This window comes from Metarhizium acridum (genome assembly GCF_019434415.1).
Source record: "Metarhizium acridum strain ARSEF 324 chromosome Unknown scaffold_13, whole genome shotgun sequence".
Classification (NCBI taxonomy): Eukaryota; Fungi; Ascomycota; class Sordariomycetes; order Hypocreales; family Clavicipitaceae; genus Metarhizium; species Metarhizium acridum.
The window spans coordinates 3075674-3609183 of NW_027094016.1; the positions used below are offsets into that span (position 1 = coordinate 3075674).

At 47.4% G+C, this 533510-nt stretch overlaps 147 protein-coding genes and 1 non-coding gene across 162 annotated transcripts; 68 read left to right on the top strand and 80 right to left on the bottom strand.

Moving 5' to 3' along the window:
- Positions 1-6594: 6594 nt before the first annotated feature.
- Positions 6595-7696, bottom strand: J3458_003574 (uncharacterized protein; the record flags this gene model as incomplete). Its single annotated transcript, XM_066117840.1, has 2 exons — positions 6595-7160; positions 7681-7696. The coding sequence occupies 2 exons, from the start codon at positions 7694-7696 to the stop codon at positions 6793-6795; spliced, it is 384 nt and encodes a 127-aa protein (XP_065977632.1). The 3' UTR covers positions 6595-6792.
- A 639-nt stretch (positions 7697-8335) lies between these two features.
- Positions 8336-11360, bottom strand: J3458_003575 (uncharacterized protein; the record flags this gene model as incomplete). The annotated part of the gene is made up of 2 exons (XM_007808689.2): positions 8336-10319; positions 10861-11360. 2 exons carry the CDS (start codon positions 11358-11360, stop codon positions 8336-8338), a joined length of 2484 nt encoding a protein of 827 aa, XP_007806880.2.
- A 757-nt stretch (positions 11361-12117) lies between these two features.
- Positions 12118-14420, bottom strand: J3458_003576 (uncharacterized protein; the record flags this gene model as incomplete). The annotated part of the gene is made up of 2 exons (XM_007808688.2): positions 12118-13984; positions 14043-14420. The coding sequence occupies 2 exons, from the start codon at positions 14418-14420 to the stop codon at positions 12239-12241; spliced, it is 2124 nt and encodes a 707-aa protein (XP_007806879.2). The 3' UTR covers positions 12118-12238.
- A 613-nt stretch (positions 14421-15033) lies between these two features.
- J3458_003577 (uncharacterized protein) lies at positions 15034-18043 on the bottom strand. 2 transcript variants are annotated; one of them, XM_066117842.1, is made up of 4 exons: positions 17733-18043; positions 16946-17648; positions 15663-16865; positions 15034-15607 (listed from the first exon to the last, which is right to left on the bottom strand). In XM_066117842.1, exons 3-4 carry the CDS (start codon positions 16724-16726, stop codon positions 15439-15441), a joined length of 1233 nt encoding a protein of 410 aa, XP_065977634.1. In that variant the 5' UTR covers positions 16727-16865; positions 16946-17648; positions 17733-18043; the 3' UTR covers positions 15034-15438. The 2 variants fall into 2 exon arrangements, with proteins under 2 accessions (XP_065977634.1, XP_065977633.1); XM_066117841.1 differs by having other exon boundaries at positions 17268-17371; positions 17433-17733.
- Positions 18044-19022: 979 nt separating this feature from the next.
- Positions 19023-24313, top strand: syj1_1 (Inositol-1,4,5-trisphosphate 5-phosphatase 1). Its single transcript, XM_007808686.2, has 4 exons — positions 19023-19855; positions 19920-21742; positions 21807-22026; positions 22093-24313. Exons 1-4 carry the CDS (start codon positions 19206-19208, stop codon positions 23405-23407), a joined length of 4008 nt encoding a protein of 1335 aa, XP_007806877.2. The 5' UTR covers positions 19023-19205; the 3' UTR covers positions 23408-24313.
- Positions 24314-26644: 2331 nt separating this feature from the next.
- J3458_003579 (uncharacterized protein) lies at positions 26645-27139 on the top strand (the record flags this gene model as incomplete). Its single annotated transcript, XM_007808685.2, has 1 exon — positions 26645-27139. The coding sequence occupies one exon, from the start codon at positions 26645-26647 to the stop codon at positions 27137-27139; it is 495 nt and encodes a 164-aa protein (XP_007806876.2).
- Positions 27140-28389: 1250 nt separating this feature from the next.
- Positions 28390-29819, bottom strand: J3458_003580 (uncharacterized protein; the record flags this gene model as incomplete). The annotated part of the gene is made up of 5 exons (XM_066117843.1): positions 28390-28755; positions 28873-28960; positions 29043-29396; positions 29511-29518; positions 29808-29819. The coding sequence occupies 5 exons, from the start codon at positions 29817-29819 to the stop codon at positions 28390-28392; spliced, it is 828 nt and encodes a 275-aa protein (XP_065977635.1).
- A 519-nt stretch (positions 29820-30338) lies between these two features.
- Positions 30339-31807, bottom strand: J3458_003581 (uncharacterized protein). The gene has a single exon (XM_066117844.1). It carries the CDS (start codon positions 31161-31163, stop codon positions 30567-30569), a length of 597 nt encoding a protein of 198 aa, XP_065977636.1. The 5' UTR covers positions 31164-31807; the 3' UTR covers positions 30339-30566.
- A 482-nt stretch (positions 31808-32289) lies between these two features.
- J3458_003582 (uncharacterized protein) lies at positions 32290-34866 on the bottom strand. The gene has a single exon (XM_007808683.2). The coding sequence runs from the start codon at positions 34480-34482 to the stop codon at positions 33280-33282; it is 1203 nt and encodes a 400-aa protein (XP_007806874.1). The 5' UTR covers positions 34483-34866; the 3' UTR covers positions 32290-33279.
- A 745-nt stretch (positions 34867-35611) lies between these two features.
- Positions 35612-36257, bottom strand: J3458_003583 (uncharacterized protein; the record flags this gene model as incomplete). The annotated part of the gene is made up of 2 exons (XM_007808682.1): positions 35612-35789; positions 35875-36257. 2 exons carry the CDS (start codon positions 36255-36257, stop codon positions 35612-35614), a joined length of 561 nt encoding a protein of 186 aa, XP_007806873.1.
- Positions 36258-37512: 1255 nt separating this feature from the next.
- Positions 37513-37872, top strand: J3458_003584 (uncharacterized protein; the record flags this gene model as incomplete). The annotated part of the gene is made up of 1 exon (XM_066117845.1): positions 37513-37872. One exon carries the CDS (start codon positions 37513-37515, stop codon positions 37870-37872), a length of 360 nt encoding a protein of 119 aa, XP_065977637.1.
- Positions 37873-38836: 964 nt separating this feature from the next.
- TMP1_1 (Thymidylate synthase) lies at positions 38837-40242 on the bottom strand. The gene is made up of 2 exons (XM_007808681.2): positions 40065-40242; positions 38837-40004 (listed from the first exon to the last, which is right to left on the bottom strand). The coding sequence occupies exons 1-2, from the start codon at positions 40181-40183 to the stop codon at positions 39116-39118; spliced, it is 1008 nt and encodes a 335-aa protein (XP_007806872.2). The 5' UTR covers positions 40184-40242; the 3' UTR covers positions 38837-39115.
- A 203-nt stretch (positions 40243-40445) lies between these two features.
- On the top strand, positions 40446-43880 carry rpl36_1 (60S ribosomal protein eL36). Its single transcript, XM_007808680.2, has 4 exons — positions 40446-40585; positions 40720-40820; positions 41020-41101; positions 41165-43880. The coding sequence occupies exons 1-4, from the start codon at positions 40529-40531 to the stop codon at positions 41240-41242; spliced, it is 318 nt and encodes a 105-aa protein (XP_007806871.1). The 5' UTR covers positions 40446-40528; the 3' UTR covers positions 41243-43880.
- J3458_003587 (uncharacterized protein) lies at positions 41455-44424 on the bottom strand. The gene is made up of 3 exons (XM_007808679.2): positions 44236-44424; positions 43313-44149; positions 41455-43243 (listed from the first exon to the last, which is right to left on the bottom strand). The coding sequence occupies exons 2-3, from the start codon at positions 43447-43449 to the stop codon at positions 41866-41868; spliced, it is 1515 nt and encodes a 504-aa protein (XP_007806870.2). The 5' UTR covers positions 43450-44149; positions 44236-44424; the 3' UTR covers positions 41455-41865.
- A 133-nt stretch (positions 44425-44557) lies between these two features.
- PUP3_1 (proteasome core particle subunit beta 3) lies at positions 44558-45494 on the top strand. Its single transcript, XM_066117846.1, has 3 exons — positions 44558-44804; positions 44862-44880; positions 44940-45494. The coding sequence occupies exons 1-3, from the start codon at positions 44802-44804 to the stop codon at positions 45425-45427; spliced, it is 510 nt and encodes a 169-aa protein (XP_065977638.1). The 5' UTR covers positions 44558-44801; the 3' UTR covers positions 45428-45494.
- Positions 45495-46027: 533 nt separating this feature from the next.
- Positions 46028-49332, bottom strand: J3458_003589 (uncharacterized protein; the record flags this gene model as incomplete). The annotated part of the gene is made up of 4 exons (XM_007808677.2): positions 46028-46127; positions 46184-48807; positions 48898-49055; positions 49215-49332. 4 exons carry the CDS (start codon positions 49330-49332, stop codon positions 46028-46030), a joined length of 3000 nt encoding a protein of 999 aa, XP_007806868.2.
- A 2168-nt stretch (positions 49333-51500) lies between these two features.
- J3458_003590 (uncharacterized protein) lies at positions 51501-52855 on the bottom strand. Its single transcript, XM_007808676.2, has 2 exons — positions 52543-52855; positions 51501-52452 (listed from the first exon to the last, which is right to left on the bottom strand). The coding sequence occupies exons 1-2, from the start codon at positions 52752-52754 to the stop codon at positions 51699-51701; spliced, it is 966 nt and encodes a 321-aa protein (XP_007806867.2). The 5' UTR covers positions 52755-52855; the 3' UTR covers positions 51501-51698.
- Positions 52856-54183: 1328 nt separating this feature from the next.
- J3458_003591 (uncharacterized protein) lies at positions 54184-55322 on the top strand (the record flags this gene model as incomplete). The annotated part of the gene is made up of 2 exons (XM_066117847.1): positions 54184-54894; positions 55032-55322. 2 exons carry the CDS (start codon positions 54184-54186, stop codon positions 55320-55322), a joined length of 1002 nt encoding a protein of 333 aa, XP_065977639.1.
- A 1377-nt stretch (positions 55323-56699) lies between these two features.
- On the top strand, positions 56700-57050 carry J3458_003592 (uncharacterized protein; the record flags this gene model as incomplete). The annotated part of the gene is made up of 1 exon (XM_066117848.1): positions 56700-57050. One exon carries the CDS (start codon positions 56700-56702, stop codon positions 57048-57050), a length of 351 nt encoding a protein of 116 aa, XP_065977640.1.
- Positions 57051-57303: 253 nt separating this feature from the next.
- J3458_003593 (uncharacterized protein) lies at positions 57304-62707 on the top strand. The gene is made up of 2 exons (XM_007808675.2): positions 57304-58529; positions 58614-62707. Exons 1-2 carry the CDS (start codon positions 57903-57905, stop codon positions 62574-62576), a joined length of 4590 nt encoding a protein of 1529 aa, XP_007806866.2. The 5' UTR covers positions 57304-57902; the 3' UTR covers positions 62577-62707.
- Positions 62708-63343: 636 nt separating this feature from the next.
- On the bottom strand, positions 63344-63858 carry J3458_003594 (uncharacterized protein; the record flags this gene model as incomplete). The annotated part of the gene is made up of 3 exons (XM_007808674.2): positions 63344-63400; positions 63468-63591; positions 63692-63858. 3 exons carry the CDS (start codon positions 63856-63858, stop codon positions 63344-63346), a joined length of 348 nt encoding a protein of 115 aa, XP_007806865.2.
- Positions 63859-65183: 1325 nt separating this feature from the next.
- J3458_003595 (uncharacterized protein) lies at positions 65184-66469 on the bottom strand. The gene has a single exon (XM_066117849.1). It carries the CDS (start codon positions 66398-66400, stop codon positions 65273-65275), a length of 1128 nt encoding a protein of 375 aa, XP_065977641.1. The 5' UTR covers positions 66401-66469; the 3' UTR covers positions 65184-65272.
- An 864-nt stretch (positions 66470-67333) lies between these two features.
- Positions 67334-71620, bottom strand: J3458_003596 (uncharacterized protein). Of its 2 annotated transcripts, XM_007808672.2 has the most exons (2): positions 68348-71620; positions 67334-68266 (listed from the first exon to the last, which is right to left on the bottom strand). In XM_007808672.2, exons 1-2 carry the CDS (start codon positions 70248-70250, stop codon positions 67440-67442), a joined length of 2730 nt encoding a protein of 909 aa, XP_007806863.2. In that variant the 5' UTR covers positions 70251-71620; the 3' UTR covers positions 67334-67439. The 2 variants fall into 2 exon arrangements, with proteins under 2 accessions (XP_007806863.2, XP_065977642.1); XM_066117850.1 differs by having other exon boundaries at positions 67334-70762.
- A 139-nt stretch (positions 71621-71759) lies between these two features.
- Positions 71760-73634, top strand: J3458_003597 (uncharacterized protein; the record flags this gene model as incomplete). Of its 3 annotated transcripts, none has more annotated exons than XM_066117852.1 (3): positions 71760-72719; positions 72791-72892; positions 73024-73634. In XM_066117852.1, the coding sequence occupies 3 exons, from the start codon at positions 72412-72414 to the stop codon at positions 73106-73108; spliced, it is 495 nt and encodes a 164-aa protein (XP_065977644.1). In that variant the 3' UTR covers positions 73109-73634. The 3 variants fall into 3 exon arrangements, with proteins under 3 accessions (XP_065977644.1, XP_065977643.1, XP_065977645.1); XM_066117853.1 differs by having other exon boundaries at positions 72412-72688; positions 72791-73039; positions 73157-73634; XM_066117851.1 differs by having other exon boundaries at positions 72799-73634.
- An 803-nt stretch (positions 73635-74437) lies between these two features.
- J3458_003598 (uncharacterized protein) lies at positions 74438-75136 on the bottom strand (the record flags this gene model as incomplete). The annotated part of the gene is made up of 1 exon (XM_066117854.1): positions 74438-75136. One exon carries the CDS (start codon positions 75134-75136, stop codon positions 74438-74440), a length of 699 nt encoding a protein of 232 aa, XP_065977646.1.
- A 769-nt stretch (positions 75137-75905) lies between these two features.
- On the bottom strand, positions 75906-79377 carry FAR11 (Factor arrest protein 11; the record flags this gene model as incomplete). Its single annotated transcript, XM_007808670.2, has 7 exons — positions 75906-76740; positions 76797-76926; positions 76983-77289; positions 77352-78209; positions 78263-78351; positions 78426-78562; positions 78623-79377. 7 exons carry the CDS (start codon positions 79375-79377, stop codon positions 75906-75908), a joined length of 3111 nt encoding a protein of 1036 aa, XP_007806861.2.
- A 651-nt stretch (positions 79378-80028) lies between these two features.
- Positions 80029-80927, bottom strand: J3458_003600 (uncharacterized protein; the record flags this gene model as incomplete). The annotated part of the gene is made up of 2 exons (XM_007808669.2): positions 80029-80845; positions 80902-80927. 2 exons carry the CDS (start codon positions 80925-80927, stop codon positions 80029-80031), a joined length of 843 nt encoding a protein of 280 aa, XP_007806860.2.
- A 1337-nt stretch (positions 80928-82264) lies between these two features.
- On the bottom strand, positions 82265-84222 carry J3458_003601 (uncharacterized protein; the record flags this gene model as incomplete). The annotated part of the gene is made up of 3 exons (XM_007808668.2): positions 82265-82904; positions 82984-83346; positions 83414-84222. The coding sequence occupies 3 exons, from the start codon at positions 84220-84222 to the stop codon at positions 82265-82267; spliced, it is 1812 nt and encodes a 603-aa protein (XP_007806859.2).
- A 10552-nt stretch (positions 84223-94774) lies between these two features.
- On the bottom strand, positions 94775-95730 carry J3458_003602 (uncharacterized protein; the record flags this gene model as incomplete). The annotated part of the gene is made up of 2 exons (XM_066117855.1): positions 94775-94835; positions 94907-95730. 2 exons carry the CDS (start codon positions 95728-95730, stop codon positions 94775-94777), a joined length of 885 nt encoding a protein of 294 aa, XP_065977647.1.
- A 379-nt stretch (positions 95731-96109) lies between these two features.
- J3458_003603 (uncharacterized protein) lies at positions 96110-98754 on the bottom strand (the record flags this gene model as incomplete). The annotated part of the gene is made up of 2 exons (XM_007808667.2): positions 97623-98754; positions 96110-97548 (listed from the first exon to the last, which is right to left on the bottom strand). The coding sequence occupies exons 1-2, from the start codon at positions 98248-98250 to the stop codon at positions 96110-96112; spliced, it is 2067 nt and encodes a 688-aa protein (XP_007806858.1). The 5' UTR covers positions 98251-98754.
- Positions 98755-98925: 171 nt separating this feature from the next.
- J3458_003605 (uncharacterized protein) lies at positions 98926-102092 on the bottom strand. The gene is made up of 4 exons (XM_066117856.1): positions 102064-102092; positions 101829-101989; positions 101379-101758; positions 98926-101311 (listed from the first exon to the last, which is right to left on the bottom strand). The coding sequence occupies exons 2-4, from the start codon at positions 101836-101838 to the stop codon at positions 100241-100243; spliced, it is 1461 nt and encodes a 486-aa protein (XP_065977648.1). The 5' UTR covers positions 101839-101989; positions 102064-102092; the 3' UTR covers positions 98926-100240.
- Positions 98933-100179, top strand: J3458_003604 (uncharacterized protein). The gene is made up of 3 exons (XM_007808666.2): positions 98933-99077; positions 99193-99900; positions 100092-100179. The coding sequence occupies exons 1-2, from the start codon at positions 99024-99026 to the stop codon at positions 99850-99852; spliced, it is 714 nt and encodes a 237-aa protein (XP_007806857.1). The 5' UTR covers positions 98933-99023; the 3' UTR covers positions 99853-99900; positions 100092-100179.
- A 2347-nt stretch (positions 102093-104439) lies between the features above and the next one.
- J3458_003606 (uncharacterized protein) lies at positions 104440-104754 on the bottom strand (the record flags this gene model as incomplete). Its single annotated transcript, XM_066117857.1, has 1 exon — positions 104440-104754. One exon carries the CDS (start codon positions 104752-104754, stop codon positions 104440-104442), a length of 315 nt encoding a protein of 104 aa, XP_065977649.1.
- Positions 104755-106294: 1540 nt separating this feature from the next.
- On the top strand, positions 106295-106553 carry GRG1_2 (Glucose-repressible protein; the record flags this gene model as incomplete). Its single annotated transcript, XM_007808664.1, has 2 exons — positions 106295-106416; positions 106466-106553. 2 exons carry the CDS (start codon positions 106295-106297, stop codon positions 106551-106553), a joined length of 210 nt encoding a protein of 69 aa, XP_007806855.1.
- A 101-nt stretch (positions 106554-106654) lies between these two features.
- On the bottom strand, positions 106655-107943 carry J3458_003608 (uncharacterized protein). Its single transcript, XM_066117858.1, has 3 exons — positions 107312-107943; positions 107089-107224; positions 106655-107019 (listed from the first exon to the last, which is right to left on the bottom strand). Exons 1-3 carry the CDS (start codon positions 107696-107698, stop codon positions 106829-106831), a joined length of 714 nt encoding a protein of 237 aa, XP_065977650.1. The 5' UTR covers positions 107699-107943; the 3' UTR covers positions 106655-106828.
- Positions 107944-108371: 428 nt separating this feature from the next.
- On the bottom strand, positions 108372-109707 carry J3458_003609 (uncharacterized protein; the record flags this gene model as incomplete). Its single annotated transcript, XM_007808662.2, has 2 exons — positions 108372-108814; positions 108879-109707. The coding sequence occupies 2 exons, from the start codon at positions 109705-109707 to the stop codon at positions 108372-108374; spliced, it is 1272 nt and encodes a 423-aa protein (XP_007806853.2).
- A 364-nt stretch (positions 109708-110071) lies between these two features.
- On the bottom strand, positions 110072-110302 carry J3458_003610 (uncharacterized protein; the record flags this gene model as incomplete). The annotated part of the gene is made up of 1 exon (XM_066117859.1): positions 110072-110302. The coding sequence occupies one exon, from the start codon at positions 110300-110302 to the stop codon at positions 110072-110074; it is 231 nt and encodes a 76-aa protein (XP_065977651.1).
- An 899-nt stretch (positions 110303-111201) lies between these two features.
- Positions 111202-112672, bottom strand: J3458_003611 (uncharacterized protein; the record flags this gene model as incomplete). The annotated part of the gene is made up of 3 exons (XM_007808661.2): positions 111202-111376; positions 111552-111718; positions 111791-112672. The coding sequence occupies 3 exons, from the start codon at positions 112670-112672 to the stop codon at positions 111202-111204; spliced, it is 1224 nt and encodes a 407-aa protein (XP_007806852.2).
- Positions 112673-113017: 345 nt separating this feature from the next.
- On the bottom strand, positions 113018-113893 carry J3458_003612 (uncharacterized protein; the record flags this gene model as incomplete). Its single annotated transcript, XM_066117860.1, has 3 exons — positions 113744-113893; positions 113495-113690; positions 113018-113419 (listed from the first exon to the last, which is right to left on the bottom strand). Exon 3 carries the CDS (start codon positions 113402-113404, stop codon positions 113018-113020), a length of 387 nt encoding a protein of 128 aa, XP_065977652.1. The 5' UTR covers positions 113405-113419; positions 113495-113690; positions 113744-113893.
- A 23064-nt stretch (positions 113894-136957) lies between these two features.
- Positions 136958-139126, top strand: J3458_003613 (uncharacterized protein; the record flags this gene model as incomplete). The annotated part of the gene is made up of 6 exons (XM_007808660.2): positions 136958-137133; positions 137207-137603; positions 137769-137927; positions 138047-138102; positions 138180-138293; positions 138452-139126. The coding sequence occupies 6 exons, from the start codon at positions 136958-136960 to the stop codon at positions 138621-138623; spliced, it is 1074 nt and encodes a 357-aa protein (XP_007806851.2). The 3' UTR covers positions 138624-139126.
- A 2275-nt stretch (positions 139127-141401) lies between these two features.
- J3458_003614 (uncharacterized protein) lies at positions 141402-142324 on the bottom strand. Its single transcript, XM_066117861.1, has one exon. The coding sequence runs from the start codon at positions 141913-141915 to the stop codon at positions 141469-141471; it is 447 nt and encodes a 148-aa protein (XP_065977653.1). The 5' UTR covers positions 141916-142324; the 3' UTR covers positions 141402-141468.
- Positions 142325-142702: 378 nt separating this feature from the next.
- On the top strand, positions 142703-143021 carry J3458_003615 (uncharacterized protein; the record flags this gene model as incomplete). The annotated part of the gene is made up of 1 exon (XM_066117862.1): positions 142703-143021. Exon 1 carries the CDS (start codon positions 142719-142721, stop codon positions 143019-143021), a length of 303 nt encoding a protein of 100 aa, XP_065977654.1. The 5' UTR covers positions 142703-142718.
- Positions 143022-149829: 6808 nt separating this feature from the next.
- Positions 149830-151794, top strand: J3458_003616 (uncharacterized protein; the record flags this gene model as incomplete). Its single annotated transcript, XM_007808659.2, has 1 exon — positions 149830-151794. The coding sequence occupies exon 1, from the start codon at positions 150676-150678 to the stop codon at positions 151792-151794; it is 1119 nt and encodes a 372-aa protein (XP_007806850.1). The 5' UTR covers positions 149830-150675.
- Positions 151795-151883: 89 nt separating this feature from the next.
- J3458_003617 (uncharacterized protein) lies at positions 151884-152249 on the top strand (the record flags this gene model as incomplete). The annotated part of the gene is made up of 1 exon (XM_066117863.1): positions 151884-152249. The coding sequence occupies one exon, from the start codon at positions 151884-151886 to the stop codon at positions 152247-152249; it is 366 nt and encodes a 121-aa protein (XP_065977655.1).
- Positions 152250-154968: 2719 nt separating this feature from the next.
- Positions 154969-156733, top strand: LAS1_1 (rRNA-processing protein las1). The gene is made up of 2 exons (XM_066117864.1): positions 154969-155714; positions 156324-156733. Exons 1-2 carry the CDS (start codon positions 155329-155331, stop codon positions 156688-156690), a joined length of 753 nt encoding a protein of 250 aa, XP_065977656.1. The 5' UTR covers positions 154969-155328; the 3' UTR covers positions 156691-156733.
- J3458_003619 (uncharacterized protein) lies at positions 156734-157638 on the bottom strand. Of its 2 annotated transcripts, XM_066117866.1 has the most exons (3): positions 157251-157638; positions 156833-157175; positions 156734-156742 (listed from the first exon to the last, which is right to left on the bottom strand). In XM_066117866.1, exons 1-2 carry the CDS (start codon positions 157294-157296, stop codon positions 156922-156924), a joined length of 300 nt encoding a protein of 99 aa, XP_065977658.1. In that variant the 5' UTR covers positions 157297-157638; the 3' UTR covers positions 156734-156742; positions 156833-156921. The 2 variants fall into 2 exon arrangements, with proteins under 2 accessions (XP_065977658.1, XP_065977657.1); XM_066117865.1 differs by having other exon boundaries at positions 156833-157638.
- A 236-nt stretch (positions 157639-157874) lies between these two features.
- GLO2 (Cytoplasmic glyoxalase II) lies at positions 157875-159353 on the top strand (the record flags this gene model as incomplete). The annotated part of the gene is made up of 10 exons (XM_066117867.1): positions 157875-157934; positions 157995-158052; positions 158123-158210; positions 158286-158357; positions 158436-158469; positions 158531-158744; positions 158821-158912; positions 158979-159113; positions 159179-159205; positions 159267-159353. The coding sequence occupies 10 exons, from the start codon at positions 157875-157877 to the stop codon at positions 159351-159353; spliced, it is 867 nt and encodes a 288-aa protein (XP_065977659.1).
- Positions 159354-159965: 612 nt separating this feature from the next.
- Positions 159966-160663, top strand: J3458_003621 (uncharacterized protein; the record flags this gene model as incomplete). Its single annotated transcript, XM_007808656.1, has 3 exons — positions 159966-159968; positions 160050-160225; positions 160288-160663. The coding sequence occupies 3 exons, from the start codon at positions 159966-159968 to the stop codon at positions 160661-160663; spliced, it is 555 nt and encodes a 184-aa protein (XP_007806847.1).
- Positions 160664-161170: 507 nt separating this feature from the next.
- Positions 161171-162140, bottom strand: J3458_003622 (uncharacterized protein; the record flags this gene model as incomplete). The annotated part of the gene is made up of 3 exons (XM_066117868.1): positions 161171-161475; positions 161569-161870; positions 161971-162140. The coding sequence occupies 3 exons, from the start codon at positions 162138-162140 to the stop codon at positions 161171-161173; spliced, it is 777 nt and encodes a 258-aa protein (XP_065977660.1).
- A 1590-nt stretch (positions 162141-163730) lies between these two features.
- On the top strand, positions 163731-164976 carry J3458_003623 (uncharacterized protein). Its single transcript, XM_007808654.2, has 2 exons — positions 163731-164140; positions 164212-164976. Exons 1-2 carry the CDS (start codon positions 163911-163913, stop codon positions 164579-164581), a joined length of 600 nt encoding a protein of 199 aa, XP_007806845.1. The 5' UTR covers positions 163731-163910; the 3' UTR covers positions 164582-164976.
- A 1103-nt stretch (positions 164977-166079) lies between these two features.
- J3458_003624 (uncharacterized protein) lies at positions 166080-167063 on the top strand (the record flags this gene model as incomplete). The annotated part of the gene is made up of 1 exon (XM_007808653.2): positions 166080-167063. The coding sequence occupies one exon, from the start codon at positions 166080-166082 to the stop codon at positions 167061-167063; it is 984 nt and encodes a 327-aa protein (XP_007806844.2).
- A 241-nt stretch (positions 167064-167304) lies between these two features.
- Positions 167305-170830, bottom strand: J3458_003626 (uncharacterized protein). The gene is made up of 2 exons (XM_007808652.2): positions 170438-170830; positions 167305-170357 (listed from the first exon to the last, which is right to left on the bottom strand). The coding sequence occupies exons 1-2, from the start codon at positions 170607-170609 to the stop codon at positions 168754-168756; spliced, it is 1776 nt and encodes a 591-aa protein (XP_007806843.2). The 5' UTR covers positions 170610-170830; the 3' UTR covers positions 167305-168753.
- J3458_003625 (uncharacterized protein) lies at positions 167517-167907 on the top strand (the record flags this gene model as incomplete). The annotated part of the gene is made up of 2 exons (XM_066117869.1): positions 167517-167564; positions 167626-167907. 2 exons carry the CDS (start codon positions 167517-167519, stop codon positions 167905-167907), a joined length of 330 nt encoding a protein of 109 aa, XP_065977661.1.
- A 206-nt stretch (positions 170831-171036) lies between the features above and the next one.
- J3458_003627 (uncharacterized protein) lies at positions 171037-172179 on the top strand. The gene is made up of 2 exons (XM_007808651.2): positions 171037-171925; positions 171983-172179. Exons 1-2 carry the CDS (start codon positions 171355-171357, stop codon positions 172060-172062), a joined length of 651 nt encoding a protein of 216 aa, XP_007806842.2. The 5' UTR covers positions 171037-171354; the 3' UTR covers positions 172063-172179.
- Positions 172180-173366, bottom strand: HNT3 (aprataxin-like protein). Its single transcript, XM_007808650.2, has one exon. The coding sequence runs from the start codon at positions 173342-173344 to the stop codon at positions 172454-172456; it is 891 nt and encodes a 296-aa protein (XP_007806841.2). The 5' UTR covers positions 173345-173366; the 3' UTR covers positions 172180-172453.
- A 119-nt stretch (positions 173367-173485) lies between these two features.
- On the bottom strand, positions 173486-177740 carry ucp12_1 (helicase). The gene is made up of 2 exons (XM_007808649.2): positions 173939-177740; positions 173486-173881 (listed from the first exon to the last, which is right to left on the bottom strand). The coding sequence occupies exons 1-2, from the start codon at positions 177735-177737 to the stop codon at positions 173631-173633; spliced, it is 4050 nt and encodes a 1349-aa protein (XP_007806840.2). The 5' UTR covers positions 177738-177740; the 3' UTR covers positions 173486-173630.
- Positions 177741-177990: 250 nt separating this feature from the next.
- cut15_1 (Importin subunit alpha-1) lies at positions 177991-180988 on the bottom strand. Of its 2 annotated transcripts, XM_007808648.2 has the most exons (3): positions 180502-180988; positions 179651-180160; positions 177991-179589 (listed from the first exon to the last, which is right to left on the bottom strand). In XM_007808648.2, exons 1-3 carry the CDS (start codon positions 180733-180735, stop codon positions 178678-178680), a joined length of 1656 nt encoding a protein of 551 aa, XP_007806839.2. In that variant the 5' UTR covers positions 180736-180988; the 3' UTR covers positions 177991-178677. The 2 variants fall into 2 exon arrangements, with proteins under 2 accessions (XP_007806839.2, XP_065977662.1); XM_066117870.1 differs by lacking the exon at positions 180502-180988 and having other exon boundaries at positions 178048-179589; positions 179651-180238.
- A 256-nt stretch (positions 180989-181244) lies between these two features.
- On the top strand, positions 181245-183943 carry J3458_003631 (uncharacterized protein). 2 transcript variants are annotated; one of them, XM_007808647.2, is made up of 4 exons: positions 181245-181649; positions 181709-181848; positions 181901-182894; positions 182947-183943. In XM_007808647.2, exons 1-4 carry the CDS (start codon positions 181493-181495, stop codon positions 183738-183740), a joined length of 2085 nt encoding a protein of 694 aa, XP_007806838.1. In that variant the 5' UTR covers positions 181245-181492; the 3' UTR covers positions 183741-183943. The 2 variants fall into 2 exon arrangements, with proteins under 2 accessions (XP_007806838.1, XP_065977663.1); XM_066117871.1 differs by having other exon boundaries at positions 181245-181848.
- IRR1_1 (cohesin complex subunit) lies at positions 183918-187909 on the bottom strand. Its single transcript, XM_007808646.2, has 3 exons — positions 187400-187909; positions 187123-187331; positions 183918-187067 (listed from the first exon to the last, which is right to left on the bottom strand). The coding sequence occupies exons 1-3, from the start codon at positions 187791-187793 to the stop codon at positions 184218-184220; spliced, it is 3453 nt and encodes a 1150-aa protein (XP_007806837.2). The 5' UTR covers positions 187794-187909; the 3' UTR covers positions 183918-184217.
- Positions 187910-188205: 296 nt separating this feature from the next.
- On the top strand, positions 188206-189598 carry J3458_003633 (uncharacterized protein). Its single transcript, XM_007808645.2, has one exon. It carries the CDS (start codon positions 188400-188402, stop codon positions 189399-189401), a length of 1002 nt encoding a protein of 333 aa, XP_007806836.2. The 5' UTR covers positions 188206-188399; the 3' UTR covers positions 189402-189598.
- A 128-nt stretch (positions 189599-189726) lies between these two features.
- On the top strand, positions 189727-191624 carry J3458_003634 (uncharacterized protein). The gene has a single exon (XM_007808644.2). The coding sequence runs from the start codon at positions 189805-189807 to the stop codon at positions 191497-191499; it is 1695 nt and encodes a 564-aa protein (XP_007806835.2). The 5' UTR covers positions 189727-189804; the 3' UTR covers positions 191500-191624.
- A 16-nt stretch (positions 191625-191640) lies between these two features.
- On the bottom strand, positions 191641-195024 carry J3458_003635 (uncharacterized protein). The gene is made up of 6 exons (XM_066117872.1): positions 194388-195024; positions 194220-194327; positions 193851-194147; positions 193698-193786; positions 193565-193632; positions 191641-193489 (listed from the first exon to the last, which is right to left on the bottom strand). Exons 1-6 carry the CDS (start codon positions 194913-194915, stop codon positions 192996-192998), a joined length of 1584 nt encoding a protein of 527 aa, XP_065977664.1. The 5' UTR covers positions 194916-195024; the 3' UTR covers positions 191641-192995.
- Positions 195025-196373: 1349 nt separating this feature from the next.
- Positions 196374-199498, top strand: J3458_003636 (uncharacterized protein). The gene is made up of 4 exons (XM_066117873.1): positions 196374-197089; positions 197151-198188; positions 198291-199148; positions 199209-199498. Exon 2 carries the CDS (start codon positions 197333-197335, stop codon positions 197837-197839), a length of 507 nt encoding a protein of 168 aa, XP_065977665.1. The 5' UTR covers positions 196374-197089; positions 197151-197332; the 3' UTR covers positions 197840-198188; positions 198291-199148; positions 199209-199498.
- J3458_003637 (uncharacterized protein) lies at positions 199337-200802 on the bottom strand (the record flags this gene model as incomplete). The annotated part of the gene is made up of 3 exons (XM_066117874.1): positions 199337-199810; positions 199940-200228; positions 200306-200802. The coding sequence occupies 3 exons, from the start codon at positions 200800-200802 to the stop codon at positions 199337-199339; spliced, it is 1260 nt and encodes a 419-aa protein (XP_065977666.1).
- Positions 200803-202741: 1939 nt separating this feature from the next.
- J3458_003638 (uncharacterized protein) lies at positions 202742-206641 on the bottom strand. The gene is made up of 3 exons (XM_007808642.2): positions 206602-206641; positions 205159-206367; positions 202742-205064 (listed from the first exon to the last, which is right to left on the bottom strand). Exons 2-3 carry the CDS (start codon positions 205936-205938, stop codon positions 203898-203900), a joined length of 1947 nt encoding a protein of 648 aa, XP_007806833.1. The 5' UTR covers positions 205939-206367; positions 206602-206641; the 3' UTR covers positions 202742-203897.
- Positions 206642-213142: 6501 nt separating this feature from the next.
- On the top strand, positions 213143-217301 carry CLB4_1 (B-type cyclin). Its single transcript, XM_066117875.1, has 4 exons — positions 213143-214042; positions 214171-215313; positions 215385-215924; positions 215986-217301. The coding sequence occupies exons 1-4, from the start codon at positions 214031-214033 to the stop codon at positions 216271-216273; spliced, it is 1983 nt and encodes a 660-aa protein (XP_065977667.1). The 5' UTR covers positions 213143-214030; the 3' UTR covers positions 216274-217301.
- Positions 217302-218808: 1507 nt separating this feature from the next.
- On the top strand, positions 218809-221063 carry AGC1_1 (mitochondrial aspartate-glutamate transporter agc1; the record flags this gene model as incomplete). The annotated part of the gene is made up of 3 exons (XM_007808640.2): positions 218809-219012; positions 219081-220256; positions 220329-221063. The coding sequence occupies 3 exons, from the start codon at positions 218809-218811 to the stop codon at positions 221061-221063; spliced, it is 2115 nt and encodes a 704-aa protein (XP_007806831.1).
- A 1752-nt stretch (positions 221064-222815) lies between these two features.
- Positions 222816-223184, top strand: J3458_003641 (uncharacterized protein; the record flags this gene model as incomplete). Its single annotated transcript, XM_066117876.1, has 1 exon — positions 222816-223184. The coding sequence occupies one exon, from the start codon at positions 222816-222818 to the stop codon at positions 223182-223184; it is 369 nt and encodes a 122-aa protein (XP_065977668.1).
- Positions 223185-224266: 1082 nt separating this feature from the next.
- J3458_003642 (uncharacterized protein) lies at positions 224267-224833 on the bottom strand (the record flags this gene model as incomplete). The annotated part of the gene is made up of 1 exon (XM_007808639.2): positions 224267-224833. The coding sequence occupies one exon, from the start codon at positions 224831-224833 to the stop codon at positions 224267-224269; it is 567 nt and encodes a 188-aa protein (XP_007806830.2).
- Positions 224834-227120: 2287 nt separating this feature from the next.
- Positions 227121-227594, top strand: J3458_003643 (uncharacterized protein; the record flags this gene model as incomplete). The annotated part of the gene is made up of 1 exon (XM_007808638.2): positions 227121-227594. One exon carries the CDS (start codon positions 227121-227123, stop codon positions 227592-227594), a length of 474 nt encoding a protein of 157 aa, XP_007806829.2.
- Positions 227595-229453: 1859 nt separating this feature from the next.
- On the top strand, positions 229454-230844 carry J3458_003644 (uncharacterized protein). Its single transcript, XM_007808637.2, has 2 exons — positions 229454-229751; positions 229837-230844. Exons 1-2 carry the CDS (start codon positions 229604-229606, stop codon positions 230532-230534), a joined length of 846 nt encoding a protein of 281 aa, XP_007806828.1. The 5' UTR covers positions 229454-229603; the 3' UTR covers positions 230535-230844.
- A 1068-nt stretch (positions 230845-231912) lies between these two features.
- Positions 231913-233182, top strand: J3458_003645 (uncharacterized protein; the record flags this gene model as incomplete). The annotated part of the gene is made up of 3 exons (XM_007808636.2): positions 231913-232463; positions 232516-232688; positions 232742-233182. 3 exons carry the CDS (start codon positions 231913-231915, stop codon positions 232846-232848), a joined length of 831 nt encoding a protein of 276 aa, XP_007806827.2. The 3' UTR covers positions 232849-233182.
- Positions 233183-233514: 332 nt separating this feature from the next.
- Positions 233515-236129, bottom strand: LEU5_2 (coenzyme A transporter; the record flags this gene model as incomplete). Its single annotated transcript, XM_066117877.1, has 3 exons — positions 233515-235342; positions 235392-235819; positions 235878-236129. 3 exons carry the CDS (start codon positions 236127-236129, stop codon positions 233515-233517), a joined length of 2508 nt encoding a protein of 835 aa, XP_065977669.1.
- A 1478-nt stretch (positions 236130-237607) lies between these two features.
- MET12_1 (methylenetetrahydrofolate reductase 1) lies at positions 237608-238105 on the top strand (the record flags this gene model as incomplete). Its single annotated transcript, XM_066117878.1, has 1 exon — positions 237608-238105. The coding sequence occupies one exon, from the start codon at positions 237608-237610 to the stop codon at positions 238103-238105; it is 498 nt and encodes a 165-aa protein (XP_065977670.1).
- A 466-nt stretch (positions 238106-238571) lies between these two features.
- MET12_2 (methylenetetrahydrofolate reductase 1) lies at positions 238572-239618 on the top strand (the record flags this gene model as incomplete). The annotated part of the gene is made up of 1 exon (XM_007808634.2): positions 238572-239618. The coding sequence occupies one exon, from the start codon at positions 238572-238574 to the stop codon at positions 239616-239618; it is 1047 nt and encodes a 348-aa protein (XP_007806825.2).
- Positions 239619-239888: 270 nt separating this feature from the next.
- J3458_003649 (uncharacterized protein) lies at positions 239889-241003 on the bottom strand (the record flags this gene model as incomplete). The annotated part of the gene is made up of 2 exons (XM_066117879.1): positions 239889-240469; positions 240898-241003. 2 exons carry the CDS (start codon positions 241001-241003, stop codon positions 239889-239891), a joined length of 687 nt encoding a protein of 228 aa, XP_065977671.1.
- An 802-nt stretch (positions 241004-241805) lies between these two features.
- Positions 241806-243680, bottom strand: J3458_003650 (uncharacterized protein). The gene is made up of 3 exons (XM_007808632.2): positions 243244-243680; positions 242904-243125; positions 241806-242809 (listed from the first exon to the last, which is right to left on the bottom strand). The coding sequence occupies exons 1-3, from the start codon at positions 243405-243407 to the stop codon at positions 241921-241923; spliced, it is 1275 nt and encodes a 424-aa protein (XP_007806823.2). The 5' UTR covers positions 243408-243680; the 3' UTR covers positions 241806-241920.
- A 1249-nt stretch (positions 243681-244929) lies between these two features.
- Positions 244930-245036, bottom strand: J3458_003651. The gene has a single exon. It is a non-coding gene; the product is annotated as a tRNA-Ser (tRNA).
- A 5367-nt stretch (positions 245037-250403) lies between these two features.
- J3458_003652 (uncharacterized protein) lies at positions 250404-250796 on the bottom strand (the record flags this gene model as incomplete). The annotated part of the gene is made up of 1 exon (XM_066117880.1): positions 250404-250796. One exon carries the CDS (start codon positions 250794-250796, stop codon positions 250404-250406), a length of 393 nt encoding a protein of 130 aa, XP_065977672.1.
- Positions 250797-251600: 804 nt separating this feature from the next.
- J3458_003653 (uncharacterized protein) lies at positions 251601-251903 on the bottom strand (the record flags this gene model as incomplete). The annotated part of the gene is made up of 1 exon (XM_066117881.1): positions 251601-251903. One exon carries the CDS (start codon positions 251901-251903, stop codon positions 251601-251603), a length of 303 nt encoding a protein of 100 aa, XP_065977673.1.
- Positions 251904-259411: 7508 nt separating this feature from the next.
- J3458_003654 (uncharacterized protein) lies at positions 259412-263458 on the top strand. The gene is made up of 2 exons (XM_066117882.1): positions 259412-261251; positions 261312-263458. Exons 1-2 carry the CDS (start codon positions 260185-260187, stop codon positions 263077-263079), a joined length of 2835 nt encoding a protein of 944 aa, XP_065977674.1. The 5' UTR covers positions 259412-260184; the 3' UTR covers positions 263080-263458.
- A 169-nt stretch (positions 263459-263627) lies between these two features.
- On the top strand, positions 263628-264894 carry J3458_003655 (uncharacterized protein). Its single transcript, XM_066117883.1, has 2 exons — positions 263628-263751; positions 263823-264894. Exons 1-2 carry the CDS (start codon positions 263706-263708, stop codon positions 264839-264841), a joined length of 1065 nt encoding a protein of 354 aa, XP_065977675.1. The 5' UTR covers positions 263628-263705; the 3' UTR covers positions 264842-264894.
- KTR4 (Mannosyltransferase) lies at positions 263759-266795 on the bottom strand. Its single transcript, XM_007808631.2, has 4 exons — positions 266432-266795; positions 266110-266370; positions 265434-266052; positions 263759-265374 (listed from the first exon to the last, which is right to left on the bottom strand). Exons 1-4 carry the CDS (start codon positions 266577-266579, stop codon positions 265218-265220), a joined length of 1185 nt encoding a protein of 394 aa, XP_007806822.1. The 5' UTR covers positions 266580-266795; the 3' UTR covers positions 263759-265217.
- Positions 266796-267068: 273 nt separating this feature from the next.
- J3458_003657 (uncharacterized protein) lies at positions 267069-269858 on the top strand. Its single transcript, XM_007808630.2, has 2 exons — positions 267069-267204; positions 267291-269858. The coding sequence occupies exon 2, from the start codon at positions 267692-267694 to the stop codon at positions 269744-269746; it is 2055 nt and encodes a 684-aa protein (XP_007806821.2). The 5' UTR covers positions 267069-267204; positions 267291-267691; the 3' UTR covers positions 269747-269858.
- On the bottom strand, positions 269807-270571 carry J3458_003658 (uncharacterized protein; the record flags this gene model as incomplete). The annotated part of the gene is made up of 1 exon (XM_007808629.1): positions 269807-270571. The coding sequence occupies one exon, from the start codon at positions 270569-270571 to the stop codon at positions 269807-269809; it is 765 nt and encodes a 254-aa protein (XP_007806820.1).
- Positions 270572-270914: 343 nt separating this feature from the next.
- Positions 270915-272969, bottom strand: J3458_003659 (uncharacterized protein; the record flags this gene model as incomplete). The annotated part of the gene is made up of 1 exon (XM_007808628.2): positions 270915-272969. The coding sequence occupies one exon, from the start codon at positions 272967-272969 to the stop codon at positions 270915-270917; it is 2055 nt and encodes a 684-aa protein (XP_007806819.1).
- A 734-nt stretch (positions 272970-273703) lies between these two features.
- On the top strand, positions 273704-275496 carry J3458_003660 (uncharacterized protein). The gene is made up of 2 exons (XM_007808627.2): positions 273704-274232; positions 274293-275496. The coding sequence occupies exons 1-2, from the start codon at positions 273992-273994 to the stop codon at positions 275414-275416; spliced, it is 1365 nt and encodes a 454-aa protein (XP_007806818.2). The 5' UTR covers positions 273704-273991; the 3' UTR covers positions 275417-275496.
- Positions 275497-276901: 1405 nt separating this feature from the next.
- Positions 276902-281510, top strand: J3458_003661 (uncharacterized protein). The gene is made up of 5 exons (XM_007808626.2): positions 276902-278055; positions 278129-278313; positions 278369-278447; positions 278502-279175; positions 279243-281510. The coding sequence occupies exons 1-5, from the start codon at positions 277513-277515 to the stop codon at positions 279745-279747; spliced, it is 1986 nt and encodes a 661-aa protein (XP_007806817.2). The 5' UTR covers positions 276902-277512; the 3' UTR covers positions 279748-281510.
- J3458_003662 (uncharacterized protein) lies at positions 280353-281171 on the bottom strand (the record flags this gene model as incomplete). Its single annotated transcript, XM_007808625.2, has 1 exon — positions 280353-281171. The coding sequence occupies one exon, from the start codon at positions 281169-281171 to the stop codon at positions 280353-280355; it is 819 nt and encodes a 272-aa protein (XP_007806816.2).
- Positions 281511-281743: 233 nt separating the features above from the next.
- On the bottom strand, positions 281744-282504 carry J3458_003663 (uncharacterized protein). The gene has a single exon (XM_066117884.1). The coding sequence runs from the start codon at positions 282210-282212 to the stop codon at positions 281853-281855; it is 360 nt and encodes a 119-aa protein (XP_065977676.1). The 5' UTR covers positions 282213-282504; the 3' UTR covers positions 281744-281852.
- Positions 282505-282832: 328 nt separating this feature from the next.
- Positions 282833-284815, top strand: J3458_003664 (uncharacterized protein). Its single transcript, XM_007808624.2, has 3 exons — positions 282833-283325; positions 283493-284248; positions 284317-284815. Exons 1-3 carry the CDS (start codon positions 283238-283240, stop codon positions 284433-284435), a joined length of 963 nt encoding a protein of 320 aa, XP_007806815.2. The 5' UTR covers positions 282833-283237; the 3' UTR covers positions 284436-284815.
- J3458_003665 (uncharacterized protein) lies at positions 284816-287500 on the bottom strand. 2 transcript variants are annotated; one of them, XM_066117885.1, is made up of 4 exons: positions 286956-287483; positions 286849-286890; positions 286056-286795; positions 284816-285975 (listed from the first exon to the last, which is right to left on the bottom strand). In XM_066117885.1, exons 1-4 carry the CDS (start codon positions 287166-287168, stop codon positions 285534-285536), a joined length of 1437 nt encoding a protein of 478 aa, XP_065977677.1. In that variant the 5' UTR covers positions 287169-287483; the 3' UTR covers positions 284816-285533. The 2 variants fall into 2 exon arrangements, with proteins under 2 accessions (XP_065977677.1, XP_065977678.1); XM_066117886.1 differs by having other exon boundaries at positions 286849-287500.
- A 69-nt stretch (positions 287501-287569) lies between these two features.
- On the bottom strand, positions 287570-290671 carry PWP2 (U3 snoRNP protein). Its single transcript, XM_007808622.2, has 3 exons — positions 290611-290671; positions 290392-290504; positions 287570-290326 (listed from the first exon to the last, which is right to left on the bottom strand). Exons 1-3 carry the CDS (start codon positions 290635-290637, stop codon positions 287776-287778), a joined length of 2691 nt encoding a protein of 896 aa, XP_007806813.2. The 5' UTR covers positions 290638-290671; the 3' UTR covers positions 287570-287775.
- A 549-nt stretch (positions 290672-291220) lies between these two features.
- On the top strand, positions 291221-292575 carry spn4 (Septin spn4; the record flags this gene model as incomplete). The annotated part of the gene is made up of 4 exons (XM_007808621.1): positions 291221-291322; positions 291406-291568; positions 291625-291935; positions 291997-292575. 4 exons carry the CDS (start codon positions 291221-291223, stop codon positions 292573-292575), a joined length of 1155 nt encoding a protein of 384 aa, XP_007806812.1.
- An 823-nt stretch (positions 292576-293398) lies between these two features.
- PKP2 (Plastidial pyruvate kinase 2) lies at positions 293399-295025 on the bottom strand (the record flags this gene model as incomplete). Its single annotated transcript, XM_007808620.2, has 3 exons — positions 293399-294199; positions 294276-294558; positions 294826-295025. 3 exons carry the CDS (start codon positions 295023-295025, stop codon positions 293399-293401), a joined length of 1284 nt encoding a protein of 427 aa, XP_007806811.2.
- Positions 295026-296000: 975 nt separating this feature from the next.
- J3458_003669 (uncharacterized protein) lies at positions 296001-296315 on the top strand (the record flags this gene model as incomplete). Its single annotated transcript, XM_066117887.1, has 1 exon — positions 296001-296315. The coding sequence occupies one exon, from the start codon at positions 296001-296003 to the stop codon at positions 296313-296315; it is 315 nt and encodes a 104-aa protein (XP_065977679.1).
- A 1471-nt stretch (positions 296316-297786) lies between these two features.
- On the top strand, positions 297787-302442 carry UBP15 (ubiquitin-specific protease ubp15; the record flags this gene model as incomplete). Its single annotated transcript, XM_066117888.1, has 12 exons — positions 297787-297789; positions 298388-298550; positions 298628-298775; positions 298868-299327; positions 299387-300329; positions 300382-300947; positions 301000-301032; positions 301093-301241; positions 301289-301715; positions 301776-302090; positions 302153-302282; positions 302333-302442. 12 exons carry the CDS (start codon positions 297787-297789, stop codon positions 302440-302442), a joined length of 3447 nt encoding a protein of 1148 aa, XP_065977680.1.
- Positions 302443-302736: 294 nt separating this feature from the next.
- J3458_003671 (uncharacterized protein) lies at positions 302737-305209 on the bottom strand (the record flags this gene model as incomplete). Its single annotated transcript, XM_066117889.1, has 3 exons — positions 302737-304412; positions 304609-304820; positions 304905-305209. 3 exons carry the CDS (start codon positions 305207-305209, stop codon positions 303028-303030), a joined length of 1902 nt encoding a protein of 633 aa, XP_065977681.1. The 3' UTR covers positions 302737-303027.
- A 1067-nt stretch (positions 305210-306276) lies between these two features.
- Positions 306277-308713, top strand: BUR1. 2 transcript variants are annotated; one of them, XM_066117890.1, is made up of 6 exons: positions 306277-306728; positions 306807-306888; positions 306961-307063; positions 307126-307522; positions 307587-307778; positions 307848-308713. In XM_066117890.1, exons 1-6 carry the CDS (start codon positions 306583-306585, stop codon positions 308485-308487), a joined length of 1560 nt encoding a protein of 519 aa, XP_065977682.1. In that variant the 5' UTR covers positions 306277-306582; the 3' UTR covers positions 308488-308713. The 2 variants fall into 2 exon arrangements, with proteins under 2 accessions (XP_065977682.1, XP_065977683.1); XM_066117891.1 differs by having other exon boundaries at positions 306277-307522.
- A 271-nt stretch (positions 308714-308984) lies between these two features.
- Positions 308985-309624, bottom strand: J3458_003673 (uncharacterized protein; the record flags this gene model as incomplete). Its single annotated transcript, XM_066117892.1, has 3 exons — positions 308985-309296; positions 309346-309360; positions 309418-309624. 3 exons carry the CDS (start codon positions 309622-309624, stop codon positions 308985-308987), a joined length of 534 nt encoding a protein of 177 aa, XP_065977684.1.
- Positions 309625-310188: 564 nt separating this feature from the next.
- On the top strand, positions 310189-313220 carry J3458_003674 (uncharacterized protein). Its single transcript, XM_007808615.2, has one exon. It carries the CDS (start codon positions 310261-310263, stop codon positions 312526-312528), a length of 2268 nt encoding a protein of 755 aa, XP_007806806.2. The 5' UTR covers positions 310189-310260; the 3' UTR covers positions 312529-313220.
- Positions 313221-313253: 33 nt separating this feature from the next.
- Positions 313254-313910, bottom strand: J3458_003675 (uncharacterized protein; the record flags this gene model as incomplete). The annotated part of the gene is made up of 1 exon (XM_066117893.1): positions 313254-313910. The coding sequence occupies one exon, from the start codon at positions 313908-313910 to the stop codon at positions 313254-313256; it is 657 nt and encodes a 218-aa protein (XP_065977685.1).
- Positions 313911-314013: 103 nt separating this feature from the next.
- On the bottom strand, positions 314014-316823 carry MUP3 (low-affinity methionine permease; the record flags this gene model as incomplete). 3 transcript variants are annotated; one of them, XM_066117894.1, is made up of 3 exons in its annotated part: positions 314014-314633; positions 314700-315097; positions 315198-316823. In XM_066117894.1, the coding sequence occupies 3 exons, from the start codon at positions 316269-316271 to the stop codon at positions 314498-314500; spliced, it is 1608 nt and encodes a 535-aa protein (XP_065977686.1). In that variant the 3' UTR covers positions 314014-314497. The 3 variants fall into 3 exon arrangements, with proteins under 3 accessions (XP_065977686.1, XP_065977687.1, XP_065977688.1); XM_066117895.1 differs by having other exon boundaries at positions 314700-316823; XM_066117896.1 differs by having other exon boundaries at positions 314014-315097; positions 315198-316271.
- A 756-nt stretch (positions 316824-317579) lies between these two features.
- On the top strand, positions 317580-320996 carry GAL83 (galactose metabolism- protein). Its single transcript, XM_007808612.2, has 3 exons — positions 317580-319173; positions 319253-319826; positions 319883-320996. The coding sequence occupies exons 1-3, from the start codon at positions 318386-318388 to the stop codon at positions 319928-319930; spliced, it is 1410 nt and encodes a 469-aa protein (XP_007806803.2). The 5' UTR covers positions 317580-318385; the 3' UTR covers positions 319931-320996.
- KAE1 (putative tRNA threonylcarbamoyladenosine biosynthesis protein kae1) lies at positions 317580-321409 on the bottom strand. The gene is made up of 2 exons (XM_066117897.1): positions 320176-321409; positions 317580-320094 (listed from the first exon to the last, which is right to left on the bottom strand). The coding sequence occupies exon 1, from the start codon at positions 321329-321331 to the stop codon at positions 320285-320287; it is 1047 nt and encodes a 348-aa protein (XP_065977689.1). The 5' UTR covers positions 321332-321409; the 3' UTR covers positions 317580-320094; positions 320176-320284.
- Positions 321410-322807: 1398 nt separating this feature from the next.
- EPL1 (Enhancer of polycomb-like protein 1) lies at positions 322808-328254 on the bottom strand. Its single transcript, XM_066117898.1, has 2 exons — positions 326331-328254; positions 322808-326264 (listed from the first exon to the last, which is right to left on the bottom strand). Exons 1-2 carry the CDS (start codon positions 326916-326918, stop codon positions 325488-325490), a joined length of 1365 nt encoding a protein of 454 aa, XP_065977690.1. The 5' UTR covers positions 326919-328254; the 3' UTR covers positions 322808-325487.
- A 176-nt stretch (positions 328255-328430) lies between these two features.
- On the top strand, positions 328431-330298 carry CNB1 (Calcineurin subunit B). The gene is made up of 5 exons (XM_066117899.1): positions 328431-328653; positions 328754-328806; positions 328879-328952; positions 329030-329364; positions 329471-330298. Exons 1-5 carry the CDS (start codon positions 328602-328604, stop codon positions 329479-329481), a joined length of 525 nt encoding a protein of 174 aa, XP_065977691.1. The 5' UTR covers positions 328431-328601; the 3' UTR covers positions 329482-330298.
- J3458_003681 (uncharacterized protein) lies at positions 329660-330547 on the bottom strand (the record flags this gene model as incomplete). Its single annotated transcript, XM_066117900.1, has 2 exons — positions 329660-330466; positions 330530-330547. The coding sequence occupies 2 exons, from the start codon at positions 330545-330547 to the stop codon at positions 329660-329662; spliced, it is 825 nt and encodes a 274-aa protein (XP_065977692.1).
- Positions 330306-331387, top strand: J3458_003682 (uncharacterized protein). The gene has a single exon (XM_066117901.1). The coding sequence runs from the start codon at positions 330664-330666 to the stop codon at positions 330985-330987; it is 324 nt and encodes a 107-aa protein (XP_065977693.1). The 5' UTR covers positions 330306-330663; the 3' UTR covers positions 330988-331387.
- A 2796-nt stretch (positions 331388-334183) lies between these two features.
- Positions 334184-335345, bottom strand: J3458_003683 (uncharacterized protein; the record flags this gene model as incomplete). The annotated part of the gene is made up of 3 exons (XM_066117902.1): positions 334184-334218; positions 334284-334541; positions 334595-335345. 3 exons carry the CDS (start codon positions 335343-335345, stop codon positions 334184-334186), a joined length of 1044 nt encoding a protein of 347 aa, XP_065977694.1.
- Positions 335346-337733: 2388 nt separating this feature from the next.
- J3458_022449 (uncharacterized protein) lies at positions 337734-338581 on the bottom strand. The gene is made up of 2 exons (XM_066123031.1): positions 338284-338581; positions 337734-338138 (listed from the first exon to the last, which is right to left on the bottom strand). Exons 1-2 carry the CDS (start codon positions 338553-338555, stop codon positions 337991-337993), a joined length of 420 nt encoding a protein of 139 aa, XP_065977695.1. The 5' UTR covers positions 338556-338581; the 3' UTR covers positions 337734-337990.
- Positions 338582-343886: 5305 nt separating this feature from the next.
- MRPS9_1 (mitochondrial 37S ribosomal protein uS9m) lies at positions 343887-344532 on the bottom strand (the record flags this gene model as incomplete). Its single annotated transcript, XM_007808607.1, has 2 exons — positions 343887-343978; positions 344055-344532. 2 exons carry the CDS (start codon positions 344530-344532, stop codon positions 343887-343889), a joined length of 570 nt encoding a protein of 189 aa, XP_007806798.1.
- A 640-nt stretch (positions 344533-345172) lies between these two features.
- TEF4_1 (elongation factor EF-1 gamma subunit) lies at positions 345173-346930 on the top strand. The gene is made up of 4 exons (XM_007808606.2): positions 345173-345230; positions 345314-345500; positions 345763-345811; positions 345870-346930. The coding sequence occupies exons 1-4, from the start codon at positions 345201-345203 to the stop codon at positions 346843-346845; spliced, it is 1242 nt and encodes a 413-aa protein (XP_007806797.2). The 5' UTR covers positions 345173-345200; the 3' UTR covers positions 346846-346930.
- Positions 346931-347381: 451 nt separating this feature from the next.
- On the bottom strand, positions 347382-348613 carry J3458_003686 (uncharacterized protein; the record flags this gene model as incomplete). The annotated part of the gene is made up of 2 exons (XM_066117903.1): positions 348183-348613; positions 347382-348108 (listed from the first exon to the last, which is right to left on the bottom strand). Exons 1-2 carry the CDS (start codon positions 348398-348400, stop codon positions 347382-347384), a joined length of 945 nt encoding a protein of 314 aa, XP_065977696.1. The 5' UTR covers positions 348401-348613.
- Positions 348614-350485: 1872 nt separating this feature from the next.
- Positions 350486-351494, top strand: RRP36_1 (rRNA biogenesis protein rrp36; the record flags this gene model as incomplete). The annotated part of the gene is made up of 2 exons (XM_007808604.2): positions 350486-350707; positions 350766-351494. The coding sequence occupies 2 exons, from the start codon at positions 350486-350488 to the stop codon at positions 351492-351494; spliced, it is 951 nt and encodes a 316-aa protein (XP_007806795.2).
- Positions 351495-351653: 159 nt separating this feature from the next.
- On the bottom strand, positions 351654-353910 carry J3458_003688 (uncharacterized protein; the record flags this gene model as incomplete). Its single annotated transcript, XM_007808603.2, has 1 exon — positions 351654-353910. One exon carries the CDS (start codon positions 353908-353910, stop codon positions 351820-351822), a length of 2091 nt encoding a protein of 696 aa, XP_007806794.2. The 3' UTR covers positions 351654-351819.
- Positions 353911-354127: 217 nt separating this feature from the next.
- Positions 354128-355873, bottom strand: J3458_003689 (uncharacterized protein). Its single transcript, XM_007808602.2, has one exon. The coding sequence runs from the start codon at positions 355753-355755 to the stop codon at positions 354415-354417; it is 1341 nt and encodes a 446-aa protein (XP_007806793.2). The 5' UTR covers positions 355756-355873; the 3' UTR covers positions 354128-354414.
- Positions 355874-356712: 839 nt separating this feature from the next.
- On the top strand, positions 356713-359541 carry PPT1_1 (Palmitoyl-protein thioesterase 1). Of its 3 annotated transcripts, XM_007808601.2 has the most exons (7): positions 356713-357087; positions 357175-357255; positions 357318-357753; positions 357803-358046; positions 358109-358470; positions 358530-358654; positions 358716-359541. In XM_007808601.2, exons 1-7 carry the CDS (start codon positions 356947-356949, stop codon positions 358752-358754), a joined length of 1428 nt encoding a protein of 475 aa, XP_007806792.1. In that variant the 5' UTR covers positions 356713-356946; the 3' UTR covers positions 358755-359541. The 3 variants fall into 3 exon arrangements, with proteins under 3 accessions (XP_007806792.1, XP_065977698.1, XP_065977697.1); XM_066117905.1 differs by having other exon boundaries at positions 357175-357753; positions 358716-359480; XM_066117904.1 differs by having other exon boundaries at positions 358109-359541.
- Positions 359542-359635: 94 nt separating this feature from the next.
- On the bottom strand, positions 359636-361456 carry J3458_003692 (uncharacterized protein). The gene has a single exon (XM_007808599.2). The coding sequence runs from the start codon at positions 361278-361280 to the stop codon at positions 360297-360299; it is 984 nt and encodes a 327-aa protein (XP_007806790.2). The 5' UTR covers positions 361281-361456; the 3' UTR covers positions 359636-360296.
- Positions 359661-360131, top strand: SPT4_1 (transcription elongation factor spt4; the record flags this gene model as incomplete). Its single annotated transcript, XM_007808600.2, has 3 exons — positions 359661-359738; positions 359789-360042; positions 360098-360131. The coding sequence occupies 3 exons, from the start codon at positions 359661-359663 to the stop codon at positions 360129-360131; spliced, it is 366 nt and encodes a 121-aa protein (XP_007806791.2).
- A 165-nt stretch (positions 361457-361621) lies between the features above and the next one.
- On the top strand, positions 361622-363681 carry cwf16_1 (Pre-mRNA-splicing factor cwf16). Its single transcript, XM_066117906.1, has 2 exons — positions 361622-361788; positions 361848-363681. The coding sequence occupies exons 1-2, from the start codon at positions 361765-361767 to the stop codon at positions 362676-362678; spliced, it is 855 nt and encodes a 284-aa protein (XP_065977699.1). The 5' UTR covers positions 361622-361764; the 3' UTR covers positions 362679-363681.
- A 14965-nt stretch (positions 363682-378646) lies between these two features.
- J3458_003694 (uncharacterized protein) lies at positions 378647-379142 on the bottom strand (the record flags this gene model as incomplete). Its single annotated transcript, XM_007814157.2, has 2 exons — positions 378647-378763; positions 378852-379142. 2 exons carry the CDS (start codon positions 379140-379142, stop codon positions 378647-378649), a joined length of 408 nt encoding a protein of 135 aa, XP_007812348.2.
- A 1610-nt stretch (positions 379143-380752) lies between these two features.
- Positions 380753-382615, top strand: J3458_003695 (uncharacterized protein; the record flags this gene model as incomplete). Its single annotated transcript, XM_007814158.2, has 1 exon — positions 380753-382615. The coding sequence occupies one exon, from the start codon at positions 380753-380755 to the stop codon at positions 382613-382615; it is 1863 nt and encodes a 620-aa protein (XP_007812349.1).
- Positions 382616-382878: 263 nt separating this feature from the next.
- On the top strand, positions 382879-383326 carry J3458_003696 (uncharacterized protein; the record flags this gene model as incomplete). Its single annotated transcript, XM_066117907.1, has 2 exons — positions 382879-383068; positions 383097-383326. The coding sequence occupies 2 exons, from the start codon at positions 382879-382881 to the stop codon at positions 383324-383326; spliced, it is 420 nt and encodes a 139-aa protein (XP_065977700.1).
- A 12607-nt stretch (positions 383327-395933) lies between these two features.
- On the bottom strand, positions 395934-397188 carry J3458_003697 (uncharacterized protein; the record flags this gene model as incomplete). The annotated part of the gene is made up of 5 exons (XM_066117908.1): positions 395934-396421; positions 396530-396580; positions 396658-396877; positions 396947-397024; positions 397126-397188. 5 exons carry the CDS (start codon positions 397186-397188, stop codon positions 395934-395936), a joined length of 900 nt encoding a protein of 299 aa, XP_065977701.1.
- A 399-nt stretch (positions 397189-397587) lies between these two features.
- Positions 397588-397854, bottom strand: J3458_003698 (uncharacterized protein; the record flags this gene model as incomplete). Its single annotated transcript, XM_066117909.1, has 1 exon — positions 397588-397854. The coding sequence occupies one exon, from the start codon at positions 397852-397854 to the stop codon at positions 397588-397590; it is 267 nt and encodes an 88-aa protein (XP_065977702.1).
- A 19755-nt stretch (positions 397855-417609) lies between these two features.
- On the bottom strand, positions 417610-418880 carry J3458_003699 (uncharacterized protein). The gene is made up of 3 exons (XM_066117910.1): positions 418780-418880; positions 418534-418723; positions 417610-418452 (listed from the first exon to the last, which is right to left on the bottom strand). Exons 2-3 carry the CDS (start codon positions 418705-418707, stop codon positions 417988-417990), a joined length of 639 nt encoding a protein of 212 aa, XP_065977703.1. The 5' UTR covers positions 418708-418723; positions 418780-418880; the 3' UTR covers positions 417610-417987.
- Positions 418881-427609: 8729 nt separating this feature from the next.
- On the top strand, positions 427610-428812 carry J3458_003700 (uncharacterized protein). The gene has a single exon (XM_007808596.2). The coding sequence runs from the start codon at positions 427854-427856 to the stop codon at positions 428793-428795; it is 942 nt and encodes a 313-aa protein (XP_007806787.2). The 5' UTR covers positions 427610-427853; the 3' UTR covers positions 428796-428812.
- Positions 428813-428987: 175 nt separating this feature from the next.
- Positions 428988-432625, bottom strand: J3458_003701 (uncharacterized protein; the record flags this gene model as incomplete). The annotated part of the gene is made up of 2 exons (XM_007808597.2): positions 428988-432150; positions 432212-432625. The coding sequence occupies 2 exons, from the start codon at positions 432623-432625 to the stop codon at positions 429034-429036; spliced, it is 3531 nt and encodes a 1176-aa protein (XP_007806788.2). The 3' UTR covers positions 428988-429033.
- A 342-nt stretch (positions 432626-432967) lies between these two features.
- On the top strand, positions 432968-435396 carry J3458_003702 (uncharacterized protein). Its single transcript, XM_066117911.1, has 3 exons — positions 432968-434204; positions 434277-434865; positions 434933-435396. Exons 1-3 carry the CDS (start codon positions 433024-433026, stop codon positions 435146-435148), a joined length of 1986 nt encoding a protein of 661 aa, XP_065977704.1. The 5' UTR covers positions 432968-433023; the 3' UTR covers positions 435149-435396.
- Positions 435397-455138: 19742 nt separating this feature from the next.
- Positions 455139-456239, top strand: AIFM1_1 (Apoptosis-inducing factor 1, mitochondrial; the record flags this gene model as incomplete). Its single annotated transcript, XM_007814156.2, has 1 exon — positions 455139-456239. One exon carries the CDS (start codon positions 455139-455141, stop codon positions 456237-456239), a length of 1101 nt encoding a protein of 366 aa, XP_007812347.2.
- A 2969-nt stretch (positions 456240-459208) lies between these two features.
- On the top strand, positions 459209-461366 carry J3458_003704 (uncharacterized protein; the record flags this gene model as incomplete). The annotated part of the gene is made up of 2 exons (XM_066117912.1): positions 459209-460288; positions 460348-461366. The coding sequence occupies exons 1-2, from the start codon at positions 459310-459312 to the stop codon at positions 461364-461366; spliced, it is 1998 nt and encodes a 665-aa protein (XP_065977705.1). The 5' UTR covers positions 459209-459309.
- A 36-nt stretch (positions 461367-461402) lies between these two features.
- On the top strand, positions 461403-465754 carry J3458_003705 (uncharacterized protein; the record flags this gene model as incomplete). Its single annotated transcript, XM_066117913.1, has 6 exons — positions 461403-462074; positions 462123-464176; positions 464233-464308; positions 464375-464391; positions 464448-464506; positions 464556-465754. 6 exons carry the CDS (start codon positions 461403-461405, stop codon positions 465752-465754), a joined length of 4077 nt encoding a protein of 1358 aa, XP_065977706.1.
- A 405-nt stretch (positions 465755-466159) lies between these two features.
- J3458_003706 (uncharacterized protein) lies at positions 466160-468640 on the top strand. Its single transcript, XM_066117914.1, has 3 exons — positions 466160-466420; positions 466511-466917; positions 466970-468640. Exons 1-3 carry the CDS (start codon positions 466321-466323, stop codon positions 467426-467428), a joined length of 966 nt encoding a protein of 321 aa, XP_065977707.1. The 5' UTR covers positions 466160-466320; the 3' UTR covers positions 467429-468640.
- On the top strand, positions 468151-470227 carry J3458_003707 (uncharacterized protein; the record flags this gene model as incomplete). The annotated part of the gene is made up of 1 exon (XM_007816589.2): positions 468151-470227. The coding sequence occupies one exon, from the start codon at positions 468151-468153 to the stop codon at positions 470038-470040; it is 1890 nt and encodes a 629-aa protein (XP_007814780.2). The 3' UTR covers positions 470041-470227.
- Positions 470228-470304: 77 nt separating this feature from the next.
- Positions 470305-472061, bottom strand: J3458_003708 (uncharacterized protein; the record flags this gene model as incomplete). The annotated part of the gene is made up of 2 exons (XM_007816590.2): positions 470305-471310; positions 471375-472061. 2 exons carry the CDS (start codon positions 472059-472061, stop codon positions 470417-470419), a joined length of 1581 nt encoding a protein of 526 aa, XP_007814781.2. The 3' UTR covers positions 470305-470416.
- A 2072-nt stretch (positions 472062-474133) lies between these two features.
- NUT1_1 (mediator complex subunit) lies at positions 474134-477999 on the bottom strand. Its single transcript, XM_066117915.1, has 6 exons — positions 477010-477999; positions 476701-476960; positions 476587-476649; positions 476014-476532; positions 475422-475956; positions 474134-475353 (listed from the first exon to the last, which is right to left on the bottom strand). The coding sequence occupies exons 1-6, from the start codon at positions 477716-477718 to the stop codon at positions 474311-474313; spliced, it is 3129 nt and encodes a 1042-aa protein (XP_065977708.1). The 5' UTR covers positions 477719-477999; the 3' UTR covers positions 474134-474310.
- A 2049-nt stretch (positions 478000-480048) lies between these two features.
- On the top strand, positions 480049-483920 carry CEL3B_1 (glycoside hydrolase 3). 2 transcript variants are annotated; one of them, XM_066117916.1, is made up of 6 exons: positions 480049-480562; positions 480627-480941; positions 481013-481170; positions 481238-481632; positions 481692-482094; positions 482157-483920. In XM_066117916.1, the coding sequence occupies exons 1-6, from the start codon at positions 480484-480486 to the stop codon at positions 483150-483152; spliced, it is 2346 nt and encodes a 781-aa protein (XP_065977709.1). In that variant the 5' UTR covers positions 480049-480483; the 3' UTR covers positions 483153-483920. The 2 variants fall into 2 exon arrangements, with proteins under 2 accessions (XP_065977709.1, XP_065977710.1); XM_066117917.1 differs by having other exon boundaries at positions 480049-480941.
- Positions 483375-483860, bottom strand: J3458_003711 (uncharacterized protein; the record flags this gene model as incomplete). The annotated part of the gene is made up of 3 exons (XM_066117918.1): positions 483375-483481; positions 483555-483681; positions 483747-483860. 3 exons carry the CDS (start codon positions 483858-483860, stop codon positions 483375-483377), a joined length of 348 nt encoding a protein of 115 aa, XP_065977711.1.
- Positions 483921-484340: 420 nt separating the features above from the next.
- Positions 484341-484911, top strand: J3458_003712 (uncharacterized protein; the record flags this gene model as incomplete). Its single annotated transcript, XM_007816595.1, has 3 exons — positions 484341-484343; positions 484430-484565; positions 484847-484911. 3 exons carry the CDS (start codon positions 484341-484343, stop codon positions 484909-484911), a joined length of 204 nt encoding a protein of 67 aa, XP_007814786.1.
- A 4228-nt stretch (positions 484912-489139) lies between these two features.
- Positions 489140-489442, bottom strand: J3458_003713 (uncharacterized protein; the record flags this gene model as incomplete). Its single annotated transcript, XM_066117919.1, has 1 exon — positions 489140-489442. One exon carries the CDS (start codon positions 489440-489442, stop codon positions 489140-489142), a length of 303 nt encoding a protein of 100 aa, XP_065977712.1.
- A 7137-nt stretch (positions 489443-496579) lies between these two features.
- J3458_003714 (uncharacterized protein) lies at positions 496580-498103 on the top strand. Its single transcript, XM_007816596.2, has 2 exons — positions 496580-497515; positions 497572-498103. Exons 1-2 carry the CDS (start codon positions 497344-497346, stop codon positions 497943-497945), a joined length of 546 nt encoding a protein of 181 aa, XP_007814787.1. The 5' UTR covers positions 496580-497343; the 3' UTR covers positions 497946-498103.
- A 3914-nt stretch (positions 498104-502017) lies between these two features.
- On the bottom strand, positions 502018-502386 carry J3458_003715 (uncharacterized protein; the record flags this gene model as incomplete). The annotated part of the gene is made up of 1 exon (XM_066117920.1): positions 502018-502386. The coding sequence occupies one exon, from the start codon at positions 502384-502386 to the stop codon at positions 502018-502020; it is 369 nt and encodes a 122-aa protein (XP_065977713.1).
- A 1735-nt stretch (positions 502387-504121) lies between these two features.
- Positions 504122-506260, top strand: J3458_003716 (uncharacterized protein). The gene is made up of 3 exons (XM_007816597.2): positions 504122-504458; positions 504642-504907; positions 505040-506260. The coding sequence occupies exons 1-3, from the start codon at positions 504308-504310 to the stop codon at positions 505361-505363; spliced, it is 741 nt and encodes a 246-aa protein (XP_007814788.2). The 5' UTR covers positions 504122-504307; the 3' UTR covers positions 505364-506260.
- A 271-nt stretch (positions 506261-506531) lies between these two features.
- FYV4 (mitochondrial 37S ribosomal protein mS41) lies at positions 506532-507708 on the bottom strand. The gene is made up of 2 exons (XM_007816598.2): positions 507620-507708; positions 506532-507526 (listed from the first exon to the last, which is right to left on the bottom strand). The coding sequence occupies exon 2, from the start codon at positions 507519-507521 to the stop codon at positions 506820-506822; it is 702 nt and encodes a 233-aa protein (XP_007814789.1). The 5' UTR covers positions 507522-507526; positions 507620-507708; the 3' UTR covers positions 506532-506819.
- Positions 507709-507889: 181 nt separating this feature from the next.
- J3458_003718 (uncharacterized protein) lies at positions 507890-512288 on the top strand. Its single transcript, XM_066117921.1, has 3 exons — positions 507890-508064; positions 508121-511344; positions 511406-512288. The coding sequence occupies exons 2-3, from the start codon at positions 508533-508535 to the stop codon at positions 511867-511869; spliced, it is 3276 nt and encodes a 1091-aa protein (XP_065977714.1). The 5' UTR covers positions 507890-508064; positions 508121-508532; the 3' UTR covers positions 511870-512288.
- Positions 512289-512842: 554 nt separating this feature from the next.
- On the bottom strand, positions 512843-514144 carry J3458_003719 (uncharacterized protein). The gene is made up of 3 exons (XM_066117922.1): positions 513974-514144; positions 513453-513904; positions 512843-513380 (listed from the first exon to the last, which is right to left on the bottom strand). The coding sequence occupies exons 1-3, from the start codon at positions 514028-514030 to the stop codon at positions 513089-513091; spliced, it is 801 nt and encodes a 266-aa protein (XP_065977715.1). The 5' UTR covers positions 514031-514144; the 3' UTR covers positions 512843-513088.
- Positions 514145-521457: 7313 nt separating this feature from the next.
- J3458_003720 (uncharacterized protein) lies at positions 521458-521838 on the top strand (the record flags this gene model as incomplete). The annotated part of the gene is made up of 3 exons (XM_007816602.2): positions 521458-521607; positions 521667-521723; positions 521785-521838. The coding sequence occupies 3 exons, from the start codon at positions 521458-521460 to the stop codon at positions 521836-521838; spliced, it is 261 nt and encodes an 86-aa protein (XP_007814793.2).
- Positions 521839-533510: the final 11672 nt, after the last annotated feature.

Sequence of the window (533510 nt, forward strand, 5' to 3'; positions counted from 1 at the left end):
AAAATGGCAGCCCAGAAGACGACGAAGAAACCGATGCCGGGGCGCAGGGCGACAAAGACCAAAGGTCAAGTCACTCCCGACTCGGTTCGAAACATGGCCGTTTAGAACCGCACGACAGTCAAGCATTCACTCAAGATCCAACGGACGCAGGAACAGGGTATCCATCCAGCTGGGGTTTGATGGAAATTGAAGCACTCTGAGTGGTTCGCAACGGCCTACGGGGACCGGCGGATGTGCAAAGTGGAGTGGTTTTTCTCTCATCTCTCCACAGGTGGATGAGCTGATGCGATACGGAGTACCTCGGCGGGCAAATCCACGAGCAAGGGGTGGCCAGAAGGGTTGTTTGAGCTCATGCTTTTAAATCGATGACATTTGTTTCGACGAGCGCCTGTTTGGGACTCGGAGGGGCGCTCAGCTGGAGACGGCACCAGCACGATAAGTGAGTACATGGTGAGTGATTAGTGCGCGACTGGGGTTTCATGATGGACTGTCAAGAATGTCGGCTACGGCCTTGAATTGACTAATTGATGCTTTCTGCTCAATCGAGTCCTTGCACGCACGTGTCGTTGTGAATGGCAACCACTCAGCATAGCCGAAAACCGGGCAAGCTGACATCTGCTGCTGGAACAAGCAAACCAGTTGACGTCTGTTCACAAGACAACCGAGAAAAAAGGTATTAGTCAATTGCCGCGGCGTTTGAGTGTCTGAACTTGACCGGAAACGGGGGGTTGTGCTACTCGTGCCCGCCCCACTATTTTAGGCGTCTCGTTTCACTCACCACCTAAAGGTGGTGCTAGACAGCAAGACGAGCCAGTCACCAAGACGAGCCACCTCATATAAAAATAAATATATTTATTATTAATTTAATATATTTATTATATAATATAATTTAATAGTTGAAAAAAAAATAATACAAAAATATAAATATTATAAATAAAAATTGTATTTTATTAAAAAATTTAATAGTTACATATAACTAGTAATTAAAATTAAAAAAACTTTATATTTTTATAATAAATTTAAAATATTTTTAATTATTTAATAAAATATATATAATTTATCTCCCTCTCCCTCTTCCCTTCTCTCCTTCTCTTTTTCCAGTTACCCCTCTCCTAGTTCCTCTCATCTCTCTCTCGTCTCCTTTTCTTTTTTCCTTCCTTTTTCTTTATTTTTCTCTTTCTTTTTTTCTACTTTTCTCTTCCCTCTCCCTTCCTTTTCTTTTCCTCTTTTTCTCCTCCCCTCTCTCCTCCACCCTCTTCCTATCCTCTCCGCCCTTCTCCCCTTTCCTTCTCTCCTCTTTCCCCCTTCTCCTCTTCTCTTCCCCTCTCCTCTCCCTTTCTCCTTTTCTCTCCCTTCTTCTCTTTTTTCTCTTTTTTCTCCTCCTTTCTTCCGTCCTCTTCTCCTTTTTTCTTTCCCTTTCCTCTCCCTCCTCCTCTTCTTCTTCTCCCTCTTTTCTTTCTCTTTCTCTTCTTTCTTTTCCCTTCTTCTCTTCCCCTCTCTTTCCTTTTCCTCCTTCTTTCTCTTCTCCTTTCCTCTTTCTCCCTTCCTTCCCCCTCTCTCCTCTTCCTCTTTTCCCTTTCCTCCTCTCTTCCCCCCTCCTCTCCCTCTCCTCTTCTCCTCCTCTCCTCCTTCTCTCCTTCCCCCCCTCTTCTTTTCTCTTTCTCTTCCTCTTCTTCTCCCCCTCTTCCCCTTTTTCTCTTTTTTCCCCCCTTCCCTCTTTCCTTTCTCCTCCTCTCTCCCCTTCTCCTTTTCCTCTTTTCTCGTCTCCTCTCCTTTTCTCTCCTTCCTCTCCTTTCTTCTTCTCTTCTCCCTCTTTTCTTTCTTTTTCTTTTCTTTCTTCTCTCTCTCTTTTCTCTACGCTAGCCCGTCTTAGTGAGTAGCTCGTCTTGCTGTCTAGCACCACCTTTAGGTGGTGAGTGAAACGAGACGCCTAAAACAGTGGGGCGGGCACGAGTATTTGTACGGCAGAAAATCGTTATTCGTGCGGTACTAAGCCCAATTGGGGTGCACCCCCTAGCTGCCACACCCCACCATACAAATTTACATACATTAGCCTGGCAACGCAAGGATTAGCCGCCTTTTTACAACAACACAACATCATTAAATTCCGATGATAATAGCAGTTAACAGCTAAGTTAAAGGCCTCAATTAAGCTCTTTAAGCTCTCGAAGTCATTAAGGCCGAGTAAATCCAAGCATCCGGCGCACAGCAACGCAGGCAAAGCTAGAACAACGATTCGGGACGCAATAACGAAGAAGACTCGCAATACGGTTAAGGCAGCGGTCAATAAACGCTATAAATAACACACAAACTCAATCAACAAGTAGACAAGCCACAGAGCAAGCGGTAGTATTAGGGTCGCTGGAAATTAAGGAAATTATCCCTCGAACGCAGCCGGAAGAGCTGCAGCTTCAATGGATGACCCCTTGGGAGCCCGGGCAGCGCTCTCAGAGGCAGCGGAATAATTAACGGCCCGTGAATCCCGTGAATCCCGTGAATGTGTACACATTCATCAAAAACACCGGAAATCGCGTTTTTAAGCGATTTAGGCCCTGCTAGCGCTCGCTTAAGCTCGCGTTATTAAAAAATTAATAGATCTTCATTGAATCCAGCTTAAATTTTTAAATTATAGCCTTTTCCATGTGGGTGTATGTGAAAATGTATGGTGGGGTGTGGCCAACTGTCCACTTATCCGAATCGGGTCTAGTGCCGCACGAATAACGATTTTCTTTCTGCCGCACAAATAGCACAACCCGAAACGGGAGGACCCCGGCGCACTGAATAGATACATTTCCAGTAGTAATCTTGCGCAAACGCCGTCTGAAAAAAAAAAATGTGACGATGGCACCGTTGACGCCACGGTCAGCCCGCAGGATCCACAAATTCTACCGGGTCCAAGTCACAAGGTGAAACCAGGAACGTGAATCCGACTTTTTGGCCCTAAACAATAGGTTTATAATTGCCTGTGCGGTGTGTGGTTGTGTCAGTGTTATGCTTATTAGCATCCTTGCTGCTCTTGTCATGGAACGTACAAACTTGTATCCCTGAGTAATACGAGTTGTATGAATTGATGCAGTATAAAAATAAGGTGAATAAAAAATGATGTAAAGGAATCTAGCATGTACGGGCGTGTTCTAGTTTTGACTATTGCGAGAGTGGGGGTAGTCGAGTTCTTCGCATAGCACTCGCCGAGGAACACACCTCAAAGTTGAATGAATGAAATATTTATTGGAGAGGCCTAATAGTGTCCTCGTATAAACAAGACATCTCCCACAAAATTAATCGACATGGTTGTTTCACCTTGTTTCCTACCAGTTTAGCACAATTTTTTTCCACCTGTCCCAATATTCATGCCAGCACTGTTCGCGACACAAGAATACACATCAAAAGGCAAGGGAGAAAGATGCGCAACGCAACATGTCAATACGCCTGGGAACGTACCCGCCGTCAATGTGGAATCAAAAGTACCTTGGGCACCTAGGTAGGTAGTCATTGCCATGGTCTGTACCAATCTCAGCCGGCTTCAGAAACCAGCGACTGGGTAAAAGCAAGGGCCTCGTGAGCAAGTTATGCGGGGACTCGTACAAGAATGTTCCTCGCGCAGTGTAGCGCCTTGTTTAAACGTCTGGTGCTCATCAAAGGTTGTGCAATAAACAATACAGGTGTGGAAGTATTTGGTGCCCTCGGATCGCACCAAGTTGTTTACACCGAGACCATAAATAAGGCCGTGTTGGCACGCTTCAGCCCCTACATGAAGGAAACTTTGCAACTTGTCAGATCTGCAGTGTTTCTTGCATTCGCTCCTGTTCGAGTCGTCTAGCTCAGTTACCGGCTTCGTAGCACTAATGGCAACATACATCTACCAATTTTGCGCACAACATCCACGCATCTCGCGCTAATTGCATTGACAAAGTGCTTCAAAATAGGAGAAAACAGCAACATGGGGTAAAATAGCCACCAAGAGCCGAGCAGTCTCAGCATTGAAACAACGACGTGCCAACGTCATGAGGGCAGAAATAACGGTTGTCAACTGCAATATCCTCTCTTCGCATGCACCGCGTGTGACTTTGTGAGACGATGAGGCCATGTATCATGACATTAGGGTTTAGATTGTTGTAAGAATGAATGTGGGTAACTTCAATACAGGAAAAATAGCCCGCAACCGACAAATAACTCCCAAACTTCCTTTTCCTCAGCTCCAGACCCGAAACGATCGAGACAGGGGATCCAGGCTCCGTCTTGTCCTCCAGAAGGTGAGGCTTCTCGCGAGTGCCGAGGCCCTTCACATGCCGCGTCGCAAATTCCTCCGCGAGACTCTGGTCCCTGAAGAATGCCTCAAAAATCTCTTTGCTAAAGTCGGAGTTTCCGAGACGGCTGAATGGCCAAGTAATTACGTCGTTTTCGTCAAGATTTGGTAAAGTCCTTTCCACATCAACGTTGAAACCTTCGCCTTCCCTCCAATCCGGCGTCTCATTACAGCCGTCCTTTTCCCATCGCGCCCAGGACGTCGACTGCAACTTGTCGATCCCGTCGGTTCCCAAGATTTTTTTTTTCCCAGACAAGAGGTCAGCTTCTTGTCATTAGGAGTTTCCACCAGACGAGGTTGTTGAGCTCGACGCTCCTAAAAGTCTATGCTGCGCTGGTCGTTCGGGAGAAACGGATAGAGTGCCCGCATCACTGCGGAACTTGGGGCCATGATGTAATATCCTCCCCGCCGTGGATTTCCAGGGGAAGAGGGCCGCATTGACATCGCTTGTGTTTGGTGCGGATCGTCGGCATCGTCACCAAACAGCTCCAAAGTGTACTTGTTACACCCACTGTCATATCCTGCGTCATTGAGATATTCTTGAGCTCTGGAATATTCTTGATCGTTGTAATATCCTTGATCGTTGTAATATTCTTGATCGTTGGGATATTCCAGATTGTTGGAATATTCCAGATTGTTGGGATATTCTTGATCGTTGGAATATTCCTGAGAATTGAAATGTCCTTGTCCAGGGAAATTTTCTTGATCAAGGGCGTGTCCTTGATTAGGCAAATATGGCAAATATCCTCGAGTATAGTAATTTTCTTGCTGATGGAAATATACCTGGGCTCCTTGGGCAGCGGAATGTCCTTGGCCAACGGAAGGTACTTTCTGAGGTCCCAAATCAAAATAATTCCATGGAAGTTGTTGATGAAAGGGGGGGATTCCCGTAGGGTCCAAAGGAGTAAAGGCCCTGGGGGGCTCTCCGGTGTATAGGTTAAAGGCTTGCTCTTTCATAGCCGCTCCTTGATCAGCGTAATGTCCCTTGTTACGAAAAATTTTCTCCCTCAAATGAGGATCAGGCACAAAATACTCCAAAGCAAATTCTCGGAGGTCAGGAGGTATATCCGTAGAGTCCCATGAAGTGAAGGCCATGGGGTCCTCTCCGGTGTTTGAGTTGAAGGCTTGCCTTTCCATAGCCGCTCCTTGTCCGGTTCTTTTGAGAGTTTGTAGTGTGAGTCCCCCTTCTATTTGGGTATCAAGCCAAATTCTCGTCAAGAAAGGTGATGTTGTAGGAGTGTACCGTAAAAGTATAGTCAAGTGGTAAAGATGAATAAGTGTAGGTGTGATGGGCGATGTGGTGGTCTAAAATTCTGGAGGAACAAGTAGTAGAGAACAAATTGTGGCCACAGGACCGCTTAAATAGTAAATTTCAGGCTTCCAGGGCAAGAATCGAGGTGCCTGTTCCTCATCCAGGACCACTGGCTCGTAACCTGTTCACATGGAGAGCATGGCCCGGCACCACTTCTCCTTACCGCGCCCTGTTCGGCAAGGTCCTGGCTCTTGTGTTGGCTGGAAAAAACACTCCAAACCCTCTTGCTAGGAGACTTTAGATTACAAGAGTCAGCCTTGTGCTTGTGTCCAAGAGTTTCATGCTGAGCTCGTGTGCTGCCATGTTCAACGGGCTTTGGCTTCATCTTCAACGCGGGCTCATGTTCAATACGTGCGCCGTGCTTACACCACTGCCGTATCTATTATTGGAATGCCGAGAAACACGGGCCCGAGCTTCTCATGTACAGACAAGAACACAAGACGGCTCTTGTTTCGGTGTGTCATAGTAGAGCATATGGTTGGTAGTTTAAGCAGCATGAATGACGAATGCTGCTGCAAGCACGGCATTGTTTGTACCGCCTGCATTTGACTTCCACCTGACCTTTGAATATAAATCATCCGAGTGTAGGCTGTGTTTGCCAGAAGTATGTAGCTGGTGCCTTTCTGATTGTATGGAACGAACCTTTGGCCACGGGGAGGACTAGTTACATGCTAGAACATGATGGTGATTTGGCAAAGCACCTCTCATGAACAAGAGCTGAACCAGTCTTCTCAACAAACTGTCGAATTTTGGGAGGCGGCAGAGGGCACGTATCATGCCACGGAGTAAAAATAACTCCCATCTCCGTCACACATCAATGCGACCCTCACATCTCCCCAGTCCAGCAAACAAGACAAACGGAAGCAGGACAGACATCATCTCCACGAAGCTCACTCTTTCTCAGTGTAATTCGTTTCTGCCTTGCGCCGTGCAACCACCCTGAGCAGCAGCTTATGATGCCTCTCGACAAAACCCCACGAGACAGACCTCCCATGTCCAGTTGTGCAAATCGCACATGACACGGGGCACCCCGGCTCCAAAAGCCAGATACGCGTTATCATACAGTGTTCATTTCAAAAAAGACCATTACCCAAATGCTCCCAATTGACCGTCGTCCACAAACTGCAGCCAGCCAGCCAGCCGCTACCAATATCCAAGCCCAAGTCCCCGTGCTTCAAGTCCAAGCAGCGCGCAAAAACACACGTCGAAATGTCGACCTGACGCCGCGTCTGCTGCTCAAGAACTTGCTGGCTCCCTTTTTCTTCTCCTTCCTGTCACGGCGGCCCTCGCCGAAGCATTCGAGAATGCGGTCGTTGTACTCTTTGAGAGAGCGCTTGTTATCTGCTGTAACTTCCACCGTAACGACCACATTGGCATGTTTGCAATCTTCACCGTCCCATGCTTCGAACAAGTATGATAATGGGGGGCACTTTTCAGCGCCCTTGCCGTCTGTTTTGGGCGCAAGCTTCATCAACCGGGCGTCGGCGATGAGCTTCCTGGAATCCAGGGAAGAAAGCTCAATCTTTCGCTTTGCGAATGCGTCTGTGGCCGGTCAGTACAGATGCGGGGAGGAACAGGGCCAGGTAGCAGCAAACTTGCTCTTTATTCGTTGCATGCTGAGCTGCGCGTGTTGAAGTGTTGCCCCCGACCAGCGGGCGACTCGGTGTAGTATAATGTTGATGACGGAGCGCATGGAGTGTGTGCCTTGCTGCGAGGAAGGGAGGCATAAATCTGTTTAAATGCTGGATTTGTGCGCATAAAGATTGTTTTCCAATGTCGCCGTAGTGACTTGGTGCGACAAAGACACAAAGACGGACTGCCCGCTCATTCTTGTTGAAAATCTCATGACGTTGTGCTTTGTCTCCCTGCCTTTTATTCTTCAGGCCGTGCAGGTCCCCAAAGCAGTGAGGGTACACTAAAAGGAAGGAATTCTTCAGCCCATATCCTCAAAGGGCGTAATATATTTCCCTCTGTCAGGGTGCTTTACATTGATGAGGCACCGGGGCCGGCCTGCTCAACAAAGGCGTCATTGAGTTTGAGCCCGCTTGGTAGTATTCACTACATACGAGCGCAACCATGTTGACGCAATTAAGGATATATCATGCAATCTTAAATGAGTTCATCGTTGGTCATAAAGATTGTTCTGACAATTCTAAGCTGCATGTTCAACGCGGCGCCTCACATGCCTAGTCATACTTGTGTCGATGCTGTTGTACAATCAGCCCTCACGATCCGTCGAGTGGCCATCATCAACAGATTCTGTCATTGGGGTCTTCAATACAAGGACGAAAGATTCAAGAAGGATTCGACGCCAGTCTTGGTCAGGTGGCATCTCGTGAAAAATCGACACAAAAGACCGGCACTCGAGTGAGCCTCAGCCTTTGACATGTGCAAGATTGGCTCTTTGTGCTCACATGCCCTCTCACAAACACTCTTGCATCACGACGATGGAAAGGCCGTCTACTACATGCATTCACCGACTGCGCAGCTATATGAGTGTCCGTTTTCCGATTTATTCTGTATCAATCTTTCACATCAGTATTTCACTACGCCATTCTCCCTTTCAACAGCCGCAACCCCAACCTTCATGCCCCTTGGACAAACTGGACCAGCCTTTCGTGCTGAACAACCAATCTCACAGTCAGAGGGGGAAGCCTCGTACAGCCGTCTTCATTGAGCCCACACAAAGAGCCTCTCTCATACACGCGTGTCCAGAGCTAAGCCATGTGCGTCGTATTGAATAGGCGGTGGCCGGTATCCGTACCCTTGAATCCGGTAAACTTATTCTCCGACAGACGAAGCGCTCCAATATGAACGCCATGCTGCTCTATAGCGCCGGCAAGCGCGTGCTCCTGCATGACGGCATCTGTTTGGACCACGCCTGCCACAACGACGATGCGTATATCCTTGCGCAAGTTGCGCGTTCGTTCGATGAACTCGATCAATGTTTTGCCGCTGTTGACCACGGAATCAACAAGGACCACGGTCTTTTGGTTCTCGATATGGTCTCTTTGAATGTCGTCCGGGGAGGTAGCATGAACAAACATGGCAAGAGGCAAAGCTTCATTCAACCCCAAAGCCAGGGGCTCACCGCCGCGCATCAGGGCAACAATGGTAGTCTCTCGCTCATGTCGGAGGCGGTGGCCCATGACCTGATGGCCTTGCACATGCTGCATGGGATACTCCTCGACCCCCAGCAGCTCCGACAGGAATCCCCAGGCAAGATGGAGCCCTACGCTGGCGTGGGCTTTCCTCAACGTCGGGCCGGCGACCATGGCATCTCGAGTCGGGGACATGAGCAACTTGGCAGCGTTCCCTCCAGTGGCGTGCCAAACATTCGGGTGTAGACGACGCCGACGAGAAAAGATGGCGTCCAGAAATTCCTCGTCGGTAAGACGAATTTGAGCAAGCACGGCATCCGTGAGTCGTGGGGAGACGTTACTCGGCAGCAGGACTTGTCGCACTCTGAGCCCTCTGGCCTCGATGGCTTCCAGGAGCGCATTATCCATGCTGCGACTCCTGTTTTGCTCCTCGCCAGTGACAACAATGGCTTCATCGGCCGCCTCGAGCATGGGCAGGTCCAGGGGGCTATCACCAATGGCCCAAACACGGAGATTCTCCCTGCGCTGCAGTCTCGAAACAATCTGAGCCTTCACCTCCGCCGTAACAACCATGTCATCTGAAATCCTCGCACCCCCAATGACCTTGACTGTTTGGGACAGTCCTTCTCTCTCCAGTACCTTCTCCCAAACTCGCCGAATACCGCAAGTCACGACGACAGCACCTACATGATCTTCAGTTGCCATCATTTCAAAAAGCGCCTTGAACTCCGCATGAATCCTGGTTCTGGACGCCACACTGTCGCACATGCGCTCGAATTCCTCTTCGTCGGCTGCTTCTTCGTACAGAAGCACTGCCTGGAGAAATGCAGCCTCAGAATAACCCAGCGGGCCGCCAAACAACTTTTCAAGCGAGCCCCGGGCGTTCCAAAACGTCTTTCCTGTGTCTTCTGTAGATATGGTTTTGTCTGCATCGACTACAAGCATCGTTTGCAAGTTATTTTGGCCGGATAGAATCTCACCGATCCTAGCGTCGACGCGAACCATGTTCGGCACGGTGGAAACTCGGTGTGAAAATTGTATCAGCCTCAAGGCAGTAAAGAGTTGGTTGTCTGGTTGTTCAGCCAGGCGAGAGAAGAGAATGCCATGTTCCTGACAGAGACGGGATAACTCCTCCATCTCAGTTCGCTGCCACGTCTCCAAATCCTGCATAGACAAGAATTGGCGCACCCTATTTGTATCTTCTTGTCGTTGACTATATAGGGTTTTAGCTGATATGTTCAGATATATGATGTGGGCATAGGTGGCCATGTCATTCGACGTATACACAGCCTTGTAGTGTCCTTTGGTTCGGAACATGAAATGCCCTGTCACTATTGCTGTTTTCCCGCTTTGGCGGGATTCATGAGCAATCTGATCAATTGCTTGTGCTCGCCAGTAATTTGCCATGGCCTCGTCAAGTTTCTGGAATCCCTCCAGCCCGCCAGGGGCAAGGGACGAAATCATCTCAGAGCCTTCGTAAAATTCGTATTCACAATGATTGAGATGCTTCCGCAACTCCTTCAAAAGAAACGACTTTCCCGAACCTGGCAATCCGTAAAGCCCAATTACCGCAGGTTTCTTATCCGCAGGTAACTTTGGCCTGGGTTCCGAAGTAAGCGGTTGGGGAGAAGAGCGGTCCATTGTCTGAACGATTGTCTCAAGTTTTCAAGTGTAAAGAATCCAATAAATCGAGTAACAAAATATGCATACGATGTATCTGAGGAACAAGTTACATCGTTCTCGTCCTCATGGGATGGGCTAGATGCAGATATATAAGCCAACAACAAATGTAGTAGCAAGGGCGAGCAAACAGCGCCTGTCAGGGTACAATGATAGACTGCTACCGTTGATCCAGAGTAAACGGGAAAGACTTGCCGTTTGCCCACCATCATCGGAAGCCATTGCGCAATTCTTCCCGCTTCTCGTGTTTAGCGAATTCAGGATATCATGCGGGTTTGTCAAATGGCATTTAACAAACAGTCGCCTTTGCTAGGCGCATTCAGCGTTTGTTTGATCTGCAAGCCAGCTCGGACCAAGTTTCCACAACGAAAACAAATGCCAAAAGTCGAGAGTGAGAAGCGTGAGACGGGATAATTAGTCTCTATGGGAGAAGGGGCCACACACGTCGTAAGCAGCGGCACACCCGCTCAAACTTATCAGGTTCAATCTCATGGCGCGCTGCAACCTCGCGAAGTTTGGAATCGCGCGCCGGGTTCACCACCTCCCTCACTTGGCGGAAGCGAGGCGAGCCACAAAGCAAGGCGGCGATTTGGTAGAACATCCAGCGTAGGGTGTACTTCGACATCATGTAGGCATAGACCGGAGGGTGTCTGTGACTGAAGGCGGGAGCCCGTCGCAGCGGGTAGCCGTCGTGCCGTGCTCTGCCGAGAATGTAGAAGACATCGCATGTCTCGCTCAGTCTTTGGAGCGCCGTTTGAGCTTCCCGTCTCTCGGCCAGTTCTTCCCGCAGACGAGCCTCGTACCACGAGGGACGTTGTGACGAAAGGCCCAGAAGGCGGTGCCACGATAGCAGTATTCTACTCATGGAGGCGGGCGGGCGGAGGGTTGTTTCGCGGGTTTGTTGTGTTTGCACTGAGGGTGATGAGAAAGTCATGGAGGAGCTGTGGCGCGTGGGCACCATTGAGAACGTTCAAATGACAGAGGTGTTTGTGTGTGTAACGTATGAGTCATTGCCCGGGAGCAAAGTCACAGGTGGTCGAAGAAGAGAAACAGATGAGCTCTGAAAGATTGGAACCGAAATGACCTCAGGGATAAAATAATGACTCTTTAATGAGTCATCTATCTCGTAGAAGGCATGACAATGGAAATCAAGTCTACAGCAGACGGCATTGCTTGCAGGACTTTACGGAAAGGCACTTGTATCTGGATATATACAAAGTTCAATTAAAGTGAACCGAGTCCCCTCCAGCTTCCTTCTCACTCCGGGACATTTCCAGGGCTCTTTGAGTTCCTAAAACAAAGACTGGCAAGATGGCATTTTCATGCTGGCAACAGATATGCTAGGAGTATGGCACTTTCCACACAATGGATAGCTGAAAGTCGAAATTGATGTATATTGAGAAACTATTTGGCAAGTAAAATGCGATTAATTGTATATAAAAAGCAAAAAGCAGAGGCTCATGTGGTAGTGAGTATGGTTATTCAAGACAAATCATGGAGCAAACGTGAAAGGGGCAGAATAGTCACGCAAACCCATCAGTCACAATTACAAGGAAGCCATCAAAGTAATCAGACTACCAGCATTGCATTGCTACCCGAGAACATAGCTCACAAAGTTCTCAATTAGCATTGGCGACAACAGACACACTACGCAACCGTTCCTCTCGACTTCTAAGCATCCTGACAAGCAACAGTAGCAACAAGTGACGAAATTCCTCCGGACAACAAGCTTCCGCACACAACTAAGCAACGCCAGATATTTGTGGCCCTCATCCTAAGAAATCCAAAGGTCTCTGGTGGATTCCAACATTCCACCACATAAACCCTTCCCCTAGTCAACTAACGCAGAATTTTCAAGGCACTCTGGAGGTCTTGGACCTTCTTCCTTAGCTGTTCTCGCTTCTCTCGAACCGAACGGGACTCTCCTGCGATGCAATTGAGTTTCTCCTCATCGAGACTGAGAACCCATTTCTCCGTAAAGAGCAACAGGGGGCTCATCGGCCCAGTCAACAAGCAATGGTCGACTGCATGACGGTAGACATTGTCGACGAATCGTTCTCGGGCAACTTTGTAGTATGACTGCAGGATATCGTGGATGTCTTCGTGGGCGTTCTGCAAATTCGATTTTTTTGTTACAACGGTCTTGATTTCCTCGAGATTCACGTATTTGACGTCGTTGTTGAAAATGCTGGCTTTCCTTTTAAGCGGATTGAGGACGCGCTGGCTTCGCGATCCATCAAGTTCAGTATTGAAGGCGCTGTTCAACGTGTACGGTTTCTTATCCCTCTCAAGGCTCACAAGAAGCATCGCCTGCTCCATCCCAGCTTGGTACCGGTCCAGAAGCTCAGAGGTGATGAAGGACTTGATCTCTTCAAGAACCTTCGTGTCCGCGCAACTCAGTGCAAGAACTCTCAGGATGAAGCGATGGATTACAAGAATGATTTTGCTAAGATAAACTTTGGTCAATGGGCCCCAGCTTGTAGACTGCTCTCGAAATGCACTAGAGAGAAGACTAGGGCCAAATGTGCCCAGCTCAACGCCACGAGATCCACGGTATGTGCATTTGATCCATTTCAAGATGTCTCCTTGAGGAGCTGTAGGAGCCAAATCAACATCTACTATATCATTCAGCTCGGGGAACTTTGTGGGATCGAGGTCCTGGCTAGACTCCTGGTGCTCCTTGGTCTGCGGGGCTGACTGAGCGCCGTCTTCTTTCTGAAAACAATGGGAGTGAGAGGAGTTTGTGAATTCGATGTTGAATTCGTCTGTCATGTTGATGACACGTGTGATGAGGCGTAACTCTTTGTTTTCAAGCGCACTTTGAGACGAATAATTGGCCTCTAGAGCATCTCGTACGGTCCTTTGAAACTGTGCGGCAACTTCACAGAGATACTGCTGTTGCTCACGCTCCGTTTGTCTGGAAAATCCGAGGGCCTCAAGTGACTTGTTGCAATCGGCGAGCAATTTCTTGGCTTCTGTGCGAAGCTTGGGAAAAGCTCGGTCAGTGATTTGACCCAACAGCTCTTGCAAACGTTCCCGCAACGCAATTATCCCGACACGCTCAGGTGGAAGATGGCACCAAGGCTCTTCCTTGAACATCTCCTCCCTTCGTTTCGAAGCTAGGCCATCGTTGCTGTCCTCGTCTGCACCCCGGTTTCTCACAACATAGTAACCAAGGTTAAGTGGCCTTTTCTTCCCATTGACCAAGTCACAGATCACAGATTTAGTGCTGCGTTCAGTCAGCAAATCAGGCTTGGTAAGTACGCCCAGTGTTCGCTCTCCAGATTTGTCATATTTCTCGGACAAATTGAGAATTTCTTGCGTCATGATATCGACAGTGCTTGGGAGAACGGCGAGAATGATGGTCCTTTCTTGCTCAATGTAGCCCTTGACCATGTCAAGAACAAGCGACTTGTCTCTCTCAGTTGTAACACCTTCTTCAGTGTTACGAAATATTCCAGGAACATCGATGACGGTCAGATAATCTTCTGTAGGGCCACACTTTTCTATCTTCAGCACGTCCTGGCTGAAAGTCTTCTTGCCTTCCGGGTTCAACTTGGTCTTGATCCCCATGGCAGCATTAACCTTGAAGTCAAAATTTCCATTAGCCAGACGTTCATAAAATCATAGTGTACTTGCTCACCTCGATCAAAATTGACTCGAACTGAACAAGCAATTCATCAGTGTTCTTCACACTGCGGTGATAACCCGACAAACGAGCCACGTCTTCGTCAGTAGAGTCAGGGCCAGGAATAATGCGTATGGTGATGTCCTCCACACGATCGCGACGGTGCGTAATCTGCGTAGCATATCGTGTACAAAGACCCTGACCATTTGGGAAAGGAATGCCAGTCAGACTTTCCAAAAGCGATGACTTGCCGGAACTTTGATCGCCAACGACCACAAGTTGTGGTAGAGGCATGTGCGTCCCTACATTCTTCTCTCGGAGCTGATCAATCTTGTGAAGACGATCGGGGCTTGTAAGCGCCTTGCCGCCTTGCACCCCTCCTTTTCCCACCATCTCGGAGCACTACAGGGAAGTAATCAAGATTAGACGAGCAGGTCCAGAATTGATAGTTCAAAGAAGTAGAAAATGTGGCCAAAGGGGCTGGAAACGGAAGAAGACGCGAAAGGGAACGAGATGCTGCTCGATGTTGAAGGAGGAAAGAAAGAAGGAGCAAAGAGGAGACTAACCAACTAAATATAATTTCATCCTCCAAGCAAACAGTGAGATGAGCGGCTGACATGACACAATTCTGAGAGGCAAACACAAGCTGGCACCCGTTTGTATTGTCTTTCTTACCCACCTTCCCTTTAACTCAGTTCACTTTCCGCTCACTTTCATCCGTGAGTGAAGTCAGAAGACAACATTTAAACTGTTACCAGCAACTACCCGACGTTACTTACGCCACTTCATCCTTTCCTTGAAAGAATTGTCTTCGCAGGCCAGGACTCAACTCCGCTCGTTGTCTTTGCCAGATAAAGAACCCTCATCCACGTCAGTAGGACGCAATGATAAACCCATGAATCCATACCAAAAAAAAAAAAAAAAAAAAAAAAAAAAAAAAAAAAAAAAAAAAAAAAAAAAAAGAATACTCACAATGTAAAGAGAGAAAGTCCCGAATTAGCGTGCTCGGGACCGTATTTCTATTTTTTCATTATACTATCTTAGCACTACTTGTAGCCATACATGACTATTAATCACTACGATTGCGACGCTTAACCCAGACCCTTAATTGATGCTCTATCCCATCCAAGGTCGTTTTTATTTGGTTGGCAAATTCCCTTTCATGCATGAGTCCCGTAATACCTGAGGTCCGATAAGGTGACTGCCATGAAAGCGGCACTCCACCGCGGACCACGCTCATAACATAAGCCCTCATCCACGTCGGATCTCATATTTCAAGCATCCGACGACTAGTATGCATGCATGATGCCTCACCATCATATCCAGGAGTTATTGTACAGCGTGGATGCGTGATAATCCACTACAAAAGCTGTCCTCGTCCATTTCGATGGACCCAACGACTTGTATCAAATTAATTGAAGTCTGCGGGACCCTGTGCTGCGGTGTTAGGCTCAGTGTGGGTTTCATAAAACGCAAGCAGCCTCGCTTCTGCCTTTCGTCTGCTTGCTTCGTCCAACTCGCCGCCAGCGGTGCCATTCTCCTTGGAAGTGATAGCCGACTTGGAGGATATTGAGGCAGGTCTATTTGCAATGTCAGTTATTTGATTTGCAAATTCGAGATTGTCAGAAAACTCACCCAAACATTTCTCGGTCCACTTCCAAGAAAACTGTCATGGCGTCCTTGCCGCCTCGTTGGACAAGGTAGTTCATGTAAACTCTAGCCAATTCCCGCTTGACACTCCCAGATAATCTGCTCTTCGTGCGAAACTCATCAAACACGCTCTTAATGCGTTCGGCGGTTTCATTTTCTTCGTCGCCAGTTGCAGACTGGTCCAACTCAAACTCAAACCATTTCTCCCAAAAAGCAAGACTGTCGCCATACCACTGCGAGTTTTTAAGGAACACGGCTCTAGCATCCTCGGCTGAACCTTTAACTTTCCACAATAACTGAGCCCATTCTGCCACCAAAGCAGCCTTTGTATAAAGATCCACCGTTGGCGCATCAATCTGGTCTCGGTACACCTGAACAGCAGCATCAAGTCCATTTTGACGACGTTGCAGATGGGCCCATGAGACAACCACTTCAACACAATCTGGCAGCTTCATAAGAATCGCTGCATGAATATCTGCGGCGACGTCAATTCTGCCACAGCTCTCCTCGAAGTAAGCCCACTGCATTCGGATACCGGGTCTGCTGATCGGTACGAAAATGGATGCTCGAATGTAGATGTGGCGTGCCTCCTCGTCCTTACCGTCTTGTGCAGCCATCCATCGAGCATATCGGAACCAAAACTCGTCGTAAAAGGCACAAGTCACCAAGCATCGCTCGTACAATGAGACTGCGCGGTCGAAGTCTCCTTCGGCTTCCTCAAAATCCAGATACTTGCGCCAGTTGTTGAGCTGAGAGTGCTCCAGTTCGGTGACGTGGAAATACGGTCGTTTAATCTCCGACTCGTAGGTCCATCTCTTGGAAACTTCCTGTTGAGTGGCTGTAAAGACTTCGTAGTACATGGCGTCAATCTTGGCTCGAATGTCCCGTTCTATTTCCAGCTCGGGCCGTGCACCACCACCCTGAGCTGCTGATTCTGCCTCGACCTCGGCTTGGAACCGGCTGAGAACGTCAGCCGGCACAACCTCAGCCAACGGCCGAGTATGAGCAAGATTGCGAAACCGCTCGTAGTAGCGAGCATACTGGTGCATTGGAATCCGAATTACCCGAGCATGGATAGCATAAATGCGATCTTGTGCTTCTTGCCGCTCTTCGTACTCAATATATTTGTCCCAGAAAGGATGGGCAAGGAAATCGAGACCAACTAGGCTTGCTCCACGTTCAAAAAGGCTGGACAAAGATGTTAGAGTTCCACAATTCTCGACATATCTCGTAAACGGATAGGCAATAGGGGAAGGGAGGTTTAATACAAGAAGGGGTATGACCACGAAAGCAACTAGTACAAAAAGTGCAACTCCATTTCTCAGGTCATCGATGGGGGTAAGCGGCATCAAGGCGATAAGAGGGAGGCTGTGAATAAGAAGCAGGACATCAACAGAGCCTGGCGCATAGCGTGAGAGAATATCCCGAAAGTGGTAGGGCCATTGAAGGCATATCTCACCAGCACATGTATCGACAGCGACGTGTGAAGGTCTCAAGGATAAAGTAGGCAACGTGAGGTATGCTCGCGACCTCTAGGGATACTGCGTTGATGGCTTGTTAAGGGGAAGGAAACCATCATGCTATACTTACTCTCGGACGATCTGGGGGTCATGTGTCGTTTCCATTTTGAAGGAACAATAGTCGGTCCACAAGTCGACGGAGTTGGTGATGCAAGCACAGCCTCGTTCATAGACCTATCAGCCGTCAGGTCAGTATCAGCACTAGCATCTTGAGTTCTAGAATCCATCGCCATACCATCTCTGCTGACTCCGGCCCGGCAATGTTGAATTCCATATCCGCATATTTCTTCCAATATCCAAACAGCAGTGGGAACTTGTGCAGGAAACGATCGTAGGCTTCGCGAAACGTAGCCAGCGCCTGAGGGCTTGAATTGCGATTTAATCCACCATCTAGAGTCTCGCTAGACTTGATATAATTTTCCCAGCTGTCAAAGTTATCGGGGTCCGCTTCCTGTAATTGGCAGCATCAGCATTGGGGGTCTTGGACGTTGACGATAGCTTGTAGACGGCACTGTCGCATCATGAGCCTACTGACCACCTCAGCTTGGTGCTTCCGCACCGAAGCGTACTCCTCGTCGGAGCCGCCGAAAGAAGCGAATTCACTCATGACAGTTGTTCGCGCGTCACGACTCGTGATTAATTGAGATACAACGATGCGATAAATGAAGGGAGAAGAGCTCTGCAACTATGGCACGAGGTTGGGTAATGCGGGAAGGCTGGCTGCCAAATTGGAGCAGAGGAATTCGGATGGTCTCGCGCCGTGCGCCCAGGATCTGTCGCAGATACTTTACCAACATGTAGCTCCGTTCAGCTGTGTGCTCCACTCTCTGCGGCTGAATGGAGAAGGTATACAAGAAGCCGATGTACCTTCCAGCATTGGAGCTTGCTGTAGGATCCAGTGTGAAAAAAGGTTATTGGCGCTGAGTCATCATTGTGACTAAGCCGGCGCCATACATAATTTTTTTTCCTCGAAGGGCATCGATGGAGAATCTTTCTCTCCATATGGGCTTATGATGATTTACCAATAAAAACATATGATAGGAAGAGACTGAACGCTCTCTCACAGAGAGCATGATCTCAATTTCGAATCTGAAGCTCGATTTGCCTCCTGGGTTTATCCATTACCGTTTTTTTATCCCCCTCTTCATCGCCTTCAAGATAACACACAACCTCGTAGTAGCGTGTAGATACCGCCAGTTGGCACTAGTTGGCATCAGTCTCCGAGTCGAAGACTAAACTTGACGATGATCTTTTGAGACATTCGGTGACAAAAACTGAGCAATCGTCGTGAGTAGTTCCCTGGGTATCTGTCCGTCCGATGTCGAGAAGGAATTTCCTTCAACCCTAGATTTTCTCCCTCCAACTGTTTTCCTGTAGGGTAGGCACACCCTTGCGCAGGACACCGACAATTCCACAGCTACAAGCAATCCAAAGCTCTACTGTACAATTTATGAGATGCTGCGTATTATTTCGCAGACCATGTGTAAATATTGACGTAAAAAAAAGGGGCCTCTCTCGAGTCTCGCGGAGAGAGTTGGTGTTGTATTTGTATCAGTGCGGCTTGTCATGGTACAAAAAGTAAGCACAGCGTGTCACAAGATACGACAAAGGAAACCGGCACAAGAACATGGAGATAAAGATGTGACAAAGATAAACGAACATCAGACAAGGTGGAGGGGGCGTAGAATCAACATAATTCATAGACAATGTTGCTGTTGGGGCCTTTGTTTGTTGAAATTCTCCTTGATGTACCATCCGTGGGGCTGAGCGTCACTGGTTGTCTCGAACGACGTATCACAGCAGACGTCATCTACGGCTGGATTCGGCCAGCTCATCCGCCCAAGCACGCATGTTGTGAGCTACTCGCTACCACAACAGGCCAGGTAACGGCACTTCTACACCCAATCCTGTATCACTGATCCCCAGATAATGGATAATCTGCCCGTGTAGCAAGCCCGAACCCTTTCCGCCCGCCCGAAGAGAGACATCCAATGCTCGCGCCTGCTCAATGGACCACACACAAAGCTCATGGGCTGCGCAGGCTTCCGCTCCCGAGAAACTGAGCGAACTCTACATAAGGGACTCTCCCTATCGATCGATTGCCATCGTGTCCTCGTCCCATGTCCTGGTATTGCGATATAGCTCGTCGGCGAGCAGCGATACACCTCAAAATGGATCGGTAACCTCTCTCCATTCCATCAAGTCTCGTGGCGGCGTAGACTCCCATGCTGCCAAGTGCATGGTGGAATTTGCCCCTATATCGAGCCAACTGTTGAAGGACTACCGCCCGCTGAGCCTTATGCCTGTGTATGGGACACTAGGTCTCATTTCCGCCAACGGCGAAGTGTTCTTGTCAGTCATCACCCAGGCCAAGAGAGCTGCTACTATTCGACCGGGGGAGACAGTGGAAAAGATTGCAACTGTGGATTTCTACTGTTTGAGCAGCGCAGACTATGACGATGTCGTGCCTTTGGAACCCCAGGAGTCAGACTTCTCGGATACCATGTCGACATATAGCAGTCAGTCTGGATACGGCCAAAGCCTCAGTCGCCGCGAGGTTGCTGTGGAACATCCTTGCCACGAGCTGCGAAAGTTGCTGAGCAATGGATCATTCTATTATAGTACCGATTTTGATGTGACAAACAGGCTACAAGATAGGTCGGTCTATTGGTCGTCAAAATACCGGCGGACCATGATGCAGAGTCAGCTAACGTTGCTGCAGATCTATTAACCCCAATTCATTCGACATCGACAATTTTGATGACACATACCTGTGGAATTCGTTCATGATTCGTCCACTTGTCGAGTTTCGCTCGCGCCTCATGCCGCCAGAACGAGAGGCTTTGGACTCCTCGCGAATCCTCACGTCTGCTATCCGTGGATTCTGTAGTACGGTGACTATTCCTCAGAGGGCGTCCCCCTTGCGTGAACCAAGGAATGGAATGCCATCCTACATGAGCCTGATCTCGCGGCTGTCATGCAGAAGAGCCGGAACCCGCTTCAACTCCAGAGGCATTGATGACGATGGGTATGTAGCAAACTTTGTGGAGACTGAAACGATATTCTGCAGCCCAGCAGGCACACTATTCTCCTATGTCCAGGTTCGAGGCTCGGTACCCGTGTTCTGGGAGCAAGCCGCAGACCTTCTTCCTGGCAGACAGAAAATCGCCATCACTAGATCGCCTGAAGGAACCCAGCCTGCCTTCAACAAGCATTTCGAAGACCTGGAGCACATATACGGCGCAGTCCACATCATAAACTTGCTGAGTGACACGAAGCCCGCAGAAGTTGAACTGTCGACACTGTACCGCAACGCTATTCGACACTCTCCATACAGCCAGTCCAGCGGTGGCTCAGCTGAGCACGCTTTGCTTCGTGAGACACATTATGACTTTCATGCGGAAACAAAAGGTCCAGCAGGCTATGAAGCTGCCAAAGATATTCGCCGGTATATCGAAGAGTCAACAGACGGGTTTGCCTACTTTCTTGCTGAGAAAACAGATGACCCGGCTGATAAGACCGGTGAGACCAATAGCGGCCGAATGGTGGTTGTATTGCAACAAGATGGTGTGTTCCGCACCAACTGCCTGGATTGTTTGGACCGGACGAACTTGATCCAGACATTGATTTCACAAATGGCTGTGGAGTCGTTCCTGGCTCATCGAAGCGACTACGCGGCATCTGACTTCTGGGCGAATCACGCCAACCTCTGGGCAGACAATGGCGACTCCTTATCCAAAATCTACGCGGGGACCGGCGCCCTGAAATCTTCCTTCACACGTCATGGCAAGATGTCCCTGGCCGGTGCCATGGCCGATGTGCGCAAGTCGGTACAGCGCATCTACCATAACAACTTCGTCGACCCTTCGCGGCAAGTGACGATTGACATGTTGCTTGGCCGCCTTATGGGTCAGGCTCCAGTGCATTTGTTCGATCCCATCAGCGATTTTGTTTCGATTGAGCTCTCCAAGCGCAGCAATGAATTCACATCGTCAGAAACAATCACCATATGGACCGGCACATTCAACCTCAACGGCCGCACAGACGGCATAGGCCACGACTTGTCACCCTGGCTGTTTGGCCCCTCACCAGGCGTCGAACAACCCGAAATCTATGTCGTTGCCTTTCAAGAAATCGTTGAGCTAAGCCCTCAGCAAATTATGAACAGTGACCCTTCAAGAAAGCATCTGTGGGAAGAAGCCGTCAAGCGCACGTTGAACGATAGGCAAGCCCGACTTGGAGGTGACAGATACGTCCTCTTGCGAAGTGGACAACTTGTCGGGGCCGCTCTATGCATCTTTGTAAAGACGTCTGTACTGAAGAACATTAAAAATGTCGAGGGAAGCGTCAAAAAAACGGGTCTTTCAGGTATGGCTGGAAACAAGGGAGCCGTGGCCATTCGATTCGATTACGCCAATACGCAAATTTGCTTTGTCACGGCGCATTTGGCAGCCGGGTTTTCAAACTACGACGAGAGGAATAGAGATTACACGACGATTCACCACGGGCTGCGATTTCAGCGTAATCGAGGGATCGAAGATCACGGTAAGGAACCCATAGCATTCAGCCCTGAATCGAGGGGACTTTTCAACTAAACTGACCCATGTAGATGCCATCATTTGGATGGGTGACTTCAACTATCGCATTGGACTAGGCTTAGAAACCGCAAAGGCTTTAGTCAAAAAGCAAGATCTGGAGACACTCTACGAAAATGACCAGCTCAACTTACAGATGGTTGCTGGCTTATCGTTCCCATTCTACTCGGAGGCTCGGATCAATTTTATGCCCACGTACAAATTCGACGTCGGTTCAGACACCTATGACAGCTCGTGAGCCATACCGCATACAAACCCATCTCAATGCCCCATGTAACGAGACTGATGAGGAAAAACTAGTGAAAAGGCACGAATCCCAGCATGGACAGACCGCATCCTCAGAAAAGGCGCTAATCTCCGCCAAACCTCGTACGATTCCGCACCACTCAAATTCTCAGACCACCGCCCGGTATATGCTACGTTTGAATGCAAAGTCAACATTGTTGACGAGAAAAAACGCGAAAATATCAGCCGCGAGCTGTACCAGCGCCGCAAAGCAGACGTGGGCGATCCCACGGCCCATCTGGGCGACGGCGAAGAATCAGATGACGAGGACCTGATTGGGTATGATTCCATTGAGCCCGGTCTTCCGCCTGCGAGTTCAGACCGTCAGAAATGGTGGCTGGAGAACAGACAACCTGCGCGGGCGCAAGTGGCAGCGCCTCATGGTCGCGACGGTCTCCCAATGGCCTTGAATCCGAACCGGCCGTCAAATCCATTTGGTCAGAGTGAAGAGCCTGACTGGGTATCGGTGCCGAGGTCGTCACCTGGATATTCTAGTATATCGAGCTCGCCGTATGAGAAGGTGTCATTGCCAAAAGCGATGGCTGAACGGGCAGCGGCAGTGTCGAGAAAACAGCTTACAATCCCATATGAGCCTTCTACGCTACCCGCGCAGGTGGGACGCTTACGACTAGATGATGAGCAGAGCATTAGCAGTCAATCTGATACGGGCAAATCTGCAACACCACCACCGCCGCCGCCGCCGCCTCGACGACAAACGGCAAGTTCGAGACTCAGCACATCTGCTTCTGCTACTACAACGCAGGGCTTCGGTTTGGATAGAACCCAGACTCTACCGGCATTACCCACAACACCGGGCTCCGCACCGGTAGCTACACAAGCATCACAGGTATCACAGCTGTCGCAACAACTTGCAGGCAAAAGCGGCAAGTCTCCTCCGCCAGTGGGCAAAAAGCCCGCCCATCTGGCCGCAGGCTCACCACTCTCGAAGACAACAACTGGTTCAACAATGAGCACGTCTGCACGAAGTGAGGCCGCCACGCCTGCTCGACCTGCACGGTCGGCGTCTACCACATCACAGGTGAGTCAGCAAGCGTCGCTGGCTCGGAAAGCCGTGTCCGTGGCACCACAACAGAAGTCTGGTGAATCTCAGTCGGCAACAGCAATTGTTGGCGGTGGACAAGGCGGAGAGCGCAAGGGAGCAGCCGGCACAGCGGGGCACGCCAACGGATTTAAACCTCCACTCCCAAGTCGGCACGGCCAGGAGGCTGCAGGATCCTCTGCATCCGTGGACCTGTTGGACTCGACGGATGATGATGGCGGTGAAGGTATTGGTGGGTGGGAAGCCCTGCAGCCCAGTTCGAAGCAATAGTTGGCACGTCCTGAGAGCCTGGCCGTGTCTGATCACATAGAACAGGGGTACGGGAGCGGCGGCAAGGACAAAATCGACTAGGTAGCTTTCTGGCTACGAAAACAATTACTCCACGGAGCCGAACACGACTGGTGGTTCGTGAAACACTCTAATAAGCACATGGCGCTGCAAAAAAAGGAGAAGCATTTTTCTTTTGGGTACGACGGGAACAATAGACGATACAAGGTCACACCAAATGACCGGGGGGAAGGGCGGGAGCGAGGGAAGGATACAAACCTGGCAACTGGGTAGTGATAGCCAAGGCTCTGGGTATGTATGTACGTACGGAGTACGGTGTATTGACCGTATGAGACTCTTTTTAGAGCTAAACAACTTGAAACTAACGGGCGATGCAATGCGTGTGACGTGACTGAAATGCCGGAGGACGAGCCGTTCCATTGACGAACTGTCAAGTGATTGGATGATGTAAGTGACCAGCTGGTGTTGCTCTCTTGTAGGCGCAATGATATCTAGTGAGGACGGCGCATCGTCGCTATGATACCATGATAGCATGAGGCCACGACACTGCCGCTCCGGGGCTATAGAGAACTAGTGATACTACTCGTTATACGAGCAATTGTTAACGTGGCGAAGGCAGGGCCGTCATCAACACGGACAAATGAGAATGTATTGACACTAAACATGCTCCGACACTTCGGATAGAGGAAGAGCGGCACAGCTGAGATTAACTGCGGCTTCTGGAGATGATTAATAAGAGCTCTGGGCCGAGTAACAAAGGTGGGCTGATAGTTGAGTTCAAGCCCAGGCCCTGTTATCTCCCCCACAACGACGGAAGACACGAACGGGAACGGGAACGGCTGGGGGCTGGGGAGATTTGGGTTTGCTCAGCTGCAGCGTTTATTAAATGAGGCGGAATCTGCAAATTGGCTGCAAACCTCGGGCCGCCCTATTGCCGCATCTCAGCCGCCAGAGAATGCTTGAGCCAACATGGCTTTGACGCTTGGGTACGGCGACGGACCAGTCAGTATTGAAGACACGAAGCAGAGCAACTAGCTCTGCCCGCCGATTTGCGTGTCCGACATGTCATCCTCTGCGCCGTTAGTTTTCGCACAGCATACAATATTGGACGAAGCTATTACCCCAACATGCCAGTCTCACCAGCACCCCAGCCCAGCTATCCAGCTGTCCGGCTGCTGCTGCTCTGACAGAAGAAGTGGCGACCAACGTTGAAGGCCTTGCGGCTTGCGCCGTCTCCACAGCTCGGCCACGCCAGTGATGAATCGCCAGGCTAAGACAGCAAGACTACCGGGGTCCCTGCCTACGTCCAGTTACAACGCATCACGGTACTTCGCTATTGGTGTTGCGGTTGTTGGGCGGCCACGGCGATTGCCTTGGTCTTGGCTGTTGCCGCCTCGCGATGTGGGCTGCATTGGTGGGCTGATGTACTACTCCTACTCCGTACAGGTCAAGTAGGTCAACATGTGCACGACGTGTCAATCCGAATTGCTGCCACCCACCACAGCGCCCATTCCACTGCCACTGCCGCCGTGGTCTGGGTGGTAGAGTTCCGTATCAAGTACCGATAGCAACTTGACTGCTGCATGGTCTCGCGGGGGCGTGAAAATGGTGATGCAAAAAGAGGTCCAACTCGCTCCGGTGGACGGCAGAGGGGGCTCGACTGCAGCTTCGGACAGGCGAACCGAGAATCATTCAATCTTCACGTCCTAATACGGAGTATTCCGTGCAGACTCCAGTTCTGAGCAGTGAGTTCTGGACGGAGAACGGTGGCGGGAAGGAACACGCGAGGCTGTTTCCCACTCGAGAAGGAAGGAGACGAGCCCTCTTGCTCTCCTCCAACCAGGTGAACAGACAGACTGCCGTGTGTCATGAGCCATCACGAGACCAGAATCCATCGTCCCATCTTGACCATCCACGGCTTGACCTCCACGACGCCGCCTCCGCCACCACCGCCGAGCTCCAGCTTCCATGGTTGTACCTTGGCGTATCAGCGATCGCCATCGAGATACTACTGCACGAACCCAGGGTGCGGTGGTGCTCTGGTGTTATGGGTGCTGTGAGGCCCATCTCCATTGCTCTGATTAAGCTTCGGCTGTCTGCCGAGGCGATCGCCATTTAAGATTTCATCCATGTGCTTCGCATACTACTCACGAACCATCTCCCTAGTATGTGCCCGCCCACCCTCCACTGCCGTTGTACAGCAAACGATAGGACCTAGACTCACGGTCTCCTCGTTAGTTCAGGGAGCTTCCCTCTGTTCTGTGCTAGTCTTCCCTTAACCGTTTTCCTGGCTCAGGTGTCTCCAACCAGGCCATCCGTCATCGAGGCGAGACCCTTCAAACGCAACGGTCCTTAAAGTCGACAACGCCCACCTACTCGCGAATGACTAACTATACACCACCACATTTTCTTCCCTACTCTCCACCCTTGAGCAACTCGCTCACATCTGCGTGTTCCATGAGGGAGAGCTTTTATAGCCCACATCGCTTGCGTTTGCTCTCTCACCTTGGATGACACAACCCTGTGCGTCATTCAGCTTCTATTCTATCCGCAAGATACCCCAACAGTGGAAAGCCATTACACCAACGTACCATTAATATCGGTTGCTTGATTGGATCTGGTGGCTACAGTCAAATACTAATCCACCGGCACCCACCTAACTACCCCAGTCACGCTCCTGGCTCCGAAGCCACGCAGCTTCGATCAAAAGAAACTAGCACTTCCGAAGTCATCATTTTCCCACGATTGCATTTGGTTCCTGTACACTGACTGCCACCCGTTCCAGTCAATTGGTGTCGGTCACGGGGCGTATGGGCAGCATCTGAAATTGCGAATACCCTGCCGAAATTGACTCAGACATAAGAAATACTCTCTGCCGATACATCGAACCGCCAACGGCACTAACATACGATATAACCGCCGAAACTTACCAGTGCCGCGCCATTGCATCATAGGGCCGAGTACAAACATTTCAACGTGAGAACAATAGACTAGACTAAACACGAGGTAGTCCAAGTCCAATTCTTGCTTCGTGCAGGGTGAAATAGTATTCAAAGAGGGTATAACTATCATTTCGACTGGAAACTGCTGCACCTCCAATTCACAACTTCCTGGTTGGGTCTCCCATCCTTGGACGGAGACTCACACGACATCCCTTCCTTCTACACTTGGACCCGACCAAAAATTCTTTAGCCTCTTTTCTCTTCCAAAATTTCAGCCATGGCTGCACGGGGGTCGAGCATTTCTGCTTCAACTCAGAACCGCATTCTCATCTGGCGTTCTGAAGTCGCCTCGGCACTTGACGACGCTGCCTCTTCGGCAGCCAGTTCCACGGGCATTGCCTTCTCTCTTTCAGATACACACTCGTCTGCTGGGAATTCCTTGTCACAACGGCAGCATAGCGCTGGTGCCTTGTCTCGGGGCCGCCGATTCTGGCGCCGCATTGCCCGTCGTCTATCAGGCGGCCGTTTCGGCGGTTTCGAAGATGACGACCTGGACCGTGAACCTGCCATCAAGACTGCCATGTACCGCGCACCACGGCCTCCCGCACCCCCCGTTGACGCAAGGGGCATCGATACAATCGAAGAAGCAGTCGGTCTTGGTGAAGAGAGCAGCGACGGCAAGCTTGGCACGGGTCGAGGGCTAAGAGAGAAGCAGGAGCGTCTAGAACGAGCCGCTCGCCTATTAGACCAGAATCGCGCAGCCACCTCATGAACTGGACAGAAGAGAACGATACCCGGCTTGAAACTTGTTGGTGATTATTTCAAAGCCATGCAAGATGAGACAATGAAAATCAAGAACAACAGACATGCGGTTCGCGCACTAGCGTTGAATATTGGGCATATGGTGACGGAGTCTGGCATGTCAGCAGTATATACCTATACCTTTTCTCACGGTTTATATTTACTTAATGTAGCATAATTGGTTAATATGCATAGTCATCATGGAGAGTCAAATTTCCACCAAAAAACCCTGTATAAAGTTCAATACTCCGTGACTACAAACCCGCAACTCCCTCTCCTCTACGCAATCACACCAAGAGGCACGTAGCTTAGATTTTTATTTCAGTGTTCATTAATCCACGCCTAGAGTGTAAACCAGACCAGCCACGTAGCACCGAATCATACATGGAAAATTTCAGTCCCCGTAGAAACGTACTACTTGTCCACAATCCAGCTTTACATACAAGCCGCCCCAGTCACGAGACGAAACTATATCGTCTCTTCACTCATTATCGGCCGTGGACAACGGTATAAGTAGTTTTTTTGTTTTTGTGCGTTGGGGGAGGGGAATGAAGATGCAAGAGCCACGAGACGATTCCTTCTCTCCCGAGAGAGACTGGGCCATTATACAGGAGGAAAACGGGCAGCCAGCAACTTAAAAAATAAAGAATGCCTGACATAGCAATAGTGGAATGGGGGAGAGGCAAGAGGCAAAAAAAAAAAAAAAAAAACGGACACCAAGAAAAACCAACAGCAACATTTGCATTGACTCGATTCGGCGAGTCGTCAAACCAAACATGGAAAACAACGACACCATGGGGCAAAACTCTCATAGTAGAAGGGATCATCCGCGATACGGCAAGTACCCGGAAAAAAAGCGTTGCTGATGAGAAAAGTCCCGCCTGATCAGAGACTGGACTACCAGCAAAGGCTTTCTGGCCCCAACGAAAAGGTGAAACGGGGCGAAAACGTACGAATTCAATCCGTGACATAACAATTTCCATTTTTCCCTAGTCGATAAAAAAAGGACCACCTTGACCCCTCCACCCGTTTGCCGTAAAATAAGATATCGACGCATCTGCGCACCGGCGCAAAATTCACCTGCCTGCCAGCCCTAAAAACACGATCCGGCTGTTCTCGTGTACAATAGAGATTAATATGCGAGAACAAGCCAGCCCAAAGTCGCATCTCGGTACCATTCTGCCGAAATGCTCATGATATCGGAGATGTGAGAAAAAGAATCTAGTTGGTGGCCTCAGGCGCAGGCTCCTCAGCCTTGGCCTCCTCAGCAGGCTTGTCCGCAGCCTCGCCCTCCTCCTTCTTTGGGGCATCAGCAGCACCGGCGCCTTCAGCCTCGGCGTTGTCGGATGAAGTCCACAGCGTCAAGTTGTCGCGCAGCAGCTGCATAATCAGAGTGCTGTCGCGGTACGACTCCTCAGAGAGAGAGTCGAGCTCGGCAATGGCATCGTCAAAGGCCTGTTTGGCGAGGTGGCAAGCACGGTCGGGCGAGTTGAGAATCTCGTAGTAGAAGACCGAGAAGTTCAGAGCCAGACCTAGGCGGATGGGGTGAGTGGGAGTAAGGTCAGTCTGAGCAACGTCGGTGGCGTTCTAAAAAGTTTTCACAGGTTAGCATCAAGAACTTTAAGTAGCACCAAATAATAAATTGCTATGCGCGCCGTCGTTGGGCGATTTATTAGACACCTGCAGCGTGCGATATTTACTGACCTTGTAAGCCTCGTGAGCAGCAGTGGCAGCGCCCTTGCGCTTCTCACCCGAGGCAAACTCAGCAAGATATCGGTGGTAGTCACCCTTCCTATTAGCGGAGAACGACAATTAGCAATCTATGGAGAAACTGTTTGTGGATGGAGCAACCAGCCGGAGCAGTTTTTACGTACATCTTGTGGTAAAAGACCTTGGACTCGCCAGAGGCAGCGTTGGGGATGAGGGACTCGTCCAGAACATTGAGAACATCCTCGCAGACCTTCTCCAGCTCAGTTTCGATCTTGGAACGGTACTCCTTGATGGTAGAGACGTGCTTGTCGGAACCCTTGGATTCTTCCTTCTGCTCAATGGAAGAGATGATGCGCCACGAGGCACGGCGGGTGCCCACGACGTTCTTGTAAGCAACGGAGAGGAGGTTACGCTCGTCGACGGTCAGCTCACCACCGAGCTTGGCAACCTCCTTCATGTAGGTGACCATCTCATCGTAGCGCTCAGCCTGCTCGCAAAGGCGGGCGAGGAAGGTCTTGCTATATTGCACATCGAAAAAATGTCAGTCTTTCCGGCCAGTGACGCGGTGGTTTTTTTGTTTTCTTTGGAAGAGAACAGGTACAAGTCTCTGAATCAGGTGTAGGCGGACAAACCTTTCACGCTAAAGAGAAGAAATATCGTCAGCATCATGCACCAATGGATCAAAGCGTAAAGCGGACAGCGGTAGAATGAGGGGAGGCAAGGGGTGCCGTCGGCGCCCGGCAGCTGAGATTGACTGAAAATGTCGATATATGACCAAGGATACGCCGTTACGAGGCGGAGCCGTAGCTACAAGCTTGCGCAACCACGCTCGCGGGCAGGATGAGGCAATAGACACGGGCCGCAACGGCGGTGGGAGTTTTGAGAGGAGGTGAGGGAGGGGGGGAAAACGAGACTAGAGAAGAACCTACCTCAGTGGCCATTTTTGTGGATAGAGAGATAACGGGAGAGAAAGTGTCGAGACAAGTGCGAAGAGGGAATCAAAAAGGATGATGCGAGAGAAATGTGGAAAAAAGCGTGTTCGGGGGGGTCTGTAGATAAGGCGTTGAAGGGACGAGATGAGGGGGTGGGTGTTTATATTTTGATTGTGGACCACGAGCCTCTGGAAGCAGTGGTCAAGGTCGAGGTCAACTGGTCGAGTCTGGCCAACTGGTTCGGTTTGGGTGCTGGGCTTCCAGGCTCTGGAGGGGGGCCCCCGTCTCCGGGCTCTGGGGCCCTGGGGCGGAGCTGGGCAGAGAGAGGCAGACTTGACCAGTTGACATGTTGACATTGACGGCGGCACGGCCAATGTCAAGCGCTCAAAGCCGGCACCGGGGCAGTACGCCAGCATTGAGCAAGTGAGCCAACGGTAGGCATTAGCCATGAGAGCTTCAACGATGAATGCCATGCACCCACGCATCCCAACCGTGGTTTGCTACATGACTTGAACACACTTGGACAGTCGACAGAGGGGTGCATGTGCTCATAGCAATTTGATTTAAATCAGAAGCCAAACGCGCAGCTACTTGGCGCGAAAGCAGGGCCGTGTGGGAGAAGCACGGAGAGCTGTCTCGTCGTGTCTGCCCGTGCCCATTCCTCATGTTTTGATGAGGCCACCAACCGGGCTCTGTGTGCCTCTTCACACTTCCACCACCATCAATCTCTAACCCCCATCACTCCCTCCCCAAAGCTCAGGAAAAGCTCGTCTGGCCAGGTGCGCACTCAGCGGCAAGACGACCGGAGACTGGCAGCGCTGGGACGCCGGCGGTGGCCTGGCCAAGCGCTGCGACGACTTGTGGACTGAACTGGGGACGTGGACGGGCGCCAGCGGGCTGGGCCACTGGTGGAGCCGCGTGTGTGTCCGGCTTGTGGATGCCCATGAAGAACGAAGCCAATGTGGATACCGACTTGGGACGTGGATAGCCCATCAATCTCGACGGGGACTGGTCGTCAGAGGCTGTCGCAGAAGATTTGAAGCAAACCTGGGCAAAGACATGTGTCGACGTGGTGGCACCTGGGGCACGCAGCAAGGGAAGGATCGACACATGTGCGGCTGCAGGACCAAGGACCTTTCGCTGTCTGCCCCAAACGGCCATGGCGATGGAACGACCCGACGTGAGAAACTCTGTCGATTGTCGAATGTCGACGGTCGAGCGAAAAGAAGAAGAAAAAATGCGTACCCAAGCAGTTGTTTCGAGGCTCTGCCACCAGACCTTTTGTTGCATCACGACCTTCAGGCATTCCAAACGGCGATCGTACGAAGCACCTGGGTACCTATCTGTGTACATTTCTTGGGCCGTATCGCTGCCAACAAACCCGCTCAAACGCTCTTGCCTCGCTGTCAACCCAACCCAATCTTCTTCTTCTGCTATGACTGCCCAACAACTAAAGCTCGCGCTTCATTGAATTAGACGTCAACTTCAGACTATATGCAAGATACATAGATGCTTCATTGCTAACTTTTAGGATTTTACTGGCAATCCCTACTGAATATTTCCTCGGGTACTAGGCACTCAAGGAAAGTACAGAGGTCATCTAGGGATAGTAACCCAAAGTTGTACGGAGTATCCTTTGACGTTGTCTCAGGTACCTGGGAGCTTTATTCTTGTCGCTTCCGCAGCCTCGCTTTATGCAGCGTTCCATCGGTCGTTTGTTTCCTTCGCCAAGTACCAGATACCTTGCCATCTGCGCCAGCACGGCCAATACGATGTGCTCAGGTCTCTGCGGTCGTTTTTTCCATCCATGCCTTGGTCGATCTACTGTTCTCCCTCAAGTTTATCCAGAATAAAACGCTACTCCTCAATGTCGCCATCTTCTCCATCCACACCGAAAACACAAGCGATGGTCGCACTTGCCATGCTTATGCAAAGGCGATAATCTGTGCTACGTGGGTTATCGCGAGCCTCAGGTCCCTCGGCACATGAGCCCTCTTGTTTAATGGGCCTTACAGTACTCCGTAATGCCTTTACAATGGCGCTCCGCATGACAATGGCAGACCCAATCAAGTCGTCGCATCCGGTTGGACAGGCAAGAACTCGACTCCGTACGGAGTACTTGGCGGCACTCTTCCGTACTCGCCTGCCGGATCATGCCCACTCTGCGCATCCATAATAATACTACCAAAAAGCAGGGTCTTCACCTTATGACGGCTGAAAATCTTTTGCTTTCCAGCGAGAAACAGATTATTTTTCTGGCCACCGACTTCATCAGGCGCCTGCGTCCTTCGACCCCATTCCTCGTTTCGCATCTTTTACGTCTCACCAACTACCCAGGTAGTTCAGGCTTCTTTCGGTGAAGCTTCAGGGCCATCGTTAGTCCAACCTTGGGTCATATGGCACCCCAGGCGCCTGGCTGCTGATGTTTGCTTTTTGGCTGGCCCAACCCCAAGCGGGAGGTGTCCCCACTGACCAGCTGCAACAGCTGACGAGGATTCACGCCAATGCCAACCCGTACATTACAGTGGGAAGCAAAAGTCACGATTGGTTAGCAAGAGCATGTACGATATGGAGATGTGTGTATGCGTCTGTGAGGCTGGACCGAGTGGCATTCGTTCTTACTCACAAGGCTGTTAGTTCCAGAAGAGGGTCTGAAGCGACACCTCGACGGTGAACAACTTTCATGAAATAGGTTACCTGCCCGCCTCCTTCAATCACCGTCAATAAACCACGGAGGAGGAGGAGCATGGTATCACGCCCCTCGTACAGAGGACCGTGGTGGCAATTTCGCAGATGCTGATGTGACTCATTTCATCATTACGGCTACCCCTCTCTGTAGCACGCGTCCGTGATTTTCACCACCAAACAGACGGCTTCACCATTGTCGCGTGGCTCAGCCTCAGGATGAGGTACGTATGACGAAGTGAGCGCAGGCAGCCCCGATGCGCGTCACTGGTTCGAGAAATGCTGTGTGAGTTGTCCTACTCGGCCTGACGGCTGCCGCATTTGGTTGGCTACGATGTTGAGATCTGGTCCCACTTGTGACCGTCGTTTGCGAGGCTGCTGTGTCACGGACTGTGTTGTGAAAAGCCCGTACAGGATCAGCATCACCTCATTTAATGCGCCCGGGTTGGTTCATTTCCTTCATGCGCGGGGGCCCAATCATATGTATAGAGTGTCTTTCAGACCATAGTTATGCCATCGTACGGGTTTGGCTTTTGTAAAGACTATAGTAATATTGTTTGTACCTTCCTAGTAGAAGCTTAGTGCGTGGTATGTCTGTATGGGGCAATTTTAAACAAGGCTCATTAGACTATACAAACCTAGGTAGTACTCCATTAAATACATATTTTTCGTCATGGGTATCTAAGCATTTCCAAAGTGCCAACGACTAAAAAGAAAATGGCAATATGGCAACGGATGGTTGGTCCAGCAAAGCCGCCGGACCAACGCGACGCATCTTGTTCCTCTACAGTTCTTCTGACTCGATTACGCCTGACCAACCTCGTCCCCAGTTCGACGGATCTCCTCCCGGCACACAGAGTCCCAGCCTCCAGAAATAGTCTCGGTGTGCGAAAAACAGTTGCCAAATCTTGAGACGAGTCGGCAAGGTCCTCGCCACAATATACTCCTCAATAGACGATGAAGCAGCCGCGAAACGGAGCAGTCGACGCATATCCTCGAGCAAAGAGGTTTCGGCACCGGCACTACACTCCGGATCGCTATCGCCAACACACGTTCGTATGTCCTCTTCGGTGGGTTGGAGCTCCTGCTTCGAAATGTATATCTCTCCACCGTGAGGCTTGTATCCCCATTCCTCCAGAGGTAGCAGCGGAACCGGGTCGTTATTGTGCGTCACACGGCGGTACGTCCAGTGTTCCAAATTCTTCGTGCCGTCCAGTTGGAAGGCCTTGTCGATATACCGAGCCAGTTGGTAATTGCCGACCCGAGGTTCGCCAAAGGTTGTCACAACCAAGTTGTCCCAGCCAAGTGACAGCTTTAGCTCCAGCGCGGCAAGACAGGCCACGGCACCACCAAGGCTGTGCCCGATCAGCTGGATATTATAAGACGGATACTCCTTCCTCAGCGCCTTGAGTTCCGGCACAACCGCCCCCCTGGCCATCCGCCACGAGTGCAGAAACCCCATGTGGACGGTACAGTTGTCGCACCTGCGCCGGTAGTTCTCCAGAAAGTCGCTGTCGTCGTCATCTGGGGCGGGATACGGCACGTATTCCTGGGGTATCGTGCCCAAGTCCACAACCGTGTTGGCGATGCTGTATGTGCCTCTGAAGGCAACAATGATGGCCCCGTTCCTCTCCCCAGAGACGCCGCCATCCTGACTCTCCATCCATTTGTTCCCATGATCTACCGCAATGTAGCCGCAGCTGTCGCCCATGAGAAACCCTGTGCTCCATGTCGTGGCTAGAGAAAGGCCAGGAAACTCTTTGCAACGCGACAGGCACTCAAATGGCTTGTGGACGCCGGTGCTGCCGATGCAATACGACACGTCTACCAGTCGAGACAGGCGCTCAAGGTCCGCAAACAACGGCGTTGATATGCTTGACGGCGATGACTCGTTATTTGGTGAAGGTGAGTCTATGACGTATTGCTGAGAGCTGCGAGTAAGCCGCCACCACAGCAGCGGCTGGGTGAGAAGCGCCCAAGACCACATGTTGAAATATACTCGACAGGTGTGAAATGTAAGAATCCGCGTTTTACATCATCCAGGTGAAGCCAGATGTTTTTTTTTCTCCCTTGCAATTCCTCTTCTTTGTCCTCCTTCGGCGTAGTTTGTCTGATGTCGTCGCGGCCCCAACAAAGAAGCCTTCTCCTCTCCAGCCACAAACGTCCCAAAACGGCGGCGGTGGATTCAGATCGGCAGCCGCCGCACGGGTATCGCGAAGTGTAGAAGGACCAAGTAAGAATTATAATCGTCAATTCAATCCCAGAAGCAGCGCACGACGACGAAGAGCGCGTTGCAAAGGGGGAGGCCACCCCTAAATAAAATACATGTCAATGGCAAGGAATGCTCACCGTGAAACAGTGTCTGGTTGAGCCAAAACACGAGTGGTCAGCCAAGAAAGCTGAAAAGCGTCAACAAGCAAGAAGTGGACTCGGGACTGTTTTGTACCATGACACGGCGTGGTCGGCCGTTCTGATGCGCCAAAAGTGCGGAGTGAGGGAGGTGCGGGGGCGCTGCACCTGCGCGTATTTGGCACCGGGGCAGCCCAGTTTGACGGGAAGGCCAAAGGGGAAGAAAAAAGGAAGCTAACATTGAAGCCATGCAAGGGGACGAGACCAGGAACATTCATCACGCAGGGCATTTATTGGCTGGGGAATTTCAGATGCGGCCATGGGTGGGTGATGGAAACGGGCAGAAGGTAAGTTATCTACTCCATGGCATTGACATTTTGCAATCACTCACACACTGGCCGACATGGACATACGACATCGGTGCAGCAATGCAGCAATGCCCAAACCACAAAAAAGTATGCCAATTTAGGGGCTCGAATTTCCGACAATCTCTATAGTAGCGTATCGAACTGTACATTCCAAAAGCTGCATGTGGACATGCAATCGCGCCGCCTAAGACTCTCCCTTTTTGTTTTAATCAACGCAGGGTTTACAACATGAAACCCACCACGAAGGGGTCAGAGACGGGCGACGCAGAACAATATATACCAAGTAGCAAAAGGCGCGTCCATTGATTCGAACGTCAATAGTCAAGAGCCTGCCCTCCTCAACGTAGCACTGTTGCTCTTTCTCCCGCTTCACCTCATCAAAGTCCCCAGTCTCCAAGCTTAGTTGGCCAGATCATAGGACCACGCAACGCCGCGGTGGCGTCTAACCGTAGGAGCGTGCTCGACAGCGTTGAGGCTGTTGAAGGTGCCCGTGTAGTCGGTAGCATTAGTCTGGCAAGCGTTGTGACTGCAAGTCAGGGGAATGACGACGGACCCAGCAACTTCGTACTCGGCTTGGCTGATGGGGGGTCATTGATATCAGCATCAAAACATGCCAACTGTAACAAATACTCAAAGACGAGTGAGACAGAGGAGAGACTTACCCCTTGTCATCAGGGCACACCTTTTGAATCATGGACAGCTTCTTCATCTGACCCTGCCAAACGAAGCTCACGTCTGCACTGTCACAGGAATACCGTGGCAGTGTGCCTCCGCTGGCTGAATCCTGCGCCTTGGACGCAGGACCATACTCACAGCGGGTCGACGAGTTCGTGGCCGTATCCAGGAACGTGAACTTGTACGAGGTCAAGCTGTCACCCGTGCCGTTGGTCGCCGCGGTAAAGCTCCTGATATGATAGTCCGCTGGCAGGACACAGTTGTTCTTGGGATCCTCGGCTTTGACGGCGAGGGCGGCAGGAGGCGTATATGCCAGTTTGGCGGCGAAGGTGGCCGGCATCGAGGCCAGAAAGAATAGAGTGAACTTCATTTTCTTTTTTTTTTTCTTGTATGTTGATGACTTGCACCAGGAAGGAACTATCAAAGTTCTGGAATAAAGAAAGCCGAGAGTACGGACTTATAAAAGAATGAAAATAAGAAAAAAAAAGAGAATATGGTGTTTGAAAGAGAGGAAACGAAGGATGGATGGATGTTATAAATAGGAAAGGTATTAAAAGATAGAAAGGAATTTGTGCCGGGAAAGGGGGCCGGTTTGGACACCGGTAATACAGCCGTCTGAGTGAGCAACGGTACCACACATCACTTCCTGATACGGCTGCCGCTCAACTGACGGGCCAGCAAACATGAGATAGTTACAAGAGTGGCACAAAGCGCAGAGACCGGTTAATGGATGGTGCCTGGGCCGGTTCACACCATTCGGCTGCACATCAATGGAGAACGGAGACGGTGTGGTGGGAAACGTGGGTACGGGGCGATGAAGTTTATGTGATCTCATCACGGTACCTGTCCAAAGTCTGCTGTACTTTGGCAGAGGATATATTCAGAAGAGTTACAAGAACTGCGCCATTGTCTTTCTGAGACGAGCCCGTAGTTGCTGTACTTTGGCAGAGGATATATTCAGAAGAGTTACAAGAACTGCGCCATTGTCTTTCTGAGACGAGCCCGTAGTCACTTTGTGTGGAGATGGGCTTGCGCGTCGTCATGGTTGAAGAAGTTTTTTATTCCCTCCCTACGGAGCAGGCTCTCTTCCCATGTTTTCCTCTGAAGGACATGTCTACTCACAGGTGAATGGATCGACGGTAGGATTGCAAAAGACAATGAGTCCCGGCCCTGTCGATCACGTAACGCTACGCCTGAAGACCTGACTGAGCGCTCGTGCCGTGCCCTGCCTGGGGCTAATGCAGCAGAGAATGGCTACATGTACGGGTGCCCCCCTGCAACACATTCTCTCTGCTCATAAGCGCGTAAAGCAGATGCCGCGTGGGTTGGTGGCGATACTGACTCGACCCTTGGAAGAACAGACGAACGCCAAAAACAAAGTCCACACAATGTTTCGCCTCTAGGAGCGACGTACAAACAGGACAACCAACAGGATGGCATAGAAAAGAGCCCAGTGAAAGAATTGGAGACCAAGCAAGTGCATCATGTGTCGTGATTGGGTCGACTGGCGGGTATACCACGTCTCATCTTGACGGGTCTGGGCTGCCGATCGCAGACGGATCAAAGGGCTCAATCTGTTGCGACTGACCCTGTAGACCGATTGACCGACTGGCTCTCGAGGGACGATGGAATGGTGGATTGGAAAGGCCGACTATCAATTGATCGGGTGGCCGAGCAGCGACAAATGCTGCGGCATTTGGCGTTTGGTTGGCGTCTGTCCGGATTTATCTCTCAAATGCCATCCTTTACTAGTATTATTGATCGACTCGCGTAAAGAACGCGTCATCCAATACTACCGCCAACTGAATGCCTGCCTTTCCCTGGCAAAAAGACTGCCGCCACCCGCATCGCCACGGGAGGTAGTATACTCCCCCCCCTTTGGTGACGGTGAATCTCAGGCACCAAAGATATTCAGGCCCATCAATGCGATTCACAGCCTCGGCAGGGCCCTTTCTGCATACCATGCGAGCATGACACTCACTTGACACGTATCATTACGAGAGCGTTGCCGTCCTTGCTGTCGTGCCGTACACGCACGAATCTCACTGCTCATCGAGATCGCTGCCACTTGTGAACCAGCGCCTGATACGACGACACGCAGGTCAGCAGAAAACACCCAAACAACACGTCTCACGCATGCCTGCGTGGGCAGAGAGCGTCTTTCAATTGTCTTCTGCCGTCTCCTTTCTTTCCGCCGAGACCTTCAAACTCGGACAATTGAGTCCCGCCGAACCGTTGCTGGCGATTGCTTCTTCGCCGCTTCCATTGTGTAACTACACATGTTTTATGCGTCCAGCCCGACAGAAAGGAGATGATGAAATAATCGCCCGTGGACATTACAGAACGGAAAGGCCAGACTACCGACTTGTCGGTCCCTCTCAATCCATGTCCACGGCAGTCCCTGGGCTTCTCTGCCGTCACTACGGGAAGCACATGGTCTCTATTGAGTCGCATAAGTGTATTTCTCAGCACACCCGGCCGAGAAAGCAACATGAGTACCAAGATCGCCAGATCTTCGGCTGCGTGCTTGCGAAAACAGATATGCTTACCCAGCAGTCAGATGAACCCACGTGGCGGTCGTATGTACATACCGGGACTTGTTGGCTTCGCAGTGCCGGCCAGCCAAGTGAATCGTAGCCCGCGGACGGGAGGATGGTGTATAAGCGGAATTTGAGAAAATTATATCATCATGTTGGAGTAAAATTTGTCCCAGGTTGATGATACAGCAACACGTTGCGCAACGTCAAAGATCGCGATTCCCGGCCATGTGCCTGTCATGACGCTCGCATAAGACATCATCTTCTTTCCGCCATAATTGTAGCATGCTCGCAGGCTGTAAAGGCGTTGCTATTGGCGGACGATTCTGCGCGGCGCTTGAATCGCACTTCAGACAAGGTACTAGGTAGGTTCGAGACGTGACCTTTTGAGAAACACATACAGCCTCACCAGTGAGTGAAAGAAACGTTCAGCCCGTCGTCAAAGCTCACAGAACGCTGAACTTCATATTTCATCTACCGCAATCTATACGATATGCAGCGCATCAAGCGAATATGCCATCTATCCATTACCAAACACAAAAGCACTGCCTCTCAACCCGTCCAATCATTAATAGCGTTAGGTATTTGCCCATCCTTATACCACGTCGACCGAGTGTGCCAAGTTTTACCGCCCCCATACTCTAGAAAAAATTCAATGTAGTTCATTCGCATATTCCGTCCATCATCATCTTCATACAGCCATCTTCATGGCGATGGTCTTGTGCGGATCATACCCCTTGACAATTATATCTTCCACCTTCCACCCGTCGATGCCGCATCCCCTCTCCCGCGCGATTTCTACCTCTGGGAATTGGCGTGGTTCTCTTTCCAACTGAATATTGAGAGCGTCTTCATGGTCTGCGTAGACGTGAGCGTCGCCCATGACGTGTGTTAAACTGCCGGGCACTAAATCGCACACGTGGGCAATCATGTGCGTGAGCAGAGCGTAGCTGGCAATGTTGAACGGCACGCCGAGGCCCATGTCGCAGGATCTCTGGTACAATTGGCAGTGCAGATGGCCCTTTTCAGGCGCCGTGCTCGTTGGGCCGCCATTTGTTTCCATGGAAGAGGGCTTGCCGTTCCGCCGTCTGCGGCTGGGGTATGAGACGTAAAATTGAGCAAACACATGGCATGGCGGGAGCGCCATGAGATGCAAATCACGGGCGTTCCACGCACTCATGATTATCCTGCGGTCGTACGGCTTGTTCTTGAGCTTGTCAATGACGTCTGCGAGCTGGTCGACGCCCTGGCCTGTATAGTCCGTCTTGGCATCCACGTACTCTGCTCCAAAGTGGCGCCATTGGAAACCGTAGACGGGGCCCAGGTCTCCCTCTTCACGGTGCGTGAGGCCTAGGTTGTCGAGAAACTCGCGGGAGCCGTTGCCATCCCAGATCTTGACGCCGACGTCGCTGAGGGCCTTGGACGAGGTGTTGGCCTCGATGAACCACAAGAGTTCGGCAATCACAGCACGAAGAAAGACGCGTTTGGTCGTAAGAAGTGGAAGAATAGGAGCGCCGTCCCGATTTAGTGAGAACTTGAGAGGTCGAGGGGCAAAAATGCTGATCGTGCCGGTTCCCGTACTGCAGAGTCATCCTGTTAGTGGGGGTGACGTCGTGAACGACGCGTCTGTTGCAACTCACCGATCAGGTCTTTGTTCTCCTTCTTCTAGAATTTCCCGAATCAGATCAAGATACTGGTACTCTTCGTGCCTCTTAGCAGAGGCACCTCCGTTGGGAGCAACGCCATTCTGTAAAGTCATCTTTAAACTGAGGGTTCTCCTCTATAGTATGTGCAGCAAAAGGACTGACGCGATTCAAGGAGCCCGTCGACGCGACTTGGGAAGGTGCCCCGCTGAAGCCCGCTGTGGAGCGACAATCGTCCAGACCGGGTTTATCAAACTCCCGTGCCCCCGATACCAGTCCTGCACAGATCGTCGCTTACCCTCGCGCACGTGACCCACAAGTCGAAAAAATTTGTCGGATGTGCGGTGTGGTGTGTGCGCCATCCACCGAAATTTACGGCACCCGTCTCCGAACTTGGTGATCTTACTCCCCTCGACATCACCCAACGCCGAAGTCGACAACCCCATCACCAATCGACAAAGATGGCCAAGGAAGCTCCCGCCAGAACCGGTCTGACCGTTGGTCTGAACCGCGGCCACGTACGTGCTGTCACAGTCTCACCTCGTGGAGGATCTCTGCTCCGCTCCCCCCTCGTCCTCCACGAGGCGGTTCCTGTTGCCGAAGCAGACGATGGACGCTGACATTTTGTGCTTTTTTTGTTTGCCATTAATAGAAAACTACCCCTCGTGTCGTCAAGCCCCGTGTCTCCCGCACCAAGGGCCACCTGAGCAAGCGCACCGCTTTCGTCCGTGAGGTCGTCAAGGAGGTTGCTGGGTAAGTTGCAACATGACCAAAGCGAAAAATGTCAATTCGAGCGGAGCGAAATCATCGAATGGACGGGAAACCCAGGGCCATGTGGGCAAGACTGGATGCCATCTTCGATTGCAAACCCGCCAGCCAGTTCGATGAATTTTCCTTGCCGAACGAAGTTTTTCAACCCACGAAGCCTTGGGCCAAGCTAATATGGATGCAGTCTTGCCCCCTACGAGCGTCGTGTCATCGAATTGCTCCGTAACTCCAAGGATAAGCGTGCCCGTAAGCTCGCCAAGAAGAGAGTACGTTTTTCTCAGCCTGTTCATCGCTCTCATTCTGTGTCGTAGATGCTAACCAGACGACAGCTCGGTACTTTCGGCCGTGCCAAGAAGAAGGTCGACGAGCTGCAGCGCGTCATCGCCGAGTCCCGCCGCGCCCACTAAATCGCATTCTAGACGGGTGAAATGACTTTGAAATCGGACACTTTTTATCGGGTTGCAGAATTTGGGAGAAAAAACAAGCAGTTTTCCTTTTCTCCCGCGGGAAAGCATGTAAAAACCGGCGTGGGGTCATGACATGGATGCATTTGGCGGGCGGAGTAGTAGCTGAGAGGGCTTGTTTTGCGGATCTTAAAGACGTGAAATAGCTACTGCTTCGTTGGAATACCAAAATTAACCTTCTCAAACTCGTGGTTTCTCGTGTTCGTGATGCTTGAATGAATGTGACGCCGTGTTTTGCCAAGTTTTCTCATTGTCAACTGGATTATCATAGTAAATTCCGGTATGAAATTGCATCTCCGTTCATTGATTCCCCACAACTCAATGTTGTCTGTCCATGGTACCACCGGGACTTACTATTCAAGACCAACATCACTCCCAGCATGAATGCAGCATACCTTCCAATCCTTCTTTCCCAAGGAGTCTCCAACTCTCAAATGTTCATCTAGATCAATTTCATAATGTTTGTCATGTGTAACTACTACACCATTGTCATAACCGTTCGCTCTTCTAAACTCTACCCTGTACATTCGAAATAAAACGCCAAGTCATGCAGTAACATCATTAACTCACTTCTTCCCCAACTTCAACCACTTTGGTATTTTCTTCGTCCCATCCCCCTTGTCCTTCCTGTCCTCTTTATTGGGCGCCTCCGTCGCGGGACCCGGCTCAGGTGCATCACCGACTTTTGGAAGATCAGGCACCTTGACAGCTTGTCCCTGCCTCGCGACATTTGCCCTGAGGAAGGGCTGCTTTCTGATTGCTTCCGGTACACTATCTTCCCACACTAAATTGACGAGGACCCGGCCAGATAGTTTGTACGACTTGACAAGGTTATGATTTTCCCCGTTGCTGTCTTTGATGATGTCCTTGCCGCCGGGGAGCACGAGGTGAAACTGCTGCGTAGCATCTGCCATGACGTGTCGCACAGCTTGGTACAAGAACGCTCCCGTCTCATTGGGGCTGACTTGCCACTCGCTGCTGGTATTATCGGGGAATCGGACCCTGACGAGGATGGATTTAATGGAGGCGATGCGTGCTTCTTCCGCGGCGGCCTTCTCTTCTAGTTCCTTGTCCGAGAGGAGCCGTTTGTTCCTCGAGCCCTCGAGAAGTCGGGCCTGGTGGAGTTGAGCGTGGGCGATGGTTGGCGTGAAGTCCGTCTCTGAGGCTGGTACCAGTGCTGCAGCAGGTGTAGTTCCCGTTGGCGCGAGGAAGACGTTGACGGGCTGAAACGGATCCTGTGATGTGGGCGAGGAGGCTGTTGCACTCTCATTAGGAGCATCTTGTTCTACCGGCGCGGTTGAGTGGGCAGGCTCAAGCTCAGGCTGTGACGGTGATGAATCCTCTTGAGCGACCTGTGGTTCTGGCACACCGTCGGTCATCGTCGTATCATCCTGCTGTTGAATCTCTTCCTTGGCTTCTGTCTTCGTTCCATCAACCTTGACGTCGGATCCGCTGTTCTCTTCTCCATCTTTGAAATATGTACTAATCTTCTCCATGGCCTCAAACAGCGTCTGTTCAGTCCTCTTGTACCCCAACCGAATCAACACATTGCCCGAATTATGCCCCAACTGCGCCAACGTCTTCTGAAATTCTGGAAAACTCGAAAACTCCCTCCCCATAATGTTCAAAACAGGTGTCTCATAATACAGCTGTCCGCCCCCACTGGTTGTATTCGCATAACCCCTCGCGGTGATGTTGATATTCTTCCCCGCGCTCGCCTCTCCACTTTCAAACTGGCGCATGACTTTCCATAGCGTCAGGTCGGAGGGGAACTTCTTGATTAAGCGGCCGCCTGGGATCTCCTTGGCGTCGGGTTGGGGGATTTGGAGGGCGATTTGTACGGCGGACGGGGTGTTCGAGCGCATAACGAGCTCGAGCTTTGCGCCGCCAGCAAGGCCTGATGTTCGGAAGGGTACAGAGAGATCGACCTGCCTCTGTTTGTGTCTGTTGAAAAGTTAATTTAAGAACAGGGCTGGCGTGCGGGACGCAGATGCGGGAAGAGGGCGATTTTACTTGACAAGGTACTTGTCGCTGGAGAGGTTGAGCTTCTGGCAAGCTTGGTCTAGCACATCGGAGAGATAGGTACCAGGGGTGACTTTGATAGTCGCCCTGCGCAGGTCGGTGGCGATGACGACGACGTGGGATGCCATCCTTTCGACAGCGGAGGTGCGAGCGAGAGAAGCCAAGATCGAGCCCGAAAGCCTCGAGGAGAGGGCTGGGTTAATATGTAGCTGTGCTGATGGATGAGACACGGTAGTGATGGTAGGCGATGCCGTCGTTAAGTCTATGGTGGGGTGAAGCAAATGGTGGGTGTCAGATGTCCATCAGTTGACGTCTTGTACTTTATCTCTTCAGACAAGTGGTAAATTCATGTGAGAGACCCAAACCAAAAAAAAACCGAAGAAGTTAGATTATCCTTTCAAAGTTCAATGATTGCTCATCAAGTGGACTGGCCTTGGCCGTCCGTCATTTCTTCTCGAAGCCTCCAGGATCCAGATTCCCAACCAGGCAGCCTTTCGGTGAGGTAAACACTTGAGCTTCAGCCAATCAGAGGCAACTAGCACTTGAGTACAGAAAATAACTACCTCCCGAGTAAAAGAGTAATATAGTATAAGATGAATCCATCCAGTAACAAGTATACACTAATATGCTTATTTATTGTTTTAATGTCTGATAGGACTTTGTATTATCGTGTAGCGCGTGATAGTTCAAATAGAGACCGCGAAATATAAATACAGATCGGGCCACAGAATTTACCCCCTGGCAGCCGGACTGTTCCCATAAGGCGGGCGTGCGGGAGTAGTTGCTGTGTTGGACAGACAAAATAACAGGTTTGCGCCATTCGAGGTGCTAGAATTTCCCAACATTGAAATAAAATTAGAGAAACGTCACGATTACAAGTTACTAGCAATTGAGATGGACTCGATAAAACCAACCGCCTGTGTCAAACGTACGACATGTACTGGAACACCCGCTCCGCGTGCTTCGACATCGAGGTGACAACGCACATCGGACAGCGAAAATAGCCAAAAGCTCATCGGTTCAGCTGTGGTTGTAGAGAGAATCGACACTCGGGGCACGAGGTTGATCACATAGCCCATCATTGTCGACATTCTCTGCGATCTCTCATACTCCCAAAAGTTGACTGGCAGGCAGCAGCCGTGGTGAGGTAAAGCAGCAGCAGCACCACAGCTCCAACCAATCAGAGCCGGCCACCCGCTCTTTCCAGATCTAAGCGTCTCCACCAAGCCAGTCAGCGTCGGCCGCGCCAGTGCGTTTGCCTTGCTGCAGGCGCTCGCTCAGTGTTCTCGGTGCCGGAGCTGAGCTACCACGACGACATTCACTCAACCCGGGAGCTTCGAAACCACCGTGCCACACAATCCTCCACGACCACCATCACGAACCTCCTGCCAAGGGCTTCACTACCCCCCAAGACATCCATTGAACAACCTCAGCGCCCCTCCTGAGCAACTGCTCGATCCGCAGTTCTTCAACCAACACCATGGTACGCCTCAACCTCTCCTCCGTCCATTACAGCATCAAAAGCTAACTCTACCACCAGTCATCCCCCTTCTCCATCAGTTGGTAGCCCGCGTCTCTTCCACTTTGCCAAATCTCGTACTAACAAACGTTCCACAAGACGGCGGCGCCTGCGTCGCCATGGTTGGCAAAGACTGCGTCGCCATAGCCTGCGACCTCCGCCTGGGCCTCCAGGCGCTCACCGTATCCAACAACTTCCCCAAGATCTTCCAGTACGGCGACGTATTCCTGGGCCTGACGGGCCTCGCAACCGACGTCAGCACCGTCGCCGACCTCTTCCGCTACAAGGTCAACATGTACCGCCTCCGCGAGGAGCGCGCCATCGCGCCCCGGACCTTTGCCAACCTCGTCTCCTCGTCACTCTACGAGCGCCGCTTCGGTCCGTACTTTGTGTCGCCCGTGGTGGCGGGGCTGGATCCCAAGACGGGCAAGCCGTTCATCTGCGGATTCGACAGCATAGGATGCATTGATTTTGCGAAGGACTTTATTGTTTCGGGGACGGCGTCGGAGCAATTGTTTGGTATGTGTGAGGGCTTGTGGGAGGAGGACATGGTATGTTTCCCCATTTTCTTGTCCTATTTCTCGTGATGCATTTTTTCCTCTTTTCGTGTGGCTGTGCTTGAGGGGAAGGGGGGACTCTGCTAAAACAGTCTACTTAGGGTCCTGATGCTCTTTTCGAAACAATCTCGCAAGCGCTTTTGAATGCTGTCGATCGAGATGCCCTTTCTGGATGGGGCGCACATGTGTACATCATTGAGAAGAACAAGGTTACCAAGAGATTACTAAAGGGTAGACAAGATTAAGCGAGTTGTCGGTGAGGCCGAGGAACGGCTTCGGACCTGATGAAGTGCGCACTGAGGAATCGCAGGATTGGAACGCGCTGTACGAATATCTAGATGCTCGGCTGGCGTCGAGATGGAATAAACCAGAGAATTACAATTACTACCAACAAATTATTCGGCCCTATCACATGCTTTTCGGCGACGAGTCAACCCTGTTCTGACTCTAACTCCAAATGCTTTTATTGAACTAGTACAAACACGGACCGCTGCGAAGTACCCTTAAAACTCCCCCAGCTTTCTCTGGCAGGCTATCATACACGTGTCTACCATCTAGCTTAGGCCATTCATGCAAAACATTGTTGCCGCGTCTATATAACTTCTTTTTTATTTGTCTTTCATTATTCGTCTATATCTCCTTCTTGCCCTTGATGCCCTTCGTCGTCTCATGTGTTGTCGTCTGCATGAAGAAATTGCGTTCAACCAACTTCAGGACCTCATCGAGAAGACTATGTCAACCGTTAGCTTGTAATTCTGGCTTAGATAGAAGTTGCAGAGCACTTACATGACAGGCGCACTAATAACGACGACTGCTTTCCACTCAGTCATGTTAAGTGGGACAATGGCAAACAGACTCTGCAAGAAGGGGGTGTACAAGAGGGCAAAGTGCAGAGCCATGGACAAAGCAATGGCGTAGACGAGCATCATGTTCTTCCACAGGGGCAGTGAGAGGAGTGACTCGCTCGACGACAAAGCGTTCATAGCGTTAAACATCTCGATGACGACGAGGATAGACAGTGACACTGTCGAGGCTGCCTTGGCCATGTCGTTGGAGAACATCTGACATCCAATCTCGGGGAAGTCGGCGGTGCAGTGATGGAAGCGAGAGAGCTGCTTGAAGGTAATCTGGGGTCCCTCGGGGTTGTACATGAACCACCAAGCGTAGCCAGCAACAGTCGCCAGACCAACGTATGTCCCGATAATCAGGTAACGCAAGAACAGCCATCCACCAATGAGAGGCTCATCTCTCTTTCGGGGCTGGCGCCTCATAATGTCGTGGTCCGAGGGGTTAAAGGACAGGGCGGTGGCAGGAAGGCCGTCGGTAACCAAGTTGACCCAAAGCAGCTGAACGGGTATCAAGGCCTCGGGCATACCCAGAGCAGCGGTGAGGAAGATGGAAACAACCTCGCCGATATTGGACGAGATAAGGTAACGGATAAACTGTTGGGTATTGTTGTAAATGGCTCGACCCTCCTCAATGGCAACTTCAATGGTTGCAAAGTTGCTGTCGGCAAGAACCATATCGGCAGCCAACTTGGAAACATCAGTACCAGAACCCATGGCAACACCAATATCGGCCTTCTTCAGAGCAGGAGCATCGTTGACACCATCGCCAGTCATGGCTACAACCTCGCCCAGAGACTGCAGAAGATCCACCAACATTGACTTGTGACCAGGCTCGACACGAGAGAACAGAGAGGCTCTCTTGGCAGCTTCAAGCTGCTCACTGGGACTCAAGTTCTCAAATTCACGCCCAGTATAGCTCTTTCCAGTGAGATCTTCATGCTCGCCGAAGACGCCAATTTGGCGGCAGATACTCTCTGCTGTATTGCGATTATCTCCAGTGATGACAATCACACGAATGCCGGCTTCCTTACATTTGGCGATTGATCCAGGGACTTCTTCTCGGGGGGGATCCAGCATACCGACCAGACCTAAGAAGGTCATATTCTGCTCAAGGCGGGCGTAATCCTCAGTCGACTTGGCGGATAGTAAGGGATTCTTGGAGACATCGTCAATGCTGGCCAAGGCAATAACACGAAGACCACGGTTTCCATAATCAACAACTTCTTTCATCAAGAGATCAGAAAGCTTGCCACTGAGGGCAACCTTGTTACCATTTGCACCGAGTAACGCGTGGGAGCAGCGGTCGATGATGGATTCGGGTGCGCCCTTGACAAGAAGCTTCTTCTGCTTTCCATTCTGGACAAGAACAGACATGCTCTTTCGGTCTCTGGAGAACTCATACGTGGCCAGACGGGGAAGTTGTTTCTCATACAGGTGGCTGGCGTGGTGGAGGCAGTCCTCGGGATGAGTGTCACTAGGAGGACAGGGTCCAATCTTTTCAACGAGAGCACGTAGAGCACCCTCCGTAGGCTCACCAACGCTGGAGAAGGTAGCAGTACGGGAATCGTAGGCGAGGTGGGCATCGTTGCAAATGGCAGCGACTTCTGCCATCTGGCGAACGGTGTCTGACGACGATGTCAAGTCCTTCACGGGCTTGCCATTGGCTGTAATGGCACCCTTGGGGGCAAAAGTGGTGCCTTCAACATCGAGTTCACTGAGGTCATTGCCGGCCTCATTGATGTAGACAATTTTGTTGACGCTCATCTGGTTCGTGGTTAGGGTGCCAGTCTTGTCAGAACAAATGACGCTGCAGCTTCCCAAGGTCTCCACAGAGGGCAAGCTGCGCACAACGGCGTTCTTAGCAGCCATTTTGCGCGTACCAAGGGCCAAGCAGGTGGTGATGACAACAGCCAACCCCTCAGGGATAGCGGCCACTCCCAACGAGACGGCAATCTTGAGATAGTAGATGGCGCCCTTAGTCCAGCTACCATGACTGGGATCATTGAAGTTGGGGATGTTGATAAGCCAGACCAGAATGCAGATGACAGTAATGACCTTGGCTAGATTGTCTCCAAAATCGTTGAGTTTTTGCTTGAGAGGCGTGGGCTCAGAGATTTGGGCCGTGATACTCTCATGGATATCTCCGATGGCGGTGTTGGAGCCAGTGAGGACGACAACGGCTCTGGCACGCCCAGTAACGACGGTAGTTCCCGAAAAGAGCATGTTGACCTGATCCTGCAAGACAGCACGCTCATCTTTGACCACGACCTCATCATCTTTGCCGACACTCTCACTCTCTCCAGTCAAGATAGCCTGGTCGACGGCAAAGCTGTTACTCTCAATGGCAATGACGCGGCAATCGGCGGGGATACGATCTCCAACGGCTACGGTAACGATATCGCCAGGAACCAACTCGTCAGCCTTGACTCGAGCAACGTGGCCATGGTTTCGAACAACATTGGACTCATTCGCCGAATATTCTTGCAGGGCGGCAATCGCCTTCTCAGCACTGCTTTCTTGGGAGACTCCGACGACGGCATTGAGGATCAGGATGGTGAGAATCTGAGTACAGAAATCAAGTGTTAGCCAAGCAAGTTGTTTGAAGACACTCCGTGGAGCTACGAGTCGATATATACTATCAGCAGTACTCACAACAGCGGGGTCAACGAAGGCACTCCAGCCGCCGTCGTCCTCGAAAAGTGCCAGAGCAAATGAAACGGCAGCGGAGCCAAGTAGAATAATCACCAGCTGGTCCTTGAATTGCTCCAAAATAAGCTCCCACAGAGGAGTAGGAGGCTCTTCGGGGATGGCTAGTTGTCCAACAAAGTCAGCAAAACTAATTGTACTAAATGAACATGGTGGGGTGAGGAAGAGCGGCATCGAGACTCTGAGTCGCTCGCAATGGGGTATTTTATGGCGGTTAGGAGGCAAATGAGAGACTGCGCGGCACTTGAATAGGAATGACGTACAATTGCGGCCATACTTGATTCTCAGCTCCTCAACTTCCTTGTCGGTAAGACCATTATGCTCGTCCACTTCGAAGTGGGAGAGAACCGTCGCAATGGGACGGGCAAAGGCGTTCTCCATGTCGACTTGCTCGGTAAACAGAACACCGGAAGCTCGGCGAGGAGGGAAATGGGATGTTGCGCGACGTGCCGAGCGATTATAGACCGGGGGATGTTGAACCCAGTAACACGGACAAAGGAAGACGAAAGGTTGGGGGAGAAGGTCAAGAAGGTTTGAATAGCCAGATCAGCGTCTTGACATGGCCGATTTGTCAGATCCGAGCGGCCCCACGTGGTGTCTGTAGAGAAGGCTGGAGAAGACGACGAAACAGACAATGAAGGAAAAAGCAGCGTTTGGCGAGCCAGGCCGGCGAGCGCAAAAAGTCGAGTTGTACATACGTGTCCGTTTTGGCTTTGGAGGTGGTGCTAGTCGACTTCGGGACTTCAGGAGTGGGCAGCGGCTGAGGCGAAGGGTCTGGTAGGTGCTTTGCGTTGGAGCAGGCTCCGTAGTGGCGCCTGGGGCCACATGGCGGCAAAGTCGGGCCTAGAGCCAGGGGCCAGTCCGCCAAGCGTCGGCCAGGTGTCGGCCAGTGTCAGCCCAAGCCTGCCAGCTTAAAGTCATCATCTAGAGTCCGAAGACACCGTGGTTGCTCTGCACCGAAGCCGCCGGCAGGTGCAGGTAGTAAGAGGAAGAGGATCACGATGAAGTGCAGGGCAGGTGCAGGCGCTGCCACTTTGCGGAGTTGCGTGTGGTTGGTCACCCAGTGGAAGGTAACAACTGGTTGCTGGACCGCCCGTAGGGCTACTCTACTCCGTACCTTACCTACTTAAGTACCTAGGTACCTGAACTCTGGCAATGGTTACCTGATCACACACAGGAGGAGTTCTACAGTGGTAAGTTCTGGGTACTTGAGTGCTTACACATGTCGTTACCTCCAGCATCTTCATCCCGGCTCATCCACACAATTGCTGTCTGGAGGATGCCGCCCGTCAGCTTCCCACTAAGCGCTCCATTGGTCCCCTCCAGTTGCCCGGGGCCAGGTATTGTATGTACTACTACATGCACGACAGCGTGCCCAGCCAGCACTGCCCCCTCAAACGTGGAGCAGCCCAACATTGAAGGCTCCTCTACCGGCTTCTACTGCAGTATGCCATTTCACGGAGCCATGAAGCGTCACAACTCAGAAACCGGACGTTCAGCGGCGCAGCTCCTGAGTCGGCGCGCCCCCAGGTTTTTTGCTTCCAGTCCATACCAAAGATGGACTAGCGCCAGGGCCTTGCCTCTGCCGGGCCTAGCGTCCGCCACTGGTTGAGTTGGTTCTCCGCGTGTCACCGTGCGTTGTCGATGTCTATATTTCGGGGTTTTTGGCAATGTGCAGGTCATACATATTTGCAAACAAAACAACAGTCGGCAAGAGGCCAGAGCTGGGCAAAGCTGGGCAGGTAAGGCAGGCTTCCAAATGTACATACGCATTTTATACCGACTCCTAGTCGTGCTTGGGCTATAATGTCCTTGGCGTACTTGTTCTTTGGGCTTGTCTTTTTCTCTTCGCTGTCCCTTTCTCCTTTGCTTTTATTTTTCTTTTTCCTTTCCGTCTTTCCTTTCCTTTCCTTTTTTTTTTTTACTGCAGAAAAGGCATGTCATTTCCGATTGGTTGTATTGCAATCTTCGAGACAAAAAGTATGTCGGCAAATGATCAACGGCTCCAGTTTGTACGCTGCGTGCTTGGAATGTCAAGCTATCCGTTATTGGCGAGAATACTCCCGTTTTTTGAGCTTGAAAAGAAGTTGGTTCTAATCATGGGCGGTTCTGAGGCAATACTACACGCCACGCCTCAATGATTTTACTCTCCATCAATGTCACCACCATATGAAGCATGATTCCACACCTGGAAGGCAAATATGCTACATGCGTAAAATGTGAAAATATGAGCCTCTGGTATTTTTTCGAGAGACTAGTCGCATTTCCATTCAGCTCCTTGGAGTGTCAGTCCGCCGATAACGGAGTATACCAAGACCTGCTCCGTCTTCACGACAAAAGGACATATTTATTGAGCGACTACATTTGATCGCGTCCAGGCGGCGTCGTTGTCGTAGTGAGCTTTTTGCCCGCGGCAGCTACTGCGGATCAGTCGCGCTTAGAAAGCATCATCTTAGAGAACCTCGTTGTCAGGTATTTGTGTCACTCTACAGGGTATTTTTATACATCGTATACTAGGGCATAGACATACACTCAGTACAAGATTTACACAACACCTCTGACACTCACGGCGACCCCGCGTCCGATATTGAGATTAGTCACGGGATTGATCCTCTTTATTAACTGCTCAGTACGGACAATCTGATGAGATGTTGTGCTGATCCTCCAAGGTGACGCAATGTTAATTATTACTTCTCCCTTGTAAACGTTAGGTAATGATTGAGTGGGAAAGAAAGTGAAAAAAAGCATCAAAGCCCGTCACCCGGCGCCCAAAACTTCATCCACCTTTGATCCAAATCGCTTCCTTCGCGGTAAAATCTTAAGTCGGTACTCAGACGGATTCTACCGTCGGTGTCTTCGTTCAATGAACTCGTGTGAATCATATACGGGTCGTGGAATACCACATCCCCGGCTTCGTAATTGGTCACGAGCCACCGCTGGTGTTTGTGCTGCGCACCAAACTCAGCAGCATTCTGTGATAGCTGTCCATACTTTTCCATATTGACATTGAACGCGCTAATCCTCTCTTCTGGAGTCAATTCGGCTGCTCTGCGAGTGAAATCCTCCTCGATAGATCTGCCTAGACCCACAGAGTCAGCAAGATACATCAGTCCGCCTCCATTTTGTGAAACGTCTCCGATGGGAACCCATGCGGTGAGGAAGAAGGCCTCGCCGCCTCTAAGGAATAGTTTGTCGTAATGCACCGCTGTGCTTAGTGCGCCGGGGACGTTGTGACGAAGCATTGTGCGCTGGAGGAGGACTTCGTTGTCCCACCCCATTAAGTTCCTGATAAAACTCCGTAGGTCGGTGTGTGCCACAAAGTTGAGATATTCCGGTGCTTTGTGTGCGTCGGTCATTGTTGTGACCTGTAAATCTGTGGGAGGGAGTTCGCCGGCACCGATGCCGCCGTGGGCTTGGGGTGATTGGTTCGAGTTGAATATGCCGGCTTCCGCTGATGTTCCCGGTTCCAGGATTCCGGTCGGAGCATATCGAGTGAAATATCTTTATGGGGTGTCAGCAGTTACCATGGAAGTTTTAATCCTTACATGATCTAACGGGTTACTACAAGATATACCTGTGGTGTACACTCACTCGGATCGGACTTTTAACACATCTTCCCTTGGAATCAAACTCTTCACGAATAAATAACCATCTTCTTTCAGCCTCTTGCGCATTTCAGGAATAGAAGTGTCCTTCGATGTTGGTCTGAGCCAGCCTAAGTTTTCCTGCGCAACCTTTCCTTCGTTGGACCCTACTGGGATAGGAAGTTCATGCGAGCGCAGGGTCACGGCGGCTGCGGCCATCGTGAAAAGAGTCACTATAGATCTGAGACAAATCCATGCTATCGAACAACCATTTTTTTTGCAGTTGGGTGCTATATAATATATTGTCCTACAACTTGACAATGAAAGAGGGGTTGGTGCCGAAAACGGCGACAGGCGTTCGCTTGAATCTCACGGTATTTGCCCACCCCGCAGAGGGTGACCATCACTTCAGAAGATAATAGACCGATTTAACCGAAGGGGTCATTTTGTATCGTCTTCTGTATTCATATTTGAGCACCTGTGCCTTGTTAGTCGCGGGAGTTGGACATTGGCCGTATTCACAGAACCTTCAGGCGTCAACAACTCAACATACTCACCCCCACAACTTGCGTTGGATTCATTCTTTAAAAAAAGGATCCGTAATCGGTCGATCACAGAATATTTGGTATTTTGCCATGAGAAGTTGCTAAATGGCTACTTACCTGCCGTATGACTGTATCACCATGTCCTCCCGTAGCTTGCCAACCATGATTCACGAACCTTAATACCATGTACGACACTTCATGCATCAACCACGCTATTGTGATGCACATCATCCTGCATTTTCCGATTCGGAGGATGAGCAACGGTCCAGAAACGATGGCGTTCGCTGGCGCTTTTGACCAGAGCTGAAGAGAATTACAGCAGCTTGCTCTGCTGTTGTCATCCCGAGCTCCACGCGGTTGACTTGGAGATAGCAAGTTGCAGATGTCCAACCGCTTGTACACAGCAGACGCCATGTTTCCTTGGTAGCCGAAAGCACAAATGGATGACAATTGGTCTGCCGAAATCCTAAAGCCGTCAACCAAGGCCCTTGCTATGACTAGAGGAGCGCTCGAATACGAGAGTGCAACCACATGTACCCAAGATCGTCGATCGCACAGGGAGTACATGCCAAAAGCATGAACCGCCATTTCGGATGATGGACCTCATTTTTGGTATGACAGAAAACGTTGGCCGACATATTTGGGGCCAGACATGAGATGTGAGCGGCGTCGCCGTCGTCAGCAATACGTGGCAATGCATTTGTCGCGATGGGATGGAATTATTTGAGACCGGATTCTCCAGGCTGCGGACTGATATTGACTATCATGAAATGAAAGTAGCAGGTGCTCCGACAGTTTTTTTGTTTGCATTGATGTAAACTGGTGGGATTGCTCCTTCCTCCCTGACACTGCTCCCCCGTTGCCAGCTGTTGAGCACCCGGCGGCATCTCTAGAATTCCTTCTCTTCCCCCATCCACACAATACCCTCCCTTTGGTTCGTCTTTGGTGGCATACATTCCCCCAAACTGGGATCTTCTTGGAAGTAATTTTGTATCAACTTTTTTTGGACTTGTTCAGTTTGATTCTTCTGTAGTATGGCGATTGCAGTATCGACCTTCTATACGCCTCGGGCCTCTGTCGACGGCTTTCAACCAACAATTCCAATGCCTCCAATTGTTGGGAAGCACACCAACAGTTTCAAGTTTTCCCATTTCAGCACGTACGCTGGACAGGTTTACGATGGGCTTAGCCGGCGACGAACCCAGATTAAGTCTCTGCTGTCCAACGAGGATATCGAGAACAAAGCTCAGGTTTCGCAGGGCTTCTTGCACAGGCGTATAGACGAGATCCCGCCTAGCTCAATTAATCACATTTCTGATATGCCTGATATCGAAACCGAGAAAGATATACGTCCTCGATCTCCCTTCCGTAAATGGATGGCCTCCATGCAGAAACGAAACAAACATGGCCTCTCATCACGCCAGTTACCAACCCGTGATCTGCCATATTGGCTTTGGGGTACCGGTGAAGGGCAGAGTACGTCACCGCCGTGCTACTCGATTCGGGCCAAAACCTCATCCGGCTCTTCGTTCAACTTTGTTTCTGCAGTTCGAAGCGCCAGTGTTAGTTTGGCGGAGCTCAGTACCATGACAAGATCAAAAGCCAACACCGCAATCTCCAGATGTGCCTCGCAGATTGATCATGGCACCGACGTACTGACGGCGGAACCAAAACAATCCGAGGATGTGTCTATTGACAGGCCAATAAAACTGGATCCTGACACTCTGGATCGGGCTGTGAAGCGCCGTCGTATATTAGATGAGCTAGTACAAACCGAACAAGACTATATCGGTGATATAAGGCTGCTTTTGAATGTATGGCAGAACACTGATGATACCGCAAGACATTCTAATGAGTCTACTAGGTTTATGTTACGATGCTAGTGTCGCTTCCTTCCCTATATCCTGGCTTACGGCAATCAGTCAACCAGAATCTCTCTGACATCTTACAGCTGCATGAAGAATTCTTGGACGAGCTTCAACGCGCCGTCTCACATTCGGGGGTCAAGGAATTTGGTCATGTCGAGTGTGCCACTGGAATACCAGAGCAACCGCTTCATGATCGGACGCAAGCCTTCTGTCGAAGCGGAGGAGTCAACGTTCACCGCGGTCGGTCAATCATGGAAACTTCTGAACTATGCGCAGAACCACAAGTTATTGTTGAAGTTTCCAAAATCTTTGAGAGACAGGTTAGTCGTCAAGTCACCACCCACACACGATGTAAGATCAGTGCATTTCTCTGATGACCATAGATGAGTCGTTTCTTTATATATAAAGAGTATGGCGCCAAGTATGAAATGATGATTCAAGAAACAGCTTCGGTCTATGATACATTGCCGGACTGGGATTGGAATCAGAAAGGGCTCGAGGCCTTGTCAGCTCTATTAAGCACGAGGAGCTGTGCACAGCGCACCACCAACAGGGCAGCTACTATGAAAGATCTTCTTGTGAAGGTGAGACCTATGTCAAAGACGAGGAAAGTGAAAGCAACACGTATTAACATGAGCGCCAGCCGATGCAAAGAATGTGCAGGTACCCTTTGATATTTGGAGAGCTCCTCAAATATACCCCCGTTGCTGATTGCCCGAACGCACACATGGCAGCTGAGAGCGTGTTAGCCCGTTTTCGGGAAGCAACCACAGAAATTAACCAGGTGACAAATGACCCTCAAATGAGGAACACCTTATCACGCTCCTGGTTACTGCAAGACCGACTCGTATTTCCAAACAGGGTAAGCTTCCTATGGCCAGCTTCTGAAAATAGGAGTAACCGTCAGATAGAGTTTCGATTCTGTTTCCAGAGATCGTGTACGATCTTTCGGTCATGTTCGCCTATGCGGAACCCTCCATGTCTGTTGGCAAACTCCAGATGGAGTTGATGGCCAATATTTGATATGTATACTTTACCCTGATGTTCTCTGCTTGGCATGTGCTGGGAAAGTAGATCCCATATATACTATAAGAGCTTGTATAAATGTGCATGAAGTCAAAATAGAGGAGGCAGATAACGGAAGAGGTGAGCGAAAAGTCTCAACATTCAAAATGGCCTACCTACAAAGCAGCTGATTGCGATCCCAACAATAGGTTTACAATGCCATACAGCTCCTTTCTCTTGGAAGCTCGTTTTTGAATGCCATCATCAGCTATTTGAAATTATTATGACAGCGTGTACCCCCAAAGAAGAAGTGGAATGGCGCGCACGATTATCTTCACCACTAGCACAATGCAAAATTGGAGTGGCAACCACGCTTACATTTCTGGACTTGAACATTAAAAGCCTTGGGGTAGTAACCGGCAAATCAGGTTAGTCTTTACTATTGGTCAATCTTGTAGGCGGAATTGACATAAAAGGAAACAGATCCTGGTGCCCGAAGACTGTCCATTCGGAGAGCTACCACTATATGTCCCAAGCCGGCTTTGTACCAGGTAATCATCAAAAACACAAGCGGAGTTCGCCAAACCAGCGACCACGGTTCTACGTCGTTAAACATACATCGATCTCACTCGCTACTGGCTGCAAAGCCTCGAGTTTCTTTTCTCGCGCCACCTCGAAGCGAACGCGCGCGTTTAGAGGTTATTTTGGCTGATGTCTGGAGCCAAGAGATTCTGCCCTTTTCAGGCATGAGTGGTCGGTCGAGAAGTGAGCGTCTAGTTAGAACGTCAGCCTCAACGGTTATTAGGAAGCTGAGTGTGGCGAGTATTGCAAGCTCCTTTGCCAAGAGAGCTAGCGGACTGAGGCAGAGAATGTCACTCGAAGACACTTTCCGGCCAGTCGGGCCGCAGACGACACCTTTAGAAGTGGCAGACCCTGGATCCACGTCAAACTGGGGAAACGGGATGAGCGATTCAGAGAAGCATAAAAAAGCTTCGACAGCCGCCGCAAAGCGGTCGTGGTCGCAGGAGGAAATACAGGGAACGACGAAAAAGAGAAGTGGCATATCAGGTCATGGATTCCGAGGCATGTTCAGTTAAACTCTTGTACGATTGACCCTCAACAGACTTGAGGTATGACGATGGTATGCGATGGTCTTCGATATGATGCCCCTGACGAAGATACAGGGATTGGCCGGAATATAAATTGTATGGCGGAAAGTGCATAACACATAATGACATACTTTAGAAACTGAAGAACATAAAATAACAGAGGATGTAGTATGGTCATGACCATGAAAGAAAATTGGGAGAAAACAGTAAAGGCTGACAGCGTTTGGTGAAGTGGCGTAATGTTGTTGTGTCTTTGAGGGGTCGTGCATATGCGTACCTACTCGAGTACCTACTAGGTACGGAGGGAGTACTTATGTAGATGGGTCCTGGACGGCAATAAGTACAAGTCGCTTCGGGTTGGCACTCTGTACTCGGTACTCCAGTGCTGTATTCTTGCGCGAAGCACAAGGAGCACCTCAGTACTTGGACAGTCTGCGTCCTGGACTCCCAGGGTGGTTGTGCGACAACATGAGCCTTCAGAATGGCCTGCGGGTGGCCAATTGGTAGAAACGGCCACGACGAAAGCGACCGCAAAGTACTTCGTATTGCCCCATTACTAACCTTGCAATGTATGTCTTGGATGAGCTGGCCAAATTACACGATGTCGCGAGCTGGCACTTGCACCTAAACCCTTGCCGAACTGGCTGGTCTCCCTCTGGCTTGCTCCTGGCCCCGCAGCAATTGGACCTTGGAAGCTAGGGAAACAAGACCGGTAAGCGACCATCGCCGTTCTTCTCGTTGACAAGCTCTCCGGGGCGACAAAGCTCATCGTGTCTTTGTCGTGTTGCAGCATCATCCGTTTCTCTGGTGTGGGTTCTTTGGTATAACAAGGGGTGCATCATGGCATCGACTGGAGAAGTCCACACGCAGGATGGCAATGGGAGTGCTGCTGCTGCAGCGCCACCCAAGTCTGAGCCGTTGATACCCACCTTAATGAAGTCGGCAGTTGACCAAACCGTCAAAGCCGTCACAACTGTCGTCCAAACAGAGATCCGGGCACTCCCCAAGCAGATAGTTGCGGCCGTTGTTGCTCAGCAAGCTGCAGGTCCCGCAAAAACACCCAAGAAGGCCGTGTCGTCTACACCAGACGACGACCAAGCTCTATCCAAGTCTCAGCAGCTATGGAACGATGCATACGATGGCCTGGAAGATAGCGGTGCCACCTCTGGCATTGTGCAGTCATATGCGGAGACGTTGACGTTTGCCATTGCTGGCGGTGACGAAGGGAAGCCGGGGCCAGAGACGGCCACTTTGGCTGCTGATTTGAAGGACCCCGTCAAGCGGCAGGCACACATGCGAGATCTTGTGCAAAGGGGACGCGAGAAGTTTGCCGACGACTCGAAGCTGGCCCAGACTGTGGGGGATGTTGCTGGGTTTGTTCTCCAGGCTAGAGGAATCATCGACGTTGCCATCAAAAACGTTCCTCAAGCCGCCTTGCCATGGGCCGGTGTCTGTGTTGGACTGCAGGTGAGGACTACATGCCCAAGGCCATTGATCCGGTCTTGCCATCCGAGTCGCCATCGGGACCATTGAGACTAAACTTGTGAACAGATCCTTACTAATCCAGCGAAAGTCTCCCGAGAGAACCTCGCAGGGATCACCCATGTAGTCTCTCGCATGAATTGGTATTGTTCGCTGGTTGATCACCTTCTGGATGAGCGAAGTATCGTCGAAGGCAAGGAACCCGCTAGTGTGATCACGCAGCGCCTAGAAACCCTTGTGCTTGATCTTTACAAGAGCCTTTTGCTGTATCAGATGAAGAGCGTAAGCTCTTATTACAGGAATTCGGGCTTGACTTATCTTCGTGAACTCGCCGCATGGGACAAGTGGGAGTCGGACCTTAAGGCTATTACCACTGCAGAAGAAGCTCTGAGAGCTGCTTCTGTGCAGTACAATACCCAGAGCTCCCTCGAACGCCTATCTGAGCTGATGAAACATGGAGACAAGATGCAATCAACGCTTGGGAACATCCACCAAGATCTTCAGGATTTCATTTCTACCCAGAAGCAGAAGGTTGCCGATGACAAAGACTCTGCTTGTCTCCGAGACTTGTTCGTAATCGACCCGATGCGGGACCTTGAAAGGCTTGAAAGGAAGACGGACAAGCTAATTGATGTTGCATTTTCGTGGGTCATGGGTACTAAAGAGTATACATCGTTCTCGAATTGGCATGGTTTTGACTCCCGCCGTATGCTTTGGATTAAAGGAGGACCTGGAACAGGCAAGACAATGCTTTTGATGGGGATTGTCCGCGAAATCTCGACACAGTCAGCAGCGTTCGCGCCCAGCGCATCATACTATTTTTGTCAAGGCACCGGAGATCAGACGCGAAACAATGCTACCGCACTGTTTCGATCCTTACTTTGGATGCTGCTTATTCAACAACCTCGTCTTATCCAGCACTTGCGTGCCAAACATAAATACGCGGGATCCTCGTTGTTTACAGACTCGAACGCGTTCAGTGTAATGTCTGAAGCTTTTGAAAATATGCTGAAGGATCCGTCATTCACGCCTGCATACTTCGTTGTGGATGGCCTGGACGAGTGTGATGGGACTAAAGAAGATTTAATTCAACTCATTTACAGGTCTCTTAGTATTTCGCACAAGGTCAGATGGTTGATTTCTAGTAGACCAGAACTTGACTTGACGAACCCAGGTCTTGATGAGGCCCTGGTTGAGTTGGATGCACAAGAATTGGAAGGGCCAGTTCATGCATACATCACTTATAAACTGTCAGGTTTAAAAGAGAACCCTGGATACGATGACGAGGCCACTCTCGTGGAACTGTCCAACGAAATATGTGACAGAGCTGCAAATACATTTCTCTGGGCGGCGTTGGCATTCAGAGAACTTCAAGGTGTCGATGGGAAGAAGGCTATTGAGACAATCAAGAAGCTGCCCTCCGGTTTGCCAGACTTGTACAGTTACTTGATGGCTAAGATTGAAGCGCATCATGGCCTGAAAAGGGTCCGATGCAAAAATGTTATCGCGGCTGTATATCTTGCATATCGGCCGCTCACTCTGAAGGAGCTGGGGGTGGTGGCCGGACTTGGTTCTCCCATTAAACCTCTAGATATCGTAAAGGCCTGCGGTTCTCTTCTCAGCATGACAGGCAGAGTGGTCTCTTTGACCCATCAATCTGTTCGAGAATACTTGTGCCAGAAATATGGCAAGTTGCTGGAGCAAGGGGATGTTGTGCTGAGCCATCAGGATATCGCTAGCCGGTCCCTTGTAGAGATGCAACACACCCTGAAGCACAACATGTACCATTTGCCTGGAAATGGGTACTTCCCGAGGTTCCTAGGTGACGCAATCAACGGTTCTGATAACGATCCTTTGGCCGGTGTTGCCTACTCTGCGATATTCTGGATGCACCATTTGTGTAATGCTGGCGAGTCGGAGACTTCTGCAGAGCTTGTAACATCTGAGGAGGTCCTGGATTTCTTGAAGAAATTCTTTCTTCGCTGGATTGAAAGCCTGTCACTTCTCGGAAGCCTGTCTGAGGGGTTGAAAGCTATTCGCTTGCTCGCAGCACAGCCTCGCTTTGAATCTTCAGCGCTGTTAAACAAGTTTCTCAAGGACGCTGAGAGATTTCTTATCAGTCACAAATCCACCATCAAAGCGGCAGCCTTGCAGACCTACGGCACAGCGCTACTATTCGCTCGACCCGAAAGCAGTGTCCGAGTCTTTGGATGGGATGAGCGGCTTCCTTTCATTCGAAACATGGTCACCACGCAGCAGACCGGGGACTCCAACACGCGCACCCTTGATGGCCGCTATGGTGCAGTCACCGCAGTGGCCTTTTCTGAAGACGGAAGCTTCTTTTCAACAGGTACTGAGGGTTCTCTTACGGTGTGGAAGGTTGCAACCTGGATACCCATCTGCACGATTTTCCTCCCCGATTCGACCGGTGTGGCCGAAGAACTTAGTTTCTCTCCCGACTCCAAATCCGTGCTGGCGGTTTATGGTGATACTTTGCACATTTGCGACGTGGAAACAAAAACACAGATCCGGACCCTCGCACATCCCGAGAAGCGCAAAATTGCCTGTGCCAACTTCCAATCCGACAGCAAAGGGGTTGTGATGGTTCTTAGGGATGCCACAGTTCATGTGTGGGACGCAAAAACGGACAAGTTTGACCAGATATTCGCGGCGAAGGGTGAGACTAAGAGCATCATTGCTTTATCACCGAACAATAAGACTCTGGCTGTTTCGTTGCTGCAGAATTTGATTGGTATCTGGGACGTGTCCACCGGCTCGGGAGACAGCGCTCGAGTGCTGAAGCGCCATGACGAGGCATTCCGCGACTTCACATTCGCCGGTGACAGCAAGACGCTCGGGTCAGTTTCCATTGATGGCACCATCTGCCTGTGGGACATTGAGAGCGGCATCTGTACAAGAAGCTTCAGCCCTGGATGGAACAACTGGCCGACGATTGCATTGTCCCCAGATCTCCAAACCGTAGCAATGGGAGGCCTGGAGGATACAACTCGTCTGCTCGACATAAAAGACTGGAGTCAGCAGGAAGAAGCACAAAGTCACCATAGCCGGGTGACGGACGTGGTCGTTTCTCCTGATAAGACGGTCGCGGCAACAGCCTCCCACGACAAAGACATTCGCATATGGGATATTGAAAGCGGCGAGTGCTTGCAACGTCTCTGCGGCCATAAGGACGCCGTCCACTCTGTCGCCTTCTCACCAGACGGGCAGTCTTTGGCGTCGGCTTCGGGCGATAAGACCGTCCGGGTATGGGATCCGAAAACAGGTGAAGCTCGTCAGACTTTGAAAGGGCACACTGCAGCTGTCAAGTGCGTTGCATTCTCTCCGGACGGCAAGATGATTGCTTCATTTTCAGAAGACAAGACGGTCAGACTCTGGGCGGTTAAAACGAGTTCGAGTGTGCCGATCAAGGGCCAAAGCGAATCACAGTCATGCATTGCTTTCTCCAACGACAGCAAGACGCTGGCTTCTGTCAACAAGGATGGCGCTATCGCCTTGTGGGATACCGAGACCGGAAACCAAGTGCATGTGTTTGGTGTGGAGGAATCCGACTGCCCCATGGCGCTCGCCTTTTCCCCAGACGACTCGACGGTCATGATGGGGTCTGTCAATGGCTGGATCTACGCGCTGGACAAGGCATCCAACTCGAGACGACTGGTTCTTAGCCAGCAAGAGACCTTTTCTGACATGACATTCGCGGCTGATGGGGAGACTATCGTGACGACTGCGGGCTCCGTGCCGAGCAGCGCCTCTGGGCAGACATGGTTGAGCAAGAAGGCACCAGACAATACACTCTTTGTTTACAAGCCGGTAGCATTCCCGGGTATGGAGTCTGAGGCGAGACTGGGCGATGTGTGGATCGAGGGACGTGGTGTTTTGACGTTACTGCCGACCAGCTACACATCGAACGTGTTGGCTGTATGTGAAGACATTGTGATTTTGGGGCACGCGTCGGGCAAGGTAACATTTCTTTATTTTTACTTTCCCAAGAAACCTGATACCTATTCTGCATAGACTTGGAGGAGGGAGACACGAGGGTAACCGAACAGTAGTATGCAGTATTCACAAGTACATATGGCATAACGAGAGATTCAGATTGGGAAACATTGTCTCGCAAGCATAGATAATACTTAATGACGAAGAATAACTAGAAGATTTGGCAGTGGTAGATGTGAGCTGTGCTAGCATTGCTTTTTATGCGTTTTAAGTATTACTGCTTGGACGAGAGTCACTTTGCTTGGGCATCAAATTGTGCTCAGTTTCCCATGAAGGGCGGCATTAAACAGGCCACGAAAAGTATAGCACCACCTAAAATCAGTGGCCACCAAGGGACAGTCATATCTAGGCACACTTGTTAAAATTTGCCAAGTGCAGATGGCAGTGATGACAAGCCATGGATGGGAACAACCGCCGCATGCCCCAATAGGGAATCGGACCTTGCGCAAGAGAAGAGTTTAATGTCGGTATCAAGCACCATCACAGTTTGCGAGTCGGCCAATATACAGGATGTGCGGGCAACACGATCGTATTTGGATTGATCATATCTGGTGTCCGTAAAGCTCTGCTCAAACAGAGTTGCGTCGCCACCGCCGCCGGACATATTGACTGGGATGCGCTAGGGATCCCCCAAGGAAGAGCTATTTCAGTTTTTTTCTCTTTTCTATAAAAGTACAATTCGCACAAGTGCCAGTGGAATAAAAGGCGAGTGAAAAAAAAAGGACGAAGTGAAGATGATTCCATGCTTCCGTAGCTCATAACAACGCCTGCCTAAATGAATACGCTTAGTGAGTCTTCATGGAGCTCATGCTCTCGTTGGTAACGCCCTGTCGACCGGGCATCTGTACATGGAGTTAGTTTCTGCTTATGCGATGCGACAATTAGAGGGGGAGAAACCAGGGGGCGCACCTCCATGGTCTGCATGGCGCCGTCTTTGAGAATCTTCTTGATGACTTCGTCGTCGTCGTCGGTGCCGAATTCCGAGTACAGCACGTTCTTGGGCGCCGCGTCGTACGTGCCCTGCGCGCCTTGTCTGCAAAGAGCCGGTCAGTAGGCAGCTCCTCAACGCTCGGGGATGCTGTCTGCCAAGGGGACGACATGACAAGTGATGGGGAAAATGTGTATGTGTGTACCTGTGGGTAAGGAAGATCTTAAACGACGACACGAATTGCGCCAGGGGGATGGACGTGTCCCCCTTCAGCCACTTGTTGCACTGGTCCACGTCCTCGACGAAGACGAGGAAGTCGTCGATGGAGCCCTTGTAGTGGACCTTGGTCTGCGTGCTCTCGCCTCGAGTCATTTTTGTTTCTTTGAGGAGGGTGATCAGAGAGAAACTTTGTGAGCTTGGGCAGGTGCGGGGTTGGTGTCGCGTGAGCTGAGCTCCGGGTGTTTTGTGTTGCTTTTTTCAACCTGAGGAAGAAGGTGTTGTTGATGGAGGGTTGACTTGATCGAGTCAACTTTGGCAAGTTTTGTTGTTGATTTTGATGGAACGATGGAAAAACGGGAAATTGAGGAGAAGGGGGAAAAGGCAGGATGGAAAGATGCGAGAGGACGGGCTTAATAAAGTTTGCCCGGATGCCGGAGTGGCAGCTGTCATTTCATGCACTCGCGGGATTTCAGAATGGCGGTACTCGGTATGACGACTGGAGAGCTTCCTGCGGGTGGGAAGACGAGAGCTTGGGGGTAGCTACGTCATTGGCGTTTTGTGGGGTGTACTTGCTTGCGACGTCTAAATCGTTGACGTTTTGGGGGCCCACACAGGTAGTGGGATTGTTGCGAGGGGTCAAGGACTGAGGGGCACGGGCCACTAGTGCCGTGTGGACTGTGAAGGGAAGGTGCGACGGCGTGGAATAGATGAATTGAAAGATGGGAAATTCCAAGAGCATGTGGAATTGTATTTGCGGGAGCTTTTTTTCTTTTCTTTTTTTTTCTGACTCTTATTCTTCTAATTTTGGGTAGTCTATTGACATTCTTGCCTTTGCTTCGATTGCTTCGATTTTTGCACATGGAATGGCAGGATGGGAAATGCACGCGCTCTGCAACTCCCTGCTGAGACAAGGTACAGAAAGTGGCTCCCGTTACGCAAAATCGGCAACCTGGCGTGCCGCAGTGAGCTTGCTTGCCAAGGTTGTGCCCGCAATAGTATTACTTCATCGTTAGGTCTTCTACCTTGTTCTGTCTGGTGGGTAAGCGTGGGTATATGATGTGGTATGCTTGGCGGCAGTGCCAGGCTGGTGCTGGCGTGATGCTCTGACTTGATGGAACAACATGTACTTAGGACGTTTGTACCTGGCAGTGTCAAGTTTGAGAACTGCATCCCCTACTTTGAAAAACTGAGATTGACATTAAAATTAAAATCATAGAAAAATTGGCACGGACACAATGCATTGTTGGCATGGGGAGGCTATGTCTGGCGCTAGACGTAGATGCAGGACAGGACAGAGTTGGTACAAGTCCGATATTCATATGCCTCCGTGTGCACCATGTCAAACAGTCGCTGCGGCAATATGGCTGCGATTACCCAATCGAAGTGGTGTGAAGAACCAGATATACTCACTTTATTTAAAGTAATTAGACCTTAATGAATAGACTTTACTTACTTTCTAGAGATCAAGAGAGGTATCATTTGTCTACAAAAAGAAGAAGTGGAATGGTAACCCGCCTGCCAAAACGCCATGTAACCCTAACCCAAGGCCAACAAATGCTCACCAACCTCACTTCAACTCCTCATAGTCGGGCAGTGCCCACGCATCACCCCGATAGCCAGCAACCAGCCCCAGCAACCTGTCCATCCTCACCGCCGACGCAAACCACGCAGCCCAATACAGCAGCCGAACCTGCCACGCCGTCCACCGCACGCCGTCCGAGAACCCCTCGCCGTCCATGCCCTGCTGTATCTTGTCCGCGAGCGGCCTCAACGTGCGCTCATACGCGTCCAGCGCCGTCCTCACGCCCTCGCCCTGGGACGAAGCACCATCTACACCCTCGGCGAGACCCTCGCTCCCCCGCCCGACGTGTCGTCCAATCTCGCCCGCAAGCACATAGGCCCCAATCAAGGCCGCCGACGTCCCCAGCCCGCTCGCAGACGAGCTGTAGCCCGCGTCGCCCACGAGCGTGACCCGGCCGCGCGACCACGTCTCCAACTTGACCAGCCCCTGCGACTCGCAGTAGAAGTCGTCGCTCTCAAGCATCGCATCCAGCAGCTCGTCCGTCCGCCATCCCGCGCCGCGGAACTCGTCCTCAAACGCCCTCTTCTCGCCCTGCACGTCCCCCCTCTCCACGAGCCCCAGACGCTCCGAGACGTGCTTGCTGCTCAGATACACCTGCAGCTGGTGCGCGTTGCTCCTCCTCGTGAGCACGAACCTGCCCCCGGGGGCAACATACGCCGTCGCAACATACGCCGCCGCCTCGCCCTCCCCAACCGGCTTCGGTATCCGCAGGTACGCAATATTCTCGCCCAGAGCGCGGAAACACCTCTCCTCCGCGTCAAACATCATCCTCCGCGTGCGGGAGCGCAAGCCATCCGCACCGACGACGAGGTCGAACTCGCCCACGCTTCCATCCGCAAGCCGCACCTCGACGCCTGCCGCGCCCTCGGCGTCCTCGTAGCTATCAATCCACGTGCCAAAGACGTACTTGACCCTGTCCCTCGTAGCGTCGTACATGATGCGACACAGGTCGCCGTGCATGATTTCGTATTCCGAAGTGAAGCTCTGCGACCCCTTGCCCGAGGTATTCGCCCCGAAAAACGCCCACCGCGCGCCGTGCGCGTCGACAACCTCGACGCCCTGCTCCGGCGCGCAGTTGGCCCGGAACTCGGCCTCGAGCCCCATGCGCTTCATGACGGCGATGCCGTGCCCGCGCAGGTCCAGCTGGAGCCCGTTTACGCGGAGCCCCGGGAACCGCTCGACCACGGTGACGGCGTGGCCCAGCTTGGAGAGCCAGAACGCGAGCGCTATGCCCGCGATGCCCGCGCCGCTGATGAGGATCCTGAGCCGGCCCATGGTCTGCTGGGCCTCTAGCGGACGTGAATCGTGTCAAGTGTTTGTGCAAAGCTGGACGTCACCAACGACAGAGACAACGGGTGGCAATGGTGAGTAAATTTAAGCCTGACGGGCCGTCAATCTCCCCCCTTGGTATTTGCAGACACGCAGCCAGTTAGTCGTAGATGAATGCAAGAGCGGTTCCGAGAGACCTCGACTCATCCCCCAGCTGGGAAAGGATGGTGACGTCGTCACGGAGATGAGGCAAGTTGGATCCCTAGCGTGCACGCCCAAGGCCGTTGTGCATCTTCACCTTTACAGAAGCTGCAACTCTTATCATTTCCCCCCCGAACAATTTTCCGAAAGGGAAAAGGAAGAAATAAGAAACAAAATAGTTTCAAGCTGACACAGGGGATGAAAGATGCTGCATGACTTTAGACTGGACGCACCGATATTTTGGGCTCATGAAGCTCATCTTTTGGGACGTCGGGAGTTGCTTGGCTCCCGGTGCCGATACGTCTCCACTTCGGGTCCGATACCCGGCCAGTCATCTCCGGCCTTGCAATTTATACAGTGTACGAGGCGGCCAGGTTCACCTGGGGGCAAGAAGCACCATTACTACCATTATTGAACGTCGGCGCCATGTCTTGCAGGATTGTAGACCTACTGATTCACAACAGGCCAACTATGATTGCCCTAGACTACTGCGTGGACCCAGGAAGGAACCACGGAACTGAGAGCCTGAGCCGTACATCACTAATATCGGATTGCAAGAGAAAAAAAAAAATCTTTGACAATGAATCACTTAATATATTCAGTTTTAAATGTAGCCTAAAATCACGCCATCATAAATATGCCTGGTTTTACACGCGACGCCGTCTCCTAACCACATGCAACATTACAAATGGTTGCGTTTTCGCTTCTGTGTCGTGGCGGGAGGGGTCTGCTTCTTCTTATAAACAGACAGCCTGTTGCTAGCACCGCAGTACTCTGTGTCACTACCACCGCAGAGCATTCTGCATTCAGTGGCGGGGGCAACAGCCGAGGAAGCATCAAGAGCGTTACCGCAGTAGCACTCTCGGCCATACTCGGTACCAAAGTACGTAAAGTCCTTGCAGTACGTGGCACACACTTCATTGGTCATGTTATCCTGCGCCAGCGCCGAGCCGGCCAGGGCTCTCCTGTTGTTGCCCTCAGTTTGGCAGCCGACGAGGACATAATTGCCAACAGCTGCAGGCTGCTCGGGGTTACCAGTGGTAACGTTGGGGTTCTGGTAAAGCTCCAAGCGGCTGCTAGCACCACAGTACTCGTACTTATCACCAGAGCAAGGCATGTTACATTCCTCAAGAGGCGCCGTCTTGCTGCTATCAGCGAGGAAGCTGCCGCAGTAACATTCACTGCCGTACTCGGTGCCGAAATACTTGAAAGACTTGCAGAAGGTAGCACAAGCTTCATTGGTCATCTTGTCACTGGTAGTGGCCGCTTGTGCAAGTGCCCTGGCGCCGTTGCCCTCTGTCCAACAGCCGACCATAGTGTACGGGGCCACAGTGGGCTTGTGACTGAGAGTGGCAGTAGGAGTCGGCGTAACGGGTGCGCTCGTCGTCGAGTACAGCTCGAGACGGTTGCCGGCGCCGCAATACGCGCTAGGGTCTCCGCCGCAGGCCATGTTGCATTCAATGAGGGCAGCAGCCGCACTGGTCTTGTCAAGAGCATTTCCGCAGTAGCCTAAATCTCCAGTCAGATACCCGCATTCGAAATAAATTTTCAAGACCAAAATGAGATGGGCTTTCTAGGTTGGAAGCTTACATTCACGACCATACTCGGTACCCCAGTATACATAAGCTTTACAGTAGTCGGCGCACTTCTCAAGGGTCATGGTGTCGTTGGCGAAAGAGATGCCAGCCAGCGCTCGGACGCCGACGCCCTCGGTCCAGCAGGAGACATGAGTATAGCCGCCAACAGTGGCACGGTGGGTAGGGGTAACGGGCGCCACTATCGAGTTTGTGGTTGTGGTCGTGGCCGTGGAACCGGGAGTTGTCGTGGTGGTGGTCGTGGTGGCGGTTGTGGTGGTGGTCGAGTTAACCGGAGGGTCAACACCATCGCAGGCCCCAGGGTTGGGGAACGCGGTGCAGGTTCCGCCAATATCAGTAATAGCCTTAAAGGTGTCGGCTTTGCTTCCAGAAACAACATCAACACGAGACTGGTAAGGCATGCCACCGGGGATGGTGTACTGGCCCGAGAAAAGGGTGTACTTGCCAAGACAGGCGCCTTTCTGGAGAGGGACAGTGGCATTGTTCAAGAGGGCGACGGGGCTGTTGGTCTGCGGGGTTTTGTAGGTAATGCTAGCCTGGGCACCATTGCTGGCAACATCATTGCGGACAGCAGCAACCACGGTAAGGGCGCCAGAGCTGCCAGTGACACAGCTCTGAGGGGCCTGGAACAAGATATCATCCTGGAGAGGATAGCCACTGCCGTTGTTGTCGTAGGCTTTACTCGTTCCATCGGCATTGTTCACGGTAACTGTGAAGGACGAGATACCCGATGCAGCAGGAATGACGGCCTCGATGGGGTAAAAGTTGAAGTTGTCGTCGAAGCCTTGCGCAACCCCCTGAACCGTGCTCGTGATGGTGCAAGAGCTCGCACCACAGTTTGCATTGCCCTTGCGGTCCTTGTAAGTGATGGCCACGTTCTTGATGCTGTCCTTGGCAAGACCAGTAGTCTTGACGCGAATGTACCCGGTAAATTGAAGACCAGTGCCGCCGTTAGTCAGAGTAAGCTGCAGGTTGACAGGCTTGACGGTGTAGGGGACAATTGGGTCGGTAAGGGTGACGGTTGGAGGAACCACCTCAATCATCTTTTGAAGGACCTTTTGGCAGACGGCCCTGAAGTTGTTGGCGTCAGTCAAAGTCTCCATGGTCTTGTTTCCGTCGACATTATAGACCTTGAAGTCCGAGTTCTTGTGAATCTTGACGGAGGGGCCAACGACGAGCATGTTAGAGGTGTTTCCAGAGAGGTATTCGGTAACGACCTTGTTGTCAAAGACGGCATCAGTAGTATCGAGTGCTACGTTGCCACTGACTACACCAGTGGCTGGCATGAGATCGGGGAATTCGTCTTGGTGAACGCCACCAAGCGTGTGGCCGCAGGCCGTAGCCTGAATCATTTCCTCAGTGGTGAACCCCATGCGTTCAAACTGCTGTTGGAACATGGTTGCTGAGTTCTGAGGCTGGGGAACACCCAAGGAGCCGGCGACGGTAGCATCTTTACGTCCGGCGCGAATTGGAATGATTGGGCCGCCGCATGAACGAACAGACATATAGACCCCCATGGCAATCAAGTCGGAGAGACTAGAACGGGAGGTGACATAAGGCCCCATGAAATTCATGGTCGTTCTATGGCCTGGACCTGTGTTTTCACCATTATCCAACTCATACTGCAGGGAACCGTCAAGACCACCAGTCTTGAAGAAGGTGTTGGCCGTTGACATGTCGTGGAAGGCGGCCCGTAACCACTCTGCAGCATTGCGGCGACCGGGACCTGAGGCTTCGTTGGTGCACGGGTTGACAGTATCAGCAAATTTGCGAGCCCGGAAAGAGTTGATTTGATACATAATCTCCTCTAGTTCGTCAATGCTAGAGGGCCAGGTCGGATCAGCCAAGGCTGAACCGGGCAGGCTGAGAAGGCCCAGCAACACGGGTGAGGTCTTCATGTTGATGAGTTCTTCGAGACTATCGAGGACTTTCAAGTATCGATTCCGCAATCCGACAAGAGAGGGCTGTTTCCCGTTGGCCAAAGCTCGCGAACCCGCGGCCTCTGCTCCGTAGAATCACAGAAACTGACGGCCAGAGCCAAAGCAAAAAGGGCAAAAGCAGGGTGATGATAACCAACACCAACAATGTCGTTGAGCGCCTACAAACGAAGGACAGCGATCGTCAAAACATGACCGGAAGGCGAGGACGCAGCAGATTTATGAACTTCCAAAAAACACACCACAAAAAGAAAAGCTGAATACACATTGAGGCATGGAGGAGTACGAAAAAGCGGCCGGGCATGGCCCGATGTCTCTATGCAATGCATATTGAAAATCGGTCACGGAGCCAAGGGCCATGGCGGCGCGGTCCAGGCGCCCACCCAGGCCTCAGACTGCAAGCTCTCACAAGAAACGAAAAGGCGCCCTGCACGCTTCGCGAAATAACAGACGTCCAAGAGTGGAGGCAGTTGTACCAATTGGCAATGTGTCATTGCTCAACCGCAGCCTAGTCTAGTTGGAATGGGCCTCGTATTTTTGGCGGCGTTTGCATTAGTCGCCCAGGGGTCGTGGCGTCTGGTGCCGGATTATCCAATATACAACCATTCGCTGCCGCTCAGCCGCAGTCCCGAACATCCCTGCTGCTTTCATTGTCGGGCTGCAGTTCCACGACGTGGTCAGCCCAGCTAGACAGACAATGAATGGGTAGCTAACCGATGACCGTACAACCTCAGTAGGCTCGCTCTGTAGGGGTAACAAATTGCTAGATGTTGTTCCTCGCCGTTTTCAAGGAAGCGGATGGATGTCATCGAGTCGTCTTGGCTGCCAATAGATTGGATACAGACCGTTTATGATTTGTCTGGGCCCAAGCACTACGGACGGCCATGCTGGATCACGCTGAACCACAACTGATGATACTGCCAGTTTGTGGCTCCCAAGATATTGCATCCAAGTAATGAGTGATGTTGATGCTGCGTGCCTTCGCCTGCAGTTGACTGGCTTGGCGCTGCTGTGTTCTGCAAGCTGCAAGAACATCAGCAACACCATGTTAACGCAGGTGAGCTGCGTACAGACTTGGCACGGGGTTCTGTTGCTTTGTCCATATTATCACCGCTTCCTGGATTCAGTTGCATGTGTGCACCATGGGATAGAAGTCGTCTGCTGGATCAGGGTTGTTAGCGAATGGTGTACGGGTTGTGCTACCCATGGGGATGCAGAGCAGGTCACGGTGCTGACATAGTCCAACACAATATTCTCCGCAGGGTGCAAAACGTGCGAGACGTTTAACAAAGGACAAATCTGATGGTGCGCACGACGGCCCTAGTTCGTCTTCCCTTGCTCGTCCAATTCCACCACCCGATCCACCCACTTGCCACGATTTTGGCGTGGTTGGATGCAACGTGGGCGTTGAGTGCCTGCGAGGTTCCGGGTTTTGATCCGGTCTTCTGGCGCACTAGTCCAGTTCCTTACTCCGTGTTAAAGTCCGTGTTTACTAGTCTAATGATCAAGATCAGCATAGACACGATGAAAGCCCGTACATGATTACCGGTTGTCACGTGCCTAATGTAAGGTGGGAGAGCACAGGCAGGTTAGTACATACGTGTTGCCATTCAGCAGCCCAGGGACACTCCGACAGTTGAGACTCCTCGTCTTCAAGGATGAGCTGACGTTGCTACCAACAGGAGCGAATCGCGAAAAATCAGATGACGATAAATGACAATGCTTGGCTGGTGTTGTGGCGTCGACAAGCTTAGTGGACTGTAGTACCCGGTGCGGTGTCCTTTGACTTTCTTCTGTGCGCCCACATCTCACATCAACGCCGGCCCCCCACCCCTTGAAATGGCGGGTGGCTCCTGCCCGATTATTCACTTGCTTCTTTTTGCCCCCCTTCTCGCCCCTGGCAGGCCTGAACCTGATCTTGCGGCCGAGAATCCTGACCAGTTCTCGGCTCCAGCAGATAAACGTCGCCACGGCGTTTCTTAATTATCCTACGCAACAACCGGTGTGGCGTCTCAGTTGACGATCCAAGATTGGCCTACGAATAGACCAATCGTTGACAGCCTATTCGGCATCGTTGAGCCAGGTGAGATATATCAATCCTTGACATGCACGGAGTACAAATATGTATGTAGGTCCTCAGCTTGGGGGCCAAAAAGCCCTGCCCATTGTCGACATCAGCTTCTGGAATGGATGCCCGGATATTACTCTGCCCGTTCTGGACTTCATCAGCGCCGATGTCTGCAGGGGAACTTGTGAATGGCACAGGCATAGCCGGCTGAGTTGCAGGGTGCATGGAAACGGAAGAATCTCGCCCCTACCTTCTCCTCTCCGCCGACACATGACGCAGGTCAAGGGCATTGAACGGCGAATTGACCCGTGCTATTGTATATACTCGAGAGGTACAAACGTTGAAGGGATCCTTGCGCACCGGTCCGTTGTGGATGCCTTTTTTTTTTTTTTTTCGCAAAACATTGGAAATTACTGAATCTAGATTTTCTCAGGTGGCCAGGCTACGATGTAATTCCCGCATCATTGGCAATAATGAACACTTTCTACCGGGGGACAATGGAACGTTGGCGACGAGGCTGCACCCGGAATGCATTGTGAGTCGATAGTCATGATATTTTTGGACTATATCGACCTATGTCCTACCGAGCTTGCCTCTACGCGTCTTGATTCCGACCTGGCGAATGTCTCACGACCGACAAGCTGATGCTGATTTTGATATTACCAGCCAGGCAATCTCACCGGTACTGTTACTCATTGGACTCTTTTTTCTTTTTCTTTTTTTTTCTTTTTCCATTCATTTTTGCCAATAGTACTTCAGTGTCAGCTCAAATATTTGTTCAGCCACTGATATATACCAGCTTATGGAGTGTGTCAGCGATATGTGGAGTTGGCTGTGCTGGTTTGTCTCATAATTGCAACTACGTACGTAGTGCCACAAACGGATGGCGTAACCTAATGGAGGGAAACGGCGCAGTGTGGCTCAGGGCAGTCCTACGTGCTGTTCTTATTCCCAATGCTACTCAAAAATTATTATTCACGGCGCCAAGTGTAGGCACTGCTGCTACCTATCATTTCATGGAGTGCTGAAGAGGTCGAACCGACTCGTCGTCCACTTAACGTTGACGAGTTCAAGTTCGCATCCGCCTCACCAACAATGGTCGTGTAAATCAATTTGTTTCACGTGTCCCACCTCGGGCAGTGCCGTTGTCTCAGTCTGGGCTGGAACAACTCTATCTGCAAGATATTTATAGCCATATCAGAATAGGATCCAAGACAGAAATTGTCTTTGCAGCTCTTAAGGGCATCTCGAAGCCCATCTCAACTGCATCAATTCACTCCACATTATCCAACTCATTAACTACGTGACTACCTAGGTACATTCCCACATTTGTTGAGTCCATTCTGACGAACACCTACATGGCTGTGGCTGTGAGCCTGTGGCCATGGCACAACGGCATCATGATCCAATCACGTGTCCGCAAACTGATTGTCCCCGGCCATTTGACGACATCAGCGCCCCACCAGCCACACATGTTGTCGTCATCTTTCCAGGTCCAAGGTCCATGGCAATGAAACCATCGAATCGGACGCCATCCCCTCTGGTGTGCGAAGGCTCCAAGCAGGTCGCGTGGACCCACAATATCCCGGCTATGATTAGTGACCTCAAGCGACATAATAGTGGCTTAGATCTAGTGATATATGATGTAGCTTTTTGTAACTTGGATGCTTATAGTGACCTGTATTATAGTGGAATTTAAGTGTGGAATAAAGTACCTTTTATTTTACGGCTCTTGATTGGCGTATTATCCCCGTAGATACATGACTGGAGCCTTCGCACACCAGAGGGGATATGTCTTTGCCAGCGCCTAATTTTCCGGGAGGCAGCTCACTCAATGCAGCATGTGAGGCAAATGATGGGAGGCAGCTGCGGGTTTGCGGGTGAAGAAGGTCTGGTCAAACATCAATCCGAGAAACAATCCTGAATGACCCATGAACCGCTGGTCCCTGCTTTTGCCCTCTGCGTCGGCACTTGAAACGCACTTCCATTTCGATCGGCACGGAAGTGGCCCTCTCGTCTCAGCATTGCATCATACACTCCGTCACATTTAAAACTCGTCTCCTCCAGCCCTCATCCTACGTCAAGACATCAACCTCTGTATCCCCACCAACCACTCCAGCTTCGTTAATTCCTCTCGCCCTCGACGCCAAAAGTACCATCCACCTAAACGACCGCCAGCCATCACCATCGACTCGTCGTCTGCAATCCCCTTCGGTTCACCACCATGGGCGCAAAATCGGGCCTGGCCCTCAAGTTCCTGCAGTGGTTCATCCGCGGCATCCAGTTCCTCTGCGCGGCCCTCATCCTCGGCATATACGCGTACTTCCTGGCGTCGCTGCACAACCACAGCCTCCCCATCGACACGTCGGTCCGCGCCGTGACGGGCATCTCGGGCGCCGCGGCCCTCTACACGCTCGTCGGCCTGCTGCTGCTCTGCTGCGTCGCCGGCCTCGCATTCACCTCCTTCATCGCCATGGTCCTCGACTTCTGCTTCATCGGCTGCTTCATCTACGTGGCCGTCGTGAACAAGCACGGCGCCGGCAGCTGCACCGGCTACGTCGACACGCCCTTTGGCCAAGGACGGTCCGACGCCATGGCCACGGGCAACAAGGATGGCTTCACCGCTCTGCCCAGCTTCCATACCGCGTGCCGGCTGCAAACCGCCAGCATGGCCGTCGCCATCATCGCAATGTAAGACGCATACACACACACACATATATATATACTGCAACACCCCCCCTCCCCTCTCTTTAAAAAAAAAAAAAGGGAAATCAAACATGCTCACAATGCCACAGCTTCTTCTTCATCTTGTCCATGCTCATGGAGGTAGCCCTGGTTCGCCATCACCGCAAGGAGAAACGCTTCGGCCCCTCCCCCGGCAACAACTACACGTCGGGCTACGCAAGGCGCGGCTTCTTCAGTCGCTTCCGCCGGGACAAGGATCCCGCGCCGCTGGACGAGGCCAATCGCCTGCCGGAGCACACGCACCCGGATCAGCTGGACCATGCGCGCCAGAGCTATGGCACCGAGAACACGGCTGTGAACCACGACGGCACCGCTGATTACTACAAGCAGGAGGGCGGGGATGGGTTGCAGACGCACGGCACGACGGGGGCCTGGCATACGGCGCCGCAGACGAGTGGCGCGCCGCCCAGGAGCTACAAGTATGAGGACGGCATTTACGAGCGTGCTTGAAAGCGAGCGAATCCTTGAAAGAGTAGGGCCTTGGGCAAGGGGAGGAATGCCGTGTGCGGTGGTGAATTGCTGTGATACCCCGACTTAGCGGGGGTTGCCTCTCGCTACGTCCTTGTCGTCTTGTTGTTGTAATATTTGATGAATCGAGCTATGACCTGCAAATGTTAATATACATCTTTACTGCACCATTCTGAGTAACATGCGGTGGAACGCTCAAGGGCGTCTTTCCTTGGTAGTTGCATCATGGGGCAGAACTTCATAACGACATCTCATTTCGTATCAACACAGGTTTTGGCCATGGGCGGTACTCACAACTGGCATCAGTCCAGGCCATGCACACCCCACTGGTCTACTCAAGCCCATCCCTCCACATGATCCAACTCGCCGCCGGGTTCTGCCTCATCCCCCCACCCAACATCAATCTTCTCCAACTCCCTGCTGAAAAAGTCCTGCTCCTCTCGCATTGCCGTCCGTATATCCGCAGCAATCTTATCAGGATACCGCCGCACATTGAACCAATGCGTCAGACTCCTCAGGGCCTGCTCCAGCGGCAGCGCCGAGTCCACCTCGGCGTCCACGTCGCTCCCGGCGAGCCACTCGTCCCTCAACTCGGGGCGACAGTGCAGATACACGGCCGTTATGACACGCATGTTTGACTGGCGCCATTTGCGTCCGCAGTAGGGGACCTGGTTCTTGAAGAGTTTGAGCGTGTATAGCCGCAGCTCGGGCTGCGGGACGCGCAGGGACTTGCGTAAGATGGTGGAGGATTTGTATTGTACGAGGAGGAGGTTGCGGTGGGATTTGTTTTTGCAAATCTTTTGGAGGACGCGGAGGTAGTTGATGAGGGAGAAGAAGTTACGGCGAGAAAAATCCGTGATGGGTTCTTCCGGGAGAGGGTTGACGGGGTACCCAAGTTCGTCGACCTCAGGTCGCGTTGAGGCTTGATCGTCGCTGGCTTCACCTTCGTCTTCTTCCTCTTCAGCATCAACATCCCTAGCCGGGGATCGTCTGCGTTTGATGGGTGGGGGCACGGCTTCGTCTTCACTGTCATTTTCAGAGTCGGGTTGCTTCTGCTGCCCTGTTTTGTCCTCGCCCTCGGCATCTTCTCTCTCTTCCTCGTCCTCATTTTCCAAGTCACTGTCGGCCTTGTCCTTGAGCTTGGAGCGCAGATTACAGAACTGGAAGAAGCTGTTGGCTCGTTAGAACGAGGAGTGCTGTTTATATTGTTGGTGAGAGCTCCCTACCTGTTCTCTACTCGGTCCATTTTGCTGTCCACTACCTGCTGAACATCCTGATGGGCAAAAAGTTTCAACACCAGTGGGATGTAATTTGAGTCCAAAAGTAGTTGCGTGAAATACTCAAACTTGAGAACGTCTGTACAAGGTCAGTGGGGGGGGAAATCAACAAGAGGTCACAGCATGCCATCTTACGAGATATCCTCAGCCACTTGAGAAGTAACACAAGAATCCCAGTCATGGCCTTGGATGTGATTTCTCTCGTCCTGGCGGCATCGACTTCCTCGAGTGAGGGCTCGGGCTCTTCCTGTGCGGCGATCTGTCCCGGAATCTCTGGAGGCCTTGGTCCACCAGAGCCGCCATTCATTCCTGGGTTATTTCCTCTACCCGCCATACCATTGGGCATCTGGCCAGCTTGCTGCGCTACAATGGCGGTGACGTTGACCAGGATTGGCCGTAACAGGACAATAACGAGTGACTGCAAATGAGGCAACGACTCTTTCTGTTGAGACAAAGTCGGTCAACAAATGATGATCCACACACCCTCTTGGTTCGAGAACTTACGTAGAATCTCTCCACCGCGATCAATCGTTGCTTATCTCTTTCTGACAGGTTCTCCGGGTGTGGTCCGTAATCCACCTCGGGCTCCGGAGCGTGTGCAAGCTTTGCTGTCTTGTCCTCAGCCTTGATCTCCTTGAGCACCTCCCTCTCCTCCAACGTCAACTCATTGAGGTCGAGATCCTCAATCTCATCCTCATCATCATCATTCTCCGTCCATCCGCGCTCAAATTTGAGAAAGCGTTCTCGCTCTTCCCACATTTGCCGTGTTGCGCGCGTCATCCGCACCCTGGCGGAGAAGAGTTCGCCAGCCTCAAGAATCGAAGCAGGGATATCGCTTCCTTCCCATCTCCGACTCACGATTGAGTCGTCAATGCCAGCCATGCCCTTCCCGCCAGCGCTGTTACTAGTGGCATCTAGGGGTGGGTACATGAAGGGGAAGTTTTGATTTGTTTGGTAATTCTGCTTCTTGCCTGCTTTTCCACCGACTCCGGGTGAAGGCGGAGGGGATGGCGCAGGGGTGGCGATGTGAACTGGTTGGTTTAAGATGGAGGCACCACCGGTTTGCAGCTGTGCGGGGGTTGCAATAATTCCATTTGAGCCATTGTTTCGTGCCGGATGGTTCGGAATGGGCGGTAGGATCGATGTGGTTTCGTCTTCTAGGGGTATCAGAGGCTGTGGAGGGACATACGCTGGATACTTGGATGTAATCTCTTGTCGGAACACATGGTAGTCCAGAGGCGATGCTGTGATAGTTTCCTTACTCATGCCTTCTTTTGTCTCGCTCAGGGCCGCCTTTACCTTTGCTAGATCTTGTGTGCCGCCAAATACGAGTAATATGGATTTCCAGAACAAGAGGAAGATCTGCGCGTCTGTTAGCAACGCAACCCTCAAACCCCCAGTCACGTCTCAATCACCTGTGTAAGCGGCATGAAATTTTGCTCATCCCATCGCAGTTTAGAAGTAGCCGTCAACATAAAGTCCACCAAAGACGGATTCAATTCCACTAGACAACCAACAGCGTTAGTCATATCTGGATGAATGAATCACCTGGTCACCGGCCCACACCGAGCCACTTACACAATGCCTTGTATGATGAAGACATATCGTCTGGATCATTCAGCGTCTCCTGAATAGCAATATAGATAATTGTCATCAGATTCATCAACTCGTCCTGTGCCTCCTGCGGGCTTGCCTGTTGATGGATGTCTCCAGACCTACAACAAATCAGCAAATCGCGGGTTCACTTCACACAGCCCTGTGAGTCGCCGTCTTACCAATGCAGCTCGAAACAGTTTCTCAGCGCCTCCCAAATCACCGGCAGTCCTTCCAAGGATGCTAAACACTCCACACCGGCCTTGATGGCCTGCAGCTGGGGTATACTTGCAATCGACCGGCTACCTCCAACCGGTGCATTGGACATAGCCGTGTCTCCCCACCGGCCCAAAACGAGATATACAATCTTGCCTATTGATGCAGATCGCAACGCCGCATCATTCGACTGCACTCCCGCAATGGCGGCCTGTATAAACTTGGCCCGCGTGTCGTGATCCGCATCGTCCCACGAATGCTGCCCGTCAGAATCATTGTTCCAGTGCCACTCGAATGCCTTCTGAGCAGCATTCAGACGAACCCACTGCCAGAATTGGTACACGAACCATTCGTCGATCTCCTCGGCATGCGGTCCCATGTCTGAGTAGACAAAGTCGTAGGCAACAGGTTCGGCGCGATTCACTTCGGCGACAATGCGGCGGAGCTGAAGCAGTGAGAGAGAGTCGGTAGGTGCCGGGCTCTGCTGCTGCTGAGGCTGCTGTTTTATCTTGGCCTGGCCTGGTGCTCCTGCTGCTGCGAGACCTGAAGGCATTGCATTTCGATGTAGGCTTGGTCTTGACGGCGGCACGGGTACAGGGGGTTTATTCAGTTGTTCGGTCCTTATTCCGCCTCCAGCAACTTCTCCCGTATCTGCTACATCGTCTGTCGGCCTCGGAGGCTCGGAGATTTCCTCGGGAACGAATCTGGGATTCGGCCACATGGCTTGTGGTGGTGTGGTGACGAGAGCAGGGAGGTTAGGCAGTGATGTCGTAGCTCGGTCGTTCCTGGCGCATTGCGCGTCCCGTCCACCGGTTTGTTGTGCGCTCTATGAGCTTCAGTCCATTTGACCCACCTCAAACAGACGCTCGAATTCGTGGGTTTTGTTGATCAGGATTGAAGATAGACTTCGCGTAAGTGCCTACCGATCCGAGGGGCCTGCGTTGTTGAGCGAAGCTTGAGCTATGGGTTGGAGTTGGCGGGGTTTTTTCAGGCTGGTAGGTACGGAGGAAGCGTCCCCATTGGCTGGCATGGAACCTCAACTCAGCAACAAGAGCCAAATGTGCCGTTCAAAAAGACATCAAGGACGGAACGAGACACACGTGGTTTTTTATTTATTTACTATATCTCATTAGTTATCCATCTATGCATACAATCAATTCATCTCATTGTAGGCTCTCCCCTCTGCAGGTTTGAAAACAATCTTGCGTCCTGTGCTGGACTGCACTACCACAGTACTCGATTCACCGTGACACTAGCCGCGACGATTGTCTACAGGCTCCAATAGTATAAAACAATTGCACTATCTGTGCAAATCGCATGAGAACAGTGAATGAGCGCCCTTCCATCACCAAATATCTTCTTCTAGCCCGCCCTATTCGCCACCGCTTCGACTCGAGGCGTCGTCCTGACCATCTTCTTCCCCGTCGGCCTTGCCCGCCTTCTTCTTTGCCCTCTTCCTCAGCTTTTTCAATCGATTCAGCCTTTTCTTCTTCTCCTTTGAATATTCCTCCTTGTCCAGCACTTTCTTTGCCTCAATATCAGCCTTCTCCTTCTTGGCTTTGGTCTTCATCCGCACCGCAATCCGTCTCTTCTTCCCCGGCCTTTTTCTCGTCTTTGCGTTCTCCTGTCCCGTCACCACACCCTCCATCTTTTTGTTCTCTTCAGCTTTTGCTTTTCTCACGATAGTCAACCTTGTCACTTTCCATGGCAACTCCATTCCCCACGCCCGCCAGTGTGATCGCTCGACGACCTCTTCTCCAGTCACTGCTGCAGCCAAATACTCTCGCCTTTTGCTGTCGGGTACACTTCGCGCCAAGTAATATGACGAAGGTCGTCGATATACCAATGCGCCTTCTCCAAGAGGCCCGGTTTCATCTTCTAGGACGACTTTGGACGGCACGCTAGCCGTACTGAAGAGGCGGAAGTCGAACTCGCCCAGGTCCTCGTCGGAATTTTCTTGCACCTTTTGTTTTCTATCACCTTCTCCGATGGCCTCCGTGGGATGTTGGAGTGCCAGATGAGGCTTTGCGTGAGAACTTGAAGCTGTAGGCGCCGGCCCATCAACATCCATGCCCAGTGACTTGGCGATCTGCGCATTCAGCCTCGCCTGCAAGTCTAGATCAATGCCCTCATCTTCACGACCACTCCATGGTAAGTCCTGCTCCTTGTTCAAATCCTCCCGGCGCACCCTGCACGGATGTCAGTCACAGTGTCAAGGATTAAGATCCCCGTGAGCAATGCGAACCTCTTTGCCTCGGGCAGCTCAAACATTGTAGCCGACCAAACTCGGGACCAGCCAGGGCCAGTGTGCGAGTTCTGAAACGCAGATTTAGACTAAATACCTGGATAACGAACCAGTGGCTCTCGGTTTGTGCACACTGGCCGTGGCTCGTGAGCAAGTCGTCTTGCGCTCGCGGATGAAGTTTCAGTGTTCCACCAACCTTTCCTCAGTCCCACTTCAAGCCGCCAAGTGAGTTGGGGGCCATTTTCTTATCTTATCGCACACGACCAACGGAAGGCGTCGGGATGAAACCAGCAAGCGCCCTCCGCCTGCTTCCACTTGCTTATTATTAGTAGCGAGATGACTGCCGCGCGCTAACAGACCATCGCTAGCCTGGCCTAAGTCGGCTTCGTCGTGGTCAAGCATGATCACTTCAAAATCAAACTATCACAGCATCCAGAGCCCCGAGCCGTATGACACAAAAACGTAGACAATTTCTGGTATCTAATGTGTGCATGTCTGGAGTAATTCTAAAAAAAAGATAGCTAAATGCGAGAGAAAATACAACCCCATTGCACTACCGAACAGGGCAGGGGCGGGAAAGGGTAAACGAAAAAGAAATGAAGATGGAAAAAATCATCAAGAAGCCCCTGATCGCTATAGCGCCGCCGTCAAGGCAAATATTAGCAGGCAAAAAGACTAGTAATAAAACTCAACGCCAACCCACGGGTGTTGCGGCCTCGGCGCCTGTCGTCAAATCCGTCCGTCCCCCGTGGCTCATTTAACCCGAGCACGTCTCTAATCAATCCCCAATCAATGCCCCTATCAGACCATACCTCACGCCACCCAAAGAGCCTATCCTGGCCATGCTAATGCAACGTACTCAAAAAATGCAGTTATATACGTCGAAGTAGTGGGTCTCGCCTGCATGCTCAGGACGCGCGCCCATGCAACTCCGGCAAAGCCCAACCGAACCAAATCAACAAACTTGTCATCCTGTCAGATATGACTGTTCCACACAGTCAAATAGGTTTGATTGATTCATATAACATGTGTAGATCGGAGGCGTCCCTGGTGCAACCGCCAAGCTCCATGCATGACGGTCAGGCAGCTGTCTCTCGGGCTGCTTTGCATCAAAAACGGTCAAACCAGGGCTCGCCAATAGCGGGTATCTAGCGTCCACAGCGCCAAAGCAACGCAAGTGGTGAATAGTAGTAAAAGTAGTGAGTATAGTACATTATGTTTAGTCAAATGAAATTGATGGCTTGCTGCGGTCTGCATTCTACTCCACCAGTCCCAAGCCTACCGTTGTTCAGAGCATCTTGAAGGGTTTTTTGTTGCAAGATATATCATGAACTATGACTATCCTGCATGAAATCCGTGGAATCTAAGCAGCTGTCCACGAGTAGTTGTTCATTGTATCAAATGAGCCTCGAGCGCTGTTGCTGTAGGGCGCAGGTTCGTGCTTCAATGGGGACGCTCCTGAATAAGACCTGCCATCATTACCGGCGTAGGAGAGGCTCGAACTAGGCTCTGCAGCCGTGGTTGTCCACGTATGAGCGGGCGGGTAGTAATCTCTTGACGGTGCTGCGCTGCCACCTGGCGAGACATCACCTACACCGTTTGTAATACCACGGAAAGCATTGTATCGATAGTCTGGGCCTTCCGTATTGTGGATGGAGCCATTGCTATGAACAGACTGATGGCCTTGGTGCCGGGGGCTCTTGGAAGGCCTCGGATTGCTGTCAACGTATCGTGGCATACTGAAAGCACTGTCCCCTCCTAAAGTAACCGTGCTACCAGGTAGTTGTGGGGTCGACGTCGTGGTATAATTATACTGAGATCGTAAACCAGGCTGGTGTTGATCTGCACTCGCTAGTGGCAATGGCACCGAGGAGCCCATCGAAGTTTGCAACGGCAACTCCTGTGGCTCTGTAGCAAATCCCGAAGATCCGGAGAGTGGCAGCTTTGAGTACGAATCAGGTGCCATTGTTGAGGGGACCTGGGAGTTCCAAGAAGGGTATGAGCTGTATTAGGATACGCAGGTTAGTTCTTTCTCGCCCGCTATTGCAAACAAGTCCATTTTATAGGGTTTTGGCTACTAACTTGGATCTCATGGGATTGATGCTTGGGTTGTGAGGTTTCGGGGGGCTAAACGTAAACCCTGATCTGGGGACTTGCATATCCATACTCCTAGGCTTCCCTTCTTGTTTGAGATTAATAGCGCTGGCGACAACACCCAATCCTGTCTCCACCAGCGCCTGACCTCGCGATCCGGCGCTCGACCCAAGAAGAGGAATTTCTTTGCGGGCTTGAAAATTCCGTGGACTGCGGCCACGGACCACAATAGGAGCGGTGATAGACTCTGACAATACAACCTTGGAGTTGTCAGAGAGCGTACCATGGACCTTGAGGTGCAATACGAAGTGCTGCTGAAGTTCCTTTCGACGGCCATTGTTGGCAGTGGCGCTAGACTCGCGTCAGAAGACCAAATTGATTTGCCTGTTACGAGTTGTCATGTGTGGCGGTTACTTACATCCTGAACTGAAGTCGACGCCAACCGATGGGATAGACGGCAAAGTCTCCATCATTTTCGTTTCCATCCTCTTGGAATGGAATCAGAGGCAACGGAGACGGCTCCTGGTCCGGGCCTTGGCTGATTTCGGGGGAGTTCGGTGGTGGAGTTTTCCAGGGAATCACGATGAGCCTTACAGGATTGCCATCTACAGACTCGATGGCAGAAACGGCTACTTCCATATTACTGACAGAGAGCGTTTCGTTGGACTCCGTAACCACAGAGAGCTGTCCTCGTGGCATGACCAGAGAACCACTGATCTGGAACAAGTTTCGACGATAGCATGTCAGCTCAGGCTGCAATACAGAGCCATCACTGCTGCTCGCGGGCATCTCCGATAAAAAGAACATGCCATGGAGCTGAGCAGACAGTTCAAGTTGCTGTACACGGCCCTGCTGATCGACAATCGTAGACTTGTCTTGCGAGCGTCGGAAGGAAAGCAACTTGTGGTCCTGGTTCACTGTGAGTCGCGAGCCATCGTCCCTCATATCGTGAACTATCTCCTGGTAGGCTGGTGGTTCGGTTTGGGAGAAAGGCCGTTTTAGACTAGAATAAGAGTTTTGACGGTCGTAAGAGGCAGACTCTTCCTGAGAATATCGGTTATACGAGTAGGGCTGGTCCAACTCGCCCCGAGGTCGAGCCGACAGATGTGGTTGCGAGTGACCATGGATAGAGGAGTCCATGCTTCCAAGGCGGTTAGGCAAGTGTGAAGAGCCTCCATAATTTGACCATAGACTTGAATGGGCAGGTTCTCCTCGGAGCTCGGTCATGGTGGCTGCTGGGTATGCTGCCGTAGTCATCATGAGCACATGTCTTTGCAACAAATGCCTTGTAGAACAGGTTTTGCCAAAAGTGATGAATTACCACTAGGACAGGACCCTTGGAATGATGGGGTTTTTATGCCGGTGAAGAAGGCGTATTGACAAGAGCCCAAGGGCGGGAGCAGATATAACCGCCTAGAGATGATTCTAAGTTTGAACTTGGACCGTGACGGATGAAACGGCGACAGCTTGTGGCCTTTAGCTTTCCACGGGCCGAATCGTAAGGGAAGTTCAAGTAGTACCGGCTGGCAGTTTTGGATAAAGGAAAAATGTAAGTATGGTGGTTGTAGAATTGCAGATCAAGTTGCGGGCGAGTAGTATACTACTTGTATCCCGATGGATCCCCCCCAGGACGGCAGATGCTTGTGGATTCTGTGGATTCCGTGGAGGGGCGTGTGTCCTAAAAGGCCCGGCACTGACCTGGGTACATTCAGGATGTGAGTGCCAGGGCCGGTGTTAACAGCCAGGAACGGGAACAAGCCCAGCGTAGTGTGTGTAATTGCAATTAGGGTCATTGAGCAAAATGAGACTAAACAGGCTCAGGCTCAGGCTCCTGGCTCATCCATCCACTGGGCTAGCATCAATCCGTCTGCAATCTTTCGTCCATCGAGGTACAGAGCTAAGTCCGCCTTTGTGTAGGCGTCTATTCTTGGAAGGCGAGTAATAACAAGAGGGGGCCGGCCTAGCAGGAAACCCAAACCTCGTGGACCATGTGAGGTGAGGTCGACAAGATTGGGCATTTCTTTTCTCCGTCCCCGGTCGGCGCCATATCTCAAGGAGACAAAATGTAAAGACAACACGCTATAATGTGCAATCTGAATCCGTGCCTCTGCCAATTCTTGGCACGACAGTTGTCTTTGTTATGCAGAAACCATGAATTACCCCAGAAGCATAAGGGGACTTGGAGGCCCTAAATGCTGCCCATGACAGATGGACGGTTACGTTGGGGGCGAGATCAAGTCCGACAGCACGGGAAGAGCTACCGTGGGATGGGGACATGGGGCCAAGACATCATCATGGGTGGTGCAGTACGAGATCGAGGGGGCCACACAGACGAAAGGTCCTCTGGCGCTGCCCCGTGGGAGGCAAATATTAGTTCACACGCCCCGTTATGTCAACTTATCGACCGTTTGCCGAAGAGGAGACGAAAATATTCCTTGTCGGCTCAAGGCCAAGGGGGCAACAGTGTCAGAAGCCATGTACCGGTGACGAGCCGTGGGGAGGGTGGGTGAGTCTGCCGAGCGGGTGTCTGTCACAGAACAGAGAGCGACCTCCAAAATAGACACCATGTACTTCGTAGTGATTAGTTTTGCTCGGCATGGGCCTGAGGAGTGCAACAAGAAATCGACGCACGACGCAAGACGCAAGACGGAGACAAGACACGGCAGGGGTGTCAGTGGGTCGAAGGATGGTTAGTCTCTTAGCAAACTCGAGCTTCACAAGCCTCATGGCTCAAGCGCACATTCCGGACCCTGACGAACCAGCAGTGCGTGTTAAACAGCTGGAGGCAGAATGCTCCAATACCACCAGGAGAAAGAAGTCCAAGGCCCGCAATTCTTCTAGAAGTTGACTACCGCGTACCGGTAAAGCACCACGAAAAATGAGTGACGCCCCAAGGCAAGTCCTCCGCTGGGACGTGGACGCTGTCGTTATCATGGCCAGGCAGACCATGGAGCGAGCGAGGTGTTTGAACCTCCCCCGCCAGAGACACAAGTGGCTACAACATGTCCAGTTATGAAATATGCCCAACGAAACCACGTTTTCATGCAATATAGCTGGATTCTCTAGCCTCGCTTTCCATCTTCTTTGTGCTTGTTATGCAGTGTAGACGACTGAAGGGCTGGACAACCTGACTATCTCTGATGTGGCTGTCTTTTTTTCTTGCCAAAGGACTCGGCCGATAGTAGTTGGCGCCTAGCGGCTGGCGGCGATGTTCAAGGACGAATGCGCGCCATTGCCACACTCTAGCCAACCCCCGAAAATGGTGGCAAATCAGTCATGCGCAATGCCCAGACAATGTTGCCAATTAGTGTTCAACACCAAAAAACATGTACAGACTAATTGTGCTAGTTGTATCACGAGTTCGCCCCCAGAGTGTCGGCCGAAAACATTTCGTCTCGCGTCATAGCAGGAGCCACGGGACCTCAGAAGATCAGGACCAGTCCTGGATGGGTCAGGTGCGGACAGTGACCGAGGTTGTGGGAGGCACGGCCGACTGACTTTTGTCAATGCGTCTGGAGATGTCATATCAAGCGCAGAGCGATGGCGACAAAGTGTCGAGCTTGAGAGCAAAGGAGAAACCCGAGTTGGATAAATGGAGACACTAGCGGCGGCATTGGTTGGGCTGACGGGTGCGCCTCCATCGAAGCCATCTTTCTATCACCCACAAGGATGCAAATAAAGTGGGTGCCAGGAGATGTCGCTATTGGTTAAACGGTCTGCACGAGGCGGGCTTACTTCCGGTGATGCTTGCCTGCTATCACTGTTGCAGGACTGGTGTCCCGCACCAACCATCGTGGGCACGGGAGGCCAAGAGGGAGTGTGTTGTCATCCTCTCCGGCTGGCTGATGGCTTTTCGGCCGGCCTGTCAGGCTATTCTCCTCCTCTGCCCTGGCCACCAGCCATGGTCACGATTGGTCCATTGGCCGCAGCCATGTCTTATATTTCAGAGACAGGCCGGCATGGTTGCACACAACGGTGCAGAGTCGAGGCTGTTGAGCAAGCATCGCCCGAAAGGGAAGCTCATCTAGGGCTTGAGGTTGCTAGAGGGAAGCAATTGGAAAGAAGCAAGTAAAAGCTGAGGGTGTTATGAAAGAGAAATTCGTGGTATTTTGTTCTTAAAAACAGGATTTAGATAACAAGGCAAGCGACGAAGACCAAGCGGCCAGCAAAGGGATGGCAAGCCTTGTCTATACTGAGGACCACCACCGTGGAGGTTTTTAGTGCCACTATCCCGGAGGGTAGCCCAAAGAGGTGTGTAGAGGAGCAGCCAGGTGGCCGAGCCAAAACCAAAAACAGGGGCGCGTTGTGAGTAGAACCGAGCATCGAACAAGCTAATCAAGGGGCCAGCAGAAACCGCTTGCTAGTACGGAGTACTCCGTATCCGTACTCCATAGGACCGCGCAAGCCTGGCCAGGCCAAGGGATGCCAACCGGTCCCGCAGGCACAGGGAATCCAATGCCACAAGAATTTTAAGAGAGGTGTAGCTTAAACGAATGCAAAGACTCGTCTATTGTCACGGAAAGTTGGTGATACCACTCTCTCAGCCACCGGTAAGTTATAATTTAGATCTTTTATCTCTTTGTCGGCTGTTGGTATCTTTTTTTTGTTTCCCCCCAATGCCGGTACCGCCGCAATGGAACGCCGCTCGGCCTGCAGGGTCCAGTTGCTTGAGATAGTAGTGTGCTCAACGTCGTCGCACGGCCGACATGACAATACCAATTTGGGCCAGTGGTCATAGCGGGAGCGCTTCCAGACAGTCGGAGGCTCATTCTAATGCCACGGAGAACATGTCAGGAAACACCCATACATACGGAGTACAAAGGGGACGGCAGACTTACTACGGAGTAGCCAGCTGCATGATGAAGAACCGCGAGAAGACATACGTAACCACGCCCATCAAAAGGGGTGACATTCCCAGTCATCACACCTTGCACTCGAAATGAGCCGCCGGCTTTGATTTGCCCAGGCTCCGAACGAAGCCCACTTTCATCACTTCATGTTGATGATATATGAGATGTGTATAAATCATATTAACTGTATCTGATAGTTCCCATTGGCCTTCTTGAAATGCCTCAAGTAGGCGTTCGCAATCATGTTTCTGGTGACGACCACTGGAGGCACCCAGGTTGGAAAGTTTGGCCCTGGACGTACAATTTGCGCCACGGCCCACCCCCTCGCGCCTTGTGTAGGCATAAGAGGCTCCAAAAGATCGGACATATTGTTCGGCCGTAAAATCACGTAGAGGCCTCTCGCCCGCAGAGTCGTCGGCCAGAGGGCGGTGCATCAGAGCCAGGGAGAAAAAACCCAAGTGCGCCTCCAGGCAGCCAAAATATTAAGCGTCGCCCATCGCAGCTTCTGAGTGGGCGGACCGTAGAGGCAGGTCGATATTCGAAAGCAAGTCGATCTCTCCATATCCATTTGGATTCAACGCCTAAGCGTATCCTTGTCCATATCAACGATGAAGTCCGGGCGGCATTACGCCGCATAACACTTCTTGTGTCACAGATTGATCAACCGAACTCGTGCATTGCCATCATCTGCTTGGTGCGTCGTGACCCCGTGTGTCAATGTCAATGCCCCACGCGACTGTTGGCCTGTTCACGAGAAAAGGACAGAAGCCGGGCGTTCGGTTTCTGCACGGCCTTGCGCAAGGCATAGGCTATGGTGAGATCTTGTGCGTTCCGTGTAATACAACCGGGGGCTTAATTTGGGGCATGAGGTTAGAGCAGAAGGCGACATGTGGCTTGGCCTTCCTCGAGATGCGAGTGGGACCCGTGTCCAGAAGGTAGGGGCTGGTGACTCGGCTTTTCTCAAATGCTTGGCCCGTGGCCGGGTGAAGATTGAAGATGTGGGCGAGGGCGTGGGGTTGGGGTTGGGGTGTGAGGCTGTGAGGATCATTGAACTGATATTATCTACGGCAGAATGGTAGTGGAGACGGGCGAGACGAGAAGGGCCAGACATGTGCACACACAGCGCTGAGAAACATGATGCGCCATCGTACTCGTTGCTGGCTCTGACAAACAAAAAAAAAAAAACAAAAAAAAAAAAATAAAAAAACGGCAGGAGCACCCAAGGCGCATCACAAACTGAGACGTCTGGATACGTTCGTCATGAATATACTGAAAACCAAGCCATGTATGTATGTGCTCCGTACGTACTGTACTCTATGCAATGTACTCGGAAAATGCTTCGATCGAATAGACAGAAGCGATGCTTGCCCTGGCCGGATAGTTGGCCTTTTGTTCAAAGGAAAAGTTCCCGCGTAATGCGGAGTACTTAAGTAAGAAGTACCTACGAGGTACCTGGTCGGTAGGCACTTGGATTGCCAATCCGTCCACTCTGTATGCCGTACTCCGTACGGAGTAATGCGTCATGGTTCACTCTTAAGAGGTTGTGCCCCTGCCGAGGCTGCACTTGGAGGCGCTGCTGCCTTCGGGCCATTCACCAAGAACAGGCGCAGAAACTACACTACCTGGCCCGCCAGGTAGGCCCTAAGTACCTGCCTCTGTCCAATTAGGCCCAAGCAATTCTGGGCCGCCTCGTAAGGCAGGTACCCCCCACGCCATCACCAAGGTGCGCAGGTGGGCTGGCCTTGCCTGGCGAGCTGGGAGTTGCGGGGGTGTAAAGAGCCCATCACAGCATTCCGAGCCAACAAAGCAGGGAAGGAGCACTTGACTTGCAGCAGGTACGCTGACCAAAATGTTCCAAGTTCTAAAGCCGGTTGGCCAATCATGCACTCCGAAATTGGTGTCTGTGAGAAACAGGTCGTGGGAACATCGAAATTTCGAGTCCGTGGCAGCAGGTGCCGTTGACTCTTATCTCCTAACCTTGGGGCTTCAATATTCTTCTCCTGAAGAGCCCACGCTACCATACGGAGTACTCCGTACGCAAGCGAGAATTCAAGGTTTCCCGGCTTCCGTGTCTTGACGTCCCTGAGCACCCGAGCGCCCACCCAACCTGTCGCCGGTCACGTCCAAGAAGACGCTGGACCACTCTCGCATCATCGGCATTCCTCCAAGTTAGATTAACGACGGCCTCTTCTTGCTCGAGCCCTTTGAAAACGCAAATCCTAAAGCCTGGCATCTGTGCCCACCGCTCTTGGCACTGTTTGTTCAACAGTACCGAGACCAGGGCCTGGGCACATCTAGCCATCTCAAAGCGGCCAACGACTGTGCTCCTCACCATCACTAGCATCATCCACTGGGACATGGCACCTGACCAGGGTGTTCGACATACAACATACTCACCTGATGTCACCGTCAAACTAGAAGACTAGCCTGTTCCTTCTATGCATAGCAAGGGACTGTCCCCAGCACAGCATCAAAGGCGATCTTGCCACGGCACCCGCGTCAACTCCAGGTCCCGTTGGACGCTCAGCAAGCTATACCCATCATCCACCATTATCCATTATGAACTTTCGCAACATCCTTCCAATACATCCCTACCTACATCTGCCGCATCCTTGCTGACCCCTCCAGTAAACTTTATCGACCACACTGTGAAGTAGCATCCGGAATGCTGGCCGTTCAGATCCACTGTAACCTCTTGGAAGCCCAGTGGCGCAGGGTTCCCCCATTGTCTCAACTTTACGATGCTGTGGCCTCTCGCCTAAATTTTGTGATACCGAACCAGTGCGCAAGGCAAACAGCTACAATATCTGGGCGCACATTTAACACGTTGTTGCGGGCGTGCATTAGGCATAATTATCTCTCTCCATCACCTACACCAACGGCAACATCGCCCGTTTTGAAGTGTCCAAGTGTAGATGCACTTCTCTACTATGGGGATAGTCTGCCAAAAACCAAGAGATGGCAACGTGGGAACATACTATACCATGGTTTGTCGTCATCACCAACTTTGATGATGACAGGGTTTGAGGGGAGCTGCCTTCAGTGTCAGTTTACATGAGCAGATACCAATCACTTCACTCTTGAAAGTCGAACCGGATTATTTGCAGCCGTTCTCAGTTGTGCTTGCGATGTAACCATCAGGGATGGTGCAACCGTCCACTTGGGCAGATCTGCCTCTCAGTGCCACTTCACCATACTTTGGCTTCGCTTCCTGCTGCCATTTGGTGTTAGCAAGGTGCAAAAGGGTTACTTCCCGCCTCGACCCGCTTGTCTACCTGTGGTTTATTCTTAGAGTCCCACGCGAAACTCTTTTTTGCATCTGAGCAATTGAGACCTAGTCCACTCTGTCAGAGATAGCGCATGCTGGCGTATGTACGAGTCGACAATGCCGTGAACTAGGCGCAGACACGAAGTCATCGTCAGTGTTTGGTTCTACGGGATGGACTTTCCTCTGCAGGTCGGGAACATATGGCATGTTGCACGATGGATAGCTTAAAAATATCACCGAGATCAGGAATGAGCCCGTCTCCCAAAGTCGGAAAAGGATGTGGGAACCGCCCCTCCTGGCCCGTGCTGGATGCTCGAACGGACCTTCCGAGACTGTCATGTTCTTGGACGCAGATAAATATTGCTATTAAATAAGTAAGCAAAGGGGTGGATAGTTCAGTATCCACGATTCAGCGATCCGAATCTCGAGCCCTTTCTTGGATTTATGACTTTTCTTGCCGCGTGGATCTCAAGTGGCAAATACTGGGCACGACCAGTCTGGTTTGATTGCGGAGCTCACGACTTCGTACTCCATCCGGAGTACAGATGGCGTGAGTTGGAAACGCTACCAAGCCAGTATCTGCAGATTTGCTTGGGAGGGCACGACACCTTCTATGGAAGCGATAGATACCCATCGATACCGATGCGCACTGCCCATCTCCGAACTGCATATGACAAGTAGGCCTCATCCCGTAGACCCTAACGCGAGCTTGTGAGCTGACAAGTACTCATCACCGTGAGGCTGTTGGGACATACCTGCCGTAGCTATCTTGCTCTGCTACAGGGGCCCTCGCAATGAGCGACACGTCCGGCACATATCATCAGCGCTTTCCTTCAACGACCGCCTAGACCTGGCACGACAACGTCTGATGCACAATAACCCGACAAGTTTGTGCCCTTGCGTGCTCTCCCCATCGGACTGTCCTGTGAAGACGCACCAACCGTCACAAACGGCTTAGCCAACAAAGGTACCCTGGGTCATGGACACAACCTTGTCGCCCACATCTAGGCGATTGGGGGTGTAATGGTAGACGATTGGCAGCAAAAGGTTCGCCAAGTGTGGTTCATTCGGCTGACCCACCAATTTCGTTGACGATCTCCGCGCGCTTGCCTTTCCTTTACAGCCACAATAGACTAAGATGGTCGGCCGAAATCGTTAGACCCGGTGCACCAACATGCCCTCGCCAATGTGAGGAGCTTCCGCTCGGCTCTAGGTCTCGCTAGACTACGGAGTGCTGGTAGCAGGCTCTGTTTATTACTCAAACGCATTGGTCTTGTCCGTTGGTGCATGACTCTTTGTCCAACTTCTAGGCCGGAGTCGCGGAGTCGCAGGGGTGTACATCCACTATTAATGCATTTCATAATGCATCTCTGAGCGTGAGTCTGCATAGGGTGGGATATATGGACTCAAAAATATGGGAACCAGATACCAATATTCTGGGCACAAGAGGTTATGAGCTTCTCTATTGTTTCTATGGCTGATGAGCTATAGTTTGTTTAGTGACTGCGAACTTTCGTGTGAAAGGAGCCACCGACGACCGGCAGGAGAGACATTTTTTTGGAATGTCGCGTGGTTTATGCAGCCGCTGGTCTACATCAGCCATCTTCCACTTTTCGGTTCCGTACATGGCAACAGATGTGCCTTGTTTACTCCGTACGTCTGCGAGCCTTTGCATTTGCCTAGTCCAGCGAAAAAAAAAAAGAATCCTGGGGCTGCTCACTGCAAAACACGCTGCTTGGCTTAACATAGGGCATGGGGTTGATTCTTCAGATTCCTCACTGACATTTGAGGAACAGGTCTAAAGACCAGCCGGACCACGCCCGACTACAGGAAGAACCTCCCGTTGGATCACATATTTGCAATTTATAGGCGATTTGTAGATAATACCAACATCGTCACTCGAGAGACAACCTGACAGCTTCGGCGTCTAGAGCAACAGAGCTGCATTATAGCTTCGTCCAAGAGAAAAAAAAACACAAGCACAGCTTACACCAGTTGAGATATCCCTCAGGCTAATCTTTCAAACAAAATACACTACACTGTGCGAAATGCTCCGTGACTCGGGTCCGAAGGGTAGTCACACTCGGCTCAAGGTGGGAGGCATCGACGAAATCATTATTCGTTCGCATTCCTGTGCCCCGCAAGGCTTTCGGTTAGAATGGCGACATTTAAGTGATGATGGGGCGCAAGAACCCGTCATCTGTCCCTCGCCTCCATCACCAGAAGAGGGATCAGGCCAAAGCGGGCGTGGTTGGAAAGGTTGGTGCCACCGGTTCCAAAAAGGATCACCGCAGCATCAACGTCAAGCAGACAAGACCGTGGAGTCCATCTCCACTTAAGAATCGGCTTTACAGTCTGTGGTTCCGATCAGAAAACAGTGGGCTGGGTGGACGACGGGATTGGGACTAGAAGTTTTTGCAGGCCAACTTCTGGCTCATACGAGACGACGGAGGTCTGACACGGAGCATCGCGGTATCGCCTTGTGGCAGGTGCTGACGGTACTTGTACTTGGGAGACAATCTGTCATGCCTATTTCGACGAAATTAGGGCAACCTCGGGAAGAGTGAGGAGCCTGATGCCATCATTCTGCGGTGCACACAGTCCCTTTGCATAACATCCCCGCAAAACTGCAAGAGATGATGCAGCTATCCCTCCTTGGAGTAGTGTCGAATGTCTCTGGCTCTAGCCACGGTGCAGCCCTGGATATTTTCGGCCGTTTTTGCGGTGGTTCGGACGGAGAAGAAGCCGGTCAGGTTCTCACGCACTCTCCAACATTGGAGATGCTGGCATTTAAGTACTCTGTAAACCAACCGGAGTACACCTCTCGACATTTCCCGTACACGCGAACCTCAGAGACACGAACCCCTGAATATCGTATACACATCTCACTTCCTGTATTGCTGGCTGCGGCTAGAGGTTGACTAAGCGGTAAGAACACGCCCCCCCTTCCAAAAAAAAAAAAAATCCACATCCTCGACTTGCACCCCCGTCATCAATGAACCAGGCCAACCTGGCCAACCAGGGACCAGTCCTGAAGCCTTGGAAGGCCCGAATCATACGTACAACAGGACGGCAAGACTTTTTGTTTTCTTGAAGCTTTGTCCGCACACTCGACAGGCGGACGGGAGCCTCTTATCATATGAATGAAACCCATGTCCTAGCCCTTTTGCAGAACGGCGAGTTGCATCGATGGCCGTGGATAGATTTGCAGACGCAACATTACATTTCCGTTGATGGGCAGTTGTCCAAGACGTTGCTTACCATGACTCTGGAATCTGCTCGGATGAGGCAGCTTACTCTGCGAGCAAAATAAGCACCATGTCTTGTGCCGTCGGCCCCCAAATTGCTGACGAGTTGTTATTACTGCATAACGAATATCCATTCTGGAAGATGCAAGGTCGAGTCGTGGTCAGCCGAATTTGCCGGGCGGGAAAAACACGAACAAACCCAGGGTAGCATTCGGGACATTTTGGCAGATGGTGATTTCTTTGGCTGCGAACACTGGTGTATGTGTGTATGTATTGTAAAACTTGTAGCAGTGGACGATATTGGTTCCTTTGATCATTCCTCCCTGTCCTTGCCCCTGTCCTGCCCCCCCCCCCCTCTCCTCTTTCTAACCTGCCTCCATCACGGCGGCCGATGCAACATCGGGAGTCGGTTCTCAGATTGCAGAATTATCGGCCGATCCCACTTCGCCCAGGCGTGCGTGATGTTCCGGGTCCCTTTGACATTTCGCATGGTCAGCCCTCACGATTTCGTCACCGAGGGGCAAACAGGAAAACAAAAAGCCGACCTTGGTAACGCATGACATGACGAGCGCAGAATAGTAATTAATCTGTTTGTCAGTCGCGCCAGCAAGTCAGATAGTGACGTCGGGCTATCCGATGACATATTACTGTATGGACCAAAAAAAAAAAAAAGAATTATACCGGCAACAAAGTGGACCGAGATTTTTGCATGTGCCTTGTGCCTATCACGACGTTGCTGTTTCTGATTTCTGCCTCTACGCGGAACGTAGTTTGTTTCACGAGCCACACTAAATTTAGCCATGAACGGGTTGGGGAACAGGACTCTTGCGTGAAACAACCCCCCCGACCAGTCTTTCATTTCCCTCTGGTTTCGTCCTTTTTCCTCAACGTCTGGTACGGCAATGCATTTCTGGACCCCAAGCGAATTGGAAACCCGGGTTCGAGGCAATGCATGCTGGCGGCTACGAGTCCGGCCAGCGCCAAGGCAACAACCTTGCATTAACAGAACGTCTAAGATGTTTCGGCCCCGGGATTGGGCGTTTCCCCCATCCTCCTTCCGTATCCAGTAGCGCCTCGATGCTCGATAGACAGATGACATGATTTTCGGGGTGGCGCTCTGTAGTACGTAGCCGTCCTGAGATGCAGGTTTTTTTGTGCCAATCGACAACTCACCGCGCCGAGCATGGGCACCTTTCTTCCTCTCCCATGCTGCAGGGACATGGGGCACAGTATAAACGGGCTCGCCAAGTGGCATAATTGCGGCAAAATCGACGCTCCTGTCATTGCCCAACGAACCAAACTCTGACGTCTTTCGCGGCAGTCTATTGTGAATACGCCGTGGTGGTTGGCAAGTCCAGCCAGCAGCCATCGTGCCACCAACACCGCCAAGTGAACATCGCAATCACAAATCGTAGCATGTCATCCCCTCCCATGGTGCCCTTGCTGCGCTACTAAAAAACTGCCTTTGATCCACGCCAACCAAGAAAATGAACACCACGTTTCCCAAACATGGCCGTGTGTCTGTCCGTACCAAGAAATGCAGACGCCTCTGCAGCGCTAGATGTACGCTCGAGATAAATCGTCATGCAAAAAACCCCTTTCATCTGCTGAATTGCCTCCCCAACAGAATGTATTCGCCCCGCGTCATCTCCGAGACGCCCTTCATCTCCGCGGCCCTGTGTTTCTGGCCAAAAACATGACTTGATCAAGTGTCTTGCATACGGGGGATAATGGAGGTGGCCTGCCCGTCACTCGATCTGCCAGTTTCCATCGTCAGAATCGGAATCTCCACCCTCGACTTGGTCTTCGACGTCCATGAGGGCCATTTGGACAAAGTGGCGGACCCAAGCTTCTTGGGCTGGGTCGAGGGCGCCTGCGTTTGCGTTAGGTGCGCCGGCCTCCTGAGGGTTCTGCTGTCTTGCGTTACCGCGACCTGCTCTGTGGCGACGGCCCCGGGCTGCTCGTGGTGCTGGCTGACCGCGACGATGGGGGCCGCCTCGGGGAACGGCGTGTTCGTGTGCTCTTCCTCGACCTTGGGGGCGGTTTGCCTGGCCGCGCCCTCTGCCTGCTCGGGCAGGAGGGGGAGGGGGAGGAGGCTGAGGAGCTGGTCCTCGACGAGGCTGGTTGTCCATGAGGCGAAGGACGAGGGGCGCTTCTCTGGCAACTGCAACGGGAGGATTCAACTCTAGGGCTCCTTCGTTGTCGGATCCAGAGTCATCCTCAGATTCGGGCTCTTCAATCTCGGGAACGATCTCCGCGAGATTCTCGCCCCCAACAGGTACCCGTCCCAGCTCCCGTCCACCAATATAGCCCAGCCCGACGTCATCTCCATCGCCGCCTTCCAACTCCCAAAGACGCATGTAGCAAGAAGTCACTTTACCACCCGGCTGCGTATTATAGTGCTTATACGGATTCGCGGGATCCAGCCATGCCGAACACAAGTAGCAGAAATGCGTATCGCACCGCGAGCAAATCATGTGATTACATCCATGTGTCTTTTGCGCCGGCGCATTGCACGTAGGACAAGGACTCGTATGTAATTGTAGATATTCCAAAGACGCCTTCTCCTCCTCAGTAAGCTCCTCCTTGTTGCGTTTTGGTGCGCATCGCACAAACTCTCCATGCCACGTCTGCAGGCACCTGCTGCAGAACGCGAAGCCGCAGTCTTCACAGACGGAAAGTAAATCCGCAGGATCGAATTTCTTGGCTTTGCCCTTGTTCTTCGTGCTTGCCTTTTCATCGATCTCGTGAGCAACGTCGTCCTCAGTGATTGTGTCTGGAGTTTCGTCACCCGAGGATTCAGCAAACTCGAGGCCTTCTGGTTTCTTGTGCCGTTTCGAACGGGCGGCCCCGTTGCACCATTGACGCGGGCAGTAGATTGTGTCCTTGTCCGCTTCGAGCTCCGTCTTGTACTTGAGGGTTACGTAGCGCTTGACCATGTCTTCAGGGAGGCCGATCTGGAGGAGTTCGCTGGGGCTGATGACGGCTTTGGATTTTCCTTTTGCCGCGGTGCTGGTGGAGGAAGAGGAGGATATTGCACGATCCTTGGCACAGTTTGGTGTCAGGCAACGGACTGTGGAGAGGTTTCCTTCCTTGATGGCGTCGGTGTAGAAGTCTTGCAGGCATTGGAGGCAGAAGATGTGGCTGCAGTCTATCATTTTGTGGCATTTGGAGCCCTTTTTGGGGTCTATTTTTTTGTTAGTAATGCTTGTCCCCTTGTGTAAATCTGAGACTAAAGAGTCCCAAGAGATTCATACTCACCCAAACATATCCCGCATTCAAATGTCTCTTTCTCAAAAGCTGTTTTCTTGGCATTGATGTCATAGTCCAACACGGCAAGCTTATGATCGGGATCGACCTCCAGCGTAAACCCAGTATTAACCGCTCCAAAAACATTCTCTGCCTCCCTATGCAAATGGTCAATGTATGTATACGCGACCATATCCCTCCCTGCCTCCTCCCACAATCGTGGTCCATCGTCCTCTAGGACACGTAGCGTCGCGTCCGGAAGCCACTGCGGCGTAGTGGAAATCGTCACAGCAGGCGGCTTGTCCCAGGGATACCCATCTGGGAGCGTAATCTTCAGCGACAGAGGAGGCAGATGAGACACAAGAAGGGAGTCGACTGGTTCTACGGCTAGGGCTGCAGGAGTAGACGCAGATGCGGGGGCTGGGCGCTCGTCTTGTGTTACGCCAGACGACGCAGCTGGGAAGAGAACCGTGACTGGTTTTGCTGGCTGTACCGGAAGTTCCAGCTCGAATGTGAATCGCGGCTCGCCCTTTTGCGACGGGTCTGGGGAGGAGAGTACGTGGCGTATCTCGGGGTATATCGCCTCCAAGGTCTCGATCTCCATCAACCGAGGGTCGTCATCGTCCCCCGCATTATCCATGGTGTCGTGTGCGCAAGCGTGTGTGAGGAGGCCACATAGTCTGCAATTTCATGAGAAGACGTAAAAGTATAATCCCCCGGCTGGGGTCGGACAGTGGCTATAAGTACGTCGTGCGATGTAAGAAGTGCATCTAGGTATGTAGGAAAGTTCTGAAGTTGTGGCAAAACGGTGGCTACGGAGCTGAGTATGTGCTAATTCGGTGGAGCCTCGAGAGACTGGACAATGATATAAGTTTTCGCCCTCTTGCCGATTTCCCTTGAATGACCAAAATTGGCTTCGAGAATAAATAGGACCAGATATTTATTGACGCAGTGATGGGAAAATGTAGTGTCTCAACTGTTGACTCTGTGCGGTATGACTCCTCGAGGTTCCACCGCCCACTTCCCGCTTCTAGTCGATCGCGGCGCTGAGAAATGTAAACGCTCGTTCATACGCCGGTGACATATTCCGCTTCAGCTTGTCACGGCTGAAAAAAAAAATAGCAGTCTATCCAAAGCAAATAAGAAGAAATGCCAAAATAGTTGAAAAAAAAAGCTTCACAAAATCGCGACTGTGACGATCAACCCCACAGACCGATTCATGGCAGGCGGTGACAAATTCTGCCGCCAGGCACATGGGAACGCCCGGACCATTCCTCCCGTCTCACCTACTTACTATTGACATCACCAGTCGTTTATTCCTCATCACTCAAAGGGGGGGACTGGTTCTCGCACCCAATTCCGCAACTCGGATAGATATGCATTCATGGTTCTTATTCCCCCGACCCCACAACCATGTTTGACGACACCGCGCCGCTGGCGTCGCTATCCGTCACGCACGTGTATTATGTATGTTCTTCCCGTGCATCGTCCTATTCGCGACCAACGTTGCAGCCAGTTATCGCAACGCTATGTATCCAATGGCCCCTGAGAAACTCCCTGTCCCATAACTAACGCTCTTCAGGACCCGGAAGACCCAGTGTCCCTGCTATGCGCGTACCTAGCCCTCCTGCCGCAAGCCCTCTGCATCGTGTACACCACGCTCATCCTGTCCACGCGCGAGGTCGAAATTGCACTCATGTTCGCCGGCCAGCTAGGCTGCGAAGCGCTCAACTTTCTCCTCAAGCGGCTCATAAAGGAAGAACGCCCGCGCAGGATCCACGGCAAGGGGTACGGCATGCCCAGCTCGCACGCGCAGTTCGTGGCATTCTGGAGCGTGTCGCTCGTTCTGTTCCTCCTCGTACGGCACAGACCGCACCCGCAACGGCATGCCAACTCAAACTCGGACCCTGCGAGCCCCTCGCAGAACAGACCATGGTCAATGCTGGAAAGAGTCGGCATATCTCTTCTCGCGGCCGCCGTGGCTGCCGCAACGGCATGGAGCAGGATATACTTGAATTACCATACGCCCAGACAGGTCATCGTGGGAAGCGTGGCCGGCGTCCTCATTGCTCTGGGGTGGTTCGCTGTCACCGCGGTGGCACGGCAAACGGGGTTGTTGGCGTGGGGGCTGGAGTTACCCATTGCCAAGTTGCTGAGGGTACGGGACTTGATTGTCAGCGAGGATGTGTGTCAGGCCGGGTGGGAGAAGTGGGAGCGAAGGAACAAGGTCAAGATGGGCTGAGCATTTCACGAAGCCTAGCGCATTAGAGGGATAGATCTGATACCCCGGGTAAGACGGTAAGAATAGGTTTGACATATATTCTTCACGAGACTTGACTTTGTTATTCGAACATGTATTGTCGGCAAAGCCATGCCGGCACAGTACAGTCCTTTTTGTACACATGTCTCCTGTGAAGACATAAACGGTCCCATGCCACATCCATCGATCATAACCGCGACAATACTAAAACGATAGAATAGGTCTTGTCCCTTATTTCCGTAACCCTCCTATTTGAAACCAAGAAAACACAGCTATATAAAAATTACGGTGGGTAAACCTATGATTGCCACCTATAGTAGAAGAGAAAGATATTTATAAAAGTAATTTTTTTTTTCTTTACAATTTTCCTTTAGATCCACTCGGCTTCATTGACAGGCGAGAAGCTCTCTGGACTGTGTGTAGGGCCAACAGGCCGTGCAGTTGGACTGCTCGCCTTGGTTTTAGTTTTGCTAGGGGTCCGTTGGGGACTGTACACCGTCGGGCTGAGACGAATTTCCTCCTCGTCGACTTCTTTGACGGGCTGCTTCTTCAACAGGGCCAAAGGCACTGGGGGTAGTTGTTTATCGTCGTCTTCTTCTGAGGCTTCATCTTCGGAGATGGCGAGAGTGTCTGGAATCTGGGGAACAGGCGCACTTGAAACCGGTTGGGTCGGAGTCATGGCTCGAGGTGAAGGCGGGACTTCGTAGTATGACTGGACAGAGGGCATGTCATTAATGTTCGAGACTCGGATGCCGATTGGGACGGTGGCTGATGTGCCTAGGGATGATTCTCGGTTGTGTCTGCTACCTGAGAGTCGGATGGTGGGAGGAGGAAGTAATTCGTCATCAAAAGGGTTGACCGCCTGATCTTTGTCTTCTTTGCTGGAAGTCATGTAGGCTGTGGCCGGGAGGGTATACATGGGCTTGTCGGAGACGGTGTCTCGCGGGAAGATGTTATAGGTAGAGTTCTTTCGAGGATGTGCTTCTTGTGACGAGACTGGGCCGGGAGTGGTAGTTGCTACACCAACCGCGAAAGCTTCAGCCATGCCGTCCGGCTTTGGGGGCTCATCTGAAGTCAGGGCATGTACAGGACCAAGCCCAAGCTCGACGTCCTGGGTAGTGTACAGGCTGCTCTCCTGGCGCCGAGCAGGAGGCAATTGCGTAGACAGCGGTACAGGCTGCTTCATCTGTCTCGTAAAGATGAAGCTGTGCGGAGGGCTCGACTTGGGGTGCCTGATGGACCGTTTCCGGTCAAATTCGAAGTAGCCCTTGGGGCCAAGCTTGCCGATCTTGCTTGACCGGAGCAAAATATACATTCCGCCCGTCATGAGACCCGTCAAGTTGGACACCACGACAGTAGCCATGGATAATTCTGACTGCGTGGTTTTAATGCGGGACTGGCCATCCACAGCCACTGAATAAAAGAACGGCGCCATGATAGACTGCAGCGAGAGTTAGAAAAGCAAAGACATGGTGAAAAAAAGGGACACTGTCCCCAAGAAAACCTACCAGTGTCAGTGCACCCAGAGCCATGAACCACGCCATCCATGTTGCTGTTATTCTTTGTTGCTCACCGATGCCTACAACACGGTACAGACGAACAAATGTAGCAACACTCCCTATGAGCAACGTTGCGGCAATTCCAACAAGGAGACCAAAGCAACCGATAGCCCATCTCCGAAGGAAGAACACGAGCGAAGGAAAACAAAAATTGGGGGGAAATTCGAGTCGAGTCAAAACGTACGTTAAAATCAAACCGAAAACGATGACAGCCAGATACGTGGGGACGCTCCATTTGGGTCGCGGAGAGAAGGGTTGGTATGGACGAAGGGCTTGAGCTATTGCTTCAAACCCGAATGTGAACTGAATATACGGTACAATAAAGAAGGCTGCGTCCGCATAGCGAGGTCAGTTACTTGAACAGCCACCCCTGCGAACGACAAGGAAATCCCATCTTACCTGGAAGCATTACTTGCGAAAGGGGTTCACAACCCAGAATTAAAAGCCCATGTAGGCCAAACGACTGGATAACAGCAAATATAATCCCCTGCACCACAATACCCAACGATAGCACGAAGGGGAACACCTCAGCGGGACCAAGTACCCTCCAGAACGAAGACCTATCTCGAACGTTAATATCAAGACACGTGATTTTCAGTTTCCTGTTTCTCGGCTGGGCATATGGTGCACCTACTTCAGCCGAAAGCTGAGATCTTTTCTCTTCGCAGTCATGTAACAATCCCAATAAATACCAAGCGCTGTCGTGGTACCCGCCACAGCATTGAAACTAGCCAGAATCAAAAAAGACGTCCGTATTGACTTGGACGCCGCAAACTTCAACGCATTAATATACGCAGCCGAATTGTTCCCTTGGTTGCCGAATAGCTCCCCTGCCCTGGGCCATAATTCGAAAGAAGGTGGCTCTGCCCACCTCAAACCAGAGCCATCCATAAAAGACGACGTTGCACTGCTGGCTGTGATAAAAGGAGCAGATGATGACGTTCAGTCAGTCAATAATGCCGGTGGAGAGTTCTCTTGTTGACTGAACAGAGGAGGCCCGATGCCCTAGCTCAGATAGCCAGCTCCTGTTCGCCGCCCGTGGAGATCATCTATACTGCCGACTACCTCGAGGGTGATTGAGGTTCTCCGAAGTCGTCTTGTAGTCGTGTGTATGGGAAGAGAAGAGGCGAACCACGGAAACAGGACCTGTTTCCTCGTGGAGAGAACTAAAAGCAAGGAAACTCGAGGGCTCGTCAAAAGAAGGCGCAGCCGGGGGGAAAGGAAACCCGGATTACGGGAAAGAAACAAGAAATGAATTGTAAATAGTAAACGGCTGTCCGGACAGCCGAAAGAATAGCTAGGCTGGTTTGAAGTGAATGACTAGCAGCGCCAAGTAGAAAGAAGGGATGGGGTCAACCCAGTCGATGCAAGAAGACACGAATCACCGTTCAAACCAAACAACAATAGAAAGATGAATACAAGACTACGTTTTTGGTGTCAAGAGGATACCAAACGCTATAGATGAGCGCGGGGAAGAGTCAGGTACGGAGAATGATGACAAAAGCCTGCCCGGGTAGTGTGTGGCCTGGCAGCAAGTGATGTCGAGCAGGACCAGGGAACATTTCCGGCACGGCCGCCACCCGAATCTTTGTTAAACAAGCTGGATGCCAAAGCCTGTCAGAAGGCCGAACCCAGACATCAAGACTGCTTAGCATCAAGAAAGTGCTAGGATCCTCCAACAAGGGGTCATCTTGATGCATTACTGGGCAAGGGAGCGTTTAACGGCACCAGGCCACAGCCAAGGCAAACAATGAATGGCGTTCACTCCTGCGATTCAGACGGGTGGGCTGGACGTTGAGCCTCTGTGTGTTATTACTACTCCATCTAGTCTCGCCACGGCCGGGCGTCTAGCCCTACGGCGATGCCGTACATGTCTCGCGGGGCCTCCAGATCCTCTTAAGCTACGGATAAACATTAGCGCAGATGAAGTTGTCTCTGTAACCCAGATCGTTATCAGCGCCCGACGATCGATTTAGCTGGCTGAGTACTCCTGTGCATGTGTCAATGTCTATGCTCAGGGAAGTTCTCCATTCGACCGAACCGTGATTAAATTTTTTTTGTTGCACGCTGCGCGCGAGAGCGCCGTATAGGGGTTGCCCAGACACACAAGATCAAACATTGACCCCGTTGACTATATATTAACTAATATCACAGTGTGTGGCGTTTGGGGATTGAGTGTTGAAGCAGTCTTGCAACAACTTGGGGTTTCGAATGTCAGTGGTGAAGTTGGACAAGCACTCGCACTACACCTAATCGGGAAAGGCATGGCGTCCCTCCATTCTTCAACGCTCGTAACTGCATCTTTCTTTGAAACAAGACCGACCCTTTCGAGTCTCGACCACCGAAGTTACCCATGCCTCCTTCTCGGAGACCAGAATCGCCAGAACTTGGGAGGATGTCGTCAAGTCTTGATCGCGGATTGGTTCCCGGCGGACCAGATCCTCTGCTGCTACAACCTGACCCTCCCTACTCCGTACTGACTTGTGGCAAGCTTGTACCAGGCTTCACATAACAGCCGTCACAATACCAAGCCATCCCGGGGCTCATTTGGTCCGCGCTACATTACGAGTGTAACGTGGACACCTCGGCGATTGGTTATGCGGGTGCTCGAATCGAGAGCTCTCACGTTTCTGGAGTTCTCATCGTGGTTTGTGACCAGACTCTGGCAAGGTACGCACATAACCTCGACTATATCAGTTAGCGTTTTATACTGTTGCAATTTTGCTTATTTCGCAATTCAAGGTCATGCAAGCGTTTAGGCCGCGCGACTGGTTATCAAGGGACCTGCCTGATCTGTCCGGGCCCGAGCTAGCCGGAACAATTTAAACCACCTAGGTACTCAGCCACTCTTCTCCCGCAACACACACACAGTCGGATGAACTCTGTTCTCGCGGTTTTCGACCCGGGAGGGGAACGCCACTTCTTGTTAACGCCCGACGCATTGAATCCACTGTCTAGTCGAGCCAGGCTCACCAGAGCTCTATTCGTTAATGCCAGTGGCTGTGAAGCATCACTGAAACGCGGAGAGGACACCGATTAGGCTAGAGGAGGGTGAGCACAGAAGCACAAACGGAATGGTGTTCAGAGATACTGCCTTTGCCCGTACAAAACTTGCTTGGTTCATTGCGTGTACTTTTCCAAAGTCAGACCCCACAGTCATCTTTTTCAAAAGGTCTGCACCAAGATAGCAGCAGGCCGCAGAAGAGTACAGGATATAAAGCTTAGGTAGAGAGTAGATGGTATTTTGCCATTTGTCCATGTTACTTCGGGAGGAAAATACTGAAGGCATAGTATCACGAGGGGGCTCGCTCAGGCTGTTCAGCATTGCGATTCAGCCATGGCCGGCAGGCAGTATTGCCGACCCAAACAACCAAGCCACGGACTTGGGAACCTCCTTGCCTCCGTCCGTCCTTGAAAACTGGCATAAAATGATTTCAAATCGTCACATTCCAGTCGTACCAAGTGGCATGAAGCCCATCTCCACAATGTAACGGCTATTATGCCGGGACCCTGGTAGAAACGTCTCGACGGTGCTGGCCGGTACGCACGACACCGCCACCGGCCATTATCGATATCATTCCCCAGCTGCTGAGTATTTGGGGGAGGGAGGCAACCAGGTAGACCTGATATGCCGACAAGTCGACGTCTATCGTCGGACTTCTCCAGTCCAGTGGCCACGACAGCACGCAGCAAAGTTCAAAAAATTCTAATGGCCGGAGACAAACGTCCGTCGCGACAGGATCTCGATCATACATCAGAGCACGCGCCAATCGAGGCTCTTTCCACAGAGCAACCAAGGCAACTGCAAGACAGCGCTTTGCTCCTCCACACGGTCGTGCGTCATTCGTGAGGTTCCCCTCCCCCACCTGTGGCTAACAGACCCCTACGCTTCAACCAGTTGCCAGTTTAAGAAGACTTGTCTGTCTGACAAAAAGGCAGAGTCATGGGATTTACCTGCATGACAGGTTCCTTCTGTTTGCTCTCCCGACTCAACCCATCCCTTTGAATGTGCGGAGGTGCGTTTGCTGTACCGAACCAGCATGTGACCTAATAAGAGAGCTTATATTCTAGTATACGGAGTACTTAATTTTACTATAAAATAACGTGATAATAAAAGTATTACATATGTAAAAGGACTTTACACTTAACACATCACAGACATAATAGCATCGTGTTTTGTTACTAAAAAGGTATCCTCAATGTTCTGTAGAAAAATGGGGCCAGTACAGCAAACGCACCTCCGCACTTTCAAAGGGTTAACTTGGCGGGAGATAAAAACGGGGGCAGTGACTATACGCCAATGACCACCACGAGCCGCAAGCGCCTGACGTCATCCATCGTGGAAGGCACATCTCCAGCTAACAGTTGAACCACGAAAGATGCAGGTGCAACCTGCCGCAGCCCACGGTCCTTCTTGCGCCTCATGTTCCCAATCCGTGACAATTTTTTACCAAGGCAGATAGGTGAACTTTCACCCAGCCGCGAGGCACCCACTTTCTCGGTTGCCCAAAGTCTCCCAGCCAATAGAAGACGATCCCGTCCCTCGGAGCTTCACCCCGACATCATCTCCCAACATCATGTCCTACCAAAAGTGTGGTCTTGGAATATCCATGACGCAATATGCCTATCAGCCCGTCATGTGAAAGGAAAACAGTCTTGTAGTCACGGAAAACGAGGCGAACCGGTGAAGCCTTGACCGCGCTCCTGCTGTGCTCATCATTCTGACGTTGTGTATAAAGAGCCACAAGACGGCCTTCCCGTTCCTCCATCTCTCTCATCCTGGACATCGAACCACACCTTTACCAACTAAACAATTCAATCACATTTTCTCTCTAAAAAAAACAACTTATCAAACTACTGTGACAATGGATTCCCTCAAGCAAGGTGCCAACTACGTCTCCGAGACTGTCAAGCAGGCTACCAGCGGAGCCTCCAAGGAGACCAACAAGCAGGTTGCCAAGGACAGCGATGCTTCCATCGGCACTCGGTATGAACATCCCGGGATTGCCGTACGAGATGTAAACTAACTGGTGTAGTGCTTCTGCTGCCAAGGACGCCCTTGGTGACAAGGTCGACGAGCACAAGCACGATGCTAAGGCTGAGGCTCACAAGCAGCAGGTCTAGATTGGTTCTGATGGACGGGAAATGCCGAGAACAAATTTTGTTTGCGGATGACGTGCATAACTAATACCCCCTAGATAATTGCAATTCAAAGTTTGGCAAATTTTCGTCTTTGACCCGTTGATATATGCTTTTGTTGCAGCGTCGTAAATTGTTTTCGTGATACTAATTACAGTTCCCCTTCATTCACCAGTAAAGTTGCTTGCCCGTCCACCATCTTGGTGTAACCCATGCGGCATTCGTATCTACATCCCGTACGCCTTTCCCGCGTAACCCCCCTAGTTATTCTTTTTGGTGGGCAGGGCCAAAAACGCAAGTGAGATCTGGCAGTACGAATACCACATGGCATAAAGAGGGATGACAATCCAGAGCCCGTTGAAGAAGACGAGGTACACCCACATGTACATGAAGTTGCTACCATCCAGGTTAATATTGCCGGTGAGCCACTCGGGGCAAAAGGTCATGAATCCTATGACGTAGTTAGCAAACAAAAAGGAAAAAGTTTCACAACACAAGTCAGCCAATCCGCAATGCGCACCTCCGTAAAGCTCAGCAGTAGCCAGAATAATCATCCAAAAGTTTGCTTTTGGGCTGCCCTTGCTAATTAAATAGCAGATATATAAGGCCACCGGTCCATCAAAGAACACAGTCAGCAGTTCAAGACTAACCACACCCTGAATCCGCCCATCGAGTAGGAGAGAAAAGTCAGCTCTACACACTCATTATAAATTCCATCACTCGGAAAGAGGTATGTGGCGTACCAGGTCGATACCAGCCCATCTCTTGTCCGCCCTGGCATATACCATCCACAGCTGCGCAAACGGGTTATCCCCACCGCTTTGCGGCCCATAAATTCTCTGGTTCTCCCAGCCCAGGAAATTGAACGGTGTGGGAAACAAGTTGGCAATGTCCGTCTCGGCGTCGGGCGTCATATACGAGAAGAAGCAGTGGTACAGGAAGCTGCCTTCAAGGATGAAGTGGCACAGCGCATCGGCGAGATGCCAGATGAAGAGGAAGCGGAGCGTGCCGGATGTTGACGTGGGCAGGACGGGTTTGGAGGTGAGGTAGGCGACTAGGACGATGGCGACGGTGGCGAGGAGGGAAATGATGGTGGTTTGGTCGAAGAGGTCGGGGGGCAGGTCGGTCATTGTGGCGGGTGGTTGTGGTCGTTTGTGAAGATGAGCTTCGTGATGATGGCGGCCGGTGCTGCGAGGAGAAGAAGTCAATTGGCGGTTTTTGGGAAGGGAAGTCAGCAATTTTCTGAAATTGGCTGAGCGTGAGGGTGCGCTGCGTTGGCTCTGTCGGTTTATGCTGCTGGTAACTGAGTTCAAGTGCTCCTATGAGTCCTGTCCTGATTCCCTAGCTGAGCTTCCATGTCGGGGAAAGAGCTCCAGTCCCCACTGCGTACCCTTGTTGGTCAGGTACCAGCCCGACCCGACTGGTCGTCATTCCCACTCTGCAAGTTTTAGAGCACATCACAGGGATCGAAATGCTTTCCGCCCTTTACTTCAGGTACAAACGCCAATCATACCGCCATCGCAACATTAGACAAAAAGACAATACCATCGACATCCTTTCGGTTTGAGAAACAAACTTGTCACTGCATCTCGCCGGTGCATCACCCATCAGGCACACCATTACACCGATAATCAATCAAGACACCAGATGCACGATACCAGATGCCTTCGTGTACATACAACCGAACTTCCCATTTCCCTCCTATTTACGAAGTAGATGCTACATCAAATCTTCAAAATCATCTATATACAACCATCCATAGCTTCACCAGACAAAGCAGAATACCCCTCATTGCCAACACTCCTAATCCCACTTCTTGAACTCCTTTTGTTTCTGCCGCGTGTTCCAACCCAGTTTCCCACTGATACTATTCACCCAGTCCTCGCTTCGCCGACCCTCTGTCTGCACAGACGCGAATGGGAACCGGCTCGCGCTGATAGTCACATAGTCACCAGGCTTCATCTCCACCCGCTCACGGCCATCAAAACTCGCCCACGACGCCGTCCGGGCGTCGTACGGCACACCAACGCGGAGCACAATGGTATCGGGCAGAATGATTGGCCTGAACGAGAGTGTGTGCGCGCAAATTGAGGTGACTAGCATGACGGGGTTTTCAGGGTGGCAGAGCGAACCTCCAGCTGCGAGATTATACGCCGTGGATCCCGTTGGTGTAGATACGCAAACGCCATCCGCAAGAATGGAGGTGAAGTGCTCGTCGTCTCCGAAAATCTCAGTGTATGACATGGCTAGGATATTCTGTTAAATGGAGGTTTGACACAATACTCATCAGGAGAGGGGTTTTCTTCTTACTGGGATTCGGTCCACGGTCCACCACCACTTCGTTCAGGATTTCGTAAGTGCCGTCAGGTCGATGAGTGTGTTCATCTTCCCTCTCTTCCCCTATCAACTCCTCTACCAAGTCCCTGCGCCTGTGAAGATCGTCATCGTCTTCGCCAGACTCCTTTTCGCCGTCAGAGTACTTCCGTCTGATGCTTCTCATCACCGTGCTTTCAAAACGAAGGCGCAAACTAACAGTGACGCCCTTGTCAAACGCAGAAGCTAGTATACTTTCGTGCTCTCCAAAGTCGAATTTGGTCAAAAACCCCAAGCTGCCGAGGGCAAAGCTCAAGACAGGAGGGACGATGCGCTGGAATAACCAGCTGCCATACAGAACCGTGCCGTCACCCCCAAGCGTAATAACAAAGTCAAACATATGTGGTCGTGATCTACACATTGGCTCGTCCCAGTACCGCAGTCGTCGTTCCAAACTCGCTCTTGCTGTGGCGAAGTCTACAGCACCGTCTGCAGAGTAGCTCTTGGCCGCGTCGTCCAGAATCCCGGCTACGTCGAACTTCTTGCTCGTCTTCAATTTGTCTTGCACAAACACTACGTAATCAACGTCTCTTTCATTGTGCAAAAGCCACTTTGTCAATTCTTTTGTCTTGGGAATCAAGTCTTGGTCGTATACCTTGGTCAGAAGGAAAACGGTCTTGACTCGAAAGCGGATTCGCATGCTGCTCAGTCTTCGACTTAATTCGCGAACACCCCATGCCATGTCGCTAAGCTGCTTTTTAGTAAGCATGCGACTGTGAACCTCTTCGTTTTGAGTCAAATCCAGCTGCGAGGCAGTCTTGGACATAGTACGGGTCCAAGTCTCCTGATCAGCCTGTCCAATTTGACCCTCATCGAGGCTAGAGGGATCTACCTCGACACGTGAGTCTTGTCTTGGCTTGTGTTCAGGTTCGAAGGGTCTGTCTTTGCCCTTTGCTCTGGTTTCATCGACAGTGTCCTCATCGTGCTCGTCGGGGCTGGCATAAATAGGATGCGCATGATATCTTTTCTGAGGAGCTTCGCCAACTGCGGCGGTGGCTCGACGCTGGCTATCTAGAAACTGGTGGACAAGGCATTGGTCGCGCCGGGCAGCCACGGGACGTTGATGTGCATATGGCGGCACTACCTCTGATGCCACAAGAGAACTCTTTCGGCGATATGGATTGGCAGGGTCAAAAGTCACCTAGAAGCAGAAAATGACCTCTTGTGTTAGCTATGTGCACCAGGAAAGTGTCGCGACTCAATTGGGACGAAGGCATTCGCACCTCCAACTCATTGGTGTCATCGTCACTGTCGCCTACGGACCCGTCGGCCTGCTTTTCTGGTTCGGCAAAGGTTGCATGTTTCACTGTTGTCGCCTTGGCCTTTTGGTCCCTGTCGCTGTTGCTGTCGCCGTCCTTCATCGTAGTCTAATTGAAATAGCCGCACAAGCGTATCGACATCGACAGCCGGCGTCGGAAAGTCAAATCGTCTCGTCGCTCTGTGTCTCACTCTGTGTCTCGAGACGGCGGGCACGGGGTTAATATCGCCAAGCACCAACCGCAGTGGTCGTGCTACAGCCGGTTCAGATATGGAAAATCAATTGATCAGCTTCCTTGTTGGTGTCGCCGATGGTGATGATGCGGGGGCTAGGAACGCGCCAGCATGGTGACAACATGCTGAAGCTCATCTTACGGAAGCTTACCTAGCAAACCAACCTTGGGTGCCTCGGTAGATAGGTATTAGCTACATAAGCTTGCCACCGGGAATACGGGAGTACGCCTCAATGATCGATTGCTGGGGCAGAATGCAAAGGGCCCACATATAAAGTTTCTGGTTGAGAACTGGTCGTTCGTTCATGTTGCAGGAGAGGGACAATGGTCAGTCTCATCCAGGACAGCGCCAAACCATATTCGCAAGGTGCAAGACAGGGCAAATTACTATCAAAGGGGCCTATTGAGCAATTTGGCGTAGGGAGGGAGGAGTGCGCCGACATACATCGGAGACGAATGGAGAGGCATGCCCAACGTGAGTGGGGATGAGGGTTACGATGGTCAATTAAGAAATCATTCATCAATGTGACACGTAGTCTGTGAATGATGGGAGAAGGTGTTGATGACCGCTTTGAGCTGTTTGAAAGTACCCGAGGTGGTACCGTTGGACGCAATATCAGAGTGTATATGAGATTACTAGAGCCGACATATGTACAATGAGTGGGATTCAGCCGTTCCATCAAGAAAGTGGCAAGACACATTCTACATCCCTAGCTCTTGGATCGGCACCATTATATTCTTCAAGCTCCGGTAGATGCTGCTGCTTCCCTTCACAGTGCTGGTTTTGCCTTGTCAGCTCTGGGAGTAAGATACACCATCAAGGGATACTTCTCCCACAGCGTATACGATCGTTGGTTCAGCCACCCCGAACTCTCAGACGCAAGTTTCATGTCGAAATTATAAACCACACGAGCAAGGATCAATCGCATCTCAGCATATGCCAGGCTACAGTGCCCGTTAGCATTACTTTGCGTGTCATTCATAGTCACATGAAAGGAGACGATCGTGTGTGTGTTGGAGAGGGAGATTGGAGGGGGTTTTGACCGGGGGAAGGAGAGGAGGGAAGAGAGGGGGAAAGAGGGGCAGAGGCAACTAGGCAGGTGCGCACTGCGATGCTTACTTCCTGCCAATACAATTTCGTGGACCGACATGGAATGGCTGAAAAATGTTTCGGTTGTCGTTTGCGAACCTTGCGTCTCCTAAAAATCTCTCGGGGTGGAAGTTGAATGGGTCCTTGAAGTGCTCTTCCATGTGATATACAGCCCAGTGATGGACGCCCAAAACAGTCTGAGGTCAGGTAAGCATCCATTTGTATAATTCTCACCATCTTTCTCGCCTTGGGGAGGGTCAGTTACTCACGCCTTTAGGAAAGAAGGTTCCCGCAACCATCCCGCCCTCCTCTGGAGTGGTTCTTGGCAATGCAATTGCAACAGGCGGATACATTCGGAGAGCTTCATCTAAACAGGCTAGCATATACCGAAGTCTGCCGGCAGATTCGATAGTAATCTCGTCTTCATCGGCAAAGTTCGACCGAACTTCATCTGTCAGGCGCTTAAGGGTGTGAGGGTTAGATGTGAGCAAGTACGTGACACCAGAGAGGACGGTAGCCGTCGTCTCAGATCCTGCAATGACTAGCAGCGTGGAATTCGACTCTAATTGCTCAATCGACATGTTCCACTCATCCTTCTTCTTCAAGACACCATCTATCAGGTCATCCCTACTACCAGCTTCGATTCTTTTCTGCAGCTTTGCTTTGTTGATCTTGTCGTGGAAGCTCTGCTTCTCGAGGGCCCGGTTGGGAATCATCCTCGTTACGATACGCTTCATGAAAGGGTAATAGTCTTCGATCTGGAAATAGGTCCCCAGACGACTCAATTCAAAAATACACTGGACCCATTCGTGGTAGTCGGAATTTTCGAGACAGCCGAAAGAGTCTCCAAAGGCCAAGTCACCGATGATGTCAAATGTGGTGAAATTGTACCACGAGTCCATACGGAGGGGAGTCTTGCCATTGTTGTTCCACTGGTATAGTCGCTTGATGAGGAGATCGACAAAGTGTACGATACGTGACTCTTGGGCTCTCATGGACTTGTCTGAGAACCCATGAGATAGTTGCCGTCTCAATGCGGCATGTTCGTCCCGACCTGAGTATATTATGTCTGGCGGCATGAGTGCAGATCTACCTGGTCGGTAAAGGGGACGATACTTGGGAAACTCTTCGGCGTTGTTCTTGTGTCCCATAATATCTCTCCACGCCTCAGCGTCACTGAAAGCGAGCTCATTGGGCGCAATCCGCACAATGGATCCGTATTTCTTATGCAGATGAAGTACAGTGACATGATGCCTTCCGCTGAGCAGAGAACGCAGGTAAGGGATTCGAGAAACCGCACAGAACCAAGGACCAGGGTATTTTCTCAAAGGGTGCAAACACAGGTTGTAAATGCAGCCGCCTGCAGTATATAATATGACCTATATTGCTTGAGTATTGAACGCCCCAGTAGCAACGTTGAATATATCATCCACTTTGGGAGAGTACTGACAATTACTGACAAGGCTCCTGCGATGAGCCCAAGACGGCTTGAAACCTCAACCAACTGCACCATGATTGCCGGATGTTATGCGTAATAGAATAGGGTACAGAATGGAGCAGACACGATGATTTCCTGTCCCTAGATCTTCATTCATCAGTGCCGCCGCCTCAGAAATATCGTCGTTGCCCAATATCTTATGCACAAGGACTGGCCGATATGGTTTGCGGCTAAGTCTTGATGCTATGCGACTTGAGGCGGATGCTTCTGAGGAGAAAATGTGCTTCATAGCCGCAATATATCTTGCCGGTGGCCTACTAATACGGATCGCGGCGCAATCTTCTCTGCGGCACCCAAGTGAATGAGCACTAGCCAGCAAATCTTTGGTCCGTTCCTCAACGTCGTCGCTGATATGCAGACAATCGGCTCCCGACGCTTCCACCATGACTTGAAACTGGTACTGAGCGGGGAGATATTTGCGGAGTTTCGTTAGCTGGAAAACACTAACTACAGACGGTGTAACTTGGGGACTGACGTCGCATCGTAAGTTATGCAGTCGTTCGGAAAGTGAGTAACCACCGCCAGGGCTTCGCCTTATTAGGACCAGAGCCTGATCAATGCTGAATGTCTAGTAGGATACACTCGGGGCGAGGTACGGAGTAGAAGTGTTATGCCGGAGTGATACATCATCTGTCATCATTACATCTTATTCATCCAACTACGTACATCCACTAGGTGTTGGTCAGAAGGATGTTGCTGGTACGCAAATCACATGCATACATACGGATACTCCAAGTAGGACTTTGCTCCTGTCTGAATTCAAGTTCGATATGAGCGTCGTTGGGTATCCTTGGAACATGGCCCAGTGGATAAGCGCCGAGTTGACAAACGGCCAGCCACGCAAGCCTAGTTGCTTTCCGAGCAAAGAACCCAGGTGCTACTGCTGGCGGGTAGATCCCGATCTCCACCCCCAAATGGCTGGAATGGGTTGGAATGGCTTTTCTCGGCCGACCGAGATCACGCCCTGTCGGCGATAGTCGTCATTGACTCATTGGTGTTTCTCCAGGGGCCTCCGAGAATCCGGTAGCATTTAGGGTGGACTCGTGGAGCTACTGCTCCGTATCAGTGATCAGGGCAGGGCCGGTCTCTCGTCAAGTCGACGATGCTGAAACAGGAGCCCAAGTGTGGCGATGATGAAAAGTTCACGGATTGTCTGGGCTCCTCTACATGCGCCTTGTCCAAAGCACGGGTGGTATTTTGGCTGGGAAAATGTCGCCCAAAGCCGCAACTCTCGCCACTTGCCAACATTCTCATTCTCCTCAAGGAGAGGCTTATTAAGGAAAACACAGCCGCCCGGCAGGAACTCCGCAATAAGAGATCAAGTTGTTCCTCCAGCTTAAGAGTCGAAGCGAACTCCGCCGTCTATGCGAGTTCTCCAGCCAGCGAACTCGCGTAATGGAATGCTTCTCGCATGTAAGAGTCTAGGCAGGATACAGGCTACAATTGACGGCCCGCATAAGGACCCTGTGCTGACAGTCTCAGTGGCGCGGGATGACCGTGAGCCGATGGTGCGATTCATTGCACCGACATCTGATCATCCTTGTTCTCCTGAGATGGAGTACTATAGTGCTGGATGTGACACGCGTATTGTAAGTGGACGACTTGGCACAACATGGCCACGTCGGAGGTGATGGGACAAGGCAGAATGAGTAAGTTGTGGTGCATGAAGTCCGCAGCCAGTGGCTTACATGCCAACCCAAGTTCATCCATCAGCCATTGTCACCCAACACTTGCTATGGAAATTTTGCCTCGTCTGAGCGTAAGAACTCCTATTTCTATTGGGAGGCACGCTTATGATAACACCTCGCGGCAATACCAGGCATCGCCTCTTCAAATGGGGACAGGACTGCTAGCAGTTCGGGTCGAGCTACTATTAAAATAAAGCTAAAGAAGTATATATAAAACGCTTAATAAGATTTATTAAGCTATATTATAATAATAAATACCACTTAAAACTAAGAGCTAAGAGTAACTTATTCTTAGTAAAAGATTAACCTCTTATAAAAAAGAGAGAGCACCTACTAGAAAGCTATAACTATTATAATATTATTAACTTTTAATTAAATAGAATATTATAATATATTAGCTACCTATTAGCTAATATTCCCTTAATAAAAGTATTAATTATAATTATTTAACCCTTTATTTAGTAATAATAAAAATCCTTTATTAGAATATTAATAAGAAGAATACACTTATATATATAATACTATAATATAACTTTAATATTAATTTAATAGTAATATAAGAATAGGAAATAAGAAGATATAGCTAGCCTTTTAGCTTAAAGCTTAGTAAATATTACCTAATATATTATAAAGAAAGAAACGTTATATATATTAATAAAAGATATAGCTTTAACACGTAAAAGGCCTAAGAAGAAAAGAATTAAAGCTATATAATACTTAAAGATATTAATATTTTTTCACTTTATTTAAAGCTATTAAGCTTTAATTAATAAATACTATTAATAAAATTAAAGATAATAAAGCCCTTAAATTAAAGCGTTTTTATTAGTAATTTTAACTAAAAACACCTATTATAAAACGCTTATAATAGAATATTTAATAGAGTAAAAAGACTTTTATAAATAATAAAGTAATAGTAACTTATACTTATTACGTTATATAAAAAACCTATTTAATAATATTATAACTATAAGAATAGTATTATAAATCTAATATAAGTTATAAGAAGCCTTAAAGTAATATACTTAAGCGCGCTTAATATAATTAAATTTAATTATATTTTATAATTAATTAGTATTAACCTTAAAGAGAAGAGGCTTATATTAAATATCTTACTATTAAAATATATATAAAAGAAGATAAAAGATAATTTAATAGCTATAAAGATATAATATTACTTTAACTTAATAAATAACTTTAATACTAATTTAAAACTATTAAGAGATTAATAAATATATAAATTAACTTATTAAGTAATTATAAGAAATGACTTAATTAATAGCCTTAAAAAAGAGAAAGAGTAAGCTTAAAGGGGAATTTTAATAAATTAATTACGTAATTAAGATAATAATAATTACGCGTAAAGTAAAGAGAGCTTAAGTTAAAAGGTATATAAAGTTAAATTAATAACTTTATTATAAGGTAAAGAAAACTTAAACTTAAATTATAATTAAAGAAAAAAGAAGCACGTAATAAAACGCTTTAAGAAAGGTATTATTAGCTAAAAAAGGCCTTTAAAAATTAAAAAGATAAGCGAGACTTTAAAGCTATACCCCCTTAAAGTAAGCTAATCTTTTATTATTATATTAAGGTAACTTAAATAATTCTATAAAGTAATTAATTATAAAATATACTAATAAGGCTAATATTCTTATTAAGAAATTCTTTTTTAAGTTTATAATTAACCTTAATATTATCTTAAACCTAACCTTTTTTTAGCTTAATATTACTTATATTTTAAAAGAAAACTACGTTAACCCTATTAAAATAAAAATAGCCTTAACGTTTATAATAAGTTAAAAGGCTTTTAAAGATAATAAGATATTAGCTAGCCTCTTAAAAGCTTATAAGGGATCTCTTATTAAAGTAATTACTTATTTTCTTAATAGCTTACTTAAATACACTTACTTTTTAGCCTAGTTTTATATTATTAAAGTAATTATATTATAAAAGCTAATAAAAAAGCTAAAGAACTATAAGTAAGCGAGTAATTAAAGGCTAATATTACTTTTAAATATAATAGATAAAGTTATAAAGACTATAATTATAAGATAAATTACGTGGGTTATTAAGGTAAAGATAATACTTTTAAACCTTTAAATAAAAAATAAAAGAGATAAGTTTATTAAAATTACGCTTTAAATTATAATAAAAGTAATTAAAATAGCTTAAAGTTAACGTAATATTACTTTACTTTTATAGTTAAATATTAATAATACCTTTAATATAATTAATTACCTTAAACTTATTTAAATGCTTTTAAAGGTAAGGCTTTTTTATTAAATAATCGCGTTTATTTAAGCTATAATTAAGTCAAGAATAAGTTACTTATACTTTAATAAATAAATATTTTAGGTTTATTAAATATTAATAAGTATTTTATAAGATTTATTACTCTTATTAATACTATTTTTACTTTATATTACCTTACTTTATTAATAACTTTAAAAAGTACTAAATATTCTTATTATAAATTTCGTTAATAATATAAATATCTTAGCCTTTAATAAGATATTAAATTAAATGTAATAATACCTTAAAACCGCTTAAAATACGTGCGTAAATTAGATAATAAACGTTAAAGTTTACTTTAACCAGAGCATTGAAAGTAGTGTAGTTTTGTAGTTTTTAGTGAAATTTAGTGTAGTGTAGTGTAGTGTAGTTTTACTACACTACATTACATTTTAAAAATTAGTGTAATATATAGTATTAATAAATTTATAAGCTATTATTAGCTAATATAATTAGTAAGCTAAAATAGGGCTAAATTTACTTACTAATATTAGTATTAGTAAGCAGGGATTAGCTAGCTTAGATAAGCTAAAAACAGGGATTAAAGACGTAATAAAAATATAAAAATAAGAGAAAGTATAAGAGAAATTTAAGGGATTTATATTAGGTAAGTAAGTATTATTTTATATGATAATTATAATTAAAATTTACTTAATTTAATAAAGGAAAAAAATCCTATTATTTATATATAAATATTTTATAAAAAAAGAGATTTAACTTATTACCCTATAACTTAAATATAAAAATATTAAATATAAAGCTTATAAGTAATATATTAAGGTAATAAATAATATTCTTAATTAAATATATTAGCTTTAGCCTTATAAGTAATATAATTATTATTATAAATATAAGAGATTATATTCTTTTAGTTATATTATATATATAAATTTATATAAAATATAAATTTAAATAACTCTTTATATAATTAACTTCAAATATTACTTTTTAGACTTTTATAACGCTAAAATTTCACTCTTTTATATAAAATAAAAAATAATAATAAAAAAACCCTTTTAATATTAAATTAAGTATTAGAATCATAAATATTTTCCTCCTCTTCTTCTTCTTTTATATCCTTACTAATATCTATATAATTAGACTTAGAAATATCCTTATTTTTATTAGAATTAGTTAAAACTTTATTCTAATCTTCTTCTTCTTCCTCTTCCTCTTCCTCTTCTTTTTCTTCTGAATTTCCACTAGAATATGAAAATAAATTATAATATCTCTTATTTTCTACCCTTTTATTCTTATTTTTAACCCAGTTTTTTAATAATAAAATAATTCGAATATTTTCATGTAATAAAGTAGTTCTTCGCTTAGTAATAATATTAGTTCCCTGGTTAAAATTCCCTTCTATAGCTCCTAAAGTAGCTGGAATAGCTAAATATTTTCGAGCTATTATAGAAAGAATTAGGAAAGATTCAGTGGAATTAGCCCACCAAATAAATATATCTTGCTATTAAAAGTTAGCTTATAATTATAAATGTATAAATAATATTATAAAGATAAAAAATACCGTATCTTCTTCAAAATTAAGCTTTAAATAACTAGAAATCTCATTTTTTCTAGTTTTTTCAATAGCTTTAGTTTTTTGCTTTGGAAATAAGTTATTAAATAAGCTAGGTTGAAGCTTAGTATTATTATAAGAAGTTAAATTAGCTGGTTATTGTAAATTAACTTTAATTCGAGTATTATTTATATTTTTAGTCGATTTTTTAGAATTAGAAGAAATTTCTTTTAATTCTATATAAGGAATTGCTTTATTTTTAGGGTCTTTTATATATTCTTAATAAGTTCTATTATATAATTAGTTATTAGTTATTAAGGGATTTAAAATATATATATAATAAATTATAACTTACTCTTTATATTCGGCTTTTAAGTCTTTTAATAGTTGATTAATAGTATTAGAATTAATACTTAATTGATTTTTAATTGATTATAAATTAAGCCTAGGGTCTAATATAGCAGCAAATAAATAAGGCTTCTAAAAATTATAATTACTATTAATATCCTTAGGAAAATAGTAATTTAATTTATGTAAGCCTTTTTCTAAAGCTAAAATAAAGACCTTAGCTAATAGATTATAAGTATTTAACTATAAAATAGTTAGTAATTTAAAATAAAATTATAAATATTATAAATATTATAAAACTTACATTTTTAAGCCAACTTTTTTGATCTTTTAATATATCTTAAAGTAAAGTATGAATTCTTATTAGAAAAAAACATACTAAACTTATAGTATTATAAGATTAGCTTTGTAATTGTGTTGTAAGCTGATTAAAAATCTCTAAAATACTTGTTAAAGTATTTAAATCAGCCTATTCTTGCGTAGTTAAGCTAGCATCTTTAAAAGCTGCTAAATTCGTTTTTTTTTGTAATATTTTAATAGGTTCTGCTAATAAAATAGCTGTGTAAAGTATTTTATAGGTTAAATTCCATCTTATTACGTTTGCTAATATAAGTAAAGTTAGTTATTATAACTTATTAATATTAAAAATAATATTTATAAGCTTTTAAAGCTTTAAATAATATTTATAATATAGAATTAATAACTTACCTAATGGTATTTTTGTAAGATTACTATTTCTAGTAATAAATCCCTTATCTTTAGCTTCTTTTAAAGCTTCTAACCATTATAAATAAAGTTATTGGTTATTTTTAATAAGAATAGCTATTCTTTTAACTTTTCCAATAATTCCTATTTTATAATTAGCTTAAATTATATAAAATAACTTAAAATAAGTATTATAAATTATAATAAATACCTGGAATTAAATTATTAAATTTTATTCTTTTTTTAGCAGATAAATCGTTGAATTCTTCGGTAGAATAATGTAAAAATTCGCTATTTATATAATCTTCGATATTTTCGGTATTTGTTGTTTCGTTAATAAATATAGATATTATATCTTTAGCCACTATATTTAAAATATGGGCTATACAACGAATATCTAAAGGCTTTTTATGCCTTTTAGAATATAAGTTTAAAAAAGAAGATAAAAAGGTGTTATTATTAGAGCCGTTATCTCTAGTAAAGCTATAATAATTAAAAAGTTAGTAAATTAATATTATTTTATATATAATTATTAATTATAAACTACTAACCTTGTAATTTTTTTAGGGTTTATATTATATTCAGTTAATAATTCATTAAAAATTGAATTAATTAAATGGCCGGTATAGCTAGTAGGTAAATATTCAAATCCTAATATATAATTAGCTTTTAAATTATAATAATAATAATAATAATAATATAAATATAAATATAAATATACTTACCAATTAAATAATATTTTAAGTCAAATTGGGGGTTTAACCAATTAGCTATAACCCCTAAATATAATTTAGAATTAATTGAAGTCCAAATATCAAGTTGAATAGATATAAAACCCATTTTATTAACTTGATTTTGAATTTTATTTATTATATTCTTTTTTATATCGGAATGTAATATTTTCATGTGAGATGTAAGGCCTCTATAATGAAAAAAGCTTATATTATGGCTAAAATAACTTAATATTAGTATAATATATAACTTATATATAAATAATATAATAATATAATATAAACTTACTTGTAATAATAACTTAAAAGCTTTTTAAAGCTTTCACTAGTTATAATAGCAAAAGATAGGTTATTTTGAAGCATAAATTCAAGAGCTAATATAAGAGCAGTATCCTTAGAAAATCCATTACTACTACTAGTAATAGTATTATTTCTAGGTCTTTTATTGCTTCTTAAAAAGCTAGAAAAGCTAGATTCAGTTAAAAAGTCGAATATTAAAGGTGACTCTGTAATAGCAGGTACTATTTATAAGTAAATTAGTAAATTATAAATTTATAATATTATAAATATATAAATTAATAATATAATAGGATATAAAATAATAATATAATAAGATATAAAATAATAAAAGAAGTAACTTACTAGTTATTTTATCGTTTTCTTCGGCTTTTAATACTGCAATAGTAGGATGTTTTTTCCTATAATATGCTAAACCATTAGAGGACTGAAAACGGCTAGCTGGGCAGGTAAAAGTAAAGTTACAGCTTGGTTGGCTGCAAAAAAAGGTGATTTCTCGTGGTTTTTCTAAATTAACTGCTGAAACCTCATAAGAAAAAAGGTTATGTTAAATAATATATGATTTTATGCGAAATTAATAGCTTTTATCATTTATATGGTCTTTTTTAGTTGAAGTTTGCTGAGAAAAGCTTGAATTATCCGTAATAATAAGAGGTGTAATTCCAAGAGGATTTTAATCCATTGTAAAGGTAGGTTTTAAATAATAAAAAGTTTTTATAAGATAGCCTAAATTTAAGGCTATCTAATAATAAAAAAAGTTTAAATAAAAGTTAAGTATTCGTAGAGTTATAAGGGTAAGAAGATTAATGTAGAAAAGAAAGGTTCTAAACTTTAAAGTGGGAGAACACAGTCAATATATAGAATAAATTTACAATACAAACGGTTTTAGAAACCTTAAAATTTAGGCATTTTTTAATGCCTAACTTACCCCTTAAACATGCATATTCGTGCGGAAAATAATAGAATAGTTTTACGAGAAAATGTAACTGTAGTGAAACAGTTAAAAAAGCCGGTGTGCTTACAATGCATTAAAGGCGTTATGTTATGTGATAATATGCTGTTTTATCACTTAAACATGTATATACAGCTTACAGGAAATCTTTGTATCTTAAAACTTTAACCGAATATAACTCCTAGAATACTAGACTTATAATTATGCAACTAGTATTAAATTAAAGGGCTTTTTAAGGGCTATTAATTAGTTATAAGCTTATAAATTTTAGTTAAGTATTCGTAGAGATATTAGGAAATAGAAATTGTGGCGTTTTTTATTAAAGTGGGGTAAAACGCTATGGCGTTTTACCCTAGTTAACTTGCCCCACTAAATACCGCGGCTATTATCTTTATAATTAATGGGTAAAATTAAGTGGGGTTAATATTTTTAAATAGCTAAGATTATAAGCTTTAAAATGATACTACTCTTGTTTTTAAACTCCTTTTTTTCATAAAGTTATAATAGTTTTAATATATAGAATAAAAAAAACTTAAGAATAAAGTTTTTAATATTTATATTAATCTTTATATATATAGAATTAATTATATTAAATATATATTTAAGCTTATAAAATACTTTATAATATATAAATTAATAATATATATAATTTTACTTTAATATAAATAATATATATTAATTAAATTAAAAAACATATATAATTATATATAAAATAATTTATATAAATTTTATTAAATATATATTAGATAAAGTTATACGTTTTATATTAATAAGCTATTAGGATAACTTATATAAAATATAAAAATACTTATTACTTATTTTTATAGATTTATTTTACTTAAATAAAATATAAATAAAAACTAAAAATATTTTAAAATATTATTTACATATAATTAAGGTAAAAAAAAATATATATTTTAAATTTTTATATTAATTACATATATTATATATATATAAATAACATTTAAAAAGCATTTATTTCTTATTAAATACTTAAAATAAATCAAGTTAATATCTTTATTTTTAGAATTCTTAAACTTTAATATCTTACTTATTAATTAACTTATAAAGGATATTTTTATAGCATTATAATGAGCTAAAATTATAGTATTTTTTGGTTATTTTTATAAGCTTATAAGTCTACTTTTAAAGCCCTTATAATTACATATTACACTATAAATGTAGTTGTAGTGTAGTTAAACTACACTAAAACTACAAAAACTACACTACACTAAAAACTACACTAAAAAACTACATGTAGTGTAGTTTTTTTGTCAATGCTCTGACTTTAACCTAGTAAAGAGTAAGCTTATATACTTTAATCGTATATGAATATTAATAATAATACGCGTTTACTTTAATAATATAAAGATATTACTAATAATTATAAAAGTATACTTTTTAAGCGTATAACTTAATTAAAAGCTCACTTAAAATAAATATTAAATAAAAATTAAAAATAAGTTAACCTAATAATAACTTACTTTTACCTCTCTTATAGTATTTGCTTAAGAATACTCTTATAAAGAAGCTAAATACTTATATAATTAAGTAATTTAATTTATTATTACTTATTAAGTAAGCGTATATTATAAACTAATAAAGATATATAATAAGCTAAGAGATATTACGTGATAACTTACTAGTAAATAATTAAAATACCTTTAAGTTATTATTAAAGTATTTAAAGCTACCTTAATTCTTTAGCTTAAGGTAAAAGTAGCTATTTTACTATTAAACCTTTGTTTAAATTATATAAAAAGGCGCTTTAAATAATAGCTTAAAGACTTAGAAATATTAGGTTAAATTTATATAATATACGTATTTATAGTAAGAGTACTTAAATAAAGGTATAGCTTATAAAGAAAACCTAATAAAGAAATTATATAATAGCTATAAACTTAAAGTTAAGGTAATATTATATAAGAGGTATTATAAGCAGAGCATTAACTGTAGTGTAGTTTTGTAGTTTTGTAGTTTTTGTAGTTTCGAATATAAAAATTTATATTAATCTAATAAAATACTTATAAGATTATAAGTTTTACGGATAAATAGTATAAATCTTCTACCATAGGCTAACATAAAAAAGTGGGTCCTTATAAGCTCTTATAAGCCTAGAACTGTAAAAACTACAAAATGTAGTTTTGTAGTGTAGTGTAGTGTAGTGTGTTTTTAGAAAATTACATAATCTAGTTTTTAAGCTTATAATAAGCTAGAAGGACCCACTTTTTTATGTGAGCTAATTGTTTATAATATTAGCTAATTTATGTATTTATTATTATAATTCAAGTATTTTATTAGATTTATTACTAATTATTTAAGCTTTTTTGAAAATTGAAAATGTAGTTTTCTTGTTAATGCTCTAATTATAAGTAAACTAATAATATAAATTCTACTATTAATATTATAAGGCTAAAAATTATTACCTATAAAGAAACGTTAAGGTAATAAAAAACGTATCTTAACTTAAATTTATTAAGTAAGATAAGAGAATATACTTAAACCTATTAAAACATAAAATAATAACTCTAATATAGCTATATATTAGCTATATAAGTTTTAATTAATTCCTTTATAAGTAACGTATCTTTAAGGTAAAGTCTCTCTTATATTAATATAAAATAAACGTAAAGAACGTATATTATATTATTATTAAATACCTATAGTATAATAATAGCTAATTATAAAATTAACTTAAGAATTATAAGAAATTCTACTAGGCTTTAAAAAATATTAGCTTAATATAAACCTTAACTTAATAGCTATTAAATATAAGTAAGCTTCTTTATTATTATCTTATTATATTACTTATAAAAAGATAAGTTATATAAGCTAAAAATAATACTAAGAGTAAGTTAAAGCTAAACTTAAGCTAAGATAATACTAGGGTTTAATATATAAAAAATAATTAAATAAAAGAAACCTAATTTATTATAATAATAAACTATAGCTTAAAGCTAAATCTAATTTAATAGTATAATAATAAAAGAACCTAATTAATAATACTAGGTTATATTATTCTTATTTAAAGTATTCTCTCTCTTAAATAATAAATTTAAGCTTAAAGATAAGTAAATAATACTTTACTTATTACTTAATATCTTTATTAAATTACTTACGCTTAAATTATAATTCTTAAGTAAGTATTAACTTTAATAAGATTATAAGTAATAATATAAGAAAATAATAAAAAGACATATTAAAGATAAACTAATACTATTATTAAATATAATAGCCTTTTTTATAATAATAAGTAATTATTATAATAAATTATTTATTACCTTTTAAGTAATACTTAAAGCTAATATTAACTTAATAATGCGCTTTATAATAGCTAATAACTTCTTATAATTACTATTATTATAAATAATTAAAGCTAAGTGTTACAAACTAAGGGTACCTAAAGCAATTAGCCGAAGGCATAAGCCGCTAATAACAGACAAGAATAGGGCCTAACGGAATTATAGGTTACGTAATAGAATTAAATGGAATTAGTTTAATTTAACTTAATAGATTAAAGGGAATTAACCTAATCTAATACGAGAAATTAAATAAGCTTTACCTAATCTAGGATTATAATAAAAAGGTAAACGAGTACTTAAGGAGAAGATATTCCTATAATTAGGTAATTTAAGTCTCTATTAATTAATTTAAGTAATAGTCTTACTATTAAGAGTTATACTCTTAATAGCCTTATTATAATACTACTTAAAAAGCTACTTTATAGCATTTAACTTAACTTACTTTCCAGAGCATTAACAAAAAAAACTACACTACATGTAGTTTTTTAGTGTAGTTTTTAGTGTAGTGTAGTTTTTGTAGTTTTAGTGTAGTTTAACTACACTACAACTACATTTATAGTGTAATATGTAATTATAGAGAGAAATTTTTAATTATAAATATAACGTTAATTATAAGACTTATAAGGTTATAATTATTATACCTTAATAGAGCTAATTTAGCTCTTTATAATGCACTAATTTTTATACGTATAGCTTATAAATTAAGCGAGTTATAATAGGTTAAATCTTAGCTAAAAATTAAGATCCACTTTTTTTAAATAAGAGACTAAAAGCTTAATATCTCGCTTAATATCCACATTTTAAGGTTAATTTTTAAAGATTTAAAATCACGTGATTTTTAGCTTTATTTTAATATATAATATGCTTATATAAGCTTTTTTTTAGTAAAACTTTTTTATAATAAAATTTAAAATAAAAAAGTTAAGTAAGAAATATAAAATCTATTATAATATAAGAAATAATATATATAAAAAGAAAGTATAAAATATTATTTTATATGAAAAATTTTAAGGTATTTAAATATATTATTTATAACTTTAATATATTTCTTATAACTTTAATATTTAATATTTTATATTTAAGTTATAGGGTAATATTATAAATATTATTATTTTATAAGATATTTATATATAAATAATAGAAATTTTTAAATTTTTTACATTAAATATATTTTACTTATAATAATAATATAAAATAATACTTGCTTACTTAATATAATTCCCTTATAATTCCCTTTTATTTTATTTTTATTTTATTTTTATTAGTTTTTTAATCCCTGTTTTTAGCTTATTTAAGCTAGCTAATCCCTGCTTACTAATATTAATATTAGTAAGCAAATGTAGCTCTATTTTAGCTTACTAATTATATTAGCTAATAATAGCTTATAAATTAATTAACACTACACATTACACTAATTTTAAAATGTAATGTAGTGTAGTAAAACTACACTACACTACACTACACTAAAATTCACTAAAAACTACAAAACTACACTACTTTCAATGCTCTGTTACTTTCTAAGAAATAAACCTATTATACCTTAAAATCTAAGCTACTATTACATTTTAATTAATTCTATTTAATAAATTACCTTAAAACTTTAAGTAATAATAACTTTTAAGATATTTACTTTAAGCGAAAAGACTATTAACTCTAAAAAAATAATAAAGTATCTTTATAATAAGATTACTAAAATAGAGAAGTAAAATTAATAGCTTCTTAAACGATAAAATAACCTTTATAAAAAGCTTAATAAGTAAGAAGAGAAACTTATAATAGTTTATAAAATTATACTTATAACCCCTATAAACACTTATAATATACTAAAATTTCTTAAACTAGAACTATATAATAGTTATAAGAGTAATATTAAAAACTTTCTTATATAAGCTTAAGCTTACCTTTAAGTTAATAAGAAAATCTATAAAACGCTTAAATTATAGATTCTTTATATTAGTAACCTCTTAACTAAAAAGGTAATAGAATAGTAGAAGCTAACCCTTCGCGTATATCTTAAGTATAGTGCTAAAGCTAGAGCAAAAGTTATTTATATTTTCTTTAATTATAAAACCTTTAAAGAATAACTTCTTACTATATTTAAAAATCCTAATAAGTATAAGAAAGCTATACGATAACTTACTTAACTTAAGTAAATTAAATCTATAGCTTATTATACTAGGGAATTTAAACGTATTATAGTAAAACTTAACTAGAATACTAAACCTAAAATAAAAGTCTTCTATTAAGAACTTAAAGAAGAAGTAAAGGATAATATTTATTAAGAAGATTATTTTAAGTTATTTAATAACTTTATTAAAATAGTTATTAAGGCAAATAATTGTTTATATAAGTAATGTTATAAAAAAAGTTACAGGAAATTTAAATTATATACTAGGTTTAATAAACCTAATAGTAATAAGCTACGCTAAACCTTTACTATATACGAATATTACGCTAGACCTATAGAACTTAACGCTATAAATAAGGAAAAGGGAAAGACTTATTATAATTATAGTAAGACTAAATACTTTATAAATAAATGTAAAGCCTTAAAAAAGCTATAAAAGCTAATCTTTAAAGGTAAAAAGCTTTATATTATAAATTAAGAAGACTTACCTACGCGAAATCTTAATATAATAAGCAGAGCATTAAAAGTAGTGTAGTTTTGTAGTTTTTAGTGAATTTTAGTGTAGTGTAGTGTAGTGTAGTTTTACTACACTACATTACATTTTAAAAATTAGTGTAATGTGTAGTGTTAATTAATTTATAAGCTATTATTAGCTAATATAATTAGTAAGCTAAAATAGAGCTACATTTGCTTACTAATATTAATATTAGTAAGCAGGGATTAGCTAGCTTAAATAAGCTAAAAATAGGGATTAAAAAACTAATAAAAATAAAATAAAAATAAAATAAAAGGGAATTATAAGGGAATTATATTAAGTAAGCAAGTATTATTTTATATTATTATTATAAGTAAAATATATTTAATGTAAAAAATTTAAAAATTTCTATTATTTATATATAAATATCTTATAAAATAATAATATTTATAATATTACCCTATAACTTAAATATAAAATATTAAATATTAAAGTTATAAGAAATATATTAAAGTTATAAATAATATATTTAAATACCTTAAAATTTTTCATATAAAATAATATTTTATACTTTCTTTTTATATATATTATTTCTTATATTATAATAGATTTTATATTTCTTACTTAACTTTTTTATTTTTAAATTTTATTATAAAAAAGTTTTACTAAAAAAAAGCTTATATAAGCATATTATATATTAAAATAAAGCTAAAAATCACGTGATTTTAAATCTTTAAAAATTAACCTTAAAATGTGGATATTAAGCGAGATATTAAGCTTTTAGTCTCTTATTTAAAAAAAGTGGATCTTAATTTTTAGCTAAGATTTAACCTATTATAACTCGCTTAATTTATAAGCTATACGTATAAAAATTAGTGCATTATAAAGAGCTAAATTAGCTCTATTAAGGTATAATAATTATAACCTTATAAGTCTTATAATTAACGTTATATTTATAATTAAAAATTTCTCTCTATAATTACATATTACACTATAAATGTAGTTGTAGTGTAGTTAAACTACACTAAAACTACAAAAACTACACTACACTAAAAACTACACTAAAAAACTACATGTAGTGTAGTTTTTTTGTTAATGCTCTGATAATAAGTAATAAAGAAAACTATACGTTAGTAAATAATACTAATTTAAATAAAGATTAAAAATTTAGAACCTAATTAATACCTAACGACTTTTAGGAATATTAAATACTCTTACTAAAAAGCGAACCTTTACTAGAATTAATCTAAAAAGAAGAAAATTATTTAATTAAGAAAAATAAACTTAAAGTTAAATATAAACTTCCTAATTAAACCTTTTATTATAATAATAATTACTACACGCACCTTAATAGTAAGTAAAATAGTAAATAGTTTCTACGAGAATAAAAGGGAAGGAGAATAACCCTTATAATATAATTAAAATTATAATAAACTAATTCTAAGATATTAAACGAAAAATTATATTATACTAAGAATAACGTATATATTACCTAAATTATAACCTTATAATATAGGAATAAAGGGAACTATATAACTATAAGTAACTTACTTAGCTTAAGTTTAATTAATATAAATAATAGATTAAGCGATTATTAAGAAAGCTTTAATAATACGTTAAAAGATAACTATTAATAATAACGCCTAGAATAACGCGTTAAAGAATAATATAAGAATAGAATTAATAAATTAGGAAATAATAGCTATTATTACAATTAAAACCAATTTCTTAATAAAGATCTAATAGGTCTTTATATACTATAAATATTAATAGTATAATATACCTTATAATTAATATAATTATAATAGAATAAAAGATCTAGGTAATAATTAATAGTAAAGTATAAGAAAATTTTATCTTACTAAATCTCGTTAATAAATTATAATTACCTTAAACACTTAAAGATAAGCCCTATTAACTTATAATTATAAAAGAAACCGCGGTAAAGTATAGCTAAGAAGTAATTAATATAAAAGTAACGTAGCTTCTTATTAATATATAAGGTATAAAATACTAAGTTATATTAAATATTATAGTAATCTTAAAATACGATATTATATTAGGGATACCTTAGTTATAAGCGAGTAATCTATAAGTTAATTAAAGAACTAGCTAACTTTAATAGAATTTACTAGAATATAATTATAAAGCTAAGAGTAGCCTATAAAGAGTATCTTATTTAAACTATAATAGGCCTCTAGAAATATATGTAATTATTAGAGAGCTAAAAGCTAAGATTAGAGCTCTTACAAATATAGTAAATACAAGTGTATTGTGTATTGTATTTTGTATTGTATTGTATTTTCGTGTATTGTATTTAAATACATTACATTACATAACTAAAATACCTATAAATGTATTATAAGTAAAAAAAACCCCTGTTTTCTTAAACTAAAGATTATAAGGCTAATTATAAGGGTTATAAGGGAAAATTTTATATCATTAAAAAGAGCTAAATTAGCTCTTGAAAATGCCCCACTTTTTATTACTATAAGTTATTATCTTAAAAAGTTATAAGCAATTGAAAATTCGCCCCGCTTTACTTACTTTTTATTTTAAGACATAACTTTAAAGCTTAATATCTCGCTTAATATCCACATTTTAAGGTTAATTTTTAAAGATCTAAAATCACGTGATTTTTAGCTTTATTTTAATATATAATATGCTTATATAAGCATTTATTTATAATATTAGATATTTTATAGCCTTATAATACATTTATAGGTATTCGTATCCTGTAATGTATTGTAATATATTACAATACAATACAATACAATACAGTATAGTAAAAACTACAAAAAATACAATACATTTAAAGGTCTGGCTAAGATAATGGAGATTTTTAAGGAATACTTAAAGTATAATAAGCTATTTAATAAAGAGCTAAAAATAGAACTATTAGAGTATTTACGTTAAGACTATAAGATTAAACTTTAGCTTAATATTAAATTAACGTTTAATAAGATTTATTCTTAAAACCTTAAGTAAGATAAGGTACTTAAGAAGTATTTAAAGAATATATTATAAAAGAGATATATAAGACTATTAGAGTCTCTAATAGAATACCTAATTTTATATGTATTAAAGAAGAATAAAAAACTATAATTATATATTAATTACTAATACTTAAATAAAATTATAATTAAGAATTAATACCTATTACTACTTATAATAGAAATTAAAGATAAAGTTAAAAAAGCTAAATAGTTTATTACACTTAACTTAAAAGAAGCTTATAACCTTATATAAATAAAAGAAGGCTATAAGTAAATAATAGTATTTTAAACTAGTAGAGAATACTATAAATATCTAGTAATACCTTTTAAGCTTATTAACGTACTAGTAACCTTTTATAAAGAATAATTAATATAATCTTACGGAAATAACTAAAAGTATTTATAGTTATATACCTTAATAATATTCTTATTTATTTAAATACCCTTAAGAAATATAAATAACATATATATAAGGTACTATAAACTCTATAAAATAATAAACTCTTAATTAAAGCCTTAAAATATTAATTCTACTAGAATATTATACACTTTTTAAGGTATATACTTATATATAAAGAAATATAAATAAGCTTAAATAAGATTAAAACTATTAAGATATAGCTTATATTAAAGAATTTAAAAGAAGTTAAAGAATTTATAATATTTATAAACTTCTATTATAAATTCTTAAGCGAATATAAAAATATCTTATAATCTCTTATAAACCTAATAAAGAAAGAAGTTAGCTTTTAATAAAATAAACTAAAAGCTATAATATTCTAGAAGATAAAAGATTTAATTACGTTAAAACTTATATTAAAAGCACTTAATTAAAATAAACCTTATAAGCTTAAAATAAACGCCTTAAACTTTATACTAGGCGAATAGCTTAAATAATAAGATAATTAAGAAAGATTACACCTAATTATATTCTTCTTAAAGAAACTCTATGAACTTAAACTTAATTATAAAATTTATAATAAAGAACTTATAGCTATTATTAAGTGCTTTAAAGAATAAAGACACTATCTTATAAAAGTAAAGTATTAAATTAAGGTTTATATTAATTATAAGAATCTTATATTATTCTTAACTATAAAGAATTTAAATAAACGATAGATTAAATAGTATAAAACCCTTATAAATTATAACTTTAAAATTATATACTATAAAGAATTTAAAAATAAAAGAGTAAATACGCTTAGCTAAAAAGAGAACTTAAAATTAAATAAGTAAGTAAGTAATACACCTTTATTACGCGCTATTAAGAATAAGAACCTTATATTAAGTACCTAAGAAATTAATATAATATAATAAGTTAAGCTAAATAAAATATAAATATATTAAATCGTATTATATATTAATAATAATAGCTATTTAAATAATTAAAAAATAAAAACGCATTTATTTAAGAAAGGTAAAACCTTCTTATATAATAAATAATAGTATATTCCTAGTACACTTTAAGAATAGCTTATTAAGAAATATACGAGCACCTATTACACGAATATTAGGGTATAGGGAAAACGATTAGTAGGCTAAGAAAATCGTATAACTTTCTAGAAAGTAAAAAAATAATATAAGAAGTTATTAAGAAATATAATACGTATAATAAAGTAAAATTAGTGTAATACGCATTATATAAAGAATTATAATTAATATTATTACCTAAAAGAGTATAGTAAACTATTATAATAAACTTTATTATTAAACTACTAAAGTTAAAAGAACCTATAATAGGAGTAGCTTATAATAGTATTTTAATTATTATAAATAAACTTATAAAATACACCTACTATATTTTATATAAGAAATTAAGTAATACTAAGAACTTAACGTATATATTCTTTAAAATAGTTATTATATAATATAAATTACTAATAAAGCTTATATTAAATCGCAATAAATTATTTACCTTAAACTTTTAAAAATATCTTATAGAAACTATAAAGATTAAATAAAGCTTATTAATAGCATTTCACTTATAATTAGATAAATAAATAAAAATCTTAAATTAAATACTTGAATAATATTTACGAAGCTATATTAACTACTAATAGAATAATTAGATAAAATAGCTACTATTAGTATAATAGGCTTATAATAGCTCTAAGATTAATAATATAAAGATATTATTATTTAGGGTAAATTACGGATTTAACCCTATTATTAAGATAATATAATATAAAACGTAAACGTATTAATAGCTATAACGTATATAGTAACTATAATAGAAATATAAAAACACTTATAATAGAAATAAATATCTTTATAAAATTAAATAAAGTATTACGTAAATAAAAAGAGATTATTAGCGCTAATTTTAAAGAAGGGATATAAAGTATATCTTATTCGTAAAAATATTAAAATAAAATAACCTAATAATAAACTTAATTAAAAAAAGATTAAATTATTTCTTATTAAACGAAAAATCTTAAATACTAATTATAAACTATTATTATTAAATAAAATAAGAATTTATCCTATATTTTATATATTACTACTAAAAAAAGCATTAAATAAATCTATAATCGCTATAAATATTATAACGGAAAATACTAATAAATATAAAGTTAAACGAATACTCTAAGTATAAGAAAATATTAAAAATCGTTATTATCTTATTAAATAAAAGAGATACTTAAACTTTAAAAACACTTAGAAACTAGCTAAGAATCTTACGAATTACTTAACGTTACTTAAATAATTCTATTAAAGAATAAAAACTTATTAAAAATAAGGAAACTTAAGTCTACTAGAAACTTAAGTATTTAATTAAGTATATTAGACTTTAACTTTTAACGCTTTTAGGTCTTTAACTCGTTTAAACTCTTTACATTATAAGTAATTATCTTTATAGCCTTTTATCGTAAAAATTTCTCTTAATAATAAATCCTTTATAAATAAGCTATCGCTTACTTTAAATTCTTCTTAGTTAAAGCACGTTTTTTATTAAGATAATTCTTTTTATAAAGAATATAATTATAAGCATTTAAAGACGTTCCGCTTAAATTATAGCTAGTGTAATTATATAAAGTATACTTACTACACTTATCTTTCCCTTTAATAATAATACACTCTTAATTGTTTTTTTAACACGAATTATAGAAAGGCATAATAAAGCTAAAGGCAGATATAAACTTAAAAAGACGTTTATAATTAATCTTTTAATTAAAGTAAGATTACTATTTTAAAATACAATTAAAAGATATTATAAAAAGAATAATAAAGAAAGAAGAAAAGAAGAGAGAGAAAGGAAGAGAATACTTACTAGATAAAATAAAATAGCCTTAAAAATAAGACTAATAAAGAAGAAGTATTATATTACGAACTAAAGGTACTTAAAGCAATTAGCTAAAGGTATAAGCCGCTAGTAATAAATAAGAATAGGGCCTAATAGAATCGTAAATTACGTGATAAAATTAAATAGAATTAGTTTAATTTAACTTAATAGATTAAAGGGGATTAACCTAATTTAATATAAGGGATTAAATAAGCTTTACCTAATCTAGAATTATAATAGAGAGGTAAACGAGTACTTAAGGAGAAGGTATTTCTATAATTAAGTAATTTAAATCTCTATTAATTAATTTAAGTAATAGTCTTACTATTAAGAGTTATACTCTTAATAGCCTTATTATAATACTACTTAAAAAGCTACTTTATAGTATTTAACCTAACTTACTTTCTAAGAAATAGACCTATTATACCTTAGAACCTAAGCCACCGTTACACTAAGCTAATAATAGCCTTACTCTTAAGCTTATTATATAGTTTTTAAAGAATAGTTATATTAGCCTTTAATTAAGCTAAAAACTAAAATTAAATTAAAGCTAAAGTTAAGGGTATAATAAGAGTATATACTTAAGGCTTAAAAGTATTAATAAGCTTGATAAGTTTATCTTAAAGTTAAGATAAAATTAAATGAGTCTTAATATTAATAAAAACCTATAAAGTATTAATTAATATATAAAAATAATAAGATTATAAGTTAAAGCTAAATTAAACTTAACTTACCTTTAAGTAAAGATAATTATAAACCTAATAATTAAAGTAAATAATAGTATTAAATTTTATAAGAGTTAATAAAGCTAAGTTAAAGCTAAGATATAAAAATAATCTTATTAAAGATAATTTAATAAAGATAAGCTTAACTCTTTTTCACGTTAATAGTAACTTAAATTATATAAGGTAAATATAAAATTTAATGTTAAGCGTTAATTTATATAAATATTAATATAATATTAAGTTAAAGTAAAATAAAGGTACTTATAATAACCTTTTACTTAATAGCCTTTTTCTTTTAGGTAAGTGTAAGTATTTTACTCTTAAAAGAGCTATTCTTTTATAATTAAGTTAATATTATTACTAGATTAAAGTTAATTAATTAATTAAAACGTATCTTAAAAGTAATATTAAGTATAATTATTTTAAAAATAATAAGCTTTTATAAAATATTAATAGAAAGATATTAAGATTAAGTTAAAGTTAAGTAAACGTATAAAGTAAAATAAATTAATATATAATTAAAAATAATAAATAAAATAAAAGAGAGAGACACTTAATATTAAGCTAATATTAGGTAAAAACTTACCTTAAATTAAAAAAAGCTTATAAAAGCTATAAGAGATAAGAAAAAGCTTAAAAAAATAACGCGCGTTAATTAAATTCGCTTAAAAAAAGGCCTAAAAAATAAGCTAATATAAGTATAACTTTAATAAGCTTATAAAAAGAGTTAAAAGCTATTATAAGGCTAGCCTAATATTAAAGGCTATAAAAAGAGGTTATACGTATAAAAATTAAGAGTTTAAAGAAAGAAGAAAGAAAGAAAAATTAATAGCTTAATTTAAAGCTTTTATAAAGGCTATAATAAGCCTTAAATAACTAATAATAGTTAGCTAAGCCTAGCTAGGTAGCCTTAAAAGTAAGAATAAAGTAAAGTTTATTATAATATATTAATTATACTAGAAATATTTAAGATATAATATTACATTAAGCTTAAAATAATGTAATATAATATAATACTTAAAGAAAACTACGTAATAGCCTTAAACACTTAAATACTAGAATAATTACCTAATTAATATATTAAAGCTAACTTAAACTTAGCTTAAATCTCTATTATATACGCTTTAATAAACCGCTATTAAAATAATTAACCTAATAAGTACCTTTAACCTATATAATTTAAAATACGCTTTATATAATTATAGGTTATAGTAAGGTAAAGATAACCTAGAATAAAAGCGAGGGGGTTTTTCTTTCTATATAAAGGGTTTTCCCACTTGAACTACATGTAAAAGTACTAGAATAGCTTATAATAGCTCTAGGGTACTCAAATAATAATAATAATAATAGAATCACCACGGTGAAATGTTGCTCATACGCTTAGTGTACCAGAATATATACGCACAATCCTCAGAAAAAAAAAGTACTAATTGCTCTTGTTCACCAAAAGGTCACCAGAAATCTCAAACAATACGCTCAGCCTGCGTTGCCCATACGCGGAGGCCATGCCTGACAAGCAGCAGTAGAGGCATGGCCACAACAACAAAATGGAAATCAAAGCAAAAAAAGAAAACCATCAAGAATGGAGCAAGTATTACCTAAAAGATCTACCTGCCACCGCCAAAGTCTAGCTCTTTACCATCTCTTTATTCCGTTTCCCTAGGGTGTAGCAAAAGCAGGCCATCTCATCAACGCCACCCAAACACCACATTTCAAACCCCGAGACGATCGTATACATTCCACTGCTCATATACTACCACCAGCGTAGCTCTTCAAACACGTCTGCCGTCTTGACTCGAGCATACAAGTCAATCAGCTACCACGGAAGAAAACAACCCATTGAACTCTGTCAAGATTCGTCTTTCCCCGCACTTTCCGCCAAGCCATGTTGTTCGAGGTCACGTCAATGTTGGCCAACTACTCTCTGCCTTGGATGACGTCTCGGGCAGTGGGCTCGCGGGAAATAACAAGACCTTGGAGAATCAAAGGAAAAAACATACCCGGAAAACACACGCCAAAGCTAGTATCGAGATGAATTTACCAGAACCACATGGCCTTCAAGTACTCGTATGAATATGTAAAACCACAGGCCCCATGGTCGTCATGCCGAGAATACAAGTCACGTCGACGCGAGCATCTAGGGTAGGGCACTAGCAAGCATCGGTACTTGTCTGTTCTTAAACCACTTCTTCCTTTATTGAAAGTCAGAAAGGCATTACTTGAAATACCTTTTTTCTTCTTTCCCATGTCCCAATGACCGTCTTTCCCGTCATGGCTCAGCAGACCTCCGAGTGGTACTTGCACCCCACGACGGTCCAATTCCCTTCAAATATTCCCTGCCTTGTTTCACCCATGTCGCCAAATCGGCGATTATCAACAGATGAGATCCGACGAGTAAACTACACGAATCGCCTCGGATATGACCACCAGCAATTGTTTCACGATAACATATCAAACAAAACTGACGCCGGGGAAATGCACGGTATTATAGCTCGGCAAAACCATGGACCGATCTTTTCAGCCAACCCCCCCCCCCCCGGGTGTTTTCGCAGACTCGACCTCATTGCCCGCAGATCAAGCAACAATACGCCACGCCAATTGCAACACCAACCAAGACCAACAATGCAAAATGAAGCATCTCATCCTTGTTGGAGCATGCTACCTAGACACAATTCTTAGGCAAGTCATCCCTGCTGCACATGCGCCAGTTTGCACGCGCCGCATAGTATTTATTGACTTACTTACCCTGCAGCGTGCCTCACTTTCCGGAAGAAGATGCCAAGCTCCGCGCGACAAACCTCACGATTCGCAGGGGAGGCAACTGTCCGAACTCACTCGAGGTGCTCCAGCAGCTTGTTACAGATCAAGATGATACGCAATTACACCTGGTGTCGTGTCTGCCGCGCCGGGATGCCCCTAGCACCAGAAGAGTCATCTCGTCATTCGGGACTGACACGAGAGTCAATTTCCAGCATTGTATATATAGGGAGGGGTATACGGAAGCTGCGAGCAGCTACATTATCAGGAGCCAGCAGAGCAATAGCCGCACCATCGTGAATTACAACGATTTGCCGGAAATGACGTGCGATGAGTTTGCCCAAGTTGTGGACAGCTTCGATGGGGATGAACCAACATTCTGGCACTTCGAGGTAAGCCCTGTACTATTGCTTTTTTTTTGGCTACTAATATGGCGCTGGGAGGCCGTCATCTGGTATCACGACTTGCGACAGCCTTCTCCGGTCTGCGGATTTTTTTTTTCTGAGGCAGAGAAACTGTGACTGATGACTTTGGTTTGCTTTTTGTCCGGGGCACAGGGCCGCATCCCGGAGACTACCCTCGCATGCATGCGTCTACTCCGACAGAAGCTGCCCAAAGCAAATATCAGCGTCGAGATTGAGAAGCCCGGTAGAGAGGGATTATCACAACTCGCGGAAGAAGCTGATGTTGTCTTCTATTCCCGGACGTGGGCAGAGGTAAGATCCAATCACTTATTACGCGCAGTCTTGAAAATTTGTACTCAGTCCCTTCTCATCTCTCCTTCTCACCGAGACGGGACGCCTACTCATGACTGACGTACAATGTGTAATGCTAGAGCCGAGGACACACGTCTGCCAAAGCATGTCTCACAAAAGAACGCCGTCATCAAGGGTAAGTGACCCCTAGCGGCGAGAACCCGCCCTGCAGCTCTTTTTTTCCGGTCTCTTCCTTTCCACTGATTTACACAGATCACTCGGATTGTGCACTTGGGGTGCAGACGGGGCGACTATCATGTCTCAGGCAACCGGAGCCTGTCTTCACTGCCCCGTGGAGAGCGAGTCCGGCCAAATATCCGTTATAGAGTGAGTTCCAACCCGGCAAGCTTTTTGCGGAAACACTCATTGGACATCAGAGACTTGGATGAGACCGATTCTCTAGAAGGCAGGAAGAGACTAGGTTTGCGCCATGCGCGGCTGTAACAACATGGCTAACTGTATGCCACCTTGGCCTTTTACTACAGTCCTGTCGGCGCTGGCGATACATTCATTGCTGGAATGCTTCTCAGCTTGATACGCAACGACTTTCCCTTGTCGGATATCGGCAAAGCGGCATCATTTGCCGTAAGGCTAGCGACCTTGAAAGTCCAGAGGGAAGGTTTCGGGGGACTTGGACTGGATATTTTGTCACGATAGTCAGTTCCCGCAAATTTTTGATACCCGATTTCGGTCCCTTTTGTCACCTTCGTTGGCAAAGAAGGGCGCCGCCAACCAGACGAGACACGAGTTCATTCTGATGGCCTTTTGTTTCTGCTGTGTTCTATTTCGGGGGTGTCAGTACGAAAGAGAAAAACCTGACCAGCAGGAGTTTGCCTGACTAGAGTAAGGCATCTGGAACAGTTGCCTACTTGCTTATTAGAACGTGTAACACACAAAAGCTTTACAGTAGCATGTGAAAACGGCGTTCCGAGTCATGGAAGCTCAGCACCCCTTGGATCGGATTTACTCTCCCAATCGACTCTTCTCTTACCAGTGGTCACATGCATTGCCCACCCAATAGGCGGTGGCGGCCGTCAAAGAGTCGTTTGCCGCAGCATTGGGCAGCACAGTCGGTATTGATGCTGTCCAATGCGGTTCATGAGCCGTCGCTCCTTGGGGGCGCCAGAGTTCTGGTGCTGCCAGCAGGCTCGGTACTGCCACCCTATTTCCCATGCAGCGTGACTGTCCAGCAAGTTGGGATCAACGTACTCCGTATACAACCCGGGATCAAGCCTTGCAGCATGGGCAGGCGACTAAAGGCCTTTGTCTGGTAGCCCGACATATTTCTTCTGCATGTTGCGGTGTTGGCTAGGTGTTAGATTCCACCAGGGACGGGACATCAGCCCCGGTATTAGTCGCGTCCACGAGACTACCAACTGCGTGAGTCGAAGGAACATTTGCATGGATGGAGATTTGTCTCAGTTGCGACGTCCCGCTATCCACGCCGTATGCCTCAGGCGAGTGCAGCCCCGTCAATACTTGCGTCGATCCTAGTACTCATTCTGCTTGCTCGTTGGCAGTGACGTCCTTATTTGTTTGTGGCAACGTGGCAATTGCACGTAAAAACTGACCCGAGCGTGCCAACCCGTCGCAAGACATCACCCAGCTCACTGTTTGCGGCTTTTGAACTCTAGGCTAGAAGACTCGGAGGCCGGTGCATGGAAAGGGAGGGGGGGGGGCTCGGGGGTGTCCCTGTCGACGGCGGACCTACAATACTGTAAATTGTTCATGTTGAGATTGACGACGATGAGAGGGGGTAGTGCGACAGCCAGATACGTTTTTCTTTGCTCGACGCCAGAAAGGTGGCTGAAAGTCGTGTAATGAAGGTACGTATTAGCTTTTTGTACAAATGTTATTTGCAGGTACGGAGAAACGACATGGAACCACATGGGGCCGTTGCGGATGCGGTTGCAGCTGCCAGTGCCCGATACTGCGACCCTTGGATTTCCGGTGGCATTATTAGTACTACTGCGTAAAGAGGCCCGTTCGGACGGCTTGCCGATAAAGTCACTATGCGAAAGTCAAGACAGGGGGGCGGAATGCCGACTCGCAGCCCCTACTACTCCTACTCCTACACCCACTCCCGTATTGGTTCCAGATTGCCCATTGCGGAAAGAATGTTCGGTAGCATCCTCCTCGAGGGGTAAGTGAACACTTGACAGCATTACTGGTTCGGCCAATCATGTTCTTCTGCACACGTTCTGTTAGCGGGAACGAACAGTCAGTCCCTTAACGATGGAGTCTGGGAGTGTGATAGTGACTTGCATTGTATGTACGTACCTAGGTAATTGTATCAAATGGAGAACACGAGTGGAATTTCACTCCATGTACATGCAATATTGCAGTGGAGGAAGATAAGGTCTGGGAGCCAACGTGTAATAAAGCTTGTCCCCATCAATATACATGTACATACCTCTCCATCTTGCTTGCTCATCCCATGTCCAACACATACAACGGAAGTCTTGGTGCAGGAAAGCAAACGGGTTGCCCATGTCAGAATCATCCATGTCAGAATCATGGATGCCATGTCGGAAAGAAAGGGGTGTGCGCGTTGCCTGGTCCGGCCCAGACTCGAATGTTGCCGCCGCAGATTATGACAATTATCCATCTGTTTGTGAGGTCAAGGGAGCAGTTGATCAAAACAAGTTACAACCAACATTCTACCGCACAGAGACACGGTGAACGGGTAAAGTTCAAAGCGGTCTTTGCGTCTTGTTCCAACAATAACCCAGCCATAATAACCTAAGGTTTTGGAAGTTGGGGGCGTGTGCGTCCAAGAGGGAGAACTGAGGGGTACACTCCAGAGTTCCAACATCGTTTCCCTTTCCAGCACACACCCGAGCCAGCCCGTTGCCCCCAGGCTCTTGCTTATTTTGTTTTTCTTTACGGAGTATGTGCGCTCTCTTTTACTGCTAATCCTGGAGGCTCAGCCCCGGCATTGCTGGAACCGCAAAGATGGCTTGTGAATCTGGAAAGGTGGTGTGGGGGGTATCAACGTAGCCCTTCGCTCACTGCTTGGACTTGTGACTGCGTACGTACGTATTCCCGAGTACAATACTCCGTACTCGGTGCTCTGCGCCCAACTCTGTAATGTACTCGCGTGAAAATGGAAAGCGAGATCAGCTCCTGGCCAGTCCCTTCTGTCTCAGATGTACGTACATCCATGTCTCGGTACTCCGTAGCAACTCCGCGATTGGAAGCACACGATGGTTGGTACAGTAGTACTCCGCAGCTAGGTACCTAGGTAGTAGTTAACATGATGCCCTGGGCTGAGCAAAGTGCGCGCATGAATCATGTGCATCTCCAGGATCTGAAAGCAACCTGCCTCAATGTTTCTCCCACCGGGGATACCAGAAATTGGTACCAAATACTATAAAGGTAGTAGTACTCCCTACGGTATCGGTAGCCCCGCCAATGCTTTTTTTCTCATTAATCGCCGTGGGACAGAGTGTAGCATGTGCTAAATGCATGCCGTCATTTCTTTGGTGCCTCAAGAAAAAGACTAGCCAACTAATAGCTGATGCCGCCGTTGGTGGTGCTGCTTTGATGGAGCGCCCCTTGCTGCATAATACCAGGGCTGCTGTTGTGTCTCGGCAAAAACAGGAGAACAGGAGAGCGCCACAGCCGGTCCAACGTAAGGAGTATGTATGGTTGTAATGGTGATATTATTTGCAGAACTCTCTGTCGTGAAACGCATGCATTTCTTGTTGGCGCCCCTGTACTCCGTACCGCCTCTTCCAATATGCCACCACACATGCATTATGAGGCTAGTGCAGACTGCATAGCATGCTGATGACAAACCCGCCAGGACACAGACATGCTCACGATTGAGGCCCTGTCTTGGTCTGGCTGACCACAATTCTGGCGGACTACCATCCACACTCCAGCGTCCTGTTCTGCTGACTGCGTAATCAGACAATATATGTTGAGAAACAATGATTTGGCTCATAAACTTTGGGGGCAGCTTTGATCTCGACGTGACTCTGTGAACGGGGATCGAGGCACATATCGTGCCCGCTTGGACAGAAATACGCGACGAGTTATTGCTCAGAAACACAGTACATACGGGCCTTGCCCCTTTACTTCGGGTGTCACCGGCATATGGGGGAACAGATGCCACGACATCTGGGATTTCATTCACCTCTCATCGCGCCACGATGTTTCGGGGTATTGGTCCAGGTGACACCGATCGGCGGCGATATTAGTCGAGTTTGTTTTGAGGTACCGTATGCAATACAAGTAGCTATGACCGGACCCCATGATGACCGAGAAAGGAGATCACTGGTATCGCAAACCTTGTCATCTTCCAACAGATTCGCAAGACGGCAAAGAGCTGGCGCATGCAATTTTTGAAGACGATAGCACAGAATTTGACGGCTCGGCGTAGGCGAGGTTTATCCCGTTTGCGGCCGAGTAGTTACAGTCCAGACTTGAGTAACACTGTTGTAAAAGTACCCAAACCCATTTCTGCCGAAGTGTACGTGGAAGAAATATATCGAACTGTGGCTCGCCTGAATTTGATGACAATAAGCCCCGGCAAATCTCATTTGCCTTTCGATAAAAAAAAGCCGGCGAGTTAGCGGTACCGTTGTGGTACGACAAGGTATTTTGTTTGATCGACTGTTTTTCAGCAGGATGGTAATACGAGTTGGGAACAACCGACAATGAGCATTTGAATTCTCCCGACGGTATAATGCAATCCCTCGATATGTAGGGACTATGAAGTAAGTGTTCTTTAATTCCTGTAACGTGATGGGGCTTGCGTCCTTGCCAAGTGTCAATATTGACCTCCAATCTAGCCCTTGGATAAGACAGTGTCGCCTGAATTTCGTCGGTCATTGTGCAGTAGGAAACCTGCTAGAGAGTTTAATAACCAAGAGGTGGAAACACTACTACGATGAGCATTATGCTATCCTGGCCGACTCCGCATCATCAGGTGTGTGGATAGTCCCCTTTTTGACTGAGACCTTGAGCATCGGCCAACACTGTTGCGTCATCTTCAAGGAGCGAGGGAACACTGTCAAATTGGACATGCTTTCTATGAGGAAACAGTGATAGTATACTGCTCCTTTCAATGTACTGCAAAGTCTCTTATCCGTTGTCCCGAGCGGTAGGGGCAAAACCCGTGTCCCAGTCACATACCTAGGCATGTTGCTGTATTACGTATGTTCAATTACAAGCTCACACTGCAGCATCTTTCGTGGCGTTCTACATGTCGTTCCGGGTCCGGGGAATGGCGGTTTCTGTTTGGGTAACCAAAAAGAGTTAATAGGCCCGGCGCAATGGCCAGGTAGCTGTTGATTTTATCGTTGGTGGGTGTGTTGCAGTGGCTTTGAGAATGACAGAAGCCAATGTATGATGCAGTCCACGAGTATAGGGTGATTGGCAACTCCGTGACCTTGTGATTCAAGCGCGAGGGATAAGGAGGGTAGGAGCAGAGCGAAGCTTGGCAGGGAAAAGATACTGCCGCAGGGATGCTCCGTTCTCAGTGGATCGGTGTTGTATTTGTATGTATAGCTGCTCCAAGGAAAAGATTCAGAGAGGTTTTGGTGGCCAGGATTGACGATAAATTTAGGCCTTACGGACCACTGGCTGCCTCCGTATTTTCAGACGAAGCGAGTTCTGATTCGAGGAGAGTCGACCGCGGCGGAAAGCTAGCTCTCTGCACACCCTAGGTCTGGGGAAGTTGGTTGTGGTGTTGCCCGCTTGCCGTCTGTGAGGATCGAGAGGGCCAGCTGGTTTAGCTGATATATGACTTGGATGAGTCTGAGAGGTTCAGTTTAGCGAGGGTGCAAAGGGCATAAAGGGGGGTCGGTGCAGATGCGTCGACGTAATAATAAAAGGACATTTACATGGTCTGGACAGAACTAGGACTCAGTTAACCACTGCGTGCTTCGTACTTACACCGAGTGGACGGGGGGCGTGCGCGTGGTATGCGAACTTAGAATGTGGTGCACAAGGGGCCGCGGACGGGGAGATGGCTGACGAACGCATGGATGACTGGGCTGGAATGAGCAGCGGCGAGACGATGGACAGTGTTGTGGGTGATGTGTGATGTGATGTGTGGTGGGTGTGTATTGTGTCATGGGCAGTGACGGTGGGAAGTGGACGGTCAGATGGAGTCTGGTGCTGGCGCAGCTAGATAGTTGACGACAGGCAAGGCATGTCTGGTCTGATGGCGCCTGGCTGCACACAAACTTAGAACTTTGGGGCCCTAGCCACGGCGCTAGAAGTGCCCCAGTTGCCCATACCGTTGACGCTTCCTGCGTCCCACGAGCCGCCAGCGTCAACTCCCATCCCTTTGAGTGCGTTAAGGTGCTTTGGCTGCACCGCACCAGGATACGACCCAATAAGAAAACCTATATTTAAGGATACTTGTATCTCTTAAAGAATAAGGTAATAATAAAAGTATTGATAAGTTAAGGTATATAAGAAGTTACTTTATAATCACCAAATTTGGGGGGCTAAAAAGCCACTAAAAAGGTAGGTATCCGTAGCTTTAAGGCACTGTAGAACAGTGGAGCCTGTACAGCTAACGCACCTTAACGCACTCAAAGGGATGTACTCCGTATTGGCCCATGTACTCCGTAAAGTACTTCGAACACTCGACCCAGGCGCCACATTCATTCTCCATGCCAACTTTAGGCACTGCATCTAGTTTGAATGGCCTTGGAGTACCTGGAACTCCAGGGCGGTCTTTGAGTTCTATTGTAGGGCCGGCAGCAGGTGGGCCGGGACATCCGCCAGCTTCGCGCCTGCCCATCTGCAGAGAAATTTCACCAAGGCAACTTCTCTAGTTCTACGAAGTTCGAGGAGTAACGTCTGGTGGGAAATCTGTACAAGTGCTCAAGCGTTCACAGGGTGATCAATGGAAGTCCAGTACCCGGCCCGCGTGTGACCTGTGCTTGCTGATGTCAAGCACTTCCGGATCCGTCTACTTGAACACGTCCATGCTGGCCTTGTGGGAAATACGATGCAGGACAATGCAGTCCAAAAGCCATCCGTGGAACCTATGACACTGACCAGGTCTTACTGGGGCCGTCCCAAGTTCGTTCGCCTCTCCCCCCTACAAATGAAGGCTGACAGGAGGGAGGTAAAGCTGACAGGATGGCCACAGTCAGCCAACCAGTCAATCTGCGGATCAATGGTGGTGGCAGCAGTAGTGGATGTGGATGACCCGACTCAGCGAGCAATCAGACATCCCATTCCTCCGTTTCGAGCTACTCCATAGAGAGTCCAGCCAGAGTTTGGCTGCCTGATTCAGTACTACCCGTCAGCGACTAAGTGGACGATCCAATTAGTTGCCAACGGGGAGTACTTACAACACCAACGAAGCATTCTCGACTAGGACGCCGAACAGGGCCAAGGCGCCTGGGTCCTGACCTGACGCACGGGGTGCCACCGCAGCGACGGTTCAGCAGGCGAAAATGTCACGATACAGTGATGGCTAGCACGAGAGAACCTTGAAGCTTGAGTACTATTGCGGACGGTATCCGTACGGTACCTGACCCCCTGCTCTCCGTCCTACGGACCGTTGTTATTACTCGGCATCACTTGATTTCCAGCTCTGTGCCAAGTGCCTAGACTTGTCTGGTTCAAACGATCTCCGCCTGCCGTGTCAACGCCAACGCCAATACCGGCAGACTCGTGAAGCGGCCAACCAAACCACGGCTATCCAGCCCAGTTCGGAACTCACGTCTTCGTCTGCGCAACTACCGCAAACTTCAGTACCTTAGTATTGACCAGACCAGACGGCTGGCCAATGCCCTGTCATACTCCGTACTTTGGCTTACAATACTAAATGCGTGCTGCTCGTGAGCGCCACTCATCACCACGCAACTTGGCAACCAAGCACTGCTGCCACCTGTTTTCGCTCTCAACAATAGTGGAGACAATCCCTCACGGACAAAGCCCGAACATGCGCACCCAGCACCGGCCAGCGGCCCCAAGTATCGCTGCACAAATATTGTGCCGACTAATACACGGGGAAGAGTACCTAGGTAGTTTGGATATCGGATATCAATGAACTGGTCTGGGCTGGTGACTGGCGCTTGTGGGCGGCATGAAGGAGGGATATGGAACCGTCTGCAGTCGCACCTTCCCATGCATCATCATCGTTCTAGCCCACCAAACACCCACGACACGCACCCACGCTTTCACACCTCCAGCCTCAACGCAACACCATGTACGGAATAAGCCCACGCGCAACAACTACGCAATCACGTCGTTCACCTCCGAGTCTTCACGCAACACTCCAGCGCCGCAGCAAACCCGCGGCCCCATTCCACTTTTCACCCTTCTAGCATGAGTTAGCCAACCACATTTTGCCAGCCAGCCTCCGCTCGCCCATGCTCCCAGTTGCTTCTTAGGATGGCAAGATTATCCGTCAAGGCCAATGCCTGGTAGTACCTCAATATTAGACCGGGGCTTTGTCACCTGCTTCACCAACTATGGCGTACACCAGCACCAATGAGGCGTGGTTTCGCCGACACGAGTCTGCTGGAATCCCAGCAGTAGTAATAACTGGCTGCCCTGTGTCTTATCCAGGTTGCATCATCTTGATCCACACGAGTCCTTGCCGTCCCTTTGTATGATGGACATGAGAAAGCCAACGCCGTCACAGGCACCACCGCATTCTTTTTTTTTACTAGTGCCGGGGCCAACATAGCAGACTGATCCATCTGCTCATGGCTCTCTCGATTTGCAATACTCCGTACTGTGTCGCGTTAGATGACCAACTGACGCTCCCGTGTAGGATTGATTATACATGTTCTCTTTGGGTCCAAAGGATCGACTGTCTTGCCGCAAAACGTACATCCCCTCTTTTGTCGATGACGCTTCATCAATCCTAGCCATTTCGTTGCCACTGATCAATGTGCTTCCGGGCCCGGACTCGCGGCGGAACGGAGGACCCTTGTGGATGTTGATCGGTGCTGACGGTGGCAGAGGTGGGACGACCATGTATCCGCCTTCCGCCGTGTGTGGCACAGCCTTTTCATCTTGGCATAATATCAAATACATATGTACGTACCAGTCGGTAATCAATCACCCACAGCTGGTTTCGGAAACTCAAACTACTGCCATTGGCATTTGTGGCATGGGTCCTAAGGCCGCAGACTCTATCAATGCGACGCAAGAGACATTTCTTGATGTCGCAAGATGGTCAGGTTGCTCCAGCATTGTTGAGATCCTTGACTCAGCTGCCTATCAAAGCCTTAAGGCCATCTACGATATCTTGATGTCACGCTTCGGATCATGATGCTTCATCTAAAGCCTATTCTTTTTCGCCCTTTCACCTGGGCTCACAGTAGTGCCTCATATTCAGACCGTTCTCGTTCACTCCGTACTTTGACAAAGTTTGTGTGAGCAAGCCGCACTTCTCCGTTCCGTCCTGGCAGCAGCGAGCCTATGATTGCGACATTAGCCGCATCCGTGGTATGGTTGTGTGCATATAGAGGCGTGCCTGGAAACTCTCTGCTGTACCACACTGACAAACTATTACTGGACGACGAACCCCGAAGAACGTTTTTGTACTGCTGCGGTTTATTCTCATTCATCATACATTTATTATTGGAAACATCTAGATACTTCTACGGTTGGGAAAAACCGAATAGTCAAGGGTGCCAGCTACCGAGTTGGCCGAATGCCCCGTCTATGCCCATGCGACTTATCTCATCACAGTATGTTCAATGTGAGGATCAGTTCGCTCTACCCGCTTGGCTAACAACCTTCTACGTACATAGTAATAGCAATTGAGCGGATATGGTCTGTTCGGGACTCCGCTTTGTGGCAGCCTACTTCAGCCCTGAGTTGATGTCTCTGACGAATGAAGAGGTGGGGTCAAACTGTCGAGCACAAGAATTGTCCCATCCCTGGGTACAGCAGGTAGCGTGACCCTACCCTACCCTGGTATTCCCGGTCGCTAATAATGTCTCTTTCCAGATCTGTGGCTAGTATCGCTGCTTCTCCTTGATTTGCTTTTATGGTTGCGTCGGCTGCGTTCTGTAAAGTTTTGGCTGCATAGCCCCAACAGGCACATCCACACACCCCGGGACGACCAACGATTTTTGCTGCGTTACCGTAGGTGTGACCGAGCACATATCGGGCTTGAATACGGAGTACGTGCCAGTTCAAAGAATTCAGCATGGAGGCCGCGGTGGAGTCTACCATTGCAAATGCGTGGTTATACTCCGTACAGTAGGAGGCAAGACTACATGGTCTGCCCTCCTGAGCCTCATCCATTCATGCAAAGCAAAGAAAAGAAGCGTATTTGTTGTGCGGAGGAGCCCCAGGGGTTAAAATCCTTGGTTGTACCGCCGCGGCCTGCAGTCGACTTTCATTGCCATGAACTGTGTACGTACTAGTATCCAAGAACAGAGATAGTAGTGCTAATGTTTGGAATTCGTTGGCGATAAATGTGGTGAGCCTGATACACAGACCCCCACCGCATGCCTACAGCCGACAGATCCCTAACTGGTGACTAGGTACAATTTTGCACCCAAGGGTACATCTAAAACAAGCTAGTGATCTAGCACTCCCTTACTGGATCGACCCACTTAATTCCGTGAGCCTCAGCCGGCCTTGGTGATGTCCATTTACACAACACTAGGAGACGTGAATCACATTTTCTGATATGTGCCACCATCTTGAGCTCCCATTGCAACTACTTTCCACTTTCTGGCCATGACGATGGATTTGGTTCGAACCTTGTCGCCGTCACCCTTTCAAGCGAGCGCCACTGTGAGGCCATATACCTGCAAACCCGTCCCTTCGGTCAAAAAATGGGACTTCTATTTTGCTTTTGAATCACTTTCGTACGTCTTCGAGAGCTGCTTGCTTGCCGGTAGTATTTTTTGGCACTCCAATGATATTCGGTTTGTTGCAACGCGAGTATATACAATATACGGCCTTCCTGCTGGAGAAGAGGCTTGGCCTATTTTCTACCACAAAGACCGTGGTCGTGGTGATTGACCAGCCTCAGTTTGTTAACGGAACGCCCATGGGTGGGTTTGATGCTTCTCCCTCCCTGTCTTGCTTCCAACGGCAAGGATGGACAAATGGCGTTCATGCTCCCAGGCTCTTCCATCTTGCCTCCCATGCATGCATTTGATGCCTTTGGCAGCAGCCTTGTGCTCTGGAACCGCCCAGGCGGCGCGATCGCCTGACGCCGGGCTTCCTAATTGCTTAGGTCACGCCCATGATCCCGGTCGTCAAGTCAACTCTCTCTCGTCGGGCCTCCAGTTGGCCTTGGACATTGGTGCAATTCATGACCCTGTCCGTACTGCCAAAAGCGGCCCACACCAAGCACATGCTGCACAATTCGTTATTCCTTGACACGAAGGGCTCGGTCCTGTGACGCAGGAACGGTTGCCTTATTTGACTAGGAAACACTTTTCGGCATACTCGGTACTTTAAACGTTTTTGGGGGTATACAACAGTCGATCTGCCCTCATATGACAGCTGTCTTGGCTATCCCGAGAGGGTCTTCAATACGTACTTGAGTAGCTATTGGCCAAGGGAACGTAAGGACACAGAAAAAATAAAGCAATCCAGGTGGTCCATTCGGGCCAGAGACTCTTGGAAACTAAGGCGTCTCCATAGCGAAGGGTTAACAACCGTCGATGCCGGGGAGGCTTTGGTTGGAAAGAAGTGCCCCAACCAAGGACAACTAATAGTTGGTGGCAACGCCGCATCCAGTGGTGGTGGATTCACTACATGGTACCGTGTTCCGTGCAGAGAGTCCACAAGGAGACGGACAATCCAGGAGTCCACACACACTACTGGCGCGCTATTGTCTCTCGGAACAGCCGCCCCCCCCCAGATTATGGAACCCTTCTTTTTTTTATTTTTTGCACTGCTTCCTTTTTGCCTTTTCATCCTGGAATCCATCCGATGAGACACCCTCGAGAGCCTCCGCCTGTATGACGCAGGTGCAGATCACACACGCTCGCATCTGCACTCACAACATGCTAACACCCCCTGGATTCTGAATATTGTTACCCCCACCCTGGCCCCATTTGCCTTTTCCCTTGAAGGAGCGGCTTCCAAAAAGCAAGTTGGCAGGGAAGGCCATCCCGACCACGAACGTTGCCTTCCGCACCGAGCGACGAGTCGGGGATAAACAGGCAGGGCGTGGATACAATACCTGGGCGCACCCCCCTTCTCAGATCTTTGCGCGGGCCATGGACATGCAACCCGCACGTTTGACGACCCATCTCCAGGACGAACATCAAGCCAAGCCATGCCGTTTATTATCCTCTACTTCAATGTTCGCTTGGCTCGCTCTTAGATCCATGATCCATGTGCTGGGTTTGGATCTGGCGCCGGCTACCAGAGCAATGGGCTTGGGCCGTCCTCTCTCGGCTATGTTCACACACATGAGCTGCGTTGTTGTTTGCTCGATCTATCCAAACCCCACCCCCCCCGGTGATATTCCACACTCCCACCCCGAACTTACAGATCTAAATAGCCTCCCAAGACCTCTTTCACTTCTTGCAGTGCATTTGGACTATGTTCTTTCAGACACAAATATATACAAACACACATATATATATGACATAATAATAACACTCTACCGATTTCTTCATTCTTTTTACCTACCGCTATTCTCCCGCACGATAATTGAGTCTCGCTTGTGTCATCGATAGCACACTTTCGGGCCAAAGCACCAACCGATATATTCGTTGCAATCTCGAACCCTTGGCACAATATGATGTATCCGACATACGGAGGGCACACTCCCGATACGCTACCAATATCGTATCCTCAAGGTGTCTTTTTTGACGATTTATCAACTCGGATGGCCATTTCACAGGCAGCAAGACGGCTATCACGGGGATCTGGAGGACAACAACGGGCAGGAACAGCCATGCGAGTATCGAAACCCAATAGCACCAATAACAGCCCCAGATCCTCCTCAACCATGTCGAACCGGAGACGAACAATGATGGGTGGTGATGTGTGGACCAGTCGAAAGCAACCGATGCTTGATTATCTTTCTATCCCTCAACATCAACATATTGACTCGGTACCGTCACGAAAGCAGCCAACCCGACCTCTCAGCTGGCACCCATCTTCATATCATGTTCAAATCCCCCAACAACCCTTTTTTCTGCAACAAACACAACACCAACACCAGCACCAACACCAGCTGGCCGGTCTGTCCTTTCCAACACCAAATATGTCTGGCGTTGATTCCAACGATTTCTACGGTAGCCAGGCTCAATTTTCTCCAATGATGACTTCGTACTCCAACGACACATCGCCTTCATCTACCTTTTCTCCGTTACCGTTGTTCTCTGCCTCAGAGAATACGCAGTTTGTGCAGTCCGAAGGATGGGATACATGTCAGAAGTCAGGTCATTTGTACACTGGCCCCGATAACCAGGTTGTTGGTGAGCCTTTCCCAACGCTTCACAACTCATCGAATGCAAAGACCTCGGATGCGTATGGCCTGGACTGGAACACGTTTATTACACAGGGATTCAACAACACCACCCCACCTACTCCCGAGGCCTTCTCCCAGACCCAGCAGCAGCCGACAGTGTCCGAGGTAGCTGTTCCATATGAACCTTTGGATGAACCTGAAGAAGAGGGTGAGATTCTTGTTGGTATGGGCCTGTACGATACTCCCGACAAGCTTGCTGAGGATCCTCAACTGAACAACTACCGAGCAACTGTTTCATCACTCTTAGGATCACCATACCGACCTCATGAGCCCCAAGGCAAAGGCCTCAAACTTGAAGAGACTTGGGAACCTCCAAAGGCCGAAGATGAAGCAGAGGAAGATGTGGAGGAAGAGGAAGAAGAAGAGGATGACTCTGAATGATGTATGTGGTGATGTTTGCTCCAGACAGTGGAAAACTATAATCTCAATGAGAGGTTGACTGGCTGGTGATTTTGGCCTTCAGCTTTCACATGTGGATTTCCAACGAGGGAGAAATTTGCTTCCGGCAAAGTTACACCCTCTCCCCTTTGCTGTTTTTGGTTTTGTTTTTTCATCTATTTATTAGGAGCGATATGACTCGAAGCGTTATGTCTGACTGTATTTTTATCTTCATTTCTATTTCTATTTTGATGGCTATTTCTAGAAGGCCCGGAACTCAAAATGCATACACACAAGACTCTGGGACGGACATGACGGAATGGGATCTTTTGGGTACAAGAACGGCGCTAAATCAGGAGCAGACCAGGAACAAAAATCTGTGGCCTCGTAAAGAGGCGGGTTCTCGACGACTGGAGGAGGGGAGAAGGGAATGGCCCGAAAAAGGGAAAACTGTATGAGTGGCATAAGCTTGGAGAAGGTCCAGTTGGCAGGCAGGGGAGCAGACAAAGCAGGCTAGCTAGCAGTGGCACCCCTTGAATACATGGTATCAAAGTGCAATCAAGAAGACTTGAGGAATAGTGCGAGTGCGATATAGGCGTAATGTAGTTTCTGCGTGGTGTAATCGCTGGCTCACCGCAATTGGAGCCAAATTAGCCTCGTCTTGGTTGTCTATTACTCATGCACAAGGCCAGTCTTGATTGGAGCCGGAGAGCCTGGCAAAAACCGCAAACTGCACCTCGAACTGGAACTGGAACGGGAACCGGGTGCTCTCGTGCTTGTCCCAGCCAGAGTTGTATGGGTTAGCCGCCATTTTTTTTTGGGCTTGCTCCCTGTGCAACTAAACTCGTCTTGGCACTGTCTTTATTATTTTAAAACACGCCTGGTGGAACCCGTAGCATTTGCTGGGGATAAAGTAGGGCCGGCCAATAGTGGCCCGCTTCAAGCTTCTGCTCAAGTCCCCTCCGGGGGGGTACCAGGAAACAAAGTGCATGCCCCACATTACAAGAGAAGAAGGAGGAGGAGGAGGAGCTAGGGAGGGCCACCCCAAAAAAAGGGAACGAAGAGCCGCTGTTTAAAAAAAAAAAAAGCTGGGGGGGTCCCCCTGCCAAACATGTGTCGCAGCGGATCTGTGTGTCGGGTCAGAAGGGGGGTGCGGCTCGTGGGTGTGGGCGTGCGTGGAAACAATTTTCAACAGCGAGCATGTGTGCGAGAACAGTCAGAGAGTGATTGAGTGATGAGCAGACGGGGACATGTCCGGGGCTGGAGGCTGCAGATTTTGGAGTGAAGGAGCGCGTGCATGTACGTACCTTGTGTATGAGGCGTTCGGCATTCTGGGGGTGCGGACTGCGCATGTTGGTTGGTGACATTCTGGAGGCCTTGGACGCCCTTTTTCTTTTCTCTTTCTAGCCAAGAGGGCGGATGTCGGCTTTTGGGATTTGGGGAGTTTTTTCCCTTCTCCTTGTCAATACGAAGTAGTATTATTACCCTGTATTACCTCCTGCGGCGTACCATGGAGATTGGAGATGGGGGAGATGGCGCTGCTGACGGGAGGCAGACACTTTTTTTTTTTTTGTGCCTCAGAGCGTGAAGTTGGGCCTGCTGTTTTTGGGCTGGTCTGGGTGAGTAAAGAGGCCCCATCTCCACTGCTACGCCGGGGGGAAAGAGGCAAGGGAAGGTTGAAGGGACCAAGCGTGTGTTTCTCGCGGCGCCTTTTTTTTTTGGTCTGCCAATGTTGGAGTTGGATCATTATCTTTCCCCACTGGCCTGTTTTTGCGAGGGCAAGACGTGTGGACAGGGGACAAGCGGCACTGGAGCTGCGCCACAGGGATCGACGTAACTGCGAGTTTTGCAGGAGCCAGGTTGTGGCTCTTGGCTCCTGGGCATGTACTCCGTACTGTACAATGAGTGCGTGTATTACGTCGGCGGGCGTCCGGTTTCCCCCCCCTCCTCTCAGTATCAAGTGCTCTCGTTACCCCTCTATTTGTGGCTGATGGCTTCCAGCGTCCGGCGTCCAGCGCAGGCCATGTGATGATTGATTGATTGATTGCCTTTAAATAATAGCCACGGCTTCGCAGTGCAACTATAGTGCGGCAGTCGACGTGACTGGCGAGGCGAACGGGCCCGACCTGCGTCGGCCGGCTGGCTCGATTGTCCAGGTATCAATGCGTGTGACGCGCATTTCCCGGGCTGGCAACCAGTACGTTTGCGATTTTCACCGCCAGACGAAGATAGGGCCATCTTGAAGCGATGAAGAGCCCAACAGAAGCATGCGCGGGCAGAATGGGCTGTGGCGGACGCGGCAGTCCATGGTCTGAGGGGGCGTCCAGCGAACCAGCCAAGCAAGCCCGCGATAAACAATGACCCCAAGCCATTACTGCGGGCAGGCGTAGCATGGAAATGTCAACTTGTCACTGGCAAGCACTGAGTCAGGTCTGGTGGGATGTGCCAAGGGTGCCTTAGCTTAACAAGAGCTTTATACCTGCTGAGGTTCAAGGTTTCTTGACCAAGAAGGCGGCGCTGCTCTTCGCCGGCTAATCCATATGACACAGCTTAACAGGCACACGACATGTCATCTGTTCTCCATGCGAGTTGCCGATAAAATGACATGCACAGAGGCAGGCCACGCAGCGAGACTGCGTAGTCGCAGCATCGTGAAGAGGAGCAACGAGCCCGCGGCTACTTGAGTACGCCGTGCAACAAGTATCGTGATTAAACGGGCTAATTTACCATTGACCTACTTCCTCCTGCCTGTTGCTTCCTGCCTCCTGCCTCCTGCCGGTGTACCAAGCACCGAGTGCCGAGTACCACGGTGGACCAAGTCCCAAGTTGGCCCTTTGCCCGAACATCCGAACACTGCAAAGCAGAAGGCCTGGCATCAATGTTCTGTGCCGTTTCTAGCGCCTCACGCGTGGACTCGCAGCGGAGCAACTGATCCAGCCATCTCAACATCCCAGCCATTATCGGCCCAGCGACTAGTACTACTTCTCCCATAGCACTAACCAGCCCATCATGGCCCATCGCCACGCATGAACTTTTCCCGTCGCCCCGTCTTGCTAAACGTCATGTGGAGCAGATGAACAGCCTGGGAGCCTGGCCATTCCGCTGGGGACCAAATAGCGACCAGGTACTCCGTACCAGACCCCTTTTTTCCCCTTTCCCTTCTTCGTCTTAATAATTCCTGGGAATCTGGGGCTTTTTGAAAAGCTTCCTTCCACGGGCGACCTTTTCTCGGGATTATTGAAGGACGGTTCGGGTGGTAGATGGTCGGTGGTTGTCCGTCGCCGGTGAATCCACACAGCAGACGACTTCTCAACGCCAAAGCAACATTACATTCATCACACGCCCCCCCTTATCTATCCCTCTGGCCCGTCGCGCAGTCACCGGCTAGCAATTATCTACTGCCGACAATCTACGTACCTGGACACTTTTTCTCTCCATCATCTCTGCTACGGTCCCGAATCAGTCTTGCCCCGCCGCAGCCTCCCAGCAAGCGGCTACTAACTACAACACGGGCAGCAGCCCAGACGGTCGCCGTCCATGGTGCAGTACGTTCTGACGCCTTGGTGGGACAGAAACGAGCTGCTCCTTGTACGGGATCAGTTCTACGCGGCAAGCAGCGACAACTCTTCGAGCCCGAGTCCCGCCCGCCGTTACGCGTCGCATCCTGAAGGCAGCGAGGTTTCGAATCAAGACCATCATGCAAGGAGCCAGCCCAGTCAAAGCGCAGACGCTGACGGTGGCACTACCGACCAGCAGAGGCAGGCCGTGGCTCGCGTTTCCATGTGGATGCAGCGCGGGAACTGCCCCCATCTGGTGGAGGCCACGGCTCTCCTGACGGCAGCCGTCTTGAGCGACCATTTTGGGGGTGCTGACGCCGGGGGCAGTTATGCGGTGCGAGCAGCCTACTCAGCTGCCTTTAGTCGGTACGTGGATATATATATATATATTTTTTTTGCATGTGTTTTATCCTCACGCGGATGATGCCTTTTCTTTCTCCGTCTTTGCTTTCTCGACCCCCTTTTCCGTGCCGTCTCTGGTTGTCTATCTCGTGTTACTCCACTTTGGCAGTGTTGCACTGCGCTGTGCTGTAACATGAACTGCTTTATGCTTTTGCGCGCGTGATGATGGTCTTTGATTACTCTGTGTTGCTCGAGTGAAGCTCTATAAACCGAAGTTCCCAGTATTGGAAAGAAAAAAAAGGACGCCATGTTTCTACTGTTTTTGAACATGGCCCTTGCCTTTGACGAGGCCCTTTTAGCCCGCTGAATACATGAAACGTACACAAACAAGTGACCATGGCTAACGGCGGGCAGCTTTGTCACCGGCCTCCTGGACGGGCACCAGGACAAGCAGCGCAAACAAAGCATGTACTCCATCGCCAAGACCATAGGCCTCCCCGCGACCTTTGTCGAACTACGTCACCAAGCTACCCACGAGCATCTGCCGTCGTTGGCGAAACTACGTGCTGCAGCTCGCAAAGCGCTCGCTTGGATATGGGACTATTACTGGAAGGACTTGGCTGATGAAAGTAGGGCTCCAAAACGTGATGCTTGTAGGGAGGCGGTGCTGGAATATCTCCGCGGAGAGGGGGATGATACGCAGAGGGAGAAGACGATGCGTAGGTTGGGTGGGTTTGATAAAGACAGAGTGTTGGCGGTCATTGCCGTCTTGCAGGCGGAATTGCCGGGGAATCAGGTGTATTTGAGATGTTTGAAGCTTTCTAAGGAAATTATGATGAGGGTGGATGAGGAAGAGAAGGAGGATGAAGAGAATGGCGACGACGACGACGACGGAGGCGTTGGTCAAGAAGAGAGTCTGGATGGTGCTGCTGCTGAGAGCAGCAGCGGATGGTGGTTGTATGAAGGTGAGTGGAAGGCAAAGCCGATTGGGATGGTGTGATAGACAAAATGATACCCCTTAGAGAGTTGAAGATGAAGACGGTTTGGAGTTCCTGAATCTCAATGAATGTTCATTACAATTCATTACAATTCCACTTGTACACGGCGATTCACGTATATGGAAGAAGCAATCATTATCATACCTGCTATTAGACCATACAGCCACGGGTTCGACAGCGGTTCGGCCTCTCACCCAAACACACCATAACATCTGATCATGGTTATTCCATCACTACTGACCAACGCCCAGCTCAGCAACCACACGTTCCAGCTTCGGACGCAACAAGTCCTCCGTCTGCTTCAGCACATCCTTCAGGCCCATCTGCGGGCCCCCGTACAAGCCTGACGACTTGAGCAATAATGATGGCGTGCTGTATCTGCTTGCATTCGCTGCCTTGCGAACAACACAGACGCGTATTAGACCGCTGAGTTCTGTATGCGTGACTATATCTATGTCGTAATCCGGTCTGAGAACGCGCATGTTGGCTGCGGGAGTTGAAGAAGAAATTTTTGGTCAGGTGTCTTTGCTGAAATTGCAACTTGTGCGAGCCCCGTACGTACCTCTGATCATGTCCATGAGCACGACGCAATCTGGGAGTGAGCTCATTACGTGCTATTCCGGTGCGAGGGACCGTGGAATTGTGCCAACACTGAAGGGAAAACTGGACTGTATGGAAGGGACGGGAATGTTGCTATGAGAGAGCAGTTGAAGCGGGTTTTTGGGGGGAAAGTGGTGATGTTGGAAAAATTCCACCTAAGCCAGGGGGCAAAAGTTGTAGACGCCTACGAGTTATTACCATAGCTGCTAAAATATTACATATTTCTTCCAACAGGTGAGCCCAGCATAACTGAGGCCAATCACCCTGGCTGTTTATACCGAATGTACCGCTTCACCGCAACCCATTGGTCAAAGACGCACTACGGCCAGTGTATAATGTGTGCAAGAAACACGAAAAAGAAGGGAAAATTTTGTTTATAAAAAAATTAAGCCGCAGATATCATTTCGGTTTGTCAAGTCTTCAATTGCGCATATCCAAGTGCTGTGTTTGCTCATATCACGATCACGTGAAGCCATAACGTCATGCACAGCAGCGGAGTTCACGTTTAACCTCCCCTCCAAGCCGCTGCCAGCCATTACAAAGCACCAGACGCCTTCGGCTTCTCGCTTGGCAGCTTTCTTTCTTCATGCTACAATTCATTCGGAGGGCGCCGCTTACCCGGCAGAAAGTCAGCTTTTATAATACCGTATGGTGGAAAATTCACACCTCTGTCAACAAAGAGGTAGTTGCTGACTTGTTCGTCTAGTTCGTCAAGTGCAGCAAGTACAACAAGCGCAGCATGCATATCCAGTCGATCCCCATGTGTGCGTCTCACTCCAGTAGCAGCTCCGTTGCGAGAAATGCTGACATGGATGGCTGACACTTTCTCTTTAGGGGTCGGGAGTAGTAACAACTACGCCTACCTCGTTGTCGATGACAAATCCAAGGATGCCGTGATTATCGACCCTGCCAATCCGCCAGAGTGCGTATCATCTTCACGTATGATGGGGAAAAGGGGGGTTTGTCTTAGATAAATTCTCGCTCACAGCATTATTAGGGTTGCGCCTGTTCTGAAAAAAGCCATCTCTTCAGGCAAAATCAACTTGACGGCCATCGTCAACACCCATCAGTTAGTAGCGGTAGGAGAGAGCGAGGGTGTACCGAGATTTTTTTTATTGTTTCCAGTCTAATGAGTTTGTCGTTGTAGCCACTGGGATCATGCAGGAGGCAACAAGAAGCTGGTATGGTTGTGAGCCGGAAAATAGACCTCGTCGCGTGCAAAAAGCTAATGATGCATTGTAGCTGGCCGAGCTCGGGACGCCGCATCTACAAATCATCGGGGGCAGGAACTGCGAGGGCGTGATCAAGACGCCCGCGCACGAGGAGACGTTCAAGCTGGGCAATATTCTGGTCAAGGGCGTTCATACGCCGTGCCACACGCAGGATAGCATCTGCTTCTTCATGGAAGACGACTCAGGCAAGGCCGTATTTACCGGCGACACGCTCTTTATCAGTGGTGCGTAGGATCGGAGAGCTCCAGCAGTTTGCGATAGGAGACACTGACGGACGGACCCGGATCGGTTCTGTGACAGGGTGTGGCAAGTTCTTTGAAGGAAACGCCGCCGAGATGCACGAGGCATTGAACAAGAGACTTGGCGCGTTGCCAAACGACACAGTCGTCTATGTAAGATGGGGCCCATCGAGCGATCAGACAAAGGTTGAGAGAGTCGTGCTGCTAACAAACTTGCAGCCCGGGCACGAATACACAAAGTCAAACGTCAAGTTTGCCATGTCCGTACTGCAAAGCGATGCCGTCAAGAAGTTGCAGGCCTTTGCGGATACCAACCGCGTCACTACGGGCAAGTTTACCATTGGCGACGAAAAGGTACGCATCGAACAAACCCAGCAGGCATTTCACTCCGCATCCAACGCACAGCTAACTCCGGCCAGCAACACAACGTATTCATGCGCGTAGATGTAAGAAGACTCCTTTCTTTCGCCAAAGGCCCAACTCCTCCACGAAACTAACCCTCTCCAGGACCCCATTATTCAAAAAGCCACAGGGGCAACAGACCCCGTCGATGTCATGGGCAAGCTCCGCGAGATGAAGAACAACTTCAAGTGAGGAACACATCGAACACATCCTGCACTTGAAATGGGCCTGACAGATTCAGTCCACCTCCATCCAAAATGTAATCTGAGACCATGTATCTATCTACATTCATTCACACGGGGCAAATAGCACATACAAAAAAAAAGGGGCACTTGAGCAAATATAAAAATGTCTCCAGAGACGGCTAGGCACCGCATAAACAGCACCAACAAGCCGAAACCCCGGGAAAATCAAAGTCGTAACAATGACCGTAATTTCGCTATCGCTTCACTGTCCACACTTGCTCGCTCTGGGAAGATAAAAGGGCGGCGGCAAGCTCTAGCAAATTTTGAAGCAAGCAACACTTGTCGCGATTCGTCACCAAGGGCGTCCATCGCAGCACCAACGTATTCAGCAACATGTCAATTGTCTGTTCACCGCAAGCAACGCCCTTGGCTGATGAACCGAAAAAAAAAAAAAAAAAAAAACCGTCTAACCCCAGCGCTTTAAGAAACCCGCCAATGTGGGGTCCTCTACCGTGCGAAAAAGTCACCATTCGCACATTCAGCACTGTTCCGTGAAGCTCTTCATCCCCAAGTGACATCAACCACTCTACACAACCACGCGCATGAAAAAAAATTCACAATGGTAATAACAATCCCCCTCTCCCAGAAGGATCCAAAGGCTGCCTAGCTTCCCCCAACACACAAGCTAACAGGTCACCCGCAGCCGAAGCGCAAAACAGCCTCATTGTCAGCGGCGCGGCCGTCCAAACTCGCCAAGGAGCACAACATAACGGCCCAGGAGGAGGGCGAGATCAAGGAAGCATGGGGCCTGTTCGCGGAGCCCATGGACGGCGAGAAGAACGGTGTCCTGCCCATTGACGACGTCAAGTCCGCACTCATGTATGATTCCCGCCCCCTTGCCGGCTGCTTCATGCTAACGGGTTCTATTTTTTTTTTACCAGAGCGCTCGGGGTGCCGCCGTCCCCCTCTGAACTCGCAGAGTTTGTGTCGATACTGGACCCCGAGGAGGAAGGGTACGCCACGTACGAGCCCTTCTTCGCGATATGCGCGCTCAAGTTCCACGCGCGCCAGGAGGACGACTCGGACGCGGCGCACCGGGCGCAGGTCGACGAGGCGTATCGGCTGTTTACGAACGGGACCGAGGGCCCTATTACGCTCGCCCATCTGCGGAGGGTGGCGGCCGTGCTGAAGGAGGAGGTGGACGAGGAGGTGCTCAAGGATATGATTCTGGAGGCGAACGGGGGCGCGGGGGTCGCGAGGGGCGTCAGGGAGGACGAGTTTGATGAGGTGATGAGGCGCGCTGGGGTTTGGAGGTGACAATTACTGAACGCGGGGTGATTCTCGGCATCACAGAAGGCGGTTCTGGTAAAGGACGTTGGGAGATTGCTGAGAGTGGTGATTTAGAGTGGATTGGTATTTGCAAGGCGTGGAGTTGGGGGCAACTGGCATCGTCATTGGCATCATCGTCTTTGATTGTTTGGCGCATTGTTTCTTTTGTTTCGTTTGTTGGGTGGCTATTGCGCTTGCATGGCTTGGAATCGGCGTAGGTAGCCAAATCTTGTTATTTTCATTCAGCTAGCGGAATCATATAGCCGCGTTGGTTTAGGAGGGGGTTTTCCCATCATGTTACATGAAAATACTGCAGTGTACCCTCTGAAACGCCATAAATACATGCAAAATCCAATAGCCAATCCTTCTTTTTTCACCCTAGGCTTTGACTGGGGTGAATCACATATGACGACTTGGCAGGATGCGGATATATTTTCTCCAACATCCTGCCAACACTTGACGGAAACAACATTCAGTCGGAACACCATCTGTGTTTTATTGCGCCGAGGGCGGATCGACCTTGACTACGGGCTGATTGGCCTCTGTGGCAATTGACTCCTCTGCAGGTTGCGCCGATTTCATGACGGCCTGCACCTCTGGAGGCGCCTTGAATCCAGCGTGGTCGCGGTGTCGTTTGTAAAAGTAGTTGTCGGGCTTGGGTAGAAGCTCCTTTGGCAGCTTTTCCTTGACACAGGCTAGTATGCCATCTATGGAATTTTGTTTGGATGACTCGCGGTGCCAAATGGTGATGAGATGTGCGCTGAAACGGGCAGAAAAACCAACACCACATAGTTGGTCGTCTGTGATTATAGTCAGTACCAAGTATCGCGACTATTTCCGTATTCGGGCGGGATCAAGAAAACTCGTCAAGGCTTCGGGAGAGGGCATCTCACTTTCGTCTAAAGCTTCTTCCAATTTCTCGCCAATAGCCAACAACTGTATCTGGTTCCAGAATTCAGGACCAATCGACTTGGACACTCGGAAGGTCCAGCTGCCACCGTGCATGTTTCGACGATCCTCCCAAATGGGCTTGAAGCCCTCCTTGAAAAGGTAGATGGACTCGCGCATCTTCAGCTTATCCACAGGCATATTATTGTTGTATCGCCAAAACGACTGGACGCTTTCAATCTGGGAGCCGAGCTGCTGAAGCTGGACGTTATATTCGCCATGGCCGGGCTCGTCTTCTTGGGGTGGCCTGAGGAGAGAAGGGGGCTTGTCAGCCATGTCATGCTTGTGCTGGTAGTTGCAACGAGCTGTATATTATCTTGGGTGAGACGCAGCGGCTCTCTACTTGCCTGGCGAAGTACACCTTCCAAACATGATGGGTGGGCAGGTCCCGCATCGTCTTCAAGAAGTTCTTCTTGGCACTATCGCGCTGTTCAGCGGGGGACTGAGCGTCGTTGGCCGAGGTGGCCTGCGACAAGCCAGACAAGCCATGGGTGAAGAGCTGCGGTCGTCTGGACATGATATAATTGCGATTCAAAATGGGCGCTTGAGTTGGGGGCGGGAAACGGCTGTTTTCGAAGGCAGGGTGAAGGAGAGAAGACGAGCTGGTGCGGAGACGGAATAAATATGTTGGTTCGATGCCTTTGTGCAAAGAGCTGACTTGTCGTAAAGTAATGGGCGGCTATTGCGCTGCAGCGGGTGAACAGGAATCGTCAAACAATCAATGAACAGCCTCCAACAGTTGACACCTTGGTCAGGTTGACATGGCCTTGAGATTGCACCTCACAAGCTGCTTACTTGACACTACGCGGGATGGAGGAGGTCGCACAACGACGTCCAAGGATGATCAATACCACATGGAGGGGTAAATGCTATGTAACTTAACCCCCCCTTCTGCATGTATCTGCCGGACCCGACGGCGGAAACCTGAGAATCAAGATCGAGACCAGTCGAACGCTGAGAGGAAAAAAACGGGAAATGAGAAGCTGGGTGACCAGGGTCAGGACCAGGGACCATGGCGTTGTATGGCTGGCGGTACTGCAGTGCTCAGCAGCCAGTGAGTCGTGATAATCTCCTCGACCCCGTGAGACTATAGGAGACCAAGGCTGGAATTGCACGGATGCCTTGCAGTGATTGGGCGACAATGGCCAGAGCCCGATACAATCGATAAAGCTGATACAACTGTGGCAGACCGCCTTGATGTAATAGGTAGCGCCTGCCCCTCGGCGTGCCTTCCGCTCAGCTTCCAAGTTGCCCGAGTGCCTGACGGTCGGGCCAATTGAATACTGTTTCCGTTCCTTCGTTCCATCATCGGACCCGGTTTGAGAATTTTGGGGCCTTCCCGCGGGGGCGTTCCTGCCATGTTGTCGCGTCCGCTGATGCATCAGTTTGCGTTTCAATCTTAAGTTTTTCATCTATGCGACTCCCGCCACGGTTCATCCATGTCAATGAACCCGACCCATGCCGGCGTGCAGGCCAGTGTCGCTTGTTTAGTTTCCCTTGCGAATGATTCTCATGCAACAAACACATGGCCATCACGTGTGTCGCTCCCGGCCTCTTTTTGGTGAGTGACTCATTGCACGGTGCGAAATTCTTTGTAGACAAGAAACCACTAGCCTTTGATGTTCCGCTTGGATATAGAGCAAGGCTTTGTTGCCTTTTTTTCCAAAAAAAACGCCGTCAAGTAGGTACCTAAATGGAAACATATGCATCTGTGCTGTTGACAAAGGTGTCGGGGAAAAGTCAATGCAAAGCGTTGCGCCTCTCAGTAATCGGATTGTTCTACTTCGTTTTGGTTGCGGCTGGCCCATCCCCTGTAGGCATAGACTGGTTGGATGCTCCAGAACTCGGCGCCATGTGTCGGCTCGTAAAACATTATGCGCAGCGGTCATGCAACCTGTGGTGCCTTGTCGGTATAGTAATCATGATTCGCACTCATGATTCGCGGAGCTCGGTGAAGAAACGTTCGGCATTACGTATGGCTTCCGACTGCAGGCACAATGTAAGTTACCTGTACGTAGTCAAATTCTCCATGGGCAATCAGGCAATCAGGCCATCAGGACTTGTTCGCCTTTCTCTTTCCGTGTTACTCCATGTCCGTACTCATTCCCGTACGCCCACTATCTATTGCACAATAGGCAGGATCCCACCCAACTGAGCTAACTAACTCCTTCCTTGCAAGGGGAACGTCATTTCTCAGCGGATCTACACGCACTGACTAAGCCGATCGCCTTGGTATCCTGAATTTCCTGCTCTTTTCTGTGCAGTATCTTGATGCAACCGTGTGTCCATGGTTTCGACCGACTCGGTAACACTGCCAACAACGCTTAGCATCACGCTTGAGGTGCGTATATTGTATTTCGAAGCCGCCAAGCGCCGCTCAACTCAACAAACTCATCTCCTCGGTACGCCAAAACGTCTGTGGAATCCCATTCTCATGTCGGGCCAAGTCACAGGACCAAACGGGACAAAGGAACCTGAGCCGCAACCGCGCGCCCATGCTCCCGAACAGTGCCAGGGGTAGTTTTGAACCCTTTGACTCGTACCTTGCGGCCTTGCGGATTGACACGCTAATACTCATCTAAACGCAGATGCCATGACTTGATCTATTGTCTCTACCCAGGATGCCATTCACAGGGATTCCGACAAGGCACAGATCTCGAAGAGCACTACAAATCGGCGCACGCACAGTCCGCCTCCATGTTGAGTGACACGTCTGCGGGGATGTCTACGGCGCTGGATCCATTTGATCGACTGGAGGTCTTTCTGGAGAGCTTGCAGAAGAGCGCCGGTATAGATGGAAAGACGGCCGACGAGGAGAGTACCGAGAGCACAGACTCTTTACAGAAACCCGTGAAGCGAACGAGTCAAGCTGGCTGGAGGTGGAGGTGTGCCAAATGTTCGCAAATTATCGATCTCGATTATTACGGCTATGTCTGTCCGTTCTGCCGGCAGACCTGATGAGTGTCGACTGTTGGTTATTGATGCTGGCAATAGATGTGCAAGATGGGAGCTTCATAAAACACAAGGCGTTGGGGTTGGGGATACAACTTATTAGAGAGATACACGCACTCACGAGCAACTAATTCGAATACGACGACACGAGCACACGAGCACACGGGGATATGCTGAAGTCATTTGGTCTGAGAAATACCTATTGTATATTACGAATAAAGTTTTATGTGTTTCGTTATTTGCGGGCTTGCATGCGGGTGGTCGCCCAGTTCATGTACTTCTGGACGCTTACTCTGCGGCAATTCCAGGCTATGGGATGGAAGACAGTGCATACAGCCTCCCACGTTTATGTACGTGCTATAATCACTTCCTTATGGGGAAAGCTAAATGTCAGAAAAGCCTCACTGCCAGGTTGCAATGTGACAATTCACACCCGCTCGGGTAACTTCATGTCGATCCAGCCCTGCGGCCAGCCCATCTTGACGGGATTATATGTGGAGATTTGCTGCTCTGGCTACTGGATACGGGATCTGCTTTGCATGCCTAGTACACATTTGCGAAGCTTGTTTTTTTAATTTTTTTTATGGCCAACGGCCAGGTACCATCCGATGACACGGAACCACATGTCGGAACACGGCCTCCCTTTGCAGATGTTGGCAAACAGCAGTAGCCAAGTAGCAGCCATGTTCGTCGTAGCTAAACGGGCTCATGATTTCCTAGCAGCCCTACTTGTAAAGTGTCTGGAAATGAGTCTCGGCCCTAATGCGGTGACTGCCGAAACTAACGCCCGGCGGAACATTCATGTAGCGATTATACTTTGCCAAAGCATGCGGTGGCTGTTGGCGGAGGCTTTCAAGTCGGAATATGGCTTTTTTTCTTGGGGCGTGGATACGTAAATTTGGGCTTTCAGGTCCGTATCTGTGCCTGGAAATCCCCATGTATGTGCGGGTTGATTCGAGATATCCAGAGATGCTGCAGTTTGTTTTTTTCTGGCCAAGACAAACTCTGGCAATGGTCAACCATGTCACGATGCACTTGTGGTATTGTATATTTCATACTATGCTTTATGTGCAAGACATTGCGTACTTGCAGCGGTTATACCTAGAGACTAAGAACTATGCATGGCTAGTTCCAACTACGAGAGCGTCTAGCTGCGGGTGGCTGACTTACACATCAGCCCGACTGCTCTTTTAGAATACAAGCTCTCACCAAGGGGCGTTCTCCCACGCTGCAGTTACACGCCAAACCAAGTCGTGGGAACTTAAAGACGGGAAAGATGTCAAGTAGCCAAATCGTAATTCCCTCATGTCCCTTTATTTAAAGCTAAATCGTTCTCACGAACCCAACTCTTCAACATATTCCCCCTTTTCCCTTTTTCCCCATGGCCTTCCTCCTACTTTGTTCACCACCAGTTACCAGTCACCACTCATAGAACAAGGTCCAACCACCAAATACACCATAGGCATATACTACAGCAAACCAGTGCGGGGGCCCCAAGGTCGAAATGTCTTCCCTCAAGCCCGTAGACCGCTCGACCTTCACCCCCTTCAACCCGGGCCTGGTGCTGGACCCAAACAACTTCATGGCGGCCATCGCCATCATCCTCGACTACATCAACTTTGGCAACTCGAGGGTAGAAGTCGTCGAGGTCCGCGACCTCGCCCAGGCCTGGTGCAAGGAGTACTTCAACACGCCGCTGTTCGCCCGGCACGAGCTCGACACGGTGCTCGAGCACCACCCCAACATGTTCAACTTTGCCCTCATGTCCCGCGCGCGCCTGGACCCCCTGCCCCCCGAAGACGTCGCCATGGACGTCGACGGGTTCCCTGCCTACTGCGAGCCCAGCCTCTTTGACGACCACGTCATCCACCAGCTGGTGGACGTGGTGGCTGCGAGGCAGGCGCATCTGCAGCAGCTCCACGGCGCCAGCGACCACTACGCCCATGTGCTCCCGCAGGTCTCGGCCGCCAGCCTGAAGGAGACGCGCATCATATGGAACATTCCCGGCGTCATGGCGAGCCTGGCGAGACTGAACATTGCAGCCTTGGACGACGGCACCGGATACCCCATGTTTGTCGACCCCCCCGGGCCGACGGCGGAGGACGGCTCCATGGACGCCGGTGCCGCGTCGACGGGACGGGCGTCGGGATGCCGATCCGAGATGTCCCTGGATAACAGCAGCGGCTCCTGCTCCATGTCGTTGGATAGGCCCTTTGACGACGGCCCGGAGCTGTCGGATGATTCGTTCCAGACGGCGGATTCTGGCGGCACGTTTCACACGGCGCGCACGTCTTCCTGGGCCGGCCTTGCGGCTCCCGCCGGTGACGACTCTCGGATGGACACTGTTGTCGAGGATGCTGCGGCCGAACAGGGCCCCGCGGGTGAGGCCATGGAGGGCGTGCTCCGCGGCTACTTTGGCATGATCAAGAGAAGGATTGGCGAGGCCAGATTGCGAATGATGAATGCGGGCGACGAGGACATGTCGTGAATGATGGGATGTTGCAACTTGCTACGGTGGCATTGCGCGGGAGCCGAGGGTTTCACACGTATTGCGTGACATGTGCTTGGTTGTATTTCGGCGTCTGTCGTTGGGGTTTATGAAGAGAGAGATGTCACTGGTGGCACCTGCCAACTGCACTACCAAAGGTCTACCAAAAGTGGAGAACTCTCCTGGTACCGTAGTGCAGGCTCTCTCTCTCCTCTCTCTACATGTGTATCACGGGATTCACGTTCCCGATGCGGGAAAGTTGGGGTGCAAATGTGTACAGCTAGACTGCGTTTCTCGCACCCAGTGAGAAGAGAGCCCTGCATGTTTCCACTAGCACTCGATGGAAAATTGAATGTTTGCATAGACGAACAAGCTTTGTGCCCGTGACGCATGGTGTAAACCTCGGCCTTGGTCAACCCTCACCGTCCAGGGGGGTAGTTCAACAGGCACACCATGAAGATTTACAAAATACCAACCGGGCAGGCACGGCGCCAAAGCAACGTGTGTATACATCCAGACAGGAGGAGAACCCTTTGGCCAAAGTGACCATGGGCACCGTCAGCTGCAAAAACCACCCACCACCACCCACCACCACCCGAGCCTCAAAATAAACTCGATCCTCGGCTCGCTCGCCCTCGCGGCCCTCGCGCAGGCAACGTACCCCATCACCGGCACGACGGTCAACTGCCGCGCCGGGCCAGCCACCGACCCGGCCATCGTCAGGGCCTACAAAAAGGACGACAAGGTGTCCATCGCCCGCCAGACCCAGGGCCCGGACATCAACGGCGGCACCATCTGGGACAAGACCGCCGACGGCTGCTACGTGTCCGACTACTTTGTCTAGACGGGCACGTCCAAGTACGTCGCCGACAAGTGCGCCGGCCGCCGTCCCTACCACGTCTCTCGGCAGCAACTCGACTGTTGTGCCTACCGGCTCTGCCACGCCCGCCGGCGGCCCTGCACATGGTCCTCGCCGCGTACGTTGCCTTGCCGCTTGTCCTCCTGGGCCTGGCCTAGATTCCTGGAAAATACGTCCGCATGTATGGGGGGTTTCCCCCGTGGAAGAAAAGCGCCCCCGTACTCTGGGAATTTATCGGGAGCAGCGGGGAGACCACTTACACACACCCTCGTCCAGCCCCGGTCCTTTCCCGTGAATACATGTGGATGAAGACCGCCGGGGGAGAGAGACGTCCGACAGTGGAAAGTCAAAGGTGTAATCATCATGGTGGCGCAGCCCGTTGGCAGGTCGGGCCCTCGAGTTGGGGGGACAAGGCTTGCGTTGGAAGTTCTTGCCAAGTCTTTGCTGATAGTACGTTCATGGCTTATGGTATCACTAATTGCCTGCGTGGCAAGTGTGGAATAGAACCATGCTCAGCAAGGTGAAGAGGGAAGAATAATAAACCCGTATTTCTACCTTCGGGCATTGAGCCCCAGAGCAAAGTAGTTAATTCCCCATCCATGGAGAACACTGTGTTTGTTTACACAACAGTCACTATTGAACCTCGCATGTCAGCTGATCAATCCTGTAAGTATTCCTATGTGACTCTTTACCAGAATCTTCAAAACGAGTCCCAATAACACATGCTCCCAAACACCAGCGCTTATTCCGCGTGACATGCTGCTCATTTGTCCGCGCCTCCTCTCCTGCTTCCGAATCCGTCACATGTCAATCTTGCCCGTACCCTCTCCTTCACACATTCTCCCTGACTCCTAGCGGCATTCGAACACTCTCCTCGTTCTTGAATCGGGACAAGTCTCCCCCAATCAACTTTCTCAGATTCCCCATATCCTGCAAGTACCGATGCATCTCCTCTTGCAAATCGTCGACGCCTGCCGTGCTTTCTGTATCATATCCATCGTCGTAGTAGTGATCGTCGTCGTCGTCGTCCGAGTACTCGTCGAAATTCTCCCTTTCTGCCTCTCCCGCCGGTTGGGGCTTGATGCTGACTGCGGGAATAGGGTTCTTGAGGCTCTCAATGGCCAGCTTGAGGTGCAGTTTCAAAGCCTCATTTTCTGTCTGCAGTTTCTTGATTTTGCTCTCGGCCACCATGCTGCGTTCTTCCATCATGCGCTGCATAGTAGCCACGCGGGTCTGGTATTCTTCAAGCCTCTCTTCGGCTTCCTTGGCATTCTTCTCTCGCTGCCGTGAATCCGACACTGACAATTGGAGTTTTCGGATTTCCTCAGCCATGGCGGCAATCTGAGCATCCCTCTCCGCAGTGGAGATATGGTCTTGGTTGACCACAGCACGTGTGCGGATGCGCTTGGCCTGGTCAGCATATCGGAGGGTGGAGAGTGTCTCGTCGTAGTCGGACGGCGCTATGCAAGCAATCATTGCTGTCTTGCTGTTGCCGCCAAGTGAATCCTTCAACAGCCATGTAAGGATGGAGTCTCGGTATGGCACGATATCCTTACGCTTGCCAGATCGCAGAGCCTTGGGGTCGGCTAGAGCAGCAATCACCCGGCCAAGTGTCGTAAGAGACTTGTTGATGTTGCTGCCCTCACGGAGTCGAGCGCCGGTTGCTTCTGTTGACTTTGCTCTCTCACTTCCCGCCAAATCAACCAATCGAATCCGAGAGCTACGCTCCGTTGTCTCATCCGTCTCCATATCGTGGTGAATCTGCTTCAGCATAATTGTGAAAACAGCGTGACTTCGACTGCTGGTATCATTCATTTTTGTGCTTGCCGTTGTTCGAGATTGGTCGCCATTCTTCATGTATCGCAGAATCTCGTTAATGTTCCGCACCGGAACCTCGGTCAAATCCTTGACGTAAGGCCCCTCCGTCGGCGATTCTCGAATTTTGAGATAGTGGGGAGGAGCGTTGGGATTTACGGGGACCAGCAAGTCACGGACGTGTTCGTTGTAGACTTCAAAATACGAAACCCGGACGTTGTAGGCAATGTTGGAGTTTTCGTTGTGGGCGGCGTCGATACGCTCAAAGAGGTCCTCGCAGGTCCGTGGAATGAGGCCCGGCTGGTCCGGAGTGCCCATCATCGTGTAACTCTTTCCCGACCCCGTCTGGCCGTAGGCAAAAATGCAAGTATGGTATCCCTCAAAATTGTGGTCGAGGAACTCTTCGCCCAGACTGTTGTACACATCTTCTTGATGGGCGTAGTGGGCATCCTTGATGTTGTGGCTCCAAAAGGAGTTGTCAAAGGTGAATTTCTTGTCCTCAATTACTTTTCGCGACTTGGGTATCGAGCTATCGACGGTGTCTTGATCTGGAGCACGCAAGGTGGTGAGTTGTGTGATGGGATCCATTTGGATCAAGCATCGTGCCTGTCGATCGAGCTCTATCCACGACAAAGAAATTAATACACCGTCACCATGGTCTCATTGAAATGTCAAGCTGTAAAGCGAGGAGGCTGCCTACCTCTTTTCAAAAAGGCCCTCACGCGGACAACGACCCTTACATTTCCTCCTCCATCCATCCTGGACAGCAGAGGCACACTCCCATCTCTAGAGCGAAGCGAAGGCGTCGAGGCGGAAGAACGAACCTGGCGGTCAGGAGTTCCGGATGGCATCAACCGTGCATCAAGAGCCATTGTACGCAATGTCTCGTGGATGTCAAGAAGAGTTTCGTGGAGTCGCAGGCGGAGAACGCACTACATTATCCAGCCCCGGAACGGCACTAGACGGGGGGTCGGGTAGCTCTTTTCTCCTCTGAATTTTTGAGTTTGTCAATTTCCAAGGCTGCGAGATGCCCAACTGCGCAGATGTAATTAATGGTGCTCAAATGGATGGTTGGGCAAGAGCATTGTTTACCTGGCGTCAAGGTTGTTGCCAGGGCCAACATGGCGGACGTGTGGCTTGGGAAGGAGCGATGGATGGTGGGGCTGATGAGCCAATGCGCTTCGTTCGCTGGTCCCTGCGCACAATACCACCCGTCACGCGTCTGCGCGCGACTTGGGAAACACAGACAAAATCAGCCACCACCTTGCTTGATGAATACACAACCAAGTGCCCTCTGATTTCATCACCCCTTCTCCAACCTCTGTCGCGTCCAACCGCGGCCAGTAATTCATCGATCGCAAAAGCAACTCACTGCTTCTTTCCATCAACCTCCCCCCTCTCCGTGATTTCTTTCCCCTTTTTCCAACCATTTTTCATGGTTGCTTCTTATCACTAAGCATAAAACCAGGCCGACCGGCCTAGTCGTTTTCCAACCGTGCCGCATACATACGACTCACACAACTTTGCGCGTCTCGCTCTATCCCAAGCTACACACACACACACAAACATCCTCACCCACTCACTCACTGCCTTGTCCTCTTAACCGCCACAAGTATCATGGCCAGAACCAGAGAAGAGGCGACATCTGCCTCTGCAGACGCACCTGCCCGAAGGGCATCCCGCGCCAGCGCTGATGGCGTGAGCAAACCAGAGGCCGGTGGTCGAGCGCGTGGAAGACCCCGATCAGATAAACCACCAAAGGAGCCTACTGGTCGGCCGCGTGGAAGACCGAGGCTAAATAAGCCGCCAAAGGAACCTAGTGGACGTCCAAGAGGCCGCCCCAAGGGTAGCGGCAAGAAGCCCGGGGAGAAGAAAACGCCAACCAAGACAACGGCTGCGGGAGCCGGATCACGCGGTCGCCCACGCAAGCTTGGGGGAGAGGCGGCCGCACTGGCGAAGACTCCAACTCCCAAGTCTAAGAAGGGACGGGGCCGGCCAAGAAAATCAGGCGACGCGACACTTGTTGCCGAAGCCGAGACGGTCGAGGAGGCGAAGCACGCGGCAGAGGAGCTGGAGGCAGCAGCGGAGGAGGGCATGGACGTGGACGCGCCGGAGGCCGGGATCAGAGGAGACGCTGAGGACGTCGAGGACTCCGAAGATGCTGAAGGCGATGACGAAGCTCTCGACAGTGAGTAGAAATGCTCAACATTGTGCCCACGTCCTTCTTGCTCAATTTTCGACGTAGGCCCTTCAGGAATCGCCTCTTCGCGGGAAGAAGACACTGGGCAACAATGGATTAGCAAGATTAAGGGTTATTTTGCGTGAAATGGATTTTGCTGCTGGTTTCGGGCTGTGTATGTTAGGTGGTATTCTGGCAAATCAGGCGCTTGGGGGCATCATCCCGAGTACGGAATAGGATGGTAGGACGACTTGTACTTTAGGTATCCATTTGCTTTTTACTAAAACACATTGCTTAATGGACTAGTTGCAGTGTCTGACGAGATATACCTGTTCGACCACGGGCTTTTGAAAAATTGAAAAGGCCGGTGTAAGTAGTATACCGAACGACTTGTCGGTGCACCAAGAGTCCAGAGTCCAAGAGCGTGTTACCTTGTCTGAAAAATTCTCCAGAGTCTAATATCCCATGTTGCATGCAAACAGAATGCATCTCACAGTCTAGCACTTCCGAATCCACGCCCGCGAGCAACTCAACTCCTCACTCAGCCCTCCACGCCACAAACTCGTCCTCCAGATGCTCCTTCAACCTCGTGAAGCGATTCCCGAACCCCCTCCCACACCGCCAACACTTCAAGTCCCGCCTCAGGTACCCTTGCCCCTTGGGATCCAGCCTCTCATCGCCCTCCCTCATGGGAAAATCACCCACATCAACCAGGAACGGGGTATTAAACGAATTATAGTGCTTCCGATGCCTCATGCTTCTCGAGTGCATGTCCCTCGACAGCAAATGTATATGCAGATGCGTCATGCTCGGCACCGCATGCACGCCAACCTTGACCTCGCTCTCCCAGTCTCTGCCACTCGGCAGCTCTCCGTCCTCGCTCTCCTTCTCGCCGTTGAGCACCGCCTGCCGAGCTGCGTCTGCCTTGGAATACCGCCCCAGTCGACGCTGTAGTTCCGCGGCGACAAGGGCTTTTAGTTTGGCAGCTTCCTTCTGGACTTTTGCCAGAAAGGCCTCGTCCTTGAAGGCCTCGTAGGGGTGAAGGAGGTTGTGGGAGGGGGAGCGAGGGAGGAGAAGCGTGTGGATGGTGGATTTGGGGTATTTGTCGTGGATGGCGACAAAGTCGGCGTTTTGGTAGATTATCACAGAGGGTGGGAAGGACGCCGGGGAGGATATGTAGGCGCCTAGCCCGAGGCGGTCTTTGAATGGGTTTGGGTGGGATGCGTGCGGTGCTAGGGATGATGTTGATGCTGCTGACCGCGCCGGTGGTTTGGGCTTGGGTGCCATGAGAGCCGTGACTGCGGAAGCCGTGTTGTTAGTTGCGGTAATGGCTTGGGGGGGGGTGGAGGGAGGTCTTGCAGGCATTTTGGGGCCGAGGCGACGTAGGGGCTGTGCCTTGTATTTCGTCCTTGGTGATTGCTTCGTCATAGTCGGAGTCCATTGTTTGGTTGTGATGAGGTGCGTGAATGCTGGATGAGAGATGAGTGAGAGACTGGGAGTGAAAGCTGATGTTGAACGCCCCGCTAAACTTGAACGTCTCACTCATCAATCAGCCTTGGGCCGCCCTTGAAAGAAACCTGATGCATTGTGATAATGGCATATTTTGCAGCACAGATTTGTCTGGGAAAAGAAAAAAAAAACTGCAAGTTTTCATCGTTCATCTCATTAAAGAATCATATCCTCTCACGCCACCGCTCTATCCAGCGCTTGGGCATCATGCATCCAGCCCATTCAGCTCTATCAGTTTAATCACCAGTTTAATAACCTTGTTGTTGTCCAAATTCAGACCCGGGTCCTCAACCTTTTGCGCAATCAAATCATCTACCATTTCCCTCAGTCTAGCTACCAAGACGCCGATGCGAGCCCATCCGCGAAGTCTTAGCCATCCATCCACGAGCAGTCCGCGACCCAAGGTATCCAACTCGATTGGCCCAGAGAATAATAACAGCGTAAACACATTGAATGCTAATCTCTTTTAGTACTCGAAATATATATTCACAATGTGTTTAAGTGGCCACTTACGTGTTAGATCCCGGATAAAGATCTTACTGGTAGAAATGATGCTAAAGTATGCCATGTACGCTGCATTTCCTGAGAATCCTTGGCTATCAAATACCGTGCTGCTTGGGTGAACAAATACCCGTCCGTTTTCTTGATTGAAGTACTTGATTGATCGTGCTTCGGGGTCAAGCTCCATCGCGCCGGACATGGAACTTGCGTACTTTTTGTCCGGATACTGAATCCTGGCGATCTGGGGTGTGAATGCAGAAGCGATTAATGCCCGTATCAGCTGAACATTACGAACTGAGTTGGAAGTCGCTCCGTCGCTCCTGAAACGAGGTGCAAGTCCAATCTCATTCAAAGCTTCGTAATATTGCGATTTGGTGTTGGAAATATCGGAGAGGGTTTGATAGGACAGGAAATTTTCGTCACAGAATGATCTCACCTGCCTTTGGGGCAGACGATCTCTCATCAAGCTGTCCCATTCTCGGAACGCCTCCATATCAGTAATTAGATCGCCATTTCCGCTGAAAAACCGCATTCTCGCCTGTCGTGACTCTTCTCGCTTCTCTTGTGGAGCAAGAAACGGGCTTCTAGTACTGAGAATCGCCGCAATGGTGACACAGTCGTCCAAGCAGCCGAAAATGGCCCCAAATACCATGAGCTTGCCGCATCGTAAATCAGCCGGCAGCATGGCAAGCTGTTGACCCATGGCAGTCAGCTCATCGCCATCCAACGCACCCATTCGCCTTAGTAGCTTGATGGCCTCTTCGATGGCTTTGGCATCTGGCGGAGTTGGTGATCGCCCCAAAAATCTAGCCACATCGCGCATGCCCATGGCTCGCACAGAAAGACAGAGCTGCTCAAGAGGCACTCGCCTGATTTCGGGTTCAGGCCGCTCCGCCATCTGTCGTTCCAAGTTTTCGGTGTATAGCTTGTAACATCTGCCTTCTTGAACACGGCCCGCACGTCCACGCCGTTGCTTACAGGCCGCCCGCGACGCCCAAGTCTCTTCGAGCTTCCTCATATTGTTTTGGGCGTCAAAGCTAGTTTCTTTAACTTTGCCACTGTCAATAACAGCAACGATATCATCAATGGTAATGGATGTCTCCGCTACATTAGTAGCTACTACAACCTTGCGCTTTCCTGGAGGAGGCTTGGAAAATACTCTTTTCTGCTCTCGAGTCTCCAGTGACGCATGCAGCGGCAAGACATGCAGCGAGTTGATAGATCGCAAAAGATTGCAGGCGTGGTTAATCTCGCCCACACCAGGAAGAAATATGAGTATACCATCCGGCTTCTTCTCGTACGAAAGCTCGTAATCGATGGCCTTGACGGCGTCCACCAACAAGGTGTAGTTGATCCGGTGGCCAAGCTTTTGAATAATTTTTCCCATAGACTCATCTGTGATAAAGCCAGCGTCTGGCTTCTCAACACTGAATCCCGTAATCCGGATAACATCATCTAAATAGTACTCGTCCACCGGGAATGTTCTGCCCGCAATTTCGACGCAGCCCACACTCAGTCCTTCTGTAGCAAAGTAGTCCATAAACGTGGAAGCATCAAGCGTAGCAGACATAAGAATAAGCTTCAACATATCCTTCTTGGTTCTCATCACGTCGCGTATCAAGTTCAGCAAAAAGTCGGTGTCAAGACTGCGTTCATGCACCTCATCGATTACCACATGGCTGACATCGGCCAACGAAGCAACCACGTCTTCCACTCGCCCGCCCGATGTTTGCAACCGTCGCAGCAGCACGCCCGCTGTGACAAACGTGATCCTCGTGTCTTTTGATTGTCGAGACTCCCCGCGAATGATATAGCCAACCTCCCCCCCAACCTTTGAGCATCGTTCTTCTGCGACGCGATCAGCCAACCCAAGTGCCGAAATTCGTCGCGGCTGCGTAACAATCATGTTCGCACAGCCTCCCACGCCTTTGCCATACAAATCATCCAGAATAAACTGAACAGATTGGGTAGACTTGCCCGAACCGGTTTCACCACTTATGATGGTCACATGGTTGTCCTTGACTGTCTTGACGATTTTTTCTCGCATCTGCCAAGCTGGGAGTCTCTGTCGTTTCGATAACATATCTTTCCATGCCGAGCTTTCTTGTCGCTGAAGCCACTCCTCCTTGGTTCTAAAATCGGGTATCCAATTGATGGGTCGGACATTCCGAGTTCTCTTTACCCGTCCCCCTTGTGCAATTGGACGGTTTTCTGAGGCTGCGGAGGAAACAGCTGAAATGTCAACTAAATTGCCAGGGCTGTCAATGATTCCGTTGATATTCTGTTGAATCCAGTCCATAACGAGATAAATCTTCATTGGTTCATCCCGCAGGGAATTTTCCATGTATGCCAGGGCCCGTCTGACTATGCTGAGCTTAATGTAAGACGGCAGCTTTGCGATGATTGCTATTATCAGATGTTTCGGGTAGCTAGACGGTCTTCGAACTTGCAGGAACGTTTCAACCTCGCCTTCTTGACCATTCTGAGCGTTCTTTACTGATTCCAGCTTCAACTGGATCAAGTCGCTGGATTCGCGGCGGAAAGCGTCACCATACATGGCTTCTAGGCTGGCGATTTCCTCTTCCCATTGCTCTTCTGGTGAACCCATGTCCAGAAAGTCATCAGGCTCACCTTTTCCTGCGTCGCTTGCAGAGTTGGATGAAAGCAAAATTTGCTGCAAGGCCTCGGCTGCTTTACTTTCATCTCCATCGTTTCCATCGAGAATGCGACTACACAGCTCAACAGAGTATCCTGTTTCTGATAAAGATTTAATAATTCCCTCTCGCTTTAGATTTGTGGATCCAATAGAAACACCAGCGGAATAGCTTTCGGGAATAGCCCAGCGTGGCAAGTCATCTTCAGGTACATGAATCAACAACCATTCAAGGGTTTCTTCCCGGTCTTTGCAGTATTCCACCGCCTCGATGATGTGGCTTCGTCTGAATCCTAATTTGCCAAGTTCCGTCACCAGGGAGTTCTTCTGATCTTGTTGCATACGTACACGGCGCGGATTCCAGGAGATTCCGTTTCGAAGAAGTGCTTCAAGCTGCACTCTTGTCTGTCTGCCCATCTCAACCTTTGGTGCCGTGGTCCATCCCTTCATCGGGTTGAATGAAGTCCCCTTATCGTTTCCAGAGTTGCTCAACAACACCAAGCCTGATGCACCGGGCATCTCCTTGGCCTTGGCCTTGGCTTGCTCGAGCTCCCTTCGTTTCTTGTCCGCAGCAGCCTTGGCCTCCTGTCTTTCTTGAAGCGCTTTGAATGGATCCGCTTCATACATCCATGCCTTCCCATCCTTCACATCTTGCACTTTCAATGCCTGAAACTCTTTCCACAACGACTTGTGGTCTGGCGGCAGCACGGTGTGCTTGTTTTGCATGCTGCAAACTCTGAACAAAGCATACGTAGCAGCAGCATGCTTGGCCTCCAGGGCTGTTTCCCTCAGGATCAAATGTTTGTGACTGAGAGGTATCTTGAATGGGTCCAACTTGGTCATTTGCTGAGTCTTGGGATCCTTTGCGCTCAAAGTGACCCATACTGAGAATCCTTCAGGTGTCTTTCGGGTGTCGTATTCTGGCTTTTCCCAACGTTGTTTCTGGCAGTGTTCACTTAGAAGGTTGACTGGGAGCTTACCCGTCCATGACGAGCCTCCAATTATTTGTTTGACGGTTGGCTTGGGCGGGCCTGCTGGCGGAACACTTGGCGTCGAGGACTCGGATTTTTGGCCCTTTTTGGTCTTTGTCCCACTATTTCCAGCAGACTCTAAAGCCTGTGTCGGCAGCTCAGCCTTCGCTTTGCCCTTCTTCACCATGACAGATGTATGTACTGGCGTTGCTGCTCGGCTTTGCGGTGCTTGAGTTCATCTGGCGGCAAAAGTGGACTATGGATGCAAATTGCAACCCCGAACAGTGTATATAATATTCGCACATTGTACCCTACGCTCTGCAGGCGGGGTCATGGCCGTGTGACTTACTGTATGGACAAACACAACCAGAAAGGGGTCTGGAATAGGCAAACATTTAACATGGTCGACGACTCTTGAACAAATCTATTCCAAGTAGTGCGTCAGGGAGTGATAAGACACCAGTTCACCAGTTCACTGGTCCACAGAACTGTGTATGGTCGTCGTATGGGGGCGAGATATCTTTTATTTCACTACATTGGTGTACCTACCGTGATATATAACCACTTGGTTATGACTTCCACGCTGGAGCGACGTCTCCCGCGGGGTAATCAAGGTGCAGAGGGACCAGTCGCCGCATGAAAACAATTATTGTCTGTTTCGTGACTTGACCGTCCTTTCGGTTCTTGAGAGACGCCCGTGAAACTCGCTGGGTGGAACTACTCCTCCGCCAATGTCCTACATCGCTTTGAGCCTGCGCACCGCCAGCGCAGGCTGCCCAGAAGGCAGTTCCGACTTTTTTTCGGTATTCTCCTGCATCATTTCATTCATCTCTCAGGTTGGAGCTTTCAAGCTACCATAGGACCTGAATCATATCCTGCAACCGTTTTACCTTGCTCTCCACCTACGAAGATCTTCATACCAGATTAAAAAAAGAAAATAGGGACGGTGGACTGTTGTGACGACGTTGGGGGGGAGGGATCAAACGTTAGGCTCTACTTGAGCTAGGACGTGATTTTGTGAGGGTAAATGTGGTTGTGAAGGGGGGTATTGATTGGAAAATTCATATGTAGTGTTTGCGGAGATTTTTGGTCGAAAGAGAAGGGATGTGTCTTTATTTTCCCTTTCTTTACATGTCCATGGAGTCACCGCCGTTGGCAAAATTGAAACCACCTGATTGCGCGGCACCGTTAGTGCCAAAACCGAAAGTGCCATTTGGACCGGCGGGCTGAGCCATGCCTTCGTCCGCATTCTCCTCATCATCAGAGAAGTACTTCTCGATAATGTTGTAAGCCTTCATGTAAATATCTTCGTTCGCATTGTTTTGGCAATCATGAATCTTTTCCATGCCACCACACTCCTCAATGAAGAGGGCAAATCGGTTGATGGTCTCAGCACTTTCGCCAGCCGCTTGCCTATCAAGATCGCCAATCTTCAGGATATTCTCGAGGCCGTCGAGCGCAACCTGGATGATTTTATTATCAGGGCAAGTCAACAAGTCACACAGAGGCTTGATGCAGCCCTGGGCGACAAGGTAGCGAATTTGCTCGGGTTTCTGAAGAGCTCCAGAAGTGGCGTTGCTAATGGCCCAGCAGGCCTCCTTTCGGGTCTTCAGGTCACCGTTCTGAAGAAGGTGGATCAGCGGAGGAATGATGTTGGCATCGATGACAGCCTGGATCTGAGAAGTGTTGCCAGCTGTGATATTGGAAATAGTCCAGCAAGCCTCTTTGCGAATGCCGTCCTTGGTTGAACTCAGGAGAGACAAAAGGCAAGGCAAGGCACCGCAGTTGATGATGACCTGTGTTTGAATATCATCACCGGTGACAATGTTACCGACAGATCGCAGCGCAGGGGTCTGGACCGACGTGGAAGCGTGCATCAGAAGCTCCACCAAGCGACGTGGAATGCCAGCCTCTATAACGGCTTGGATTTTATCGTTGGAACCATCTGAGAGATACGAGATAGCCCAGCAGGCATCAATCAGAACCTCATCGTCCAAGGAGTAAACGAGCTTCGACAGAACAGGAAGAGCGGGGGCAATCTAGTAGAATTTATTAGTCCAGTGTTCCAGCGTAGATTAACTGTGGCATGTGTAAACTCACGGTATTCCAGTCAGGCTGGGGCATCTTGCCACGGCAGAAGTTGCTCAAGGTCCAGGTAGCGTTGCGCAGCATGCTGAGCTTGCGGCTGTCGCCAAGCAAGTTCAGAAGGGGCTTGAGAGCACCGCAGCTGAGCACATAGTCGCGACACTGAGGGCTGTCACCGGCAATGTTACCCAAAGCCCAGACCGCTTGTTCCCTAACATCGGGCTCGGTGCTAGCCAATAGCTCAACAAAGATAGGAACGGCACCAGCTTCAATGACGACCTGAGTCTGAGTAGCAGAACCAGAGGCGATATTGGTCAAGGCCCAAGCAGCCTCAAACTGTACAAGAGTATGGCGAGATCGCAAGAATTCAACGAAGCGACTAACAACGCCGGTCTTGATGACTTCTTCGATCGGAGGATTGCGCTCCTTTGACAGAAGCTTACGGAATTTGGTTGTGGCTTGAATCTGCAAATCGACTTGGTCTGAGAAAACGCCTTCGACCATTTGAGGAAGGTCCTCGTTCAACTATGATAAAGGTGTGTTAGCAGTCATGATTTGATGATTTCAAAATGAACAAGGCAAAAAGAAAACTTCTCGAACGCCATCATGCACTGACAGATTGCCGAGTTTGAGCTTGCAAGACCTGTCATGAGCTTGGATGTCAGGTTGCAAGCGTTGATGTGGGGTCGGGCAGCCACATGCCAGACCCCCACATCACAGGTAAAACGATCATCTACTTTTCCAGCAAAGAACTGCTAGAAAGGGAAAAAAGCCCTTCCCGGTGCCATGGTGGTTTGGAGACGGAGGACAGATGGCATTCAAATTTTCAAACAACCTTAAAATCAAAATGAATGACTCGCACATACCTGAGATTCTGTGGGGGCAGACTCATCGTCACTGTCTGGAGCGGCACCAAGCGAGGCGCCAGGACGATTCTCACCAGTCCCAATTCCTCGACGTTTTGCAAAGTTCTCTTCTCTCTTGGCCTTCCGAATTTCAACCTGCTGTTCCTCGCGGCGGCGGCGCAGCTCCTCAGGCTTAAAGGTGTTCTTCGCCTTGAACTGAGTCCGACGGTGCTCGGGGATGTATCGCTCCGCCATTGTGATGCAGCTTGCACGGTATCCGGGGGTCGACGAAGTGGGCGAGAGCACGTAGTGCGGGGGTTATTGTTGACCGCAAGGACAATGCCCCAAAGAAGGCTGGTGCTAAACGAAAAGCGAAACTCTTGCTACGTCTCTTGATGAAAGTGCGGCTACGCAGCTGCACGGGACGGAGTCTCCGAAGAAGATTGGAAAAAGTATGGGATGATGAGAGAAATGGGGGTTGAAGGATGGCGAAAAGAAATGAAGCCTGTCTTTTTGCCAATTGCGTTGCCAGAGAGGTTAAGCCCGGGTACCCGCCAACCGCTTCGTATGGGTTGCCCCAATGCCTGAGGCACCAATATATCGGTGTGCCGTGTCCGCCCTGGTGCCAGCCAAACCGAGAGTACGCACTCCGCCACCTGATTAGGCTAGAGTGAGCAGTACTGGATGTTAGGGGGGAAATTTGCCTCTGACTCGACCAATCTGTGCTCCGTACGGAGTAAATTTCGAAAGTTCACAGTGCTAGTCCCAACCGTAGCTGTGTCTGTCTGTGCTTTAGTTTTCGCCCGCCTCCTTATCCTGCCCCATTCCAAATTGGTCACGTGTGGCCGCGTCTTTGCAACGATCGCCAAACGCGTGTACCGCGTCAAAGTAACTTGAGTGAATTAATCATTTGCTCATGCGCTAACACACGCCAGAAGCTGTCTCACTAACTTACGCTGACTCTTGCAATTCTTTTGCTCGTCTTCGAAATTGTGGGAAGAAATGCGCGCAAATGGCAGCCACGCGGTCCTCAACAAGGCAAGGCAAGCTGCCAACCGGATTTACAACAGTTAGAGATGTCCTCGAGGGCAAGATCAGTGCAGGATCTAGAATCGATTTAATTGGGATTCTAACAGACTTTCGAGCTCCAATTCCTACGAGAGGAGCGGGTATGCACCCCATCTTTTAGATATTAACTCTTTCCGCTATCTTCTGCTAAACGTGCTAGATTGGAAATGTCAGATGCGTATCTATGATCAGTCAGTCGAAGACGAGTGTGATGAATCTATTCTTCTCAACATTTTCTGGCCACAAAACGATATGCCGGATGCTAGCTGCGGTGACGTGATCATCGTATTTTCAGCCAGAGTAAGTTTGGCCTTGACAATGTACAATGCTCACCTACATAACCAGAGTCTAGGTTCAACGCTATGAGGCTTCAATTTCACTATGCACCCACAAGACTACTGATTTACACATATACGAGTCTATTAAAATACCTAAATCTCGCGCAGATGCCTCCAAGGCCCGTCGGCCATCAAACAGAACCAAGATCAATCGTCAACCAAACAAGATTGAGAATGAGTTCGTCAGCGTCCTATATAACACTATCAACAAAGAGAAAGTCCCTTCACAGTCTAAGTTCGACGACATGAAAAGAATTTCGATCAACTTGAACAAGAAATTTTCTGAGCTAAAAGACTTGCAGGAAAAAAGCTTTGTTGACACAGTGGTGCAAATCGTTAGGGAGCCGTACGATTTGGGTGACAAATTCACCTTGTGGGTTTCGGATTACACGGAAAATCAGTTATTCTACCATTACAAGTTTATGGAGGGTGGCTTTTTCGAGGGACGAGACGACTGGCCGAATGATTGCATTAACAAATCTTCTGGCTCTTCACAGAAGTCTGAGTGGATAGGCCCATTTGGGAAGATGAGCATGCAAATCACATGTTTTGGGTCACACGCGAGAGCAATCCGAGATCAACACATTTCAATAGGCACCTGGGTCTCTTTGCGCAATTTGCAAATCAAACTAGGCCACAATGCAGCCAATTTGGAAGGTTACCTCAGAGATGAACGAGGATTCAAGGGAAACAAGATCAATATATCGAAGCTAGACCACCTTGACAGCGATACGCTGAGCCCAGAGCTCAAAAATGCCCTGAGGCGAAAGCGGGATTACGAAAAGAGAAAGAAGGAAGCTCTCAAAGATCTTAGTGAAGCCGCCAACGCAGGACTGAAACGCAAGGCACAGCTCGGCTTGAGTTCAGAAAAGCCCCGTAGAAATTCAAAACAGAAGAGGGCGGAAAATCGACAGTCTAAACAACTAGGATACAATCAACAAAACGGCCAGGCAGACGATGCTCTGCCGCCTGACAATATACATGTCCCAGAAGACCTCAACAGACAAAGTAAGTCTCCGAGCATCCAGCCTGACCGCCAGCGTAGCTAACAAAATCTCAGTAAAGTGCGAAAACGAACGTAAGGCAGTTACATCCATCGCGGACATCCTAGCACCCACATATTATGAAACCACAATACAAGGAGACACCATCAAGCTCCAACTGCCGTTCATAAATTCCAATTATCGCACATACGCCCGTGTAACCGACTTCATGCCCCCCTGCCTCGAAGACTTTGCGCATCGTAAAAGGAGAACATCCGAATATGCTGGTCTCTCGGACAACGAAGAATCGGACCCCGAGTCAGCTTCAGACTCGGACAACGATGCACATCCGCTCTCAGCGCTCACCAATGTCGTTACAGGATGGGAATGGCGCTTCTGGCTGAAACTAGAAGATGCGCAGTGCAAAGAAAGCTCCAAGGGCTCTAAGGACTCCAAGGACTCCAAGGACTCCATCTGGGTGGTGGTCAATAACCAATCCGCCCAGATGCTCCTGGGCCTAGATGCATCTGATTTGAGAAACGACGAAAAAAGCCTCGGTGATTTACGACAAAGGCTGTGGTTGCTATGGGGAAACTTGGAAGAGCAAAAAGCCGAAATGGAAAACCGAGTATTAAAAGCAAGACGTTCGAGTAATAGCAGTGCCCCGCCAGCGCACTCCGATGATGAAGAATCCGGCACAAAAAAACCTGCACGGATAGAAGTTTCTAATCGTGCCTTTGGATGTTGTATTCACCAATATGGTGTGACAGTTGCGGAAGATGATGAAACAAAGGCCGATGCTGGGAACGGCAAGCGTTGGGAAAGAATATTTGGTCTGTTTGGGACTAGAATAACTGGCTTCAGACATTGAACGTTCCAATATCTACTCCTCGAAGGCGCCATCTTATACTATGCACAGTTCAACCATTGGATTGCTCCAATATCAAAACAACCCAACGGGCCATTGGGGACCCTTGCATCACAAATCTTCCAGTTTCAGCCCATAAAGTAGTGCAAACGGAAAAACATGGCCGATCTGAATATAATATACCTAGTCATCAATAAACGCCGGGCAAAAAACTAAAAAGAACATTTTTGCCCCAGTACCTTCATAACCCACCTCGCCCACTTTCCATCACCCAGTCGTACGCTCTGCCTATTTCGCCTCTCCAACCCTCCCTACGCAAGACACGTATAAGATGGGCACAAACAACAACCAGCACGCAAGCAAGTTCCAGAAAATGAATTGAAACGAAAAAAATCCAGGCCAAGTGCCGACATAAGACAAGCATGCAAAGCAGACCATCCTCCAGTCCTTTTTCGTAACCCATTTGCTAAATAGATGTTTCTAGTCGCCTAGTCCATCGTCATCCGCGTCATTATTGCCGCCCTCATTATCCTCGCCCTCGTCGATAGGTTCATCCTCCAGTAGCTCTTTCCTTCGTAAATCCTCTCGCGAGCCCTCCTCCGGCTCGACGTCATCAAAAACGTGGTCATCGTCATCATCCACAACTTCCAGGCTGAGGCCTTGTTTGTCTGACTTGGCAGGCTGCTTGGTGGCCTTCTTATGCCGTCTAGCCATCTTCTCCTCATCCAGATGGGCGACGATTTCTTTGAAGTTGTGACCGAGCTTTGTTTCGTTGCGGAGAATTCTTCGACGGAGCTTAGTGGCTTGTGAGCCGCGGTCTTCAATGAGACCGGCGGATAGGGCGAGGACATATTTGCCCGTGAGCTCACAGAAGGCTCGTTCAGCCTTGAGTTCGGCAGCGTAGCGTTCTTCCTTGGACAAGTCTTCGTCTTCGTCGTCTTCATCGAGCTCTTCGTCGTCGGCCATGGGATCTTCATCTTCAGCGGGATCATTGAGCAACTTGTCCTTTTTGGACTTTTTAGCGTACTGACGCTCTGCGCCGTCGAAGATGGAGATGAGTTCGGGGACGAGGCCGGGCTCGATGTCTTGGAGGAGAACTTTGAGCTTGTCGCCTCGGCCAGCGGCTGCTGCAGATGAAGGGTGGAAGTTCTTGATGGCAGGACGGAGAGTGGCGAATGTGAGATGAAGGTCGCAGAGACTGCCGGTGGCAAAAAGGCGGAGCTGGTCGATGGCGGCGCGGGATGAGAAGGTTTCGATAAGATGTCTTCGGTAGGATTGCCGCAGAACGGAGAGTGTATCCAAGGCTGCGTCCGACATGCTTGTGCCGGCCGCCAGGAGTTTGGCGATACTCCTAGCCTTCCACATAAAGTAGAACTGGGATGCCTTGATGGCAAATGTGACTACTTCATCCTCCAAGTCATCAATCTCGTCCTCCTGTGGCTCGTATTTGCCGCGGTGGACAATATTGCTCAGAATATCGATGGCAGGTGATGTAGAGGAGTCCTTGGACTTGGACTTTGCTTCAAGGGCGTCGACACAGTCAGATATGCTTGCAAGCTTACTGATCTTCATCAAGACGGTAGACAAGTTGCGCAAAGGTTCCAAGGGTAGATTACCACGGACGGACAACTCGCAAGACTTGTCGAAGTTGCGGAGCGCATCGATAGCATTATCCCATAACAGGGACAGCCTGCTGTCTGTTAACTCCTCAAGCTCCTCGTACTGGCGAGCATGTAAAAGAGCAGCGGTAGCCTCGGACAAGACTCTCTTATCATCGTGTCTGTTGAATTGGGTGCTTATCTCATCGAGCAGCCTTTCAAACTTGCTAGAGTCCTGGCGCAGCTGTTGGAAAGTGTCGAGACTCAAGAATCGCTCCAGTCGCAACACAATTGCCGCCGTCTCAGGCTCTGCGCCGAATTTGTTCAGCAGCTTGGGGATTACTGTGGTCAATTCGAGAGCAACCTCCTCTTGAGCTTCAGCTGCCTCTGATCGGCCCAGTTTTCTCCTGCCCTTGTCATGATCGCTAGTCAGAGTGAGGCTAGACTTGACTGCTGAGCTCAAAACATCAAGAAGGATGGATTCTTCCTCTGCACTTGGCGCAATAGCCTTCTTAAAGGCCGCTTCCGGAGAGGTGGCCTTGGATTTTGATCTCGACTTTGACTTGGCACTTGTGGTGTGGTCAAAGAGAAGGTAACCCGAAATCATTTCCCATCTAGTGACCTCAGGTACTTTGTCATACAACACCTGGGCTGCAAGAGAGATTCTGGTATCCGGATTTGAGACATCCAACAGCTCTGTGGCAGCATCTAAGCTTGAAACACCATTCTGATGCGATCCCTCGATTTGAGCGTCGTAGATGGCCAGCATCTCCGCTAGGCACTTGATATTAATCCACTCTTTTCGTGGGGATTCGTAGTCATCTTCCTCTACGTCATCCAACTCTTCCAAAACATCAGCACCGCCAATCTCTTCCAGCTTGCCCTCATAAACGTCGTCGATGCAAGCAACAAAGAAATTGACTACAGCCTTGCGAATTCTTATCTCGGTGTCAAAGATGAGCTTGGCAATGGCGTCAATCTCACTTGGTTCCAAGAGCGCTGCAGATCGTAGCGTATCGATGACGGAGATTGCCGTTACCCGCACAAAAACTTCAGAGTCGAGTGTCGCCATTTCGATTAAACGCGGTCGAAACCTGTCGATAAAGTGTCCCAGCTGCTGAGCATCGCGCCTGAACACCTTGAGAAGCTGTTTCAACACCTCCTGGCGAGTTGTAGCATTCGTATCTGAAAGCATCCAACCGAGGTAGCGGAGATAACCAGGCTCCATGAACACAGTCGGAAGATCCCAAATCCACGCGCCCAACGCATCGACACATTCTGCTCGAATCTTGGGGTCCACATCGCGGTATCGGTGAACAAATACCGTGTCAAAAAAAGACTGGATGCCGTCGCTGCAAATTTTGCGATACCCATTTGCCTCATTCAAGCTGCGTTGCACTTCTGAAGCCTTGGTTTTGTTCCTGCTTTTCTTGGCAGCCGCGAGCTGTTGTTCTATGTTTGCTATTCTCCGGTCGAGTACGCTTGCTATGAGGACTAGACCTGTTTGAACGGCAAGGGATATGGTGGTTGCTGTGTGGCGGAAAGGTCGCAGAGACGACGACGACATACTTGCCAGCCACGCGTGCAAGTTATCCATCAGATCCGTGTTCTTGTAAAGCACATCCGTCTCGTGGAGTAGGCCAATCAAAGAGTGAAAGAAACCCACCAGCATGTCGCGGAATGACTTTGTACTCTTTGCTCTTGATATTAAGGGGTAGTCGGTGATTTGTTGCTATGCAGAGGTTAGCACATTGGCATTGGCAAACTGAGTCACGGCTTTTCCAAACCTCTTGGTACACAGTCTGTAGATCAACAAGTCTGTTGGGGATATTCTCAGGGTCGCGTATATCATCAGTCGTAACTCCAAGATCGCAGCCGGCACATTGAAGAATACAGTTGATGAGATCAGCTAATGCCGACGCGTCATCTTCTTTATATTTTTCTAGCCATTGTTTCGCGACCCTATCGGGAGCATCTCCAGAGCCAAATACATCGGCTGTAAGAAATGATTAGTATTTAAGGCAATTAGACGCTTCAGTGAATATGAGGCTACTGTCAACCTACCAAAGAGACCTGTCCCCTTCTCTCCAGCTTCGATCCGGACGGTCTTTTTGGGCCTACTGGGTATTCGAGAAACTTGAGCCAGTGCCGACGGCTGTGCTCCATTGATCTTGGGCTTTTTGCTCGAAGGCTTCTTGCTGCGGCCGCCTGCCTTTCGCGACCTAGGAGCGGGGTGTTCGTCGTCGCTGGCATCGTCCTCGTCACTCATGTCCTCATCCGAGTCCACCTCCTCATCGTCAACTCCCTCTCCATCCTGTGCACCTCTCTTGCGCTTCGGCGCAGCGGTGTTGGTGGGCTCCGGCGCGTACTTGGCCGGCACCTTTACGACGCGTCCGGAGCGGCGACGCGAATCCGCATCCGGTTCGGGGGTTGCGCTGGCACTGGCGTTTGCGTCCATGATGAGTCGTCGCAATTACAGGCGATTATTCACTTGGAAAGCATCTGCAAAGACCCAAGATCAGAGGTTGGCGGTTGGCAACCCTGAATCGCGACTGATGAATTTGGCGATCAAGGCGCGCGTTGGCGTGGAGCGGCTGTCGAGCTGGGGTCAAACTGGTTATTTTGGCAAGTGGGCAGGTTCAACTTGTCTCATGGCAAAACCCCGGCAACCATGCCCCTTCGACCAATGAAATTGCCGCGTTTTCTCCTGAGCTGTGGCTTATCTGTGGCTAGTTGGTGTCGGCTTCATGTAGTCTCCAATCACAGATCACAGGGCACCCCACACAGGTGCTCTGTGCTCCGTCCTTGGGACAAACTCCCAGCCCGAGCCCCGTCGAGCTCTCCATCTCTTTTTTATCGGCCAATTCCATTCCGCACCTCGGCCAAAACGGGCGACGGGCAACCAAAAAACTGTGGCGTTCAACACCATGTCCGGAGCGCAAGAAACCAGGTAATCTACCAGTTGACAGGTTCCACCACTTTTCTCATGTCAAATCCATTCATTCTACGGGGCTGGACGCTGCAGGAGTAGGATCAGCTTCAGTCATTGCCCACGCATGAGGCCATGATCCAGGCATGGAGTCTGCCGTTTCCCAAGTCGTCTTCGGTGCCTGGTGAGGGCCGAATCAACGCCAAGATTCTTCCTGGGGGAGGCAATGGACTCGAGTCTATTTCGTATCAGTATCCATTGAAATTGATCTCTCCGACTTCGCCCACTGGCGGCCAAAAAAGCGTCCTGGTCTTCCTCCTGTCATATGGGGGCGGTTTGGTCGCAGGGGATGCAGTCAATCTCTCCATTCATGTCCAACCTGGCGCCAACCTCAGTCTTGTCACACAAGGTCACACCAAGATCTTCAAATCACCGTCTCCAGATGTTGTCACCAGTCAGCTTATGACTGTCCAGGTGGACAACGGGGCCGCTGTGTGTCTGCTACCAGATCCTGTCCAACCGTTTGAAGACAGTGTTTATACTCAAACTCAATTATTCCATCTGTCACCGGGATCATCTCTATGTCTACTAGACTGGGTAACAGCAGGTCGAACTGCGCGAGGAGAAAATTGGAGCTTCACCAATTGGACGGGTCGGAATGAAGTTTGGTTTCGAGCTGAGGAAGGGGGGCGAGATCGTCTCTTGGTAAGGGACACGGTTATACTTTCCCAACAAGGAACACAAGCTATTGAGCAACAACTTCGCGGCACAATGCACAGAATGAGCTTATTTGGCACCTTGATTCTACGAGGCCACGCTATGGAGGAGCTGGGGTCATTCTTCCTTTCCGAGTTCGACGCTCTCCCGCGACTAGGGTCCCGTGACTTCCGCACAGAGCAAGACCGTGAGGATGAGTCAAAGAGGATGACAGAGTTTGAACGATGGAGAGCGAGAAGGATTGAAAGTGAAGCTAGAGATGGTGTCTTATGGTCCGCTGCTCGTGTGCGGGGTTGCGTTGTCGTCAAGTTTGGAACGCCAACAGTTGAGTCAGGTCGGGAATGGATAGGCTCCATGTTGGCCAAGGAAGGGAGCATATACACCCACTTTGGTGAGGAAGCGTTGATGTGTGTACAATAGGACATATTATCTTGTTACGATGCACTCCATAGCAAAGCTACCCATTGTGATACTGACAAGATATAGCAAATCTACCAAACAGGCAAGCCCTTTTTTCAGTCAACGTCTCTGCATCATACCTCCAAAATTCAAAGATATAGATTAGGAATCAATGGCAGTGTTCATTTAATGCATTGCTCTATACCGAGTAAACCGAGATGGTGTCGGTTGAAGCTGCCCCACGTTCAGATGGACGTTCACTGTGGGGGTCATGGCAGAATATCGTCCCCCACCATGGATATTTGCCCACCGCCTAAATTTTCTGGAACTTGTCAACACTGCACAGGATTTCTATTGACATCATTTCTATGTCTCAATAACACTACCCATTTCGCACTGCCCGCCTCAGTACGCCATCATCAAAATGGTACGAGGTAGGGCGACAGGCAGAGGAGTCCGTCGCGGAAGCGCCACGTCTGCTGGTGGGCGAGCTCCTCCGCCAGAGGCAAGCGAAGCACCCGACAACAGCGGAGCGTCGAATGAACCCACGACAGCGACTCCCGCAACGTTGGACGAAGCAGTAGCCTCATCTTCGAGCACAAATAGAATCTCTACGCGCCGAGGAGGCACAGCTGCTGGAGCTCGTACGACTACAGGAGGGCGACTCAAACCAAAGATCCTTCGAAGAGATGAAGCAGATAGAGACAAGCTAGCCCGTCAAGAGGAGCGGAAAGCCCATGAAAGAGCAGCCGCTGAGAGGAGAGCACGTGGTCGCTCACGAAATCGAAGCAAAAGGAGTCGAGGCGAGGCAATGGGTGCCAGGGGAGGCAGAGGAGCTTCCACTGCCAGTGGCCCGTTCTCTAGTGGCTTTGCCGGGGGTGGTATGTCGCCAGTCACATTCAAAAAGCACGCTTCACTCAATTCTGTCTTAATGATGAATGCAGGTGGTTCAGCAGGCGGTGGTTGGTTCGGTGGTGGTAGCGGCGCTGCCGCAGGAGGAGGCTTTTATGGTGGCAGAGGAAAATCCGAATCGAAGGGCAAAGGATTTGCTGAAGCCGATGTTCGAATGCGCGAGGCAAGAATCAATGCAGACAAACTTCACGTCATGACACCCGAGGAGGAGCTCGATAGCGACGATGAGGCAATGATGGCAGCGCTGAGCGGTCGTACTGCCATCACAATGCCCATGGGTATATACAGACGAGAACATAAAGAACAAGGGGTTGTTGTGGCCACAACGGCGGAACTTGAAGCTGCTGAAAATGCTACTGGAGAGGAAGAAAGCTTATGGGTCGATGGAGAGGGGTCTGGCAACTTGCCACCCATGGATCAACCAGAAGAGGGCGTGTGGGATACAGATGGAAAGAGGGTATTGATCAAGAAGGAGCCAGATACTGAGGACCCGATGGATCTAGACACAGCGATTGATGTTGCGTCAGCGGATGAAGAGAAGAAGGCAACTCTGGCTACGAAGCCCAAGAAGGAGCTACCAAAAGACCCCGAGGAGAGAGCCATTCAAACAGACTTGGATCTACTAGCCGGTGAACTCGGAGCCATCACAGTTACAGACGAATCGGGAGAAACACGAACTGAGGGGCCGTCCAACAAGGATGGACGTCTATATCTGTTCCAATTTCCACCACTGATCCCTCCTTTGAGGGAAGTAGCACAGCCTCGACGCAAGACGAAAGTCAAGGCAGAAGGCGATGATTTCAATATCATGGACGCTCCAAGCGCTACCGACGCCGCGGTCGACTTGACCCAGGAAGATTCCAGCAGAGACTCAGACAATGACGACGCTGGTGACGAGCAGGAGACGGAGGGATTCCGCTCCCAATTTTTATCTCATGGAGGCATGATTGGCAAGCTCAACGTTCGCAAGTCAGGCAAGGTAGAGCTCGACTGGGGCGGTATGACACTGGAGATGAGTCCAGCAGCGGGTATGAACTTTCTGACAACGGCGGTTATTGTTGAAGAAAATGATGAAAAGCCGCAACAAGGAGTTGCAGGCGGGGATGGTGTTGGCATGGGCAAGATTATGGGACGGTTCGTCCTCGCTCCCATATGGAGCGAAGAAGAGGACTGGAACGTTGCACCTCAGGAGTTATTTGCAGAATGAGACTGGACAGTAAGACAGGGAAAAGGAACCAGATACCCATTATAGAAAATCCTTACCTTCAGGCCCACATTACGCCAGTTTCTGGTTCAGGTTCATGCATGTCAATGCAAAGAGCAAAGTCTACCCCCCAAAGGGGCACAACCCATTCTTCCCCAACTTTTTATATTTCTTGCACGGCGCCCGCATTTCACAGGGCTTTATTAACGCATATGAGCTTCCTTGGTCCCTTTCCGTCGTATTAGTCAGCGGAGGTAGTGTCACCAAGTCGATATGCAAGCAAAAACTCTCAAGCAACCAATCGCAACAAGCGGCAAACTTTCAATCACACTTGCCACACCAGACACGCAATCACTTTAACCAGGGGCTGTCAAACAAGATCCAAAAACTCCAATAATTCCTATTCATCAACTTTGAAAACCCTGCCAGCATCTTCATGGCGGCACAACGGACCCCGCCCAATCCGGCCGGATAACCGATCTGGAAGCCTCTGGTCCCTCGAGCATGGCATCCAGAGCCTTTTTTCCTTCATGGGGACACATGCTAGAAACTTCCTCGTCTTTTTGGGGGGTATTCTCCGTCACGTAAACTGCCCCTGAGCGGTACTCGACAGACTTGCATGAATGGGACCCATCTCAGCTACACAAACTTGAATGTGATAGGGGCGAAACATGGGGCCGTGAGTTGAGAAGGGGAAAACGCGCATGAACAGGGTCCTGGCTTGTGTTTTACTTTGCCGCAAAAGCTTGCGCTTGAGAAGCTTTCGTGGAGTAGGTAGAAGCCCTAGAAATCCTGCTGTAATAAGAAATGCAAAGCAGCAAGAGTGCCAAGGGCCAGAGAGAGAGAAAATGTTGCCGTCGCATTCCCAGTTCCAAGCATCTCATGCAAATCACCCAGAACAAGGGTGAGAGGATCCATGCCCCGGCCACGAGAGGACCATATCAGGAACCCATCCAAAACAAAACCAAGGCCGGCAAAGATGGCCACAAAAAAAGAAAGAAAATGCAAGAAATAAAGAAATGATATGACGTCGGGGTAACATGGGCTTTTACAAAAAAAAAAAAAAAAAAAAAAAAAAAAAAAAAACCCTGCGCCTTGGTTGTTCGAGCTGTTTGTGAATATGGGATGACACAGCGGGCTGTGGGAATGTGTCTGGATGGAAACTGGATGGGGCCCCTGCCGGAATGTGTGTTTCAGACATATGACATGCGGCTGTCGGATTTCGGATAATACATGACGTCTCATCTCAGGTTCTACATTGGCCAAAGGTATTTGGTGTTGTGCGGATGAAAATGTTGTATTCTATTGTTCTTTCAACATGTATCATTATGTCTCATGCCCGAATTCACGTGAAAATAAGACCCGTAGGCAGAAACCCCAACTCCAGTTATGCTATCCGGCCGGGACGCCTCAATGAGTACAATAGAATAGGTGAAATGCCTGTCTGGTTCCCAAAGTACAGCGCACGTTGTAGAAGAAAAAAGGGCTGCAATCGTCTATTAAACGCCCCATCCCTTTTTCAACTGGTATTCCCGTCCGTGGGACTCCAAATCAGCAAGTTCATCCATGACTCGGTTTGCCGGTCTCAAACCATGTGTGCTCAACGTGGGCGAATTTTCAGCGCCTTCAATGACAAAAGTTTCGCTCTTGGCGTCGCTGGGCGCGTCGCCACTATTCTGACTACTCGTTTGGATCTCGTCGTGAGATTCGTCAATGGTGGAACCAGCATATTTGGACCGGATGTCGCTCTTTTTGGTCACGCTGTGGAGAGACACGTCGGTCGGACCATGGCCCGGCACAGACCCACGCGTATTTCGACTTCCACGTCCGTAGCGTGCGGCTCCTGAAATGCCGCTGCTGGGGTACTTGTCGGTCGATAGGAAGCCTCGAATTTTGAGGGCGCGGAGGAGAGGCCGGATAGTTGCCAGGCTGGATGCGATGATAGCCACACCCGGTTCCACCAGACTCCATATCGTGGCGTCTGTAACTGAGACTACGTGGGTATTAGCCAAGGTTTCATGTTTTCCGTCAAAGGAAAATGAAAAGGGGAGGGTAGCCACAAACGTACACAAGAAATCGTCAGTCTCCTCGAGGCCCGCTAGGAATTTGAGCCTGATGAGCGTGGCGATACTGGCGCTAGAAATGGAATTAGTGCCATGTGAGGTGTAGAAAATACAGAAGAAAGGAAAGCAAAGACATACAAGACACCTAGACCAAGAATGACAATGACTGTAGCCTTGGCTTGTTTGGTCATCTTGACACCCCACAGCATGGGAATAGGAATGAGTGCCTGTATATACACAGTTAGAAAACGCACTCTTGGGAAGTGGAATCATGACCAGCTGCCAACTCACGAAGAACCAGTCCGATAGGATTGTCATGACACTGAGAGCATAGGCTGCTGAAATGATCTCATTCGGCCCTGCACAGTGACCTGTCGTGATCCTAAAGTCCCATTGCTTCGCCACTGGCGCGCATTGAAAGACATCCCATATGAAGATGCCCAAGCTCCAGAGGGTGACAATGACCAAAGCTGCTCGAATTATCCAAATATAAAGCTTTTTCGTGGCCAGCCGTAACAAGAAAACGCCAATGCTGAGCTTAATAAGCATCATGTCGATAATGTAAATCGCAATAGTTAGAGCTTGCCACTGTCAAGTCACGCGAATCAGCCCCCATGAGAAAAATTGTGGTATGGGCGACAATGGGAGGAGTCCTCTTACCATGAGAGCAGCCACCCGATCATCTTCACTGGGAACTGCGGCATTGTGCTTGCCCAGGCCACGTCGTACACCTTCGAGAGTAAATGCGCACGTCACGGTGAAGATCAACTGCATTAGGAGGGGAGTTAGAAACCAGCACAAGACTTTCCCTCGCGTTTGGAGACTAACCTGCGCTATCAGCATAAGCCAGTCATCTGCTTGGTAACTCTTCATCAAAAACACTCTTGTATATGATCGTAGTCCAACGGCAAACCAGCTAGTAACCAACAAGACCGTACACGCCGCGATTAGTGAACCTCCATTATACTCCGTCAGGTCGACTGTCCTCTCGTCGGCCATGGCTGTTGCGGCGCTATGGCTTTCTTCTACAAGGTCCAACTGCTGATCATGACCCGGTCGTTTCGTCTCGTCGAATCGAAGTATGAATCCAGTTGGAGAAGTCAAATTAAAAGCTGTAGGGAAATTTTGGACAGGCAAGCAAGTAAACGCCGCTTGTTTTCTATAGCCTCCCAGAAAATGCGCTACAAGTCGCAATGAGGGTGTGGTGTAGTTACTAGCTTTCTCACAAGGATTGCAAATAGATTCATGCATGGAAAGACGGGGTATAAAGCAAAACAGACAACCAAAAAGTAATAAGAAAACGCAAACATCCAATATTCCACACCCATGAAGCGGCACGCGGCGAGAAGCCTCCATTTAAGAAAGGTGTTGCAACCCGGACCCAACAGGGGACAGTCAGGACTCAGCAGGGTGGTAGCAACACCTACAACTTCAACGGAGACTTTCGAGGGCCGGTGGTCTTGGGCCCTCTCACAGGCCAAGGCTATCCGATCACGTAACTACCATGCAGCCATGCAGAGCCCGTGGTTGGACCTTGGTGTTAGCACTTGTCTAGGCAAACGGGGCCGTCTGGTATCTGCAGCACTCTAAGTGGACCTGCGTGGATGGTAAGTAAAGGACCCGATCTCAGTCTGTGCTCCGCATTCGGGAAGGGCTCGTACAAATGTGGAAATGAGGCAAAGCATATACAGGGTTGCATAGCAATGGCCTCTGCTGTGACGAATCAAATGCAAGGCCTAACAGCTTCAAAGAAGACGCAGCTTCATACTGCTTGCTATTGGCCTCCCTGGATTCTACCATCGAGTCAGCTTTTGTACCTCAAGTGCAACATCTCCAACGTATCGCATTGATTTGCTGGAAAACTGCATCTCTCATGACTGGTCCCTGGCCAGCGCCGCGGTGGCCCATTGACAAAAGCATGGAACTTAGTCTTGCGCAGGTGAACTCCGGGCCAACTCGAAGCAGATTACACCCTCTCTGTGAAATCTTTCAAGGAGGCGGTAATCAATATTTGATAAGAGCCTGGCTTCGAGTCATGCTGGGGCAAGACAACTGTCCCGTCAGGTACAGCGGAATTCCCGAGCCGTCAAGATCGAAATGATGCATACGGCTGAATGATCACAGGGGTGAGGACGAGTGGACAGGCCCTCCTTACAGGCCGTTCCTGAGGCAAGCCCAGGTGGGCTCTTTGGGTCCAGCCTATTTGGAGCCATCGTTCGGTATGGAGCACGGCATAATAACTAATACCAGGCATGCCCATCGGCGCCCACCTGGTCCGCTGCCAACGTCTCAAGCAGCCATTGTGACTGGCTCTTGAGAATGTCTCGGGACAGGGTAATTCCAGAAGGTAGTTGGCCATAGCCGCTCAGCAAAATTTCCTTGGTCTCGATGACTGTTGCCAGTTGCAAGGCTGTTCCTGGTTGTCTCGGTGCAGGGGTGAGACTTTCACCCACTCGTGCTGCTGATCATTGTCCACTTGGACCTCGATACACCATCGATACGTGATATTTATCCTTCAAAAAACCCCGTCAAAAGGTCTAGAAATTGATATCCACGAACCTGTCGCCAACCGGAAGAGCTTAAGGGGGGTAAGGGCAATTGATCGACCGAGCTTTGGCAGCGGAAGCTTAATAAGTGTCGATCATTGTAACGCCATTGACGATTTACGGCACCGCATTGGCGCGCAGGGATAATTGGCGCTCCGGTACCAATGAGTTGGACAAAATCCCGAGCACCAGTCAAAGAATTAGCCACTTCATCCCTAGGTGGCTGGAAGCAGCCTCAACTGCCGCATGGGATGTGTCGCAAAGAGAACGAAGATTGGCGAAATCAACATGAAGCACGTTTGAATTCAATCGGCCTCCTCACGTGTCGAGGCACCTGGGCACTTGGGAACATGAAAACACGCTTTGGAGCCGGTGGAAGGAGCAACAGGCACTGGCCAAGGTGACTTGCCGTTTTCGGGCAACTACATCACATGAGCACCATCAATCGATGAGGTAGAGGGCTCCCTTTTCATGTGAAAGCTTCGAAGAGCTTTCAACAGTCCGTCTTATCAAAGTCAAAGGGAAGTGAGACATACCGGCGCCGACACAACTAGGACAGGGTTGTCTGATCTCGCTGGCAAGGTTACATCCGCGCGACTCGAGTCACCGCCGAGGCTGTAATGCATATCCCGTGGCGTTTCGGGGTCATGACACAACACCACGCCTGTGGGTAGGACAGAACCGGTGCAACTGCCAACTTCGTCGCCGGTCAAGGACGACAAGACATGCCTCAACTTCAGTTGTTAATTCGACACAGCTTCAGCGTCCAAGCTGCGGATTCCCGGAATCCAGACTCAGTAAGTGGATTGATGCCTCCAGTCCCGTCCACTCCGCCGTCACCAGCTCCCGCCTATTCTGCGGCGCATTCTCATGTTCACTAGTAGTAGTTGCGCCTCGCGAATTGTCCCGGAGTCTGCCAAGCACGCCCAGAAGCCGGGCCTTGCACTCATTTCCCATCTGTACTCCGTACTGTGGTGGGGTCTGGTTCGTCCCCTCGGAAGATCAAGATTGGCCCGGACCGAGACCCCATCTGATACTTTTTCAGAGCGCCGTCCAAACATAATTGTCAACCGCACAGGCAGCTCAGACATCGATTTTGTCTCCAGTTTGCAGAGATCCTCCGCTATGCAGATGGTGACAGGACAGAAATGCCGACACCTGCGTTGTCAATCAATGACCGGACCTTTGCAGCGGCGAGTAATCAAACGTTGACGTGACATTGCTTGGATGACAGACCAAATCCATCACACGTTCGTTGCACGGCCTCTCGAATTCAATTCACACAGGCCGGGCGTATCACTGTGCGCGCTTTATAAAGTTTTCCGGGCGCGAAGAGCTGCCAAGGTTACGATGAGAACCCGGTCAACCCACGGATCATCTCATCTCAACCCGGAATATCTCGAACATAATCTTGATTTGTTTAGGTGGCTTAAATCTTATGTGTCTCCAAGCGGGGGTAGCGGGCGCCTCACGTCGAAGGACATTCAAAACCAGCAAATTTACATCAACGGCCGGCGAGTATCAAGAAAATGCGGCTCGCTAGCACTTTCTGAAAGAAAATTTCGAGCTTCGGGAGATCGATCCAAGCTACTGCCGATAACGCACGTCTCACAACTGGGGACGAAAGAGCGCGCGCACCATTCCAAGGCCTCATCCAAGGACACGGAGCGTGGCATTGACGCCTTGGCGACAGTCAAATTTGACGCGGATGCATTAAATACTTCTCTACATTAAACTAATCGATACCGTCTTGAGACTGGGAAACCACCCACAACGGCCCTCAGTCATGAAACTATGTGAGCACGGCTGACGAACTCCTCTATTCACGACCGATCAAAAGTGAATTTATTTTGTCTGTCGACCCCGTTGACGAAGCTGCGGGATCTTCTAGAATAGATATGCCCAATAATGCAATGCCGAGTCATATACCTGGACCGGCTACAACAGTCTGCCACAAGCCATGCCAGCACTAGCCTGCGCGTTTTGTCTACCAGGCTCGTCACAAGCCACCAATATGGTGGCGGGCTGCTAAATCAAATAGTTAGTTATAGTACGACGCAAAATAGGCGGGTTGCTTTATAATGTAAGTCTGGGTAAATGTGAATACGAAACTGAAGTAATACCCATGTATTCCCTTAATTCTCCTTAATTTCCACGAACATACCAAGGCTAACAATGTAAACAGCCGCATGCACCGAGGTCCTTGGTGTGATCCACGAACCCCGTCCCTTCATCTGTAAGATGTCGTTGGGGCACATGGAAGGAATGGAACTCTGTGGTATTGCGAACGTTGACTGTCGGCCGTCACCGAGCCCTGGAGATGCTCAAGACTCTGCAGCAACTCCAGGTGTCGAGTCCCACATAGAAGACATCGGAACCACATGCTAGAAAATGTGCGTAGCTCTGTTTTCCCCGAGAGGGGAATATTCACGTCAGAATAACTTTTTTGCAGTTGTGCACTTGGTTGCTGCAACATGAATTCGCCAGTTGCTCGTCAGTGAAACAGCTCTAGGCAATCATCAAATGCTTTACTTGGCTTCTTTCCCGGTAGCCGTTGTTACTATTGCTGGTATGTACAACCTCGTGGCCCTTATTACGGAGTATAGTACCAAACGTCACGAACAACATATTCGTTTCATTGGAAGCGCCAAGCGTGCATATGGAGGCAACCTGGGGCGGGAATCACCTGAGTGTCGCCTGCTACCACCCGCAAGAGACTTCAAGGGGAGCTGAGTCGAGTTTCCGTATGCTGTGATGACGCACCCTCCCACCGCTTGTCATTGGCGCGTCTCTTGACCAACAGGGACCTACTTGATGAGCACAACTCTACATGACAAGACGGCACTCAGATTCCCACCTTAAGTTGTGTTTATCATGACTACCCATGGTTCACGGACTACTAGGACGTTGTCCGAATTTATCACGTACAGAGACGTCGATATACGTATTTCTGAAATTATATCCATCTAATTTCATATCGTAAGAATTTGTATTAACTGCTACGTATTATTAATATGCTATGCAGGAACTCTTTCCCCGCTATGTACGTCAATTAGGTACCAATTTAACTCCTGGCCGTTTTATCCTAACTTGAAACTCTTAGGCTCCACATATCTTAAACATTTTTTTAAACTTAGAATTGTGTGGTCTTTATATTAACCTTTTAAAAAAGTGTTACTTCGTTGTGTCCTTTTAAATCATGACTCTCCACTTCCATCCCGTCACAGCGATTCAAGATGCCACAACAATAAGAGAAGCAGCTACCATGACTGAACCTCCCCAAATCTGGGCCGAAACATACTCACCCGCCGAACGGTCAATGATGGCTCCGGCGGTGGGAGGGCCCGCGAGCGTGGCAAAGGAGCAAAGTGTCTCAACCATGCCAAACCGAATTCCCATCTTCTGGGGATCTTTCGTCAGGCTCGCCACAGAAGGGACAAATATACCCTGGTTAGCGCCGATAGCCACTCCAAAGCAGGCGCTGAAGATATACATGCTTGTGCGCGTTGAGATGGCAACCCAAGCAAACAGCATGATCCCCACAAAGGCAGTGGCCGTAATAAAGACATTAATTGGGCCGAAATACTTATTTGCCAAGTATCCAACCATAGGTCTAGTAGGAATGCCCACGGCATTGCTTATGAGGAGCAGATTAACGGATTCGAGTGACGAAAATCCAACGATGTTGCGGGCGAAGCTGTTGATCTGTAGTAGCATTAGTACGTCCAACGTCCATTTTTGTTATAGTGGCTAAGAAGTAGGTTCCGAGAAGTAATATCTACACATGCGTGTGTGTGTGTGTGTGTGTGTGTGTGTGTGTGTGTGTGTGCTTACATAGAATAGCCCAAAATAGATGCCATAGAAATTCAGAAATGAAGCAGCAGCAAACAATGAGTACGGAAGCTCCTTGAAGGCAGCCCACTCGATCAGATGACCTGTCTTTCGACCGGGGATATATGGCCTTAATATAGCACACGCGCCACCGCAAATAATAAGAGCAACAAGAGCCGCACATCGGGCAGCCCATCGGAACCCTATGCGAGGGATTAAGTATTGCACGGTTGAAGGAAACACAAGGCCTCCTACCGAGGTGCCTCCAGCTGCAATGGACAATGCAAGGGACCTGTTCTTCTTGAAATATGAGCTTGCCACGGATATAGCTGGCGCAAAGATGATTCCAAGGCCTAGCCCGGTACACACTGGGCAAGGAATATCTGCCAATACTCTGAGCAAAAGCTTGTCATATGAGAGCCTAGCACGGCAAAGAAGGAGCCTAGTATGACTGTTTCTCTGGCGTAACCAGCGTCAGCAAGACGACCAGAAAAGGCACAGGCACCGAAGGTCAGAAACACTTGGCAAGAGCCGATCCATGAGACTTTGGCAGAGGGTAGATCAAGGGTATCAACATAGTTGGTACACGCCAAATGAGGAGGCATATCCCCACGACATTGCACTGGCGAGATGGGCGGCGAGAACTTGAGACCAGGTCCGCCATCCACCATCTGGGGGAACAAAATCATGTCCCAGTGATGCATCGGGGTCAAGGGTTGAGCTGGGGGCTGGTAATGAGGCTCGTGGGTAATGGGAGACGTGGCCAAGCAAGACGACGGAGGAGATGTTTTGATATCATCCATGAGGTGTACCTCTTGGAGAGTGCGGGCTTGTTTCTCGACATCGATGGCCTTTGACGAGTCCATGGGTCTTTGCACCAAGGACAGAACATGGACTTGGGATCAGGGCTGGAGGGAAGAGGGCACTTGACCAGGTAAGTGAGAGAAGTCAGTGCTTGACTTGAAGCAGAACTGTCGGCTTTGTTGTTTCTGATCGTCTCTGGTCTCAGATATGGTTATTCTCTGGTCTGCTACCTACTACTTATACTTTTATTTCAGTCTATAGGGAGAGCGTGACCGATCAGGCAATCAACTACTCGGGCCAACCCAAACACCAGCTCTCAGATATTGGCCCAAGGGAAAAGTTTCCCCCGTGCATGCGGCGGTCACTCAAGGCCATGCAATATCTCTGTGCGTTGCATCCACCTCCCAGCCTCGACGGTTATCACATTCCTTGGCGCACCTGCATTTCCACGCTGACAGCAACCCGATATGAGTTAGCCAGCAGGCGAAATCGGACAACCGCAGCTCTCGGGTAACAGAAACACGTCCGGGTCTGAAAGTAGCATAGTATTCTTAGGTAGGCGAGCGGGCGGTGCATGACGGGAGGCTGTGGACAGTGGTGGTGAACCGTGGTGGTTCCCGTCTTCATGCTCCCGTGGCCGACTTGCACGCTCCCAATCAAGTCCATGTACAAAGGAGCCGTGGCAGATTTCCTCATCCCCAGCCGCCACGGTCTCGATATACTTTCAAAGCAGCCGTATCTGTGGGGTCAACACACCGGCCTGTACGTCCTCATTACGTACCGCCAACACAGCACACTGGCAAGTCGAGGCATCGCCTCCGCCAACGTCTTATCGCTCTGCGTCGTGCTTGGGCCGGCGGCGCAGTGGCGTCCGGGGTAAATGAGTGTTTGGTGTTGCGCTGCACATTCAACACATGAGCGAGAGGCCCGGCACCGGACTCCGCCCGAGCGAGGGTGGGAAAGATTTCCCCTGCAGGCAAGTCTACCTACATGGATGTCGGCAGCCGGTGCAGAAGGCGGATCATGTGAGGAAAAAAAAAATCCCAATTTAAGTCGACTGCAAAGAAGAAAAAACAGTGCAAGAGCAAACGTTGTTTTTCCACCCAATGTATCAATAGGGCTGTAGGGTAGCTGTATATGAAATATTCTCTGCCTGCCGGAAAGAAACAAACGAACCCGTCTTATTACCGGCGGCTTATTCCCGCCCCGACTACCGGTGGTCCCCGCGTCTCAACCCCCACCCTTTCCGAGCGGACCATCTTTCATGCGCCCGTCTTCAAACCACCGGCTCCAGGCCCAGCCCTCCAGCCCAACCTAGTTCCCACCTGGCTGCCCCAAGTCGGGCATGTAAAAAAAATGGCAACGATCTTTCACAGTAAAAGGGAGCCTCAAAAAAGGAATAAAATGACCCCACGCCCAATTTTCTTTGAGCGGCGCTCAAAACTAGAAACCCCGCAGCAGATAAAATGGCGGGGTACCATTTCCCGACCAATGACGTCAAAACCAGGCACTCCCAGCAGAGCCCATCCCGTGAAGAGTCACGTGCCTCTATATCAACCAATCGGTTTATTTCCTTGCCGTTTCTGACCACCCCTGCAACGGCTTTTCCCGAAAAAGTCAGCGCCCAGACCTGTTCAGGGATAGCGCAGTGCCAAACTACTTCAAGATCAGATCAGTTGCGATTTGCGCAGAGTTGCGCACGCGATTGCGCCGAGTAATAAAAACAGCCTCTTTGCCGTGAATTCACGAATGAGCAGCGGCAGGTGTGGACGTGCAAAGCGGCTTGAACCGTGTGGGTTGTTTTTTTTTTTCTTTTTTTGCGCGCGCGCGAACATGTGTGCCGGTCGGCGCTTGTGGTTTCACGTTTTTTTTTTTTTTCGGTTGTCGCAGTCAGTCAAGCACCACCAATTGGCTCCTCTGGCGCATTTCCCTCTGGCGCCACGCCCAATTCCCGCCTCGGTTCACCGTCCACAAGATCAACAAGGTCACAAAAGGTCAGGACTGAACAATCAATTCGTATGTGCGCTACCCCCTTTTTGCTATCCCCAACATTTCCTTCCCAACCCGGCCGAAACTAACAAGATCGCAAATTCACTAAAAAATCATATAAAAAAAGACGTAATAAACGCAACGAAGAAAATCAACATGTCAAAAAAAAAAAAAAAAAAAAAAAAAAAAAAAAGAAGAAGCAACATGCACAAAAGGCCAAAAACCTTCCTGCTGACCTGAACTCTCTGCAGCATCGCAGTCCATCCTCGCCAGATAAAATAGGACAGAGTAAAAAAAAAGGGCACAAAATCGAAAGTAAAAACAAAAAACAACTGCCCCCCGCATTTTGCCCCTGTCCGTGTTCCCTCTTACCCCCCAAGCCTGTTTGCCCGCAAATATTGAGGGCAAGCGCATGAGTTCTGGGCGTTCTCAATCTTTTGGTTGCACACGATGCGTACATCGAAACATCTGGTGTAGCTGGATCGACATTATTTCCAATCGCACCATTCTGTTGGCTTTTTTCTCCCTTCTTCTCGTCTCCTTGCCCCGGCACTTTATCCGGAGAATTCTTTTCGTCTGCGCAGCCATCCGAAAAAGAATAAAGTAATCACACACGAGTGCTGCAAGAAACAAAATAAGTAAAATGGCCAACGTAAACGATACAGAAATCCATTTCTGCGGAGGAAAAAATAAAACAAGAAAAAAAGAGACTCAAACTCCAACAAATCCTCTTTCCTAACGCCAATGAAGGAGCGTAATGGTCTTGCAAAAAGATTTGACCGTCATAATTACATCCGCCCGAGAGTCATAAATGTCGGGGGCGCCATTCCCGGAAGAAGTCCAGTAAAAAGACAGCAGTAAAATGCTCTGCGCATCAATTTGTCCCCTTGTCCCGTCAATTTCCTGCTCCAAAAAGTAGAGACAAGGTCCATGATTCCAGAATAAAACACACTATTCTGCCCGCCATTTGGTAGTTGCAAGCCCGGTAAGGACTGTAGGGAGAATCTAAGAGAAACAAGGGAACCGCTTTTGCGCCCGTATCGCGCGCTTCTTGACAGAGGTAAGTCAGGCTGTAATGCTCAGATTGTTGTACAAACGTATCGAGATCGCAACATGGTCGCGCTCGACAACTCATGTTGTGGAAAAGCGTTCGCGGCTTGCGACAACACTACCTCTTGCGCTTCTTGACCTTGTCAGCTGTCATTGCAGCTGTCGTGATAGGAGCCGCCGGCAACAGAGCAGGCTGCAGTGGAGTGGTGACTTCTTCTTTCTTGATCGGCACGCCCATATGGCGACCATATCGCCCTTTGCGGCCGTTGCCTTCGTCCTCGCTGATGCACTGATCAGCAGAAAGTCCCGCATCTCGGCATCGTCCGCACGGACGCTGCCGATCGCATCCCTTCTTGCTCTTGCGGCAACGTTGGCAGCGAGGCTTGGTGGAGAGATCAGGCTGTTCATCCTCGCCAGGCGGGGGAATCTGCCCAACCGATGCAACCGATGGTTTCCTTGAGTGAGTGGTTGAGGCAGGAGACATTGGGCCCGGGACTGTAGCAGTAGCAGGCAGTTTCTTCGTCTTGATGCTGTTGACGGGGCGGGGGGCTTTGGGAGCCTTTTGAACCGATGTTGCCTTTGATACAGAAGGGATGGAACGGTGCTTGGTGACTGCCGGCTTGCTCTTTGCCTGGATCGGCTTGCGGCTGCCAGCAGGTGCACCAGAAGTGCCGTCCTCATACACAGCATCGTCGCCGCTGGCATCAGGAGCCTCAGTAGCCGCAGGGTTGAAACCTGTTTCAGTAGATGGATAGATTAGCCTAGCAGTACCGGAGGCATCCAGTCTTTGCCGGCGCGACGCTGGCAACTCGTCTTCGCTATCACTCTCGCCATCACTAGTGGCTCCAGTGGACGACGCGGCGTCAGCTCGGCCGCTAAAGGTATCATCCAGCGTTGATGCTGACGTGCGACCGTGAGAAATATTGGACATGTCGCCCAGTCGCATGAGTTGTATGGCAACATCCTTGTCTTCCTCAGACATGCAACTCCCAACTGTGGGGTCGGGTGTGGGCAGGATTCCCATTCCAGAGCCTACACCACTGCCGTTGCTGGCGTATCCGATGCTGTCGCGGGAACGATGGCCATGCGCGGGCGTAGCATACATGTTAGGCTGAACACTGTTATAGCTTTGAGGAGATTGCATCGGCCGGGGGTTTGCAAAAGGATGTTGCCCAGGATGTACAAAGGGAAGCGACGGTCGCTGGTGCTCCGCACGGCGAGCGGGCGAAACCGAAGGATTGGAAGTGGCCGCTGGCATCTGGGGTGGTGCAAACAAGGGCAACTCCTATATGGAATTACAAGATTAGCAAAAATGCACTCTCCTGGGTACAAGGACTGATAGCCAGCCGTGGCACTGCATTGCTGGAGGCATTTCTTACCGAACTCTCAAACTTGGCTCGTTTGCGACGGCCACCTTCGACAATATTCTCGACACTAATATCCGTAGTCCCAAGCTGCTCCTTGCTCTTGCCAGAAGTGCTGCTAGGGGCGCCATCTCCACTGCTGTACCCATTCATGCTGTCACTATAAGCATCAGAGTGCGCGTGGTTGAAGGCTCTGCGATCCTTGGCAGATCTAGACCGCCCTTGCTTCTCATTTATGCCTGTAGAGTCGCTCCTCCGGCCACGACTACCACTCGGAGACGGGCTGCGCCTCCGTGAGGCTGTAGAGCCGGCCCGGGCGATATCCTGGGCATAGCGCTGAGCATGTATCTGTTGGGGCTGGCAGTTGTCCTGCTCATAATAGGACTCTGCGGCACCAATCGCCTGTTGGTGGAATGCATGTTGGCTATAGCCAGCAGAGGCAACAGGAGGCTCCTCAATTACCCGAACGTAGACAACCATGTTGTTTCGGAAGTTCTCGTATCGTGCAATGAGCGTGTTTCCGTGCTCGTCCTCGAAACTGACGCCTTTGGAGCCTGTAGGACCAGAGTACAAGCCGTAAAAATTCTTGACGGTTGTGACTATTGAGTCTGTAGTGTCATGTGGGTAAATCTGCACTCGCATGGGCAATCGCGCCCGATATTGAGGCGAGTCCAAGAAGAGGAGCTCAAATGCGACATTCTTGGGAGTTGCAGTCTGCCTTGGTGAGACACTGCCCCCATTGGACGAGTCTCCCGACACAGGCACAGAGGTATTGATGGGCGACATGGAAGCCATGACGCCAAATTAATTTTCCTTTATTTACGATCTTGTGCAAATGTAAATATCGGGCGAAGCGACCGGCCGATCGGGGCGGTAATGTTGCTTGATGACTGGAGGTAGTCCGGCTGGTGCGGGTTTCGCCTTTAGCCCGTGGCAGAGCGAGGGTGTGGGTTGACGCAGCCAGGCGCCAGAGGAGAATAAAGAAAGGAGTCGCTCAACGAGGCCCTCAACAATCTCCCGTTTGCGCCCGTTTGCGACTTGATTTGGATTGTATGATTATCGTGCCGGCTGCTGCCTCGTCGAAAGTGCTTCTTTGAGGATGAGCCAGGGACAACACCGCCGTCAAGGCCGTGGGCGGTAAGCGCCAACTCGGTCGTTGACTCCGGACTTGCGCGGCGGCTGCGATGACTGCTGGGCAAGTTGCGATGACGATAGGGATCGTGCCTAAATAGTGGTTTGTGACGATTAGCAAAGGGGACGGGCAAAAGTATTCGAATGACTGTGAAATAGAAGTCGACGGAGGCTCCCACCGCCCGAGCTGGCCAACTACTTCAGGCTGGGGAAATCGGGGCCCTGAGCACTGCACATGCGCAGCGCCTCGACGGCAAGACGGATTTGGATACTTGAAATTGAGGCCAGGCGGCGATCGCGCATGACGGTAGAGACGATGGGACTTACCACAGATACCAGGAGTTGCTTGGATGGTTGTTGATGGCGGCCAAGACGGAAGAATGTGTGCTTGAGGAAAAGAGGAGCTGGCTGGCGAGGTCGAACGATTTTGTCGCAGCCGCATGGGCGTACCGAGTTTGAGGACAGGGCCAGTAGCGAGTTCTGGGGGGTGTTGGGACACCTAGAACAACTGTAGCGGGGAAGCTCCCTGATAAGGCGAGCTTAGTGCTGGACAGGCCTTCTGCGGAATGGCCATTGTCCAGTAAAAACGTCAAGTAGAAGCCGCCGGGCGCCTGGCGACAGACCGTTGGAACAGGGCCACATGTGCAGTTGGGGCCTGAAACGACCCAAGCTCCAGACTGGCCTTGCCGCCGTACAGCGAACGACTCGCTGACGCTGAGGTCGACTGCCCACCGTCAACGTCCATTGAAACCCACGGCGGCTTTTGCGCCAACAACGTTTTGTCTCTTGCTCATAAAGATCGTTTGCTCTGGCTACGACAAGTTCGAGTACGAAACCGCCGCGAGGGCGTTTAACATGACGTGAAAAGTGCACGGCAGATTTGTCCGTCGAGTCGCTGTGCCTCCGCCTCAAGTACTGGAGCTCCAAACTCAAACTCCAGTTGGTCTCGTCTTACCCGACCTACACCTATTACTTGCTACCTGGCCATCCAATGCCAATTACCCTCCCCGTTCCTGCCCTCCAGCTTTCCTGCCGTCTCCGGATCGGGATGAATGTGAGTGAACTGTATTATGAGGAGAAGGCAAGAGGGGTGGGATTTGCCAGCCCATCTGTCGATCCTGGGCCTGGGTCGTAGGCCATTGGCCATGGGAACTCATGGTCGCCCGCCGTCGCCTGTGGTGGCCCATGGGATGGTGGTGGTCAAACAGGCAGGCACAATGGTGTGCTGTGGCGTAGCGTACCTTCCGCGAAACGCCTACGGTAAGCCAGTCTCCCGTCCAGTCGCACCTGCTTCGTGGTTTGACCTGAAGGGTGCGCATTGGCGCAAGTCTCGAGCTCCAATGTCTACTTGCGATCCAATGCGTCTCAGTCCCTACGTACATATACTTGCACGTCTTGGTTCCAAGTAGACCGTCCCAGCGTATTTCATATACTCCCTCCTGCATTTCTTACATATCTGTGAAGATGCTGTATTTCTACGTGCAAAGTCTCCGTTCCCGACCTGTGTGTCCATCGGGAAGCCGATACAATCTGCGGACCCTCTCTTCTCGATAATAACCACTTTGCAAACCTGTCGAAGGGAATTAGCGGGGAGTCTTGCTTTGAACGGAGTGGCCGCTTCAGTCAAGGTCACCGACACGAAAAACCAACAACACCAAGAAAGGACTCAGTCAACACCCTTGAGCTGTTTCTGCGGTCCCAATGACTCCGAGCAGGCAACCAGGAACAGACATGGACACATACCACACCAGAACCGGGTTCGACAAACATACATAATAACTACACACACTCATTCAAGAGAGCCTCTACGGAGCAGCTCGAAGCACCCTTCTGATACTAATAGGATGCTGCTGTTAAGTGGTCCCCTCCACTCGTCCCAGGTCTGGTGACTCAACCCCAGCCAGACATCCACAGACGCACTTGCCACAGATCACTAGTCATCAAGCTCAACAAATATCCAAGACTTCCTTGCAGCACAATACGCCACTGCCCCCCTCGCTCTGCGATACAGATGAGATTCTCAACTCTTGCAGATGGATGGCTTGTTCCACTATTGGTCTCCCGTTTTACGGAATATTCACGCTGGAGTTTTACCTTCAAGCACGCTCTCAGCCCGTGGAGCCTGTACGGATGAGCAACCTTGAAAAGGGTGCAGCAAGGGTACTCCATAAAGCGTAAAACACTCTAGGTACAGTGGAACAACACAGAGAACGACCCGTTCACCTGCAAGCCTGTAAGAGCCATGCATGTCGCTTGGTTGCGTTGCCTTGGCCTGCTGCATAGTCGCATTCCCGAGCTCACCGCACCATGGGCTAGTTGAGCTCGCCGATTGTGGACTTGGATAGATACCAACCGGCCGTGTCCAACCTCGCAGTAAGTTTGTCACTTCGTCTTCCCCCCTCGACTTTCCGACACTGAGAAGGTAACAGGAGGGGGAATCGGAGCAAACAACATTTTACGAGCCGGATGCTTCCCCCTTCATCCAAGACGGAGAGGTATCCGGAGCCAATCGAAGACGTTTTGCCCACCTCATCAGAGCCGCCCGTTTGCCTGGCTGGCAGGGATTCGAGTGACAAGCGGAGTCAATATGACTTGAGAGAGGTGGTAAGTGTGGTGGGGACCATGTCTGGTGCCCAAACATGGCTGGCGGCTGTGGAAGCGGCTGTGGAAAAGCCTGTGCTGGATAAAATAATGTGTTCAGGTCGCAAGAGCCGGTGCGGTCTGCCCAAATAATGCTCCGTCACCGTCCATTCTACTTTAGTTGGCGAGTGCCAGCTGCGCCTTGAAGGTCTGTCTCTCGAAGACTCCAAGACACAGGCAAGACAAGCGCAATGAAACATGAGCTCCATTATTCTCCAAAACGGTGTTGGATCGCCTAATTCACGAGTTGGTCAGTGCTTGCTACAATGATATAAGCAACCAGGCCCCGATGTACGGAGTGGTGCGGTATTGGTACGTGGATAACTAGTCATGGGCTAGCGATGAATAAGTTCGTCCGATTTCGAGTGTTCAATCACAATCATGTTGATTCAGCTAGGCGCCCGTTGCAACGCAAATGCACGCAAAAAAAATATTTTGCCGACGATTATGAAAATGCTTAGACGGTCGGTATCTTGGCTGTCAACAGTCAAGACGGCTACCGTTACGGGGGTGACTTGAACGGAGTACTCCGTAGAGCTTACTGATTTGCGACGTGCCTCGTGGCACAGGATTCATCCATATCTGGCGCACGCATGGTCTAGGTAACGGGCCATCTTCCAACCTGGTTTCTGACCCGCGGTTTCAGGGCGCATTCAAAAACCATGGCTGATTTGTGTCGCATCGCATTCTTCCGTTGTTTCCATCCTTTAAAATTGCGCTTGGCCTCTTGCCAGGCTATGGCGACGCTGTATCTCACAGAGGACCGGTCGTCTAGTCCGTGAACGGTCGCCGCCATGAGCGCTATATCAAGAGCCTTCGCCAGCAGCAAGCTCCGTAAAAGATGTAGGATGTCTGCATCAGATCAGTTTGGAGCGACTAGTGCAGGGGCTGCCTTGGCTTAGCACATGCGAACAAAGCACGAATCGGCAGTATGAAGTATCTCGATAGATTCGTCAATGGCAGAGAAGATGCATATGGAATTGCACAGTGGTCCCCACTCTAACTGTCGCCACAACGCTTGATGAGAGCTGAATTCCAAGAGCGACGAGAAGGGCTCTACGAAGGTATGTACTCCGTAGCAAGCGTGCTGATTGTAGTGTCTGATACGACGAGAGCCCGTAAGCACCGACATGGCACAAAGCATTTCTTTACTTAGCACGATTTATTACCTTGTCTATTGACGCACCGGCCACTTCTGAGGGCCAGCCCGACTTCAATGGGTCCAATCGGCGCCACTCTATGGTGCCAGCAAAGGCACTTAGTATATTCAACCCGGCATTTCCACTTGTTTGGCCCGGATCCTGGCAGATAGAAATGGGATGCAACCAGCGCGACTCGTCTGCCAATAGGATTATGTCCAGGGGCACACAGAGTTACGGTGTGAGGAAGGGAAGGGGGGAGGGTCTATCTTGTCTGTATGCGACTCAAGGCGACGGCCACAGAACCCGACGTCTTGCCTTACCTATGGACAATGCTGATGAACAGGCATTCTTGATACCAATGATCGCCTCCAATTTATGAGCAAGATAAGCTCAGTGGTTGGCGCCGTGGCTCCTGGCCATGACATGGCTTAATTTGCTGCACTCAAAGCCATATTTCTAGTCGTTTGGTTCTCTGGTGGCGCCATTGTGTGCCATCTTTTATTTGACAGTATTCGACTTTACAGCATCACGTATCGGCTTCGAGGGGAGGTGTCATTTTGCCTTCCCTGAGAGTGATGCTGGCATCAGGTCTCCACGGGCAGCAACCACAGGTAACTGGTCGATACAGAAGCATTTCCATTTCGGAGCGGGCAGAGTATGAGTATATATTTATACGAGAAAACAAAATATCAGAATATTTTCTCAAGCCCTCAAAAGCAGCCATAGTTCAGAGAGATTGGGTATCAGAATTGAGGTTGGGGCGGAGCAAAACAGACCGCTGGCACACCCTACGTCGGATTCTGTCAAGTATTACGGATGCATGACTCTCTCTCTCTCTCTCTCTCTACACACACAGTTTAAGGCCGGTGACTCCACGACTCGCTCTTCCGCCGAGAAAACTCATCAAGGGACTCGGAGCCGATAAAGCTTCGGTGAACCAATAGGTCTATTCTCAAAAGGTGGGTTTTGGAAGAGGTAAGACTGTTCAAAGCTACGAGTGCTGGACCTCAGGATTTCTTATCGAGGATAGCAAGCGTCCTCCAACGTTTGGGTCGGGATCAATGCCAAAAGTCTGGCGTTACAAAAGTGCTCCAATGCGGTGAAGGTTGACATAAAGGATCAGCATGACATACACTTGGCTGCACCTACCTCTCACAGCCGAATTCCTATTTTGCATAAATACATGACGTCGTGGGGAGTATGGCGCATGGAGGAACTGGGGATGAAGACACGGCCAGCACATGCAACAAGCTACCCTGTTCAAAGGTGATTCGAGGCGAAAGTGATATAGACTAGGGCTGGCGCAAAAATCAAATGGCCTAGAATAGCCCAGGCATGCTTCGTGAGTAATGCCTTTCGTCAACGCAGAGCCATGGCACTCGATAAACTGACAATTGGAACGGGAAAGCGCCTGGAAAAGAAGTCCCTGAAGAGGGCACTTTGGATGATGGCATTGCTGTGCGGCGATGACACCCTAACGGCACATGTTTGCGATTGCACATGGCGGGTTAAGAGCAGCGTTGAGACGGCTAGGTCGTCAAGTTGTCAGTCATCAGTCAATCACCAAATCCCGCGTCGCGCAAATTTTCGATAATTTGAAACCGCCATTGCTATGTTTGGGCACCAAGATTGCAACTAAAGCAATGCGACAATTGTACAACACTGGCAGGCGCGCCATTGCCGCCAGATATACATATGTCCATGCTCGAAGGCGCCCTCAGGTAGGTACGACTCTGAACGAGTGAGCGGCAGAGAACAAGCGATGATGAAACGATGGGCTGGATCAAAGATGACGAGGCGCTAGGGCGACCATTCGGCGCGTACCAAACTTATTTCAAAAGGATGCTAGGTGCGATATGGCGCTAACTTCGAAAGGATGGCAGTTTTTGCGTGGCTTTGAAGAGCACTCGAGTTGACTTCAGAAAGCTGTCGAGTGTGCTGGCGCATTTTGGACTATTTCCCCAAGCCATCTTGGCTGGCGATTGGTATTATCCCTGATCCTGGTGTTCCCCTCAACGCCCGGTTTCAAGCGAAATCGCGGATCAATTAGGCGATAAGAAGGATCACGTGCTGTCGCGTACTGTTGGTGCTGCGGTACCTGAATTGTCGGCGCGCTAGGTTGCGAGGGTGCTTGCAGTTGCGCTGACCGCGTTTGACAGATTTTATTGCTTTAAAAAGCCGTAGGTACTTGGGAAATAACAAAGATTGATTTTGACAAGGATTTTCTTTTTATTCTGAAGATTCCCATCGATACTGTGAAAGTTTCTGCTTCTGCGAGGTCGAGATTTAGATGTTTGTGAGACGCGACAGAGGGGGGGATGACCTGATTAGGATTAGCGCCATGTGTATTGATTTTCGGTATTTGACTGAGAACGGATTGGACAATCGTCATCGTCTGGACGACGGGTGGACAAGAAGGCTAGTCTGAAGCTGTCTTGTTTCGAGGGGGACGAACGGGCCGCAATCTGGTCTGTGCACCAAGGAATGAATTTGTGAGGTGCCAAGGTTGACGCGCTCAGCAGGCTTGGTGCTCTCTGGTGAACATGGCCGCATATTTGCTGTATTTTCTTCTTCTTTCTTGGTTGGTGATTTAGGCTATGGAATAGATGCGATCTGGTTCGGACAAGGCAGCGCGGTCTGTGGATTTCAGTTTGGTGTTGAAGTCGCCTGGCTGGGGTACGAACAACGGAGTAGCTGGTGGTCACTGCATCCATAACCACCGCCACACAATATGCACTCCGTAAACAAACAAACAACAGCCTGGTCCAAGGCTCCACGTTTCCGGCTACACCCTTGCCATGCACAAGCCTACCTAGTAGGTACTGTTCAGTGTCGACGAGCTCATTCAGGCGCCGTCTGTATGCACATACATACTGAGTAGCCGGGTACATACTGGTACTACGTAGTAATTGACGTCTTTGCCATGCGGAGTACTATCGGATGTTATGCATGCATGCGGTTGCGCTTTGTGCAAAAATAGTACGCAGCCGTGCCAAGTACTCCGGAGACGCAGACACAGACGCAAGACGCAGACGTACCCGTGGCGACGAGCGATGGAGCTATGTTTTGCTTGAGCAACATGCCCAAAATCATCGTCTTCTATTTTTGTTGTCATTTTATCCCTCGACTTTTTTCTCACCTTGGACTCACTGTTTCTTAAGCCTCCAAAAGCTCTTCTCCCCGAGCACTTCTGCTGTTAGATTGCGACGGTTTTGCCCTGTCCCCGGTCCGTCGCCCAATTTCCCCTTCTCTCGTGCAGGGTCTTGGTGAATGAATCAATTCCGTCGCCGGCTGCCCTTATTCCAGTCTGGCTTATTTCATTTCTTATCTTAATTTTTCGGCCGCTTGACTACCGCACCCCGGGCGAATTGAGCTGGATACTGCGTCTGGCGTCATCCCTTTTTTTTACATCCCTTCACTCCTGTCTGGCCACCTTCAACACGCCATCTTTCCCAAAACTGCAACGAGGCGTGTGTATATACGATACCCTTCCATTGGGGATGCAAAAGCACTCTACATTATCATCCTGTCGGCTGTTTCTGTCTTGACCTTTGTGGCGACGATTTTTCTTCTTCTTCTTCTTCTTCCCACCTTCTGTTCACTGCTTCTTCGTCGGCATTTCGGGCAGGGACGTCGCTCTCGATTGTCCACACCTTCTGAACAGCTAGCCATCTTGCCGCAATCTGCTCCGGCTGAGACACGTCTTAGAGTCTCGCGTCTCTTGAACGCTCCCGTCGACGCCAATCAAGGGAACAACAAAGCCTGAGCGTGCCGCAAAAATTCGAATATTATTTCCGCACCGAAATTCCCGTTCTCTTTTGCATGATAACCTCGACGCGATCGGTTCCAGTCGTTACGAAGACGGGTGGCTTACGCTTGCCTCTGCGCTCTGCCTTCCTCGAGAAAGGCGTTGTTTGATATCCTCGCGAATTTGTTGTTCTTGTTCATTTCTGTATTTAGTTTGTCTGGACACCATGGACGCAAGGGTATGCATTATTCCCACGTCGATTGGGTCCCTCTCTTTTCGTTGGCAGCTGACAAAAGCTTGGTCCTCATGCTGTCTATTAAATTCCCTTTGGAGATCCGACCTGGCTAACTTTTCTCTTCGCGCTAGCCCTTTCGACCTCGCGGTGCCGAAAATATTGCTCCTCTGCATCAACGGCACAAATCGACCGGTAATCTTGCCGCTATGGCTGCTGGTGCTGCCGCCGCCGTTGGCTTCCGAGGCCCTGCCAAGCGCGCAGCCTTTGGTGACGTGACCAACATGTCCAAGAACACGGTCGGCAGCCGTGACGATGCGAAGATGGCTAAGCTGCAGACGGTGACGGGTGTTTCGACAGCTGCCTTGATAAATAAGGAGAATGCCCCTTATTATGTCAACGGCAAGGACTCTTTCGCTCGCCCTGCACAAAGGTTATCCAACGGATTGTCGAGCAAACCCAAGGTTCTAGTCGCACCTGATGCGGGCAAAAAGTCGACTACCAGCGCTGTTCCAGAGTTGGCTGCTATTGCCTCAACTGCCGTTGTGGCCAGCAATCCACGCCCTGCTGGCGTTGCACGGCCCCGAGCAGCACATGAATCAGATAGGGAGGTAATTTTACCTTCTTTCCGCGGCTCTTTCGATGTCCCTCCCTTGCAACCGCGTCATCACAAGAGTCAGCCTCAACTGAAGCAGCAGAATCAGCCTACGCTTCGCAGAACCCAGAGCAAGCAGTTTGAGAGAGCAGACTTTGCCTCTGGCAAGGCTGCGCGATCTTCAGGCCCCGACTTGGTTGGTATGCCTTCTCGGATTGTTGAGGAGCAAACTTGCGCTGATCTTCCGTATACCGTTGCTCCGCGTCAGCCGATTGAGGAAGTGAATCACGCTGCCTCGGAAGAATATGTTGAACTTGCTCCTTCCAAACCTTCTCACATCACTGAAGAGCCTCAGCACATCCCCATCCCCTCCAGAGAGTCACACACACAGGTACTTTCAGAAGCCGAGGAATATTGGGACGAGGATGAAGATGAAGATTACGACGACCAGGATCAAGCCTACACTACCGCGCATTCCTTCCGATCCCAAAATCTCACCACAGGAGGCGTGACAACTATTCTCGCTCCTCGTCTGACGTCCAAGATCCAGCGTGAGCTGGAAGAGGCTAGGCTTGAAGTTCAACAGACTCGCTCGCTGAATGATATTGAAGAGGAGATGTGGGATGTCAGCATGGTTGCCGAGTATGGAGAGGAGATTTTCGAGTATCTGCGTGAGCTGGAAGTACGTTTTTTTTTTTCGTTTGGTTCAAATTGCAGTTGATATCCCCGCGCTAACGTTTGCCACATCTTTAGATCAAAATGCAGCCAAACCCGCACTATATGGAAATGCAGACCGAAATCCAGTGGTCGATGCGTTCCGTCCTGATGGATTGGCTGGTCCAGGTTCACAACCGATTCAGCTTGTTGCCCGAGACGCTGTTTCTGACTGTCAACTATATTGACAGATTCCTTTCTTGCAAGATTGTCTCGATCGGCAAGTTGCAGCTGGTTGGCGCAACCGCCATCCTCATAGCCTCCAAGTACGAAGAAATCAACTGCCCATCTCTGGAAGAGATTGTCTACATGGTGGATCGCGGCTACAGCCCCGAAGAGATCCTCAAGGCTGAGCGTTTCATGCTCAGCATGCTCAGTTTCGAGCTTGGTTGGCCAGGGCCCATGAGCTTCCTCCGTCGAGTTAGCAAGGCCGACGACTACGATCTCGACACCCGCACGCTGGCCAAGTATTTCCTTGAGCTGACCATTATGGACGAGCGGTTCGTCGCGTCGCCCCCTAGCTTCTTGGCTGCTGGAGCTCATTGTTTATCGCGATTGATTTTGAAGAAAGGCGATTGGGTATGTTTCTTTGCACCGTGCGGGATTCTGTTGTAGTGCTGTTGCTAACTCCATGTTTTAGACCAAGGCACATGTCCACTACTCTGGATATACTTGGGCCCAGTTAAAGCCTTTGGTTACAATGATGATTGAGTGTTGTGAACAGCCTGCTCTACTTCACAGCGCTGTGTATGAGAAGTACCAGGAGAAGAGATTCAAGGAGGCCGCGACCGTCGTTCAGCACGCGCTGGATGCCGGTTTCACTCTGCCGCATCACTCGGCTCCCATTCGCCCAGTGCGCGGACAGACTGACGACTTATCAGATATGCTGCCGTACTCAAACAGCTTGTTGGTTTCTACCGAGGGCTAAACTGATATGTCGTGACGTGTCAAGTCACCCCACTACACATCGGCAAGCCATACGCAGATTGGCGGATGTAAATCGCCTTCACATAATCCGTCTGAACGGTCGATCAATCACACGGAATTTGCGGAGGCTTTCGCAAACGAATCCACGTCTACGATTCGTTTGTCATTACGAGATTCATGACTTATTCCACATACTTCTTTTCCAAGAACAGGTCACCACACTCCTCAGCCTGTTGATCTTGGCCTCATTGTTCATTTTTCTTTGCTGTCCACTTTTCCCCTTTTCTCTTGCTCATTTTCGGCGTTTGCGGGCTGCTTCTAGACGTGGCTGGATTGTTAATCAGGGATATACCGCATCAGGGCGACGGAGTAATTTTTTGGCACATTTGGCGGATGGTGCTGCTTTTTATCGTCTTTTTGTTGTTTGTTCGTTGCGCGGAACAGGCATTAGAGGGATAATGCGTGTTTGAAATGAAAAGCTTGCCGGACTCTGGATTGAGGTCAGGGAGGAATGGATGCCTGGTTTGTGGAGGGAACATTATTTTTGTATGGTTAATTTTGCGAGGGGCATATATTTGTTTGTAGAGCTTAATGAGCTGGCATACCGCGCTGCAGGAGTTTTGCCCGATGTGATGTCATGTTTGAAGCTGTGCGTGAGGCATGGGCAAGATGGCGATGGCGTCACGTTTAGATATGTGGTCTAGATGAGCCGTGTTGGTGTAGGTTTTATAGTTGCGTTTTTTCTCTGTGAAGTAATTGTGACTTTGCCGATACGGTATAGGCATGGCAAAATATTTCAACACGATATAAAATACTGAATTTGGAGTTGATGAAATTGACAGTTTTGATGCCAGGATACTTTCGCTCCAGCATAGACCTACTGCATACGTGATTGCTTTGCGTACATGAATCGCCGAGTCGTCAAGGTTATTGGACAGTATAGCCTGGCTCAATAATGTAAAAATGCCGCGCATGGCAGAGCAACATTCGGAGCACTTGGTACGGGACAAAAGGGTAAGCATGGTAAATACGACCAGCTGCCAACATGCGGAATACGCCCAGATGACGCCGCAAAGTCGGTGTACAGAGTACACCCTGCAGCAGTATTGCCCCTCGTGACCCCCTTGATGGCTTGTGGTCCGTGGGGATGATGGGCTACGGAGTAATGCTGCTGTGGTTTCTCATCTCCGAGTTATTGGGAAACATGGGCGCATGGGGGGGGATGTTTGTGGAGCCGCACATGCCGAATGTCCACCGGGACCGCCCGCGAGAGTTGGGACCATGGTGAGGTTTTGCATTGAGATGGGGGAGTACGAGGACTCCTTGCCGTGATGAAGGGTATGAGGGCAGGGATTCTTGACGATGGAGTGGCGCGACGGGTGCGCGGCTAACGTGTGTTGTTCTTTTTTTTATTTTTATCTAGCATTCGATTTTTTTTGGGTTATCTGATCTGTGTGCTGCGGGCGGCCACACCTTGTCATGCAGTCCCTGCACCGGGACGGGACCGGGACAAAATGGACATCAGGGCCCCTGATTTAGTCGGATGGAAGAGAGTAATTGATTGACATGAACCATCTGGTGCAAAGGACCAAAGTAACAACTGCAGGTTGAATGTTCTCCGTGCCGACCCTCGGCCCGGCCATTGTCGGCCGCATCACATGGAATCCGCGGACCGCCCGACCGCCACGGCGCATACAGGTATAGTAAGCGGCGACTTTTGTGTGCATGGAGAAATGTTAACCCGGAAAACGCAGAGGATGGCAGGAACGGCCGCCTGCGAACCCCCTGGCGCTTGCCGCTGTGGCCGAGAGCGACTAGCCAGTGATGTTTGGCCGCCGACGCCGCATCTTCAATTGAGTCAAGCAGCTGAGGCGAGACTGAAGACGGCAAACTTTTTTTTTCTTTTCCGTCGTCCCAAGTTTGCGACGTTGCGATTCGGGCCTGCAGTATTGCACAACAGCACGAGTTTTTCAGTCAACGATAGACTCCCTATTGCATTGGGAATACTCTCTTTTGGCCCTTCTTTTTTTTTTTTTTTTTTTGCTCTCTGTACTCCGTACCTTTCTCGTAACGAGCTCGGGGTCCGCACTGCGCCGCCCCAGTTTCTGGAAACAACGAATTGTGGACGTGACCCGTGTCCTCCCGAATCCGCACCAGCCAGGCTATCAAGGCACCACAGGCAACCACTGCACCCCCTTGGCCGACGATTAAACGAAACGGGTGCCCGCTGATCTTTTAGTTTCGCAAAGCACGCGCGCCTTATTGTGTTTTGTCTCGTGCAACCTCGTTATCTGGTGACTCGGCGAGGCTCGATCAAATCGAGTGTTTGGTGTCCAACTGGACCTCTGTGCCCTCTTGCTGCCTCTGTCCCTTTTCGTTGTCCTTTTTTTTTTTTTTTTTTTTGGGCCCGTCCTCCTCCACCCCCCCAACGACGACGGTCTGCGATATATCCTCGGCCGAAGCGGGTGCTTTTTTTGTTTGGCTTGCGATTCTCGAATATATACAACCAACATACATTTTTTTTTAATACTTCGCCATGGCGAGTCCTTCCACTCTAGTGAAGGAGGTAGTCAAGGAGACCCTCAAGGGCAGCGGTGCTCCTGAAGATCCTTCCCACCAGTTGTCGGCGCAGAGCAAGGCGCGCTTCAATGCCCATGCCGCCAAGGACCCCGAGACCGGCGAACTGTACATGGGGCCCGAGGAGTTCACCAACGCCATTGCGCCAGTGACGGAGGACTATGTGAGTCTCGAAGAAGCTTGTCTCTACGCCATTGACCCGGGTTTTACTGACACGAAGCTTTGGTACAGCACAAAATCAAAAGAGACCAGTATTCAATTCTCTTCCGCGTCGCAGACAACAAGGGCCGTGGACGTCTGAGTCTGGCGGACTGGGGCGTTTTTGAGAACCTCCTCATGAAGCCCGATGCCGAGTACGAAATCGCATTCCGCCTGTTTGACGTTGACCGCACCGGCGACGTCAAGTACGACGACTTCCGCAGACTCTACGAGCTCAACAAGGGCCCGGACAACATTCCCTTCGACTGGGACTGTGAGTGGGCGAAGCTGTACATTGGCAGCAAGAAGAAGCGCCATAACCTGAGCTACCCTCAGTTTTCACAAATGTTGCGCGGTCTGCAGGGCGAGCGCATCCGACAAGCTTTCCAGCTGCTGGATAAGGACGGCGACGGTTACATTGAGCCCGAGGAGTTTGCGCGCATCATTCTCGAGACCTCCAAGCACAAGCTTTCCGACCACATTCTCGCCAATCTGCACACCCTTTGCAACATTACCACGGGCAGCAAGATTTCCTACGCCAGCGTCCGTGCGTTCCAGAACATGATCAAGGAGATGGATCTAGTCGAGCTCATTGTGCGGCGGGCCATCTCCAGGAGCTCAGACGGCAAGATTACCCGTGCCGAGTTTGTCAACGAGGCGTCCAGGGTTACACGGTTCTCTCTCTTTACGCCCATGGAGGCCGATATCCTCTTCCACTTTGCCAGTCTTGACGAGCCCTCGGGTCGTCTGGGCTTGAGAGACTTTGCCAAGGTTCTCGACCCCTCGTGGAGAAATCCCATGTACGATGTTGATGAGCCGTCCGTTCCTGTGACCAAAAAGGCCTCCATCTTCCATGGCATTCTGGAGTCGACCTACAACTTTGCGCTGGGTAGTGTGGCTGGTGCTTTCGGCGCCTTCATGGTGTACCCGATTGACTTGGTCAAGACTCGTCTTCAGAACCAGCGTGGCGCACAGCCTGGCCAGCGGTTATACAAGAACTCGATTGACTGCTTCCAAAAGGTGTTCCGCAATGAGGGCATCCGCGGCTTGTACTCGGGTGTTTTGCCTCAGCTTGTCGGTGTTGCTCCCGAGAAGGCTATCAAGCTGACTGTCAACGATCTGGTGCGAGGTTATTTCACAGACAAGCAGGGCCGTATTCCCGTGAGTGCTGAGATTTTAGCTGGTGCTAGTGCTGGTGGATGTCAAGTTGTAAGTTTTCTTTATACATCTCTTGAACTGCAAAGTGGCTCCGGCAAAAAAAAAAGGCTAATTTTGCCCTAGGTTTTCACCAATCCCCTCGAGATTGTCAAGATTCGACTGCAAGTACAGGGTGAGGTTGCCAAGTCTGTTGAAGGCACACCCAAGCGATCGGCCATGTGGATTGTGCGTAACTTGGGTCTGGTTGGCCTGTATAAGGGAGCATCAGCATGTTTGCTGCGCGACGTTCCCTTTTCAGCCATTTACTTCCCTACGTACAGCCACTTGAAGAGGGACTTCTTTGGCGAGACACCCGCCAACAAGCTGGGTGTCTTGCAGCTTCTGACTGCGGGTGCCATTGCCGGCATGCCGGCCGCCTACCTCACCACGCCATGCGACGTCATCAAGACGCGTCTGCAGGTGGAAGCCCGTAAGGGTGAGGCGTCCTACACGGGTCTTCGACACGCCGCCAAGACCATCTGGAAGGAGGAGGGCTTCACTGCCTTCTTCAAAGGTGGTCCCGCTCGAATCTTCCGATCATCTCCTCAGTTCGGCTTCACCCTCGCCGCCTACGAAGTCCTGCAGACGCTGCTGCCCATGCCCGGCGGCAAGAAGGAGGAGAAGTTGGCTGGCGTGGGCGACGTCATGTCTGCCGTGACCAAGAGCCGAACCCTCGACACGTCGCCGTTTGCCCGCAGCCGGAACGCCCTCAAGATTATCCTGGATCTGGACGAGGACTTTGGCCGGTCCAAGATTCCCGACGCGAATCGCTGGAAGTCGTTGCCCAAGGTGATGGGTGGCGGCGGCGCAGCTCAGTAAAAGACAAAAATGATGAAAAAGGAAAAAAAAAAAAAAGCATAGCTGTTCACCTGAGCGTCAGCACTTGGCAGACTTTGAAAACCTCGCTGGAGTTTTTGTGTTTGCAGATTTCTACTCTGGCAGACTCGAAACGGGTGTCAACTTCCCCACGGGGAAACATTTGATCGGCATTGCATCAGCCGAGGCGTTTGGGCGGAGCACTGGCATCGTGGCGCATCCTGCGTTTGATTTTTACCCCAGCTTTAAAGCACAATTATTGTTTTTTCGTGTATTTCTTTCTTTGCAGTTTATTTTTTCTCTTTGGTATCTCCTATGTCGACTGATACGACGGACAGGCGGAGCGAGAAATCAGGGACTTGGGCTGGCTGCGCACTGGATAGATGAAGCTGGCGTGGATTCTTTCTAGATGTCGGCCGGTTTGCATAGGGTTAGATAAAAAGAGGGAAGAGGGCGGGGAGCCCGAGCTCTTTGCTAGACGATACAGGATAGACTAGATATGTTCATTCCTTCCCCTGTGTCTGGCTTGGTGATTTGTGTGTGACGGACGGTTGTGTATTGCTGGGACGAGGTTGAGGGTACTTATCAACAGGCGTGGCCAAGGGTCAAAGGTACGGCTGTATTCCGCAATAACGTCGAGCGACCTGCTGAGAAATTGAGCACCCTTGTATTCGTCGACTAGCCGTCTTTTTTTTTTAGCCAGATGCAAGAATTTGCAAGGCCAGTGATGATGAGTTGGGAGCTGCACGTATATGGCCGTCGAGACAAAAACGTAGGCCGGACGTCTCATGCCATTGTGGCCGGCACACGGTGTGTCCCTCCGAGACAGTTCTGACGTGGTGTTGCGAGACGAGCAAGATGCAGCCACACGCTCGGCCGGATTGTGTCGGAATCTCATGACCGCAAGGATAAACAGAATGCTTCGAAGAGCATTCCTCATGTGACTGCCGTAGCAACGCAGCCCAGTCCTCAAAACATGATCCATGAAGCTTCCTCTTAAAAGACGCCATTGACTCGTCAGGCACTGCTCACCCCCCCGACGCACTCGGGCCCCGGATCAAGATGCTTTTTTGTGCGTTTTAGGGCCTCGCCAGTAAATCGGTGACGATTGTAGATGTCCCCCCCCCAAAAAAAGGCAACCACCCTTTACCTTCCACCGACGGCACAATGGGGGCTCTTTGTACGTCCCCGTTTCGCCCGCGTCCACGCGCCTCACGCAGCGTCCCATTCACGGAAATCGCTGCTGCTGTTCTGCCACGGCGCCTTCAAACATAAATACTCGGGTGCCTCGACGCCTGCTGCGCTACTGAATGCACCCATGCGTCTGCTCCAGCTGCTCCCGCATTCCAAGCCGCTGGATTACATTATCGGGACGTCCCTGGTCGGCACGGGGATGCTCGTGCTTGTCTGTCTTGTGATATACCTCTTGTACGCGGGCTCAGTTTTGAAACCCAACTGAGCCTGGGGCTCTGTCTCTTGCGTATTTTTGGCCGACGCCGCGATATTTCAAAAAGGTACGCATGGCCCATTCTCGCCTTGTGTGAAACCCGCCGTACAAAGGGGGGTCCGTTTGTCCACTCGTCTTTTTCTCGTGGTTTATATAGCCGTGTGGCTGACCGCAAGTGAATTAGTCTTTCTGCCGTCTTCATTCACAGGCCCGGACAGCTCGACGACGATGGACGGCGCCGTGGTAAACGAGGGTGGGAAAGCGGCCGACGACCAGGCCCCCAGGAGGTGCTCGCGGAACCCTTGCACATGGTCGACGAGAGCTCAAGCCTGCGCGTGCGGTGTATTCATTGTGGCATTTATTGCCTTCCTGTTCGTGGGGATGCCGGCTCTCCAGAGAAAAATCCAGCGAGACCGCGAGGCAGCCTGACGGCAGTGTACGCGGCGGCCACGTCGGTTCGTGTAGCTGGTTCTACGTCGACGCGCGCACTGCTCTGCCTGCGAGTCAAACGGGCCGGACTCCTTTCATATACTCTGCCCACCGGCCTACATGTCCCCGTCGGCAACAATGGCGCTGCTTCCACGATGCTGGGGGCATCGCTGCCGCCCGTTGTCCTCCCTCCGTCTGTCGTGTGCAACTTGCCAGCTTTGACGGTTTGCAAATGTGCCCATGGGTAGTATCTACCCCCTACACCCTGCTTTCTGTCTGTCCGCCTCTGTTGTTGTCAATTTCAAATCGCTTTTTCTCACGGCTTCCAACAGAGTCTTGGAACCTCGTATGCGTGTGCCCAGCGTTGAATCCTGACACCACGTCTTGCCGAGATGGAGGAACAAAGAGACGGTCATTTGCATATTCGGCCTCGGCAGTTCACACGGGCTACTATTCTTGCCGTCGTCCGGGCTTGCTTTCTCGGCTGGCCGCGGGATAACGTCCCGTTTGCCCCCGTCAAACACGCCTCTCCATCTTGTCTTGACGTGGCTGTCAAAATTCCATCTTTTCCCAAACAAAGTCGTCTTGTTCAATGATTTGTGTTTTGAAATGTCCTTGCTAACGGGTTGATTTACAGTATCATGTTTTCTTTCACGTTTCGTCCCGATGCTCGCGCCGCTGCACCGCCGCAGACACAGACCGTGTCGGCTCACGGCTGGGGGAACCATGTAGCTTCCTGGTCGGAGAAGGCTAGTTTTTTCGTCGCCGTCGTCATTGGAGTCGGGGTGCATCGGTGCTTGACTTGCCGTGCGAGTAGGGAGTTGGCTGCCCGCTTGCAACGTCGTTTCGTTGCATGATCGCCGGCTTTGTCTCGCGTTTGTGCCTGGGGCCTTTTATTTTTGTCGTTTTTCAATTCCCTTTGTGTTGCACGATGCCTGCATTATGCTTGTATTATCATTTGCATTGAGAAAATAACTTGATGTTCCCTTTGCGTGTTGGTGGCATCTAGACGCAGCTTACGTGGTAGCCGACCCAGGGGGAAGGCTACCTATTGACATGCCGGTAATCTCGGGCCCCTGGAACAAAAGATGTTGAGCAAAAGTATAATTCGTTTCTCGTCATTTCATCATCGGTCCTAGCATGTGTCTAACCTTCCCAACCTTCCCAACCCCCCCTTGTCTCCCCGGCGCCCTCTGTCCGCCGCGTCAAACCTGTTCTAACAGGACTACTTGGATAAGATGTCTTGTGTTTGTTTTCCTACCGCTGTGCCTTTTATGCAAGACACCCGCCTCTTCTCGTGCTCCCGGCATATTAGACGCATACGTGACCGTCACCCATCTGCGTACTCGGCAACGTGCCCCTTGTCCGCCTCCATCATCCCCGTCAGCCAGTCCACGTACGCCTCGAAGCCAGTCGTGCTCCCCCGGATAAACGCCCTCCCGACACCCCTCACGCCCTCGAGCACGCGCAGGTTCTCGCGGCCCGCGCCGAGAAACACGGCCTGCGACACATCGACAACCACCTCGTCCATGTGGGAGAGGGCCCTGGCCGCCTCCTCCCTGGTGAACAGCACGTCGCAGTCTAAACGGATGAGGAGACGGAACCGGCGGATCCTTGAGACGGCCGCCTGCTCCTTGACGGGGGGGTAGTTCTCCCGCAGGCGAGGAAAGGACGTCAGGAGAGACGGATGCGCGAGGAAGGTGTTTTTGGTGTAGAGGAGGGGCCAGGCCTCGGCGTGGATCTGGCGAGAGGCGCGGAGCACGGCCGCGTGGATGCGCACCGGGCGAATGCTGTGCCTGGAGTACGGCGGCAAGAGGAGGAGGAGCGCGTATATCTGGAGACGCAGCTCGAGGGGCAGCTTGAGGAAGTGGCATTGCGGTGTCGTGTCGCTGGCCATGGCGGCTTGGGGTTGCTTGGCTGTCGCGGGGAGAAGACGAACATTTTCTGCTCGCCGTCGTGGGCGTGTTTATGCCGCTTGCTGCTCTTTATTGCGTGTGTGAGGCCGGGTTGATCGGATGTTTTGAGAAGCATGTCATGAGATGGAATCCTTGCGGCTTTCCCCTTCTGGAAGTCTTATCGGCGAACAAGGATGCCGCGGTACGCATCGACCTTGGGGGACATTGTACTCATGCCACATGTGTCTTGTGTACATGGATCAGCATTGAATTTGGGAGGCGTTAAAGCTGGCGGAGGGCTGTTTCTCGGGGTGCTGCCATTTGAAGCGGTACGCCTTGCTGGCGCGCGGTGGAAGAGATGATGGATGACTTGTACAAATTTGGAGGATACGTGGTTCGTAGAATACAGGTGCCGTGATGACGACCAAGTCGACTTGAAACACGTGGGCCGTCTTGTGCGTGTACATACAATCCAACCACTGTAAGTTTAGCCAGTAGTGACTTTCCAGTGGAACTCACAGGGGCTTAAAGCCCAATAGAACGCTGTGTAGTGGGTCTAACAGTACATAGAATATAGTGGGTTTTACACGTCAAATTAAGTACCTAAAAGTAAGTATAGTATTATTTTATTAATGTCAAGTTTACTTGAAAATGAAATTATAAGAATTCAAATAAATAATGTAAAAATATTATATTAAAAAACTGAAGATATTTAATATTAATAATACTTTTACTTTTATTATTTTTTTTTTAGAGTTTATTTATATAATTCAATAAATGTAAAAAATAAGTGTTAGTACACGACTTTACTGATAACCCAACCTTGTAATGTCACACCTGGCTAAACATTTAGTGGTTAGTTATATTGTACGTCGTGTGTTAGAAACGGGCTGAGCAAGAAACACCAAGAGCAACATCACAGGGCCCGTGTTTTCAATCACAAACCGGGCCTCACTGCCTCGAAACAGCCTCAATCACATTTCACAAACCGCCAAAAGCACCCTCCATCTCGGCAATCACATCGTGCCGCGGCCGGCCGACCAGCGCATCTACACACACCTCGCTTCTCTTTCCTTGGAAGCTGAGAAATGTTTTAAAAAGTCGCGTCATAGCGTCGCGATGCCACCAGAGTTATTTCCTCACCTGTAGAAAACAGACGCATAGACTCCGTCATGATGCTATGATATTGGGCACCGTCATTTCACGCCTGGCGCTAAAATCACCGTCGTGAAAAGCAGACAAAACGCAAGGGGGAATACATGCCGTGTCGCAATCTACAAAAAAACACACCAGTGCAACTCCCCCCCAGAATGACATCGTGGCTTTACGGGGATTCATGCTCCCTCGCAATGTCTCAGACGACGTTGTATTTTCTTGCTGACTCACTGTTTTTCACATACTAGCGCCTTCGTCGCTGAGCAATGACTATGTTTATTTAATGCTTGCGGAGACGGTACGGAGTAATTGGGAACCGTTGGTGATGGGGCGGCAGATGATGTTTGCCATCCGACAAGGAAACATGAGATGGGTGGTTTTGGCATATCCAGCCATATCGACAGCACCTTTATCCCTGATTGTCCATTTGTGGAGATCCGTGCAAGAGGAGATAAGAAGGAAGACATGCCTGCATCATCTAGTGCCTCCATTTGATGTGAGGGAGGCTACGGAGTACTCCGTAGATCAACACGATTTAATAATCCGGCACTCACGACGACGTGCGCTCGAGCACTGCTAGTGGCCGACTTGGGCTACCCTTGCCTGTCCGTCCATTGTCGTCGTTGAGACATTTCCATATAACTGAGTATCACTCCCTAGAAATACCAGAGGCTTTGTTGTCGATCTCTCCCAAAAGAGTTACCATGAGCTAGCATCTCTGTCGCAATGTCTAGCATCCAATTTGGCTGAAAATGGCACCATAGAGCATATGCAGGCCCCTATTATCGCATTATAAAAACATGTTGATCGTGCTGCTGCAACAAGCGGAGTGTATCCTCCAAGTTTATTGTGATTTTTTCGGCAAGCCATTCATTCACCTTATTCACCTTGTCATCTTCCATACATTCGTTTATACACTTACTCGCCACGATTTAGAAATGCACTCCTCAGTCTGCCTTGTTCTCCTTACCTGCCTCTACGGCACCTCGTTTGCTGCGCCCATCAACGCCGGTAGCTTGACTGACGGCGTTGAACATCTTCCTAGCACCAACCCGGCACTTCCCATCGTTGTAGATCCTGAACAAGGTGGTCTTCCCGATGGTGTAAAGAGGGCTGCCACCAGAAGCTTGTTTGATGGCGTTGCCGAGGGCGTTACCAAGGGTCTCCCCATTCCAGGCGGTGTTGGCGGACTCGCTGATGCCGGCAGCCTTACCAAGGCGGTCCCCGGGTTCGGCAAGAGAGATGCCACCGATGACGTTACTTGGCAGTGTAACCAGTCTCACCAAGGGCCTCACCGGTGCTGTCGAGGGCACTGACATTGCCGGTGTTGCCGGACAGAGGAGGGATGGCACCGTTGGCTCTCACAACGACATCACAGACAATGTCCCCATTATCGGACAGAACCTTGATCCCACTGACATCGCCGAGAGTCTTGGACACCTAGGAGATGTTACGGGAGTTGGTGCTGATTCTGTTGTCGGCAAACAAAAGCGAGACACCACCAGCGGCTTGACTGGCGCTCTTCCCGTGGGATCTGCCGGCGGCATTGCCAAGCCCGTCACTGATATTGTCGGAGCCCTTAACGGACTTGATGGTATCGCCCGGTAAAGTACTGGGATTCCCAACAACGACAGCGTCCTCAAAAAGACCACCTCAGCCGTCGATAGCACTCCGTTCATCCTGTTGTCGACGCCATCAAGATACTATCGGCGAATAGATTCATGACGGGTGAATGATATTTGTGGAACTAGGCAAGCCGGTTGGCGTCGGTGCAATGTTGCGGCTGCGTATATTAGCTGGTTGGGATGCTCACTCGATTTGGATTGGCCCATAACTTTGTATGTTTACATTTGGAGCATAACGGCGGAATAGTATTAATAAGGTTGGATACAGCCAGTCCCCCAATATTATGGCGATACGTGGTGACCGTCATACTGGAATTCGAATGGGAGGCCTTTCGATCTGTACAAGTGACGGTGATGCAATGATTTCGCATCGTATGGAGTACAAGGACAGGGCCAATGGGCTTGTTTGGAGAGCCAGGCATCTCTTTGTCCTGCAAGGCATGAGCATGATGAAATGTGAAGCCCGTAGCTGATTCCGTGTATCTTGACTCTCTGGTCCTGCGCCTGGGAATAACAGCACACGACTCTTATACCCAGCGTCATTCATTGTCTTGGCTGGCTGCAATGATCAAAGGCTCTACCATAAGCATGAGCATTTGGTCTCCTCTGACTCGAGCGCAATAGTACTCGCGAGTGTGATCCAATGGCTGACGCCAGTCCCGTCCACTTGACGAGAGCCAGCCACCAGGCGTCCAATGAGATATCATGGAGCTTGCGTGCTCATGCGCCCGTCTAGCAATCCGACAATCCCGACTCAGCAGAGTCAGAGAGTGTGACAGCAGTTTCCCCAAGCCGATGCCCTCGTGGATCAAGCATTCGTGTTGAAGGTTGGCAGCGAAATCACACAAAGGTTATCGCGGCTGCCGAATCGTCTAGCTTCCAAATCAGAGACATCTTTGGTCCCATTTATCCCATTTCTGAGCGATTATCAAGTTGAATAATGTGAAATCACAGCCATATATATGGAAACAAGAGATCTGACGGAGTAGTTCGTGACCAATAGTGGCTGATAGAAGAGCAGCAAAAGGCTGGCTGAGCTGATTTGTAGAGGAGATGGACACTTCAGATGTTGACCCTTATCTAGAACGACGTTAGAAGACGTCACATTGTCAAAATCTGGGGCATCTATGGTTTCTGTCATGCCCAGAGGACCAAAAAAGATGCATTTGAGAAACTAGCCATAACTCTGGCCCCGAAGGAATGTCTATTACCTCGGTCTAACCCCCATAAGCCAAACTATTGTAATCAAAACCACTTCGGCATAGCTCCCTTCTTTGGCATTGGAACTTCTTGAAGCTTCTCATGAACAAGGACGTCAGTACCACAAAAGGCCAGTTCGGTGAGAGAGAAGGCCAACCAAAGTCGCATTCTCAGCCTCATCGCCCCGATGAAGGCTGGCAAGTATGCCGGCAATTTTCGTAAGCCATGTCAACTGGCCGTCTTCGACGAAGATGGTGACTTCGAGGGCGGTGATACAACGCCTATCGAGACACCGGTCGCTTTGCCAGCCGGGCGAATTGGGTCTCATGCGTGCTCATAGAAACGCTGGCCTGCAGCTTTACCGGGTCATGGCGGTCACAAATGAGCGTACCGAGAAAAATAGTCAGCGTTGCAGAGGGTTGTCACAATTGCGGAGGTGGGGAAGAGGAGCCTTTCCGGTTTGTGGCTTCAGGCGATCACCTGCAGCTGTGACATGGGGGGTCATGGGTTCGAAAGGCCTCCTGGCCTGTCGTCCCCCTTTCAGGAAAGCAGGACCCACAAAGGCGTCATTGCCGTGTTGCGCATTAAGTGCAGAAGTGTCGTGATTTCCATGGAATTTAACATGTCCTGCTTCGAGTCATGGCCGTCACCGTCGTCTACTTTCTGTTCCGCCAACGTCACTCTCTCTAGGTCTAGAAAATGGCCTCTGGGATGTGATTTCTATCACACGACTGCATCGACGCCGTGATTTCTTCGAATTTTGCCAGAAAATCACCCGCCACAATCCAAGTCATGAGCCTTCTCACCTTCCTTTCTGCCCTGTTTGGTTGGATCTACACCTTTTGCTGGAGCGCCTCGTTTTATCCCCAACTTGTATTGAATCTTCGTCGCAAGAGCACATCCGGAACCACTGTAGATTTCCCCTTCATCAATGTCCTAGGTATGGTCCGCCGCAATGTCTCATACCCCCAGAGTCGTTGGCGCCAGCCAGCTCCAACGTGAGCAGATAGACTGACATGTTCCAGGCTTCGTTGCGTATTTCGTCTCCAATGTCGCCTTCTACTACTCCCCCGTCATTCGAAGACAGTACGCCGCTCGACACAACAATCTCACTCCCACTGTCCAGTTCAACGACATCACTTTTGCGCTCCACGCCTCCGTCATATCTGCCATCACTCTTTCGCAATACCTCCTCCGCACGCTCTGGGGCTTCACCCCTTCCACCGGCACCCGTCCCAGTCGCTTCATTGTCGGTGTCGTGCTGGGCTGCCTCCTCGGCGTCCTCGCCACCTATCTAGTAGTTGCTTCAGAAGCAGCCAAGGGCCCTATCGATCCGGCAACAGACTGGTGCGAGCTAGACATCATCTACGCAGTGGGCTACGTCAAGCTTTTAATCACGCTTATCAAATTCACTCCGCAGATTCTAGCCAACTACAGCAACCAGAGTACCAAGGGATGGAGCATCTGGCAGATTACGCTTGACTTTGTGGGCGGTGTATTGAGCACGGGGCAACAGTGCATCGACAGTTACTTGCAGCACGACTGGAGTGGCATCACAGGCAATCCAGTAAAGTTCGCCCTAGGGAATGTGAGCATGGTGTATGACTGCATCTTTTTTGCCCAGCACTACATTTTGTACAGAGGCTCTCATAGCAAGGATAGATCCGAGGAGGATGCGTTGTTGGGGGATGAGGAACAGCAAAGGAGGAGACGACTGGACTAATGATTGGAATGGAGTCATGCTGGGCTTGCTAGATTCTGAGGGATATCTACAAGTCCTGTTGTTTAGGAATAGAATCGTTTGCTACTTCCTTTCTAGCATTTCACGACTAGAAGTGACAATGCAGCAGCAAATGCGATGCAAGAAACTGCAGCTGCCATGATTCATAGTTGGTAAATAGATCGTTAGAGTCTGACATTGCGTAAACATAATGCCATGGATCTTTGAGATACGAAAGGCGGCCGCATAGTTTGAGAAATGCATATTATAATTCTACCCAATCTAGACTACAACACAATTAGTGTTGCGCAATAAATAGTTAAGGTTCGCCTGGTCTTCGCCATGAACTCTCATTGGATTAAGCTAACACCGCGTATTGCGCTAACGCGGCTGCAATAAATTCTTGTCGATGCGAGACGACTGGGTTGCAACACTTGGCCACCTAGGTCCGTATACTTGTCTAACATGTCAACGTCAAGATTATCCAAGTCCCGCGTCCAAGATATCACAGCTGTGCAAATATATATCGTCTAAAGACCTGTAATCAGTAGTTTTGTAAATTGCTTGCCAATATGTTTTGTATCCTTGTTCTCCCCTGCTCAGGGTTTGCCCTTGCACGGTGAGGCTATAATCTAATAATACCCGGGCCGACCTTACGTCTGCGAACTGGCAGCATAGGTTTTCTAATCAAGCTACAAGCTCCATGGAGATAAGTTAGTCCTAACATGACTCACACCCTAGGATGGACCATTCTTCAGCCCATCACGTCTAATCCCCCCCTATGCCGTACCTTCAAATCTTAAATCAACTACACACTCAGACTAACCTCGACGTATAACTATATCCAAGAACAAAATGTTAGCTTGCAAGTCTAAACCGCCACGAACTATATACTCTTCTCTCCCCATCTTCCATCTTCCACGGCCCAAAGACTAGGCGTCCAGACATAAATAAGAGCCCAGTCTCCCATCTATGGCTGAATCTCCAAAACAATCCTATCCTCCTTGTCATTACTTCTGCTCTGGTATCCAGGCTTGTCACTGTCCTTTAAACCAAAAACAATACTGTCCATCACTGAACTTATAAACAAAACACACACACAATACGCTGTCTACAAACTACATACAAAAACATGCTTCACACGCATAAAGCCACCCTGCCTACTAATTGGCATCGTCAAAACCACACACACCACCAAAGACAGCCGTCGACAGAAGCCAAGAAGCATACAAACACTATAACAAACACTCAAACACACAAGCAACCAGTCTACCCAGGCAGAAGCACACAACCGCACACAAACACACAAGAAACCACCTTGCCACGCGGAAACACAAGCATACAACTCATGGCAAGAATTCCAACTCTACGATCCATCAACATGACGGAATACAGAAGCACTCCTCGCTTCGAGCATGCCCCCATGGACATCTCGCGCTACACTCGCCGCAGTGCCTTGCAGCCACCACGCATCAGAGCCCAGGCTCCCCAAGCATCGCAAGAGCCCCAGGCCCAACCGCAAGAAACAACAGAGCAGTCGGCCCCGGCCAAGGCCAGCAGCCCTGCTCCAAGCTACGAAGGCGTCTACGAAGGGCTCTCTGACCTCGTCCCCGACGTCCTCGCCATGGACAAGTTCCTCGGCTCAAACAGCACCACCACCACCACCACTCCTCAAGCGACCCCCAGCCCTGCTCCCTCCAACACGCAGCCCATCAAGCAGCAGCCAGAGCAAGAAGCCTACAGCACGCTGGGCCAACCCGCCGAGGAAGAAAACCACACGACGCAACAGCCCCCCGAGGAAGAAGCACGCTCCGTGGACCAATCCGACGAAGGAGGATACTACATGTTGTCCGCGGCAGCAGCCTCCCAACGACTGGCCATCCAAGAGGACAAACCAGACACAAGCGAACTCATCATCAGAGACGCGCTCAAGTAAGTATCACTCATCCCCCCCCCTTTCTAAATCAGGGGCTAACATTGGCAGGTTTCACAACGACGACGTCTCCAAGGCCAACGCCAGAATCTACCACGGCAGAGCATGGGTTCCTCTCCGGCCCCTCCACAGCGAGACCTGCTACCACCTCATCCACAGCTGCCTTGGCGGCTGCGAGATTGAGGACTTTCCACGCAACGTCCACGAGCTGTGTCACTTGACCGGTACGTATATCCCTCGGCAGCCGTGGAAAGCACGGGATGCTAACTCTGCGTAGATGTCGAATTGAATGGCCTTTTGGGCCATCTCCGCGCCAATGTGTCCCTTGATTCCGCGAGGATCGTCAAGATCCAGTGGATTCTGAAGCGGTGGGTTAACCTTTAGAAAGGGGCAAGGAGGAGTACCACCTGCAAGAGATGGGATTATGAGGGCTTCAATTTGTTAGGGAGGTTTTTTCGGATATCCTTTGTACTTGTTTTGTTTTGATTTGATTGTGGTGGATTAGTTCTGACGTGGGAATATCAGCTGCAGGAAATGGATGGGATTACAAGGGCTTCAAGGTGTTGAGGGAGGTTATTTTGGATTTTCTCTGGATTTCTTTTGTTCTCATTTCTTCTGTTTTGGTTGGATTGCGATGGATTAATCAATTATGACGTGGGCCATGACCCGGGTGGTTGGCGGGAAAAGGGTCATGCAAAAGCCAGACATCATTCAGGGGCCAAGGGGCCAAGCTACACCGACCCCTCTGGAGACTTCACTTTTCTCCCCTCTTCAATCCATCTTCTTCTTTTGTTTCTGGCTCTGCTCTATTTCTCTGTTGAAATGTGACTTGCCAATGCCAGTTGTCATAGTCGCATCTGTTCGTAATGAGCTGCTTCATACACGCCTGGTACCATCTAGAGTCGGCAAGGCGGGTTACTCCTGAACGTGACATGGTCATGCAGTGTTTTACACGTCTATAGTACAGCCTATCTAGAGTGGTATTTTTACAAGACAAAATTCATTACTTTGCCACCTCGCACAGCAATCACCCTCTTGGCCTTGGCCAAATCATATTTTCCCATCCCCGAATCTTTCCTTGCCTTGCTCAGTTTTGAGGATTTCCTCAACCACCCAGTCTTTCAGCGCGTCACCTTGCAGGTCAGTGGGTGGTGTCGGTATGTCGACGACACCTCGCATCTTTCCATTAATCTGCACGGCGCAGGATCGCTGTCGGGGCTGAAGCATGGCCGAGTCCAAGGTACCGTCCTGCGAGGGAAAGGTGGATGCATTAAAGATGAGCCCCTTGGAAGGATGCAACACGCTCCAGCATTCGTCAGCAAACGCAGGTGTGATAGGGGCCACGAGCCGACTAAGAACGCTGCATGCATGCTTCTTGATGACCTCATTAGCCTGCGAACCTGCCAGTGTATTGGTTAGGCGCATCAAATCCGACACAATAGTGTTGAGAGAATAGACCTCGTCGTATGACTGGGTGACAGAGGCAATGGTGTGCTGCACCTCTCGCCACAAGGCTGTGTCTGCGTCCCACTGTGTCAGTTCCTCAGAGCTCATGGAGCCAACGCTACCAAACTTTCCCTCCAACAGGGCCTTGGCAGGTCTCGATTCATCAGCTGCCGCGACGGCCACCACCTGGTCATGCAAACGTTGCAACCAGCGAGTGACCCCAGAGATCTTGGCTTCATCCCAGTTCAAAATATCTCCCACGGGCGCTTGGAAGATGATGTGGGCTCTCGTCGCATCTGCTCCATACTTGGCAATGCATTCGCTAGGATCAACACCATTGTGCTTTGATTTGGACATTTTCTCGAATGCCACCTTGGCCGGAACACCGGTTGCGATGATTTTGGGTGAGGATGGGTCCGACAAGTCCACTTCGTCGGGCTTCAGGAAGACGCCATTTTCAGGGTCAATAAACGTTCTTCCATGTACCATGCCCTGCGTAATCAGTCGCTTGAATGGCTCTGCTGAGGACGCTGTCTCGTCGGTATATTCTGGCATCAATGACGTCGACGCCAAGAACTTGTAAACGAATCTCGCGTACAACAAATGGAGAATCGCGTGCTCAATGCCTCCTATATAAGTATCCACGGGCAGCATTTTGCTGGCTTCGGGTGAAAAGAGCTGTTGGGTGTTGTGAGGGTCGATGAACCTAGCGAAATACCAACTCGAGTCCACAAACGTGTCCATGGTGTCGGTGTCTCGGCAAGCTGGTCCTTTGCACTTGGGGCAAGATGTATTGACAAAGTCGGGTGACGATTCCAGCGCATTTCCAGTCTTGCCCTTCGCCCAATGTTTTTCAACATTAGGTAGTTTAACGGGCAAATCCTCATCGGGGACCGGGACAGCACCGCAAGAAGCGCAATGAATAATGGGAATAGGAGTCCCCCAGTATCTTTGCCGACTAATGAGCCAGTCCCGCAAGCGCCACTTCTCGACCGATTTCGCGAGATTAGCAGCCTCGAGCATACGGACCATAATCTGTCCAGCCTCCACTGAGCGCTTCCCCTTAAAAGCGCCACTGTGATGCGTCATGACACCATGCTCGAGGTAAGGCTCACTCATCGGTAGAGTCGTAGTGCTTTCGTCTTCTGATGCTGTGAGAACAATACGCACTGGTTGGTCCTCTTGGTGTGTTTTCCAGAAGGAATGGTCGCGCAGGTCGTGGCCAGGAACACCCATAACGGCGCCTTCACCATAATCTCCAAGTACATATGGGGCAACATAGATGGGCAGAGAAGCCTTGGTGGCGTCGGGGGTCTCGTCGTGATAAGCAAGAGGGTTGATGGCTCGCAGATGCGGCAAAAGGTAGCCAACTTTGGAGTCAGGGGGGAGCCCGGGTAGAGTGTCCAAGAAGGCTTGCAGCTCAGCGTCCCTTCTTTGCCAACTTGGCGACAACCGGATGAGAAGCTGCAAGGGCAACGTACTGAACCCCAAAAAGTGTGTCTGGTCGAGTGGTGAAGACCTCTATGGCGTTGCCCACGTTGACACCCCCCACGGCCATGATCGGGAACTTGACCAAGGCGCCAGTTGACTTACCTAACCAATTCTTCTGCTGCGAGATGACGCGGTCAGGCCAAGCATTGTTCTTGGCGAGTTCATCTAGATCTCGCAATAGAGCCTCGCGATACTCAGAAGTGCGAAAGAACCATTGCTTTAGCTTGCGTTTTTCCACCTTGGCTCCGGACCTCCAAGAGCATCCATTTGCGTCGACTTGCTCGTTCGCCAGCACAGTCTTGTCCACGGGATCGTAGTTGACTTCGGCCTCGGCCTGGTACGCGAGTCCCCGTTCGTGCAGCATTAGGAAAAGCTTCTGTGTGTGTTTGTAGAATTCGGGGTCGCAAGCCGTCAATTCCTATACGACATAGTTAACGCTGGGGAATTTCTGGTATAAGATAGTCATCGATGCTTACGCGACTCCAGTCCCAGCTACCATTCATGAAGCCAAGCTGCTCCTTCATCTTCTTGATATTGCGCTGCGTCCACACCCCAGGATCTATTCCACGTTCGAGTGCCGCATTTTCAGCGGGCAGGCCAAAGGCGTCCCAGCCCATCGGCAGGAGAACATCATCTCCTTTTAATCTGTGATACCTGGCGACGGTGTCGGCAATGCTGTACACTCGCAGGTGGCCCAGATGCAGGCTGCCCGAAGGGTATGGGAACATTGGTAAGACATAGTTGGTCTTGCAGGTCGCCGGCCCTTGGACTGTTTGGTTGTTTGGCGCCGGCTTGATCGGCTTCGCTCCATATTTTCCTCCATTTGCTGTCTAACGAGGTGAGGTTGACGGCGTACCACCTCCGAAGCGAAGCTGCTGCTAGTGCGACTGGCAACTGTATTAAACTTGGTCTGGATATACCGGGTGGCCATCGCGAGGCTACCCTGAGAGCCGGGCAGGCTCCCTTGCAGCCTATCTGCTTTGCGTAGACTAGCTGCATGAGGATGATTGCATCATGAAGGTTGTGGCGATAAAGGGGACGCGCGCGGCGAGCAAGCCAAGTTATTGTAGCTTCCGGTGGTGGTCAAAAGTTTGAACGCGTGACAGCATCTCCCAATGCGATGTCCGGAGTGGCAGGAGTGGCAGGACCCTGCAGGCGCCCCTGCCGTTTTGAGGCGTGGTGCGTCATTCGGCTGTGGGTAGCGACTGCCGCACCCCGTACGGAGCACAGCCTTGGGAGCTGTGGCACCTGGCATGGCACCTTTTGTGCAGATAAAACATCAATGGAACACAGCTCTGGAACTGAAGGACCGATCCGCGGCTTCAAGCCTTGTCTGAGGATGGCACAATGTGCAACAGTCAAGAGCTGCAGTAATCAGGACCAGGACGTCATCTAATTACTTGCTTCTGCCGTCACACATCGTCATGATTGATGCGATATGATAACATCGACGCAAGTGAGCGAGGGGGACTTATCCTGCCCAGCACTGAGGCACCATGAGCAAATGCTACTTGCCCGCCCGCATCTTCCGTTGCTTACATAGATGCTAATAAATTCCAATGCACCCTCTCCTCGGTTGCTCCTGCCTTGCTGCTCCGGAGCCAGAGCTGTCATTGCACATACCGACAGGCCCCCACCGTCCGTTGTCAGTTCGTTAATCAACGCCTCCTCCTGGGACGTGGGAAAAATCTCCTCCGTTCTCGTTCGTCGGAACCAGTGGGGTTTCGCCCGCCTCGAGGACAATTGAGCACATCAACTGGTCCATTGCCACCAGGCCTTCTGTGCCTTTTGACGATGGGCATTTGTGGCTCATCTTCGGCTTTGGGCTGAGCTGTGGGAGTCTTGGACTCGAACTCCTCATCTTCAGCTGAATTCTTTGCGTCGTTGGTCATCAGCTTCAGAGGCTCTCACCTGTTGCTTGTGTGCCATCATTGTTCCTTCAACTCACTCCGCAAAACGGCGCCTGAGCTCCTGCTCCATCGTCGTGTGGCGTTGGCATCCCAACCCTTCCCTCCTCCATTTGGCTGCGACACACTCGGACACAGCAAGATTCGGCACATCACCGCCGAGCTATCTTCCGTCACGGCATCTTGCATTGTGGCCTGCTCCGGCTCAAATTCGACTGAGCGAATCCGGCTGCGGAGTCTTCAGTGAAATTGTTTTTCGAGGTCGCCCTCAGTTGTTCATCGCCTCCTACACTGTCGCCATGGACAAAATCACAGACAAGGTCGCCGCTCTGCCGGCCGATAGAGAGTACTTTTCTCTCGAATTCTTCCCTCCCAAGACCGCCATGGGCTTCTCCAACCTTCGCCATCGACTACAGCGTATGGAACAGGCTCTGAAACCTCTTTTTGTCAATGTTACTTGGGGAGCTGGAGGATCAACCGCGACCAAGTCCCTTGAACTCGCCGAGCTCTGCCAGCGGGAGCTTGGCTTAACAACATGTCTTCACTTGACTTGCACCAACATGAGTAAGCGTCTTGTCGACAAGGCCCTTGAAGACGCCAAAGCCCTCGGTATCCGTAATATCCTCGCTCTCCGAGGAGACCCTCCGCGAAAGGAAGAATACGGCGATGCAGAAGATTCAGAGGATGATGGACAGGAAGATTTCACATGGGCCATCGACCTTGTGAAAATATATTCGCAGGAAGTATGGAGATTACTTTTGTATTGGAGTGGCAGCATACCCCGAAGGCCACTCTGACGAGAGTCATCCTCAGGAGCAAAGTTTGGAACATGATTTGCCGTACCTGGTGGACAAGGTGCAAGCCGGTGCCGACTTTATCATGACCCAGCTCTTCTTCGACATCAGTGCCTATGACCATTTCGAAAAGACCCTCCGAGAACACCCTAGTGGCGTTTTCAAGACCTATCCCCATCCTTCCTGGCCTGATGCCAATTCAGAGCTATCAGATGATCAAGAGGACAACCAAGCTCAGCCACGCCAAGATGCCGCCCGCCTATCATGGATCGTCTCGATGCTGTCAGGGGCGATGACGAAAAGGTCAAGCTAGTTGGTGTGGATATTGTCAGTGAACTCATTGACCAAATTAGAAGCATCAAGAGCCGGACACCAGGCCGTAGAGGCTTTCACTTTTACACCTTGAACCTGGAAAAGGCTGTTTCATTTATTGTCGAGAGAACAGGTCTCATTCACCGTGGATCGGAGAATGAGGAAGCGCTCATTGACGACTGGTACTCTTGCGCCTCCGGCAATACAGGTTAACGGCACCCGAGCCTCAACTCACTCCAGGACATCCAGGAGGCACTCCTCTGTTGGGTCTGACCCCTATAACCGAGTCATTGTAGCTGGTCAGCCACCAACACACCCTGAATGGGAGGCAACCGGACAAGAGGCGGGTGTGCCGGCTGAAAGCATCAACTCGCGCGCAAACACGCTTGCCATTTCCGAAGGTGAAGGTGTCCTGGGCAGAGAAGCCACGTGGGACGATTTCCCAAACGGTCGGTTTGGCGACTCGAGATCGCCGGCGTATGGTGAAATCGACGGCTACGGCGTAAGCCTGCACGTGTCGGTCAATCAGGCCGTGACGCTCTGGGGCTGCCCCACGAGCCGCCAGGATGTCAACAATGTCTTTGTCAGGCACATCAAGGGCGAGATACCGGCCATCCCATGGAGCGAAGAGGGGCTGTCCCCTGAATCGTCAACAATCCAGTCTCGCCTTGTAGAAATGAACAGCAAGGGTTGGCTGACGGTTGCGTCACAACCCGCCGTCAACGGCATCCCGTCGAGCGACAGGACATTCGGCTGGGGCCCAGTCAACGGCTTCGTGTTCCAGAAGGCCTTTGCTGAGTTCTTCTTACCATCAGCAGACTGGCACATGCTAGCAGAAAAATTGAAGGGATCCGACTACTTCGACAGCGTCTGTTTCTACGCGGCCAACGCCAAGGGCGACTTTGTCTCGTCCGATATCAGCGGCGGGGCGTCCACACGAACCGGCGCAGCGAGCACCAACGCCGTGACATGGGGCGTGTTCCCTGGAAAGGAGATTGTCACACCAACTATTATCGAGGAGGTGAGTTTCAAGGCGTGGAGCGAGGAGGCCTTTGGTCTGTGGGGAGAATGGGCCAAGGTATACGGACGGGGGTCGGAGAGTGAAAAGGTACTGAGCGGCATTCGATCTGATTACTGGCTGGTGAATATCATACATCACGACTTTATAGATGGGGAAGCATTGTGGAAGTTGCTACTCGGTTGATGGCCGAAGTAGTGAATATATCAAAAAGTTGAGTGTACATTATGGGTATCGAGTGTATTGTAGCTCAAGCAAAGTGTTGTCTAATCCTCCGTCCGTTCGTCACGCAGTCAAAACGCTCCCCAATCCACGCCAGAAATCATCTCACCAGTCCATCCTGCGTCCCAAGTGTCAAAAAGGCTCTGCGCCCGTCTCGCCCTCTCGCTCCCCCCTCGCACATCGGCCACAATTCCCATCCACATGCATTCCCCCCCAATCCCCCAAACTTTTCATTCAAATCTCCCCGTCGCCATACGCGTCTATAGCTTCCTCGAAACTGCCCAAATAAAGGTTCGCCCCAAAGGCAGTGGAAAAGACGGGATCGGTAGCGCGTTCGGTGAATGCGCCGGCGACAGAAGCAGTCGACGAGGTGGAAGCGGCGGCGGCGTCGCCGCCAAAAATAGTCTGGTACTGCGACTCGGGCTTGACGAGCACCACGTCCGAGTCCGAGTCGAGCGCGGAGCCAGCGGCGATGGTGGCGCTCGCCCGGACCGCAGCCTTGCGCGCCCCGTTCTTCTGGGCCGGGGCGCGCTTCGAGGCGCGCTTCGACGGCGACTCGTCCCTGTCGCTCCAGTCCTCCTCGTTGTCCGAGGGCTCGGGAGACGAGGGCTTGGGCTCGGCGCGCGGGCGCTTGCGGCTGCCCGGCGTGCGGGCCGCCTTGGTGGGCGTCGAGGTGCCCGGCGGCAGCGAGAGGCAGTTTGCGACGTCGCCCCCGGACGAGTGCGTCTGGCGCAGCTGGTCGGCGTCCTTTTTGATGCCGCGGAACTGGAACTGGATCCCGTCCGCCGTCGACTGGCCAAAGTACTTGGCTATATCTGCGCAACGGGTTAGCTCCTGGAGCTCTGGGACTCGGGAGGGCTGACGAGAGCTGGAAAGAAGAGCGAGCAAGTGTGGAAGGGGCGTCAGGGGGGGGGCGTACTCGTCTTGTCGACTGCGTCCTGGGCCGCGGGCATGTTATCCTCGACGGAGAGGTGCTTCATGTCGAAGCCCCGGGAGCGTCCTTCGCGGATAATCAAGGCCTGGGCTTTGAGCCGGCGGAAGCGGTGGTTGAGCGCGTGCTCGGTCATGTCTGAGCCGTAGCAGGCGACGATTTCTGGGGACGGTCAACTCCCCGTCCCACGGACACAGAAGCGCAAAAAGGAGGGAGCGGGTGTAGAGGGTGGAAAGAAGGGGTGGTGATGGAAACAAGAGGGCAGAAAAGGGGGGGGGGGGGGGGGAGGGAACGAGGAGCAGACCAATTTACCTTTGTAGTTCCATTTGACGTCCGGGTGGGCGGCGACAATGGCCCTGACCATACGGGCTTGCGCCTCGTACGTCTTGTAGTTTGCTTTGGAGTTTGTCGGCGCCATGGCGTTTGAGGGCGGCAGTAAAGGGTGGGATTTTTACCGCGCAGATGCCAAGCGAGTGGTGTAAATGAAGCTCGCCTGGTGAGAATGATGGGAGTGCCTACGCATCCGTCGTGCGCACAAGGGCTAGATCTTGGAGGCGAAGAAGGAGAAAGGAAGTTGTGTAGGTAAATGTATGCGAGGGTGTAGATGGAGTTGCAAACGTCTGTATATAAGAAAACGGATATATCAATCCGTGCCAGCTGGCGCCGGCCGGGTAAAGGTGACGAGGAAGTGAGCTCGACTACACGTGGTGTTTGGGTGGTATCTGTCCTGGTGGAAGATTAGCACCATGGCATTGTTAAGCTGAGTTGCTAAGCTTGTTTCTGGTTAAGCATACCTGTTGATGGATTAGGCCACAGATTGTCAGACTTGGTCTATCGCGCTGTGAGGCAAACGCCGTCCAAGTTGAAGGTGAAGATGGGTGGTTGAGAACTCGGCGGCTAGTACGCAAGAACCAACACAGCCAAGTCGCTTCTCTTCCAATTGATCCGACCAATCCTCTTAATGAAGAATGATTTTTTTTTATAAACGATGAACAAGAAACAACCGCCAAGTACATCTACCCAAGCACCCAGCTTGACTGCATCTGCTGCACCTTTCGACGTTGGCTGCCTGCAGTGTAGAGTAAGAAGTGAGGTGGCTGGGCACTCGCATCCCCCAAATCTAGGAGCTGCATGGTGCACGCTCGATAACCACTACATTGAGCACAAACTCTACTGGGCACGCACACTCACCACAGGGCTCTAAAAATGACTGCTTGCGACACATTATCAAGGTAAATGCCTCTTGGGCTCTTATTACAATATTATATACGCGCCTTTGGACGCACGGGCGACAAAATACCCAGTGGCCTTTGCGGACGTGGCTGTACCGCTCTATCACAACTTAACGCCTTGCGCGCCAGGGGGGAGATGCCCGACTTCGTTTCTGCGCCCCTCCCCCCCCCGCCTTTTTCCAACAAGTATCAACCCGGCCAAACCACAATGCTTTATCGTCATGTATATCCTGCTCCCCACTGTTTGAATGACAAGTACTAGATGCCTCGTGTATCTGCACCTGCACCCGCGACACTGCCCCTCGGCATAAATATCTGTTGCAATCGCATCCGGTCCGGTAGTCGTTACCGTGACTGCTCGTTTGTTATCAATAATGGCTTCATTCGTGTAATAAAATGCTCCCTTGCCGAAGCAATCGTTTCCAATATAATCAAAACATGGTTCTTCGTCTGCAGCCTCGCCTTTCCGTACCGCAGCCCGCTCAGAACCGTCCCCAAGACCGTCATCTATTCCGCCTCGGTATCGCTGAACATGGTCCCTCGCTTCCCGGCCGACGTGCTTCGCGTGTGAGAATGTGAGGCCCGGTGGCCGCGCGCCCAGTGAGCCTCCTCCATAGCGTGCTTCCTTCAAAACGGCTTCGCCATCACCAGCGCCATAAATGAAATACTGGATGCCTAGTAAACAATCGCAGGCGGCCTGGAAGCAGCCGCAGACCTTGAAGGCCAGGGGGATCTCGCTCGTGGACGTAAAGAACCAAAAGACCTTCATGGCGTCACCGCCGATCCAGCTTGCCAGGACGGACAGCCGGAAGCCCTTGCACGATTGCGATTGGGCATTGGCTATTAGCTGCGGGATGGGCAGGGTCGCCTCGATGGAGAGGCCGAGGTATCCGATGAGCACCGAGTACGCGTCGTAGATGGGCTCCATGGGCCGGAACAGGACTTCGCAGACGATGAGACCGCCGAGGAGGTAGAGGAGGAAGTGCCAGTATCTGCCACGGTCAAATCAGTGACTTATCCTTGGGGCCGTTTCACGCGCAGCTTGTATTCCACGAGGGAAGCAAAGGGACGACAGGAACGACATACGGCTTGTGCGACCGCCACTGCCAAAAGTTGTAAGGCCGTTGAATGTCAAACGGGCCGCCTCGTTCGAGACCAGAAAACGGCATGCTGCCCTCGCCGCCCTTGGTCGCAGGCAGTGGCCTGTGTTCCAGCGCAATCTTGAGCAAAATGAGCTGCACCACCACCATGATGAATGACTGCACCAGCAGACTAGCATCGAATCGCGAGCCCGGCCAGTAAAAGATTCTGTACCGAGCAAAGGAAAAAGAAACCGCCTCGTTAGCATCAAGTCCCCTTGTATGGATTGCCAACGCGTTTCTGGGCTGTTTGGGCGCATTCGCGCATCGTAGATGGGTAGACATACCTGAAGAAGGAAGCCACCAGCATAATCAACGGGATATCCAAAGAAAAGCCGGCACTCGATTTGTTCCGATGCATGGCAAGAATCTGGTCGCCGTACGAGATGATGGGCGACATGATGATGAAAAAGGGGGCAATGAAGCCCGTCAAGTTGGTTAGCCAGGTCATGATGCCCGTCGGTGTCTTGTCTCTGTCGACAAAGGAGAGGAGGAGTTGCGCGAGCGAACGGCGAGACAGAATGCGGCAGCAAGCGACGGTAAGAAGCAGAAAAAAAAGAAATAAAAAAATTCCGCTAAACGGCTATGATGAGTCCATTCGCAAATACGCAGAGAAAGGCAATGTTTGGCTGCAGAACGAGCGCTGGGTGAAGAAATGGAATGTCCTTTTCCTGCCACGAGACACTCTCGTCGACGACGATGTGGGTGCGGTGGTGGCACGGCCTTTTTTTTCCGGCGGGATAACTTTCTACAGTTGCTGGAATTCGATACCCTTTGGCTCCGTGCGGACTAATTAGTGCCGTGGCCCTCCTCTGACAGGCGTGTTTGGAGGCACCTGGGAAAGGAACCGGCCGCCCATTGGCCAGCGAGCTCCGTGCATTGTCCTCCCAGGTGCAGTATAAACATGTGCCCAGGTTGTATGCGGTCAATCCTTAGGTGCCTAGGATTAATGGTTGACGGCCCGGCTACAGCGGGGGGAGGCCCCGGGGCAGCAACTGGGGCCGCTGGCTCCCACAGTTCAGGCACTGTAGATTGACGGACACTTCAGCCGGCGAGTGGGCGCGGCCCGGTGGTCCAAGTCGCTGACTTCGTGCATGCGCAGCGCCGTATTAAACCACTACACCGCCAAAGGTACTCGACAGCTCAGGTCTGGTACCTGCATCTGGGCGCACAGCCCTACAAATCGCCAAGTACAGGGTACGCGGCCCATCAGAGCAAAATGCACATCGCACCAAGTAATAACCAAGTACACGAAAAGCGCAATCAAGCCGCCTGCGTCCTTGGATTCCTGCCAACGTCTTCCAGCATCGCAATCTGGTTCGCTCCATCGTGCAGTCATTATGCCAAGTAAAACTGCCCGAACCGATGCACACGTGGGCTCCTGCTGACTTGGACCAAAAAAAAAAAAGGGCCAAGCCCCTATTATTGGAATTATTCGCATCCATTCATTCCCATGGCCCCATTATCCCCATCCCCTGCTCCTCGAAAGCCGTCTTATCACTATTACTGCCTAGGTAATTTTAATATCGGTACGCAGAATTCCGTGGAGGGGACATTCCGCCATCCAAGTCATGTCCTCCAGCTGCGCCTTGATGCCTCGCCTTAGCTCGCTGCGTATTAAGCCCTCCCTTTATCATGCGAGCCAGAGTTCACGCGACGAAGCGGCAGGTTCCTACCAGTGCCAGGCGACACCCAGACGCCTCCCCCTGTCCTTGATATTATGGCTATTTCTAGCTAGGATCTAGAAGGGCGACAGGCGGGCCTGTTCATGGTATCACAATAATGCAGGGAGTATGTACTACTTGAATAAAACTAAGTGGCTAGCCCGCTTACTGCCGACGGGTAATGTAATCGCCCCTTTTCACTAGCGGAAAAGAATAATACAATGATGAAAAAAAAGCAATAATAGCATTGAAACATGTGGCGAGTCCACTTGATAATTGTTGTACAAAAAAAATGTCAAAAAAGAGAATCGACAACAGCCAGATTCGAACTGACGCGGGCGAACCCAAAAGATTGCATGACATTTCGATAAGCCGAACATTCGAGTCTTTCGCCTTAACCACTCGGCCATGTTGCCCAATTCGTTACATTCCGTTACGTAAGCTTAGAACTAATTATAGACCTATTCCTCAATCCCCTCATCGTGCACCTCGCGCTCAAGATGTCAGAATGAATAGACACCAAAGCACAACTTGGACCCGAATAAATTCATGAAGAATCAGTCGAACATCTGCATGGTCCCGAGAACTAATCGTCCCGGCAGGATCCAGCACAGTTCAACGAGTGTACTACTTGTAGGGCACCGCGAACAGATCCCCTTTGATCTTGAACTTTCACTTGGCGTAAGCAGTCCCAACATCTTTTTTTTTTCTGTAACCACAACCTTGCCTTGAGTTCCTAGCAGAAGTCTAACCTGGGCCCATACATGAGGCGTCACTGCTCAATTTTCAATTCACAACGCACATTTCCGTCCAGGTGCTCCTAGTGTACTCCGTAAGTCAAGACACATGCCCCTTCTTTACCACCTCGATATGGCCAACCGCGGCTCACCAACTTCAGTGATCCTATAACCAGGTATGCACCACATGTCAAAATACGACAAGATGACCCCTGCCTTGCGACTTACAGACATGTCCTGCAGCCTCCTGTTCCAACGTCCGCAGAACAAGAAGGGACCGTACATCATGAGCATACTTTTTTCAGAATCAAGACGGAAGTAAATACGGCAAAGGTCATATCAAACGTTGAATCCCCCAGGCACCCCCCTACCACGTACCAGCGTCGCAAAACAACAGCAATCACTCCCAAGGAGACCATCGAAGAAATCCTCCCCGGGATCCTACAGATTCAGCAGCGCAAGGCTGAGGATTCACGTCCCTGTCCTGCTCCTCACGACCAAAACAACACCCAGCGCAACAAACGGCGTGTGCTACAGGAGTACATGTCAGTTGCGCGATCAGAAAGCTCACAACAAGACAATATGCGTCAAGGAAGAAGAACAAGCCATCAAATCTTCAAGCCCGCACCATCATGCAGATATCTGCCGCCGCTGAATCCCCTGTATTTCCAATGATCAGCAACGCAGAAACGCAAAGACCACTTTGCAACTTTTCGCCCAGACAAACCTACGGACAGTGCCGAATCTGGACCTCCAGCATTGCCGGGATATACACGACTTGAGGCAAATCTACCATGGAGAGCCCAGTCTCACCAAAATAGTGCACTTTCAGCCTCCAGATAGTTACATACTTTACGTGGCCCAGTGTACAGTAATCAAGGAGCGTGCTTCAGTGGTACATGCATACTTGCGCGAATGCGGAGTTCTAGTCGAACGACGCACAAGAAATAGGACGCACAAGAAATACAGGGTCGGCGTACAAGTCCTAGATCAAAGGCAAGAGGGGAAAAGAGCAAAATACGCCATTGACTTGAACTGCGCGGCCGCCCTGGTTCGATGTGACGACCAAGCGGCAAATATCTACCCTGCGTACCCGCCGTCGTCGCTCGATACATGCCGTGGATTTGAAGCCAGAGTAGAGGTGCACGTCCTCCTGGACAGATGTGTAGACAGCAGAAACATACATGCGAGTGACGATCGACGCTTGATTGCCATCATTCACGGCAGTCATGTCCGTCAAAGCAACACGGCGGGAAACGCAAGTTGTTCCTCTCCGTACACGTCCCGTATAATCCGTCTTCCTGCTCCATGACCCATGAATAGCTTCAACTTGTCTCACACTTCAGCAAGTCACCCAGCTACCCTAAACACCCATTCATTCCTCGGCAACTATCGCGAGCACCATGTTTATTCTACAAAATCAATCCAAAGGAGCGGCCATGTCGTTTCTTCCACGTTACAAAGACAATGGACTCGATACAAGCTTCTTGATTACAACATGGCGGTTACAAAGACAAGCGGAAAATCTGTATAACTCGTAGAAGCCCAAGTATATCCAACCACCGTGTCACCGGTATACTTGGATAACATGGCTGCAAGCACAGCTACGATAGATAGCACGGCACGTCCATGAGCAGACCACCATGCCAGCAGCAATCCCCGCGCACCATGACCGCCCGGCGAGACAGCCAGCCCGTGCACGTATGTAGATCTTCAGCTCGACGATCGATCTTCGGTCGTGACGGGTCCTCAACCCAAGACATCTGCAAAGCCTTCCAGAACCAAACGAACCGCGTTCCCCGGAGGATTACTACGTACACCCGAATACTACGGACCGTTCCATCAAGGACCGTGCGCCACGGAGTTACTCCGTAGGGGGTAACCTACTTTCAAAGGGAAAAAAAAAAAGGAAGATGGTTGCAACGAGACAAAGAGCCCAACATCGCCAGAGCAGGGCGTGCAGACGCAATTCCAAAAGGACCAGGCGTGTTCGCCACAATTGATACAGCGTTGTTGGCCGTTGGCCGTTGGTAGTTGTTTGTTTGTTGGTTGCCCTCTGTTTTGGACCTCGGACAGGGCCAAGTTCCGAGTCAGCTTGCCTTCTCCCACTCTCGTCTGGCCGGTCCTGGGCGGTGCGGGCTCCTCGTAAAACGGTTGTATTTTGCACTCTGTTTTCTTGGACTGTTGTTATTCCACCAACCAGCACGTAGATGATGGACACTAAACGCAACCTAATTTTCCATGACTGCCTGTCCGCGATGCTCTTTTTTTCCCCCCCTTGGCTTCTTGACAAATGGCAATCACAAGCCTTTCTCCGAACGGCATTGACTTGTGTGTCATCAACCAACGGGTGCGAAATTGGGGCCGACCGTCGTACTCGTCGCAAACACGCCCCCCCCAATGGCGTGCGTCTAACTCGTCGGCATGTTGTTGTTTCGGGGAGCGCCAAATGAGAACAAAAAGAGTAACCACTGGTTTCGTCTGTTCGGGGGCATGTAACATTGAGTTGGATCGACCTGCAACATGCACCAGCGCCAGCATCGGCACCAGCATCGGCACCGGCATCAGCACGCCCTCCTCCTCCGTAACTCCGCCATGCGAGTTGTGTCATCCTCGGTACGAATGACATAGCAGGGCACCTCTGGGGCCGGCTTCAATACCCCTTCTGGATTGTTACCGTATATGGGCGAATCGCGTGCTGACCTTGTTCCCCCATAAACCCATAAAGCTTATCATGGTCCGCCATGTGGAACGGAACTCCTGGACTCGTACGGAGTAATCCACGTACTGAGCCCTTGGTCAGCAAGTATCCATCCCCTGTCATCTACTCGGGAGTGGCCCTTCAAGAACCCTGGGTTATGTACTCCGTATTATGTATGTACACCGCACATAACGGGGAACATACTCCGTACTACTAAAGACGTGTGCAAAAATTGGGGGCAGGCAGATGAGGTTGTCGGCTCCTTCACCAGGGCTTCGGGCCCTTCTCCTTTGCGGCTCTGCCGTGAGGCCTGAACAATATGCCTCCTGCATTTGTGCCGCAGGCGCACCCATCTTCAAAAGTAATGGGCAGCCGAGTGGAGAGAGAATGTCGATGGAAAGACGGTGTGTTGCAGATTTTTTTTGCTATCCTCCTGCTTCGTTTGTCCCTTGCTCCGTGTGTACTTGCTCTGGAGTAGGTACATGCATACGTACATTCGCCGCGGCGCACTCGTACGGCCAACAACCGTGTTTGTTCTGGAGGTGTCGTCGGAGCCGGTGTCAGATGTTATCACAAGAGCATTGTTCTTCAACACCTATTGGAGCAAAATGCCATGCTGTAGATCCATGCGCTTCCTTGGTGGCTCCTGATAAAAATGGGACATGGACGCTACGTATTTGCCCCTTTTCCTGGCCGTTTAACCCCAGTCGGTCCGACTCAGATCAGGCTGCGTGGCGATTGACGGGTACAGAGATCCTGTGCAACTTGTTATGCTGCCGTGCTTTGTCGTGGTCAACTCGCCACAGCGTAGTACCCGCACGCGGCTGTTCCACTCGCAACCATTCAGGTCATCCTCCCGCCAGCCACACGCAAGAGCAACTTGCCAAATAGGGACAGTGCCGGCTCTCGCCTGAGATACACATCTCATGTTTTCCGATGGCGTCGGGGGTTTGGGGGCTTCGGAACCCGCATGTGGAAAGCGAACGAGAGGCCAGGTCCAGACGTCCTCGGGCGGCAGACGGCCAGGGGAATGCACCAAACTCCCGCTGCTACTCAAAAGTTCTCAGCGTCCAGAACATGCGGGGAGTTGCTCGCCTATGTACATACCATGTAATACTATTACGGTGGACGGAGAGCAGCCAGCATCAAACCAATCCATGGCCGGACGGCTGGGGCATGGCAGGCGGTGCTGTCCATGTGCTGTTTGTTGTCCAGACGCTGTTCCAGTTGCTGCAGACTTTGGCTGTTGCCTACGACCCGAGGATTTGGAACTGGACAACACACTCACACACTCGGACAGTTGACATTGATGCCTGAAATGGCGTCCATCTCAACAGTCGACCGGCGGCCCAGCTTCAGCAGCCACTGATGAAATTCGCCAGCCAAGATTCTCTTGAATGGAGTTGGCATCTGTCATTAGTAGGCGCCAAGTGAGGGGAAGTATGCCATGCACGAGTGACATGGTACTTGTGCCACCGCCATCCCGCCATTTGCCAAACTAAAGTTGTTGGTTTAGACGCTCAAGCACCGCCTTCACTTCGTCTGACCAACATTGAACCTGTCGCCCGAGCCGTGTACAGTCGTGTACATACACGCACGGAAGATACAGGGGCATTGCCCTGGATCTTTTTGCTGATCGCCCGCATATTGCACCGGTCATACGTGTTGGCGATTGTTGCATCTGCCCATCAGTCGTGTGTGTGCTAATGTAGTCTCAGACCCCACGACCAACAACCACACTTCTGCGTCATGCTCAGCGCACGAGCCATGCCCGCTGGCTCGGCCGGATTCATATGTAAAACGTGACAAACTTCCGTTGCATGGTGGCATCGGACGCGTGTCGAGAAACTGCTGTGGCCTTGGTACACACAACAGCTGAAAACAAGGTCCAGGAACCTGGCTTGATGATGAACCTGAAACTCTTTGTGTGCTCCCATTGACTTGCTGTAGTGCCTACAACATCCTAATATGTGTGGTTGTACTTATTGGGTGTCCACCGTCCCGAGATATAACGGACTGTGGTATTGCCGCCGAGTGTGCAAATGCAGTTGCTTGTGGCCGACTGCCTTGTTCGTCGACTTGCATCGGAGCTCCCGCCGATGTAGTGAATGCCGCCCTCGCATGTTTGATATTTAAGGGTCAACTGACCACGATCCCAGGCGTGCGTGTCCACGTCTATGCCGTCAAAAAGGGAGATGGTGTCTCCACATGGAGCAGTGAATCGCATCATTGACAGAATCCGCGACCGATGCCCATGGTGACTTTTCCGCGGCCTAATCAGAAAATGGCAGGTTACTCTCTGAACCCGACAGTCTGGTTCGAGAAACAGGCCTGTTGCCCAACAGTTACCGTCGTGACCGGGGAGGGGGTGTGTGCCGCCTTTCTTCCTTTTCTTCTGTTGGTGAGGACCCAGACAGCGACAGAAGCGTCTGAACCAACATCCAACATACATAAACAGCGTGACCGTCGGATCCGCTGGCTCTGGACGGTCGCAAGAATTCCTCATTCTGAAGCATTTCGGCGGCCCTGGACACAAGCACTGGGACCTGTCTCTCGGCCGAACGAAATAGAGGAGACCGTCCTTGCAACTGATGCAACCGGATCGCTGGGCACTGCACCCGCGCGACCCAGCTTTGCCGCGTCGGAGACATTTTCTCGGGGGGTAGCCAGACGGTTTCGATTTGCAGTCGCTTCGCTGACCACCGCTGCAGGTATTCGTGGTAGTAGGCACATGCCATGGCACCATGTCTCCTAATATCCACGTACGCAGCAACCGTCTGATGGACCAACACCGTAGGAGTGCTGACAGAATGATGCTCTAGAATTTCAGCCACTGAAAATGGCGTCTTCCTGTAATTTAACTCGCTATGCAATCAGAATATATCGCAGGAAAATGCGGCCTGATACGGAGTACCGTGCTGTATTGCCGGCGTAGCATGAAAATCTACGACACCGAATCGCGCAATGCTGCATGCGAGGTATTGCAGTTGCGGACTGTATCAAGACAGTTAATGTGCTGGTAATACCGACCGAAATATTGGTCCCTCCAAGGGTAAAAATGTTCATCCACGGACATCAAAGGCAGGATGGCGCCACTATTAGATAGGAGCGGGTTCCACCTTTTGCGAGATACCAGTACAAATAGATTTTGACACCTTGTTATGGCTTGGGGATACGGGAATATACCTGCTGTTCATTGTTGTCATGCCAGAGAATCCTGCCAACCTCATGATGTCAAAATAACACATACATCTCCACACTCCACGGCGGTCAGCCCCTGCCTGCTCATCTGTTCGTCCAGTCTTTCTGTCATAGCCGCGTGTCTATAGAGTTGTTAGCGGCAAAGCATGGTCTGATCTATACAAATCAGAGCTGTTGGACAAGGATAGCGATCGAGTAGAAGGCTCGTGGCTCGCTTGGAGGAAGACCAAGCTCTCCGCCCAGTGACCAGTCAGACCCTGACCGTCACGGAGAGTGCAGATAACATGATTAGCTACCTAGCCCTTCTTTACTTCTTGACTTCTTGTTGGTCATGACGGGGGTTAGACGGTTTCCTGATTTCCCAAGACAAGCCACAGCAGATGGCCTCGGGGTGGATCAAGGTTGTTGTGCCATGGCCGGGTTGTCTGATAACCAAGCAATGTTGTTTGTCCGGTAGATAAGGTCATCCCAGATCTGTTCTTCGAGCTTTCCTTGTTTTGTACTGGGCTCTCGTGCAAGCTTATCCGACGTATAGTTTTTGCCCGCGGCTTATTTAATCCTTCAATTTGGGCCATATTAATGGGGTGTGGCAAACTGGGCGTTAGATCAGGGATGGATACTGGTCGATTATAATAAATATACATCCAAATATTCAAGACGTTTCAAGGTGCCGGCGTCATGCCGCCACAACTTCGCGAAGAGCATCGCGGACCCAAGACCCCATCACAACCTTGTGGTCGGCTAAACCTGAATAAGGCATGCATCGCGACAGTGGACCGTGATATTTATTGCTGTGTGCAGACCAGCTGTATTACCCAGCCTCGAGGTCGACATCGATACATTACTGGCTTTGAGGTGACGCCTGGCGATCAAGTCCGGAAAGAAACTCGCTGCCACGGCCTGCCCCGTAGCGTAGAAGCAGCTCCTCTTTTCTTGCTCGGTCTATCTGCCTCGGCTGGAAAAGGAAATGTTTGTCTTTGTACTTATGGAGTTCAGAAAGATTCCCATGTTTGAGAAGTTTGCTCATCATCATCTCCAATTCCACATCAAACCCGGGCAAGTTCAAAGACGGCGCCCGTGGCAGGGTCTCCGGCAAAAGGTGTTTGACTCGTCTTAAACGAGCCTTAGCGATTGGCTGTTGGCCTCGTCTGTGTGCCGTCGTCGCCTTTGATCACTCAAAAAGGTTAGACAATGTGACCCTATGTGCCGGTGGTACATGGGCAGCAGCAGATGCGGCCCGGTATAGCTATGCTGACCGGATAATATGCTTACTACGGGCCAAGGCTTGTGCCGGGATACGTCCCAGCGCACTCAAGGGAGTAGCGTTACGACCAGGATGCCACGCGGACCTGGCTGGCGACATGCTCGCATCGCCACCAACGGAGCTAGTGGCAGTGAGCGCGGGACACCTCTCGGCTCTATTGAAAAGCCAGCTTTTCTTTCCCCGGCTCCACGATGCAGAGGGCGTGGTCAAGGAACTGAAAGCGCACTTGGTTGCTTGTTTTAGTTTGGCCCCAGCTTACAGGCGACCGGGACCTGTCGCAATTTTGAGGCCCTGCCCAATCTGGCCTCGGTCGAACGAATTGTACAATGCTCCGTATAGCACGGAGTACTTGTCCCGCGGCAGACACTCTTCCTTGAATTTGATAGGCTTGTCCGATAAAGGTATTCTTTGTGAAACTAGAATGTCGTCGAGGCGGTGTTTCTGGATTGCCCGAGAAAGAAAAAGGGTTTCGACCCTTGCGTCCCTCTTAGCAGTGGGCACGCTAGACAGATGTCTGGTCATATTACTATTACTGCGCATAGTCAGTATTGCCCAAGTTCGAATTACTCCGAGTCCATATTTGACGCGGATATGTACCGACTCTCATTCCCGATGTGTGGGTTGACCAAAATTTTTCTCGGAATCCCATGTAAGACGTGGCCCGGAAAAACACACACGAGGGCTTTAACGCTCTCCTTGTGTTGTGCCGAACCATCGAGCCACTGAATGCTCGAGGTGGAAGGGTACGAATCGCCCATGTTTAAAGCCCTCCGTGTCCGCGCTGCCGCGCAGATCCAACGACGATCAACTTGTAATTGGTCTTCCTGAAGTTGGTCGTCAAAGTTGTTCTCCATAGCGGCACTTCGATTGGGAAGGTGCCGAGTGGTGAATAACTAATAATGGAACCCTTGTTCCAAGTTGCAAGGGATGTGGGATGTGCCCCTTCAATCGTCATCCAAACACTCCCCGGGGTGGAGAGGGTGTATGAATGACATGCCGCATCACCCCCAAGTGGATTGCAAGTTGGACCCGAAGCTCGTAAAGCACACGTTGTCTCCTTGTCTCCTTGTATTACAGGAGTTGGCCGACAGAATGTCACTGCTGCTGACTGCCTGTTCATAATTGGTGTTGGGCTGCCTGTTTCGCCAAGTCCTCGGATGCGTGTTGTTATGGTCTCCAGAGTAGTGCATTGCGTTGGCTTCTACATTTGACGTGTCTGAGCATATTCCGTACCGCAGCTTTATCCACGCTCTGCGATTTAAGAGGTTACCGACGGCACGGAACTGTGACTTCGTCATCAACTCGAAAAGAACCTTTGTTTTGCAAACTCGGAGTGGGGTAATGTCCGAGTCGACTGACGAAATCCGACCAAAGGGGAAATCCGTCTAAACTCCTGCGCCCAACCTCCTTGTTACCGAGTCCGCGGGTACGACCTATTGGCGTACAACGCCAACACCGACACTGTTGCTTCACCGGCCAGGTCAGTTGATGGATGGTGTGCCCGCCTTCTCCGTTGTGAGACCGCCACTAGACTGGCCAACAGTTGGCGTCTGATGCAGACATGTTATTCCATATACCGAGTATTGCTCTATTGCTCTAAAAGAGACTTATAACCAGAGACAGATCGATGTGGCTTTCCGACACTCCATCATCAAACCACTCCATCTGTCATCTTTCACATCGGCTCAATTCACAATGGCCTTCATGCATACCGGGTTTCTGCAAAGAGCTGCTTATTACCCTGCCATTTGCGTGATCGTAGGGAGGATTTGATGACACTAGTACTCCGTAGATAGCTTTGACCTGCCTGTGGGCTGAGGTAACTTTCAGCCTGGCCGCCTCGGTGAGCGCTGGGCGCAGATATATCCCTAGGGACTGAGCACACGTCTCCGTCCCTGTATCCGCTTTGACGTTAGGACTAATCAGGAGGATCTTCTGGGGTGCAACAGCCTTCATCTTTAGGGAATCTGCATATTGACGCAACCACGGACGGGCTGACCAATCTCCTAAATGGGGTCCCGTCTACGACCAGGGGGGAAATTGCCTCTTCAACACCGAGACGCCACAATCCGGTGAGAGAGATATGAGCACCCCGAGCCAATATTGAGCAACAAGGGTGTCGTTTCTGACGAACTAGTTGGATGACGTTGTACTTCTTACAATGTATACTCCGTCTGGTTATAATGGATGCACTCGACAGTCGAATCTGAAATGCACGAGGTTGTCTTGGCGTTGACGAGCGTCATCGGCATGCGTTTATTGTGCCTTTCGTCGACGGCAATTGCAAGGCAGAGAGCTTTGACTCCCTAAACTTTGGCCATTTGCTAGATCTCGGCACTCATCAGCATGTAACACTGCCTTCCCCGGTTTGGACTGATGAGTGGGCCGGGAGTTGTACCCGTAGCCAGATGGGTTCTGAACACGAAATACCGAGGTGGTTGTGCTCCATCACCGCACTGAATTCTGAAACAGAGTTATTGGTTTATCACGTTTTTTCGGTAGTTAGCGCTGTAACGTACTTGACCTGTGGCTTTGCTTCTTCAGCTCCTTCAAGTCCTATGCCTATTGACGGCAAATTTTACTGATAGGAGAAGTTGGCGGATCGCGGCACTGATGCGAGAAAACAGTCTGAGAGGCCGACAAATGACGCACCAGGAGGCACTTGAGATGAGAGTGGAGTTCCGGCCCTAAACTGGGCCATTTCGGTTAGATCTCTTGTGATTGCCAGGTCCAAAACGGAGGTGATGTCGCGGAAACCATTGCAGTGCGTTGTGGACAGCGTAAGAAGGCGATAATTGAGAATGACGAGTCTGTATTGGATAGGCTGCCGAGTCGTCTTTTGACTTGGCCGAGCTTCGCTTCATCACGGCATAAGCATCATTCAAGGCCACGAGTCAGCGAAAGCACTCAGCACTCAGCACTCAGCGAGCAGTGCTCAAGCCATTTCCCAGCGCTTCGGTGCGCGTCGAGCTTGGACCGAACTTTGACTACACTGAGTCGTCCGATCCTGAAACGGGTACGAGGGTGATGTCGATATTACCCATTGCAATGTCAGCCCCGAGCAATCAACCTATTATCGGGGCATCGCTTTTGATGACACCATCGTCCGACGTTTGAGTCGCTATCTTTCGCAGTCATGGTCGTGTTCAGAATTCACCAGGAACCTACCAAGGGGATAGATAGCAGAAAACATCCGAGGCTGGATATAAGTGAGTGATGCGTGCCGGCATTTTCTGAAACCACCCACCAACCAAATGCCCACTATCAAGACTGAAATAGAGCGCCGCAGGTCAAATCCCTCGCCTAGCACCGAAGTAAACTCGCCATATCCGCTTAAGAAGAGCCGTATCGAACAAAATCGAAACAAATTTTACGCAGATGGTAGTAGTATGGGCTGCTTTCGTTCAAGGGGACGAGCATGGCTGGTCTTGTGAAGCCAAACCAACAGCTGAAATGTAACAGAAAGTTCCCCTGCTTCTCAACCCCTGTTCGAGGAGCCACGTTACACAGCACTTCATGTTTTTAATAGAAGATCCGTTAGTCGCACAGCGTAGTCCGAGTGTAATTTTTGTCCTGGTCAACTAAAAATAAGTCCATAATAAAAACTCCCTTGCAGTCAGACACAATGAGAGAGAGAGCCATGGACAAGCTCTGATGGGCGTAAGTAAAAATAAAGCCAGGGTCAAATAGCATCAATGGAATACCTCTAACAGTGGTGAGAGGCATTATGGCCATTTGTCCTTGATGTTGCCTAGTCCCAAGGGGCCGCAGCCATTGGATCCAACATGACGTACCTTCTCTGATGAAGGCAACCCTGGCTGCATCAGACACATATTATCCGGGACATTTGGCGGTTTGTTGGCCGATGTGGTTTCCTTGGATTGTGCAAAATTCGCTAGAGTGTTGTGGGCGGTGCATCGGCCCTATACTGCCGAGTGACAGCTTTGCTTAGTCGTCGCCAAATCACACCAAATATGGCTACGCCTGGCCGGCAAAGCACGGCAAGGAATCGGAGATGGTTCTATATCAGGAAATCAACGGCCGGGTTGGTCTCGCAACTGACCAATTCCATGCCAACAGGAGTGGGTATGCGGCTTTCGCAAGCGCGGACTAACTACGCCGCGGGGTGTACCACTGCGAAAAGGGAGGCGGCGAATTCCTACTCGTCGTTCGAGATGAATCCAGTCTGGGCGCCAGGTTGCAAGGGTCATGACGAGCAGTTCCCCTGCCTGGGTGCCTGGGTAGGTGCTTCTGCATGAATGTGATACTCTGATTTTAAGACGTCCTCGCCAGATAGAGTATATTATGTATGTTAATGCCGGTGGAAATATGAGCCGAAGCGGCCTCGTGGTGTTGACGGACACTGTTGGTTTCGGACCATGGTGCTAGGAAGTGGCATTGTAGGAATCTCTTTACTTAATGGCACAGGCCTTTGTCTATCGGCAGGAAGAGTGAATTTCGAGCCCGATGTAAAATCCGTCAAACATTGGATGTGTGATCCAGTGGAACGGCTTTTGGTATGCCGGCAGTGACGCGACGGAGATGGCGCAGGGACCGGCCCCAGATTATCAGAGGGAGAGCTATTATGCGCCACATATCGCGGTCTGCCCGGTCGTGTCAACAGCATGCATGGTCTTTGGCTCCAAAATTACGCCAGCATGAAGAATCCAGGAGTGACTGTCTCGAGTCAGGATTTGGCCAACTTCTCCCATGGAGGAGTCAAGGAACCTGATGGAGTGAGGCTCTCTCCTTATCGGGGCTCTCAGATGAAAATTGGTCTGTCCCACCCCCCACCGGTAAAAATTTGATGGGTTCACCCCATCAGCCGAGGCGAGGGATGTGTTGCCACGGTTCGTGGGAGTCACTCCCGGCATGAGGTCGCCGTCTCCTGACGTAACGTGTCGGTAGTGACCGACTGGTTGTCACTTGCTTCCATGCTTTTGTGTGCCGTCGCATCTGAGCCGCACCACACAGACTCAAAATGCGACCACTGTGATCACCCCAGGACGTTACCCGCAACCTTATCCTGAACTGTTGTTACCTTAGTCTGACTGAATTGATACTCCATTTTATGTCGTGCCCTGGCAGAGCATACTGGAAGGAAAAAGGCGAGGCGTCTACCGAGGACTTTCACAGGTGCCGTAGGTAGCGAGAAACTGTGTCGGTATATTGATTCACCGAGACCGGTTTGAGACACCTCGAGTTGGCGATTTCTCTCACTGCAGTCGCCGTGGCTGTCATGTGGGGGCAGAGGCTACTTACTTGTGGCGTATCGAGTCCCATACGATTCTTAAATTCCTCGCTCACAACATTATGTTGGTGCAATTATGCGACGATTCGTAACATTATCCAGAACACGATGTTGCAGCGGCACACATTGAGTCCCGTTTGCGCTCGTTCTCTGTTGGGCACGGAGAACTGCGCCATGATCTCCCTGCTCTTGCCCACGATTTCCTACCCCCGACCACCCGTGGCAGATAGTTTGATGCATGCGGCTGGATTCGTCCGCGCAAGCATTAAGCGAAATTCAGCCTGAGCGTCCTAGCCGACAAATACCTCTGGAGAAATGGGCAAGCAACCCGAAAAGCCGGTTTCGAGTTCTCCGTACTCCTTTAACTATCCAGCTCCTAGACTACTCCGAGACTGAAATGCCATCAATGCGGTAGTAATTACTCCACTGTCGCGGTTTAACATTTTCCCCAAGCTCTGTACATACGTAAAGGAGCGAAAGAGCATCGAGTACTGGAGGCACGGACGGGTGCAAACGACCATGAAAATAGCCTTTCCTCCGTGCTCAAGTGGCAGCTGAATACAAGCTCGATGTTGGGTGTCGGAGCATATAGAGCCACCACTCGACCAATAGATTCGAATCTCTCCTTGGCCAAAACCAGAACTTCTTGGTCAAAACCTTAGCTTATTGCTCTCCGTAGAACCATCACCTGTAACAAAGCAAATTACAGAGGAGACATCAACTCCATGTCGCCCGGAACAATGCTTTACTCGAACGTCATACCAATACCAAGGGACCGGATGACCTGCCGAACACATTTTGGTGGTTCTTCCGAATACCCTGCTCGGTGTGAGCTTATTGAAAGAGGTTGGACCCTTGCATCCAACTAAGCCGTGTCGACACACTCAGTTGTTTTCACAAAAGGCAGGCCCGACGGGCACTTTTGACCCCGTGCGAATGCGCGGGGTGTGGTGACGATTAATAAATCCGGAGCCAACGAAGCCGACCAACACGTCCAACCAACCACAAGCCTTTACAAACGACGTCTGCTTTAGTTTCCAGAACCGTACTGGTTTCCTTCCGCCGTCCGATTTAATGTCTCCAAACATGTCGATTGACCGCGTCTTCACTATCAGACCACAAATGCGCAGCATCTATGAAAGCTTGGCACCACTGTTGATAATCCTTGGTTGCAGAGTGCAAATTTCGCTACAATCGGCCGTTGACAAGACGAGAATGAAAGTGTAGCACATGTGGCGGTTCTTGCTTTCTTTTAATATCCGTAAGTCTGACAAAAATTGGCACGCGATGCATTCCTGCCAAGTTGAAGAATTTCGTATCTTGGATCTGAACGCTCCATCCTGTCCCGTCCTCTCCGAGTGGTTGGGCCCGAGTTCAGTTGGGAGAAAAGACGTTTTCGAGCGGGATGGTTCCGTGGTCCATGGTCGTCCTGTTCTGCTGCACCTTGTCCTCGTTGACGACACAGTCCCTAACATGTTGGAGCCATTGCGGCTGGCCAATTCCAAGCCACCCCTCTAGAGCCTCGAAGTACTCCGTAGCCACACCTCCAATCTAGGACACCCCCCTGGCTCATAGAAGGCGGAGTTTTCGTTCTCCAGGTGACCAGGATGCCAGAGGGATCCATCTCGCCACACGCCCTCAAGATCCTAGCCGAAATAGCGACAGCCGTTGAGAAAACTGACACCAGCAGTTGTCCCTTCAGTGCCATTACCCGCAATCCCGTCCCTGCTGACAACGATCATCTTTCAGAACGCTCGTTTGTCATGCATGCAGAAAGTCGTTCTCGTGGGGTCATGACTAGAAGGGCAAGACACGTGCGGTGAACTCCCCCCATGTTGCTGCAGCCGGACGTTATTATGTGGTACTTCTTTGGTGTTATATCTGGGCTGGGTTCTGAAAAGCCAAGCTCAGCCCAGTTCGTGGTACTTTTGGGCCCTCCCTCGTTGAGGCCCATTTTACGTCTATTGTACTCTGCCGAGTCTGTTAGTTATTACTCTTTCCCCATGCCATCTCACACCTCAAAAGCAACCCACCCCCCATTCCTCTTCAAGTATTTTATTTTGTTTCTTGCCTCCTGTTGGATCGTTTGAGCTTTCCATCGTCGGTCTTTACCATACATCGGCGATTAGAGAAGCAAGACTCCAGACGATATTGAACAAGACATACAGTTCCCCACCAAGAAACGACATTCCCAGATTAAATCCGCATTAACGGCTGTTCAACTTACTTTTTGACCGATTCCCTTGAATCTCGCAATACAGTTCGAGTGGTGTATATATCGATCGTACTTTATCAGATATTCGGTCAAGGCAAAACTTTTTGGTGGATCAACCACCGATCGGTTGAGCGTGGAAGGCGGATAACTACCTTGGATTGACCGGAATCTATTACCAAGACGAAGAGTTTCTCAATGGGTAACCTATCAAGTTTCGAGCCTCGTCAGCGTTTGGATCTCCCGGATACGCCGCCCGAGCTGGCGAGCCCGGGCGCTTCGTCACTATCTTCTCGGTCTTCCCCATCAACAGAGCAGGCCTGGATACACCGGAATATAGCTTCCCTCCCCATGTCCAATTATGACAAGGCTATTAGTGCCGACACATCGACGGCCACTGGTGAGAAGGATACCAGTAAAAACCGATCGGAGTCGAGCAACCATTCCTCTTCACGGCAGCAACTGCCATCTTTACACAGTCTTTTCGGGCCACCGTCTTCCATTCGTTCGCTTCATTCTCCGTCCGAAAGAGAAACATTGTATCTTGTCCAGTCACCAGTTGACCGATCCCGGATATCGCCAGGTGCCGGAAACAATAGTACTTCATATTTCCCCCCAACGGCATCACCTCCAGTTTCACAACCTCGAAGCACCTACGATTCACGTCTAGATGCCCACTCTCTGGCTCGCTCTTACTCTGGTCCACGATCTCCAAAATATTATGAGCAACAGCGCAGCAGGTCTGACTCTAGAGCCGAGTCTGAGAGCAGCAAGTGGTCAGTCCATCAAGATGTCAGCCGGCATGAGTATTCCTTGGGATCAAGGGATCCTACTTTCCAGTCCCCAGAGGGTCGTGCGCGGACCCAACTTCCTGGATCAAAAGATTCTGCTCAACGAACAACACAATCTAGCTCTAGTGCGCCGCCTACTCCGGAAGGCTCTGCAGCTTCAGAGGGGGTGCCAACGAAGGATGGCCTTGGCCCTAAGATCTGGACGGGGACACACTTCCTACCTCGGTTTGTTCGGGCCGCCGATGTTCCGGGAGAAGGCATGTGCTATTTCTATGATGACGGAAGCCACTGTAAGACCGTGATTGATGGTGAGGCCGTGAATGCCCACTGGGGTGTGACCAAGGCCGGCAAACCTCGAAAAAGGTTGGCCATAGCCTGCATTACCTGCCGTGAGAAGAAGATTAAATGTGACCCTGATTATCCGAGATGTGTTCAATGCGAGAAATTTGGGCGTATCTGCAAATTCAAAAATGCGTGAGTGATTATTTGCCTCATCAATTGCCAAGTAGGTCTGTATATGCTGACAACTCATAGGCCAAGGGGTGGGCACAATACCTCGCCTCCGACTACGCCTGCTGAACTCGATGATAAGCGAAAGATGGTGGGATCATCGACACAGAATGATGGGAGACTTTCAACCAGTGGACCAACGTCTCCAGTTTCACCGCGAGTTGTTCTGCAGCAACCTCCAGAAACGGGCTACAGCAACAAGAGGCTCAAGATCGGTTCTGATGCATATGCAACAAATGGCGAGCCACCAGTGGCAACAGCCCAGCCAATGGATCACTCAAAGTCTTCGATGTCCATTCAGCAATCATCCTCGGAGCTACCCCGAATACCCGATGATGTGCTGCATAGGGCATGGCGGACGGATCCCTATGTGTCCGACCCCCAGTCTATTAGCACGGTTCTCTCGCAATTCTTCGGCCATATCGACAACGCCATTGTTATTCGGTTCCTCCCCGAGGATATCTTCAAGTCGTGGGTAGCCAGCTCTGCCCATCGAAAGTCGCCAGACGATATGATGCTTTTATACAGTGTCTTGGCTATTGGCGTTGCCTTGTCTGGCGGCCCTAGGCATATTGCCTTCGAGTATGCACAGGTCGCCCATTATGCCCAAAAGACTTCAACAACACCCTCTCTTCATCTGGTTCAATCCAGAATCCTCTTGGCCCTGTACAATGTGGCCGCTTCTCGATCCTGGGAGGCCAACGAACTCGTCTCCTCTGCAGCTGCCACAAGCGCTTGCTTGCAACTTAATGAAGAAATCGATAAATCGAAGGACGCTAATTTGGCCGTGTATCCCTTTGGCATGACTCGCACGTGCTATGCAGAGACAAGACGGCGAACTTTGTGGTCGTTGTTTATGCTAGAACGACTAAGTCCGCTATTCCCCGAGAGGCCGACGATGATGCACGCTGAAGATATTTACATTCGACTTCCGTCTGATTCAGAGAGTTTTGAGAAGCAACTAGATGCGCGGATGCCCATGTTTAACCCGTATGAAAGCAGCTTCAATAATTTCAACGAGAAGCCTTCCGATATCACAAGCCATCTCGTTGAGATAGTCCACATTTGGTCATCTTGCCAATCAACAATTCACAGACTAGCCAGCAGACCCAATGGGTCCGATGCCGAAGGCTTGCGAGTCCGCTCTCTTACCAAGAGAGTCCATGACTGGCATTCCGCGCTCCCATTGAGACTGTCTTTTGGTGCCTCTAATCTAGAGTCGGCAGCATTTTCTGGAAAGGTTGGATCGTTTCTGACCATGCATCTCCTTTGCCACCATGCTCTTATCCAACTAAACCGATATCATCTGTCCGTTGGGAAACTGTCTGCTGAATATCGCTCAAGCCACTTTCAGGAGTGCCGGGACAACGCGAGTAGTATTATTGAAATTGTGAGCTGCCTGGATCGCCTCTTGCGTATTCGACCAACCATTCTGAGCACGCCTCCACCAGCCATGAGCATTGCCGTGATCACTGCCATGGATGTCTTGACTTCAAGTGGACCTCTGAGCGCCATGCACGAAGTGATCGGTAGCATGCGAATTGCTAGAACAACAGTGGATAGCTGTGCAAACATCTGGGAGCATGCCCGCACTTTTCAGATGGCCTTGGACCAGCGACTCCAAAAGCTGTATAGAATTCGGGACCAAGGCTCCAGGGAAAGGTCCTTTGATGACGTTTGTGTTAGCAACTTCGCTAGCGATAGAACTGAGCAACCTCACTGGCAGATCCTCCGTCCTTTGGAGCGGGCATACCCCATCGATATGGATGTGGTCTATTGTTCACCAAATTAAAACCCATATCCTGTGCCTCGTTTTTTTGTCTGGTATTTTTGCATGAGTCGGCGTTTTCCTAGTTTTTGGGTGACTGTCAGGTTGACAAGTCAAGTTTAACAGTACTGGTCAGGATCATTATTCACCTTATGTATTCAGACATTATATTGGGAAGCAAAGAACGGCGGCCGAGGCGGATCCTCACGGATTATGATGATAGATAGGGCGGGAGAGTCACGCCAAACTCGGCCAGTACTGAAATAGAAACGAAGGAAGCATGTATGAGGGACGCACATATATTCAATAACCGTACATACCGGTACAAATGAAACAGTGTGCTTTTGGAACGATTGTATACCTCTCAGTACAATGTAAAGAGTGAAATGAAAGTGTCTAGAAGTCGAAGTCGGGGAGAAAAGCAAAGAGCCTCTTTGTTGACCAGACGTGAAAGTGGTGGTGGTGTTCCGCTAAAGCAGCCAATCAGAGAGGTTTTGGCGCCTTCCTTGTATGAATCGCTTAGCTGACCACCATCCAGCGCTGCTCTAGCAAGGAGCATCCAACAACACACTGTTGACCTCAAATGGGAAACTGCTGACAACCCACCAACCCATTCGAAGGTACGAAAATGATGGATACTGCTAGTCAAAATGAATTTCCCAGATAAACCAGCGGCTTACCTGCTTGGTTCTAATGGTACGTCGGCTTTTTAGCAAGCTTGAAGCCGAAAACTATCTTGAAGGCCATATTGACACCCAGAATCATAGGCCCCGTCCATGCCGTCAAGTACTCAGCGTCTCCCGGATCCTACATCTTGACAGGCTCCGGAGATCGCTCCATCCGCCTGTACAACCCATTTTCTAACATTGCCGTGCCAGAGCCTCAGTCTGGACCAAAGCCAGCGGCGCCGCAAGGCCGTCTGATTCAAACGTACTCAGCACATGGATATGAAGTACTCAGTTTAGATGTCGCAGCGGACAATGAGAAATTTATCTCGGGCGGTGGCGACCGCTCTGTTTTCTTATGGGACGTTGCTACGGCAGTCACAACGAGACGGTTTGGAGGCAACGTTCACGGACATTCAGCACGAATCAATTGTGTCAGCTTCGCAGGGGATGGCGATTCTTTGGTCGTGAGTGGTGGCTTTGACACCACCGCGCGAATATGGGACGTGAAGAGCGGCAGTGTCAAACCTATTCAGGTGTTGAACGACGCCCGAGACGCAATCACGTCGCTAGTTGTTCGGGGCCCCGAGATCGTGACCGGCAGTGTGGATGGGAGAGTGAGAAGCTACGATGTAAGGATGGGCCGTTGCACAACGGATGTTATGGGAGCAAGCGTCACCAGTCTATCTCTCACAAAGGATGGCCGGTCAATGTTGGTGGGCACACTGGACAGCAAAGTGCGACTGATGGATCGCGAGAACGGCAGTTGCCTTCGGGCATATTGCGACCCTGTATGGAAGAACGAAGAAATTCGAGTACAATCACTCTTAGGCCAACGGGAGAAGTACGTGATTGCAGGCGACGAAATGGCCGTGGAACCTGGGAACAATGGCGAAGGTAGAGTATGGGCGTGGGATCTGCTCACGGGCAAAGTTGTCGCCAAAGTGAATGTTCCTTGGGGCCCGCAGGGTTATGAGCAAAAGAAGAAAGCTATTGGCAGAGACGGCAAAGAAAAACAACGTAGTAATGTGATCAGCTGTTTGGCGTGGAAAGAAGATGGCTGGGGAGATCAATTTTGTGTGGGAGGCTCCTCCGGCGTCGTTGCAGTTTTCAATGTATAATACAGGTTATACAGCTACATGCGAATAAGGAAAACTACGTAAATGCTTTCAACCAAGTTCAAAGCCTCTTTCATAAAGTCATTTATATTGACGCATGATGCAAGGGACGCCACCTATCCTCGAATCGCAAGGTCTTGTTTTCTTGTGGAAACACGAATTAACATGGTCAGAGACAAAATGATCTCAGCCTAGCAAGCGCCATGAACACCTAGATCCCGAATCAAATGCTCCCGTTGCGGATCCCAAGCTTTGTTGTCCCAGTATCATTATTCCAAATTTCCCAACAGTCGATTGATGTGTCATTACGCGACGGGCAAAGTCACCCTATAAGAGAAGACAAGTTCACATCTCCATCCCCCTCGTTGTCGATGGGCGATTATCCCAAGCCGACATACTTGAACCAGTTCGGCCTGCAATCTTCATGGTGCAAAAAAGCTTCCCCGTCGGTAAGGCGTCCCGTAACGCAGCCACTGCACTTGGGTGAATTAGGGCAGTTGAAGAATGGAATGTGCTGATAACCAATGTCGCGGAACCTATTTTACAATTAGCAATGTAATTCAATTTCTTTGAATGATTCTTGACGGTGGCATACCAATGAATTTTGCTCTTGTCCTCAAACAGGCCAAGACCGATACTGTGGACGGGAGCATCGCCCCATCGCTCGTAGAAGAAGCCGCCCGCTCGATCCAAGTGATTAAAGTAGTCCTCGTACGGTTTGCTTCTCCAAAAGTCCATATCCGCAACCTCGAAGTTGCTCCAGAAATGGCATGTAGAATAGCCCTGAGCCGCCTTGTTATGCGCTGGGCGTCTCTCAGAGTCGGTAAGCCAGTTGAGGGCATTGTTGGTATGGAGGTGCTCAGGGTGATCAGCGAGGAACCGGACCGTCTCAGGCCACAGAGTGGGCAGTGTTTTGGGCTCGTCGTACAGCGTGATGGTGAAGCCATACGTCTTGTTGTTATCTTGCATGTATCGAAAAATATCGTAGTCAACATCGCAAAAGAAATGGACTTTGGGCTCGACGCGCCAATACCACCTGGTGTTTTGAAGAGCAGGATGCTTGTAGAAGAGACCACTGTTCCATCGGCACATTTGATGATATGAAATCATTTTCGCGTACTGAACACCTCCCTTCTCCAGTATCGTAGTAGACTCGTCATACAGCTGCTGGTCGATCCATGACGGGACGGCCCAATGCTCTTTCGGAATGATTTCTGTATCAAATTAGACAAACCTGGCTTCGACAGTGGGCAGCCCGTGTTGAAGCTTACCGTAGTTGCATTTGGCCTTGGTAGCAGCCTGGGTCTTCTTCTTGAATTCTTCTGAAAAAGGTTCATCATTGAAAAAAGTCCATGGATAATTGAACTTGCTGTTCCATGTTCGCTCCAAGTCTTCCATCGAGGAAACCATTTCATCAACCTCTGAATTTCGCACCAAAGCCAGCAATGTGGCATTGACTCGGTCAGTGTCAGCGGCATCTGGTGCATATCTGTCCGAAGTGCGCACGAGAACCCCTTCTGGTTCTCCCGTAGCTATAATTACCAACTTGATTAGACTGGGATTGGACCTGATTGCGCGAAATGGAAGACGAACGATCTAGATTGGGATCACGCTCAAAGTTAACATAGCGCTCGCCCGGCCCACGGAGACCCGATGACGGCCGAAAGACTTGATAGAGAAAAAAACACCAGAGAATAGCGGCAGCAAACAGCAGGACCCTGACGGGTCGTGCGATTGCCATGGTGTGTTGTTTGAGCGAGCTACGATGCTCGGGCGCAATGTTCTTTCTGCCTTGTACACGGTCCACAACCCGGCTGGGTTGACACGAAACAGCTAGAATGGTATAAGTAGTCGACGGATAAACCGTATTCGAGTGCGTTGTCTGATGGTAGGTAGACAGTGTGGGCTTGCGTGTTGCTGAGACGTGGATGGATTGACCAGAAGCTTGGTCGCAAAGGTCGAGGATATGAGTTCCAAGCACCAAGTAAATACTAACATATTACGGTATTTTCCAGTAGAGTGCGCGATAGCAGGATACCGTGCTGGGACTCCGGTCCCCGCTGCACACTGTAAAGTTAGAAAGGGGGCTTGGAGCTACTGGTTTGACGCGCATCCAAAACCCCACCAGCCAAGCGCGCCGGAAGTCTGGGTGCCCCGCTACGTCAACTGGTAGTTACCAAATATTGGCTTTATACTATGTACTTGGGCATTCCTCCATCTCGTCCAAGTACTGCCGTCTCTCAAAGACCAGGCACCGCTGCGTCTTCAGTGGAAGATGGACAAGGCAGATCGCCATGTCTTTTGCGTCACAGCTGGGCGCTTTAACGCGCGAGCTAGTTGAGGTGCTGGCACCTCCGTCTGTTCAAGTACGATTCGCCTCCCTTCCTGAATTGCTACGCTGTTATGCTGCTTGTGACGATGCCATTACTACCTGTCCTGACGCGATAATTAGGCAGACTCCCTCAAGGCTTGATAAAATCAGTGATGCTTCGTTGAGGAAATTGAAGTCACATACCTTTCTACAAACCAATCATTTTGAAGTAGAAAAGGTCTTGGACGGTCTTGACGAGCGGTTTCGCATCAACGACAGGGATGATTTAGCGGATGCGTTACGACAACGGTTGGTGAGGTTAACAAGCCTTCCATCCAAATGGCATCCTGAAATCTTGCACCTCTTTTTGGAACTATCTGATCAACCCACGTTTAAATCCAGCCTCAGCGACTTGAAGCTGCTAGGACACAGCGAGGCTACACCTACAATAGCCTTGCGTTGGGAGGATATTGCAAAGGAAGACGGCTGGGACGAAGATGGTTCTCTTTGGCAGAACATAAGATACAGCGACGATTCTGAAGATGACGTCTATGAGCAAAAATTCACTGCCGAACCCCAGGCTTACGTTGTATGGCGACGGGGGCTCCGAGGTACGCACAGCAGCATGTTACATATCCCGCCCTGAAGACACATATGCCCTTGAACAGGTGCAGACTGCACAGAAATGGAGAATACAGCTACCACCCCAAGACCTATCAAGACAGACACGGAAAGTAGCCGTTTCCGAAATCCAGGTTGTACGGGACGTCCTGTTCATGCTCCAAGGACTCGACTGTACCCTCTTCACTCAAAATTGCGTGGCAGTCCCATCTTACCAGCTGGATAACATGGAATGGGAGCCATACAGAGCCATCATGCAGACTTTCACAGATTTTGGCGGCCACCTTCGAAGACTTCGGTTGTTTGTGGGGCAGCGACAAGATGTTCCTCATTTGCAAGCTTTTCAGGATTGCATCTCCGATCGACTGCGCAAGCTGGACTACCACATATCCGAACTGCAAACTTGTCTAGTAGCACCCTCAGCAGATGTTGTGCTGAGCCTTGTCGGCATCAAGGCCAAGCTGATACCCTGGCTGCAACCATTGCATGCCCTAGCTAGTATTGTGTCAACGATCGAGGCTGGGCCCCAATCCACACCATTCCGATATCTGGAGCTGGTGTTCGACGAGGCTTGCGTCGCGCAGCTCAGCGGAAAGGCAGAACTGTATGAATTTCTGGCGCGCATTTTTTCCGAATGCTTCAGGGTGTATCTGCGGCCGATTCGCCTATGGATGGACGAAGGCAAGCTCCTTTCAGCCAGTGATTTGTTTTTCGTAGCGGAGGTATCACCCAACACACCGTTGAGGAAAACATGGCAAGATCGATACCATTTGCGCCGGACGCCAGAAGGAGCATTACACGCACCGGCTTTTCTTCGAACAGCTTTAGGTAACATCTACAATGCCGGAAAGAACATTATTGTTCTAAAACTACTCGGAAAACACGACGCAGCAGTCTTCCTAAAAGCCAGAAATGAACCGTCTCTTGACTACGAAACGATATGTCCAGCCGGACAAGAACTCGTCCCATTTGCAGAGCTATTCGACACAGCATTCGACCGCTGGATCCAAAGCAAGTATCGCGCAACATCAACGACACTCAAACGCACCCTTTTTGACGACTGGGCACTCTCATCAACCCTTGACACTCTTCACGCCATCTACCTCATGTCCGACGGCTCAGCATCATCCACCTTCTCCGCCAACATATTCGCCAAGCTCGACTCCCTACGAGCAGACTGGTCAGACCGGTATGCGCTAACGGCGGCGGCCCAAGATAGCTTCACCACCATTGATCCTAGTCGTCTGACTGTCACCGTCTCCGAGAACATGCTCAACCTGCCGCCGATCCAATGCCGTAACTTAGTTCGCTCCGTCCTCAGCGGCATAACTGTCAATTACCGTCTTCCCTGGCCTCTCCAAATGATTTTCAACGACACAAGCATGCACCACTACCAGTCCCTCTTCACACTCCTGCTGCAATTCAAACGCGCCACGCACGCGCTTCAGTCTCCGAGAATGCTGGATAACTACTGGACAGACCGTGATAACTGGAACGCTAGTGCCACTTTCTACTCTGCCCGCAGCAAACTCCTCTGGTTCTGCACTACTATCCAGACATATCTCACCACTCTTGTCCTCATCCCCATTGACATCCAGCTACGTCGTGATCTCGGGGTATCCCACGACATGGACGACCTTATCTCCACCCATGAGAAAGCCCTCAAGGCAATGGTTGACCAGGCTTGTCTCGGAAGTAGATTAACACCTATCAGAGAAAGCATTCTTGACATGCTTGATCTCTCTCTAAAGCTAGAACGAATAAGAAGCGGCGTCGTCGATACGGAGGAAGAGGCCCACGTCGGCAAATCGTATGAAGAGGTGTTGACGGACATCAAAGTAGAAGTAGATAGACAAGTACGCTTCATATGGTCCGGTCTCCGGAGCGTTGCGCGCGCCACAAGCGATGCCCAGTCCGCCAAATGGGACATCCTGGCGGACATGCTCCAGGCCGGCGACGTCGACACCACCACATAGCAATCAACATTTGAATGCGAGAACTGTTTTCACCACCACACTGTAGCCCCCCTCCCCCAATCAAGGCCAGCCGCTCTTAAGCCTATCCGCAAAAAACTTCATGACGGGAAAAACCTCGCCCCTATCCCTCGGCATTCGCACCTCGCCCCCTCCCCACCTCACGACCTGTACATTCTTGAATTCTTGCCTGATGCTGTCTTCCGTATCCTCATCGACCTGGCATACCAACACGTGCGTATCGCTCTTCTCCCTGTCACGCCTCGTCGACACCATACTCCCAGGCAGACCGCCGCCAATCGAAACAACACCCTTAAACGCCCTCCTCCCTTCCCCGGACGCAGAAACGTCCACGACACGCTCGGCAGCCAGCTGCGCGGCCATCCCCAAAGCCAACGAGCCGCCCTGCCCGAAGCCAAACAGCAGCACGTCGCTCATCTCCCAGCCGCACTTGTCAACCAGCACACCCTCAATCAGTTCCCGCACCACCAGTCCGGAGGCCCTGGTGAACCCCGGGTCTTGGTCCAGCTCCCCCGTGCTCTGGTCCAGCGCAATGTCATCGCCCCAGTGGAAATGCCCCGCCGACAGAGGCGAGTCGTCGACGAGCGACGGCGGGAGCGGGCGTGTGCCGCGGACGGAAATGGCCAGCACGCCGGGGAGGTTGAGGTTGCGGGCAAAGTTGGCAAAGGGCGTCTCGGAGTCGCCCAGGCCGTGGAAGAGGATGAGGAAGGCGGTCGTTGATTCGGCTGGCGAGGGGAAGTGCAGGGCCAGGGGGAGGGTGGACGAAAGGGGAGAGAAGTCCTCTTGCGTTGGTACCCGGGGAGGCATTTTTCGGAAAGGGGAGGGATTTGTCGTTGCTGGTGATGTTTGAGCGAGAGACGGGTGAGAGAGTGAGGTGGGCAAGTGTCAGAGTGGAGACGGCGTACATTGCCGTCGTGGGAGTTTGGTTGATGGACGAAAACAGTATAATTCCTGTATGAGCAGCACTGATGGAGACTACATAGTTTTATGTTGTGAAAAATGGGATATAGATCATTTATAGATTGAGCATGGGGAAGGCGACTAATTCGGTTGGATATTAGGTGATCCCGGTTACTCACCACGGTTACTCACCTTACAACAAACAGGAGACATCAACCAGCAATGAGCCATTATACAAGTACATTCAAAACTACCTCACCACACTCGCGACATCTTCCCCCAAACTCCTGACCTTGACCTTTGACGCGCCCGGCTTCATCTCCACCCACTCCCCTGCGCCAGTCCAGATGCCGGCCTTGGTATAGTCCCCGCTGTTGCTACCATCCATAAACCCAAATCTAAAGTACTCTGGCAAACCTAGCGTCTTATTTCTTGACCAAACAAACTTGTGCTTGGCGTCGACATCGTTAAAATACGATCTGAATCGCTCTACATCGTTGACGAGAATGCTAATGCCGTCAAATTGCATATACTCCGACTTATCCCAAGTAAATGTAATATTTGACTGCACGGCTGTTGTATTTGAAATATCTATGACGGGAGCGTGAATTGTAGGCAGAGGTGTTCCCTTTTGGGCATCACCTTGAAGCGCGGCCGAGGTCTGTAGAACAGAGTCGAATCCCCAGCGGGCAATGCCGTTGATGAACAGGCCGATGAGGAGCCCTTGGTAGAGGAGAGACGGCCGTGTCTGCAGGCTCGTTCCCGGGAGCAAGAGAAGCGCGAGAATGTAGTGGTGAATACGCAAGTTGAGACCGGGGAGAAGGAGAGAGATGATGATGCCGAGGAGGAAGATGGCGTAGAGCTTAATGTATTTGATGAAGCGGGCTTCTTGACGGAAGAACCACACTTGGGTTGCGACGATGACGACGAGAACAATGATGATGATGGACAGCGCTGCTTTGGCGCCAGGCTGCTGATTCAGGTCGTGGGCGTTGAGACGCTGAATGGGGATAAAGCTGAGGGTGTAGTTGTCCAGGGCGCCGACCCAGCACGCTCCCAGCCACAGAACAGTCTTTTCGATTTGCGCAGTCAGGCCTCTGAGCGTGCGACGGACGCCCATCTTGTCGTACATGACCCAGGCGACAAACATGGCTGGCAGGAACTTGCCCATAATGTTGGAGAATAATGCTGTGACGGACCTGTTGGTTGGCGGATCGGTGGCCATGCCCACCGTCCAGAAGACGCCGACGAAGGTCGGAAAGAAGAACATGGCTGGAGACGAGGTAAAGACCGACAAGACGGCAGTGAAAACGACCGAGATGGCCAACAGCGACCACCTCGTGTCCTGGGATTCGCAATGGACGTCTGGCAAAAACGAAAATGACAGCGGAAAATACGAGTCGAAGTGTATGCTGGTGAGGCCATTTCTCTGTGTACTCAGATAATTCTGGCTCCTGCCGACGAGCTTGACGACGCCGCAGCCCCCATTAGCGTTGGAAATGACGCCGGCGTGGATAGCGGCGCCGCAAATGTACGAATCCCCTCGATAGGTGGCATTCTCAGGCGCAACATCATTCGACGGCCCGCCTACAATCAAGGGCTGATAAATGACTTCCTGGTCGCCAACAGCCCTCGGGTTGAGTACTTGATAGCTGGCGCAATTTGCTGAGCACCGGAACGCGAAGCCACTGCCTTTGAACGGGCGGCAGTCGTTCCCGTCAACGCCGCATGAATTGCCTGAACCCCAGTATGACGCGCCGCATCCAATGGTCTGGGGTTGGCCCCATCCAGCAACTTCGGTGGCAATGGTTCCCTGTCTCTTGACAAGCACAAACGTGATAAGCCAGATGGAAAAATAGAAAAAGAGCACCCAGAAGCGTCGCTTTACCGTGGGGAGAAACTTGTCCACGAGGAACAACGGGTATTCCTGAATCATAGGGAAGAACGGCTTGATGCGATATGGCTGCGGGTTCGTAGGGCCCTTGGACCATTTGCCAGCGGCGCGAATCATTCGGCGCACAGGGTAGGGAACCCATTTCCATCTCTTCCATGCATTCTCATCCTGTACGAATCGCGGGGTAGGCGGGTCGCTCTCACTCTCGACGTGGAGAGTGCCATCGCTGCTATCAAGAGGTGCGTCCGGATGTCCGGCATCCGTTGTGGTGGTGGCATTGTTGCCGTGCTGGCGATGGCTGGCGTCTTGATGACGGTCCGAGTTGACGACGTCGTCGAGGCCCACGTTGGCTTCGCGTCGCTCGGATTCGGTCATGAGGGGCTGGTCTTCGTCTTCATGATGGCCGACCATGATGATGCAGTAAACAAGAACGACAGAGATACGAGACGGGCCTGGTCTCGAGACGAGTTGGTTGCGAAATAGCCCAGTTCGCCCAGACAGAGCCGGCTAACACGGAAATGGGTCGACGTGCGCAAAGCGTGCGGCTTGAAAGGCCCGAAGCGTCAGGAGGTTTTGTGAGACTGGTCTGGGCCGCTTGGCTGTCTGGGCTGTCTGGGCCGGTCGTACTTCTTACAATTGATGCGTAAGCTTGCTGAGGGCAAGGGGCAGTTATTCCGGGCCGCAAAGTCCAGCACACTGTAAAGAAGATGTCGACCCCAAGGTTTGACAATAATTTACGGGTAGGGCCGAGGGGGTTTTTGAACCAGCGCCGAGAGTACAGAATACCAAGCAAAGGAAAAAAAGCGTCTGCCACTCCAGCGTGAGGCAGGCGCTCACGCAGGCTCATGACATAGCGAGCCGCTTTTGGCCAACGGTGACGAGCACCTCCATCTATTGGCTCAAGTTCCATATATTGGCCAGTCGACGTTCTGGCTGTCAAGGCAAGTGGGTCCAACGAGCCTGCAACAGCCACCAGCAACGCCGTGTCAGTTGCTTGTGTACCGAGTACTCCGGGAGAGTCCAAGAATTCTTATGTCCGAGGTCGGCAGCCGAAGACCCTAAGAGAAGAGGGCCTATAACATGATTGATAGTATTACACACTTACTCGTGCCCGCTCATTTTTTCTCTCTATATATTCCAAATTAGCTTAGGGTTAGGGTTATCATATCGCCCTGATATGGCGTAGAGTTGGTGTTAAGTGAAAAGGTGGGGCTGCTATCGGATTCGCTGCTCACTTTCGAGATTCCTTCTGGGAATGGACTCACATGACGCCTATCCTACTCAACCCTCACTCAACGATGCTTGACTGTTTTTCAATGTCTTTGTTTTCTCATTACTGAGCGGCCTCTTCTTTGTCGTTGTTAGATTTTGTCTTTGATCAGTCGCTGTCCGCGCCAGCAACCAGCGCAAAATTTTCGTCTGGTTATTGCAAGATGTGTGACTCTCAGCCAGGCGACTCAAACATGCCAACGCGGAAAATTTTCGAGCTCCTGGGCGCCGCTATTGCAGATGGTTGTGCTGCCCGTCTCGGACGACTGTCAATTCCTGGAAGAAGGCCGATGGAGACTCCGAGCTACACTGCCATCACATCTCGCGGCGCCATTCCTCATCTTACGCCTGATAATGTGACCAGGTATACTAATTGTGGTGCTGCCTACATGGCATTGGAAGATTGTGAGCAAAACAGCCCAATTTCTTTGACAATGAAATCAGAAGAGTAGTTAACATGAGCAGTCGTCGAACGAAAGGAACCACCCATCTACAATACCCCTGAGCATGACACACTCCGCCGTCTACACAATTTCACAGCCTTGGAATCAGATAGAGCCACCATTCTGGGAGCAAGAAGATGCCCCGCAGTCGTAACTCCTATGGGAAACGGCGCAAAGGCCGTCACACTCTTCACATCAACAGGCTTCGCAAGTGTCAATGTGTCTCAGTATGTGGCAGCAGTCAAGAGCCTACAGCCAGATGTAGTCGTTCCTTTGGCAGATTCACTCCATACAAGCTCGACGCCAGCATCGAAAAAGCTCATCAAAATGGTAGAACGGACAGAGGAATGGGTTGACGACTTTCTGAGACAGTTCGAAGGTAGAGCGCATTTGGAGCAGTTGGGCATTTCGGTATTTGCGCCGGTTCTTCCTGTGGAAATGCCTCTCCAATGGGATTATCTGAGACACATCGCAGAAGATATTGTAAATGAGGTCTCGGGCTTGGCGGTGTACGACGTCAACATTCTGCCGGAACTCAAATCATATGAGCCTCTGGCAGCGCTACCCAAGCTATCTTTTGATCAACCCAAATCTCCCCATGACGTTCTGCGCCAAGTTTCTCTAGGAGTGGATATTTGCGCACTACCGTTCGTGAATGGCGTTTCTGATGCTGGAGTGGCCCTCACGTTTACCTTCCCAGCGCCCGAGGTAGAGACGCCGCAGCCGATGGGTATCAACATGTGGTCTACGGATCACAGTGTCGCGGTAGTGCCACTGCAAGAAGGTTGTGAATGCAATGCCTGTACCAATCATCACAGAGCGTATCTGCAACATTTGCTGAATGCAAAGGAGATGCTGGGCTGGAATCTTCTCCAAATTCATAACCATCACGTCATTGATACATTCTTCCAGGGTATTAGAGACGAACTGAGGAAGGGGTTGGATCACTTTGAAGAGCAAAGAAAGAGGTTCTTGGCTGCATACCTGCCCGAGTTGCCAGAAGGCACGGGCGACCGACCGAGGGCTCGTGGATATCATTTCAAGAGTGAGACTGGACAGGAGAAGATCAACAAGTCAACTTGGATGGACATGGACAGAAAAGCGAATGGACATGTTGTAGAAAACGTAGCCAATGGGAAAATATAGACCATATAGACGAGAAGACGAAGAAACAACAGCGTATCATGGACAAATATTATTGCCAGTTTTGACGAAGGAGACATGAGAAGCACACAGGCTCCTGCGATAGTCCGGAAATAATAGGGAAGCATAAATTGCCGCAATCAATGGCACGCCATGGAAGATGGCGGGTACCACACACGTGGTTACATGTCCGGGGAATTTCCAAGGTACGAAGCTACTGAGTCTCCTTTCGCGGTATCCCAGTCCGTCGTCAAGTCGAATCTTGTCCGCAGCGTAGCACTACAGTTCGCAGCAGAATATGTTTGGTCAATGACAAGTATGCGCTTATACTGTAGTTGGTGACTTATACTATGGCATAGAGCGCGATATCCATGTACTTGCTCTGGTTAACACCTTAGTACTTTGGCCTCCCATTATAGGAATCTAGACTCACAAGTCGGTGGGCTCTCTGCAAATCGCCTCGGTCAGGTTGCCTGTGCATGGGATGACAACCCAGCCAACTCGGTGAGCAATCGGGTAAAACGTGCGTGTCAACGTGCTAACCCCCGCCAAATACCCCGAGGGATTATTGGAAGTAGGTCCGCTTCGAAGCGCATGAGGTTGGGAAGCTGAATGGATACCCCCGGTTGACATTGTGTACAGCGAACGGAAGACATAATAACTGCTGCTCCAAGTTTGGACAGTGGCCAACAAGCTTGAGCCAACAAAGCGAAGAGCTGTGTGTCTTACGCATCATCGATCCCCACGTGTCAAGTCGCTGCCATTGAACGGGTTGAAAGATTTCATTTTCCTCGAGAATACGGTTTTCCAGACCCCACTTGCCAAGAGGCGGATGCCTTTCCGGTTGCGCAGTTTAATTGTATGCGTTTGATGCTGAAGTGGAAGGAACGACATGGCTGCACCATTTGGATCCAAATGGCAGCTGAGGGTCGAGAGCCAATGTCGCTGCAAATCATCCGACCAAAATTTTCAGTCCAACTGGAACATTTATTTTTGAATCGATAGCTTCTGCAGCATGCTCTGCTCTCTTGGCCCCCGTCTGGCATCAGATTCCACAGCCTACGGAGTACTCCGTACTTTTTCCCACGCCGTGCCGTTGCATGGAAAACAACATTAAAAAGAACCTTGACAGACCATGGATCCCTGTTCCTCCACATCGCCAATGATGGCTTTCGATCTGGGCACGAGGAAACGCTCCCGATGGTTCGTGGTAGTGGCTGGCGCCCCGTGGCCGCGCTTTAACTGGGATAAGCTTAATGTAGGGAAGTGGCGTGCAGCCGCTCTACGGAGTAGTGCTTCTCGAGAGGGCTACATCAGGCAAGTAAGTGGTGAAGATGTGCGGTTGCACTAGGTGGTGATACTCCAGATCAAAATTCGCCTTGCTCAATAGCACTGACACTACTGCTCATAGTTCTTCTAGACTCGGTGTCCCGCGCTCTTGCTACACAAAACTAACCTCTCCCGGAATCAAGCTGCGTACCAAAAGTCTGTAACTACATTCTCCGCACATATCTGTGGAGTACGGAGTACCAACGTGGGCTTACCCACACCATCCGCTATCCGAGTTGGTCCTTCATCTCCAGCAGCTCTTCGACCATCTCTGTTGACATAGGATAAGCCTGTTGTCACCAAGAGTGGCGCCGACACGTGCCCTTGTTCCTGAAGGTGAAGGGCTCACGGTAACATCGCTTCTATCTTTTTTCCCGGGATTGCTCGAACCGGAGTGTCAATATTTCTCCACTACAGGCAGTTAGTTCTGGGGGTGCCCGTCAAGAAAGGGCAGTGCTGGCTCGGATGGCTTGACAAGATACATCCCGGTCGAAGCTGGATTCTCACAGCTTGATAACCGCTATGTAGGCGTCCGGCCCTAGTGACGCCATCCAAGGCGGTAGCTTCCGGTCCATGGATTAGGGCCTTTTGCATGCGCCGGTCTGCAGCTTTCGCAGGTCGCAAAGAAATTACCACGAGACATATAAGCACGTCGCAAACCGCGCCCGAACTCGTCACCCATTCCTTCTTTCTTTCCCTCTGCTAAGCTTGCTCGAAAAGCCAATTGCCTATTCTTCGTTATACTAATATCAACGAGGACTACCGCAATCATGCTTGCAAAGCTCAACGTCGCTGCTGTTCTGGCAGCTTCGCTCTCAGTTGTCTCAGCCCAGACCTACCAGCGTCTTGGAACGTGCCCAACTCTGGGGTGTCTTCTGCCACCCGACCAGAGTGATTTTCTCCCTGGTCAGCTTTTTGACCTGAGAGTTGAGGTTCACGCCCCCGTCAATGGCTCTGAGGCTGCTCACGACGGCAAGCCTGATGAGAAATTCAAGGTGACTATTGCAAAGGATGGCAAGGAGGCCAAGGATATCACCAACTTCTTCGGAGTGAAGGAGCCCGAGGTGGAGAAGTGGACTTTCAAGTGGTACGAGGATCTCTTTGCCGAGGACAAGAAGACTCCATCAGTTGTCAACGTTGCCTCCAAAGCTTATCGCAAGCTCTCTCTGAACGAGCCCGGCAAGTACACCGTGACTCTACAGTACTATGGGGGCGAGAAGACAACGGCTGAATGGGTCGTTCGTCCTATTGACGAGAAACGCAAGGCCAAGAATATCATCTTCTTCATTGGTGACGGCATGACCACCAACATGGTAAGCATCCCCGAAACACTGACATCCGTGGTCGAACTACGGTCGCGATGTAATTTAGACTTAACACGATTAGATCACCGCTGCCCGTCTTCTTGGGCACAAGAGCATCAACGGCAAATACCAGACTCGCATGCAGATGGACGAGTTTCCTGTTCTTGGCCACCAGATGACTCACTCGATTGACAGCTATATCACCGACTCTGCCAACTCAGCTTCTGCTCTATACTCTGGTCACAAGAGCACTGTCAATGCCATGGGGTATGCAAATCGTGTGTGGTCTGTTTGTTGTGATACCCGGCTAACAGGCCTGTAGAGTCCACGCTGATTCGTCTCCCGACCCTTTCGATGACCCCAAGGTTGAGACCATTGTTGAGATCTTCCGCCGAATTACCGTATGCTCAACTAGTAACTAGATTCTGAATTCCTTACTAATACTATGAATGCAGAAAGGTGCTTGGGGTGCCGTCTCCACGGCGTTCTTGGCTGATGCCACTCCCATTGCTCTCACCGGCCACACCCGCCGCCGCTCTGAGTACGGTCCTCTTATCGACCAGGCTCTTAACGGCCTGACCAACTACAGCTGGACTAACCATGACGGCCCTGACGTCTTCTTCGGTGCCGGTGCCGAGCAGTTCTACGCCGGCAAGAGCAGTTACAAGGGCAAGGACTACTATGAGGAGTTTTCAAGAAAGGGATACTCTGTCAGCTTGAACAAGACCTCCCTGGAGAAGATTGACACCAGCAAGAAGGCCCTGGGTGTCTTCTGCCAGAGCAACTTGCCCGTCTGGCTGGACCGTAATGTTTACAAGGACAACCTAAAGAACTTCAAAAACAACCCCAAGGGCGGAAATGACTCTGCCCTTGATCTCCCCGGCTTGAAAGAGATGACTCTCAAGGCTGTTGAGGTTCTCCACAAGCGTGGTGGTGACAAGGGCTTCTTCCTCATGTCCGAGGCTGCCTCTGTCGACAAACAGATGCACGCCCTTGATTACGACCGTGCCCTCGGTGATCTCCTTGAACTTGACGACACTGTCCGTGAGACCATCAAGAAGCTCAAAGAGCTGAAGGTTCTCGATGAGACACTGGTTGTGGTTTCTGCTGACCACGGCCACGGATTCGAGTAAGTTCCCGCACCTCCACTGTCCGACGCCTATGCTGAGTGTTAAATCCCTAACAACGATTTTTAGTGTCTGGGGATCGGCTGATACCGAATACATTGCCAAGAACGACGATGAGCGCAAGAAGCGCGACGCCATCGGCGTCTACGAAAAATCCGGTCTCTCCCAATACACCGAGAAGAACAAGAATATCCAGTATGGCACCGGCGTCAACTTCCCCTCAAACTGGGAGCCTCGGTACGCCATCGCCGGTGGTGTCGGCGCTGCCCCCGACCACCGTGAGGACTACAAGGTCCACAAGAGCGGTCCCCGTGAGCCTGCTGTTAAGGGCGCCGATGGCAGTTACATTGTCAATGCCAAGGATTCGCCTAACGGTTTTGTCATCAACGGCACTCTGCCGACCGACGAGGCTCAGGGTGTTCACTCGCTAACTGATGTGCCTGTGTTTGCCATGGGCCCATGCCAGGAGACCTTTGGAGGCACCTACAACAACGTGGACATCTTCTACAAGATGGCTACGTGTTTAGGCCTGGCGCGCCGAAATACTGAAGGCAAGGAGCCCAAGAAGCAGTAACGTGCTTGATGTGGGGGAAATGGCGGGTTAGGAGATAGACTTAATGACGTGATGAGAAGTTGTAGATTAGTACATAGCATATATGGTGTAGAGTAGTCGAAAGAGACAGAACTGATTGCCTAGTCGAAACAAGATGTACGTGAGTTGTTAAAAGAAGTGTTGATATTAGCCGTGCGGGCCCGCCCACAACCGCAAAATATGTCATGTCTTGCCGTAACGTTCTAGCTTTCTACTCATAGCCCCTGAAATACACGGAGTGAAAGGAGGAGAGCGTCTATAAATACTTCCTTTTCTTTTACCAATCCTTAAAATTGAATCACTTTTTTTCCCTCAGCCATATTGCACTTTGCTACAAGACCGGTGTCGAAAATGACTTTTCACAAACTACAATTCCCGATATCAAAATCCTGGCCCCCCAAAAAACCGTCACGACCCGCATGAAGCTGTGACCACATTTCATTCTCCTACACACATTTTGTCAACTTTTCACGCCCAATACTGTATTCAGGTCCAGTGGAAAAGAAGAAGAGGGGGATTTAAAACAAGGGGGCAGAGTAGCAAAACTCACCCGCTATTGCATACCCGGTAGGCATCTCAGTGCTTCTCTACCGCACCGAGACGGAATCCAAGCTTGCCAGAATGCCAATCAGCTCGTTGGAGTCGATTTCCTCGGGAGGATGGTCGGGACGGCTGCTCAGCGCGGCGGTGTGCATCCACACGCTGCCCTCCTCGTAGGTGCTGAAGCGCTCCGCCACGTCCCGGACATTGGACGTGCGCAGGCCGCCGCCCAGGACGAACTGTATCCGCCCGGCCTGCTTGTGGCACTCGTGGTCGAGGCGGTCGACGTTGTCGGCGCAGGGCCCGCGGCCGCCGGCGGTGAGGAGGCCCTCGAAGCCCAGCCGGGTGAGCGTCTCGATGCCGTCGCCGATGCGCCTAGTAGCGGCGATGGGGTCGAAGGCGCGGTGGAACACGCACCCAAAGGGCTTGGCGGCGTCGAGGAGCGTCCGGCACGACTGCCGGTCGATGTGGACGACGTCTGGCTCCCCGGAGACGGGGTCCTCGGCGGCCGTGGGCTGCAAGAGGCCGAAGACGAAGCCGTCGCCGCGGAAGGGGTTGAGGAGCCCCGTGGCCTTGAAGTCCCGTATCGACTGGGCCATGGCGGCGACCTCTTGGGCCGTGTATACGAAGTCGGGGGACCCGTCGCCGGGGGCGCCGCGGGGACGGATCATGATGCGCACGGGGACTGTGATCTTTGCCGCGATCCTCTTGAGCTCGGCGACGGGGGGCGTGGTGCCGCCGAGAGGGTACGACCCGGGGGCGTTGAGCTCGACGCGGGAGGCGCCTTGGCTTTGGGCCTTGAGGGCCGATTCGCCTGAGAAGACGGCCACCTCGAGCGGCATCTGGGTTGTCTCGCGGGCTATCATGACGCTTGGGTGCCGGGAGGGACGGATGGCTGGGGGGAATAAAGGAGCAGAGGAGGATGAGGATGAAGAGGGACAAATGCGGCCAGTTGTTTGAGAGAGGAAAGGCGACGACCGGGGGGTTATATAAAGGACGCTGCGGGCTTCATTCTTCGGGACATCGAGGTCGACGAGATCGGTCGTGGGCCGAGGAAACTGTTCAAGGATAGATAAGCTGGACGCTGTGTGTCTCTCTGTCTCTCAACCCATCGGGCGCAAAGACTTGGGTCGCAAGTTTGATAAGAAGAAGTAGATGCAACGAGGTTATTGTGGGAAAAGGAAGACAATGGTGGTGGTGAAATCACTCGCGATGTCATGGTTCGGAGACATCGGGCGCCAGCGGACCCCGGAGTCGGAGGAGCTCCAGGAGCTTCCAGGGTTCAGGTGCTGTCAAGTGGGGCGGCTTGCTTTGTTTCCCAGTGTTCAATAGGCCTTGGCATCGGCACATGAGGCCACTTTTAGGTCAAAGGGCTTTAATGTGAACTTGAGGTGAGCAGGGCTTTTCTTCCAAAACATTTTTACTAATCAGAGCGTAATAGCATTCTAGTAATTAAGGCCGCGTGAACACACGGGCTTTTATTTTCAAGCCCGGGCAAAACAAGGAGCTGTTGGTAAAGGCGGACACATGCCCGGTAAAAGTAGCGGCTATCTGGGATGGCTTGAAGCCTTTGAGTATTGGGCGGCGGTGCTACATGCTCTCCCGACGGCATTTGAGTCTTTAAGCTCGTGCTGACAAGCACTGTGCGTGTAAACAAGGACACTGTAATACGTTCCAAACGTGCCGAGTTTCCTTTTCAATGTTCTGTCGCCAGGAAATGATGCCGCTCCATCATACTGTTGCTTACAGTATGCTGGCGCATGGCGAGCATACTCGAGCACCGTCTGTTGAACAGTCTGGTGCGATTTTTGGGCTACCAATACTGATGCTGGCCCCACCTTGGACCCTGGGATTGTCGGGGGAGAAGGGCCTTGGATCAAACACAGATCCATGCTGTTATAGTGCATCAATACTGTTAGGGAGCGAGCTTGGCTACCACCAAAGGCTGTTTGTCCAGGGACATGTTTCTAGGATCACGGATCCGTGGGTGAGGCTGGCTCCCATTAAGGGCTGTTGTCTGGGCAAAAGTTCCCCTTCATACGGAGTACTATTACGGAGTATTTAGCATCAAATACCTAGTGTTAGGGAGGAAGCGATCTAGGAAGGAGCGCCTCAGAAAATTCGGAGACCCAGGAAGGTGCAGATGCCAATCAGAGGGAGACTGGGCTCGCGTAGGGCAGCATCTCGAGCACGGAAAAAAAAAATCGTTCTCTTTCAAATTGTGTTCGACTCCCCGCATTTCCTAACTCGAAGCCGACAAGAAGCGCTGGCCGACAGCTTTTTTGCCGTAGTGGAGAACGCCATGGCGGTTCCAAAGCGAGGCTGTAGCCAAATTGGCCAGTCGACGCCCTCGCTCCTCTTCTTTGCGTCTCTCTCTCTTTTTTCTTTCGCCTCTACAAGTGGCCCTGCAGGGATTTGGCGGATCCAATGACATCAGCCCTGCCATTGTAGCAACCAAGCTGGTCGGGTCGTTTGATATTGCTCCGTACAAAGAAAAATTTGGTGGGCTTGCGTTGGTGGTGTGTGGCTGTTGTGTGGCAACTGTGTGGTGATGAAGCTGTCTCTGGTGCGCCTACAACACAACACCCACCCCCCGGCTGCAAGAAGGCTCCAATTCTTTCACCGTTTGATCAAGTCAATTCTACTTTCAGCTACCTCTCGTTGGCTGGACGCCCGTGGAGACTAGTTGCAGCTCCGGTTCTGCCTGCAGATCGTAGTGTGTTTGGTGTAAATCTACGCACTCCGTAGTAATCAACAAACAGACCCTTGATAAGTGATCCGTCACCGCCAGCTTTTTTTTTTTTTTTTTCCTGTTCTCTCTTTCTCTCCATCTGTCCCTCCCACTGTCCTCTCTCTCCTCCCTCTCTCCATATATTGCGTCGCACATCCTTCAATTTTACTACCAGATTCACGTCCGTTCCCGGCAAGCAAAATGTCTACTGAGACTACTCACGACCCTGTCCTGTACGAACAGCTTGAGGACATCCAAGATGACTTTGACCAGGTTGACATAGAGTTGAGTAAGTGTTTTTTTTCTTACTCTCTTTTTTTTTCACATCTGTTCAACCCCCGAGCTCGGTCTTGCGGTAAGCTGGATAAAATGGGCACAAGGTCTATGGTAGACTTGATTGCCCTGATTCAGCAGGCGAAATCCATGCTTGGCAACTTTTGGCTAACTTGACCTCAGTGCGCGTCGAGCATAAATTGACGCGCGATCTCTACGCCAAGCGCGACAAGGTCATTTCTCAAATCCCAGGCTTCTGGCCTCTCGTTTGGGAGCAAGCCCCGCCCGATATCGACGAGTACCTTCAGTATGAAGATTCTAATGTCATTGCGTCTGCTCTCAAGAACATGTCTGTCGAGCGCTTTGAGCTTCCTGACGGAGATCCTCGCAGTTTTGCCATCAAGTTCGAGTTCTCTGAGAATGACTACTTTGAAGACAAGACCATCGAGAAGAAGTTCTGGTATCGTCACGGCAAGGACGATCTTGCTGGTCTTGTGTCTGAGCCTGTTGAGATCAAATGGAAGCCCGGAAAGGACTTGACCAAAGGCCTGCTCACCCTGGCCAAGAAGATTCACGAGGATGACAAGGCCGGCAAGACTGGCGTGACGGAAAACAAAACTCAGCTGCTCAAGGTGAAGGAGGACGCTAGCACGGAAGGCCGCAGTTTCTTCAACTTCTTCGGCTTCCGAGGCCACTACATTACCGAAGAGGAGAGCCGCGAGGCCGCCAAGACTGCGGAAGAGGAGCGCAAGGCCCGCCAGGAGGGCAAGGAAGTCGAGGTGAAGATGGACAAGGATGGCGATGGTGACGTCGACGTTGACAACGACGATGCTGAGGACGATGACGAGCACGAGTACAAGTACGACGTCTTCCCTCCCGGCGCCAATGTCGCCCTTGCCATTGCTGAGGATCTGTGGCCCGAGGCCATCCGCTACTTCCGTACGCTTACAACCCCCTTTTCAGAATCCACAACGCTTCGAAGGATTTATGGACTAACAAACTCGCAGAAGAAAGTGAGGAGCTTGCTATGAGCGAGGTGGACCTTGGGGATGACGGTGCTGACGAGGGCGGTCAGATGGACGAGGACGAGGACGAGGAAAAGCCCAGCAAGAAACGCAAGGCTTAGGCTTCTTCTTGGGCATCACTAATGGAAAATGACGTCGAGGGGACGGTAGTAGAGCAGCCTGGAAGGCGGTGGAGATGCTCGGCTAAAATGAGCTGGTTGGTTTTTTTTATACGACGGAATGGTGTTTGACGTTGAGATAGAACCACATTACCCGCTCACCAATGTTGAGCACGCGACTGATTTTTTTTTCCTTTTCCCCCTTTTGTCCTTGATTAAATCTCTGGGTGCAGAGCGCAGTTTGCTGTGATGTCGGCGTTGCTTGAACTGTACTTTGCTGGGCCTTTTTACCTTTGTTGTTGCTTGATGTCTACGAGTATGGGGAGCAGTATACAGCTGGGGGAACACGGTACGTTGAGCCATACGAAAGCATACATTTCCATACCACAGTACAACTTGGGATCCTGAGAGATATTGCTAATCGCTTCTACGTCTAAACGGTTTCTGATTGCCCTTGCATAAGTTGAGCAGACGTACCATTCGCCTCCCATCTAGACCGTGGCAGGTGTTTTACACGAAGCCCAGAATGTGGCTCTCATCACCTACCATGGGCAAAACGTCGTTCGTCTCAAATCAGCCGACACGGCGCCACGCAGACGTTGCTTAACAGCCCAGCCGCCCATCCTTGAAGATGCTCAGGTTCTCATCCTGGTCGGGGATTACTGAGTTGACAGATTGACGGCCTGAGCGACGACCAGAATAGTTGGCATGAGCACCCCTTTGCGTCATGTCTCATTGGCCAGGTACGTCGCAGAGCTGGGAGGCCGACAGGTCTCGTGGGTTACATTCCTGCCCGCCCAGTTACGCAAAAACCTCAAAACTAGCCTCGAGCTACAAACATCCGATTCGTCGGGGCAGCAGCATTCCCTCTTCCATTCCAACTCTACGCCGGGAGCCAGATTGGACCGCGCATTTGTCACCCCCCCCCCCCCCCCCTGGCGGCAAATACGGCCTGATTCCGTAGAATAAGCTTATTTGGACCTCGGCCAGCAGGATCACGGTATACAATGTAGGCGTTCAAGTAGCGGGTAGCTTCCACAAAACTGCCACTGAATGGATTCGGCGTTTGAAGCAGGCCCTAATTCAAGACACAATGTGCCGTTACGACAGCGCGGGAATGCCCTCCCACGCCTGGTCGAAGCCGGCGCCGCGGACCCAGAGGGGATCCTGGCCCTCGACGCTCCTGAGCAGCATGTAGTGCGCCTTGAGCCAGTCGTTGTCGCCGCGGAGCCTGAGCCAGCCTCTGCCCTCCCACTCGCGCGACAGCCGCTGCGCGAGGAGCAGCGACCGGGCCACCTTGATGGCGTGCCCGTCGTCGGCGACGCCGTGGTACCGCGGCAGCAGGTCCTCGGGCCGGGAGACCTGCCGCTCCCCCGGGGCCTCGTAGTTGGCAATGTGCGAGGGCGAGAGCCGCGGCGCCCCCCGCGCAATGTACTGCAGCACGTCGTAGCGCATCTTGTGCTCGAGGATGCGGATCCGCGCGGCCATTGGGAAGCACGGCCTGTCGAGGGCGAGCAGGAACACGGACGCGTTGAGGGCGTGTCTGGAAAAGTTAGCCGCGCTTTTCACAAGTGTGCCATGTAAACAGGGAGTTTATTAAAAAAAAAAAAAAAAAAGCCATACATGAGGTAAAAGTCGTATTTGGGGATATGAGGCGGCTTCCACGACGCGCTGGCCGCGACGTACGCGCCGTGGTGCAGCACCTCGGCCACGCGCTCCTCAAAGTCGTGCTCACGGACGCGCACCTCTGCGCACAGCGCAACGGCGTCGTCCAGCGCGCGGCCCAGCACGCCGGCGTACAGGCCCTGGCCGCCGTCGCGCCACTCGGCCGCGCCTGCCAACTTGCCGTTCTCGGCACGCAGGGCCTCGCAAATGTCGGAGATGGCGCGCGGGGGCTGCCCGCCCCGGCCCCGCGCGGCCTCGTCGACGCGGTCGAAAAAGTCGCCCAGGGCGTTCCTGTGCACGGCGGCCTGGGCGAGGCCCTGCGCCATGATGGCCGGCTGCTCCCACTCGAGGCCGAAGCCGAGCTGGATCATGGGGTGGGCGAGGCCCGCGAAGAGCCGCTGCACCATGTGGCGCGCGGGCCCGGCCCCGTCCCCCCCGGAGCACAGGAACTCGCCGACGACGGCCTCCCAGCCGCGCCGGTCCATCTCGTCCTGGAAGAAGCGCAGGAAGTCGGAGTAGTGGGCGCCGCGGCCGAGGTACTTGTGCGCGTGGCCGGCCCAGTCGGCCTGCAGCTCGGCGACGACGTGGCGCCGCGCGGGCATGCGCCCGAGCTGGTAGGCCCGGTTGGCGTCAAAGGCGGCCTGGATGGCCGAGGGCGGGGCGCCGGTGCCGTAGAGCGCGAGGAGCTGGTGCACGAGCTTCTTTTGTTAGACCAAGCGGCGTGACGAGTTGCGGGAGCGGGCATGGGTACATGGTTGTGAAACCCGGCAGCGTTGAAAAAGACGTGGTGTTTCTATCGTCGTCGGCACTCTTTCAGCTTGGACCGGCTTCGAGGCTGCGGAACGGGGGCAGACATACCTCCAGGTCGGCCTGCAGCAGCGACGACACCTTTGCCGCCGTCTCCTCGTCCTGCTTGCCCTTCCACAGGCCCGTGTCTTCTGCCCTGATGACGATGCGCGTGGCTGAAGCCATGTTGGCGCGGAGCTGGGACCGGACCGAGTACGCGCGGGTGGTTATTCTCGATGGTGAAGACGCCGTGGTGCCTGGCACGATGCTCGACACGGAGAGCATGTGGCCGGGTCCCGGGGGAGGGCGGCCCACGGATTCCGCCGCGTCTTTATACGAGTTGCTGGCTGGCGATGGGTATGGCTTCGGAATAGGCGGATGAGGGTCGCGAGGGTCGCGAGGGACGCCTCCGTGTGGCGTTCACACCTACCCCCGCGTCCGTTGTGATCTTGCCTACGATGCGACCCTTCGTTGAGCACGGCGTACGACAACATGCGGTTGCTGACAAATGACGTGTGGTGTGAAGGTGTGGGTTGCAATTCGGGGACTTTTGGCGCATGGGCCAACGGATATCGAGAATATCCTTGGGTTGTGGTGAATGACGACGGAGACGAGCGGATTGGTTCACGGCCCCGGGATTTTTTGACAGTGGAGGCGTGATGCGGAGGCGACGGGCTGGGTTTGTGGGGTAAGATGTCATGTACTCCGTAGCCTGACTCCTTGTCGGCTTGGTATGCGAATGTGACCCGAGACAATCATTTGTTCTGGGCGCCGCGCGCTGTGTCTGGGCATGGAACATGTGCGTCACGTCCGCGCCCCCGATTCGCAACACCGGGCTCGACAAAACGGTGGCTCCAAAGCGAGCTTTTGAACTGGTATTTACATAAAACGCCTATTCTAACCCAATCCACTCGTCCTCGTCGTCAGTGTCCTCCTCCCCATCCGCCAGATCAATGGCCATTCTCTCGCCACCCTTTACCGTCTTCACGCCCTTGTCCATGGCAATCTCCTTGCCGGCCTGTCCTAACAAGTAATCCACCATGTAAACGTTTTCGTCTGCCAACCTTCTAATCTCATCCCTCATCTTGGAGACTGCGCGTGAAACAACTCGCAATTCGACGTCCACCTTGCCCCTGTTTACCGTCAACCACTTGCCGTGCTTGTCGACAAGTGCCTTTATCCACAGTAGACAAAATTCAATGTGTGGCGACTCTTCGGTCTGCGCCGCCACAAACCGCAGTAATCTTGATACGTAAACGGTGGGCAAGTCCCCTACTACGAGGGCTATGTCTGGCGGGGGCACGGCCTGGAACACACGCTTAATGAGACCGGCTTCGTTGAGACGGAACGCCATGACGAGGGCCTTGAGGTAATCTTTTTCGGATTCGAGAACGTGCAACGTCGACGCGGGCGTGATTTCCATGTTGAGGTCAAACGGATCGAATTGAACTGTCTCGTCGAGGCTGTAAATGAGTAGACCTTCTGTTGATGCGGCGCAAAAGGCCGTTCCGGCTGGTGAAAAGGCGATGCCGTTGATACGAACGGCTGGCAGTTTCTTGCGCGCAGACGGGTCGCCGCCGCGTTTTGAGCCAGGAAGGCTCGAGTCGATGCGGTTCTCGCGGTCCGAGGCCTCGCCTTGGTCGTCTAGTTCGTCCACAGGCCCTGCTTCTGTGAGGCGTCTGCTGTTGAGAAATTCTTGGGTTCCCGACAGGGAGAGGTTCACGCTGACGGTAAACTTCTTGAGGAGCACCATGGTGGTTACCGAGTAGAGACAAATGTACTTGCTGTTGCCGCCGGCAAGAAGACAGCTTCCGTCGGTGCTGTACCGAATGGAATTGAAGCTTTTGGTCCCTTGGACGTTGGCTGCTGTCCTGCGGTCACTGAATTTACGCCCACCCGAAACGTCGCGGCGACCGTCCAAGCCAGCAACCTGCTCGGCATCGGCCATGGACCAGAATGTCAACTGTCCGTCGAGCGTGGAGATGGCCAGCTGCAATGAGTCTGGCCGTATCGCAATGTCCAACACGTCTGCTTGTAGCTGAAGGGGCTCGCTCGTCTGGGTTCTGCTGAAGATGGACCAAATTCGTGCGGTGCGATCCCAGCTGCCACTGACCAGAGAATCACCGTTTGGTGAGAATGCCAATGCCGAGACGGGACCTTCGTGACCCGACATTTGGTCGAGAAGCTGACCGGTTTGTACAGACCAAATGTGGACGTCGAAAGAGTCAAGGGAGCCTGCGGCAACCACTTCACCACTTGGGTCGACAGCCATGCATGAGAATGAGAGTCGCGTCGGCGCCGTGAATGTACGAAAGTTTCTGTATCTAATCAAATCCCACGCTCGAATAGAACCGTCCAAACTGGCCGTAAAGAGTACATTTCCCTTCTTGGCGAACTCGCATGCTGTCACACCGCTGGTGTGTTCTGTAAATGTGACGATGCAGAATCCGGATTCAATGTCCCAAACTTTGATCTTTCCGTCGTCTGCGGTGGTAATGATTCGCTGTCCATCGGGTGAGTACACCAGCGAGTTCATAGAGTCGAAATGGCCTTGCTGCTTCAGGATATACGATTCCGATTGCCACTCCCACACCAACAGTTGTCCTAGTTTTGAAGCCCCAAACGCCAACCACTCTCCGCTTTTGTTGATCGTGACAAAGTCAATGTCGTTTTGAGAAATGCTGAGCTTGTGAATGTTGTTAAAGTCGGGCATTTCGTACAGCCCAAAGATGCCGTTGGAGAACCCGGCCACCAGGAGGTTTGATTCGGGATGGAAGGCGGCGCATCTGACATGGGCGCTTCCCTGCATGAAGTAATGCTTCTGTACTATTCTCCATCGCATATCGGAATCGTCGTCTGTGTCGCGCATCTCCTCATCTTCCTTGGGATTGATGGGCTTAACATAGCGCCATTCAAACACAGCGCCGTCTTTGCTAACAGTATAGATTGTTTCCTGGTCTTCGGAGAACCAAGCACCAAGGACGGCTTGCTTGTGACCTGACAAAAAGGTAGGAGAAAAGCCTTCCTCTTGATCCAAACTCCATATTCGCGCCGTCAAATCTTTGGATGCTGTGAGGAAGAATCTGGAGTCGCTTGACCACTCGATGTGTCGCACGTCATCGAAATGTCCAGTGTGTCTATGATGTCTAACGAAGGGTGCAAACTCGAGCCCGCCTTCGGCATTGGTATCGGGCGTTGACGGCACATGCCAAACTTCGACGACGCGCCCCAGCCCAACCGCAAAGTGCCTTCCCGAGGGAGAGAATGAGAGAGCCGTGACCTTGGATCGGAAAGAAAAGTGGTATATGGGAATTCGGCGAGGGACGTTTGTTAAGATGGCCTGACCATCTTCGTCAACAGTGAGGAGGAGGTTGCCGCGGGGTGTGAGACCGATTCGTGAAATGTTTTTGCGATGGGCGAAGGGTAGCGTGTGAGATTTGTTTCTGCGCAACACGGCGTTAGGTCAATGACCAATTGGCTTCAATATTGCACGCATGAATATACTTACTCTACTAGATTGAATACGGTCACTCGGTTGCCGACTGGCGAGAAGAGATGGGTGCCATCTGGACTGAAGAGCAAGTTGCCCTGGCAGTAGACAGTACCCAGCAAGTTCGAGAACTGCGCAGGTTAGAGCTTTGTCCTGATGAAGAGGTAAACGTTTACAACGGATGAGACGTGAAGAAAGAAAGAAGAAAGAAAAAAAAAAAATAAGTGCACTTCTTACCTTGAAGTCAGTCTTCATTGTTGCCATCTACCTGCAAGGCCATAGAGTTCGAAGATGCCGCTGAGTATGACACCAAAATTTCGACATCGGCCTTATCGATAACACAGACCTACTTTTTCTCGGGAAATTGTAAGTTGCTGCGTGCCTGGGTAGCCATACAATGGAGGGGCCGGTAGATAATTGTTCCTGGTCTGAGATCTAAGCCTTGTTGGGCCAAGCCTGGTGCCCCGACCGCGTAGTAATGGACACCGTTGGGAAGGAAAAGGGGACCAGTACCTGCACCCCCGTGTGGCCATGGCTCCAGCCAGCCAACCAAGGGCAGTAATTTTGGACTGGGGCTGTCAATGGATGGTTTGATTGATGAGATGGGGCACGTTGAGGACTTCTGACCAGCAACCCCCCCTTCTAGTCTGGCTTGATGCTGCCCCTGAAGCACGGAGTAAGTAAGCTACAACCTCCACCTGCCTCCGACTCCATCCTTCAATTCGGTCCCGTCTTCGACCTTTGGTGTCTCCTCGTTCTTTTCCACAGCTGCCTCAGACTGTGTGCTTATTGTTAGCTTCAAGACCGATTGCTTCCCATACACCGTTCCTTCTCACGCGTCTTCAAGATGGCACCAGCTGCTGAGAGCGCCTCATCGATTGGCATTGCCAACCTCCCCAACCAGCGACACAAAATTGTCGCCAAGCGGGGAGCCAGCTTCACCATCATGGTATGTTGATTAAACGAATAGAGGAGCTCCCACTATTTTCTTCGATCGTCTGTTGATTGGGTTAATACTGACGTAAGTCGTAGGTTGCTGGCGAGTCTGGCCTGGGCAAGACCACCTTCATCAACACTCTCTTCTCCACCACCATCAAGAACTATGCCGACCACAAGCGCCGACACCAGAAGCAAGTCGACAAGACTGTCGAAATTGAGATCACCAAGGCTGAGCTCGAGGAGAAGTTCTTCAAGGGTATGCAGTAACCTAGCAAAGCATGATCACGTCCCCGACGACTAACCGTGAATCAGTCCGCCTGACCGTCATTGATACTCCCGGATTCGGCGACTATGTCAACAATCGTGACTCTTGGATGCCCATTATCGAGTTCCTCGACGACCAGCACGAATCCTACATGCTTCAGGAGCAGCAGCCTCGCCGCCAGGACAAGATTGACCTTCGAGTCCACGCCTGCTTGTACTTCATCCGCCCCACCGGCCACACTCTGAAGCCCCTCGACATTGAAGTCATGAAGAGACTCTGCTCTCGGGTCAACTTGATCCCTGTTATTGCCAAGGCCGACACGCTGAGCCCCGCTGACCTGGCCAGGTTCAAGCAGAGAGTATGATATTCCACAACAGCCTACTCTATCCCCGTACCAAGTACTAACAACCCCCCCCCAGATCATCTCTGTTATTGAAGCTCAGAACATCAAGATCTATCAACCCCCTATCGAGGAGGATGACGAAGCTGCTGCTCAACACGCGCGAAGCCTCATGGCTGCTATGCCTTTCGCCGTTATCGGTTCCGAGAAGGACGTCAAGACCAACGACGGCCGCATTGTCAAGGGCCGTCAATACTCATGGGGTGTTGCCGAGGTCGAGAATGAGGACCACTGCGACTTCAAGAAGCTTCGTTCCATCTTGATCCGAACCCATATGCTTGACCTTATTCACACTACGGAGGAGCTACACTACGAGGCGTACCGTGCTCAGCAGATGGAGACTCGTAAATTTGGCGAGGCCCGGCCCCGCAAGCTGGACAACCCCAAATTCAAGGAAGAGGAAGAGGCTCTGCGCAAGCGTTTCACCGAACAGGTTAAGATCGAAGAGCAGCGGTTCCGACAGTGGGAGCAGAAGCTTATTGCCGAGCGCGACCGCCTCAACAAGGACCTCGAACAGACCCACGCCCAGATCAAGCAGCTGGAAACCGAGCTCGAGCAGATGCAGGGCAGTGCTGTCCGCAGTCATGGCCGCCGCTAATTCATGAATGGCTTCACAAGAAGGCAATTTTAATGTCGGACAAGCCGGAATATTCTTTCCTGCTCGTCTGATGCGTGTTTGGGGGGCAGGAGTCTGAAATGACTGTAATTTCTCTTTTTTCTTAAACAAGGTCATGGTCAACGAATACCATAGTTGATGAGGAAGAGGGCATTATGGATACCAAGGTAACCTGCTAGTACTACGGAAGAGACAGAGAGCCCCGTGAGTTATGCTTTCGGTGGGTTAGTAGAGGGGTCCTTGCAGCAACTTGGAGCTCTTTGACTCTTTGTGTCAGGTCTATGATAGACTGTGCAGTCAAGGAAAAGTAAGGCCTCTTTTATTTACAATCAGACAGGGGCGCGTGCAACGCAAGCTGTTTTTTGATCATGTAGCCTTATTTTATTTGCTCGTTTTATACTCCAACACCGTTTCTCTGTCAGCCGAGTGCTTTGCTTGGCGGAGGTAATTCAATCACAGTTTTCGTTTATTCGAGTTGAAGCCAGTTGCTGAGTGTAAAAGCCTCTTGTATATGTAACATGCCGTCTTGGTCCAATCGTGTGTAGATTCAATGCCCCAGCTCACCAACTCCATGCTCGTATGGGTCTCGTTTGCCAAACCCAAAAAAAAAAAAAAGAAAGAAAGAAATGATGAAGAACTATACACACGGCTAGACAAACTTGACCGCTGCTAATAACCAGGTATGCCAAAATGTCCTGAATTGCTTAATTCCGCCCTCCCTACATATGTTGTCGAAAATACATGGTACTCACTTGCGCATGCTGTACGCTAGCAAAGATTCGATACAAGCCTTAGACGCCAGAGGCTAGACAGAGTCCATGCTTGCTCTTGTAACGAGCTGCTCATTCTTATTGCCCAGTCTGGATATCTGCAGGAACGCATCCACGCCGTATCCCTCCAGACTGTGCAGATTCAGACTGCCGGCCCAGTACTCTGCGTATACTCTGCTCAGCGGCAGGCCCATGCCCAGGCGCAGGTTGGGAGGCCGGCTGGTCAGGGAGGACAGGGAGCTCTGGTAGGCGGCGGGGGCCTTGAGGTCGGCGCGGCCCAGCTCGTCTTGGACGTGGAGCTCCTCCATTGTAGCGGCCATGCGGGGGACCTGGCCGAGATTCTCGAGGTGCTTGGCCGACTGCGGCCCCTTGGAGAAGGACCACAGGTAGGGGAGCTCGGCGCGGGGGATGCCGCCGCCGCGGTCGGATATGCGGAATATGACGTGTTCTTGGGCCTCGCAAATGGTCACCTCGACGGGGGGAGGGGGCGACGAGGGGTCCGGCTGCTTCTGGTGCCGCTCAATGACGGCCTGGACCGAGTTGCGGAGGAGCTCGCCGACAATGTACTCGATGTGGCTTAGGATGTAGGGGAAGCTGGCGTCGAGGTGGCCGACGACGTTGACCTCGGGGATGGGCGCGTCGGGCCCGTTGGTGGAGCGGGCGAGGGCCGTGACGGCTTTGGCGCAGCGCGTGATGACATCCTTGGCGGAGCACTTGATGAAGACCTCGCCGATGAAGTCGGACTCGGAGAGCTTCGCGCCGGGCGAGAAGTAGGGCGAGTTGAAGGTTTCGGTGAGGGAGAGGTGTTGCTCGGCAATGACGCGGCGGGATATTCGCTGAAGACGGGGGGGTGTGAGTTTGGCTGCGGGAGAGCAAAGCGCTGCGTTGGGATTGCGGAGGGCGGGGACTTACGGATCTGAGAATGGTGTTCATGAATTTGTCGAGTTCTTGGGGGTCCATGAGCCCGCCGCACTCGAGGATGCCCATTGCCAGCTTGGGGATCACGGTCAAGTGGCTCCTGAGGTTGTGGCGGATAATGTCGCACAGTCTATCGTTGTCCTCTAGGGTCTTGATTTCTTTTAGTTTGCGGAATTGGTCAAATGCCTTGTAGTATAGGTCGTAGACTTCGCTGATGTGCGGATTGGTTACGACGACGTAGGGCAGCTGTTGCATGTCTCGGAGACGATGTGCTATTCTGCAAAGCAAGGGAAGCCGTCAGCAAATCAAGTTCAATTTGTTTCGTTGGGGAGGAAAGGGACTTGACTGCAACTTGCCTGGCTGGGAGCTCTGTCCGGACATAGTTTGCTGAGCTGATGAGGCGCGACTCGGTCAGAGAGCGGCCAAAGACCATAAGCTGTCGCAAGCTTATGGGCCTTGCTTCTCTCGCCACCCATCTATACATGTTCCTATTAGGGAGTTTGTCTGACGAGGTAGGGGAATTATTCCCGTGGGGAGCACATACCCGTCCAGAACAGATACAGGCCTCCAGGCGCCGTTGCTGGCTTTGCGAGATTGCTGCTGTTGCCCATGTCGTCGACAGATTGGTGAAGGCGACGGTGATGTACATTCCGGCCCGGTGACTGGGCTTCTGGCTGCTGCGAGCACGGCGCCGCGGCTCAATCCGCACCGTTTGCCGGTCTTGCACAGCGCGGCGGAGAACATGATTGGAATTCCATGCAGCGGCTGGGTGATGTGAAGGGAGCACGGTTTACGTTTGTTCTTCAGTCTCTCTTGCAATGTAGATATGGGGTGCTTTGTTGGACTGGGAGCTCGTGAGCGAGATCGGTCGTGTGCCCTTTTCGGGGTGGGTGGGAACTTCAAATGGGAAGTGAGATCGGAGGGGTCCACAGGGCAGAAAGGCGAGTGGGAGCTTCAACTCGGGGACAGGAGGATTATATGCGCACGAGAGACACTTTTCAAGATGTCGGCCTGTTCGAGTCAGCTGCTGCGATGGTGTATGAGGGGGATTGCAGCTTGGAAAGGGGAAGTTGGGTCAAACGAGATGGCATTGTCTGTCGTGTGCAGCACCTTGGAGAGTCACGCTTCGCCCAAGGCCAACTTTGGGGTTAGGCTTCCAAGGCTCACATGCTTGTACAATGCTCCAGGTTTATGCATGGCAGAGTTGCAGCTAGTTTTGCATATTATTTTGCCGGCAATGCTCGATGGCATGACCAGGAGCGGTATCGGGCGCACAAGAGCATGAAACAGCCACAAGACTCAACAAGAGCACCTGCCGGACACCTGCGAGCTGCAGGGCCAAAGCCATCGCAGGCCAACGAGCCGTGGTGCAGAAGCTGCATGGCTAGCGGCAGAGCGACGGGCGGCTCATTCGCGGGATTGGCGCATTCTGGAGAGGGGGTCGCCCATTGTGGTGCCAATTTCGGGAGCCGGTGTGCTAGTCCAGGCGCGAAATGCCAGTCATAGGCACCGCGTACGTGCTGAGTTCTGAGTCGACACACCACACGCCAGACATGTGACAGGCCTCGCCCACTCGCAGGCCGTGACGGGCACTTCCCAGGGTGACACTGAATGTACGCAGTATAAAGTAAAGTATCAAGTTGCCGTCAGCACATGTCAAACTGCATGGAGTTCTTCTGCAGTTTGACTCGAAGCCCAGATGCACTCAACTGATGAAGCATGTGGATAGAGAACCAGGCATTTGAAGACTCAGCACCAGACACTTGCATAAGACAGTCAGTCAGCCCGCCGTTCACCTTCCGTCTCCCGTCTCCCGTCTTCCGTCCCTCTCCGGACCAGGCGTTGTACGACCCGACATGGGAGCACCGAGTAGTTGATGTTGCTTCAAACTACTGCCCTAATAGCTTCCACGGCTACTCGACCGCGGTTGACAACGTGCTCTCCAGGGGTTGTCTTTCAGCTCTATCGACAACCTACACACACTTTTGTACGCCGTACAAGTCACGGCCGAGGAGCTCAATTGCCGTTGAGTGAGCCCGAGAAACAAGTGCTCATTGTAGGTGGCGCACCGCAGCATCAATGGGTTTCAGCCTTCGGCGTCTCGTCCGGTGCGGAGTGCATAACCGTCCCATCCCTTGTGGAGGAGTATAAGACCATATCCTCCAGGATCAAGCCTACATGTTTATTGTGGCCTGTTCGCATCTGACATAGCCTTTCCGGCATCGACACCGGTAGTCCGTCATTTCCATCCCTCAATGATAAATGCCTAGCCTGCGTGCGTCCTGTCAATGGGAGAGCATATGCCGAGTCCTCTAGACGGATTATAGTCAAAATGAACCGGCTCACCAAGTCCACGGAACTCGGCTTGCCTGGCGGCGTTCCTTTGCTGTTGTGAATTCGAGCTTGCTCTGATACAGGGAGACGCCATGGGTGGCGTGGAGCTAGAGTCTGAGACAACCGTCGGTTATTGTTAGTGGGATACTTGGTTAGAACTTCCAGAACGATTCCCGCGCCATGACAGTGAAAGACTTCTCTCACCGATTGTGGTGGTCTATTGTTAACTGACCATGACCGGCCGATATGCGTCAGCCATCATACCCTTACTGCGTACAACTCCGCCCGTTGTTGTCGAGTCCCACTAGTTTGGCTTTGTCTCATGGTGCCTTTACCAAGTGTTCCTCCTCGCTATCACACTCAAGTCAAGCCCTTGACAAACTGAGTGACACACATCCCTGCCTCGCCACCTGTCGCAGCAGCAAAGGAGGCTTCCAAACCGCCAATGCCGAGAATTCAGCTGTATATTCTCCCCATTGTTCCAATTGTTCATTCGACGGTGCTCCTCACGTCTCTCGACTGTAATTTTGCACAATAGACAAGGTGTTGTTGCGTCTCTCTGGCACCCCGCATTGAGACCGAAGTTTTGCCCCCCCATCCTGTGTGCGCACCGTCCACTTCAGCTCGGTTGTGTCTGTTACCCACTTAAGCAGACTCGAGCAGCTCTGTCTGTTGGTGCAGAGTACGTATCCGCATCCTGGTGCCGCAGAGCTGGTGCTGCATGTCGATTTGTCTGCCTGACGTTGACGTCGTCGTCGTGTTTGCCGCCGCCGCCGCCCTTTGCCACCCGTCTTGCCCGTCCAAGCATAAGCACACGCACCAGACATTACACACACTGAATATTGCACACACGCAAAAGCACGAGCGAGTACCAACGTGTCACTCACAACCACCACTTGTGCAGGCACGCCGTCCGCACCTTCCCCGCCGTACGCCGTCCATCGAACCGTTGCCGCGTTGCCGGAAAGGCTGTCTTGAGCCTCACCAGTACTGACACGCACGATTGCAGCATCCAATCCCTCCATCGACCTGGATAAGTAGGTAGTCTGGCGCCCACGTTCTTTGTCTGCGCGGACCGTGTCTGCCGGTTGTGCTTTTCTGGCGGTGCGAGCTTTTGATCCGGGAGCTGTGTGGAGCTTGAGCTGGCTTCGTCCTGCTGGCTGCCGTCAAGATGGTAAGAGAGAACCTCGAGCGAACATGCCCTCCCCGGCGATGCACCTTCCCTCCGAGTTTTGTTTGGTACTCGAGTACTTTGGCACCTGCAATGTTTCTTCAAACCGTCATGAGACCGAACAGCTGCGACAGCTGGCCGCGGCCTCTCGGTTCAAATCTGGAGGTCAACCTCGCCCCAGATGCCCTCAGCCCTGGCTGCTTCGCCATTGGCATCATGACCCTCCATGTCGCTTCATAGACACTGACCCGGTGCCATTTGTACTACTGCCCGCCTTTGCACTCAATCAGAACAAAGAGCCCCATTACCAGGCCTGATCTTGCGTTTATTGCACAGTCAAGCATCTGCCTCAGGGCCGAGAAGCGACGGTTGCTGCGACGGTTGCTGCGACATGTTTTGATGCCCGATTTCATCCATCCCTATGCCAGACCTTTTTTGCATTTTTGTGGCGCGCCGTCATCCAACTGCAACACGATATTGTCGCGGTCCTGCTGTGCCGCTGTCCTATTCTTTTGTTGCATAGCCCACCATGGAATTCCCTACCCGTTACTTGCCTCATCGCACGAGACCAAAGACTAACAAGCATTCTCGAAACCGACAGAGCTACAATGTTGACTCCCCCAATGAGATGGTGGTGGACACGGACGACTATGTCGGTGTCGTCAATGCTCCAGAAAAGGACTCTGTCGCCATCATCAATCCCGACGGGCTCGAACAGGGCGATTTAGATCAACAACTCCAGGACCTTCCGCTGGCTAACGACTGTATGTTTGCCCCTCAACCGGACAATCCCACGACGCTCTATATATGGTACAAATCCAACTTACATGGGGCGCTCTAGATGATGCTATGAGAGAACTCGTCCTGCCCCCGTTGCTAGACGAACCCAAGATCCTCGAAGACGCCCACAACACATGGACTGTCGAGAATTGGAGGAGTATGGGTAAGAGGGAGCATGGCCCCATCTTCCAGGCTGGTGGCTACCCATGGTACGTGTAGACCCCAGCAATACCTTCTGGGACTTCGTTCCTGTCCGTGACGGAATACATGCATATTTTAACACCTTCCCTTGACGTCATAGGCGAATCCTCCTCTTCCCCCACGGCAACAACACTGACCAATGCTCCATCTACCTGGAACATGGTTTTGAAGCCGACGCTGTGCCAGACAACTGGAGCTCCTGTGTACAATTTGCTCTCGTCCTTTGGAATCCCAACGATCCGAGCCTATACGTTCATCATGCCGCGCACCACAGATTCACCAAGGAGGAGGGCGATTGGGGCTTCACTCGGTTTGTCGAGCATCGAAGAATGTTCAACGTACCCTGGGAACACGGCACGCGGCCTTTGTGTGAGAATGACGCAGCAAACATAACGGCCTACGTTCGTGTTGTGGAGGACGAGACTGGTGTATTGTGGCACAACTTTATCAACTACGACTCTAAGAAGGAAACCGGCTACGTCGGTTTGAAAAACCAAGGTGCCACTTGCTACCTGAACAGTTTGCTCCAGTCACTCTATTTTACCAATGCCTTCCGCAAGGTAGATTTCTACTCTCGCCCCCTTCCCTGATTTCTTCTTGCATAACTAACAGGCTTTAGGCTGTTTACGAAATTCCGACAGAGAATGACGAGAGCATGCAAAACTCTGCCTACACACTTCAACGACTCTTCTACCAACTCCAGACCTCCGATCAAGCAGTCGGGACCAACGAATTGACGAAATCATTCGGTTGGGAGACGCGCCACATCTTTGAACAACAAGATGTCCAAGAACTGTCACGAAAACTGATGGAACGGATGGAGGAGAAGATGAAGGGCACCAAGGCCGAAAACGTTCTCCCAGAAATGTTCAGTGGCAAGATCAAAACGTACATCTCTTGTATCAACGTGGACTACGAATCGAGCCGCATTGAGGACTTTTGGGATATTCAGCTCAATGTCAGTGGCAACAAGAACCTGCTGGAAAGTTTCCAAGATTATATTCAAGTTGAAAAGATGGACGGGGAAAACCAGTACTTTGCCGGAGACGAGCACAAGTTGCAGGATGCCAACAAGGGTGTTATCTTTACCAGTTTCCCCGACGTTCTGCACCTGCAGCTCAAGCGATTCGAGTACGATATTCAGAGGGATATGATGATGAAGATCAATGACCGTTATGAATTTCCCGACGTCTTCGATGCCGCACCTTATCTGATAGAGGATGCCGACAAATCCGAACCTTGGACATACCAGCTTCACGGAGTACTCGTCCACAGTGGTGATTTGAACGCCGGGCACTACTATGCTTTTATCAAGCCGGAAAAGGATGGATGGTTCTACAAATATGACGACGACAAAGTCACACGTGCCACATCTAGAGAAGTTCTGGAGGACAATTTTGGTGGAGAGTACAGAACTCCCAACGGGTATCCTCGTGCTCCGCTCCAAAAGAAGGCCCCAATCATTCGCCAGAACAGCGCATATATGTTGGTCTATATCCGCCAGTCGAAGCTTGATAAGATTCTGTGCAGTGTAGAGAAGCATGATATTCCTCAGCATCTGCGTATGCCTCCCATTGTCCCAGAAGTTCCGAAAACAGGCTAACATCTTTGCAGAACAACGATTTGAAGAAGAAAACGCCCTCAAAGAGGCCCGTAGGCGTGAGCAGCGGGAAGCACATCTTTACATGATGGCCAAGGTTATCACAGACGACACATTCCGTCACTACGGCGGTACAGATCTGTGTACCTTTGACTCGAACCAGGACCCTGATGAGGCTTCGCCACGATCGTACCGAGTCCGTCGCGCAATGACCATGGAAGAGTTCACCAGCCAGGTTGCAGATGACATGGGCCAAGATCCTCGCAAGGTGAGACTCTGGCTGATGGTGAATCGACAAAATAAGACCATCCGGCCCGATCAGCCCATTATGGATCTCCGCCCAACAGTTGAAGAAATATACAGTCGATCTGCCGCACACAGGGACACTAGCCTGCGAGTCTGGGCTGAAGTTGCTGACCAGCTGGACGCGAATGGCGAGCCCATCTGGCCATCATACCAGAGCCAGGCAAATGGTGTAGTCGTCAAGAATGATACTATTCTCTTGTTTCTCAAGCACTTTGACGCCGATGCTCAAAGTCTACGTGGCGTTGGCCATGTCTACATTGGCAAGGAGAAGAAGGTTGAGGACTTGGTTCCTCAGATCCTTTGAGAAGATGGGCTGGGGCGACAAGCTACCTGCGGAGGAGAAGCTTCTTCTGTGGGAGGTATGGCATTCCAACTTCAAAGCCATACCCCGAGTCCGAGTATTATACTGACCTGTCTAGGAAATCAAACCAACGATGATTGAACCTCTGAAAGCCAAGCAGACCCTCAAAGTTGCTGAGCTGCAGGATGGTGATATTATTTGCTTCCAGCGTTCATCTGGACGCTCAGCAGAAAAAACACAGGCGCAAGACAGGCCCCTGCAAGAGCCGTAAGTTGCCGCTTCTGCAGACTACCTTATAGTTACTAACAATTTAGTATTCGATCATTGGAGCGATTTGAGGACGCCAGAGAATACTACGACTTCCTCGAGAACAAGAGAACTGTCAGGTTTCACCCCCACCCAACCAGATGCGACCAGAACCAGTATCCGCCATTTGACCTCGTTCTCAACTCAAAGATTAACTATGACACATTGTCGGAGCGAGTTGGCTCTTACTTGAGCATTCCGTCCACGCATATTCGCCTTTGGACCGTCAACGCCACGACAAACAACCCGAAAGCGCCGGTCCGACGTGGAACAAACCCCAGCCTAAGGCAGATATTAAACCCAATGGGAAATAGTCTCAATTCTAGCCAACGGGCAGATGCGTTCTACTTTGAGGTATTGGAGATGAGCCTGGCGGAGCTAGACACCAAGAAGAGCATCAAGCTCACTTGGTTGAGCGAGGGTATTACCAGAGAGGTATATGCGCGATCAAGAATTGCCCCAGCAGCACCTGAATTCACTAACAGCTGTCTGTAGGATCACTTTGATTTGCTCGTTCCAAAAACCGGCACCATTGACGATCTGATCCAGGCTCTGGTGAAGAAAGCCCAAATACCCGACGAACAGGAAGGCGGCAAGATAAGAGTGTATGAGACGAGCTCAAATCGATTCTATCGTGAACCCCGAAGGGAGCACCCGATTATGAACCTCAACGAGTACACGCAACTCTACGCCGAGCGGATGTCGAATGAGGAGGCCGCAGCACCCGATGAGAACTTTATACAAGTCTTTCACTTCCAGAACGAAGTCAATAGAGTCCACGGCGTACCATTCAAATTCCTTCTCGTAGAGGTAAGTGTAGACGAGGCAGTGATTGTGGTATTCAGCAAGCCACTAACCCTGAGACTTGTTAGGGCGAGAAATTCGCAGACACCAAGAAGCGTCTTGAGAAGCGCACCGGCTTCAAAGGCAAGAGTTTTGAAAAGATCAAGTTTGCAGTGGTCCGCCGGGCAAATTACTCAAAACCCCAGTACCTCAATGACGGTGAGTGCCTCTGCAATCAAAATATCAATTGCTGCTGCTGACTGTGGCAGACGATGAATTATGGACCATGGCGACAACCGAGGATGATTATCTCGGCCTGGACCATGTGGATAGAACCAGATCGCTAAGGAACGGCGTTGGGGATCTCTTCCTTCGATAAAAGAAGCAATCAACAAAGTGTGAATATACCATTTGTAGCAAGATGGAGGCGGCAATGCCTGGATCATGACGGCGTCAAGGTGTTACCCACCGTGGTTCTGTCTAACGATATGTACCTGGTAGCCGAGCAAGCAAGAGAAGGAGTAGAGGCTCTGGATACACGAAGCGCTGGTCGGACACTGATTACTGATTAACATGTATGACTTTGGCGTCATGTTGGGGCCTTGGCCTGGATAACAGGTGTATCGGGCAAGGTGTATGTAAGACGAGACAGCCAGAACAGGCGGTAGAAAATAGCATGTTTCATGACGTGATTGTTTATTGAGTGTCTACACTATGGATTGACCGATCCATGCATGATTTTGTTTGACTTTGTAAACAATACGACATTCTGTGATGCGACAGTAGTTGTGATCCGATTCCCATTACTATCCGCTTTGGTGTAAATGCAAGACTCCTCGTAGCTAAGACATTTCTGCAGCCTTTTCTTTCTGTTTATAAAAGAAAAAGGGTATAATTAAAAACAGTAAAGGGAAAAAAAAAATTGAATCCGTGTTTACTCTGCTGGGGTCATTCATCATGATAGTCATGCAGTCTTCTGTCTATGCTTGGCCAACGGTCCCCTCTCAATTTCCTCCATGCTCAAATGGGCACCGGCGGACCTCAACAGCTCCGCGCAGGCCTCGTTGCCCGACAGCGTGGCCAGGAACAAGGGCGAGTTGTCGGCGCGGTTCCTCTCGTGGACGCTGGCGCCGCGCTTGAGCAGCTCGAGCATGATGTCGGCGTTGCCATTGACGGCGGCGAGGTGGCAGGCGGTGTTGCCGGCGTAGTCGGCCGTGTGGAGGAGGCGGCCGCCGTCGCCCTGGAGCAGCTGCCTGACGACGGGCAGCTCGTCGTTTTGGATGGCGTAGCCCAGGGCGGCAAAGGCGGACTCGGTGGGCGTCAGGCGGGCGGCGCTGGCCTCGAGGGGCGCCGAGGGGTGGGAGAAGGTCGGGTGGGCAATCTCGGTCATCTCGCCGCGCAGCGAGCGCGAGAAGCGGCCGGCCACGTCGCCGCCGGCGAGGCCGGGGAGGGCGAGCAGGTACGAGAGCTTGGCGAGGGCGGCCTCGGCGGTGAGGTCGAGGCCGAAGATGACGCCGGCGCGGCCGAGCTGGGTGCCGGGCGCGTAGACGGGCGACGCGAAGCCCGACACGCACTGCGAGACGTTGACGACGACGACGCCGCGGCGCACGGCGGCCTCGACGACCTGCGTGAGGCGCCCGCCCTCGCCGCCGGGCACGTTGCCCATGCCAAAGGTCTCGAGGATGAGCCCGCGCAGCGAGGGCAGGCGCAGCACCGCGTCCACCATCTCGGGCTTGATGCCGGGGAAGACGCGGACGCAGGCCACGTGCGCCGTGTCGAGGTGCCGCTGGACCCGGAACTCGGCGATGCTGGTCGGGCGCAGGACCAGCGGCCAGTTGACGGTGACGCCGAGCCCGTTGACCTTGGCCAGCGGCTCGCAGTTGGGCGAGGCAAAGGCCTCAAAGGCCGCCGACGAGACCTTGGTGGTGCGGTTGCCGCGGTACAGCTTGTGGTGGAAGAAGAGGCCGACCTCGGGGATGACAAAGGTGCCCGCGAGGATGAGCGACCCGAGCAGGTTGTCGACGGCGTCGGACTGCAGCGCAAAGATGGGCGCCTGCGACCCCGTGAGGATGACGGGCTTGCCCAGGTTGCTCATCATGAAGGAGAGCGCCGACGCCGTGTACGCGAGCGAGTCGGTCCCGTGCAGGATGACGAAGCCGTCGAAGAGGTGGTAGTTTTCCTTGACGCACACCGCCATGCTGGCCCAGTCGCCCGCCGAGATGGACGAGCTGTCGAGCAGGGGGGTGAATTCCAGCACCGAGTAGCGGATGTGTCGGTGGTAGGCCGTTGGCGGCGTGCGGAGGGACGCCAGGGAGGTGAGCTGGCCGCTTCGGTAGGCTTGGAGCTTGACTGTTGGTGGTGGTGACGATGTTAGCATCGTGTGATATTGTGGGATGTTGGGGGTGGTGGAGGTGGGTGGAGTGAAGGTTTTTTCTTTGAGCAAGATGATAAAAAGTAGACGTGTACTAGGTCATCAGAGAGGATGCGTAGTCGTTTGAGAAGAGTGCAAAACACATGGGCAAAGGACGAGTGGGCGAGGACGAACCATCCAGTCCCGACATGTCGTTGAAGCTTGGCCGGGGCGCCATGGCCGTCTCCAGGAAGTCCTCGCTGGGGGCGAGCCCGTCTGGGCCTTCTTGCATGCATATCGTGCCTCCGGTGCCGATGATGAGGACGCGCGACTCGGGCAGGCCCGCGGCGGTCGCGTCCAGAGTCTGCGACGGCGACATGGTTGGCCGAGGACCGAGTGAGGACAGTCTGCCATGATGTTGTCAGCCGTGTGTCTAGAATATTGTTGGGGGAACGGGATGTAAGGGGCATGTCGTGGAGAGTATCCCTCACACCGTATTCAGACAAAGCGTATTGCGGGATGCTTCTGTGTCAGGACACGACGTGTGCCCGGGTATGAAGAAATGAGGCGGGTGGTGATGTCCGCCTTGATGCGAAGCGTAAAGGTGCTGTTTAAATATACGAGGGTGGTTGAGCACTTGGGACGGGCTCGCGATGGGGTGGAATGAGGGTTGTACGAAGGCCAGACAAACGAGCGAATCTGAAGAAACAAAATGTCCAACGCCGCAGCCGCAGTCACATATCGCAAAAAGAGAAAAAGACGAGATGCGCATCGGCGTGAGAAGATGAGATGGCATGGCAGACTAGTAGTTCCGACGACGGACCCTAAAGGCGGCACGGAGCCAAGCGGGACCCCCGACGGGCACGGCATGCATCGGGATTGGCTAAGGGCGGGGCGACAAGTTCCGGTTTTTCTTAGTCATAGCTGGATGGGGATTCGTTGCTGACAGTTTAGTAGGGGTAATGGAAACTCGGGGCGCATGTGTAGGTCCTGTGTGGTTTGATTTTTATTTTATTTTATTTTTTTTTGTTGGTAGGTTGCCGACGGGACTGGGCTGCCGGAGTTGGGTTGCTTGGGTGGTTGCGGCGAGACGGTGGGATTGGGGTGTTTGCTGGTCATGGGGATGAATCCTGTTCTGGGTCTGGACTCATGCTGTGTTCGGTGAGAAGCAATGGGATTGGAATTGTATTACTGTCTGTGGTGTGTGTTGGCTTAATCCCGTCTTGTAGGTTGCGACACTCGGGGTTTACTATTACTTATGGTGGTGTTTACGATGCAGTTCATAGTTGTGCTTGCTTGGTGGTTGCATTGCATTGCATATATAGATTATGCAGACGTGTCTGGCAATGACGACCTGGGCAAGAGGGAAAGCTGGTCTCGAGCACACACACGCACATTGGCCAGTTGGGCAAGTTGAACTCATTCAGCTCTGCAAGCTCGCGCAGATCAAGTGGCATGGCACGAAAGAAAAAAAGGTGACATGTCCTGGAAATGAATCAAATCATGACGCAGCATGCGCTAGCTTTGCAATTACGGCATTGTGCACCTACGTCACTGTGTGCCGGGATTCGTGATGCAGCTGGCGTCGATGTGCATGATGCCGAGTTTTGGACGTGGCTGTTGAAGAAGCTGTCCATGTCAGGTCAACCCAAATCGTCTGGTGCTATTCAACGTCTGCTTGCCAGTGGCATGTTAGTACTAGTGGCACTGGCCTTGGTGCACTGAAGCGGCCTGGACCACCTGCACCCAACTCCATAGTGCCCAATCACATTCCACGTTCAGCCAACAAAGGCAATGGTACCTTGAAGAACCTTGATCTCGGCCCTATATTAATACCATTCCAGGTACTTTTGCGTACAGAGATCTGCTCTCCGTCCAAGCCCATCCTCGACTTTCGCCCTTCCAATCCATCAACCTCAGACTCGTATCATCACGCCGTCCTTGGCTGCTCGAGCCCAAGCGAACCGCAACCCCCGTCCCACGATCGCAGCGCTGTCTCCGAATCGATCCATCATTCCCAACTCGCGTCCATCCCGTGAGCCAGACGCACCGCGGCAATGCTAACCTGAGTCGCTTGTCCCTTCACCTCGACGCGCCGCCTGTCGGTAGACGACCGACTCCTCCGTTGCTTGAATCAACCTCCCAACTTGCTTTCTTCTACTGCTCATCATGGATCGGCCTCCAGAGACCACGCCCGACGGCACCTCGCCACGTACCTTTGCCCTCAATCATCTCAGACCCAAGCACAGCTTCCAAGGCTGTTCGCGCATCTCCGATTACGAGCTACAAGGGAAACTGGGAGAGGGAACTTTCGGGTACGCATCATCCTGTCGACTGCGCGCCACGTCAGAGAGTCTTCGGTAGAGGCGACAAGAAGCTGACACTCTCGCCAGTGAGGTCCACCGCGCTCGATCCAAAAAGACGGGTGCCCTCGTCGCGCTTAAAAAGATCATCATGCACCACGAAAAGGACGGAGTATGCAACCGCCATGCCATTCAACGTCATCATCACAAGCGTCGAAATGCTAACCATCATTCACCTTGGCAGTTTCCCATCACCGCCCTCCGTGAGATCAAGCTCCTCAAGTTGCTTTCACACAAGAATATTCTGAGGTTGGAGGATATGGCTGTCGAGCATCCATCTCGATCAAGTGCGTTACCACAAAGCGCGGCGTTAGCAACAACCCCCAGCCAACTAACCTCTGCAAAACAGCCGACAAGCGCAAGAAGCCAATCATGTACATGGCCACTCCCTACATGGACCACGACTTATCTGGCTTGCTGGACAATCCCTCGGTCCACTTCAAAGAAGCCCAGATCAAGTGCTACTTGAAGCAGTTACTACAGGGACTTTGCTACCTCCACGATAATCACATCCTCCACCGAGACATGAAGGCCGCCAATCTGCTAATAGATAACCATGGTATTCTGCAAATTGCCGATTTCGGCCTGGCCAGGCACTACGATGGCCCTACGCCGCAGGCTGGACGACCAATGGGCGAGGGGCGTCGCGATTACACAGGGTTGGTCGTGACCAGGTGGTATAGGCCGCCCGAGTTGCTGCTACAACTCAGACAGTACACTACTGCCATTGACGTTTGGGGTGTTGGGTATGTCTTCCATGCCTCAGATGATAAAAAAAGCGGCCACACACTAACTAGCAAACGCTTCTAGCTGCGTCTTTGGGGAAATGTTGGTTGGGAAGCCCATCCTCGCAGGCGAAAGTGACCCGCACCAGCTTGAGTTGATATGGGACCTGATGGGCTCACCGAATGACGACGTGATGCCCGGGTGGAAACAACTCCCCGGTGGGGAGAAGTTGACACCCCGGCCTCGTCCTGGAAACTTGCAAAGTCGGTTCAGAGAGTAAGTTTATTCCCACAAGAAGAAAAAAATATTTTGTGCCAGCATTGAGCGGCTAATCAGATCTCATAGGTTTGGGTCTGGCGCCATTTCGCTGCTCAAAGAACTCCTTAAACTAGACTGGAGAACACGAATCAACGCCGTTGATGCCTTGGAACACGCATACTTTAAAATGGCACCGTTGCCGATGGCGCCTGAAGACATCCCCACATATGAAGAGAGCCATGAGCTCGATAGGAGAAAGTTTCACGACCGGAAAGCCAATTTACCACCAGCCCCAAAGGGTGGCACCGTGGGTATTGGCCCCGACGCAAACAATGCTACGGCCGGCTTCAACAGTGGTGATGGATATGGCCGAAGCGGTGTCAACGGCGGTCGGTATAGAGACGAACGCCGACCAGCATGGCAACGAGATAGGGGACCCCAAGGCCGACCGCCGCCGCAGGACAGACCAGGTAACAGAGATGACCCTGAATATAGGAGGAACCGTCCTCCAGGGAGAGGACCAGGCGGTGGAGGCGCAGGAGCGGATATCGATACCTATATCCCCGCGTATAGGGGCGACGAAGCAGGCAGACGGAGAGATGAGCGCCCGCGAGATGATCGAAGGCGATATGCCGGAAAGGATGAGCGATGGGATCGAAGGACCAGGAGTCGAAGTCGGTCGCCGGTTCACGAGAGGAGGATGGACCGGGACATGTACAGACGGTAGGGGGGTTGCCTCTTTTGATGATGATGAGACGTGGGCCTACACTGGCGATGCCGGCAAGACGGAAAAGCATCGCACAAGTATGCAGATTTATTGGCGTTGGAACAGGAATGGGGATGGCTCATGAGAAACAAACACAGGAATATCTGCATAGGATTATTGTGTAGTCGTATGGAGTTGGCATGGTGTATACGGAGTAGTGAAACACACATGACGAAGGAGATTAGTACGGTCGAATCAGTGTGAGTGATAGTGTGAGTGATTGTCTGCTTTGATGGGATCGAAGTCATGTAGAATTACTTTTACCGTACTAAAAGGTAGATGTAGCAAAGTTACATTGTGATTAGTCGTATTATTTCAAAGACGGGCTGAAAACGAAATCGGGGTATCTTGCGTAGGGAAAAGAAATACAAGCGCTCTAGATGCGATGCCCAACCGGTCCCAAGTTCAAAAACAAGAAAAAGAAGTAAAAATACTTGCCCATCGATAACAATGGCAAATCACTCCTCAGAATCATCCTCCTCGAGAATCGTCTCCGTCTGCAGCCCAGACACGCGCCTCAGCCTCGCCGGCGACTGCGACTGCGACTGCGACGTGTCGGCCCAGTGCCAGTCTGGCTCCAAGCCCTGCGGCTCCTGTCGGAGATACTGCTGCTCCAGGTACACCTGCTTGCTGTGCGCGAGGGCCTCGCGCTGCCCCTGCGACGACGTGTCCTCCGGCTCGTCCTGCATGTTGAAGTACGTGGTCAGCACGGCGGATGCGACGGCCATGAGGACGCCCGCGATGACGCCTATGAATGCTGCCACGCTAAACTATGCAACCTTGTTAGTTGGGCACGACGGAGTGGAACATGGTACGTACAAATGTGTACAGGGGCTGGGTCGGCAAGATTAGCGTTTTTTGCTTGCGAAAAATCGGAGTATCACGTCTTACCTCCAGGCTGACGAGGAGCCCGGCGACGGCGCCTACCCATCCGCCTAGGTAGCCTAGTATGTAGCCCGCCGGGGCGAGGAGGTTGCTGACAAGGGCCAGGACGTAGGAGAGCGGGATCCAGGCCAGGCGCAGGGGGAGCGAGAGCGCCGCGGCGATGTATCTGACGATGTGGACGATGGTGTGGATCGCGGACGAGGGCTCGTCCATGGTTGCGGGCGGAGGCTTTTGTGTTTTGTTTTGCAGACTTTTGTGTCGCGGACACTGGGTGGGCCGGTTTTACAAGACGTGCATTGGAAGGGTGTGAGCGTTGAGGATTTTCTTCTTCCAAGTTCTTATGGCAGTGAGTGAGTGAGTGAGTGAGTGAGTGAGTGAGTGAGTGAGGACGGTGAGATGATGCAGGGCTGGTTCCTGGATATAAGTTGGGCTGGTTGACCGGGGTGGTTGGATTCGATGCGGAGGGAAGGTGCGGCTGGGTCCGGGGGTGGCTGCTGCTTGCTGCGAGCTGGCAGATGTCGAGGGAGCGGAGTCGGGGGAATGTGGCGAGGCTGCAAAGACGTGGACTTGTAAGGGGGGTTGCAAGGATTCTTCTTTGGAATTCACCAAGTCGATTCATGTTTTTGGCAAGGGAGGAATTCGAGTGTTTGTATATTTTGTCTTGCATTGCAAGTGGTGGTTCGTGCCGGCCTTCTTGACAACCAGCGTTGCATTTCTCGAATCGGCGAATCATGACTGTCCGGGGAAACGAACGCCGCACAGCCGAGCCGCCGTCATGCCTCTCAAGCTCTCACCTCGACTCGACACCAATTGCCATTGACACACATGGGGCTGTAACCGCTTCGCGAAATGGGGCGTGGAAACCCCTTTTCAAGCGGGACCCTGTCTCCTGGTCCTGAAGACGCCGGCGACAACTCGCCATCGGATTCATCACGCGGCGGCGTCTCCCGAAAACGCAAGAATGAACAAGACCACCGGCCTGGGAAAGCGCCGCGTATAGAAGCCCTCAACGCCACTTCTGTAGACCCCGATTCCCACTGGCAATCAATCGCCTTCTTCCACGAGGTCATTGCCAATGCGCCGCACGCGTCGCTCAAGTACTCGTCGTTGAACGATGAGCAGAAGCTCATTCTTGCCCTGGGCGCGCGCAACCTGTTCCTGGCAACATGCCGGAGCGGGTCGGCGCGCGAGACGGACAAGAAGATCCTCGAGAGGATGATTGATCTTCTGGACGGGGACCAAGACCCGGCATTTGTGGGGGGGCTGAGCGTGTCGTTTTATCCATCCAGGGGCTATACCGTGTTGAAGTACATCGAGGACTTGGATAACAAGGTCCGTGATAGGGCTGTCAACCATTTTGCGCAAGTCATGAAGGCGCCGAGATTGTTTGCCGTCTTTGTGAACCCGGCCGAGCTGTCGTATCATAATTTCGAGAACATCGTCCCGTTGGACAAGTGGGTTGAGGGGAGGACCGGGATGCGCCAGGCCGAGGCCGTGGATGGGATGGACTTGGGGCTGAAGAGTGTTGCGCGGCTGGGACTGAATAAGGAGGTGTTTACTGCCGTGTTGGAGGGAGAACACGGCACGTCGTTGCTGAAGGAGATTTCTGGCCTGTCGCTGTACGTTGCCCCCTTGAACAGAGGCACACGCGGAGGCCAGCGTTTTATATTCCATTCCGCCATCTTGAGCGAGGTGCTCACACGGGCTGTGAAGACGAGTGGGCTTCTGGACGTGGTTGGAGATGGGGAGTTGGCCGATTCATTCGAGTTTGTCAACTACGTCTTCCGGAGTAACAAGTTTGCTCCCGGGGACGGCAACTTCGAGAACCACCTGGACACGCCTTACTACGACAGGGCGAGAAACCACGTGTCCAAGTACACGCTGCTCGTCTACCTCTCTGCCGGGCAGAACGCACCGCTTCTCCGCGTTCAGGACGTGGACATGAACAGCGTCGAAGAAATGACGTGCGTGATATTCGACCAAAGGTACCGACATGAGGGGCGGCCCTTTATCCAGGGAGATAAAGTCTTTCTCCGGACGGAGCTTATTTTCAAGGACGAGAATTTGAAGCGAGACGACAGGATTTCCCAGCCCTTCAGCACGGCGTGCTACATGACGGGGCAGAGTCTCTTGGATAAGCAGCTGGCCTCGTATGCGCACGAGTGCTTTGAGCGGGCGAACTCTCTGCACTGGTCTCTGGACAAGACGGTTTCCGAGCCCGTCTATCTTTTGAAGCGGTTCCACGGACTTGGGTTCGTGACAAACGGGTACAACTACTGGTTTCCAAAGTGCGAAAGTATGAATCTCAAAGACTACGCGGCCATATCGGTCCTGGACTACTTCAACTGCAAACTCGGCAAGCAGCCCTTTCGATCTCTCGCCGAGTCTACCACCGTCAAAGAGCGGTTCGGCTCATCGGCCGACGTGTGGAAATACCTTTCCGCGCGACGCCCCGGCAAGACGACCCCATTGCGCCGCCTCGAAAAGGCACACCTTGACGGCCTCATCAAGCGAGCGCCAGACGAACCTCTTGTCGGGCTTGAGGCCGGAGACGGGCACGACCTCGCCGGGCTGAAGGGAGAAGATGTCCAAAACCCGTGCTGCTTCATGCACACGCACCCGCTCTTCAACCCCTGGAAGAGCAGGGACGTCATGGACCTGTACGACAAGTGCAGCAACTACACCCGGGGCAAACTCCTCTGCGCGCCCGTCATGATGCTCGACCGCGAAGTCGTCCTCAACGAAGAGAACATCCAGGTTGCGGGAAACAGGGTCCACGTCCTGCAGGACGTCAACAAGGAGGCCCTGCCGCCGCTCAACTTTGCGGCTTGCTGGAGCGACGCGCCCATGCCCGAGGCCTTCATCACGCTGGACAGGGAGGTTCCGGCGCCGAAGCTGCTTGTGCCGCCGATCCAGTGGCACGAGTTTGAGCAGGGGTTCGAGCTGGTGGTGGACTTTTTCCGCAACGACTGGATGGTGGGCGTCGACGGCGCGAGGGTTGTGCCCGTGCCGCGCGTGACGCAGAGGCCCGTGGAGGAGGGTGAGAATCCGTTTTTCGAGCGGCTTGTTGACGAGGACGGCGAGGTGGACGGCGGTTTGGGGGAATCGGATGACTAGGCGTTTTCGTATCAGTTGATGGGGGGTACACTGGGGAGGAGGGTGTTGCCATTTCGGCTGGTGGTCTACCGTTGCCTTTTTTTTCTTCTTTTTTGAAAGACGCTGGTTTGAGTACATGCCCCGGTTCTTGTTCACGAACGGCTCTGTATATACATGAATCACTTGGGACATTCTCGGACTCGACTTTCCCTGGGTCATGATGCGTGGCGGGTGCAAATCAGACGAGGAAGCAAAAACGCACTTGACGGTTGTTCTACGTGTACCGGTACTGATGCCACTAATACAACTTGGAAACCACACTCGGCCCCTGGGTCCAAACAACACAATCCTCTCGACCAAGGAATTTCTCCCCGTCCGCGAAAACAAGTCACAAGTCCACACCGTCGTTCAAGGGAAACCCCGAGTCCACCCATCAGTCGGTGTCGTGCTCGTGAAACACCAGGGCCCTCACCTCTATGCTCTCCCTGGCAGGGGCGTCTTCCCGCGCGGCGGCGTCCTCAAACGCCGTGTGCGGGACCCTCCTCGCCCTCCCGTCCGTCTTGCTGTCGAAGCACTTGATCAGCAGCACCTGGCCCGGCTCGAGGCCCGACCTGTAGAACCACCTGTGGGCGGGGCTGTGCCTGACGGCGTACGTCTCGCCGCGCCGGTTGGGGTAAATGAGCTCCGTGGGGACGAGGTCCGAGTCCGGCACCGAGGCGGCCTCGGCCACGGCGAGCGGGTCGCGCTCAATCTTGCGGATGGGCCGCCAGACGTTGATGATTTGCACGCGGCCCCTCAGCAGGCGCTCCGCCTCGTCGGGGAGGTGGTAGGGCACCCGCGACCGGGCCGCCGAGTAGGACTGGTCGATGTGGACGCGCTGCACGGGGCCGCGGAGGGCCCCTTCGGCGGAGGGCCCCCCGGCGGGCGGGCGACGGATGGTGTGGTCGAAGATGAAGACTTTGCTTGCCCCTGTTCTGCGGGCGGGTTAGCTTTTGTTTGGTGTGCGCTCGGGGGGGGGCCAAGTTGCCCGCGACATACACGTCTTTGAGGAGCTGCTCCGTCTCGGGGTAGTAGCTGCTCTTGATCTGGTCGTCGTCCACAAAGGCCTTTTCGGTGGCGACGTGGCCGAGGACCTGGAACCCGTTGCCGTCGAGCGTGTAGTTGGCTTCTTGGCCCGCAATGTCCTTGATTGTGACCTGGTGCGGCTCAAAGGGCCGCTCAAACGTCTCTGGGCGGCCGGCGTAGGTCGGGTGAGGCGGCGAGCCGTCCTCGTTGTCCTTGTGGTACCTGAGGGTGGTGGTCACGTCGTGCTTGGGGACGGAGCGCTCCTGTGTCCGCTGGAGGACTTGGGGCGTGTTGTTGCTGCTGGGGATGAGGGGGCTTTGTACAGCTGCCGCGGCCATGCTGGTGGTACAGGTGTTATTACAGGATGGAGGCTGTTTGTGTTGTGTCTCGGGTGAGGTGGTGTTTATACCTGGACTGGTGGAAGTGGTTATTTCACGTCGTGGTGTTTTAGTTTTGGGGGAAAGGGGGGGGAGGGTTGTTTATGTAGGGGCCCGGGGGAGCTCATGACGTTAGCACGCAATCTTGCGCCGCGGTGTTTATTCATGCCGGGATTCATAATCACGGCCGATGGGAACAGGCGGCTCGGGCATTCCCCAATGGGCGGCACAAGATGGGTTCATGCCGGCGGAGCGCAGGATGATTTCAAATCCGTGCGGAGCAGGAGGACGGTTGGCGGCATGGTGACAGATCGCGTCACCCGTGGCCAATCACTATTCTGCCGACTCGAGAATCGGGTGGGTAGTCCGCGGAGTGATGTACAAGTGGTTTCGTTCAGGTGGTGGGAAGCAAATAGTCGACCTGGTGGTGCGATAGTCATGACGTGTTGGACTTGCAAAGTGTTTTGTGCATCTTTCGGTTCATTTATAGCAAATTGCTTCTACTGCTTCTACTGCGGTTTCCCGTACACCCTCGTCTTGCATATTCCTCATTTACGTTTATGAACTAGTTTCGTAACAGATGTCCCGTCGGCAAGTATTGTGCTCTCCTCTTCCAATCTATACCCCCTCCATCTGGGAACAGCAACCGTCCAGGCGTACCAATACGCAACGCTTCCCACGATGCTAGGTTCACTATTAGCTTCCACACGAAAGTTGAAAAACAACAAAGCCTGGCAGGGTCAGACTTACGTGCCCGCTCCCACAATGGCATACGTAGCGTAGAACAGACCGCCCTTGTACTTGTCAGCCGGCGGGAAGAATGGCGCCGCAAGCAGGCCAACGCCCAGCAACAACCTCAGGACCACGGCCGAAATCCACGCTTTAAAGGGCCGCTTAAGATGCGGCCGCTTGTACCGCAGCCACAGTAGCCCCAGGCCAGTGGCCAGGCCAAAGATCTGCCCCGTGTACCCTTCGACCTCGAGGATGAAGGAGTAGACCTCACTCGAGGGGGGCAGGACAATGACGAGCAGGGAGGGAACGTAGTTGACCAGCAGGCCGCCAACGGGCGAGTTGAACGGCTTGGTGGACGAGAGGACGTCGGAGAAGGGGAGGAAGCCCTGTCTCGCAATCTCCTGCTTGAGGCGCGCCTTTATTTGTCGAGCAGTTAGCCAACCGTGTCAGTATCAGTGTGGGTTGAAAAAAAGGGGGGGGGGGGTCTGATTCGGAAAAGAACTCTTGTCCTCTCACCATTGCAAAGGCCACGACCATGACATTGCCGACGGCCGACAGGGCGACGGCCAGGGGCAGCACCTTTCTGCCGACGTGCTCCCCAAAGACGCGCTCAAAGAACAGGGCGGCAATGAGCTCCCCGCTGCCCCTGATGTCGCCGAGGGGCACGACGAGCAGGTAGGCGACGTTGACGAGGAAGTAGAGGGCGCACGAGGTGAGCAGCGCCGTGAGGGTGACGGAGCGCAGCGTCCGCACGGGGTCGCGGACCTCGTTGAGCACGTTGCTCACATTGTCCAGCCCGGCGTACGAGTAAAAGACCTTGAACAGGGCCGGACACACGACGCCCCAGCCCCAGTTGCTGTCCCGCCACAGCCGCTCCCACGACAGCAGCGCGTCGGCGCCCCGCGGCCCCGTGTCCGGCCGGAGGGCCACGACGTAGCCCCCGCAGAGGACCATGAAGGCGACAATGGCCATCTTGACCCAGCCCAGCAGGTCCTGCAGGCGCACGCCGAGCCGGGGCGCGACGGCGTGCACGGCGGTGACGGCGCTCAGCAGGCCGGCGGCCAGGGCCTTTCGCGCCCCCTCGCCGGCGGCCTCGTGGCCCGCGGCGAAGAGCGTGTACTGGCTGAAGATGACGCAGTTGCTGGCGGTGAAGCCCAGCAGCACGGCGTTGACGGCGACGAGGGTCGACGCCAGGAACCGCGGGCGGCGGTACGTGAACTCGAGGTAGACCTTTTGGCCGCCGGACCGCGGCAGCATGCAGCCGTACTCGAGGGCGACGGCGAGCCCGGCCGCGGCCACGAGCGCGCCGACGGCCCAGAGGAGCAGCGAGAGGCCCGGGCTGCCCACGGCCTGGAGGATGGTGCCGGGCGTGGCGAAGATGCCGCTGCCGATGACGCGCGATATCACGAGCATGTACGAGCTCGTCCACGAGAGGTTGCGGCCCAGGGAGGACGTCTCGGGGAGCACGTCGTCGTCGACGGAGCGCGACGGCCGGTCCTTGGCCGTGACGGCGTCGTCGTCTGTCGACGAGGAGGCGTGTATGCTCGCCGTGTCGGCCAGGAGCGGCCGCCGCTCGTCGTCGTCTGCCATTCTGGACGGGACGACTGTTTTGTTCTGGACTTTTCCTCTTTGCAAAAGGGCAGCAAAGAAACTGCAGGCTCGTGTTTCTTCTCTTCTCGCCTCTGTGGAGGGAGGGAGGTCCCGGGCCAAGGTCTCACATTGTATATACGGCCGCCGACGTCTTCACACGGGGCGCTCGATGGATGCCGCCATTCTTTTCCACGGGAGGGCTGTCGTTTGGGGACGGCATTCCGTCGTCATGTATCCATTGCGCAATTGGCCTGCTGGCTTGCATTACTAAAGGGGGGAGTGTCGTCGTCGCGTTGCGAGGCGTGTTTTGGCTGGATTTCCTACTCGGGTAATGCTGCGGTGCATGGCGCGACTGGGCGAGGCTTGCACGCCATCGCTCATCCGAGACAGTCTGCCGCCAATGACGGCGAGGCGAATCCGTCAGTGTGGTTCATCTACCTAGGTGCGATGCGCTGGTGAGCTCGACTCGTACATCAGCCCGACGGAGTTTGGTGCTGCTGCTGCTGCGGACTTTTGACAAGGTCTGCGCGGATCGATCGACATGGTTTCAGGCAGATGCAGTGGGGTCGTGATTGGACCTGCAGTCTGTTGGCGGATACATCTGCCCAACAGGCGGTATACACTAACACAGTAGAGTAGAGTTGCAGTATAGAGCACGGTGGCCGGGTACTTGGTGTGGTCAAATGCTTTTTGTATTTTCATGAGCGACTGCAACATTCAAAGGTCTAAAGTCTTGACAACCAACTTGTTACATGTTTCATGTCAGTGTGTTGTAATTCACTGGCGCTGCGGTCCTTGTCCGTTGTCCGCAGCTGCTTGTCTCGGCTTACTTCAAGGGAAACGCGTATTAGCATAAGCAGAGCGGCAATTTCATGCCATTTTTATTTACAAGTTGATGTGCCATAAGTCCAGTTGTGGACTGATCCTTTGATGGGCCTCTGGGCAAATCCTTGGGACTATATTGTAGTCAAAATAAATTCCCAGTGGAATTTGGCTTCATTTTTTTTTTTTTTTTCGCTCTTCACAAGCCACGGTCTGACAAGACGCACGCCATCCACGCCATTCGCTGCATCTGCCCTAGACAAGTGTAATGCGCTTTGATGCATCGTCATATCATACAGCCGCTCGGGTTTGCAGTGGCAACTGGCCACTCACTGCAAGCTGATGGTAGTTGGTCGGGCTTTATGTGGATGACGCTTTTGTCTCTAGTTGATCAGGCAATCATACCAACTACAAGATACATTATCTAGAGCTATAATAGAATCGATTCGATTCGAAACAGCATCTTGGCGAATCGCGCATGGTATTATTGGGGACTGTAATGTGTTGGTGTACATGCAGTCGGTGAGTTGCATATCTTTGCCGGAGATTCAACTTAAATATTGACCGCCAGTGACTTGACCCCACACAAAAGCAGCAACATCGCAGAGCAGCCGTCACAAGTATTGGCAAAGCATCTCGACGTTCTTTGAAGCCGCTGGTGTCTTTTTTCCGACACCCGAATGCGTGACAAGAAACAATGCCAGGTGCCAGCCAAATGAGAAACCCGGATGCAGCTTCCTAATATTCCGTGTCTCGATCTGCTCCAAGGAGGAAAGTGGGCCAGTAACCCCGCCAAAAGGCAGGTGCCTTGTTGCGAAATGCATGTCGACTATTGATTGACTGCAACTGGCGCATGGCACCCGCACTTCCCCGCGACCGCACTAGCTCCTCAAGGCCAGACTTTCTAAACTTGCTTCCTTTCCTCTTACCTCGCCTCGCCGCCCGAGTATCACGGCATTCAACCCAAGAAACCATCGCCCCACGTCGAATTGGCACGCTTGCGTCCGGTCCCTGTCTTTGCAGGCAGTGACAGGCCCCAAAACAAGTCTGACACCTGCAGCCTGCTGGGTGCGGTTTGGCCATCTGCCATCATCGCAGCGCAAACTTGCCCCGGCATCTAACCACGGCACCGCCCTCCTCCAACTGCCCAATACCTGGGAACCTGCGTCGTCACGCGACGTTTTGCACCTCATCTTATTCCCTGCTCATTTCGCTTCGTGGTCCGCTGATCAGGCGCCCCCCTCCCCCCTCCCCCCCAAGTCCCAAAAGGAAACAACGAGAAAGACGTGGCCATGGGCAATAACCATTCCAGCGCCGCCAAGTCGGGCTCGTCGGGCTCCCCTGGTGCCCCGCCAAATGATTCGGCGAGCTCGACGGGCACGACGTCGACGCCTGCCGAAGGCCACGGCCATCATCACCATCACCTGCTGCCTCATCGCAAGGAGGCCCGGAACCATACCACGTCGCACGCAGCACATAGCTCCGCCGCGCCCCCAGAGCCGTCTCTTGCCCAAGCGACAGGCTCGACCACCGTCAACCGACCAAAGAGCTTGCCCGGCACCGCTGTTTCCTCCCTGAGCGGCTCCCCCCATAGCAACATATCAACTCCTTCCAAGCCGACAGAAGCTCGGCCCGTTCGAGACGAACCAACGAAGCCCGTCGATGTTCCCACCGAATCAAGCTCACTACGTCCTCACAAGGAATCTCACATTTCCGCCGCACCAAAGGGCGGCATTGATCCATACCTCGTGTCCAACAACAGCCTCACAGACATGTATCTGCGAGGTCCGCCTCGGTTGCCGCTACCGATCGAGGAGGAGGTCCACACACCCGGTTCGCCAATTCTGGCCCCGGAAGAGGGACTTCCAGATGTTGAGCTTGGTGAATCATCTGATGGTTTGACGCGAAAGAGCTCCGCCGTCAGTGCGACCACGGTTGACGACGACGAGTATGAGGAGCTGAGGGTTGACAAGACTAGACCAGTTGTTCCCACAAAGATTGAATGGAAGCGCGGCGGCGACAAGATCTATGTGACCGGCACCATTTTCCAATGGAACCGGAAGCAGCGTCTGCATCCTGTGTGAGTATCCCTCTTTCATCACATCCCAAATTGCGTGGGGCTCGGAAGAGCGAGCTTTGCTAACATGCGACATTTACAGTGAAGGAAAGCCCGGCCATTTTGCCACCACGGTGTATATTCTGCCGGGAACGCATCATTTGCGTTTTCTGGCGGATGGAATTATGCAGACATCACCGGACCTGCCAACAACCGTCGATTTCGGAAACAACTTGGTCAACTACATCGAGGTCAACCCTGACGATGCGCTTGTCGAACCGCAGCAAGGCTCTATCGTATCCAAGACCGAGGAGGTCCAAGTAGATGATTCCAAACCCCAAGTTGGATCAGAACCCAAAGAACCTGCCAAGTCAAAAGGCAAGCCCGTTTTGCCGCCAGAAACATATGTCAGCCAGATTCCTCAATATCTGATAGACTTTGATCAACCCGAAGAATCTTGTGCCTACAGAAACGCTATCGGTGCTATTGAGAAATTGCCCACTCCTCCTAGCTTGCCGGGGTTCTTGGGCAAGCCCATTCTTAACGCGGCTACACTGATGAAGGACGACAACTCTGTGCTGAACATGCCGAACCACACGGTCCTCAACCACCTGGCGACGAGCAGCATCAAGAACAATGTTCTTGCTGTATCAGCAACTACACGATATCACAACAAGGCATGTATTCAATGTCGGCCACCGGTGCTGTCTATGGAAAGCTAATATGCCCCCAGTATGTCACGACGATAATGTACAAGCCCACCTCAACGGATGAAGGTTAATGTTGTTGTTTGTTGATGTATGGTTGTGTTGCAAAAAAAAATTGGCGCAGTAGATTTCTTGTTTATATTCAGTCTCTGATGATGGGAGAGTATCCCAGTTTATACGGCGAAAGGGGCCACTTGAAAATTTGCTTGTGGATGGGAATGTACGCAGGCACTAATGACTACAACTATTAGTCGATGGGGCTACACAGGTTGGCAGCGGGGATAAGCGAACTCGGCTCAATGTTATGATGAAGACGTACCTGGTAGCACCCCCGTTGCACACATGTGTCTCCGACCTACCACTGATTTGACGTTGAAATGCCTTGTCACGTCTCGCATTTTATTCGTCTTGAGAATATGTATGGTACATCAGTCCCTCCACTCGACATAGACCTCGTCGGTCCTGAACCTCTGCGTGCAAATGCTCTCCTCCAAGGGCGTAGTGTATCCCGTCTTGTAGGCCAACAATCCGGCCTGGGCAATCATGATGCCGTTGTCAATGCAAAACCTCTCATCGGTAGCATACACGCTGCCTCCCCTCTCCCTCGCCATCAGCCCCATCATGTCCTGCAGCCTCTGGTTGCAGCCCACGCCGCCGACAATCAGGACCTGGCTGGTGCCGACGTGGGCCATTGCGCGCTCGGTGATCTCGACGAGCATGGCAAACACGGTCTCCTGCAGGCTGAAGCACAGGTCCTCGGGGGTGTAGCCGGCGGCGCCCTCCCCGGCGGCCCTCATGCGGGCGGCGAGGGCGTCGACGGCGGCCAGGATGCCGGAGAAGGAGCAGTCCATGCCCTTGACGGTGTAGGGCAGGTCGAGCAGCCGGCGGCCGGCCTTGGCCATCTGCTCAATGTTGTAGCCGGGGGCCGGGTCGTTGCTGATGCCGAGGGTGCGCGCGAAGCGGTCGAGGCAGTTGCCCACGGCGATGTCGAGCGTCTCCCCAAGGATGCGGTAGCGCCGCTCGGCGTAGGCAATCACCTGGCTGTTGCCGCCCGACACGTACAGCACGACGGGGTCGGCGGCGCCCGTGACGTGCCGCCCCATCTCGATGTGGCCGACGCAGTGGTTGACGCCGACGAGCGGCCGGCCCCAGAGCAGCGACAGCGCGCGCGCCCCGACGGCGACCGACGTCAGGGGCGCCCCCATCCCGGGCCCCCGCGTGAAGCAGATGCAGTCGACGTCGGCGGGGGCGACGCCCGCCGCCGAGAGCGCCGCCCGCGCCAGCGAGGCAAAGTGCGTCCGGTGGTGGTGCGCCGTGTCCTTGGGCAGGAAGCCCGCGCCGGGGGGGGGGACGAACGTGTGCCGGAGGTTGGCGAGGATCGTGGTGCCCGTGGGCGTGTGCTGGATGACGCCGATGCCGAGCTTGTTGGCGGAGCCTTCGCACCCGAGGGCTATGAAGGACGTTTTCGGCGCCATGGGGTTTTTTATTAGGGCCGTGGTTGTTGCCGGAGGAGCGGCATGGGAGGGAGAGACTGCGTGTGGTGTTGCGGAAATTGAGAAGAAAAAGATGATGTTTGGACTTTGTTGGAGGGGTCGTGGAGGGGCAGGTGGATTGAGGTTCGGCGTTGGTGGGGCCCGACCTCGTGGGTGGGCTGGGCATTTTGCGTGACTGATACCTGCGTGTGCTTCGCGGAGGCAACTGACGTGTTACAATGTCCCCTCTGGTGTGTTGAGGCTCCAATCGAGTATCTACAGGGATATATATCTTAAAAAGGTACATTAATTTATTAGTAAATTAAGTGGTTTTAAGAGAACTATCAAGATAATATGCTATAAATCGCTACATCTAACTCAATACAGCCCTTACGCAATTAGCGGGTCGCCTTGCGGTCACCCGCTTTCAGCATGGGTATTGTGGGGCTCGCAACCTCACTGGAGCCTTGACACACCAGAGGGGACGCGCTTGGGTGGAGGCTATTTAGACGCCCGACTTGAAGAGGAGTCTTTGGGATAGATGCCCCTGGCAAGATGAGCAGATGACTTGCAACTAGAAAAATTGCACCTCGTAATGTATACTTTGTGTATCGATGATATGAGCGTCTTGAGAAATACAACAGACCACAGCAGCCTACTGCCATTTTTTTTTCTCAGACATTATCCTACCCTAGATATGGACAATGCTAATAAAACCAGTCACGGCTATATTGAGTGTTTCCCTGGAATACTGCGTGCAAATCTTTCCCATCGACCAAGTTTTCCATGGCCAGTGCGTGATTCAACACCTATTCCGCTAAGCTCTCAACTTTATACAAGGGGAAAAAAGAAGTTTTATATCCCACACCCGCTTTTTTCATCTATAGTCTGGCAGAATATATTTACCCACCGACAAGCACACACTACTATGCTATAGTATGTTATAATGTAAAGCGCCATGGCTGGCCAAATACGTATTGCCTCTTTTCTCATGGTATTTCTTGCCCCCTCCACTCCCGCCTGCCGAACACCTGCCCGGCTTTCATCATGTCCCAAGCACGCAATGCACAACTTTATGCCGTGCATACCCCCCACCAACGCAGTTGGCCTCTGGCTTCAAAACAGACAACTACCTATTACTTAATAAATCGGAGCCAAAGTAGGTTTGTGACAGATGAACTTTCAGGGCTTTGTTTAGCTTGCACAAGACTCAATCATGATACGTCACTCTCCGCCGAATGTGACCTTGACGCCATTGGCTGGCATACGGGTATTGCTACACAACGAGCTGACTGCCGAAAGCCTACTGCCACTGTTCGCTCCAGTATCAGGCAAAGAGGAAATTGGTGGCCGACGGAGAGCGAAAACGGCACGTTGACAAGTAACCGGAGCTGGCTCAGCTTCCTGCCTTACCTCTTTAATATAATATATATGTCAAGGTTATCCCTCCGCAGTGAGGATAAACTAGCTCATAGTGTTTATTTTTTTGCTAGTTCTTCGGTAGGCTAGTATATCCAACGCATCACGATGCGTGTACTTGTGTATATTATGTGGTTAGTTACGCTTCTCTGGCCTAAATACAGCTAAAATATAATATTCGATATCTTAAATCTAGCTCTTTTTTTTTTTATTTTCTTTAATCAACTTGATATCAAGGTTACTCTTCGGTACTAGATTAATTGAGGGTAAAGCGCTCGTAATAACTAGTTGATAACAAAAGCAATTTGCCATATTCACATGTAGCATCATAGACCTCGTGAAATCCGCACATGTGGTCAAGTCTGGTGCTATTTAACATAAGCTCGCCCCCGGCAGGGCCCCTGGAGGGATAATTTACAGCACCAAGGCTTTATTATTTAGCTCTCCGCTTTGCCTACCCCTAGGTCAACATTTCGTTGGCATCAGGGTCTCGAGTTGCGTATTACTCTCACAGGGTATTCATCATGTACGAGATAAACGCTGCTAGTCCAGGAAAGCTCCGGTGTCTAGATGGATTCACCACCACCCCCGCTGGCGTAGCTTGGACCAGACCATGCGGCAATATAGGCGGCCATCCGTTGCGAATTCAGACTTTGCAAAAGTCGTGCTCGCTGTCCCCTGTGAGACTCTGTCAAACTACCCCCGTCGTCGCAGCAGGATGGGGGATTAGACGCAACACACGCCGCCCGACCCTACCGAGTTCCGTCTTCATGCTTCGTCCTGGAGCGCCAATTCCTTTGCCTCATACGTTGCCGCTTTCCGGCCGCGTCTTACACCCACTCTGCCCGACACCAGCACAGGCGAGGTACGACAAGATACGGTGCGCATAGACGCACTGTTGGGGTCCTTGACGATCCCGTGCGCAATACACTGCTCACGTTCTTCCTTTTAGTCTCGTCGGGTCTCTTGACTATCTGGTCATGTTGTCGACCGAGGCTTTGGTCGTTGATGCCGGGAGGCGCGAGGCTTCAAACAACTTCACCCATGGCATGTCGGCACCACAGCCCACGTCACCTCTCACAATCTTGAGCCTTCCATTAGATGAACCGTCTTGTACGATTTTCCCATGATGTCTTTGGCGTTGTAAACATTTACATCATCCGGGCGTGCCGGCGACCGGCTCGAAGAAGATCCTTGCTGATGAGACTCGATCCGCAAGAGCACCATGGGACATGTGAACACAGACTTCGTCCGTGATAGTTTGGCGTTGTGCAAAGGATGTACAGTCTTGTTCAGGGCTTTGGCTGTAGTTTGCTGCACAAGCCCCAACACCTCCCTTGCTGCCCTGGCCTTTATCCGCAGCAGTTTTTGACGACAAAGTAGGGCATGACCTCGCCAGGCCAGCCGTGCGGCATCAGACAGAGAAAACCGTCAAGCGCCGGTACTTCTGCCCGCGGCCTCAGTACATGACACGGGACAAGCTTTTCAGGCCGGGGCTTGTTTCTCGTTGGCCGCGAGCCATTCCGAAGCTTGCCATCCCGCATACCCCGTGCCTGCTTGTGTCCGCTTAGGCCGAGTTCCAACAGTGATTAAACTAGGCACAGGAGGATGCGATTGTCAGAAGCAAAGGTATGAGAGAGGGCAAAAGTGGCGGCGGCATTGCCACGACCCAGCTTGGAAAGGGATCAATTGATACTTGTACAAACAGCCAGAGTAGAGACGGGAAGCAATGTTGCCTCCAACCAACCCACCCGCGGCGCCCCACAAGCCGTCACTCCTGTTGCTCCAACAAAACCCGCCAGGCATCTCCCGGCCCCGCAGCCACAAGAAGTACCAAAAAAACCACCAGCACATCAACTCTCTTTTTTTCCTTGCCATGCTTCCCATGCACCTGGAGATTATCTCTGCGTTTACTCCCATTCACTCGTTTAGTCAGACCCCCGCTGTATCCCAGGCCTCTCGGTAGAAAAAGTGAGTCGGAAGGAGAAGAAAGAAATGGCCCCCGGCTCGCTTCCTGATGCTGCTGACACATGACTCTTGGCCCAGGAGTTGATGTCACCTGGATATCCGCCCGCATACGGCATCTGCTCACGACATGACCACAGGACACAGCAATCACGGCATTGCGTCCCGACAGTAGGCATACACACCTTGCTACTACGGGGACACGATTTGCAAAACACGCTACCGCAGCTCGGCGGCCGGGCATGCGCTCACTCCACCATGGCCTGACGACGGACAATCTCGGCCTTTGAACCTCTGTGCTCGATACGACTTCAAGAAACACCATCACAAGAGCAAGCGCGGAACAGCATTCGAGGGGCCAAACGGGCCTGATTTTACTATTTTTCTTCTTCTTCTTCTTCTTCTTCTTCTTCAATGAGTGCCTTCTGAAGGCTCTTTAGGTCTGCGTCTAAAAAGGATGGCCCAACACTATCAACTGTCAACTCCCGACTCCGCGCAAAATGCCTATCCCATCCTGCCAGCCTCCCCCATCTGCCTGCCGAAAATTCATGTACTGTACAGTTCCAGGCTGAGCTCGGCTACTTGGAGGAAAAGTCTCTCCTCCGCCGAAGCGACGCTGGAATGCTCCACTCATCACTGGCGATGAGAAACGACGACAAAAAAGAAAAAAAAAGGACAAAAAGACACCACCGCTCTATGAGGAGTCTCAACAACATCAAATCATACAAACACACGTCCATCACTGACTAGCTGGCCGCGCACAAGAAGCCGTCTTCTATGACGTTGCTTGTGCTTGCGGTGCTGCCGGGGGAGGTTGTGGTAACGCTCTGCTACTTGTGGCTTGGGCTTGGGCCGCTGCCGCCGCGGGTGCCGCCTCGGGAGCAATCGAAGGCCGTCCTCCGCGGAACATGTACGGGCTCAGCGGAATCGTTGCCCTAAACTTGAGGGCTCGGGTATCGAACGGATCGACTTCGTACACAGGAGGGTCGACGTCCTCGTCATCAGAGTCGTATTTCCACCGATCGGAATAGTCGCTACTCTCCTGCCTTGGCGGTGTTGCCATTCCTCTACGATCAATCCACAGCCGTTGGAGACGACCGATTCGGCGCCGGAATGACGGCTGATTTGTCTGTGGTTGGTCTTGTGAAATGGTGCCCGCCTTGAACTGGAAGACGGGAAGTCGGTGTGGCTTATCAATGTCCATGGGCTCAGCTTGTACCTCATCCACATCCATCTCCTCAGAAGAGATGGACGCCGGTGGTGTCATCAAATATTGAGTCTTGGCTGGTCGGAACTTGAGTTCCGTACCTTGCTCCTTCACCGGCGACAACGGACCTCGAGTGAGATCAATGTGGTTCTGGTTCCACCTACGGTGGTTTTGGACCTTGTTCTCGATTTCTTCTCGCAGCTCGTTCTCCTTCTGTGCCAGCTGATCAGCCAGCAACACAAGGTCTTGTTCGAGAGAACGGCCATCGGATCGGGCAGGCGCCCGGAGCTGGGTAGCCTGTTGTCTCTGCACATTTGAAGGTTCTGCGGGTTTGCGTTTTTGGGGCTACAAGCAATCAAGTCAGTATGCAAGAGTTGCTTTTGGGGAGCGCTCGTATGAGGTGGTGCTTACCTTTTGGTTTACAAGGTCTTCATCCTCGCCCTTGATACCCAGCCTCAGCTTCATCTGCTTCAGTCTGGCTCGCTCCTCAAATACGGCCCGGTCCATGTGCAGCACCTCGCGCTTCATCATCTCTCGTTCAAAAGACAGTAGCACAAGCTGCCGACCATCCTCGAGCTCTCGCCGGAGACGCTTTAGTGTCTCGGCAACTTTATTGTCCCGAGCCCTCGTCTTTCGGGTCTGTCTGGCCTCTCTTCTTCGGAAACAGACATAGGGGTCGGTATCGTCTGTCTCTTGATGTATCTCAAATTTGAGAGTAGGGTGCAGCGGCTTGTTGCCCTTCTCCTGGCGGGCGTTCCTCCAGTACTCATAGATTGCCTTGGCATGCTGGAGAATTGAGGTGCTGTTGAGGTGATTGAGCGACGGGACCATCATGTCATAGCCGACAATGGTATTGTCGACTGACGCAAATGGAGTCTGCTCAGCCGCCGTATCTTCAAAGACTTCCATGATTCGCTCAAAGTCATCTTCTGACAAGGGGCCTCCTGTCGGGGACTTGCCATTGTATGACTTGAGGAATTCGGTGTCCCCTGTGCTCATATCATATTGGCAACCGATGCATTCTTCTACAGTCTGTGAAAACCGGATATATGAGGATGGTTGGTGAAAGTTACTAGGGTAGAGTGCATCATAGTTGATGTCACTCTCCTTGGGTGGTGGTACAGGAATTTCTTGAGTATTGCTGGTTCCTGCATCCTTGAGAATGCTCTGCAAATGGTATTCCTATTGGAAGGGTTACACGGGTCAGCCAACAGCTTCCGTTACAAATTGTTCGCAATTGCCATTGGGCATGCTTGACGTGCCGGAGCCATATCACGTGCAAGGGCACGTGATATCAGAGTGCGAGATAAGGGGAAAAATATGCTCACCTTTTCCTCGGCGTGCTCGACACCGGTTGAAATTTGGTTGTCAGAGCTGAGTGCTTCATATTCAGAAGGATCGATTTGATCCTCTCTCAGCACAGGAAGAGGAGTTTTGACACTCAACTTCTTGACTCTGACCTTGCGTGACGACATGGTGCCGGGTGAGCCAAGGTCGGCGTCAAGCCAGCGGAAAATCCGCAAAAAAAAGCGATCAAGTCATAAATAGAGTCATGCAAAGTTGCCTTTTAGCAAAAGAAAGATGGAAAAGGCTCTGTGGTGGCTCTTTTTTGATGGCAAAGTTGTCCCGGCCGACGGGGTGACGTTGGGGATGGTTTTGGCGCGCGAAGAATTTTCACCGGGTTGCAGGCGTGGAAAGAGGGCGGTTGACTGATGACGGCGAGTAGTTGGCTGCTAGTTGCCAGTCGGGGTGCCAGGCAGCGCCGCTAGAGACTTTAGGGAGGGAGACAAAGTCACTGACCACGGCTGCTTGGCGGGAATGATACTTGTGGCGCTGGGGCCACCGCCTCATTTTGCAACCCTCTTTTTGTCTTTTTAGGCCTGACGCGCCCGAAGAGAGGCCTAGTCACAGCTGCACCCAGCAAAATGTGTGCTCTGGCAGCTTCTGAAGTTCCACCCGGCCAGCACCAGTTCGCCTGGTGCGAGCCACCTGGAGCACTTGCTCGGCCTGGAATGGGGAATGGGGTGTCCCTGGCTCTGGCGTCGCCTGTTCACAATTGTGGTAGCCGACGTATTGCCGACTTTCCCACAGCGGGCAAGGTAGCTGCGCCACTGACCGTACTACACTTAACTACTCCGTAGCCACACCTAACTAGCCACAGCTCAGCTTGGTAGCAGCTCACATACATGTTGTTGCACGGCAGATTGAAATAACATTCGAGCTTCTCCAAGGCTAAAAAAGTTGGCCAAGCTTTGGAAATATATCCTGCCAATGCGTAGCGAACACGTCCAGAAAAAAAAGAATTAAAAAACATTCCATCCTATCCTCAATAGACTCGCATGTATGCATCCTACTCCGATTGTACAGTGCTTGGTGCCTGCCAAGGTCAATTGGCGGCCGCCCTCACACAACTGGCCTGGGCCTCCGACATGGCGTCAGATGGCCCGTGCTCCGGGGTCCATCCATGACCACCACGGCCACCCACGACCCCTCCAGATTGCACGCCGAACAAAGCAGCCCTCAGCTCGGCCAACCCTACAAGCCCATCAGCCTTATCGCAACTCTCCACGGCCAGCTTCCCTCGCCGACGTCCCAAGATCCCCATCGCCAAACCTCGTACAGCAGAAGCTCACCCACCGGCCATTAATCGTCACAGGCGCCCGTCTGTGCAGTCCACTAATCATGGGCAACACCACCAGCCAAGTCCTGGACAACATCGTCCAAGGTTCCAATTGTGAGACTTTGATCCCCTCCCCAAAGTGCCGGCCCCTGGTCTCACTCCCGCCTCCCCAGCGATGCGATTTTCAATCGATACTAATTCCCACCTCGTGCAGTCGACAGAGAAGAAGTTGACCGGTTACGGAAACGGTTCATGAAGCTTGATAAAGTACACATCCCAACCCTTTTTCTCGAGGGACAGGAGCAAAAAAAGAAACAAAGAAAACTCACACAAGATTAGGATAACTCTGGCACCATTGAACGCGACGAATTCCTGAGTCTTCCCCAAATCTCGTCCAACCCTCTGGCTACACGGTACGGCAAAAACAAAATAATCCTGGTTCCTCTGACGCCCATGGGTCTTGTGTAAAACTAACGACGGCGTGTCGCAGAATGATTGCCATCTTCGACGAAGACGGCGGCGGCGACGTCGACTTTCAAGAATTCGTGTCGGGCCTCAGCGCATTCAGCAGCAAGGGCAACAAGGAGCAGAAGCTCCAGTTCGCCTTCAAGGTATACGACATTGACCGCGACGGGTACATCAGCAACGGGGAGCTCTTCATCGTGCTCAAGATGATGGTCGGCAGCAACCTCAAGGACCAGCAGCTGCAGCAGATTGTGGACAAGACCATCATGGAGGCGGACCTGGACAATGACGGCAAGATTAGCTTTGAGGAGTTTACCAAGATGGTTGAGAATACCGACGTGAGCATGAGCATGACGCTAGGTGAGGGCCGCCTATTTTTTTTCCTTTTTCCCTCTTGATGACGATTTTTTTCTTTTTACAAGCCGATTGAGATGGTTGAGAGCTAATGAATGGGAATTTTGAACAGACCAGTTTTAAGATTGGGTTTTGGTTGGGCATGGGGAGGGGGGGAAAAAAGAAAGAGACGTCTCTGGAAGATTTTGTTGGCTTTTTCTTCTCCTTTCGCCCCGTGGCGTCGTGGTGTTGGCATGGAAAAAATAGCATCGTGATAATGAGTATCGGCAGTGACTTTGGATATACCCAGGGCTGCTCTGTGTCAGGGAGGACTGCCGTGATGTGATTTGATGTGTGGCATGTCCCGATGTTGAGGCCGCGGTAACCGACGATTTTTGAATTGGAGATGGGGGCTTTCGTACGAGCACACAAAGACGCGGAGCGAGAAAAAAGGTCTCAAATAAAGGAAAACTTTGTCACCGGGTATGCGATCCCCCAACTCCATTACAAAAAGAGGCTCTATATACAACCCACAGGTATGCACACACACACATACACACACACACACACATATATATATATATGTACTCGAGAGAATCCCAGCTACAAATACAACACCTGTCGCAATTCTCCTCCTGCAGCGCTTCTTCCCCGTCCTTGACGCCATGACGACCAACGCCCTCCTCCTCCTCCTCCACGGACCGCGTCCTCGCAGGCGCATCGTGCCAGTTCGCAGCCTGCCTCCGAAAACGGTCATGGCAAAGGTATCCCTGTACTCGTCCAGCAGGGCCAGCAGCGTCCTCCTCCGGGCCTCGTCCCGCGACGCCAGCCACGCGACCACCACCAAAACCGGCACCAGACACAGCGCCTCCTGGAAGACCTCGGCGTACTCGGCGCGGGCGTCGTCGTACGGGGCCCGGATGCAGGGGGCGTGCGCCTCGGGCCGGCCGATCAGCAGCGGCAGCAGGGCGGGAGTCTCGTAGCGCGAGCTGCGCAGCGGGGGGCCCGCGGCGGTGAACTTGTTGAGGGCGGCGCGGGCAATGGGCGAGTCGGTCTCGCTGCTGATGGACGCGAGGCGCCGCATCCACGGCTGCAGGTCGATGCGGGGGTCGAGGACGCTCTCGCGGGTCTGGGGGGTCAGAATGGTGCTTCCACACGAGTAAAAGAGACGTACGAGGGCGCGACATCACACTGGCGTAGGCGTTGGCATCGGTGGTTTTTGTTATACATATACTGTGTGTGAGAAGGGAGGGGGAAGAGGCACATCTGCAATAATTATTATAAATAATTATATCCCGGGTGAAACGCCTTGGATTTACGGGCTACATGGACACTTGCCCTTTTTCTTTTCTCTGCGACAAGAGTCACAGCCCTTGGTCTTGGGAGACGACGTTCCCGCCATGGCGACCTCTGAGAGAGCCGTTGACGACGGATGGGAGAGACATGGACGGCGGTGTAGGCTCCGCATCGCAACGGATACCATCACCCAGCGCTGGTCAGTGTCCAGCGGACGACCTCGGGGTCGCTCGACGGTTTGGCGAGGGAGCCGAGACTGAGAGAAGCATGTCACGGCTTGCCACCGCCTTGCTAGCCGCTCACTTGCTCGCGCGGTGCCATGACAGAGATGATGATGGTCGTCGGCAGTCGTGAGGTTTGGGTTCAAGAAAAAGGCGGAGATGACCATGTCGACGGAACAAAGTTGCCGAGCGCCATCGCCGACCCAACACGGGAGATGCGCGACGGGGTCTGGAGTTGTGGATACGCAGCCTCGAAACTCAAAACGAGCTGCGGCGTGGCATTTTGCGCACCATGTTCCGTGCTGTTGTGCAGCAGGTTGGCAGCAAAGATTGTAGGGCAAGTCAATGGAGATTTGGCCTCGGCGGCGACGGCGTCCCGCGCCGACCCCGGGTATCCACAGCCCGGGAACGGGACGGGAACGGGGACGGGGACGGTACACGTCCAAGGGTGCGGCGACGGGATATCAAGGGAGGCTTTATCCAGCATCCCCTCTGGTTCTAGTCAGCCCCCTCTTCGGCAACAGCGGCAACGGGTCAGTTCCAAAACCACGTCCTTTCTTAGAAAGGCATCTACTCAACTCCAGCCCAGCCAAGCACGCACGACCCCTCAAATCCCAAACATGGCCAAAAAAAAGCAAATCACCACGCCACACACCTAAAGGAGACGGAAACCGTCGTCGTCGCCCTGTACCGAACAAAAAGACGGGGTGGCCACAGCACGGCTGAAACACACTTGCCTCCCGCTGTTCCCGCCTGTCGTTGCACCTTTTCTTGCGTTTTTGGAAAATGCGAATACTGTATTCTTGGCGTCCTCAGATGAATGTGATGTACGTGCAACGAGCCCAAGACGCGGGACCGCCGTGCTTCAGCAGGGGCCGAGCAAACACGGGAGAGAGTCAGCGTCTCGACGCATTCACGCACGGGCTGCGGTGCACAAGCTGCAGTCTGGTCAAGCTCAAGCTGTCAGGCGGATGGCGGACGGCTGGTCCGAGGTGTTTGGCAAGACGAGCAAAGTCACACACGCTCCGTCAGTCAAATTGGGCAGCAGTGCAAAAAGAGGCGACACGCGCACAAAGGGCCCCGTGTCTCGTTTTCCATGAGACAGCTCGCGAAGTAGCAGGCAACCGTGCTCGAGAGGGACATGCTGTTTTGTTTCGCGAGTCCAGAGACGGAGAGACCTGCAGGGCCGGCTGCCTGTCTCTCCCATCTTTTTCCATCAGAGCCACCTGGGGCATGCCGAGTCGTCGCGGCACATGAGGGCGGGTGCCTGCAGAACGGGGGTGTATGGCGAGTAGAGTAAAGTAAAGTAAAGTAGAACAGAGCAGGGCAGGTAAAGTAAACCAAGTAAAGTAAAAACAGAGCAAAGCAGAAACGCACAGAAATACGAACCAAAATTCCAACAACTCATCCTCTGCCAGGCTGCGCAGGCGAGTTTCTGGTCCCCGTCTCGGCCGGCCGGGGGTCCCTGCAGCAGAAACCAAAGTAAAAAGTAAGTTAAGATAAAAAGCAAAAATGGTCTCAACGTCTCTCGTCGTCTCGCAATTGGTTACCGCGTCCCAAGGTGTCGGTTTCCAGATCGGAAAAAAAGGGGGGGGGGGGGGGGGGTGCATCAGCCAAGTCCGGGTTCGCAGATGCTCATGTATATACATACACGCGCGGTTTGCGATCTTCCCGGCATGCTCCGTGGACAAGAAGGACCGGTTGACACTTTTTCCTTTCTTCTTTTCAAGCTTACTGCTGGGTCCTTTGTGCATACTTGCATGTACATGCACATCCCATTGGTTGTGTTAAGGCTGCAAGCTCGTACCGGTAGGGATTTTCATCCAATTAAAAGCCGGATAATAAATGGTACTTTATTTTATACTTAAATTACACTATAATAAAAGTCCTAGTTAACATTCTAATTATAAAGAGCTACATCCCATACATTACACCCTTGACGCGACTAGCGGTCACTTGAGGTACCTAGCTGCAGTCGATTAATGTGGGTCCAAGTGACCTGCTTGCAGCCTTAACACAACCGATGGGATACACCAGGCTGCACGTTGCACACACTGACCCCTTCTTCCCCCCATTCCTCCGTAGCCACGGATCTACAGCGCCGATCCCCAAAGCCAAAAGAACCAGGTGGCTTCAATGTTCCCTCCCGGCAGTCGGGAACCGTGGACTCGGTGGCTGCTCACCCCGGTGCCAATCGCACCAGTTGACCCTCCAACTACCGAGCAGCACCGTGCATCTACAGCCAACATTTGAACCCGTCCTACACTCAATTGCACACGGGTGCGTCATGACGCCAATTTCTTGTCCGATGCGTCTATACGACGCGCTCTTCTTGGCATTTATGCCCTCGGCTCTGCCTGGCCTCATGACTCGAAACAAAAAGGAAGCTTTCCACATTCCCACGTGTGCAATCATGACTACATATTCTACTCCGTACTCTGTACACGCAATGCAACACGGCTCTTGCTATCCGCCGCGACATGACTCCGTGACGAATGCCAGTCAGCCTTGCCCTCCCCACGAGTCCTCTGTGAAATCCCCAACATGCCTGCTGCACCTCAAATAGAATATTCGACAACGGCAGCTCAAGTCCGTGTATTTCCTTTTTTTTTTTTTGTAATTTTTTTACATCTTTAGACCATGGGCCCCACGGACGGTCAGAGTCAATGCGAACAAAATTCCCCTGTGCGCCATCCAGTCTATCCGCCATGCATATTCGAGTCAAATACGTCGTCGACGTCGTCACAATCCAAAACCAAAAAAAAAAAAAAGCGCCAACACCCAATACGAATCCATACCATCTGCTAGCTTTCCGACGCCCGTCGTCATCTCAAACAAAAGAGTACAAGGGCCTGCCGTCATGCAACCCTCCCCGTTCTCAACGCCTCCATTGTTCCCCTGTTATGGCCCTTGGCGCCCTTGGTATCACGCGCTGCAATGCTCCCTGATAATGACCCAGACATAGTTCCTGTATCCGCTGTCGCCTGATGAAATGAGATAACCAATGTGAAATAACACAGCACATCTACGTCGACTAAACATCCCTAATTGTCGCCATCATCATTCTTGATTGACCTTGGAATCGCCCGTTTGCCCTTGTTGGCGTCGTCGTCGTCGTCGTCGTCGTCGTTAGCGTCCTCGCCGCCCTCGCAGGTGTCCGTAGAATTAGGGTAGTTGCGCTCTAGATGCAAGTTCCGAAAAAAAAAAAAATATGAATAGAAATAGAAACATGGGCCACGTGCCCACCGTAATTCGCAGGAGCTCATGTGGTTGAAATTCAAAAGAGTCTATGCATCTGGTGGCTGATCGTTTGGGGCTGCCTCGTTTTATCACTTGGGGAATAGGTCAAGACATGCCTCCAAGGCTATGTTTGCAGAGACCTGCATTAGCTTCTTCAAGTGCTGGTGATGTGATCAACGTCAAGCATACCTTCTTCAATTTGCTCCTCCCACACCCCATATTGATAGTCAACCAGTCCGTGACGCTCGAGTCCGTCGCAAAGTCGTACCAGTTCGTCGCCTAGGCCCTCAATCTGGTCCTTCGTCATGAGCCTCTGCGAGTTGGATATTTGTTGTCCAGAAGTCATGAGCTGTTTCTGCTGAAACGCCAACGATAGCCAGCCATGATTAAAATCGTTCCAAAGCTTCAACCTCTCTTCATGCAACGACGGGTCGTCTTGATGTAGCCCTAGGGGACTGTTAACAACCCTTCATTGGCCAGGACACTGTGTTTGTTCTTACCTAGCTGAGGGACCTGAGGCAACAGCCACTTGGACAATTCCAGTAGTGTGTTTGACGCCCTCTCAAGCTGCCCATCAGACACATCCCGGAATACTGTTCCCAGCTGTCGCTGGTAACTGCTCCACTTCAGAGCAATGGCATCGTCGGCATCGCGACTGTCCGACATTCCAGCGTTGGCATCTCCAGACTGCTGTAGTTCCGACATGCTGCTGGGGTAGCCTATGCCCGTGTTCTGATGCTGATATGAAGTACTAGAGCCCTGTCCGGATGCTTGTAAGGAGGTTGCAGCGCCGCCAGATGTATCAGAGGCAAAGTAGCTCGATGCCACGTCTGACGGCATCATCTGCATCGCTGCATGTTGCCGCGGCGTAAATTGCTGCGTATCATAGACGGCCTGTTGTGCTGCCGTGTGCGGCGGTACGTTGTACATCATCATACTTGCGTTGTAGCTACCGAGTCCTGGCGTCTGCGTCCGCGTGTCGCTCCCGTAGTCAGAGCCGTACGCCAAGAGAGTAGAAGACATCGTAGAGGCAGAATATCCCGAGGGAGGAGGGTCCTGATAGTAGCTGCTATAGTTACCGCCCACTCCCATGCTTCTTGGAATTGATGTTGACAGGTTCAGTGGCGTCGGGCGATAACGCTCTGTTGTGCTGCCGCCTGGAGTTGCTGGAACTGGTAGCGAGTATCTTGATTGTGAAGCCTGATGAACGGGTTGCTCATTCTGCTTCCCGGCTCGACGAGAATGGTCCATACCACGCCAGAGCAGTCCTCGCCAGGTTTTCAAGAACTTCGGCGTCTAGGTTACACCTTGTGTCGGGGAAAAAAATATGTGACACCTTTCCAGCCTTCAAAAAGAGCCACCAGTCAGGCTACAAACCCGTTGTATCGTCTTGAGGGTCACTAAATTTGCTCGTGGTCGACGGTCCAAATTGCGAACTGAGAGCAGGAAACAACAAAGCGCACTACAATTCGTTTCCCAAGATAGGACAAATGGCGAATGTGGCCTGTGGATAGGATCCGAAACTTTTTCAAAAAACGAAAAAGGAAAAAGAGAAGGAGAAAGAGAAATAGGAAAAAGAATAAAAAAAAAAGCGAGTGTAAGAAGACTCTGGTTATTTCTGCGGCAAGCCCAAAACAAAGACTGAAATGGTGCTGGCAAGTCGATCTTATGTAGCTGTCTTTGACATTCATAGGCATAGTCGCATTGCATGTGTGTTGATTGACGAGGGCCTCTAAGAGTTGTGTTTAGCGGCGCCACGAGTCGTTCGGATTCTTGCCTCCCGGGCGATAGTATCAGTTTATGCTTCAGCGTGTAATCCGTGGACTGAAGCACAAGTCTGAAAAGATTTAAGCAGGCAACTTGGGTATCTCTGGGACAGGGCAAGGCAGGCGGCGGGCGGTTGGAGGTTTCGTGGGCTGTGAGAACCGCCTTTACGACTCGTACTTGTGATCAAGTATTCCGGAAACCTCGATCATCAGTCCCTCAGCATAACAATCTTAGCCCCTTGCGAGATGCCCGATCTTGCTAGGGTGTTAGAGAAACGACACCAGGGTCTTGGTGGCTTGCGAGGCAGAGACCGAGTCAGTGTCCCAATGCCTGGTATATTGGAGCCCGAGGACTTTGAGAAGGAGGGATGCCTGAACCGTTGAATTCAGCCAGAGCCGGATATTGAAAGGTGAGACGAGGAAGACAAGTCTTGAATTAACAAAAACAACAACATTTACATGTAATGGCACAAATACTCTAGAGAGGTTGTCAGTTAGAGGAGTGCTTCGGGTCTTATACAGCCCAAGAGATTGGTGGTGCCCACGGCCGCGGTGCACGCTAAAGGGTGGGCAGACATCCAAGACATCGACCACTTTCGCCGTGACGTAAATACTTATCCGGAGAGTGTGCCAGCGCCAACATAGGGACCTTAGGGTTCGAGTGCCTCGTCCGCTGTGGCGGGACTGGTTGACCATCCGCTATACTGGCCCAAAGAGGGTTGGATTTGACATGAGCACGGATAGTAAGTACACCACGGGCCCGTGTGGGATGATTCAGGTCATGACCCGGAGGCTTGAGCCTGCTCTGGACTGGTCCCCTAAACAAGCAACAGAGTGGTCAACGGCGAACGGACAAACCAGAGCTAGTAGCCTGCTAGGCTTGATGAGACTAACACAACAGAGTTTTGTTCGGGGAGTGCAACAACGCCTGCTACTCCATAGTCGGCCTGGATCCGCACCCACTCCCGGCACCAGCCCTTGTCCACATGGGCAATCAGTGACGACGGTTGGCAAAGGACAAAGGGGGTATTTCTGGGCAGGCCACAATGTGGCTTGCCATGGGCCCAAAGACATTGCAACTAAGCTTGTGTGAAGGCAGAGAGGGGACCATGAACAGCGTACTGTACGGTCTAGGGCTTTTGCCTAACTTTGAGGCTGTGGTCAAAGAAAGACACGCATCCAAATAAGGCGAGCCTTGGTCAGGCACAGCTTATGCCGGTACTTTGCTGAGGCCCGCGAGTTTAACACCCTGATTGACTTATTCCTGCTGCCGTGTTGGGCATCCTCACTCGTTCCGGAATTGAATATACAAGAATGCTCTGCAGTTGAGGTTCAGGCGGTCGCAGGGGTAATGTAGCAAGTTTTGAAAAGAGTGAATGGGTCTTCTCGCGATTGCGCATGCATGGAGTTAGAAACAGGTTCAGGCTTATGGCAGGGTGGGCGTGTATCAAAGGTCGACAGAAGCAAAGAGGCCCGAGTAGGGAAGGATATGGCTGGGGTGGGGCGTGCGCTTTGTCTGGGTCAAAGTTGCCCAATGTCAAAGGCAGTTGAGCGGTCTGGTTGAGACGAGATACAATACGAGCAGAGAAACTTGAGACAGAGCCTGGCAACATTTTGACGCAGGCATTCGTAGTGATGAGTTGTCGGGACGTGGTAGCTTGCTAGGGGTTGAGTTGGTCCAGCTTTCTCTCAGAACTCCAGACCAAACCGGAAAATAGACAGAAAAGTTCTCAGTCTAGCTCAGTCAGGGTAGGCTTGAATTCCCAATGAAAACAAAAAAGACATCCGGCGCTTATCAGTAGCCCAGATTGCCTTCATGCTGCGAGACATACCACGCCGCAAGTCGTCGCAATGTGGATTCTCGGAGACGGCGGACAGAGGCTCTGCTATTGCTTCCTAGTGTACAGAGGCCGGCAGAAGCTGCAAGAAAACCGTGCCGAATTGACCGTTAGGCAGTGACACGTTTGGGAAGACGTCGCGTGCCCAGATCCCACTTGCCGTGGTTTCTTATACTAAACAGTAAGAGGTGCGTGTCGTTTGCTTCCAATTGTTATTTTTTTTTATTTTTTTTATTTAGCTACGCGTATAGCTCGAGTACTGCGTGGCCGGCGACAATAGAGCGTGTTACTATCAATGATAGACATGGACCACAACACTGGTCAGTGGTCGGTTTGCTCCGTAGAAGATTTGGGGACAGGTGAGTTGCCATGAGTTCTGATTCCGTAGAGTGTCTGGTAACTTATTATGTCCTTGGCCAAGACGAAACGGTCTGGAGCCGCTATAGAAAAGGCCGTTAGCGTTAGAGAGGGTGGGTAGACGAAATATCGAAGGAAAGGGACCGAAAAAAAGTCTAGCCAAGCCCTTTTCCTGAACTGCTGAAATGAACATGGCCTGATGAGCTGGAGAATCTCAGTACCACTTACCCAATGACGCCCACTTGATCTTGACCATGACGGGAGGCTAACTGGGAACTGACCAATGGGCCAAGGTAGATTAGCGGCCAGAGAGCCGCGATGATGGGTGGTGGTGCGGAATGAGCGGCGAGAGAGGCGCCGACAGCCATGGGATCGGCATCAACTGGCTGACTCCGGCCCACGCTATAGGTCATCTGGCGAAATAACGTAGCGGCTGCTGCTGGCACTTGAGCTGTACCCGTCACTCCAGCATTGGTGTCACTCCGACTCCAAACAGCCATTGTCCTGGAGCTGAGCAGTGACGGATTACGACCCAAAGTGACACATTGAGACGAGGACCTTGGCTTGGGACTTTGAACAAACGCTACGGCCTGTGTGTCCACGTGTCTTGCGGCGGGGGCGTTTCGAGGTGTCGAGATTGTGTGTACTGTGAAATAACAGAACCTGGCCTGCCATTAGAGCCTTGATCCCTGTATGTGCAAGACATATCCCGTCCTCACCTCTTCAGCGTTTCATTTTGTCGCCAGCTGGGTTCGGTATGCTTTGGAGGAATAATTCGGAGCAACTTGCATGAACATTGGAAAATAGGGTACCAGGAATTAGTGGTGGGTTGAAGTGGAACTGGCGAACCATTGACCAGTGACATCTGTTTCTTTGACATCCTCTATTATTACTTTGGGAAGTCACGACGGAACGTTGCGAGAGGGTCTACAGACAGGGAGGGCACTTTCCACATGTAAAAAATGGTGCCAGACCTGAGTACAGATGTATGTACATACCTTTGTACCCGAGGAGAGCTTTCCTGGTCCAATGTCGGCATCGGCGCCTGCCTGCCTTGCAGGAGAGTGACAGCAGCGGTTGCCGTCCAACTACCAGGCTCTTGGGGTGTGCTCATGTATCAAGTTGAGATGGGAGGCATGAGAGGGAATAAGGAGACGCTTGGATGCCTTTTCACTTTGTTCACGTCCCGAACCGACCTCGTCGCAGACACTCAAGCTCCTGGTGAGTCTCAAGTCTTGCTCGTCTACAGGCACTGAAGTACCATAGCTCGGCACCTGTTGTGTATTTTCCGGCTGGACCAACTATTCTGACCCCATGACTGCTTCGTTTCGCTCCATGCCGAGGCTGCTTTTCTGTCCGACGCTGAAGCCGCACCAGGAATAATGCCAGAGTTGGATTTGGTTATTGAGCTAAAAGACCTTTGGGATCTATGTATAGTCGACCGATGAAGGGCTACGAGGCAAGCCAACAGAGAAGCGAGGTGAACATTAATGGGCATTACAAACCACGTTAATCATTGCACTAGCAGGACCAGACAAGAAATCTGTAAAGCGAAGAGTCTTAATGGTCATGGTCTGCGACGAACCCACTCAACTGAAACGTTGGCCTCCAGTATTGGCAGAAAACCTTGGTCCTGAATCCATATTATACGGCAGATGCTGTATCGTTGACGCCGTCTGAGTGGGTTATTGTTGCAAGCAGACACCATTAATGACATGATACGCGCAACATGTCTGTCGAGTGTATACTTTATTGTCTGCAAGAAGAGGCCCAAAGCAACAACTGGATCCCAGAGAGTTATGCGCAGTTTGCAGGGTCAACTCTTGCCGGCACTTGTGAGAACCACGGTCTCCGCTAGACTTGGTTCGCATTTGCATGAGTACGCAATATAATGTGTTTGTGAGTCGAGACCCAGGTTGTGCTGATGCTGGACGCATTCGCATGCAGTCAAGCCAGGTACGGTTTTGCATGACTGCCCAAGAACGCAATACTAAACACCAAACAGAACGTCACTCCATCCCAATTTGCCAGAAACATGCTCTTGCAGTTGTATTATTTGACCAAGGCCTCCTCACTTTCCGGAACATGTGCGAACCCCCCCTTTCATTTTGTTTGACAATACTTTTGGGTTCTTGCGGCGCAGTGCAACGCTGCAACTCGTAGGCGAGAAAAATAACACCAGACGGTTTCACAGGAAGGCTGAGAAATGGAAATGGCTCATTGCTCGGTCCAATTTGCAGCGCGGTATTGACAGCAACGCACCCCTGCGGTCCAAGGTTTCCGGGCCTGTCAATTACGGCGTGGTCGAATGCAACGCTGAATTGGCATGTTTATCATTATCACCCACGAACAAAGAGCGCGCAGCGCATTGCATCCAGGAAGATCGGAACCTGGACACGCAACACGGCCAATGCTGTCCTGCAATAGTACCAGAACTTGTGCAAGGCATTCGGCGGGTTTGGCCATATGGCAGGGTTCCGTCTTTGCTGTGTCATTGACGCGCATGGCCATCGGATCATGTTGGGTACTTTTCCGCCCACATGTGCATGCTGATGCAATTGGGCCCAATTTAGCGCACCAAAATTGATCTCTGGCCGTTGCATGATAAATCCATGGGCGCTTTCAGGCACAGCCCCACATAATGCAGCTTGTTTGCCGGCAAAGTCATCCAATCAGAGTATGCGATAGCCTTTGAGGCTTTGAGACTTTGATGGTTAGATGCATTGATGCTTTCTGGCGCCACACCCAGCCAACAAGTCAACATGGAAAATTTCCGTACACAACAACTAAAAGGTGATGATGATGCTGGTTGAAACCAATCAATCACCACCTTGGGAGACAGTCCAGATCCGGACGACGCAGACGTGCTGGCGCTCCAAATAACAATAGCCGGGCATGGGCTTATTCTTGTATTGTGCTGTCGTTGGACTCTGACTTGACGTGACTGGGCAGGCGCCGTAACATGGCCATGGGACTGTCTGAGCCGGAATTTGAGCGCCAAAAATATCCAGCCACAGGTCGACTGGCCAACTGGTGCAACGAGCGACTCCAACCAGACGTTTGAACTCCCCCGATCCAGCATTCCAGGTGGGCCCTGCTGGGAAAAGGGTCCTGCCAGGTTTCGAGGTTACAGAAAGGGGATCTCCGGCAGGGTACTCCGTATTGGACAGAAATACCAACCACAAGTTCGTCGGCCCTTTTCAGCCTCGTGGAGCAGCACATGGGCCGAGTTTGCAGGCAACGCAGCATTCGAGATGCCTAGCTCCCTCGTAGTTCACAGCAAAAACCTCATTCAAGGCCCTGCCGGCTCTTGGCGTCAATGGACGCTGTTTTACTTGGTTCCACATGCCATGGCCAGCGGACCAGCTCGTCAATCCGGTAGTCGTAATGCACAAGGTTTGTATTACTCTGCCAACTGCATATCTTGCCTCGCCAAGAACACTTGTCAGTGTGGAGGGAAACCGGATTCCATCTTGATTGGACGACGGCTGTTGCCAGTTTATTCGGTCGTGCTATTATGCATGCCGACATGCTCATGCCGACATGCTCTCTCGAGCAGTTTTGGTTCTCGAGATGCCGAACCACTGGCTTGATAGATGCCTAACTCGGTACTTAGCATTAGTCCGTACACCAGAAAAAAGAAGATGTGTCACGCGTCGCCAATTCAGACGTTAACAATTTCCTGCACAAGTCCAGCAGGCGTCCCAACCACCCACACACCCGCATTGACCGTATCGCCGCTACATGGCTCCTTTGACAAATTTTGGCAACCTTGCAAGGTCACGATTAAGGAGAAAGCTAAAACAATTGTTTGAGAGGGGGGGTGGTCATTCTGTGGCCTCCACTATTTTCTAGAACTTCTTCTTCCCCTCTGTACTCAACATTAGCCCTGCTACCAGTGCACTTTATACTAGCACAATTGGCGAGTTTCAGCCGCCATCACCACCTCCCTCCCCGTTTTCCCCGATACACGAGGACCATTTGACGGCGCCCGATTCTTTTTCTGGCAGGGTCGGGGTCCCCGATTTCATCGGAACGCCATCGTCTCGCAGGCCACCATGAACCGGACTACTGAACAGTCTAAACCTTCCCGCCGCCTCCGCATCAGACCTGCATAAGGTTCGTAAGCCATGCACCTCGCCGCCTTTATGCGCCGAAGGGGGGAGGGGGCGTCATCGAACAAAGAGCAAACCCGTAAAGCCGGGAAGAAAAGACGACTGAAAAAAGGACGCATTGTCTGCGACTGCGCCGCCAGTGTCGGGCACTGTTCACACTACGGGTGTAGTTGTAGCCCATTTCAACCTCATGACGCACGGGGCTTGGCTTTTTTTAGTCCTTTCTTTTTCTCTGTCGGCGCGGGAGTGAGGCCAGGCGGTGGCAGAATGCAAAATAGTAACGAAAGACTATAGATGGGAGTTTAGGCTCTGGGGTGCAAGAAATAGGCGTCTTGTCATAAACATTCGCATGAGGATGCGCATGGGTGCTATTACCCCAGAGGAACGGCCGTCCCTGTATTACATGTTGAAATAGACTCGAGCCTCGCGGCAAGTTTTCTTTTGCTAGTTGCAGCAGTTGTTGTTGTTGTTGCTCGCCGCCACATGCACGTCATGCTTTGAGCGCGCCTGGGTGTCTGGTGCCTTGTTTGGGTTTACAAGAAAAGAAAAGAAGATAAGATAACCCTGGCTTAGCAAGGGACCTGGGGTAGACAGGATCGTCGAGTTTCTTCCCGACGTTCAGAGCCGTTGACTGGTTAGCTTGCAAAGTTGCAGTCTTTTCCATGTCACTGGACGAAACGGCACTAAACTAGTTGTCTTTCCGGGATGTTACTATCGACGCCATGTTGCATGCGAGTCTAAAAGAAAAATTGTACAGGATAAAGCTTGCGACGTTGAGGAAAACTGCCCTTAACACCAACAGACGCCCGTCTGTCGGCTGCCGCTGCGCAGAGCACACGGCGAGGAGAGCGAGACCGGTATATTTCATCTTTGGCGCCTCCAGATGCCAATTAGAGATTCGTACACGATGCCAAGGGCTTTCGAGGTGCTATAGACATTTGTATTTACTTGGGTACGGGGCACTTTTATCACAAGGTCAGCCGTGTTGCAACTCGTATAGGCATGGCATTCAATTCAACTCAACCAACAGAGCTAGCTTGCCTCTGGCACAAATCACTGCCTTGGGTAGCAATCCCACTACTGAAACCGCGGGCAATTCATTGGGTTTTCTCGTGTAGGTTTGTCAGGGCAAGTCGCCTTCTATCAGTGGTTGGTGCTATATCTGACACAGGTGATCGCCATTGTCGTCGTAGGACTCAATCCCATCTGGAACCAACGTTGAAGCTAACAGACAAAAGGACTTTCAAACGGGCCAATAGTGTCCACGACCAAAACCTGTTGTTGTTTGGTCGTGTAACATCCCCGCACGAAATGGCTCGTCGGAATAATCCCATCTGCTCGCTATTGTTAGGTATCCAATCATACATACACCAGTCACGATAGCTCTTCACGGCATCTGGCGCGAGGGTGCCACTGTCCAAGTCCGAGTGGCGCCGAGCACCGCGGACTTAAAAATGCCGCGCATCCCTAGGCCGGGGCTAGCCATGGCGGAGATCGAAATCAGGGTATTTTTTTCATCTGCTGGTACTATGACGGAGGCTAATATTTCCATAATACAGACTCGGGGATTTTTGCCCGGAGAGATTACGTCTTCTCAATGCAAGCACTAATATACATGGACGAGCTCTTGGGAGAAGCCGCAAGGTCATGATGCATGACAGGCAAGACTTGGCGGCAACCAGGGAGTCCCGGGGGAATCCAAAAAAAAAAAAAAGACTACCGCTTGACCCATGCCGGCATCTTGCGAGCCTTTACGTGACCGTGCTTCTTCCTCTCAACAGTTCTTGGATCCCTGGTGATACACCCAGCTGTAAAGTCTGATTAGTATGCAGGCTACGTAACCATCGTGAAGGTGACTAGAGGAACTGAGCAATGCGTCCATACCTTTTCGCAGAATCGTCTTCAACGCTGGCTCATGAGCGACCAAAGCCTTGGCCACAGCAAGTGTCATCGCTTCAGCCTGTCCAGTAGTGCCGCCGCCTTCCACGAGAACCCAGACATTATACTTGTCCAGCCTCTCCGTTGCTATGAGAGCCCACACGGCACTCTCACGGTCGTGGACGCGGCCAAAAGCCTCGCTCAGTGGCTTCCCATTGACCAGGACCTCCCCGGTACCCTCGACGACAAAGGCGCGTGCTGTAGAGGCCTTTCGCTTGCCCACTCCGACGGCACGGCCAAACTTGTCAATGATGATTGGGTTGGGCGTGTTGAGAAAAGGGTTGATATCCCGCGAAAACTCCTGAAGAGCAATCTTGACTTCGGCCGGCCGTAGACTGGGTTCGATCAGATTGAGTCGCTTGGCCACGCGAATAACCTTTTGATAGTGCATTGCCTTGATAGGCTCTCCCATTTGCGCGCGCATCTCCTCCAACTTTGTCCATGGAACCTGTGGAGCTTCGCCGGGTGACACAGGTAGGCAGGTGATGGTATCGGGTCAGGAGATTCGATATCCGAATGTACAAGTCGTTGAACTGGGGTTCTCTTGAGAAATACGACGGAGTTGCGGGAACGGTTCGAGCGTGCGTAACGCCCTGATAAGGGATCTGAACAGATTGAACTAGGCTCGTAGCAGTGGCATCGTCGTTTCTGGCGGCCGTGTTGATTGCTCGGATGCATAGGGGGGCTGATAACCTCCAGGTCTGTTGGTGCCATTGCGGGCTCGCAAGCTGTCTCGGACATCTGAAATGTCGCATACCGTTCGCAAAAGTGGCCATGATAACCCTCTGCCGCCGCAATTCCGGATTGTTGTCGCTTGTCGTCACTTTTCCCCCTCTCGATCGAAGCTCAAAAGCTCCTGGCGCCGGGTCAGAAATCGAAAACTTGGCACACCTGAAAAAGCTCCGTCAAATGTCACGTGAAGATAAGATTTTGACAAAATACCTCTGGAACCAGCCACTCACCAGCCACGCAGCGAGGGGCAGTTCGACAAGCTCCCCATTTTATTAAAAATTTCCTCGACTCCTCTCCGTCTTGATTCCTTTTGTTCTTCTTCTCTATCACATCTTTCGTACCCAAGAAATTTTGAAAAAGATGGCTTTCGGCACCCTCTTCACCCACTCCGTATGTCAACCGAGCATCTTCCAGATTCTTCTTCGTTTATCAAATCACGAAGCTTGTCTCCTAACTATTCTGTCTGATTGTAGGACAACCCCCGCTCCGTCGCCATCAAGGCGGTCGCGAAGGCCAACAACCTCGATCTCAAGGTCTCCGAGGTCGAGTTTGGCAAGCCCACTGCCGAGCACCAGAGTGCCAGCGGACTTGGCAAGATCCCTGCCTTTGTTGGCGAGGATGGCTTTGCTCTCTCCGAGGCGATTGCTGTCGCCATTTACGGTAGGTCCTCTCTGCTCTCCTACGACTGTTTGTCAAACTCTTCCATCTTCTTCCAGCAGCAATCCGTATTTGTCTGTTGGGATTCAGTGCATGTGATGACCTAGCCTTTCATTTTTATACAGTTATCCCTGTCTGAAAATTTCCTTGTGTGGATAAAGCCTAACTTCTGATCTCTGCCTAAATTGCCTTGTTTATAATTCCTTGATGAATTGAGCCATTAACCGTCTTTGGTTGGACTAGACACTAACATTGTCTGCAATAGTAACCTCTCAGAATGAGAAGACCACCCTCCTTGGCAAGACCAAGCAGGAGTACGTATTTCCTCTTGAGCTGTTGGTTTCTTGGCTTCAAGTGCTGACTTTGTGCTAGCTATGCTTCCATCCTGAAGTGGATGTCTTTCTTCAACTCTGAGCTCGTCCAGCCTCTCGCCGACTGGTTCCGACCGCTCCTTGGCAAGGCCCCCTACAATAAGAAGAATGTTGATGATGCCTCCAAGGTCGTTGAGAGGGCCATTGATGTCGTTGAGAAGTACTTGCTCAACAACACCTTCCTCGTTGGCGAGCGCATCACTCTCGCTGACCTGTTCTGCGCCCCTCTCCTCAACCGTGGTTTCCAGTACTTCTTCGACAAGCAGTGGCGCGAGGAGCACCCCAACACCACTCGTTGGTACGAGACCGTTGTCAACCAGCCCATCATCACTGCTGTTGCCAAGCAGCTGCCTCTCCTCGAGAAGCCTGCCTTGACCAATGTCCCTCCCAAGAAGGCCGAGGCTCCCAAGGCGGCCCCTAAGCCTGCTGCCAAGCCCGCTGCCGAAGCTGAGGAGGATGAGCCCGCCCCTGCACCCAAGCCTAAGCACCCTATTGACCTTTTGCCCCGCGCCACCTTTCCTCTCGACGAGTTGAAGCGCAACTACTCCAACGCCAGGACGGCCGGCACCCTCTCCGAGACCATGAAGTGGGTTTGGGAGACTGTTCCTTGGGAGGAGTACTCCATCTGGCGTGCTGACTACAACTACAACGATGAGCTCAAGATGACTTTCATGTCAAAGAACCTCATCGGTGGGTTCACTGAGCGAATTGAGGCTTCCCGCAAGCACCTTTTCGGAGTCGCCTCCGTCTTCGGCAAGGACTTCAACTCTGTTATCCAGGGTGCTTTTATCATCCGTGGCCAGGAGTTCGAGCCCGTTTTTGACGTCGCTCCCGACTACGAGCAGTACACCTTCAAGAAGCTTGACCCCAATAATGCCGAGGACCGTGCCTTTGTTGAGCTGCACTGGGACTGTGGCAAGCCAATCACCGTCAATGGCAAGGAGTATGAGCACGCCGGTGACAAGGTCTTCAAATAAATTTCGGGGCAGGACTAGGTGGAATGAAGAGATGATGATGGCACATGATTGGAATGGGATGAATGGGAGGACAGGAATGAAACTAAATAATGAAGGCATGCAGTGATGCATGTTGTGACATGACTGCTATGACGCTTTCTAAATATTGTCAGGTCAGGTCAAATACAACGGCTCTTGTCAATAGTGAAACGAACAAATATCAAGTGGATTGACAAGCCAAAGAATGCTTGCCTTGAAAACATTAAAGTGATGTATTCGTCACTTAGTCTATCAAATTGGGTATCGCAAGAATGACAATGTCTATTGTTGGCCATGTATGCTTGAGTTCCATGGCGTCACAGACTCAGGGTTGCCCAACATTCCTACCAAGCTCTCGTCCATCAGCTTCTTCAGCTTCATACCGGCCTCGTCACACTATTCCTTAATGGCACAATCGCTCGCACACACCAACATACTCTTGAGGAGCCGGAACCTTGGACAAAAATTCTATCAGGCCTAGTGGCCAAGGGCAAAGAAGATTTAAAAAAACAAAAAGATCAAAAAGCCTCTGGTAACGTGTACCCAGAGTCGAGACGGAATGGGTTTTCGCGCATGTACCGACTGACGTCGGCCTGGAAGCACAGGGCATTCAGATAATCGTGGACCTGGGGCAAGACATTCGGCGACTCCCCCTGCAGGCCGGAAAACTCGGGCACGGGCAGGATGTTGTAGGGCTCGCTCCGGCCCTTCTCGCGCGAGTCGTCCACCAGCACCGTGTTGGACTGGTCCCAGCAGGCGCCGCGGGCGGCGTCCGGGTGGGAGGCCCTGACGCGCGGGTCGTCCCAGACCGTGGAGAGCCTCTTGTACACCTGGACGCGGGCGTCGTAGTCCTCTGGCGAGAGGCCGAGGCGGTCGCGGGCCCAGACGACGACGCACCGCGCGCACTCGTCGGGCGCGAGCAGCTGGGCGACCATGCTGTTGACGTTGTCGGGCCGCGCCGACGACCATATCGCGAGGTGGAACGTGTCGAGGCAGTACTTGAGGAAGCTCCGCGCGTGGGGGCGCTCGACAAAGTGCGACGGGCGCCGGCGCGAGGGCCGGTAGAGCAGGGTGCCGTTGAGGTCGAGGATGACGAGGATGCGGCGCGGCTGGGGGAGCTGCGTGGGCGGCGCGAGGGACTGCGCCAGGTAGCGCGTGGAAGGGGAGGGGATGCCGCCTGACGAGAGGGAGGGGGGCTGCCGCGGGTTGAGGGGTTTGGCGTCCTCTTCTGACGAGCTGGATTTTCTTTGTTTGGTCAGTTGTCGCTGGGGTTGGAATGGTGGTTTTGGGGGGGAGGGGGTTTTTGCTTGGAAACTGACGCTTGGAGGGGTTGGATGATTTGGAGGCCCCTTTTGCCGGTCTTGCGCTTGATTCCCTTCTTGGTGTTGGCTTCGGCGGCGGCGGCGGCGTTCTTCTTGCCTAGTGCGAGGGCGCTTGCTGGCGTGAAGGAGTTGGCGAGGGCGTTTAGTGTTGTTTGCTTGAGGGACGACTTGGTCATGGCGGCTGAGAGGCTGCGGCCCGGTAGGCCTGTAGCCATTGGTGTTTTGGGCCTTGTGAGAGATGCTGTCCGGGAGAAAGGAAAGGGGGGTGGAGGTTATGGGCGGCTGACTGTTCAGGTGGTGTCGACGGGCTGGATGTTTGCCGCTCAATGTTTGCGATGAAGTTGGGATCGAAGTCGCTTGGTGGTGTTTTCCATGCGGAGCTTTTTCGATGCGGCCTGGCTTGTGTATGGGTCAACTTGGTCCCTGCCAGCTGGTGGGGGGCGGGGACCTGGTTCGTGCCTGGTGGGGGGGCGAGGGGGGCTGCTTGGACCATTTTGGGGCCCGGTTGAATCCGAGCTGACCGGCTTATTAACGAATGGAACTATTGGATGTTTATTTTTTGTTTTATTATTGGCGTCGTTATTTGGAGATTTAACTTATAAAACAGGTGAATATACTCATGTATGTCGGTAGATTGTGGAGTGGACCTACATGCTCTGCTAATAAAATTGCCACCCCTAACAAGCAGCCTGTTAAAATAGCGAGGAAGATGAATAGAGGAGATTATTATCGTCAGGCTTGCCAGCTGCACTAACAAAAGTGGAGGAATCTCTGTTGGTGCAGGTTGTTATTTATCTTTTATCACAATAAAGACTGTACAACAATATATTTGGGGCATTCCGCCATCGTCCAGTGAGACCTCGGGGGCTTTTGATGAAAAAAGGCTTCACATGTGGGCACGAACTGGTTTCGTTTTATAGTTCCATACTCACCTCTTGTCTCCGACATATGATTGTACTGTAGACGCGTTTGAACGTGGCGCTCACAAAGACTTTGGCCGTAATGTGTCTTGGATCACGGCACAATGCAATATAACGCTTCGGGTACTGGGGTAACTGCAATGCTGGACGTGGCGCTGAGAAGAAGTCGCATTGGACAGTTGAAACTACAGGGTAGGGGGAATGTTCCGCTGATGAATAAGGAAGAGATTTGACAGGACGAACCTGTCGACAGGGTAGATGTAGCACTTGGGTATGGAAAAGGCGCCATGAAGGGGAAATGTTGTGTTGCGGCGAGAGTGATGCAAATGCGCCAGTGGTAGGTGTCGGGGGCGTAACCGGCAACAAGACTAGACACGTTAATTGTGACCGGAGGTCTTAATAAGGAGGACATGATGTTGATACGAGCATCTTCCTTAGGTCACCTATTGTTCGGGAAACGAAACATGTTCTAGTCGCAGAGTGTATGATACGTCTTGTTCGTTATCTATCAGTTGTTGCAGCCGAACACGATCCCAGATGCCAGGTGCTGTGATTATCTGATGTAGTGTGTGCGTTACAAGTCATGAAAGATAGAAGAGACATTGTGAGGGAAAAGATATGGCCATTTGAAAATTGAGGTCCTCGATATCAATATATACACAAACCTTTTGATAAACTGTAGCTCTGCCACATGTTTCAGGCCAATCGGCGGGTCCTTGGTCTTGGGTTTGGAGCATTTACCAAAGTTAAAAGATTGCTGAAAAATAGAGTTTAGTGAATTATGAGCTTCAACGACTTGTCAAAGAAAGAAACTAGTAAATCTTGTCACATGTGCAGTTGGATATTGTACCTTGTTGGCCAAGGCAACGAAAGAGTGGCTTTGCAGAGTCCATATGAGTTTTTGAAACTTGGATTCTGAATTTGAACAATCGTCCCCAGGGCCATTGAGAGATTAACTGGTGTATCAGGGACTTGGCTCCTGGAGCCCAAGTCATATTGCGGGTTGCCACACATTTTCCAGCTGACGGCCTTCCACTTTTGGCGCAACATGGGTTCAGCGGCGATAAAAACTCAAGTAATCGTCTTGCCACGGGAGGTAACTTTGCCTTCTCAAGTTTTTTGTCAAGCGGTACTGACAGCTCAAAAGTTCATTCTCGATCATAAAAAAAGTGTAGAAATCCTGTCGAGGAGTCCCAAGTCCAAGGCACCCTAGACTGACGAGCCGGCCACCATCAATTCAATGTCTTATCGATAAGCGACATCCCGCATCAAAAAATCCACAATCGCCGTTCCCATCCTCACTTCTCAGCGGCATTGTTCTCGCAGCCGGCCGTTGCCCACCAACTAATTTACCGGCCCATGGTGTAAATTTACGGCACCATGCCCCCCAAAAGAAAGATACCGTCGCTCGGCCTTGAGCGCCGGGTGCGGCCAAGACGCGAAGACAGATGGGAACCAGAGCCTGAATTGGAAGGCCATCTCTCGGATGACCATGGGCCAGCCGAGGAAGGAATTGGCAGCCTCGAGAGCAATGACGACGAAGACGACGACGACGACGACGACGACGACGAACAGAATCAATCCGCAGAGAGTGAACCAGAGGTATATTTGCAACCCACGCCTTCCGTCACCCATCATCCCATGCTGATCCCGCAACCAGTCCTCCTCCTCCTCTGCACCAAAAGCCGACCTAACATCCATCTCATTCGGCGCCCTAGCCCGAGCCCAGGCCTGCCTCCCTGCCGCAGCCCGAAAATCCAAAACCCCCAAACCCTCCGACCACCAATCGCCCCAAGAAACCCGCGGCTTCCTCCAAAAGGAGCCCTCCAAACCCCCCAAGACGGCGCCCCCCAAGCGCTCCTCCAAACACGCGCCCCTCGAACAAACCTCCAAGCGGCCCGTCTCGCGCATGCGCGAAATCATCCCCGACAACCGCCGCAAAGCCCGCGACCCGCGCTTCGACCCGTCCGTCAGCAGGATCGGCAAGCTCGACGAGGCCAAGGCCCGCAGGGCATACGCCTTCCTCGACGACTACCGCGACAGCGAAATGGCCGACCTGCGGGCGCAGATCAAGACCACCAAGGACGCGCGCGCCCGCGACGAGCTCAAGCGCCAGCTCGCGTCCATGGAGTCCAAGAAGAAGTCGCGCGCCAGGAAGGACGACGAGGACAGGCTGCTGGCCGAGCACAGGAGCAAGGAGAAGGAGCTGGTGGCGCAGGGCAAGACGCCCTTCTACCTCAAGAAGAGCGAGCAGAAGAAGCGGCTGCTGCTCAACAGGTACGAGAAGATGACCAAGGGCCAGGTGGACAGGGCCATTGAGCGGAAGCGCAAGAAGGTCAGCGGCAGGGAGAAGAAGGAGCTGGATGGGCTGCAGCGGAGGGAGAGGTGATTTTTTTTTTTCGTTTTGCGCGGCGTGCTTGTAAATACCCTAGCACGGAGACCTTTTAGCCATCTATCATGTGCCGAGTGTTTCTGCAAGTGGTGAATTTTGTAAACGTGCATTAGTGGTGGGATTTGGGTTCATATTCACGAATGCGGAAATGTTTCTTCCCAAGCGTGGTTTAAAAAAAAAAACTGCCTTGTGTAGTTGGTCACCTCGAATTTTAAAAAAGTCGTGAGCCCATCTCACGCCTGTCTATGTCGTGCACCAAAAATGCCGGTCTACTTTTCCCATCTATTATACATCTGGTGATACAAAGCCCGTCGTCCCTTTTCTAGCTGACGTATCCTGATCTCTTGACGCTGTCCACAAACATCTGCTTGCAGGGGACCTTGCTCCCCAGCCTGGCGCACAGCAGAAACGCACCGCTCAACTTGCGATGCAGACTGTACGTCTCTTCCGGCGGGGGGGCCAAGCGCTCCCTCAGCATCACGGGAATAAGGGCCTTGACTCTCTCCGTAATCGTCTGGTCCTTGAAGTCGTACACGTCGGGGGCCGATTGCATAAACGGCTCGGCGAGCGTCAGTATAGACTGCGTGTGCGCCTCGAGCATGGCTCTGCTCTCGTGCCCGGTGAGATAGCCCAGGCTCTCGGACAGCTCCTTGATGGCAGCACGGTCCGAGCGGGACGCGGCGTCGAGGAGCCGCACGTATTCCCTGACAAAGGCCTCGGGGTAGTCGCGGGAGGCGCCAAAGTCCAGGAGCACGAGCTTGTTGTGCCGGGCGTTGTACAGGAAGTTTGTCCAGTTGGGGTCCGTCTGCATGAATTTGAACTCTGTGATTTCGCGGAGGCACAGGCGCATAATCTGCGTGCCGATCCAGTCGCGCTGCTCCTGGGTGAAGGACTTGACGCGCGTGACGCCCACGCCGTCCATGAAGTCCATGGTGAGGACCTGCTTGCCGCAGGCTTCCAGGTGGACGTTTGGTGCTACGAAGACGTCTTGCTCGTCCCTGAGCAGCTCTCTGTAGCGGAGGGCGCACTGGGCCTCGCGCTCGTAGTCGCACTCCCAGCCGAGCTCCAGGCGGGCGTTGTCAATGGTCTTGTTGAGGTAGAGGCCCTTGGGGAGTAGCTTTGTGGCGTTTAGGAGCATGCCCAGATTGTCCAGGTCCGAGTTGATGGAGTCTGCGACGCCAGGGAACTGAATCTTGACGGCTACTTTTTCGCCGCTCGACCTCAGAGTCGCTCTGTGGACCTGGCCGATGGATGCGGCGGCGATGGGCGTCTCTTCAAACTCGCTAAACAGGTCTCGCCAGTTCTCGCCCAGGTTGCTCACCAGGACCTTGTCACGCTGCCAGGCGGGCATGTAGTCTGCTCTGTCTTGCACACGCTGCAGAACTTCCTGGATGGGGGCGGGGAGCATTTTTGAGTCTTGAAAACTCATCATTTGTCCAAGCTTCAGGGCAGCTCCCCTCATTCGTGACAGCTTCGCCACCATTCTTTCCATGTTCTTCCCGCTCAAGAGGACAGACCCTTGGCCACCCCCTCCAAAGGCTCTGCTTACACTCTCAGTCATGGCCCCCCCGAGCATGCCGGCTGCTAGGCCGCCGTAGTTCCAGAGTCGACTAAATCGCGTCGCCGGGACTTTCGACTCCCGGAGAGCATATGTTGGCGTGCTTGGGGCTCCCACACCGGCGAAGTCCTTGGCTAGTTCTATTGCCTCGTTGTCCAGCTTGTCCAGCTTCTTTGTCTCGGGTTGGCTTGGTTCGTGGACGGGCTCCTGTGATGTGTCCGAAGTCGATTGTGACTCAGCAACAGTAGCACTGAAGTGTGAGGTGGTTTTTCCTTCCGGCCTTGGTTCTGTAGACACTGGGTTGTCAACCTCTGGTAGTACAGGCGGTGGACTGGGCCAGTGCCGCAACGGATGTTCCTTTGCTGGACCGCCAGGTTGTGATCTTCTTGAGGCAGCGTTTTTCTTCCGTACCGAGCTCAAAACGCTTGATCCTCGACTAGTGTGAAAGATGTTGACATCAACGCCTTCTGGAAGGTCCTTCTGTTCTGCGGCAGCCCTCAGAGCCTCTTGTCTCTGCTTGACGGCCTCTGCATACCCGTAGGCAGCAGTGCTAGTTTCCTTCGACTCATCGGTCCGTATTTGGTAGCCCTCGTGTCCGGGTCGCGGCGGGCTTTGGCTCAAAGGGTCGGTTGGTTGCTTCGTAGCGTCGCGTTTTCCTTCCGATTGGCTATTGTTCTCGGGTTCGCTTTGCGTAGCCGACGCAGTGGGCTTCGCATCTCGCCATTTCGCAGTAATAACTGACGTCTTGGCGTACGCATCAAACTGTCGTGACCTCAGGGCGACGTGCTTGGCAGCTACTGATCGCGAGGCGCTGAGCAATGCTGCAACATCAATGGCCAGGTCGACGAACCTCATGACCGCGTGAAACCTCGGGTCGCCGAGGGCGCATTGACAATTGAGCAGTGGCTGGCGATATGACTGCTTCGATCGAGCCCGATTGTGAACGACGGTGCTTGGAAGTGGGTAGGGAGCTTTTTTGGGTCATGATCTCATGGCTATATGCAGGTAAGCGGATACGATTACCATGTACATGTCCACCACATCCTAGTTACGTTGTCAAACGACATCAACAAGGTGTAGAATTGCAAAGCCAATTTAGCTTTAATGATTATCAAGTCTAAAATATTCCAACGCCATATTTCTTCATGGAACCAAATATCCTTCATTGCAACCCTAGTCCTGTGTATTAACAAACCCACTTCTAATTGGCCCTTAGTTGAAATACCTCGAGTCTTTCCGTTTCCGATTAAAACGCCGTAAAATGCTGATGCTACTATTGGAATATTGGGCCTCATAAAAATCATCATTACATCGTATCTTGATGCGTGTTAAGGTGAGGCTTCATAGTCTGGCGATTGCCTAGTCCTTTTTGGTGCCGGGTTGAGTTACGCTTCTTAACAGTGATCCTCTCGGTCTTAGAGGAGTAGACGACCCAAAGGAACTTCCTGGAGTCTTGTTGCGTGGAGTGGCCATCTTGCTCCATAATCTTTCAGCGGCAGGTGTCAGGTCTCCCGAAACTCTAGGGCTGCTGGGAAATTTGGGAACTGTCGGCGTCGTATCTTTACCAGTGAAGCCATGCCGTGACGATTCCTTGTTAGATTTGGAGATTCGATCTACCATGCGTTCATGGAGAAGCTCCCTCTTCCTTTGCTCCTGAAGTTTGAACGGATTGTGAGAGTCGCCGGGACCCAAATTGATGGTATTCTGCGCTGCGGAAATGTCTGGCTCATCGTCATCCTCGTCATCGACGAAGGAGTAGCCATTAACCTTTGGAGTCTCGCCGCCACCAACAACGCTAGAATCTTGGTCGTCTGGGCGAGGCTTTCCTGCAATGGCATCCCTCACAGACGACATGGTAGGGGATGGCGGTCGCTCAGGCACATGGGGTTGAGGGGCTCGTGTGTTCGCGTAGACGATAGCCCGGGGGGGCATTCGAGACGCATCGTCGGCTTGCTGAGCCATGGTTACTACGCCGTCTTCGAGGCCTGTCGGCTCAAACATGAGCCCATTTTGGGGTGCCGCATTCCAAGCATCTGGTCTAGCTGGTCGGTCCTCACGGTCCTTGATGGCGAGTCTGTCGCGTTCAAAGCCATCGTCCACCAGACTATGAGTTTCCGCCAGCCTGTCTGTAACCTCCTTCTGCTTCATCATCATTTTGGAAGGGAGTTTGTTTCCTCGCCACAACCAGGCATATTTGTCGGCCTTTTTCTGGTTCTGCTTGTCGACCAATTTGTAAAAGCTTTCATTGTCTTCACTTGTGTATGTTGCTTGAAATTTGGAAAGGCTCATATTGGTGTCGAGCTTGGGGCATTCATGCGCCACTCTGGATGCGATGGATCTAGGCGTGTCTCCTACAAAGGCGGTAGGAGTGCGACCGCCATCGTTGAATGGTTGAGGTGCTGGTGTTGCCTTCTGCCGTCCTGGTGTCATTACATGCTGCAATCTCCGGCTTGCGCTCGATATCCAGGCAGCATCCTTGGATTCGAGAGCATCGAGATACTCTTGTTGGGTTTCAGTTTCCAGCAGACCGGGAAAGAAATCTCTCGCAATAATTTGTGAGAGAGCATCGGTGTATGAATCTTCATCGAGGACCTTCTTGGGTCTCTTGATCTTTTTGACAGGCGGTGGTGCAGGCATCAACTCGGTATCTGTTCGCTTCCGAACAAGGGCCTTGGAGGCCTGGTCTGACTGAGTGTCCATTTTGGATGTGAGAAGATGACCGGAGGTATGGAATTATAAACCGGGGCGCATGATTATTATTCTGACGAAGCAGTAGGACTTCGAATTGCGGTGCCTGATATTGCTGGGACATAGAAAGTGATTTGGCGATGGCGAAAGGGAAGGCTAGCTTCAAAAGCAACGAGCAGACAACCTGGCCCCACCATTATGCGTCAAACGGGGGTTTGTGGTTTGCCTTTGCCTGCGGCTTGCAGGCAACACTTTGCTACTGTTATCAATCAATCAAGCTAGTTTAAGTGGGCCCAATGCTCTGGCCTCGGTGCTCCCAGTGCCATGTCTCACTTCACAAGAGCTGCAAGAGGCTGGGAATTCTACTAGACACCCAATGCAGTCTGATGCCCGCGGCAGTGATACGGCGCATTGAAATATTTTGACCCTTCTTGCCTAAGTCTAGTAGTACCTGAGCACCAAGCTGCCTGCCTACCTAGGTACCTAGGGACCCAGGTAGGTGGTAGGCACGTTATCTACTTAGAGGTATGTACTTTAAGTACCTAGGTACTTAAGTAGCTGGGTAAGGTTTTGGTACCTGGCCAAAAGGCTACTTGCGTCAAGCATGCCCCTATTAGTAGCTACAACAGTCCGCTTTCAGGCATCGCAGGCTCATCCCGCGCCCCGTGTCCAGCTTGTTCCTCTCCGAGTGTCACGCTTGATCAGTTCAATTTGTTGATTCCATGTTGCCCCAGCCGTGCGAATGCTCCAAGGCCTGCCCCTGTAGAATTGACTTCCCAAGTTGTCTAACCCGTCGCTTCTCCATACCCTGTTTAGGAGATACTTTGGTACTCACAAAGCTTTGGTCAGGACGCTAGACGCCTGGGCACCCAAGTACTCCACATGTACCTCCTGTACCGCCCCCACTGCCCGTACTTACATCGCCCCCATCCCACGCCGTCTCCATCTATTGTTAACTTTGACTTGCATCTTGGCTGGCTTTTTTTTTCCCTTCTCTCTTGTAAGCGCCGCGCCTATTTGCTTGCGCTCCTAGCATATGCCCTTCCTTGGTGACGATAGACTTATAGAAGCGTCCTAATTGTATTTTTTGTTCATCTGTATCCATCTTATTCTAGCTGGTTCAGTGTACATTACACTCTTATTCTCTCGGCTTCTGCCCTCTTCCCCCACCCTTCGCCCTCCGCCTTCGGCCGCCGCCTCGCAATGTCTCAGGAAGCCGTTGATCTCAAGAACAAAGGCAACAAGTCCTTTGCCTCTGGCGACTATCCCGCCGCTATCGACTTCTACTCCAAGGCAATCGAACTGAACGACAAAGATCCAACGTTCTTCACTAACCGAGCTCAAGTGCGTACAAGCCCTCGCCCCTCGTCGATGCGACATCTAACATGGTCTTGTGACTGACCTTGGCGCCCCTACATGGGTCACATATAGGCTTACATCAAGACCGAAGCGTACGGATATGCAATCGCAGACGCCGGCAAGGCCCTGGAGCTAAATCCCAAGCTCATCAAGGTTCGTGGCTCCCTCGTCATGTCATTACTGTCCTTGGACAAACCAGCCTGATTCCTGCTTAGGCTTACTACCGACGTGGCCTCGCGCGAACCGCTATCCTGCGACCCAAAGAAGCGATTGATGATTTCAAGGAATGCGTCAGACTAGACCCCAACAACAAAGATGCAAGACTCAAGCTTGAGGAATGCAAGAAGATTGTGCGCCAACTCGCCTTTTTCGCTGCTATCGAGGTTGGCGATGAGCCCTCGGCTGCCGAAGGTCTGGACCTCGATTCTATGGTCGTTGAACCCGAGTATGATGGTGTGCGTTTAGAAAACGAAATGACACAAGAATTCATTGACGACATGATGGAGCGCTTCAAGAATGGCAAGAAGATCCACCGGAAATATGTTTACCAAATCATTATCGCGGTCAAGAACATCGTCTACGACGAGGCTACTATGGTTGAGATGGATATCCCTGATGATGTTGAACTGACGATCTGTGGTGATACTCATGGTTAGTATTCTCTAGACTCGAGGGTGGAGTGTCAACTAACTGGTGCCAGGCCAATACTTTGATCTCATGGAACTCTTCCGCCGGAATGGAACTCCCAATGACAAACACTGGTACCTGTTCAACGGTGACTTTGTCGACCGAGGATCATGGTCCACCGAGATTGCCTTGCTTCTGTATGCTTTCAAGTGGTTGCGGCCCAATGGCTTCTTCCTCAATCGTGGCAACCACGAGACGGATGACATGAACCGCGTTTACGGTTTCGAGGGAGAATGCAAGGCCAAGTATAATGAAAGGTACGTTCTGCTCAGCCTATATGACATAGTCTTGTCACTGTGATGCTAAGTTTCTACTATAGAGTTTTCAAGCTTTTCTCGGAAAGCTTTTCTGCCCTGCCCCTTGCTACACTCGTTGGAAAGAAGTATCTCGTGCTCCACGGTGGCCTGTTCTCCGATGACAAAGTCACCTTGGATGATATCCGCAAGCTGAACAGACACAACCAAAGACAACCTGGACAGGCTGGTCTCATGATGGAGATGCTATGGACTGATCCACAAGACGAACCTGGCCGAGGGCCCAGCAAGAGAGGCGTGGGCATGCAGTTTGGGCCCGATGTCACCAAGAGGTTCTGCGAGAACAACGGCCTTGAGGCCGTCATTCGAAGCCATGAAGTACGAATGGATGGTTATGAAGTCCAGCATGATGGAAGATGTATCACCGGTATGTTTTGCAGCGGGAACCATGTCTATTTCTTATGCTGTGCTGACACGAAATTCTAGTCTTTTCTGCGCCCAAGTACTGCGACTCAACGGAGAATCGTGGAGCTTACATTAACATCAAGTCCGACTATAAGCTCCGGTATGAGCAGTTTGATGCTGTACCCCATCCGGATATCAAGCCCATGGTAAGCTTGCCATATGCACCCTTCTTTCATGTTTTGTATCGTTTGTCTGACGTCTTTCCAGGCATATGCCCAGAGTTCTCTCATGTCATCTTTGATGTAGAACCACAAGATGAATAAGATAAAAAAAAAAAAAGGTTTCAAAAAGTCTCGATAGTGGCATCAAAGACAGCATTTAACTTGGAGTCAGGAGATGGCGGCAATACTGGGTGAATTTTGCATCTCTTCGTTCTTGGTTTCTGGGTCGGGTGAAGAAAAAATACAAGAGTATCCAGTACAAAGATACCCCGTAGATGTAAATCGAAATCTCGTGCCACTTCATTCTTCATCCACCAATTTCTCCAACACGGTGCATGTTACTCCAACCATTCAAGGCTTTGCTCTCCCCGATCATCAGTAAGAAGTCCCAACCAGTCCGAACACCTTTTAGTTCTCAAAATATATCTTGTATCACCCTCACTCACACCTCTGTACGCCGTAATAGCAGCACAGAAGGACTGGAGATCTTGTCTGGGCAGTCGAAGCCAACATGCTTCATTCTGCGTCTTGAGTATGTCAATCGGGATAGCTTGCCCTGTCAGTCCGAGAAACTGTTTTAGAGCTGCGGTACAATATGATTTGACGAGGATGTTATCAAGCTGTATTTCCTGGGGTCCCTCTGTGGCGAGAACTAAGTGGGCGTAGGAGAATGGTGATGATAGCCTCCTTGTTTGTAATATGTGAGAGGTCTTTTGGTCCCGTTGCTGGACTGACTCTTGTGTTGATGGTGTTGGCGACATTTTGTGGCTATTTTTGTTTTCTTTTTTTGGTCATGGAATTATTTCTCTGACGGCCAACAAATACTTGGTGGTGAACAATGGGCTTTGTTTTCATATCGATTTGTATGAGGGCCATCGAGAATTGCATATCGGATACATGCATAGTTACTAACCCAACACCACCTCGACCGTCGACATTTCCGCCATCCGCCAGATTCGTCAAACCGATCGCAACGCATCGCAAACGCAGAATGTCAAACTTCGTCACGCCTGGCCAGCAGCGCTACCTGCGCGCGTGCATGGTCTGCTCCATCGTCATGACCTACTCGGTGCGGTCGACCTGCCTTTGAAACCCCGCTGAGTGCTAACAGTTTGGCAGCGCTTCCGTGACGAGGGATGCCCCAACTGCGAGGAATTCCTGCATCTTGCCGGCTCGCAGGACCAAATCGAGAGCTGCACTTCACAAGTTTTTGAGGGGCTCATTACGCTTGCGAACCCGGCGAAATCATGGGTTGCCAAATGGCAGCGGTTGGATGGCTACGTGGCGGGTGTGTATGCCATTAAGGTGTCCGGGCAGTTGCCAGATGAGATACGCTCCACACTGGAAGAAGAATATAGGATACAATATATTCCGTATGTGTTGCGGGGGGAAATGTGCACGGTGGATGACCTGCTAACGCTGTGGTAGACGAGATGGCACCGAGACGGAGGCCGATGCATAGGGCGTTTTGGGGTGAGATTTGATACCTTTTGCAACTAGGCGATTGGCGTTGGGATGATTAAAGACATGGAAGCAAAAGTGTACAGTCATGACGTTCGCGGTATCTATGCGGGGAAAGCGTTTTATAATACATGAAGGAACTCTTTTAGAGAGTGGTGCCGGCCACTCAGCTGCTGCGCTGCTTCTTCCCGGATGACATGCTGAATCCGAACCCTGCTGAAGCTCGTGATCTCTTCTTATCCATCTCTTCACGCATGATTCTCTCCGCCTCGCTCATCTTCTTTGGTTGTTCGATTTTGGCGCTCTTCTGGGATCCGCCTGCAAATGCATTCTTCTTTGCTTCTGCGAATACGTTCTTGGTTTGCGGTTTGCTGCCGAGTTTCAGGGATAGACCGCCGAAACCAGCTGGTTTGGAATCTGCTTTGCTCTCTGCATCCTTGGTGCCGAGTGATGCGGAAGGCTCTGTAGGTGATTCTTGACTGGGTGGTTTTGACTCTTCTTGTCTTGGCTTTGTACCAAACGATAGGGTAATCTTCTCACCCTCTTGGCGTTTCAACTCTCGATCTTTGTTATCTTCGGGTTGACCCTCGCGACTCGCTGCATTAGCTCGCGCCCTTCGAATCTGCTCCTTGATGATTCTCTGTTCCAATTCCTCATCACCCTGATCCTGCGCCTCTTTCCTCCTCAATGCTTCCTGTCGCTTCAGGGCTTCGGGGGAGTTATCAATCCATGAAATGTGGATGCCCTTGTCTGTTTCCTCCACGCGACAAATGCCCTCTCTTCCAAGGTATTTAGCAAACTCTGTTAATGACGGCCACTTTGTCGCATTCATGTGGATATGCTCCTTGTTCGCAATATACTCTTGGTAGAACTGATTAATGTGTACTTGTTTCTCGCCGTGGCCGGTTTTTAATAGCTGCAGAAAATCCTTCAGAAACTCGTCGCTGTATTGGTTGATGAACTTTTTGGGGTCCTCGCCAACCACCAGCATTTGCCGGACATGGCTCTCCGACTGCGTGTGCATTTTGAATCCGTTCGCGTCACGGCATTGTTTCTCGCAGACTTGGCAGTACCATCGCAGACGCTGGAGCCCCTTGCTCTTCAATTTATTGGAGAGATGCTTGGTTGATCCCACTTCAGCCTTCGGCATGGTCGCGATCGGTTGCTTTTTCTAAGGCAATATCACGGAGGAGTTGGAATGTCGGTATATGACGATGAAGTGTTGAGAGGGTAGATTTAGAGATAGTCAACGGAGACGGGCTTTTACTCTGTCGATGCGATGCACGAGAGGATGCTGTCGAGTCTTCGGTGAATCAAAGCTTGTCGCAGTCTCGCAAACGTCGTCACTGGAAGATGCATCAGCCTCGCATGCAAGATGTGGGGCTTATCTTATCTGCCGCCCCGTTTGCTGCAAGAGGCCTTCACCGGGGACACTACTGTCACTCGGCCTTGCGACCAATCTCTAGAACTCTCTCCAACATTAAGCCGTATTCCGACTTGATTTCTCAGCCATCCACGAATCGCCCTGTTGAGTCAGAGCCGTCGTCTTGATCTGTCGCCCCGACAACGCCTCGGAAGCTGCCTCATAATAACTTTAATAGTGAGAGAAGCGCAGGTCTTGTTCTCAAGATACAATGTCGGAGCGTAAAGTTCTTCAGGTAGGCTTCCACAGCCATTTTCCTCCCCGAAAGAAGCCTTCGCTAACAACTCCATCCAGAAATACTATCCCGCGGATTTCGATCCCCGCGAACTCGCTCGGCGCCGCGTGCAAAAATCTGAAAACAGTGGACCTCGTTTCCAGACGGTGCGACTCATGGCCCCATTCAGCATGAAGTGCATGACATGCGGAGAGTTCATTTACAGGGGGCGAAAGTTCAACGCGCGGAAAGAAACGAACATAGAACAAAAGTATCTGAATATCCAGATCTTTCAGTTCCACATTAAATGCACCAGGTGCAGTGCGGAAATCATATTCCGAACGGATCCTAAAAACAATGACTACGCAATGGTGAGGGGCGCTGTGCGCAACATGGAGCCCTGGAGAAACAAAGCCGCGGAGGAAGAAACGGTCGACGAGAGACTAGATCGATTGGAATTGGAAGAGGCTGAAGCTGCTGGGGGAGAGGAGAAGAATGCAATGGCGGACCTTGAGGCTAAGAATGCCGATGCCAGGAGGGAAATGGCCGCGGCAGACATGTTGGATGAGATTCGACAACGGAATGCAAGAATACACCGGTCAGAGAAAGAGGGGACGGATTACGCCGATACTATTGTGCGGGCCGAGGACGAGGAGCGCGCGAGGCAGGAGAAGGAGGACGAGGAAGCAGCAAAGAAGGCTTTCGCAGATGCCCGGGCACGGATAGAGACGCGGGTGGATGGACTGGACGATACTTCTAGCAGCGTCGGGATGTCACAGCAACAAGCGAGTGTCGATGGTGACTCTCCGATAGTGCCTTTGGTTCCACCGCCTTCATTTAAGCGGATAGTGAAGAAGAAGAAGGACCATTCAGCGCTGTTGGGTATTAAGAAGAAGCCCACACTGCTTTGAAATGGCAGAATCATGTAAAATATTATCGACAGTTGGAGGGTATTATATTAGTGCCATTTCACAATGCGGACACGGAGAATTTTGTGTGAATATCTTCCCTGTAAGCATTCACTATTGATACAAGTTGATTTCACTTGGCGATAAAAACAATTGAGATGAAATATTAATTCGTGTTTGAGACCACCGCATGATCCGTATTTCCTGTTGCCGGGAGATGTAAAATTCGCTCAATCATCACACTACCCGAATCAAATGTCCCATATTGCCAATTTCGCTTTCCCAGTACACCAAGGGCACCACACGCCTCCATCATTTCCATGAATGTATTCCCAAAAACGCCGTTGTTTGCATAATTTATCTTTGTCTTATAGAGGTATTCGACAGTAATCGGTCAAGAGCCGACCGCATCGCCAAGCGATATTCTTCCCTGATGATTCTTTGAATTGTAATTCGCAATGTGCAGCTAATAGTCATGCGGGTATACGCCGTTGGTCAAGTTCGTGTTTGTCGACGAAGCGCTACTCGTACTTGAGCGGGTCGATTCAGAAGCACCGGATGCCTCCATCTGTCGCTTGGTATGGTCGTGTATGAACCGGGAGTACGTTGACAAGTTGCGAGGTGGCGGAGGAGAATTGGGTATGGAGATGGTGTATGAACTCTGGACGGTAGGCATTGTGGTGGTGGTTGGGGAGTACAATGGCGTAGAACGGCAGGTGGTTGTATAGAAGTTGAGGCTATGACGATAGTTGCGGTCCGTGAACTGGCCCTGTTTGGAGCAACCTTGCCGAGATCTGATGCAAGATGTAGGGCTGTGATAGATGGTAGGAAGCAGCAGGACCACAACGATGTAGGATCTTTATAAATCAGGATGGGCGCTGGTCTGTGTCGGTTCAAACTGCTGGTTTGGAGTGCTTTAGCCGGGGGGTAATTGAGAAGGAGAGCGGGGCCGCAAACACCAGACACCACCTGCGCAGTTTGATCCTGCCGGCAGCCTGAGATGCAGGGGGCTCCGGGGGTGTGGGAAGGGGGTGTGGGGGATTGCTGCAAGTTGTGCGAGGCAATTGCAAGGAAGGAGCATTGGCACCGAACCTTCCATGATATTACGTGCATGGGCGGAGGCAACAAATCAACGCCAACCATCCCTTCAGACACCGGCTGAGCTCATTCACACCTCGAGCGAGATTCACCAGGATTACGAAATGATAGTCGTGCATCACGACCTCTGCGCTGTCTGCTCACCTCTTGACCTGTTCTTCTTCAACTAGCGGCCCAATTCGCTGCCGTATGGTCGACAACGCGACTTTAATGCTCACACCTCGAGGATTTCAACGATGCATCACACACGCTCACTTGACTGCTTGCCCTCAACACCCAACCAGGCACTCCGTACCGCCAGCCAAGACCTCTTTCGCCTGTGGGGGCCACATCCTTACCATTTTTGACTTCGTGTTGCATCACCGACGGCGTGCTGGACACTTCCAGACCTTGTGATCGACGGCGACACTGGGGCTTGGGGCATCTATGGCGTAACAGGTCGAACGGACTCTGGCATCCCCCGACGGCCTTGGCAGGATTTAGCAACATGCTGCCCCTTTTCGCGAGGTTATGGGTGGCACAGAATCCGGGAAGATACCCACAGCTCTGAGCTCAGGGTCCTCGCCACCAGAGCAAAGCCGAGCTTTAAGAATTTTGGCCTTGGTTATAGTGGTGTACTATCCCTTTTCTAAACTCGGCCACTGGTTTTGCATTGGATGCTGGTAAGTGGAGGCAAGATTGAGTGTTGCACTGAGGAAAACCCCGGCTGATGGATGGCTGTGAGTCATGCCTTGTGTTATATCCCCAGATCTTTTCCTTCGTCTCTGTAATAGTACCGTGGTCTAAAGCAGCTATACTTAACACCCTACAACTCGCCTCTACAGACACCATACATCACGTAACCACGTACGATACACACACAAGGTCTAGCAACTAATGAGGCCGTGACATTCCGGCGTGGCTCGCGTTCGTTGGCGCCTCCGTTGCCAAGGTCGTGGGAGCAGCTTCAAATAGCGAGCCTGCCAACTTTGCCAAGTTTTCCATGAGATCATTGGACAAGCGGGGGGGGCGGGCTTCTTTAACCCAACTTTAACCCAACAGGGCAGCTCAGAGAGTCGACAGCATGACACAAACCAAGAAGAAGGCCAAGCAGCAGTGGAGTTCATCGTAAACTTACGGGCATTGATTGGGTTTTGTTAGGTTCAACAACTCACGCCAACAAATATGAAGGAATAATTCTTACGATCCCTCGGTTTCTGAAATGGGCCAAATGGCATTTGCGCCTCATTCCCATACGTGAGACCACGATTTCGATCTTTGTCCAGTTTCCCATGTGAAGGCTCGCATCTTGCTTCGTGGCCTCTCCTTTAATTGCTTGGGCAATTTCCTGGTTCAGCTGAGGGATAAACCAGAACGAATAAACCAAGCTGACAACCTTGGCAAGCGAACATTTTTTTTTTTACCACAGAAGCAACCTTTCGTTGCACGCGAACCCTGACGCGTCTAGCAACACTTTTCAGCCAATTACCGTCAATTGGTCGCCGCTCAACAAGTTAATGATATGCAAACAATGACTCAAAGCCAAAAATCGGCCCTCGTCTCGATGACAGCGTCTCACCCAAACGGTGAGTGAGGTCAGTGGAGGTTAGGATCTAGTGTCCAGCGTGGCAACTAAGTTTTGAAGGACGAGTGAGGTCAGCGGCCCCGACAAGCCACAACAAAGTGGTTGGTTCGGTCGCCGTCCCCTGGTTCATTGTGATGTCACAGCTAACGAAAACGGTGGATCACTCAAGACACCCTGGGCTCCGTCCAAGACGCATGATCAGAGCGATGACGACGGTGTGCCGTTCCGGTCAAGACCGTTTTGCAGCAGTGGCGACATCGCCTCCTGCAAGATTCAAGCTGGGAATAACACACCAAGACAATACAGGTCGCACGTCGGAGCCTCAATGCGTGGCCAGGCACGTCTCGTGACACCCACACACTTTGCTCATCACACTGTTTAGAGGCCTCGAAAATTGTCAAACGAAAGAATTCAGGGGTATCATGAGTTACGCCAGTACGATGTGAGACAACGTCTGTTTGATTCTTTTTGCCGTCCCGCAGACGGTTCTGCTCGAGGCAGTCGATGAATATTCTTATGGCGCCACTACCGTGATGATTTGAGCCAGAACAGAATGATCGACATTGACCACTCTTCTCCACTGCCAACGAGGGTCTGAACCAAACAGAGTCCAGTGATCAGAGCAACGGCTGGGCATCTGAGGGATCGTCTGTAACCCTGACCCCCATTTGGCCCAAACACACCACTTGCCGCTCTCAGGCATCACTTCGTTCTCTCCTTGTGTGAGAGGCATGTTGGACTTGCGGCAAGATAGATGTTCCACAACAATTTGGCGCCTGGAAGGGGACGAGTGGTTCGAATCTCGGATATTAGAAACTTTGCGGAGAACTTGCACGTTTCCGTTTCTGATCAACTGAATCAACTGATGGGCCGTCCTTTTTGCCACACCAGCGGAACGGGTACTGAACCGACGTCTGTCTTACTGGGTTACCGGCCAACCTACCCAGCTGCCGGCCAAAGTTTACCAGTCTTACAATTTGTTGACGTGCGTATCGATCCGTCCCGTGTGCTCGGAGTCTCCTGATCCGTCAATCTCCGTGCGTACAAAGGAAATTTTCCGTGGGTAAATTGGCATCACTTTCCACTTCTATGCCCTACACTTATATTGGCCTACATAATTTCTGAGTACAGTAACGAATATCCTGTCATCTCGATGATGCTGGTAAAAAATGCATCCACAATATTGATTCTTGGGAGCTATGTATGGAAACTCTATAGGGTGGCATGATATGATGTTGCTTTGCCATCGACGCGACCCATTGTACAGGCATCTTGCAGTTATGCATCCATCTTTGACCTGTTGACTTGACCGACGACGGTCATCCTGCCTCGATGACGGAATGACTGGGAGATGAAAAGGGCAGGAATCATGAGCTTGGTGGCGTCGAAGCTACGTCGGCTTTTCAATAATGTGAAGCACATGGATTTGGCCTGCAGTGTTGTAGGAGGTAAAGTCTCACCCCTGTGCTTTCAATGCAGCATTCTATGACATGACATCACGTAAGGAATGACCCGGACTGTGCTCTGAAAACAACTTGCACAGACCTCGCAAGTGGCGTATGACGCCACAAGATTTTTAGGCACGCGTCTGGCCATTTTTGCATAGCACGCCTTTCACTTCGTCTTGATAACGTTGTACCCTGGCACTAATCAGAAACAACTGACGTGGGCAGCATTTCTGTAAATCTATTGACAGATGCTTGCCATGCTCTAGTGCCCGTAGGAAGCTTATATGCCACAATGTGGTTATGTGATTCCTGCAGGCAGTAAGTGCAATGGCAGTTACCCTTCATGCAAATGGATCCGAAACTATCATACCCAGTTCACCCATTTCTTCTCTGGCAACGTTCACCAACCGTCATATTCTTCAAATCCAGGTGTCTTGTCAATCTTCTTCCCGCCATTCTTTCGCAATATGTTTCAGGACGAGGTTTTGCAGCACCGCGTCCCAGGTCCCGCGGCATCTCACTCACTAATCCAACTTTGGTATACCAGGGTCTGTTGAAGTAAGTGCTCTGGTGTTTTTGAAGAATGCTAACTCGAAACCATCTCCTGTACTTCTATAGGGGCTTACCCTGCTCTTTAGTGGATCTGTACTAGGAGTCAACCCGGAGTGAATAATAGACGACACCAAAGAGCTCGTGTTCAGTAATATGCGATGTCGCCGGGTTTCGTTCGCCGCTGTGTCCCGAGCCCAAGAAGGTTGAGGGGTGCACAAGAATGTAGTCGTAGTCGTGAAAGGGAGTATGCTTGTACGCTCGTATGCTGATGTTACGTTGATTGGTTCATCTACTGCATTTGTTTGACATTATACGTGTCAATCTCACCACATGACGTGTTCTGCGATGATTCTTCCGTGATTGGAAATGGCTCTTTCTAAAGACGAGCTACTGTCAACAAACAACACTAATACAGTTTCCTCTCACGCGGTGTGCCGCATAAACGCGGGTTTCACGTCGACGAGACTAAAGCGTGTATCGATACTCCCGTCTCGCCTAATAGTACTTCTTGCAGAGAGATACTTTTGTTTTCGGGTGTAATGCTACTGCGCGATGTGGATGCATCCCTAATTCCCGGCTCTGTGGCCCGTCTTTTAATGATCCGACTGCAATGGTGGTTCTATCGTTATACATGTTGGCCCTGTGGCACTGTATATCCACTACGACCTGGATCGTAAGGTTATAAGAGTATTATAAGTGCTGTGTAGTAGATGACTAGTGACTTCTACGGATATTATCCCCCATTAAAAATCAAGACTACATCTCAAGTCATTACCAATTGACATATTATACAGTACTCATCTTGGCTGTTCAAAGTGCTCACCGCTCAGGATTCTTACTCTGTGCTTAATCTTGTTCCGATTTCCGATTTATGCACGGCTCATGATTCAACCGATCGATAGTAATATTTCACCGTTATTTTCTTCTAAAAATAAAGGCTCAAGTAGTCTTTGTATCTCTCCATTACGACCAACAGGTCGACTGCAATAACACCATTGTAACTCACTACCGCCAGTAAGTAGGATACAGCACGGTACGGCACGAGGTCCGTAATCAATTACAGTCCCTGGCAGAATATATTTGCCCACCGAGAAGTATACGCTAGTATACTACAGCATGTTGTAGTATAAACCGCGGTAGCCAGGCACCTGATTCGGTCAAATACATCTTGCCTCCCACCACAGACGAGTGGTGCAAATTGACGGATGCTTGCCTTGCGGTCTAGAATATCTTTGCCATTTGTATCTCGCCCGCTGTTGACTGTGTAATCATACCCAACAGCCATGACAGTAAACATCTGAGGGTTTTTTAGACGAGTCGAATTCTAAAAGCCCGTTATTAACATACTAGATATTTTGTAAATCTCGCCTCCATTAGGTACGTGTCATAGTTTCCAAGCGCCAAGTGGAATATTTTTGGGGTAGATTCGCTGAAGCAGGAGAGTAGAGCTAAGCTTAATGGGCTGGCCGTTGAGCGCGCTTGACTGGCGATGGGTTAGGGCGAGTTTTATTCTTCTGTGAAATGAAACGCCGTTGGAGGTTTGAAAGGATCTGGGATAAAGGGTAATGGTACTGTTTGGTGTTTTGTGCTGGGTTGCTGCTCTAGAAGCACCAACACTCTGTAACCCTGTTTTTAACGAGATAGATCCATGTTAATGGTTAACTCGCTCCTTGTTTATCCTCTCTAAGCCATGTAAGCATCGGGGTCGGTAAGCTCGACCAGGCTCTTTTCGGCTCAAGTGATGTTTATATTGACACAAAAGTATGGCAAGAACCTTCGGCTACCGTGTTTTGTCGGCACATCTGACGACTTCCGATGAGCCCATGTTCAAAATTGCCCGGGTATTTTCAGTCCTCTATATTAGCAAAATTGGCATTTTGTAGGGATTTGCAACATGGGGGCCCTCGCAGAAAACATGTGTTGTCTTGTGTCTCGTGGGATGGATCTTCTCCCCTATTTCGGGGTCTTGCGTGTCCATGTGCTGTACTCGACCAGAACAATATTGCTTCCACGTCGACCCCTAGTATTATCAAAGCTTGGTAGATGAGCTTCCGTATTGTGTGTGTTCTGGTAAGCTGCAAGGTTTGCTTTTCTTCGAGCTGCCATGTAGTCGATGTATGTACATGTCCATCTCCAGAGTCGTTAAAGGGCTCGACTTGGGTCGCGTATTCGAGCATGTAGATCGAATGTGAAAATGAGGAGCCCTTTCAGCGGCCTCAAAGAGGCGGTATGTGACTCGTAATCTTCACAAGTTATAGCTGGGCCGGCTTGGGGTTGTTGCTTTCTCAGTGGCAATACATAGTCGTAGTCGGTGAATCAATTTGGGGATCTTTGCGAACGAAGATGTGTTTGTGTCTGCCTTTTAGGGCTAGAAACAACGGGGAACTCGATAGAATAATATCGCCTTGTCATAATGTGATGAAATGGTGGACAAATGCAGCATCATTGAGGAAAAGAGACATGATGAAACTACAATTCGGGAGAAAATTGATTCTATTTGACTGGACTTGTGCCCAGAGATACTCTAGATGGGAATCTTGAGTCCATATCTCTGTGGACTGGGTGTTGATGGAGAAAGAGTAATTGAGAGGGCGGGTTGGGAAAGGCGAGGGGTTTATATAGTTTTTCCCGTCAGGAGACCTCTTCTAGCGCTCGCGACTCTTGGTCATCATAAAATGTTTTGTGACCAACTGAATTCAAAGGGTCTTCAGAATCAGCTCCATTTTTCAACTGTGAATCAAGCAATTTTGGGCTAGAGGGACAGATGTTGACAAGGGGCAGATGCCACGGGATCATTATTCTCCACCGAATCCTCGAGGTATCTCTGGTGACAAGAAGGCTTTTGTGGTGAATAAACATTGAGAAACTGTTGTCATGTCCTGTGACTCGCAGTTTGGGTTTACGGTGGTAAGATTCAGTCTCGGTCGGCCAAATATGACATCCAATCACGACATGTTTTGCAGCCTTGATCTGGGAACTAGACTGAATTTCTATCTGTGCGTGAATATCGACTCGATCACAGATTCAGTTGTGACGATGACTGCTTATTGAGGATGGGGAGGCAGAGACGGAATGGATGACACCAGCCCTTCGCGGGCCTTGTCGGAAGACACTCAAGAACGAGAGTCAGTACAGGAGAGAGAGGAAGAGAAAAAGGAGGAACAAGAGCAGGTGCAGCGTTGAAAACGATGGGATAAGCCAGGAGACCACACCAGTAACTTGAAGCATAGGAAGGCTGGCACCCTGCTCTACGATTCCAGGAGAGAAGCATCGGCATCTGACCCGTTTCCTCAAGTGCATCTTCCTCCGCAGCATCATGTTGGCTTTCTGCGCCCTGGTAGAGGAAGCAGGAAAGCTCATGGCAATCCAAGGCCCGGCTCGGCTGGTCCAGGAGTCGTGCCGCCTGCCTGCACACCGGCCTCGCCTGGGCCGCGAAGAAACCCATGAGCCAAGCGACGATAAAGATCCGCGCCTTATGATGGTCTAGGCCGGTATGTGATGAACGCTGCCCAGCTATATGAAGTTGGATACCTGGTGATGGAGACGGGTTGTATTCAGGGCCAAGTGCTACTTGAATCTACGGAGAAAGTGGAAAATTTTCTCCTGGAGCTCGGCTGTATCTTGATGGTTTTGCCGCACACAGCGCATCTTCAACCCTTATTAATCTTCTACTGTCGCCTTATATTGAACTACCAAAAGTGGGCCTCCATCAGATGGAGATCTATAATGCCTTAAATCCGTATAACATTTTATGAATAAGTTGATTGCCTAGGGGATGATTCGGTGCAGAGGATTGCCTAGCTGATGTTTTCTATCTCTCTGCAGTAAGGCGCGGAGATAGTAGTTACGGTGGACTATTATTCGCTAGAGTAATAGACCGGCTTGTATCGCGTTGAAGGAGATATTGATGAGACTATTGGTAGTCATAGAAAATACTACGCCACCCCTTGCACGTTAGAGCTGTGGGTGCAAGGGGTACGATCATCCGAAGGCTGGGAGTCCTTGGGCCAAGCAACTATTAAGCCATTACATTTAGCTAGCTATCTAGTTATGCAGAGCCGTGGTCTGACCTATATGGATTCCGTGTAAGGACCTGTCGTCTTCTATGCCGCTCATCCCTCATCTTCATCTTCATACCCTCTGGTGGAGACTCGTAAAACAGGTGACCACGATCAAAGGGCGCATCCAGCATCAAGCCCTGGAGCGTTTTTACGCGAGAGACAGCTACGTAGCTTAAACCAGTCTGAAAGTCCCGACAGGAGAGATCTGTCACGATGACATCTTCAGTGATGCTCTGCGACTTGTGAACCGTAATGGCGTAGCATACGATCAGGGGAAACTGCGTGCGAGTGCAGAGAGTGCTTCCGATGAGGAAGTCCCTGTCTACTGGGAGAATCGGGACAATCTTTCTGCCATCAGCGGTGGTCAGGAACACAGGTCCACTGTACTTGTCAAACTCCATCATGATAACACAGGGAGGGTCTTGGACTGGGTCAGCCCCCGGTGCCCAGCCGATATCGTAAACGGTACCGCGAGCGCCGTTGCAGAGACCAACTGGCTGCCAAAGGTTAGATGTCAGCATCAGACGGGCGCCAATGCATATAGGGATCTGCTTCGCAAGGTTGCCCGCCTTGTCATCAGGCGCCGCAGCCGCGCCAAGGCCGACATTCTTAGCCTTGACCTGAATGACTGGCCGGCCGAGGCGGTCGAGGTGGTAGTGGTTATATTCGTTCACCCTATCTTTCGTGGCGTATACTCGCAAGGCGTTGGCGAACCTGGCGACCTCCAGATCATCTAGCTTCGCCTGTACTCGACCGGAAAGGAGTTTCCAGGACTCGACTGACAGTTGGAGGAGCCGCAATTCCTCGAGAGCTGTGCGAAACGCCTTCTGATCGTCGCCCCGTTGCCGTTGGACAACCTTCAAGAAGACTGATTTATCGAAGCGTCTATATGCGTTCCTGCCTTTGATCTCCACTCCCTGCACCTCTTTATCGTAATAGAGCGGCTTCTGTAGCACGGGTGGAAGCTGGAAGAAGTCGCCAACCAGAAGGATGTTAAGACTACCAAAGAACTCCTCATTCCTACTCGGGAACGCCTCGCGCAGGCGGTCATCGATCCAAGAAAGCTGTCGCAGTCCCAGCATGCTCTTCTCATCGATGATCAGGTAGTTGATGTCCTTCAGCTTCTTCTGGAGCTGGGCCATGTCAGTGGGCGAGAGGGGCTTGAAGTCCTTGTTGATTGGAAGGTGTAACAGGGAGTGCAAAGTAGTGCCCGATATCTGATTTCCCGCGACGCCAGTGGGCGCGGCACGCCAAACAGGTGTCCCTCTCCCGGCAGCAGCGGCTTGGAGGTGCGCGGAGAGCAAATTAATGAGGTATGACTTCCCGGTACCACCTCCACCATCCACATGGAGCAGCAACTGAGAGGGTTCCTGATTCAGGAAGTGGTCCATCACGGTATCGTATACTAAGCGCTGATCCCGGTTTAGGGAATCTCGAGCTTCCAAGGGCTGATGATCCACATCAAGGTCAAGGCGGTTTGCCGCCTTGCGTTGCTTCCAGTAGTCGCCCTTGAGAATACCGTCATCAGTATACCGTCCAACGTGAGGGGTCCAATCATAATTGATGTCGATGTCTCGGCGGCCGAGCATGTCGATATCCTCTTCCTCCAGCGGGCGGTCGGGAAGCATGCGGGCGAGTTCATGCCAGTCTTCATCCACAATGGGCTCTTCATGGACCTCAAGCTCAAATTCGTCGTCCTCAGCCCTCAATTCATTTGTATCTGGCTCCCCATAATGATCGTCCGCATGGGTGTCACGGTGCTGCTCTCTGCAAAACCTGTACGCAGCCGCGAAGGAATCGAACCGCTGCCCGCCCACGGTGAGCAACTCCTCTGGAGAGCGATGCGGATGAGCCATCATCAATTTAACACGGCAGAAGTCACCAAACTGGGGAGATGCCTCCACGGACCTGTATCGAGGAAAGTAAGACAGGACTCTCTTCTTCGCGTTGGCAGCGAGTCTCCTCCACGTCTTGAGATTATACGATTGCAGGTACTCGAGGTAAGTTGCATCCTCGTGCTGGTCATTTCTCTCGAGATACCTCCTGTAGCTGCCGACGGTCTCGTTGACATCTTCATCCACGCGATACGAACGTGCATGTTGCTCCAAAGGACGGCAGTCGACAGAGACCACCATCCGCGTGCCTTCCTGCAGAGGAATGTTAAGGAGAAGATGGGAAATCTCCTGCGCCGAGTAATCTCTCTCGGCAATCAGCTTATTCATCAGGCGAGAGGAGAAGGATAATAGCGGCTGAAGGTGTGCCGTGTGCGGCAAAACCTGGTCTGCAAGCTTACAGTAAGGCTCAGTCTTCTTCTCAGATTTGCTGCAATACTTGGCAGCGTACGTAATAACCGCCTGTAGGCTGGTGCAAGGAGATATGTCGATATTGGCTAGCCAGCCTAGTATAATGGCGGGATTGAAGTGATTCATGAGGTTGTCATTCCGCGCCGCCTCGAAGACATAGTACGACTTGCCTTCCTTCCTGATCACTGCGGCCAGCTCCCGCAAGGCACGAGGAAAGTCAAAACGACACTCCCGCTCTGGATTGGCCGCATTGGCCGCCTCGATATCTGCAGCAGCGCCTTCCATATCCCTCGCCAGATCAACGGTTCTCTTCCTTACGCGTAAGCAGTATGTGGTATTGCATCTGTGGCGCTGGCAGCGGTTGACGATTTGTGAGAGACGCAGGAATGTCAGTTCTGTACTCAGTGGATCTACGCTCAGGGGGTTACCCTCACCCTGGGGCATAGTCCTAGTCGGCTCAGGATTAATGGCAGTGATGTGGAATCCCCACGTGCGTGCAAAAACATCACGAGCGGCTTCATCCACCATGTCGACTCTTGGGCAATTCTCCATCCAGTACAGGCCATGGTTGTGCGGACTGCCACGCCCTTGCCATTCATACCGATCCCAGTAATCCGTAATGTTGAACTTCTTGCTTAACACGATATCTCGAAAGAAACAGTATCGGCGGTAGAAATGGAAAGCAGCAATGTGAGGATTCTGACGCAAAAGTTGGCGCGAGAGACCCATCCTCTCGGACTCGGACGCAGCCAGCCATTCATCATATCGGGGCATGTGCTGGTAGAGACTCCGCCAGTGTAAATCTGCCGGGCTGAATGTGATGAATGCACCAGGACATCCAAGGTTGTAGGCATAGGCCTCGAGGTCCTGCCTCTTCCTGTTCCAGAAGGGGCGCGTGCCGCGAATAGGTACCGCATGTCTTGTGATTGAGTTGATTAGCACCTGCGCCTCAGGGTCCTCGCTGTGCTCCAGTGCCTGAACAAGCTGCTCCCGTGTGAGCGGTTCATGACTACCATCGTGTTGCTTCACGAAGAATTTGGACCGTGCACGGGCCTGTGACCGCATCAGAGTATTGAAGGCGACGAAGCGGAAGGTCGGGTGGCGTGCAAAACGCCCGTCATGCCAGCGCATCGCGTGCTCGATGTAGTCCTTGTAGTCGATTGACCGTAGCCGAGGCTCAACAAAGTCGGCTCTCCCGTCAGGAAAGAGGCAGGGAAAAGCTAAGGAGAGTAGGGCATGAGAGCGATTGAACTCATTAATGGGTGTGCGCCGTATATTCGGAAGCTGCAGCTCGTGCTGCACCTGCTCCTGGAAGCTTGTGGAAAGCCTTGGTTCAGCTTCTGGTTCTCCGGCAAGAATAGACCGCAGAGCATCGAGCTCCGTGTCCTTGGCCAAAAGGTCCGGCACCGCAGCCTCGTCCTCCAGGTCCGGTTCTGCCTCCTCATCTTCCTCGGGTCCAACTTCGGCAGCCTCCACCTGGCTCTGGGGGATGTCGTCCAGGACATTGCCATCTTGAGGCAATTGACTCAGCCGCTCTTCGTCGATGACGATGCATCGATAGCCAGGATGATGGCGCCGGAGGTAGTTAAGCCATATGGCAACTGGCTGGCGGCGTACACGGAACTGGCGGGTGAATTGCCGGCTAAGGTTTGCATGGGACGACGTATTGGAAGGACGGAGTAATACAGTGTTCAACTCCCGCGGCAAAAGCGGGAGTTGGTTGTACACCAAGCCAACCTCGCGGAGAAAGTGAACAACATGTCCCCGATATTTGTACTGCTGGCCCCGCACAAGCATAATATTCACGTGGACGTGAACACGGCCTATTAAAGACTCTTCAGTAGGTGTAAGCTGAGGCAATTGAGTCGGTACGGAGCCAAAATCCAACTGGTTGTCCACAGAGAAGAAGTACGGCTCTTCAGGGCCGCGTTTATCATCCTTTCGACAGCAACGCGCACAAATGCCATCAGAATCGATCTTCATCTGGAACCAACGCTCTTGACATCGACCACAAAATTGCATTTGGTCATTGTCCAGCTTTGTCCAGAACTCACGGAGGATTGCTTTATCACGACAGGTCAAGGCGCAAGCGTCCAGGTCCCCATTCCACACCGGATCTTGTGCGTGAAATACGGCCGATTCTTCAGGTGGAATCATCACTGGACTCCGGTACCGTCGTGGCGGCCCCGACGATCGAGTTTGCCTTTGAGATTTTTTTGGCCGCCCTCCTGTACCAGGGGCAGGACCACGGCGAGCACGGCGACGAGGCCCTGACTTTCTGGAAGGCTGCCGCGAGCAATAGCGAAGAGGGCTTTCGTCCAAGGCATTGCTATTATCGTTCCCGTCTTCGTCCCCTAGATCGGAATCAGACTCTACCCCTAGGTGTTCGAGGTACTTCCGTGGTCGAGCAGGTGAAAGCAGCAAGTTGAAATAGTCCTCGACGTCAACATCAGATTCAGAGAACTGTCCCCTGTCATCCGCTTCCTTGGTCATTCCATCCCCATCTGGGAGCTCATTTGCCTGTAGTCGATCTTGACTCCCAGCTACGTTCCGTGGTTAGCTTGAACAAACTGCCGGGACCACAGCACAAGGATACCTTCTCCAGGACCATCAGAACCTTCAAAGACGCCGAGTTGAGAGATTGTGGGAGTTAGTGACACAGCCTCCCCTGCACGGCGTCGTGAACGATGGTCGCGCCGAATAGTGGCCTGCTTGGCCCTGGCGCCGGCCTTGGAGGCATCATCTTGCGAGTCCTTCCCGCCCTTGTGGAACCTAACAGCCAGGTAAGAGTAGTCCACACCAGTCGTGCTGCTTCGGACAGTAGATGGATCAGAATGTGAGGCGACAGGATCGGTCGAGGGCGGCACAGGCGGTGAGGGAGCTAGAGCCCGGAAGAGCCGCGAGCTCGCTTGGGTTGGTGGGATCGGCGTCCCCAGCACTATCTGCGGCTGGCTGCCTGGCTCTCCGAACAAACTCCTAGCTGTATGTTGTTGCCGTAGCTTCTCTGGCGATGTAGGTTGGGTTCCAGATCTCTGGTTAGGAGGCGATAGGCCAGCGTCTCTGTCGGTTCTTTTCGGGGCAGATCTCTCAGCTGAGGTAGGACGGACAGCCAGCTTTCTCAATGCAAGGACGGCACCTTTGGACCTGGCACGCTTGATCAGGTTAGGGAGGCATATATAGTATATCAATGGTGTCAGTTACCTCGGAATTGCGGTGGTCCCGGCATTCCAGACAGGTTGTAGTTGGATTGGCAGATTTCCTCCTGCTAACGAAATTACTTGGTGATTTTGTTCGGTCGCAAGACGGGCAATGGACTGCCAATTCAGATCTAGGACTAATATTACCCCTAGAATCATAATCCATACCCAACCATGCGGTACATCTGTTTCAATAATGGAAGAAAGGCTGCTGGCCAAGCAAACGAACAGATCGCTGGGCAAATTTAGCGATTGTAAACGATTGTAAACGATTGTAAACGATTGTAAACAGAGAAGTAAACAAAGAAGCACCGACAGACGGTGGCTGTCCTTTACCCACTTTTCTAGAGCCACCAACCAATCCAGCCTTCTTTCGCGATTTCCCATACAAAATTTGGACCAATAGAAACTTATTTGTCAAGCCTGCACCAAACCCTCATTATTCGGAAAACTTATGGATTAATGTAGAGTCAGCCTTCGGCTGAATAATATAATTAAAGTAAGGTTTAATAGAATAAGTTAGTAATAAATTACATTATTAATTTATATTAAAGGGTAATAATAATATAAGAGTCTTTTAATTAAGTAACTTTATTTAAAGATAAGATTTACTTAGCTTTATTTATAATTTTAAAGGGTAATATATCTTTATTTCTTAACTTACTTAAGTAATTAAGAAATTCCTTAATTGAAGAAATAATTAAAGCTTTAAGATCTTAAACTATAAGGTATTAATAGCGTAAATATTAAGAAAAACTTAAGAAATTTTAATAGAGTTAATAATGTTTTTTTCTTTAAAATTAAAAGGCTTTATAACACTAAAATTTTAATATTTTAATTAAGAGAGTAGGTAAGTATAATTACTATTATATAAGGGCTTATAAAAGGGAGCTATAGTAAGGTTATAATACAATTAATCAGTTATATTATAAGAGAGCTAAAAGAAGTGAAGAAGTTAATTATATATTAAAGGAAAAGAGCTAGCTTAAGAGTGCAAGCATAGTAATAGTAATATAGTGCCTCACACGTGACCATGTGGGCCCTGTACCAACAGTGCCTCACACGTGACTGTGTGGGCCCTAACACCGACTGTACAAAAGAGGCGGACAGAGAGGACGGAGAGGCAAAAGAGCGGAGCGGAATGTGCAGTTGCATTCCAGCCAAGACTGTAACGGTCTCGTCAAGGCATTTATAAATAAAAGAATGTCCAGTGACAGAGGAGCTTGCTGCGCGGGAAAATTCCTACTTTGCCACTTTCTTCTTGTCGGTTTCTTGGGTCGCCGGTACGTGACCTTTTCTAGAGGCCAAGTTTCCCTACCTTCTCTATCCATGAGACCAGATAAAACCTTATTTACTGTGTGAAACCCGTGGTCGTTGAAAGACCCTTGTAAGTAGTTGTGCCGTCTTGGAATGGCCCGATCCACTTTAGGGATATAAAAAGCCGCCTTGGCAATCGCCTTTTGCTCATGATAAGTTACGGATAATGAGATCTCTTTGTAAATGTACCCGGACGCTCCAGGCCTGCAGAAATTAATGGAAGCGATTACAACTTCTTCCTGAATCTAGAAATGCATTTCCTTCTTGTAGCCTCTTCTATTGTGCTTCCATCTCTGTGACGAAATGTGTTACGCCGAGCTTTTAGAGATTCCTCCATAATCAACCCTCATATCGTTGTCTTGGAGGCATTATTTGCACCCTTCTGACTTGACCAACCATAAAAATTACCTAGCTCGTACCGCCAGTAGCTACTAATTCTCAGGGTGTTGCAAGTCCGATCCTTCACGCCTCAATTGCTCATTGAGTCTCCCAACTTCGTCGGGTCTCATCTTGAGACAGCGGACGTGGCCAAAGGGAAGGCAATGGCCCTAGAGATGGTGCCGGTTAGCCCAGGCCTATTTGTTGCAGCAATTTTTTATCCAAGATGCTCAAATTTTGGAGCTGAACGCAGTTCACCACCAGCTTCTGTTCTGCTGGTGCCTCGTCCCACACATTAGCAGCGGAGGAGATGGCGTCAAAGTGCTCCATTAACCACAGGTGGACGGCAGGCACGTAGTCGCGGACCGTGACGCCCTCCTTGACAGAGGCATTGACCACCAGAGACTGCAGTGCTTGCGGCCGCTGCTCATCGCAACACTTGAGCAGCTCGCCAGGGTCTTCGTCGTCTGAGGGGCCAAAAACGCAGCCTTCATCGCAGGGTTCAGCCTGCTCGTGCTGTTCCTCCCACAGGCTGCCCCAGTTGTTCATACCGTGGATCTTAACGGTGATGCTCGGCCGGAAGGGTTAGAAATGGGCCCCTCAGAGACGCGGTGGCACGCACTCTCAGATGCCTGTTGCCGAAAGTAGGGCTCGCTCGGCCCATTGGAGCCCCAGCATTCTCCAAAACGGTAATTGTCCAAGTCAATTGTCCGGAAGAGTCCATTTGAGGCGCCTGCCAGCATTGGAGGCATAGAGGGAAGACATGGGAATGAGCTCTAGACAACCGGGTTCCTATAGAATAATTTTTATATTATTATAATAGTATTTTTCATTAACTTTTTAAGCTTTTTCAATTGGTTTTTTAAGAGTTTCTTAATTCACTTTTTAAAAGCTTTTTTCATTAAATTTTTAAGAATATTTTAATTAATCTTATTAATAAAAGTTATATTAAATATTTAAAAATAATATCTTAAACTTGAATATTTTATTAACTTATTAATTATTAATTTATTTAAAAGAATTAAAAGAACTGGCCAGATAGAGGGCATCTAGACTAATCTAGTAACGCTATATTTTAGCCGTACCTAAGCTAGGGAACCGTAACTAACCACGATTATAAGTATTTATAAAATACTTATTTTCATATTAAATTGCTTATAATATATTTCACTTACTTATATGAGAAAATTAGTTACGTATAAGTAATATTAGAAAAATATAAATATTTACGAGTGCTCAAAGGTATTAACTTGTTTTTACACCTCAAGTGAAATCGGTCGCTACAAATTCGCAGTCGTTCTCGACCGCTTACCCGCATGGGCAAGGCGCCCACTTCCACCTCGCGCTGCGTGCCACCCGTATAGCATCCAAGGTATGATTATCGCCCCAGCCTGTATACCTGTTAGAGATTGACCAAACCCGTCCGATTCCCTCTCGACTACTAGCAGTGGCACGTTAGTGGCTCACTAGAATGCCAATAATTGAAGCTGGTTGGCAACTAGCACCAGGCTTATTGCGGGGGAAGTTGTGGGTGCTGGTGCCCGATTAGCGGTAGGTGGTAGCTCTGGGCGCCTTGTTGCCGGTCAAGTACCTGCAGTCTGGTAGCACTTGACTTGACTTGATCAGGTCGAACGCACTAGGAATAATAAAGTAGTCGCTAGTTTACCAGTCTAGTATTTCATGTACGCCTGCGACAAACCACGGTACTACCCTGCAACCCAAAGCTTATAATTTTCAGTCCTCTTTTATTCGCCTTGAAATATATGCTACCACCGTAAAACGCATCAAAAATCGTTCAATTAAATGAAAAGACACTTTAAAGACACTAAAGCAAGCGTATTCAGATTATCGACTGGCACCAATGCACCACAACTAGCGAAACTACGCAACGCGGCAGAGATTACTTGGTTACCTGGATGCAATAAAGTACCTATAGCCGTGGTAACTATCGGAAGCTCCGGAATCTTACACGCCACGTACAGTCGTGGCTGCGTCTTCATGGCACGCAAGATTTGGCTGGTCCTGCCCTTGGTATTGCCACTTGAGCAATTGGACAGCTCATAACCAGCACACGTTGACATTTATATTTTACAATTCACTTCCAGGTTGAACGAGAATTCGTCCCCGAGTGAACTCGTTGGAGAAACCCCAACTCGGCCATGGCTTACATATTCCGGGACACGACCATTGGTATGCTGATACGATGGGCGTCGAAAAGAACCGTCCTCAGATATCCCGAGGAGCAGGCAGACTTTCAGTGCCCGTCGTCATACAACCCACCCATGACTTCGTCATCCACAGCAACAGCCGTCGTCCAGCACCAAGCGGAACCAGCAGGCGACGAGCCCGTGGAAAATGCTGCGGGCGAAGCAATTCACAGATCGGGCACGCCTTCTACTGAAGAGCTGGGCTCGTCGGATGACGACGGCATGGAGCGCGACGCGATTTCCAAAATCATGTCTCGACCTCAGATGTCACATGTTGAAACAAGAGCTTCCTTGGAACAGGCCTACTCCGATGCGATACACCAAGAGACGACGAGGGAGACGCACGCCATCATCCAACCCAAGACCAAGGACGGCATTATTCTGGTCGACTGGTACAGCACCAGTGATCAGGAGAATCCGCAAAACTGGTCGACGGGACGCAAAACTCTAGTTGTCCTCCAGATCTACGTGTACACACTCGCCGTTTACATTGGATCCGCAATCATTACACCCTCTCAGCCATACATCGAAGTCCAGTTCAACGTCTCCCCCGAAGTCGCGTCCATGGGGCTGTCCCTTTACGTCCTTGGCTACGGAGCCGGTGCTCTGGTCTTCTCCCCGTTGTCTGAAATTCCAGTCATTGGCCGCAATCCACCTTACATGGTCACCTTTCTCATCTTCATTGCCCTTTCAATTGGCGTTGCCGTCGTCAACCACTTCCCCTGGCTGATCGTCCTGCGTTTCCTGCAAGGATTCTTTGGATCTCCTTGCTTGGCCACGGGCGGCGCAACCCTCGGCGACATATTCAACCTCATCCAGTTGCCGTACGCACTTACCGGGTGGGCCGCATTTGCGACGGCAGGCCCGGCGTTGGGACCCCTGATTTCCGGCTTCTCGGTGCCGGCCACAAACTGGCACTGGTCATTGTGGGAGATTGTCTGGCTCGCTGGACCCGTCTTTGTCTTCATGTTCTTCTTCATGCCTGAAACATCGACCCCGACGATTCTCCTGCGGCGTGCCAGACGTCTTCGCCGACTTACGGGAAAGGAGGTGCTCCGCTCGCAGTCTGAAATCGAACAGACAAACATCAAGGTCGGTCAAATCGTCGTCCAGAGTCTCTGGCGGCCTTTGCAAATCAACCTCCTCGATCCATCCGTCCTCTTTACCAGCCTCTACATTGGCCTCATGTACGGCATCTTTTACTCCTTTTTCGAAGTCTTCCCCTTTGTGTACGCCGCGGGCCTTCCTGGCCGGGCTTCTCCCACCGACGGCTACGGCATGAACGCCGGCCAGATTGGTCTTGTATTCCTGTCTATTACCGTCGGCGTTACTATAGCAATAATTGTCTATACGGTCTATCTCCGGAAAGTCTTCGAGCCCAGTATTCGGACGCAGGGACTCGGCGAGCCTGAGCGCCGTCTGGTTCCCGGGCTGCCCGCCAGTTTCCTCGTCCCCGTTGGCCTGTTTCTCTTTGGCTGGACGGGCAATTCTAGTCCCGAGATCCCCTGGATCGTTCCCACTATTGGCATAACAATCGTCGTTATTGGCATATTCATCGAGTTTCAGGTCGTTTTTATCTATCTTATGCTGAGTTATCCCCAATACAGCGCTAGCTTGCTTGCCGCGAATGATTTCGTTCGAAGCTCCTTGGGATGTGCCGCCATTCATTTTTCGCGTCCGCTGTTTATCAACTTGGGCGTCGGCAAGGGGGTGAGTTTGTTGGCGGGACTGAGTTGTGGAGGCGTGATTGGCATATTCGTACTCTGGTACTTCGGAATGGCTTTGCGGAAGCGAAGTCGTTTTGCTGCGAAATAATCCAGCTTGAGGCCTTGTACATGTTGTTCTTATGAGTTTTATAGCTCTCGAGCGAGCTGGACACAGGCAGGCAAAAAATCCATGGCATACTGCGTTATCAGATTTACCATGGGCCAACGCTGACCAGTCCACTCCAGCAACTACGTCGCCAATGCTGTGGAACCTTTAGACATGTTTTTTCTCCAGAATCGGTCAATAACGTGTCACCAGACCAGCAGCAACTGAGGCAGAACTGCGAAAGGCTGCGGCGGCGCATTCTCGGCATGCAAACCGAAACTACAGAGATGTACGAAACCGTCGGGACTGGCCTTGGGTCGCTGGATGGAATCGTTGAGGACGTACTTTCCACACCAATTTTAGCAAAGGAAATGTTTAAAGAGATGACGCAGGCACCAGAGGTCTCATCATTCAGAATGAAAAGACTTGGATCATCACCAATGTTACCCTGTTGCAGTAAGTATGTCTGGTATCGGGGAGGTAGGCCTTGTCCTTGGCGTAATCTTGTCTGTAATTCTCATCATCGATGCTACGAAACACGTCTGGGAGGCCGTCGAGAATGAGTCGGGTCTCCCGGCAAATTTCAACAAGTTAGCGACGAAGCTCCCTCGTATCTTGAAGCTACTCGAAGACGCGGAAAGATACATCGATAACACAATAGACGAGTCAGTACAATCAGCTTTTACACCCACCTTGGAGGATTGCAAGGATTAACTTGCGGAGCTGCAGCATTTCATAAATTGGTTGCGCTAGAAGAGGACGTGACGTCTCGAGGTGGGATCGGTACGGCAAGGCTGCGCCAAGGATTGGGAAAGACGGTCGTGTAGAGTTTAATCAGGGCCATTTTGGACCATCTGCAACCCTTGGCAACGGAGTTTCAGAAGCGACGCCTCCAAGATCAGACAAACGGTTGGCCGGCCAAGGCCATCGAGGAAGTACCGAACATGGAGCCTTCTTGCCTGATGGTTTTGAAGAAGCCCTTAAATTTGCACATCATGGTAGTGGCGCCGAAAATGTCAATACTGGCGGCGGGAGTCGTCACATCAACAACAGCTCCGGCAATCAGAATAATGGTGCAGGGCCAACAGTACATTGGTACCAATCATATCGGTACCCCGTCCTGGTTGTAGCTCTACTTCTATGGGCATGTATCCATGCGTTGCCAAGGCAGGCCTGTCTGCTTCGTGTACTTGAAGAAGAATGCAAGAATATCCTGGCAGGCTTGTAGATTCATTCGGTGATATATCTCCCTGAGAATGGCTGCACCGTATTCATTGATGCGTTATCCGGGCCACGACAGCCTGGAATAAACTTTTGATGCGTCGCTGGCGGAACATGTGCGTGATAATGATAGGTAAGCCAGTTAGTTTTCTTAATGAATAACGGGGGGACTCGTGAACATGGAGTCGATACCAGCCGTTTTGTAAACGCATTTGATTTTGGTATGCGTTGCCTTATTAAGGATGGAGATACTCTACTGTACTGGGAACAGACGCTATCGACACGTCACCTAGTGTGATGCAGTCTCGAAAATGATAAACAGTCTGGTGACCAGATATTGCCAGTGGCTCCTACCGGATTCATCTGAAATGATCACTTTCCAGTTGATTCTCTACATCTCCTTGTGAGTGAATTAACGCCAGGTTTGCGAATCGTCACAGGTTCCAGCAATTATCACCGACACCAACACGTCCTACCCGGAGGCAATCCATGGCATTTCTTAACATTGCTCCGCCGACAATTACTGGTACGCCGGCTCGGAAGTGGTTTGGAATGATGGCCAAAACCTGGAAAATCCCGCTTACTACGGGGTAGGTTTGACGAACGCCGGAGCGCGAAAACTCGAAGGGGAATACGGCTGTATTGGAAACCGAAAAGGACATGGACCTCGCTTAGACAGATGCAATACCCTTGTCGTAGTAGAACACATTAGAACGAGGGGAAACACCATCTCAGGTAATGCATAATGATTGCGACACTCAATATGAGGCAAGAAGCAAAGAGTATTGCGGGAAAATCGAGTGTAAATTCATTTATGCAAGTTGATATTATAGGCACTCCTAACTAACATAAACAGATGAATGTCATTGATAGAATCCCTGTCATTTCTCCACGCCCGTCAAAATGGCGAATACTCGCCGATTGTTCAAATCAAGCATCCATCGCACATGTGTGATCTATGATTCCTGATTAAAGATGTTAATTTAGCGCTTTAATAGATAACACAACTTACTTTGGCGAACGTAATGAGTGATTACCATTACTATGGAAATAAGCAGGTTCAATATAGTGGCCAAGACTCAAGAGTGTAAGGACAGTAGCGCGCGTCTAGGGATCCACGTTAGTGGAACAGAGCCGGGGATAGTAAAGCAATCGGTTCAAGTTTTTAATAATAAATGTAGGTAAGAGTTACTTGGTATATTAGATTAAGACGTGTTAATAATCCTAGAAGAAGGTATTATATATAACTGTGGATACGTATCCGTAGGGTAGTGCTTACTGCTATCCCTAGACATTAGTTTTTTGTGTTTCACCTAAAATTTATAGTAATTTTACATCTGTTCTTAAATAACTCTTAAATATTTCTAAAAGGCGGACTTTTATACTTGCCCAGTCAAAATTTCATAGCTTAAAGTGTAAAAGGGTAGATACATAGCAGCTCACTCTTGAGGTTACTCCCACGACCAAGCAGCCAAAGAGGCTAGGGTGTGAAGATTGATAACATTGAGAGATTCGGGCAGTTGTGAGTTAAAGCAGGGACATATTTCATCTCCTAGTCACGTGTTAACATTCTTGCCTAGAGTCTACTATGTTCTTTCATCATCACCACGCGATGCCATCATGTGCACGCTTGACTCAGTTACACCTTGTTTTTCCAGGGTGTAATCTGGCGACGCTGGTCCGGACTTGATCCTTTGCTACTTGCACAGATAATCAAGGTATCTTAAGGGCGTATTAAGCTATCACCCTCAAGAATGATTAGTGACCGGAGCACGTGACAGAGCTAACGTATTACTTGGCCAAGACCACTCTCTAGATAGTCCAAATCAACAAGAATTATAACACAGTTTAACTTGGTAGTTACATTTTAGGTTTAGTCTATAACTCATAAATTCAATCTCTTATAAGTTAAACCTAATAATAGTTACGTAAATCTCGTTAGACTGCATCGAGGGATGCCGGCACGTAACATTTCTTGTGCTCGAAGTTGCGGGAGAGTGACGTCACAAACATAAGGTGCCTGATAAGCTGACAACGGAATAATACGATCAACGAGGCTTTGAGCTAGTACTAGAGATCTAATCCGTCGTAGGCAACTAAACGAGCTGCAGCATTCGTACCTTTGCTTAGAGGTGGAACGGAGTAGGAGCACCTACGCGGACCCTCATAAAAGCGATGCCGTTTTCTTTAAAGCGGTGTCGTCCTTGAAGGTGCTGGAGCAGATAATCACGCCTATCGAAACCCTTCTCACTAACATACTTCCTGCAGAAGGGGCATGTTAGCGTGGTCTTCGACTTGCTTGTTTCAGGCGCAGCTGCTCTGGAGTTAATGTGGCGCTTGAGAGCATCAAGCCTGGTGAAGCTCTTCTCACAATGGCAAGCGTAAGGATGATGACCTGCATTCTTCCCGTGCCTTAAAAGCTCGCTGTTGTTTTGACATGGCATGAGGCATTCAACACGAGCAAATGGCTCAAGGTGCTCACCCCGGCCGTGTGCTTGCTGAATCTTATTAGCTTAAGGGTTAACTGGTGTTCGACTCTGATACCTATACCGCCCCGGAGCCGAAACCTGTCGCACGGTATAATAAGCCTATTAATTATATTAGGTAAAAGGCTACGTAATACGTATAAAAATGAAATAATACGCATAATAACTATAAGAAATATAGTAATTGTTTTTTATAATTTAATTAAAGCTTTTATTATAGGATTATAAGGGAAAGTGTAAGTATCTATAATTAGGTGTAATAAAGTTAATTTAATAGTTAATAGATAAAATAGAAGCTAGCTAACTACGTGTGCGAGGTATCGTAGCCTTTATATATAGTATTATTACCGTGGTAATCTCTTTTACGGGTTATTACGTGTGTAGCTTAATATATTAGATCAAATTAACTTAACTCTAGTTAATTAGGGTAATTAGTGTATAAGCGCGTTTAGTTAAGCTAAATAATACTACGTTTTATTGTAAGATTATAAGAGGGACTAGAAGTTAGGTAGCTAAAGTAGGGGTAGCTATATTATAATAACTAAAGCTTATCTTATTTTCTAATTAAATGAGATATAAGAGATATAATTTTAAAGCCCTCGTTTCACATAACATTATTAATTATATTATAAGTAAGTAAGATTCTCTAATTACCTTATAATTATCTCCCCTTTACTTTAGCTAAGCGTTAAATAGCCTTAACACTTACTTATTAGCTATATAATAGTATATTATTAATTAATATATAAATAATTTAACCGTTTAATTAAAGTTAATTATATTACCACGTAATTAGCTATACGTATAAATTAGTATAGCCTCTTTACACTTTTATTAATTATTTCTCTTTTAAATATTATTACTTACCTTATTTTTTCTTATATTACCCGTTTAATTCTCTTTTTTCACCTAAGAAACCTTATTTTATTAAGCTAATTACCTATTATTTACTATTAAAATAATAAATATTAGTATTAAGCGTTATTTTTATATATATTACTTATATATAACGGTAAACGCTTATTATTATAGCTTTTTAAAGAAGCTTTAACTTCTTAAGATTTTCTATACTTTTAATAATAATATAAGCTTAAATACTAGCCTCTTTAAACGCTATTAATAGTATATTATACGCGTTAATACGTGTAACTTAATTAATTTATAACTTTAAAGGGTTTCTTTATAGTTTTATTATATCTTTATTAACATTTATATAGCTTATCTTTATTATAATTAAAGATATAATTAATCTTTTACGCCTTTTAAGCTACCTTTAATAGCTTATAATTACCTTAATCTTAAAGGATAAGAATAATAATAATAATAATAATATTAATTATATTTTTTTCACGTGTAACTCGTATATATTTTACCTAGCTTTTACTAAAAATTATTTATAGCTTTAACTACGCTAAAACTACCTATTATATTACTTATAAGTTAACTAGTATAATAAAGAGCTTATAAGTGTATTTTTTCTTAATTTATTATAATATATTCGCTAATTAATTCTCTTCTTTTAGCTTACTTAAAGTACCTACTATTAGTATATAATAGCTTAAAAGTAGCTTCTAATTACTTAAATTCTCTCTTTATAATTTAATAGTATAAGTAAACTTTTTTACTAGTAACTTCTTAACGTTTTACTTATTAATTATTTTTAAGTAAATTATAATTAAGTTTTTAATAAATAAAAAGTAACTTAAGTCTTATATTTATACTCGTTTAACTTAAATTATATTACTTAAGTAATAGAAATTTATTATCTTTATAATAGTATAAAGAAGATAATTATTACTAATAAATTTAATAATAACTTACTTAAAGAAAGCGCTTTAAGTGCTTTTTTATTAGCTCTTTTTACGCTTTAAGCGCTATTTTATTTATTTTTTATTTAATAGTTTATTAGCTTAAAAGTTAATATAAATAAAATTAATAATAATAAGAGTATAACCGTTTAATTTTCACGTAATAATCTCTTACTTATAGTTTTCTTATAACGTTTTATTAGCTTTTTATTTATTCTTATTTTATTAAAACGTAATAATTACCTTAAGTATATTAATTATATCTTTAATAGCTATTTATTAGTTATACTTAAAGGGTTATCTCTTTTACTTTATTAGGTAATAAATATCTTCTTAGAACTCTCTTTAATTCTTAACTTCTTTAACTTTATACTCTTTATTATTCTCTTTAAGGTTTAATATTAAAAGCGAGTTTTTACTAGTATTTTCTTACTTTTTTTATAGCTTTAATAGGCTAATATAAAAGATATTATAAAGGTAATTATATTATTTTAATAATATTAAGTAATATACTTATTTTTTAATAGTTTTTAAAATTTAAAAGGGTTTAATATAATAAAAAATAAGCTTTTATTTTCTTACCTTAAATTTAATATTCTTTATAATTAAGCTTATTAAGTTTCCCTTATATAAGGTAAGAGATATATATTATTAATTATAATACTTTACTTAAGATTTTATAGCCTTTTATTAGTTAATTTAAAGTTATTTTTATACTTTTTTAAGCTTAATTATATAGGTTCTTATAATAAGTACCCTCTTTTAATAAGCTTTACCCTTAAGATAAAAGCGAAACTTTAAGTTATACCCTATTAAATTATAGCTAAGTAAATAGCCTATTATATTACTCTTTACGTTATTATAAGTAAATTAAGCTTATAATAATAATTATACTTATATTAATTAATTACTTATAATAAAATAACGTAAGTAATACTTTATAATTTAATTTATTCTTTTTATTTACCCGTTTATTTATAAGTAAAAGGCTATTAAAAGCCTTCTTTTTATCTTAAATAGATAATAAAGGTTTAATTAAAATTAACTAATAAATACTAGCCTTTTATTAAAGATAATACCTTTTAGTATATTAAATTAAAGTTTAATTTTATAATAAAAGAGTTTTATTAGTTTTATAATATTAATAATAATATTAATTATTAAAAAAAGGGAATACTTAATAAATTAATCTACTATTACTAGTATTACGTTAACGCTTTACTTAAGGTACTTTATTTTAGGTAACTTTATTATAAAGTTTATCAATATTTTTACTTAAAATTACCGCGAAATTAATAGTAATTTAAGCGCGTTATATAGGTAATACTATTAGATTATTACCTCTTAATAAATTATATAGCTTATAATATAATCTTTTACTTTATCTTATATATATAATTAATAAAAGTTACGCTATAATAACTCTAAGATTCTTTTTATTTTAAAGTAATTTATTAATAAATTATTATAATATAGCTTAAGTAACTCTTAATATATCTTTAAATCTTAAAGTATAATTACTTTATTTTTATATAATAAAAGATTACTTTTATCTCTTATTTAATTCTTCTTTTCTTCTTATTTTACTATTAGCTTATTAGTAAATTACTTTTATATATTTAAGTTATAGCTTTAAGCTTAAAGTAAGAGTTCTTTAAGTAATATAGCTAGTTTATTCTTATAAATTAACTATTATCTTATAGTATACTTTACTTAGCTTCGCGTAATTATATAGTATGCTTATTACACTTACTTTCTCCCTAAATTTATTAATAAAATAGGTAATAATTACTCGACTTATAGTAATTACTTAACTTATATAAGCTAAATACTCTTATTTTAAAGGCCTTAAAGCTTTATATATTTAATTAAACGTTAACTTCTTACTATAATTTTTATAGTTTTTTAGGGTATTCTTTACTTTTTCTTAGGTAATTATTAGCTTCTTTTATAAGTCTAATAATAGCTCCCTATTAAATATAGCTTTACCTTTATAATTAAATTACCTTAATAGCTTATTCATTAGATTACTCTTATTAAATTAATACTTAATAATAAAGTTAAAGGGTAATAAAAATATATACTAATAAGCTTAACGTTTATTTAACTTAAATTACCTTATAAATATTTAAAGGTTATAGTAGTTTAATAGAACTTTAATTAGGTTTATTACCTCTTTTATATAATATTATTAATATTTAAATAATTCTATTATAATAAATAGTTTTTAATTTAATATTTTATAATTTCTTTTTATATTAATAAACTTTTAAAATTAAAATATAATAAGATAATATTATCTTTTATTATTTAATTATAAGAGAATTCTAGTTATTATAAAGTTAAACGCGTTTATTTTAATTTAAATTACCTTACTTAAATTATAATATTAAAGAAGAGAGGCTCTTATAAAGGTATTCTTTAAACGGTTAAACGTTAATTATTCTTTACTTATAAAGGTTAAGTAATTAAGCTTCTTATTATTTTAACTCCCCTTTAATAAGGCGTTTAAGAGTACTATTATTTTAGAGTAACCTTATATAAATTATTAATAAAAGTTATAGAATTCTAAAAATACTTATATCTTATAATATATAATTAATTCTTTTTATTCTTAAATAATTTATACTTATTTTAAATCTATTAAAAGGCTATTAATTAATAGAATAAACCTTAAAAATTCTATAAAAGTTTAATAAAAAGTATACTTAAATAGCTTTATAAATAACTTAATTACTTATATTTATTCTAATATTTAAGTAATATAAGAGATATATTTCTCTTTTATTTTTAAGAAGATTAAAATATTATTTAAATATATTATATAAATAGTATTAATTAACCCTTATAAGACTTAATAAATATAATTTTAAAAAGTAATTAACGCGTTTATAAGGCTAAAGGGTATAATTAAATATTTATAATACTTATAATAGGTTTAAAAGGCTATCTTTTACTTATTTCTCTCTTTTATTTATATTTTATAATAGGTATTCTTAATATTAATCTTTAAGAAAAACTTAACCTTTTAATATTTATTAAGTAACTTTAAAATTAAGGGTAATACGTAATAATTCTTTTAAGTTACTTTATTTAATTCCCTATAATTTATATATAACCTTAAGGTTTTATTCTTCTTAAATATAAATAAAATTAATATCTTAGCTAGGCTTTTTAAGGCTTTTTTTTTATTTATTTACTAGGTTTTTATTAATATACTAATAAAGCTTCTTTAACTTAACTTAAAATAATAGGTAAATAAATTTATAAGATAACGTAACGTTAAGTAAAAGGTTAATATTATAATTAATATTCTTATATAATAATAGGGTCTTAAAATAATTATTTATAAAGATATTCTTAAAGCTATAAAGCTTTATTAAGATATTATTTATAAAATTATACTCTTTTATTAGCTCTTTACCTCTTAAGGTAAGAAAGTTTTTCTTAAGTATACTAATAATAGTATAAATTTAAGCTATATTTTAGTACTTCTTAACGAATTTATAGGAATTATTTAGTAAAAAGCCCTCTCTTTAAGACTTATACTACTATTTTTAGCTATATATAATTATATATATCTTTTATTTAATTAATATATATATCCCTATTAAAATAGAATTTCTCTTTAAGTTTAAGTCTCTTTTAATAGTAATATATAATAATTTTAAAGTACGTTTATACTTATAAGAGTTAATAGCTTAAATAGGTACTTTTAATATATTATATTAGGGAATTATAAGGGTTTTAATTAACTATAAAATAAGAGCTATTACCTTTACTTAACGTAGTTTTTATTACCTTATAAAGTTAATATTAATAAGGTTAAGTATTATATAACTATTAAAATTAACGTAGATTTTTATAGCGTTATACTTATATATAATAACCTTTATATTAAAGTATTAGCTTATTAATACTTTTTAGATTAAGATTAAAGTAAAGGTAATTACTTTAACCTTTAAGCGTTTTCTTAATTATTTAAGTTATTTTTAGGTAATTTATTATAAGTAAGTTAAAGGTAATTCTTATTATTATAATTATAATAACGTAACCTTTCTTATTTAATTAAGTTTAGGTTTTAATTATAATAATTTAATTATAAGAACCTCTTATTATTAAGGTAAGCCTTTAATAAGTTACTTCTTTCTTATTAAAGTATCTTTTAAGAGCTTTTTAATTAAAATAAGTTAACCTTTTACTTATTTCTCTTTAATATAATATTTTAGAATTATTAAATAGTTTAAATTACTTTTTTTTAAGTTTTTTTAAAGATAAAGATATATAAATTTATATAATCTTAAAGTTTAAGTTATAGCTTAATAAAAAGAGTAAGCGCTTATAACTTTTTATTAGCTTTTTTTAAGTGTTTCTTTAATAAATTTAAGTAAATATTAAAGTTTATAAGGCTTTAATTTTTACGTTACTTTACTTATTCTAATTATATAGCTATTTAAGCCTTATAATTTTCCGCGTTCTTTAAAAGTATAAGGGTTTAATTTTAAAACGTATTTTAATTATTCTTAAGATCTTTCTTTTAATTTATTAATTATTTATTAAGGTATTAGTTTTATTTTACTTTATATTTTAAGTTTATATAATTTAAGGTAAAAAGAATTTTTTAATAATTCTTATAATACTTATATTTTACTCTATTAAAAGTATAATTTAAGTTATTTATTTAAATCTTATACTTTTAAGGGTTTATTAAATAATAAAAAGAGTTAATATTCTTAACTTATACTTTTTAATTATTACTTTCCTTTAAATTATAAAGGTTATACCTCTTTTTTATTATTAAGTAAGTAGTTTTAAGAATTAATTTTTATAACTTCTTTTTCTTTTCTTAAAGCTCTTATAACTTCTTTAATTAAGCGATTTAATTTTAAGAGTTATAATAGCCTTATTTAATTATTTAAGTGTTTTCCCTTTACTTAAAGCTATTATATTCTTTTAATTACTTAGTAATTCTATAAGATTCTTTATTATTAAAGGTAAAAACACCTATAAAATAAGGGTTCTTTAAGTACTTATCACTATTATTTTAATTAAGTAACTTTTTAAGAAGCTTTAAAAATTATAAGATTATAAGAGAGACTAAAAGTTAAGTAGTTAAAGTAAGGGTAATTATATTATAATAATTAAAGCTTATTCTATTTTCTAGTTATACGAGATATAGGGGATATAGTTTTAAAGCTCTTATTCCACGTAACGTTATTAATCGCGTTATAAGTAGGCGGGGTTCTCTAACCACCTTACATTTATAGTAGTAATTATTATAATATTTATAATTACTTTTTTTAAAGCTTTTTAATTATAGTAATTATAAGGTTATTTTTAAGTGTTCTTTTCTTTTATATAAGTATTATAATAATTAGTACCCTAAAACGTAATATTATTTAACCTAGCTAAACGTGCTCGCGTATTAATTACCTTAATTAATTAAAATAAGATTAACTTAACCTAATATATTAAGCTATACACGTAATACTTTATAAAAGAGGCTATTATAATAATAATATTATATATAAAAGCTATAATATCCTATATATATAGCTATTTAGCTTTATCTCTTAGATATACTTAAATTAAATTAATTTATTACACGGTTACACCTACCTATAAATATTTACACTTCCCCTTATAAAACCTATAATAAGTCTTTTTATTAATAATAATTGTAATATTTTTACCTTTTAAGCCTTATTACTATTGATTCTCAAATATTATAATAAGTAATTTACTTATATTAGGTATATTAAGAAGTTTACAAGGTAATTCAATTACTTTTATTTTATAAGAACTTATATATTATTATATTACCATAGTATAATTATTAATATTAAAAGAAAGTAATAATAAATAAAGAGAGAAACTAACGTATAAGTAATAAAAGCTTACTAATATACATTATACGTTTATATTTAACTTTATAATATAAATTATTAGTATAAATTATATTCTACTTTTATAATTAAGAAGGAAAAACTATTTTAGAATAGCTCAAGAATCAAGATATACCAGCGATAGGAAAGAACCCCAGCGTAGGTATATCTGGGAATATAATACCAAGCCCAAAAGAACTTGCGAGACGTCTTGGTATAACAGCTTTAATAAGAGGGCTTTAAGGAGATTTGAAAAGGCCAAGCCAGATATAAGGGGAGCGGAAACCACCTTAAGCGAGAACTCAAATGACAATGTTGAAATGGAATTCAAAGACATCTGATGCTGCTTCCCAACTTGGCGAATGGAGGCTGACTTGACACAAGGTCGTCAACTCTGCCCGGAGGAAGATGGTCTGTCTTTAAAAAAGTCACTGGTATGAGATTAAGCTTGCGCTCTGGACAGTTCTCTGGACACCACGTGTTCTTCAAAGCACTGCGGTCGTCTACACAGAATGGGTTTGGAACTCTACCAACGGGGTCGGGCTCTCCAATTCTACACACCGTCATTTGCCTACTCCCTGAGTGAGGCAGACACTGCCGCCTGCATTGATGGTACTTCTGCAATACAGGATCTTGTGGATCTGGCTTCCAACTCTTCCCAGGATTTACCCTTGAATCTGCATTGACGAGTTCGGCAATTAAACGGGCTAATTCCGGCTCTCAAGTGAACAGCCTCGGGCGCTGACCGCGTATATTAATATCACCGTCGATATGCCAGATGGCTGCAGAGGAAACTTGATCTAACAACACGTGAAGCTGTTAGTGTATGTAATTTTGATTACTTCTTTATGCTACCCAAAACTATAAATATTATACCATAGTATACTATATTACAGTATAGTAGAAAAAAACAGTACAAATTGTAGTTTTTACCGATGCCCTGGGCAGTGTTGTGTGAGGAGCCACCAGACTCTCCTCAAAATAACGCCGAGGCCGCTCGCTAAATAGGACAGGCGCCTTTCCCCTGTACCAAAAAGCGGCCCTGAACGACATATTCATCGCGGCTTTCAGGTTAATATTTGTCATGTCCAGCCGTTTTGGATCAGTCTCTGCTTCAGGGGGGAGTGGGGGGGCTTCATCGTTACAGCTAAGTGGTTTCCATTCTATGATGGTCTATTCACCTTGGCTTAGTGCTTGATTATCCCACTAATGTCGCTTCAACGGGCACTATCCATCTCGCCGTGGCCGTTAAAAGAGAACCAGAGGCAGTTATCTCTATATACCTTGTAGGTATACACCGGGAAACTGCCACCGTTTTTGTAGTCACGTCTGGTCACGATGTAGCATTAATCGGATTACAATAACAAAAGTTAGGCGTTACAATCTGTTTTAGATTAACTGAAAGTAGGTCATTTTTTCTGTAGAATTTATTCACAAGTAAAGAGCAGTAATGCGTCCAATTATATCTGTTTCAAGACCCTTAAATACGGTCGCTGTGACTATATTAAAAAGATTGCCACTACTCATCCAATCCTAAGCAATTTCAGGCGAAAATAAACTCCAGTTAGCAAGTCGGAATGCGAACGGATTCACCTCCTATCCGCGGCACCTCTCCGTGTAGCGAGTTACCAAGGCATTGCCTTAACGCCCCCGATAGTTAATAGCAGAACAAACTGAACGCTATTGTCGGCTGGTGCTATGGTCTCTACAATAAACCGTTACCATTTGCCTGGCCAGGTGCTTGTTTTTCTTAGTGAGGTATCTAGTCCATGTTGGGCTCCAATTTGTCAACATCTTCACTCGAGTAAGCCAGCTTCATTCAGAATCGCATGTCCGTCTTTTTAGGGTTCTTGCATGGTGTATCTGCATCAACAGGCACATCTTTTTAAGATAAAGAACGAGCCAAGCTGCCTGGGCATTATCAGCCCAATAAACGAATCTTGGGTACATTATAATCCTTCTCTCTCATATTGCCGCCCCAATATACCAGCAGTAACGTAAGAGGAATCGTGCCCACCGAGACGAATGCCAATAGGCCGTTGCCCCAGCCATATCCCAGAGTCGTATACATATCCAAACCAGCAAGGGGTAGGACAGCGCCCAGAATGCTGCGCAACAAGTTGTTGGCCGCCAATGCGGATATCGAGTGGTGGTCGAAGGCACGGATCAGATATACTTGGACAGGCATGAAGACAGCCATAATGGCAAAACCAAACACACCAAGGCCGATCAGTGGCACAAGCCAGCAACTTTTCGCCTCCACCGACCACCCGTACCAGAACAAGCCGGCTGGGACAAGTATGCCGGCTGGGATGAGTAGCCAGAGCACTTTCTCGGGGGCAGATTGTGTGTCTTCGCTGGCTTTTTTCTTTGCTATTTTGTCCATTGCCAGTGCTGTTGCGAAGACTCCTACGAGATACATGAAGATTTGCCGTCAGCGGTATCATGCAAAAGGTTGGTTAAGCTGAATGCTCCCAACCGTTTCGCCATTTAACGGAAGGAGTTTACGAAACTTACCAGCAATCGCACCGATTCCGTCACCGAGATAGGTGAGGCACGCTGAACCCGCTGAAAAATGGTATCTCTTTTCAAATACCAGTCAGCGTGGTGAAAACGAGATATTGAACTCCATCTACGATAGCTACCTCCCACGATAATATAAAGACAATGGGGGAAGTGACTAGAAACTGCAGTGGGCGTATAGGCTTCCTTGAAAGCTTGTGTCCGATTTGTGTTCGAGTCTAAGCAGTATCTGTATCGCGCATCTCCCGTCTCCTTGCGCAGAAGTCTTGCCTTGCGCGATAGTAAAATTGGCGCGTATGTTTCCCAAAGAATGAAAAGCGACGAGACGGCAATTGCGCCATACTAACAGTGGTTTAATAAGTCAGCAGTGCTTTCCCCATGACGCATATCTCATAGCTTTCCTATACGAACCAGAATGGTGTTCAGCCACAAGACCCATTTCCATCCTGCGTACTCACTCAAGTAGCCTCCAATGACGGGAGCGATAAGCTACAGAGCTTGTCAGCTTGTGTATTTTGCTCCTCTATGAATTGACAAAAAAAGTCTCGCAGGTAGAGGGGAAATTACCCCGAGATTATGATTCCACTTACAGGTGCGATCAAAGATCCTATTGCGATGGTTCCAGTCACTTTAGCCATAGTCTCGGGTTGCATGAGATCACCGATAGATGATAGATCCGCCAAGCAAAGCGGCGGGTGTAATTCCTACGCAACCAGAGAAAAACCGGAAGGCGATAAACATGCCAACGTTGATACTCGCGGCGGATGCGGAGGTGAAGGTGAGGAATAAGAAGCTGGAAATATAGTACACAATGATTCTTCCGTACATCTCCGATAGAGGTGCAGTGACCAGCGGTCCCAAGGCAAAGCCTACAGCATATATAGACAGTGATAGCGAGGTCAAGGCAGAGTTGTGAGTGTCGAGATCAGACGCCAGACTTGAGAGAGCTGGTGCGAGAATAGAGGAGGACAAGCATCTGCAATACAGTGACATATGAAGCTAAGTATGCATCCAATGCTTGGAAACTTCCACGTGTCTCTAGATGAGTCGGATCAAGAGATGAAGACGTACGTGACAAAGTTCAACAAGCCTAGGATGGCCAACTGAGCCCATCGCGACCGGGCTGACCAGTTTTTGGGATTTGACACATCGTTTCCATTCCACGAAACGTCATATAGATCAGTCTCTGCCTCTGTTGTGCCAGCATGGACGTTCTCCTTCTCTTCGGCCGGGTGTTGAGCGAGCACGGTTTGTGCCCCAAGTGGATTGGGTGATGAGACAAGTTCCGGTGAGGGAGACTCCCGCTGTGGCCCAGTCATTGCCAGCGTTTAGCAAGTCTGTCTCATGAGAAATGAATGGCTTGAAGTTGAGGAGACAATCGTTGAGTTGACGCACCGACTGGTAGGCGACCGAGCTGATTCCATCGGTTTTGCATTCAAGTACAGCCATGCACGTTGGCCGCGCTGACCAGAGATTTTGCGCCTCATGACTGCGTATCGACTCCTAACGCTGTTGGCTTCCCTTTCTAGACGACCATCTGCAGTAGCGTGGCCATATGGATGCATGCTGGGTGCGTGTGCCGTTTGGCTCTGGCCTTGGGGGAATTGTCAGCTTGAGCGAGCGTCTGTCTCGGTGTATTTGCATACGGGCTGTGAAAGTCAGTGAGACCAGACCAGACCGCATCATGCTGCCTCCTTCCTTGTTGCCAGAGTTGCGCAATGGCATACCTTTGGAAGTCGGTCACTGGCAACATGTCTCTGATGTGTTGCGCATCCGTATGCAGTATTTGAAAGACCTGAGAGGACTTGGGTAGCGAAGGACCTCCATTAGACCGGGGTTCATGCTTTGTATCGACGAGGTCGCCATTGTTTGAGACCTTGTCCATCCCCGCCCTCTTGGCCATGTCTTTGAGTTTGGGACTTTGAAAGATCATCACGGCGGGCTATTCCAACCAGATGTGTTGCTGTCAGCGAGTCTCCCCCCAGTTTGAAGAAGCTATCCTGCCGGCTAATGGGCTTGCGGTGAGATGCCAAAGCTTCAGCCCACGAATGCGCCATCTTGCGCTCCATCTCCGTGCTTGGGCTTGGTGCCAGGGACTTTCCTGCGCAGGCTTCCTGCCCGTTTTTGGCTTTCCATTTGTCGTGGTGCCCTGCGATCAATCTTTTTGATATTTTTAATCATATTACTTATTGGAAAATATAATATCATCTTTTATCTAATACTAGTATAAAAAGCCCTAGTTGAGTTTAATACCTCGTTAAAGCAGATATGCTCGATAATAGTAGCAGAGTTGCGTGGGAGGAGATTATAGAGCAGTCGCTAAGCGCCTGGGTGGCTCTGCTCTATAATGAAAACATCAGACAGTCTTAATAGTCTTTCGTCGAAGGACGAGAACTTGCTTCTGAATGCCGTAAAGGATATAACGGTTAGTACCGAAACGCAAAGCTTATACAAAATATTTTTACTCGAGGTAAAAGGGCCAAACGTCGTCAAGGTAAAACATTTACGAAAATGTCTTGATAAGAAAAACTTGGCACGAGCTGACGTAAATCAGAGTATCTCACATTCACAAATTTAGCGCCTCGGATAGATATTGTATGAACACTCTAGTGGAAGAAAGCGACAGCATGTTGACGAGGATCTGGCGATACGGCAACGCACAGACGGGCCTGGACCACGAGATGCAAGATCAACGACTTCTTTCGCGGAGAGTTTTAACGATCTAGCATCGGCTAATTCGACTAAGGCTAGGGAGCAATTGAGGCCATCAAGTCCAGCTCATGTGAATTTCTTCCCTTGGACGTGGCCACTGGGTGAACTACTCACAGACGCGAGCACGGTTTACCTCGAAAACGTTTTTATAGCCAGAATGTGTGAGCTTATTGTCCAGACAAATGGTTATGCATCCGTGACGATACACCACGCACTAAATGCTGTAGATACTTCTCTTATAATTGAGATTTATAGAATGTTTATTCCCTACCTTGCCGCCAAGGTATTCAATCTTGCGACAGTAGATGGACAGCCGGGGTGGACTGCGCTCTCTGGGAATGGGGATGGGCCTGGCATGGAAGTGGATGGTGACAACAGTTGGACGATTAGACGTGCGCGCGAAGCCGCCATTAGGGAATATATCGGTGAACCAATCTACTCTATCGCAGGAAGCGGGTCGCGTCCTGTAGTGGTCAATGCACCGAGATTCACTCGATTGCTTACCTTGACGCTTTCTGGTGTTGCAAACTCGAATGGGTTTCTAAAGTTGCACCGAGATGATGTATGGACAGGTATTGTCTTTGTCGAAGCTGCTTTAACATATTACGTCTGGGACTGCTCCAGCTATTGTCTACGGGCTTTAGGCTGTCAAAGTCGCAGCGGATATTATACAAGTCGGAACAACGTTTTCCTGACGGTTGACTTTCGTATCGCTGGTTCAAATACCAGGGTTGTGGATAACTAGAACCAAGAATCGAAAATATAATTTGACGGCTCTACGAATGTGACATGTAGCCTATTGAATACCAGCTTCCCTGGTTCTAGAACCTCACTGTTAGGCCTTTGGGACTTTTATAGCCAGCGCTTTTTTAACACCACCTGTTAGGTACAGTTGCCACGGTTTTGAAAGCTGGACCTGTCCAGACCGTACGTGTTTAGATTCCACGTCCTTTTGTAACCGTGGGGCTTGATAATCGCTATGAGTCTGCTGATCGAGGTGCAGAGTCCCGTGGACATCGATCTTGAGTTGCGGCATGCCCGGTCTCTTCGCCACGAATCGCCGTCAATGACGGCGCCACTAGGTCTGGTCCACGCTGGGATACTAGAATCGAGTCGCTCTAGTGCATCTTCCCTCGTGGTACAGTTGGCACTGCCTAAGTGAAAACCACCACTCTAGTTGCCCTCGCCACTGTATTGCAAAATACTTCTGTGAGTCCGCCAATGGGAGGCTTAATCTAATGTCAGTTAGCAGAGGAAACCCGTCACAAGGCTCCGACACGAACAGCTACATCCCCAAGCTGTCGACTCTCCGTGAGCTACTCAAGTGGTCTGGGTGGACCCAGCCTAGACTGACTTCTTGTTAGAATGGGTCACTTGTTACGGGTACCAATTACGTACGTATAACTAGATAAGAGTAAACTCTTATTTATAAGTAAATAAGTATTATAATAAGTGTACTTATAAAAAGAGTATATATAATTCTCTCTTTTATAATTAAATATAAACTTATATATATATATTATTATTATAATTAATACTCTTTAAAGTATTATAATTATAAGCTTAAAAGAACTTTAAATCTCTTATAACTTTTACTTAAAAAAATTAAGTATTTAAGATATTATTTTAATACTTATTTTATTATATTTATATATTTAATAAATATTAATATTACTTTTATAAATACTTAATTATTTATTAAGCTTAAGTTAAAGCTTTTAAGCTAATAATATAATTAATATAAAGTATTAAAGAGTTAAGCTTAAGCTAATAAGCTTTAAAATATTATAAACTTTAATTAATTGAATTACTTAATTAATATATTACTTACTTCTCTTTAACTTACTCTAATAAAAGCTTATATAAATCTATTATTAAATTAATAACTTTTAATTAAAATAAAAAATAACTTTATTATATTATATACTTTTTAAGTTATATAATTATAATATAATAATAAGCTTAAAGCTTATATAAGTAAAGAGATAAAAGCACGTAATATTTATAAGTAAATTATAAATATTATTAAATTAAGTATTTATAAATCTATTATACTTTATCTTATTAATTAATATTTAAAAGATTATACTTTAAAATAATTAATTAAAGAGATTAAGAGTTAACGTATTTTATATAACTTTAATATATAAGAGAAAACTTATAAGCTATATATAATATACCTTAATAAAGCTTATTATATAAATATTAAATATAATTAATAATATATAAAATAAAATAAGATTTATATACGCGCTTAAAATAATAAAATTAATAAAATTAAAGAAATTAATATTATTTATAATTTTCTGTTATGGGCTCGAGCTGGCAGCTCGGGCCTAGGCCGGACCCGTTGCGGAGGCAGCTTGGACCTAACCCGGATAATCTACGGGCTAGGTAGGGATATAAAGGGGGGTAAGAAGGGGGAAACCTTTCTTTCTCTTTCTCTTTCTTCTTAAGTTTATTCTTACTTTTTAAAGACGTATACTTATAATAGTATAATATAGCTAGTCCTTAATAAAGAATAAACTTTACCGTAAACGACCTTAATAAAGCAATATCTAGCATAAAATAAAACCTGCTTACACCTAGCGCCTTTACGCTAGGTGGGAGCACCCTATTTAACTTTATAGCGCTATAAAAGATCGTGAATACCTAGGCTAAAAGACTCTACTAACTCTTTAAATAATACTATAACCTGTAAAACCAGGTAGTATAAGCCGCACCCACTACGGGAATACCTACTAATAATAACACTCTAATAAAACGAAAACTAATTTTAACGGGAACCCCTTTTAATGGTAATAAGAACGTGTTTAAGGCTTAAAAGAAGCTTATAGCATATAAGCTAGTTAAAGACGTATAATTTATTAGTAGCCCTTATAACTAATAGGTCTTTATTTACTAGAACCTCTCTAATAAAGTTAAGAGTCGCGTAGCCTTGTTTTTTAAACTAGATAAGGTAAAGAGCTATAACCTATCTTAGTTCTTAGAATACTTATCGTTTATATATTTAAACCCTTATTAGAAGGAAATCGTACTTACTAAGCTAGACTAAATGTAATAGTATTAGAACGAGTCGTTTACGGACTTCTTCGTTTGGTTTAAGAATAAGCTTACGCTTACTAGAGAAATACTATAGGCTAGTTTCGTAAAGCTCGCGAAACTATAATAAGCCTTAAATAAGCGTATATAGAAAGGAATTATAGGTAGGGAAATATTACGCTTTAAGTATAATATAGTGGTAGCTTAGCTTTATAGCGTGGCCGTTAATATTAAATCCCTATAGTTAAAGAAGAAGTTTTAAAATAAGCAAAATAAAGGGGTTACCTTTAAAATAAAATAACTAGTAGATAAAGACACGCTAATAATAAACGTAGTAAAAATAGGGTCTTAGGCTAAACCTAGAAAGAGCGCGGGTTAAGATTGCCTTAAAGGCAACTAAAAGAAGAGAGCTTATTAGGTTTTAAAGGAGGTGATTAACTAATAGAAGAAGAAAAGAAAGTGTATTTATTACGGATTAATAGGGTATTATATAGCTAAATATACCCTCTTACCCGCGTAACGGCCGTAAACGTCTAGCGTAAGGGGCGCTATAATAGGAGACACAATTAACGGCTTAAATAAGAATAACGAGTAATTGGAAAACGATACGCCTTTATAATAAGTCTCTTAATAGGAGCGTTATAGTATAGTAATAGTTATAGAATAAGGAGTATCTTATCTAGGAAATAAGAGTTAAAGGAAATTAAGTTAAGAATAAACACACTACCTCTCTTAATTCCTACGTTAATTAACTCCTTAAAGTTTATAAACGCTTAAGTAAATATAGGCTATAATTATTACGCGGTAATAAGCGAAAAGTTTACGTAACGTATAAGCCTTAAGCAGGTCCTACTAGGGCGGTAGTAACGAATACGCATAATAGTGGAGACTAAGCGGCACAGAGTAGTATAATAGAAGTTACACTCTACGATCTTCTATCTAGTGTAATTTATAATGAATATAAACGGCTAGAAATCCCTAATAGCGGCTTACGTAATACTAGGCCTTACCTAGGACGTAATACTAGGGACACCTTAAATAATATGCTACGATATATGCGTGCGACCGGCTAAGAGGGAGCTTATAATAGGCGCTATAAGCGACCTGGTAATTAAGGGATCTAGTAATTAGGTAACATGAAACTCTATGGTAGCGGTACTAGGGTTAGTGTTCGCGGGACTTATCTGATAGGCCTAAAGGAAGAAGAAGAAGTGCTACCTTATAGCTATAAGCTTACGTGAAATAATAACGGTCTTACGTGTATAAGAAGTTAAGGTAGATTAAAAGCAGGAATAGGCGTTATAGCTTTCTAATAAGCTGTAGGATTTCTAGGACTTATTTAATTAAGAAAAAGCAAACGAACTTCCCTTATATTAAGGGTAGTTAAACTACTATATACGACTAAAGAAGCGTTTAAAACGAATTTAACCCTAAGTTACTATAGGCGCCGCTTTATAATATACCGCGTAAACACCTGCTAGAGATTAGAAAATAAGTTATAAACCTAATAAATAAGGGTTAAATCCACGCGAGTTTCTTATTAGTAGTAGCCCTAGTCCTGCTTACGAAGAAGCCTAGCGGAGGCTAGTAATTCTATGTTAATTATTATACCTTAAATAAAGTTATAGAGTAAAACTATTACCTACTCCTATTAGTTAAGGAAACATTATAGTCTCTTTTTAAGGCTAGGTAGTTTATAAAGCTAAACGTACGTTTAGCATTTTATAGGCTTTAAGTCGCTTTAAGGGAGAAGTATTTAATAGCGTTTTAAACTAGGTTTAAGCTATTTAAGTAGCTAGTATACCTATTTAGGCTAATAGGCGCCCTTATAACGTTCTAACGTTACATTAATAGCGCCTTAAGAAAAATATTAGGGGATTTTATAATAGCCTATTTAAATAATATTCTAATTTACTTGGGTGGCTCGCGGAAAGATTACATGCGAAAAGTACGCGAGGTATTAACAAGACTTCGCGTAGTAAGGCTATACCTAAATATTAAGAAATACGCTTTTTACGTGTAAAAGGTAAAATATCTTAGGTTTATTATTTACGCGGGTAAAGAGATCTGTCCTAACCTAAAGAAGATAAAGGTAATACGTAGTTAAAAACCCCTTACGTGTTAAAGGGGGGTTTAAGGATTTTTAGGGTTTACGAACTTTTATTAGAACTTTATATTGAATTTCTTATCCCTTATAGGCCCGCTCTTAGGGTTACTTAAAAAAGGCGTTTAGTTTAAGTGGTTTAAGAAGTGTAATACCGCCTTTAAGTCTTTAAAAAAAGCGTTTATATTATACCTAGTCTTAAAGTAATAGAATTCTATAAAGAAAATAATTGTAAAGGTAAACTACTTAATTAACGCTCTTAAAAGATACCTATTATAATTTAGTAATAGAGTTCTTTACCTAGTAGCGTATTACTCCGTAAGGCTTATAGCTTTAAAAAGAAATTACATTATTTATAATAAGAAACTCTTAGCTATTATCTCTTACTTAAAAGCCTAGTTAATAGAACTTTAAAGTATTACGTAATTATTTATTATTCTTATAAACTATAAAAACCTAGAATACTTTACCTTATTAAAGGAAATATTAAAGAGATAAGCGCGTTAAGTAAAGACACTTTCCCTATTTAACTTTTACCTTTATTATAAACCTAGGATATAAGCGTAACGCCCTAACGCACTCTCTTAAAGGAACTAAAACCGGAATACCTCCCCACTACGCTTTAGTAGCATTATTTAGCTAATAAATATATTACCTATATTACTAGGTAACCTAGCCTTAACCGCTAATAATAAAGAAAAGGCTAGTAGAACCACTAATCCCCTACTAGAAACGAAGATATTTAGTAACTATTACCTCTAAAGCTTATAGAACTAGAGTTAGTATAAGAATAGGGTAATAGCACATTAAATTAAAGCTATTTAAGAGAATACCTAGAGGTTCCCTAAGAAGGTAAATATACGGGAATAGATCGCGGATTACACTCTCTTTACACATGAAACGCTACTATTTTAGGGCCGCACCTAGGCTTTAAAGTGGGAGCTACTTATAATAACACTTATATAACGCGTGCATAACTTCTTAATAATAGGTTACCCTAGAAAAAACGGTACCTTTAAGTTGCTTTAACGGGACTATTACTAGAAAGGGATATCTTAAAACGTCGCGCGGTTTATGCGTAACTATTACTATTATAGGGGATATAAGAGTAGGCAGCTCTAGTAGGGACTTTTATAGCTGATTTTAATTGCGAATAAATACTAGTTATAGATCTTAATTAACTTTATAATAGACCTCCCCGCCTACGAGAAGGGGGACGCTAAATACCTAATAGTTATTATAAATTAACTATTTAAGTACGTGTAGCTAAAGGCTATAATATTAATAGGGGCTAAGGCGTGCGCGAAACGTTTTAAGTAATGCTAATAGTGGTTTTATAAATTCCTAAAATAGATTATTATAAACCGCGAGTTAAATTAACTTAATAAATTCTAGATAACGCTTTATAAACTCGTAGAGATAACCTAGCTTCTCTTTATAGCATACCACTTATAAATAAACGATAGCATAAAACGCGTGAACTAAAAGGTATAGGTAGTTCTTTAAGTTATAATCTTTTTAAGTAATTTAACTAGATAAACCATCTCGTGGCTTATTAGTTAACCCTAAATAATTAGGACTTAACTATAATTAGGATAAGCCTAAATAAAGCCTTACACGAATTTAATATAGCTATAATTTAGGAGCTACCTTATATATAGGAATTAAAGACCTTAGTAAAGAGAAGGGTAATAGTATTTATTAACCACTTATAAGAAGGAATAAACCTAGCTTAAGCTATAATCGCGTTCGCCTAATAACGTGCCTAGGACTTAATAAGCAAATAATAGCGCCTAGTAAAGAAGTTTAAGATTAGAGATAGTATCTAACTAAACCTACGAAATATTAAAATAAATTAGCTAAGTAAGAAGCTAGATTAAATTATAATGAAATATAAGGTTATAAACGTAATAACGCTACTTATAATAAGGCTAAATGTTCTAGGCGGTATTCACCTAATATTTCACGTTAATCTCCTAAAACGTGTAGCCTATAACCCGCTCTTATCCTAAAAGCTATAAGACTTTAAGCTAGGCCTTAAGTTAACGTAAACGAATAATAAGGTAAGCGGTTAGCTAGTAGAAGAATTTAAGGTAAAGGAAATCCTTATAGTAAAGAATATATTAAGGAGAGGTAAGAAACAAAAAGCCTACGTAAAATAGGTAGATTATATACAGTTAACCTAAGAGCTACTAGAAAACGTATAAAAGATAGTGGTATTAAAGCGTTTTAAAAACTAATAGGGGAACGTGAGGTAAAATAATAGCCCCGTGCCGCCTTCGTACCGCGCCTAAACCGCTATAACTGCGGTAGCACCTATAAAAAAAAAAAAAAAAAAAAAGAGAAAGGGCTTATAACGGGTTAGAATAAAGGTAATAGAAACGGTAATATAGTTTAAGAGCCCCGAATTATATAAGTAAAGGGACTATAAGGGGCTAGTAAATTTTTTTAGACTAATTAATTATAGATATTATAATTAAAGAACATAAAATAAAAAAAAAAAAAACACCTTATTTAACAGGTAGCTAGCGCGACTAGAAGAGCTAACGCACGGCTAGCTTGAATATAAGACGTTCGCGTAAAGCGGCGTTTAAATTACTAAAAACCAATAATAGTAAAGGGGAACGATTCTTATTAGCTAAGATACAAGATAAAATAGACCGCTAATAAGGAGTAATAGGGACTCCTATTAGAGTAAAAAGAAGTAGCGCTAAGGGGGAGCTATTAGAGTTCCTAGCCTTAAATTAAGCGAATAGGGAGAGGCTTAAATTAAATAGGTTAACGGGATTAATACACTTAATAGGCAAGTAAACCTTTAATAGGGGGCGCGTAAACTAAAACTAGGCTAAGAGCTTAAAGTAGCATTAATAGGAGTAAAACCGCTAGTATTAACACTATTAGCGCGTAATAAGAAACCTTAATAGGATTACGTGCTACGGGTATAAGAGCTAATCCTATAAGAGAAAAGGCCGTGAGACGAAGCTAGGTTAAAGGCATTTTAAAAACGATTAAAGGCCTTTCTCTTACGCTTATTCTTACTTTTATTTACTAATAGGGAATTATTAGAATACTAGTTTTAATTAGTATTAGACCCTTCCCCTCTAAAGGGACGTTACAGCTCTAGAATAAGCGCGATCAGCTACCTAGTTATAGAAGGCAGAGGTATATTTAAGCGAGAGGTAAAGGCAGCTAGCTACTAAGTTATAGGAGGCAAGGGCGCGATTAGGCGGGAAATAGGGGCGGCTAGTAGCGTAGCGGGATTAATAGGAGAAAGATTCTTAACTAAAATAAGCTTATTAAAATTATTAAGGGACTATTTAAGGAGCTAATAGCAAGTAATAAGGTTAAAGAGAACGGAAGGAAATTCTAATAGGGTAATATTAAGGGCGCAAATAAGACGCTAATTATAACTAGTAAGGGACGGGCTAATAGATTTAATTACCCTTTTAAGATAAGCTATTTACGCGGCACGTTCTTCACGGTTAATACGCTAATTATTAATAAGCTAGTTAAGGGCCTAAGCAATACCAGCTTAATTACAGTAAAAATCCGCGACTATTACTTAATAGCTAAGATTCTAGTAAATAATAGCGCCCCTATAATAGATAACGGGTATAAGGGACGTGTTAAGAACAATAGTCTGCTAGGCCGTGAACGGCGAGTTTTAATTAAACTTAGTGGGGGAGTTAATCATTTAAACCGGATTAGAATTAACGCGAGTATAAGTAAGTATAGACCGGAATTTTTTCGCCGCGAAGGAGAACTCACGCGAGAACTTAGCCTAAGAAGCCTTAACGTTAGCGCTCTTCTTAACAGCCTTAATAGTAATATAGTTATTACGGGCGGTAATACGCTTAACCTTCTTTTACTAATAGCAAAGCTTAGAATTTACTACGTAAATATGCGACTCCTAGTCGCATTATTAGCGAGCATTATAGCAGGGTTAGCAGGCTATACTAGGACTAGAGGTGTATTCGTAACGACTAGTATTTAAAAGTTGGTTTTAACACTACGTATAGGGGTTAATAAGCTTCTTACCATTAGAAATATCGTTCTTACTAGAATTACCTTCTACGATAAAGTCGCCTAAATAGCGCTTAAACCGCGAGGTAAAAGGGGGTAAGAGAGCGCTAATAGCACTAGTTATATTATCGTTTTTCTTTTTTTTTTCGGACCAACGCGAGAATAAAGGGACCGGTTTAAAAGCTTAATAGATAGATTCTATAAGGAAACGCGTGTAATAAGGTTTAAAATCATTCTAAGAAAGGGGCAAGAATAGGGGGTTATAAAGAATAAGAAGAAGACACTATAAGAGATTTATTTTATACCTAGCTTACCCCGCCCCTATAAAGAAATAAAAACAAATAAATACGAGGGGCGGGGAGAGAGTATAACGCGCCCCGTATAGCCGTTAGCCGGGCACTAAGAGGGCCTAGGTAAGTAAGGGGGTATATTATAGGCTTAAGCTAGCAGCTTAAGCCTAGGCCGAACCCGTTACGAAGGTAGCTTAGACTTAACCCGAATAATTTACGGGTTAGGTAGGGATATAAAGGGGGGTAAGAAGGGGGAAACCTTTCTTTCTCTTTCTCTTTCTTCTTAAGTTTATTCTTACTTTCTAAAGACGCATACTTGCAGTAGTATAGTATAGCCAGTCCTCAACATTTTCTTAATATAATTAAAGCTTACTTTAAGCTTAAATAAGTTAAAGTTATACTTAATATAATTATTATTAATAAAGCTTAAGAAATTAAAAATAAGTATACTTTTTATAATTTTAAATTAATATTTTATATACTTATAGTTATATATAAGTATAAGTATAATAATATTAAGAGTATATATATAATACTTAAGAAACGCTTAAATTAAGAGAAATAGCTTTAATAAGTGTAAAAATAAAATAATAAGAAGTAAATAAAGAATAATAAAAATAATAATAAAAGTTAATTAAAGCTAAAATACTCTTACTTAATAAGTAATTAATTAAAGAGATATAAATAATAAGTAAAGAACTATAAAATCTTATAATATATATTATTAAATATAAAGATTTAAAGCTTAATTAACTATTAAAGAAAAAGAGCTATAAAAAGATAAAAGAATATTATAAGAGTAAGTAATAAAATAAGCTACGCGCTTAAATAATAAAGAAAAAATAAGATAAAAGCTTAATTATTAAAGAGATAAAATACTTAATAAAAGAAAGTATTAATATTATTATTATTAATCTCTTTACTCTTTAAGCTTATAAATAATTTATGCAGGGAAAAACCACATATAACATAAAGAATTATAAAAAACTATTAAAATACCAGTTAAAATACTATAAATATAACAGTTATAAGAGCTAAGAAGATTAAGGTTTTATTTTTTTAGAAAGGCTTTAAAAAGCTAGTTATATAATTGTGTGGCACGTAACATATCACGTGATACGGCACGTGACTAGAGGCCACGTTGCTAGCTAGATCGAGCTGCAATGTACGGTCAAATTCCTCGCTGCGATGTGCGGCCGAATTCCTTTACACAACGCCCCCCCACGAATTTGGCGGGCTCACCCGAGCTAACCGGTAAATTTGGAACTAACAGCCTAAAAGAGACCTAAAGTAGTTAAAAAAAAAATCTAGGTATAGAAGAAAAAAGGGTTGCTAGCATTCGAAGGCAGCTAGCATTAGAAGGTTACTAGCATCCAAAGGCAGCTAGCATTGGAAGGTTGCTAGCATCCAAAGGCAGCTAGCATTGGAAGGTTACTAGCATCCAAAGGCAGCTAGCATCTTTGATCAAATGGTTCAGGTGGGCGGCTTCAATCAATATCAAGCTTTAAGCTGTGTAGCCGGGTGACGGGTCAGACGGTCGGGTCAGATATTAAGGTCGGATATCAGGGTCACAGCCGGGCTCGAAGAAGCTCAATAGATTGGGTTAATATCGCCCCCCAATTCAAGTCGGCTTATAAGGGCTATAATCAAATGGTTCAGCTAGATAGAGCTATCAGCAGTAGCAGCTATCATCCGTAGCAGCTATTATCCGTAACAGCTATCAATAACAGCAGCTATCAACAGCGGCGGTCTGCATCTATTAGCAGCAGCTCGCGGCTATTAATGCTAGCTATCAATAACGGCAGCTATCAATAACGGCAGCTATTAACGGCGGCTGCTAGCTTTTAACGATAGCTAGTATCCAATGGCAACTAGCTTTCGAGGGCTGTAGTCTGCATTTATTGGCAGTAGCCCGCAATTATCAGCGGTAACAGCTATTAACGGTAACAGCTATCATCCGTAGCAGCTATCAACAGCAGCAGCTATTAATAGCGGCTACTAGCTTTCAACGATAGCTAGTATCCAACGGTAACTAGCTTTCAAGGGCTGCGGTCTGCATCTATCGGTAGCAGCCCGCAGCTATCAATGCTAGCTGTCAATGACGGCAGCTATCAACAACGGCTGCTATTAACGGCGGCAGTCTGCATCTATCGGCAGCAGCCCGCAGCTATCGGCGGCAGCAGCTATCAGCGGCAGCAGCTATCAGCGGCAGCAGCTATCAGCGGCAGCGGCTATCAACGATAGCTATCAACAGCGGCGGTCTGCATCTATTAGCAGCAGCTCGCAGCTATCAATGCTAGCTATCAATGACGGCAGCTATTGAAGGTAGCCGCTTTGATCAAATGGTTCAGGTGGGCAGCTTCAATCGATACCAAGCTTCAGGCTGTGTAACCGGGTCAGATATCAAGGTCAGATATCAGGGCCGGATATCCGGGTCACAGCTGGGCTCGAAGAAGCTTGATAGATTGAGCCGATACTGCCCCCCCAGTTTAAGTTAGGCTTATGAGGGCCTTGATCAAATGGTCGGGCATGTTGGAAGCCCTGTATCGGTCGGTCGGGTCGGTCGGGTAGGTCGGTCAGGTCAGGCTGGACCTCAATTGACGATAGCTTTGGAAGCTAGCAGCTAGGTTTAGGGGCTATAATAGCTATAGCTGAATTCAACGAGGAAAAAGAAGGTTATCCGGAAAGGCGCTACGCAGCCGGGCTCTGCAACGGGTAGCTAAGAAAGGTCGCTACGCAGCTGGAAATAGCATTATACTATAACGGGTAGCTAAGAAAGGTCACTACGCAGCTAGAAATAGCATTAGTTTGCAACGGGTAGCTAAAGGTCATCCGAAAAGGCGCTACGCAGCCGGGCCTGTAACGGGTAGCTGAAAAGGTTAGGTTGGTCTCGATATCCAGGGTTATAATTGATAGAAGGCTCGGTGCCTCTAAGAGGCCTCTCGCGATATGTGACTCACAATATCACATATTACGAGATGAACGCCCGGGCGAAACCACTATTTTTATGCAGGGAAAAACTACACATAACATAAAGAATTATAAAAAACTATTAAAATACCGGTTAAAATACTATAAATATAATAGTTATAAGAGCTAAGAAGGTTAAGGTTCTATTTTTCTAGGAAGGCTCTAAAAAGCTCGTTATATAATTGTGTGGCACGTAGCATGTCACGTGATACGGCACGTGACTAGAGTCCACGTTGCTAGCTAGATCGAGCTGCGATATACGGCCGAATTCCTCTACACAATAACACGTTAAAATCTATAATATTATAAGTATAAGTAAGTACTTACTCTCTTTAAGTATACTTCTTAATAATTATAGTATTATATATCTTATTAATAATATTAACCTTTTTAAGCTTAGCTTATATAAGAAAACTAAGAGTAAATTTATAAAGATAAGTATAAGTATCTTTTTAATTTAAGAAAAAGAGACTTATATACTTAAAAAGCTTTTAAATAATATAAATAAACCTTAAATTAAAAACCTAATACTTAAAGATATTAATATAATTAAAAACTTTTACGTTAATATTATTTTAATTGATTACTTATAAGAAAAGAGCGCTTAAGTTTATAATTTTAATAATATATTACACTTTAAACTTATAATATAAAGTATAATTTTAATACTATTAATTTAAAAGTATAACTTAATATTTCTTAAATATAAGTTACTTTTTAATTACTCTTTTAAATTTAAAGTATTTATTATAATAATAAGCTTTTCTCTTAATATATTTATAATTATTAAAGTAAATAAAATAAGAATATAAAACTTAAGGTATTAAAGGCTAAGTTATAACCCTTTAAAGCTAAGAGAAGACTTTAAAGAGTTATAATATTTTTATTTAAGCTATTTTAAACTAATAGCTTTATTTAAGCTATTAATATATATTAAAAACGTGTGTATTAAAGGAATTAAGCGTATTAATTATAAGATATATACGTAAGTTTACGTATATTAAGTTATATTAAAGTAACTTAGAAAGTATAAGTTATTCAAACTATTTTAATAAGTATATTAAAACCTTTAAAATTATAAGTTAAGTTATAATAATATAAAATAACTTTTAATACTTAAGAATAAATATTCTAAGATAATATAATATTATTTATTATTAAATAAAAAATAACTTATTATATTTAATACTATTATATATTTTAAGAGATAAATTATAAGATAATTTAAGCTATTAATATATAAATTTATATAAAATAATAAGAGATTTATAATTATAATAATAAGTAATTTAATCTTTAAATATTAGGTAAAAACGCAAGGTATTAAGCTTAAATACTTATTATTATATACTTATAAGCTAAATAAAAGCGTTAAAAAATTTAATTAATAAATTATAATTAGCTTAAATTTAATACTTAATAATATAAAGCTTTTTATAAACTTATAATTAAAAAGCATTTAAGCTATTATCTTTTTATATAATATAAGCTTAAATTAAGCTTATAATTAAAAAAGCCCTTTTAAATATCTTAAATTATAGTTTAAAACTAATACTTACTTACTTATAAGAGAGTATATAATTAACTTAAAGCTTAATTAAAGTATAATATATACTTATAACTATTATATATATTCGCTTTAAAGAGATTATAAGGCTAGCTAAAATAAGTGTATATATAAAATAAGTTTTAAAGAATATATTAATTACCTTATTAATTACTTTATTATTAATATTTATTAAATTTAAGTATCTTAACTTAATTAAGTAATAATAACTTAAAATATTACGTTTAATAAGTTTATATTTTATAATTTACGCGTTAAAAGCTTAAAAGAGCTTTTAATAAAAGAGTTAATTACTTAAGTTAAATTTATTTAAATTAATAATAAGTTAAATAAAAAGGCTAACTTAATATTAACTTTTAATAAAGAACCTATTAAAATAAGCTTTAATACGCTTATAAGCTTAAGAGTAAAAGCTTAATTTAACACTTAAAATAAGAAGTTAAAGTTATAATTAAATTTAAGCCTTTATATATTATAATTAACTTTAAAGAAACTTATAAGTAATAAATTATTAAATATTATTAAGCTTAATAATATAATATTATTAATACTTTTAAGCGTATAATCTTCTTAAATAATAAAAATAATTTATTTTAAGAATAAATAATAATTAAAATTAAATAAGTAAAGAGCTTTAATTAAGTAAGCTTTTTAAGTAAATAATAGCTTAATTAACCGCTTATTTATAAAGGGTTAAGTCTTAATATTAAAGAAAACTATACCTTAATTAGTATAATTAAAAGTTAAATTAATATTAGTAATTAATAAAGAATTAAAAAGTAAAGAAAGATTACTTTTATTACGTAAAAGTATATACTTTAAAAGTAATAAACACGTAAATTAAAATATTTTATAAAAGAGAAAACTAAACTAATATATATTAAAGAAGTTAAGTAAAAAAAAGAAGACCTAATACTCTTTTAATTAAAGCTATATAAACAGCTTTTACTTAAATATATTTACTTAATTATTAGATAATAAGAGACTAAATTATAAAGAGCTTTATTATAATATTTATAATAATTAATATAAACTATAATAAGAGAAATAAAGCTTAAATTAATAAATAACTTAAAATAAAGAGAATTTATATATTAAACTTATTAAAGATATTAATAATATAAAAAGAAATATTAAATTACTCTTTAAGAGAATAATAATTTAAAGTTATAAGAGTAAAGATTAAAGTATTATAAAAAAGAGATGCTTAAAGGGAAATTAAGCGTTTAAAAGTAAGATTTAAGCTATTACCTTTAAAGTAAGTATACTCTTATAAATTTAATAAGAAAAATTACCTTATTAAATATAAGGCTTATATAATTATACGAGAAAATATATAAGAGTATACTATTATTAAATAAACTTATATAATAATGCTTATAATATATACCTTTTATATTATAATTATATTAATAGCTAGGTTTAACTTAAAGTTAAGGTAATTTAATATAAAGAATACTTTTCTTTACGTAAAACGTAATAAGTATATAATACTAGTAACTTATAAGCTTCTCTTAGAATTTAAAAAAGAGGGATTTTACGTAAAATTATTATAAGCTTTATATAAATTATATAACTTATTAAGCCTTTAATTTAAAGAATTAAGTATAATATTAAAGAAGTATAAGCTTACTTTTAATATAAAAGAGTTTTATATCTTTTACTTAAAAGCTTAAAACGTGTTTTTAATTTTCTTTATAAATAATATTATTCTTATTTATTATAAGAATAATAAGAAAGTAATAAATTATATAATTAATAGCTTAAAAGAAGTATATAATTTAAAGAATAAAGGTAAAGTATACTTTTTCCTTAAAATATAAATTATTAAAGGTTATAAAAATAAGAAAATTCATTTAAGTTATAAGGCTTATATTAATAAGATTAATGAAAAATTTAGCTAAGTATAAAAAGATATATTTTTAGTTATATTAATTCTAGTTATAAAGCTAATTACACGTATTAAAGAGATAATTAAGTAGAAAATTAAAGGGTATTAAAAAAAGATTAAATTAATACTATATATAATAATTATAATAAGATTAAATATAATATTTATTATATTAAAGCTCTTTTAATTTCTTATAAACCTAGGCCTTAAGTATTAAAAGATTATAATTAAGCTATTTAATATTTAACTATTATAAGTAAAGTTACTCTTTATTATAATAAAATTAGAGATATTAAGGTATTAAAAATTATAAGTAATACTTTTTATATAAACGATTTAATTACTTATAAATTATTATAAGATTATCTTATAATATTATTTAAAGAACCTATTATATAAGAGATAACGTATTAATAAATAATAATTACGTTTATAATTAAAGTAAAGTTACTTACTTTATAGTAAATAATAAAGAAAATAATAGCTTTAAAGCGTCTGTTTTATAATATTAAATTTAACTTATAATAAAACTATAATATTTATTATAATAATTAATAAATTATACGCTTAATACTTAATATAAGCGAATAAATTAATACTTATTTATATTATATAAATATTTATTTAATATAATTAAAGTAAAAATATAAAAAGAGAAGCTTTAAAGTATTATATTTTCTTATAATAAATATACTAATAAATAATTTTATAAAGATATTTAATAAATAATAATTTAAATACTTCAAAGGCCTATTAAATTTAATAGATTTATAAATATAATTTAATATTTATAAGCTATACGTGTAAAAGAACCATTAAAGAGAGGTATAAAATATATTTACCTTATAAATATATTACTCTTCTCTTTTAAGGTAAAATATAATAAAAGATAAATATAACTTTTTAAAGCTTTAATACCACGTAAAAGTAAGTATAGCTTATATTATAATAATACTTAATTAAGAAAAGAACTTATTTATTATAATATTAATTATAGCTTTTATATAAGCCTTTTTATAATTTAATGCTATTAAAAAGCCTTTAATAGTAATATTAGCTCTAGTATTATAAGACTTAACGTCTTTATAAATAAAGTCTAGCTTTATTAAAAGATTAAGCTATAATTATAGCGCCTTATAATACTAGTTATATATTTATATACTTAAATAAGCGTTTAAATTATAATATTAAAGTAAGAAAAGATTAACCTTTTTATTAATATTTAGCGCTAATAATATTCGCTTAATTATAAGAATTAAAATAGAATTATTAATATAAGATTAACGTTTATTTAAGGTATATTAAGTATAAGAATTAAAGAAGATAATAAAAAATAAGCTTATAAAGGTATATAAGTGTAATTATTAGCTTTATATAAATAATAACACTTTAATTAGCCTTTAATTACCTTATAATATTAACCTTTTTCTTTACTAGTAATAGCCGCTTAAATATAACCCTTATAAGAGATATTATAAAGTATATTAAGCTTAAGAGTAATAGCTTAAAAGCGCGTTAATAAATTTAATTAATATATTAATAGCTTATAAAATATAATACTAATAGTTTCTTAGCTTTCTAAAAAGCTATAATTAATTAACGTTTAATATATTAAGCTTTATTAATCTCTTATTATTAATTATTAAAGTAATTAAGTAACTTAAGAATAACTTTAATTATTTTATTAAAAGAAGAAAGCTTTATATTAAAAGCCTTTAAAAGTAAGTAATAAAAGCTTAATAGTTATTATTAAAAGATATTTAACACGTTTTATATACTTTAATAACCTTAAAGTAATATACGCCTTTGAAGTAATATAATATTAATTAAAATATAATTATAATTAAAAAAGTAATATATAATAAAGAAAAAAAAAGCTAATAATACTAATAAGCTATACGTATAAAAGTAAAATAAGTATAACTAATAAAAATATATAACTTATATTCAACTTACCGCTACTAGAACAGCTAGCCTAGTAGGCACCCTTAACCTACACGATTTGGAACACGCTCTATATAACTATAGGTTATAGCGGGGCGAGGACGACCCGAAATAGAAGCGAGGGGGTTTTTCTTCCCATATAAAGGGTTTTCCCACTCGAACTACATGTAGAAGTACTAGAATAGCTTATAATAGCTCTAGGGTACCTAAATAAATAAATAAATATATTTAACTTACCTTAATAAATAAAAGGTTAATAAAATAACACTTAATTAATAAAGAATTACATTAATTAAAACGCTAAGAAAAGGTAAGATATACGTAATTAAGCTTATAATTATACTCTTAATACTTAATTAAGTATTTAAATAAGAAAAATAATACTTATAATAGCTTTAATAATAGACTTAATTAAAAGATATATTAAAATAAGTTACTTATTATAAGTATTAATTATATACGTATAATTAAATAAGAGTAAACCCTTATTTATAAGTAAATAAGCATTATAATAAGCGCACTTATAAAAAAAGCGCATACGATTCTCTCTTTTATAACTAGACATAGACTTATATATATATATTATCGTTATAATTAGTACCCTTTAAAGTGTCACACTTCTCTATTATCAGAGTAGCGTAAGACCACACCGGAGATTCCATCCAAAACCCTGCAGAGTCTTATTTCAGACACGTCTCCAGAGATGCGGCGGAAAAAAAAAAGTCCTCCGTAGGCAGACATTGAGGGTATGCTGACGCCGGCTTTGGTAAACACAGCTCGGGTATCGCCGCCTTCTGTGATAAAGGCACACTTAATGCGACTTCCCGTAAACCGTCACTCAGGTCAAAGTAAAATAAGCTAGGCTCATTTAATAACCTTGTAATAAGCTTATAAGAAAACCCCCGGCCTTTACGTGGGTGTTCTCCCATAACTAAAGCCCGCTTCGTGTTTGTAATTAGCTAAACGGGAGTTAGTTTTTGGTCTTGGTCGACTAATCCATAGACATACAATTAGTGTGCTTCGTTGGAATGAGTCGGAGGGAAGCCAGACTTCAGAAACCCATTCGTCGCCCGCAATAGGCATGTAAAGCCATCTTCCGCTAGGTCTTCGAAGCTCTGGAGATGCACACAATGAAAAAGGCCCATCTGTCTTGTGCACATGCAACGACATGTCCCTTGAGTCCAAGCACACCGAGTATCCCGTAGTGTGAGGGCCGTTGAGAACAACAGATGTCATCTTGGTGGGAGGACGTGCATTCTCCCGTTTGTAGGCTTGAAACATTCTCAGAGGGTACGGCGGCCGAGACCACAATGTTCCTGAAGAGTCCACCTCACGATTTCCGTCAAAATATTCAAGTGTTCGTAGTTTTCTTCCCTAGAAGCCGTACATTGGTTAGCGCAGCAGTAAACGGTCAGAGACTCGAGCAATATCATCCAACACGACGTTTGCGTTTACCAAAGTTGTATCAGACGTCGGTTCAAAGTCGCAACAAGTCACCGCCCATACTTTTGGTGATAATGTGGCCCCAGTCGGATAGCACTGCTTGTGGAAAGCACGTGGCGAGTCCATCTGAATGGCTACAAGACCAGCCACAAGGCTGGTAAGAAGCATCTTGAACCTGAGATCCATCGAGGCTACCTAGTACCTACACAGATGTCATTTAGAGCGGCAGGAGGATGTATGTTGATGCCATAGACTTACCCGCTACAACCGTTTCGTCGGCCTGGAACTCGCATGTACAAAGCCCACAGTGGTGACTGATGCAATGCTCGAACTCTGACATGATGTCGTAACAATGCGCACGGTAGTGGCAAAGCATCGAGTATAGGGAAGGGGTAGGCTACCTAGGTATTTATGGAAGGCGCAGGCTGGACCTGCACGTGATGCTGTTTCATGTTCAACACATACAGCCTCTCTATTGCATGACGCATGAGCGAAGCATCTAACGAAGTGGACCCAGGCACTTAGATTGGAATATAACTAGCCCAAAATTAATAGGAACAATAGTACGAGCCGTAGTTCGTTATATAGGTCGTTTTAAGTAATAAACTAATTTGCTAATATTACAAAAACAACTACGTTTATAAGATTATAAGAGGGACTAGAAGTTAGGTAGCTAAAGTAGGGGTAGTTATATTATAATAATTAAAGCTTATTTTATTTTCTAATTATACGAGATATAAAGAATATAATCTTAAAGCCCCTATTTTACGTAACGTTATTAATTACGTTATAAGTAAGTAAGGTTTTTTAATTACCTTATAATTATTCTCTTTTACTTTAATTAAGTATTAAATAGCTTTAATACTCGCTTATTAGCTATATAATAGTATATTATTAATTAATATATAAATAATTTAAACGTTTAATTAAGGTTAATCGCGTTATTACGTAATTAATTATATATATAAATTAGTATAATCTCTTTATACTTTTATTAATTATTTCTCTCTTAAATATTATTACTTATCTTATTCTTTTTATATTACTTATTTAATTCTTTTTTTCCACTTAAAAAACCTTATTTTATTAAGTTAATTACTTATTATTTATTATTAAAATAATAAATATTAATATTAAGTATTATTTTTATATATATTACTTACGTATAATAATAAACGCTTATTATTATAGCTTTTTAAAGAAGCTTAAACTTCTTAAGATTTCTTATACTTTTAATAATAATATAAGCTTAAATACTAGTCTTTTTAAGTACTATTAATAGTATATTACGTGTATTAATACGTGTAATTCAATTAATTTATAACTTTAAAGGGTTTTATTATATTTTTATTAACGTTTATATAGCTTATTTTTATTATAATTAAAGATATAATTAATCTCTTACACCTTTTAAGTTATCTTTAATAGCTTATAATTACCTTAATTTTAAAGAATAAGAATAATAATAATAATAATAATATTAATTATATTTATTCGCGTGTAACTCGCGTACGCTTTACCTAGCTTTTACTAGGAATTATTTATAGCTTTAATTACGTTAAAATTACCTATTATATTACCTATAAGTTAACTAGTATAATAAAGAGCTTATAAGTACGTTTTTCCTTAATTTATTATAGTATATTCGCTAATTAATTCTCTTCTTTTAGCTTACTTAAAGTACCTATTACTAGTATATAACAAAGCATTAAAGTAGTATAGTTTTGTAGTTTTTAGTGAATTTTAGTGTAGTATAGTGTAGTATAGTTTTATTACACTATATTACATTTTAAAAGTTAGTGTAATATATAGTATTAATTAATTTATAAGCTATTATTAGCTAATATAATTAGTATACTAAAATATAGCTAAATTTACTTACTAATCTCAATATTAATAAGCAGGGATTAGCTAGCTTAAATAAGCTAAAAATAGGGATTAAAAAACAAATAAAAATAAAATAAAAATAAAATAAAAGGGAATTATAAGGGAATTATATTAAGTAAGCAAGTATTATTTTATATTATTATTATGAGTAATATATTCTAAATATAATAAATTTAAAAATTTCTATTATTTATATATAAATATCTTATAAAATAATAATATTTATAGTATTACCCTATAACTTAAATATAAAATATTAAATATTAAAGTTATAAGAAATATATTAAAGTTATAAATAATATATTTAAATACCTTAAAATCTTTCATATAAAATAATATTTTATACTTTCTTTTTATATATATTATTTTCTATATTATAATAGATTTTATATTTCTTACTTAACTTTTTTATTTTTAAATTTTATTATAAAAAAAGTTTTACTAAAAAAAAGCTTATATAAGCATATCATATATTAAAATAAAGCTAAAAATCACGTGATCTTAAATCTTTAAAAATTAACCTTAAAATGTGGATATTAAGCGAGATATTAAGCTTTTAATCTCTTATTTTAAAAAAGTAAATCTTAATTTTTAGCTAAGATTTCACCTATTATAACTCGCTTAATTTATACGCTATACGTATAAAAACTAGTGTATTATAAAGAGCTAAATTAGCTCTATTTAAGTATAATAATTATAACGTTATAAGTCTTATAATTAACGTTATATTTATAATTAAAATTTCCCTCTATAATTACACATTACACTATAAATGTAATTATAGTGTAGTTAAACTACACTAAAACTATAAAAACTACATTACATTAAAAACTATACTAAAAAACTATATGTAGTGTAGTTTTTTTGTTAATGCTCTAGTATATAATAGCTTAAAAGTAGCTTTTAATTACTTAAATTCTCTCTTTATAATTTAATAATATAAGTAAGCTTTTTTATTAATAACTTCTTATTATTTTACTTATTAATTATTATTAAGTAAATTATAATTAAGTCTTTAATAAATAAAAAGTAACTTAAGTCTTATACTTATACTTATTTAATTTAAATTATATTACTTAAGTAATAATAATTTATTATCTTTATAATAATATAAAGAAAATAATTATTATTAATAAATTTAATAATAACTTACTTAAAAAAGGCGCTTTAAATGCTTTTTTATTAATTATCTTTATACTTTAAGTGTTATTTTATTTATTTTTTATTTAATAGTTTATTAGCTTAAAAGTTAAAATAAATAAAATTAATAATAATAAGAGTATAATCGTTTAATTTTCGCGTAATAATCTCTTACTTATAATTTTCTTATAATATTTTATTAGCTTTTTATTTATTTTTATTTTATTAAAATATAATAATTATCTTAAGTATATTAATTATATCTTTAATAGTTATTTATTAATTATACTTAAAGAGTTATTTCTTTTACTTTATTAGGTAATAAATACCTTTTTAAAACTCTCTTTAACTCTTAACTTCTTTAACTTTATACTCTTTATTATTCTCTTTAAGATTTAATATTAAAAGTAAGTTTTTATTAGTATTTTCTTATCTTTTTTATAACTATAATAAACTAATATAAAAGGTATTATAAAGGTAATTATATTATTTTAATAGTATTAAGTAATATACTTATTTCTTAATAATTTTTAGAATTTAAAAGAGTTTAATATAATAAGAGATAAGCTTTTATTTTCTTACCTTAAATTTAATATTCTTTATAATTAAACCTATTAAGTTTCTCTTATATAAGATAAAAGATATATATTATTAATTATAATACTTTACTTAAAATTCTATAGCTTTTTATTAATTAATTTAAAGTTATTCTTATACTTTTTTAAGCTTAATTATATAGGTTTTTATAATAAATACTCTCTTTTAATAAGCTTTAATCTTAAAGTAAAAGTAAAACTTTAAGTTATACTTTATTAAATTATAATTAAATAAGTAATTTATTATATTACTCTTTATATTATTATAAGCGAATTAAGCTTATAATAATAATTATACTTATATTAATTAATTACTTATAATAAAATAATATAAGTAATACTTTATAATTTAATTTATTCTTTTTATTTACTTGTTTATTTATAAGTAAAAAGCTATTAAAAGCCTTCTTTTTATCTTAAATAAATAATAAAGGTTTAATTAAAATTAACTAATAAATATTAGCTTTTTATTAAAGATAATATCTTTTAATATATTAAATTAAAGTTTAATCTTATAATAAAAGAGTTTCATTAATTTTATAATATTAATAATAATCTTAATTATTAAAAAAAAAGAATACTTAATAAATTAATTTATTATTATTAATATTACGTTAACGCTTTATTTAAAATACTTTATTTTAAGTAACTTTATTATAAAGTTTATTAATATTTTAACTTAAAGTTATTATAAAATTAATAGTAATTTAAGCGTATTATATAAGTAATATTATTAGGTTATTACCTTTTAATAAACTATATAGCTTATAATATAATCTTTTACTTTACCTTATATATATAGCTAATAAAAGTTATATTATAATAATTTTAAGATTCTTTTTATTTTAAAGTAACTTATTAATAAATTATTATAATATAACTTAAGTAACTTTTAACGTATCTTTAAATCTTAATTACTTTATTTTTATATAATAAAAGATTACTCTTATCTTTTACTTAATTCTTTTTTTTTTTTATTATTAGCTTATTAATAAATTACTTTTATATATTTAAGTTATAGCTTTAAGCTTAAAGTAAAAGTTCTTTAAGTAATATAATTAATTTATTCTTATAAATTAATTATTATCTTATAATATATTTTACTTAGCTTTATATAATTATACTTATTATATTTACTTTTTTCTTAAATTTATTAATAAAATAAGTAATAATTATTAGACTTATAATAATTACTTAACTTATATAAATTAAATATTTTTCTCTTAAAAGCTTTAACGCTTTATATATTTAATTAAACGTTAACTTTTTATTATAATTTTTATAGTTTCTTAAAGTATTTTTTACTTTTTCTTAAATAATTATTAGCTTCTTTTATAAGTTTAATAATAACTTTTTATTAAATATAACTTTATCTTTATAATTAAGTTACTTTAATAGCTTATTTATTAAGTTACTTTTATTAAATTAATACTTAATAATAAAGTTAAAGAGTAATAAGAATATATATAAATAAGCTTAATACTTATTTAACTTAAGTTATCTTATAAATATTTAAAGATTATAATAATTTAATAAACCTTTAATTAGGTTTATTATCTCTTTTATATAATATTATTAATATTTAAATAATTCTATTATAATAAATAATTCTTAGTTTAATATTCTATAATTTCTTTTTATATTAATAAACTTTTAAGATTAAAATATAATAAGGTAATATTACCTCTTATTATTTAATTATAAGAGAATTCTAGCTATTATAAAGTTAAACGCGTTTACTTTAATTTAAATTACTTTACTTAAATTATAATATTAAAGAAAAGAGGCTCTTATAAAGGTATTCTTTTAATAATTAAATACTAATTATTCTTTACTTATAAAGATTAAGTAATTAAGCTTTTTATTATTTTAGCTTTTCTTTAATAAAGTATTTAAAAGTATTATTATTTTAAAGTAACTTTATATAAATTATTAATAAAAGTTATAGAATTTTAAAAATACTTATACCTTATAATATATAATTAATTCTTTTTATTCTTAAATAATTTATACTTATTTTAGATCTATTAAAAGGCTATTAATTAATAAAATAAACCCTAGAAATTCTATAAAAGTTTAATAAAAGATACACTTAAATAGCTTTATAAATAGCTTAATTACTTATATTTATTTTAATATTTAAGTAATATAAAAGGTATATTTCTCTTTTATTTTTAAGAAGATTAAAATATTATTTAAATATACTATATAAATAATATTAATTAACTCTTATAAGGCTTAATAAATATAATTTTAAAAAGTAATAAACGTATTTATAAGGTTAAAGAGTATAATTTAATATTTATAATACTTATAATAGATTTAAAAGGCTATTTTTTACTTATTTCTCTCTTTTATTTATATTTTATAATAGGTATTCTTAATATTAATCTTTAAAAAGAACTTAACCTTTTAATATTTATTAAGTAACTTTAAAATTAAAAGTAATACGTAATAATTCTTTTAAATTACTTTATTTAATCTCTTATAATTTATATATAATTTTAAGGTTTTATTCTTCTTAAATATAAATAAAATTAATACTTTAATTAAGCTTTTTAAGAGTTTTATTTATTTATTTATTAGATTTTTATTAATATACTAATAAAGCTTCTTTAACTTAACTTAAAATAATAAGTAAATAGGTTTATAAGATAATATAATATTAAGTAAAAGATTAATATTATAATTAATATTCTTATATAATAATAAAGTCTTAAAATAATTATTTATAAAAATATTCTTAAAGCTATAAAGCTTTATTTAAATATTATTTATAGAATTATACTCTTTTATTAGCTTTTTATCTCTTAAAATAAGAAAGTTTCTCTTAAATATACTAGTAATAGCGTAAATTTAAGCTATATTTTAATACTTCTTAGTAAATTTATAAAGATTATTTAATAAGAAGCTCTTTCTTTAAAACTTATATTATTATTTTTAATTATATATAATTATATATATTTTTTATTTAATTAATATATATATTCTTATTAAAATAAAGTTTCCCTTTAAGTTTAAGTCTCTTTTAATAGTAATATATAATAGTTTTAAGGTATATTTATACTTATAAAAATTAATAGCTTAAATAAGTACTTTATATATTTATATTAAAGAATTATAAGAGTTTTAATTAATTATAAAATAAAAGCTATTATTTTTACTTAATATAGTTTTTATTATCTTATAAAGTTAATATTAATAAGATTAAGTATTATATAATTATTAAGATTAATATAAGTTTTTATAGTATTATACTTATATATAATAATCTTTATATTAAAGTATTAGCTTATTAATACTTTTTAGCTTAAAATTAAAGTAAAAGTAATTACTTTAACCTTTAAGTATTTTCTTAATTATTTAAGTTATTTTTAAGTAATTTATTATAAGTAAGTTAAAGATAATTCTTATTATTATAATTATAATAATATAATCTTTCTTACTTAATTAAGTTTAAGTTTTAATTATAATAATTTAATTATAAGAATTTTTTATTATTAAAGTAAGCTTTTAATAAGTTACTTCTTTCTTATTAAAATATTTTTAAAGAGCTTTTTAATTAAGATAAGTTAACCTTTTACTTATTTCTTTTTAATATAATATTTTAAAATTATTAAGTAATTTAAATTACTTTTTTTTAAGTTTTCTTAAAGATAAAAATATATAAGTTTATATAATCTTAAAGTTTAAGTTATAACTTAATAAAAAGAGTAAGTACTTATAACTTTTTATTAGCTTTTTTTAAGTGTTTTTTTAATAAATTTAAGTAAATATTAAAGTTTATAAAGCTTTAATTTTTATATTACTTTACTTATTTTAATTATATAATTATTTAAGCCTTATAAATTTTTATATTTTTTAAAAGTATAAGAGTTTAATTCTTAAATATATTTTAATTATTCTTAAGATTTTTCTTTTAATTTATTAATTATTTATTAAGGTATTAATTTTATTTTATCTTATATTTTAAGTTTATATAATTTAAGATAAAAAGAATTTTTTAATAATTCTTATAATACTTACGTTTTACTTTATTAAAAGTATAATTTAAGTTATTTATTTAAATCTTATACTTTTAAGAGTTTATTAAATAATAAAAAGAGTTAATATTTTTAACTTATACTTTTTAATTATTACTTCCCTTTAAATTATAAGAGTTATATCTCTTTTTTATTATTAAGTAAGTAATTTTAAGAATTAATTTTTATAACTTTTTTTTCTTTTTTTTAAAGCTTTTATAGCTTTTTTAATTAAGTAATTTAATTTTAAAGAGTTATAATAGCTTTATTTAATTATTTAAGTGTTTTCTCTTTACTTAAAGCTATTATATTCTTTTAATTACTTAATAATTTTATTAAATTCTTTATTATTAAAGATAAAAATACTTATAAAATAAGAGTTCTTTAAGTACTTATTTTTATTATTTTAATTAAGTAACTTTTTAAAAAGCTTTAAAAATTATAAGATTATAAGAGAGATTAAAAGTTAAGTAATTAAAGTAAGAGTAATTATATTATAATAATTAAAGCTTATTTTATTTTTTAATTATATAAGATATAAGGGATATAATCTTAAAGCTCCCGTTCCACGTAACGTTATTAATCGCGTTACAAGTAAGCGGGGTTCCCTAACCACCTTACAACGTTAGGCCTTAGCAAGCTTATTTAAGCGGGCAAGTGGTCCCGCCACATTCGCATGCGAGCTTTAGTTACTGTGTTAGCTTTATTGGCAGCAGTGAGTAGTTTCATTTCGATGGACCGGACTTATAATCCTCCTAAGCACAAATCCGGGGTATATAATTAGAATCTAATACTTGAAAGAGATGCAAGAATTCTAGTTGAAAAGCGCTCTTTCTTTAACGGGAGAATATAGTGCTTAGATTAACATATGAGAAAGAAGTTCACGTGGTTTAGAGACGGCTAGGTGGAAATTTAATGTAAAGGGTATAATATATTTTATTAGTTTTCAAGTGTTTTAAAAATAATAATATGAAAAATAAAGTATTTTAATTTTATAAGTTAATTTATTCTTATTATACTTCGTAAAGGGATATTATATTTTATTATTTTATATTATAATAAATAGAAATGTAATATATTTAAAGCTATTATTTAGGTTAACATTCATATATAAGGTAACTTGAATATATACAAATAATAGTCAAATGAAGTTAAACGAAATAATTGAACAAGGTTAGGCAAGTCAAGCATAGCCAGGTAACAATTCTTGATGCCGCCAAGAGCAGCCTCATCGAGTATATGCAGCCAGCCTTATTATTGTCTCACACATGTCAACGGTACTTGGAGGCCAGAGCTGAGCCACCAAGGCAGGGGACAAAACCACTCCCATCTAGTGAAAGTCGGACAACCCAGCAGCTACCGTTGGCTGTCACAAGCAGCCTCATTTGGAGGGTCGTGGCAACAACAGAAACGGCAGAGGTGACACCACAATCATCAACCAGCCTTCTCTTATGCCGATGCTACATGGCCCGGCAGTTGGCAGCCTCAGAATGCGACAAGGCCTACTAGAGATACTACCACAAGAGTGGTGCCGCCATACCCTCCCAGCCGGTTGGGCAACCTGTTGGGCAGAGAGCTCAGCCGCAAGCTACATGATGGCCGTCAACTCCTTTATTTTCCTCTGCTTGCCTGTTCGACTACATGACGCGACTGAAAAGTCGTAGGACCAAAGTCCACACAACTCACAATGACCATTGCGCCGCCAACTCCACCATTTGCCGCGGAGCATCAACTATCGCGGGATCTAGACGACGGGCCGGCCCGCCGCCACGTGCTGCCGTCTCATCCCAACGTCTCTCTCGGCGACAGAAGCCAGCTCCGGGACCTCTTGACGAGCGAGTTCTGCTCCGACGATCTGGACCGCGTCGCCGACAAGCTGTGGTGGATGTCCAAGCAGGACAGCGGCAACATCTCCCCTCTGCATCGGCAGCTGGTGAAGCGCCGCAAGATTGTCATCACCGAAGACCCAAAGCTCCACCTCGTCTGGATCCACGACCGCATCTTCGTCAAGCCGCTGCCCGGGTACCTGACCTCGCACGCCTTCTGGACAGACTACCTGGCGGGCGAGGACGCGGAGCGCATCCGCCGAGCAGCCCTGGGATACCTGAGGACGTACGTCCACCTTTTGCGGCACGAGTCCGACTTTCGCATCGCCCAGGACGCCGCCTTGTGCCTTGTCTCGCGCGAAGTCACCTGGGAGCGGTTTTGCGCATTCGCCTCGCAGCTGCGCCACGTCCCCGACCGCGACGTCTCGTCCCGATATGCCTACGGCGAGATCCGACTGACGCGGCTCAACTTTTACGCGCCGTTTCTCCTGGGCAAGTCGCATTTCCAGCGAGTCGACTACCAGTACGGCGACTACTTTTCCAGGTTCTTCACGCCGGTGGTGTTTGTGTTTGCCATAGTGTCCGTGATCCTCGGCGCGCTGCAAGTTGTCGTGTCGGTTGGGGACAACGCGTCGAGTGGTTCGGCGCGCACGGCGCTGTTTATAAGCGTTGCGGCGATTCTGGTGGCGTGCTGTCTGCTCGTCACCCTGGGCTTCCTCCTGGCGTATAAAATTGCAAAGGAGTGGCGATATGCGCTCCGCGATCGTCGTCGTCGGGGAAAAGGAGAGGGCGAGCAGGTTTAAGGAACTCATAATGCATACAACAAACTTTTGCATCGTTGTGATGACCACTGTAACATCTTTCTTTAAACGTTGATACTTTTGTTATTTCAGCATCTTGAAGCGTAAATGAGTAAATCCACGCGGCCAACAGATGGTGCGAGGCGCCACCAAGACGTATCCACGAGTCGCCAGCTTTCATTATATGCATTCAGGCTCTTCTTCAACTTGCCACCAAAACACACGACTGCCCGACGACTCTTCAATCATACATGGCCCAAGATCCGTGCAGCACAAAGGCTGCCCAATGGTACGGCTGAACCGTGTCCATGTCTTGACGCAACGCCAACGCCGCGCCCCGTGTCACGTCCGCCAGATCAATCAAGGCAGCTCTCCCGCCGTCAACTCTGTGGCGGAGAATACGACGGTACAGCTGCGTCACGAAGCGGCGGCCCGCGCGAGTCGCCGTCGGCCAGATGGTGCCCAAGACGGAGCCCGCGCCTGCGCAGAGCAACGCCGTGACGATGCCCAGAGGCTCGTCGCCCGCCGCGATGCCTTGAGACGCCGAGTCGCACGCCACGAGCGTCACATGCGGAGCGCGAAGCTTCATGTCAAACATGTCCCGCACCGTCAGCCGTCCGTCCGCGAGCTGCAGTCCCTGAGCAGCCGGGTCCTCGCGCTCCAGACGGCAGTGGCCGTAGAAGGTGAACAGCGCCGAATCCTCCAGCGATTCCCGGACATGTTGCCTTGTCACCGTGGCGCTGGTTGCCGATGCCGCCTTCAACGTGGCTGCGGTCTCTGCAATCAGCGAGTACACGCGGTCTTGCTCTCTGGGGTTGAACGATTCGTCTGGCACCGGCTCAAAGACGGCCGCAAAAGTCCATTTCCTAGACGTGATCCGGCCGTTTTCCGTCTCGTCTGATGCTGGCGCCCATCTCTTGGTGCTGCTCGCCCGGTCGCAGCATTGCCGAAAAGTCGTCAGGCTGACGCTGTAGACTATCGGATTCCGCTCGAGTATGAGCGTTTTGGACGCGGTCCAGAGGGCGTGTAGCGGTATCGAGTGTAGAATACCAGTCGGACAGAAGACCAAGAGGTCGCGTGGCTGCGTCAGATTCTCCAACGGCGCGACGAGGCCATCGAGGGCGCGCAAGCTGAATTCCGGATCGTCCTCGGGGTACAAATCGCCTTCTTCCAGAGCCGAAACCTGTCCCGGATCCGCGTCCATCCACTGCTGTTTCCAGGAAACCACGTCATGGACAGGCGGCGAGCACCGAACAACGGTAGGTTGCTCAGAGCCGCTCTTGAGAAGCACGACCCAAAAGCAGCCCAGGTATTCCACCCAGTCGACAAAGACGACATCCCGTCTTGGGCATTCCTTCTTCATGTCAAGGGCCAGCTGCTGAATCTGTTCCCACCTGACGGGTGTTCCGTTTTTGATGTCGAGAATGGTGTTGAGCAGCGGATCTTGACGCATTTGTGCATGCACAGCATCCAACTCGCCGCGAAGCCTGAGACGTGCGATATTCGTACTAGCGGTAATTTGATTCGATAGGTCCTCCGACTTTTGAATCAAGTCCCTCCTTTCGGGACAGTCGAGGGCTTGTTTTCGCAAGTCGGCGGGGACGATTCCATCCACTCCAAGCTGGTCGGACAAGCTGCGAGCTTTGCCTCGCTGCGTCCATTCCCACAGTTCCTTCAGTTTCCCCGACTGAAGACAAACCGAAAAGGCGAGCTGGTAGACGTCTCGCAGGTCCTTGACCGACGTCAACTTCTGTCTGCGAGAGACGGCCTCGAGGCTGGCAAACACAGTCATGTCCGCTCGTTCTCGTGCCCAAGCTTCCTCTGCGTCTCTCAGCGCGGCAAGCACAGCCTCGGCGCTCACCCAGCCGCACGTCCAGCCGGTGTAGATGGTGGAAGATCTATATTGATTGGCCAGGGTGATGAAGGCGACGTTGTCTACCGTCTTGAACAGGTCAAGCGATATGTCCATGAGTTCCAAGGAGCGCTGAAGCAGCTCCGCAGAAGATGAAAGCTGAAAACGCCGAAAAACAGCCCGGCTTTGCATCATTCGCGTGTTGGCAGCCTCTAAAATCCGTTTGTGCTTCATATACAGGGATACTGCATCCTCAAAGACAGCCATGCACGGTTCCCAAGCCGCGGCTTGTGTGCTCTGCATGTTTGCTCCAAGCTGAGTTGCCCGTAACTGGTAAAGTGCCGCTTTTCGCATGTCAGACTCTTCTGAACTGGACTCGGCGTTCCTGTCCATCCATTGTTCCGCCCTCTCCATCCATTGGTATCTTTCCTCGGAGCGCAACCTTGTAAGCTGCCCGATAACCATTTCCGCCTTCTGCTGAGCATGCGTTATGAACCCGTTGTTCACATCCGACTCGATCTCAGCTTCAGCAAACGATGTAATGTCTTTCATTCTTTCCATGTCTTCTGCACCATGTCCAATTTTCGCGTGGAGAATCATGTTGGTCGCATCTGCCCTCAGACGAGGGAACCCTTTCCCCCACAGAGCAGCTGCGCTTTCTGCCCATGATTGCGCTCTGGCATGGTCTCGGAGTTGAAAGTAGGCTTGTGACGCACAATGTGCTGCCATGCCTTGAAAGTATATACAGTCGCCGTCTTGGAGAGCTGCGTAGACGGCCTCGGATGCCTCTACCGCACGAGGAGCGGCACCCGATCGCGTAATCCACTGTGCTATGAGACGGAAGCGGACGGCCTGACTTATCAAAAGGGCCCCGGACAGGTTGGCCAGCTCGTCATTCTTGTGAGATAGCTGCAACTGCACATCGAAGCCTAGCCAGTGCGGAATATGAGCAAGCATTGCGTGGACAGCGGTCTGATACGAAACGAGCGTTTCACTGGCCTCGTATTTCTCAAAGTAGCCCTTTAGCTCTTCAAGAATCTCATCGCCAAGACTGGTGTGGTCCTTCTTGATGGCGCGGCTCATCTGCTGACACCGGACATCTATAGCGCCCACCAAGTGACCCTCGTCATTATACATCTTGATGGCATCTTCCTCCAGTTTGGTGATTTTTTCGCCGCCAAGCTTGTCATCAGCCCTCATGGCGAGTTGCGCCATTACATCGGCTCTAATGAGCGGAGGGACGTTGGGCACAGAGAGCACTGCTTCCACCATCCGATTCCAGGACTCAAAGTCGAGATTGGTAACCCCCAGCTTGGGAGCAGAGGCAAGGAACGCGCCGTAAGCGTAAAGTACTTTTCGTGATTCGCGGTAGCGGCAAGCCAAAATGAGGTCGTCAAAAGTCGGCAACAGCCAGGAGACAATCGCCTCGAGCTCCATGTGCGCGACTGGACTGTGATACTCGCAGGATAGGAAGCGTAGTTTTGCATAGGTCAACGCTGTCTCGATCTAGAACCGGGGTATGTTAGATGGAAATTGCAAATCATTAGTTATTCGGATAAAACAATACCATTGCTGAGTCGAGGTCCTTGGCTGCTGCAAAGTTTGAGGTTTGACTCCGCAAGACCTCCGCTTCTTCCATGGCCATTTTGAACGAACTTGTCACGAGAGGTCTCAGCAGACACGTCTCCATCTTCATTTGAGTGCTTAGCAACGTCTCTTCGGGGGTCAGATCATTGGTAAGCTTTCCTATATCTTCCGTTAGAGCCTCCAGAGCATCACGTTTGTAGCCCTGAGCTCCGAGGATGCTAGCAATCTCTAGGAGAATTCGCAGTCGATCGGCCCCCGAGAAACAGTCAACCGAGTTCCGGAGGATGGCCAACGCCTTGGAATATTCAGCTCGGTCGGACTTCTGGCGGCTTTTCGTAACGAGTTCCTGCCAGTCTAGTGAAAACTCGTCGTCATTGCAGATCAGCCGATCCATACTCCCGTGCCCGCCTTGAATGAGCCCGTTCACTATGATTATCGAATCGTGGGGTTTCTAGCCGGTAGACTCTCTTCGTTCCCTGGACTCCCGGTGTTTGGACAAGGCAGAATGGCAATAGTTCAGCCGTTTCGCCTTCCTAGTCCATTCCGATTCAATTTGAGTGTTCTTGAATTGGGCGAACCGCACCCTGGCTCGCATCTGAGGGCTGAGCTTCAGAAAAGGCAGCCAATGCCCGCTGGCCATGATTAACCAATCCGAGTCATCGGGGGCTGCAGGTCGCTTCTATTCGAGGCCACCAGCCAGGTCATCTATTTCTCTCACCTGACTTGCTCAGGCGTGTGAGAACCTCACAGCACCTCTCAGCAGGAATCTGAGAAGCTAATACGCGACAAGAGATGGCGTCCAGCCTGGATACCCGATATTGCGTATTCGGGGAGGACGATGGCTCCGGCAACTTGGGCCAGCGCAACGCCAATGACAGAGATACGAGAACCAAGGCAACCCATGTCGAATTTCTCAGTTGCGGCATAATTGCCACCGTTTCCTGCGTAGCCTACGGCACCTGGGATGGAAAGATGGCGGCCATGCTGGTCCTGCAGTTCAGGCTGCGCGCCCCCGAAGGGAATTTCCGATTCAGACGGGCTGAGCTGTCGCTCAAGTTCGAGTCGCAAGAGTCGGACCAAGCTCATCCGGTCATTCGAAGAGTACGCCCAAAGAATAACCGTACGACAACCTCGTCGCTTCCATCGCAGGCATCGCCGCATTCCACGTCAGTCCAGCTTCCACCCCCTGGAATACAGACGCCGAATTCATTACTGCTCTGGCCAGTCGCTAGTTATTCCATTTCGAACGTCGAGTGGCTCGGAAAATCCAAGGATGAGCCGAACCAAGTTGGCTGGAGACTTGCGGAACCTCGGCATAGCAAAATGGGCATCTGCGATGTGATTCCTCTGATTGTTATTGTGACATTCTCGGGGCCCTTCAAGGCTGAAATCCGAGCCAATGCAACCGGCTTCGTAGGAGCCAAGCTTGAGGCTTGGCCATGGTCACGAGACGATCCTTTATTATTCGATGGGGCGACTACCAAGGGATGGCAGCTTGCGACGACTGACTTTGCACAGATGAGCGACGAGGATCTGGACACATTCCTGGTTGGAGAAGGGCGGAGTGGACCGTTGTCATATAATAACACACTGAGCCCTTGGAAACCGATCGAAGCGCAGGCGCAGCTGGTTGGGGAGAAGTTGACCAAGGTATATCGGGCTCAGGGTATCCCGAGTGATATCACCTGTGAGGAGTTCATCCAGGCTCTTTCGACTATTCTGACAATGCCCAGAGACTCTGTCGAGGTCAAAGCTTTCTCGTCCAAAGACAACACAGCCATCGTATCTTTTAGTTGTGTGCCACCGAAAATGCATTCGTACGCGTTGGATAAATCATGGCAAATTCGAATTCCCACAGTCAACACATCCGATGGCAAACCCTATACGCCCACAAGTACGGTCAAATTCGACATGGAATTTCTGGGCTTCACAAGTTTGGGTTGCAGCAATGATTCGCTGAAAGCCAATGTTGAGTAAGTCTTCATCCGGCACCGTGGTATAACTGTATTGTTCAATTCTTTCTGACTCAAATGGACCTGGCATAGTATCATTGCCATTCATGGTCTTGGCGGCCATGCCTACGGGTCCTTCAAGCAGCGAGGAAGCAACTTCATGTGGTTATCGGACGCTCTTGCGCACGACCTTTGCCAAATGAGAATCGCCAACAGGTCGACAAGACCAAGAGTCCTCATCTACGGATATAATGCCCGTGTAGACGATAGCAACTCATTCCAGAGCATCAAAGATTTGAGCATACAACTAAGACGGCTACTCCGGGAAATACGTCGAGATGATCCAACCAGGCCCATGATATTCATCGGCCATAGCCTAGGCGGACTTCTAATCAAAGAATTGCTGATCCAACAGTCTCAATCAAAGAACGACGATGTAGACGGGTCCAGCTTTGAGTCGTCTATAGGATGTTTGTTCTTTGGTGTCCCTAATCGGGGGATGGATATCAGTGCGCTCCTCGCCATTATCGGATCTCGACCAAACACAGACTTTTTGGCCTCTCTGAGTATCGGTTCATCTTTTCTTCGGGATCAATCTAGTCTTTTTCCTGAAAGTTTCAGTTCTCGCGACGCTGTCGTGTATTCCTTCTATGAGACGTGTTTGTCCAACACTGCCAAGATGGTATGCTGCGTTCCATGACAGGTTTTCTCATCAGAGACGAGTACAAGCTAATGCTGCGTAAAATCAGGTTGATGGCAAACTGACCATGACAGGGGATCCGGTGGTGCTGGTGGATGAAGATTCGGCCACACACAGCCGCCCGTGGGAGATGGAAGGAACGGACTATCGGATTCCAATCCGGCGCTCACATGCCGACTTGGTCAAGTTTGAGCAGTATAGCACAGACTATGTCATGGTTCGGGGCTGTATCAGAGATGTTCTGAATCGTCACTATTCTACATAGTGCTTGACTCTCTAGTGGAGAACTCTCTTTGTTATATTAACAGCTAGCTTTCCTTATATCTTGGAGTTCTGTAGTTATAAGAACTCGACTTGAGCTATGTTCTGTCAGAGTGGTATTGGGTTTGACCATTAAGTCATGGAGCGGAAACATCTAGCAACAGCCTACGGCCGAATCCAACTTCTACTAGGCATGCTCTCTTAGTTCTCTACTCTCTGCAGTCTAACATATTCTTATATCAGTTATTTCTCTTGACATATTTTTCAGCCGAAGGCTGACTCTACATTAATCCATAAGTTTTCCGAATAATGAGGGTTTGGTGCAGGCTTGACAAATAAGTTTCTATTGGTCCAAATTTTGTATGGGAAATCGCGAAAGAAGGCTGGATTGGTTGGTGGCTCTAGAAAAGTGGGTAAAGGACAGCCACCGTCTGTCGGTGCTTCTTTGTTTACTTCTCTGTTTACAATCGTTTACAATCGTTTACAATCGTTTACAATCGCTAAATTTGCCCAGCGATCTGTTCGTTTGCTTGGCCAGCAGCCTTTCTTCCATTATTGAAACAGATGTACCGCATGGTTGGGTATGGATTATGATTCTAGGGGTAATATTAGTCCTAGATCTGAATTGGCAGTCCATTGCCCGTCTTGCGACCGAACAAAATCACCAAGTAATTTCGTTAGCAGGAGGAAATCTGCCAATCCAACTACAACCTGTCTGGAATGCCGGGACCACCGCAATTCCGAGGTAACTGACACCATTGATATACTATATATGCCTCCCTAACCTGATCAAGCGTGCCAGGTCCAAAGGTGCCGTCCTTGCATTGAGAAAGCTGGCTGTCCGTCCTACCTCAGCTGAGAGATCTGCCCCGAAAAGAACCGACAGAGACGCTGGCCTATCGCCTCCTAACCAGAGATCTGGAACCCAACCTACATCGCCAGAGAAGCTACGGCAACAACATACAGCTAGGAGTTTGTTCGGAGAGCCAGGCAGCCAGCCGCAGATAGTGCTGGGGACGCCGATCCCACCAACCCAAGCGAGCTCGCGGCTCTTCCGGGCTCTAGCTCCCTCACCGCCTGTGCCGCCCTCGACCGATCCTGTCGCCTCACATTCTGATCCATCTACTGTCCGAAGCAGCACGACTGGTGTGGACTACTCTTACCTGGCTGTTAGGTTCCACAAGGGCGGGAAGGACTCGCAAGATGATGCCTCCAAGGCCGGCGCCAGGGCCAAGCAGGCCACTATTCGGCGCGACCATCGTTCACGACGCCGTGCAGGGGAGGCTGTGTCACTAACTCCCACAATCTCTCAACTCGGCGTCTTTGAAGGTTCTGATGGTCCTGGAGAAGGTATCCTTGTGCTGTGGTCCCGGCAGTTTGTTCAAGCTAACCACGGAACGTAGCTGGGAGTCAAGATCGACTACAGGCAAATGAGCTCCCAGATGGGGATGGAATGACCAAGGAAGCGGATGACAGGGGACAGTTCTCTGAATCTGATGTTGACGTCGAGGACTATTTCAACTTGCTGCTTTCACCTGCTCGACCACGGAAGTACCTCGAACACCTAGGGGTAGAGTCTGATTCCGATCTAGGGGACGAAGACGGGAACGATAATAGCAATGCCTTGGACGAAAGCCCTCTTCGCTATTGCTCGCGGCAGCCTTCCAGAAAGTCAGGGCCTCGTCGCCGTGCTCGCCGTGGTCCTGCCCCTGGTACAGGAGGGCGGCCAAAAAAATCTCAAAGGCAAACTCGATCGTCGGGGCCGCCACGACGGTACCGGAGTCCAGTGATGATTCCACCTGAAGAATCGGCCGTATTTCACGCACAAGATCCGGTGTGGAATGGGGACCTGGACGCTTGCGCCTTGACCTGTCGTGATAAAGCAATCCTCCGTGAGTTCTGGACAAAGCTGGACAATGACCAAATGCAATTTTGTGGTCGATGTCAAGAGCGTTGGTTCCAGATGAAGATCGATTCTGATGGCATTTGTGCGCGTTGCTGTCGAAAGGATGATAAACGCGGCCCTGAAGAGCCGTACTTCTTCTCTGTGGACAACCAGTTGGATTTTGGCTCCGTACCGACTCAATTGCCTCAGCTTACACCTACTGAAGAGTCTTTAATAGGCCGTGTTCACGTCCACGTGAATATTATGCTTGTGCGGGGCCAGCAGTACAAATATCGGGGACATGTTGTTCACTTTCTCCGCGAGGTTGGCTTGGTGTACAACCAACTCCCGCTTTTGCCGCGGGAGTTGAACACTGTATTACTCCGTCCTTCCAATACGTCGTCCCATGCAAACCTTAGCCGGCAATTCACCCGCCAGTTCCGTGTACGCCGCCAGCCAGTTGCCATATGGCTTAACTACCTCCGGCGCCATCATCCTGGCTATCGATGCATCGTCATCGACGAAGAGCGGCTGAGTCAATTGCCTCAAGATGGCAATGTCCTGGACGACATCCCCCAGAGCCAGGTGGAGGCTGCCGAAGTTGGACCCGAGGAAGATGAGGAGGCAGAACCGGACCTGGAGGACGAGGCTGCGGTGCCGGACCTTTTGGCCAAGGACACGGAGCTCGATGCTCTGCGGTCTATTCTTGCCGGAGAACCAGAAGCTGAACCAAGGCTTTCCACAAGCTTCCAGGAGCAGGTGCAGCACGAGCTGCAGCTTCCGAATATACGGCGCACACCCATTAATGAGTTCAATCGCTCTCATGCCCTACTCTCCTTAGCTTTTCCCTGCCTCTTTCCTGACGGGAGAGCCGACTTTGTTGAGCCTCGGCTACGGTCAATCGACTACAAGGACTACATCGAGCACGCGATGCGCTGGCATGACGGGCGTTTTGCACGCCACCCGACCTTCCGCTTCGTCGCCTTCAATACTCTGATGCGGTCACAGGCCCGTGCACGGTCCAAATTCTTCGTGAAGCAACACGATGGTAGTCATGAACCGCTCACACGGGAGCAGCTTGTTCAGGCACTGGAGCACAGCGAGGACCCTGAGGCGCAGGTGCTAATCAACTCAATCACAAGACATGCGGTACCTATTCGCGGCACGCGCCCCTTCTGGAACAGGAAGAGGCAGGACCTCGAGGCCTATGCCTACAACCTTGGATGTCCTGGTGCATTCATCACATTCAGCCCGGCAGATTTACACTGGCGGAGTCTCTACCAGCACATGCCCCGATATGATGAATGGCTGGCTGCGTCCGAGTCCGAGAGGATGGGTCTCTCGCGCCAACTTTTGCGTCAGAATCCTCACATTGCTGCTTTCCATTTCTACCGCCGATACTGTTTCTTTCGAGATATCGTGTTAAGCAAGAAGTTCAACATTACGGATTACTGGGATCGGTATGAATGGCAAGGGCGTGGCAGTCCGCACAACCATGGCCTGTACTGGATGGAGAATTGCCCAAGAGTCGACATGGTGGATGAAGCCGCTCGTGATGTTTTTGCACGCACGTGGGGATTCCACATCACTGCCATTAATCCTGAGCCGACTAGGACTATGCCCCAGGGTGAGGGTAACCCCCTGAGCGTAGATCCACTGAGTACAGAACTGACATTCCTGCGTCTCTCACAAATCGTCAACCGCTGCCAGCGCCACAGATGCAATACCACATACTGCTTACGCGTAAGGAAGAGAACCGTTGATCTGGCGAGGGATATGGAAGGCGCTGCTGCAGATATCGAGGCGGCCAATGCGGCCAATCCAGAGCGGGAGTGTCGTTTTGACTTTCCTCGTGCCTTGCGGGAGCTGGCCGCAGTGATCAGGAAGGAAGGCAAGTCGTACTATGTCTTCGAGGCGGCGCGGAATGACAACCTCATGAATCACTTCAATCCCGCCATTATACTAGGCTGGCTAGCCAATATCGACATATCTCCTTGCACCAGCCTACAGGCGGTTATTACGTACGCTGCCAAGTATTGCAGCAAATCTGAGAAGAAGACTGAGCCTTACTGTAAGCTTGCAGACCAGGTTTTGCCGCACACGGCACACCTTCAGCCGCTATTATCCTTCTCCTCTCGCCTGATGAATAAGCTGATTGCCGAGAGAGATTACTCGGCGCAGGAGATTTCCCATCTTCTCCTTAACATTCCTCTGCAGGAAGGCACGCGGATGGTGGTCTCTGTCGACTGCCGTCCTTTGGAGCAACATGCACGTTCGTATCGCGTGGATGAAGATGTCAACGAGACCGTCGGCAGCTACAGGAGGTATCTCGAGAGAAATGACCAGCACGAGGATGCAACTTACCTCGAGTACCTGCAATCGTATAATCTCAAGACGTGGAGGAGACTCGCTGCCAACGCGAAGAAGAGAGTCCTGTCTTACTTTCCTCGATACAGGTCCGTGGAGGCATCTCCCCAGTTTGGTGACTTCTGCCGTGTTAAATTGATGATGGCTCATCCGCATCGCTCTCCAGAGGAGTTGCTCACCGTGGGCGGGCAGCGGTTCGATTCCTTCGCGGCTGCGTACAGGTTTTGCAGAGAGCAGCACCGTGACACCCATGCGGACGATCATTATGGGGAGCCAGATACAAATGAATTGAGGGCTGAGGACGACGAATTTGAGCTTGAGGTCCATGAAGAGCCCATTGTGGATGAAGACTGGCATGAACTCGCCCGCATGCTTCCCGACCGCCCGCTGGAGGAAGAGGATATCGACATGCTCGGCCGCCGAGACATCGACATCAATTATGATTGGACCCCTCACGTTGGACGGTATACTGATGACGGTATTCTCAAGGGCGACTACTGGAAGCAACGCAAGGCGGCAAACCGCCTTGACCTTGATGTGGATCATCAGCCCTTGGAAGCTCGAGATTCCCTAAACCGGGATCAGCGCTTAGTATACGATACCGTGATGGACCACTTCCTGAATCAGGAACCCTCTCAGTTGCTGCTCCATGTGGATGGTGGAGGTGGTACCGGGAAGTCATACCTCATTAATTTGCTCTCCGCGCACCTCCAAGCCGCTGCTGCCGGGAGAGGGACACCTGTTTGGCGTGCCGCGCCCACTGGCGTCGCGGGAAATCAGATATCGGGCACTACTTTGCACTCCCTGTTACACCTTCCAATCAACAAGGACTTCAAGCCCCTCTCGCCCACTGACATGGCCCAGCTCCAGAAGAAGCTGAAGGACATCAACTACCTGATCATCGATGAGAAGAGCATGCTGGGACTGCGACAGCTTTCTTGGATCGATGACCGCCTGCGCGAGGCGTTCCCGAGTAGGAATGAGGAGTTCTTTGGTAGTCTTAACATCCTTCTGGTTGGCGACTTCTTCCAGCTTCCACCCGTGCTACAGAAGCCGCTCTATTACGATAAAGAGGTGCAGGGAGTGGAGATCAAAGGCAGGAACGCATATAGACGCTTCGATAAATCAGTCTTCTTGAAGGTTGTCCAACGGCAACGGGGCGACGATCAGAAGGCGTTTCGCACAGCTCTCGAGGAATTGCGGCTCCTCCAACTGTCAGTCGAGTCCTGGAAACTCCTTTCCGGTCGAGTACAGGCGAAGCTAGATGATCTGGAGGTCGCCAGGTTCGCCAACGCCTTGCGAGTATACGCCACGAAAGATAGGGTGAACGAATATAACCACTACCACCTCGACCGCCTCGGCCGGCCAGTCATTCAGGTCAAGGCTAAGAATGTCGGCCTTGGCGCGGCTGCGGCGCCTGATGACAAGGCGGGCAACCTTGCGAAGCAGATCCCTATATGCATTGGCGCCCGTCTGATGCTGACATCTAACCTTTGGCAGCCAGTTGGTCTCTGCAACGGCGCTCGCGGTACCGTTTACGATATCGGCTGGGCACCGGGGGCTGACCCAGTCCAAGACCCTCCCTGTGTTATCATGATGGAGTTTGACAAGTACAGTGGACCTGTGTTCCTGACCACCGCTGATGGCAGAAAGATTGTCCCGATTCTCCCAGTAGACAGGGACTTCCTCATCGGAAGCACTCTCTGCACTCGCACGCAGTTTCCCCTGATCGTATGCTACGCCATTACGGTTCACAAGTCGCAGAGCATCACTGAAGATGTCATCGTGACAGATCTCTCCTGTCGGGACTTTCAGACTGGTTTAAGCTACGTAGCTGTCTCTCGCGTAAAAACGCTCCAGGGCTTGATGCTGGATGCGCCCTTTGATCGTGGTCACCTGTTTTACGAGTCTCCACCAGAGGGTATGAAGATGAAGATGAGGGATGAGCGGCATAGAAGACGACAGGTCCTTACACGGAATCCATATAGGTCAGACCACGGCTCTGCATAACTAGATAGCTAGCTAAATGTAATGGCTTAATAGTTGCTTGGCCCAAGGACTCCCAGCCTTCGGATGATCGTACCCCTTGCACCCACAGCTCTAACGTGCAAGGGGTGGCGTAGTATTTTATATATTAAAAATAAGCTATTAATAAGTTTACTTTTATACTTAAGTTAACGTAGGTATTAGATTAAAGTTATAGTTTTTTCTTACTTTATTCTCTTAATAATAATTCTATAATATATAACTTCTCTTTATTAAGTATACCTAAAAAACTAACTTAAGCCTTTACTTTATTTAAGAAACTTACTTAAAAATACTCTCTTTAATTATAAAATATTATAGCCTTTCCCTTAAATATATTAAAAGATATTTCTATTAAAAGTAACTTATTAGATTCTCTTATAAAACCTAAAGAATTTTACACTTTAATAAACGTAATAAAGTTATATTTAGCTATAAAAAGAGCGAATATTTATTATATTAATAACTTATTATAAGAGTAAATTTAAACTTAATAAACTTTTACCTTAAGCTCTTAATTAGCTTCTTTTATTCTATTATTAAATAACTTAATACTCTTAAATAGCTCTTTATTATCTACTCTTATCTTATTATTAGAAAGAATAGCTAACCTAATTAATAATAAAACCCCTTTAAAAGCTTTAAGTAAATAATATTAGCCTATTAACGTTAGTTTTTTAATAAAGAAACCTATACGCCTCTTAAAACCCTTTAAATCTTCTTCTCTTTAAGGCTTTTTTTAATAATAAATTAAACCTTATACGCGAGTATAATACGTGCGTAATATTACTCTTCTTTACCTTATTAAGAATAAGATAAATTTTAAATAATATACTCTTTTTTAAGCTTATATTATTAATAATATAATTAAACTTACTTATATAATTAAATATATAATACTCTTTAAGAAACGCTATTTTATTAACGTATATATTCTTTATTAATTACTTAAGAATAAAAATAATACTTTATTATTAATACTTAATATAATTAAAATTATTATACGTTTTAAAGGTAAATTAAACTATAATTATAAGAATAAACTAAAAACTCTTATACTTTCTTCTTATTAACCTTTAAAGTAAAGTAATTAAATACTTAAAAGATAGCCTTATAACTTTACCTTTACTTACTTTAACTTATAATATAATAGTAACTTAATTTTACGTTATATACCTTTTAAAAATTACTTATATTACTTACCTTTTTATTAAGATACCCACTTAAATAAATAATTTACGCGTACCTTTAAGGTAAACCTTCTCTCCTATAACTTTAAAGTAACCTTTATCTTAGCTTATATTAATTAATTAAACTAGCTAATAAATAATTATAATACTTAAGCTATTTTAAATAATATTATATTAAAATTACTCTTTACTTTTACCTTTAATAATTACTAATAGTTTAATTCTCTTAACCTTAAGTTAAAGGCGCGTTTAATATATAACTTTAATCTATAAAAACGAGAATTATCCTAGCGTTTTTATAAGAATTATAATATAATTATTATATAAGTAAACGCTTTAAAGCACTTATTTATTATTAAAGATACCCTTTCTCTTTAATTTTATATTAATTAAAAGATAATCTTATATATAAAAGCTAATAATTTTAATAAAGGTCTTATTACTTATTATATAATATTTAACGTAAACTCTTCTCTAATAAAACTAATAAACGTCTTATAAAATTACCTTATATTAAGCGCTATTGTAGCTTAATTATTAACTTAATAATAAACGGCCTTATAAGACTAAAATAACACTTAAAAGAAAGTGTAAAACCTATAAAAGTTTTTTTAGGATTTAAAGAATATATAATTACGCGTAAACTTTAAACGTTAAGATAATAAGTATTAAAGCTTTTATTATAATTATAACTTATATAATAAATAAAATAAGCCTATTATAAATTAAGATTAATCTTTTAATTAAAGAGATTACGCCTTTCTATTAAGAAACCCTTATATAATATTAATTATTATAATAGTAATTTTAATTATTTTAAAGTAATATATTACCCTTTATACTAGAATTGAAATAAAGTTATAAAAGGTAAACGTAACGTTTATTAGCGCGAACCTTTACGCTTTAATAAATATAATAATTATTATAATACTTATTAAAAATAAAATAATAATTAATGCTAGCCTATTATTATTTTATTAGATTAATATAAAAAAATCTTTAGTAAAGATAGCCTTTTTTATTTTATTTAAGCTTTTATTTTCTTTATAAACTTTAAGAATTATTAAATTAGCTTAAATAAAGCTAAAACACTTAATAGAGATAATTAAAGCTTTAATAAGAAATTTAACTTATTAGACTCCTTAAAGGACTAGCTAAAAGATTCTAATAGTTATTAATAGGGAATAATACGCCTTAAATTATAAAAGCTTTAACTATTAATAGTATTATTATAGCTTTTAATAAACCTAATATTAATAATTTATTATTAATTTCTATTTTAAATTACACTTACTTATTAACTATATATACTTTTATAATTCATAATATTTAAAGCTTAATATATTCTTACTTATAACTTTATAAAGTAGCTTTTATACCTATTAATTACTTATATAAAGTTATATTTAATACTATTACGCTAATTATATTAATTAGTTAACGTTTTATCGCTAATTATTATTCTAAAACCCGCTTATTAAATATTATGCCTTTCCTTATTAATAGTATTAATAAATAATTTATTTACGCTATATAAGTAGTTAACTTAAATTTAAGTTTTTAAACTTTAAATAAAGGTAATTTAACTAACGTTATCTTAGCTTATATTATAAATCAATTATCTTATAAAATTCTTTTTAGTTTCTCTTTCTTATAAGAAAACTAATTATATATTAAATAGGGTTAAAAAATAAATAATAATTACCTTATTTTAATTAATAATTAATTTATTCTTATATTCTCTTTAAAAAGAGATTATCTTAAAGCTTACTTATTTTATTCTATTAAGATTTAAGCTATTATATTAATAATTATACTAAAAGGTTATAGCGCTAATATTAAGGTGAAAATAAAGAAAGTTATACCTATTTACCTTAATAGCTATATTATAACCCCCTTAGTTTTTAGCGATTATATTAGTTTTAATTATATTAGTTTACCTTATATTATTATTACTAAATAAAAATACTACTTATAAATCTTTAACCTAGGTAAGGCTTTAATTAAGATTAAAAAAGGCTAAGTTATTAGTTTAATTACTTTAGCTTATATTACTAATAATTAATAGACTTTTATAATAAAAGCCTTCTTATATATCCCTTTAATAGATTTATTAGAAGATAATTATTTAAAAGAGAAGCTCTTAAACTTCTATTAGAATAATAAGTACCCTTTTAACGTTCTTATACCTAATCTAATAATTAACTTTTAAGCGGCTAATATCTTTAATAATTAAGGCTTAGAATATTAAGAATAAGTGCGTAAAGTTTTACGTAAATATTAAAAGCTATTTAAACCTAGTTTAAAATAATTTAATAATAAAATTCATATATTAATACCTTTATAATTAAACGCGAACCTATTTAACTTAAATTAATGCTTATATATAATATTATATTATAATTATAAAGTAATAAATAATATTCTTAATTCCCTTAAGAAAGTAAGTATTATAAAGAACGTACTACTAAAAGAACCTTATTTAATAGCTTCTTTAACTTTTATTATTTAAAGAGATAAAAAGCTACGTATTATAATTAATATACGTTATATTAATATTAAATTAATTATAAACGCTTATTTATTACCTAGGTAAAATAATATTTTATTATCTTTATAAGATAGTATAATTTTCTTTACTTTAAATCTTATAAAAGAATTTTTCTAGTAGCCTATTATATAATTAAATAAATAAAAGATAGCGTTTATTATACTATATTATAAGTATAAATAACTAATAGTTAATATAATAGAATTAGCTATTAGCTTAGCCTTCTTTTAATACTATATAAAATACTTATTTTATTAGTACTTATAAAAATTTATTCTTATTTATATTAATAATATTATTATTTTCTCTTAAATAATTAAAGAGTATATTAAACACTTAAACCTAACCTTAATAATACTTAATAAATTAAGTTATATATTATTCTTATATAAGTATTACTTTACTTAACTTAGCTTTTAAGCTTTAAAATATTACGTTTTTAAACTTAAATTAAGTATAATAAAAGAAAAGATAATTATAATATAAGCTTTAATTATACCTATAAATTTAAAGAAATTAGAATATAGCTTAAGTTTAATAAAATATTATTAATAATTTATTAATTACTTTTTAATTATTATAGAACTATTATAATAAATTAAAGCTATAGGTTTTTATAAGGCGCTCTTAAACAACCTATAATAAGATAAGTATACTATAAAGGCTACGCTCCCTTTAATTAATACCCTTAATAACTAAAAATAATAAGCCTTATAAAAATAAGTAATTAAAGCTTAAATAAAACTTAAAGTTAAGTTAATTAAAGTAATTAAGCTAGCTTATTTAAATTAAATTAAGCCCTTTAAGTTACATGTAAATAATAATAAAAAATTCGGTTTTAACGTAACTTTATATTAACTTTAAGCTAATAAAAAGCTAAAACCTATACTTTTCTTATTTAAAGCTTTAATCTTAATAGAATAAAACTATAAATCTATAGAATTAAAGATTATAGCACTTATTTAAGCCTTATAAAAGCTTAAGTATTACTTAAATTACGCTATAATTAAGGTTATAACAGATTATATAGTAATTTATAATACCTTTTAGTTAATTAAATTAAGTAAGCCTAAAGGTAAATACCACTTAATTAACTAATAATTATACCTAAAATAATAAAGAAATTAATTAAAGGTAGCTTATAAAGAGGGTTAAAAATACCTTAACGCTAATACTTTATCTTATATTTATTATAATAATATTAAAACTATTAAGAATTCTCTACTAAACGTTATAGCTATAATTACGTGTTAATAGGTAAAAAATAAACTATAATTATTAATACTTTAAGTGAAAGATACTAGAAAGAAAACGTTAAAACGTAAATTATAATTATTAAAAGCTATATTTATTCGCTTAATAATACCTTTAATAAAAGATAATAATAAGAAATGTAAATTACTAATATTTTCTTTTAATTTTAAATATTACCTTATAATAGCTATATAATTTAACCTATCTTTTAAACGAATATATAAAAAACTTACTAATAGACTTAAAGCCTTAATACTTATCTTTTTTATATCCTCTTATTTTCGCGTACTTTATTATAATAATAAAGAAAAATATTATATTTACCTTCTTACCTTTATAATAAAAGAAGTTTTTTAAATAATATACGATAATAAAGCCTATTTAGGTTTAATTAAGGCTTTTACTTTTCTTAGCTTAATAGTTTTCTTTTATAATATACACTAGAAGTTATACGAGTATATCTTTAAATACCTTAAGTATTAGAAATTTAAGCCCTACTATTAATAACCCTTTAAAAGTATATAATTAATTAAAACGTCTTAAGTATTACGTGATATATTATACCTTAATTTTATCTTTAATTTACCTAAGAATAATAGTTATAATATAATTTTAGTAATTATAAATAAATTTTTAAAGGTTATACGTTATATTCTAGAAAATCTAAGATAATTAGCTAAAGATTAAGTAAACGCTTACGTTTATTTAATCTATTTAAATTAAGGTATATTACACCTTTTCGTATATAATATTAACTTTAAACTTATATTTTAGTTATAATAATCTCTTTATAAAATAGTAAATATTAAGATAAATACTAACGCGCTCTATTACTAATAAGCTAATAGCTAATTAAAGCGAATTATTTAGACTTTAATTTATAGTTTATATATTATTATTAATAGCTAACTTAATACTACGTATTAGTTTTCTTCTTTATTACACGTTATATTTTATATAAACTTATCTTTATATATTACTACTAGAATTAACTCTTTTAAGCTATTATACGATTATTAGCCTTTTTATTATTTAAACCCCTTAATATTTAAATTATTACTCTTTAACGTAAACTAATATAAAGAAGTATAATAATAGCGCTATAAGAAAGCTTAAAACGCTACTTAACTTTTTATTATTAAGATAAAGCTTTATTATAATATAAAGCGTATACCTTCTTTAAAGCTAAAACCTAAAGACCTAATTTATATTAAGCTAATAAAACTTAATTATAATAATTATTACCTTAATAATTAAACTAAGCTATTCTATAAGTAAGTTAAACTATTCCCTATTATTTAAAAGATTTTAAACCTATAATACGAAATTTAACTTCCCTTACACTTTAAATAAAAGCTTAAAATTAATATTAAATATTTAAAGCCTATAACTTTTAGCACTTAAATAGTCTTATTACTTAGCTCTTTAAATACGAATAATAGACTAAAATATATTATTAATAAGATTCTTATAAAATGTTTATAAAAAGAAAAAAGGGAATATTACGTATAATAGTTAAAATACTTATTTAAGAATAACTCTTAAAAGCTTAAAGAGACCTTATACTAGAACGTGCTATAATTACTAGACTAATTTCTAAATGTAATATATACTTGAAATATTACGCTTTATTTATTTTATTTTTATTCTTTTAATAGTTAACGTAATCTACTAAAAATACCTATTATAATTATAACTTTTAGGTATTATAATAGCCTTATAAATTTTATTTTAGTTCTATTTAACTCGTATACTTTCTTATATTTTATCTTTTTATAACTTATATTAACCTTTTAACCTAATTTTTCTTACGCTTAACGTAGCTCTATTAATTTAATAACTTTACGTTTACCTTTAACTTAGTTTAGTTTTTACTTAAATAAATAATTATAATAGCTATTAACTACTTATTTAAGCTATTAGTAGTTTATTAATGCTATTAGCTATTGTATAAAGTATAATAATAAATAATAAAGAAAATAATATATACTTACCTTTTTTTACCTTTTTAGTTTTCTTTAAAAAATATTAACTCTTTATCTTATTTTCTCGTTTTATATTACTAAAACGTTACGCCTTTTATAATATATTATACCCTTTCTTTTTTATATATAAGCACGTTATTTCTTTTATTTCTAATATATTATTATTAAAATAATATATTAATTACCGCTTAAAGGCTCTCTCTTAACTATAATTATATTTTTAAACGTACTTTTCTCTTATTAAGATATTAACTTATTAATATAGTATATATTTCGTAGTATCTTTTTAAACGGTTACGTTCTTATACTTACCTTTAACGCGGGTCTCTTTTATAGCCTTTCCGTTACGTAAGTTAATATAGTATAATAATTACTAGTAATCTTCCTTAATTTCTTTACGTATATAGAATTATTTAAAATTATTAACTAATAAGCTAATAATAGCTTTAATTAAATTTTAATTAAAGTTAAATATTAAAATAAAAACGAGTCCTTTATTAACCTAATAAGTACTATTATTTATAAATAAGGTATAAAGAGAGGCTATTACATTTAATTAAAATATATATTAAATAATAGTTTAGCTTTCCTTATATTAATATTACGCCTAATATTAGGTAATAATAAATATATAATTTAAATTCACTTATTTATTTGCTTTAATACCTTTAATATATAAGAGAATTATTTTTCTAGTATTAAATAAAGCTAATCGTTTAATAAAGAGAGAGAAGATTTTAATAATATAAAGAGTAAATTTAACGCTAATAATATAATTACTTAAGTGCGTATTTATAAAGAATCCCTTAAATAAAAGAATAATAGTATATTTATAAATACTTTTACTTTTAAAAATAATATTATTTTTAAGAAGAATATAACTATAAAAAATGTTTTTAATTTTAAAAATAATTCTATAAATAGTTTTAATAATAGGTTTAGCTTTAAAACTATTGGGGTTTTAAGAAAGATTTTCTTACTCTTACCCTTAATCCTTAATATAAAGGAAAAATATGTAAGCTATAAGTTAAACTTTTTAAGCTATTTTAAGAATAAAAATAAGAACTTAAGTTATAAGCTATAAGTATAGTTAAGCTTTATTATTTAATTTATTATAAATAATTAAATATAATACTATTTCTCTTAAACGGTAAAGCTTTCCCTTAAATCTTTATAAAGATAATTTATAAGGTTAATTAAGGTTTTACTATAAAATTACACGTACTAGTATAACTTTAGTTAAGTAAATATATAGCTAATTAAATAGATTTTCACTTTTAAATTCGTTATAATAATATAATTAAGCGTATCTTAAAGATTTAAATCCCCTTAAATAACGTATACTTTATTACTCGTATTTTATATATTAAAAATAATAATAGTTCCCTTAAAGTTATATTTCTTAAATTAAAAGAAGTTTAATTAAAACTTAAAATAAAATGCTTAATAGTACCTAATTTTATTAAGAAAGACTTTACCCTTATAGTTATTAATTAATAGAATAAGAAAGCTAATAAGCTTACTAATATAAAGTATATATACTACTATTATATTAATATCGTTTATTTATAGTATATTATTCCCTTTAAAACTTATTTATTCGTTAAAAATAAGAGATAATAAAAAGCTTTAACTTTAACCCCTTATTATTAAGCTATTATTAACGTTTTAAATAAGCTTCTTTATCACTTAAATAATAAGAATAGAAACGTTACCTTATAGTTCTTTTTAATTTCTTACCTCTTTAAATAGACTAATAATTAGTCTTTTACTCTTTAAATTAAATCTAATCAGAAAGGTTCTTTTATTAATTTCTTAACTAATTATAATAAACTTAAGTAATTAAATTGTAAAAGTATTAACTTAAAAATAATAGAACGTTTTTTAAGACCTTACCTTACCTTAATATCTTTCGTTAATAAGACTTAATATACTATAATTTATATAGCTATAAACGTTAACGTTAACGTTTTAATAAACACTTAAGTAAAATTACGTAATTACGTTATATTAAACTTTATTATTATCTCTATCTTAAAGCTAAAATAAACCCCTAAATTCAAATATAAAGACCTATAATATTAAAGCTAATAGTTAGCTAATTAATTACTTATTATTATATCAACTAAATTATTATACAAATAGCTTCTTATTTAATATAAATAAGAATATATAAATTTAATTATAAACTTCTTAGGTATACTATAAGTCTTTAATTAATAGTATAAGCTTTAAAGCTTACGCTTATAAAGCTAAAGATATTTTTTAATAAATAAAAACCCTTATAAAGAAGTTTAAGCTTATAGCTAAAAGACTTTAATAAAAATATATTAATTCCTAGAAAAAGAACGCTAAAAACGCTATCTTTAATAATAGTAAGTATAAAGAGAAAATTAATAATAATAAAGCTATTAAAGGATTTAACTTTAAAGCTACTTACTTTAATACCTTTAAGGAGTAGGCTATAAAAATTATATTTAAATATATTAGCTTTAATAATATTTTAAATATACTATACGAAAAAAATCTATAGGCTAAAGATAAAAAGCTTTAAATATTTATAGCTTATAATATTATAATTAATTTCTTTTTCTATAAAGATAACTTTAAGTTTCTTAAGTTTATTAAAGAATAATTCTCTTAATAAGAATATTCTTCTTATATAATTAAGAAGAATAATTCTTATAATCTTTCCTTTATTAATTACTAAATTATATAATTAGCTAGTTATTTTACTTCTTAGGCTTTCTTTTAAGTTAATTGTTTTACCTAAACCTAATAGCCTTTAATATATCACGTACCTTACGTTATAGTAGACTCTAAGTATACGGTATAAAAAATTAATAGTAAAGTAAAAAAGCTAAAAAAGAAGCTAATCTTTTTACCTAAAAGTATACTCTTCTTATTTAATAGCCTAAAAGATTTTTTAAAGGTATATAATACCTTTATTATTATTTTAGAATATATTTATACTTATTATACGAAGATAATTACTAATATTATTATAGTTACTATTTATAATTATATTAAACTTTATTAAGAATTAATTAATTAAGCTATATTCTTATATTAGCTTAACTTTAATTATTTTTTAATATACTTTTATCGTAACCTATATATATATTACCCCCTCTTAAGTTAAAAATAGCGAGATAATAAGTATAAGCTAGAGATTATAAATTTACTTATAGCTTTTTATAATATTAAAGGTAGTTAAGTTCTTATAATTAATAGCTTAAAAATAGGTAAAACTAAACTTACATGTAAACTAGTTTACGTAATATAAGATAATAGTTACCTTTTAAATATTAATTAAAATAACGTTTTTAACTCTAATTAATAACTAATTAAGGTAAAATTAAATCTTAACTTTAAAGATAATAACGTTATAAAGAATCTTAAGAAGCTTATATAATAGCCTCTTTATTTACCCTTTAAGTTAATATTAACGAAATAAATAAGTAATATTATATTTTAAACTATTAAAGCTTTAATTATTATTAAACCCTCAAAGAAAAAGAGATAATCCGTTAATTATATTATATAATTAATAGCTTAAAATAAGTAAGTAAATAATATATATATATAGCTTTTCGCGAAAGCTTATAAAAGAAATTACCTTTAAGTTTTCCCCCTTTATATTAAGATTAATTATACCTTAATACTTATATTACTTAAACCTCTTTTATATTAATAGCCTAATAAAAAAGTATCTCACGCTTATTAAAGGATAATTAAGTATATTAATAAAGATATAATACGTATATATACTAAATGAAACCCTAATATACACTTATTATCCCTTATATTACGTAATTATAAAGCTCTTTATATATACTTTAATTATTAGCTTAAGGTTAAGGTAATAATTAAAGTAAGACTTATAAATCCCATTAAATAATATATTAAGTATTTAAAGGTAATAGTTAAAGTTAAAGAATTACACGCTTTTATTTTTAATAAGTATTAAACTATTATTACTATTATTATAATTATAGCTAAAATTATTAATTATTACTAAGAATAGTCTCTAATTCTAGTAGTTATTAATAAAGCTAGTTATTTAATAAAGGCGCTTAATCTTATCTCGCTTATAAAATAGCTTATAATACCACGTATTATTTATGAAAATATTAAGTAATTTATATTAATAAATTTAACTTAAAGCTACGTTATCTCTTCTTAAGTTACTATTAATAGTAAGTTAAAGGACTTTAAGTATAATTAGATTTTTAATTAAGCCTTTATAAGTCTATTAAAGAGAGCGAATTATCTTACTATTATTAACGTAAATTTAAGTAAGAACTTTTACTCTTAAGGTATAGTTTAAGATTTTATTACCTTTTAGCTTAATATTAATAATATTACTATTATAAATTAAAAGGGAAACGAGATTATTAAACGTTTTTTAAAGTAATAGAATAAATTATTACCTAATATATTATTAAATTAAATTCTTATTAGTATTAACTCTCTTAAAGAAGCTAAAGATATATTATTTATTAATAGAATTTAAGCTTATTTTTACGTGAAATATACTCTTTAAATCCTTTAAGTCTTTAAGTTATCTTAACTTAAAGATTACCTAATAAAAAAACAATTAATACGCTATAATTAAGTTTTAATTTTATATATATATAAATAATAGGCTATTTTATATTAAGCGCTTATTAATAAAATTACTTTATAAGAATTACCTTTTAGCTTAATTAAAGTTTATATTATTAATAACTTAACTAGTTCTTAATTTAAGTACGTTATTATTACTTTAATTTATAATAATAAACTAGGTTTTATTAGGGAATTTAAGAGATTAAATATCGCTTTATCTTATATTATATTAAGTTAAATAGTTATTATAAATAGTAAATTTCCTGTTTAGTAAAATAATAATTTTAATAAGCTTTAATAATATTATAAGAAAATTAAATTATATAAAGACTTAGCACTTAATAATAAGTTTTATTATAATTATTTATAATTGAATTATTATAAAGCTTAATACCCTATTAATCTTATTTATTATAAAAATAAGAGATAATAAAAGAATAAACGTTATATTAAATACTCTATTAAAAACTATTAAAATACTTATACGTATAATTATCTAATAAATAACGTTAATTTTAATTATATCTTTAATAATATTACTTATAACCTCTTCTTTTTAATTAAAGGCATTAATATTATAAAGCTATAGCCTAATAAGAAATAAAAAGCTTAAAGAAAACGCGCACTCCCTTTAATAAGCGAATAAGCTTAACGTATGAAATAGCTTTTATAAGCTACTAGCTTTACTACTAATAAACTAAAGAGAGTACCTTATAACTTAAATATAACTATTAACGTTAATATTATAGTTATTAACGATAATACTACGTGGAATAATACTATTAATAACACACCTACCACTAATAGTAATGCTTAGGATAGTAATAAAAAGCCTCCTATTAAGAATAATACTTGGGCTACTACTAGTAATAATAAGCCTCCTATTAATAATAATGCTTGGGCCACTACTAGTGATAATAAGCCTCCTATTAATAATAATGCTTAGGCCACTACTAGTAATAATAAGCCTCCTATTAATAATAACGCTTAGGTAAATACTAGCGATAATAAGCCTATAAATGAGTTTATTAGCTAGTAAGTAAATGAAACGAAACGGATTAGAATAGGGAATTGCTTTTTTTTATTTTTTTAATCGTATGTAGTGAAAGGGGGAAATTACACGCATGGGAATAAAGGAATTACACGAAAGGGAGGAAACTTATTATACTCTTTATTATTAGAGTAAATTTCTTTTTTTTCCTTTATTATTATAATAATAAGGCTATTATCTTTTTTTAAACGAGGGGATATTAAGGCCCATACAATCACGTGTAAGGCACTATTAGTATAAGGCCTATATAATTACGTGTAAGGCACTATATTACTATTACTACGCTAGCACTCTCAAGCTAGCTCTTTTCCTTTAATACATGATCAACTTCTTCACTTCTTTTAGCTCTCTTATAATACAACTTGTCAGTTGCATCACGAGCTCTTATGACCTCGCTATAGCTCCCTTCCGTGAGCCCTCACAGTCGGGGCCGTAGTGCTCGGGGCCATGCGTCGTCTCCTGCTGTCGTAGCAGCTGCTCGCGTTCGCTCTAGTGCAGGGATTTAGCCGGGCCGGAGCACAGCTAGAAGTCGTTTTCCCTTCTTTTCAACCCGTCAGCGCCATCACGTCCACGTGCTGCCAATCCCAGCGCATACCGCTGAGATGATCCGGACTCGGCGCTAATTCTTGTGATTGGTGTTGCGGAGATTGAAGTGGAGAATTATGCCCCTCTCCGCCGCGCGGTAGCCGGTGGCCCCGGACCGTATTTCCCGATTGGGTTACCAAGATCGTATTATTGGTTGTCGGATCTAAGGGTCCCGCGCGGGAAGTGGAATCAAGAAACTGGGTGTGGAATCTCCGATCAAGAAATTAATAATTGCTACAAGATACCGGGTTGGTTTCCGACATGCGCAGGCGTAAAGATACACGCACACGCACACATGTATATATATACATATTGATGGCTGTCGTTTCCTATAGTTCGGTTCTTGTTAAACAGCATCTACGCAGGCCATCTCGCAGCGTCGCATCACCATAAACACTAGCACTACACCAACTTGAACAAGACGGAATCAATGAAGACAATTGTCGTCCTAGGCGTTGGCCTTGCCGGGGCACCACTCGTCCGCCAGATCATGCGCACCACGGTCCTCAAAAGCAAAGACTACAGAATGGTCGTGGTCGCTCCAACCACACACTTCCACTGGCCGATTGCCATGCCGCGAGTCGTTGTTCCCGGTCAAATGCCCGTCGAGAAGATCATGTACCCCCTGGAACCGACATTCAGAGAATACCCCGAGGAGAAGTTTGAGTTTGTGCTAGGCAGCGCCAGCGATCTGGATCCAGAGGGAAGCGTCGTCACAGTTGCGCTGAATGACGGGACAAGCAGGGCCGTCCCGTACGACACGCTCTTCATTGCCACCGGGTCGTCGGCAAAGGACGAGATGCCCTGGAAGCTGGTCGGTACAGCCGACAACACCTTTGACCGCATCCACGCGCTGCAGAAGCAGGTCCAAGGTGCCGAGACGATTGTCGTTGCGGGAGGCGGCTTGACTGGAGCCGAGACAGCAGGCGAGATTGGCTATCAGTATGGCAGAAAGGGCAACAAGGAGGTTTACTTTATTTACAACGACGATCTGCCGCTCTCTCCGGGCGTCATGGAGAGTGTGAGGAAGCAGACCAAGGTTGGGCTGGAGAGGATGAAGGTCAAGCTCGTGCCCAAGACGACCGTGACAAAGGCGACAACCAGGGGCAGGGACACCATTCTCGAACTGCGACACGCCGACGGCACCACCAGGACTCTCACCGCGCAGGCTTACCTGCCGACTACTGGCGTGACGCCCAATACTTCGTTTGTGCCGAAGAGCATGCTCGATGAGAATGGATATGTCAGGCAGACGTCCTTCCTTCGGGCGGACGGCTACAAGAACATTTTTGTCGTTGGCGATGCGGGAAGTCTCGAGGACAATAGATCTCTGGCGGCTGATGCCCAGGCGGGGCATCTCATCAAGTTCCTTCCGGCATACTTTGAGGGCGGGAGTTTGCCCGAGTACAAGGTCAACAGCAAGACCATGTATGGCATTACGCTCGGCCAGAGCAAGGCAACCGGCCAGATGGGCAACATGAAGGTTTTCAGCTGGATCGTCTGGTTTTTGAAGGGCCGATTTCTGGGCACGGACAAGGTTCCTGGTATTGCAGCCGGAAAGATGACCATGTCGGCAACGTTTGAGAAGTAGCATTTGTCATGGTGGTGGTGGGTTGGTTCAGGACAAGCTGGTGTGAAGATATCATTTGCTTTTTATGCTGGGTGTTTGATTTCATTTATAAAGTCCATCTTGAATTATTAGCAAGAGCATTTACGCATTAGTAATGGTATTCCTACTCAAGTTCATTATTCCCGGAGTTGTGAAATATCAAATAAAATACAAATGAACATTTGGCTGCACCTTACATTGATAGATTACGCCTCTGCCCGCCTCGGCACACGCAGCGCCTTACATAGATACGACATCTCATAACGCCAGTAGCAGGCACAATCCCCTCTGTTTCTGCGTAGAGAGGAGCCTGCTTGGCCCGCGGAGTGGCTACGAGTACAATCAGTATCTGCAGCTGCAAGACAATGAATAGCCTTCCCTTGTCCGGGGCGAAAGGAATCATGTCAAGAAAGAGAGCGCGTAGAATGAGTCTTCATTTCAAACCATTCAACGCATACGGTAGCGACTCGCTTGCGCTCGATCCCTTTGTCAACCAAGTACCTAGTGAATAATGACGAGTCAAATTTGAGCTCTAGTGAGGGGTCAAATGACCGATTCTACGACTGCACTGTTTTATTCAGTTGAAAGAACTCACATATGACGTAGAATATTCCCCCTCTAACAATGAAAATATTTCATAAAACAAAAGGGCAGCGCAAAGTACATATCACCATGCGAAACAAGGTAGGTAAGAAGCTAAATCGCAAGATGTAAGCTCTTCAGGGCGGAAGGAGAACAAAAAGAAGATAGATCTACATGGTCAAAGCGCTTTTACAGAATAAACAGCATACTGAAAGACGCAGCCATATCCGGCCCCTAGACAAGATGACGTGGGCGGTAAGTGAAAAGAAAATTATAAATTCACTGCTGCTCTGTCCTCCAGGGACAACTCAACTAACCCAAGCTTTGCGACAAGACACCATCCTTCTTCTATAACCCTCATAAACTCAGCTAGTCACTATGCGCTCTATCCTTTTCGTATTGGTTTGTGCCTTGGCTGCATCCGCCGCAACACTCCCTGAAAGTCGGATCATGGAGAGAAATGAGCGTGACTCCGACTTCTGCAAGGTAAACTCCCTTTTCGGACTTTTTTCTTATTCTATCGACCACTATGCGGCGACGAAAAGATATGGACAGGGGCTGATGAGAGCCCATCCCGTAGGACAAGGCCCATGATGGCAACGTCTGCTACTGGAAACACACATTTTCAAGAAAGGAAGAGATGGGTGGTAAGTATCATGTATCCAATAGTTTTGCAACATGGCTCATTGCTAATAATCGAAAAAGAATGTAGACGTGGAAAATGCCGTCGGATTAAAAACCAAGCCTACTAAATTGCTGGTTTACAAGACACTAGAAACGAGTTGCTCTTGTTCTACACGGGTCAGGGTTCAGTTGGTTGCTGCACATGCTGGTTGTTGCGCCCCTTGTATCGAAGGCAGGCATTGCCTCCTGCAATTCTGTAGCTATTCGACCACATAGGACCTCGCTGGGCAGCCCGTCACAGTTGCTTGTTGATTCAAATATGGCCTCTTGCGTGACTGTCGAATCATCTCTCTTTGCTCTGCCGCCATCTAGTATATCCTCGCTCCCGGTCCGCTACGGTCCCCGCCGCCTCTGTATGAAAGGTGTACACTAGTTTATAGAAGCATAGCACAAGGGGAAGAGCAACAGCTGGGACAAATATACTGCCACTCGATGTCACTGGCTGCAGACCAGCTGTTGTGCAACAATGAGACTTGTCAGAGGCCATGATGGAGCAAAGGGGAGACAAGGTCTGTGACTACATGACACGAGGCTTTAATGGAATAAGTCTAGACAGAAAGTCTCCACGCGCTCAAGCTACTCCCAGCAAGCCTGTGGGCTCTTGGCCGCAATGTGATTTAAGATGGCGGCATAGACATTCTTGCGTGGTAGGAGCTGAAGATGTACCATTTACTTTGAACAAGGCTTTGCGCCATAGACATAGTTGGAAGAAGGAAAGCAAGTCAACATCCATCTCCTGGAGGGACTGCGTTCCACTCTCATGAACGGATGTCTGGCCACACGCCACTTTTCACCGACTTCGAGTGATGCTGGTAGAACTGGGCCAAAGCCTACTATTTTGCTGTCACCTCGCCTTTATTTTATACCATCTACTCTGTCCCCTATTTCTAGGAATTAGGTGTATAGCGAGCGATGCGCTTCTTTATGCACTTAATCGGTATAGTGCAAAGTGATGCAAGTCTTGTTGTACAACAACTTCGGTGAGCCTCGATTGACCCGGGAAGCACACACGACCAATGCACTCACTCTTTCTCAAAGCCACTGAGCCATCTGACACATTCATTGCATGCTCGGTGTAAGCCCTCTGCAGTAGCCATGCAAAGAGCCCGCTCTGCTATGTAACCACAGAGGTGGTAACAATGGTGCCTAATGTGATGTGCCGGAAGTTCTGAATCCATGGTACGGAGAAATGGTCGACAGAGATGGCGACACGCCTTGTGAGCACATTCTGAGAAACATGCCCATTGGCGTTCATTTCCCGCGGGACGCGGATACAACTGGCGTTGTTGTTGGAAGAAATATGTAATATTTTGACAGCTACGGTAATAATCACGTAGGCGTCTACAATTTTTGCCCTCTGGCTTAACTGGAATATTTCCGACGGTTGTCAAATGACATACGATTCGGTGAGGGACTGATTGCTTTGAGCGGCTGGGGAACTTTTCAATGTTGTGCAACGTTTTGCGTGGCAGTACAGACCTACATATATTGATTCACCGCAGGCCATTCGGCGCGACCTGAGTGACCTATAATTATGTAAATGGTGACTTGGCAGCACCGCCATCAGAATCAAGGAGTGTGGGAGTCCATCGGACTCGACCCCAAGGTCAGCAGATCAGCGTAATGTTCAAGTCGGGCTTGAATGCGGAGAACATAGATATTGCATATAACTACTATAGATAGTGCTCGTTTTCTCCCCTTCTCCACGTAAATCTTCCGGGATCCTGCCGAGCGTGCAGAACTCTAAAATCATTGACTTGAGCTACTACTTGATACCAAGACCGTAATGTCAGCTCCAACAACCCATCACCAAAAGATCAAGCCAGGGGATGTCACAGTCGCAATCTTCGTTGCTCTCGTCCTTGAATCTGTTGCAGTTGTGCTCAGCTTTGACGAAGAATTTCATTGTCATATGAAAGGTGCCAAGTATGTCTACAGGTTCGGGCGCATCGGACAACACTGTGTTGTGGTAGCTCAGCCAAACGACATGGGAAAAGTCAACGCCTCCAATATCTCGGCCCATGTCACCAACGTGTTCCCTAATGTCCGTCTTGCCCTAATGGTCGGCATTGGGGGCGGGATCCCCGGCGGTGAGAAAGACATTCGCCTTGGCGATGTTGCCGTCAGCAAGCCTGAAGATGGTCTCCCTGGTGTTTTGGAGTATGATTTCGTCAGGGTCGAAGGAGATGGCAGGTTGGTTCGGAAAGGGACTCTTGACAAGCCCCATCCAACGCTCCTGAGCGCCGTCAACTACATCGAAGGAGAAGAAATCATGGATCGGAGCTCGCTTCCCGAGAACCTGGATTTTATCATCAGAAAAAGCGCCAAGTTCCAGCACCCTGGAAAAGCTGATGTTCTCTATGATATAACATTTCGTCATGTTGGAGGCAAGGATTGCACAGCATGCGAGGATTGCCCCAACAAACGGATTGTACAACGGCCCCTCCGACAACAGAGGGGGCCGAAAGTCTTTCATGGATTAATAATGTCCGGCGACAGTGTCGTCAAAGACCCGTATGAACGACTAAGATTGTGCGACGGCTATGACAAGGCGCTATGCTTCGAAATGGAAGCAGCGGGAATCATGGATGAGAGCCCGTGTCTGGTGGTTCGCGGTATCTGTGACTATTGTGACACTCATAAGCAAGGCGACTGGCAGTATTATGCCGCCGCCGTTGCGGCAGCATATGCGAGGACAATTCTACTTTCAATACAAGGTCAGCAGGTGGAGCATTTGGAGCAGATGAGGGTGATGTTGCATCACCGTAAGTCCTCATTCCAGATCCAAGCATGGTACACAACTTGACTTGTCAGTTTTTATAAGTTCCCGAAGAGCTGCAGAGCATCAAGAAAGTACATAAAAGACTTTCGCAAGAATTCGTTCCGTGGCAACCGCTTAGCGACCTTCTTCCTGTAAACTTCGACGCCCTTCACGATAGTAATGCGGTGAGCCAGCATGCGCCACTATGCCACGACGGTACCAGGAAGAGCATACTGAACAAGATTGCTAGATGGACAAACGATATCGACGGTGAGACTTTCTTTCTTCTCCATGGGCCTGCCGGTACTGGAAAATCGACAATTGCTCGATCCATCGCAAATCAGCTTGCAACGGACCCCACGATGACAACAAAGTTGGGGGCCAGCTATTTCTTCAATACATCCAGCTCCAAGCTCTTTTTCCCAACAATTGCCGCTCGATTGATGCACTCAATCCCAGAGCTCAAACAACATCTGTGGAACTCTCTGGAATACTGCGGTTGGTTTAGCAAGGCTGAAATAGAAGGAAAGGATCGTGAGAAGCAGCTGCAGACACTCATTCTAAACCCTATAAGATATCTGTCCGAGCAAAGCTCAGAAAAGTGGTCGAGAGTCATTGTGGTTGATGCTCTGGATAAGTGTGAAAAGGAGCACATTCTCACAATTTGCACTCTATTATCACGGCTCCATGGACTCGATGCCGTCCGCTTCCGCATATTTCTGACAAGCCGGTCCCAAGGCACTATTATGGAGAGATTCCACAAGCTAGAAAAGGAGCACATGGCCCGCAGCTTGTCGATACTCAAATACCCGAGCGAAACAAAGGCCGACATAGCCAAAGTCCTGGAGGCCGATTTTGCGGACGTTAAGAAGAGGAAAAATATCAGGGAAGATTGGCCAGAACCCGAGGACCTAAATCATCTCGTCGAACTAGCCACAACACCCTCACCGCTATTCATTTACGCGGCAACGGTCTGTCGGTATGTCGACAATGCGATGATATCAACAAACCCGGTCTGGCGGTTAAGGCACTGGTTGGACAAGTTCAAAAATGCATCCAGGTTCGACGAGAGGTTTGATTAAAAGTTCGACCGGGGGCTCGACCAACAATTCAACGACATGTACAAGGAAGTCCTCAAAGAGGCCACGGGTCGCCTTCAAGTGCATGAGAGGGAGATCCTTGAGGACGTACTTTGCTCCATTCTTGTCCTCTTTACCCCGCTTCCTTCCAAGTGTCTAGCAGCACTTCTTGGCAAGAACGACCGCGACGTTGATTGTTTGCTGCCGAATCTCCATGCGGTACTCGACATTCAACCTGAAGGTCCCGTCAAAATACTACACGAGTCATTTAGAGACTGCCTTCTAGACCCAAAGGGCATATTTCAAGTGGATGCCTTAGAAAGACATCTACTGCTAACAAGGAACTGTGTGGTCCGCATGAGAGGGAACAGCAAGGGGTCTGTCCGAGGGCTGCAGAGAGACATGTACGGTCATGGAGACTACGGCAAGGAAACGAAAGATGTTGGGGAGCCTATCAGCAATGTTATTCCTCTGGATCTCGAATACGCCTGTCTCAACTGGGTGCGCCACCTAGAAAGCTCTCAACAGTGTGTTGAATACATCGACGAGGAGGACAGGAGCAAGGTTTTACTTCACCAGATGTCGAATGTTGTCGAAGAGGTCCAGACATGGCTTGAAGAGCATTTACTCCACTGGATTGAGGCTCTATCTCTACTGGGCAGACTGTCAGATGGTATATCATCCATCAGACAGCTTCGGTCTATACTCCAGGTATGTTTGTTGCGCTTGCATTTAGTCCACAGCGCTAAAGTGTAGCAGTCGAGCTTTGATGCCGATCCCGACTTCGATGCATTCTTGGCCGACGCCGAAAGATTTGCTTTGAGCTACGGATTTATTATCGAACGGTTTCCCTTGCAGATCTACAGCGCAGCGCTTACGTTCTGCCCGACAGACAGCGAGATGAACAGGAGACTTGGAGCGGAGAGGTACTCGGATATCCCGATCTTGAGAGGCGCTAGAATTGGATGGGATCATTGTTTGTACACGCTCAAGGGTCATGGGGCCTCAGTTAATGCAGTCGCCTACTCATCCAGACACAAAGTACTGGCATCTGCCTCAAGCGACAGAACCATAAGGCTCTGGGATGATGTTGCAGGGGCTCACAAACGCACCCTCCAGGGCCACAGCGGCTACGTGTTAGATGTAGCCTTCTCTCCTGACGGTAACACGCTCGCGTCAGCTTCTAGCGATGGGACCGTATGGATCTGGGGTGTTGATAAAGGCAGCCATATAAGGACGCTCGAGGGCCACAGTAGCTGGGTCAACTCTGTGGCCTTCTTAAGTGACAGTACACTCGCGTCAGCTTCGAGCGATGGGACCGTGCGGCTCTGGGACATTAGTGAAGTCATTTGCAAAGATACAGACAAGTCTCATAATGGCCCAGTAAACTCGGTGGCCTCCGCGCGCAATGGAATGGTGCTTGCATCGGGCTCGTCTGATCGGACAGTCCACGTCTGGAACTTCGCAAAGGAACCCTACAACCAAGAGATACTGTCCCACGATGGTCCTGTCACCGCCGTATCCTTCTCGCCAGACGGTGATTTACTTGCATCAGCTTCAGGTAATTGGACCGTGCGAGTCTGGCACGCAGATACACGCTCTCAGGTACGGACGCTAGAGGGCTACCGCAGCGTGGTCAACTCTGTAACATTCATAAACAGCGATAAACTTGCAATAATTCCGAGGGATGGGACGCTACGGATATGGGAGCCCTACAATAATCACATGCAGAAGCTCGAGGGCCGTGGTGGCTGGCTCAATTCCACTGTCTTCTTAGCTGAGCGCAATGTACTCGTAGCAGCTTCGAGTGATCGGACGCTACGAGTGTTGGACGGCATCATAGGGGGCGCTGAGAAGATGTGTGGTCATGATGGTCCCGTTAACGCTGTCGTCTTCTCTCCTGACGGAACGTGGCTCGCGTCAACTTCAAGCGATTGGACCGTACGGCTCTGGAATGCCGGTCAAGGTACTTGCGTGCGGACAATTCACCACCAAAAACGTATCACAGAAGACCAAAGGACAATTGATAACTACAGCTGCTATATTCTGTCCATCGCTTTTTCACCTAACGGCAAGATAATTGCGTCAGGTTGTAGCGATTGGAGTATACGGCTTTGGGACGTCGACAAAGGCACTCTCATAAAAACACTTACATACAAGAATCCACCCCCTAAACCCCCCAACCCCTCTACCCCCCTTACTGGAAAAGCATTGACACCTGAAGACCAGGGCCGTTTCGTCTTGGCTATCGCTTTCTCGCCTGATGGGATGATGATTGCTTCAGGTTCGAGTGATTGGAGGGTACGGCTTTGGAACACCTTTGACAAATATACCTTTGCCTTGGCAACGCTTGAAGGCCATCGTAATTGGGTAAGAGCTGTTGCATTTTCAACAGACGGGAAGTTGCTCGCATCGGCTTCGACCGACGGAATGCTGTGGCTCTGGGATGTCGAGAAAAGGAACAATGGAACGTCGATCTACGAGGATTCGGCATCGAACATTTTAAGGGAACGGTGTTGTGACGTCAATGAAAGCACCCATCAACAAGATTGGGTCAGAACCGTCGCCTTCTCTCCAGACGGCAAGGAGCTTGCGTGGGCTCTGACCGACGGCACGGTATCTTTTCTGCCACTAGACTTCGATCAAGTCAGAAGCATGAGGGCATGCGACTCCCTGGCCGTCGCATTCTCACTTGATGGTATGGTTCTGGAGACAATGCGTCGCTTGAGGCCTATTCCTGAAAGTCCAAAAGAGCCTAGCAGAAGCCCACCAGGAACGCGTCCCATATGTTTTATCAATGACCCTGATTCCGTGTGAGCTGCCCATCCCCTGGCTGAGGTCCAGGCCTTTCGAGGCTAACTTATATTAGGTGGAAGTACTTGGAAGCACTCATTTCCAAAATCATGTACAGCCGGGAGCCGGAGAAGGTCGTAGATTCGGGTAGAGTGTGTATTACTTCTTACAGAACAATTCTGCGACTTGGATTGACAACACTGACACTTCGTCACTAGTATGAAGTTATTCATAAGTCAGTACTTCATCACTCTGCACCTCTATCGATTCCCCAATATTGACTCTTCGTAGCGCTATCTTCGGCCCCTGCGGCTGCCAACACTTCCATTCAAGATCTCCGCCTCGACAAGGTATGGGTCCCGGACATCATCTACACATTGCTCGGCTGACCTGTTCTAGAATATCCCAGCGTCGCATATCACTATGTCTACAGGAAGTTGCGAGACTACTTAAGGAAACATCTCGAGCAAGTTGTCGGCAAATCGAAGGCTCGTACTGGTGAAGAGTTGCTCACTTTCTACAATCAAGAATGGTCACGCTATATCGAAGCTGCCAAGTATACAAACAATCTACTCCAGTATCTCCAACGGACTTTAATAGAGCAAAATATTGATAAAAGCACGGAAGGAATCTACGATGTCTACACCCTTTACCTTATCCAATGGCAGTTCGTAATACTCGGTAGTATTTCCGGGAAGATCATCGAGGTCGTCTTGAAGTTGATTGAAAGGGGGCGAAACGGCGAGATCATCGAGAATGGTATAATCAAGCGCGTAGTTGAATCATTTATTTCACTGGGTATTGATCCCGATGACCCGTCTTTGACAACTCTTTGGACCTATCGATTCTATTTCGAGAAACAGTTCTTGGAAGCAACCAAGCAGTATTACCGCAAGACGAGCAAACACTACCTCGCAGAGAAGGGTGTTGTCGAATATATGAGGTGGGCCGAGCTACGCCTGGATGAAGAGGACGAATTATTGCGGATCTGTCTCCATTACGACACTACAGGTCCGTTGAGGGATGCCTGTACCCAAGTTCTTGTGACGGAGCATTCCGAAGTTCTGGAAAAAAACTTCCAGTCCCTGCTTGATGACGGCCGTGAGGAGGACATGGCTCGTACCGTCAATTTTCTCGCACACGTGCCATTTGGCCTAGCTCCTTTACGCTTGCAGTTCGAGACTCGGCTGCGAAAAGCGGGCTTGGCCGCCGTTGTCAAGATCTCGAAACTGGAGCCTAAGATCTACGTTGGTCCTGTTTGCACCCAATATCACGATCTTGTCAGGTGGGCTTCGAATGAAGATATGCAGTGGACGAGATCATCGAACGACGTTTGCAGAGAACTTATCAGCCAGCACGACGACTGCGAAATGGAATCTGACGGGTTTTCTGAGCCATTTTCCGAATATAATACTGAACTCACCGAGGCAGAAGGCCCAACGGATGTCATTTCCATTACTGAAGATTGGATAGCTCGAGATGGATGTAATCTTTTGTGTCTTCCGCCAGATTACAGGGCCACATGTGCGGCGCGATGGAACAACGTTCTTGTCCTCGGACATAGGTCTGGTCGAGTGTCATTCTTCCAATTGCCATGAGACAGGACACTATGCACACTGTCTACTTGGAACATTAAAGAGCCTATTAGTTTGGCAATATGAACTGACCAACTTGGTGCTAATTTCCAAGTAATACGGAAACCAGAATAAAACGAAGACTATGGAGTTGATGAGACTATAATTCAAGTTGCATAATAAAGTCAAAGTAAAGCCAGGAACAAATAATCTTTTGATCTATTATTTCTTTTTCTTGGTTCCCAGTCTTTCCCCTAATTCGCTGGTATTCTTCAATCTGCCTTAATAGGACGTAGTAGTATATATATCGTTAATTGGCTCCGGAAGTGATGAAACGGGACCCAAAATAATTCATTGATGGGTTTCCTTAATGGAACGGGTTGGCACTTGGCGACAGGCATCTAGATATATCATACATATGTACGGGGTCTGGTGTCTTGTGCAGCTGCAGAATGTAGCATCGACAGCCCGGCTCCCCCAGCCTTCTTCCCAGCCAACCACTTCACCACCATCCATTTCCATCTACAAAACAGCTTGGGCCCTTTCACTACATCGCAACCCCAGCCAAACATGGCTCGCAAGCTCGTACAATGTCTTTAATCAGCGCCCTCATGGCGCAATTCAAGGCCCTGCCATACCCCGACGAGGATTGTGCCGGTCGCACCGTCATCATCACCGGCGCAAACACCGGCAAGTCGTCTTCTTCCAACCCCCCAAACTCATCACAAAGCTTGCCCCCGGAAGCGCGCTCACCTCCATCTAACACGCTTGCATACACAGGACTTGGCCTAGAAGCAGCCCGTCACTTTGTCCGTCTCAACGCCACGAGAGTAATCATTGCCTGTCGCAACGTAGCCAAAGGAGCGGCGGCCAAGGCAGACATTGAGAGCACAACGCCGCGGCACGGTGCGATTGAAGTATGGCAGCTCGATTTATGCTCGTTCCAAAGCGTCAAGGAGTTTGCCTCCCGCGCCGCGCACCTCGATCGCCTCGACGTGCTGCTGAATAATGCAGGCATTGTAGTCATGCACCATGAGCTCCAAGATGGATACGACACCACGACGACGGTGAATGTCCTGTCAACGCTGCTTCTCACCTTGCTGTTGCTCCCGAAGCTGCGTCAAACGGCGAGCCGGTTCAATATCACGCCGCGTGTGACTATTGTTTCTTCCTTTGGCGCATTCTATGTATGCATGTGTGGAATATCCGGCGTGAAACCTGGGTGCTGACGGTCGGTAGGCGTCTTTCCCGCAGAGAGCCGCAGAAGATATATTTGAAGAATTCAAAAAGGATACGTACTTTTACGATCGGTACAATTGTACCAAGCTGATTCAGCTCATGATGGTGCGGCGCCTCGCCGCGGCGGTGGATGCCTCTGGCAAGGGACGCGTGCTGGTAAACGCCGTCAATCCGGGCCTTTGCAACACGGAGCTCTTTCGGCGCCTCTTCTTTCCTATTAATATCGTGTGCTCTATTCTTCTTGCTGCTTTCGCGAGGAGCACGGAGATGGGGTCGCGCACTCTAATGGCTGGTGTATTTGCGCCCGAGATGCACGGCAAGTTCATGTCCAACTGTGAGGAGGAGGCTTGGCCGAGCATAATGCTCGGCAGGGAGGGAGAGGCGCTCAGTTCTAGGGTCTGGGGCGAGTTGCTGGATATAATGGAGGGGATTGAGCCTGGTGTGACTGAGAACCTGTGATTGCCTTGACGTCGAATATCGTACCTGGAGCCATGAAACTGAGAAGATTACTTGGGGGTTGGATTTTGCACTGATACATACACTGCATACAGTTGTATATAAATGGAACGACTCGTTTACAGCTTTTAGCTGTAAATCTGAGTTTCAGCACAGTTTGCAAAGTTGAGCGCCGCGACACTTCAGTCCGTGTTCCCTTCTACACCACAGAGCCCGCAGAATGGCGTTCTTTATTCTGGCGCCATCGACGAGTCGAGAATAACCGTCTTTTTAGTATGCAGATGAGTTCGGAGGCTTCGGAAAGCCCACGCGATGCCGTCATTATCTGCCCTGGGACATGGGACCTTGATCGTTGGACCATGACCGAAATCCACGACTTGCCTCCGGACAGGGCCTTCAATCGAGCATCCCCGAGGCAAAGGACTGCAGAAATCATACGCCGCGAACACTACCCATCATGCAAGAACGACGAATTACCATCTTGGCTTGCTGTCTGCCCGGTAGACATCTTGGCGTATGTGGCTAAAGTCTAATTCCTGACGCTGGCCAATTCAGCTCCCCAATTACACGAGCATCACGCCAACATGGTGAAGTTCAAATCCTAGCAGCATGGAATCAAACACCCATATTCATATAAAGAGCACCCGAGCCCCAATCCTTGCACACGCCTCCAATGCTCTGTCCTCCAGCCCGCCATATCAGATGGATACCGCTTTGCAAACACCATGGCGTCCAAGGCAGTGACTGAGATGATTCGCACTCAAAATCAGCAGGCTCGCCAATCTCTCCCCTTCGAGGACGAGACAGATTTTCAAAATGCGACAAAGGGCCGGATGGGGACGTGCCAGCCCAACGTCATCACTAACGCCGCTGGCGACGTGATATGGGACAATGATTCGTACAAGTTCCTTGCAAACGAGGCCCCGGATACCGTGCACCCCAGTCTCTGGCGGCAGGCCCAGCTGTGCCAGTTGGACGGTCTGTTCCAGGTCACAGAGGGCATCTACCAGGTCCGCGGCCTGGACATATCCAACACGACCTTTATCGAAGGCGACGAGGGCCTCGTCATCATCGACGTGCTGACGTGCTCGGAGACGGCGGCCGCAGCTTTCAAACTGTACCAGCAGCACCGCGGCAAGGACCGGCGCATCAAGGCCATCGTCTACACGCACTGCCACGCAGACCACTTTGGCGGCGCAAGGGGCTTCGTCACGGAGGAGCAAGTCCACAGGGACGAGATCAGGATCATCGCGCCAGAGGGGTTCCTCGAGCACGCCGTCTCGGAGAACGTGTTTGCCGGCACCGCCATGGGCCGCAGGGCGGGCTACATGTACGGCGCGGCGCTGCCCCGGGGCCCGGGGGCCCAAGTCGGGGCCGGGCTGGGCCAGACGGCGCCCACGGGGACGGTGACGCTGATGGCGCCCAACGACACGGTCAGGACCACGGGCGAGGAGAGGGCCGTCGACGGCGTGAGGATGGTGTTCCAGATGGCGCCGGACACGGAGGCGCCGGCCGAGATGCTCGTGTACCTGCCGCGGTCCCGGGCGCTCTGCGCCGCCGAGGACGCGACGCACACCTTTCACAACATCCTGACGCTGCGCGGCGCCGTGGTCCGCGACGCGCGCCGCTGGAGCAGCCGTCTCGCCGAGACGATCGACCTGTTTGGCGGCAGGACCGACGTGGTGTTTGCCTCGCACCACTGGCCGACGTGGGGGGCGCCCAACGTCGCCGACTACCTCGCCACGCAGCGCGACCTGTACGCCTACGTGCACGACCAGACCCTCCGCCTCCTCAACAGGGGGCTCACGGGCCCCGAGATCGCCGAGGCCATGGCCCTGCCCCCGGCGCTCGACAGGGCCTGGAGCGCCCGCGGCTACTACGGCTCCCTGAGCCACAACGTCAAGGCCATCTACCAGCGCTACATGGGCTGGTTCGACGGCAACCCGTCCCATCTGTGGGAGCACCCGCCCGTCGACCGCGCACGGCGCTACGTGAAGCTCGCGGGGGGCGCGGGGCAGGTCCTCGACGGCGCGAGAGAGGCGTTTGAAGGGGGCGATTTCCGCTGGGCGGCCGAGATACTGAACCACGTTGTGTTTGCGGAGCCCGAGCACGCCGAGGCGAGGGGCCTGCTGGCAGACACGTACGAGCAGCTGGGCTACGGGAGTGAGAACGGGCCGTGGAGGAATTTCTACATGTCTGGGGCGGCGGAGCTGCGCGGCGGCAAGTTTGGCGCGCCGACGTCGACTGCGTCCGGGGACGTAGTCGGCCAGCTCACGCCCGAGATGGTGTTTGACTCGCTGGCCATCAGGATCGACGGGCCGAGGGCGTGGGGGCAGAAGCTGACGATTGACGTGGTGCTGGTGGACGCCGGTGAGCGGTACAGATTGTCGCTGTCGAACGGGGTGTTGGTGTACTCGGCGGCGAGGCAGGAGACGAGCGCGGACGTGACACTCTCGGCGACTCGGAGGCAGCTTTGTGCGTTGGCGGGCTTGGGACTGGACTCGGGTGCTCTGAAGAGGGCTGGCCTTGAGATTGACGGGGATGTCTCGGTGCTGGCGAGGCTCGGGGGGCTGCTGGATCCGGGGGACAGGAACTTTGATATTGTTACGCCGTGAGATTCCCCGGTACATTGTGATGGGGTTGCCGTGAGGTTTGTTGTAATTGTATCAACGTGTCGTTCGGGCGATTACACACATGGCCCGAGGACCTTGGTAGGTGTAAAAGGATGCTAGGTTTCCGCTACGACTTTAAAGAGAGAGCGCGAAACGAAGCGTGTTCATGCGTGGACAAGCTCCAATCGTTTCAACGTTTATGGGTTTACTCTCCAAGTACAAGTCTCTGTGTCCAACGGATAAGTAGAGCGAATCTACAACCTGTTAGAAGAAACGTATCCCCGTGAGCAAATGTACACTATTTTATTGGCACGGCTTGCATACACAGATACGTTGTTGGTTTCAATGCTCTTGCTTCCGAGTGTAAACGCACTCCCGTTCACCGCGGGAGCGACGTTCTCTCGTGATGACATTCCTCCCAGGGCACACAATCCGGCTCACACTCCGGGCCTTCATCCGGAAGTACACCAGTGGCCATGTACGTCCGCACCACCTCGTTCGTACACTTACTCGGCGCTGAATACAAAGCACAATGCCCCACAGACTTTTGTGTCAAGACCCTGGATCCCGGATGGCTCTTTGACACCCTGTGTGCGTTCTGGAGCGGCGTTATAGGATCGATCCAGCTGGATAAGAGCAGGGCCGGCGCAGAGGGTCGTTCCTGTTTATCGCGTGGATCTGCTTCCGGAGACGAAAATGGCCCAGTGAATCTGTATTTCGGCCTGCTTTTCCATCCGGAGCATGTAAAGGGTATTCTGGCAACATGGTGTCCGAATTCCGGAGATTGGCCTCCAAGTTTTTCAAAGTAGCCCTGCCAGTAGTGCTCGTCGTGGTGCGTCATGTCTTGAGCGTCACCGCATACTACCGCCGAGGACGAGAGACCAAGCCAGTTGTATTCACCTGGTTTCTTTGGGGTACAGCCATCCCCCGGGCGGTCGAGGCCCGTGTTTTGTAGAAGTAAGGTGTAGTTGCCTTGTAATGCGCTTGCCAGTGAGTCCGCCAGCCGTTCAAACTTGTCGACGGGCTGATATAGTGCACTAAAGATGGACGAACGAACCATATTAGCTGTGATGATGGTTTCTGTGCCCCCTTGTGTCAGGGCTGGTCTTGGGTTGGCCTCCAACCCGCCAAGCAATGTATTCACTCGGTCCCGTATTGAATGCCAAGAATGGTCGGACGACTCGGTCAAAGGACACTTGGCCACGGCTTCAAAGCACGAGCGGTAGAAGTATTCAAGCGCTTTCTCGCTATTAAGAAGGGAGTTGTGCCAGTCCTAACGTGCTCAACAATTAGACGGTCTTTTTCCAAGTCACTTGCGGTTGTCATAAGATACCTACCGCTGCTACCCAGTCCTCTGGAACTATCACCCCATCGAGAACCATGCGCTTTACACGCCCGGGAAACATGGACATGAAGACGTTTCCTAGAAAGCTGCCATACGAAGTGCCGTAATATTGCAGTCTCGCCATATTGGCAGACTTGCTCGTCACGGGCTTCTGAGCTTCGCGTTGGAGCTTTTGTGCCAAGGTTTTCTGATGTAGGCTTTCAATCCCGTCGATGATGCGGACCATGTCGCGGGCAACAGACGCCGTAGCCATGTAGTCTTGGATGGCGTACCCGTGGGGGCCTGGCTTTGCGCATTGAAGGCCTCGCGCCGCCGCGAACGCCTTTTGGTATTTGAGATTGTCGGCAGACGCGTCGAAATTAGTGAAGCCTCGACTCTGCCAGATGGCGGCCGTTCGTGCGGGCTCGCTGGCATAGCAATCCGCCGCTGGTTTGCTATGTGCCACCCCTCTTGGATCAAAGGACATGATCTCAAAGTATTTATCGCCATCCATCATGGTTTGCATGTAGCGGCCGTTTTCTAGGATGTGAAGAACGCCGGAACTGCCTGGACCCCCAGGGTTTGTGATGACAGTGCCGCCAAAGGAGGCATCGCCGCAGTCCACGGCGGCCGGCAGCTTGATTATCGAAAGAGCTACGGCTTCGTTTGACGATTCGGCATTAAGCCAATCTAATGGCATGAGCAGGCGAGCACATTGAAAGCCGTCGTGGCATGGTGAATAGTGAAGATCCTAGGAGGGCTTGACGGTATCCCAGTCAAAGTCGGACGCATCGGTTTCCACCGAAACCGCCTCTAAAATTAGTGCCGCCCATCCCAGAGCCCGGATACACGTCCCCATTTCAGCCTAGATGTTCGATGGCGAAGTGTGGTCAGGTGCTGATATCGCAGTGTACTGTCACATGGGGTGCGATGGGTACGCGACGCGCGATGGTAGGAGACGCCGAGATTGAAGACTAAAAACGCAATTCATTCATCTCTAGAATAAAAGAGGATTAAAGGCGGTACGTTTTTTTTCCCTTGTTTCTTGCTCCGGGCGCATTGCTACAAGTCGAGTGAGAATGAAAAGGGAAGAAAACAAAATTGTGTTTGGGTCCAAGAGAAAATACACCAATTGGCCAATCCAAGCCACGACATGAGACAACTCGTCTTTATGCCCGCGACCTTTACATATTCCCGGAGAAAAAGAACCCAGTCATAACTAAAAGTGAAACGATTCCATCCTCTCCTCCAGCTCTCCGTCTGCACAATGACCATTTTTGCACCCCTCACACAGATCCCTTTCGTGCGGTTTTCCGTTCCCACCAGAGTAGGGAGGCGGCTCAAGCTTAATGTCAGACCACCTCTTCAGACGGTATGCAATTCGTTCCGCGTAAGAGTCGTCTAGAGTTGGCCGACCCAGAGAGTTGCAGGACTTGCAACGCTGATTATAAACCCTCGCGTTGTACCTCGAACCAGGGTACAGTCGAACCCAGACGGCGATTTTCTTGCTGGACCATCCTTTCTGGGTGCATTTTGTATTGGGGCAGTCGAAGCGGCCCATGACATTGGTATCGCGGTCTTTTATATGGCCGGTTTCCTCGTCGGCATGTTGAAAAGTGAAATGGAGGTTCTCTTTCTTCAAGAGGTCCGCTACTGCGCGATGGTGTTTCGGGAACATTGACCACCCTTTAGTCCCAAGAGGCATCGTAAATTTTAGCCAGCTAAAGAATCGTCGTGAATGAATGAATCGACCCATTTAGAAATCTGATGAAGTCAACAGTGAAAGACTCGTGCGGAGAATGGCGGTACGTTCCATGGAGATGGGAAAACCGTGCCAATTTATACCTGGGTTGAGGCGAGATCTCGGCGCGTTCACTACTACAACAAGGACGCGTCGATAGCTTCACGGGTGGCAGTACACCAGTACCAGAGCCTGTGAATACGGTCAAAGCAAACGAAGAAGGTGGAAACACCTGCTGCCTCGCAAAGACTTCCTGTCACGAGGGCCGTCCCCCTGTCCGAATCCCGAGATGCTCGTTTGCGCCATTGGGGGTTTTCCTCGGATATTTCCAATCTTTCATGAAAATACCACTGTGACCTGTGGGTGTGAGTAAGTTACAATGGCACCTACCTCTGCTTTCACCCTTCAGCTCTGTTGCCAAGGCAGGCCAATATACACGGCTTCCTTTAACGACTCACCTCAGGCCAAGATTAGTAAAGCGTATGCTTGCTTCTTTACTATTTGCACCATGTTTAGATTCTCAACTTGATGACGAGAAATCCAATGAGAATAACTTGGGTAATTTGCCCCATCGGAAGCAGCTTCACTCCATGACATGGGAGGTTCTCAAGCGTACACATAACAGGCTTGCCCCTGAGGTTTCCCGACAACAGTGCAAGTACCAGAGTTCGACTCTAGGCTTTGGCCTACAACTAAATTACAAGAAAGCCACGCCAAAACCACCCTTCCTCACAGAACGGTTGGGCTGAAATCAGACCACACCACGTACGTGCGGGAGGCTTATGTGCTCGCGACGGGCGGCAGCACATCCACAGGAACCCAAACGTTTTCCAACACAAGAGAATAAAGTGGCTAGATATGTCGCTCATACGCCCGGCACTCGAAATATTGTCGTGACGAGAAGTAAAGTCTGCAGGGGCGTAACATTATCGGTGCGGCGAGTGAGCCCAATACCAACCAGGGCAGACAGATACCACAGGCGACGCGAGGGAAACCTTTTCAAGTCATATCAAGTCCAACAATGACGTATGCAGACAACCTACTCGGATAAAGGAACAGCAGACTGGCCTATATGAAACTCCAAGTCTTGGAATAGGCGTGTTGATTTCAAGACACGTCTAGATGCATCACTTTCATGTCCCTACAGCCCATATACTGATACACTTTACCCCCCTCAATAATGATACCCTCACGCTAAACCCACATATTCAATTCCCACTCAAGTCCATGCTGTCTCCCCAGCCAAACATATCCATACCATTCGTATCCAGGCCGCCAAACAAATCGCCGTCGCTAGTGGCATCTAATCCGCCTGCGCTTCCCGGGCCGCCAATACCCATGTCTAGCCCGTCAACCGTCATGCCATCTCCGCCAACACCAACAGCTGCCATGGCATCAACGTCCCCGAGGCCACCTGCTCCAGAGCCAAGGTCGAGCTGGATTCCTGGTGCCTCGAGAATGGTCTGGCTCTGGGGCATCACCATGTGTGCTTCAACGCGGCGATAGAGGCGAACCACAATCTCGGCCAGGACAGGGTCCGCCTTTTGTAGCTTGTTACAACCTTCGGCTTCGAGGCGCAGGACTTCACGGAGCGTCAGGGGTCGTTGAATGGCGGGTAGAACATTGCCAGATGCGTCCATCATTTGGTTGTTTGGCGGAGGCTCATTTGTGACGTTGGGAGCGCAAACAATTGCCGCGACGACGTCGTACACAATGTTAGCGCTACCCGTCTCAGATTGCGTGCGAACTTCTTCCAGAAGCAGTCGGAGCGTCCGCTTAGCTCCCATGATTTTTTGCGCAGCGATTAATTGTCTGTGTGTGTAAGATGTGGGCATGCTATTAACACTTGGATGCATGCTCCATTGCACGAGACCTTGTACTGTATGCCTCAAGGCACCTGCAAGTCCCGTGCTAGAGCTATTAGTCCATGACTCCAGTTCATTGTGATCTGCGCCACCGGTTCGCCGTGACAGCGGCAGGCTGTCCTTGAGGGCTCTCAGGAGAGGCTCAATATCCTGGTTCTTGGGATCTTGGCGCTGATATGTCCGGAGCGAGTGCTCCAACGGTTTCGCTACTAGATTTCGGACTGATAATAACATGGTGCTTGCCTCCCCGGAGATGGAGCTGGGTAGCAGGATGAGTTGCAAGATTTTAATAATTGCCTTTTGCTCTTTCTGCTCTACCCACAGGTAGTCTGCGAGGAAACGCAGTGCCGGTACAAGTGAAGGCAGTAAAAACGTATCCACCAAGTCTGAAAAAGTAAGTAAGTTGGTGCAACACTTCACAGTGGCAAAACAACAAGAACCAAAAACAACTTACATTCTACACCTCCTTTTAGAGTTTCATCACTGAGATAGCCATAGGTGTACGCCACGACAATATTCTGGAACAGAGACGCTACGAGCAGATAAAAGTCCTGTGGCGGACATGAAGACATTAGATCATCACCTAAGCCTCCGGAATCAGCAAAGAGGCCATGAATCCAGCCACTTAAATGACCCTTTTCTTGCTCAGTCAGCTCATCCCTGTCACGGCTAATGTGTGCTCTACCAAGGATTTTGGCAACACAGGAGTCGGGTGACGTGATGCCAATATCAGCAGCAGTCAGGTTATACCGGTACGCAAAGGCCAGCACAAGGAGGAGGATGGAGCCGAATTCTTCGTATATGGGCTGGTATTCGCCTTGATCCTCCTCGTATCGCCAGTTATCCAGGAGCTGACATAATGGGTCCAGGATAGAAGGTAGCTTCTCAAAGAGCAACAGAATGTCGAGAATGTGAGGCTTCTGTGCCAGTTGACTACACAAAAGTTTCAACGACATGGTTTCCTTATTGTTACAGAGTTGACGCATCACCTGTTGGCCAAGTTAGCAGTGCAGCTTCTTGCAGGACTCGGCTGGCAGATTTCATACCTCTACCAACGCCTGGCAGACCGCGCCAACGTTGCCATCCATCTTCTCAAGTTCTCGTATTAATCCCTGTACCTTTTCGGCGTCGGCCAAACAATCCTGAACAAGCTTTTCCTTGGAGTACTTTTCTAGTGAAGGCTCATATGACATGGATAACTCGCCTAAAATCCGTTCGACGTGCTCCCTTTGCACCAGGCCGTGAAGAGCACAGGCTGTGCAGAATTCCTCGCGCACGCTCTCAGTATACGGATTGTTACTTCTAGATTCGTCAAACATAAGCGAGGCGGTTGGAAATACGCTAGTATCTACTTGGCTCAGAGCCTCGGTGATGCAAAACTCGGAAGCATTGGTGTCAAATGTTGGTTCCCGGAGAAAGAGGAGGCATAGGAGAAGGGGTACTTTGTTGACAAGAAAAGATTTCAACAAATGTGCGTCTTTGGGTCCTTCATTGCGGAATACAGCATTGGCAAGGATATCAAACGATGCCACTATCAATTCAATGGCGCTCGACTGTGTTGCACCCTTCAAAGTCGATCAGCCAAGCAGCCATCTCAGGCTGGGGCGGTGCGGACCTACCTGATATCGATTCTGTAGATATGATATCAATACATTGTCGTCGACCAAAGGACGTCCTACAAGCTAGACTGGGTCAGTGATGAACGCCATGCCTCGGTGTATCTGGCAACATACCGATGCATTCAAAAAGACGTATACTGCCGATCTGGTGTTGGAGATTAGCAAGTCGGGGATGACAAAACTGTCTAGACCAACAGTTGTCCCCAGAAGCTCGTCCATGGCGGCATTGGCGGCTGCCTGGTCCTTCTTATCAATCGGATCCAGTCTGGCCAAAGTTTCGGTGCGGAAGATCTCTAGCCTTTCGACAAAGCCCGGGGCCGGCTGCAGTGTCTGAATAAAGCCAGCCAAATTGTTTGAGAGGCTTTTTCGAAAAGCTAACGATGTTAGCCTGCCAACCTGACGCCAGGTATAGGGGAACCGTACCTTTAGCATGCGGGCTGCTAATGGCCTTGACAAGCGCAGGAACCTCGACCAGTCGCAACAAGAGCGGGACAAAGGCAGCTCGGGTAGTCTCCATGTCAATACGGGCCTGTGAGTTCTGCAGTTCGCCCATGACATCTGTCGCGAAGACATTGGATACTGAGGTGAAAAGCTCCATCCATTTGGAAATGACTTGCACCAGCTCCAGAACGACGCGTGAATCTCGAAGGGCGGTTCCCTCCACAATGATCTTGATAACATGATAGAACATGAACTCTTCCACCCAAGCCGAACTATTCCACCGCCGCGGGTTCTTGCTCTTCTCTTTTGAACCCTGGTCAAGGTTGTTGTCCTTGCTCGCGGACTGGGTTTCATTTTGCAGCGATGGTTTGAGCTGCGTGTGCAGCGACGAGAACTTGTACAAAACCTTCAAAATGGACGGCGCATCAACATATCCCAGTTTGCTAAGAATCTGTATATATGGCGGTATCCGTGGATCGAGGCTCACGACGTTGTGAGGCTGCGGTCGAAGGAATAAAAGGGCGATCAGGAAGGGCGGGAGAGGATGCTGGTCTTGGACAAGCGGGATGAATTCCTCAAATGTCTCTGTATTGAGGCGCTTGAATATGCATTTATCGACAAAACGCGACCAGTATTCCATCGAATCGCGCAATGCGCGCTCGGGTCCGGAAGAACCAATGAGCTGGGCCATTGCGAAGTTGGTGATGGATGCGTCGATGAACGGGGTAGATTCAAATATTATCGCGCATTGAAAGGGAGCGGAGAGGACCAGCGGCCATGGAGGAAGATGGTGCTGCGCGCGGCAGCGCAGGAAAAGATGCTCGAAGCTAAAGAAGCGTCAGCGAAGTTGGTGCGCGCCTCAAAGGCCAAAAAAAAGTTGCAGCCTCGTCGAAATGAAGCTCAAAGAGGCTGAGTGACGAACTCCAACTTGAAGGCCGGTGGATCTGACTGGCTCCTGCCGGACAAAGAAGCCAAAGTGGGGCAAAATTGAACCAAGAGAGGAAGGAAGCTTGGCAACTACGCCCGACGAAACTGACGGTGCAAATCAATGCTACATCCGGGCTCTCGGCATGACAAGGCCGTCGGGGGGTTCTATCGCTCTCATTTATATTAAAAAGTTCCTTTACATTCGTTCAATCGGGACAACATATTGATTCTCAATTCATGCGACTCGAACAGGCACAACTCGCTGCATCTGTTGCATGTCGCGATGACCAGGCTGATGATACCATTGACGTCGTTGGAACACCGGAAAGCACTATCGGACTGGCCTTGCCTGCTGAAGTGCCATCGACAACATGGCGGGTGAATGCGAGGAGGGAGGCAACTAGGCTAAACATGGCGCATGCTGCTCTTCCCAGCCCGCTTAAACACCAAACGTCAACTCAAAATATCCATGAGGTCAAACTGTGCCAAGATATTATCCCGAGGATTGGACATGGAGAAGCCAGGGTCGGGCTGCTTCTAGATTCCATGCCAGGAGCTGTTGGTGTGGTGCAAATGACGACTCCAGGTTGGCCTGCCACATGTCCCATCTCACTTTTCTAGTTTGGCATGGCTGTCACGCATATCTATCTAACCTTCATCTAGACGTTACCAAATCATTACACGTGAACTGTACTGTAATTTGCCTGTCATCAGGCTTGAATCGAGCTAAGCTAGGTCTACCAACTCTCTCACCGGTGCTCTGCTTCCTCACTGTGATGCAACTTGGCTTCCAGGTCAAACCAGCGACTTGCGACAAACAGGCCCATCCGAAAGATGAAAATACCCGTCACATCAGGCAATTTACACTCTTCGAATGAGGACCAATGTCCACCCTATCTCTCTTGAGAAATTCATCCGCAATACGCATTCCTCCCCCAACGAGTGCAAATGTTTCTAAACTGCGTCTCCCTATCGCCCGTGTCGCAACAGTAGCCGTAATGCCAGATCCCTATGAAACAAGAAAATGTTTGCGAGCCATTAAGTTCACGACAGATAGATCTGGTCAACCCCTCGGGGTCCGAGCTGCCTTCGGCAACACACCATGTAGCCCTGACAGACGCGGCTGCGAGCAGGGCAGCTACGGCGGCCATGTTGATGGACAGCTTCATTTTGCCTACTGCCGGTTAGGCGGGAGAGCTGTAGAATACTGCCCCGATTCTACTTACAAGTCTTGTATGGTTGTATGGTGTGTGTTTGGCGGTTATGTTATTGTCAGCGACTGAGTAGACTTGGGCGGATATGTTGGAGACAGAATGGACAAAAGAGAAGCAAAGCCATGATATTTATACACAAAGTGCTCCAGTCTCGACCGAGTCGGGCTTGAGTCAACTGCCGAGCTGCAGATTTTTGGGCATGCGATACGACTCCAGTTCCTGCAGTCATCTTCGCATCCCGAGGTGATATTGCAGTCGTCTCCGCGAATAGGACGTCTCTCCCACCACTACTGATCCAAGTTGGGATGCTCAGCACGACACGATGGCAGCTGAATGAGGATGCCAAGAGGCGTCGTGGCCAATATATAAAATGCGTCTGCCGTGTTGTGTTGAGAATCATAGACTCTGCGGCCTTCATTGGGTCAAGCTGGTGCAAGCAGCAGCATCACTCTGTACACGATTCCAAGAACAGCAGTCGGGCGTATGCAGTCATGCGCCCAAAAAAAGGAACAGACAGCCAGCCACAGACACAGTCTCCAACCCGTCAGGAAATTTCCATATCATAATGCCAATATTGTGCTTGTCTCTCAGGGTATCTCAGTCTTGTGACGGCCAGCGGACGGGGCCCTCACCACCGCCAGGGCAGCTTGATGCCTTGCCAATCAAATGGCTAACGCGGCCAAACTAAAAACGGCATAGCAAACCAAGCGCGTCAAACACAGTTCTTACGAAACTTGACGGCCATCAACGCCGTCGGTCCCTCGGCCCCCCACAATGCCGGCCCAAAAGTGGCATCTTGACCATCGAGCATCCATCCGCCATTCGCGCAGCCTCATCATGATCATCTCTCAAACAGCTTGAAATAAGTTAATAGTTATCTGAAGACAAACCCAATGACAGACGGGATCTGCCGGCGCAGCAGCAAAAATATCCACCCGTGGCGCCCGGAAATCAACCCGATTAGACCGTCTCCCCTGGAATCCGTGCACCATGATTTTTTTTGTTCCGTCATGCGTGGGGGTTCCCTTGGAGCAAACATCTGGGCCAATTAACTACCCCATTCATTGATTTGCACCGTTTTGCATGTCTTTCAGATCTTCTTCGTCTCATTTTTCTCGAGCGAGTTTCCCCAGTTGGAACGTCATTAGAGTTCCCGTCCGCTCAACGAAGTGCCGGTGGTTTGGCATGACATCTGCCCCACGCGTTGGGGTTCATGAATAATAATATTGGCGAGTTTGATGACGACATTCTGCAATTCTTTTAACCTCTTTTTTTTTTTTTTTGGACTTCGAGAGCGCTTTTCTGGCGTGTTTCCATGATGAGACCAGTCTTGCTTGGGCTTGCGCCCATCGGAGCCGCGGCACTTGCTCTCTCGCCTCCTGTATATCCAACCCGTGAGTCTATACATGCATATATATTTGTTACCTCTGGGTTGGGCGTCTGCTGAGCTCGTCACAGCGGAAGGAAGAGGCCACGGGCAATGGGCAGAAGCCTATGTCCAGGCCCGCGCCTTTGTCGCCTTGATGAGCCTCGAAGAAAAGGTCAACATCACGCGTGGCTTCGCCGACACGAGCAACACCTGTGCTGGCAACACCGGATCCGTGCCGCGACTCAACTGGCATGGACTGTGTCTTATGGATGCGGGGAATGGCGTCCGGGCAACAGACATGGTGAGCTCCTGGGCGTCAGGGCTGCACGTCGGCGCCAGCTGGGACAAGAATCTTACCTACGAGAGAGGGCTGTGGATGGCAAGGGAATTCAAGGCCAAAGGCGGTAGGTACCCTGCAGTCAACTCAGGCTGAGTTGCCTAATTCTTGACACGGGCGGTGCTAATCGAGTCCTAGTGAATATCGCGCTTGGTCCAAACGCCGGTCCTCTTGGCAGAACTCCTCTGGGTGGCAGAAACTGGGAAGGCTTCTCGGTTGACCCCTATCTCTCGGGGGCGTTGAACGCCGAGACCATCACGGGCATGCAAAAAGCCGGTGTTATGGCAAACCTCAAGGTAATTCCTCCAAGGTCCTCGGTATCATCGGCTTAAATCCCCCCCAAAGGCTAACGCTGCTGTTCAGCACTTCATCGCAAACGAACAAGAAACGTATCGCCGCCCCTATTCCGGCGTAGAGGCAGTTTCGTCCAACATTGATGACAAGACACTGCACGAGTACTACCTCTGGCCTTTCATGGATGGCGTCAAAGCCGGCGCCGCCTCCGTCATGTGCTCCTACAACAGGATCAACAACACGTACAGCTGCGAGAACAGCAAACTCATGAATGGCATTCTCAAGGGTGAATTGGGATACCAAGGATTCATCATGCTCGATTGGAACGCACAACATAATTTGAATAGCGCAAATGCGGGCTTGGATATGCTCATGCCCCTGGGTGGTTCCTGGGGGAATAAGTTGACCGAGGCGGTGCGCAACGGCACGGTCAAGGAGGCGAGGGTCACGGACATGGCTACAAGGTTCGTCTCTCCACACTACCAAGTGCCTTGATTTGCAATTGCCGGCTGACAAGCGGCAGGATTCTCGCGGCGTGGTACCTCGTCGGGCAGAATGAAGACTTCCCGACGCCAGGAATCGGCATGAAGAATCTCACTGAGCCCCACGAGCCGGTTGATGCTCGTGATCCCCGATCGAAGCCTGTCCTCTTGGAGGGCGCTATTTCGGGACACGTGCTCGTCAAGAATGAGAATCATACGCTCCCGTTTACGAAGCCTCTGAGAATGGTGTCCGTGTATGGGTACGACGCCACCGTTCCTGCTACAAAGAACACAGATGTGCTTTTTCAGCTGGGGTACTACTCTTCCAAGGAGATGGGGCAGGCTGTTCTCGGAAAGGAGTACCACTTCGACCAGGCTGCGAGGGGAGGGACGATTGTCTCAGGGGGACGAGCTGGCTCCAATGCTCCGGCTTATATCAGCGACGTGCGTTCAACCTCACCCTCCAAGAAACTGGTGGCGGCAAAAAAGCTAACTAAATTCTCTAGCCACTGAGCGCTATTCAGCAAAGAGCTCAAAAGGACAACACCTGGGTGAATTGGGACCTAACATCCAACAACCCCGACGTCAATGGCGCTTCGGAAGCCTGCCTCGTCTTTATCAATGCCATGGCGACAGAAGGCTGGGACCGAGATGGCCTCCATGACCACTTCAGCGACACCCTTGTGAACAATGTAGCTTCTAAATGCGCCAACACGATTGTCATCGTCCACACAGCCGGAATCCGTCTCGTCGACCAGTGGATCGAGCACCCCAACGTGACGGCTACGATAATCGCCCACTTGCCCGGCCAGGATAGCGGTGCGGCGCTCGTCAAGCTGCTGCATGGAGAGGCCAATTTCTCAGGCAAACTGCCATATACACTTGCCAAGAACGAATCGGACTACTCTGTATATGAACCCTGTGGCCGTGGACCCAGTAACACTACCAGCCCGCAGTGCGATTACACCGAGGGCGTGTATCTTGACTACAGGGCATTCGACAAGAACAACATCACGCCCCGGTACGAATTTGGGTACGGGCTGAGCTACACCACCTTCTCCTACAGCGATGTCGACCTTTGGCAGGACGAGGGACTTTGCGAGTCTGTCGGCCATGCTACTGATTTGTGGGATATTGTCGCCAGGGTGAGAATTACGGTTACCAATACTGGTTCTGTGGCAGGGGAGGAAGTCGCCCAGCTGTACTTGAGGATTCCCGGTGCTCCGCTGAAGCAGCTTCGCGGGTTTGAAAAGGCAAGACTGGCTCCGGGGCAGCCAACGACCGTTGACTTTGGCCTTACCAGACGGGATCTGAGTGAGTGGGATGTCGGAAGACAGCAGTGGGTGGTGCAGGGTGGAGAGTACAGGGTGTTTGTTGGAGCGAGCAGCCGTGATATTCGGTTGACTGGGTCGATTGTGGTGCCTGAACGGATAGAGAGAGGGCATGCCGAGACAACGAGCAGGATAATGGTCCCGTTTATGAAAACCAATGGCCGCCACTAGCGTTGGAATTTTTATATACACATATAACGCTGTGTTGTACGCTTCGTATTATACACGACATCCTACGTTGATATATAAGGATCCGCCCTCTCGCAGCCAGCTCCTTGTCGGTTCGTCTTCCAGCAATGACCGGAAGTATATGAAATCCTTCCATTACACATTTTCGTCTCGGCTTCGGTATTGGGGTATATTCGAGTTCCTCGTCAATTGTTCACAGCATCATCACCACCAGCCCTTCTTCTTTGGCTTCTCTGCCTCCTTGGCCTCCACCTCGGCCTTGAGTGCCTTATCCATGGTGCTGACCTTTGCTTCCAAGTCGGCAATCTCGGCTGCAAAAAAAAAAAAAACTGTCAGCTAATCCGTCGACAAGGCGCCTTCAGAAATGGCCACGTCCAATCGTACCGTCTGTTTTTTGTCGGTGCTCATCCGCTTCGAGCTTCACCCATCCCCAGTAGATAGACTGGTACGTGAAGACGGCGACCACGAGGACCTTTGCAATTGGTCGCGTAAACGTTTTGTAGAATTGGGACTGCAGTCGTCAAACCGTGTCAGCTCGAGCTCCATACGGCGTCGGGTGTTTTGCGCGCAACGTACAGTTGGACCAGGCTCCTTGGCCGTCGCATACAATCTCCCCGTCGGCCGAGCCGCAAACGGCAATCGCCGCGACACAGTCGTTGCGACTGGTCGCGATATCCTTCCCAGGGCCATGGTCCTCGCTCGTGCTGTCGACGCCCGTGCTTGTCGGTTGCAGCAACCAGCGTCAAGTCGAGCTCCCAACTAAAACATGAGAGATGTGTGGCGGTGCACGTGTGAGCCACATACTCCCCTCCCGCAAGGCCACCCCCACCCGCACCCAAGCCACACGCTCGGCTTGTGGCGGGACCCTTTTTTGAGTTTCTTGACGACACATGTCCGGAACCGCTGCCTCTTGGACAAGGACACGGGTTCAACTCTGTCGCCATTTCGCATCGACATCCACCCGCTCTACGAATACCAGCACGCCCATTGATACTTGCCGTCATCTTCGATCTTTTGTGAAAACGTGGCCGTTCTCCGCGTATCCTGCCAACAAGACGAATACAAAAGGTGTCTCCGGCCGTCTGCACTTCAAATTGTTGCAAGCTCCCACGCCGCCGCATCCTTTGCACATCCTCCACCCCCTTTAGTACGCATATATAATCCGGCACAATGGTGCGTTCAACACATCCAATTCCCATGGATGCCGCTCTACCTTTGCCCTCATTCACAATCACGTATTGACCACTTTCTTCTCGCAGGCCCAAACTCTTGAGCAGCGCCGCCGAAACGCAAAGTTCGCCAAGGAGCAGGAGGCTCGCATGGGCAAGTCAGACGACCAGATCAAGAAGCGAACCAAGGAGACGCCCAAGTCTCCCATCTCGCCCGTCTGGATCGGTTAGCTCCCCCCTTCTTCCGCTCATGTTGCCCACCAATTGCGCACTGCGTGCTCTTTCCAAAGCCATCGCACCTTGCGTCGGCTTGGTCTTCAACAACCAACACGGATAGTCGCATTGCGCCAAGCGCCATTGTTCCCCTTTCCATATCCCACTATACAAAGCCGGCCTGTCGCATGGATAGCATGACTTTGCATATTGTAGATAGACACCTATATCCCCCCCCTTGCGCAACTACACGTGTCGCTTCGAACGGTCCGCATTTCAACTAACACGCGCTAGGCATTCTCGGCTTCGTCGTCTTCGGCGGTCTGTTATTCGAGGCCCTGTCCCGCATGTTCGCATAGGTCACCAACTCTCCACCAAGTGCAGACCTCTAAAACAGCACCATCGAGAAAAAAAAAACGTTTTGCCGGCGTCCCATCATCGGGTATGCGGAATCCAAATGGGGGGAGGGATGAAGCCGCAGACTGCCATGTACTGGAGGTCACGGCAATTGCGGACGACAAGTTGATACAAAGAGTTGGCCGTTGGAGGGGAAGTGAAAAGTCCACTTGAAGCCATCAAGACAGGCTCCGGCTGAAGTGAAGCGTACGATTCTCTTTGTCGTATTTTTTTTTTCCTTTAAACAATGCATGTATAGTACACGGCGTACAGTGGTTTCCTAATCTAACCGCAGGTGCTCGCGAGCGGCACCTATAAAACGGAACTGTTTCTCATCCGACTTGGTCGTGTCGCCAGTGTCCGTGACGCCTTTCCTTCCGCGAGGATGACATCCATCCGAGGATGTAGCAATGTCGTCGCTGTTGCTACAATGAGCCACTGTCCAGAGGTGTCACAGCGTCGTCAATTCGTAACTCAGCGCTCCCTGTGGAGTAAACATGACGAGTTTGGCTATGGTGGTTGATTCTTGAGCCCGGAGCCTCGATAAGCAAAACGGCCGTCCGTGACGGTCAAGACCTGGCGGTACTGTTCCTAACGTAGGTGCAGATGGGTTGCTCTGCACGGATCCAACAACACATTGAGAGGCAATTGTGAGAGGAGACTCGCATATCTCGAGACGTGGATCGCGCAGTCCACAATCCTGTGCGTGTGGAAGCGACGTTCAGTAGTCACCGGCAAATGCGTATCGCACCCGAGATTACAAGCGCAGTTTATAATTTCCTCGGTATGTACTATGTCAATGTACGCAAGGGGGGCAAACTGAGCTTCAGCCAGAGGCAAGCTCGTAGTTGATCCGGAGAGTTTGTCTAGATGTCGCGCACCCCATCGTAAGACACTGCGAAGCCTTGGTGCAAATGTAGCCATGCATAACCTACATCTTGACAGATGTCACGCGTCATACTATCATGTAGTGGGAAGGATTGGCGCAAGTTTCATCTGTAATTTACCGACATCTTGCCAGATATTGCGCATCACAGTGGAAGATGGTAGGAAATATTGCCGCAAGTTGAGCTGCAATTAAACACCTTGCCACATGTCACGAGATGTTATCCCCGTCCCAACCGACCTAACATCCGCTGACGTATGAAACGAACGAATATTCTACTCCTAGACAGTTGCATATTAGCTTTGCGTCTGACTAGCATATACCTGTTAGCAAATATGTCCAATACCGTGGCCGTACTCTACACCAACGAATAAAGTTGCCCGGTCTGCAAAAGACAGCCATAAAAGAGGCATATCAAAGCAAATCCAACGTACCCAACGTCAAAGGTCTCCAGGACAGGACCATGACCAGCCCAGTTCCAAAGAATCCAGAGTCTTCGAACTCTTTGCCACGCCCATTCCCTTTTCCAAACTTTCAAACAGACGAGGTCTTATACATGCTTGGATGAGCAAGCTCTCACAGGCACGGCACGTCCCTCTGCGATACAGTGCAACCCTAAATGTGCAAGTCTCGCTGGTATTTCCTTTTTCCCCCGAGATCCAAGAGACAAACCCGCCCACTAACAAATGCAGCCTCCGCAAATAGCCGTTCTGCAACATCCTGACCCAACTCAAACTCCATGGTCGGCCTCGGTCTAATACTTCAACATAACCCGGAAAAAATAAGAAAGTAGGGGGGAAAAAGGCCTATTCCGCGAGTCAAGTTACCCTACGCTCCAGTCGGCCGCAGCTGAAAAAAAAATGGTGTTAACACCGCCGGCGGACTCCGATACAACCGACTGACCACCACAACCACCAGAGCTCATCAGCGCCGTTTTCTAAAGCGCCAGATATTGACGAGGTGGCCTTGGCAGCTTTTCTCTTTTGCTTCGACCTGTCCTGTATGGAAGTGCGTACACCACCCTCCCAGAGGGATATTCGTGAAGAATCCAGGCAATGACCACATGACAGCGTTACATTGCAGATAGGAAACTGGGCACTATGAATTTTTTTTTAAATGCGCCTCGACCAAAGTGGCACTTGAATGTGGATTGCGGTGCGAAGGTGGTGGCAGGGCGGGTTGGGTTGCATTCCCTCAGCACTTTTCGCTCACGCTCTCGTTCCAAGTGACATCTTGATGCAGCGGCAGCGGGAGGACCAGGGTCTAGGATTAACAAGAATACCCCCATTTCATCTCGAATAGACTCGGGGCGCCGTGTCCCATTTCACGTATTCAGTTCGTGATGGTGTGTGTCGTAGGTGTGTGCTGTCTCGCTCTCTGTTTCTCCTCTTCGTCTTACGCCCCGTCAGCTCTCTGTACAGACATGTTGAAGAATTGAGGTACTCATACATTGGGATACAAGTTCGATGTATGCCGGGGATACTGTCCAAACTTTACCAGCGGTCCGTTCGGTACAAAAGATAACAATAAACGCCCTCCCCGCCCTCTCCTTGCAGCCAAAATCAGACACACCCCCTTCCCCATCAGCAAGCAATACACAATTCGTGATATAGACCAAGGAACAAGCGAATAAGCATTGGTTCTCGACCACCAAATGCGGCGCGTTGCCTTGCTCGGTGACGCAGTCAAACACGCAACGTAACCGCGCCACGTGCCTGACGACATGCATGCCTCAACTGCCTTGGTACCTTGCTTTGGTACTGCGCTACAAGCCTACAACACCGCAAGTAGCGACATTGTTGTTGTTGTCCATCGGATTATGCCCTTGGTGACGCATGTTCGAAACTGTCATCCACTTCTGGCCACCAAGTAGTGGCCGGCCCTTGCTGGACCAACGCTGGGCTGAGATTGGCACGCAGGGTATGAGAACAGCCCCCAAGGCCGCTCGTCGCCCTCCTCCGGTACTCGGTGATGCGGCACAATGACGAGAACAGTGGGGGCGGCATGATATCCTCGTGGCATCTTCGGCGTCCCAACTCGGGGGACATGGTCCCGTTGTTCCTCTGTACCAACGGAATGCAGTACCCCTACGTTCGCCGTTATACTTGCGTCCATGGGGGTCACTATTAGCACCATCGGGTGCGAGTTCCGGGCGGGCTGGCAACGGGACGGAGGGTCTCTCGTAGTTCCACCAATGTATGTACATAGTTGAAGCAAGCCCATAGGTAGTGCCAAATCAACTAGCGGGGGCTAATTCCTAGATCCGGGCATATTTTCCATACATCTTCTGGAATAGCTCGCAAAAGGCTTGGTGTAGCATTTGCGGCGGATGACAACCCCCAGATGGCGTAGGACAAACACGCAGTGCCCCAACCATATGGCGATTTGGCGTAGCTCTGGAAGTTTTCGACAACCAAGGCTTAATCCACACTGCATGTTGCGTCAGCCACTACGTAAACCGCTGGGGGTGGTGGATGGCAGCCATTGAAACCACGTCTGACAGCGGCTCTCGATGGCTTCTCATCACCTCCCACTGGTCCTACAGGGAGATGGGATCCCCTGGTGTCTTGCCGTGTCCCGAGCCCTCGGATCGTTTCCAGGATGGCCGTGACAGTCTCCAGTGAGCTGCAAATGAGTCAGCCGGGGACTGACAGCACCGCGTCCTGCGTTGTGCCCTGCCAACTGCGTCGCAGTGCTTGCTGGTAGGGCTGACGGCGGGGAGGCCGGGGAGGCGTGGTGTGATGACTGGCATGTCAGCATCTAGGTGGCTGTTCGTTGTCGTGGACAGGTGTTAGTCCATGCGGTATTAACTCGATGTCTGAATCTCTCCTCTATTCCCCAAACGCGCGGAGGGCATGGCCCGATTCCAGGTCAGCCAGATGTATCGGAGCAGAGGGTGAGAGTCGACAAGACGAATTTGCCCCCTCCACACTTCCTCCTCCGTACTCCTCACTCCCTCTTCCGTGCACAGCGGGCAATGCCATCCAAATAGCGGATACGTACTAGTTTCCTAGCTTTGAGTGCAAGAGGCATGCCCAAGCCCGGAGCCGACCGCGTCCCACCAGTCACACAACCCTGATCTGCGGTTCCTGAACTCAGCCCTCGCTAACCATTATTCTCAAATCCAATCAGTGTCCATTCCGAGGGTGATCTTGGCCTCATATCAAATTGCAACGTCGTTTGAGCGCCACAATTTTAGTCACCCCTAGCGCGTGTACATCATGTTGAGCCTTGGCTGGGGCGGTGGATATGCTCGGCCTCACATCCTCACATGTTGATATTCTCCCTTGAGCGCAAGCGTTCGCTTATGAGCTCAAGGCCCGGACTGGCTTTTTCACTTCATCCTCCTCGACCTCAGGCATGATGCTCTCGTGCCGTGCCAGCTCTGGCGGCCATCGGAGCAGCCTGCTGTGGTGCAACTCCAGCGCAACTCCAAAAGCGTGGCTCTGACCTGCAGCGGCACTGACAGAAGGACTGGGCCTGCATGCCGCTGGATGCGGCCGAGGTCTTCTGTTTGGCTGAAGGAGAAAGGGACCAATGCAATACTCACTGAGTTTCGTATGAGCCGCCCATATCAACGAGCCTCCCAACTGTCTCGTCAAACGCATATGTCCTGCTTCTCATGGACAGGAGCTATTGCAGAGCTCATGGAAGCTTGATCTGTCTGGAAGAAGGACAAAGAGTATTACGGAGCAAACGGCCCGCCCTGGAAGACCGAGATGGATCCATGATAGGCAACTCGTGTATCGGCCGGCCCCAAACAATCCTTTGCCGTGCCACCCGTGAGAATATTTTGTTCCAACTACGGAGTATATCCACATAACTAGTAGCGCCACTTGTGTCAACATCTCTTTTAGGATCTGGGCATATATATTCCCGAGTCGATCCGCAGACTGGAAACATTCGAGCGATAGAATAGGCTGTCATTCTTCAGCAGCTCTCGTCCACTGCCCTGAACACATGAGCACCCTTAATGAGCTAGATCATCACCTCATCATGTGCTCTGACCGGATGGCTTGCATGTCTCTTCCTACCCTGGTGACCGAAACCCCCAAGGTGGATTCATCCTCAAGTGGTCCATGTAACAGCCGAACTGTTACCCCTATCGGCATTGCCAAGGTGCAGAGGGCTTGATCCATCGGTTTGGTCTAAATAGCATGTTCTACCGTCGAGCAGGGAGGACATTATTCGTTCGTTCATATTCTTGTATTCGACGGGATGCCGCAATCAAACACAGTGCTGTACAAGCCGCCAGGGCACAACGCTGGATTCTGTGTATGTATTGAGAAAAGCCAATCTGGCAATGCTCTGTGATTGTGGGAAACTGGGATTCCTGGAGTGTCCATGTCCAGCATCTGGAAACGCATGCGCCTTAGTTTGCAACCAGTCGGCCACTCTGAACGGATGTGCTTCCGGTCACCACACCGGGAGCGCCCCTCTCCTTAGCTTGATTGTCATCATTTTGGTTGGAATGACGGCCGAATTAATCCGTCTGCACGGCTTCAACAAATATCCGCAATGCCAATAGCAGTGTACTGGTCGACGACTATGGTGGGAGAATGTCCGCCCGAAACAAGGCAACTTAGGAAAACGCTTCCATACCACAAGCCAGTGACTATCTACCCAAGGAGATAGGGAACGGCCTGTAAATTGCTTCAGAAAGGGGACCCCTTCCCTTTGTGTCCCATATACGTCCGTGGATATTCAGTCCGAGATATTTTATGGGATCCATTTCTGCTATTAGAATTGTTTCGCATGACATAACTGAGCGAGAGCCTTGACTCTTGAGCATCTCGAATTGACCCTGTTGAGTTGAGCGAGCTAACGACTTACATACAACACGAGTTTATGCGGCGCATTGTGGCGTCCACTTACCATGTCTGCGGCCCCGTTGCCACGTTGCAATGCTCGCTGACTATTGCTGGCTGAATCCTGCATATAACTGGGCCATTGGCCTCAAATAGTCCATGATCAGAGGTTGCAGTACATATGCAAATATGCAGTTATGGGACGCAGACCAAGGAGTTGTGGCCATTCCTACCCTGCAAACGTGGTTGGCATAGCCAACATAGCTGTCGATCTTTGCAAGCTAGTCTAGTATTAACTAAGTTATTGCTTGCATAGACGAGGATACCTACCTGGGTATGCAGTTCACTGACGGCTTTGACACTGGTGATCTTGGTTGAGCCCACTCAAACCTACTCATGTCCCAAATGCAACTCCTTTTCGGCAACTAGGAAAGTATATTGTTTTGTCGGCTGGTACAGTTCAAAAAGGCAAGCGGAAGTACGCGATGGGCAACTGAAGACTTGTTCCGAACTTCCGACCCCCAAACAATGAAGGGTTCTGGCGACTAGATTAGAATCTGGATACCGCAAGCCACACCGAGGGCTTTCATGCCTGTTCACATGGTGCACCCCGTTACAAAGCACCCTGGCTGTTATTTTCGGAACATAACTGCCATCACATCTGGGAGCTTCCACGGAGGACAAAGTAGCGAAGCACAGATTCCCTGCTGCGCTACCCTCTATTTGCCTTGTCAAGAGTAGCACGAGTCTACCTCACTTTTTGCCAGCTAATTCCGCATCAAGGATAATAGAATGCTGTAGCGTGTGAAAAAAATATGCTGTGTATGGTCCACACCGGGTTGGTCCCGATGTGGGTCGCCAGTTGAGTGTTGTGCTTGCGCAATGGTTAGCCAGCCTGCTACCCTGCTTGCCTGCCATGGTGAGAAGTAACTAGTTGGTGACTAGTTGAGATCATCAGGCAAGTATTGGAGAGTTGCCAGGGTTTGTGGCACCCCTACAATTAATGCCAGGTGCGGATGGGATCGGCACACTGACTGACACCCGGCACCGGCACTACATGTTGGAATAAAACTTGATTGAGACAACAGCTCGGCTGCTTCCGTGATCGCTCTGTGAAAACTAGAGATCAAGTCGTTCCTTTTTTGCCAAAAAAAAAAAAAAAAAAAAAAAAATAGCGGCTGAAGCTGGTCATCTTGTCCGAATTTTGTGCTGGCAATACGGGATTTGAAGAACCCGACGCTGTGTAGGAATCCTCATCTTGGTCTTGCAACCTGCGTCACAACAACGGCTGAAGCGGGACAATCCTGTCCGCCACACCGCCATGCTGTACGATGCGTCAGTTCGTCCCGGATGCCCTGTGTACTTTGTTTGTAATGCATGAACCTATCTCTAGAAGGCGCCGCGGATCGAGATAATTGTCACAATTAAACTGTACAAGCGCCATGGACGATCTCCGTTTCGCCGGCGCTAAAGTCGCAAATCGGTCAAGAAAACTTGTAACGCCGCTTCTATCAACCCATGATATTCGTACAGAAAGTTTTTGTACCTGTTTTAAGGACGGAAATGGAAGAAGTGAGGGGAAACAACTTGTACATCCTCGTCCAGCGAGGAGTGCTGTAGGACCCAGCTGCATATAGACATAAAGCCGGAGTTTTAGGTCGTGCTTCCGCTGAGAAAGGAAGAAAACAGACTTTTGCTCCTCCAGGGGCTGGGCGACCGTCTGGGAGTTACCGTAGGTTTTCCAGGAAAAATAATCTGATGCAGCAACCATTGGCTAGCAGATTGGCCAGTGATCAAACGAGGATTGGGTTTTTTCCACCATGTCGCACCCTTGCAACGATTGAAGAAACGGCGGGGTGGCGCTTTCAGTAGAGAGCGCCATTTGGTTGCATGCTGCACAAAACTCAACTTCTGGCTTGCTGTCAGCTGCTATCTCAGTCTTTGTAAAGTTGATACATATAAGCTCCTTGTTCCCTGTTTCGCGTCGCGTCGCTTCCAGACACTATGGGATCTCCGGAATGTGTTTGTCGGCCGGCAAATCCAGAATGAGCCAATATTCTCCCAGCAATAGCTGGGGACAGAGGTTTCGAACTCCAGCAAACCTTAACCAGGAAACTTATTAATCTGTTAGTTACTCCGTACAGCTTGTTCAATAAAGGCCATGTTACCTTACGGGGGAGCGACATGTGCAAGAAGGATTGTACATGCACATGTATGAGCACTTCAGCCATTGGGTTACCGAGTCACCCCTAGCCCAGCAGGTACATGCGTATCGAACCAGAGAGGCCATGGTCAACATGGCATATCATGGTCTCACTGGTGCAGCGCAAAGCAGCGTTTTCCGTCTACCCATATCAAGAAGCATCTTCCTGCACAGTCATTTCAACGCCCCGGCTGACACGTGCTGGACGCACCAGGAAACAGGCCAACTTTTCCCAGGGTTCTGCCCACAACATAACGACGATCAGATGTGACGGAGGGTACTCTACGCATCATGATTGGAAGAAGTGGCAGATCTTCTCGTCCCGAAAATAGAAACAAATGGCGCCAAGGATTCTGCTGAACGAAATACTAATCCAGATGTTTCGAAGGATGCCAGACCGAGCATCATCAACAGTGACCCATGGATTGCACCAGATACGCAAAGCCAATGACGTGACCAGTTATGTCAAAGCGGCTTCTTGTTTCATTGGAACAAAAGCCATGTTGGGTCCGTCCCCGAACAAGACTCCAATCTGACCTGGTGTTACAACTGACCGAGGCATGCTGCTCAGCTGGATCGCTGGTTATGCCACTCTTTCGATCCTTCGGAGACTCTGATGTCTGAAGTAATGCTGTTACCTTAGGGTTAAAAATCCGAAATGATTGGTTTTTTCGACTCGAATCGCTAACCGCAAAAGATGGGCTTGAACTAGTTTCCTGTAGTGTACAGGACCCCTGCGATGGGGTGGCGATACAACCATCCCGCCATGAACATGGTTTGGCCGAAGAACCAGAGCTGCGGCCAGTTAGGGGCGCGCCATGCTTGGAAATCAAGAGCCAACGGCTTGGAAGATGCTTATCAGGTATTTACAAACAGCTCTTGAATTTGGCCCCTTTCCCATGTGACTTTAGCGAATATTAGGTGCCAAGGTCACTCCGTTGAATTGTACGCAGTACTATAGCTGGCCAGTTTAGTTGCGGGAGCTTTTGGCGTCGAAGACGAGCCAGTAGCATCTTCCAATGGGAAGGACCAAATTGCCATATGCGATCAAGCAATGTACTAGGCCTCAGTCTTTGCGTCCGTACGTAGTAGTAATAATACGAGCGGCTTCGCAGGAAGCGCGTCTAAACTTCGCAGACAACACATGAGCTACATGTGCTTCATATCTTCCCAGATAGACTGTCCTCATGCACCGGTGATGCGTACGGACAAACAACTCTAGCTGATTAATAGGTTTTTGGATCTTGATACACCACTTTGGATCTTTTATGTGACCCGTTCGTACCGATAAAGTTTGACGAATGGCCAAGAGGGGAACAGCGCCATGCCGGAAAAAGATGAGGAGCCAACGTTTCTTTGGCGGGCCTGGTTGATGTATAAAATTAAACCGCAAGGGACCTCGGGTACTGATGCCCCGCTCGGAGGATACCCTAGCGAGTTCAACTTCTCTATCGGCCACCAAAGCAATAACAAACAAGGACAACCACCTATAGAAGTTCTAGTTAGGCTTAGTAGTCAGTGTTGAAAGAACAAGCGTGAAGGTCACTATGAGAGAAGTTGAATTGATGACACTTCTGCTATTTGTGATTGTAAAAAAGTAAGGTGAGCAACGCCTGTGATGCTATACTTCAGACTTCTCCTGGGTACCTGGCAGCTAGGACGCAAAAATCGGCGGACCTTTTGTGGGCTACCTTATGTTCACTCAGGTTGCTCTGGGATATAAACCGATCATATAATCCTGGAGGGCCCTGTGGCGAAACAGCGATGATATAGGAAATTTTGCCTGTCGTATAAATCGCGTTCGCACTACACTTACTTATCAGTGGATGTGGAGCACCACTTTTGGTGCCAGAGCCCTGGCTACGTGGTTCTGAACATTCTCCCGTCTAGGAGAAGGCTATGATAATATGTTTCGTGTCTTGGTCATGCTAAAAAGCTGGGAGCTGTTACGTCACTTGGGTAGGTTTGCCATGGTCCCAGGGAGGGTTTTTCTTGCACTGGAGCGCGGGTACCAGGCCCGTCATGCGTGCAACGGGGTCTCAGCTGTCAAAGGCAGTCCCAAGTAATTGCCTGTTCATGATTTGAAGAGGATCATTGTAAGACGCAAGCCGTAGCCGAATTGATCAATGATGAGATTTTGAAGTATTACTGGGAGGCTTTGAGTTTTTTGTTTTTGTGTGGAGCAAATTGAATGTAGCTGGTCAGATACCGGCAAGCTGCTCGGCACTGGCTGAGGTGGCTTGATGTCATGAACCGTCTTGGATGCGATCTCAGACTGGCGATGACTCCGGTCTTCCTGGGGAATACGAATTTCCTGCAATGGATGGTATTGCGTTCGAATTGTACACTCAATTTGGCTCGCCACACGGCCTGTTTTTTGAGATCCTGCCCCCACCGAGGCCACCTGCAATGTTGGAAATTTTGACAGAGGGGGCGGGGAAGGCCAAGCTTGTAGCGGTGCGGCACTTGATATGAATCCATCTTCAACAACGCTGATTAGCTATGAGTCTGCGGCTCAATCATAGGCAACGACGCCTAACATGTACATACCTAGACATATGTGCGGACTTTGAGCTCTCCATCCCCGTACCTCTCCTTGACCTCCTACGCTCAGTTTGGTCAGCTGTGCGGAAGCCCGCCTCGTCCTTGGCCAGCCTCACCAACCGTAATTGCCCGTGTCGGCGGCAGTTGGAGCCAAAGGTGCCCTGCCAGGTTTGTCCTAGCGTCTGGTTCAGAACTGCAGACCGAGGCCCCTGTTCAACCAGTCGACGTCAAAATGTGCCAGGCTCAGATGCATGCTGGTGCCTGCAAGACCGGCCGATGCGTATTGGCGGAGTGGCTGGAATATGCGGATTGTTGCAAGGTCGATTGTGGATGGCATCAAATGTTTCCTACTTACCAACTGCTGCCCCGACTTTACCTAGTCCTCACCCTCAAGGCTCAGTCAGTGCGTCAGGACAAAGGAGGAAAGTATGCCAGCCGGATGTCTCCTGCCGGCATGTGAGTAACTACCAGTTGACCTAATGTAGAATATGGCAAGCGCATTTGCTTGTACCTGCTGAACATTGAAGCCAATTTTCAGCCATTCAATGGTCCAAGTTCGCACCTTCCCTTCCGACACTCGCACTCAGGCTCCAAGCCCCAAGCATCTCGAGTTGGCCGTCTCATCATTTATCAACACTCACCCGCTCCGCTTTTTTCTCCGCCGACTTTACATGCAATACTTTAAATATCTATTTCCGCACAAGTAGATTGCTTCTGTCGCCCGGTCTGCTCACTTCGCCTACCTTAACCAAGTCTGGTAAAAACATGACACCCGATGCTACTCTGCAACCTGTAAAAAAAGTGCCTGGCACCTCCATATACACGCCCCCAGCTTTACCGTCCGTGTCTCCTCGTACTCCGTCTCGTTTACTTGGCAGAACGGCATATCGTCACACACCCATCTTGGTTTCCTAGACGCGGCCTCCGTCCCTGGCATGGCTGGTCGATGCACTGGGCCCCATACGGAGTACACCTGGTCTCGTTTTGTTGCTGGCGGTGGATTCTGTCTGACAAAGTCCAGTGGCAGCCAAGAGACGCTCACCTTGTTCGGCTCTCACAATATTTGACTTTGCACCCCCCTCCCTTCACACCTCAACCCCCCACACCCACTGTCGGCAGGCAACGGGGATGGTGGCCACCAGTGTTAATCATCTTCTCGCTGCGTCTCCGTCATCTCTAGTGTTGATGGCGAAAGTATTCTGCCCTACCGGGCCAGGTCCCTAGACATCTAGGATCATGGCATGTACCTGATGCCGGCCGCCACGGGCTGGAGACGACTTGCACGGGGTGTGTGTGTTCCCACTGCAGATCGAGTTGAGTCCCATTTGGGCTTCCCTGGTCTCCTTGCCATGATGGCTTAATGGCTGGACGAGGATTTATTATTAGAGGGCCTGCCTTCGCTGTTTTCAAAAAAATTCACGATCATCTCTACACCTCCCCCTGCCATCGCCTTTCAGTTTGCAAGTCATTTGACGACCTCGAACTTGGTTGCTTGATATAAACGGCACTGCAATTATACTTGCATCTCTTCACAAACTCTACACTTGCTGCCTTGTTCACCAAGTTGGCGAGAAACCACGCCGCTGACAGACATATAACAAAAATATTCACAACCTTCGAGTATGAGACAGAACTCGAACTGGACTGCTCCATCATTTTCGTCGTCACTATACACCTCACGCCAGTGTCAGATAGATGTCTGTTGAAAGGCAGCATCTTGCACTTACAAATATTCCAACTATACGCGTACAAAGTGCCTCACCAGTCCCCTTCGATCACATCAATCCCACATCTCTGAAAGTGACAATCGCAACAGTCGGGGGTCTTCGTCAGCCAAAATACGCTACTACTTGCCCCAGAAACAACAAGACTCTTAGCCAGTTGCGCAAGACATCTAGCACAGGCAACAGAGTTAGACACGTTTGAAGCCTCTTCTAAGATAGCTTCGATAAAGATGGCGAGATATGACTCTGAGAGCAGCTCCAGTAGCTCGTCCTCAAAGAAGCACGCTGCTTCGCTGTCCTTAAGAAAGTCCAAACCCAGTCCAAAGGACGTCGATTGGACTGATGTGACCGACCCAGAGGAGAGAAGAAGGATTCAAAACCGAATTGCTCAGCGCAAGTTCAGTAAGTGTGCCGCGGCATCTGCAAGGCTGGTGGGCAATTACTAACGAACTGTTCAGGGGAAAAGGCTCGAGAAAACAAAGAGAAGGCGGAACGAGAGCTGCGTAACCAAGAGCACGCAGGCAATAGCTATCGCATTCCTTCACCCTCAGACTTCAACCTGGACAGTGAGTTGTCTGGTCTGCCTTGGGGCGGTGTTAGCTGGGGACTGGCCGTGTCAAGAGGACACGAAGTTCAGAGCCGCCGCAGCAGTGGCCGCGGCACATACGTTGGTGACGACCCTTACACAGGGGCACACTACGTCACATATGGCCATGGCATACCTCAGACAGCCAGCTATGGCAGTAGTGGTGGCGAGGAAGCTTATTACGACGATACGAATTACACCTATGACCAAACCGGCATCCAGGTGTATCCTCCAGTGACTCAATGAACAGCCCAGCTACCGGGGCTTTCGGTTCTTTGTTCCATTTTTACTTGCTCTTGTATTTTATGTTGCCTGGGTGTCTCCGAGCAGACAGGGTGGGGAAGGGAAAGAGGGGTGCTGAGTTGAGACGTGCGATAGGATGCAACAGCCTGGGTCTCTTTCCCAAAAAAAAAAAAAAAAAAAAAAAAAAAAAAAAAAAAAAAGCTCGTCTCGGACTGGCGGGATTGCAAGCAGATGCAAATGCTGCCATGATGAAATCATGATGTTGCCAACGAATGTTTGCTGCTTATGATGCCATGATTTCTCTCGTTTAGTCTAGCCTAGATGGCTAGGAGTATTTTCGTGTTGGGTAGGAAAATTGGGCGAGCCAGGCGTTGAGGTTGAGTATGCTTACTACTACGGTGGTGGGATTAGAGCTAAAAGACTCTTGGTGGTTTGCTTGTTTCTACTATTGTCGATTGTATCACTACTTGTTGTTTGCTCTTTCTTTTCTCTGTTATTATTAGAAGTAAATTTTATACAGATGCCGACGCGTCGTCATAGACAATGGCAAGATTTATTACAGATTTACAATACGGCCTGTCTACTTGAAATTGGTGCTGCTCTCCGCATCCCAAAGGTCCGGTCCATATGCTGCCAACTCAACTCCCCCCCCTTTTTTTTTTTTCTTTCTCTCTCCCTGTTTCTTCTTGTTGCATATGAGATGGAAGTACGATGCAGTAGTTCGAGCTCATATCCGTGGCGGGCGTTGGAGGCTCTGCAGCTGGACATTCTGGCGACGTGCGTCCTTTCTATTTCCTCCAGACAGGGCAGGCCGTGGCGATCTGTGGGGGTCGGCTTCTGCATCGAAGAGCTAGGTACCACGCGTTGCCCATGTCCAGAACGAAAATTGATCAAATCAATGTCATGCTCCGTGCATGCCGAGATGCACTGGCCCGCGGGTTCCAGAATATGAGTCGCACGTCACATGAGCTGAAAAAAATACAGGCTTGTTATTAAGTCTACTTTTATAACTGCGTAGCCTGACAAGCCCGAATTGGAAATACTACGAGAAGCGAAAAGAAAAAAAATCACCGTGCACCGGGAATATGCCGTGTAACACGAGGCAAAAAAATGCGTCTGAATAGCTTCACTTGCATAAAACCCACCGTCTGGCCGGGGTGATGAGTACGTACGTGCTCCGTACTATTGCCCCTCCGCTTGCCCCTACATAAATTAATCCCCGCCCCTGGGAGCCCCTGTTACTCGTCCAGGCCTGGGACCTGAGCTACAGAGTATTTTTATCCGCGAAACATGGGAGACTGGCATGTCTGCGTCTTGGGGTCCAGCAGTGCGGCTCTAGCTAGCGGGCGCGGGTAATTTTGCAGGATAATCTGGTTCTCATTCCGTGCTCCATACCGTTCCTGTCGATGTTTGTGAATGGGGACTGAAGGCACCAGACAACTTCTTCAGGACCCGGTGTAAGTGGCATCCTTGCCTAGCGTTTTCAGCCCTGGTGGGTTCATGTAAGTGCTCTGTCCAAAGATGTCGCGGCTGTGGTTGTTTGGTGGGGAGTCCCGCCCGGGTATCGCTGAAGAGCATGGATATTGCCACCCCTCCCTTGCTTAGCTTCTTTGCGCTACCAATAGGAAAGGCTCGGTGGGATGTGGCCCCACAGTCAGCCATGTCATCCTTGCTTACTTCTTTCTGCTGCTGATCAGTAGCAAGTTAAACAACGGATGAGATTGAAAATGATGAAAGGCAGAGACACTTTAAACTTGCCTGTTGATTTCGGCGATACCGCAGGTGTCGAAATATTGCCAGGATTTTTCTCTAATGCATGCTTCGGCAAGGCTGATACGGTGGTATTGTAAAATAACATTGAATGTTGCACGGCTTGAGCTGTCAACCGGGGTTCCAAAGGTTCCCTGGCCCTTGATCTGGCCTCAGCCGCGGCTCCACACAAGAGTGAAAGAACGGCTGTTGCCTTCTCGCTCGAACGAACGGGCTGGTAAATTCAAACAAGTCAAAGCCCTTTTGAAGCCCAGAAACAAAACGAATTTGGGCTTGCTGCTCCTTCCTGTGCCACTTGCAATTTTTGCCAGTCCGCGCTAGGCATAGCGCTTGGTCCTGGCTGCGGCGCCTGGCTGCGGCTCTCCCCAGCAATAAAGACGGCACCTGGGACTAGTCGACTTTGGCTTCTACGCCCGGTTCTACGCCCAGTTCTAAGCCCTTTTTCTAATTCCTTTCCACGGCAAGACCAGGGGTAAAATGTAGGTGGGCTTGGGAGAATTGCCGTAACGGGCCTTTTGCTGCGAGGGGACCTTTGTATTTTATTTTATTAGCTCCTAGTCTCCCATTAGCCGCGCTTCGGGGCAGGCAAGAAACCACGTTCTATAGGTGGCGCCGGCATCCGACTCTGATAATTTAATGGAGTAGGAGGGGGACAATCTGGAAGCGAGATAAACATTATGCTGTGTAGCCGTGGCGGGGAAATAGCTGCAGTTGTCGGACATATTGGCCGGATGCGAAGAAACGCGCATGCGGTACGGAGTAGTATCGCCTTTCTGTGAACGACCGCATTGAGATTTAGGCTTCTTGACTTTATGGACATGGAACGATCATCAGGTGTTTTGGATGGAGATCATGGAACCCCCCGTTTCTCTCTTCTTTTTTCCTTCCCGTCTCTATTTTTAAGCAGCTGCATGGGATGATCCTCGTCGACGGCCGAAATAAGACCAAGGATTGTGGCTTTGTGAGTATCGGGCTATAGTTTTTTTAGCTATTCCTTTTTCTCGCAATTTTTTTTGTTCTTGGTGGCATGGACTTGCAAATCGAACAATGTTTCTCGCGTTTTTGGACAATATTGGATATACTATTGGCATCGACATGTAGTCACTTGCCATGTTTTACGTGGAAATTGGTTGCCGGTTCTTGGCGCCTAGGCCTTTTACAGGCATCTAGGCGGCCTTTACAGGTGTCTGAGCGGTCATAGCGAGCGGGATACGCTTCGCCTCGGGACACTGCGGAGCACCAGGCTTGACTTGTGCTGCAGAGTCAAACCTGATGACTAACCGCATAGCTACCATAATTACGCTGTGCTGGCTATAGCACCCCTTTGGTCCTCCTCCATGCTATATGGCCTCGATTATAGTTTATGTAAAACTGTGTCAACGAGGCATGCGGCCGACATTCAGACTCTTTTTGCAATGCTGTTCGACACCCCCTCCCCGGCTGATGCCATGTGGACGTGGGATGGATCCAAAGGGCCCTCAGTCTACAACACCACCACCACACACACCCGCGCGAGGCTCTGGCTCTTGTGCAACTCGTCTAGCTGATATCGTCTTAGTGCATTTATTTCCGATTGCCTACATTGGGCCAAGGTGCCGCCTTGGCGATGGCACGAGAGATACGCACGGGGCAGTGACGCCGTTCGACGCTGCCAACGCCCTCTGCAAACAGGGAGCGCAATATCTAGGCGCCAGGCTTCGAAAAAAAAAGCCCCTTCGCTGGTGGATGGGAGTGAGCTTAGGGAATCTGGCTGAAGGCGAATGAGGGGCAAGATGGATGGTAGGATCGGTTCACACAAAAGGGAATAAAGCTTGCGACCACGCTCAACAAACTTTTTGTGTAAGCACGTCGGAATCGACGGCGACTGGCTGCTTCTACTGACGCCGACGTTACATCTTGTCTGGAGACTGGACCGCCTCAAAGCAGTAGTCAAAAGGGCACGAGCTGTAGCCTTATGAGCATTTGTATGTCTTGGAATGTCTTTGATCCTTTCCCCCCGCGCCTCGAATGATACGATATCCGGTCCTTGGGCGAACGGGCTATGTTGCCACCCCCGGTCCGCCAGCCGCATGGATTGGGCGACGGGGTGACTGGGAAGGCAGTGGTTGCGCGATACGGGGAAAGCGAGCTTGCAGATCCAGAGTAACTACGTGCTCATATGATATCGTTTGGTTTCTATTTTGGTCGCAAATCTAACTAACCAGCTGGTTGTTCGCGAACTACGGCACCCGAGCCATGTGCGTCGTTGTCTGTGTCTGCGTATCGAGCTTGCGGCCCCCAAAATGTCGAGCCTCTTTCCTTAGACTCATGTATGGGCGTTTTTCTCTGCGCACGATTGGGCCCGTTGCCCGTCCTGATTGAGTGTCTGCCTGATGATCTCATCCGAACGGGAAGTGATCCTCTTGAGCATACCACATATGCCGGCTTCGGGGGCGGACGGCGGCGTTTGGCCCATGGAACTCGTGGCCCAATAGTGCTCCTTTGTGGCCCAAGCGTCGGGCGTAAAGCCCGGCGAGCTATACTTTTGATCTTTCGCATCCATCGTACCTCGCAAAACCGGATGGGTTGGTGCGTTGTGAGACAAGTCGGCCGAAGTGTTTGTAGTTTTCTCGGCGCAGTCTTGCGCCGTCAATTGCTTCGGATGACAGTGCGCCCTTCGCAGATGTCTCTGCATAGCCCTGCGCTCCTTTCATCTGAATTATCAATTATAGCAACTCGTCCTTCGTTATGTTCTTCTCGAAAAGGCGACGCCTAGAATGAGCTGCAGAGAGTGAAAGCCAGGGAATGGAAGTGGCTGATTAGTTCGTCATGGCTTGTTGGAACAACGGTCCCTGGTTCAGCAGGGGCAGGGGAAGGGGAAGGGGAAGTCAATGCACGAACTGGTATGTACTCCGTAAATGCCCATGGTAAACGATCCAACTTGGGGAACATTCAAGGCAGTTTTCCGGTTATTTAGTCCGGCGAGCCTCTAGGGAAGAGTATATTTGCATTGTGCCATCTTTTCTAGCTATGCGTTACTACTCACCGACTAGAATGTTTCTCACTCTCTTCTTGACGGGGTCTTGGCTTTCACACATTTTGTATCAGCTCAAGTGCTAGGAAATTACTGCTGGCTCACACTACAGCTACCCTGTTCCTGGGTCGGAGACTAATTCCGGCCTGAGTACTTTGGTTCCGCTCCTTCTTTATCTAACAACAAGGTTATGATAAAGCAACCTCGTGTAGTTGCCAAATGTATCAATACATTAAACTATCTTAGGACCAACCATGTCTGATGTAATGCCGAGGCCTATGAAAGATCAAGCTGTTCAGGCTACTCTTCCGGCTACTCGCACTCCAATACCGCTGATGCGGTCACCAACTCTCCTATTGGTAAATACCATGCCCTCGATAACATCAGATACGCCACAATAGAACTATGTGTTTGATTGTGCCACCCGGCACTTCTGGCTTGCCGCTGAACAAATCGTGCTCCAGCCTCGTTACACGACTGACATGCATGGATTGAGTTTTCCACCCTCCCCGGGGAACTAATACTGCGCGTAACTTCTCCGCATTACGTGCCTTGTACCCCAGACTAGGCGTTCGACTCCTTGTAAATGGTAGTGAATACAGGCCAGGGAACACCGAAGGACGGGTGCGTCTGTGATACCTCGGCTCAGCCACTGTTTGAAAAGCACGAAGTTGGGATGGGGACGCGCTTTTAGGGGTCCATTTGTCTCAGTTACCTGTTTCTCGAAAAGACCCAAACGACCTAATAGGTTGGTTTAGGACAAGGATTCTCGGACTGTTGAGCTGCAAAGTAACATTGGACGTTGACATGTCACGATTCGAACTTGTTGAGCGGACATCGGACATGCAAATCTTGGCCATGTAAGCCTACCTCTCGGCACCGCGATGCTGGCGGCCACGCTCAGTGGTAGAAGACGATTGATGAGGTGCAGGTGTGTAAATGACAAACTTCGTCATGTTCTCTGGTTTGGTGGCCTAACTGAACTGGCATGGACACCTTGGCATGAGTTCAGGACCTTGAACTTGGGGTATTGAGGTAGATTGACCATGACTTCACAAATGGCTAATGTGTTTTTTTTTTGGTTAGCAAGTGCCCCGTCAGTTCATTCATTACTCCTATTCGGAGCATTTAGGACGGATGAGAATTGGCCTTGGGCAAACGATATGCATACGCATACACGTATTTTACGTCGCGATGGCTTGCGAATGTCAGATCTGGCTCTCTTTTTGACAGCTCTAGTTTACTCCGCAAATCGGATCACTTAGGACGGGTACTGGATCCCGTCGGTTGGCGGCAGTGGGATTCGATAACGGCAGCTCCCACCCACCAAAGCTAGAGCTGTTTCACCGCCCGGCAAAATCTGGGCTTTTTTTTTTTTGGCCCAGTTCTTGCAACACACCCCTCCTGCTCTCATGTAGACTGCAAAGTACTACCGGGGACATTTGTATGAACGAAGAAATTGGGACTTTGTTCCTGAGAAGTCATTTGTTACCCCGTCTCAAGCCTCGATTACTCCGTACGCGCTCATTTCTCTCTTGCAGCAGGGCCCTGCCCTTCCAGCCCCCCATATTCCTCGGATATTATGAACGACGCATCTCGCGCTTTTCGCATCTCCCGAACGTTGCAGATCGTTCCAAGTCGTTCACCTAGACTCTACAATTCGTTGAGCTTATTGAGCTCTTCTGCAGCCAGTGCAATGGTTTCCGCAGCGAAATTAGCAGCCAAAAAAGGCGGTATGTAAGCTCCAGCTCGACTTCGTACATAGCCCCCATCCTCAATCGGGAGTCTGCCGGACGGGGCGGAAGGACACCACCTCTCCCGTTATCTCAGATTTCGCATCTCATAACACACGTCTTGCCTTGCTTTTCGAATGTAAAACTTGCTGACGGAACCGCTACATTTGTGCGTCATTGCAGTCTCAAAGAAGAAATTGAAGAACGCGAAGAAAGCCGAACTTAGAAGGGCGAAGCAAACCCGGACTGGCAAAGAATTTGCTCTCGCCAAAGAGCAATTAAAACGCGACAAAAAGGCCGAGAAACTTGCACAACGTCCCGCTCAGCAAGAAGAGAAACGACAGCGGCTACTGAGGCGATCCAAGCAACTGGAGATAAAGGGAAACAAGTTTCTTCTTGAGGCTAAGAGGGTGGCCGAGCAGTACAAGTTGATGACAGAAGCCAAGCAGGTAAGTTTGATATGCTGTCGAATCGGCTCCCCATATCAATAATGTGCCTTGCCTTACATGGTGCTGCCGCATCCAACCGCACACGCCCCTCCTAGATGTCCCGAAACCTCGTGGCTCACGCATATTGTGCAGGAGGCCGACGCCCAAAAGGCCCGTGATGACAACGCCCCCCCATCCGGGAAAGGAAATGACGCAAAGCCCCCCACCTCGTCCTCGTCTTCCTCGGACCCGGATGGTGGTGTGTCGATCGAACCCGTCGCCCCTGGCTCCTTTATCATTGATACGAAGAAGCGCCGACGAGAGAGTGATGCTTCTGCCAGTAAGAAACGGGGTGAATCTGTAGATGAAGGATCCAAATCCAAGAAGAGCAAAACTACTCCGACTGAGACAAGCTCAGACCAGGACGGACCCAGCGAATCGGAGCCGAAGCCGGAATTAGAGCCTAGAAATAGTTGAAAAGGTGGAGGAGAAGAACCAAGGTCAGAAAGAGGAGAAGAAGAAGAAAAAGGAGGAGAAGAAAGAAAAAAAGAAGAAGGAGAAAAAAGACAAGGAGAAGGAGAACGAGAAGGAGGAGGAGGCGGAGGAGGAGGAGGAGGGAAAAAAGGAGAAGAAAGTAAAGAAGGAGGAGAAGTATAAGAAGCAGAAGAAGGACAGAGAAGCAAAGAGGGACAAGAAGCAGAAGGAGGATCCCGAGGAGCCGAATGAAACAAAAGCCAAGACGAAAAAGGAGAAGAAATCCAAACAAAACAAGGAACAAGGGACTGCTGAGGAGAATGTTACTGAACAATGGAACGTCGGTGGCCTTGAAGGGGGAGCCTCCCGTCAAAGCAAATTTATGAGGCTTCTTGGGGGGAATAAGAGCGGAAGCGCGTTTGCAAACACTGCTAACACCAAGTCGGACTCTATCAAGGCAGAGGCCGATATTCAACGCCAATTTGAAGAGGGTATGAAGGCCAAGTTTGACGGTGCCAGCCAACGACGCGGACTTGGGGCGTAAATATTAAGCAAGGTCAAGTGTTGAGTTCTCTTGTTGCTTTTTGGCCCCGTGCGCGTATACGTGGAACCATGATTAGGAGTTCTGATATTTGACGGCGTCGGTTCTACTCCGCCTACACGAAAATCAGGGCGTTGGCGAACGATAGCAGGCGTTTGCGTCGGTTAGCATAGACCAAAAGTCGAGTTTCATCTTAATGCTAGTTTTTCCTACCGCAGTGTATAAATCAGCAAGTAGCTGTCGACATTTATGACTGCTTGTTTTACAAGGTGTCTATTGTTGGGTCTGGTGCGTATCCTGGATACTCGATAACGTATATCATACATACCTGGGTATAGAAAACAAAAGTTGCCCAGTCATGATTTCTCCAAAGCCTTTGCGTGTGGACAGCCGACTCAAGCAGGTACTAGCTCAGAATGGCCTACAGTCTCGGGCATACTATGTTGGCATGTTGCCTTGTGGACACAAATACACTGTATGATTGTATAACAGATTGAAATGTGTTGAAGTGAAAAATGTGCCATCAGTAAACTGAATATGAACCCAGGTATGAGGTACATTGCCAGCAACTCAACTATTGGTATACAAAATAGAAACATGTATTTGGTGCCAAGATGATAGTCGATGCGGGGACGAACCAACCGGGCGTAGGCTAAGGTGTCACTCGAGATTACAGAGTTGCACTACCTTTCGTTCTAGTTGTGTGTAATCCTGATTCCACGATGCGTCATGTCTGTTGGCAGCCGGCCCCAGACATCCAGCACCAAATTACGCTTACAAGCTCTAGAGATAATCGCATCAGTGTGATTGATATTCGTGGTGCCTGTGACCGAATGGCTATGGATACAAAGTCTAGAATACAACGGCATGCTCGTGGATTTCGCAGCCCTCCTTTATAAATACTTGTCCCCAGTCTAGCTATAGTTTCGCCATCATCTCTGCCTCTCTCTCCGCCCGTCGTTCAGCAGATCGTCTCTTGAACCGTATCTCTGCTCTGCGACGCTCACCACCGTCAATCTTTCTCCCGCGGCGCTGCTCCCACATGCCCTCTGTGACTTTGACGACGGCACCTGCTCCCTCGGGAAGCGGCGTGGCGTACGGGCCGGCTATTGACTTGAGTCCGCGGACTGTGTAGCCCTTTGGCCGGGGTAGCGTTGAAGATCCTGACGCTGGGGCCTCGGCTTCGGGTCCCTGGCTGTGAGGGACGTTGACGACCCATTTTGCGTCGCTGACCACCGAGGCCGGTGGCGTGGCGACCTTGAGGATAGCCTCGCCGTCCTTGACGAATTCGAAGTCGCCGCCGGGACCGAGCGCGCCTTTGCGGTATCGCTGCATCCACTGAAGGAGATAACGTCTGTTTCGCGGCGGCTCGATCCCCAGCTCTTTGAGCTCAGGCGAGGTGAGGGAGAAGAGGGAGTCCCATGACGGGAATTTGGAGGCGTGTTTGTTCAGACCGCGCCCGATTAGGGTTAGGAAGGTAGGTACGTCGGGGACAAAGGGGCGAGGCTGGGGTATCGTATGCGGAGGTCGGGTCCTGTGCAAGTGTCTGATTTGGATGCCGTTGGACAGAGGTGTATTTGCGAAGAGGCGCAGAGAAGCTCGGAGGCCGGGGGCCCTCATCTTGGCTGGATTGGAATTAGTAATTTTGTGCCTGGACAGCGGGGGTTTGAAGGGTCGTCGCAGTGACGATGATAGGAAGGATTTGCATCGTGCCATACCTTTCTCGTTTTGCGGATTGGCGCAGTTGGCCCAAATTGTTGCTCGAACTGTTCACGCCAGGTTGGCAGCGCAAGCTCCTGCAAAAGGCATCACCAAGCATGGAAATTTGTTGGTCAGTTAGGTAAGCGAGGCTAGGTCAATTGACCGTCGTGGCGTAGATTTGTAGCTGTTGATTGGTGAGAGCATTACCTCATTGTGGGGTCACCGGCCAGGCTGATCATGTTATAAGTAGTCTCTCTTCCGATTTTGTATCTTTCACAGTCGTCGACGCCCTGTCTGCCAGGTATCCCCGCTGAAAATGTCGTGAGATGGGATGTTTTATCATAAACTCGCCAGGCGATTCTGTCGATGCAATTTTTTCTAAATGAAAAATGCCGAAGAAAACTTCGGCGCGAAGGCCGTATAAGCCGCCAGCGTTGACGACAATCGATCTTGGAGTGGAAGGCATGTGGATTTCAGGAGTATTGCGAGGAAAAACAACTGACTTTTTCGATTAATAGACCCTATACCTTCTGCCGTGGTCGATTATTTGGCAGCTTTAAGCGCGACGGGCGAAGTCGAAGCTCCGAACAGGGTAGATTCGTCTGCGAAACGTCGCAAGATCACGGCCGAGCCATACTCTCCGATTTGCGTGGCAAAAGCAAGATTGCTGTTTTCTAGGCCATTTAATGACGGCGAAACTTCCCCTTTTGCTTCAACATGTGAGGACGCGGGCCGATACTTGAAATTTACGATGCGACATGGGGTTTTGTCAGTGACATCACGGCCGGGAGCCCCGCAAGGCTCCTTCTCCCTCAGTATTTCATTGAACGGGGATGAGATTGAAGAGGAGGCGACTCGTATCTTGGTATTGGAGGTGCAAATGCGAAGCGCGATAGTCCTGGTGATATCTGGGTTGGAGTGGCAACATCGATGATCTTGCATGACAAGGTGATAACCATGCAAGTTTCGCTCTCCTTAAACTGGAACGAGACACCGTCACCATACTATCCGTTACCAAACTCAAACGATCGAAAACGAACGCGACAGATTATCGACTCCATTTTCCCAGACACCGAGGGCGAGGATCCGTCGGCATGGTCGCCTATGGACTTTTATGAGGCGGCGCATGTACCACCAAAGGATGACAAAGTCGCTCTAAATATTGACGTTCCCGGGTTAGAGTCAGAATTGTTTCCGTACCAGAAGAGAACGCTGCAATGGCTTTTGGCAAGAGAGGGTGTGCGATGGTCCCAGGCAAAAGCTAGGCTAGAGTCGACTGCGGTGGATCATCATTCAATCTCAATCGACAGCTTCCGCACCGTTCAGGATGCTGATGGAAGAACTGTATTTTTGAGTGATGTGTTTCAAACCATCACTAGAGATAAAAGCTCGTACAACCGGGCAGACAGGTTCGTGAAAGGTGGTATATTGGCAGAGGAGATGGGACTTGGCAAGACCCTTGAGATCTTGGGGCTCATCCTCCTACATAGTCGTGTAGAACATCAAGCTCAGCAAAACGGACTTAAGACGGACGGTCTTGCTACTACTGGAGCTACCTTGATTGTCACTCCCGAATCATTGCGACAACAGTGGATATCAGAGATCGCACGGCATGCCCCGGGCCTGCGGGTAAAGCACTATCAAGGGTGCAAGAAAATGAAGGACGGAGACGAGGAAACAATTATCGAGGAACTCTGTGGGTACGATGTTGTTATTACAACATATTCCGTGCTCTCCGCCGAACTGCATTTTGCATTTGAACCTCCTCAGCGATCCCGTAGATACGAGAGAGCATACCCTCGAACGACATCCCCTCTCGTCAGGATAGCGTGGTGGCGGCTGTGCCTCGACGAGGCCCAGATGATTGAGAATGGATACAGCCAAGCAGCCTCCGTTGCGCGGGTCTTGCCTCGCATGAATGCATGGGGCATCACCGGCACGCCAGTCAAGGATGATGTAAAGGATCTTTTCGGCCTCTTGCTCTTTCTAAGGTATGAGCCATATTGCTCCGCATCACAGGTCTGGCAAGCACTTATTACAAACCATAAACCTCTGTTTAAACAAATATTCAACTCAATTTCATTACGACACACCAAGAGTATGGTGCGGGACGAGATCTTACTTCCTGCTCAAAAAAGATTCGTCATCAGCATGCCCTTCACAGCCGTTGAAGAACAGCATTACCAATCCTTATTTAAAGAAATGGCCGATGGATGCGGCCTCGAGACGGATGGGTCTCCAAAGGCAGATGACTGGGACCCCGAAGAGCACTACGACGACATGAGAGTTTGGCTGAACCGGCTGCGCCAGACTACATTGCATCCCGAGGTTGGCATATACAATCGCCGCTTGCTGGGTTATAACAAGGCGCGCCCAATGAGGACTGTTGATGAAGTGCTGACCGCTATGCTGGAACAAAGCGAAAATACTATCAGGACAGAGGAAAGGGCATATTTGTTGAGCCGGCTGACTCGGGGCCAGATGTATGAAAACAGCCCGCGTGTGAAGGAGGCATTGGTGCTATGGGAGGATGTAAGACAAGAAACTGAAAGACTTGTTTCAGATGCCAGGACAAAACTCAAGGATACAATCCGAGAGCATGGCGGAGAAGAGGCAGTAAAGAAGGCTGAAGAAGTCGACCATGCTCGCGATTTGTCGGACACGGATGACGACGAACAAGACGAGCTGGGAACCAAGGGTAAAATTGGAGAGTGTCGCCGACGACTTCGTTCAGCCTTGGAATTGCATCACAAAGCCGTCTTCTTTTGCGCCAATGCTTACTTTCAAATCAAAGACAATAAAGACTTGACGCAACCAGACTCTGAAGAGTTTCAGAGGCTGAAAAAGCTCGAAGATGACGGATATAATGCCGCAAAAGTATTGAGAAGAGAGATCCTGGGGGAGAGTAACCGCAAAGCGACGCGGCTTATGAATAGGATTGCCCGCAAAGCCGCCACTCGAACGTTTGTAAATATACCCGAGCTTTCTACAATTCCTGAAAAGGGAATTGAAAGTAGCCGAATTGTCGATGACCTCGACATACTATACGGCGAATTGAACGAGCAAGCAGATATCATTGACGGGTGGCGTGAAGAAGTTCTTCAACTACTTTTAAAACCATTGGTTGACGAAGACGAAGACGTCGAAACCACTGGAGAAGAGCTTGGCGACTCTGCCAAGTTCCAAGACTTGCTTATGGTCTATGTTACCACCTTGCGAGCTGCTATTGCCGATCGTCAAGACGCAATCTCTGGCCAAACGAATGAATTGGCCAAGCACGAAACCGAAACTTCCCTCCGGCTGGCAAGGGCCGGTGAGGGTCCAGCGCCGGTGAAGATGGTCCAAATGCTTCGGCTGAGGGCAGAAATTAAACCCAAGATGGCCCATCTATCCATGAGAGGTGCCGTAAGCGAGTTCCGTGGCCTGCAATCCCGGCTGTCCCGCGACAACACTACTACGAGCCGTGAGGCCGTGGAGTTCAAGATTGCTTCGGACCAGCTGAAGGCTACTCAAAGCCAGATCAACGATCAAAACAAAGTGGCAACGGCACTGGAATCGGAAATTGAAAGTTTCAAAGTGGCAATGAATGCGAGACTGGAGTACTATCGTCAGCTGCAGGCAGTTTCGGACGCCGTGCTCCCTCTGGAAGGACCCAAAGACGACAACGCGATCAACAAGCTGAAGCAGACAGAAGATGAGCTGCGTCGAAAACTGTCTTCGGCCGAAGCGAAACATAGATACCGTAAGTCGAAAAACTAACCCTCGGCCAGCGATCCAGGTGTTTGGTTCTAACTTGGTAATAGTCTTGAACTTGAAAGAAGCGGGTGCCAAGTCAAATGAGCCCCGAATGTGCGTCATTTGCCAGACGCCTTTTGTCACCGGCGTCCTGACCGTCTGTGGCCACCAGTTCTGCAAGGAATGCATGACGCTGTGGTTCAAAGCCCATCACAACTGCCCCGTGTGCAAAAGGGGCCTGAAGCCATCTAACCTGCACGACATCGCCATAAAGCCGCAGCAGTTACAGATTCGCAGCGAAGGCGCCAATGATCAGGGAGGCTCGTTGCCGCGGCGGGTGGCTGGCAGCTCGCCAAAAAAGACGGCAATCTACTCCGAGTTCAACGCGGACAAATTGGCCGAGATTAAAAACGTGGAACTCGACGGGCCGTCATTCACGACCAAGGTTGACACCCTTGTGAGGCACCTCCTCTGGTTGAGAGAGTCCGACCCCGGTGCCAAGTCGATTGTGTTTTCCCAGTACGTCTTCTGAATTGTCCTCTCTGCCTGGACGACAAACCCCGTCCATTCCATTCGCTGTTGCTAATACGTGGCAAACTTGCAGATATCGCGACTTCCTGCACATCTTGCGCAACGCATTCAGACGGTTCCGCATCGGCCACGCCTCCATCGACGACGTCAACGGCATTGCTAGCTTCAAGGAAGACCCCGCCGTCGAAGTATTCCTGCTTCATGCGCGCGCCCACTCGAGCGGGCTCAACCTCGTCAACGCGAGCCACGTCTTCCTGTGTGAGCCTCTGCTCAACACGGCGCTCGAGCTGCAGGCCATTGCGCGGGTAGACCGTATCGGGCAGCAGCACGAGACTACCGTATGGCTGTACCTGGTGTCCGGCACCGTCGAAGAGAGCATTTACAATCTCTCGGTGCAGCGACGCATGGAGCACATGGGCCGTCGGGGCGCCGGTGCAAAAGGCGCGGCCACGCCGGAACTGCTGGATGCGAATATCGAGGCGGCGAACACGCTTGAGCTGGAGCACGCGGCGCTTTCCAAGCTCATGAGCAAGGACAAGTCGGCGGGTGAGGTGGTGGACAAGGGCGACCTGTGGGCGTGCCTCTTTGGGCATGTTGGTCTGGAGGACGGCGGCGGCGAGAGGGATTGCAGGCTGCAGGAGCAGGCCGTGATGAGCTATTTGGCTGGGGAGGCGGCGGAGCGGAGACGCGATGAGTGAGAAAAATTTTGTCAAGACGGTATGATGTGGCTTGCATGTTGCTATGTTGAATGGTATATTACAATGGGTGTAGATGACACAACGTACAAGTACGATACCGCGAGACTACGCTTAGCTTAGCTGGGCTTTTTGCTAGACGGGATGAGGACACGTTTGGCACATGAAATCCCGGACATGGCTCACGTTCAAGCTTGTGGCATGAGGTATGACTAGGGTTTTGATTATTTTTTTTTTGGTGCAAGAATAGTAAATATCCTGACGCGGTAGTACAGAATACTGTGCGATAGCTTTTATTTGTCCGATTCCCCTCGCCGACTCATACCCAACAAACCCCCTTGTCCCATCTCCTAGTCAGACAGAAGCTATGCCCGCCTGCAGATCATCTCGTAGTACAGGTTGCTTGTTCTCATACAGCCATATCACGATGTGACATTTCGTGTTATCCCCAGAGCTCGTCTTACAGACCCTTTTGTTTTCAAGAAAGAAAAAAACACAGGCCTCTTTTCTTTCAACAAGAGGTGTTTACTCGACAACCTTCTTCTTGGGGGTAGACTTGACGCGCTTCGCGATGGGGCGGTTGATGTGGTGGTCGGGGATCCAGCTCTCGTCGTAAGTCTTGCTGCCGGTGGTGGCGGCAGCGGACTCGGAGCCGGAGAGGGCGGCGTCGGCGTCGGCGGACTTCTTGGCCTTTTTGAGGCCGCTGGATGAGGACTTTGTGCGCTTGGCTTGCGGGAAGAGGGCCTCGATCCAGGTCTTGTAGACAAAGTAGAGGGTCCCGGCGAAAGCGGCGGACAGGACGAGGTAGAGGAAGATGCTGGGCGGGATTGTTAGTCAGATCTTTTCAATGTGCGCTCGAGCATCAACAGGGGGGAAGAACTGTAGGTACATTTGAGGGTCGAGGAAGCTGGTGGGAGCTTCGACAATGGCGGCGAGGCCGTCGTGGGCCTGGACCTGGTACACGTCGCCGTTGGCGTTTGTGATGACGGCGGCGATCTGCAGCTTCACATCCTGGGGCTGCATGTCGAGGGCGAAGGAGTAGGTGAAGCTCTTGGTCTCGCCGGCCTCGATGGGGTGGTTGTACTGCACGACCGTCAGGTTGCGAATGATGCCCTGGTAGGCGGGGGTTCCCTCGGGGAGGGTCTTGGTGGTGGCCAGGACGCCGGCGAGGACGGAGATTTGGATGGGCCCATCTTCCTTGTTGGTGACTTCGACGAGGGCCTTGGTCGGCCGGCCGTTGACGAGGCGGACGCCGAGGATGTCGGCGTCGGGGAAGGTGGTCTTGACGACGGCGGCGAGATCAGCCCTGTGGGAGGAGGCGCTGTCGTCGGCGGCGTCGGCCTGTGACGGTCGTCGAGTTAGGCGTGAGTGTCTTGTCATTCAATTGATGATGAGTGGTGGTTTTCATACCGCAGCCGCGCCAAAGATGTGCAGAGCAAGCACAGAGAGCAACGAGGAGAACAACATGGCGGGCAGATGGACGAGACGCAAACAAGGAGCAGAAAGAGACCAAAGAGCGATGGGGGCAAGAAGGGATGAGTCGCGGGGTGAAGAATCACGATTCTGGCGACTCAATTGCGGGATGGGGAGGTAAGGTCTAGACAGGAGATTGAGGACGAGCATGAGGTCGAAGTTGACGTTGAGGTTGGCGAGGCCGACTTGTCATTGGTGGAGGGAGCGCACGCGAGATGCAAGTGGGGCGGGGCGCCAAGGTCTGGCGAGGTGGCCTCTGTAGACTGGACTGTTGGTCTGTCGGATTCTGTCCTCTTTGCGCCGCTATCCAGTAGTTCCGGGAGTCTGGTCAACTGGTGGGTCCAGAACGAGGGTCGGCCACCTTTGCGCGGGCTGGGTGTTCTGGATAAGTACATGTAACCTACAGTCTGTGGCAGAATATATTTGCCCGCCGCGAAGTATACACAAATATACACACACAAAATATTATAATATAAAACATGATAGCCAGGTACCTGATATGGTCAGATTCCTTTTGCCTTCCACTGTAGATCGGTTGGTTCAATAAACCGGCTGAAACTGAGACCCGACCAATTATGCTTTGATTCATGTATCGTCAGACTGGATTCTTCCCTTTCGTCATCTGGCTTTCGTCCGCCGTGGAATAGTGAGACAAGCAAGACATATCGTAGACTATTAGTTGGTAAGGTTTCACCGCTTTTGAAATTGACTGCCATGTTCCTCATTACTTCTTTCTTCCTGGCTTTACCGGAATTACTTTGTGAGCCCTTGGTGTATCGAGCTATTGTACTTGGCTAAGGGAGCTTGGTAAGCGCACCTATTTCGCTGCTTTGCATCGCGAATGCTGACAGAAAGAGCCATAATTCATTTGAGCACTGCCATGAACACGACATGGGTTTACATGTGCCTGGCCCTAAAACAACCTTGAATGCAACTAGATGATACCATATCGTGATAAGATCCACGCTACCCTTCTTAACGGACCAACTTGACGCTGCCGAGAACATATAGAAGAGACCAGCTGCTCCAGTATTTTACCCTCACGCACAATGGATTCCATCTGTCAACCTCTTGGTGAAGGTGACGCCAATGTCGTTAGCAACAGGCAGCAATATATCTTGGCACTCCGAACTCTGGTCGTAGAGTCCTTACTGCAGGACGCATGTGACTTGGCTGGCTTTGCCACAGTGTCTCGAGAATGGAAGTCTATCATTGAGCCGCACAATTTCGCCCGAATCAAGCTGACACCCTCACGGCTCGCCGGTTTTGAGTCGATTGCTCATCGCCATCGGGCTCGTGTCCGCTACATCTGGTTTTGCCTCGAACTCCTGGAATATGATTGCATTGAGTGTGTTCCCAGTATCAGAGATATGGAAGGGCTCGGTAACAGCGACAATGTTCAGATTACCACAGCATTCCAGCCTCTATTCTCAACTCTCAGCACATGGGAGCCACACGGAACCTTGCTGCTCGATACCAGTCTTCACTCCCCAGCGACTCGAAGCACTGGTTCAAATATCTGACCTTTGGGCCTGATATTCCCATCCCCCCGGCTCGGTGCGACTGGAGCCTATACGAGAAGCAGGCGATGTCAGCGAAAGTGACTAACCATCAGCACGGCTGAATTGACGGCAAGCGAGGTTCCGCTCCATCCTTTGCGGTTAACTTCAAATATTTTGACGACATCATGGGCGAGAGGCCGTTCGACGCTGAGGAACAGGAAGCACAGTGGTGGCTGCAACTGCCGTTAGTCCCGGCAATAACAAGCGTTCCTCTCCGTCAGCACAACCGCCGGCGATGGAAGCCGGTCGCACTAGCACAGATGTTTGCCCGTCTTCCCAGACTCGAGGAAATTCACTATGAGCCTTGGAGGGACTGGATTGATGGGATGCAGAAGTTGGGAGATAAATGTGAGTGCCGCTCCCACTTGTGTGTACTGGCGACAGCTAAGACTTATCCTGGTTGTAGATTTCCAGGTGCTTTTTGAATCGCTCGCCTCTAGACAACTACGGAAACTCGTACTCTTTGAGAATTTCCACCAATAGTACGCCATGAAATGTCTGAGGTGTAGTCCTGTTCGGATCCCGGACTTTAATGTCAGCCGTGCGGTCGCCGACGCCAGTCTCAAGCTTGAACACCTCTCGGCATCGTATCTTGTTGATGCTAGCCACTTCTTCCATGCTATTGAGGCTTCCTGGAAGTGGCCAAACTTGAATTTGCTTGCCCTCACTTCACAATAACTCGCACCCGATGGGGATCCCATGGAGATGGACGACATGCTCCGGACAGTAGCGGCCGCTGTCATGAGAATGCCAAACTCGAGACGATGGAAATTTGGAACGGAAAAGAGGCATCAGCCATGCTATTAAGATACGCCAGGTAAAGAGCGACCTGCTGTTATTGCCTGAAGAGGAACATGGGAACTCGCTTTACGACCTCCTGTGGTCCAGGCTTGGGAGGCTGTCTCGTTGAAGCATCACGGCCAGGGGAGCGTCCTTACCGGGGAGCTACTAGACATTGCCGATGTTATCAAGTGTCATGGTGATGCAATCCACCATTTAAAGCTTCCAATATTGGTGATTCGGCCTGTTTCACTGTGGCAGATTCGGATGGAGCAAGGATCCGTAACTGAGGCTCTTTCTGACAGCTCTTTATTAAGATGGTCTTTATTAGAGTAGATGTCAGGTTTAACCACTGAGTCATGGAGTAAACAGATCTAGTGATGTGAGCTCAAAGCCGATCCTAAAATTCAGCTTATAAACGTGTATATCCTGGCTCTCTTTTTCTCTATAACCTTTAACAACTCTCTTATTCATCTTGAGCTATTATCCCCCGTTTATATACTTCATAAATAGGTTTAATGTGTGCATACACCATATATTACTAGTCATATTATACTAATAATAAGACTAAAAGAACAATCATATTGTGTTACTAAGACTTACTTATTGCTTGAGGTGTTGATATACAGGTTATTTTAAGTTGCTTTTTTGAAAACGTTTTATATTACCAGCGATTAAGCTTTCCCGCCGCCCAACGGACACACGGGGTCCAATTCCCAAGATATTTTACCGGAGCTCGAAGACTTTGGAGCTACCGCCAAAATTCCGAGACAGGAGTCTGTCGTGTCGGCGGAAGCACCGACTGGGAATGGGTCGTCTGGACCGATGAGTATAACCTGGCGCTGGTTTAGGCACATTTTCTCTGGCTTGAGGATGCCTACCGCGGCCTGCCAGGAGTCATCTATCGGGCAAACTAGATAATCTTGTAGGATGTCCAAGGTCCTTGATCCCTAAGGGAATGGCAGGGACTAGTGACCACTATATACACATTGAAGAGACAGATGTGCCTAATGCTCTCAGCGGGTCATGTGCTCAGTCTGTGTAGCCTCACAGGTCCTTTATCGGCGATGCCCCTTTTATTGGGCGTTGTTGTTGAGGTTTGATCGTGTGACACATATTGCCCGCTACAGAAAGGCTAACGGCTTACATGAAAGCGTTCATGCCGACCTCGACACCGAGTGCTTACATCCAACAGAAGACGTTGAGCGGGCACATGGATCCCTGTTTAATCAACAAGATATTCCTGTGCCGGATACGGCAACCTTTGGCCGAATGGGCAACGACACCAAATTTGGACATTCGATTCTAAACGCCTGGATGGCTTCAACGCCCAGCCATCGATCCTTCCTGGCCGCGCTGCAGGATTTCATGGACTTGGATAAGCGGAACACGGAAGAAGGCTGAGAATCCCCTCTTTCAGAGAGCATGGCCGGCCCGGTATAAGAGTAACAAGGTGCTGCATGGGCCTAGCATCAGCGCTGCCGTTGCCGGCCTTGTTTGCGGCGGGCCATTTGCGCACACTTTTACCGAGGAACAACGGGTGTTTTTATTACAGAGCCATTTGTTGTACGCCTACAGTTGGGCCGGGCGCGGTGAGGACGTGCGTGACATGTGTTGGGTGCTCAACGATGGTTCCGACGCCGAACACTGCAAAGACCGGCTGAACACTCGTGGCAGAAGAAGAATATCCATCGCATACAGGACTCGTGCGACCGTGTGGAACGATGCTACGTGACCTCTGTACAGCAAATGACGCGGGAATTGGCGTGAAGCTGATGTTGACTCGCGAGGCAGGGGTGCCGAGCTCTGACAAAGACTTGTCTACATACACGGGTTTGCAAGCGAAACACGCTGCCAGCACTCTCAGCATACTGTACGGAGTTGGTAGGTTGTCGAGTAATTAATTAGACCTCGTAGTGTGTATTCGAAGCTAGCTAGAAACTAGACTACTGCTTGTACAAGATATTTCAGAGTAAAAGCAAATCACAGTCATGCTAGGGTTGCATGTTCCTCTCGAGTTCACTCAACTCGTACTGAAATCGGTCTGCAGCCTTTTGGCCGGCCTCGCGAGTCGTAACACAGCGAGCCACATTTTGGGCAGGGGCATTACAAGATGCGTGGCAGTACGCATGTAGTTGGCAGCGTGTTCTATCGTCTTGCTGTTTGTAGTGCCAGGGGTGGTCTTTGTTTGCTCGAGTCGCGGGCGATTTCCATTGTTCGAGGTCGGTTCTGGCTTTGCTGGATGCCAGTTCAGTAGCACTCCATGGTAGTCGGAATGAAGCACAATGTACGGACCACCATTGAACAGCCGTGAAATACGTCTTGAAGCTTGTATCCGGGCCGTCAGGCAGCGACTCCTAGGGGTTACTTAAACTTGTCGTCCCTCCCGCTCCTGCTGCCGTATTCTTTCCACCTACACGAACGATTCCAAAGGCTAGAAGAGCCAACCGACAGGAGTTCACAGCCAACCTTTTCCTTCAAGCTCCATACGCCAACAGAAGACGCCGACTTCAACCCAGAGAGCAAGTGCAATGCCTCCTCAAGACACGCCGGCGCGGCGGCGCCAGCGTCTCGCAAGCGCTCGAGCTCTCAACGTTCGGATAGTCGCGAGACGCCTACACGATGTGAAAACTCCACCGTCTCGCCACGTCAAACAAAAGTACCCAAACTCATCGATACACGAGAGCAAGAGGAACAGCCTGCCGAGGATGGAGAAATATGCGAAGCTGCCTCGGACTCAAATGTGCCTGTGCCAGAACAACAAGCAAGCCTATTCAATCATCTGCAGACCGGATTAGAGCAAGGCATGCACGGTCATTGGCAGAAGGATCATCGGAGACTCAATACCCCGTCGAAGGAACAAGAGGCTAGATATAAAATCAGCCATGCTCGTATCTCACTTCGGGGCCTGTCGCCACCGGTAGAAATGTCAACGAGGCTTGCAACAAGAATACAGAAGGCAAAGAAAAAGAGGTCTTTGTGGCGATTGGAACTCATCCCGGTGTTTTGAATCCAAACAAAGTTGTGCCATTTTACCAACTATCAGGCATGACTATTGGAGGCGCTCGCAAATATCCTCTGGATTTTGTCCAGAGCCATTTACTCAAACTTTCGGAGTTTACAGAGGTACCGAAATGCGCCCGACAAGGCGCCAAAGGAGTTGTTTTGAATGATGACCACGCATTGGAGCTTTCTTTGTATCACCTTGGTATGAATATCGTTCTTGTGGAGCAGATACTCATCTGGAGAACGACTGTTACGCGAATCCAGAAGAAACTTCTGAGAGCGCTTAAAGAAGAGATTTTTCCCTTTTTGAACGACAAAATAAGCGGCCATGTAAAAGTAGCCCGGAATTTGCTTTCGTCAAAGCCTGAGGGCTGCCAGGGAACAAGGTTCACATCCCAGTGCGGAATATTCCACACGTTACGTGAGAAGATGGCAAATGCTTTAGACCTCCTTGGCTGCGAAAATACAGCCTTGTGGGACTGTGACGATGTTCAAATCTTGGCAACTTAAGACCTAGATCGAACAGATTGCCCTCGACGAAGTGTACGAGAGGTGCGTCCGCACACTGTTTACTGAAGATGGTTCCATGCTTGAATCAAATAAACAGATCTTCATTGGCTACTACTTGGCTTACAACAATGGCGGTATACCGTTCGAATTTCAAGCGGTATCAGATAATGACAAAGAAGTTCTGAGCTGCATTCAGTCGGGGGATTTCAAATTTCTGTTCAATGATGCGCCCAATTTCTGAAGGCACTCTTGCTACATTGGTAAGACTTGAAAAGCGTCCCCAGATAAAAGACTTATTAGGCTGACGTTATTTCCAGTACACGATGTAGCGATAAACAGATGCGTCCTACATATATGCACGCTCAAAGTACGGAAGCAGAGTTTGACGGAATAAGGAATAAGGATACGTGCTTGATGGCAAAAGGTTTTTAGGCTTGACGGCTGAAGTTGTAATGAGCAAAGCAGGCCGTGGTGGAGCTGCTTACCGCGCAAACTACGGAGATACGAAGAATGCTTATTAGTTATGGGACTTGGAAATACTGTGTTTTTTTAAAGCATGAATACAAAATTGCAAACCGAGTATTTCCACCAGGTTTTCCTTGGAAAATTTAATACAGAAGGTAACGTTTACAGCTTACTCTGGAAATGCCGGGACGGAATCTGCCGGTAGACAGGACTTGGGTACAGGCCGTAGTAAGCTGACATACGAGCTGTGGATTGTGCCTTGGCCTCTGGGAGCCGATTCCTAGGGATAATGTCGCCGAAAGGCAGAGACTACCTCGGCATGGACCCATCTAGAGTCGGCATGACGGTGAACGTCGACGAATATCACAGACTGCAGCGGCGAGGATGGCACATTGCCACAATTAAGCAACCAGGCCTGCTCCGCCACCGAGAACTGGAGCGCGCCCATGTAATGGCAAGTTGTTGCGGCATGTCATTGAAGCAAATTCGGTCGATGGTGTCGAATAATCGATGTTTATAGTAGAAGCACGGTGTGCATAGTAGCGCCTTCACACGAGGGCCCATGATGGACTGGGCGGGAATAACATTGACTCGAGTGCCGATAGCATGGCAATAACACACAGACCACATTTGTATCTTATCCCAAAGCGTCCAAATATTGCCTTGCCCTAGGAGATGGTGCCACTCTTTACCTCATTGCATTATCTTGGCAACTCTTTGCATTGAATAGAATCGTCCTAGAAATGCGCCGATATGTGGAGCATCAGTCCGCCGAATCCAAGGAACAGGGTCCAACGATGGCCGTATTTGACAGATTCTAGAACGTTTCCGTTGCCTGGACCGTCTCTGACGTCCAGGGTTCGTCCACAGCCTCACGTCATCTCGCGGGCTCCGAGGACATGATCAAGACTCTGCGCTTTGCAGAAGCGAGTAGGAAGGACCTGGTACCTCCAAAACAAGTAGAACTGTATAAAGAGGACGAGAATTCTGCCTCAACTGGAACACTCTCCGTGGACATCGCTTTCTACTCCATCACAACCATTACAAAGCACACTATATTCACATACTGTTGTCCTCACTAACCATCAGACTATCAATATGAAGGCTTTCGTTGGTCTTGTTGCTCTCATGGCTGGTCTGGCCACGGCTAACCCCCTCGCTGGCTCGGCCAAGACTGCACGAGGATATGTTACTGGCGATGAACACAAGTATTTTCGTTTGGCGCTTGTCAGCTGCCTGGAGGCCAATGTAAGTTTGCTAGCTGCGCCATTGATATGCTTGGAAATGGGAACTAACGTCATGTCAAGCCTCCTGCAGATGCGGTTATATCAGACTGGGCCACTTCCATCGCGTCCCAATACACTGTAAGTATCCTGTTTCGCTAGCTGCCACGAAAAGGGGCGGGCTGTGCTCACATGAAACTAGACTAGGGATGAAATCGTACAGGCAATCGATGAGTGCCAGTCGAAGGAGGCTTAATGGGTTAGTGAGCTTCAGTCGTTGTATCAAGCTCTCATCTGGAGTTTAACCTCGGCCGACTGTTGGCGGATCCAATACGTTTCCTTTAAACCTCGTGGTTTCGAACTGTATTTGGATATGTCAAATGCTAAATCTGTGTAGACTTGAATCTATGCCCTTGTTTACTTGCCTAGTTTTACCCTGGTCATATTCAAGCTGTCTGCCTAGATCCATACATGGGGCAACTACTTATGTAGAACTGGATAGGCCGCTATTTGTGCCATCGCCACGACTCTAGTGGGCTGCTGCTTCACGTGCCCTTGTGAAGGTTTTTAGGGATTGCGTGCTGGTTGTGCCGTAACGGCATCTATGAGGCGAGGCCCTAGACCGCCCAACACGACTTCGTATACAGTGGCTGGTGACGACTCCATTCTACTAGCATATTATATTTCCAACCGAAGCGGGTTCTGCTTATGATGGAATTGTCGGCGGACGGCCGTTGGAAGATTTGATGTGAAGGAGGGACAGCCTGTCATCTTCACGGCTAGTATTAAAGCTCCCCCCGAAACTGGTAAGATTGTGTCTGTTGCAGGGACTTTTTTAGTGAAACTTAATTAAAATCTGGTAAAACCGCTGTTCTTAGGGAATCTGTCGCTACAACGTCTCTTTTACCTACAACTCTACCAGCAGCCACATTACTGTCCTACGAGCAGCTTCGCACCAGCGGCGTGACACATACGCGAAACTCATGAACCTTGCTTGGGTTCGTGTGGATGTAGGCTAGTTTCTAAGCGTGCGTTATATTATCAAAGTGGTTATCGGGTTAGATCACTGGGCCATTGAGCAAAAAGGTTTCAGCAACAGCGGCCCTTGGCCGAATATCCCCGTGATCCAGCTTATAAGTATGCACATCTTGGCTCTTTCTTATCAACGCCAAAGGCCCCTTTCAATGGAAAAAGGCTGCTATTTATCGGGGACCCCGATAAGCCCCAAAACGCCTCAAATAGCTGCTTTCCGATTGTACGAAAAGCCTTAAAAGAAGGCTCGCGCTACCACCCTATTAAAGTCGGACCTTTAATAGCTGGATATCGTAGAACCCCTTAAATTAATTACTTTTTAGGTGACCTATTAGATAACCTTAATATCTATAAATAAGGGCTTATTTTCCGTACTTAAATAGCTTTAATTTTAAGGATAATTCCACTATTTAATTTACTTTTATAGCTATTAACGTAATAGTTATAAGCCTGGTTTACCACTAAATTTAAGATATTTTAACGTTAAATTATAATATATTTAAGGTCTTTAATAAAAGACTTAATTAACCTAGCTATAAATATTAAAGGTCCTTTATTAGTAACCTTAATAGGTTTAAAAAGCTAGTTTTAGTAGATTTTTATCGTTAAAAAGTACGCTATTAATTAGGGTATTTAGCATTTAATTAATTCTTAATAGCCTAATAAGGTAACTATTATTTCTTTAAAAAAAACCCTAACCTAGTAATATTAACCTTAAGGTTATAATAATTATAAACTTTAATAAGGTTTAATTTAAGAGGCTTAAATTTCTTATAAATAACTATTAGGTTATATTTAAGCCTATTAAAGGTATTAAAAAGCTCTTTTAGTTACTTAGTAATTTATTATAAAGACTATTAATAGTTATTATAATATAATAGCTATTAAAGATAGCGTTTTAAGATAATTAAAGCTATTATAAGCCTAGCTATAACTTATATTATAAAAATATAAAAGAGAGGTTTTATTAAAATATAAATTAGTATTAAAGAGCGCTAATCGTACGAAAATTAAGGCTTAAATTATAAGCTAATAAAAGGTATTAGTAGAAGCTCGTTAAATTAACCTGCCTAATATAAAAGAGCTTTAATTAACCCTAGATTTTATAGCTATAATAGCCTTAATTAGCTTTATATTTTTAAGCTATTAGAATAATTATATCTTAAACCTCTTAAACCTTAATAAGAAAGGTTAAATAAATAAGGTTTTAAATAGCTTTTAGATTAGTAATTTATATAAATAGTATTATTAGCGTTAAAAGGCTATAAAAGATAAGAGCGGTTTTTTATCCTTTACCTTCTAAGAAAGCCTATTATTATTAGAGACCTTAAATGTATTATAAGCACCTAGTTAACCTAAAAATAAAAGGTTAAAGATAGCTTTAAAGTGCCTTTATAATTAAAAACACTATTATTATAAGTATTTATACTTAAACGAGTCTCTTAGAGATTTAATATAAAAGCCTAACGCTAAGATTAAAGCTTAAATTTAATAGAAGCTATTAAACCTATCTATTAAGGTAAAAGTTAATTAAGCTTATTAATAAGCTTTTAATTAAATTAATTAAAAGTAATAGGAACACCTAAAAATAAAAGGTATCACGTTTTTAAGCTAACTTTAATAATAATAATAAGGTGTTCTTTAAATTAAAGGCCCTTATTAATAAGGTTCTTTATAAGATAAAGGCCTTTTATAAGTACTAGAGTAATTTAGGCCTTAATAGTATTAAATTAAAGAAGCTAATAAATGCTTTTTACGAGTATTAATTAAAGAAGCTTATAAACGCTTTTTATAAGCACTAAAAGCCTAAAAAATTAATGAATAATAAAGCTTATAAAGGTCTAAATATTAAAGGGCTTAAAAGATTAAAAAATAAGGGTAGCTTAAAGGGCCTAAAAACGCTAAAAACGCTAAAAACGCTTAAATTAATAAAAAAGGTTATAATTAATAAAAGTATAAGTTAAATTACGTAAAGTAAGTAATCGCGTTATTTATTTAGTTAATCTATAAGAATATTTACCCTTTAAGAGACTCTTTTATCCTAGATTTTAGGTTAAATATATACATTTATAATAACCTTAATTAATTTATTAATTATTAAGTTCTTTAATAGCTTAAAGAAGTCTTTATAAGCGATATAAAGCTTTAAATTAAAGGCTATAAAAAGGTCTCTTTATAAATATAAATAGAGCTCTTTTAATTAAAGTAAGTAGCCTTTATTCTAACCTTTTATATAAATATAACCTTATTAAATAGCTTTCTAAAAAAGAGCTATAATTGAAACTTAATTATAAGAGCTATATTAAAGAATAATAAGGTTATCTTTTATATAAGGCGTTATTTTAAGTAGTCTATTATTAAATTTAATAAAATTTATTAAATTAAAAGCTTTTAATCTAATTTAACGTTATCTTAACCCTAGAAAATAGCCTTTATTAACCTTTAATACTAATAGCTAGGCTACTTAGACGTAAATAGCCTTAAATATTTAGTTTAATAGACTATTAAATTAAAGATTTAAGGCCTTATATAAATTAATTATAAAGCCTATTTTAAAGCTAAGGCTAAAAAGGTTATCTCTTATAAAAGCTCTTAAATAATAAGCCTAAAACCCTTTTAAAGGATTTACATTAATATCTTTTAATTTAAGCCTAGCTATAATAATAAGTTAGTAGCTCTAGTAATTAAAGATAAATTCTTAGGCTTTTTAATAGTCTTTAAGCTTAAAAATACTACTTAAAATACCCTATTATTAGCTCTTTAATTATTTAAAGCTTAAATTTAAAGGTAGTATTAACTAAGTATTTATTAAATCTATTAAGATAATAATAAAAGCCTTTAAATAGCTTATAAGGCTTAAATTAACTATAAAGGTATTATTAATAAGCTTATATTATCGTATATACTCGCTTAAAATAGCCCTATTAAAAGGTTTAAGGGTATTCTAGGGTTAAAAGCTTATATAATATAACTAATAGTTAACCTTTTTATTAAATTATAGCCTAAGATTTAAAAAGCTATTACCTACCTTTATAATCTATTACTATAATAAGATACAAACTAAAAGACGCTCTTCTAATAGCTTTAATAATAGCTTTAATTAAATAATTGTAATACAGGTTATTTAAATAAGCCTAATATTACACATTTAATTACGTATAGCTATAAGGCTTATTTAATAACCTAAAAAGCCCTTTAAGGCATTTAAAAATAAGCTCTTAAAATAATAGCTCACGTAAAAATTAACTATCTTATTAAATATAACTCTATTAATATCTTTTATATATAAATTCTATTAAAATTAAAAGTTAAATAGGTTAAAGATATAACCTTTAATAAAAAAATCTTCTATTAAGGTTAAATTCATTAAATTCAACTATAAAAGCTATAATAGCTTAAATTTCTAACTTATATTAAGTCTAATAATAATAATAATACTAATAAGGTATAGTTTATTATTAAAGTTAACACTTAAGGCCTTTAAGCTAGTTAAAAAGAAAGTTAATTATTTAAATTTAATACTTTTAAAGACTTTAAATCTAATATAAGTAGCTCTTATTAAAACCTTTTAACGCTAGCTTTATTAGAGCCTTTTAATTAATTTAAAAGGCTTTAACGGTTATAACGAATTTCTAATAGGGCTTTTAATAGCTTTTATAGTAGCTTTTTAATTAAATAACTTAAAAGGCTATATAAAAGAAACCTATCGCCTAAACCTTAATATTAGAAAGAGCTATAAAAGCACTCTTATAAACTTAAATTTAAAAAGGCTACTTAAGTTAAATATAATACCTTAATTAGCTAAGAGACCTTTTAACCTATTTAACTTAATTAAATAAAACGGCTATATTACCTATTATTATTAACTTAAGTATTTAAATATAAATATAATAAATATAGATTTATTAATAAATTTAAGGCTTATTTATACGTATAAGATAACCTTTAATTACTAGATAATAAAAAGACCTACGCTATAATCTTAGCTAAAAGGTTATTTTAAACCCTAATAGTTATTATAGCTAAATTTAACCTTAAAGCTAAGTAGCTTAACGCGGTAAACGCCTTTATAAATAGCCTAATTAATAAAGAAGTTTACGTTAAATTTCCTAAAGGCTTTAAAAGGCTCGGTTAAATAATAAGGCTACTATAAGCCTTATATAAGTGTAACGGTGGCTTAGGTTCTAAGGCATAGTAGGTCTGTTTCTTAGGAAGTAAGTTAGGTTAAATGCTATAGAGTAGCTTTTTAAGTAGTATTATAATAAGGCCGTTAAGAGTATAACTCTTAATAGTAAAACTATTACTTAGATTAATTAATAAAGAACTAGACTATTTAGCTATAGAAGATACCTTCTTCTTAAGTACCCGTTTACTTCTTTATTATAGATTTAAATTAATTAGCTTAACTATTAATTCTTTTAACTTCTTAGTTAATTAGCTTAACCTTTAATCCTATTAAGTCTTATTCTAAATTACTAACTTAACACTTTAAGTCTTTAATCGCCTTTTAAGTCACGTGGCTAGTCACGTGCCCTTGCCTTCTTCTCGTACCTACGGGTTATACCTGTCCTAGCTAGTGCGGTCCCGTCCTGTCTCTCGTATAGTATTATTCGTAATATTATGCCCCTTCTTTATTAGTCTTATCCTTAAGGCTATTAAAATAGGCCGGCTAAGAGCTTAGGTAATTTTTCTCTCCTTTATTATTAGGTACTATTATACCCGCTAATTGTATTATTAAGTAAAGGTTAAGAACGCGTTCTTAGAAGTTTAAGTAGTATAAGGCTTTATTATATTTAATTCTTTTTAACCCTAAGACTATAAAGAAGGCTCCTTATTTCTACTATAAGGAAAAGGGTATTACCTTTTATTAATTGTCTTCTTTTAATTCCTCCCGTTACGCTTAATGCGTAATAAATTATAAGTTCTATTATAACGTGTAAGGCATTTTACTAGCTTAGCTTCGTTGGATAGCCGATTATTATATGCGTTTTAAAAGGGAGCTTAAGTTTATTAAAGAAGAGCGTTATTTAATAAACGTAAAGATAAAGCGTCTACGAAAATAAAAGAGATTATAGTTTAAGAAAATAATACGTGTAGTTACGCGTAATATTAATAACGTTAAAGAGTTAAAACGTGTAGAATGTAAGGAAGCGGAATAGCTTTAAAAGACTATAAAGGTTCTTCTTACTCCTTCTAAGAATTTAAATCCTACTTTAATTTATTCCTTAAATACTAAATTTAGTATTAAGTTATTAAACGGTGCTTAAAAGATTAATTAGAATGCGTTTCTTAGGAATAAAACTATTCAAGTAATATTAAGTAATTCATAAGATTTTTAACTGGTTCTCAGATGTTTTTAAAGTTTAAATATCCCTTTTATTTAATAAGATAATAACGATTCTTTATATCTCCTTATACTTTAAGTATTCGTTTAACTTTATATTCGTTAAGATCTTTTATTATAATATTTATAGTAATTATAGATTTATTTAGTACTTTCTTTAATAGTAATATATAAAATATAAGATAGATTCTTATTTCATTTAGTAATAATAGTTTATAGTTAATATTTAAGATTTTTCATTTAATAAGAAATAGTCTAATCTTCTTTTAGTTAAGTTTATTATTAGGTTGCTTAGTTTTAATATTTTTACGAATAAGGTATACTTTATATCCCTTCTCTAGGATTAGCGCTAGTAATCTCTTTTTATTCACGTAGTATTTTATTTAGTTCTATAAAAATATCTATTTCTATTATAAGTGTTTTTATATTTTTATTATAGTTACTATATACGTTATAGCTGCTAGCGCGTTTATATTTTATATCGTATATATTTTAATAATAGGGTTAAATCTGTAATTTACCTTAAATAGTAATATCTTTATATTATTAATCTTAAAGCTATTATAAGCCTATTATACTAGTAGTAACCATTTTACCTAATTATTCTATTAGTAGTTAATATAGCTTCGTAAATATTATTCAAGTATTTAGTTTAAGATTTCTATTTATTTATTTAATTATAAGTGAAATACCATTAATAAGCTTTATTTAATCTTTATAGTTTTTATAAGGTATTTCTAAAAGTTTAAGGTAAATAATTTATTACGATCTAATATAAGCTTTATTAGTAATCTATGTTATATAATAACTATTTTAAAGAATATATGCGTTAAGTCCTTAGTATTACTTAATTCCTTATATAAAATATAGTAAGCGTATTTTATAAGTTTATCTATAATAACTAGAATACTATTATAAGCTACTCTTATTATAGGTTCTTTTAACTTTAGTAGTTTAACGATAAAGTCTATTATAATAGTTTACTATACTCTTTTAGGTAATAATACTAGTTATAATTCTTTGTATAGTGCGTGTCACGCTAATTTTACTTTATTATACGTGTTGTATTTCTTAATAACTTCTTATATTATTTTTCTGCTTTCTAGAAAGTTATATAATCTTTTTAGCCTATTAATCGTTTTCCTTATACCCTAATATTCGTATAATAGGTGCTCGTATATTTCCTTAATAAGCTATTCTTAAAGTATACTAGAAATATACTATCGTTTATTATATAAGAAGGTCTTACCTTTCTTAAATAAATGCGTTTTCGTTTCCTAATTATTTAAGTAGCTATTATTCTTAATATATAATACGATCCGTTATATTTATGTTTTATTTAGCTTAACTTACTATATTATATTAATTTCTTAGGTGCCTAATATAAGGTTCCTATCCTTAGTAACGCGTAGTAGAGGTGTATTACTTACTTGCTTATTTAATTTTAAGTTCTTTCTTTAGTTAAGCGTGTTTACTCTTTTACTTTTAGATTCTTTATAGTATATAATCTTAAAGTTATAATTTATAAGGGTTTTATACTATTTAATCTATCGTTTATTTAAATTCTTTATAGTTAAGAATAATATAAGATTCTTATAGTTAATATAAACCTTAATTTAATGCTTTACTTTTATAAGATAGTATCTTTATTCTTTAAAGCACTTAATAATAGCTATAAGTTCTTTATCGTAGATCCTATAATTAAGTTTAGGTTCGTAGAGTTTCTTTAAGAAGAATACAATTAGGTATAGTCTTCCTTAATTATCTTATTATTTAAGCTATTCGCCTAATATAAAGTTTAAGGTGTTTATTTTAAGCTTATAAGGTTTATTTTAATTAAATGCTTTTAATATAGGTTTTAATGTAATTAAATCTTTTATCTTTTAGAATACTATAGCTTTTAGTTCGTTCTATTAAAAGCTAACTTCTTTCTTTATTAAGTTTATAAGAGGTTATAAAATATCTTTATATTCGCTTAAGAACTTATAGTAAAAGTTTATAAATGCTATAAATCCTTTAACTTCTTTTAAATTCTTTAATATAAGCTATTTCTTAATAGTTTTAATCTTATTTAGGCTTATTTATATTTCTTTATATGTAAGCACGTACCCTAGAAAGTGTATAGTGTTCTAGTAGAACTAGTATTTTAAGGCTTTAATTAAGAGTTTATTATTTTATAAAGTTTATAGTACCTTATATATATATTATTTATATTCCTTAAGGGTATTTAAGTAAATAAGAATATTATTAAGGTATATAACTATAAATACTTCTAGTTATTTTCGTAAGATCGTATTAATTATTCTTTAAAAGGTTATTAGTGCGTTAATAAGCCTAAAAGGTATTATTAAATATTTATAGTATTCTTTATTAGTTTAAAATGCTATTATTTACTTATAGCCTTCTTTTATTTATATAAGGTTATAAGCTTCGTTTAAGTTAAGTGTAGTAAACTATTTAGCTTTTCTAACTTTATCTTTAATTTCTATTATAAGTGGTAACAGGTATTAATTCTTAATTATAATCTTATTTAAGTATTAGTAATTAATGTATAATTATAGTTTCCCGTTCTTCTTTAATACTTATAGGATTAGGTATTCTACTAGGGACTCTAATAATTATATGTATCCCTTTTATAGTATGTTCTTTAAATACTTCTTAAGCGCCTTATTTTACTTAAAGTTCTAAGAATAAATTTTATTGAACGTTAATTTAATACTAGGTTAAAGTTTAATCTCATAATTCTAGCGTAAATACTTTAGTAGTCCTATTTTTAGCTCTTCGTTAAATAGCTTACTATACTTTAAGTATTTCTTAGGAATCTTTATTATCTTAGCTTTAGGCTCTTTAGCGATTACGTATATTTTTAGAGGCTTATTATAGTTTAAATAAGATACTCTTTATAGGCTACTCTTTACTTTATAATCGTATTCTAGTAAATCCTATTAAAGTTAGCTAGTTCTCTAATTAACTTATAGATTACTCGCTTATAACTAGGGTATCCCTAATATAATATCATGTTTTAAGATTACTATAATATTTAATGTAACTTAGTGTTTTATGCCTTATATATTAACTAAAAGCTATATAACTTTTATATTAACTACTCCTTAACTATACTTTATTATAGTTTCTTTTATAGTTATAAGTTAATAAAGCTTATCTTTAGGTATTTAAGGTAATTATAATCTATTAATAAGATTTAATAAGATAAAATTTCCTTATACTTCGCTATTAATTATTACTTAAATCTTTTATCCTATTATAATTATATTAATTATAAGGTGTGCTATACTACTAATATTTATAGTATATAAAGACCTATTAGATCTTCGTTAAGGAATCGGTTTTAATTATAATAATAGCTATTATTTTACGATTTATTAATCCTATTCTTATATTATTCTCTAGCGCGTTATTCTAGGCGCTATTATTAGCAATTATCCTTTAACGTATTATTAAAGCTTTCTTAGTAATCGCTTAATCTATTATTTATATTAATTAAACTTAAGCTAAGTAAGTTACTTATAGTTATATAGTTCCCTTTCTTCTTATATTATAGGGTTATAGCTTAGGTAGTATATACGTTATTTTTAGTATAATATAACTTCCCGTTTAATATCTTTAAATTAGTTTATTATAATTTTAATTATATTATAAGGGTTATTCTCCTTCCCTTTTATTCTCGTGGAAACTATCTATTACCTTACTTACTATTAAGGTACGTATAGTAATTATTATTATAATAGAAGCTTTAATTAAGGAGTTTATATTTAATTTTAAGTTCGTTTTTCTTAGTTAAATAATTCTCTTCTTCTTAGATTTATTCTAGTAAAGGTTTACTTTTTAGTGAGGGTGTCTAGTATTCCTAAAAGTTATTAGGTATTAGTTAGGTTTTAAATTCTTAATCTTTATTTAAACTAATATTATTTATTAACGTGGGGCTTCCTTTATTACTTATTATACTAAGATTTCGCGTAGGTAAGTTTTCTTAGTTTACGGTATAAAGCTTTTTACCTTTAGGAATTAGCTTTTATAGCTTTTTTAGGGCTTTATATTTATTTGTAAAGTATCTAGTTTTATTATAATTATAATAAGTCTTCTCTCTTTTCTTATTTACGGCGTTAAGTTCTATAGGTCTAGCGTAATACTCGTATATTATTAATGTTTAGCGTAGCTTATTACTATTAGGTTTATTAAACCTAGTATATAATCCGAATTTCCTATAACTTTTTTCGTAATGTTACTTATATAAACGATTATTTGCCTTAATAACCATTTTAATAAAGTTATTAAATAACTTAAAATAATCTTCTTAATAAATGTTATTCTTTACTTCTTCTTTAAGTTCTTAATAGAAAACTTCTATTTTAAGTTTAATATTCTAGTTAAGTTTTACTATAATGCGTTTAAACTCCCTAGTATAGTAAGCTATAAATTCGGTTTACTTAAGTTAAGTAAGCTATCGTATAGCTTCTTTATACTTATTAGGGTTTTTAAATGTAGTAAGAAGTTATTCTTTAAAGGTTTTATAATTAAAGAAAATATAAATAACTTTTACTTTAGCTTTAGCGCTATACTTAAGATATACGTAAAGGGTTAGCTCTTACTATTCTATTACTTTCCTAGTTAAGAGATTACTAATATAAAGAATTTATAACTTAGGTATTATATAGATTTTTTTATTAACTTATAGGTAAGCTTAGGCTTATATAAGAAAGTTCCTTATATTACCCTTATAATTATCGTATAATTTAAGCTTAAGGAATTTTAGTATATTATTATTATTAATAGAGAATATAAGTGTAAGATTTTAAACTACTATAAGTTTCTCTTCTTATACCTTAAGTTTTTCGTAGAGATTATTCTATTAGTTAAGAAGCTATTAATTCTACTTCTTAAGCTTAGTAATCTTATTATAAAGGTACTTTATTATCTCCTTAAGGTTAATAGTCTTTTCGCTTAAAGTAAATATCTTAGAAGTTATTACTACTTAAAGTTTTAAGGTAACTTATTAAATAGAATTAATTAAAATGTAATAGTAGCTTAGGTTCTAAGGTATAATAGGTTTATTTCTTAGAAAGTAAGTTAGGTTAAATGCTATAAAGTAGCTTTTTAAGTAGTATTATAATAAGGCTATTAAGAGTATAACTCTTAATAGTAAGACTATTACTTAGATTAATTAATAAAGAACTAGACTATTTAGCTATAGGAGATACCTTCTCCTTAAGTACCTATTTACTTCTCTATTATAGATTTAAATTAATTAGCTTAACCATTAATTCTTTTAACTTCTTAATTAACTAGCTTAACCTTTAATCCTATTAAGTCTCGTTTTAAATCGCTAACTTAACACTTTAAGTCTTTAATCGCCTTTTAGGTCACGTAGCTAGTCACGTGCCCTTACCTTCTTCTCGTACCTACGGGTCGTGCCTGTCCTAGCCGGTGCGGTCCCGTCCCGTCTCTCGTGCAGTGTCGTTCGTAATAATAAGCTATAAAGGTTAGCCTTATTATAGTAATAGTCTCTTAGTAAAACCTTTAAGCTATTAGGT

Excerpts from the sequence above, each read along its gene's own strand:
- J3458_003577 (XM_066117841.1), bottom strand. The coding sequence starts at position 17,471 with ATGGAATTCAACATTGCCGGGCCGGAGTCAGCAGAGATG. Across the intron at positions 17,372-17,432 it reads GGCCGGAGTCAGCAGAGATG|GTCTATGAACGAGGCTGTGC; the intron begins GTATGGCGATGG and ends GACGGCTGATAG. Across the intron at positions 16,866-17,267 it reads GACCCCCAGATCGTCCGAGA|CCTTTTTGAACGTGGAGCAA; the intron begins GTAAGTATAGCA and ends ATCTTTGTCCAG.
- syj1_1 (XM_007808686.2), top strand. The coding sequence starts at position 19,206 with ATGGACCACACACAAAGCTCATGGGCTGCGCAGGCTTCCGCTCCCGAG. Across the intron at positions 21,743-21,806 it reads TCGAGGGATCGAAGATCACG|ATGCCATCATTTGGATGGGT; the intron begins GTAAGGAACCCA and ends TGACCCATGTAG. Across the intron at positions 22,027-22,092 it reads TCAGACACCTATGACAGCTC|TGAAAAGGCACGAATCCCAG; the intron begins GTGAGCCATACC and ends AGGAAAAACTAG.
- J3458_003581 (XM_066117844.1), bottom strand. The coding sequence starts at position 31,163 with ATGTACACAGATAGGTACCCAGGTGCTTCGTACGATCGCCGTTTGGAA.
- J3458_003582 (XM_007808683.2), bottom strand. The coding sequence starts at position 34,482 with ATGTGGTCTTGGGCGCTTCTCACCCAGCCGCTGCTGTGGTGGCGGCTT.
- TMP1_1 (XM_007808681.2), bottom strand. The coding sequence starts at position 40,183 with ATGACTTTACAGAATGGCGTTGCTCCCAACGGAGGTGCCTCTGCTAAG. Across the intron at positions 40,005-40,064 it reads GGAGAACAAAGACCTGATCG|TACGGGAACCGGCACGATCA; the intron begins GTGAGTTGCAAC and ends ATGACTCTGCAG.
- rpl36_1 (XM_007808680.2), top strand. The coding sequence starts at position 40,529 with ATGGCCAAGGAAGCTCCCGCCAGAACCGGTCTGACCGTTGGTCTGAAC. Across the intron at positions 40,586-40,719 it reads TTGGTCTGAACCGCGGCCAC|AAAACTACCCCTCGTGTCGT; the intron begins GTACGTGCTGTC and ends TGCCATTAATAG. Across the intron at positions 40,821-41,019 it reads GTCGTCAAGGAGGTTGCTGG|TCTTGCCCCCTACGAGCGTC; the intron begins GTAAGTTGCAAC and ends ATATGGATGCAG.
- J3458_003587 (XM_007808679.2), bottom strand. The coding sequence starts at position 43,449 with ATGGCATCCCACGTCGTCGTCATCGCCACCGACCTGCGCAGGGCGACT. Across the intron at positions 43,244-43,312 it reads AGCGACAAGTACCTTGTCAA|ACACAAACAGAGGCAGGTCG; the intron begins GTAAAATCGCCC and ends ACTTTTCAACAG.
- J3458_003590 (XM_007808676.2), bottom strand. The coding sequence starts at position 52,754 with ATGGCCGCAGCCGCCGTGACCCTGCGCTCGCATGAACTTCCTATCCCA. Across the intron at positions 52,453-52,542 it reads GTGTTAAAAGTCCGATCCGA|ATATTTCACTCGATATGCTC; the intron begins GTGAGTGTACAC and ends CACCCCATAAAG.
- J3458_003593 (XM_007808675.2), top strand. The coding sequence starts at position 57,903 with ATGGCATCGACTGGAGAAGTCCACACGCAGGATGGCAATGGGAGTGCT. Across the intron at positions 58,530-58,613 it reads GTGTCTGTGTTGGACTGCAG|ATCCTTACTAATCCAGCGAA; the intron begins GTGAGGACTACA and ends ACTTGTGAACAG.
- J3458_003595 (XM_066117849.1), bottom strand. The coding sequence starts at position 66,400 with ATGAAGCGCATGGGGCTCGAGGCCGAGTTCCGGGCCAACTGCGCGCCG.
- J3458_003596 (XM_007808672.2), bottom strand. The coding sequence starts at position 70,250 with ATGAAGACCTCACCCGTGTTGCTGGGCCTTCTCAGCCTGCCCGGTTCA. Across the intron at positions 68,267-68,347 it reads TACCGAGTATGGTCGTGAAT|GCTACTGCGGAAATGCTCTT; the intron begins GTAAGCTTCCAA and ends CTGGAGATTTAG.
- J3458_003604 (XM_007808666.2), top strand. The coding sequence starts at position 99,024 with ATGTTTGACGACACCGCGCCGCTGGCGTCGCTATCCGTCACGCACGTG. Across the intron at positions 99,078-99,192 it reads CCGTCACGCACGTGTATTAT|GACCCGGAAGACCCAGTGTC; the intron begins GTATGTTCTTCC and ends AACGCTCTTCAG.
- J3458_003605 (XM_066117856.1), bottom strand. Across the intron at positions 101,312-101,378 it reads CTCTGGGTGCACTGACACTG|TCTATCATGGCGCCGTTCTT; the intron begins GTAGGTTTTCTT and ends CTCTCGCTGCAG.
- J3458_003608 (XM_066117858.1), bottom strand. The coding sequence starts at position 107,698 with ATGACCGACCTGCCCCCCGACCTCTTCGACCAAACCACCATCATTTCC. Across the intron at positions 107,225-107,311 it reads GATGGGCTGGTATCGACCTG|GGTGTGGTTAGTCTTGAACT; the intron begins GTACGCCACATA and ends GGGCGGATTCAG. Across the intron at positions 107,020-107,088 it reads TACTGCTGAGCTTTACGGAG|GATTCATGACCTTTTGCCCC; the intron begins GTGCGCATTGCG and ends ACTACGTCATAG.
- J3458_003614 (XM_066117861.1), bottom strand. The coding sequence starts at position 141,915 with ATGAGCCAAATCATTGTTTCTCAACATATATTGTCTGATTACGCAGTC.
- LAS1_1 (XM_066117864.1), top strand. The coding sequence starts at position 155,329 with ATGGTGCAGTACGTTCTGACGCCTTGGTGGGACAGAAACGAGCTGCTC. Across the intron at positions 155,715-156,323 it reads TACTCAGCTGCCTTTAGTCG|GGCTCCAAAACGTGATGCTT; the intron begins GTACGTGGATAT and ends TGATGAAAGTAG.
- J3458_003619 (XM_066117866.1), bottom strand. The coding sequence starts at position 157,296 with ATGAGCTCACTCCCAGATTGCGTCGTGCTCATGGACATGATCAGAG. Across the intron at positions 157,176-157,250 it reads GCTCATGGACATGATCAGAG|CCAACATGCGCGTTCTCAGA; the intron begins GTACGTACGGGG and ends CAACTCCCGCAG.
- J3458_003623 (XM_007808654.2), top strand. The coding sequence starts at position 163,911 with ATGGTTTCGACCGACTCGGTAACACTGCCAACAACGCTTAGCATCACG. Across the intron at positions 164,141-164,211 it reads GCTCCCGAACAGTGCCAGGG|ATGCCATGACTTGATCTATT; the intron begins GTAGTTTTGAAC and ends ATCTAAACGCAG.
- J3458_003626 (XM_007808652.2), bottom strand. The coding sequence starts at position 170,609 with ATGGCTCTTGATGCACGGTTGATGCCATCCGGAACTCCTGACCGCCAG. Across the intron at positions 170,358-170,437 it reads GAGGGCCTTTTTGAAAAGAG|AGCTCGATCGACAGGCACGA; the intron begins GTAGGCAGCCTC and ends TGTCGTGGATAG.
- J3458_003627 (XM_007808651.2), top strand. The coding sequence starts at position 171,355 with ATGGCCAGAACCAGAGAAGAGGCGACATCTGCCTCTGCAGACGCACCT. Across the intron at positions 171,926-171,982 it reads CGATGACGAAGCTCTCGACA|GCCCTTCAGGAATCGCCTCT; the intron begins GTGAGTAGAAAT and ends TTTTCGACGTAG.
- HNT3 (XM_007808650.2), bottom strand. The coding sequence starts at position 173,344 with ATGACGAAGCAATCACCAAGGACGAAATACAAGGCACAGCCCCTACGT.
- ucp12_1 (XM_007808649.2), bottom strand. The coding sequence starts at position 177,737 with ATGGTGAAGAAGGGCAAAGCGAAGGCTGAGCTGCCGACACAGGCTTTA. Across the intron at positions 173,882-173,938 it reads CTTTATCCGGGATCTAACAC|CATTCAATGTGTTTACGCTG; the intron begins GTAAGTGGCCAC and ends AAAAGAGATTAG.
- cut15_1 (XM_007808648.2), bottom strand. The coding sequence starts at position 180,735 with ATGGCGGAGCGATACATCCCCGAGCACCGTCGGACTCAGTTCAAGGCG. Across the intron at positions 180,161-180,501 it reads CTGCCCCCACAGAATCTCAG|TTGAACGAGGACCTTCCTCA; the intron begins GTATGTGCGAGT and ends CCTTTATCATAG. Across the intron at positions 179,590-179,650 it reads CCCAGCCTGACTGGAATACC|ATTGCCCCCGCTCTTCCTGT; the intron begins GTGAGTTTACAC and ends AAATTCTACTAG.
- J3458_003631 (XM_007808647.2), top strand. The coding sequence starts at position 181,493 with ATGGCAGCCACGCGGTCCTCAACAAGGCAAGGCAAGCTGCCAACCGGA. Across the intron at positions 181,849-181,900 it reads TCATCGTATTTTCAGCCAGA|GTTCAACGCTATGAGGCTTC; the intron begins GTAAGTTTGGCC and ends ACCAGAGTCTAG. Across the intron at positions 182,895-182,946 it reads AGAAGACCTCAACAGACAAA|TAAAGTGCGAAAACGAACGT; the intron begins GTAAGTCTCCGA and ends ACAAAATCTCAG.
- IRR1_1 (XM_007808646.2), bottom strand. The coding sequence starts at position 187,793 with ATGGACGCAAACGCCAGTGCCAGCGCAACCCCCGAACCGGATGCGGAT. Across the intron at positions 187,332-187,399 it reads GAAGGGGACAGGTCTCTTTG|CCGATGTATTTGGCTCTGGA; the intron begins GTAGGTTGACAG and ends CATTTCTTACAG. Across the intron at positions 187,068-187,122 it reads TACAGACTGTGTACCAAGAG|CAACAAATCACCGACTACCC; the intron begins GTTTGGAAAAGC and ends ACCTCTGCATAG.
- J3458_003633 (XM_007808645.2), top strand. The coding sequence starts at position 188,400 with ATGATCCAGGCATGGAGTCTGCCGTTTCCCAAGTCGTCTTCGGTGCCT.
- J3458_003634 (XM_007808644.2), top strand. The coding sequence starts at position 189,805 with ATGGTACGAGGTAGGGCGACAGGCAGAGGAGTCCGTCGCGGAAGCGCC.
- J3458_003635 (XM_066117872.1), bottom strand. The coding sequence starts at position 194,915 with ATGGAGGCTTCTCGCCGCGTGCCGCTTCATGGGTGTGGAATATTGGAT. Across the intron at positions 194,328-194,387 it reads GGCTTATGCTGATAGCGCAG|TTGATCTTCACCGTGACGTG; the intron begins GTTAGTCTCCAA and ends CTCCTAATGCAG. Across the intron at positions 193,787-193,850 it reads TCCTATCGGACTGGTTCTTC|GCACTCATTCCTATTCCCAT; the intron begins GTGAGTTGGCAG and ends GTGTATATACAG.
- J3458_003636 (XM_066117873.1), top strand. The coding sequence starts at position 197,333 with ATGACAGACCAAATCCATCACACGTTCGTTGCACGGCCTCTCGAATTC.
- J3458_003638 (XM_007808642.2), bottom strand. The coding sequence starts at position 205,938 with ATGGCTTCCATGTCGCCCATCAATACCTCTGTGCCTGTGTCGGGAGAC. Across the intron at positions 205,065-205,158 it reads GAGCCAAGTTTGAGAGTTCG|GAGTTGCCCTTGTTTGCACC; the intron begins GTAAGAAATGCC and ends AATTCCATATAG.
- CLB4_1 (XM_066117875.1), top strand. Across the intron at positions 215,314-215,384 it reads AGTATCTGCGTGAGCTGGAA|ATCAAAATGCAGCCAAACCC; the intron begins GTACGTTTTTTT and ends CCACATCTTTAG. Across the intron at positions 215,925-215,985 it reads TTTTGAAGAAAGGCGATTGG|ACCAAGGCACATGTCCACTA; the intron begins GTATGTTTCTTT and ends TCCATGTTTTAG.
- J3458_003644 (XM_007808637.2), top strand. The coding sequence starts at position 229,604 with ATGAGCCTTCTCACCTTCCTTTCTGCCCTGTTTGGTTGGATCTACACC. Across the intron at positions 229,752-229,836 it reads CCCCTTCATCAATGTCCTAG|GCTTCGTTGCGTATTTCGTC; the intron begins GTATGGTCCGCC and ends GACATGTTCCAG.
- J3458_003650 (XM_007808632.2), bottom strand. The coding sequence starts at position 243,407 with ATGACCTGGCTAACCAACTTGACGGGCTTCATTGCCCCCTTTTTCATC. Across the intron at positions 243,126-243,243 it reads CTGGTGGCTTCCTTCTTCAG|AATCTTTTACTGGCCGGGCT; the intron begins GTATGTCTACCC and ends TGCTCGGTACAG. Across the intron at positions 242,810-242,903 it reads CAGTGGCGGTCGCACAAGCC|ATACTGGCACTTCCTCCTCT; the intron begins GTATGTCGTTCC and ends TGACCGTGGCAG.
- J3458_003654 (XM_066117882.1), top strand. The coding sequence starts at position 260,185 with ATGGGTAACCTATCAAGTTTCGAGCCTCGTCAGCGTTTGGATCTCCCG. Across the intron at positions 261,252-261,311 it reads ATCTGCAAATTCAAAAATGC|GCCAAGGGGTGGGCACAATA; the intron begins GTGAGTGATTAT and ends GACAACTCATAG.
- J3458_003655 (XM_066117883.1), top strand. The coding sequence starts at position 263,706 with ATGAATTTCCCAGATAAACCAGCGGCTTACCTGCTTGGTTCTAATG. Across the intron at positions 263,752-263,822 it reads TTACCTGCTTGGTTCTAATG|GCCCCGTCCATGCCGTCAAG; the intron begins GTACGTCGGCTT and ends CCAGAATCATAG.
- KTR4 (XM_007808631.2), bottom strand. The coding sequence starts at position 266,579 with ATGGCAATCGCACGACCCGTCAGGGTCCTGCTGTTTGCTGCCGCTATT. Across the intron at positions 266,371-266,431 it reads GCGTGATCCCAATCTAGATC|CTACGGGAGAACCAGAAGGG; the intron begins GTTCGTCTTCCA and ends TGGTAATTATAG. Across the intron at positions 266,053-266,109 it reads CAAGGCCAAATGCAACTACG|AAATCATTCCGAAAGAGCAT; the intron begins GTAAGCTTCAAC and ends AATTTGATACAG.
- J3458_003657 (XM_007808630.2), top strand. The coding sequence starts at position 267,692 with ATGACGTCTATGAGCAAAAATTCACTGCCGAACCCCAGGCTTACGTTG.
- J3458_003660 (XM_007808627.2), top strand. The coding sequence starts at position 273,992 with ATGTGTGACTCTCAGCCAGGCGACTCAAACATGCCAACGCGGAAAATT. Across the intron at positions 274,233-274,292 it reads CTACATGGCATTGGAAGATT|TCGTCGAACGAAAGGAACCA; the intron begins GTGAGCAAAACA and ends TAACATGAGCAG.
- J3458_003661 (XM_007808626.2), top strand. The coding sequence starts at position 277,513 with ATGCTTGCAAAGCTCAACGTCGCTGCTGTTCTGGCAGCTTCGCTCTCA. Across the intron at positions 278,056-278,128 it reads ACGGCATGACCACCAACATG|ATCACCGCTGCCCGTCTTCT; the intron begins GTAAGCATCCCC and ends TAACACGATTAG. Across the intron at positions 278,314-278,368 it reads AGCACTGTCAATGCCATGGG|AGTCCACGCTGATTCGTCTC; the intron begins GTATGCAAATCG and ends ACAGGCCTGTAG.
- J3458_003663 (XM_066117884.1), bottom strand. The coding sequence starts at position 282,212 with ATGCACTATAACAGCATGGATCTGTGTTTGATCCAAGGCCCTTCTCCC.
- J3458_003664 (XM_007808624.2), top strand. The coding sequence starts at position 283,238 with ATGTCTACTGAGACTACTCACGACCCTGTCCTGTACGAACAGCTTGAG. Across the intron at positions 283,326-283,492 it reads CCAGGTTGACATAGAGTTGA|TGCGCGTCGAGCATAAATTG; the intron begins GTAAGTGTTTTT and ends ACTTGACCTCAG. Across the intron at positions 284,249-284,316 it reads CGAGGCCATCCGCTACTTCC|AAGAAAGTGAGGAGCTTGCT; the intron begins GTACGCTTACAA and ends ACAAACTCGCAG.
- J3458_003665 (XM_066117885.1), bottom strand. The coding sequence starts at position 287,168 with ATGCTCTCCGTGTCGAGCATCGTGCCAGGCACCACGGCGTCTTCACCA. Across the intron at positions 286,891-286,955 it reads TGCTGCAGGCCGACCTGGAG|AAACACCACGTCTTTTTCAA; the intron begins GTATGTCTGCCC and ends CGACGACGATAG. Across the intron at positions 286,796-286,848 it reads CTGCCGGGTTTCACAACCAT|CTCGTGCACCAGCTCCTCGC; the intron begins GTACCCATGCCC and ends TAACAAAAGAAG.
- PWP2 (XM_007808622.2), bottom strand. The coding sequence starts at position 290,637 with ATGGCAACAATGAAGACTGACTTCAAG. Across the intron at positions 290,505-290,610 it reads CAATGAAGACTGACTTCAAG|TTCTCGAACTTGCTGGGTAC; the intron begins GTAAGAAGTGCA and ends TAACCTGCGCAG. Across the intron at positions 290,327-290,391 it reads ACCGTATTCAATCTAGTAGA|AAACAAATCTCACACGCTAC; the intron begins GTAAGTATATTC and ends CGTGTTGCGCAG.
- BUR1 (XM_066117890.1), top strand. The coding sequence starts at position 306,583 with ATGGATCGGCCTCCAGAGACCACGCCCGACGGCACCTCGCCACGTACC. Across the intron at positions 307,064-307,125 it reads CGAGCATCCATCTCGATCAA|CCGACAAGCGCAAGAAGCCA; the intron begins GTGCGTTACCAC and ends TCTGCAAAACAG. Across the intron at positions 307,523-307,586 it reads ATTGACGTTTGGGGTGTTGG|CTGCGTCTTTGGGGAAATGT; the intron begins GTATGTCTTCCA and ends AAACGCTTCTAG.
- J3458_003674 (XM_007808615.2), top strand. The coding sequence starts at position 310,261 with ATGGGGCGTGGAAACCCCTTTTCAAGCGGGACCCTGTCTCCTGGTCCT.
- GAL83 (XM_007808612.2), top strand. The coding sequence starts at position 318,386 with ATGGGCAATAACCATTCCAGCGCCGCCAAGTCGGGCTCGTCGGGCTCC. Across the intron at positions 319,174-319,252 it reads AAGCAGCGTCTGCATCCTGT|TGAAGGAAAGCCCGGCCATT; the intron begins GTGAGTATCCCT and ends CGACATTTACAG. Across the intron at positions 319,827-319,882 it reads CTACACGATATCACAACAAG|TATGTCACGACGATAATGTA; the intron begins GCATGTATTCAA and ends ATATGCCCCCAG.
- KAE1 (XM_066117897.1), bottom strand. The coding sequence starts at position 321,331 with ATGGCGCCGAAAACGTCCTTCATAGCCCTCGGGTGCGAAGGCTCCGCC.
- EPL1 (XM_066117898.1), bottom strand. The coding sequence starts at position 326,918 with ATGAGCACAGGGGACACCGAATTCCTCAAGTCATACAATGGCAAGTCC. Across the intron at positions 326,265-326,330 it reads AAGACCTTGTAAACCAAAAG|CCCCAAAAACGCAAACCCGC; the intron begins GTAAGCACCACC and ends GATTGCTTGTAG.
- CNB1 (XM_066117899.1), top strand. The coding sequence starts at position 328,602 with ATGGGCAACACCACCAGCCAAGTCCTGGACAACATCGTCCAAGGTTCC. Across the intron at positions 328,654-328,753 it reads CATCGTCCAAGGTTCCAATT|TCGACAGAGAAGAAGTTGAC; the intron begins GTGAGACTTTGA and ends CACCTCGTGCAG. Across the intron at positions 328,807-328,878 it reads GGTTCATGAAGCTTGATAAA|GATAACTCTGGCACCATTGA; the intron begins GTACACATCCCA and ends ACACAAGATTAG.
- J3458_003682 (XM_066117901.1), top strand. The coding sequence starts at position 330,664 with ATGGACACTTGCCCTTTTTCTTTTCTCTGCGACAAGAGTCACAGCCCT.
- J3458_022449 (XM_066123031.1), bottom strand. The coding sequence starts at position 338,555 with ATGGCTGTTTGGAGTCGGAGTGACACCAATGCTGGAGTGACGGGTACA. Across the intron at positions 338,139-338,283 it reads GATCAAGTGGGCGTCATTGG|CGGCTCCAGACCGTTTCGTC; the intron begins GTAAGTGGTACT and ends CCTTTTCTATAG.
- TEF4_1 (XM_007808606.2), top strand. The coding sequence starts at position 345,201 with ATGGCTTTCGGCACCCTCTTCACCCACTCC. Across the intron at positions 345,501-345,762 it reads GATTGCTGTCGCCATTTACG|TAACCTCTCAGAATGAGAAG; the intron begins GTAGGTCCTCTC and ends TGTCTGCAATAG. Across the intron at positions 345,812-345,869 it reads CTTGGCAAGACCAAGCAGGA|CTATGCTTCCATCCTGAAGT; the intron begins GTACGTATTTCC and ends ACTTTGTGCTAG.
- J3458_003689 (XM_007808602.2), bottom strand. The coding sequence starts at position 355,755 with ATGGACACTCAGTCAGACCAGGCCTCCAAGGCCCTTGTTCGGAAGCGA.
- PPT1_1 (XM_007808601.2), top strand. The coding sequence starts at position 356,947 with ATGTCTCAGGAAGCCGTTGATCTCAAGAACAAAGGCAACAAGTCCTTT. Across the intron at positions 357,088-357,174 it reads TCTTCACTAACCGAGCTCAA|GCTTACATCAAGACCGAAGC; the intron begins GTGCGTACAAGC and ends GGTCACATATAG. Across the intron at positions 358,047-358,108 it reads AAGGCCAAGTATAATGAAAG|AGTTTTCAAGCTTTTCTCGG; the intron begins GTACGTTCTGCT and ends TTTCTACTATAG.
- J3458_003692 (XM_007808599.2), bottom strand. The coding sequence starts at position 361,280 with ATGCCGAAGGCTGAAGTGGGATCAACCAAGCATCTCTCCAATAAATTG.
- cwf16_1 (XM_066117906.1), top strand. The coding sequence starts at position 361,765 with ATGTCGGAGCGTAAAGTTCTTCAG. Across the intron at positions 361,789-361,847 it reads CGGAGCGTAAAGTTCTTCAG|AAATACTATCCCGCGGATTT; the intron begins GTAGGCTTCCAC and ends AACTCCATCCAG.
- J3458_003699 (XM_066117910.1), bottom strand. The coding sequence starts at position 418,707 with ATGGATCTCAGGTTCAAGATGCTTCTTACCAGCCTTGTGGCTGGTCTT. Across the intron at positions 418,453-418,533 it reads CGACGTCTGATACAACTTTG|GGAAGAAAACTACGAACACT; the intron begins GTAAACGCAAAC and ends TACGGCTTCTAG.
- J3458_003700 (XM_007808596.2), top strand. The coding sequence starts at position 427,854 with ATGACCATTGCGCCGCCAACTCCACCATTTGCCGCGGAGCATCAACTA.
- J3458_003702 (XM_066117911.1), top strand. The coding sequence starts at position 433,024 with ATGGCGTCCAGCCTGGATACCCGATATTGCGTATTCGGGGAGGACGAT. Across the intron at positions 434,205-434,276 it reads TCGCTGAAAGCCAATGTTGA|TATCATTGCCATTCATGGTC; the intron begins GTAAGTCTTCAT and ends GACCTGGCATAG. Across the intron at positions 434,866-434,932 it reads TGTCCAACACTGCCAAGATG|GTTGATGGCAAACTGACCAT; the intron begins GTATGCTGCGTT and ends GCGTAAAATCAG.
- J3458_003706 (XM_066117914.1), top strand. The coding sequence starts at position 466,321 with ATGTCTTTAATCAGCGCCCTCATGGCGCAATTCAAGGCCCTGCCATAC. Across the intron at positions 466,421-466,510 it reads CATCACCGGCGCAAACACCG|GACTTGGCCTAGAAGCAGCC; the intron begins GCAAGTCGTCTT and ends TTGCATACACAG. Across the intron at positions 466,918-466,969 it reads CTTCCTTTGGCGCATTCTAT|GCGTCTTTCCCGCAGAGAGC; the intron begins GTATGCATGTGT and ends GACGGTCGGTAG.
- NUT1_1 (XM_066117915.1), bottom strand. The coding sequence starts at position 477,718 with ATGGCCCAGCTCATTGGTTCTTCCGGACCCGAGCGCGCATTGCGCGAT. Across the intron at positions 476,650-476,700 it reads ACGTCTTTTTGAATGCATCG|CTTGTAGGACGTCCTTTGGT; the intron begins GTATGTTGCCAG and ends GACCCAGTCTAG. Across the intron at positions 475,957-476,013 it reads TCTGCCAGGCGTTGGTAGAG|GTGATGCGTCAACTCTGTAA; the intron begins GTATGAAATCTG and ends CTTGGCCAACAG.
- CEL3B_1 (XM_066117916.1), top strand. The coding sequence starts at position 480,484 with ATGATGAGACCAGTCTTGCTTGGGCTTGCGCCCATCGGAGCCGCGGCA. Across the intron at positions 481,633-481,691 it reads GTCACGGACATGGCTACAAG|GATTCTCGCGGCGTGGTACC; the intron begins GTTCGTCTCTCC and ends GACAAGCGGCAG. Across the intron at positions 482,095-482,156 it reads CTCCGGCTTATATCAGCGAC|CCACTGAGCGCTATTCAGCA; the intron begins GTGCGTTCAACC and ends TAAATTCTCTAG.
- J3458_003714 (XM_007816596.2), top strand. The coding sequence starts at position 497,344 with ATGGCGAGATATGACTCTGAGAGCAGCTCCAGTAGCTCGTCCTCAAAG. Across the intron at positions 497,516-497,571 it reads AATTGCTCAGCGCAAGTTCA|GGGAAAAGGCTCGAGAAAAC; the intron begins GTAAGTGTGCCG and ends CGAACTGTTCAG.
- J3458_003716 (XM_007816597.2), top strand. The coding sequence starts at position 504,308 with ATGAACGACGCATCTCGCGCTTTTCGCATCTCCCGAACGTTGCAGATC. Across the intron at positions 504,459-504,641 it reads ATTAGCAGCCAAAAAAGGCG|TCTCAAAGAAGAAATTGAAG; the intron begins GTATGTAAGCTC and ends GCGTCATTGCAG. Across the intron at positions 504,908-505,039 it reads TGATGACAGAAGCCAAGCAG|GAGGCCGACGCCCAAAAGGC; the intron begins GTAAGTTTGATA and ends CATATTGTGCAG.
- FYV4 (XM_007816598.2), bottom strand. The coding sequence starts at position 507,521 with ATGAGGGCCCCCGGCCTCCGAGCTTCTCTGCGCCTCTTCGCAAATACA.
- J3458_003718 (XM_066117921.1), top strand. The coding sequence starts at position 508,533 with ATGATCTTGCATGACAAGGTGATAACCATGCAAGTTTCGCTCTCCTTA. Across the intron at positions 511,345-511,405 it reads CGAAGCGAAACATAGATACC|TCTTGAACTTGAAAGAAGCG; the intron begins GTAAGTCGAAAA and ends ACTTGGTAATAG.
- J3458_003719 (XM_066117922.1), bottom strand. The coding sequence starts at position 514,030 with ATGTTGTTCTCCTCGTTGCTCTCTGTGCTTGCTCTGCACATCTTTGGC. Across the intron at positions 513,905-513,973 it reads ACATCTTTGGCGCGGCTGCG|GCCGACGCCGCCGACGACAG; the intron begins GTATGAAAACCA and ends CGACCGTCACAG. Across the intron at positions 513,381-513,452 it reads AGCTTCCTCGACCCTCAAAT|CATCTTCCTCTACCTCGTCC; the intron begins GTACCTACAGTT and ends AATCCCGCCCAG.